Below are 419,821 nucleotides of genomic sequence, written 5' to 3' on the forward strand. Positions count from 1 at the left end.
ATTTGTAACAAAATTATTTCTATTTTGTAACAAAATAAATCCATAAAATCTTTGATTTAACACATTAGCTATCAAAATGTAAGTATTAATCCATGCAATCATTGCCAAATTTTTGCAGTTACTTTCTTATAATTTCAGAAATATATTCAATTTTTCATGTACCTATCTTCTCATGAAATACTAATATTCAAACTATGTCATATAGATATAAGGAAATTTTATCTTTTCCAAGTGAAAAATTATTTGTAATTAACATCTCAATACTAATAGCTTTATAATTAATTGCCAGTAGGAAACAGGTAACATAGTCAAATATCTAGGTTTGATCTGGCTTTAAATCTTAGCTCTGCAAATTTGTAGCTATCTAGTCTTTAGTACCATCTCTAAGCCCCATGAATAAAATGATTCTAATAATATCTACCTGAGTGTTATGAAAATTACATTAAACCATACAGCTAAATTGCTTATGAATGTGTAAAGCAAGTAACAGGTGCTTGATAAGTGATAGTTATCTATTCATCGACTTCTATTTTTTCCTCTCTTTTCTAAAACACACTCAGAGATTATTAACATGGCAGCAGTGAACTAAAAACTTATTAGAAAACAATTTCATAAAGCAGTAAGCATAATTATTCCTATGACCAATGATACTGCTTATCTAGTGATGAAGAAACATATTCTTTCAGGTACTGCTTTCACGTGTAACACAAAAAACAACAATATTTTGTTTGTTTGCCTCAAAATATTTAACATATACCACTGTTTCCTAAACACTGATGTTTTTTAAACACAAGCTGGGTTTTCATGATTCATAATCAACCATTTTCCCCTCTATATGTATCTTGTTGATAGAATGTGACTTAAGAACAGATGAGGGTATTTCCCAGGATCAGCCTTCTGACTAACTTTGGGGGGAAAAAAAAGGGAAGTAAATGCCTCAAGCAACAAAGGCTTATGACTTATAGATGAACACTGATTTTAATAGCATCATCACTGCATTTTTTTTCCTCTTTTTTTTTTCCTTTATTTAATATTTACTGAGCAGTAATAAGACATTTGTATGTCAGGCACTGTTCCTAGTAGTTTACTTATCTCATTTCATCCTGTTATCAGCCCTTTGAGTTCAGTGTTCATTTAGAGATGAGAAATCTGACATGCAGAGAGGTACATGGCACAGCTAACAGGTGAAAGACGTGAGGGCCTGCATTCTACTTTTAATGACTTAGGAAGGTGAGTATTAAATTATTTTTGTTTGGGAGGACGGTAAAATGATGCAATGACTATAAATAAGTGCCTTCTTTAAAATAGAAATTCTATATATGGGATGGACAAAAGTATATTTACAGCTGTTTGTATGAAATATGACATGCGGTTATGATCATTACAATAACTTCATTAACTTAAAATAATGTCATCAGAAAACTGTCAACCTACTTTTGCCAACCCCTATATTTTGGAAACAACATCATTATTCACAGTTGTGAACTTGACCTTAATTTTATGTGTTCATTTCTTAAAAAGAGGAATTGCATTTCTTTCTCTTTGTATCAACTGTCTCACTTCCTTCCATATGAGAACAAGTTGGCTTTTAATCTTCTAAAAGACCTTTGAAATGCAATGATTACACAGAATATCAGAAAGGGAAACTCTATAATGGTGGAGACTCATGCTGGTGCCAGAGTTCTAGATAAGTCCATCTGCCCCTTCTTAATCTGTTTGTAATGTGATGAAAAACCCTGTTAACAGGACAGTAGTAGAGTTCTCACATGGATTGATGGGCCTTTAGTTCAGGAAAGATAATTCTTCAGTCCCTTAGAAAGGGGTAGGCCTCAGAGCTTTTGTCTGCATTTAGATGTAGTTAAGACAAAGATGTGTACATTTCTCTGGATATTACATATTTTGCCTACTGGCCAGAGAAGTCAAGAGCCCAGGAGCTTTGGAAAGGTGAGAGGACATGTGAGAACTCCACCCAGGGAGCAGAGGGGATCCAGCCTCTAAGGGAAGGCATGCAAACTTGCACCAGAGATGAAGGAAGGCTGGTGACTAATTCCCGGAGCAGGTGTGGCGAGCGACTTTAAAAAGTGATGTCTGATAGTCATGTTAAGATTCAGGGGTCCTCAAACTTTTTAAAGTGGGGGCCAGATCACGGTCCCTCAGAGAGCTGGAGGGCCGGACTATATGAACTACTAATTCCTACTGTAACACCTCGGCTGCCCTCACTGCCCAAAAAACCTGGCGGGCCGGATCAGACTCCCCTGCGGGCCGCATGTGGCCCGCAGGCCGTAGTTTGAAGACGCCTGTTAAGTCATTAGCTTTTCTGTGGTGCTACATACCTTACAGATCAGAGTTCCCCAAACAACAGGCTACGGCTGTGTAACCAAATAACAATCTCTCAGCCCTGGGGCTGCTGCATGGAACCCGGGTGTGTGGAGTCCATCGTGGACAAGGAGAACCCTGGGATTGATGAAGAGGTCTGTGCAGGTTCCCTAAGAAAACAGAGACGAGGCTGAGGGAATATTTGGGGGGGCTGGTAAGGAACGCCACTCCAGGTCTGGTTCCAGTTCTCTTGGTCAACAAATCTTGGATACTTTCTCTATTTCCAGCTGTGGGGACTGTTGCACCTTAGCACGTATGTTCTGCCACTGAGAGCTCTCACATTTACCACCAAGAGAGGTCGTCTCTTTGCAAATGACAAAATGGACTTCAGTTCCATGGGGGAGCGTACTGCTCTGGAGGAAGTCTTCTTTATGGTGCCAGAGAGTAATCACAATCCGGGAGGATGCGAAAACCTCATACTTCTTGTCTGAATCTCTCTGGTTTAGAATTCTTGCTCTCTCTCTCTCTCTATCATTGGGTATTTTAGCATCTACTTTCCAAGTTAATGCAAAGTGTGCAGGGGCTTCATACATTTATATACGTAGCAAATGCTTACTGACATAGTGACTGGCTAGGTGCTAGGGATCCAAGAGTGAACAAAGTCTTTCATTTCATGGGCTTTTTAGCCTAGTCTGAGAGGAGAGCAATAATATGACTTTTTTCTCCAACGAGGAAAGTTTAAATATTGTGGAAGCAACCTAGGTGTTGTAGACAAGACTTCCTGGAGAAAGTGATATCTAAGCTGGAATCTGAAGGATTAAGAGAAATTAGTCAAATGAAAGGGTGACTAAGGGGAAGACCATTTGGTGCAGAGGAAAAACTTTGGAGGTGAAAGGACTAACTATTTGAACTGATGTCATGTTCATGCTACCAGCACAGACAGCTTTATAGATATTAGAGGCCTTTTGGCCCGAGTAGGATTGCCTCTATGATGGTTTGACATTTTTGGCTCCATATTTCAAGGGCCTCCTACATGATCATGGTCAATTCTCGGTTCCACTCCCCTTCTCCTACCTTGTCAACCCACCTGTCTGTCCTCAACCTGGGGTAACTGCCAGCACCTTCTTCCCTTATGTTTCCAGGTTGTGTTGCAAGCGTGTTGCAGGAGAATTTTATGAAAACAAGCCAATTATTTCCTCTGAAAGCCCCAGTCAACTCCATGGAGTCCACACTCTTGATTAACAATCTTTCTGTTTAAAAGATTCCTTATTACATTCTCAACTAAACCTGCTCCTTCTAATGCATACCCACCAAGTGCCAGGCACCGAACAATCTAAGTCCAGTCTTACCACCGTCACTCACTGCAGTTGACTAGGGAATATACTGCTGTGGATCCAAGCCCCATGCCATGTGCGTCCCGTTCAATCTTCCCTCTTTCCATTCCTGAATTTCTATGTAAGTGGTGCTCCCTTTTGAGAGTAAGGAGTTCTATTTCTCTCTCAAGGCATATCTTTGGCTACTAGCTCTTGGCCAGGGCTTTATGTTACCAACTATTGCCTCTTTTTAAATTCCTACTTTGTTTCTTTTCACTGGATTATTCCTCTCAGCCTACAAATATTTAATTTAGGGATGAATATGTATATATGTTTTATATACTAAGAAGAACAAGGAATAATAAGAAGAAAGGATTGAAGGGAGAGAGAGAAAGAAGAATTTTTATGGCAAAGAGAAGAGAAAAAACAAACCTTTCTCTTGATCTCACTCTTGATCAAACTCTGGTTTCCCCTTCTTACCACACTACCAACATTTACTAGAATTGTCTTAACGTTTACTAACTCCTTAAGTCTCTGTGGCCTGGTTTCCTACCTTTTCTCCCTGAAATCTATCAAAGGTCCCAATTCCAACTGTCAGATTTGTTTCTCTCCCGTTGTCCATTGTCACAACTGACTTTCATGACCCTTCCCTATGCCTGGAACTCCTCAGTTGAAGAGTTGCTGCTGTTCTTCCTGACTTCTTTTTTTTAAGCCTCCTACCTGGCTCATCTGCTTTTTCCTTTACCTCAGTCATAGGTAAAGGACTGGCCTAGTAATCTTATTTATTGTCCTGGATTTCGTTTTGGTCTCTTGGCTCGGGATTTCCCAGTTTCTTTCTGCCCTCTACTGAGCTTCCATTGGGCATTTTCCCTGCCCAGCAAGCACTTCCTCCTGGTGGCAATGTCCTCTCGGTACCTCCACAGCAATGTGCCCTTCTTTCTATACCTCTTCCTTCCACTTCTTCTTCCTGTTTCCCTGTCAGTCATGTATAGGCAGGTCTGGCAAACTAGTGGGGCCCTGTACCAGAAGCTAATTAGCAGGGGAGACCCAAGAACCTCTTGGGACTTGGTCATTAAAAAATCAAAACAAAAACAGGCCGTGCTGATTGGCCCAGTAAAACACCTTACTCCTCGTAGGGGTTGGATGATTCTATGTGAACATGATCTCTTTCCTTTAGAATTATCTTTGATCCTCTTCCTTAATGAACATATCACCACAAAACCCTAATACCAGCTTGTAAAGTGCAAATAGAAAACATTTTTACAATGGAGATAGGAATCAGGTATATGGCCATATACAAGAGTGAAAATTAATTCTTCTAAAGGGACAGGGGAACTAGCAAGTTTTACATAGGATTTGTCATTTGAATGGGCCTTGTGATTAGGAATGCTCTGATGGAAAAATAAAAAATTAAAAGGCTTCTAGCAACATGCAGAATAACAAATAGATAGGAGGAAAAATACGAACACATTGGTGCATATGGCACCTTTGAGAATTTGTTCGTTTTTATGCGACGGGTGCACAGCAGAGAAGGAGACAAAGAAAATGGGGAGTCCACTGCGAAGGTTTTTTAGAAGGACAGTTGTATGAACCCAAAAGCCCAGGGTGGGACAGACACTGCAGAGTGAGAGCGATGAAATGACGGCCTGAAACGAGGAAGGAGTGTGGAAAGGAAGGGATGCATTTCAAGAGTCTTCGCAAGGTCACGTCTTCCCTGTTTTGATAAAAGTGAGAAGGAACAGAACTGCACCCAACAATATAGCTTGTGTAGCCTGCAGGAGTGTTACTGCTCTGCAGTGATGGGGTCATTCAGGAAGGCCTGAGCTCCTCAGAAGGGCCCAAACTGGGCAGGCTACCTGGCAGAATCCTAGCTGCTGTGTTTGGTCTGACAGGCGATGCACGTCTTCAATGGTGATAGGAAGTGACATGAGTTCATTAAGCCCAGTGCAAGTTTCCATGCTGAATGTAGTGATATCCATGCCATCTACTGGGCCAAGTGCCAACTCTCCTCCTTGAGTGATTTTGCTGAGCAAGTGTCTCTGTTACCAGGAAAAAAAAACACAATACGAAGTCAACATGACCCAGGGAGGGATGTATAGTGGAACTCAAAAGTTTAGAGGATGTTCTGTTATTTCTTAAGCTCAATCGTGGTGTATTAGTCAGGATTCTCCAAAGAAATGGAATCTAAAACATGTTTAGAAATAGAGAAAGAGAGCCGAAACCGGTTTGGCTCAGTGGATAGAGCATCGGTCTGAGGACTGAAATGTCCCAGGTTCGATTCCGATCAAGGGCATGTACATTGGTTGCGGGCACACCCCCGTTAGGGGTTGTGCAGGGGGCCGCTGGTCGATGTTTCTCTCTCATCGATGTTTCTAGCTCTCTGTCCCTCTTTCTCTCCCTTCCTCTTTGTAAAAAATCAATAAAATATATTTAAAAAAAGAAAAAAGAAATAGAGAAAGATGGAGAGATCTTAAGGAATTGGCTGAAACAATTGTAGAGACTAGCAAATCCAAAATCCGCAGGGTGGACGGGCAGGCTGGAGGCCCAGGGAAAAGCTGGTGGTGCAGTCTGAGTCCAAAGGCAGCCTGCTGCCAGAATTTTCCCTTTTTTTTTTTGAAGGTCAGTCTTTTTCTATTAAGGCTGTCGACTGATTGGGTGAAGCCCGCCCACCCAGATTGTGGAAGTTAATCTGCTTTACTCAGAGTCAGCCAATTTAAAGTTAATCTCATCTGAAAAAGTACCTTCACAGAAACATCTAGGATAATGTTCAACCAAACATCTGGGTACTGTGACCTACCAAGTTGACACATGAAGTTAATCATCACAGGTGGGTAGATGGGTTGTTTTTAAACCGTTTACGTACATTAAACATTAAAACAAACTTAGTATCTTCCTTCCTGCTGAAGGCTGAGATTATAATGTGGAATACAAGCTCCCAAGGTTGGCCAAGACGGTTGTGAAAGTCCCTACGGTCAAATAAAATAATTCTTAAAAAAAAAAAAAAAAAAAAAAAAAAAAATATATATATATATATATATATATATATATATATATATATACACACACACACACACACACACACACACACACACACACATATATATATATATATATATATATATATATATATATATATATATATATATATGACAAACCAGGCCCTTTGGAATGCAAGGGAGTCAAATATGTAAACAAGCAGCTCCAAAACAAAAGGCAAGGACAGGCAGGTCTTTCCTGCTCTCACTCCCTTAGTCCTGGCCCACGTTATCATCTCCAATCAATGTGCTCCCAATTGGAAGTTCTGGGCATTTGCTGAAGTGTTCATTGAAAATTAAGGGGAGAAAATATCCTAGCAATTGCCTTCGTGGATCAGACAGGCAGAATGGAGAGGCAGAAAAGAGAGCTGGCTAGACCCCATGAGGCTGATCCCCCTTGCTGTGCCTAAAACTACTTCTGCTGACACACGCTGGCACCGACTATTCCTCTGAAAACTGTTATTGCTCAAGTCTACCCGGGGCATAATGTCTAATGGTTAGCCTAATTTGGACCATCTGTCATCCAGGGGAGACACATGTACTAGATGCGCAGTGAGTATAGAGCAAGACAAACATTTATTTTTCTGTTTAACCAAAATAATGCTTCTTAACATGCATGTGCTTGTTGACGTCCCATAAATCAGATTTTAGTTCACATGCCCTAGAGAAGTTCATCATTAAAGAAGCCTGGTAATGAATCCCTTTATGATGTTAATTTTGCTGTGTCTCTTTTCTTAAAAGAGGGCACTAGTCAGGTGCTTCACCCGCCTGCTAGATTCTGAGTGGTCCTTCCCTGGTCCCCTGGTAGGTTACTGCGATTTACATAAGACCCATTTGCTGCCATTGATATAGGGCTCTTACAAGAATTCTAAAAATATATCATTGTGTGTATGCATTCCATTAAATCAGCTCTTACAGATTCTAAGAGGGCTTATGTTATTCCTTTATACAGTCTACGTTTCCTCGTTTAATTTATACTAACATTTCTTTGATTTTTTTAAAAAAAATATATCTTTCTTTGCACATAAATAGATTTGAATAAAATGGATTGAACAAAAATGAATTTACAAAAGTGTCAGTGTTTTATCTGTGGATTTAAAAAGTTTGCCATCTAGAGCAGGCAGGGGTGGGGAACCTGTGTGCTGCCAAGGGCCATCTGGATATCTATAACATTATCCGTGGGCCACATACAATTATCATCTTAAAAATCTGCCTGCTATATTTGGTCAAACACTAGTTAACTCACCCCTAGGATGCCTCGTAGGTCCGGAGCAAATGACTTCGCGGGCCTTATATGGCCAACGGGCTGAACGTCCCCCTGATCTAGAGCATACATTATGATTTCCACTTATCTTTCTCCTTATGTAGCAGCACGTCAAGTGGATAACTCTAATGTACCATAGAAGAAAGTCAGACACGATCAGCTTTACTGGATTGTGTTCTGAGGACTGTGATGCTGTGGTCAGAGTCTGCATCGGACTTGACCACTGGTGGCTTTAGATCCTGGGAGTGAGTCCCTGTTCTGTAAGAGGAAGTGAGATTAGGTGCCTTCTGAGGCTAAACACTGTAATTGCCTAACTGAGTTCTTGTTTCGTCCTCCTCAGCTCTACAATTTAGCAAAAATGCTGACAGTGGGACCAGCTTAGAAAAATCTACTTGCTTTGCTTCGGATCTGAATATTCCTCAGAATACTATACATAGAAATTTCTTTTTTTGACATCAAATTTTGATTTACAAATTTGCTCACTGGGGGGTACATTCTGACTTTGAGTTTTATTATCTATCCTTTTGTTCTGTGTGGTTCACTGGAACTGAATCACTATGCTCATCCTTCCTGCCTATGGGTTTTCAACCCACCCCTCAACCTACCTGCTCATTCCTTCACCACCACGAGTCTGATTGCCCTGAGAGTGAGTTCCCCTTCCTCCCAGCTCCTTGCTTGGGCCTCTCACAGGAACTTGGCTTTCATTTTTGTTTTGTTGTGGGACATTTGAAAGATCTAGAAAAGTATAAAGAACGTAGAGCAAATGCACACTGTCCTACCATGTGGAACTAATCACAGTTGCCATTTTGGATTCTGTGCCTCCAATCTCTTGTTTCTTTAATGAAGATATCAATGAAGTCCTTTTTAACATACTCCAAGGCCTATTTCCAGAAGCTGCCAACAGAAAGTTGTGTACCTTTCCAGACCTTTTAAAAACATACACATACATATGCTGCGGCTAACGTACATCGTGGTGATGATTGTGTACATTTAGGAAACCCCAAACAAATTATACATTAAAAGGCTGGATCTTATGATATGCAAATTGCAAAGCTATTTTTTAAAAAAATGTAGCACATTTAAAGTGAAAAATCATCACTCAAAAATGTCCTGGGGTGACTCTAATGTGCTATCTTCTTGATTAAGAACCACTGGCTGAAATCCTAACAGCTTACAGATGTGGAGCTCTCAGTACAGTGATTAAAAGAGGTGGCAACTGGGTAAAAGGAGGTCTTGCAGGCACAGAACCTTCATCAGGAAGACTAATTGAGCAGTTGACATGTCATTAGAAAAGACAGCCAACCCCTGCGGGTATTGTGTAGATTACAATGCATTATGTCTAAGGTCCAAAATTGCAGTTCACTCAAGGATTTCCCTTGAACAGAGCAATTCAAAGCTTTAAAGATGTTGCATTCCTCAGTGGTACACCGGAATAACTAGAGTGGGATTTCTACTGCCCTTTTAAAATTCAAATGTCTGTCTTAGAGATTTATTAAATGGAGAACTCAGATGGCCTGAGATAAAATAGTTTTGATAAACAAAATAGGGAATAAAGGGGTGTTAAAAGCATTTCTTAATTACTAGACAGTTCAGAAAAAAAGACATAGCCCTTCAGTTTCTTAATTTTTTTCACCAGAACGAAATGATTTATCCAACTAACTTTCTAAGAAACTGTTTTTACAGACAAGATCAAACGCAATACTTTCCAAATCTTTATAAATTAGCTATTCAGAACTTCTTTCAATGCAATAGAACCAAAGCCAATGTAACATTTAAATATTTCCTGTAGGATATATATATATAACACTTTCAACAATAAAGATTTTTTAAAAATTCCTGTATGGTTATAAGATAATAATAAAACTCATTTAAACTTGAAGGTCCTTGTCTCTCAACAATTTATAAACAAGAATGATTTTACATAGATTGCAGATCACTAAGCACATCTGTAACGTAACATATCTAATTAAGGTGAACAAATTAGTCAACTTTAAGTCATAAGGTAACCTGAAAGGCAGGTTTGAAATGACTGAATAGGTGTGAAAAGCCACAGACCATTTCTTTTATTAAAGGATGCCATAAACTCTGAATAATGAATTCATAGCTTTTCCTGATTCCTCAAACATTTATCAGAAATTATAATGAATGCAGCTAATGTTGTCAGTTCATGGATAAAAGTAGAGAGCCTAGAATTTAGGGACAAAGGAAAGCTATCATTTAAAATTTACTACTAAAACTCAACCCACAATGATGCAGAATAGAAATTCCCAGAGTGGAATTTCTCTGTGGAGAAGTGTTTCCTAAATCTTGGTCAAGGGTCTATTCGACACAATAATAAGGGTGTATGACATCTGGTGAAAAGGAGAGTGAAAGAAACAAAGTTTTTCCCCTCCACAGTTGAGATAAAAGAATGCTTTGCTCTTTCTTTACCCCCCAAAAATGTCCCTAGAATGAAAACGGATAGTTTATCACAATTCAAAGGGAACGTATTTTAGATTTATCATTAAAGTAGTTAAACTACTCCAACCAATACCAAAATTGGTATGAACCATTTCCTAAAATATGTAGTTAGAGGCTGGCAGAGGCCTGAAAGCTAGGATTCATGATACTCAGTGTGTTTGACAATTTGGCAGGCAGATCCCATGCCGAGACTAGTTCTAGACAATAGGGTGGGAAAATAGATCATTATCACTGTATATTGGTTGTTATTAGTTGCCTTCAGCAAGATGTTGGAAGAGGAGGATGAGTTCAGGCAAGATCTGTTTTTTTAAAGCAGAAATCAGGTGTTGGCACTATGGGTTCCTGTGAGAGAACGGTCTGTTCCAGCTCCTCTCCTTGGAGAGCCAGGCCAGCACCTCTGTCTTGTACATCGCTTTTCCTCTGTGTGTATTTCTGTGTCCAATTCCTCTTTTTAGCAGGACACGGGTCAGACTGGACTAGGGCCCATTCTGATACCCTCACATGAACTTGATTACCTCTCTAAAGACCCTATCTCCAAATAAGGTCACACTTTGAGGTACCGGGGCTTAGGACTTCAACATATGAATTTTAGTGGGGGATAGAATTCAAGCCGTAACACAAGAAGAGATATTGGGGGACAGATGGCAGTTGGTGCCACAGTGCCTAAATTTTATGATGACTCCCAGCTTAAGTTTGAATGGTTGGCACAATCCATCCACCCCTGCCCAAGATGTATGGGAGTTCACAGGGATGAATCAGCTCCATTTCTCTCTTTTGCTTTCCTTATCAAGCACCTCTAGCATGGTCCCATAGGGTATATGTGTGTGAATGTTTTACTTGACTTTCAAGGACTCCACACTATCACTGCTACTTGTTGAAAACAATAGTTAAGCTTGACTAAGGGCAAGTTACATTCTAGGTGTTATGTTAAACACATTGTATGCATTATTCCATTTGAATTTCACTTTATTAGGTGGGTGGTAGCTTCTTCCCCATTTTCAGGAAAACAAAACAAAACAAAAACAAAATGAAAAATCCTGAGATGCAGAGAATTTACCCCCAAGATCATGTGGCTGGTTAATGACAGAGATAGAATTAGAACCCAAGTTTCACCCAACTGTAATCACTGATATATTAAATATATTGCCTAAACAGCACTACATAGCAGCCTAGATGGGTTTCAGAATCAGATCACATCCTGTGAGCTGAGACTGTCTAACACCCTGCTTTCTGGAACCCACTGATTTTTGGCCGGAAAATAGGAATATGGCCACTTAGAAGGGAATCTGATAATGTTTTCTATGTGCCAGGTCAGACTCATTTCAAGAACTTTACACATATGAACTGAAAACGACTCTGTAAGTTCTATGCTGACATTATACTCAGTTACAGATGAGGAGCCAGAGACACAGAGAGGTGACCCAGCTCGCCTGGGTAGTAATTTGCCAAGCGGGGGTTTGAACTTTAGGTTAGCTCCATGTTTTTAACCATCATTACAAGTAAAATTTGGAAGATGTGGACTAGAACACTTGCACACATAGGACAAGAAGAGCCAGAAATATGTTTTGAAAACCTCTTGGATTACACACATAAGGACATCAAAGCGCAAATAATAAGCTCTCTTCCTCTCTCACTTTGTGAGCTGTTTAAGCTATATTTGTTAAAAGTTGAATGCCAAAGAAAAATTATTGGTACCCAGTGTTGTTGTCTGAAAGAGAAGCCAGGACCTAATGCTTTGTCTTCTGACTAACTCTTGTGCCCTGCTTGCTGTGCCTATTTGCTTTGAGTAATCTGTTGTATGGTGTTAAGTAGTCACATCACCTCCAAATGCCTTTCCTTCATTAGGGACACGAAACACAAAGACTGAGGCCACCAGTTCCAGACTCAGACCAGTGACTTTGCAACTGCTGTCTCTGTGACCTTGTTTCCTCATCTTTAAAGTTGGGATAATAACCATGACACAAGGCTGTAGAGAGGATTAATAAGATAAAATATATAAATTGCTTGGAAATAGCAGATTTTTTTTTTTAATTTCAAAGAGACAGAGGGAGGGACAGTGGGAGGAAGGGAAGAAGAGAGAGAGAGAGAGAGAGAGAGAGAGAGAGAGAGAGAGAGAGACATTGATTGGTTGCCTCCCATACACACCTGATTGGGGATGGAACCCACAACTTGGGCATGTGCCCTGACTGGAATCTGGTGACTTGTCAGTGTATGGGATGATGCTCCAACCAACTGAATCACACTGGCCAAGGCAGCATATAGTAACTTCTTGATAAACATTATTATTGCAATTATTACAATATATAAAACTTAGTTTTGTCTTAGGAAATAGACCTTGCCTTCTGTAGACTTATTAACAGATATAAATTAGATAGTTTTCCAGATTCTTCCTCATTTACTAAATATTACTTGGGGAGCCCCTCTGCACAAACGTAAAACATCTTAAGGCAATTATTATATGTTTCAGTTGGAACAAGAGTTGTACATACTTACCTATATTAAGAACTAGAAATATTTTAAGTGAGAGACCATCATGAAAATTCAGAAGAGGGAGAGATTGCTTTCACTTCCAAGAGTTGGGGCACAGAGTAGAGAAAGGGCATTCGAGCTACACCTTAAAGTAGGGGTGTCGAACTCAATCAGAGAAGGGGCCAAAATCTAAAATCCAGCCTAAATCGCGGGCCGAATGGTTTACTGAACAGTCATAAACTGTCATTGTGATGGAAACGCAGCGGAGTGCAGTGATGACAGCGCGGTGTGGGCCACATTGCAAGGCCTGGCGGGACGGATTTGGCCCGCGGGCCTTGTGTTTGACACATGTGCCTTAAAGCATGCCAATAGTGAGTAATTTTTCTCTGCATAGCCAACAGTCTAGAATAATTACTTTCTCCTCTATGGCTTGCTTCATTACTTTGCACTGCTTTTTAAACATTAAATATACATTACATTGTGATTCCTGTTTCTGTCTCCTCCTTATTGTGCATTTTGGATGGCAGGGACTGTCTTATCACCACTGAATTCTCCAGCACCCAATTAAAGGAATAACTGCAAGAACAAATGAAACTACAGAAAAGCTGTTTGGGTTTTAGGTTCAGCCCGACGTTGAGTGTGGCTCTAGAACCTGATTGATTTTAACTTCAGGCTGTGCCTCTTGGCTCAGGCACGTGACATCTAGGATTGAAAGATAAAAACAGGACACCCAGTTAAATTTGTATTTGAGATGAACAACAATACATTTTTGATCTGTGTGTGTGCCCCATGCAGTCATTATGGCATCCGTGTAACAAAATATTATCTTGTTATAATATTTTAAGAAGTTAAAATATAAGTTGTTGCTTATCCGGGTTTTGGCTTAAGTGTGCCCCATGCAATCATTATGGCACACTTATAACAAAATGTTATCCGTTGTTTATCTGAAATTTCTTATTTAACTGGGCACCTGTGCATTTTACTTGCTAAATATGACATCTCTCGTGAGCTCTGGCCCTGTAGCTCAGTTGGTTAGAGTATGGTCCCATAAGCCGAGGTTGCAGGTTCTATCCCCAATCAGGGCACATACAAGAAGCAACCAATGAATACATAAGTAAGTGGAACAACAAAGCTTGCTTGCTCTCTCAAGTCAATAAATAATTTTTTTAAAAAAATGACAACCATAGTGACTTCTCCCTTATCTGTTACTAGGAAGTGGGATAATCTTGTCCACATCAAACCCTTAAATTCACCTTCCAAATCAGGATACTTTGGTAGGAAATACATATCAAACCTCTAGGACAAATGGCCCGAGTACAATCCAAATATGGTTACTCTTAGTAGATGGCTTTTTAAAGAGTGCAGAAAAAGCTCAGTAAAACTCTCAATGAAGTTGAGAACTTTGAGAAGTTTGCAAACTTGCCTTCAAAGTAACCCTACAGCGGTGCTTCAGCCATGCAGCAGCAAGCATTAAAGGCTGGGCTGCAGTTCTGCGCACGCGCAACAGAGTGCTCCAGCCCCGCCCGGCCCCGCCCACCGGAGTCACGTGGGGGCGGAGCGGCCGGGCCTCGTCACGTGACCCGCACCCCAGCTCGCCCTGGGATGGAGTCGGAAGAGGGGGCGCCGCTGTGGCGGCTGCAGAAGCTCCCAGCTGAGCGGGGTCCGCAGGTGAGGGGGGCGCGGGCGGCTGCGGCGGGGGCCGGGGCTGCGGGACCGCCTGGCGGGCGGGCTGGGCGCGCGGCCCCGGGAAGGGAGCGGTGGGGGCGGGATTTCGGGTGTCCGGCCCCCTGTGCCTCCGGGTGAGCTGTGGAGGCCGAGACTTGGGGCGCCACCCCCTCGCCGTGGCCGGGAGTTGCCCCTCAGGGGGATTTGTGCGCAGACTTTGCCGGGCCGGCCGCACCCTCACCTGGTGGGGGAGGCCCATTGCTCCCTGGGGTGGCCCATTGCTCCCTGGGGAGGTCAGTTGCTTCCTGGGCAGCCCCGGGACCCAGTGACCCCGGGGGGAGGGGAGCGTGGAACTGCCACGTAGTCTGTGAGAGCTTACCTTCTGGACCGGTGGTTTGCAACTTCTCACTTAAGTTTCATTCACTCACTCATTCATTCATTCATTCATTCATTCATTCATTCAACATATACCTCCCGGACGCTGCCTCTGCTCTAGGCACAGTGCCTAGTGCCCGGGTTACCGTGGTGACCTGACAAGCATACCTGGGCCCCTTGAGGGAGCAGGAAAGACATTGGCAAGTGGAATCTGCCAGTAACGGGGCGACTGCAGGAGGTAGTGAGTTCCAGGGCGGCCTTTCCCTAGACTCCGTCCAGAGGACATGCAGGCTGGCAGCTCCAGCCTGAGCAGAAAGCCTCATTCAGTTGTTCATCCCGCTGCTCCTGACACCCAGTGCCCCGGGGGTAAGGAGGAATGGTGACTGGGACCCAGTCTGTGCCCTGGGGGAGCTTGCTGTCCAGGAAGGAAACCTGCAGTCATGAGTTTGAAGGGTTTGAACCCCGCAACCCAGATTTGAAGGGACAAGGGAAGATTTTCAGAGCAGGAGCATCTAGATTTATTTCTAGGTTTAGTCCCGAAGGATGGGTAGGAACCAGAGAAGCAAGAGGGGAGAGAATGTTTCAGACAGGAACAGGCTACAAAGGCTAGAAGAAGTCCCCACCACCACCGCCACCGCCCAGGGGGCTTCGAGGACTTGCTATAATTCTTAAAGGCTGGAATGCAGAGTGAGAAGCAGAGGTGGGTAGCGAAGGCAGGTGAGCAGGAGTCAGGTGGCTGGAGTCTGACGATGCCATGCTCCTGTGTTTAGCCTTACTACGAAAGGCACTGGCATTTAAAAAAAATATATATATAGTTTATTGCTTTTTTACAGAGAGGAAGGGAGAGGGATAGAGAGTTAGAAACATCGATGAGGGAGAAACATCGACCAGCTGCCTCCTGCACACCCCCACCCCCCCACCCCTCCCGGGGATGTGCCAGGTACATGCCCTTGACTAGAATCGAACCTGGGACCTTTGGGACCTTTCAGTCCGCAGGCTGATGCTATATCCACTGAGCCAAACCGCTTTTGGCAAGGCACTGACATTTTGAAGTATTGCTTTGGGCAGCAGCAAAACTTGAGTGAGTTTGAAAGATGAGAGAAATGTGGAGGCAGTAAGTACGTATAACGGCATTTTGACTGTGAACTGTGAAAGGAAGAAAGCCCAGTGGTTGCTATACCAGGAATATCTAACTGAGAAGTGGGGCTTCCCTCCCGCCCCTTGAACTTTCAAGCAAAAAACTTAGCGCCCCAAGTCTTAGACCTGAAGGAAATTTGCTGGCCATCAGAGAAAGCAGTATATGTGACCTGGAGCTTCAGCATTAGCTTTGGGAGCTGAGGTTCTCTGCCTGCTGACCTCAGACTGTGACTGACAGTTGGTACTACAATTAGTATGTTACTACGTGTACTTCCACCATCTCCGTTCCCCAGCAGTTCAGGCCTGGTGAGGTCTTCCTTGAACACATCTTCTTAATTGATCCTCTTGCCACTGGTCTCTCTCCTACTCTCAACTCCTTCATAGTAGACACTTGTTTTATATCTCCAATTCTTTTTTTCTTTTTAAAAAAATATATTTTAATGACTTTTTACAGAGAGGAAGGGAGAGAGATAGAGAGCTAGAAACGTCAATGAGAGAGAAACATCGACCAGCTGCCTCTTGCACACCCCCTACCGGGGATGTGCCCACAACCAACATACATGCCCTTGACCGGAATCGAACCTGGGACCTTTCAGTCCGCAAAACCGACGCTCTACTGCTGAGCCAAACCAGTTTCGGCTATATATCTCCAATTCTTGAGAATTGTGTCTGGCCTAAGGTGGTTCTTAAATTGATGTTTGTTGAGGAAAGTAATCAGTTAATGTACATTAAACACACTTTATCATTGCAACAGTCATCTGGATACCAATGATGGGCAGCTTTGTGTAAGTTCCCTACTCTGTTCCATTCAGTATGGGGGAAGGGTGGGCATGGGTGTTTAGCCTACATAAAGTGATAGAGGGGTGTGTGGTAAGTACCTTCTATAAGTTCCAAAGTTTGGCCTGCCTTTTATCTCTGTTCCATTTTATAGTGGGGAAAGGGTGGCGGTGGTGGGGGCGGAGTTTGAATAGAAGGGATGAACTTAATTCCTGGCAGGATAAACAATAACAACAACATATTCTTAACCCTTTCCTTTGATTTTACAAATGAAGAAATTCATATGGTGCATTCACCACCCTTTGGAAGTGGGGTCACCAGGAGCTCATCTCTGTTCTGATATGTGTGGTGTTATAGAGAAGTTATTCCTTAAAATGGAGTCGATATAATCCAGGGGGAAAGAGGTGAAAGACTGGCTGCTAAAATGCATTTCCAAACTGTTTGGCTTGAAATACTCTTTTTGTAAGACATAAATAGCCCCTGAGGAAGAATACCATGTTAATCATTTGCCTAGAATAGTGCAGGCATAGTAGGTACTCAGTTCATATGGAACATAGTAGTAGTAGTAACAATGACGACGATGACGACGGTGATGATGATGATGGCTAGCAATGTTTAAGTGCCTTGTATAAGCTAGCAATGTGGCAAGAGATTTGCATGTATTCTTTTTAAATCCTTACAACATTACGAGGGTATGGATATTGTCCTATTTTATACATGAGAAACAGAAGCACAGAATGTTTCAATAATTTGACAAACCTAGTTAAGTAGTACAACTAATATTCAGACAAGCCAGTTTCATTCCAAAATTTGCAGTCTTAATTACTGTGTTCAGCTATGTATGTGTTAGGATTCCCATTGCTGATATTAAGGTAGGATAGAGAAAAAGGAATGTAAAAAAGGAAGAGAAAAGCACTGAGGACTTTCTTGGATGGACTCAAAGAAGTAAGTGTGAATGTGGTGAAAAATGGAGGTAAGGAGAAAATGTAGTAGGTCTACAGTAAAAGACTTTGCTCTAAGAGTTACACTTGTAATTGGTATACATACAATGTCTAAGGAATCCCAAGATGAATCCTTTATACTCACCATCTTCCTTTCAGAAACATTGGAAAAACACTAGTGTAACTTTTTAGCTTCTGAACATGGACAAAATGGTACGTGTGTGTGTGTGTGTGTGTGTGTGTGTGTGTGTGTGTGTGTGTGACGTTCTAACTTTTCATTAATAAAATAATGTTAAAAGTAGTTACTTGTACACTTCACCCTGGCTGGTGTGACTCAGAGGTTAGAGTGTCGGCCCTCACACCTGAAGGTTGCAGGTTTGATTCCCCGTCAAGGGCACAAAACCGTTGGGGTGCATGTAGGAAGCAACTAACCAATGCGTCTCTCATGTAGATATTTTTCTCTCTCTCTCTTTGTCTTTCTTTCTCTCTGCCCCCTTCCTACCTCCCTTTCGCGCTCTCTAAAAATTAATGGAAAAGATATTTTCTGTGAAGATTAAGAAAAGTAAATAAATAGTTACATTTCAACCTCAGCTGCTCTTGCAGATGATATGAACTTCTTTCAACGAGAGAAGTTCATGCTTGCTGTAAGGGAAATATGTTTATAACTTTATTCATAATTACATTTATTTTGTTTTTACTCTAGCTTCTTCACAAAATAATTGATGGCATTTGTGGCCGTACTTATCCTCTCTACCAGGATTATCAAAGTGTTTGGGATTCCACAGAATGGATGCATGTTCTGGAAGATATTACCAAATTTTTCAAAGTTGTAGTGGGCAAAAAATTATCTGATGAAGAGGTAACTGTAGTCTAAATTCCTATATATTATAATAAATAATAAATAGTGTTCAGATTTTTTTTAAGTTGGTCTTTAGGACACTATATATTATAAGGGCCATCATTGGTAAGTAGCTAACAGGAAAAACCTTATTGTAAATAGGAAATCTCATTGTAGAAGTTCTGGGTTTTGTAGTTTTATTTTGTTTGTTTATATTTTTTAAGTTGCGAAACATTTAAATGTTTCAGAAGAAAACTGAAAGTTAAGTAACTAACACCTACATTCCCATTACCACAGTTAAACAGTTGTTAACATTTCTGATATATTAATATTAATACAATTATACCAGCTTTTTTTGGTGGTCTCCAGATATAATCACGTTCATGCTCTTCATCAGTCAGCACTTTTACTTTCTGTATTGCAAAAATTTGTTAAAACCTAGTTTGCTGGTTATGTATTCTCATCTTATTTTTTTAAAGTGACAGAAGTATATTTACTACTATTTTAAATGGTATGTGAAAGGAGAGTGGAACTATGTGTTTACATTTTAAATAGAAAGGTCCTTTCACTTATAACCATTTCTTTTTATGTTCATAGATATCTCAGCAATTGAATCAGTTGAATTCATCTCATCAAGAAGCTATCATGAAATGCTTGAAAAGTAGAAAAGATGAAATTAAGCAGACTCTGTTAAACGAAATAGTTGATATTTCCTCTGCACAGCTACAGGATTTTGATTGGCAGTTAAAGGTGTGAATCTATTTATTTAGGAGTATGTTTTTATTTCAGTTTTTGAATAGGAAGAAATGTTTATTTTTTTATAGCACACATCTAAAATTTCATTTTGAGAATGCAGTGTCCCATAAAGATATCAAAGACAATTAAAATGATATCTTTTGTATTAACTGGACATCAATATATTATAAGTATCCGAACCAGGTGTAATAACTTTACAATGATAAATTTCATTAACTGGAGCTGTAAATCATTATATGTTTCAAATAGTGGATCGATCGATCTGTCTTTATCTATTTATCTATAAAGAGGTAATATGCAAATTGTCCAAGACGCTGTAACATCACAAGGAGGAGGAGGTTGCACGCTCAGGTGGGACTGCGTGCATGATGAGGCAAGCCACAGATTTTGCAGCCTGCAGCTAGCAGGCCCTCTTCTCTCTGTGTCTCCATGCAGCCATGGCAGCTGGCACCTTTTCTGGCCGCTCATTGGCTAAGCTCTGGGTACACCACTCGCAATGCTCTTGGTAATTTGGGTAGTAAGAATCTAAGAAGGTCATCTAGGGTTTTTCCACCACACTCCTGGAGGAAAAAACGAAGGTCTGCTGCTGGCGGGCTAAGAAATGTCATATCCTGCCCTACCCGGTTCGACTCAGTAGAGAATGCCTCAGCCTGCCAACAGCAGGGTTTGGGTTCGATTCTGATCAAGGGCATGTACCTAGGTTCCAGACTCCTCCCTGGCCAGGGCCCAGATCAGGGCTCATGTAGGAGGCAACCAATCAAAGTGTTCCTCTCACTTTGATGTTTCTCTCTGTCTTTCCCTTTCTCTTTCACATTCTTTAAAAATCAATGGAAACATGTCCTCAGGTGAGGATGAAAAAAAGAAAGAAATGCATATCCTATGAAAGACACATCTTGAAAATGCCTAAAGAAAGTTGTCATTTTTTCTTAGTGAATGGACTGGAGTCCCTGTTGATGAAAACACCTTGGTGGCTGCCGCAGCCGGCAGTGGCAGCAGCAGCAGAGTGATGGGGGCGGTGCCTTCCCCTGATCAGCCAAGTTACCTCCCATAGAGGGAGGTCAGAACGACATCCCCTGAGGGCTCCCGGACTGTGAGATGGGGCAGGCTGGGCTGAGGGACACCCCCTCCTCCCCAGTGCACGAATTTTCGTGCACCAGGCCTCTAGTATGTATATATTTAACATGTTTCAGCCTGGAATTTTCTAGACATTATAGTCTTCCCAAAATTGGTCAAGGTGTTTCTATCTCCAAGGAAAATCTGTAATGTGTTATTAAAACAGCATTTAAAAACACTTTTCAAGGAGAGTCATAAAGAACAGTTTTTGTATTTTAGATCTATTGGATGCTACTTGTTCCACCTTTCCCTGTACCTGACAGTGAATAGGAGTACTTTATTTTTTATTTTTTATAAAGTGTGTTGTTCATAAGCTCTGATGCATATTTAATATAGGCCTGTTTAATATCTATTAATTACTGTTTTCCTCATTTTAACCAGCTTGCACTTTCCAGTGACAAAATTGCAACATTACAAATGCCACTTTTAAACCTTCATCTAGACGTAAAAGAAAATGGTGAAGTCAAACCATATTCCATCGAAATGAGTCAAGAAGAGCTAAAGAACCTAATAAATTCCTTGGAAGCAGCTAATAAGGTGATTGTTTTAATTTTGTTTTGTGGTTTAAAATGTTTAAGTTTTGATAGACAACTATAGAGCCATGTAAGAAAAAACTCATAGTTTGCTGTTAATATTTCTTTCCTTCCTGATATTTTATGTCAAGCACAGAAAATACGTTGTTATGTATCTTTAGATTTAGACATTAACTTAATTATAACTTGTAATTTTAATTACTTTGGAGCATAATTGATCAAGTAGTTATTTTTGAAAGAATAATAGTGCTGTTCTAACAGCTAGATTTATTTTGCTCCATTGCACATTAATGATAAAAATCATCTTTTTTTTTACCTTGGGTATATGATATTAGTTAATTCTGAAGAGTTTTTATGATTTAAAATAGTGTGATCTTGAAAAAAAGAGTGTCTTATTTAACTGGACAAATAGTAGAAAATTGTTTTAACTACAGGAGACAAAAATATTCCTTATAGTTTTGACAAAATCAGGTTGAGACAAGATAGAACTAATGAGCCAAAACTAGTTTGGCTCAGTGAATAGAGCGTCGGCCTGCAGACTGAAAAGTCCCAAGTTCAGTTCTGGTCAGCATGTACCTTGGTTGCGGGCACATCCCCAGTAGGGGATGTGCAGGAGGCAGCTGATCAATGTTTCTAACTCTCTATCCTTCTTCCTTCCTCTCTGCAAAAAAAAAAAAAAAAAAAAAAAAAAAAAAAAAAAAATCAATAAAATATATTAAAAATAAAAAGATAGAAATAATAAAAGACAATGACTAAAAGCTTTACATTTACAAAGGGCTAAATAACAGTAACCATTCTCAGTGTTCAATTAATGAGAAAAAGAATATTTAAATCATAGAAACTGCTGCCTTGAGGAAGAAATAAAAATAATTATCTTTGTTATGTATTATATGTTCCCTTCATTTTTGCTCAGCATTTTCTCAAGTGATCAATCTCAGTGATTAAAGTTAGTTTTCTTACCAATCTCTTGCCACAAACCAATCTTGTTGTGTCTGTGTTTTTTTAAACCCTCGTATACTTCAGCTTCCCTTCATACTCTGCAGTTTTTCAGCTATTTTAGTGCCTTGATGAATGGTCCACCTGCCCAGTCACCAAACTGGTACTGGCTTGCCTTTGAATGGGGCTAAAGGTCTGATGGGGGTGTGGTAGAGCCTGGTATAAACGTGAAATGATTCTGAGCCATGGATCTGGCAGGCCTGTGTCATCAGTTACTCAGCAGTATATTTGTTTTCAGTTCTTGAGCCACTTCACAGACTGCAAAGCATCTCGTACAGCGGACGTTGGCATCGTTCTGGTGTAAACTGACTATGCCTTTCCCCTTTGTTTTTAAGGTCATCCTGCAGTTCAAATAACTGGAAATGATGAATCCCAGCATCATCAGATTCCACTGTTACAGCTGATAAGACAGCGAATGCTGTGTGCTCAGAAAATCTGCAATATGCTACTATGCTACGCTGAGAAAGCAGCCGTGTTGAGATGACAAAGATAAAAATTTATCAAGTTCCCTAAAGAACAGGAAATTATGTGGTTGACAGGAAATGCATTAAAAAATTAAAGATAAAAAGCTATAGTAGCAGTTTATATTTTCATAATGACTGTCCTGCCTCATTTATTAAATATTTGACAGATCTTTATAGATACTGAGGTTTACTGAAAACTAAACATAGGCTCTAAACTAATGTTAACATACAAAGCACAAATAACTGTTTGCTAAAAGTAGTATGTGAATAGCAAATATGTGTATTATGGATATATACAGTATGTATATATATATGACTAATTTGTGATATTTTAGAAATAACTTTTAAAGTATAAGTTATATATAACTAAGGAAATTGCATATCTTACTCATTTCAAAGGAAAGATTATAAAATGAAAAAATTCTTAGAGAAAGAAGCTCTTCAGATGAATTAGAAAATACTGTGGACAATTTTGAGTTTATGAATCCTATAAATTAAATCATACTAGAACAGGAAGAGTGCAATAACACTGCTATTCTGGTATTTCTATGGCTGGCTGGAAGGGCATGAGCTGATAAAAAGAATATGTCATTGTATAGTTTATATATTACTGTTCAAATAGCTAAAATTATGTCCATTTTTTATAAACTTAATATTGAATTTAACAGTTTTGGATGTTAACTTTGTTGGTAAACAGATCATTTTTAATTTCAGTTAAGTTTAAAGATAAGCATTCTGAACAAATAAAAACAATTTTATTTCAAATTACTTTCTACATAATGCAATAATACATAATTAATTGGTACCTGCTGTTTGTAAGCTTTATAGCTCATCAGAGCATCAGGCTATTATCTGAGGTGTCCAGAGCAATTATTACTACTCAATTACATATAGATGAGGATAGACTTAGGTTAAAACATATCAGAGTGTAATCTAGATGCTCTCAAAATGTACCTTAGACTTCTGCCGCTCTGATTTATTTATAAGTTAACTATTAATAGAAGCCCAGTGCAGGGATTAGTGCACCGGTGGGGTCCCTTGCCAGGCCTGTGGGGATCAAGCTGAAACCCGCTCTCTGGCATCCCCCAAGGGGTCTTGGATTGTGAGGGGGCGATTCTTGGGTGACATAGCCTGGAATCAGGCTCCCTCCTCTCTGATTTCAGGTGCGTCACGTGAGAACTGCCACTGCCAGTGACCGCAGCTCGGCAGCTCCAGTGTTGAGCGTCTGCCCCCTGGTGGTCAGTGTGCGTCATAGCTACTGTCTGGTCAGCTGGTCACTTAGGCTTTTATATATATTGAGAGTATATACACACACTAGTAGACTAGAGACCCTGTACACAAAATTCTTGCACTGGTTGGGTCCCTTTTTTTTCTGGGACCAGCCAGTGCCTCCCTCCCTTATCCTGGCTGGCCCCATCCCCCTCGCCAAACTCCCGAGTGAGGGGACAATTTGCATATTATGCTTTTATTATATAGCATAAAGATTATAGACAAGCTGGTGCCAGAATGCTCATCAATATGCTTTTCTTCACTGGGAAATCTTGGTTATGAAAAAATATATATCAGCTGAACTAAATTGTGCTTAGGGAGGTAGTTGATTGATCTTGTGCAAGTTCCTCGTGTCATTATTGAAGGTCCTTGTATTTCTACTCTGCATACAGCACTTCCTCTCTGAGAAGGAAACAAATCTTGGTCTGCTTAGTACCACATTACCACTACATTAGCATATCGAAATGCTTTATTGAAATCTGACTGATACACTGATAAACCTGAGCTGGGCTCAGGCTCACGGCTGGCAAGCACAGCAGCAGTGGTAGGATCCTCTCCCGCCTCCAAGGCAGTGCTAAGAACCCCTCAGTGGGATGTCCGACTGCGGAGGAGCAGGCCTAAGCCAGCAGGTGGACTTCCCCTAGGGCTCCGGGACTGCGAGAGGGTACAGGCGAGGCAGAGGGACCCCTCTACCCTGAGTGCACAAATTTTCATATACCAGGCCTCTAGTATATACACTGAGTGGCCAGATTATTATGATCTCTGAACACAATCTGGTCACTCGGTGTATATCCTGTATAATAAAAGGCTAATATGCAAATTGTCCCTTAGACTAGTTCCATCAGCAGGCAGACTGGCCAACCGCCCATGTCTCCTCCCCCTGGCCAAGCTGGCCAGACTCCACCCATGAACAAATTCATGCACTGGGCTTACACACACACACACACACACACACACACACACACACACACACACTGAGTGGTAGCCCGGAACCCCTTAGGGAATGTCCACCTGCTGGCTTGGGCCCGCTGGCAGTCAGACATCCCCCTCGCAGTCCACGAGCCCTCAGGGGACGTCCACCTGCCAGCTTAGGCCCACTCCCCTGGGGATTGGGCCTAAGCTGGCAGTCGGACATCCCTCTTATAGTCCAGGAGCCCTCAGGGGGCAGGCCTAAGCCATTAGTTGGACATTCTTAGTGCTGCCATGGAAGCGGGAGAGGCTCCTGCCACTGCTGCCGAGCTGGCCAGCCATGAGCCAGCAGCTTCTGGCTGAGCAATGCTCCCCCTGTGGAAGTGCAGTGACTACCAGGGGGCAGCTCCTTCATTTAGTGTCTGCCCCCTGGTGGTCAGAGAGTGTTATAGTTGTTTAGCCATTAGGGTCAATTTGCATATTACCCTTTTATCATATAGTTCTCTTTTTAAGTCCAAGTGGTACAGAAGTCCTGAAATTGAGGGAAAAGTGTTGGTGTCCCCCCCCCCCCTCCAGTTGTTGGATAATACTGCAAAGAATTTCTTCCAAATATAAGGGTTTTGCTTTGTATTAAATTTTACCATAAAAGCTCTACAATGATAGATTCAGAATTTTGAACACTGTAAATATTACACAAATATATCTGAAGTTATGCATGTTTTTAAAATGGCACAAAGTAAATTTTTTACAGGTAGGCATTTTGACTAAAAAATGTTTTATTTGTTTTAGGAATAAACAAGCGAACATAAATAGTACATATTTACAGCAATAAACTACACTCCAGAAGCTGCACAACGGCTTTCGGAGGAATAGCTGATGGTTTTTCACATCGGCCTTCACATGTGTTTTCTTTAATTCACTGCAACGTTTAAAATCTTAGAGTGAGTCCAAAGTAAAGAAAACAGCAACTTAGCTTATAGCGAAGCCACATCGTTAACACAACTACTGAGTGAACTACAGTCCTGTGACTGCTAGGGTATCTGTGAGTCCTGAAATTGAGGGCACAAGTGTGTCTTGTGTCCTTACCTGATTGCATGTAAGTTGGTTTTGCATTGTACAGGAATACACAATTACTCAATGAATGATTACGAATAGAAAAGAAGGCCATGGAGGGTAAAGGGGGCAGGAATCAGAGGATGCTGAACAGTTTCTTATTCATTGATTCACTGCTTGGAGGAAAAATCAGTTTCTTCTTCCATGTGTAGAGATCACAGTCCACAGGCTTTGTGGATCTTGTCCACAGATAGTTTTTGAGATAGCAGAGGCATAACGTCACATATGTTAAGCACACAACAAGGGATGACCGAAACAGCTAGAATATTTTAATCAAATCCTTAACAGAAAGGAGACAATCAAGCACACTTTAGGAACGTTGGCTTCCAAAGTTAAAAAGCAAATCATACAAGTTTCACTAGGCAGAGCCGCAGTTTCGGTCAGAAAATGCTCATAGAGGAATACAAAATAGAAACTTGAATTATAAAAGGAGCCTACCCTTCTTTTCTTGACATCTGTTAAACCTGTCTCATGTTGTCAAAATTTCCATAGGATTCCAGAAATACTCATTCTTGCCATTTAGCTTTAGTTGGGGCCTGGTAGATATACAAAAGTATCTGTGTACATAAGAAAGCAAATGCTTTTATGTCAAAAGAGCAAAAGAACATTATAATATTGTGATTTACATTTCTTTGCAATGGAAGGAGTTCTGCCTGCTGACAAAGAGGGAGAGAACTGATACCAATCCGATAGGGACGAGCTAAGTCATGTTTGGTGGGAGGGTGTCTAGACAATTTGGCAAATTGACTAGCGGGGTTTTGAAATCACAAGGAATCAAACAATTCACATTTTCTAATCTATTTGCTGAATTTAGCATAACGGAATCGGAGAGGCAACGGAAGCTGTGAATTTCTTTCTGTGTACTGGTGTAGGTAGCACCTGCTTCGGAAAGCCCCAGCTGTTCAGTACAGGGTGCTGTGAATGAAAATAGCAGGAGCCCGATTGGGAAAGGTTAGCTGATTTTTGGATTTTCCACGACACTGCAGTGAGTTAGAATAATTTTTGGATTGAATCAAGGTTTAGGTGAGGTGGTAGCCAAAGAGGTGTTCCATTGCTGGCAGGATAATCATCTCATTCTTGAGCCTAATGAACCCTGCTTTCCCAAATCCCCAGAATCACCATGCAGAGACCTTGGCCAGGCCTCCCTCGATCAAGGAGTGAAATAACTACTCAGGCATGATGGACAGCTAAGAGAATTTTTCAAGCAAGCCACCCTAATTCAGATGCGCTACTCTCAGAAACCGTGTTGTGTTTATACCATATTAAACTTTCCAAGTTACATTTCCACTGACCTTTGAAATGACATGTCAACATCATTTCACATTAGTCATTAGGTTCCAGTCACAATGGCATAAAATGCTGCCTGGCAGTCAAAAAGCTTATTTAAAGATGTAAAACATTTTTTTTGCTCCTTGTAAACATTTATATCACTTGGGATTTCCAGAAACTTCATGCAACCTAATGACTTTGTAGTAATGACACATGGTAGTTTTATCAGCAGGGCTTGTGATCCTCTCTACATGGAGGAGGAGAGCAACACGGTCAATAAATACATGCATATCTGGTCACAAGAGTTCCTTACTGAGAAGCATAGCAGATGTTCTGAATGGGAAATGTCACTTGGACATATAATTCTGTTTCTATGACACTGCAAGTAAGTTAGAATAATCAAGGGGCTTCCTTAAAAAAAATGTCTTGGGGCACTATTGGAAAATATAAAATATTTTGAGCTTTATCCAATGAGAATTTTTAAAAGATGTAGAAAACAGATGAATGTGAGTTCATTAGCTTAAAAAAAGAAATTTGGTGTATTTTGGGGGAATATTAAGTAGAAAAATATGTTATCTAGTAAAAGTGGGGTGGCTGGTTGCCACTCTGAGGTAAGGCTTGCAAATGATATATTTTCTATGCTAATGTGTAAATAATAGAACAGAACAGGTAAGTTAGCTACTGAAAGGAGGGAAAATGAATTTTACCATACATCTATGTATGCAATCTTGAGGGACAGCAATGAAGATCAAGAACTGCCCATTCCTCTAGATAGTTCTAAACTTCTGTTTATTTCTTGGCAGGAATGAAATTTGGCGTGCAATGCTCTCTGAAAGTATTAACTGAATTCTCAAGTTTCCCAACTATGCGGTGTAGCCCCAGCGTTGAGCACAAACAGCCTCACAGAACCTAGATTTAAAAGGCATGGAAGAAGGCGAACATGGGGAAATGAGGAAAAATGAAATTTAAATAAAGATTTTCCTTTTGCCATAAAGGGAAAGCAGTCATTGTCAGCACAGAATGTTCCATTCTGCCACAACTGGTAGAACCTAGAAGGGTGGTATTAGGATTCTGTCTCTTTAGTCATAAGCAATGGGGAAATCATCTCAGTGACCACTGTGCACAGACCCCAGCCTGGGTTCGGTGTAACTTGGACTGCAGTTTTTAGACCCATGCAGACATTTGTAGACATGCCAGTAGGCTCTCTAGAGTTCAGATGACATGGGGGGCATGTGGAGAGAGCACCTCACATAGTAGTAACTGTAATGCTGAAGTATTGCCCCTTAGAGACATGTTTCTCTGTGGCTGCAATCAACCAAGCTAGTTTAATCACCATTAACAGACCTTCAACCATGTGAAGAAGAATAATAGATGCTTTGGGCAATGCAACAGAATGAGAAAATGGGGCATTTACCCTTAAGGATCTTATACTTTATTTAGGGAGGCAGAGCATCTATTTGCAATAGTACTGGGAAATGCACAAAGGAAATACCTGTTGGTAGGACACGATGGTCATAAGAAATGAGGGAGGACTAGCAGGAGAGTGAGCAGAATGTGGGAAGATTGCTCATGGTTGGCTTTTGGATAATGTTGTCCTGATTTACAATCCTGTTGGGAAGGAGAGAGGAAGAGGGAAGTCTGGGTAATGGGGATAACATGTAAAGCGTCAAGCATAGCAACAAGACCCTCTTGGGAGGTGTGGCAATGGCGGTGGAAAGGAAGGGAAAACCTGAAGATGAGCTTGCTGGGTGCTGAGAAGGGGAACAAGGAGAAAGAAGGAGCCCATTAGTGGTGGAGAAGACAGGTCAGACTTCACAAATGATTCCATAGGGAGCCAAGACATACATTTTATCCAAGGTGTTAAGTTATTAATACTTCTCATACCCTCCAGGTATGGGAATTATGAGAGATGGTTATTAGTGGGACTATAAACCTTACCATGTAAACGGACAATGGACAGTTTGGGAGTGAAAGGCAGTTCTATTGATAATCACGCACCCTTGGGACTGTCTGACTGTCTTAGGAAAACTGGTCATACATTCCCTAACAACGTTAAGCAAAAAGAACCAGGGCACCATTGAGGCTATTCAGTTGCTGTGAAAACGATTCCTTCTGTGATTTCCTTCAAGAGAAGAATGAAGGGCTTTGGTGTGAGGGCTGGGGGAAGAGTGGAGAAGGATAAAAGGAGAACTAGACAGTTTACTGGGCATTCACGGGATCTAGCTGTTGGGAGTGGAAATTGTTCTCTTTCCTCCCGCTCTCCACTCACTTTTGAACTAATCAAGACTGGGATCATCAAGGCAAAAAGAACATAAGACAGCGATGGGCTCCAGGAACGGGGAGCAACATTGAAGGGGGTTGCTACAGCATTTCTGCTCAGATGTTTCTCAGAAGTTGGCTTTCCCACTCATGAGGGATATTAGTTGGCTTTTCTAGAGACCTAAAAGCAGAGAACACCCTGATTTGTCTTATCTGAGGATCTCTGATGCTCTTAAAGGGAAATATTGTAGACCATTACCAAAACCATAATTTTTTTTTTTTGCCACTTGCCTGCCAATTTAACTTTGTTCTATATATATCTTAAAAGGAACATAGAAAAGTATTAAATTCAATTCACTTGACATCTGATGGCTTATTCCCAAAGACAGGCAAGAAGGAACATGATAAGCTTTGTGGGGCTATGTTAGCAGAGACCATGGTCCTCCTATGCATTTCCGGGACTCTCCCATACAAATGAAAACAACGCTCTTTGAAATTTAGTTCTGGAAGGGAGGTTGGAGCTCATCTGGAGGCATGTCCAAAGTCACACAATTGGGCAGTGGTAGAGGCAACACAAAGGCTGGGCCACACAGTCTGAATTCCAGGGTGTTGTGTATCCCACTATGATTTCCCTCGGCCTATCATGCAGCTCATGTATGGTTAACTTTTAACGTTACGTTGCACATTGTTAAGTGTAATGTTTAGAGAACTCACTGTTTTCTAAGTATAGAAATGCTATCGAGAGGAAAAAGATGTCCTTCATATTTTATAGGGGAAATTTAAGACAGTTTGCGTTATGACCAATTACTAACTATAGTTAATGTCTGCTAGAAGGCCAAGAAGGCAGAGTAGGGAGGGTGAATCACAGGGGTGAAAACCTGAAATAGGAATAAGATGCAGAAAGGGTAAAATGGGTCAAGTTCCTGGAGGTTAGTTCGTAACTAGTCGTGTGCTACGTGAATGATAAGCTATCCTGGGAAGAACAATAGATTTTTAAATGATGCACAATTAATACAGCTGAAGGAGGGTATGAATAACTGAGTTGGAAGAAAAAGAATTGATACTGCATGAATTCGTGGTATTACAGCTATAATGTAAAGAGATGATACTATCATCAAACATTGGTGTGGATATACATTTTCCTAGGCTTCAGCTGATGATTTTTATTTCCACTGTAGTTTGAATTGCACTGGGAGAGAGAAGGTTTATGTAAACATATATACTCTTCACGTCAAGGCTGAAAAGCAGGAAAAAACAAGCCCACGACAGTTCAGAGGAGGCTATATGAGCACACACGCTGCCTCCTGAGGCCCCTTCAAGGCTACAGGAGAAGGAATTTGGGGAAGTTATTAGAATTCATTTATTTATTTTCGTGTGGATTCAATTGAAGGCGTGCAATATAAGTCCACAGAAGCTGAAACGCTCAGCTACTCATGGGCAAAACAGCTTTTGAGGTTTGCAATGAGAAAGAGGAAAAATACATGAATCAGCTTCACTGGGTTAAGGCGTGAGGGTTAGGGTTCTGTGGCGTGGGAAGAAATGAACACAAGAGAGGTAATCTATTTCACACGGCCACACCTGCAAAACGCACACACACATCGCAGCTTAATACTCGTCACTTATAAAAGTTATTCTGGAAAACGGCCCCCCCTCCCCCATTTCTCTTCAAAAGGAAGCCCAGGGGGACTCGGGGCCAGAGAGCAGCAATGGCTGTGCTTAGCTTATCTGACCTCTGGCTTCCCCTGGGGCTGTTTTAAGCTAGTGAATCTGTGACCCTGTATACCTAAGGCAAATGCACCACGTTATTTGGCCTCTCTTCTAATGATTTATATATTTATTTTAAAAAAAATTGTATCTGTTTACAATTTACTATGGTGCTTTTATACAAAATGAGTAAAGAAAAGCATTATCCTCAGCGTTTTGAGTGCTAATAGGAGGTGTACCCTGCCATTCCCAGAGTGGCTCATCCAAGCACTTACTATTTCCCCCTCTTGTATTGTTTGTTTGGGCTGCCTTAGCAAGTAAATTGAAAGGATGAAGTGGATGAGGGAGGAGGGGGAAAGACTTTTCCATCTTTTTCCTTCTTGCCCATGCCTGTTAATGATTTAGTTTTATTCATTTATTTATTTTTTTCTATTGTCTGCAGGAAAAATGCAGGCAGAGTTGTTCAATGGAATGGAGTTCTTTTCCCAGCTGGCTCAGAACTACCACACCGACTTTTCCCATACTCAGTTCCTACTGGAGCCTTTGGGATGAGTGCTGGCTGCTCCAGGATGTGCAGGTAAGTAGGGGCCAACCAGGGAGGGCTGTGAGCCCCTGGATGTACCAAGGACTCTTTGATTAGGAAAAACAAAACAGACGTTAGACATCTTGAGTTCCAAGAAGGAAGTTCTTGCTCCTGGGGAAGGAAAAGCTAACTCCAAACTCTTTCCTGTACCCTACCAGGACCTTAGTATGTTCTGGTTTGCAACTCTTCCATTAAAAAGCATTCCCTTTCAAATGTTTGCTTTTGAGTTGTAACCTCTGACAATTAATTTCCTGCCAGTATCACTGGTTTCAGTTAACTAGAAAAAGCACGTTTAAAGTAAAAAAGCAAAATGTATTTTCATTGTAGAAATTGATCAGTTCTAACAGGGTTTTTTTCTTACTCAATCGTTGGTAGACCCTCTTTGGCACATCTTGGAACCAAAATGTCTCACAGTGATGGCTCCCTGCACCCTTCTGGCACTTAAAATGCTGGCATGAAAAGCCCTGTCTTGCCAAGTTCTGACCTCTGAGAAAGACATTGGACTCTCTACAACATTCCTAAGAAATAAACCAATCGATGTCCGTGCTTGCTTGGATATTGTGAACTTCTGTGGACACTACCACCCTCTCTGGGACTGCCAGTTTGCATGGAAACACATCTATGGCATCACATCCACCATTCTCAATGTCTTTTCCAAGAATATCAGGACTGGGGAGAAATGCATTTGAAAATACTCCATTATCAAATTCTCTTTGAAGTTTAATTAGCATACATCCAACATATCTTGGGCCCCCCAGTTGTAAAACATCTGTTTTCATTCCCAAGATCTCTCTTTACCTTTAAAAATAGTGACACGGTTCCCTGTGGGTCTCTCAGAAACGAGCCCAGCTTGTGTTATCAATGTCATTCGCTATCTTTTCCTTGTCTCCTTCCCATCATCTGGACGGTTGACTGTGTACCCCGATGAAAGCCTTCCATCCACTTCTAGGCTTATTAAAAGTTTTGGGGGAAACTTTGTGGAAGGGAAAAAGTTCAATGGTGAAGCACTGGTGCAAAGGAAGCTTCGGATCACCTGTGGGTTTTGGTCATCTCTCCCACTCCTCACCCCCTGAAAAGCACAGGTAATTCGGTATCTGAATGTACGGATAGCCGCGAAGGACTCAGAAACAGGTTCACTTTCCAGGACACCTTTCCAGGAGCCGCTGGCTGCAGGTTCTGCCTCTGCTGGTGCGCCGTCCCCTAGCCCGGCAGGTGTGCAGCCCTCCCCGCGGGCGGCGGCTGTCCCTTCCGGCGGGGGTGGGGCGGGAGGCAGTGGTCACAGACACCTGGCAGAGTTACACAAGTGCACACACACAACACGGCGGCGAGAGAGAGCAAGAGCTAAAAAAGATTCTGGTTTGGATCCAAATCACTGGTCATTTCACTTCATGAAGGAAAGCGAGTGCCTTGGAAGCTTACAGTATTTACAATGCTCAGCGTTTTTCAGGTGCCCGCCCAGAGCCGAGGACCACCCCCGCAACAGGAACGGTTCAGGGAACTATGTACAGAATTTACAGGGAAAGTTTACAGAAGAGTCTACTACATCCCACGACCAAGTGTACCTTGTGGTGTACTTGTTTGCCTTCAGAAAACCGAGACAGTTCTGTGTGTCCTCCGCATCCCAGGGGACAGCTCATGGAACCAACGTGAGCAAATGCTGGCACGTGCCTTTGGCTTCCCTCTGGGTTACACGGTTACACTTTGATTAGGAAAAAAAAAAAAAAAAGTGACATTTTCACCCTTTGGTAAGATACTGTTCAAAAACGATCTGTGTCAGAAATCTTGGAGATAAGTTTCCTTCTAGCATTAGAAATTGTACCTTATTTTTTTTTTGTTGTTGTTGAACTTGGCAAATTTTAATTGCATTCTATTTATAAAGGAGTCATTGATTTTTTTTTTTTAGAGAGATGGGGTTTTTGTCAACATTTATGTGGATGGCACAAACTGTGCGCTGAAGGAAAGCCTACCCTTGGATCCCTAAACCGAACTCTGTTCTCTGCACCACATTTTTTCTCTTGGCACTTTCAAAATCTTCCACTGATTGTAATGCACAGTAAGATGGTTTGTATGAAGACACACGTATCATTTCATCAGCAGAATGGCCGCCCAGTCTGCTGCATCTATTTGGCAATGTAGAGGATGGAGGCGGCAGCCTCCAGTGATTCAAGCCAAGCACGTCTTTCCCTGGGCCTTTGCTTCACCAGCCTGGTCCGTGTAACACACGCCACCCCTGACATGGTAAGCCAAACGACGTGAGTGGAAGGGATGGCTGCGTAGTCATCACTGTCACATGATGGAATGTCACGTGAAAGACGGGATGTGTGCGGGGGTTTCGCGGAAACATTGACGACACAATATACATCACCGTTTACAGAGTGTGAACATGGGATCCCCTGGACATGACTGTGGCGTAAGGGAGTCCATACAATTTTCAGCCTCGCTGCCATTTCGGTAATGAAGGAGGTTATGGCTATTTTCATGGCAAGAAGAAAATAACCGAGTACTATAAGCTGAACGGTAACCCCTGTGTCAGGCATTGGTCTGAATCTTTCAGGAACAGGATCGGTGTGAGGGCACTTGGGAACGTCTGACAACGTTCATGTGTTAGGTATATCACTTTGGGCAGAACAAGGGAGGGAGAGAGGCAGAGAAGGAAGGGCATGTTTCCATGCAAGGTTCAGCCTGGAGGAAGAGTAGGAGGGGTCTCACGAGGGAAGGGTTCAGTGGGGAGGGGTCCAGAAGAGTCAGAAATATGGCAGCGTCTCCATTTTTTTTTTTTTTTTTTTTTTTTTTGTGGCTGCCATGGCCTCTAGAATCAGAGCTATTTAACAGGACTTGCATGATGGTGGCTGGGACCCCTGACCATCAGAGACCCATACAGTGACACCGTTTGATGCCTGATAAAATATTCAGGCTTACAAATTTTACATTTTACAAAGATTAATATATAAGAATTCAAAATGTTCTCTCTTTTTTTTTTTTCCTGTTAGAGATACATTTTAACCTACAAGCATAAAATTCTTTAGACTTTTAAGGCAAGATAAAAAAATAATAAAAATATAAATTACCTCAATCTTTTCCAAGAAGAATGATCTAAATGGATAAAGAAACATGGATTACAGATACTTCCTTTCTGATTTAGCATTTCATCTCTAAAAACTTTTAAAGAGCTTTGACATCAGAATGATTGATTCCTGTGAGGCATGTAGCCAAAAGTCTCCCATTCTGTGTTTAAAACAGATGGCTGCACAGTGGTTCCTGGGTGGTCGTTGGAAATATTAACCTTACAGTCATGTGGGGGATTTTTACAATGGCAGAGCATCTCACCTGCCAAGGAACTAATTAGTTTCAAAATGGATCACTCATCCCCAGAAGCTAAAGATTTCCTTGACCAGAGGATTGTGATTGTACAATTAAAACCTGAATGAAAATTTGGTCCCCATACCCTATTAATTTCTTATGAAACCATTGAGATAATTTTCCCAGTGAAAGCACAGTTTTCACATGTTCTCTAGTGTATAGTAACTATAGCCATAACCATTCATTTATTCTGGGATTCTCTTTCCCCCTGGCTTTCTAGAAGAATATCTTACAATCATCAATAAGAATTCAGCCTGATCTTTCAATGCAGACTATAATTTCTAACAGCTGGTGCTATTGTAAACATGGACCCTCATCACAGCAGTGGGGAGAAAGTCAGGTTTTCAAGTTAGGCAATCATCCTATTATTTCCTCAACCCTTACTTTAACACCCAAGGAGTGGGTCCCAAACACCTCCGTAATTGACTGGTAAACTCAGGCTTTCACACCACCTTGGAAATCAACATATAGAATTCTTTCATGCTCCGTTAAAGGGAGAAAAAAAAAAAAAAAAGCAATGGGTCTTTAATGGCATAAAATGGTATGAATCTCATCTGCAGCTGGTTAGACGTCTTTAGAATCACATGTTGGGCTACTGAGAGACACCCCTTCTGTGATGACCATGACCAAAGTAATGTATGAACGGAGATAAGGTAGAGCAGTGATGACAGTGATGAATGGGTGTGGCTAGAGTCTGGGGTAAATGTTTGAAGGCCCAGTGAGTTTGTCTTTGTTATCTGCAGTGTTGCCCTTTGGAAAGTTTCCTTTAAAATAGAAATCTGGCCTCGGAGAAGTATGACACTAACATGGGTGTGATGTGCAATCGTTTCATAGTTTGGAATGCAGAGCTCAGAGAGCAGAGCCGTGAGGTGCCAGTTGATGCTGGTGCAACTAGCCTGTTGCCACCAGAAACTGCTCTCTGGAAGGCTAAGAAATATATACTATTTGATTTAAGATTTGGCAGTTCAGGTCACTGCCCAGGCACCCTTTTCACAGCAGATAAGTCTTGCCTTCTTCATGGAAAGAGCATGATTTCCCCCATCTCTGAAGCTCTCTTCTCCCATGCCCCTTCCTCTCACTCTCTCTGGGGCAGGAACCAGGGAAATGTGATGGCATGGCTTCATGTCAGCAGCGTCAAGTGATTCCAGGCTAATGAATGAGTTCAGGGCTGTTCATTTGAAATATTAAAAAAAAAAAAAAAAAGTCATTAACCCCCCAAACTCCTCGTTCTCAAGAAGAAAGGAAAAATGTTCTCAATGGTTACCAGGTTGGATTCTGATGTTAATCTTAAGTCAGCCTGGAAGTCTGAGAAAGAAGCGTTTCTCAGAATGTCCAGCTCAATGGTGAGGTGAAACTGGCAAGACTGGGTTTGCATGACCTCCACCCGTGCTCGCCAATCCTCCCTCCTCTGCCGGGGAGCTGAGAACCCTGCCCGTGAGAATTAGGGCTGGGAGGCGTCTTTCTCTTCTAGGCTCCTCTTTGTTTCCTTCCTGGAAATCTGTAACTGGTCAATGGCTTTGTTTTTGTTTGTTTGTTTTTCTTCTTCTGAGATCCTGGAATTGTGGTGGTGGTTTTTTTGGGGGGTTTTTTTTTTGGCAGTATGAGACTGTTACAGTTTACCAGGAAGCAGCTTGCACAGAGAACGAGGCCCTCTTTTTCATTCTTATTTTAAAAAATGATAAAATCCAGGGCAACTAGGAAAGACTGCTCGAGAGCTGCCTATCTAACTCCTCTCTTCGCGTGTGTTTGTAAACATGGCAATTGCAGAGAAGCTCGAAAGGGCTGGTAACCTGGACCACAGTAGACTGGGGGGAGGGGGGGAAATAGTGTTGTTGTTTTTCCTTTTTTTTTTTTTTAAGTAAATATGGTGCAAGTAATAAAATTGATATGCAAGACCTAAAAACCAATAAGATGGCTGAATCTCTTACCTCCAAAACACAGCAGCCTCGCTGCTGGGAACCTGCAGGGGTTAAAAACTCAAAAGAGGAAAAGCAGTCGTTCCCGAACGAACCCTCAGGACAGACCTTAGTGCACATAGTAGAGCCAATACACCACGTTGAAGAGAGAGAAGGTGATGGGGAAAAACATTCGGGACCACTTGTCTATGGAATTCACGTCAGTCAAGTCGGGGATCTTGACCTTGAGCTGCGAGGCGCGCCTGCGGATGCGGCCCTTGGCGTGCGCGCCGTGGCGGTCCAGCGGGTGGCCGTAGGCATCGCGGGGCGCGCGGGGCCGGCGGTAGTGGATGCTGGCGCTGTCGTAAGAGTACATGGTGGTGCTGGGGTCGCTCAGGCCCGTGAGCACCTCCGAGCCGCTCGCCTCGTTCCTCATTTCCAGGGCGCTGAGGATGATGTTGCCGTGGGCGTCGACCTGGCGGAGGAGAAAGAACACGCTCAGGCACAAAGACGGGGATAGTATGTAGCCTGTTTTCATTAACCTGTTACTGATGACACCGCTTGGGGTGCATTTAACATGGCCAACTAGTCATGCTCTGCGTGCCTCCTGGATCTGGAGATCGATCTCTCTCTCTCTCTCTCTCTCTCTCTCTCTCTCTCTCTCTCTCTCTACCTACCTACCTATCTACCTACCTATAATCTATCTATCATCATCAGCTACCTATCATGTGTCTGTCTAACATTATCTCCATCCATCCATCCATCCATCCACCCATCCATCCATTGATCTCTAACCACAAAACACGTGTATGTGGGCATATTTCTTCTAATTAATTTCCTTTCAATGTGCACAAATCCATACACTGGGCCTCTAGTGTATATATAATTCAGCCATATAAAGGAAAGAATGAATCTCTTTCACTTACTATAGCATGGATGGACCTTGAGGATATTATGTTAAGCGAAATAAGTCAGACAGAGAAAGACAGATACCAAATACCATAGACTATATATTTATACTTGTATTTATATTTAATTATTTTTTATTTATATACTATTTTTTGTTGTTAATAACTACCACTTATTACATCCATAGAGGTACATGCAAGGTGTCCCAAAAAAATGTATACACACTTCAACAGCTGATTAAGGTATTACATATGTGTCCTTATTCCCTTCCTCAATTATCCCCCTCCATTCATTCCTTCACCCCCCTGGTGTCTGTGTCCATTTGTTAGGCTTATATGCATGCATACAGGTCCTTTGATTGATCTCTTTCCCTTTACCCCCACCCTCCTCATAAGGGTGATTTTTTTAAAGTCTAAAATCCACAAAACATTGATCTGATGGCTGTGTTTTATCCCTCAATGGAAACCCTATGCAAACATGCAATTCATTTTCTAGCTTGGGTCTATCCTTTGTCCCACTCTCTCACTCTCCCTCTCTCTCATCCTCTCTTCTCTGCCTAACAGTATCCCCTAAACAGTGCCTTAGGCTGTGAAAAATGTTGCCACTCACTGAATATAATTGTTCTGGATATTTCAAATATATAAACATAGCAGAACTCATTTCAGTGTAATTGGAATAAAATATAATCTTGTTTTCAGTGGCAGTTTTAAAGCCCTGTTGAGAAATACCTCCAGGCTCAATCTACTTTGCAAACAGAAAATCATTTCCTCCTTGCTAACCGATTCTATTAGATTCATATTCACTAAGTGAGTCTGAAGTACAGAGCAGGAAGCCGAGTGAAGTGGTGCTGGTCACAGACTGAGCTGCCCTCCAGAAGCCTGCAGTCTACACCGTGCAGCTGTCCAGGGGAATGGCCCTGCGCTTCCGCTGCAGAGAACAGAGGGCCACACAACCCAGCTTCCATCTGCCCCTCCCACTCCTATAATGCACGTGTTAACGCTGCTGCTGTTACTTACTTGTTCTTACCCGGGGTGCCACCCTCAATCCCTTGGTCTCAAATTCCTAAAAAAAAATTGTTTTTTTGGCGGGGGGAAGGGATGCAAAGGAAATCAGAGACTTTGCTGGAGATGATTTACATGTCTCTTTACTTGTCTTGACAACTACAGGCAGCAGTGGGAACTTTAATATTTCTAGAAGTAATAAAAGGTTAAGCATAAACTTACATAAACACTGCATATATTATTCAAGAAATAGAGAAGACAAAAGATGAAGATAAAATGAAACAACTGCCCATTTTCCAGATATTTGCTCAGGGAGACACATTTATCCTGGATCTTTTTACTTCCCTCATTTCTCTCATTCAATGTATTAGCAGATCCTAATGGCTCTATTTTGGAGAAAGATTCTGACCACTTTTCGCCACTGTCAACTCTTGATGCATAGTTGATCTTCCTCTTTCCAGGAGTGAGCCCTCTAGTCTTTTCTCTAGAAAAGGAGTTACCATATTTTTCGGACCATAAGACACACTTTTTTCCCCCCAGAAGTGGGGGGAAAAAGTCCCTGCGTCTTATGGTCCAAATATAGCCTACACATATACTTTTAAAAAAAAGTTTTTTCACTTGCCCGGCTCTGTGTGGTCTCTGTGTGCTTGCCCGGCTCTAAAATGGTTCTAAATGCTGCTGTTACTTTACAGGGTTGATTACATGTGTTTATGACTGTGATGTTGGGTTTTAATGCACATAAAATATTTTAGGACACTATTTGTTTCAGAATCCTTTTTTCTTCATTTCCCTTCTCTAAAAACTGGTGCATCTTATGGTCCGGAGCGTCTTATGGTCCGAAAAATACGGTATCCTTTTAAAATGCAATAGAGATCATGTCTCCTCTATCTGGATCTTCTAGCTACTTCCCAAGACATAGTCTAAAACCCATATTTCCCATTTCAATCCACAAAGCACCCACAAAGCTCATGCAGGCACCTCTGCCCTCCTTTCCTACCACTGTGCCCCCTGAACTCTCTTCTCCAGTCACATTGTCCTTTGTTAGCTGTCCCTTGATGCCATAAGTCCTCGGGGTATTTTTCACCTGCTACTTCCTCTCTCCTGGAGTGCTCTTGCCCAGGTTGTTACCTGGCTAGCTTCCCATCATTTTCTTCACCACACTGATCATCATCTATCATTAGATATTTTATCTACACATTTGTTGATGACATCAAGTGAAACGTAAGTTCTAGGAGAACAGCTGCTTTTTTGTTGCTGTTGCTGTTCATCATTGTATATTCCCCTTGCTCTTTGGAGAACCAAGCCTGAGATACTCCAAAGGAGGGGCTGATAAATGTCCAAAGAATATGGAACTCTGAAATTCAGACTTGGAGCCACCTTTCTGAGCTCTGCTTGAGTTTCACTGGCCAGGACTTCTGCAAATTAGAGGAGGAGCACCAACTCAGCCTGAGGCATGAGGGAAAACATCAGTCAAGAGGTGAATCTGGGCAACAAGCCAAAACAAAGGTTCCACAGAGTGAAAACATGGCAATTTGGGAAAATCATGTTCTAATTCTGGAGCCAAATGCTGTTGGTGAAAGGGAGAGGGAGAAGGAATGAGGCAAAAAAAAAAAAAAAAAAAAAAAAAAAAAAAAAAAAAAGAAAAAAAAGAAAAAAAAAAAGAAAGCAGAATGAAGCAGTGGTGGCCCTTGTGTCCCACATTAAGGAGTCTGGATCTTTTCCTCTAGGCAGAGTTTGAGATGATTGTGGTGAATGCCAATTGGTTTGAAATACCTGATACTCTTTTACCTTCCTGAAAACATTGCCCTGACATTCTTTTGGTGAGCCTCAAGGACCCTCATGTCAACGTGAGCCTTTCATGTTTTTCATCTTCCTGTTCAGAGGAATTAAGTTTGTCCTGAGAATATATCTCTATGCTAAGATTTTTAAAGTGTAACTATTTGATGTAAGAAAGTACTTTTGTGGGATGACCATGTGAGAAGAGTTTACTGTAAATAAAGCCAATATAAAAGAAAGCAGGATTATGAGATGAAGAGAGGTGCTTTCTAATGACACCGTTTGAATGTGTGGATATAGCCACATGTGAACCCATCAGTTATACTGGCTCAAAATTCCTTTTCTCCCTTTATGTTTCTTAAGCCAGTTAAGTAGTAAGTTTTATGTCTTTCTTGTTTACCAAAAATTATCCTAATTGTGTGTAGAGAAAATAAGCAATAGACACTAGATAGAAAATGAGAAAGAGAATCAGATGAGATAGTTGAGATGTGTGTTTGTATGTGTGTGTGTGTGTGTGTGTTTGAGAGAGAGAGAGAGAGAGAGAGAGAGAGAGAGAGAGAGAGAGAGAGAGAGATAGGCCTGGAAATTATTAGAAACATTTGGCTGTCAAAATTAGATAGGATTAAGCAGCAAAGGCTGAAAAACAAAAAGAGAACCAAATCAGATTTGGGCAGGGATTTGAGGACCAAAGATATGAACTGTCAACACAGATTTATCTGCAATTCAAGATGCTAGTCAGAATAGTTAAAGTTTCATCAAAGGCTGAGGGAAGTGTCCTTGTTGGCTTGAGGGCAATGCAGTGATGTTGGGCCCTGAGCCTAGGCTCAAAGCTGGTATAGATATCCAGCTGTTACAAGTTAGACTTAAGGAGAGAGCTGTTTACTTTCATATACACTTTGTACTTTGGAATTAGTCATAATACAAAGTTGATTTACATTTACAAATTTGTCTAGAAATGTAGGTGTCTGAAATGTAGATGACTCACCACAGAGAATAAAAATGAGAGAAAAGAGTCCAGTATCAATAACTAATTTGAAGGAAAAATTCTGTTGATTTTTTTTTTTTTTTTTTACTTCTGGGGTTGCAAATGCACATTTGGCAGATCCTACCCATGTCCTCCATAACTTAAAATGATTTAGAATCTATCTCTGATCAAAGATCATCCATGTAACAACCATTTAATCTTAAGCTGATCTATTGGCAAATGGGCAGGCAAGATGGCCAGTAGATACAACCATATATGTTGCAGATTAGGATAAAAGTGTCCCAGAACCAGAAGTGGCTTCCTTACCGTCTCATTGTATTGTGAAATGTGTCTTTCAAAACTCTAAATACCATCTCTAGTTTCAAATGATGCCCGAGGGGTTCATGAATCTACAGCCGTTATCACCTTGGAGGTTGAAACTCTCCTAATGTCTGTATTCAGCATCTGTACTCATATAAAAAAAGATGCTTCAGTGCTGCTCGCGGCAACATAAATCAAGACAAAGCAAGCACTTCTGAGGCTTCAGTACAGTTACCCCTTGACATGACTGCCCAGCCAAGGCCATCAAAAGTAACGTGTAATAAATGATCAATGCCACTCTATGCTCCGGGGTACCAAGGCAAATATTAGGGAGCCTTCAGATGAAAATTCTCTGGGACCACAGCACATACGTTATTTGAATTCAACTGTGTATAAGTTTCTAAAAGGAAAGAAAAGTATAAGCCAACAATTAAGTGAAAGGAAAAATCTAATGTTTTCTAGTTTTTAAAATTCAACCACGGGGTAACATTTTTAAATACCACACAGGTTGCATTATCTTCATTCCTGGAAATGGTACACTGAACAGATGAAGTAATACGTTTATATTGTTATTGGCACACTGTCTGTCTGAGCCCCTGGTTTTAGAAGAGGACAAGGAAGTTGGGATGTGGAAAAACTGAGCAGCTGCAGGGATGATTATAAGTGACCTGAGATAGAAACACTGTATTATTATTCCATACAAATGTGAAGAAGGTTACAAAAATCTTAGCCATGACACTCCTTTAAGGATTATATCTATCTGAAACCATATGACACTGTGATTCCAAAAGAATAGCAGAGACTGATATAAAACATCTTTAGGAAATGTTAAAAATCAAAGCGACAGAAATGGTAAGAAAGGACAGAAATTAAAGGGGACTATAGTCTTTTTTTTTCTTTCTTACTTTTATGACTATACCAGTATAAGGATTTTATAAGACATTATGATGTACTACTTAATACCTTGTGTGATATTAAGAACTTGTCTTGAACAATTACTATTTGGTATTTTCTCTATTCCAGGAAACAACAGTGAGTTAGGCATTAAAAGATAATTACACAGATAACACATAATCGCTAGAGGTCCGGTGCACAGAACTCGTGCCCTGGGGTGGGGTGGTCCCTCAGCCCAGCCTGCGCCCTCTCACAGTCCGGGAGCCCTCACTCCTTACCACCTGCCTGCTCGCTGCTCCTCAACACTTGGCTAGCTGCTGCTTAGCACTGCCACTGAGGCAGGAGAGGCTCCCACTACCGCTGCTGCACTCACCAACTTCAAGCCTGAGCCTGGCTTCTGGCTGAGCGGTGCTGCCCCTGTGGGAGGGGAAGCTCCTGCATTGAGCGTCTGCCCCCCTGGTGGTTAGTGTGCAGCATAGCGGAGGTCATTCTGGTTGTTCTGCTGTAACGGTTGCATAGGCTTTATGTAGATAATTGTGATAAGTCCCATGGAGAAGAGCGCGGGAAGCCATGAGGATGAATAATCAGAATACCTAATGTAAATTAACAGGAGGCTGTCAGTTAAGGCATCCCTTGAGGTAGTAGCATTTATGGAAAGAGCTGGTACTTTGGAAAAGTTGAGATAAGGCCAATATTGTCTTCAATTTTACTAATTCTTTCTTCTGCTGATAAAATCTGCTGCTAATCCATCTATTTCTTTGTCAATTCTATAATTTTCATTGGTTCTTTGTTATAATTTCTTTAATTTTTCTCCCAAGACTCGCCATCTCTTCATGTATTTTATTAATCTTTTCCTTTGGTCTTCATTTTAACCATTAAAAAATATTGTAGGATCCTGTAAAGTTTCAAAAATAGCAGAGAGGTTCCATGTACCCTTCACCCAGTTTCTCCCCATCACTAACTTCTGGCAACCACTAACTAATCTGTTTTCCATCTTTATAATTTTATTTCAGGAGTGTTAGATAAACAGAACCATGCAATATGTAATCTTATACTTAGCATAATCCCCTTGAGAGCTATCCAAGTTGATGCATGTATCAATAGTTCATTATTTTTATATTATATATATATTATATTAGAGAGGGAGGAAAAGAGAGAGAGGGGGAGGGAGAGTGAGAGAAAGAGAGAGAAACATTGATATGAGAATAAACATAAATTATTTGCCTGCCATACACACCCTGACGAAGGATTGAATCTGCAACCTAGAAATGTGCCCTAACCAGGAATTGAACCCACAACCTTTTTGATGTGTAATAGGATGCTCCAACTAACTGGCCCAGCCGGCTTAGCTAGATGGGAACATTTAAATGATTTATTAGCCAGTCAGTAAGTTCTCTTCAGAGCAATATATATTACTCATCTAGATATGCTATGATATATTAAGTTTTTTCCCCTGGCCTTTATTTTTTCCTTAGCACCTTAGAAAATTCTCATATCCTGCTCTGGAATCATGGCAAATGCCCTACAAAATTGGTTAAAATTTGTTTTATAATCTTTTTATTTTATTGAAATAGATTTCAGTTTGCTTGACCTTTCCATTTAATTATTCTCTATAGAACATTGCTTTTCTAGCCAATTTAAAGAGTATTTTCTTTGTATCTTCACAGTTCTACCTATATTTTAAACGTCTACCCAATTCATATCTTCTAAATTTTCTTACCAGTTCTACTATGCCACTTTATGTAAGACATTTCTTTATGATGTATCAGTTAACACACATTCCAAGCTATTCAGAGTATTAGTTAATAGAGTTACAAGGCAACTGAAATGGGGATGGAAATAGAAGAGAGGTGCCCTTGAAAACTATGGCTGAAATACTTCTAAAGCTGTTAGGGCTGCAACCAGACAGTGGGAAGCTTCTTCCTTTCAGATATATTCCTCAAAATAAATGCCATCCGGCCTCATTTTATAATTCAATCACCTCATAGGAGTATACTTTTCTTCCACAGCAAGATTAGAGGATTCTCGAGGGCAAGTATCATGCCTGTTCATTCTCTGTTAGCATTGAGTTTAGTGCCTCACACAAAAATAAAAATTTATTTGAATGCATTGGTTTGAGTTTTGACCGTGTGGCTGAGTCTGCATGTTTCCCTTGCTCATAACTTTCTAATTATCTGGCAGTGTTTGTCCAAATTTGAGATCCTACGAAAGAGCGTGAAGATACACCTTGAAGACTCATAGTCTGTCTTCTGCCTGATTCTCCAGCCACATTTCATGGTCTATTTTCTCTCTCACTTTCTGTGCTCTTATTTCACTGGTTTTCTCTCAGTACTTTACAACATCTCGCAATTCCTGCCTTTGAGCCTCGGTCTTATTTCCTTTGCTTACATGGGACAGGGTATGGTGGCTGCTTCTTATTTCTCAGATCAAATGATAATTCCTCAAAGATGACTTCCTAGTCACCTAATTAAAGTCCCCTGTTTCCTCAACCTGAACCAAACCATTCTCATCCCCATTACTGTTTTTACTTCATAGCACATCCACGAACCTAAAATTATCCTCTTAATGCTGATTTGTGTGTTTATTGCCTGTCTTCCCATGTTAGACCCCAAACTCCATGAGGCCAAGGAACTCTGTATCATTCAGAGCAGTCAGTGCTCACAACACTGGTTAAATGAATGGATATTTGAGTTGTTGCCTGTGTGCTGTCTTGAAAACATTTTGTAGTGAATACAGTATTTCAATGTACATAATTTAAAACAGATTCCAGTAAAAATGGCATAGAAGATGAGACTACAGAGATGTTTTAAAAGAATAAACAGTGCATTAATTTTATTGAATTCCACCCACTGGGAGTATATGTCATAAGATTTACCAATAAACAGCGAAAGAAAAAAGAGTGACAACATCTTGTATATAATGATAATAGCTAATACTTACTGAGTACTTACTATGTTCCAGGATTTGTTTTAAATAGTGAACTTAAAAAACACCTTATTTAGTCCTTATAACAAATCTGTAACATAGATATGCCATAATCTTCTCCATTTATGGATGATGGCATTGAGAACTGACATTAGATGAGGAGTTACATAGGTTGATTTGCCTGAAGTTATAAAGCCAGTGACTGGCAGAGTTGGGAATCTAATACAAGCAGTTTGATTCCAATCTGTGTTTGTGACCACTGTGCTCTATTATCTCATTTCCACTCCCAGAGGACAGTGCTTCTTTACTTTAGTTCTTTTTTATTTATCAAGTAGACTTGGAATTATTCTTTTGCATATAGTTTTACAACTATGTAGTTTAGAATAAAGAATAATGAACTTGAGGTTGAATTTTAGGTCCAGGTGTGATATTAATATATGTAAACATCAACCTAACTTCTTCCATCCTCAGTTTTCAATTACGTAAAATGAGGGAGTATTTGAGCCTTATTAAATGTAAACTAATATACATTTTTTTTCTGTTGTGGGAGCCCTGAGCACCATGCTGCTGCTAAATTTCAGAGTATTGTTAGGAATATTAATCCTCACCCAAGGATATTTTTCCATTGAATTTTTGAGAGAGTGGAAGGGATAAAGAAAGACAGAGAGAAATACTGATGTAAGAGAGACACATGGATTGCACACACCCCAACCAACCAAGGCGGGGAAGGATCGATCCTGCAACCAAGGTACATGCCCTTGACCAGAACTGAATCCAGGATCCTTCAATCTGTAGGCTGATGCTCTATCTACTGAGCCAAACCAGTTAGGGCTTAGGAATATTTAATACATTACCTGGACTTTATTCATCTCCAGTTTGTTCTTATCATTGGCACTCTGGTTGTGTTTGCCAGATCCCTTTTTCCGGGGGCCTTTTCCGAAGAAGATGTAATTTACAAAAGCATATTCCAGCAGAGCCAGGAACACAAACACAAAGCAGCCCATCAGGTAAATATCAATTGCTTTGACATACGGGATCTTTGGCAGCGTCTCCCTGAGGTGAGTGCTGATGGTTGTCATTGTCAGCACCGTGGTGATTCCTATGAGACGGAAAGACACAGCTTAGCCGAATGCACTTGTTAAGTTGCCCTTTTTAAGACTGAGAGGACAGATGCCATTCCCTTATGGAAGCCCAAGAATGATGGCGGTAATGCAATAAACCACTGGGCAGAAAGGGCAAACATTTTGAAATACAAAACTGCAGACTCCCTACATAGTCCACGAACAAATCATAAAGTGGGATGTGGCACTAATGGAGAGCTAAAAAAAAAACACCAAACATATTAAAAATAATGCACCAAGAAAAATGACAAATGGATGGAAAGGCACATCAAAATCTCATTGATATGCCTACTGACTAGTGTCCAATACTCCTTATCCTATTATATGTTACATCTTACTTCTTCTTTCAGCATCTTATTTTCCTTCTAAATCTGTTTTTGTGATACTGATCCCCACAGCAGCCACTACCAAGCTGAAAGTTGGTGACCAGTTTGAGGAAACCTACTTTATTCCACAAGTCTGTAACGTACCTAGATCACAAGGTCAGTATTGCATTTTAAAATAAACCGATAGAGACAACGCTAAAAAAAGAAGCATATAAGAAACTCATGATTTTCATTAAGCACTGGATTTATGTATTTTTTTTTTTTAGATATAATCCTAGCTAATAACAAACAATTCATTTACAAATCCACTAATTGTATTTCTGTTTTCACTCCTTGGTTTAAATTTTTAAAGCAAGATGGGTTTGTAAATGAATGTCCTTTCTTGTTAGATAAGTATTAAAATACCATAGATTTTACATCTCAAAGTACAGGTTAAGCCAGCATATTTATATGCTAATATCAAATATAGTAAAAATATTATTAACTTTGAGGATAGAAGTGTAGGGAGAACCACAATTGATGACCTCTGTAGCTGTTATTTTGGACATCATTCAGTAAGTTTTCCTTAAACATAGCACATATATTTATATTCACATTAAAATAACATGCAGCTACATACATATGATGTAAAAAACTACTAGTTTTTTTTTCTTAGTCTTGGAATGTTCAAAGGTTAATAAGGGACTGTCAACATTTGACTTCATGAGCTTTATGTACTCAGCCACTAGACATAAACTGTAGAGATGACAATTAATCTAGGTATGATAGAGTATGCTGATCATTTTACCAGTTCAGTAATCTCAGAAGAGATGTATGTTAGAATAGCAATAAATTATGCATGTGTGTGTCTGTGTGAATAAGACCCAGAAAGTGGTAATTGAAATGGCTCTATGATGAAACAATGAGACAGATCCACATATGCTCAGATTCATCAAACAGACTATACATTCTAACTTTCCAAGGAATCATTTAAAGTCTCAAATATAGCCAGCCTTACAGCTTGCAGCAACTACTCAACCATGGAAAGATTAATTCTGAAAAATTTTCCCCAGGATGGAAACCATTTTCATTCTGTGCTGATCACAGAATAGAGCTGTGAATTATCTGTACCTAGCTCATTAATACTACTGATGAATTATCTGTGCCTTGCTCAAGTACGATGAGATCCATTTAAGGGAGACCAAGATCAATAAGATTTAACTTTAGTTAATGTTCAAGAGAGAGAGAGTATTTTCCAACATTCAACATAGCTTGGTAATAGTCATGACGTCCATCTTTCTTCAAATCTATATACTTGAGAATAATACACTGTAAGTTTTCTCCAATGCAGAAAGTAGGGACTGAAGAGAAAATCAGTCCCTACTAGTAAAAATTAGTGTAATAAGAATTTAAAAATATACTCTAGAAACACTTACATAGTATTGAACATGCTCCAAGATCCTTTTTTTTTTTTTTAAAAAAAGCAGCATTTTCAGCAAAATGCTGAAAAGGTATGGCATTGTAAAACATTCACTCTGTAATAAGAGTTTACACTCAGGTGCTTTATCATTAAGGACTCAAGCTAATTGCATTCTCTGCATTGCTATGAGAGAAAACCCTTGGCTATAATTCCAAACACTGGTGATTTGTTTAAAGCCAAATCCCACCAGCTCTCTGTGGTGCTGGCAATGCATTACCTAGTGCGACTCTGGCTGCAGAAGCATCATAGTTGATCCAAAAAGACACCCAGGACAGAATTGTAATCAGTGTGGAAGGCATGTAGGTCTGCAAAATGAAGTAACCAATGTTTCTCTTTAGACGGAAACTTAGTGATAGTCGTGGATATGACCCTGAGTTGAAAAGGAAGAAGAAGAAAAAGAATCAGATCCTCACGTGGTTGAAAACATCTTCTCTCTGACACAGTGTCCTAGTTTATTTTGGAGGAAACATCCTCACCAGTTGTGAACTCCACCTTCTTGGACACCATCTTGTAGTCGACAATTGAAAACTGAGGAAGCTCAATTTTATTTACTCCGGTTACTGCTCCCTCTCCTCCATTCCAATAAAACTCAATGTCATCAGTGGTATAGCCATCTGAAACCAAGAATATCGCATAGTTAGAGTTCAGTGGGCCTAGGAGTTCATTTTGAAGACTGGGAGTTGAAGACACAATTCCCAGCAAGCGATAGTAAGACGACTGTGCTTTAAATCGGGATTCTATGTAGAGTTGTAGTGAAATGCAAATTTCACCCAATTCTCATTATTCTACAGCTTAGGCTCATCAGAGGGGGCTGAGTGGCAGAGATTCTAGTAGAGATGAGCCATGCCTATAATCTGTTCTTTTTATAGACTCAAATAAACATTTGTGTGATTATGTGACTGTGTGCTAATGGAAACCCTGGTGCAAGAGGTGGGTCTGCTCAGAAAGGCATAGCTTTAGGAACCAGGAGCTGGGACCAGCCTGTGTTTCTATCCACTTAACTCAGATCTACTGAGTCTGCTCCCTGCCAGGAAGAAGGAAATGAGCTTTCAGGATCATTTGGACCTTTCTCTCTACACAGCCATAAAAGTGCCTTTCTATCACAGTATCAGATCAGTTAAAAAAAATTCACAGTGTCCATGAGACAGAAACAAACCAATTGGCCTGAAAGAAGAAGTATCTCCCATGGACCTTTTTTGTTGGACGAAAAATGCCCCAGCATTGTCCATTTAGGAAGTTGGCACGAGAAATAAGTTTTTTCAAAAAGATAGATGGAATCAACATAGAGTTTAGTTTTAAAAAATCCTTTAAGAAGCCAAGACAATATATCCAAAATTTCAAGTTGTCTTCTTGTCCGACTTGATCAGAGTGTGGATTTTTCAAGAGCCTGTCTCATACCCTTTGTTCACCTGTATGTGGGCCTAGATGGTCTTTCATTCAGGCAGGTTTTTGGCTGGCTCCTCACCTTGCACAAATGAATAGCTCTCCTATTCTGAGCTATTATAGATGGAACATGAGTTGTCTTTTAGTTGACAACAGAGAATATTTGAATTATAAGTATTTGTTAGGGAGAAAGTTCTTAAACCCAGTAACTCTGTGGAAAGAAACATTATTTATAGATCAAAGCCTAAAAACCAACCTTTGCCCTCATCTCATTTTGAGGCTGTATTCATTCACCTACAGTTTTTCACCTCATTATACCTCTGTAATTAGCTTGATGATGATTCTGGGTATCTTCTCTCTAGTAGGCAGCACATAGACATGGCTGATAGATCAGAGCTTCTATATGCTTCCCAGGAGAGGCACCCTCTTGCTTACATCCCCTTCCCAAGCACTCTAATGTGGGCTTTGCTGACTCTTCTATGCTGCCACGGACAACTCTGGACTCAACCTCTTGTCTTCCTAGACATCCATCAGGACTCCTGCTGAAGCACACACCCCTACCACCTCTAAACTGGCCAGGCAGATGAATGGAAATTACATTCTACATTCCAGTACACATATTTTGAGTGCCTACTATGTGTCAAGCACTATTCCAGGCAATAAGCATGTTGAGTGTCTAGGAATAGGCCTAGTTTTGCTTTCCAGGATCTAGGTCTAACAAGCAGTCTCAGAAAATTCTGGACCTGAGGGAATTAGAGATGGCTTTGCAGAGGGTTTGGCCAGATGGCTAGAGCAGACCTGCTGGCAGAGAGATTACTTATTACATGGAGTGAATAACATAAAGGAAGTTGATGTCAGTGTACAGACTGATTTACTTCATAAAGTTTATTCAGTAAGCAATTTAATTTTAGCAAGAAAATGGAAACTTGTAGGGCGAAGTTGAATGCATACAAACACTGTAACATCCTTACAGATTTCAGTATGCTAAGGTAAAACTGAGCTGAGAAGAATAAAATGATCAGGTAGCCATGACGGAGTGTAGGAAGAAGTGTGGACAGATATCCAAGGCAACTAGTCATAGTCCTTCCTGCCCACAATTGCGTTTTATCAATTAGACAATGTGCTCGCCTTGAACAGAGCATGGAACCATGCTGAATTTTACTTGTCTTATCTGTCTTTCACCCACCAGGTTCTGAGCTCCTTGATCAGGGACTGGTTCTCATTCCTCTCTATACCTCAGTGTCTAGCATACGTACCAAACTCCTAACATATGGTGGTATCCAATAAAAGTAAGTAGGATATTGCATTCTTGCTTCTCATCATCAAGACTCCCTGCTTTGTGTTACCAACCTTAACTTTATAAACAGGCACTAACCTAAGTACATGTCTCTACTCATTCAACAAGTAGATATTTATTTATTGAGTACTGACTGTCATATGGTGGAAAAGAGCTGGGAGTTTAAAATTGGCCTGGCTCTTGTCCTCTGGGAGCTTGCAAAGGGTATCTTAAATGTTACACATTTTCATAAAATTCATTCTGTGGCAGGTATCTGTCTGGACTGGCTTCCATTAGCATGTTCTCATCTCCTTTAGGAAATGTGGAAACTACAGAGTCCTTTGCAACTAAGGTTGTGGATATGATTTAGGTTCTCTGGATCACATAGAGTTAAATGATGTCAGAGGTGGTGTTGGAGGCACTCATTTGTTGGTGCAAGTCCTATAGTATAGGTAGTTCTGGACACAGGGATTCTGGTTTTAGCTTTGGTGGTCCTCAAGTCAACACCAGCTTCCTGATTGTGATGGAGCTATCAATAGGCTAGTCTGCCCTGTGGTCTGGGAGTCATTTCCAGTGGCTCAGCCTACAGCCTACTACTTCAGTTCTTTAACTTTGTAAGTACCACTTCTCTGTGTTAAATCTCTTTCTGCTTAAGCTAACCAACTGGACTTCCTTTATCTGCAACAGAACTGCATTCTCTCTTCTAGGGAAGAAATATTTGCTCCAGGTTTGGGATTACCAGGGCTTTACATGAAAACCTCTGTTGTTTGTGGGTTGTGCCAGCTATTGGTTTGGTGTTTCTGAATCTCATATCTTGCTTTCTTCTACTGCTCTGTATTGTTGGTCCTAGGCTCCCTGTCTCTCCAGCTTCATGTTAGGTGCTATCCTTCAGAAGAACTGGCTGGAGATTAGAAGTTGAAGGGAGGGAAGGCTCTTGGTTCTGGCTCTGGAAGTGGTGGTGCTGCAATTGCTTGTGATTGCTGCCAGGGTGGTGAGGTGATTCCAGACTCTCACAGATGAAGAAGGGGCAGCATCTCTTTTGTCGAGTTCATAGACATCTAGAACAGCATCCATAGGAACACAGCAGATTCAGGCCTGTGGGCTCCAGGACAGGGCTATTAGCACTATTTTCTCTTCCTTCCTTTTGCTTTCCCAGCCTTTCCCATTTTGTAACCAATTCTCTCAATTAAATTCCCTTTTGAAAAATCTTGAGTGGTTTCTGCTTTCCTGATGAGATCCTATTAATTATACAGTACATCGTATAAAGCAAATATTTTATCTGTGTATATAACTGTGTTTACCTCTGCCTTTGTCATCTCCATTGTATATTATTATTATACTACACTAAGCCTGGTGCATGAATTCATGCACAGGTGAGGTCCCTCAGCTTGACCAGCAACTGGGGCAATTGGGGCTGCAGGAGGTTGGCCAACTGCAGGAGACTGGCTGTGGGAGTGCACTGACTACCAGGGGCAGCTCCTGCATTGAGTGGCTGCCGCCTGGTGGTCAGTGCACATCATAGCAACCAGTGGACAGGTAATTTGGCCATTCAGTCTTTTGGTCACTTCAGCTTTATATATATATATATATATATGATGTTATATTACATTAAACACTTTTGAAAGCAACCAGTGGACAGGTAATTTGGCCATTCAGTCTTTTGGTCACTTCAGCTTTATATATATATATATATATATATATATATATATATATATATATATATATATATATAATGTTATATTACATTAAACACTTTTGAAAGCAAGGACATTGTTTTATTCATTTAAAAAAATTCCTGATGCCAAGAACAGATTTTGTCTATATTAAGTATTCCATGCATATTTTTGAATCAATGAATTAGTGAATACTCTTTGCTGCTTAGAATTCTAACTATTGTCCCAAACCACTAACCTGATATAGGTAACTTATTTTGTAGAGTTCGTGAGCTACATTTATTCCTTGATAAAGATGATTCTGCTCACAGGGGGCTTATAGGTAGATCTGGGAACCAACAAAATAAAAAAAGCTGCTTGTTAATTTTAGGCTAACCGAATGAGTAAGTGATAAATAACCACCTCAGGCTAGTTTTTGAGTTATAGAGTCCTAAGGGAGAAACATAAGTGATAATTATAGTTGAGAGCCCAGAGATGGCTTGCAGTTTGGAGATGAAAGAGGTGGAGACTGGGTGAGCCAAAACAGCACTCCTCAATGTTCTGTGAAGAGTGACAGAATACCTCAAGGTCATAGACAATTAAAACGCTGGGATCTGGCTATCAATCATTGCAAATTTTATTATTATTTTAAAAATATATTTTCTTGATTTTTTTACAGAGAGGAAGGGAGAGGGAGAGAAAGCCAGAAAGATCAATGAGAGAGAAACATCAATCAGTTGCCTCCTGCACACCCCCTATTGGGGATGTGCCTGCAACCAAGGCACGTGCCCTTGACCGGAATCGAACCTGGGATCCTTGAGTCCGCAGGCCGACGCTCTATCGACTGAGACAAACTGACTAGGGCTCAATCAATGCAGATTTTGATAGTATTCAGCAGTTTATATGGTCAGTGGTCTGGGTCTAGATTTCCAAGCTCACTTGCACTTTGTTTAACTAAAACCGTTAGGCTTAGTGTTCAAGGCACTGAGATAATTATGAATGATGTAGGGGGGGGGGGGGGAGAATGCTCACTCCATTTCCGTAGAAGTTTGAGTTCTCCTGGGAGCAATAATGGCAGCTGGATTCAAAGGAAAGAATAAAGGCCTACAAATACACTATTATTCAAAGGTTACACAAGAACATTTGCTACAGAAAGAGAGAACATCAATTTACTCACACCTAAACAACCTATTTACCAAAGGTTTTCCTTTATGAACCAGTGGCTTCACACAGTGTCTCAAAGCTCAAACACTTGGATACCAAGGATGTTGTTTCCTAGCAACAATAACTACACAGAAGCTCTCAAAATTTCCTCTCAGCCCCCGGGACTTCTTAGTGATGCAGAAAATACAGATAAAATTAAGTTGATGTCAGCGGATAAAGATGCATGGAGCTAGGACAAATGCAGAAGTGTCTGGATGTTATTGTTCTTCTTTGCTATTTGAATCACTCTATTTAGAATGCATTTTCTAATCTGGAAATAAAAATTGCTCCCTGCTGTGCTTAATAGAGCTAGGAGGATGGTCTAAAATTGTACTTAACTGAGTTTTAGATAATATAGAAATCTAAGCTTTTAATTCATGACTGAGCCTAAGTAAAATGTATTTCCCTTTGTGGAGCAGCCATAGCCTCATCGTTGGTTTCGTAGCGTGGGGCTTGATTGGCTTAGACCAATTATCAAAATATCGTCTCCATGGCATTTTGCTCTGGTGACTGGCTCATGGTTTGGCAATGGACAAGCCTAAGACAGTTAGTTCATAGCAATGTCCTAGCCAAATTAATTGCTTAGAAATAGACATGCGGCCCAAGTTGATCCAGTCCTAGAGAAACCCAGGACTTTTGTTCAAACATTGGAGGGAAGAGATTTCCCCCTTTCTTTTAGCTGTTGGCAAACACAGAATGCTGAGTGGAGAGTGGCCGAGCTAGTTACAGGAGCCAACATGTTTCCTTCCTGCTTTCATAGTCATTACTAGCACCTAATTGAAGTAAAACTTGTGATTATCTGTTTTTTTTTTTTAAATAACTTTATTGGGGTGATATTGGTTAATAAAATTATATAGATTTTAGGTGTACAATTCAACAATACATCATCTGTATATTGCATTGTTGCATCGTGTCTTCCTACCCCAAGTGAAATTCTGTGATCAGCATTTCAACTATGGTTAGAAAATGACCCATTGAAATAACCTTAGTTATCTGCCATTCCCTATTTCCTTCTGCTCCTCCCACATGAGGGTAGAAATATTAGGAATTTCTCAGTATCTCTGCTCTGTATATGTGTAAATACTTTCCATGCCAAGATGATTAGATATTTGTAATTGTGCATCTAGGCAGAGGATAAGAAAGCCAACTGGATCAAAGAAATCAAAGTGGTTCCCTATCTGTTATAACATTTATTCTAAAGGCTATTTGAGATTCCTTTCTCATGCATATCTGTATCTCCATATCTTAAGAAGCAGCAAGCAAACCATGGAAGCCAGATTTTTAAAGTATTCTGACAGCATTGAAAACCCCTAAGGACCAATCTATTCAACAATCCATAGACTGTCTTCTACCTGACCACCAGCCTTCTGAGTGGTAAGTCATTCAGTTGTTAGTTATGGCCATCTCACTATTTTCTCAATCAACTCAATAGAATTTTAGGTAATAATTAGACAGCATGACCTTATAATAAGCAAAAGTTCATCTTCTTGGAGAGCATTCATCATCTGATGTTGATGTCAGTGGATGACTGCCCCCAGTTTGCTTTTCTGCCCCTTGAAGTGTGAAGTCCTAAGCTGAGAAGTGGGCATGTCTACCTGTCTCTTCTTCCTTTGAGTTATCTGGATCCTTTCTGTGTCTTGACTCACACCCGAGGTTACTCCTGGCTCTGTCATTGAGCTGCTTCTGACTGGTTTAGGAATTAAACAGCAACAGACTTGGAATTACATCATGTCCTTAAGATTTAGAATCTTAGAGTTCAGACATGGTTCCTGGTTTCTTAAGCATCCTTTAAGGGGCCCCCTATTTCCAGGCAGGCATAGGACCTGATGCACCAGGAACTATTATAAGTCAGATTCTCAGGTATTTCCATTCTAGTCAATTCCTTGGCATCCCCTATGTTTGATCAACATGCAAATTTTCAGAATGACTTTTCTAGAATCTGCTACTTCATATCTGTTTGTTTAACACTGTCTAGTCCATTAATCCTTGTCTACCCCAGATTATCCTCATTTAAAGTCTTTTTGCCCCCATGCACTTTTGCTTTTGGATAATAAACCTTTTCAAAGTATAACAAACACATTAAAATGCATTCACAGTCATGTTAAATATAATTTACATGTCACTATAAAAGCATTAGATTGCAGCTGACTTGATAACACAATGTTATATTAGTTTTAACATTGTAGTTTTCTTTATGTATTTTGGAGCCAACATTATGTTTAAGACACTTGAGAAACGTCAGAGCACATACATTTTGCTTACAGTGCTTGATGGCAAAATGATTTGGCTGAGCCCCAGATATCAATAGGGCCCTAGTGCACTGCCTAAGATCTCTTTCCAAGCTTTCTTAATTTGGAATACATCCAGCTCCTCTTAAATGTCCCACTGGTGGGAACCCTACTGCCATCATCAGATCTCTTGACCGCGACTGTGGCCCATCTTGACTTCTCAATTAGCCAGCCACTTGAAATATCTCAAGAGCAAATTGTCTTCCAGGTTGGACTGCATGTATTAGCTGTCTCCTTGGATTGTCCAGTGCCCTCTCTGAGCCTCTGTCTTATTCTATTCTGACCTTCTCTACCATTTCTCTGGCTTCATGCTGATATATTTTTAAAATGCTTTATGCCATGCCTGTTCCACTCATGATGTTCTTGGTGTGGGTGGCTAGCAAAGATCAGGACTTCTTTATTCTAGTCATCAGGTTTCTATTAAATCAGCACAAGTTCAAATTAACTTTTTAACAGTCACATTATTTTTCCTTTGAATTCAAATATAGGATCTAATATAGTCCCCATTACATTTTATCTAATTCAATTTGAGCTGCTGTTCTAGCATGTTGAGTTTTTTATTTTAATACTTATTTGCTCATCCTCTTAGTTTCATGTTATCTCCAAATATGACAAACATGCCTTTTATCATTACTTTCTTGATTGAGACAAATGTGGAATGGCAGAGACAAAGACAGAGCGCTGTAACACTCGCTTGGCAATATCCTTGTAGTTTGATATCAAATGTCTGATCAGCATTTTGCAAGGTGGCACCATTGCTTATCTATTTAATATCTGTCTAATTGCTTTAGCCTCCAGTCTGTATCTCTGTATTTATCACATTTTCCCTAGTCACTGATTCTGCAATCCTATCAAGTAAGACAGTGAGATACGGCTTGACTTGTGTTTAGAGAAATTAAGCTGCCTCCACAAATTATTGATTCCCCTTCTATGGGGTCCAGGGCTAGAATCTTGCCCAGACTTAATCTCATCAGCGTAAGTTTCTTAGAATATACCTTTCCTACCTTTTGGAGCAATGGGATGGTGTATTGCATTCTGTCAACATCAGTGACCATTTGGTATACTAACTTAAATGTACAGGCTCATAATAATAACCTTTCCTTTACAATGTCCAATTTTCTTTACTAAATGCTAATGGAACTGCATTAATTTATGCGGTTGCAAATGTTTTAGGAAAATTATTGGTTACAGATAAGAAAGCATCATTGCTTCTCTATGGCCCAAATCAGTGGTGGAGTTAAAGATAATCACATGCACAAGTGCTAAAATCTTATTATTAAATGTTTATCTTTTATGGTATCTCCAATAAAATTTTCTTAAAACCAACTGCCACCTACATCTGATTTATCTTTTTTTAAAAAATATATTTTTATTTATTTCAGAGAGGAAAGGAGAGGGAAGGATAGATAGAAACATCAATGATGAGAGAGAATCATTGACTAGCTGCCTCCTGCATGCCCTCTATGGGGATTGAGCCTGCTACCTGGACATATGCCCTTGACTGGAATCGAACCCAGGACCCTTCAGTCCGAAGGCCAATGCTCTATCCACTGAACCAAACCAGCTAGAGTCATCTGATTTATCTTTCAAGGAGACAATAGTTTTTGTCTCAGAAAAAAATCCTTATTAATTTCTTTCCAATTTCTATGAACAATCCCAGGAGATTTTTCTGGGATATTTATAGTCAGATTTTCTTTTATAGCCTTGTAATCCTCTTACACTGTTTATAGATTTAATTACCATCCGAACTCCTTGCACCCTTCCTCCTTTAAAAACAATTTGGGCAAAAGATAGAATAAACTGTGACTGTTAAATCTTTTTTAAAATTTCTTTATTGATTAAGGTATTACATATGTGTCCTTATTCCCCCATTATCCTCCACCCCCTATTCATGACTGTTAAATCTTGTTCTGAAGTTCTGCCAAGATTGGGTACAACTTTCTCAAAAAGATGAACTTCACGCTACTGCAACAAAATAAAACCTGTACTCATCACAAAGTTGAGTAAGAAATCTCTTCAAAAATTGAGACAGCCTTTTGCTTAATATTGTTGTCATGGAGTGGGGAGGGCCTTGATTGTTCAACTCACCTCAAATGAGGTCTTGGAGTATTGTGATTGAATGTAATCTCTGCCAGTTATTTCTGCATTAGATAAAAAGGAAGATCAAAACTCCTCAGCCCCGGCCAGTATGGCTCAGTAATTAGGTAGGGGTGGGGAAACTTTCTCTGCCAAAGACTATTTGGATATTTATAAATCATTCATAGGCCATACAAAATTATCTAGCCTGCTATATTTGGTCAAACATTTAATTAACTCATCCCTAATGCCTTGGCAGAGCCATACCAAATAATGCTGGGGACCAGACGTCCCTTACCCCTGGACAGAACGTAGGTCCATGCACCAAAGGGTCATGGGTTCGCTCTGGTCCAGGGCACATACCTGGGTTGTAGGTTTGATTCCCAGGCCCAGTTGAGGCATGTGTAGGAGGTAATAATCGATGTGTCTCTCTCTAATAGATGTTTATCTCTCTCATCAATTTCTCTCTCTCTCCTTCACTTCCACTTTCTATAAAAATCAATGAAAAAAAATATTCTTGGGTAAGGATTAGCAGCAACAACAACAAAACCCCTCAACATGCCGAAAGAGTTGCTTAGTTGTGGGCAAAGGCCTTTAAACCTGTATTCTCTCAGCAGTGGATAACCATATTCACTTGAACATATAAAGAAAGAACTCAGAAGCAGGGGATCAAATATAGTGTGCAAAATCAGAATGTTGTGTAAGGTTATTTTAAAATTTGCTGTAAGATTGTATATTATTTAAGAACTAGTGGCCCAGTACACAAAATTCATGCACATTAAAAGGGAATTAATTAGAGGAAATATTTTATTATTGCTATTTGCCTTTTCTCTAGAGTAGAAGTATCAGAGATAAAAGAAAATTAGTAAAATGTATATGAAAATATCCCTCCTGTCAGAGTCTGGGGTGTGCCGCAGGACCCAGAGTCAAGTCCCTGCCCACCTGTGCCTGCCTGGAAATTGTGCTAGACCCAGACCCAGCCAGCCCACTCCCATCAACCTCACAGGGAGGGGGACGCAGCCTCAGGTCCCCCTTCAAGCCCTGCCAGGCCTCAGGCCCCCCCCTCCTCCCCCCAGCCTCAGGTCACCCAGCCCAGAGTGAGGGCGAGAGGGCATGAGGGTGTGACAACCACTTGCATATTAGCTCTTTATCACATAGGATAACTAATCTATTTGGCATCCTTAAAAATATGCATGATTGCTTTGTTTAAAAGAATAAAAGACAAAGTCAGGCCTAATCTAGGTAAAGGAGTCTACTTCTAATTTTGACAAGCACCTAATATGTCCCATGTAGCTTTATTTTCTGAAGTGTATAATTTGGAGGAGAAATAAAATCATGAACAAGTATAGCATCAATAGAAATCTATGCAATTATCCAGCTAATTCAAATGCAGTATTATTTTAACCTTACTACTCTGGCAATGTTATTGTTGGCCTGAAATCTTAGATTAGTAGTTTAGATAATGTCAATTATATAGATGAATTTAATGACCACTTTATATATGAAATATAAAAAAAAATTATCCATAACATGTTTAATTTTTTATTTGAAATCCTATCAAGTAAGTAAATGAAGCCTGGTTTGAGTTATGTTTAGAGAAATCAAGATACCCCTACAGCTTATTGATTTTCTTCCTATGAGATCCACTCCTAAGTGGTTATTAAATTTTATTTTATTTTATTTAAATTCTTCTTTTCCCCCTCCCTCACCTTTTTTTTTTTTTTGGTGGGGGGAGGATCACTTTCCACTGAGAAATCCTGATAATAAGAAATGACGATTTGAATCAATGGACACAGACAACAGGGGGTGGGGTATGAGTGGGGGGTAGGGGGTTATGGGGGAATAAGGACACATATGTAAACAAATATATTACGACTGCTACTACTAATAATAAATTTAAAAAATAAGAAAGAAATTGTGAGGTAACCAGAACCCCTTCCTTCCTCCCCCTCTCCCCCCAAAAAAATGACGATTTGGCCTCTTACCCTTTGAGACAGCACAGAGGGACCTGGAGAGTATCATGCTAACTGAAACAAGTCAGTCAGAGAAAGACAAGTATCAAGTGACCTCACTCATATGTGGAATCTAATTAACAAAATAAAGTGATGAATGGAGTGGATCCAAAGACATGGACACAACGGAATAGAGTGTGAGGGAGGGTGAGGGAGGAAGGAAAGGTGGGTGAGAGGTAATCAACCAAAGACATTGTATGCATAGATGCATAACTCATGGACACAGACAATAGAGTGGAGAAAGCTTGGAGTGTGGGCTGGAGGGGGTCAATGGAGGAAAGAGGGGGACATATGTAATACTTTCAACAATAAGGATTCAAAAAAATAAATGATAATTTATCAATAAAACACATTTTGGGTAATACCCAAACCAGTCATAGTAAAATACAATATTTACAGTGTGTTTTAAGGAAAAAAATCCAATCTTAAAAATGTATGTGCATGTGTATATTAACCAAGAATATATATGAAAATAGTTAATAGTGGTTATCTCTAAATATTAGAATTATAGGTATTTTATTCCAAAAATTTTATGTGGTGAACATGTAATTCTTTTAGAAATAAAAACCAAATAAGTTACTTTTATGTTCTAAAATTACCCAAATATATTTTGGGAGACTAAACACCAAATCTGTGAAAATTATTTAAATAACCTGTAGAGGGCAATCAATATCTTTCAGATTCATAGGCAGAGACTCAGGATACTGCCTGAAAATGTATTCTTTTCAGTTGCAGGAATTTAGCTCTGGATCATTGATTCTCACAAGGTTTTACTTTAAAATTAATTTATATTAAATAATACCAGGACAATTGTGATTAATATTCTTTGTCACAACTTCAGATTTCCAGCTAGAAATATGTTTATATTTATATATTATACATGCAACTCTGATTACTAAAATAAGTATAAAAATTGCCTCTTTTGCTATATTTGATGTTTAAATTAAAATCTTTTCACTAATATCTTGAAAAGGACAGCCTATGCCTTTTAGCTAAACATATAAGTTAACAAATATCTATGTGCAGCAAGTGATAAGGACTCATTCTTTATATCTGTTATGATTATGCAGCTGGTAACAATACAATATGCTAACTTATAAATTACCAATTTTATCAAATCTGAATTTATTTTCAATTTTTAATAATTTATTTTCCTAGTTTATAATGTCTTTTAGGTATATGTTTTTTAGTCTCAGATCCCTTATTCACTCACTCTTTGATGACATTTATTGAGACCCATTCAATTAAATTTATAAACCTGATTGATAACTTCCGCATTTGGAAAACATCATGTAATCCCTGGAATTATGTAGTCCCTTCCCTGTGTTTTCACAGATGCATTGCATACAACCTGCAATAATCACATAGTAGCAAGCTTTCATATTTTAAAAAGCTGTATTTTCCCCCCCAACAAGATAGATTCTTCTGGCAATTCTTAGACATCTTAAAATATCCCATATTTTTTTAAATGGGGGAAAAGGAGACTTATGTAATACTTTAAACCACATGTGTCAAACACAAGGCCCGCGGGCCAAATCCGTCCCGCCAGGCCTTGCAATGTGGCCCGCACCGCGCTGTCATCACTGCACTCCGCTGCGTTTCCATCACAATGACAGTTTATGACTGTTCAGTAAACCATTCGGCCTGCGATTTAGGCTGGATTTTAGATTTTGGCCCCTTCTCTGATTGAGTTCGACACCCCTACTTTAAACAATAAAGAATTTACATTTTAAAAATCCCATATTTTTTTGAGTTCCATTTAGGATCAGGTTAGATAGCCTTAACAAAAATTAAGCCATGTACCCTTTTTACTTGTTTTTAATCCTCACCTGAGGATATTATTTTTTTAATTATTAATATTTTTTAAGAGAGAGAAAAAGAAGCATTGATGTATGAGCGAGAAACATCAATTGGTTGTCTCCTATATACGCCCCTACCAGGGATCAAACAGCAACCTAGGCATGTATCCTGACTGGGAATAGAACCAGCAACCTTTTAGTGTATGGGACAATGCTCCAACCAACTGAGCCACCTGGCCAGATCTGAAGCCGTGTACTTTTGTGACTCACAAACCATTATATGCTCTTGTATAATTTCTTGGCCTTTGAAAACCATGTGAATAGTGTAGCAGAGCCAACAGTTCACAGTTGTTTGTAGCTATAGCCTATCTGCACTCATTCCCAAGTGCTAGATTGGTGTCACAGAGGTTACCATGGTACGCTTGCTGGACACATTAATAACTGTTTTAAAAATTGCATTGTGTCTAGGCATGATGGAAAAAACTATTCGATTATTACTGGTTTTGCAGGAATTGATTTTTCACTAGTGTAATTTGGCTGTTACATTGATGAAACATGTGCCTTGATGCCATTTTATTCATGTTGAAGGCTTTATTTCTGATGCCCATGAAATAGGAAGACAGGCAAATATAAATTTATCTTTGAAGGTGCCTGGTGCAGCAGTGTGGGAATAGCAGTTATGAAAGGGCAATTCTCCCTAGTTATTGTTCTACCTGAGGCCAGGGAAGAAAAACAATGATTATCATTTTCATTTTTCAGAGGGGGAAAATTAAAGCACAAACTTCCATGACATGATTGGAAAGCTGAATGCTTCGAAGTTTCCATCTGTGGAAATTGGGCTAATAATCTGCTACCTGACTCACAGGGAAGATAAAAAAAAAAGGTCGTTTGGCATAGTTATAGCTACAGAGTGCTTCTCAGAAGCACTTTATCATGGAAATACTTAGAAGCCTGAAGCAGGCATCACATGTTGCTTCAGGATGGATTTTTGCAGTGGTTCTCAATCAAGAGTGGACATTTTGGGTCATTATAATTTGGCAATGGGTCCTGCTTAGTATCTAGTGGGTAGAGGCCAGGGATGATTCTGAACCTCCATAGTGGTCAGGATAGCATTCTATAAGGATTATCCAGCCCAATATGTCAATAGTGCTGAGAATGAAACACCTGGGCTCATAGCTATAGAATGCTGTAGTAGGTAGAAGGGTTCATATTAAAACCATTTGTATGAGTGATGCAACCAGTGGTTCATAATCCTAGGTCTCATTCTAAGTAAATAGTGCTTTTGGTAAAGGCAGATACAACATGCTCTGTAATCAAATGGCAAGTGGAATTTCTTCACTGATAATCTAAGGGCCTCATCCCCAACTCTGGCCTGGATAAAATGTTGTGATCACACACTACTGGGGGGAGGGGTGGGCGAGGAGAAAGGGTCCTTGGGGGATGTAAATAATAAGCATGGCATATTCTTGGTCCTTTGGTTTAAGAGACACTAGTCTGAAAGTCAGATAGAAGGATGTCTACTCATGCAAATTTTCTGAAGAATTCTCTTCACCCTGAACTAAATTAAGGACACTTCCAAGAAGGAAAGAGGGGAAAGGTCAGTAGAGAGGAAGAGAGAAAGGAGTCAGATGTGAATTTGGGAAGCTCTGTGTCTGCCTCTCCCATTCAAGCTGGGTTCTGGAGTGGGGGTATGATGCTGGATAGCCTCCTAAAGTTTTGGATCTGAGCAAAGCCTGGGCTTTATGCTGTAGGCAAGCAAGCTTGTAGAGAAGGCTTTCTATTCCACCATTTGGGAGATAGGCAGTATAGTTTGTTAAGGCTGCCGAGTGTGAGAGACTACTGTGTCTGAGCTTCCGGTGGGTTTATAATATAGTGAGGGAGGATTTCAGAGGGTCTCTGGTTACAGACTTGCAGTGGAAGAGAACCCATGGTCCTCTCAGAGATCTCAGGGTTACCTCATTAAAAGGATGCAGCAGGCACATGACTAGTGCTAGAGAGTTGAGTGGGAGCTGAGTCAGCACCATTGCAGTGAGACCTGATTTCACTTGTGGCTGAGTCCCAAACAGGATAACTTACCTCTGAGGTAACTTGAGGTTATTCAGAGGCCCAGTACCCAACGGACTGAACATGAGAGGTGGACATCCACTCCTTACCACCCCCCTTCTGCTGAGGAAAAGTGTCACAACTGAAGTATGAATTAACTAAAGCACATCTCCTCTGTTCTCCTGGTAGCATTTACCCTGGAGTCCTCTGAGCTCACTGTCAATGCCAGTGGTAAAAGCAGGAAGATAAAAAACAATCCTGGTATGAGTGCATTTATATATGAAGTGTCTGAAAAATTAGTTGGTGAATTTGAGAGTATGTGGAAGTTATTAGATTGAGCCATATAATCTAAAATTAAATTGTAAAAAAGGAGTTGTATGCATGCATATAGGCTTAACTAATGGACACAGACAACAGGGGGGCATTGGGGGGAGATAAGAACTCATATGTAATAACTTAATTAATAAATAAATTAAAAAAATTAAATTGTAGAAGATGAAGAATGCATTTTGACATATTTTAGTTTATAGATGAAAATTCTTACTCATTTTAGCTGTATCTGTGAGAAAACAGTACAGAGATCACAAAGTCTATTCTTATTTACAATTTCCATATAGTATTCAAGGGCCATATTAGAATTCTATCAAGAAAACATACAGTTTGATTCCCATGAAACAACATATGTATTTGGGGATTTAAGAGTAGATTGAACTACTTTATTCTCTTCCAAAGAATCTTCATTTTTCATCTTTCTCAATTATATAGCTGGGTGCTCAGTTTCCAGAAGTTCATGTTACTGAAACATAGGTTTCAAAATAAAATAATACTGTTATCATTTTCAGGAACAACAGGTTTTGTCCACGTACTGCTGACCAAGAACCTTGGGAGTGAAGGTAATGCTGGACACTTATCTAGATTGCTTTTGGAATAGCCATATCTGGTTATTAATTTTCATTTCAAAAGGAAGATTTGGTTAGGGTGTTTTTCTAGTGCTCACAGCAGTCAATACTCCTAAGAATTCTTTGAGAAATTTCATATGAATATTTTTTTCCTTGAAGCCCTCTGGATAAAAGGTATTGCTTGACAGGCAGCTTCTTGTTATATGCTCCATGTAATGGACCTTTTGATTCTGGGACAAATAATATGCATTATCACAAAGTTCCAAAGAAACAACATAAAATATATGTATAGAAAGCTAGAGAATCTGCAGAATAAACCCTGGGGATAAATATCAGTGACTAAATAGACACCTTATCTCAAAAGCATCCATGTCCTCTTGTGATCATAATTATAGCTGCCATTGATTCAGTGCCACTTCTGGGTCAGGTCCAGAGCTGGGCATTTTATACACCTTCAACCTTTGCAACAGCCATTCTAGAAGAAATTGGCATCTTCAACATAATGATTAGGAAACTAGGTTTGGAAAGTTTAGATAACAGGGTTCCAAACCTTTCCGTCTATTTCCAAAATCTTTCTTCCTCACCACACTGCTTAGTTTCATACTAATTAATCTGCATTACTAGCTTATACTTTTAGCTTCATACTGTAGAAAGAACTGCTCTGTACTCTATTAGGTTGAATCACATGAAAATGCTGACATTTGAACTTTTTTTTTGGTACATAAAATAGCAATTTCATAAGGTTAATTTCAATACAGTATTGGCTCAGCCCAGTCACGACTATAGATTTGGGCACTGTGGGAATCTGCAGGCTGGTGTTTTTTTTTCTTTTGGGGTTCCCCCCCCCCTCTTTATTTCTTTTTGTTTTTTTGCTATCCACATCTCAGATTGCACTGTTAATCTTGAATAGAGTGAGGTAGTTGAAAAGCAATGAATAAGTCATTTTGAATCCATCACCCCAGGAGAAAAGACGTCAAGGCAATTCTGTATGATCAAGAGAAACAGGCATGGATCCAAAGCCTGGAATTGGGTCTCAGTTCTGCCGCCTACTGCTTGTGACCTTGTGCGAGTTGTAGCCGTCCTGAAGTCTCACCAGCCTCCTCTGTGAAATGAGGCTAATCATAACTACCTCACAGAATTGTGAGGATTAAATAATTTAATTTAAAAATTTATTGCATGCTCACTATACCCAGGCCTTGTGACGAGCTTTTTGGTATAAACAGATCAATTAAATCTTTCTCCCCAAAGAGTACATTGTCCTAAGAGAGATATGAGGAAGAAATGAACATAATATGATGTTTTAAGTGCTAAATTAAAGGAATGTACAAAATGTTACAGGAACAGCAAAGAGGAAATGTAACACTCATCCACTAAATCAAAATCTCAAGAGGGGAAAACCCAGGCATCTTTTTGCTTGCAGCTAGTAAGCCCTTCCTGAATATCAGTTAAATGAACAAGTGATTCCTAGGGTTGAGGAATAAATGTCACTTTCTTTACCTCTTCCATTTTCTCATTGCCTTCTCCTGATCAAATTACATCAGCCTAGCTTGTGTCTACTCCTCTCATGAACCTTTTCTGCAATAGCTTCTTCTTCGTTCTTTCTTTTTTTGCAATCAAACAAACAAGAAAAACATATTCCCAGTGTGATTTTAAACAGGCAGGTCTAGAAAATATTTCAAATACCCAGCAAAGGAAACAATTAAACAATCCACCGAGTAAAAAGGCAAGCAATGGGATGGGAGAAAATATCTGCAAACCATATATCTAATGAGGGGTCAATTTCCAAAAGATACAAGAAATTCATGCAATTCTATAGCAAAAAGTCAAATAACCCAATTAAAATATGAGCAAAGGACCTGAATACATGTTTTCCCAAAGAAGACATACAAAATGGCCAACAGATATATGAAAGGGTGCACAACATCATTAATAATTGGAATTGCAATTCAAACCCACAATGTGTTATTACCTATTACCTGTTAGAATGATTGTTATAAAAAATTTGAAAGATATGTGTTGGTGAGAATGTGGAAAAAAAGAAACCATGTTGGTGGGAATGTATACCGTATAATACAACCATTATGAAGATTCTTCAAAAACTTAAAAAAGAGAATACTTTATGATCCAACAATTTCACTTCTGGGCACAAATGCAAAGGAAATGAAATCATGATCTCACAGAGGTATTAGCAAGCCCATGTTCATTGCATCCTTATTCACAACTAGTGGCACAGTGCAAGAAATTCGTGCACGGGGTAGGGGCCTACACTCAGCCTGGCCTATACCCTCTCCAATCTGGGATCCCCAAAGGATATCCCACTGCTGGTTTATAGGGATTGTGCCTAAACCAGCAGTCAGACATACCTCTCACAATACAGGACTGCTAGCTCTTAACCGCTTACTTGCCTGCCTGCCTGATTGCCCCTAACCACTCTACCTGCTGGCCTGCTTGCCCCCCAATGCTCCCCCTACCAGCCTCATCACCCCCAGCTGCCCCTGTGCAGGTGTGCTTGTCCCTAACTGCCCCCCCCCCCCCCTGGCCTGCTCGCCCCACCCTCCCTCCCTGCTGGCCTGCTCACTCCAAACTGCTCCCACCTCTCTATCCTGATCACCTCCAACTGACCCCCACTGATGGCCTGCTCACCCCCAACTGGCCCCCTGCTGGTCTGCTTACCCCCAACGGCCCCACCTCCCATCAGCCTAATCACCCACAACTGCTGCCCCATCCTGGCCTAATCACCCATAACTGCCCTCCCCTTTTGGCCTCTAACTGCCTCTACCTCAGCCCCACCACCATGGCTTTGTCCAGAAGAATGTTCAGAGGGTCTCCTGGAAGGTCTCCCCGTCTAATTAGCATACTACCTGGTGCACAGGTGGCGGCCAGCTGGTTTGCCCTGAAGGGTGCCTGGATCAAGGTGGGGAGGTCCTGCTGGGGTGCCTGACCAGCCTGGATAAGGGGCTGAGGGCCATTTTCAGGTTGGCCACACTCCATTCAGGGTGGGAGTCCTGCTGGGATGCCTGGCCAACCTGGGTGAGGGGCTGATGGCTGTTTACAGACTGGCCATAGCCCTGGCAACTCAAGCTCCTAGCCCCTCCTTTTTTGCTTTTTTCTTTTTTTTTCTTTTTTTTCAGTGCCTCCTTGAGTGGAGGCCAGGGCTGGCTGGAAGCAGGTATTTGGGATTTATTTATCTTCTATAATTGAAACTTTGAAGCCTTGAGCGGGTGGGAAACTTGGCTTCCTCCATCACTGGGGGCAACCCGAGCCTCTTGCTCACTCCACCTCCATGTCTGCTGCCGTCTTGACCGTAGTAGAGGTACGGTCAATTTGCATGTTTCTCTTTTATTAGATAGGATACACAAGATATGGAAACAATTGAAATGTCCATGGTTGAATGCATAAAGAAAATGTAGTACACATGCAATGAAATACTATTCAGCTTATAAAAAGAAGGAAATTTGTCATTTGTGATAACATGGATGAACCTGGAAGACATTGTGCTAAATGAAACAAGTCATAGAAAAAAAGAAAAATAATGCATGACCTTACGTATCTACAAAATTAATGAATTCCTAACTGCCAAGTTAACTGGGCCCTCTCTAGCACCTGACTTATTAGTGTGTTTGTTGTTGCTGATTATGTTTTCTTATAAACTCTAATATAATTTTTTTAAAATATATTTTATTGATTTTTTTACAGAGAGGAAGGGAGAGGGATAGAGAGCTAGAAACGTCGATGAGAGAGAAACATCGACCAGCTGCCTCTTGCACACCCCCTACTGGGGATGTGCCCGCAACCCAGGTACATGCCCTTGGCCGGAATTGAACCTGGGACCTTTCAGTCCGCAGACCGACGCTCTACCACTGAGCCAAACCGATTTTGGCTGATATCATTTTTAAAAAAATGACATTTCTGGGTACTCTCCTGTCCTCATTTTGGGTTTTTCTGCTCAACTAAAAAATCTAATGTTCCTTAGGGAACATCCTATTCTTCTTGGATAGTATTTCCAAGATTGATTTTAGATATTGACGATGATTCCTAAATCTTATTCTCAGGATTTCATCCTCTTTTAAGAGAAAGACTTTTACATTTCCAACCATCTACCTGTCATCCTGAAATGAAAATTCTTATGGCACATAGTTCAAAATGCTCAAAAATGGGAATCATCATCTCATCTTCCAAACACTTTGTCTTTCTCTGGGACTATCATGCTCCCAATACAAGGTACTGCCATTCCCATAGTTGCTGGAAGAAAACATCCTTGATGCTTTCTTCTTCTTCACTTACAATAATGTCATTATCAATATCTGATTTTCCTCCCATCCCCAGGCACATGGAAGGTCACATTTCCAAGACCCCTTGTAGTTAGCCAGGGGATCTAGTTCTGATCAGTGTGCTATAACCAAAAGTAACAGGTATTACTTCAGATCAATTCTACTCTCTAAATCTCCAAGTTCTTTTCAATTTTGTAATGACCCAAGAAACTCTCTTTTTTAGATAGTGCTGACAGAATCTTCACCATCTGGGTGATTCTGTGGAGCAGGAGCGTCCCCTCCCTCCATTTAACATATGGTAGACATTTAGTGTAAACAGGGTAGAAACCTTTGCTGTGGTAAACCATTGAGATTTTGGTGTATGTTTGATGTGTGTTTCTCACCACAACATGACTTAGTTCTCCCACTGATATACCAGTATTTACCGCATCTATTACGTAGAAGCTCCTTTCAAATTTTTCTTTTCCCCATATCTATTATCTTATTTCTATTCAGGCTTGCTTTTCTGGATTACTTCCACAGCCTCCTGGCTGAGTTCATTAAATACTCAAAATTTTATCCTTTCAAATGTATCTTCTACATATCTACCAGAGTGTTTAATTTAAAATACAAATATAATAATGTCACTCCCAGCTTGAATCTTTTAATGATACCTCATTACTTATAATAATAATTTTTAAAATTCATTCCCTGGAACAGTTAATTGGTGTTCTGAAAAAACAAAACAAAACCCTAAAAGACTAATGTCCCCAGATTCAAAAAGGTTGAACCAATAATGCACAGAGTCTTGGAGGTTTACAAATGCACATCATTAGAATATCATAATATCATGTGGTAAAAAAAAAAAATTAGTAGAACTTGTTTTAAACTGTCTTTCCCTGATTACTGGACCCCTAACCATTTTTAGACGAATGGCTTTTAGTATCAGAATATCAGAATATTGTCTAAATTCTTTCCTTGTCCCCAAGGCACTTTATGATCTCCCTCTGTCTACCTCTCCAGCTTCTACTCCTACTACCTCCTACTTCACAGTTTATGCTTCAGCAACATTAAATGCCTAAAGATCTTGAATACATGGAGGTGCATGGAAGAAATTTGCACCTCACTCTCTCAATGCCATGAAACCTACCTCCCAGGCCTTGCTCGTTCACTGTGTGCCTGAGTGCAACCCTTACATGACCTTGCATGGACATCTGTGTGATTAATACACTGTTGATGTCTTCCATCTGCAGTCAGGTATCACATATTCAGCCACTCTAGGGCAGGCATCCTTCTCTTGTGAACAGAATGATCAGGCAATTAAATTGGAGATTTTCATAGACATCTTGCCTCACAGTTCCCTTAATTCAACCTGACCTAATGGGCACTTTGTACTTGCCACATTTTATTGTAATTATATATTCATGTGTCTGACTCTGTATTAGATTGTGGACCTCTTGATGTCTGACACCAAGCCTCACCTACTCAGCGTCTTAAACATTGTTTTCACAATGCTGCTTGTGAATCTAATGGAGATATTCAATAATGTATCTTAATGAGCATGTTTTTAAAGTCATAGCTCAAGGCTCCACAAGGTTGGTATGATCCTTATTGTAGAGGACCTTGATCTTTTATTGTGCAACTTGTCTTAAAACCACACATGTTAAGAGGCAGGGCTGGATCTTGAATGTAGTAGGTGTGTCTCTTAAGACTATGGTCTCTGTATGTAGATGGATGTGCCCAATGACTTGGTGATGTGGGGGTAAAACTCATGGAAATGTGACTTTCATTTTGCCTCCCAATTGGTGATGGAATCCAAAACTGGGGGGGGGGGGGAGTTCAAAGGACCTCACATTCTGAAGATGAGCACAAACAGGTGGGACTACATGTCCCTTCCTGGGTGCACTGAGGCAGCAGACACTGCCATTTCAGTCACCATTCCCACACCAGCCTAAATAAAAAGAATGGAAGAAGAGAGAAAAGAGGGTATGGAGACAGAGAAAATAAAGGATGAATGGATCGCTTGAGGTAATTCTCAGGGTGTGAGCTGTCAGTTAGTGGCAAAGGTTATGGCTTTATTTTCACCTCCTCAGAGGAAGGGTAAACCACTTAAAGACTTGCCAGAAAAAACACTTTGCACCTCCTTCCTGCAGGGACTGTTTACGTGGGTACAGACTTGTTGATATGACCCCATGCCTGCAGGAAAAGGGTGTAAGACCAGGTAGAGAGGAAGAGGGAAGCCAGAGCAGCAGTCTGTCCTCAACTTAACTGTTTAGCAAGGTCAAGTTTCCAGGGCCTCAAGTGGACCCTCTAAGAGGGCTGCCTGGAGGGCAAGTGAGCAGAAAGAGACATTTGGAGATTCTCAGGGCCAGGGTGTGTGTGTGTGTGTGTGTGTGTGTGTGTGTGTGTGTGTGTGTATAGGAGGTGTTGGAGGGAGGGTGTTAATTGGTGGTGGTAGCTGTTTACCTTCATATCAGGGAACTGCGTAATGAGGAAGCCCCCATCTCCCCAGGACTTATACCCAAAGAGAGAGGCAGTCTTTGGCTGCCAGCCATGCAGAGGGCATGCTTGGCCAGACTGGGTAAGCTGGAGAAGCACTGCCATCTGGCACAGGTTGCAGTCACTGGGCCATCATCTAGCACCGACCATTTTTTTTTTCTTTATGCACATTCCTCCTTCCAATATCTAGTCCCAGAGAGGAAGGCAGAGTGACAGCACAGACCCCATCCCTTTCTCTCCTACTAGGATTATGTGAGCTACAGGGTGGGAAAGGGAGAGTTAGTGGGAAGCAACTGGAATTTCATTTTATTGTATTTTATTTTACTACATGAATGAAAGAAGCTTTATATGACAAAGATAGAGACAGAGAATGGGATTGAAATTTTAAACAGGACAGAGTTTTGTTGGTAAATAATTGAACATGGACAGAGAGTTATGGAAGCAGCTTGGGACAAAGGGATAGAAAGGGGAGAATCATTAGCACTTGGAGGGCCAGGATCAGAGAAAGAAAAAACCCACAAACTTCTGCTTGAATCTAACAAGTTCTGGCTGTTTAGTTAACCAGCCACCTGAAGAGACTGTTAAAGTGACAGCCTTCTTCACACAAAGTGAATTTAGTTTGGACAGTGGAATATGGGAAAATGTTTTCCATACTGCTCAGGGGATGCCTAAAAATTTGTCCCTGTCCACTATAACGATTCACTTATGAGCAGCTTGGTGGTGTCCCTGATTAAAGGCGACTATTTATCTCTGGGTCTGTTCTTGTTCATCAGACTATGTTGTTCACCATTTACCCTAGATGAGTGAGATCATGTCCTACTGGAAATATACTTATAAGAACAGACCCAGAGATAAGGAGCCATGGGTCAGACCATTGGACCTCAAAGGGAGGGTGGGGATAAAAGGGAGAGATCAACCAAAGGGCTTATGTGCACACATATGAGCCTAACCAGTGGTCAAGGACAATAGGGGGGTGAGGGCATGAGTAGGGGGTTGGGGTGAGGGACTGGAATGGGGAGTTGAGGACATAGATGTGATACCTTAATCAATAAAGAAATTAATAAAAAATTAAAATAAAATAAAGGCGACTACTTGCTGCTTCTGGGAAAACTGGGAAGACAAGCCGCTGAGCACTGCTGTCATCTCTAACGCTCCAGGTGTTAGCTCGCCTCGGAGCACAGGAAGCACCTGCAGGGCATGTGGGGTACACACCAACTTCCCAGAACTCTAGAAGTCACAAATATTGTGATGTTTCCTTTGTCATAATCCTTAATTTTAGCTCTACTGGACCATTATTCTGAGCATCGCCCAAAGTCTCCCATAATATATCCTTAAACTGAAGGCGAGTTAGTGGGATACAAAAGATTTGCTTACCAAATCCTAAATGGCCACTACAAACCTTGAGGACAGCAATAAAATGACGTACACACATTTGAAGAGTCCGACTCTTCATTTCAATGAATGGGAAAACTGAAGCTTGGAAGGGCTATAATTTGCTTAGGATCTCACAGCTGGTTAAATGGCAGAAAGTGATCTTCTTTTTTATGATACACAAAAGCATGTTTAGGAGAGCTAGTAGGAGAACTAAAGAGAAGCATAGCTATGATATTGCCTATATTTAAACTTGATTTTTGCTCTCTATTTCTTTTAGTGTGGGCTGTAGAGTAAAAAATAAAAAAAAAATAAAAAAAGGAAATCAAGTACTGCAAAGATAAAATCACAAAATCACTACCCTTTGTTGCATGTTCATGGTCAGTCATTATTATTCTTGAAGTTAAAAAAGATAAGCCTTTTTCTACTGTTACGTTATGCAATGCTGAAGTCTTCACTTGTGAGGGTGATTATGCTTTCATGACACTAATCATCCACACTGGCGTGGGAGGGTGCGAGGTTAGGCTGAAAGAGGTTCTGGGTAGGCAACGTATATCAGGACTAGAAGGGAATTTGGAAAGTGACTCTCTTACTTTGCCAAGTGGAAACTAAGGCCCAGAGAGGAGTAAGACTTGGCTGAGCTCACACAATGAAGAGGGACCTCCTACCCACCTCCGAGCTGCTAAACAGGAGAGAAACAAGGGTCTGTCTGAGCCAGGGAACTGTGGGGTTTATTTGTTCCTGCAACATAGTCTGTGTTCTACTTACATGGCAACATGACAAGATGGCCCGTGAGGAGATGAAGGCTGAAGACAGGATGGGAACTACAAATTACTGCCCAGCAGCATAGCAAAGGGATTCATTGGACAGAAGAGTCCATGAAAGGTTTCTGGGAAAGCATAACATCTACCTGATTAGACTTTCCCTGCATGCATTGCATGTGGTCAGGTAGAAGGTCCATTATCAAAGAGGTTCCTTTCAGTTTACGGTCTCTCTGAGCTGACAGGAGATGTACAGTGAAGTTATCCCTTCTCTGACAGATTGAGAGGTCTGCCTTCTTCGCGCTGCCTTTCGTAGCTAGAGGAAGCTTTGACTTGGGCTGTAAGTTATTTATTGAGCTTCTATTTTTGGCCACTTCTTGGGGTGGCATGCTAATGTGGGATACTGAGAAGTATTAGACAAGGTAGTCCTCTAAAGGCACTTACAGTCTAATCAGGGAACCCTGAGCTATATTAAGAGACACATGCAATAATGCAGTATATGAGAAATTCACCAGTCCACAGCAAGGTGTCTAGAGAATGACGCTTGAAATGAATTTTGAATGGAAGGTAATAACGGTAATGCCTACTAATTATTTTGCTCATGGCATGTGCCAGCAGTATTTGGATAAGCAGACAGGAAAATAAACATTTCAGGCGAGGGAATAGAGAGGCCAGGAAGGAAGGAAGTCAGATTGTATGTGGTGGGCATGCCCAGGTTTTGCAGAAGGAATGCAGTATTGGGTGTGGGAGACATCACATGATGTTGGTACCCCAGCTGATAACCCACTTACAATGTGACAATCTCATGTCACAAAATCTCAGAAAGCATTTTGACAGTCTAAGATGCAATAGAGACTAAAACATGATAGCACACAGAATCGGTTAGATAAATGTGAAGTATAATTTACATACTTTTTGTCCATGTTGCAGTGTAAACCGTGCAACTCTTCATCATGATAGAAATTAAAATCAAAGGAAAATTATGAAAGCTAGCTCATGGAGCAGTCCACTCCTGCTGTGCGATGTGATTCTTCTGTTATTGAAGAATACGAGGGGGGGAAATGGGGGTGGTGTTGAGATTCTTTTCCCTCCCTACTTCATGCTATTCCTCTAATGGCAGGGCTCTCTGTAATGGTGATAACGGGGAAGACTTGCTTGAAGCAGATTGTGAATCTTACATGGCTGAATTTATCCCTCGGACAATGAGAAGCATTTTCAAATCAGTCGGTGGCATAATGAGAATGTCTTTATGGAGAAATTAATGGGTGGGGGACAACACTGGAGGAAAAAAATTGTTATTTTTTTCTTTTTGCAATGAATAATTCATAGCAATGTAATCTGAGGGCCATTAGGAAACATCCCACTATCAGGGCAACAGATGATTCATTTTCTGGCAGAGACCAGTTACAGGGATTCACCTGCATGCACACTGAAGATATCTGAGTAGTGGAAAAATGGCTCAATATATAGACACATTTGGGTGAAGAAGGAAGTCAGATACATTCGACATGATGCAATAGCCCCATAGGTATACCAAATGGGGACCTATGACATAGGATACTGTTACATAGGAGACTGACAAAGCTAAATTTGCCTTTGATATACTTTTATCTGCTGTGTTCATCAGAGTCCCAGCAGAAAACCAGATGGCATACTCAATGTTCAAGAGTTAATAAAAGAGTTATTTACAGCCTCAGTGATAGGGCTAAAAGAAACCAGCAAGGGCCAGCCAGGTTAGCATTCCAGGACCAGCGACAGCTGGGGAGCCAGTTACCAACCACTCCTAGGACTGAAGGGTCAAGAGGAGAGAGCAGGTTGCCTGTGCTCACACTCCAGAGGTATTGATTCTATAGAGGAAGACAGCCAGCATGGAATCCATGGCAGTGAGGGAACCACAGGACTAAATACATTGATGTCTCTCTCATCTCATTCTCTGATATCTTCCCATGCCTCCCATTGGTAAAATCAGCCAAAAGGCTGAGGGTAAGCAAGCCATGGACACATGAAAGTCAACCTCCCAGAACACAGAACACAGAGCAGAGCGGAGAAGGGTGAACAGAGATGGGGAGAGGTGGTGGGCAGTGGGGGTAGAACATAGGGAAGACATCTAACATGAAACTTCCTGGTGTTACTAATCACTAAAACCTAGGATGGAAAGAAAAGATTCCTAGCCAAAATACCTCTCCAGTGGGCCTCCCTTTAAAACGAAAGATAGCCTGTAAATGATAGAATTAAGTTAAGAGAAACTATGTGACAATTAATTAATCTAACCTAATAATAGAATAATATGCAAATTAACCATCAATCTGCAACACAAGCCACACCCACCAGACACACCCACCAGCCAATCAGAGTATGCAAATCAACCAAACAAAGCTGGTGGCTAATTTGCATATGCAGAGGGAGGGAGAAGTGAAGACTGAAGACAGCTTAGTAGGAAGAGGGAGGGAAAGTGGAAAGCAAGGCAGCTGTGGCCGCTGGAGGGAAAGCACTGGCAGCCTGTGTGGGCTGGGTGGGGCGAGGCGCAGTGGCAGCGGTGGGAAGCAGCAGGGGCATTGGGCATGCCCCACCCATCCCACCTGTCCCTGTCCTGCCCACCGCAGTGGGAGAGGTGGCAGTGGCGGGAGGGAAGCCCAGCGGAAGTCTTGCAGGAATATTCCTGCAACAGGTGCCTAGTAACTGAATAATAGGTTAAAAAGTAGGAGGATACTGAAAGGATAAACAAATTAAAAAACATACATTATGTATGTTTGGCAATTTTACCTAGAACTAGCCATACCTAAGCTGTTGAGATTTTGTTTATGCTTTTTTATTCTTTAAATATATATTTTTTTATTGATTTCAGAGAGGAAGTAGAGAGAGAGAGAGAGAGAGAGAGAGAGAGAGAGAGAGAGAGAGAGAGAAACATCAATGATGAGAGAGAATCATTGACTGGCTGCCTCCTGTTTGCCCCCTACTGGGGATTAGGTCTGCAACCTGGGCATGTGCCCTTGACCAGAATCAAACCCAGGACCCTTCAGCCTGGAGGTTAATACTCTGTCCACTGAGCCAAACCAGCCAGGGCTTAGCTGTGTTTCTTTATTGTAAGCAGTTGGAAGGGCTGAGTTGAGGATTAGACAACAGCATTGGCATACCTCCTTTTATTGCACTTTGCTTTATTGGGCTTTGCAGGCTTTGCATTTTCAGCAACATCAGGGCAAGACCTTCCACCAGTAAGATTACAACTCACTGAAGACTCAGGTAATGGTTAACACTTTTTTTTTTAACAATAAAATGTTTAAATTAAGGTAGGTTCACTTGCTTTTTTAATCTAATGCTATTTACACACTTAATAGACTATAAGCATAACTTTTATATGTACTGGGAAACCAGAAAACTCCTGTGACTTGCTTTATTGCAATGATATGGAATCCAACCCACAATATCTCTGCTATGTGTCTGTATTTCTTTTCTTTTTTCATATGAGAATTGAAGAGGTGAAAGGAAGGACAGGAACTAAGGATATCCTTTTAGAGTATGGTTTACTAGGAGTTCATTTCTTTCCCTTCTTTGGTTTATTGCTTTTATTTCCTATAGCATCAAGAACATGTGCTGATATACAAATCAACATCTCAACATTTTTAAAATTTCTTATTGCCATGGTGTATGCTGATTACTTATCCCCCTCCCCCCCCCCCCCCCCCCCCGGGTTCCATTTTAGTTTGTTCTGCTTAATTCTTTAGGATCCTTGTTTTTCCCTTGTCTTCATTTTCTATCTTAGGAAGAAACAAGCAAATTTGAAACAATCTCTAAAATAATCTTATGCTCAACTTGTAAGTATTGCTTTTAACTTGGTGACACTTGTTTTAGCTTTTACCTGTCATTACTCTGACTTTCATGTTTCTAGTTTTTTATCTCACTGGTTCTAGGTCTTATGTGGTTTATTTATTTATTCTGGGTTACTTTAAAATTTTATACCTCTTATATTTTGATTTTTAAAAATTATTGGTTTTAATTTATTTTTTCCTTTTATTCTTTAGGTTTATTTTTAATAAACTTGAAACTTTTAGGCTATTTTCCCCCCTGTATTTTGTTATCATTTAATTTTACTTAGACTTAATTTTTTTGCTTTTATTTGCTTTTAAAATTTCTTCTCTGCCTTCATCATTCTACTGTAACATTCTTACTCCTCTCCCGTTCCCCACAACCCTTTCTCATACTCTTAAAAAAAATATATTTTATTGACTTTTTACAGAGAGGAAGGAAGAGAGGTAGAGAGTTAGAAACATCAATGAGAGAGAAACATTGATCAGCTGCCTCCTGCACACCCCCTACTGGGGTTGTGGCTGCAACCAAGGTTGCCCTTGACCAGAATCGAACCTGGGACCTTTCAGTCCACAGGCTGACGCTCTATCCACTGACCCAAACCGGTTTTGGCCATCTCATACTCTATTCTTCTTTTCTTTATTTTATACCATGTTTTTTCTTCCTTTTTTTTTTTTTTTCATTTCTAGAAGGGTTTTATAATTTGAAGAAAACATAAAATAAATGGAATTTTTGGAGGCCTTCTTCTCGCCACCTGACCCTCAGCCACTTTTCTATTATTTCCTTAAAGACCTCTCAGTTCATTGAAAGATAATCTCCCCAAATGCTCTTTCCAGAATCCTAAAAAACAATCCACATCAATACCAGCTTCTTTTAGTTGCTCCTCTGTTGGTTGATTTTCTGACAGTTTGTTATAACAGAACTAGAAGCTGGGTGCACAAATTTGTGCACCAATGGAGTCCCTCAGCCTGGCCTATGGGATTGAGCCAAAACCAGCTTTCCAACATCCCCCCAGGGTCCCAGATTGCAGGCCAGGCTGAGGGACCCCACTGGTGCACGATCAGGGCTGGGGAGGGATGCAGAAGGTTGGCCAGCCAAGGAAGGACCAAGGGAGGGCTCCAGGGCATGTCTGGCCCATCTTGCTCAGTCCTGATCAGTTGGACCCCAAAGTAAGTTAATCTACTGTCAGAGCATCTGCCCTCTGGTGGTCAGTGTACATCATAGCAAATGGTTGAGTGGCCTTAGCATGAAATTAGCATATTATGCTCCGATTGGTTGAATGGACGACCATGCACTTAGCATATTAGTCTTTTATTATATATGACTAGAGGCCCAGTGCATGAATTTGTGTACAGGTGGGGTTCCTCTAGGTGGCTTGAAGGGATTGGGCCAAAATCTGCTGTCCAATGCCTTCTGCTGCTCCTACCTACCACTCCCACTCATCCTGGCCCCACTGTGCCTGCTGCAGGCGTGGGCACAATCAGTCCCAATCGGGAGAGGTTTGTGCTGCCACAGCAGTGCTCGCCAGCCATGCCCTGCATCTGGCACCCTCCCAAGCGGACTGGCCTGCGAGATTGGGCTGAAACCAGCTCTCTAACAACCCCCGAGGGATCCCAGATTGTGAGAGGGCACAGGCCAGGTTGAGGGGGCCCCACTAGTACATGATCAGGCTGGGAAGGGACCGTGGGAGGGCTCCAGGGCATGGCCAGCCCATCTCATTCAGTCCTGATCAGCTGGACACCAGCAGCAAGCTAACTGACCAGTCAGAGCATCTGCCCCCTGGTGGTCAGTGCACCTCATAGTGACTGGTCGACTGTCTGCCCCCTGGTGGCCAGTGAACATCATAGCAAGCAACCTTAGCATATCATTAGCATATTACACTTTGATTGGTTGATTGTTCTGCCGTGCAGTCTATTTGCATATTTCCCTTTTATTATATAGGATACCATAGACGAGGTGACTTATAAACAACTTGATTCCTCATGGTTCTGGAGGCTGGGAAGTCCAAAGTCAAGGTGTTATCAGTTTCAGTGTCTGGTTAAGTCCTGTTTCCTGCTTTATAGAAGGCCCTCTTCTTACTGTGTCATTACACAAGACCTCTCTGGGGTTTCTTGCTAAGGACACTAATCTCATTTATACCATCACACTGGGGATTAGATTTCCATATATGAATTTTGCAGGGATATAAATATCCAGTCCGCAGCAGGTCCTATGGATAAGGCTTCTGTGATGTTGATTTCCTGCTGCTACAGCTTCTATGGTGCAATTTTAGACCCTCTCTATCTTCAGTGCTTAGATAAGAATAGCATTGGGGATAAGTCAATTAGCCTCTTTCCTCCCTTGACCTTCGGACTGTTACTGAGGTCCCCAGCTCATAAGATGAAATTTTCTTCTCTTCTGAATCAGTATTTCGGAAGCTAGCCACGATTGATCTTGATGTGTACCTGCCCCTGTCAAAGTGAACAGTGTTTCTCTTCTTTGATCTTATGTTTACTTGCTCTTCACAGCCTAGAGTGGCGCTAATCACCTATGCTGCTCTAAGTGCCACGACTGCCAGGTGGTTTGATGGAGCCCAACTTGGAGTCATTAGGGAAAGAGCAGGATTACTTCTCTGTGAGCTGTTTTTCTCAATATGGGCTTAGTAACCTAAATAGAAAATTATCCCCCAGCCCATTCTCACCAAAGTTTACTTTAGAGTAGACAGAACTTGTTCATTATGTTTCTATGCTATGTTGGTAATTAGAAAACAGAGAAGAGTAAGATGGAACAATTTTAAGGCCAGTGATCTGTCCTCCCCACTTCCATTATCCCATTGCCAACACACACAAAGCTTGGCTAATTTCTAATTCTAATTATGGTGTATAGGGCATGGTGGTACAGAAGACAGGCTCTGAAGGAAAACTGGGTTTGAATCCTAACTCTCACACTCATTAGATAGTTCTATCATGAACAAATTACTTAAACACTTTCTGCCTCCACTTCTTTATCTCTAAAATGGGCATAATAAATTGGTTAAGATATAAAGTGCTTACCATGTTACCTGGGACAATATCATTTCTCAATAATGTAAATTGTTACTATCATTTAAGACTCTGTTCAGGGGTTTTTATCTCCATGAAATAATCCATGACTGAGCTCCAGAGGTGCTCACACATGCACATATCCAGACACATAACCTCTTTTTTTCAGTCTGGTGCTTCACATATCATTTCAACATAGCATGTTGTGCATATCTCTTTGTGAAATTTTACAGTGTACTAATAACTTCTCTTTACATGTATTCCTCTTCTATTATTAGATAAATATCTCGAGTTCAGGGATTATGTCTTTTTCACCTTGACATTCTCAACATCAAGCATAGCTACTACATAGTGTTTAATAGATATTTAATAAAAAATGGTAATGAATGTTTGATGCCTTGAGACTTTTAATAACTATGCCCTAGGCAACTTAAGTGAAAGGTTCTTCCTCTTAATTCTTAAGCAACAGATGGATAATAACCTCAACTTCTATAAACACTCTTTCTGTCTTCTGAGTATCCAGATGGATAAGACTTTTCTGTAGTCAAAATCGTGGCCAGGTTAATGAATCACTATGTGAAAGAAAAATAAGACTCACGTGATCCTATATAAATTGGAATAAATAATAAAATATGAATTTATTTGAAAATATTACAATTATGTGTGTAATCAATAGTTTAGAAATGTGGGCAGGTTATTGATATACTGTCATTGGAGATTTGAATTTTATATCTGAGATCATTCCCTTTATCTAATTATCTCTCTCTTGCCTTCACTCTAATTCCTCCCTCTGCTTCATAGCCAAATTTCTATAGAGTTTTCCACAGCTCCTGCATTTCCTCATTACTTATTTACTCCAGTCTGACTTCTGGGAGTTATTGTTAATATGGCCATGACTTTCACTCTCATTTTGTTATCTTTAAGGTTTCAGTCCCCATTTTACTTGACCTCTCAGCAGCATTTGACCTTGTTGTCCCTGCCTTCCTTCTAGAAACTCTCCTCCATTGATTTCCCTCATACCATTTTCTCCTGGTCATGCTCCTACTTATCGGAGAGCCCTGTCTTATAGGTAATTCCTTGCAGACCTAGGCCTTCCTGTCTTCCCACTCATTTTATGTTTTATCCCTAGATGAGTTATCAATGCCACTGGATTCTGTAATGCTCTCTACCTTGATAGTCTCCAAATATATATGCCCAGGCTAGACCTCACCTTTGAGCTTCAGATACATGGTCTCACTGTGAACTTGACAAATTCCATTGGTGACTAGAGCCACCTCACTATCTTCAATATGGCCTCCTGAGCTTCTCATCCAAACCTATCATCTACACAGTTGCACTAGTCATATATTTGACAGTCATCTTTGACATCTCACTCCAATCTCCAATATTTAATCTCATATTTTTAGAATTTTAACATGGGAACATCTCTTGAATCAGGTCTTTTTTCTCTGTCTCCACTGATACTGATTTCATCACTTTTGATTAATGCTACTGCAATATTTTCTAAGCTGCTCTAGTTGCTACCACTTTATATCTCTCCAAACTGTGTTTTCCAGAGTGGCAACCAGTGACCGATTTCAAAGTGCACCTCTGTTCACATTACCTACCCTGCCTAAATTCTCTCATTGGTTTCTCACTCCTTTTAGGACACAAAACCAAGACCTGTAACAATGTCTACAAAACCCTGAGTGAAAAGCTTCCTCTCTTCTCTAACTTCTTCTCCCTCAGGCTGTCCTCACTCTGACTTCAACCACTCTGGCTTCAGTTTCATCTCCTCAAACATCCATGTTTTGTCTTGCCACTGGTCTTTGCATATGCTGCTATTTCTGCCTGAATCTATAATATTTTTTATTTCATCACTTTGGCCAACTTATTATCAGCTCATAAGATATTTTCATAGGCATGTTTTTGCATTGTCTCCGGGAGAAACTTTTTTATTTTTATTTTTTTTACTTACTAAGGCAAAATAAAGAAATAAATAAACAAACCCCCACAAACAAACAAACAAACAAACACATCACACAACAGCATTTGAAATTCTCTTGACCTTTTTGTTTTATTTTCTTTTCCTATAATATTGCAGGCACAATGAACTATGTAATGCATCATGTTTCCTTTTTGCCACCAGCTTCTTGAGTGTCCACATTGTATAGCCATCTCTGGCCTGGGCTCTGAATCTAAATTAACTAGGTTTAAATTCTGGTTCCTGTATTCACCAGCTATCTGATCCTTTTACCCTTTCTGTGATTTTATTTTCTGATCTATAAAATCTCTCTCTCTCTCTCTCTCTCTCTCTCTCTCTCTCTATATATATATATATATATATATATATATATATATATATATATGCAAATTAGGGATGCTGTATCAGGTCACGACTAGACAGGAGGAAGTTGCATGTGCAGGTGTGGCCCAGAGCAGAGATGGAGACAGAGACGGGGACTGCCTGAGCAATTGCGGTGGCTCTGGAGGCCTGGAGCTGACATAGGCAGGAAGGGGGCTGGAGGGACCTGGGGCAGAAGTCAGGCGTGGGTCCAGGCTGCCTGCAGTGCCAGTCAGGCCTGACTCCCGCAGCGGCCCGTAGGGTGCTTCCTTGCACGGTAGGAGGTGGGGTGCCTCTTTGCGTGATTTCAATCATGTGCTGGGCCTCTAGTAGAAATAATAATAATAATAATACTTACCAAAGGGTTGATGTGAGAAGTAAATGAATTAACATGCCCAAAGCATTTGGAATGCTGTCTAGTACCTAATAAGCACTCAATAAAATTTGGTATTATTATTATTTCCCATCTTATCACAGCTTGAATCGTCAGGGAGCTTTACGTGAAAATGACTTTTGGGTCTTACTTATATGGATTCTTGACTCAAAGCTCCACTTTGCTTTGCATGTAATAACACATATCGTATTTGAAGAATAGTTTTGATTATCCAAATTCAGATTGTAAAGAAGCGCAATAGACTCCCCGTTGAAATGATAGATATTTTATATTAAAATAGGGGAGATGCTATTTGTAGGACTAACTGTAAAGGCATTAGGATTTGCTCCAGAGAACTGTATAATCAAATCAATAGCAGAACGTAGCTTTGAAGCAAGGGTTTATCTGCACTCCCAACTCCACGGAAACACGGCTACACACCATATCAGAATCCAGGCTGAGAGGCATGTTATGTTATTAACACAGGCAGAGCCTTTCCCACTTGCTATGTGAAAGTAGTTACTTCTCTACATATTTAAAGATGTGGGATTTCATTTTATTTTTGAACATCAAGTAAACGGGGGGAAAAATAAATCAAGTCTGAATTGCAATACTGCTGCAATAGAATCATTTAAAACACATACAGGCAACAAATATAATTCTCTTAGATTTTAAATCCCCAAAATGACCTTCTACTTTCTGAACTCTTTGTATTTCAGGGGGAAAAAAGAGATCTTTCTTATCCCACATCACATATGTCTCCGTGACTACAGACTCTACCAATGGAATAATAACAAGAGGATTCTCAAGATTATGCTGTGTGTGCTCAGCTTTTTTTCTTTTCTTTTCTTTTTTTTTTTTTTAAGCTTTCCTGCAGAGAGCTGAAACAGCCAACGTCTTTGTTGTACACCGCGTGGTTATATTTGGACAAATTAGGTGATCTCCTCATGCCCCCAAAGTTGGTCAATGTAACAGGCTCCCAGAGTGAAACAAAATGGAAATTCATTTTTACTTCACATCTGATTCAGAGGCAATCAAGCAGAAATGCAGGCCACTATTTTGTTTAAAAAAGAAATCACCATCTGCTTTGTGTAGGGAGAAATAAATGTTCAGGCCTCATATAATTATGACAAGTATTTTCGGCTTAGGATCTTTTGACCAAAAATTGCCCTCCGTGTTTCTTTAAAGGGAATATGTAGGCTTGGATATTAACCGAAAAGCAGAATGGGAACAGAGGCCTGTTTTTGTCTGAAAATCTTAACAAGGTAACATTGGACTTAAAAGCTAGCCCTCCAGAAAATGGTGTTAAAAACAAAGTAAACAGTTAAGAGACTGAAAATCTTGGGAGAATTCCCACAATCCCCTAAGGATTGAATTTAGTAGCTTCACTGCTTGTGAATTTGTGTAATAACGGGGCCTTGATTTTACAGAAAGCTTTCAGAGCAATTTCATCACTTTGGGTCATGTGTTTGCAGCTCCTAAAGTGCTCTCTAGGATAGTTAGTCACGTTGGGAAGCTGATTTAACTTTTAGGCCAATCAAGGACCATTTAGGATGAAATGTACTAATGCATGTACAAGCACTTTGGAAGTACAAAGCACTCTACAAATGTAAAGTGGCTACTAAATCGCTGATGGAAGTGTTGAGGTGTCTTTTCCAAACACTCACCTGCACTGGCAACCACTGAGTGACAAATGCCCATGTGAAAAAATGACAAACGTTCCTACCAGGATGTTCATTGCTAAGGGGTGTACTGCAGACCTCGCAGTGCTGCCTGAGCCCCTCGAGGCTTGGAACCTTGGCAAGACCTGTGTGGTGACAGCCAAAAGCCATTAGGACTTGAACAAGACTATTTTGAGTAGCCCTGTCACTGTGCCATAGCGCAGCTTTATTTCACTTGATTCTCCCAGGGAGTTAAAGTACTGGAAAACTGCAGTGCAGCTAGTTCTTGGACTTTTTGTGGAAAACACAATCTAAAATGTCCATGTAGCTGGGCATCATCAGACCTGAGCTATTTAATAAGGACACAGGAGACCTTGGTGACCGATAATAATATGATTACCATTTTGATGGTGGCTATGGGAAGGACTGGTCTTTCAAAAACTGAGCCTCCCCCCTTCAAAACAAACAAACAAACAAACAAACAAACAACCAACAACAAAAAACCAACACAACACCTCTAGGTATATCACGCATACTCAGAAAAATCCTTGAAATTATATTTACGTTAGAGTGCTTTCAAAAGTGTTGCATTGAAATTATTATTGTTATAGACTAAATTATGATGTCCCCTTCAAAATTCATACATTGCAGTGCTAAACCCCAGTACCTCAGAATGTTTTTTTGTTTTGTTTTTTTTTTTGTTTTGTTTTTTTGTAGATTAGGCCTTTATGGAAGTAACTGAGTTAAAATGAAGTCATTGGTGTAGATCATGATCAATATGACGATGTTCTTATAAGAAGAGGGAATTTGAATACAGACACCCACAGAGAGAATTCTGCCCCTGGGCTACATCCAGATTTGAGCTGCAAAGTTAATTCTTCCCGGGGTCTCTGGCCTGCTGGCCTGCCCTACAAATTTCAGACTTTCCAGCCACCACACTCTTGTAAACGAGTTCCTGAAAAACAAATCTCTTGTCCCACATACTCTATTTGTGCTGTGCCTCTGGAAAACCCTGATTATTACAACTATCAATTGATATTTACCTTCTTAAAATACATGAGTACAAACTACTCCTAAGTTCAAGTTTAGTGACTGAGTGAATAGATTTTAGAGTCACCTTGATGGCTTCAAACCTTGGCTCTGCCACTTTCTGCAGAATGACTTTGAGCAAGCCTCTTAATCCCTCAGTTTTCTCATCTGTAACATGGGAATAACTGGGTTCCACTGAGAACTTAGAATAAAGTTAGCAAAGTGTACTGTCACATTGTTAGCTCTTAAATTATGCTAGTTATTATTATCACTGCTGATATTTATGTATTATTTTGGTCAGGATTCTTAGTCATGGGCAGCAGGAACTGATGAAGGCTGGTTTAAATACAAGGGCATTTATTAAAATATATTTGGGAGCTCACAGATTCCATGAGACTGTCAGAGGACCAGGCTCTGAGGTCACCAAAAATCATTGCCAGATGGATGTCATAGAATTGGCCCTGTGAGATCCCACTTCTACTGCCCTGCACGTCACTTGTACCATTAACACCGTGAATGCTGGAGACAGAAGGGCCACCAGAACCACTCCTGCAGCTGTGGTCATGAGACTACCTTTGTCATAGTGGGCTCTGCATGTTCCTTCCTTCTTCACATCACTAATTTCTGATTTGATGTTTACAATGAGCATGAGTTAGTGGTAGAACCAACCATCTCATGATGGTTGGTTCAACCCCCCCACAGATGCAGGGGGTTCTGGGAAAGTATGAGGTATTTTCAATTTTGATAGTGAGAGACAGGCTCTGCCCTACAAGATAGGGGGAATACATAGACTTAGAATGCTGAGTATTCAGAAAGTGACAAATATTCACCATATGCATGAATGGACATTTAAAATAATCTCCTCATTTGTCACAGAAACTCTTGTATGTACCTCTATTTATAAAAAGTATTTTCTAAATTTTGTTTCTTTCTCAACAACTGCTACCTATAATTCCCATACTCTTAACCCTAAATTTCTTAACCTTTCTGTAGCTATTGAGTTGGTTCAGGAAATCTGGTGTGACAGGTGTCACATGAAAGTCTAAAATTATTTCATTATCTGTGATGATATTTCATTATAATTGCAAGAAAAAAAATCCTCATTACAAGAGAGAAAGGTATCAAGAAGCATGAATATTGGAATCAGAAAGAATGGGGTTTATATCTTGATTTTCTGCTTAGCATGATAATGACCACTGGAAAGTTTCTTGCCTTTTCTTCATCTCTCCATTTGGTTTCTTCTCCAGAAGTACCAATAAATACTGACCCTGAAGGATGTCTGTGAGAACTGGGCATAATGTATTGTAGGACATATTTAATAATAATGTATTATATAATGTAATGTGGGACAAAACTAGGACCTACTGCAATCACTGCTAAGCTTTAAGGGGCATTAAAACGACCAATAAAGCAATACTTTTAATCTCATGTAATCAGTTTTGTATCTACAGAACAAACAGATGTCAATTATTTTTGCATGGTTCCTTTCCTTTTGTTCTAGATAACATTATTAGTAAACAATACTTGATGGAAACTTTATGGAAAAAGAACCAGCTTTTTTCTTCATCCAAGGCACTTTTAAGATATATCGCCTGCCAAAATACACTAGCAACCTTGTTACACAAGTAGTACAAGGACCATCTTAACTAGGACAGGTACTTTCCAACTACTAAATACAGCATTTCACCATTTCTCCTTTTGTCTTTATGCAGCTAGAAAGGGCACGACAGACAAGACTGAGTGAGTACTTAACTGGTCACGGTCAGTCAAAGCTTTGCCTAAAATTTGCTCCTTGGAAGAATCTGTTTGGAGACTAATGAGGAACAGAGGGTGTTCTTATAATGGCAAACTGACTTTTCTAAATACATACACTCGATAGTTGTCTTGAAAACATTATTTTTTTTTGTATCCTGAAAATTAATCTGAACAAGACATATATATTTGCTCATTCCTTTATTGAAAATTTTATTTAATGAGACATTTTTAATTTCTGGTATAGGACAGGCACCAGGATATAAGGAGGAATTACAAAGACAGGATCTCTCCAGTTTTTAGACCAGTTGGGGATCCAGGTCTTAATCAAATTCAGTCACATGCAATTCGTTCACTGAATAATTATGTATTGAGTGCCTACTAGGTGCAAAACAGTGTGCTATATGCTGGTTAATAATAGCCACATTCAACGCAGGCTGGTTATCTGTTATGTACTGCTTTACGCACACTTATTCTTCACAACAAACTTGGAAAGCACATATATTTTATAGATGGATAAACACAGGTTTAGAAGGATTAAGTAACTTGCTTAAGGTGATGTACCTAGAAATTGGAACAGCCATGGGGTCTGTGTGACTGCAGGGCCAAACTCCATGACTGCTCTACAGCCTCTCAGGAGAAGTCCATTTTGTGACTCACACAGTTGACAAACCAAACGACTAGATCATTTAAATGTACAGCAGGAGAATTACTGCTCTCTAGGACCCTTGATGTATGTGCATTAATGGCGCTTACAATTTCTATAAATAGGAAAATGGCAATTAGGTCTACTGAGTTGAAATCCAGAGGTAGAAATGGTATTGTAATAGGTATAGCCACAGATAGGGAGGCAAAAGCCAGAGAAAGAAATGTATTGCCTTGCTCAATGACCCCAGGAAATCTTTAGACCATATTGTTTTTATGTTTTAATCTCTGAAAGAGTTAACAATTCTATTCCCTATCCTTCAATTATAATACTTGTGCTCCTTGGTATTTACCAAAAAGAGTTGGAAACTTGTTCACAAAAATATGTACATGATGTTTATAGCAGCTTTATTCATAATTGCCAAGACCAGGAAATAAACTAAGATGTCCTTTAATAGGTAAATGGATACTCTGTGGTATATCTATAAATGGAATACTATTCAGTGCTAAAAAGAAATCAGCTATCAAACCCTGAAGACATGGAAGAAAAAAAATTCCTTGACCCTTCTACCATGTGAGAACATAGCAAGAAGACAGCTATCTATGCACTAAGAAGTGGGCCCTCACCAGATTCTGGTTTTGCCAGCATCATAATGTTGGACTTCCCAGACTCCAGAATTGTGAGAAATAAACATCTGTTATTTGTAAGCTACCCAATCTATCTTATTTCATTAGAGCAACCCAAGTGAACTAAGACACTTATGATTCCAATTATATGACATTGTAAGTGTTTCCAGATTAAAAGTCCTATCCTATCTGGTACCTAACATGATCAAAATGGTTTACCATAAGGCTCACCATTATGCAATTTACAATATTAGGGAGCAAATAGAATAGGCTAAATGTTGAAAAGAAAAAAAATTACATGCATATAAAGATTCAAGAATCAGAATAACATTGGCCTTCTCAACAGCAATATCAGAAGCTAGAAGACACTGTAATCTTGCCTTCAAAAATGAGAGGGGAATTGATTTTTTACATAGGAGTTTCTATATGTAAAAATTCAATCAACTGTCAAGAGAGAATAAAAGGCATTCTGATACATGCAAGGCATCAAAAATTTATCTTCCCTGTAGGTACTCTCAAGACGTAAATTAAGGAAGATGACACTGTAGGATTCAGGAAACAGAGGCTCCCTAGCAAGACAGACAGAAAGTCCCTCAAATGAAGGGAAAGGAGATCCTAAGATGACAGTGGTGTAGGCAGACCTGGAGATAAATTCATTCAACGGGAGTCAGAGAACACAGAGTTCTGAGAGCGATGTCCTTAGGAAGATTACTCTTACAGAGCACCTCTGTGTTGGAGAAGAGATTTACACCTGGAGCAAAGAGTTGGTGGGTAATTTAATAATGGGGAAGAGGCAAATTTGCCCAGCAAAGTGAATTTAGTCATAATATACCAAATAGCCCAACTGTGTACAATGTTCTCAGTGTTGTAATAATGTGGCCATTGAGTACCAGTATAACCAAAAATTGCCATATGACCAGAGATTATATTAAAATATTAAATATTTACCAACTCGTCTGGTATAGGCCATAAGCCAAGGCACACTGGACACTGGGCAGTACTGAGGGCATGTTGTTGTGCTAGGAATTACTCAGTTCATTGCCAAATTGTAGGAAGAGACTACCTGGGAGTTCCAGGGAGTGGGGTTGGGCTTATAGAGTGGAGTTGTTACTTGGGAGCCTCAAATACATCACTGCTTTCCAGTATATATAGGATATTTTCAATATGTTAATTCTAGTGAATACTGGTTGATCATTAGCCATCAATATTAGGAGGATGAAGGGGAAAGAAGTGTGTGTGTGTGTGTGTGTGTGTGTGTATTAATTTGGGGATGTGCTAGCATGGGAATATACATATAATGTGTAAATCTAAAAAACCAAGAAGTAGCATGACCAGTGATGCTATATTTAGAAATGTAAAGGTAAATAACAAATAGACTAAAATAGTTTTAATTAGTTACTGCTGGTAATGGAAATGGAGGGAGAGGAGAAGCAGAGGGGATGCTGTTTTTATAACAGGCATTGGGAAACTACTGTACATGCATTACTGATAAAAATAAAGACAGAAAATGAATGCTTCCTATGTACTAGGCTCAGTGGTATTTCAGGATAGGTATTGCCAATCCCATTTTACTATGAGGATTCCAATGTCTTCTAGCTTCTTATATTGTTGTTGAGAAGACCAACACTATTCTGATTCTTGAATCTTTATATGTATGTAGTTTTCTTTCTTTACAACATTTTAAGGTATTCTATTTGCTCCCTAATTAGTGACTTTTCTCCTGTTAGGGTGGGAAAGAGAATATTATTTTATATATTGGAAGATAAATTCAAGGCATTTATAGTAATAAGATTTTTGAAAGCACTAACTTAATTAAGGATTGATCTTGCTTCACCTTAAAGTTGTCAATAATTAAGTTACATACTTATTTGTGATAGAAATATCAAAGGGATCACTTAACATGAACTCCTCTGAAATGTGTCTGATGTCATTTTCAGAGAAAATACTGAAGTGAAAGGACCTATGGTGGAATTCATTATTACATTTTAATACTTTCTTAGTAATCTTTGCTTAATTAAAAATAGTGGAAAGAAACTGGATATAGAAGTATGCCAGAAAAGATTCCTGAGCCTCCTATACTGTCTCTTCATTAAACATTCACTACTAGGAAAGAAATAAACAAAATATACAATATAAGCAAAGCCAAATGTATAAACCAAAAAAAAAAAGTGTGATTGTCAAAATATCAATCAAGCAATAGGGAAATTAGAATATACCTATATGCTCAGAAGCAAACAGTATCTTATAGAAGACACAATTAAATGGTAAAGTTAAGAAAAAAAGGAATCAACAATTTGTTTTGGCATTTGGTTTGAATGGATTTAATATTGTTTTGTTGAGGAACAGAAAAACAATATTCTATTGTTTGGCCATTTTGGGCCAAATAATAGACATATTTGGCCCAAAATGGGAGGATTAGATGAAGATTTGACGAGGGTTATTACTTTATTTGGCGATTTTTGGAAATGATCTTGTGATTATCTAGTTCACAATTTTCCTGTCTGGCACTAGGGCAAGGACCTATAGATACGGTTCTGTTTTTAACCATCACAACAACTATCAGTTGAGCTGATGAATGACTGAAGAGCCCTGCAAAGCACCAATTTTCCACAGAGCTGTGAAGTTTGCAAAATCAGCATAATCTCTAATTTATATACATTTCCTAAAAATGAGAAGAAACTCTATTCATTTTGTTTCAGTTATTCATTCACTCAACAAATCATTACTGAAGGAATTCTCTGTGAAAGCCTCTCAGTTGGGCTTTCTTTCCTGATGAGTGGAAGAGAAACCATCACCTTCTTCTCTCAAATCGTATGAAAGTGAATTATCCTCATTGACCAGGTCATGAAATGTTTCCGCTCACAGGCTATGAGATGACCATAAACCCAGAGTCAATTTGTTTTCAATGTTATCAGGGTTCATGGCAGGCTGAATATATTTAAAAAAATATATTTTAGTATTATTTTTATAAATGGCATATATGTTAGTTAACAGCTTATAAAACAGTCAATTTTAAAAAATTTATTTATTTATTTATTTATTTATTTATTTATTTATTTATTTATTTATTTTTACAATGCCAGGTGGCAATTTTTGCATTTCTAGGGCCTACAACCCTGGCTTCCTATTATTATTGTGATATCAAGAAGGTATTAACATTTATTGAGTAGTTATGTATGGTAGACATTTCCTTACAGCAGCTGCATGAGGTAATAATTATCTCTATTTGACAGATAAAGCAAATGAAGCACAGCAACGTGATGATGACCTGCCCTAGTAGCAAAGTTTGGATCAAACCCAGAAATGTTTGATTTAAAAAAATATATATTTTACTGATTTTTTACAGAGAGAAGGAGAGAGGGATAGAGAGCTAGAAACGTTGATGAGAGAGAAACATCGACCAGCTGCCTCCTGTACACTCCCTACCAGGGATGTGCCCACAACCAATGTACATGCCCTTGACCGGAATAGACCCTGGGACCTTTCAGTCCGCAAACCGAAGCTCTACCACTGAGCCAAATCAGTTTTGGCCAGAAATGTTTGATTCTTACTCCGTGCCTTTTCTGCTATGCTATAGCCCTGCCTTTTCTGCTGTGTTACAGAGGAGTTGGCCAGTAGGGCTTGCTATCTTTGTAATACATTTAGGCAAGATATATTCAAATATACACATAAATTTACTTAAGGAAACATTGCAAATCCAGACTTTAACTTTAACTGACAGAGATATATATTCATTAATGTCTTAAAATATCATATATATATATATATATATATATATATATATATATATATATAATATCCCAGAGGGAAATATTTTATTTATTTACTTTATTTTTTTAAATATATTTTTATTGATTTCAGAGAGGAAGTGAGATGGGGAAAGAGATAGAAACATCAATAATGACAGAGAACCATTGATCAGCTGCCTCTTGCAAGCCCCCTACTGGTGATCCTCCCTGCAACCCAGGCATGTACCCTTGATCAGAATCAAACCCAGACCCCTTCAATCTGAAGGCTGACACTCTATCCACTGAGCCAAACCAGCTACGGTGGGAAATATTTTAAATTATGAGAAAATAATAACTGATGTTAATTAACACATTTTTTCAAGTATTAATTTAACTGATTGCAGGCACTTTGCCAGTGAGCTTCTTATACTCTATGAATAAATAAACAAAAGTATATTGCTAAAATATATTGAAAAATACAGATTATAATATTCCATCCTTAGCACTTTCATGAATACAAAGTCAGAAAATATTTTTAAAGCTGATAAAGGACTAACAGAAACAAAGACCACTACATGTGAGAGAACAGTAAGGTGTGTGTGTAAACATATTCCGACACTGTAATTTTGATGAGAGAAATATATCACAGCCCTGGTCTGTTTTACTCAGTGATTAGAGAACTGGCCCTTGGACTGAAGGGTCTCAGGCTCCATTCTAGTCAAGTGCATGAACCTCGGTTACAGGCTTGATCCCTGACCCAGTCAGAGCGTGTGCAGGAAGCCACCAATCTCTCTCACATCAATGTTTCTCTCTGTCTCTCTCCTCCCTCCCACTTTCTATAAAAATCAATGGAAAAAAATATCATCAGGTAAGGATTGAAAAAAAAATGTATCACAAAGACTGAGGCTTAAGGTGTGAGTATTAGTATCAGAGCTGGAGTTCAAACTCCATGCTCTTTCCTTTATTCCATTTCGAGTTTGACTAGAAAGATGTGTAATTTTCCCAATGAGACAAAGATAGATACATAGATACTTGGACCTAGGTTTACTTTATTTTCTTTCCTTGGCCTCTGCAATGCCACACTCCATGATTTTCTTCCCATTCCTTCCTTGTCCCCTATCCATTCTCATCTTATTTTACCTAATCATGAAATATTGGAGTTTCTCAGAACTCCTAAACCCTCTTCATTCCTTACTTTGCATCACCTATTCAGGAAAAATCACCTATCCCTATAGCTATAATTATCATAAAAATATTCAGATAATTCGGAAATTTGTATTTTCAGGGCAGACCTTTCTCTGTGCTCCATACCTGTATCAAACATCAAGAAGTCCAAAATTAAACTTGTCTAGATCCCCATCCAGAATCTTAAACACCCCTTTCTTTCCATTTTTTGGCAAATGGCATCCTTATTCATCCACTAATGCAAAAAACAAACAAAACAAAACAAAACAAAACCCCCTTGGAAATAGTAGGGGTCACCCTTCATTCCTATATCTTTATCATTCATATTGAATCCTTCACCATGCCCCATCTGTTTTTATCTTCTAACTCCCCCTTGGGTCCACCTATTTCTTGCCATTTTTATACTGGTTTAAACTAGCATCCTCTCACCATGATCTACTCTGATATTTTTGATGAAATGGTTTATTTGCCTTCTCCACCTGCATTAATTAATTCTCAACTCTGCAGCTATAGAGTGATTGTTCAAACACAAATCTTATCATGTGACCCCCTCCTTCCTTCAGCTAGAAAATCTTCAGTGATCCATCGTTCTCAGGATAAAAAAAGAGGAGGGGCATCTGTCATACTTCAACAATAAAGATAAATTACAAAGCACACACAACTCTCACAAGATCCTATCCCCTGCCTCTCCAGCTTCAACCCACACCATGGTCTGCTTTTTTCTCTTGCTACTACAACTTCACGTTTGCCAAGATTCCTCTTGCCACAGATTTGTATTTAATGTTCTCTCTTCCTGAAATGTTCATTTTCTCTTTCTTTGCCTAATTAACTCTTCACTCATTCTTTAGATCTTTAAAAAATGGACACATTCTCAAGAACACTCTCTTGACCTCCATGAATTCAAAATCTCCTTAATTTACCCTTGAGTTGCACAATAGCATAATTTATCCTTTAATAGCGCTATTAAATGTTTACTTTTTTTGTTTTGTTTTTTACAAAATCAAGAGGTTTAATTAAATTCATTATTTTAAAATTCAAACTTGCACAAATTTTATTACTTCCCCCCCCCCCCCAATGTTTATCTTTATTGGTATGAGTCTCTGATAAATGACTGTCTCCTTCCCCTGCCTGGGAACTCCATGAGGGAGGACAGGGACCTCTTCACTTTGGCTCACCACTGTCAGCTAGCATGGTGTCAGGCACCACCCAGACTACAGAACGGATTACTGAAAGAATTACATCGTTTACCAAACATCTCTGATTAGAGGATGCCATTTCTAGAAACTACCTATGTTTCAAGAGAGGATATTTCATTGTTCAGGGAAAGGAACAAATCACTGTTTTGGTAAGATCAGATGTAAATTATAATAGTGTCTTTAAATGACCAGGCACTGAGAGACACTATATAGACTTAGGGGTTCATGCATTAGAATGCTAGAGGCAGTAATAGGCTAGAGATACCCTACTGACACAAGAGATTTCAAAAAAAAAAATTTTTTAAATACAATCATGAAATGCTAATGGAGATTGCTGAACTCCAGGGGATGGTGGGCGAAAACAGATCAATGTTTGATTTCAACCAAGTTCCATACAACTCTATATATATGTTGAATTTTCCCCTTCAAATGATAAACAATCACCCTTTAACATTCTCTTGGACTCATGATATTTAACAATGTAGAAACCCAGCTTCTAGTACTCTAACCATATAATACCATGGTGGCATTGAAAGAATATGGTAAAGGATTTAGGTTCCCTTCTATATACCCAGGTTCAGTTTTTATTCTCATACTCTACAATTGTTGACCAGCCCCAGAGAAGACAGTAGGGAAGCAGTGTTGAGCACAGTACTGAGAACTGGATGGCCTGATTCTCCATTAACTGGCTGCAGGCCTCTGGGCTGTTCATGTTTGGTGTCTCATATCCAGAATTAGAGGATTGGGCTAATGATCCCATAGGTCCTCAGTTATCCTTGATATTCCATGATTATTCTCCTAGGAATTGCTTTTCTTTATAGTGCTTTAGTAATATAAAGCAACAGCTCCAAAAAAGCTGAGAATCTATATTATGCAGAGTCAGAGGTTTAAAAAAATCACTAGCTTTTGAGTTAGAAAGACCTGGATTCAAAGTCATTGGCATTAATCATTTTGTAACTTTGAGTAAGTTACTTAAAGTTTCTGAGTCTTTATTACTACACCTACTGCCAGTTCTTCCTTCATGGAGGGGTTGTGAGGATGATATGAATCATGTACTGCATGCAAAGCACGATACCTGGCACATAGTTAGCCTACAATTAGATATAATGTAATAAAACTTTTATTTATAAAAAGATAGTCCTTATTACTCCCTCTGTGCCTATGAATGCACTCTGGTAAGCATAGACATCATTGTCTGGTATACATGAGACATACCAGGCTACTCATTTCTGAGCCTCATTATGGAACCAGAGTCCATCATATATTGTCAGCCATTCTCTCAATCAGAACAGCTGACGGAATCTTCGTGAGGTCACTATTTTTAGCTTTGGAGCTGTTAGAAAATCTACAGGGGATTTACACGGCATTCAACAAATTAGCAAAGGTCATCAAAACAAATCCACTTACTGCATTCATTGGCTGGAAATCCTATCAAACCAGTGGTGTCATATTAAATTAAAGAACTTTTTACTGGAAATATTTCCACAAAAGGATCAAACTTTCTGTTTAAATTGGATTAGGTTTTGTTTAAATTTGCTCCTTTATTGCTATATTTTAAATACACAAATTTTGGTGACAAATCTACTTGTCTCTTATCTGCATCCTCCCCACCATGTGTTCATGTGATTTCTTCCTAGTCTCTCTGTCTGCCCAAGTTTAAGCTCCATCTCTGTCTAAACCATTCCTAAATTCTCTAACCCCTGATCTCAGGTCTGTTTTACTCTTGACCCAGAATAGTCCCCCCCTCCCACCTTTTTAATGTTGGGTGATGTGATTTTGACCTTATTTAGCTTTGAACAAAGGTATTAAATGTGACATTTAGGCTCCTACATTTTTACAGACCTTAATAATACTCATCTCTGCTTGTTGATTCTCCAAGCTTGTGGAGCTGCCATCAACCAGCATGACAGCCTATGTACATCATAGGCACTTGCCAGATATCACACTGTTGAGCTCCTTACTTTCCACATTGCCATAAATAATGTTTGGGAGAAATACTTGAGGACAAGTAATTGATCCATTTCTCTCCATAGCCTGAAGGATGCCTTCGAATTGAGCCAGACCACAAGGCTGCTAGATCTTTCAGCGACATCATTTTGGATTAAATAGAATTGCTCTACTGAATTGTACTTTGGTATTATGCCAATCGACCACACTGATGGATTGTATAAGAAAGAACTAGAGAAACATCAGAGTTCTCTTTTTGAATACCTTGTTGGAGGAATAATACTGTAAATTTGGTTTTGTCTTATGAAAAATCTGAATCTTATAAACTGATTGCGCTTACTTTGCATTTGCCATTTAAAAACTTACTGATAAATCTGGGGCCCATTTCTTTTACTGTATAGTTCAGTTAAAAGAAATAACCCCTAATAAGAGGTATGACTTTATTATTATTTTTGCCCATAGTTTTCCTTTGCCCTGGTCACCACACATGCTTACTTTATTCATTTTGCATTGAAAGTATTTTTTTGTAAAGTGCCTCACATCTTTTGTATAATGAGATGAAGACTAAAAATAAATTCTTGATCTATTTCTTCTATGAATTACAGCAGTTATAGATTCTGGACCATTATTTAGCAATTATTTCTGGCCTTGTGTTCTGCTTTCATTGCTTAATGTCTCCACAATTTGATGTTAAGCCAGAGAATAGTCTTAAATTTTTCTTATATTCTCCCTACTTCCCCCCACACATCCTGGTAGTATAGTAACTCACTGAACATTTAAACCAGATTTCTGCACACAAATATGCTCCTAAATAACTGGCTGTGTGACTTTAACAGTATCATTGAGCTTCACAGGATTTCATTCTCCTCTTCTCTATATGAGAAAACTGGCTTAAATAAACCCCAGTATCTTCTCTTCTTCTAAGATCTGTCTCAACTGCCTGTGTTCCCTAAAAGGATTTTTGCCAGACACAGATATTTCAAAACAGATCTAACTTCATAAGCTACTTATAGATAAGAACGTGACCAGGTGGCCTATTTATTGCAGAGGGTGTTCATGAAAGGACGGGCTCTGTCAAAGGGAGATTTGCTCATTTATTTTTCATTAAACAAAGAAGAGGATAATTTTAGACACCTCAGTTCAGAACATAGCTGGAAGAATAATAACAAGTGGGCAATAAAAATGATTTAGAAGGCTAGGTCTTTTTAAATTCTATAATTTTCATATATAGCAAGTACTGATTGTAGTTCTTTTAATACAAAAGAGACAGTGAAATGCTGTAGAAGGACCCTAAGATGATAGATAAGGCCTACTTTCAAGTCCAACTTGGTCAATAATTAAATCATTTATTTTCCTTTACTGTGTTCTTAGTGTGTGTTTTTTAATGCTCACTCAAGGATATGTTCATTGATTTTTATTTATTATTTTTATATTTTTTTATTGATTTCAGAGAGGAAGAGGAGAGAGAGAGATAGAGAGAGAGATAGAGACATCAATGATGAAAGAAGATTATTGATTGGCTGTTTCCTGCAACCCGGGCAATGTGCCCTGACTGGGAATTGAACCCACAACTTTTTGGTGTAGGAAACAATGCTCCAACTGAGCCACCAGGTTGGGGCTGTCTTTAATTTTTATTAATGAATACAGAAAATTTATTTGCCCATATCTGAAAGATGTTTTGTGAGGGTCAAACAAAACAATGTTAGAGAATACCTTTTAATAAGTACAAAGTGTTATACAAATGTTACGGACTATTGTGATAATTTCCTGAGAGTATGGCTGTGAATCAAGAAATGACATTTGATGTCTCAGTGGGTATCTTGGATTGCTTTTCTGACAAAACTAAATGATTTTTCAAAGTTGGTCATTAAGATGCTGAAGCAATCTTAGACTTTTGATGTTCCTCAAATTAGTGAATGACTCTGTAACAGTGGTTCTCAACCTTTCTAATACCATGACCCTTTAATATAGTTTCTCATGTTGTGGTGACCCCCAACCATAATATTTTTGTTACTACTTCATATCTGTAATTTTTCTACTTTTATGAATCATAATGTAAATGTCTGTGTTTTCTGATTGTCTTACGCAACTGTGCTAGTAGTTCTCAACCTGTGGGATGGAACCCACAGGTTGAGAACTGCTGCTGTAGAGCCTAAGACCATTGGCAGAAGGATGCGTGGGGCAACCAGGCTGGCAGTGGGAGAGTTAGGGGCGATCAGGCAGGCAGGCAGGTGAGCAGTTAGGAGCCAGCAGTCTCGGATTGTGAGAGGGACATCCGATTGCAAGTTGGATTGGAGACGGTGCAGGATGGGCTGAGGAGACCTCCTCCATGAATGAATTTTGTGCACTGGGCCTTTAGTAGTATAATAACTATGTATAGTGCCAGGTGGAAACTTATCAGAGAAATCTCTTTGTAATATTTGTAAATGTCTAAACACTATGCTGTATACTTGAAATAATATAATATTGAATGTCAACTATAATTAAAAAATAAATATAATTTTAAAAAGGAAAAAAAAAAGACCTTTTAAATTCAGTGGACTAAGTCAAGATGGAGCTACAGACTAGAGCAAGGGAAGAAGACAAGAGCCAGTGGTTCAGAATTGCTGAGTGTCCTGGTGGCATTGAACTGATCTTTCCACATCTCAGTGCCTGGTGTTCAAGCTCGTGAAATGTAGACACACTCTAGCGCAAGCATGTCAAACTCTCAGTCTGTGGGACGCCTGACTCATTTATTTGACCCATGTTAGCATTTGAGTTTGATGTGCTTGCTCTAGCATATCTTTCCTTGAGCACTATTAACATTATTGGATTTTCATAATTTTCCTATCAAAACTGTGTGCATATAAATCTGCACATACTCACACACAACACACACCTCTCCACTCTTCTACCCAGGTTTTCTTTTCTTCTGTACACCTGCCACAGCATGGGATGCTTCTGCATAATATTTGTTTTGATTAGTTTCTATTCCCCTAAGATAGCTTGTGAGGTATATCTTGGTAGGAGCTTTGTTTTTCCTAGAACAGTTCATAATACATGATAAGGACTCCAGAAACTCTGTGGGTAAATGAATAAAGTATGAGTCTCTGAATTACTATCCAAGAGGTTTTTTTCTTCATTCTGCTTGATTCCTCAAACCCTTAGCTACAAACTGAACCGTTAAATCTACAAAGAGGATATATTTTTAAGAATATCCTAAAGATGAAAGCTTCACTCACATTTTCCACCTTAAGGAAATGGAGGTTTTATCTATAGTTGTGTAGGAGCCACAGTTCTTCAAATGCAAATAATAAATAATAAATATTTCCTTCCCGGGAATTAGCTAGAGAAACAATGGATCAAATTCTTTGTCACATCACATCCTTATCCATAAAGCAAGTTGAGCAATCATCTGCACAGTGCTTTATCCAACGCACAAAATAATGTTGAAAAGTAGTCTGCTTAACAATGAGATGCACAGGAATATGCTGAAACCAGTAGCTGCATTTAAGCTGCCAATGATAGGGAGAAAGATGTGCCCACAATCTCTTCAAGTGATCCCAAGTTAACCTCAGAGGAACTGAGTCACTGCTCTGTGATCCTGATAAGAAAGTGCATTGGACTTTAATGCTAAGATAAAATATCTGTAGCTACTGGTCCATGATCTAGTTAATAATAATCTTTTGTACAAATGCTACGTTAGGAATTTAGCCTTGGGGAACTATGATATAGTCATCGTGTCAGATTAGAAGTTCTGATGGTGTCTGAAATGGTATCTTCACAATGAACACCTGTATATTATGAGAGGATCAGAAACTTCTGGAAACCTAGAGATAGATAAAAAGAGCCAAGAAGAGTGAGACAAGTAGTTGTTCCTGGCACTCTGTCATCAGCCAGCTCAAGAGCAGGGGAGAAGAGGGCTTTCATTGCTTGGCGATGTACAGAAAGCTTGGCTTTTAGGGGTAAAAGCCAAGAGAGATGGGAGAACATAGTTGGAAATGAAGAGGGGAGAGTGATGAGGACATTGACAGCAACAGTGGGCACAGTCAGATTGATAACAAGTGCAACAAAATGGAGAAAAGCAGCACTTATAACATGCAGAAGTTGGAGCAGATCAGAATTTGGGGGAACAGACATCTGATTGATTGCTCTACACTGATGATAGTTGTGACCACAATTTATTGAGTAGTTAAAATGTGCTAAACATAGTACCAGACACTTTACATGTTATGATGAGGATCTATATGTCTATTCTTTTCCCATCTCCCATCCCTTTATGATCCCTCCACCCCCTATGCCCAGTGAAATGCACAGTCCAGGAGAAGCAAAATCCTCTCTATCCTCAACCTCCTCATCCTCACCACATGCTCTCACCAAAACCTGGCTCTCCCTCACAACGCACCTTAGCCAACAACCCTCTGAAAATACTGGCTGCTTTTCCTCCTGAATCCTGGTATTGGACCTGGGAACTGCATTAAGTGTCTCTGTGCTTCTCACTGTTCCTTCTAGACTACTCTCTCCCTTCTTTCTAAAAACTTCTAACTTTGAGTCTCATGTCATCTTAACTGCTGTCATCTGCCAATCCAAGGTTAACTCCTTTTAGCTTCTGTCCACCTACATGCTCCTGACCTAATTCTTTGTGAATCCAATATGCATATAGATTATTTTTTCTATACACCAGATTTCAATTATTTGATCTCTTTTCCTGAAATGTTCATTTCATCCATTTCACCTTACATAAAAAATTAGATCTTGACTATATCTGAGAAAAAACCTTACCGCAAAAATATGTTTCCCATGTGAGTTCTGTTGAGTTGATATATGACTCAGAGCTGGTGTTCTGTGCCATCTTTGTCATGTGTTAAACTTTCTGCATGCATTCATACCTCCATATATATTCAACATATAGCTCACCTTGAACCAGGTGAGGTCCCCCTGACCTGGATAAATAAGCTTTTCCATGGTCTAAATTTTGAAAATGAGACATCCTATCTCAGCATGGTTTGGCTCAGCATTGCTACTAACATCCTAATAATTCTATACTTATTATTACCATCACCATCACCATCACTATTATTATTATTATTATTATTATTATTATTATTATTATTATTATTTTTCAGCCCCAAATGGAACAAAAATAGAATTTTTAATATTTTTTATGAATGAAATTCTCCTCAAAGTAAAATTTGAAGAAGAGTAACTATGATCAGAAGTCACAATAGCAGAAGGATACTTTTTTTCATGCAACATAGGAAGAAAATTCATTTTTATTAAACTGGCCAGGAAACTGGAAATCCAGCAAATCAGGATTGACCTTTTGATTAGGTTACTAGATAAAAGGTCTGAAGTAAATAATACAGAGGACAATAGGAAGAGTATCATTTCTCATTTCTTGGGGAAGACACTTCTTGATATTTCCAATCTAATAGCAGATGACTATTATGTAAAATATCTTCCTTCTAAAAGAACAAGGTACTGTTTTAGCATAGGTATTATGTATAGCTTTAAAGAGGAAGAGATAAAATAATGGCAGGAACAGTAAGAAGGGGTATGATATGTAGCAAACCCTTATAACTCAGGAATGGATACTGAGTGAGGGCAGGTGACTGGCGAGCCCTCACCATGGCAGTCAGAATGAAGAAGGTAATGAAGAGGTGAACTCTGAGGATCTGGACAATGGCTGAGACTTTGAAGTTAATGATTTATGATAGAGCTAACACTGGTCCTTAAAGAAGATATTAGATTACTTAAAATGAAAACTATGCCAGGAACACACCTCTGACTTGAGTTCTAAGTATACCTAATTGACTAGAGATGGGCATTTTTTGGTTGACACATTGTTTATGTAGATAGGAGCCTTCATCGCTCCTTCTAGACAAACACCCACAAAAAGGCAGGTCTTAAGGTCACCATGGGGATCAGAATGTACATGCCTTACATCTGCCTTTGCTTAGATGAATAATGCTCATAGTCCTGAATCATTAAAAATAATAAATGGTTTTTAGAATTCTCTATTGAGGAAGATTCACATCAAAATAGATAAAGTCTGGGAAACTTGCATTCTTCCGAATGAATGACTCATTAAATCCCAGATAGCTAGCTAGCTGAGGTGGAGCAACATGCCCCCTCCACTAAAAACCTCTCATTAATGGACAGAATCAAGTACCACTATTTTTTTTTTCTTTATTAAAATTAAATCCTTTCCACATATATTCACCCAAGTATTATCTTTAATGTGGACTTCAGAGTACTAATGACATACTGCATCTGGAATCTTCCACATAGAAAATGGCAAGGCACAGAAGTTACACACCGAGGTATTTTATAAAATCTAAAGCTTTTCAAATTCCAGTGTTTTTGGAGTCTTTCAGATAACCTGAAAATGACTTTTCTGCATCAGTTAATTTAAAACTCCAAACTCCTGCAACCAGTGAGTCGAAGGCTTTTAGCTAATTATTTAAATCTCAGTTGGAAGTGAACTGGCTGGATAGATTGAGGAGCATAGGTGAGACAGGCTTTTTTTTTCTTTTCTGTCTTTTACTTACCCCAGAGTCTTACTACTCAGTGTGGTTCATGAACCAATGGCATAGGTATTTTCAGGTAACACATTAGAAATGCCTATTCTTAGGCCCTGGCCCCAGCTCATTAAACCAGAATGCATTTTCATAAGATCCCTTTAAGAACATGAACATTTGACAAGCACCACAGGGAACACATCAGACAAGTGATGGGTTTCTACACTGACAGTTTCTAAGGTATGAGCAGGCAAGCCTTCGGCTCTATTCAGTGACATTTTTTGTCTGAATCGTAGATCTACAGAACCTAAGTACTACGAATACAATCTGCTTAGAATCAGTGCAGGTATTGAATGAGATCTCTGTAACAAATATGCCCTTTTCCACAATCAAATAAGTCTAGTCCATGTTTATGGGACAGAGTGTGGGGAGATAAGAATGATTATAGAAATTATGACTATGTTATTTTTTTATGGGTGAAACAAATAAACTGTGCTTAATTTCAGCTTGATTAAACTAGTCCTGGAAAGCCTGTTGCTATGCACTCATCCAAATGTAAATTTTAACTAGCCCTTTTCTTTATTTAACATGATAAAAAGAGAATGTTACTAAAAGTGTTTGATGTCTTCTCTCTCTAAAGTGGAAAACTCCATTTACCACAGACAGTATCATTATACAAATTAATGTTTCATTAATTGCATTTCTATTAATACATGGTATTCATATTGGGGCTTTTAAAATAGAGTTGTGTCTTATAACAACTTGAACAATTATTACATGGATTTAAATATCTGGTTGAAGCACTCAGTGCCAATGAAAAGCAGAGTCTACTGGTCTACCTAGTTATTTCAAGGTACGCACTTTTAAATAGAAAGAAAAAAAAAATGGAGCCTTCTGTCAGGAAGGATAAAAGAAAGAGTAGTTTAAATGTTCTCCTTTGATCATTTCAGTGATTTCTTTCTTTGAAAATCATGCTATTTTCTGTTCTCTGCTGTACTTTCTTCTCTTATTTCTGTTTCCATTCTGTTTCCCATTTAGAGAACTGGGTCTATCAGAAAAAGAGAGGAGCAAGAATTCAAAGCATGATAGCTTTCAAGCAGTGTCTGTCAAACTTGGCTGCATATTAAAATCACCTGGAAAGCTTAAAGAATGCTTTCAAGGGCACCTTCCACAAATTCTCTTTTTGGTCCAGGTTGGGATCATGGTATCAATATTTTATAAAAGCTCCCTTTAAAAATATTTGATCTGAAAGAGAAGAATAAAGAAATTTAAATGAAGAAATTGATACCTAAATGAAAACTAACACATGGTTCCTTTCTGAATGTGGTTCACAGAAAAATCCAAGACAAGACCCCACATAAGAATATGTCCATTTCCAAGATTATAGATGTCTATGCAATAAAATTAAGAGAAATGAATGGTTTTTGAAACTATAGCACCACTGCAGTCAGTCAGGCCTAGCACAATCCTAAAATCATGTGGGAAGTAGTATCTGTAAACATCTAGAAGAGAAAGGATTTTTGACCATTGTGTGATCTGTTGCAGGTAGAAGTGACCTGGTAAAATAATGGTTATCCTTAAATTATATCAAAGTTCAGTTAAATTGGCAAGAATGTCAGAAAGTAAATGCTCATGTAGAAACTGAATTGAGAGAAGGACCAATTAAAACTTGCTTTGTTCTCAGGTGAGATCTTTTCATAATGACCCAACACACACACAGTGGGAAAGATGGAGAGAAGAGTTTTATGAAGACACTATGGAGAAGTTTTCTTAATAGGCTTTCCTACATGGGCTAAATTTTAGACATTCAAGTCAGATTGCTTAAGTTCAAATCCCATTTGGACCACTAGTTTTGTGACTTGAAGAAATTATTACTATGTTGGTGCTTTGATTTCCTGTGTAAAATAGAGTTTTGGGGAAGATTCAATGGGACATCCTTGTTAAGTGTCTGGCCCATCTATATAATAAAAGCCCAAGAGACCATTATGGCAGAATGACCAGAACAACCAGTCCCTATGATGCACACTCACCACCAGGAGGCAGATGATCAACACAGTAGCTGCCTCCTGGTGGTTAGTGCGCTCCCACAGGGGGAGTGCTGCCCAGCCAGCACTCTCCCCGCTCCAGGGCAGCGGTAAGGAGCAGTGGACTAAGCGGTAAGGATTAGACACGTGGTAAAAGGAGCAAGGGGCCAGGAACTGCAAGAGGGGCAGTCCCCCAGTGCATGGATTTTGTGCAGTGGGCCTCCTAGTAATACTATATAGTCAATAAATATTAGCTGTCATTATTATCAAGTTTTGACCCCCAGTGAACCAAAGCCTTCAGTTTAACAAGAGTGTCTCGTTCTTGAAGATTAAAATTCCATTATAAAATGTCTCTTTACCTGTTTGGTTAATATTAAGACCTTTATGTAAAGCAATAGCTTTGTTTTGACTTCCCCTTAAGAAGTTAGCATCAAAATAGCCATTCATCAGAGAACCATGGAGAGAAGAAATTTCAGAAATCCAAATGTATAAATCTGAGATATCCTCATTATCTAGACAGCCACTTACCCAGGCATGGAAAACAAACTTAAACTGTCATAGGGCTCAAGTGAACAGTTATGAGGCTAACTTTATCGTCAAGTTGATTGCAAAACTAATTTTCATAAAAGGAACTCCATTCCTTCACTGGCTTTTATTTTATAACTTAAAAAGATCAGAGATTTTTCAGGAAGAGTGTTTTTTTACAGTTTCAAAGAAGCACTCTAGAAAAAAAAAATAAATTAATTCAGAAAATATTTCCTCCTTCCCTACACCCACTCATCTGCTCATCAAAAAAAGCTACAGGCGTTAAAATTCATTAACATTTCTATAAACATAAATGTGAAATACTCGTTTTCATTAAGTATTCTACTGAATATGGCAAAATCAAATTTATTTAAGGAGATATCCAATGCTGCTAATTCCTTTGACAATGGGGACATAAAGCAAGGAAAGCCATGAATCATTCATAAGGTTCAATTTGCTTCTGTTATTTTTGGTGTTTAGCATCCATGAATAGAAAGTGTGCGGCATGTTGTAGATGCTATTTTTAAATTACTTCAGATCAGAATTAATGATTTGGCAGGCAGCAATAAAGTAATGATTCAAAGGTTTTGCTGGTAATTGTCCTATATTTCATATTTTCTTGTGAGTATTTATATGTTCATGTATTTGTAACATCTTTGCTATATTATAATATCCTTTATAAACCAGGATTACTTTAGAACCATTATTTTAGGCAAGCACATAAAGTAACTAACTAGCAATGCAAACTAAATTGAATAAGCTCCCAGAATTTCAGATTTTGGGGCTGAAAGAGATCTTTAAGGTTATATAATGAACTGGCATCTCAATGAGGAATGTCTTCTACATTCATGCTGGTCGGTGGCCATTTCCAAATAGTTGAAGAGTTTCTGAGAAGGGAAGTCTTTCTTAAAAAGGGACTGATTTCGTGAATGTGTATCTTGGTTCATTGGAAAGTATTTTTCTTAAATTCAACATCTACCTTCCTGTAACTTCTGCCCACCTGCCCGCTCAGCTGCTGCTGTGACACTAGCACTTAGCATACAGAGAACATGTAGTTATCAGGTGAGAAATGCTAGTTGAACTAAATTGAATTGAACGGGTTCAAATCCAGTATTGAGTGGGCTACTTTTATGTATCAATTCGAGTGAGCCACAAAGTGCCTCCATATTGGATCCAACCTTCTTCCTGCTCCTGAGAGGGTGCTTTTGGAAGGGATTAACCTTTAATAAGACAGTAGACGGAGTAAAGTAGATTGCCTTCCCTAATGTGGGCAGGCCTTATCCAGTTAGTTGAAGGCTTGAATAAAACAGAAAGATTGACCTTCAGAGTAAGAGAGAATTCCTCCTGCCTGCCTGCCTTTGAATTGTGACAAATCAGCTTTTTCCTGCTTCAGACTCAAATGGAAACATGGGTCCTTCCTGGATCTCAAGCTCCCTGGCCTTCAAACTAGACCTGCACTGTCATTGCTCTAGTTTGCCAACTTACTGTGCAGATTTGGGATTTATCAGTCTCTATAATTACATGAGCAAATTCTTTATAAACCCTCTCTCTCTCTCTCTCTCTCTCTCTCTCTCTCTCTCTCTCTCTCTCTCTCTCTCCCCTCTTTTCTTCTCTCCCTCCCTCTCTCTCCCCTCCCCCAATCCTACTGTTTATGTTTCTCTGGAAAATCCTAATACACTGGCCAGCACCAAACCTAAGATTTTTCTTTTATGTGATAGCATTTAAAGCATTCAACAATGGCTATTATTCCTCCATAAATTTTCCCCCAAGATAGCTTGGTATCCTCCTCTAAAGGAAATTACTTTAATGCAGTATTAAGAACTGGACACAGTTATCCACATGTGGCTTTATAAGGACAGACTTTTATAGACTACTGCTGCCTCATATCTGGACAATATACTTATTTTGATTTGATTTCCAAGTGTTAATGTAACACAGTATTATAAATAGAACTCAGCATTTCAACTGCGAAAATCACATTTTTCACAGAAAATTTTCCATAGTTAAGACACATTTTTTTATTACTATTTTATTTTTTATTTTTTGTGAACATGAAAACATTAAAATCAACACAATGACAATATCCTGCAACTAAAAGATAGATTGAGTGGGTGATTCACTAAATTGAACACATTAAGACAATGCCTAAGTTAAAAGTTTCCAAATCATTTTTTTAAAACAAGCTATAAATATAAAAATAACCAGGTATCACTAAATGGTACCTTTGTTCAATAAATTGGTTGTAGTTCAGGTAGAAGGAATATAGACAGTCAATGGGTCAAATGAAACAAAAATTAGTGTTGTGAAGGCCTGGGGTGGGGGCAGGAGTAGGGCAGAGTGGGTCAGTGGGGAGAGGGAGGGAGGAAAGGGGACATCTGTAATACTTTCAACAATAAAGATATATTTTAAAAAAATAAAACAAAAATTCATAGGGATTTATCAAATTTACCAGCACATCAAAATTCCTAAATATTTCCATATCTGGCTCTTAGTTGACACATTTATAATCTTGAGCTCTGAGATAATCTTGAAGTGCAAATATAAAATTATACAAATGAAAGCCTATTTTATGACAAGTAAAAGAACCCATGCCTTAAATCTTATCTGAGAACATGAAAACCAGACATCTATCTTAGACTTAAAAGACTTGAGAAGTTTGGAGCTAAGAAATTTAGCATAAATTCACTCCAAAAATTTATTATTAAATACTACCCTAAGTTTTGATTATTCTTGTGAGCAAAGTAATGATCCTTTTAAAAAACAGGTTTTATTATAATCCACAGAAGGAAGAAAAAATAAACATACAAACATATAAATGCTACATGGGAAGCTAACAGAATTTGGAGATAATAACTCGGTACATAATTTAGATTGGATTCTCAAAGGCCTCTTATTGGCGATGTCGTTTTAGGGGAGAATTGAAGGATGAGACGAGAAAAGGCAAAATAACCATAACGGATAAAAGCAATTCAGCCATTCATTCTATCTTGCAGGTAGAACGAATGGTATTTGACAATAGATTAGAATGGAGGAGTATAAGGGAGATGTCAACAATTAGTGCAAGGATTCTGACTGGATACTGAGATTGAGGAGACTGGGAATAAAACTCATTTGGGAAGGAAAATTATAGTTAACTTTTGAGCAAACTAAGATGCCTTTGAGACATAAAAATAGACATGCCAAGAAGAGTGCTATGTACCTCGTCTGGGGCTTAGAATATAACTGAGCTGGAGGTATATATTTGGGGACAATGGGAATAAAGATGGTAGGTAAGGAGAGGTGATCTTTCTGAGAACAGTATTAGTGGAGGTGAGAGATGGGTAGACTTGTTCCAAATTACAGTGGGCTGAGAGGAAGTTGAGGCACTGGACAACAGATATAGAACATTATTCCAAGTAGCTTGAAGGAAAGGAAAGTAATTATGAAAAGCTTAAGGGGAGCTATAGGGGGAGAATAGAAGTGTTTGATAATGAGAAGAGTTTGAACTTGTTTTTAGGCTCTGAATAAAGGGCCAGCCAGAGGGTGAGATTGAGGATCTAAGTGATCAGGGGGTAGAGTATGTGTGAATCTGAAAAAAAAAAAAATTCTCAGAGGAGGAAGGCAAATGGAATCCTGAGCACAGAGGCCAAGGTCAGGCTATAATAAAAGAAGTAGGAGTACCTCTTCCTCTGAAATACAGAGGGCTAGCTTAGAATTGGTGAAGGTACAAGGAAGTTTAGAACAAGATGGGTGAGCCCACTGAGAGATTTCAGGCCTGAAATGGCTTCTACTGCTTTGGGGTATAGTGACAAGTGACACAATCTTGTACTGAGAGGATGAGATCAGGGTCAATATCTTCCTCCATTGTTGCTGCAAAGAATTGGAAAAGGCACCTGAATCCTCCATGATCGTTATCCCAAGTCATTCTATATCTACATGCAGCTCGTGGATATCAAACCTTTACATGATAGCTATATTGATTTCAAATTCCAAATCTTCTTAGTACTAAATTTCTTGATCAATTTTTCTATGTGCCATTAACTGTTTTTATAGCATCTCAGGGCTAGAAAGCTATTGACCTGCTCCAAGTTCAACTAAAATTTCTATTTAACAAGGCTTTATAACCTTTCCAATTTTATTTGATTAGATGACATTTTAAAAAAGCAAAACATCTTTAATTTTTTTCCTCAAAAGACCTAACCAAGCGAAATATTGCCCCATCCTTGGGATTGTGATGGAAGAGAATTGTGATGGAAAACTAGTGCATTTTGTACAGTAGGTAACGTTTCTACTCTATTGTTCACAAAAGTATAAACGGTTCAACTTTACTTTGGTGGAATGTCTACTTTATCATTCATATTTCCCAATATACATGACAGCCTCTCATTTTTAATCACTTTAAAGTTCAGTTATAGGCTTCATATATTCAGGGAAGGCTATTTCAGCAAATAAAGCAACACATGTTTCTTCATGAAGAGTAAAAAAACAATGAATAACAGATTCTGTATTTATTAGTATTTAACAACATATTGATTATGTGCTTATGCAGGAAACAAGCAAAGCTCATTTTGAACTCCATAGTGTTGTCATATGTAACTTCGTTGCTTGGAATTATTTATTTTAATACTTAAGATCTCTTTACGTTGATTTATCTATTGTTAAGAAGGGATACATTTTAACTAAAATATTAAAGCTAAACAATGTCGTCATTTGAGGCCTTTATGTGTTTTCTGTTTGTTTGTTTGTTTTTTAGTTAACATGAATGGAATCAAGGACTATCTGGCTTTCTGCATCCACAGACTACCCTCTCTTGCAGTTGCAATCATTTGACCTTTGACCTAGAAGCCAGCTCTGCCTCAGCTTCTGGGCTCTCTTTTAACCTGCATTAGGGATAATTCTAGGAAATACAGACCAATCTTTGGTTGACTCAGCATCCTCAACCTAGCTGCGAGTGGCTCCAACAGGTGCTGCCCTTCTAATTGTTGATATTCAGCTTCCTTACTCAGCTGCTGATTGCAGGATTCTATGACAATAAGAGTACCTTGGTTTAAAGCCCCACTTCACCACTGTCCTTGGTTTGGGTAAGTTATTTCACTTTCTGAGCTTCAGATACATTATCTCTCAAAAGTTGGTAGAAATATTTATGTTACTGTTATACTAATACCTAGCTTTGGTCTGGCAAATACAAGGCAGTTCTGTGATTCCCCCCCCCCCCACCCTTTCTCTCAAATTCCTGTCTTTATAAACTCCTCATTACACAGATTCTTACAGACCCCAGTCTCTGCTTTGCTTTAGGTAAATATCTGTAGGGACTAGAGTTCTGTGACCTGCTGTTGGGTCACTTGAATGATGGCCACCATCTGTCTGCAATTCTACCTATTAGCTGACTTGAGGGTTCCAGAGACCTGCCTCATCCATCTGTCCAGACAGCTGATGTCATATTACTGAATTTCCTCATGACTCCATATGCCTGAGTCACCACCTGTTGCCTGACACCATATTTTATAATTATTTTGGAGTATCTAGCTGTTCTCCCATCCCTGCCACATGAAACTTATATTTTATTTCTTCCTCATCTATAGTTTTGTTTTGGTCATTATATGATATAATAGATGGACCTCAAAGTCATCTACTTCCTAAATATGAATAAAGTTAATTGCCTACTTAAAGAAAAATCTCCTCCTACCCAATAAAAGAGTAACATGCAAATTAACCATCACTCTGCTCCACAAGCCACACCCACAAGTCAATCAGAGTAAGTATGCAAATTAACCCCAACCAAGATGGCTGCAGCCACAGAGGAGGTAGGCTTGGGTTTCTCTGGCAATGGAAGAAGCCAAGCTTTCTGCCTGCCCTAGCCAGCCTAAGCCTCCACTCAAGGCTACAAAGTTTCAATCATAGAAGGTAAACAAATCCAAACAGAAATGGCTGCCACCACAAAGCAAGCAGGGGGCTTGGCTCCACTCCAGGCTACAAAGTTTCAATTGTAGAAAGTAAATATATCCCAGATTCCAGGGCTTCTGCTTGGGTCGCTGGGGGGCATGGCTGGTCTGCAAACCACCACAGGCCCCTCGCCCAGGCCACTCCATGCCCCAAGGGAACCCCCACCCTGATCCGGGATACCCTTCAGGGCAAACCAGCTTGCCTTCACCCATGCAGCAGGTCCATAGCCTATGTAATAAAAGTGTAATATGCAGATTGACCAACACACCAACACACAATATGGCTGTCCCATGTGGTAAAAGATCCTGCCCCTATGTGGACACAAAATGTCCACCACAAGATGGTCATCAGGGGAGAACAGTTGGGAGGGACCAGGCCTGCAAAGAGGGGCAGTTGAGTGGGACCAGGCCTGCAAGGGAGGGTAGTTGAAGGTGATGAACCCTGCAGGAGAGGGCAGTTAGGGGTGACCAGGCCAGCAGAGGAGGGAAGTTGGGGGCAAATGGGCTGGCAGGGGAGCAGTTAGACATCAATCAGGCTGGCATGGGAGTGGTTAGTGGGTGATCAGGCTGGCAGGCAGAAGCAGTTAGGGGCAATCAGGAAGGCAGGCAGGTGAGCAGTTGGGAGTCAGCAGTCCTGGATGGTGAGAGGGATCCCAGATTGGAGAGGGTGCAGGCTGGGCTGAGGGACATCCCCTCCCCCCCAACCCCATGCATGAATTTTGTGCACTCGGCCTGTAGTAACTTATAATAATAGAAAAATTCAATATGTATTATAAAATAAAAATGCATTTCAGGAGATAATAAATCCTGATAATTTTAGCACTTGATAATTTGCAACACAGAATAGTGAATTCAAGGACTTTTCAAATTCACTACTTCTTTAGGTGACTGATGTAAATAAACCATAAGGTCTTTGAATTTTGAGAGGATGTATCCTACTACTGTCCAGAAAAGTAAAGGTAAAAGATCACAGTCCATGGAAGAGATGCCAAGGGTAAAAGGCAATCCATAAGAAGCAGCCCATGCTGACCTCTTTCCATGACAGTTCCAAAAGCTGGTGGTTCACTTGCATAGCTTACGTTCTGCCTTATTTATGAACTATTACTGGCCATTAAAAATGATTGTCTTCGTATTTCATTTTTACCTTTTGAATTTGGTTGTCATTTAAATCCAAAGTCATCACAATCACATAGAAACAGCTATCAACCGGCTTACTTATATAATGCATTTTAAAAATTAGAATATTTCTTAAAGAATAGCTCATGGATTTTCTTATTCATTCTAGTTTTAGTGGCAGTATATCACCATCTATGTCTGAATCTATATCTATATCTACATAAGTATGTTTATCTATTTCTATGTTTATATTCAGTAAAAGTAGAAAATTAATGTAATCCTATATACTAATAAAAACTTAATATGATGTGTCCCATTGTCCAGTTGTCTGTTCAACCAATCAAAGTGTAATATGCTAATGACATGATAAGGCTGCCCAACTGCTCACTATGATGTGCACTGACCACCAGGGGGCAGATGCTCTAACTGGTAGGTTAGCTTGTTGCTGGGGTCCAGCCAATTGGGACTGAATATGACAGGCCAAAGATGCTCTGGAGCCCTCCCACAGTCCCTCTCTGCCTCACCAAACTCCTGCATCCTTCCCAGGCCCTGATCTTGCATCACTGGATTCCTCAGCCTCGCCTGTGCCCTCTTGCAATCCCTCAGGGGATGTCGGAGAGTCGGTTTGGCCTGATCCTGCTCAATGCAGAAACTGCCCCCTGGTGGTCAGTGCGCTCCCACAGGGTGAGCGCTGCTCAACCAGAAGCCAGGCTCATGGCTGGTAAACACAGCAGTGGTGGTGGGAGCCTCTCCCACCTCCATGACAGAGCTAAGGATGTCTGACTACTAAGCTGTCAGTCAGACATACCTCGAGGACTCCCAGACTGCTAGAGGGCACAGGCCAGACTGAGAGAACCCCCTGTCCCCCTCCAAGTGCATAAATTTCATGCATTGGGCCTCTAGTTCATTAATAATCAGATAATTAGGAGTACAATACTATATTTACTGGTATTCTTTAATAATACTATGAGGTCACCTGAATTTTTCCCATTTTCTTTTACTCTTTTGATGTTTAGATCTGCGAAGAATTTTAGATGATTTAAGTAATTATCTTGTCTATTTCTCACATTACAGTAAGTGGCATTGTAATACTCTGAATTTACTACTGCACCTTTCTGTGTCCCTTAAAACCAGGAAATGGCCTAGGTCTGGTTTTCACAATAAATGGACTTAAATGCCTGCTGTTGATGGCTATGAAACAATGATACAAAGTCAATAACATTAAGTTTCAGTGACTAAAATACTCAAATTGTTAAGAAAGCAATCAATGAAAACAGCCCATGAAGATAAACCAAAATCAGTCACTAGACCTGAAACATAGCAAGTCTTTGGTCCAATGCACCAGCATCATGAAGGTTTGTTCTTCCTATGAAGAAAGACAGAAGTGCACAAGACCCTACCATAGTGTTTTTCTGAAACACAACAATTTATAATCCTCCTATCAAATCAAAAACAATCTCTTAAAAGTCTTTACAATCTAAAATATCCCCCCCACCCCCTTGTTAATGCAGTTTGGGTGTTAGAACACCTTTGGAGAAACTCCACTCTGAAAAGGAGGTAGCATGAGTTTATCAATTGTCCTGCTAAACTAAGTAGACTTTTCTTCATGGTTCAAAAATTTAACTGCATTGAAATGAACTTGAAGCCACCAATATAAGGGGAAATGTCACTAATGTTGGAAACCCTTAAAAAGTTGGCAGCATAGTATAGCTGAAAATATCCTGTCACCTCTTCAACAGGAGGTGGAATGTAATTGGGGCAAGCAAGCACCTCCCTTTCCATTCCCCCGTCCAAGTAACTCACAACTTTCAATTTCCAGAGTGCAGTTTTGTTCATCCAGAGGATATCTTCGTAGATCCATCATACATGCAGCTGTGGTTGTGATTCTGTCAGGATGAGAGAGAGAAAGACAGCATCATAAGGATGATGGCTTCCGTTTCCAGGCTTCCCAGCCCTGAATCATGTTACCAGTGGGCATAAAAATTTTGTGGTTAAATTTTTTGAAGGCAGGCAGATTGAATTTGAGTCTGTGTTTGCTGCTAACTAGTCTTGTGAGCCTGGGCTATTTAATTGAGCTCTATGAGCCTCAGTCCCCTTATCTATCATTACACCTACTACACAGGATGAATGGCAGAGAGAGGAGTGCTCCACAAATGCTGGTCATTATTATAGCTATTTTTATCCCAGAGCCCTTCCTAAAGCATCCTGGCAATGTCTCTGCCAGTATCTTCAACAAGTCCTGCCTATGAGTAGGTCATCTATTGTACATTATGCATCAAAGCCTACCATCATCTGCTACAACCTAATAATAAAACAACAACAAAATATGTCCTCCATAACTTTCAGTGCCTAACACTACCCACTATTAGAGAGATTTGTCAGATTCATCTCTGAGACCCTGGTCCACCTATACTCAATGTAACTAGGAAAGAAACACTACTTTACGATTAGTGTTCATACCACATAGTCACCAACTCCAGTTGAGCTTATGTTTTTATTCAAACCCAAAAACCCTGACTCTAGATATCTCACCTGGGTTTCCATTATCCCTCCATTTTCACTTGCCTGGGCTATAGAATCTGAGAGTAACTGAAATTCCTAGGCTATCCACTCTTAAAAACAATGCATATACTATGGAATTGAAAAAGTGCTTTTTGTTTTTTAAAAAATTGCAAGGTCTTCTCTCACTAAAGTAATGTGTGATCATAATGTAAAAAATTCAAAATATTCAAATTTAATAATAGAACAATTCCTTGCTATTTTAATTCCCAGGAACCATAACACTGAAAATTTTCCATGAATATTCCATGTACAAATAGGAGCACAGTTATATCTTCTTCTTATAAGACAACTTCTTAGACAGCTGTCTACCTGCTCTAAAGCTTTCTTGTTTTCATTAACATTGCACCTTGGAATTGGTTTTATATCAAGTAAATAATAAGCTGTCTTAAAATTTTTACTGCGATATGTTCAGTTTTATGGGAATACCATACTTTATATTCCCAGTCATCTTTTGATTGACATTTACACTGTTTTCTGTCTTTTAATTTTGCTTTGTTTTGTTTTAAATATATTTTATTGATTTCACAAAGAGAAAGAGAGAGGGATAGAGAGCTAGAACATCAATTGAAGAGAAACATCGATCAGCCACCTTCTGCACACCCCCACTGGGGATATGCCCGCAACCAAGGTACATGCCCTTGACCGGAATCGAACCTGGGACCTTTCAGTTTGCAGGCCAATGCTCTATCCACTGAGCCAAACTGGTTAGGGCCTGTGTTTTAGTTTTATAAATGAAGATGTGTTGAACATACTGGTATACCCTACTACATGGAAGGAGTTGGTTGGAAAAAGGTATATGCATTGTAAGTTTTGTCACATTGCCCTTGGTAGAGGTTGTGCCAATTTATGCTTCCACTAACAGAGTATCTAAATTTGACAAAGTACTCTTCATTCCTGTTTTTTGAGGCTGCCAAGGTGACTTATTGTTTTGGTCATGTGTGTTAGCCTAACAGGAACCTTCTTCTTAAAAACACTGTTAACAAAAGACCCTAATCCTTTCCAATTTCTCTCAGAATTTCCTTATGAAAAATTAGAGTTCACAGGATGAGCATTGGGGATATTTTAGTTTGAAGACTTTCATGGACAGGATATTGGTCAATGTAATCAGATTTATTTGAGCAATAGGCAAAAGCAAAATAAATAAATAAATAAATTCAGGTTCAATTTATAAAAACATTTATTCAAAGTGTTTTACAAAAATTTTAAAGACTAGTTATATTCCAGAATTTAGCACATGAAATAATTTTATTAGATTCTTTATTGATTCCTGCTCTTATAATTACATGAATTGATTAATGTTTTTACTTAAAAATATATTGCTTATTTTTTGTTTTCTGAAAATACAATTTCACAAGCTTATTTTTATGGCCTACAAGTATTTTAAAACACCCTAATGAGACAACACAATATTTTAAGAATATTTTAGAAATTATATATCTACCCTACTATAGTCTTTGTTTAACAGCTTCTTATGAGTAAAAGGATCATGAAAATTATCTGTAAACTAGAATCCCAGCACATGAAATCGCATGGCCCCACTGTGCTTGCAGCCCCACCCAGGTCTTTGGTCATTATGGCGTTAGAGCCATGAGATTTTTATATATATATATAGATTACTAACGTGTGTCAAGTCCTATGACCCTATAACTTAGCCAGTGGATAATTTTCCCCCACAAGGGACATTTGACAACATCTGTAGACATTTTTGATTGTCAGGCTGGTAGTGGAGGCCTGATACTTGCATCTAGTTGGTGGAGGCCAGGGATTCTACATAACATCATGCGATGACCAGGAAATCCCCCAACAGTAAAGAATGATCTGTTTCAAAAGGTCAGTAGTGCCAAGGTTGAGAAATTTGGCTTAATGGTGGTTTTCAAATCATTTCCTTTGAGGGAAACATTAATGAAACAAAATCTTAAATAGAAACTCAATCTATAAAAATAGAAATAAAATAAGTAAAAAGAGTATTCTGTTAATATAAAATTATCTTTTAAGTTCAATGTTGACATCTATTTTAATGAGCACACAAATGTGGAAGCAGGAATTATAATTAAGGCCTTAAATCTCCCTGTGCAGCAATATTTTTTCTGTTGAATTTTATTAGTATAGTATTGAGAAAATCCTAATAGTGAAAAATTTGTTTCTAAAAATCTTACAAAACCAGTCATAAGCTACCCTGAATTGGGTTAAAAAAAAAATCCATATCTATGTGCCTCTGTGATCAATGACATCTTTCTAAATCAGTAAGCTCCTGCCAGAGATCAACTACCACATTCATAGGTAGTTGATCTCTGGCAGGAGCTTACTGATGTGTTAAAAGGAAGCATTACTTGCTTCAAAGCAAAAATTCTCTATGCTCTGCATAAATTTAACCTGGCTGCATAAGTTAATATTGTGATGGTCTTGGATGCATTAAAATCTACATAGGACACTATATAGTGTACTTGTTTTTTTTTAATTATAGTTTTAAATAATTTTAACATTTTAACATAGAATTAGAATGAAATATTATTTGTGGGGCTGTTAATGAGCTTTAGAGATACTTGAAAATAGCATTTGACTCCCATTGTTCAGCATATCTCAGTTAATTGACCTCATTTTCAGACAGGTGTCATCTGATTAATTAACCACATCACATAAAAATCAGGACATGCCTTGAAATCTTATGCTGAACCACTGATTCACATGTTGTGAAACTCTGGAGTTTTTACAAAGCAATTTGAAAAGCTAACAAAGTCTTGTATGTAAAATGAATAAATAATGTCTCATGTGCATGGATCCTACAGTTGCGAGTAATTAAAAAAAAAAACACCCAACTTTTGGAAAGCACAACAGGACTTACTATTGCTATCTGTTATGATCAATCCATTCAGGAATCAATAGATAAAATAAATCTAATTGCTATTATCTTGGGAAATCATACATCACACTATGTCCATGACTTGATATTTTTTCAATTATGATAAACTGGACAAGTTAGTTTCTCTTGCCTTAAATCCTATTATGATACCAAGAAAAGCTGAGTAATCCTAACTCAGAAAGGAAGGGAATCAAGGCAGCTCCAAGAAATTGAGCTGTAGGATGTGCCCGACTTCCTCTGGAAATCTCTGAGGTTAGTAAAACATTTTCCTTCTTGGGATCTATTTGCTCCTAATGTACAATTCCCCAGAGTATTTCCTTGGTTCAACTTGGATTAGGTGACAACTCTTCCAAATTAATTAGTATAAGATGGAAGCAAAGTCACAGTTGTACAAATATAGTCACCAGGAGCCCACAAAGGTCCTGAGAAGGGAGGGATCATTGTGACTTTGACAGGACCCTCTATACATGCAGGTACTCAGAAAACGGTTGTGTGGCCTGTAGAAATTTATGCAAGAGAGCATCAGTTTCTTCTAATTTAAGGGACTGTCATTTCTACATTTTTTAAAAGGCTTATGACTAAGTTTGCTGAATGCCTTGGGCTCTTTATGAGGGAAAAAATGCTCAGAAATAATTCCCAGGATCATTAACAAATGATCTGGGTGAGAAGCAACAGTGAACATCTATAAGAATGAGTACTCCCTCCCTGTTTTTCCATTTGTTCACCTTGCTGAATGCAATTGCTCAGCAGTAGTTAGTCACCTCTGCAATTAATTAACACTTCCATATGGAAATGTGTTCACATGGTGGTGGAAGCAGCCTGATAATCTATACCTATGGAATCAAAGGTGCCAAGGATTAAAAAACAAAAACAAAAACAAAAAAACCCCAAACTGGATGGGTTGACCATTTCAAGCTTAAAAGGTTTTCTGAAATTTTTTTTTTAACTTTTCACACTCAAGTCATTAATTTTGAATGTGTAAAATTATTATTGGCCAATAGCAAATGAAGGTAGCATAGAGTATACCAGCTAAAGCGAAAACAGTAATTCCTGTTTTTCTGAACATAGACTTCCCAGAGGTTCAGATTCATGACATCCATCTGTCTTCTTTCAAAGACATTTAGAATGGCTTACATTATAATCCAATTTATTGACATTTTGAATGTTAGGTCAGAACACTATAATAGGCTGTTAGAAGCTATGGTCCCGTGATACTTGGAAGTGAATGGAAATCATATTGCTGTAGTATTCATTTATGAAGGTGTATTCTACATGGTCACTGACAGAAAAAGTCACTGTAATTACAAATTATGTATATTTGATGTCTAAGGGCAGTGTGACCCTCACTGCAGACAAAACACAGTCCAGGAAGACCTGGCTCATGAATAGCTTAAAACACACACACACACACACACACACACAGAGAGAGAGAGAGAGAGAGAGAGAGAGAGAGAGAGAGAGAGAGAGAGAGGGAGAAGACTTTGTAAATACTAGTAAGAATGTGAAATTAAATAAATGAACAAAATTTGTACATATGGTTGGGATTTCAATTTTATAGGGATGAGCTCCCATGTTTTAAACTTAATTTCTGTAGAACATAACTATACCAAATAAATAGAATCTATATTAAGAAACTATGAGAACAGAGAGGGGGAAAGCCTGAAAAATGCTGAATTCTAATCACACTCATAAAATTGGTAAAACTGATAGTGAGTCACAATTTTAAGATTGCTATCAGTATCATTTAGTAAAGTTTGTTTGAGGATGGTTTCTTTGGCCTCAAGGCTGCACCCTTGGTCCAGGTGAAGTTTATCCCTCAAAAACACTAATGAGAAAATGATGAACAAGCTTATCGTCAGTTATAACCACTAAGTACATGGATTTTTCCCCCCTTAGCTAACACTTACCGAATGGTGAAAAGAATATGTATAATCTTCATAATTGGTGCTGGAAACTAATTTCAGCATGTCATAAGTACAAGTTTCATCAAATGGTTGATGGAACTCGGAGACTCAGCAAGGGCTGAATCACATATGTTATTGCCTTCTGGAAATGGCTAAAGGCATTTCCCCAAACCTGAAAAGGATGCATAAATGATTGCTTGATACCAGACAGCTGAGGGGATTTCAATCTACATGTTATTGTCTCCTACTGGCCAAACACCTGAATAACTGTAGGCAGTTTTCCCAATCTGGCAATGAATTCTATATACCAACCTTACCCTTTGATATGTATATCTACCTTGCCTGAAGATAAATTGTGTTAATAAAAAGCAAGGGATCCAGAGAGACAGGAGAACTTGGTTTCTTTAGCTAAGTTTTCTCTGGCTCCCCAAAATGCCTTCCCAAATTATGTTTCATCTCTGGACTCTTGATTAATTTAAATGCAGTGCCTTCTCCAGATTCCTGAACCCCTTCAAGATGCTGGATTAAGACTACCAGCATTATTTGGCATCAAATTTTATTTTTGGCAAGCTACCATGTTTAGGAAAATACCTTGGTATTTGAAGGTGAAATCCTGAGCATGTGAGAATAAACAACTAATCTTTTCTGTCAAAGATAAGTTTAGATAGCCACCATTTTGGACTGTATGACTTGGCAGCAACCATGTTGGCTGCATGACTTGTAGCTTCCCTGGGGGCCACCATCTTGAAATGACAAAGGCCAACCCCTCCCTTTGAATTAGCCAATCATGAAAGAGTGTGCACCTGAGCTCCAATCAAGAGTGAGGGACAGGATTAAAACGCCTAGCAGAATTTGCCTCTTAGGGAAAATACTGGTATAGAGAATAGATTTAAATCTATTAATGAATAAGTCTTGTATTTTATTTGAAATATCTCTTAAAATGGGTCATTAATATCTCTTAATCTGAGATAGTAATTACTTACATGCCACCTAAAAAGTAAGGTTTCTAAGGGTTAAGAATTCTAAAATTAGCTAAAACTGTTTTGGCTCAGTGGATAGAGCATCAGCCTGTGGACTGAAAGGTCCCAGGTTCCATTCCAGTCAAGGGCATGTACCTTGGTTGCGGGCTCATCCCCATTAGGGGGTGTGCAAGAGGCAGCTGATCGATGATTCTCTCTCATTGATGTTTCTAACTCTCCCTCTCTCTTTCTCTCTGTAAAAAAATCAATAAAATATATTTAAAAAATAATAATTCTAAAATTATGAAAAAATATTGTTTTGGTATAATAAAGAAAGCATGAGACATGAAAATACATTTTGAAGAGGAAAGCAGTTTCTTGATTATTTCTGAAAGTTATAAGGTTTCTGAAGAAAGATTTGTGAAAGTTATGTAATATTTGTAAAAAAAAAACAAGATGAAAAGAAATTAAATAAATGATACAGGCCTATAAGCCAAAATAAATAGGGAAATTGAAATAATTAAACAGCAATTTGGAGTCATCTAATAAACCCTATCTTCCTTAAACCAAGGACACTTACAAGTAAATGATTTGCATTTTGCCTCCCTGAACAGAAGGTAAATAGCTTATATCAATGTACTCAGGGAGACTGATAGCAAAAATCCAATTAGTGTTATTTGCTGGCCATACCCAAGGATAAATGAAGTTAGAAAATAAACCTTATTTTGGTTAGTCCTTTTCTGAAGCAAAAGTTCTATAAATTGTTATATATTAACTAGAGGCCCAGTGCATGTAATTTGTGCATGGGGGGGTCCCCTCAGCCCAGCCTGCACCCTCTCCAATCTAGGACCACTTGGGGGATGTCTGAGTGCCAGTTTAAGCTCAATTGGTCTTAAACTGGCAGTTGGACATCCCTCTCACAATCCTGGACCGCTGGCTCCTAATTGCTCACCTGCTTGCCTGTCTGGTCGCCCCTAACTGGCCCCCTGACAGCCTGGTCGCCCCATGCAGCCTGCTTGTTCAATCCTTTGGTCATCCCTCACTAATCCCACTACTGGCCTGGTCGTAGGTAGACATCTTACAAGGATGTGAGGGTTAATTCGCATATCACCTCTTATATAGGATATTAATAAGGTATTTAAAAAAGTAATCTTAGTTGTGGGTACTAAAGTTTTACTCGCTTATGTTTGTGTTTAATACCCTCTTGTAACTTTGAATATTGTGTAATCCTTTGGTAGTATGAGTTTGACAACCTTCCTAGGTTTAAATTTTAAGAAAAAAATTTTTGTTTTGTTTTTTTACCTAGAGTCGACTGTAGGTGATTCCAATAGGCCTTGAAATGCCTCAAGATCTTCCTACAATGGAAACTAGGTACCAAGTTTCTTAAGAACTGTGTACTGATTATGTCTTCTACTTTAATCTCTCTCAGGTTAAGAGGCCTCCTGACCCAAGGCTCTCTTGAGTTTCTGGTTCATTGCCATCGATCTGGAGACTATGTTTGTTCTAATTAAGACTTGGAGGGGCAGCAAGTTGGAACCCTCCTGGGAAGGACCCTACCTTGTCTTGCTGTTTGGACTGCAGAGTGATGTTGGACCCATCACACACAGGTTAAGGGCGAACACACCTCAACTTGAACAGCCATACGAAGATATATCCTCTTGAAATTGATGCTAAAAACTGTGAGCTGTCTTAATAACCATATTGTACTGAGTTCTATTTGCTTTAAGGATCTGGCAAATTACAAGGGCTTACAGTGTGGGCTGGAGAAAGGTATACTATCTGGATCATGTTTACCCAGTTAAGTTATTGTTTATAGATAACTTGAATGACTTGGATATTTCAGCTTTTAGGTCAAAAGATTGGCTAGGACTAGATTTAGGAATAGAGGTCACAGGACAAGATCTCCTGGGTCACTGCCACCACCACGCAAATAGAAGTAGGATACAAGGGAACGAATGCCTGGGTGGAATGGGTTAAATATTATGTATGCACCCTAGATAAAAGCAACTGTTACACTTGCAAGTCAGGAAGGCTAGAGGCTCAAGTGGTACCATTTCTATTTGGATAGACCTCAGACAGCAATGGGATGGAATATGTGCTTGCCTTGTACCAGGAGGAAACTGCCTGGGGAAATGCTTTCTGGAAGACTCTTGCCCTCTTGTTCCCATTCAACAGAGGTAAAGAGCAAGGACCCCCTCAAAATGATCTGGTCCTTGTCCTCAGACATAAATAATACCTCCTGCTTTTCAAGGGGGGCAAGGGTAACAGTACTAGGATTTATGAGAAATTTATCTGGATGCAAATTACCAGGTATCCTCAGAAGACAATCAAGCTGCACTGTCGATACCCCGTGCTGATGACTGGTGGTGTTATGGGGGACCCCTTCTTGGGCCTTGCCCAGCAAATGGAGGGAAACTTGTGCTCTGATACAATTGGCTATCCCTTTCACTTTGGCATATCGTAAACCTTTTTCAATGGACAGGCTAGGAAGAGGAGAGTGAGTCCATGGGATCCTTTGATCCCCATATAAACACAGATCCCATTGGGGTTGCAGGAGGAGTGCCAGAGCAGTTTAAGGCTAGAAATCATATTGCTGCAGGATTTAAAACTGTCCTGTTCTGGTGGCCCACTGTAAACAAGAATGTGGTTGGATTACTTATATTTACTTCTAGAGGCCCAGGGCACAAATTTGGGGGGGGGGGGTGGTTCTCAGCCCAGCTTGCACTCTTTTGCAGTCTGGGAGCCCTCGGGGGATGGCCTATGCCAGTAGTTGGACATCCTTAGTGCTGCTGTAGAGGCAGGAGAGGCTCTCTCGACGGCAACTGTGTTTACCAGCCATGAGCCTGGCTTTGGCTGAGTGGTACACCACCTGTGGAAGTGCAGAGACCATCAAGGGGCAGCTCCTGCATTAAGTATCTGGCCCCTGGTGTCAGTGTGCATCATAGTGACTGGTCATTATGCCATTCAGTCGATTTGCATATTAGCCTTTTGTTATATAGGATAACCAGCAGAGGCTTGTTAACTATGCTCGAGATGCAGTTAAAGGTATAGCTGAACAACTACATGCCACCAGCAGGATGACCTGGGAGAACAGGTTAGACTTGAGTATGATTCTGGCAGAAAAAAAAGAAATATGTGCATTGTTGGGGGTCAGTGTTATAGATTCATCCCTGACAACACAGCCAGATATACCATCACGGAGGCTCTGCAGGCATTGTCAGCTTTAGCTAATAAGTGATCTGGAGCCTAGTATTGAGGATCATTTTTCTGATTCACTAGACATTGGTTTTAAAGTGGAAGGGAGCAACAGTATCCATGTTTACCTCTTTGATTAGGAGTTTCAATGATGAGATGTTACATGATCCCATGCGTTATCCAAAAGTTAACTGAAACCGCATGGACCAAACAGCAAATTAGTCTTCTCCTAGGCACTGTAGAGCATGAAACTCAATGAATGTCAGCCAAGTTTGAAGAAAAGAGTTTAAATAAAGAAAAGGGGAGAATTGTGAGAATAAACAAGCCATCTTTTCTGTCAAACAGCTTAGATAGCTGCCATTTTGGACTGCGTGACTTGACAGGTACCATGTTGGCTACATGACTGGGTGCTGCCATTTTGAAAAGGCAAAGGCCAACCCCTCCCTTAGAATTAGCCAATCACAAAAAACTGTGCACCTGAGCTCCAATCAAGAGTGAAGGATAGGTCATGTGCATGCCTCAGGATTAAAAAGCCAAGCAGACTGCTTGCCCAGTGTGTGTGTGCTCCCAGACCCGTGTGCACACCCTTCTGTGCAGGAGTAAAGATACTTGCTTTGCTTCCTGGCTCCCAAGTATATTTTGTGTTCCACCAGGACCCCTGAATTTGCCTTATTTTTTACAAGCATGAGACAGGAATGGTGAGAAAACAAAAGGAGATAAACTGCTATGTAAGATTTAAGAGGAATTTAGAGTATGGGAGGCAAAATGATGGAGTAATAAGAAACTTTTAAGGACACTCATATTGAATAATCAATTTTAAGGTTTTTGTATTGTGATGACAATAAGTTTTTCTCTATTTACCTAAGCCTGCCCCAGACGCAGAAAAAAAAAACACCCTTACATAAATGTTTTATTTTTATTCTTGGAAAGGGGCTGCATTCCTTATCTTGGCAGCATTCATGGGACAGTATTTTATAAATTGAACCAATTCAGCAAAAACTCAGTTCTGAAACCAATTCCGAGCTTCAAAGCCAGAGATGGCCAAATCATCTTAGCCCCACAGGAAGCCTCAGTAATCAGGGGGAAAGCGTTGAAGTCTCACAAATAATGGATTTGGGTTTTAAGCTACTCTTGTCAGGACTGTAAGGGGCAGAATGCCCTGAGATAGTATTATGCTAGGATCTTATATGAGAAGGCACTGTTGTAAACATCTTAAATACTGTATTAGTTTCCTATTACTATTGTAAAAAGTTACCACACATTTAGTGGCTTAAAACAACACAAACTAATTTTCTTATAGTTCTGGAGGCCAGAAGTCCTTAAATCCAGGTTTCAGCAGGGCTGTGTTCCTTCTGCAAGCTCTAAGCAGGAGTCCATTTTTAAAATTAATTTATTTATTTTTTGTCATTTTTATCTCCCAGAGGATGCCTGCATTCCATGTTTAATGGCTCCTTCCCCCATCTTCAGAGAATATCATTCCAGGGTCTGCTTCTGTCGTCACCTCTCCTCACCCTCTCACTGCCTTATATATGAACATTGGGCCCAACCAGATAATCTCATCTCAAAAATCCTTAACTTAATTACATTTGCAAAGTCCCTTAGTTTTGACATGTAAGGTGACTTATTCACCAGTTTTGAGAATCAGAACATATATATCTTTGGAGGATCATTATTCTGACTATGACACATTGTATTATTGGATTTGCTATATAAAATTGCATTTTTACACCAAATTCAAAGATAAAGAAACTGGCACCTGATGGGATTAAAAAATGTTTCCAAATTTACATTATCTATAAATGGTAGCACTGGGATCAAAATTATATATATATATATGTGTGTGTGTGTGTTCTTTTAGTTATCAGTAATTTAGAACATACTTTATCTAATCAATAATGTGTATAAAAATGATAGAAGACATATGCTAGAAACCAAGGAATATTGTGAGCATTGAGACTTTAGCACGTAAAATATCCAACTGCACCTTTATGCTCTCAAATTTATTTTGTTTTTATTTCATTATTGTCATGTCTCCAAAAACACAAGATAGAGACACTGTCTATTGGTTTCATAAAATGCCCAGGAAGGATATTCTTATCTCTCATTTGGGACAATCTTTGCCATTTTTTGAAATCTAAATATCTTATATCAGAGAAATGTTTACATTGTCAAGAAAGTATGAAATTCACTCAGGAGAGAGAGTGCAATCCTGCACTTACTCAGTTGGTGGCAATTTAGACCAAAGGTGCCTTAACCTTGATTTATGAACAGAGGTATGATGCAGGTGGGAAGCAGTATGGAACAAGGAATGAGAAGAAGGCTGTTATATGCACACAGAAGGTTAATGCTTGGTACATAGTAGTCACTCAATTAACTGTAGCTATTGTTTTAAAACTATATGCTTCTAAATAAATACATGTAAGATTATTAATACAAATACATTGTAAGATTAATGCACAGGCATAGAAAAACATCTAGAAAATACAGAAAAGCTATAGATAAAAGAACAAAAATAACCCATAATTTCATTATTAAATCTTACTATTAATTTCATTTCTTCTAAGTATATTGTTTAATAAAGTTGAAATTATACTGTACTTAACAATTTCATTTGATCTTTTGAGGTAACTTTATTGGTAAGAATTTTCTTAAGTCCATGAGCACAATTTTAATAGAGTCTCAAAATTTTATTATAGATAACCCACAATATACTTACCATTCCTCTATTGTAAGACATAATTAGGTACTCTTTGGTAATTAAAAAACAACAACAACCCCACACTACAATCAGTACTACTCTTATATTTTTACTGGAGGCCCAGTGCATGAAATTCGTGCACGGGGGCACAGGGGTGTCCCTCAGCCCAGCCTGCACCGTCTCCAATCTGGGATCCCTCTCACAATCCAGGACTGCTGGCTCCCAAGTTCTCTCCTGTCTTCCTTTCTGATTGCCCCTAACCGCTTCTGCCTACCAGCCTGATCACCCACTAACCACTCCCATACCAGCCTGATTGATGTCTAACTACTCCCCTGCCGGCCCGTTTGCCCCCAATTTCCCTCCTCTGCTGGCTTGGTCACCCCTAACTGCCCTCCCTGCAGAGTTGATTGCCTTCAACTGCCCTCCCTTGCAGGCCTTGTCCCTCTCAACTGCCCTCCCTTGTAGGCCTGGTCCCTCCCAACTGCCCTCCCCTGCTGGCCATCTTGTGGTGGCCATCTTGTGTCCACATGGGGGCAGCCATCTTGTATGTTGGAGTGATGGTCAATCTGCATATTACTCCTTTATTAGATAGGATAGAGGCCTGGTGCACAGGTGGGGGCCCGCTGGTTTTCCCTGAAGGGTATCTTGGATCAGGGTGGGGGTTCCCTTGGGGTGTGGGGCGGCCTGGGCGAGGGGCCTGTGGTGGTTTGCAGGTCAGCCATGCCCTCTGGTGACCCAAGTGGAGGCCCTGGTATCTGGAATTTATTTACCTTCTACAACTGAAACTTTGTAGCCTGGAGCAGAGCCAAGCCTCCTGCTCACTCACTCTGGCAGCCATTTCTGTTTGGATTTGTTTACCTTCTATAATTGAAACTTTGTAGCCTTGAGTGGAGGCTTAGGCTGGCAAGGGCAGGCGAAAAGCTTTGCTTCTTCCATTGCCAGAGAAACCCAAGCCTCCCTCCTGCTCTCTGTGGCTATAGCCATCTTGGTTGGGTTTATTTGCTTACTCACTCTGATTGGCTGGTGGGCATGGCTGGTTGGAATAGCAGAGTGATGGTTAATTTGCATATTACTCTTTTATTTCAGGTTTCTTTCTCCCTTCTGTTTAGTACTCTTAATGCTGAATGTTAATGACACTCTTAATGCAATTCCAAGCAGTCTTTTTCAGGTAATTAGCTACATAACAAACATTGTGTAAATGGGCTCATTTTTATTCATTTCTGTCTGGGTGGGGTGATTCATGAACCACTTTGCGAATATGAGAAGCAGTTCATAAATCAGAGTGGCTGGGATGGGGATGGAGGGCAAAAACAGTAATAATAAGGCAGTAGTAATTAATAGATCCTTGTCAAGGATCCAATGCCAATCTTAGTCATGTTTTACTATAGATCTTGCCGAGTTCAAGACAGGATATTTTCCCCCCAAAACATATCACTATATTCATATGTCTATGAATTATATCTATATTAAATTTATACTATGTCTAATGTTTCCTAATAGTGATTAGCTGAAATATATCCTAAGGGGAAGAAAAAAATAAGGCTTCTACTTTATATATTCTCAACATCTTGATCATAAGGAATTTCTATGATGGAAAGATCACGAGGAATTAAAATAATAACAAGCCCTTTAATAATAACAAGCCTTTTAATAATAACAATAGGAACGAACTTAAAAATTGAAATGTAAGTCAAAATGGAAGTCAAAGGAAATGTTTACCTTGAATTGGATGCCATGATTTGGTAATAAATTGAGTACAGGATAATAAACAAGGACTCAGTCAGAATTAGGCGGTAAAGCTATGCCCTCTTTCAGTTACTTTTTTGGGGATTTTTTTTGCAAAAATGCTCTATTGTTTTGCTACATCGTGATTTCTCCCAGAACAAAGAGCTGACACATTTTCTGAAAGGTAATCAGAATAATCTTGAAACTGTATTCCTGAAGGAGCAAAGTAAGATTCAAGAGGGACAGAACATTAAAATACTGCATTGTCTTAGGACATGGCTTTCCCTTGAGAAACAAAACAAAACACAAAACAAATATAAATAAGGCAGGTGTATAAATTGTGCAAAATCCTGAGCTCCCTATGGGAATGAGAGCAGGGCTTGAGAAGATCTGCCTTTTCTTTTTAAAGAAATACAAATTTTAAACGATTCTGAGAGTAGTGGAGAAATATTACTACCACAACAGCTACTGTGGTAGATTAGCACTGTGGTATATTTATAGTCAATGCCCCTTTCAAAGGTATGTTGGATTTTTTCACGTTTGTAAACATGTTCAAGATTATGTTATCTGCCCTTTAATTCTTAATCATAATAGTTTCTTCCTTGGTATTAGGGTTGCAAAACTTTTTGTGGTAGAACATAATATATCTTATTTTGGACACTTAGATGGTTTTCAATTTTATCAGTTTAAAATAGGCTAAAATCAAACATTTTCATCACTGTATGGCTTTTCCCACATTTTGGATTATTTCTTTATGATAGAAACAGAAAAAGTAAAATTACTATGCCCAGATAAATAAATAAAAATTGGTTTCTTATAACACATATGGCCAAAGTATGTTCTTAAAAGACTGTCTGAAATTAAAATACAAAGGAATACTAATTTTCCTACACTATTGCTTAATTGGATGCTGTACTTTTTTTTAATAGATGAAAATTGGTACTTTCAATGTATTTTAAATTTTTTATACTAACATAGTAAAGTACTTTTAATAAATTTGCTTACAAATGTATTTGGAACCATTTTTCCTCCAGAAACTAAAATTAGTGGTATATAATTTTATGATTAAAAGAAGACCAATAATAGAATTTTACCAAATGTCAGGCAAGAGTACAGAGTCACATTATTGATTAACTTTGCTGCTGTCTTGTTCAATTAATTAGGTGAATAAATGTATGTTGAATTTAATATGCATTTTTATGGTTTTGCTTTTGACATGTATTTTCATGGTTTTACTGTTAATTTTTTGAAGTATAATTATAGAAATAAAAATTTAAAATAAAGCTTATATTGCTTTTTTGGAGTTCATAATGAACACATCAAAATTAAGCTAATTGAGAGGTGATCATGCATTCTAAAAGGCAAAAATAGGAAGGGGATTTCATATGTTCCCAAGTTAATGATGAAGCATTCCAGATATTATAATAATAATAAAAATATTATTTCTATCTCAGGGCTTTTGTAAAGCAAAAATTTCCAAAATGGAGCTATAATATATAATTGTCTTTTTTATTCATTTTTCAAGTACAATGTTAAATTTTTCAAGTACAGTTCAGCATGATCCGCCATTCCACACCAGAGATGTTTATTCATTAGGCACTCCTGTAATAGCAAATGGGTGAAGGTCCCAACTCTCCAGCAAAGCAAAAATGGATTGCAATGGCTTCTTTAAAAAAAAAAAAATAAATAAATAAATATATATATATATATATATATATATATATATATATATATATATATATAATTGATTATTTTACAGAGAGGAAAAGAGAGGGATAAAGAGTTAGAAACATTGATGAGAAACATTGATCAGCTGCCTCATGCACACCCCCTACTGGGGATGTGCCTGCAACCAAGGTACATGCTCTTGACCAGAATCAAACCTGGGACCTTTCAGTCCTCAGGCTGATGCTCTATCCACTGAGCCAAACCAGTTAGGGCTGCAATGGCTTCTTAACAGGAGTTAAAATGAATAAACTAGGTCTATATGCACCAACATGTGTATGCCTCACATAGTGTTGTGTGAGAAAACAACACCCTATATAATAAAGATCTAATATGCAAATGGTTGTCACACCCTCATGCCCTCATAGACACATGTGTCAAACACAAGGCCCGCGGGCCAAATCCGTCCCACCAGGCCTTGCAATGTGGCCCGCACCACGCTGTCATCACTGCACTCCGCTGCGTTTCCATCACAATGACAGTTTATGACTGTTCAGTAAACCATTCGGCCCGAGATTTAGGCTGGATTTTAGATTTTGGCCCCTTCTCTGATTGAGTTCGACACCCCTATCATAGAATAAAGGCTCAGACACACAATACTAGGGAGAGAGGGGTATGGGTACCAGCCAGGCACAAAGAGAGAGAGAGAGAGAGAGAAAGAAAGAAAGAGGAATGGGGATCAGCCAGGCACAAATGAGCTCATGAGAGAGGAATGGGGGCCAGCAAGGTTGTGGCCCAGGAGAGGAACAAGCTACATGCCCCATGGTCCTGGGTGCCAGCACCTAGGGCTGTGGCCTGGGAGAGGGGCAAGGTCCCTGCATAGTCCTGGGCACCTGTAGTCCTGGGCGCCTGCTGCTGTGGCCCAGGCGAAGCTGTGTGCCCATGGTCTTCTGCGCGGAGGCCAGCCCAGGTGAAGCTGTTCTGTGTCCTGGGTGCCTGCGACTGGCCAGAGGAGGGAATCCTGGGTTCCGGGTGTGGGGCAAGGCAGAGGCAGTTAGGGATAATCGGACCAGTAGGGGAGCAATTAAGGGTGATCAGGCAGGCAGGCAGAGGGGTTAGGGCCATGGTCTGTAAGCTGCGGCTCTCGAGCCACATGGGGCTCTTTCGCCCCTTGAATGTGGCTCTTCCACAAAATATTACAGTCTGGGCAAGTCTATTTTGAAGAAGTAGTGTTAGAAAAAGTTTAAGTTTAAAAAATTTGGCTCTCAAAAGAAATTTCAATCATTGTACTGTTGATATTTGGCTCTGTTGACTAATAAGTTTGCTGACCACTGGGTTAGGGGCAATCATGCAGGCAGGTAGGTGAGCGGTTAGAAGCCAGCAGTACCGGATTGTGAGAGGCAGTTGGACATCCCCTGAGGGGTCCTGGATTGGAGAGGGTGCAGGTGGGCTGAGGGACCCCCCCACGCTGTGCACGAATTTCAGTAGAAACTATAAAAACTACATTTATTAAAAATTTTACAAGACTGAATAATATTTCTTAAGGAATTCTGAGTATGTGTGTGCATGTGTGTGTGTAGTAAAGACAAAAATAGACATTAAAATGATACACATATGATCTTGGCACAGTAGTTGTGCTGAGGGAGGGAAGGGCAGATAGGATGAGAGGCAGGTGGAATTGTAGTATACTCTTGAAAGTTATCCCTCTCCCACCCATCTTTCATTCCCTCCCTCCTTTCCTTCCTTCCTCCCCTCCCTCTCTTGCCTTCCCTTCCCTTCATTTCCTTTGTCCATCTTGCTGGCATTCTTTCTTTAAAGAAAGATGAAGCAAATAGTGCAACACATTAACAGATATTTAATCTGTCCGTTACCCTCCAATTTTATATTCACAGATAAATCCTTAAGTAACCCACTTACACTCTTATTTTAAATGTTGTTCTGAACTGTGTGTAGCCATTTTCCTGTCCCCCATCCCAGAATTACCATTAAAAAAGGAAAGGAATACAACATTTCTCTCTCCCTCACATTAACTTTCTACCTGATTGGTGTTTAATTTCATGTGGCTATGTGTTTAGCAAATGCACACAAGGGAAGGTTTATAATTTTCTGCAGTGAGTCCCTTCAGTTAAGAAACCTATCAACTCAAATAGATATCAGTGTTTGAAACGGATATATCTTTCCTCACATTTCTTATCACAATTTGCAATTACACATTTATTTATTTGAGTACTTGTTTCTTCAGTGAGTGATCGCTTGAGTAGATGGTAAGTGCCACCAGCATTAATAACTCACCAGCTTCCAGCCCAGTGATTGGCACAGAATTGAAGTGCAAATTAATGGAATTAATATGCAACTTAAGAAAACACTGAATCCATCATCTCTCTCTCTCTCTCTCTCTCTCTCTCTCTCTCTCTCTCTCTCTCTCAAAAAAAAAAAAAAAGGGGGCATGCTGTCTTTCTTTAAAAAAAATGATGCCAATGTTGTTTGGAATATAGGTTCAGGATAAAGATCCTTTCCCCCCAGCCCTATTCAATTTCTTATTAGAAATCATCTTGTGTGTATTTGCTAAACACAAAGCCATAAGATATAGTCAGTTAGAGAATTCTTAGGACCATGAAGCTGCTGAAAGCATGCTTAAATGAAGCCAGCTATCATGGACCTTCACCTGTTACCATTTTTAGATGCTATAAAGCATAAGAGAAAAGTGGATATAACACTGGCACGGGCATTAGATTGTCCAACTGTCAGTATAGGTTCAGGGACTCTTCCCTCCCTTACTTTTGAGAAAACAGATAGGTTAGGGCCTCAAGGTACAGAAAGTTGGTTTCCATTCCAGGAGCAAAATAAGGATTGTCCTTGCCAAGAAGATGAAAGGAAAGGGCCTTTAGTGGTTAAACTAGTCCCTCTCCTATTAGGCTGGACTTTTCTATGTGAAAAGCAAATATTTACAAAGCAGGAGAGGATTTCAAAAAATCATTAAAACATCAAATTTGCATCAGCATTATTAGAATTCTAACTTCATAAATGGTTAATAATTAATAATTCATGTTGACTCGATTTTTTATATTTATAATTGAAGAAAAATGAAGGAACCTTTAGATTATCCAAGAACTGAAACATAAATGGACATAAAGAAAAGAAACTTAAAAATATCCTGTAACAGGAAGTAACATTTTTACATATGTAAACAATATATAAATAGCACACCTTCAACATTTTAAGTATAATTTTAACTATCATCAGTATTCTCCATTGAATATTAATAATGCAAATTTATCTATATTTATATCCATTTATATGCAAATACATAATTTATACCTCAAGAGGGCTATGATTTGTGTATTAAAAGACAAGTAGAAGTAAATTGCATAATTCACAGAAGTTCTATGAATTTCCTGCCTTTTTAGGGTAGACCTTACTTTTAAAACAAGTTTTAGTCTCTAGAAATTCAGAGGAAATGAATATACGTTCCTGGTGCCAGATTGGTACTAGCCTATTTGGGAGAGCACTTTCTAAGTTATATAAATGTCTAATCACTGTGCTATATAGCTGAAACCAATATATTGAATGTCAACTGTAATTTAAGGAAATAAAATATAAATTAAGAAATAAAAAGCATGAAATAAAAGCAAAAACAAAACAAACGAACAAAAAACACACACCAAAAACAGCAACCACAAACAAACAAAAAAAACCCATGCTCTTGCTCATGCCTTTCCCTGGCTTCTCCGCCTCCTCGCTGACTCTGGTGCTTCCCCATGTGGCCCTTTGTGGCCCTGCGTGTCCTTCCTCTTGGGAACTGTGAGAAGAAACTCTCTTTTCTAAGGCAGTTGTCTCCTGATCTGTTGTTGGCCTCATCAGACTTGAATAAAAAGAAAATCCCAGCTATCTTTTAAAACAGAAGAAAAGCTTAACCAAAGAACTTATATGCATATACGCATTGCTCATGGACACAGACAATAGGGCGGTAAAGGCCTGGGATGTGGTGGGAACCAGGTGGAGGGGGGCAATGGAGAAATATAGGGGGACATTTGTAATGCTCTCAACAATAAAGGTAAGTTAAAACACACACACACACACACACACACACACACACACACAGAAAAAAGCCAAATGTGCACTTCTTCTTATCTTCCCTTTTTACTAACATCCTCAAATTAAATCACAGAACAAGAAACTCCTAAATATACTTTATCCATAAATGACACATGAGCACATATATGGAATTCTAAAGTTAAAATATGTTCTATTTCACAAGGGAAATTATATCTTTGCCTATGTTACATTAACCATAAAGTTATTTCTCTGCTTTTACCCTTGAGAATAATAAAATACATAGGGACCATTTTTAGGTTGATGGAAACCTGAATGTTCCAATTAACTCTGGTAATTATTACTCTGAATAAAAGACTGTTTTAGCACCTTGTCTATTTAAATGAATAAGCAAATGGTGCAATCCTATTCCATGAAAAAAAAAAATCCTGCATAAGTCAGAACTATATTTTGGTGAAAATCATTATATTACTAAGCAAGTTCAAAATGTTGTATCCAGCCGAAACCAGTTTGGCTCAGTGGTAGAGCATCAGTCTGCAGACTGAAAGGTCCCAGGTTCGATTCCGGTCAAGGGCATGTACCTTGGTTGCGAGCACATCCCCAGTAGGGGGTGTGCAGGAGGCAGCTGGCCAATGTTTCTCTCTCATCAACGTTTCTAGCTCTCTATCTCTCTCCCTTCCTCTCTGTAAAAAATCAATAAAATATATTTAAAAAAATGTTGTATCCAATAAATTTTATTCTTAAATTATAATTATTTGTAAAGAAAATGTTGTGCAATATACATATTGAACTGAATTTTGAATACCCATATATATAATAATTTGGGTTTAAAAAACATGCTACTTTGTAGTAACGGATTCCTGAATTTTGAATATTTTAAAATATTTGAATGAAATATATTAGCTTAATATTTATGAATATTATACTAATTAATCACCAATAATCTTACAGCAACTTGTATATTTGACAATATTCCAAACTTATAATATCACTTATGTAAATAGAAAGTATTAATATAGAAATGTAAGTAATATCTCCATCTTAAAAATCAAATTTTAAAATTTCACATTCAAATTTTCTACAAATAAATTGCTTTATGTAATAGAAAAATTTACATGCTATATTTAATACAGCAAATAAAAAAATGAGAGTGGAAGGAATAGTGCTTGGTACTTTGCATATATTTTCTTCCCAAATCATCAGTATCTCTCCATGCTGGGAATTGTTTGATCAGAAGAGAAATCTGTTATATCAAAGCAGGGAAACATAGCATGACCATTAGTTCTATGTTTCTATATTTACTTTTCACCTGTGGCAAAGTATAGAGCTGAATTTATAAGCACTCTATTTCTTTCTATCTATAATTCAGGAAGGCCTTTCTCATTTCCTAGAGGAACTTGTGAAAGATTTTGAAACGAACCAGAACGTTTACTATTGTAGATGTCTTTGTGAAAGATTTTGAAATCAACCAGAAAGTTTACTAGATGTCAGGGCAATCTCATCTTTCATTGTCTAAGTAAGATCTATTTTGCAACTCTGTCCATTATAGAAAAATGATAGAAATATAAGTGATTCTTATCCACAGAATTGCAATGGTTACTGATTACTGGCCAGTTTGCATTTTTGTATATATTCTCTTCCATATGCTATGTTTTTTCGGTGCATCTGTCTTTGGATTTCCTTTGAACTGATTGCAACATCTTACTAGTTCTCTCACTAATGAGTAAACTGAAATCTTCGATACATTTTTGTTCTATATTTTAACATTATTTTTATCTTTTTAAATTGATTGCCCTTTTATAGCATTGGAAGTAGTCCATCAAGATGACTAATGGATTTACCTAACAGAGACAAGTAACATGTTCCCAGAAAAGTGCACCTCATTGGCAGTGTAAGCTCTTGGTCCCCAGAGGTGAACGAACTATGTATATATTGATTCATCTTAAGGTGAAACACAAAAATATAACTTTGCTGACTCTGTTGCTTTCTTTTCTTTTCCTCCACTGATTTTTTTGTTTTTGTTTCTGGCTTGCTCGAAGCCAATATGTTATTTCCTGTTGGTGACAGCAATGATTGAGAATTGGTTTCATGGTCTGAACATGTAATGATTTCTGGATTACAGAGTTAGAGTTCTGCACTCTGAGACAACAGAGAGTCTCATTTGTTAGTCTTTTTTTGTTTGTTTTATCTATTTGATCAATTTGAGCTCAAGACAATTAAGAATCTTGTGTTCAGTGGAATGGAAAGCAGCTGCTTGATATATGGATCATGAATTTTTGTGTTTCTATATTTACTTTTCACCTGTGGCAAAAGTGTAAGTCTGAATTGATAAGAAGTCTAAGAATCTTTTTACTTAGAATTCAAAAAGGACTTTACTTCTCATTGTGAGAGTATTAATAAATGAGATTATAAAGTCTTAATGTAAAGGGGCTCTGTCCTGTTTGGTTTATTTAGGTAAGTAAGTTCTATGTAAACAAAATATTTCTAAATTCCCCCCCAAATAAAAAAAAACTGTACTTTTAACATTTTAAGTGTTTCAGACTTAAATATTTTCTTTATCAAAACTAACATAGGAACATTTAAGGATCCAAGTTTACCTAGTTAAGATAAATCTTTGGTAAATAGACCTAGTTTAATAATTTTGGTTTAATGTAAAACAGCTACATCTTTTCTGATTTATCAATATTAAATGTAATGAAAGCATACCTTTTGCTCTACTTTGATTTGCTTTCCCTAAACTTCTACACATTTTCGAATCAAATGTAGTAACATTAATACTTACTCTATAATACTTAAGATTTTTAAAAATGTGAATTTGTGTTCAAATAAATTGAATCATTATTCCAACAGCAATTCTGTTTTGTGATATGTGTCATCTTGAAGATAATTTTCTTGATTTCTAGCTTAAAACCTTGGACTAATATTAAATTGAATAAATTAATAAGTAAATCAGTATTTATCTAGATTTTTAAAAACATTTTGATAGTTGCATTTATTTTACTTTTGTCTTTATTGATTAAGGTATTACATATGTGTCCTTTCCCTACCATTTCCCCCTTACCTCCCTCCCACTCATGCCCTCAACCCCCTGGTATCTGTGTCCATTGATTATGTTTCTATGCACGCATACAAGTCCTTTGGTTGATATCTCCTCTTTACCCCTGCTCTCCCCTACCTCCTCTCTGAGGTTTGATCAATGCTTCTCTGCCTCTGGATCTGTTTTTGTTCATCAGTTTATATTGCTCATTATATTCCATAAATGAGTGAAATCATGTGGTATTTATCTCTCTTTCGCTTATTTCAGTTAGCATGATGCTCTCCATTTCCATCCATGCTGTTGCAATTGTTAAGAATTCCTTCTTCTTTTTTTTTTTTTTTTACTGCAGCATAGTATTCCATTGTGTAGATGAACGACAGTTTTGTAATTCACTCATCTGCTGATGGGCACTTAGACTGTTTCCAAATCTTAGCTATGGTAAATTGTGCTGCTATGAACATAGGGGTACATATATCCTTTCTGATTGGTGTTTCTAGTTTCTTGGGACATATTCCTAGAAGTGGTATAACTGGGTCAAATGTAAGTTCTATTTTTAACTTTTTTAGGAAACTCCATACTGTCTTCCACAGTGGCTGCACCAGTCTGCATTCCCACCAGCAGTGCACAAGGGTTCCTTTTTTCCTGCATCCTTGCCAACATTTGTTACTTGCTGATTTGTTGATGATAGCCATTCTGACAGGTGTAAGATGGTACCTCATTGTTGTTTTGATTTGCATCTCTCAATGATTAGTGACTTTGAGCATGTTTTCATATGTCTCTTGGCCTTCCTTATGTCCTCTTTCGAAAAGTATCCATTTAGGTCCATTGCCCATTTTTGATTGGGTTGTTTATCTTCCTTTTGATAATTTTATGAGCTCCCTGTAAAAGTTGGAAATTAAACCCTTATTGGAAAACATTGGCAAATATGTTCTCTCATGCAGTGGGCTTTATAGTTGTTTTATTGATGGTTTCTTTTACTGTGCAGCAGTTTTTATTTTGATGTAGTCCTATTTGTTTATTTTCTCTTTGGTTCCCATTGCCCTAGAAGCTGCATCGGTAAAGATATTGCTTCAGCATATGTCTGAGATTTTGCTGCCTGTGAATTCTGCTAATATTTTAATGGTTTCCTGTCTTAAATTTAAGTTCTTTATCCACTTTGAGTTTATTTTTGTATATTATATAAGTTGGTGGTCTAGTTTCATTTTTTTTGGTGTGTTGCGTGTATCTGTCCAATTTTCCCAACACCATTTATTGAAGAGACTGTCTTGACTCTATTGTATGCTCTTGCTCCCTTTGTCAAATATTAATTAAGCATAGCAGTTTGGGTCGATTTCTGGGTTCTCTATTCTATTTCATCAGTATATATGTCTGTTCTTGTGCCAGTACCAGGCAGTTTTGAGAACTGTGGCTTTGTAACATAGCTTGATATCTGATATTGAGATCCTTCCTACTTTGTTCTTCTTTCTCAGTATTGCTGCAGCTATTTGGGGTCTTTTTTTTAATTTCAGATTAACTTTTTGAGAGTTTGTTCTAGGTCTGTGAAATATTTTAATGGGGAGTGCACAGAATGTATAGATTGCTTTGGGTAGTATGGACATTTTAATGATATTGATTCTATCAATCCATGAACATGGTTTGTTCTTCCATCTGTTTATGTCTTCCTCATGTCTTTTGCCTCCTTAGTTAAGTTTATTACTAGGTATTTTAATTTTTTTGTGTGCGATGGTAAATGGATTTTAAAAAAAATCTCTATAAATTCACTATTGGTATATAAAAATGCCATAGATTTCTTGGCGTTAATTTTGTATCCTGCTACATTACCAAACTCATTTAGTAAGTCTAATAATTTTTTATGGAGTCTTTAGGGTTTTCTATGTACAGTGTCATGTCATCTGCGAATGACAGCTTTACGTCTTCATTCAAATTTGGATACCTTTTATGTCTTTTTCTTGTCTAATTGCTATGGCTATCACTTCCAGTACTATGTTGAACAAGAGTGGTGAAAGCAGGCATCCCTGTCTTGTTCCTGTTTTTAGGTGACATGGTTTTAGTTTTTGCCCATTGAGTATAATGTTGGCTGTGGGTGTGCCATATAAGGCTTTTATTATGTTGAGGTATGATTCCTCTATTCCCACTTTGTTTTATCAAGAAGGTATTTTTTGTTTTGTTTTGTTTTTTTATCAAGAAAGGGTGTTGGATTTGGTCTTAAAGTAAATATTATACTTTAACATTGATTAAAAAAGGTGAAAGAACTCATGGACATGGACAACAGTGTGGTGATTTCAGGGGGACAGGGGTTGATGGAGGTGGAAGAGGTTATAGGGGGATAAATTGTGATGGAAAAAATAAAGATAAATAAGAAAATAAATAAGTAAGTAAATAAATAAATAAATAAAATTTAGATACCTTTGCTTTTTTTATTAAGCTATGGAGTAGCTATTACTTTGGGCTGTGTTGATCAATGTGTTTATTTTTGGCCCTTTAGAAAAGATGCTAAAAGGATGAATGGGTATGTCTGTAAAAAGGTAGGTTAAGTCTGTTCATGAGTTTTGCTAATCTGCTGCAATACCTACGTATGAGGGAATTCTTAAATCAGATCATATATCTACATCTGCATCTAAGTATCTTTTATATGTAAAAATATATTTTAATTTTCCAAGAGGGCCCCTGAAATATCAAGTAGTGATTTTATAAGAACTACCTGTGAAGAGTTGTCAAGTAGGAAGATATGCTCAGCCTGCTCCCAATTAAGTTTACATAGGTAAGATATTATTACTATAAATATTTCAGACAGTATCGGCCTCATGGGAAGTCCCTGGAAATGTGTCAGTGCCCTTGCTTTTCATAAGTATTAACCTCAGAGAAGCACTGTTCAAAAGTCTTACTAAATAGTTCTCTCTAGTTTTCCTATATTTACCGTATATTTTCTATGTTTATCTGAGTCCTGATGGGGTGCTTTGCCTTAAGATGGGAAGCAACAAGAGTATAATGGTTTGTTGTAATTTCAGTTAACTTTTAAAAGTGGAAATTTTTCCACAGTCTTACTTCATTAATTTTAATCTAGCATCTTCTAGACAGAAAGGTGCCAGGCTGGCTCCACCTGTGCTATTGAGATGTATTTCTAGACAAAACTGCAAAATAGATAGTCGTATAGTATTTCCTGCTGCATTTTGGGGTCATAAACCTCATTTGCTAAATCTGAATTTCAGCATAACTGAGTCTCACTTTTTGAAGGTTCTTATGATGCATTGCTAGCTCATTGTTATTTCTAGATCTTGTAATGCTTTCTACTACAATCTCAAGGCTAAAAATGGTAGAGACCCTGGTGGGGGTCAGGTTTTTGGCTCATTTGTTTCTTGTTATAGCTTAACTTCCAACCTAATCTATGTGTAGAGGCAGGAAGGCTGATAAACTGTCCTTCATCTTCCACTACTTACCCAGTGTTTCTCTATGATGTTCACAATAGAATCTACTAATTGGCAGACTAAACTGAAAATAAGGCACATACTATTTTAGGGAGTGGCCAATCTACCATAGTGAGCACAGATAAAAGACCAATAAAAAGAGAAATTTCCTATGGTGGAGTTTAATTTTCCCAGAGGCAGGCTGAAGGTTGAGAACAGAACAGACAGGTGTTCCCAGCATTTGGTCTGTTATAATCTATGAGTAATCTCTCCCCAACCCCAACAATAATAGCAGTGAATTCTTCCATTTGTGATTCCCACCATTTCAGGTTTGATTTGTAACAGTGATGTAATAAGATTGCTATATGTCAGTTGGATCTTGTTTCAAAGAAATAATGCACTTCAATTTTTGAGTGAGCTCACTTAAAATAATAGTTTCAAAATACAAAATGGAGGGGAAAAAAACGGTAGAAGAAAAATATGATTCTTGAAAATGTGGCATTTTTTGGTTTGTTTTAGTTTTCACTCAGGCAGAATGGGGAATTGAAAAGGTCTCTGTGGACTGACAGTCTCTGTTTCACATCATCACAGATGATAATAGGTCCTCAGGGAAGAGTCAGAGAATTCCTCCTTTGCTGATGTGCATGTCTTTTTCACTCTGAAGATAAAAACTCAGTTAAAAAAAAATCTCTGGTGCTTATTCTTCACTCACTCACTCACTCACTCACTCACTCACTTACTCACCTTGTACCTATCAATCCTCTCTATGGCACTATGCTGATGAATGCATACAAAGCAAAACATATACAATGTACATATGGTATATATGATATTAGAAATATAAGATATGGATGTAATCCCTTTCATTAAGAATGTGAGCTTTAGATAGTCTATTCACAGCCAGGCTTTTTAAAATTTTGACCTTAGGCTAGTTACCTCTCTGTGACTCAGTTTCCTTCTTTCCAAGATTACATAAAAGTATTATAAAGCATTTCTAAAATTGCCTTGAAGGGCAAGGACTCAATTATTACTTGCTTTGTTATTAAGATTAGTTTACCACAAGGAGTCTTCAAATCACTAAACATCTCAGACATGAACCTCATATATCCCAGGAGCTTTTAGACCCTAGGAAAATATCACTAGAATAGAAGTCTTATCTTTAAATTGTGAGTAATCTAATGGGTTTCACAGATATAACACACCAGTGCTCTGTGATTAGCGTTAGAGTAGAATTATATCTCGGAAATGTATGGACTATCATTGGTGCATAAAAAGTAACCCCCAAACTTAGCAGCTTACAATAAAACATTTGTTATCAGACATATTTTGTGGGCAAGGAAGCTGGGCTTAATGTAGTTTGGTGCCTTTGTCTCAAGGCCTTTCACCAGGTTGCAATGAAGGTGTTGGCTGAGACTGTGATTTTATCTGAAGGCTCAAGAAGCAGGATCCACTCCCAAGCTCAGGAGCACGGATGTTGTTAGTATGACTCAGTTCCTCGCTGGTTGTTGGCTGGAGCTCATCCCTTTTTTGTAACAGGCAATTCCACAGGGCAACTCCCAACCGGCTTCTGATGAGAACATGTGAGAAATAGCAAGAAAAGGCCAGCCAGACAGAAGTAAGAGTCTTCTCTTGGCTATGCCCCCCTGTTCAAGCTATTGCCTTCCCTTTTTTCTCCTCTCCTTGGAGCTTCTTGGAATAGTGTCTGCATGCTTCTTTTACCACAAAGATCAATGACTGCACTTAGCCTTCTGCACTCAAAGATCATCACTGACTGTCACACTGTCAAATTTAATGGTCACCTCTCCATCCTTACTTTACTGAATGTCTCTGAAGTACAAGTCACTGTTGATGACTTACTGCTTCATAAAACTCAATTTTCTTGGTTTACATTCTACTGATTTTTTTTTCTTGTTTGTTTTCATCCCTTTCTTTGATTTTCCAATTTCTTCTTTGTTAATGGACTGCCTCTGATTTGTCTGTCTCTTAAATAATGGCACTGCTCTCAGTGCTCTCTTTAGCCCACTGCTCTTCCTGTAAATATATGCACTGGTAGATTCAATTTTGTACTTGCTCTCCCATCCTCTGCATTCAACTATTTTTTTCTGAGTGTTCACCGTATTGACCAACAGTGGCTATAATCCCACCAATTGATGCTTGGCTATGGACCTAGAGAAGTGATAGCTCAGCAGAAACAGCACATTTATTGACTTTTCACCAGTTCCCCTTCATTGTCTCAAACTGGTTGCTGAAAGCATCTGGTTTTCTAGGTACCCCTGTAATACCCAACTGTCTACTCACACTACTGATCCAGAAGACTTTGTTAGAGACTGCTCTATGATGCTCCAGAATCCATATCAGGACTGTAACTTCCCAGGTTCTCCCTTAAATGAGTAAGGTCTTATTTCTTTAATAAATCTCTTATCTACAATATATACTAGAGGTGTGATGTATGAAATTTGTGCATGGGAGGGGGAGTGTCCCTCAACCCAGCCTGCACCCCCTCTACTCTGGGACCCCATTAGTAATGCCTTACCACCCATTTAAGGCCGACATGAGTGAGTCAACAGGCAGTTTGACTTTCCTCTCACAATCCAAGACTGATGGTTCCCAACTACTTGCCTGCCTTGGCCTGATTACTCCTAACCCCTTCTGCCTGCCAGCCTGATAACCTCCTAACCACTTCCCTGATAGCCTGATCAACACCTAACTGCTTCGTGGCCGGCTCAATTGCCCCTAACTGCCCTCCCCTGCAGGCCTCTAAATGCCCTCCCCTGCAGGCCTAGTCCCTCCAGCTGCCCCCCCTGCAGGCCTGGGTACCCTCCATCTGTCCCCTGCAGGCCTGGGTCCCCCATATGTCCTCCACTGCAGGTCTGGTCCCCCTAACTGCCCTCTCCTGCAGTCCTGGTTTCCCTAACTGTCCTCCTTTGCTGACCTGGTCCCTCCCAACTGCCCTCCCCTGCATGTCTGGATCCCTCCCCGCCCCCAACTGCCTTCCCTTGCTGGGCTGGTCTTCCCTAACTTCCCTCCTCTGCTGGCCTGGTCACCCCCAACTGCCCACAACTGCCTCCCCTGTAGGCCATCTTGTAACAGCAATCTTGTATCTTAGAGTGACAGTCAATTTGCATATTATTCTTTTATTAGATAGGACAGTGGTCAACAAAGTGCAGCTCACGAGCCACATGCAGCTCTTTGGCCCCTTGAGTGTGGCTCTTCCACAAAATACCACATGCGTGTGCGCATGTGCAATGAGATTGAAACTTTGTGGCCCATGTGCAGAACTTGGTTTTTGGCTCTCAAAAGAAATTTCAATCATTGTATGTTAATACTTGGCTCTGTTGACAAATGAGTTTGCCAGCCTCTGAGATAGGATATAAAAGGCTAAGTGACCAACCATCCATCCATCTAACCATCCAACCAACCAACCAGCTGGTACATATGACATACACTGTCAACTTAAAAATAAAAGTTGACTCGCTCATTTGCAATACATATAAAGCTCTTGCTGGCACCAAATGCACACATGTGTTTCAATATGTCATTGTCGACCATGAATTTGGTTGACACTTTCATTACAGAGAAAGGGCGAATAGTGATATTAAAATATTTCTTCTAATTATTTTCCTTTCAATGTGCACAAATACATGCACTGTGATATTAGTGTAGTAATATTTTCAGAGGTTTGGTAGATTTGCCTCTGGTAAAAAATTGTGATAGTTCTGTTCTGATTGTTCTCTCTTTCTTAGAGAAATATTGGCAAGAACAATTGTTAAAAGTGAGAAGATGGTGTGGGTAGAAAAGACTTGAGAAGAAAATATGTGAAATAGTCTCAGATCATCGAATAGTCAGTTAAGGAAATGCAGTAGGATTGCTGGACAGTGCCTAGGGCTTCATAAAGTTTGATTATACATTGGTAATTTGATCCAAGGTCATTTGATCCCAGAGAGTCTGGCTCTGTCTGTCCTAACCAGCATACATATGACCTTCTAATATCTGTACCTGTGTTGTAATTTTCTCATTATTTTCCTGTTGTAGACTCATTACATTAACACATTTTAATAAAAAATTAACACCACTACTATGTAAATAACAAAAGATAAGTATAAAGTGATAATAAATATAAAGCAATATTATTAAATTATAGCTAGTCACTACTGCATGCCAGAGGCTCTGAGAGGGGGCTTACTCTCCATTTATTACAAAAAAAAGATTAGTAATAGTTGGAGGGAGATAAGAGTCTTGTGCTAGTTAGGGAAAATTATGAAAGACTTTGAAATGAACCAAAAAGATAACCCTTCTATGTTATCTCAGCTTTTCATTGTTCTTTGAGTCAAGTTGTAGAAAATGATGATAATGCAAATAATTCTATCCTCAGAAACACAAATTAGTTGTGTCAAATGGGTTGAAACTGATATTGTCCTGTGAATAGGCCCATTTTGCATCTAATTGGAATTTTATTTCAGCATTTCTTATTTATCTGGATGTTGGTGTCCTTTGAACCTCCCTTAGGCCTGCTTACTACATCTCACTGGTTCCCTTCTTAGCCAATGAGTTCTATCTTTTACATATGTTCATTTTATATTGGTATGAGTCACAATTTTACTTAAAAAAAAAACAACCCACAAAACATCCTATCCTTTAACATACCAAACAGGTTTTTCTCCCTTTTATAATCAGAAGGATAGGTAAGATTTGCAAAGGGAATAATTTCATCACTGTATGATTAAATACTATTTAATGTTTTTGTCACTTAATGTCTCTTAGTATCCACTCTTTAGACAAAGTTATCTTAGTAAGCATCTCACACTTGACCACACTGAATTAGATTATTGTTTCTGTGGCTTGTTTGCTCCTCACAACTACCTGTGGAATTTAAAAACTGCTACTACAATACCGATCATACATAATTGTGATTTCAAAAGCACATAGCTGAAAACAGTATGAAAGTTCCTAAAAAATGAAGAATAGAGTTACTAATGACCTAGCAATCTCTCTTCTGGATATCCCATAAATTTGAAAACATTTATTTGGAAAGATATATGTATCCCTATCTTCATTGCAGCAGTATTCACAGTTGCCAAGGCAAAGAAACAACTAGTGTCCTTTAATAGATGATTAGATAAAGATGTGGTACATATACCGTATTTTTCGGACCATAAGGCGCACTTTTTTCCCCCCAGAAGTGGGGGAAATATGGTCCAAATATAGCCTACACATATACTTTAAAAAAAAAGTTTTTTTACTTGCCCGGCTCTGTGTGGTCTCTGTGTGCTTGCCCGGCTCTAAAATGGTTCTAAATGCTGCTGTTTACTTTACAGGGTTGATTACATGTGTTTATGACTGTGATGTTGGGTTTTAATGCACATAAAATATTTTAGGACACTATTTGTTTCAGAATCTTTTTTTCTTCATTTCCCTTCTCTAAAAACTGGTGCGTCTTATGGTCCGGTGCGTCTTATGGTCCGAAAAATACGGTATATATAATTGAATACCACTCAGCCATTAGAAATGATGACATACTGCCATTTGTGACAATATGGATGTATGTTGAGATCCATAGTAAGCAAAATAAATTAATGAAAAAAGTCAAGAACCATATGATTTCATTCATACCTCGAATATAAAACTGAAAGCAACCAACAAACAAAAACACTAACAAACCACACACACACACAAAAATCAGAGATACAGACAAGAGTATGGTGGTTACCAGAGGGAAAATGGGCTGGGAGACTGAAGAGGGTAAACGGGGTCAAATATATGGTAATGGTAAGAGACTTCACTTTAGGTGATGAGCACACAATGCAATTTACAAATGATGCAGCACAGATTGTACATGTGAAACTTATAATGTTATTAACCAATGTCATCCCAATACATTTAATAAATTTTAAAAAAGAGCATATAGTTGGAAAGAAAATATCAGTTAAAAATATGTATGTGCTAGGACCCATAAGAGGTTTAAAAGGGATATCATGTAAATGTATATCTCTAAATACTGCACAATTGCAATTATATCACATTCCAGAAAAGGCAAAACCACAGTGAGAAGAAATATTAGTGGTTTCCAGAGCCTGGGAGGTGAGGGGAACCATTAATAAGCATAGGACAGGGTGTTTACAGGACAGTGGAACTATTTTTATGATAGTGTAATGGTAGATACATATCGTTATACATTTGTCAAAACCCATAGAACTTTTCAGTACAAAGAGTGAATGCTGCTGTAAACTATGGACTTTAATTAGTAATAATGCATCACTATTGCTTCATCAATTGTAACTAATGTTCTACACTATTTCAAGATGTTAATAATAGAGGCACCTGTGTAGAGAGAAAAAATAGCATATGGTTGAAAAGATGAAAGATAATATTAGTTAAAATATATGTATGTGATAGGACCCATAAGGGGCTTATAAGTTGCTAGAAGGATACTCAAGCTAGGTTGATGGGGTGAGAAAAGCTTCCTGAAGGTGCTAGAGGTAGGGGAAAGGGCAGTGAGGCAGGCAGTATGGTAAGAGAACGTAAGAGTACTGTGTGCAAGGGTCTAGAGCCACAAGAGAATGTGTTTTGGAGAAATGAAGCTCTGCAGCATGATTAGAAAATGAATTTCTAATGTATAATTTGGAGATAGGGTCGGGAGGTGCGGGCCTTTGTTGCCAGTGGCTTTCAGACTTTTTCTTACCTTCGCTCTCTGAGACAACCTGCATTTAGCTTTGTGACCTGTGTTTTAGTTTTCAACTCAATACAGCATACTGAGAATATTTAAGAAAATATTCATGAAGCAACATTTACCCTAAATACTTAGAATGCATTTTTCTTCTTCTTCTCTTCTCTTCTTTTCTCTCTTTTCTTCTCTTCATTCTTCATTTGTAAAAATGCTTGTCACTATCCACAAAATTGATTTTACCCATTAATGAGGGAAAAGCAGTATAAACACCTTTGAATTTTGTTTGTTTGCTTACTACACTAAAGAATTTGGATTATCCTAAAATGTTTAAGCATGGAAATGAGATGATGTTTATATTCTCAATATTTGTCTGTTAACTGATTATATCCATCCATCCATCCTTCCATCCATCTATCCATCCATCCCTCAGAAATAAAGTGAAATAAAGACTTTTATACATACAGATCCTACTTCAGTCTGGTTTCCCAAGTGATTCATAAGGGAAGATGCAAATAAGAATAATGAATAATGAAAATGAGCAATAGAGTACCCAGGGCTCTGGCTGAAGGAACAGGAGTACAGCTTGTGCTTGCTGACCCCCAGAGGCCATCTCTAATGAGCAGTGAGACAGTTCATCTAAGTCACGAATCGTCACCATAGCTTCTGTTTTTTTAGAAACAGGGCAACTGGTGAAGCTCTTGGCTCTGAAAAGTACGTAAAATATCCAGTAGCCAGATGGTCTGGCAATCGAAATTGTCATGCCTTTGTGAGCATTTATCATAAATTGGCATCACACGAGAGAAAGAAATTCTTTCAAGTGAGAACTGAGCAGGGATGGAAAGGTGCGACCAGCAGGAATCTGTTGGTAATTGGCACTGAGGGGCAGGCAAAAGGCAGAAACCTGGGGATTGAAACTGCACCCAGTCCGACAATTCCCAGTTTACTTCTGTTGTCATTGTTCCTACTGCTTTCTCACCCACGAAGCACAGCACTGTGAAATAAATGCTGTCTCCATCCCCACAGTGTCTAGGGACAAATGGAATTTTAAACACATTTAAATACCTCTTCAAACAAATCAACTTTTAAAATATATCTCTTGCAAATAGAAAATGCTAACCACCACTAGGAGAGACCAATGTAAGTATTTTATTGTTCCCTGGCATATATTTCAGAAATTTCTGTGGCTTGTCAATGCTACTGCTATTGGCAAAATACTTGCTAGACAATTATACCTGAATTCTGCCATATTATAGACACTAAAGAAATAATAATAATAACTTCCAGTTATTAAGTGTTTACTATGAGCCAGGCACTGTACTAAACATTGTTAGGAGAGCTGGTGTGAGGTAGGTAATAGTATTATTCTAATTTTATAGATGAAGAAACTGAGGTTTAGAGAACTATTTAATGTGGTTATGGTTATATTCAGTAATTTAAGTGCAGGTGAGGTAGAGACTGTGCTTTTAGCCACTAAACAACTTTACCAATGGCCTTCCTAAGCATTAACATCATAAGAATCTTCAAGAGCTTTAGAACAGGGCTTTGAAAACTTTTTGAGTCACCCTTTTCACAGTCAAATTAAACCTAGGAATGCCTTCTCAGAAAATGTACAGAAGCAAAAAAAGTAAAGAAAGAATTACAAAGGAAAATAATCATTTTGAAATACTGCTAACAAAATTTAAGAAATATTAAAATGATTCATCCTTATATATATTAAGAAATACATATGGTTCTTTAGTAATGTCTTGAATAAGACCAAGACAGTGGGTCAAATAGCTATCCATAATTTTGAAATAGTAAGTAAAGTCATTTATCCTAATTTTCACTGATATATTGAAATATGTGCAATAACTGGAACCAGATAGAAAATCTGGTATTTAGGAGCCTTTTTATTGGTTGAAAGTCACAAGTACTGATAATTCACAGTTGCCAACATTTATCATGGAAAAAAAATATTAAGTTTCCCTTTCCCATTCAAAGGACACCTAGAATAATCCCTCCATGGATTCCAGAATAGGAGCCCAGGTTTTCCAGCTGGGACCAGTTTCACTCCCTGCCCAGTCCACAGAAACTTTGGGAATAAATGAGACTTTTGGTTATCAGTTCAGGAGTGATATAGTACTGGTTGCTAGTGGGTAGAGGCCAAAAGCACAGTTAAATATCTTATGATGCTCAGGATAGCACCAGAGAACAAAGATTATCCAGCTGAAAACATCAGTAATGACAATTTTTAAAAATCCTGCTTTAGAGCAAGAAGACTTGGGTTTGAGTTCAAATGGTGACACTTATACGCTGAGTGATCTCGGAAAATATTTCACTTCTGAACCTTGCTTTTTTTAAATTTATTTTTATTTTTATTTTTTTTTTCAGAAGAGTGTTAAGATTAGAGAGCTTTTGTGAAGATAAAATAAAATGGTATGAAAGTACATAGTAAAGTAATGCATCACATAGTTGCTTTCAAACTATGTTGTTTTGAGTCCTTGGATTACACAAGGTCATTCGGGGGCAATTTCTCATGAGTGATGGAAAGGTTATAAAGTTAGCCATCTCACCTACACTTTTAACAGAAATTTTCTGCTTTTCATTTATTACATAAATGAATCTTCTGTGAAAGATAAAGAAAATCTGCTGTTCAATATAATGCTATTTAAATATTATATAATAATTATTTAAGTATTTAATTAATTATTTTAAGTCATGATAGCCAAACATAAGAAAATGATTCTGACCCCTTTATCTCTTAGCATGTCATCCCTTAAATGTCCACATTATTGAAGGGGTTAAGTTAGCTAGCATTACTTTTGTTCAAAGTTTGGACACAGCAACTTGCAAATAAAAATACACACTCAGTTGGCTTCCACGTGTCCTATTTTAGTGATCCGTTTCTTTATTCAAGCATTGAAGACACATCTACATTCATTTTCCAAAACCACCTTTCCTCCTCCTGCTGACACAGAACAGAACTTTCTCTTTCTCAGTTTCATGCATATGGAGATCAGTTTGCTTTCCTTTGAACTAGATAATTGTAAGAATCACAGAATACCCAAAGCCTGTCCATGTATATTTATGTTCACTAACACGGTTACACAAGGGATCAGCAGAAATACTACTGGTTCTGTTGGTTTAAATTAAATTCCTTAATCAATCCCCTGAGAAGTGTTATCCAGGAGGTAACTGCCGAATGTGCATGAATCTTTTATGTGCTTCATTCTATCACAGTTTCTGGGAAGCCTGCAAAATGTGAATTTTGCACAACAAAAATGATCTGCTGACATGAGACAAAGCATCAAGTGGTTTCCTCATCTCAAAAACTAATAATACAGGCCTGATACAGCAGAATAAAATAAAGTGTTATGTTTTTCTTTCTCTTTTCTTTTTTTACTTAAACCTCCCTCCATCCATCTTCCTTAAAGGTAGCATAAGAGAGTTATTCTACTTCTATATGCCCAAACTTTATTATTATTTAGTTTCCAAAAAAACCAGTGAAGCCAGATCTATTATTATCATCCACTTTATCAACAGAGGAGGCCAAGGCTCAGAGGTTGAGTAAGTCCATTAGCCCAAGTCACTTAGCTTATAAGTACCTGAAGGAAGATAAGAACCAAAGCTTTATTTTTATTTAGGAGTATATGGTCTTCCACCCATTTATATCTTTTTCAATTTCTTTAGTATATTACATTTTTTTTGAGTTCAGTGTCTTATAAATTTACATCCTTAATTAAATTTATTCCTAGATTTTTTTTATGTATTTATAAACGGGATTGTTTTCTTAGCTTCCTTTTATGATAATTTATTATTGGTATATAAAAATGTATCCTGCTACTTTACTGAATTCAGCCATACTATCCAAAGCAATCTATAAATTCACCTCAATTCCTATCAAGATACCAATGGCGTATTTCACAGAACTAGAAAAAATATTCCCAAAATTTATGTGGCACTGTTACCAGATAGAGGTTATCAGCACACTGCTGAAATTAGAATTTCAGAAGCCCCACGGGAAAATGAGATGTGGTAAAAGGCTTTACTTGCATGGGGTTACATTTCTCAGGTTCCAGAGTCCTATACCCCTTAAGCCAGTCCTGGAAAAGGTGCAGCTGGGGTTCAGCAGAGCCAAAAGCAAGGCCAGTGTCCAGAGTTTCCTTTCCGTGGTGCAGCTGGGTGGTGTTCAGCATTCAGGCCAGATTGAAAGCCATTAGTCTGTTGTGTGGAGTACCACATCGCCATGAGCCATGGGGCGCAGGGGCGTACATCCTGTCACAGGAGAGCCAGGAACCCATTGCGCCAGAGAGAGGAGAGAGAGCCTGTATCTTTGTCTAGAAGTTTACATATTCAGGTTTTGAGAGCTTGTAGTGGCCACACCCATTCTGGCCACTGATGTGACTGGCAGACAGGCATGTACCTTCCCACGTCACTCAGGCCTTACTGGCATGCATCTAAACTGTCTTTATCCAGTGTCCTTCCCCACTGAGCTGTGGGGAACAGACATGGAGATTATTAAATGCAGCATTTTTGGCAAAGCCATATAAATGACATACCATTCTAATGTTTCCTGTCCTCCTTTCCTGTTAAATAATAAGCAGACTATTACAAAGGCATCAGGACCACAAAAGACACTGAATAGCCACAGCAATCTTGAGAAAGAAGAACAAAGTTGGAGTAATCACACTATCTGATATCAAACTATACTACAAGGCCACAGTAATCAAAAGAGTATGGTACTGACATAAAAACAGCCCTATAGATCAAGGGAACAGAATAGAAATCTCAGAAATAAACCCATACTTTATGGTCAATTTATACATGACAATGGAGGAAAGAACATACAGTAGGGTAAACACAGTCTACTCAATAAAGGCTCTTGGGAAAAGTAGACAGATACATGCAAAAAATAAAACCAGACAATCTTCTTAAACCATACATAAGAAAAAATTCCAAATAGAATAAAGATTTAAATGTTTGACTTGAAACCATAAAAATCCTAGAAGAAAACATAGGCAGAAAACATAGGCAGACATTTTGTGTAGCATTATTTTTCTGATATAGCTCCTTAGGCAAGGGAAACAAGTAAAATAAACACAGGGGACTATATAAAACCAAAAAAGTTTTTGCACAGGTAAGGAAACCATCAACAAAATAAAAGGACAACTCATTGGATATGAGAACATATTTTCCAATGATGTATCTGATAAGGGTTTTTAATATCCAAAATTTATAAAGAACTTATACAATACACACACACACACACACACACACAACAAAACAAAAACAACCAAACAATTCAATTTAAAAATTGGACAAAGGACATGAATTGACACCTCTCCAAAGAAGACTAATATATGGCCAATAGATATAAGCAAAGATGCTTAACATTACTAATCCTCAGAGAATTGCAAATCGGAATCACAATGCAATATCACTTTAAATCTGCCTCAGAGACATGGACAACAGTCTAATGATTACCAGAGGGAAAGGAGAGTGGGGGTGAGTATAAATGGGTAAAGGGGGATAACGGGTGATGGAAGGATACTTGACTTAGAGTGGTGAATACAATACAATATACAAATGATGTATTATAGAATTGTAGACTTGAAATCTATACAATTTTATGAATCAATGTCAACTCCAATAAATTCAATATTTTTTTTTTTAAAGTATATGGTCTTGACTACTGCTAGAGGCTGACTTTCTTAAACCTTCACCTCTTCCCTGTATTGGCAATGTGGCAATATGGTGATTATTTAAGCACTTCATTTGCAATTTGCAATTGAACTAGAAATAGGGTTAGTTTCAAAGGACCTGACCACTCTTCTGTGCTTGCTCCTCTATTGCTTTCTTACCAAGGTTAACTGGCTGTAGAAGCAGAGAGGAAATGTAAGGTGCACCCTGAGTGGTTTTCCTCCTTCCATACTTCATTTAATTGTACCCTGAAGTCCTTCCCATCTCCTTTGGCCAGGTGGCTGGAGGTGAAGCCCTCATTAGCATAAAAGAAAATTGTCAAAATAGATCCTGGGAACAAAGTTGTCAAAATTCCAGATGTCGAGCTTCCAAAGGCTGTATTTCAAGTCTTGTAATGAAAACAGTTTGAAAAGGGATTTAATCTAGTTGTTGACCTCTTTCCCTCAATTGAAAAAGCAATCTCCTTTAGCCATGGGAACGGCCATTCGGACAGCAGGTAAGTCCACAAAGAAAGACTTCCCAAGCTCCACACAGCAGGTATAGTCGGCCAGTAGCAGGTGGGATGTGACACCATGGCCTCATGAACAAGCATGGACAAAGCCTATGCTTTCAGTTCTCCTTCTTATGGTCCACTGGTGAGAATTCTGCACTGAGAGTAGCCAATGTATTGTATTTTCAATTTCCTGTAGAAGCAATGCTTGCCTATGTGCCTAAGACATTTTTCAGTGCTCCATTTGGTTTACTTGTATGGGTAGAAACCTTCTCCACATGCTGGAATTGAGCACTGGGGGCATGTGACACTTACAGGAGTGAGCATGTAGGCAACATGTAGAAATTGGAACCAGCTTACTGTATCTAACAGTTCATAGACAGCCAAAGAAAAAGATTTTTAACTTTAAAAAAATGTTTTTTTTTTTTATTGATTTCAGAGCAGAAGGGAGAGGGAGAGAGAGAGATGGAAACATCAATGATGAGAGAGAATTATTGATTGGCTTCCTCCTGCAAACCCCACATTGGGACTGAACTGCTACCTGGACATATGCCCTGACTGGGAATTGAACTCTGACCTCCCAGTTCACAGGTTGATGCTCAACCACAGAGCATGACGGCTGGGCCAGCCAATGAAAATAATCCCTTTCACATACAAATACTTTTATATTTCCTACAAGTGTTCAATAAAATGGTCTTTAATAGTTATAAGCTCCCAGAGAGAGGGTATTGATGAGCTCCAAGTCTATGAATGAGCCTTATATTGACTGAGATAGTTTAAGTACTAATTGTAAAGCAACTAACATTTATGGAATTCTTAACTATGTGCCTGGAACGATGTTTAATGTTTTATACCCACTATCACTCATAACCTGCATAAACCCCTATAGAATTATATTGTTTCATCTTCATTTTACAGATGAAGAAACAGGTTTAGCAAATATGAGGGTTGGCAGAGGTCAGAAAACTGGCAAGAGATAAAATTTGGATTTGAGCCAGGTACTCCTAGATTAGGGGTGTCGAACTCAATCAGAGAAGGGTCCAAAATCTAAAATCCAGCCTAAATCACGGGCCGAATGGTTTACTGAACAGTCATAAACTGTCATTGTGATGGAAACGCAGCGGAGTGCAGTGATGACAGCGCGGTGCGGGCCACATTGCAAGGCCTGGCTGGACGGATTTGGCCCGCGGGCCTTGTGTTTGACACATGTGTCCTAGATGAACAAGAAGTAAAAATAAATAAATAAATAAATAGCCAAATAGTAAAGGGAGATGGAGGCAGCACACATCCAATTTTTTTAAGGAGAAAAAACATATGTATGTATGTATATAAATGTTTATATGTAAATGTGTGTGTGGGGGGGCATGAGGGAATCTATCTTTGATAAAGAGAGAGAAACTCTAACTTCAATATTTGTGTACCTATGGTATCTATGGTATACCTTCAAAGAATTTAATCTTCTGTGGGAAATGCATCAATCTCAACAATAAAATAATAGCAACTGGTAGATATACTGAGGTTGGATGGGATGCCTTGCTTGGACTCCGGTCTACACTGTAAGTTTCCCACCAGGACAGGTACTACAACTTGTTTATTGTTTTACCCCAGAGACTAGTGCAGCCCCTACCGAGCCCAGGGTCACAACACCAGCCAGTGGGATTCAGACTCAGGCAGTCTAGCAACAGAGCCAAACTCTAAACCATGACTCTGCCCTGCCTGTAACAGAACAGTCATCTCCCTGATACTCGACACTGTGATTTTAGGGCAGGGCTGATTCCTTGGTGTGGTGTGTGTGTGTATCAGATTCTCCTTATATTTCACATGCAAGTTTTAGTAGAGAATAAACTATCCAGAGAAATGCTGTCTGCCTCTGAGCTTAAGAACAAAGCTGAATATCCACAGCCCCTTGCATCATTTTGTCAATTTCTTATTCAGAGTGTGCCTCAAAACATGAATAAATATAGAAGATTAGGATGCCCCAGATGACTAGGAGCTGCCTGGGAGGATTTCATTCTGCAAAGCTTCTGCATAACATGATAGATGGAAATGTTAAGGAAGTCTGCACATAAATAATAGATGCATCTAAAAAAAGGGAGATACTTGAGGCTTTTTAAAGCCACTGCACCGTAAGATTTTTTTGGTTTCTTGTTTTTGTGTTGTTTTTCTTTTTCTAGGATGCTGTAGGTAGGTCATATAAATTATGGACACTCAGCTTGTAGATAACTATTGAATAAGCTGGAGTTTGCTGCAGTGACGTTTCACATCTCCTAGGTGTTGGGTCCATTGTGGGCTATTGTTCCACTTTTTGGCCCTGTTAATGCCTAACCAGTCCTATAAAATCACACTGAGGCAAAGTCAGAAAGTAGGAATAATATTTGTACAGAGATATTCAATCCAGCATTATTTATAACTAGAAGCCTGGTGTACAAAATTTGTGCACAGCAGGGGGAGAGGGGATGAGCCGGCACTCTTCCAATCTGGGAACCCTCTCACAATCCAGGTCTGCTGGCTCCCAAATGCACACCTGCTTGCCTGCCTGATTGCCCCTAAGTGCTTCTGTCTGTCAGACTGATCACGACCTACCCACTCCCCTGTCAGCCTGATCAATTTATAACTGCTCCCCTACAGGCCTGGTTGCCCCCAACTGTCCTCCTCTGCCAGCCCAGTCGCCCCCAACTGCCCTCCCCTGCCAACCATCTTGTGGCGGCCATCTTGTGACCACATGGAGTGGCCATCTTGTGTGAGGGAATGGTGTTCAATTTACATACTATTACATTTTTATTATATAGGATAGTAAAATCTGGAAACAATCTCATTGTCCAAAATTAGGTTGTTAATTTTTGGCATATATGAATAAAGGAATGTAATTATAGTAGTGTAGTATTCCTAATATAAAATATCATAAAATGCTTAAAATATGAAGATAATGGGACATCTAGAGTACTTGATATTTTAAATACAAAATCCTCATTTATAAAACCAGATTATTTTCAGTAATAATCATGAAATGTAACAAATAGTAATAATGGGTCAGAAGATAAATATGAATAGTAAAATATTTCTAATCTTAAACTTTTTATATGATTACATGCCAATGAAGAAACAGACTACAGTAGATTTTAAAAAATAAATACTATAATATCAAAAACAGAAAAAGTAACCAATTAATATTTTTATACTGATTTTTTGGAAGGAAAGGGTAAGTGCATGGGGAAATATCACCGAAAGGCTGAATTCCCTTTTTCAGTAAGCTATTTGCACATCTAATAACATAATGAAGTAACTCAAGTGCTGTTGCTTCATTTTTATAACCACTGTGCTAGCACTGTTTATTTCAAATCTACTGGCTAAGTGAAGAAACATACAGGGCATAGTTGAATACATGAGCTGAACCTAATATGAGCTGGGATGATTCTGAACCCTCTGGAACGACCTTTTAAGAGGGAGGAATATGCCCTAGCCAGTTTTGCTCAGTGATTAGCATCAGCCCATGGACTGAAGATTCACAGGTTCAATTCAGATCAAGGGCACATACTTTGGTTGCAGGCTCAATCCCGGGCATTGAATGGGGTGTGTGTGTGAGGCAACTAATCAATGTGTCTCTTTCATATTGATGTTTTTCTCTCTGTGTGTCTCTCCCCTCCTCTTTCCAATTCTGACTAAAAAAAAAAATCAATAAAACAATATCCTCGGGTGAGTATTAACAACAACAACAGCTAAATAACAACAAAAAGGGGAAGGAATATCTATAGCTGGTTCTTTGTGTCATGGACCACACAGGGACTTATTTGAATTAACTCCAAAGCATATTATTAAAGTGAAAGTAAACTGTTGTGATTTGAAGCTTAAATATATATTATAACTAGTGGCCCAGTGCATGAAATTCATGTATGGGGGCGGGGGATAGGGGGGATGGTGTGTTCCTCAGCCCAACCTGCACCCTCTCCAATCTGGGACCCCTCAAAAAATGTACTACTGCCGGTTTATAGGGATCAGGCCTAAATCGGCAGTTGGACATCCCTCTCTCAATCCGGGACTGTTGGCTGCAGCCCCTCACCTGCCTGCCTGCCTGATTGCCCCTAACCACTCTGCCTGCCAGCCTGCTCACCCCCAACTTTCATCCACCACCTGCCTGGTCACCCCCAAATGTCCCCCTGCTGGCTTGCTCATCCCCACCTTCCCTCTCCACTGGCCTGCTCACCCCAAACTACCCCCCTGCTGGCCTGCTCACTCCAAACTACTTCCCTCCCGCTGTCCTGATCACCTCCAACTGATCCCCACTGGTGGCCTTCTTACCCCTAACTGGCCTCCCTGCCAGTATGCTTACCCCTAATGGTCCCTGCTGTCCCATCCTGGCCTAATCACCCCTGGCAACCCAAGGTCCCAGCCCCTCCTTTTTTCTTTTTTCCTAGCGCCTCCTTGAGTGGAGGCCAAGGCCATCTGGAAGCAAGTATCCAGGATTTATCTCCTATAATTGCAACTTTGTAGTGTTAAGCGGAGGCCAGGGCCAGGCAGGGTGGGTGGGAAGCTTGGCTTCCTCCATTGCCAGGGCAACCCAAGCTTCCTGCTTGCTCCAGCTCTGTGAATGGCTGCCATCTTGGTTAGGTTAATTTGCATACTTGCTCCTGATTGGGTGGCAGGCATAGCTTGGCACAGCAGGGTAATGGTTAATTTGCATGTTTCTCTTTTATTAGTGTAGACAGAGGCCCGATGCACAAAATTCAAGCACAGGCCTTGGCCCCGGCCCCCATCCATCATCGCCACAGCTTTGTCTGGAAGGAAGGATATCAGGAAGGATGTCCAGTCTAATTAGCATATTATGCTTTTATTATTATTATTATAGATTAGTAAAATCCATCAGTGTCTTCACTAAATGTTTATAATTTAGATTAGCAAAAAAAAAAAAAAAAAAAAAAAAAAAAAGAAGCAATAAGGAAGAGTATTTTATTTCTGACCTTTAGAATGCTGAAGCCTTGTGATAATACAAAGCAGGATGAATTTTAGTTGGTTTTATTTGTTAATTACTGCTTTTAATTTTACTCTATTCACCCTCTTGCTGCCCACACCTGGGATGACTATTCCTACTGTCCCAATCCTGAAACATCCTTGATGACGATGAATCTCTGGGGGGAAATATATGATTGTATATAAGGTATACTTATTTAGGCTTATTATGTACAAAGAACCTTTGAGACTTCATTCTGCACAAGATAGGATGGAATGGACTGGTGAGGTTTCTGCCATTTTGATACCTGAAACTAAACAGGTCACCTGCCACAAACTGAGTAAGCCAGAAAAAGAGATGCTCCCTGCTGGATAAATGCCAATAGACCAATCAGAGCATCTTTCTGGAAAAATATAAATGCCAAATGCACACACGAAGGAGGTTAATTACACTTGAGTACTCATTAAATTCATTGAATATTCATTTGGTTCTTCATGAAGTCAGTCTAGCCTGTTTTGTTTTTGTATTTGTTTTTGCACTAAACCCTCCATTATCCAAGCTTATCTCTGTGAGTGAAACTTAAAGAATGGTCTAGTTTAAGAGAAAATGAGCAAAAAATAGAGGTATGCTATAAACACTAGTAGGAAATGAAATATATAAACATTTTATCTATAGTTAGAGTCAGAATTGTGAGATAATGGATGCTTTTTTATTTTCTTAGCATTTTTTTTCTATATACCTACCATGAGCATGTGTTGCTGGCTTTTCAGGAAATTTTTTAATAAGATAACTATATTTCTATTTTCAACTTGATTGGCTTTAAAAGGAGGAAAAAAAAACACCACAAACCCTTTTATATCTAGAATTCCTTGCATTGAAGAAGTTCTCTTTTGTCTGGAAAAACAAATGAAGGCCAAAAGGAAAATGGCTATAGCCTGCTGAGATACAACCCAGTTTATTCTGGGCCTAGTCACCCGAATTTTTATTTCTATGCTGGGGGGGTAAAAGGACCATTTGAAATTTTTCCGAAGTAGGAAGAGACTGAGATAATGGTAAGATAGTTACTTCGGGTTGGAAAGGTGCGGTGGGTTAGCGATTTTAACAATCTCTTGCTTACACCAAAAGGTTATTTTTGAAGATAAGAGTACTGAATGTTCCCAGTTTCCACAGTTGTCATGGAAACCTTTTAGCTAAGCTGAATAGGTTAGCAGGATTTTATGTTCCTCACTTTGACAAATACAAGAAGACATGATCCCAGCTTTGCATTGCTAATCAGAAAACTTCTGTTTTCCAGTCTCCTAGTGCTTGATTAGTCACCTTTTCTTAATATTTATCTTCTTCTCCACAACACAAAGCAACAGGCGAGTTCTCTTTCAAAAAATCATTCCCACTTTAGAAGCGGAGCCAAAATTGTGACTGGGCTGACCTTGTTGTGTTTGGGAGCAATGCTGCTCGCGGCGCTGAAAGGCTCCTGCAGGTTAATTTAGGCTCCTGCCGAAACTCTTCTGATTTGTACTGACTTTCAGCGGTTTCCCGGAGGCAAACTCACTTGCTAATAGGCAGGAATTATTCCTCATTTTAGGAGCAACAGTCTGCCCACTCCAGCTTATAAGGACAGGGAAGCTCTCCGAAAAAGGCACCCTGGGGCTAAAACCAAAACAGCCAGGCCACATGGGTGAATGCATATCCAGCAAATCTTTTTCTTCTTCTTCTTCTTTTTTTTTTTTTTTTTTTTTTTTTTTTTTTGTAACACTCCACATTGCTCCGGAAGGTGGGCATGGTCTGGGAATCCAAAGGCAAGCTGGAAAAACTAACAACTGCGTTGCAGGCGGACAAATTTGGACAAACTAGTTGAAAATGGAGATTGTTGGGTTTTGCTAAGAACAAAGCCTTGTGTGTGTAAAGGGCACCTCAGAGCATGTTGTTTATGAAGGAGTATGCAACTAACAATTAAGTACAATGTAACAATTAAGAACACGGGCTTTCCAGCTATGTGAATTGGGGGAGTTCGCTTTGTGTCTCAGTTTATCGTTACAATAGAAATAACACCTATCTCATAGGGTCCCAGTGAGGATTACTGAGTTAATATGTACATACTTATCAGCCCTGATATAACACATGTTATTTGGTTCAAAAACTGCATGAGGGAGTCAGGAGTGATGGGAAACAAAGAAGAATGAAAAGACAGAACAGAGAGAAAACCAATAAAGGGGAAAGAACCATGAAGGAAGAAGGCACATCTGGTTGGAGGGTAGTGCCATTACCAGTTGCATCCACTGTTGAATGTTGTCCAAAAATTCCCACCCCAGCTGTACATCCCGCCGAGCCTCATTTGCACTGGTTGCAACTGAGATGATTTTACAGAATTCGCTGGACTAACACAATGCTTTTCGTGATCTGATTATGCCCCGATGGAATCCTGCTTTCTTTTGTTCAATGTTCCAATGTCTGTTCTGCACTAATGCAATGATGCTTGTCTAAGAAACCTCTAGTTAATAATAATATAAAAAACTGCAGATCCAAAGGGCTTCGGGATGAGGGGTTTCAGCCTTGCCATAGCAGTTATATTTCTTCTGGGAAATTCAATATTTAAAAAAAAATGCATCCATAGATTCTTCTTGCAAGCTGAAAGTAATAAATAGATGGATGCAAATGAATAAAAAAGAAACCAACCTAAACTTCATTGCACAAAACCCTGAACAGTGTGTAACACCAGGCCAAAAATCAATGATTTGAAGACCATCAAAACAAACTGTAGCACAGATCACAATTCCAACATTAAAAAGTCAATGCCAAATGAGAAGCCAGGCATGAAAATAAAACAGCTCGCATTTATGCTTTATATGAAGCGTGGGCTTTCCTATACTTGCAAAATGACTTTTCATATACAGTCTGATAAATTTGGAGGACTTTTTGTGTAATAATAAGTGATAATATGTATAATGCAAATTGCACTCTCTATTTAATCAATCATGTTATGCAAAAATATTTTATAAAACCTTATTTTTGTAGACAGAAAAAATATCTACAATTCTGCCACTTGATAATGATATATTAGAGTATATATTGCTCTGCATTTTTAAAAAATATTTTTTGTTGATTTTTTTACAGAGAGGAAGAGAAAGGGATAGAGAGCTAGAAATATCGATGAAAGAGAGACATTGACCAGCTGCCTCCTGCACACCCCCTACTGGGGATGTGCCCGCAACCAATGTACATGCCCTTGACCGGAATCGAACCTGGGACCTTTCAGTCCGCACACCGACTCTATCCACCAAGACAAACCGGTTTCGGCTGCTCTGCATTTATTCTCTCACTTTTTTCATGTGGCTCTTTTCAATCCTACTTCACATTCCAAAAGTCTTTTTATTCCCACTGAGCACAGAATGTGAGATGCTTAATAAATTTGGGCCAAATAAATGAGTGAATTAGGACTTAATAATGGGCATTATGATTTGGAGAATTTAGTGAATAATAAATTGACACTCTCAACTCTTGAAATGAATTAATTCTTATTTAAAAATCAAATTTCATTTTTACCAATGTAATATATGCACATAGTAAAAAATTTTAAGACATTTTAAGAAAAAAAGGCAGCCCCTGCCCACTCTTGTCTACCCTTTAATCGGACTCTCTAGAGGCAATACCTTTGAATCATTTTAGATTTTTCTTCTGGTACTAACTTTCACATTTCAAGCATTATACTTTTGTTTTATTTTTTAAAATCTTTATTGTTGGAAGTATTACATATGTCCCCTTTTCCCCCATTGATCCCTTCTAGCCCACGCCGGCCCTGCACCCCAGACCTTCACCACACTATTGTATGTGACCATGAATTATGTATATATACATACAAGTTCTTTGATTGGTCTCTTCCCACCTAACCACCCCTACCTTTCCTTTAAAATTGCACAGTCAGTTCCATGTTTCTATGTCTCTGTATCTATTGTGTTTATCATTTTATTTTGTTCATTAGATTCCACATATGAATGAGACCATGTGATACTTATCTTTCTCTGACTGGCTTATTTTGCTTAGCATAATACTCTCCAGGTCCCTCAATGCTATATCAAAGGGTAAGATATCCTTTTTTTCTTTCTTTCTTTTTTTTACATCTGAATAGTATTCCATGGTATAAATGTATTATAACGTTTTTTTATTCACTCATTTACTGATGGGCACTTGGACTGTTTCCAGATCTTAGCCACTGTAAATTGCACTTCTATGAACATAGAGGTGCTTACACGTTTTCTAATTGGTGTTTTGTTTTCTTAGGATATATTCCTAGAAGTGGGATCACTGGGTGAAATGGCAGTTACATTTTTAAGTTTTTGAGGAAACTCCATACTGTTTTCCATAATGACTGCACCAGTCTGCATTTCCTGCAGTATACAGGGTTCCCTTTTCTCCACATCCTCACCAGCGCTTGTCATTTGTTGATTTGTTAAGGGTAACCATTCTGACAAGTTGTGAGGTGATACCTCATTGTTGTTTTAATTTGCATCACTCTTATGATTAGTGACTTTGAGCATTTTAGGATACTTATGAATAAACTTAACCAAGGAAGTAAAAGACTTGTACTCTGAAAACTACAAGACACTAAAAAAAAGAGATAAAGGAACATCTAAACAAGTGAAAGAATATACTGTGTTCATGGTATAGTTAATATCATTAACCTGTCCATACTACACAAAGCAACCTATATATTCAATGCAATCCCTATTAAAATACCAACAGCATATTTCACAGATCTAGAACAAATACTCCAAAAATTTATATGGATTCAAAAAAGAACTTGAATAGCTACAGTAATCGAGAAAGAATAACACAGTTGGAGGATCACATTGCCAGATATCAAGTTATACTACAAAGCCACTATAATCAAAACAGCCTGGTACTGGCATAAGAACAAGCACATAGGTCAATGGAACAGATCAGAGACCAACCCAAGCCATTAAGCTCAACTGCTATATGACAAAGGAGGCAAGAACATACAATGGAGTCAAGACAGTCTCTTCAATAAATGCTGTTGGGAAAACTGAAGAGATATATACAAAAAAAAAAAAAAAAGATAGTCAACCAATTTATACCATACACAAAAATAAACTCAAAATGGATAAAGGACTTAAATGTCAGTTGTGAAATCATAAAAATCCTAGAAGAAATCGTAGGCAGCAAACTCTCAGACATCTCTCATAGCAATATGTTTGCGGATATATCTAAGATAAGGAAAACCAAGGAGAAAAAACACACAAATGAGACTACATAAAAATAATAAGCTTCTGCACTGCAAAAGGAACCCTAGACAAAATGAAAAGGAAGCCCATTCTATGTGAGAGCATAATTGGCAACGATACATCTGATAAAGGGTTAATCTCCAAAATATATAAGGAACTCATACAACCTAACAAAAGGAAGACAAACAATACAATTAAAAAATAGGCAAACGACCTAAATGAATACTTCTCCAAAGTGGACATACGAGTAGAAATGGCCAAGAGACATAACATTATGTTTTTGCCATAGCATTGCCACATCCAATTCTCTAACACTAACTTAGTGTCTCACAATTCAATTATAACTAGATTTTGTTCCGACCCAAATCCCAAATGTCTCTTCCCACTGTAGATCCAGCTGTGAGTCCTGGATTTCCCCAAGCCAATTGCACTTCTATCTTGACTATAAATGTGGGAGTTCCTACAACGGCCTTTCAGGTTGGATAATTTGCAATCACAACTCACCAGACTTACGAACAGCACTTACAATTACAGTTTTATTATAAAGAACCCAACTCAGGAACAGCCAAATGAAAAAGATGCCTAGGTCTTGGTGAGAGTGGGGAGACCCAGAGCCACTGCGCCCTCTCCTAGTGGAATCTGGACATGCCACCCTCCTAGCACATTGCTGTGCTCACCAGCCTAGAAGCTCACTGTCCAGCTTTTTAATCAAGGTTTCATTATGTAGGCATGATTGGTTAATATCATTGGCTACATGATTGAGCTCAGTCTCTGCAGGCTGTGAGAAGGGCTTAAAATTCCGATGCTGTGGTCACCTGATTTTTTATTTTTGCTGACCGACCCCCAATCTTAAGCTTTGCAGGGACCTACTTCATTAGAATAAACTCAAGTATGGTGGAAAGGGCTTTTTATGAATAACAACAACCATTCCCATCACTTAGGAAATTCCAAGGGATTTTGGAGCTGTGTACCAGGAACTAAACAAATATTATGTTTCTGATTATATACATGGCGAATCACCTAATTGTTAACCTTAGAATTTGAGGGCAACTGTCTAGTAGAAAAGCCTACTGCCCAATGTGAGGGTCAGACTTGTCTGTGGCTGAAAGTAAACCGATAGAGGCATGCTGGCATTGCTAAATGTGGCTGTCTCAAAGATGGATGTCTGTTGCTGCATGGACAATTTGGCTGTGGGGACTGAATTGATCACATCAATGGCAACAACTGAAGGTTTCAATCAAGGCTGCAATCTACTTACATCAGCTCCATATGGGCATGCCCTAGATTCACTTGATTAAATCCAAAGGAGCGGACAGAAAGTTGGGTGCAGGCATAGGAACTAAAGCATTTTATTAATAGTTTTTGTGTAATTCATTAGAATAGACATTTATTAAATTAATAATAACCCCGGGATTAGAGGCAAGAGATCTAGATTTCACAGTGCACTGGTGTTCCACTCATTTCCAATTAACAAGATAATTTCTTGGGAGGAATTGAACTGTTTCTGACCATATATGCATTTGAATGTAAACATTCCAGTGGTTTTATAAAATATCGCATGTTATTTTGTGCACATAAATAAACTATGCTGAATATGGTAATGTATTAGGAAATCAGTTCTTGACTAGTAAGTTGTCATTCTTTTAAATCCTGAATTTTTAAAACTCTTGTATTGTATATGTATTTGTTATCACTTTATAATTTTCCAGAAAAACTAAATGTGCTACCTCTGGTAACTTTCATTTGTTCATAATTTCTCAGGCTTATTATTTCTTCAATAGTAGTCACATTGCCATGTTTTCAATATATTATGTTTACCTGGTAACTTTATAGTATCCCCCTAGCTTTTGACTTCTTAATCAAAGAAGTAACATATTTAAGTGTGTAAAATGGCAAGTGCATATGAGTAGGACAGGAATTGGTGACTTGTTACATCATTACAAAAACTAACACAAGCACAGGGAACTGGTATCTTGGCTGCGACTGCACCCTTCTCTGAACTCAGATTAACAATTCTAATCAGTTCTGGAAAGTTGAACATCCATCTGTTTTCTGATGGTTTCATATAAAATTTGCTTTACTCACATATAACTGTCTATAGCACTATCCATGACACTCTATAATCAGGAGTATGACAGCACACACTGCAAGAAATTAGCTCTTTTATCAGGATATGAAGATGAGAAGATAACGCAGCATTATCTAGAATGCTGCTTTTCCTTCTCTGTGTTTTCATCGTCGAGCAAAGGTCATCTACATCCTTTGATGAGGTTCTTAGTTTAAATGGCCTCTTCAGAAACCTCACAGAAACTTAGATGCCATCCTGTGTCATTTGTTCTCCACACCATTTTAATTGCTGTCTTGCTGATGGAAGGGGGCAGGCACTGGAGTGAGGTGTGAGAATGAGAAAACCAAGGGTTGCCACTTAATATCTTCATAATGATGGCGCTTTAGACCCTATCTGTTTTTAAACAGACTGTTGCTGTCATATAAAGGTGTTGAGGACTGGGTAGAGAATCTTTTTCTTTCCCAATTAGGGTGAACTGGTCAAGAGGCCAGAGAATGGATTTTCACTAGTCTTTTTCAATCTCTTAGCTTTTCTTGGTTTCTAGAAACCCATTTAACTAGATGTGCATTCTTTGCCTTCCTCTGCATTCAGTTCCAAAATATGGGAGAGAAGACTCACCTATCAAACCTTCCTTTCCCTCCTTCTGCTCCCCTCTCCCCACCCAGGACTCTAAAAGCATGGATCAGTTTGTGGGATTCAAATCCCTGCTTCTTCTACCCGTTAGCTATGTTCTGTGATTGCTCAAAGTAGTGTAATTTGATAAGAATTTCATAAAGGGACTAATTTTAAAACTGTAAACAGTTCGTAAGGAAACTATGAAGGCTGTTGTGCAGTGTCCTAGTTTCAGTAACAAAAGAGCTATCACTACACCTAAACCTTATAGGACACGGGGAGGAATGGGTTCCTGGAACCAGGAAGGAGAAAGCTGTGTTGACAGGGCCACTTTCAGAGGATCTGACCCTTTGTTGTGGAACACAGTGTGATAGAACATGCAAGAAATGAATAAAACTTAGCGTCGCTGTACTACTCCCTCTGGTCTCCTGCCCATTTCTCCTTCTTGGAAGCTTGTCCACACGAGTCAACTTCCTGGGGCAGAAAGCAGATGGAAAAGAATGGAGAATGAACTGGAGGGGCACATGGGAGATATCTGAAACAGCAAAGGCATGGCTTCTTCTTCTCTAAAGTGGGGCTAATCATGGTACCCATTCTGTATAGTGTGTTGAGAATAAAGTAAACTACTAAGGGCAGTGTATGCAGAATAGTTCCTAGTGCAGAGCAAGCACTGAATGTGCATTACCTATCATTATTATTTGGGAATTTTTTTACCAAATGGATAAAGGTTGTCAAAGTGGTCAGTAGTTGGGTGGAACCTAATAAGTTCTTTCAAACCTGTTCTATTTTATTATGGATTTCAATATATAAAATGATTCCAAATCATCTTGACATCCAATTAAAACTATTATGGTTGATATAGTTAATTATATATTGTGAATTCTCAAAGAGCATCTTCAACTAGGTTCCTTCCATTTGACCTCATACATCAAGTTCTATTTTACCTTTATCACTACTCTAACTTAATTCAAGGCCCTATCATCTCTATCCAGGTTTATTACACCAACTCCTCAACTAACCTACCAGGCTGCAGGCTTCCCAATTCCAAATCTATCCCTATAGCACTGATACTTCTACAATGGTCCTCAGACTAATCACAGTAGATGCTCAGGTTGTATGACCTGGGTCATTTCTTTCTCCTCAGGCCCATATCTGATACATGTTCATTGCATTATTTAATCAGTGACAAACCCTAGTCTTTGCAATCCCCAAATACATTATCCTATTCCAATGATTCTCAAAGTGTGCCCAAGCTGGCATCATTAAGTCAACTACGGTCTGATAGAAAAGGTAAATTATTAAGCTTTATCTGAAACCTATTAAACCAGAAACTTGGGGGATGAGGCCCAGCTGTTTTCAAAAGCCCTCCAAACAATTCTGTTGTACACTCAAGTTTCAGATATACTCACTGCCTCTTAGTCCAGTGCATTGAATTCATCTTCAAGACTCATTTCAGGCATCAAAGACTCCAGGATTGATTTGCTGATTGACTTTTAACAAATTAACGTTAGCTTTATTGAATCTGAGTAATTACTTGTTCAGAGAACTCTCATGTTTTTTGTTTTTGTTTTTTAAAAGAAAGAAACCTAACTCTTATGATAACTTTTTGGGAAAATAGTTTTGCACAAATATTTATTCAGAAGGTCAATGCATTTGTTAGGAGAAAGGAGGAAGCTTTTACATAATCATATTTCTGCTGAAAACATGCCAGACAATATAAAAAACTACTCTTTCTCCTACTAATAACAGTTAATGGTTCAAACTCGATTTAATTGGCTTCATTTTATAGATGGAGAAATTGAGGCTCAAAGAGGTTTTGTAACTTGTTCAGAATTACAAATCTAGCAAATAGAAGAGCCAAGACTGGAACTCAGATTTGTCTGACTTCCAAATCAGATACTTAAACACTGTATTATCTTTGAAACACAGAGAAAGTAGTTAATTTTTTTTAAGGATTCATTTTTTAATTCAAGCTAAGTAGAAAGAGAGGAGAACGGTGTTCTCTTGTAGGTAATGTAGTTTAGTTCCAGTTGGTCAGTAGGTAAATGGAAGACTTGTTACTACATATCAATTCTCTCCCATATTGTTGTAACAAACTATTATACTATTTCCAAACTGATTAGGTATAAGGTTTGCTACAAGTAATATTTAAAATAATAGATGTTCTTTATAATTATTTTTGCACACACTAATAAGGAATCACGATTATCTATATAATAACGTATCTCCCAGATTCTTGCATATTAATATATTTTTGTCAAAGGAAGAGAGAGAGACTGGCAATATAGTTATTGGAAAAGAAGTTGCACAAAAATTACAACCTATTTTGTGGGAGGGGAACATCATTGATCATGTATATTCCAGTAAGAGAAAATGTCATTTATGACTTTATATAACTGCTAAGTATATAATGGAGTGGACATAGGGGTTATTAGGGTTATTGAAAAAGCTTCTCCCAATTTTATTTCTCACTAAAAGCAGGGAGATTCTCTACAGTACATTCTCCGGTGCAGGCATTCAAGAAGATTCAATTTTCTTGATTATGGGCCCTACACACAACTAGAAGAGAAAATGATCTATCACATTTACAAAATAGCCACTTCACAACTTCTAATTTCTTTCTTTCCAAAATAAGGTGCCCCCCATTGTCAGTACGATAGCCTATATTTTTTACTTGTAAGCATTGTCAGCTCATTTGCTACTCCAATCTTAATAAAGTCAGAGATAGAATTAATTTAATGGATCACATTACTGATGAGTACCAGCATATTCAATAAAGTATATAATTATCAGTCCATTAGCAATTTTACTAAAAAACTTTAACTATGACATTAAAAAAATATCTGACTACTTTGGCCTTTTCTTTTATGTACTGGAAAAATGTGTCCTAAAAAAAGTGAGTTTCAAAAATCTCTTTATTAGTTTTCCTGCACATACTTCACATAGGCTACTTTAATGATTTGTTTTATGTTTTATTCAATCGTCAAAATTTCATCCTTGTAAGAGTAATGGGGCCAATCAAATGAAAGTTACTTCCATAAAAAAAGATGGGTAGTGTTCAAGATATTATCCCTTAAGGCACTAGGATATACTTAATCATTCAAGGAGAATAATTTGTAAATAAAACTAAGGAAATGGAAATAAAGGATGAGAGACCTTACATCACAAGGAAGACTATGGTAATAGTGAGTATAGAACATTTAATTACCATAATTACTCTACAGAGGCATTTAAAATTAAAAACAAAAAAACAAAAAACCAAGCCATGTTTTCAAAGTCACTCTCCTGGTTTGCCATTCTACAGTCTCTTCAACTGATAGTCAAGTTCATTTGTAAATAAAATTCCATTTATTTCTGTTTTAATACAAGCTCATGTATTACATGTAATTGCCTGTGAAGGAGCATGTGGCCTTTCTGGAGGAAGATTTCTTCCCTGCAAGTAGAGGGAAAAGGTAGGCAAATGTATGTCAGAAATGCTGTAAGGCAAGGAGCAGATTGTTGGTCAAAGTTCCTCTGATGTAATCCTGAGGTATAGGAACAGTCCTGGTGAGATTATACCCACAGTGTACTAGGCCGCTACCCTCACAGTTAGGTAGGTACAGACATCCTGCTCACTAGCCTGCACAAAAACACAATAACCACTTACATGCTGTAAGGGGAGGGAGGTGGTGGAGAGTGAAAACAACCATCCTATCCTACAACATGTTAGCACTTTTCTCCTAAGCCCAAATTATCTTCAGGGAAAAGAAGCCATTTTTAGCACGAAATTTGTATTGTTGCCACCCACCGCAAGAAATCAATGTGCACAAAATCTCAGTTTCTTTCACTGGAAAAATGACCTGTGAAACTATAAATGATGCTGCAGAGCTCAAACACAGGAAAGAAAGTAACAGCTTTCTGCACTGCAAAGATCTGAAACTTGTCTGCAGGCAACATGAGGAATGCTGATTCATTATATACAAAAAAGGGCTCGGTTCTACAGATTGGCACTTTCCGTGGTTCCTGCTAGTCATATAGGGCATTTTAATGAGAATGAACAGTTTGTGATTTCTCTATGTAGGAACAGGAGGGCAGAGGAGGAGGAAGAGGAATGGGATGAAGGAGAAGGAAAAGAAAGGTGATGGTAACTGTCACAATAATAATGATGGTGATGTTGTTAAGTGCCACGTACCACACTATGCCCTGGAAAGCCCTGATCCCCCTAACCTCTACCAACGTCCTACAAGGTTGGCATTATTGTGATGCCCATCTTATGTGTGAGAAGAAAAAAGCCATGAAAAGGTAAGGCTCTCTGTATATTCTGAAGCTGTGAAAGGAAAAGCACATTTACTTTCTAGCTCCTGATGGTTTTGGATTCAGTTCTTTTGAGAGCTGTGGGCATATCTTTAGGCACAAAGGAGGTGAGGCATACGTGTGCACCATCCCATGTTCCCGCTTGCTCCGCTCTCATTTAGTACAGACAGCCGGAGATCCTGCCCCTACCCTGGCTGCAGCCTTAGAGCAATGCAATGTTTATATTGCCACTTTGGACAACGGAATTGCCCAATGACTCATATGCAAGCACAGTGTATAGATATAGTCTGTTGGAAAACATAGCTCTTGTCTCTCAGAGAAATATCCTGATAAGCAATTTGGCAAAAATAGGGACTGGGAGAGGTGTTTCGTGACCAGTCAAGATTTTGACATTTCAGCCCACTTTTTAAAACTTTTACCTTTCATCCTCTTGCTCTTCAACTAGCTCAGAAAAGTTTAGACTCTGGAAACTATCTCCTAGTAGCTGCCTGCAAAAGTGAGAAGAATCATCCTAAATAATATATAATCACAAACATGTTATTGAGACAGAACAGCGGGGTGGGATGATGGCAACTCCTAACAAGGCCAACAACTGAATAAATTGCCTCTTGATCTCTCCACTGAGAATAAATTCATGTAAATCCGGGAAAGCTGAGCTGCTGCCGCTGCTGCTAATCCACCATGTGTGGTGACTAATTTTATTAAGTGAAATACAAGAAAAGGAAAGGGCCTTGCAGTGGGAATGTGTGCCAAGATGATTGCCTTGGCCCCGGCGCGGAGCCCTGTGGCAGTGCGGAGGAGCAAGGCCAATTAGGCGGGCTCAGCAGGCAGTGCTTGAGCTCAGCCAGCAAGGATGGTGCTGAGCTGCTGCAGGAAGGCTCAAGGCTCGGAGCACACGACTGCATCCACTCTGAGCCTCACCGGGAATGTGAGAGACAGCGATTGCTCTTGACTCTGAGGTAACCTTGGCTCCTGAGAAGAATGGTTCACTGTCCTTGGAAAAGTTCACCTTTCTCTAACCGAAATACTTCAAAGCCACTGCTACTGAAAATTCGGTGCTTATAATTTCAGGTGATTCAATGTGCGAAGTTCTCTCCCTGTTAGGACTAGCAAACTCAAAGCCTTTCTGAACCAGACCAAACAAGACTGTAAGTAAATAATATAAGTAAATAAGGCTGCAGAAGGGATGAGACCCATTGCTAACTGGACAGGCCCACTCACTGCTACTTCAGTTTTTGTGCCTTGGACAATGTGCCGGTATCTACTAAAGCAAAGCATACACCTAGCCTCCATCTCAGCCATTCTCCTCCTATGCATATTCTCAGCTCATATATACCCAAGAGATATGATTCTTTATGTTCACCAAGAGACATTTATAAGCATACCTGGATCTACTGCACAGAAGTTCACAAATAGGAAAATAGATCATTAAAATGTGGTATATGTACACAGTGGAATATTATATGGAAAAAAAAAAGAATGGACTGAGAAGTTCAACAACATAAATGACTTTCATGGATATATGTTGGCTCAAAAGAAAGCAGATGCAAAGGATTAAAGGCTGTGCAATTCCATATGTGTCAACTTTCTTTAAAAAGCAATGCCTATAGTTGGTGACAGAAGTCAGAATAGTGGGGTATTATCTGAGAAGGGTTACAATGAGACATATAGAGTGTTGGAAAAATTCAATATCTTGGTCTGGGGATAGATACATGGACATACACATTTGTGAAACTACTTCAAGATGAACATTTAATTTTGGTTTTACTGTATGTATCAATGAAGAAGTTAAAAAAAAAATACAACACAGAGAAAAAGAAATACAAAAGAAAATAAAAGTTGTCCCAAATAATATAGTCTGAGCTGCAAATTTGTTTGCTGTCCATTACTTATATCCTGAACTAATGTTGAAGACTTTATGTCTCATCTGTTAACTCATATTTCCTCTTTTTGGAAAATAAGACAGCAAAAAATGTGATATCTATTTAATATTTACATTGAGCTTTTTCACTTATTTTTGTTTGCATTTTGTTTAGTCTCCATATATTTGTGAATTTTCCAGTTTCCTTCTTGTTATTTATTTCTAGTTTAATACCATTGTGGTCAGGAAAGATGCTTGATACATTGTTAATCTTCTCAAATTTATTAAGACTTGTTTTGTGGCATCACATGTAATCTATCCTGGAGAATGTTCCATATGTACTTGAGAAGACTGTGTATTCAGATACTTTTGGATGAAATGTCATATAAACATATATGTACTAGAGGCCTGGTGCATGAATTCATGCACGTGGAGGGGAGTGGATGTGGGAGGTTAGCCAGTTGGCCCCACCCACTGGTTGAACTCCCATTTGAACTCCTAGTTGCGGGGACAATTTGTATATTAGCCTTTTATTATATAGGATATAAGTGTGTGTATGTGTGTATATATATATATATATATATATATATATATATATATATATATATATGTGTGTGTGTGTGTGTGTGTGTGTGTGAGTGTGTGTGTGTGTGTGAAATGATACATATATGTTAAGATCTTATATGGTGAAATTTTACTTTTCTTCTAAAATATAGTTAGAAGAAAATATAGTTATTAAAATATAGTTTTATTGATTTTAGAGGGAAGAAGGAAGAGGGATAGAGAGATAGAAACACCAATCAGGTGCCTCTTGCATGTCCTTTACTGGGGATGGAGCCTGCAACCTGAGCATGTGCCCCGACCAGGAATGAAACCGTGGCCTCCTGGTTCATGGGCTGATGTTCAACCATTAAATGGCACCGACCAGGCTTTACTTGTAATATAATTTTATGCTAACATTTGCTAGCATTTCCACAGTTCACATACTTGTTATTTCATGCATTATATTAGTATTTTATTAGTAGACTCTTAACAATTTTACTATTTTTTAGAAGTTACAGTATTTAAAATTTTTAATTCAAAATAAATGGATCCTCTTGGTTTTCCATTCTCAGCTTATTTCCTGAGATAGATTCCCTGAAGTGGAGCTATTTAGACAGAGGTCATGAGTGGATTCTCAAAGCCTATTTTAATGCCACATTATTTCTAAAGGGCTGGCTTCATTCATGTCGTCTAATGCCATTTATAAGACTTTCTATTTGTTCCATCATCCCCAAAAGTCATTATTTAAAAATCAAAATGGAATGACTCTTTATTTACAGAAACTTAATTTTTAGTGGAATGGTGGCTCATTTCCCCCAACTAGCTAACTTCCTATATTTTTCCATTTGTTTGCTATTTTTTTTATCACTTATTAAACAGAATTGATGTAGTAACTATATTTATTAACCTCACTTTTCTCTATATTTTCAATAGCAAAAGTTTGTCAATTGTGTTCATCTGTTATGACTTCCTTATTCATTTCTTTTTATTTTACAGCAGTTTGCCTTGCAAAGAATTATCTATACTAATCAAAGAGAAACATGCAAATTACCATCACTCTGCTACATCCAACAGCTATAAATGTCTAGTCAACTTATTATCTGCACTATTTTAAACCATACTTCCCCCCCCCTTTATTGATTAAGGTATTACATTTGTGTCCTAATCCCTCTATTAACCCCCCCCCCCAACCTTCCCCACTCATGCCCTCACACCCCTAGTGTCTTGTATGCATGCACACAAGTCCTTTGGTTGATCTCTCCCCTTTCTCCCCGCCCTCCCCTACCTTCCCTCTGAGGTTTGATTGTTTGATTGATGCTTCTCTGTCTCTGGATCTGTTTTTGTTCATCGGTTTATGTTGTTCATTATATTCCACAGATGAGTGAGATCATGTGGTATTTATCTTTCTTTGACTGGCTTATTTCACTTAGCATAATGCTCTCCAGTTCCATACATGCTGTTGCAAATGGTAAGAATTTCTTCTTTTTTTACTGCAGCATAGTATTCCATTGTGTAGATGTACCATAATTTTTAAAACAGCATAAAATGAAATTAGCATGTCTTTTGTAAAATGTACTGCATATTAAATTTCACTTTTTATATTTGTTAAAAATCTTATACTTAGAAAGTGATACATTAATACAGCCTATTGGTGTGAACTGACATAAATGGAGAAATTTTAGTACAATTAGGTAAGTTGGCCCTTAAATGCATAAAAACTAACAGGTCTGAAAACTTAGTGCAGGAGTAACTAACCATTCTTCAAATAATAAGAAAAGGCTTTATGAAGTAACATACATCATGAACAAAAAATGCATTTAAAAAGTAGAATCCTGAAAAGGTTTGGATATGAAGAGAGAGTCAAAGATGTTCAATATCAGGGTAGTAAGTGTTTGGCAAAGATCAGGAAAAGATAATGAAAGAGGTTGGATCCAGATTATAAACCCTCTCACATGTCAATTACAGACGTTAGAATTTTATTCCAAATAGCTGGGATTCTTGGGGTTTAGTGAGGTTTCTGGGTAGGAGAGTAATGCAATTAAGCTCCATTTTGTAACAATAGGATTTTGGCAGGAGTGTGGAGAATAGTCAAGAGTAGAGAGAGACAATGGGAAGAAAAGAATTATAATAGAAACAAAAGAGGTTATAATCTGAATTGCAGCAGGGAAGCAGAGACGGAGACAAGAAAAAATATTGAGAAGGGCATTTTTGAGGTAGAATCTGGAGGATTTAATGACCCACTGGATACACTATGAGGAGTTGAGTCTGTCCAATTAAGTATGAAAAATAGGTTAGATGTGGGTACTAACAGCAAAAGTGTATTGTGTTGAGACAGAATAGGTTTGCAGAAGATTATGAGTTCTATCTTGGAACTTAAACTATGAGTTAAGTACTAAATCTGAAATCCAGTTGGGGGTATGTATAATCAGATATGAGATTCAGAGGATAGATCAGAGTTTTAAGCCAAATGGTGATTTCTGAAGTCACAAAAGTAGGTGATCATGGATGGCCCAAATGAAAAAAGGGTTGATATGCAAATTGTGGGAGGATAAATAGGTCAAGGACTGTTAGAGGATGAGGAATAGGCCAATAAATTAAAGAGAAGTAGAAAAGTTCTACCTCAAGGCCAAAGAATGGTAAAAATAGATAAATATATATGTAAATATATAAATATATAAAACTAGAGGCCCAGTGCACGACATTTGTGCACTGGGAAGGAGCCCTTAAGCCCGGCCTCTGCCCTCTTGCAGTCGGACATCCCCTGAGGGGTCCTTAGCACTGCTATGGAGGCAGGAGAGGCTCCTGCCACTGCTGCTACACTTGCCAGCTGTGAGCCCCCAAGGCAGCACTAGGGAGCAGGTAGCCCGACTTCTGGCTGAGTGGTGCTCCCAGAAGCACATGGACCACCAGGGGGCAGCTCCTGCATTGAGCATCTGCCTCCTGGTGGTTAGTGTGCATCATAGTGACTGGGCATTCGCAGTTCGGTTAATTTGCATATTAGCCTTTTATTATATAGGATGTGCCTAATAGAAAAAAATTAAAAATTGCAATTATGAGTCCCTGGTCATCTCAGTAAAAGATATCAGAAGTCAGTTTATCACCTTTGAGGGCCAAGCTGATGATTTCTATGTTTGAAGGGTGGAAAAATATGCTCTGGCTGTGGGGCTTTAGAGTTCCAAGCACCAGGAGGGACTCTGGCCCTAATGTTGTTGTGACAGGTGTGAGACAACTTAATTTTAATACCATGGACAAAACCCAGATTTATAGTCCAGTTTACTGTTTGCTTCCTCCAATTTTTTAGACTAGAAAAATAATAACTACTAGTTTGTAGACAATTGTTGGAAAAAATATGCTCTACACAAAGGGCATAAAGATACTTGGAACACTGCATATAATACTTAAAAAAAATACAATGTGCTAACTAAAATTATGACCATCATCCATTTGTTGCCATGGAAAACTTTTATTTAAACTCCAGCAGAGTCTTGAACATGGACACAATACCCCAAGTTTATCATTAATTATCACTTTACTCATCATGCCTACATCTGGTAATGAGGTTTAACAATAATGGGCTTTCTCCCTATTATGTTCCAGGCCTGCTGTAAACACAGTGTGTGTACTCAAAGAGCTCAAGGTATTTCTCTGGTCAACACAAAAAGCTAATCCACTCTCCCAAATAATGGAATTTGTCTGCCTCCAGGGTTTACACTTTCCAGGTAACCATTCTATTGTCAATTTGTGTTGTCCAATAATAAAAAGCACCATATAATACACTAATATCCACTTCCATCCAGGAAATTTTTATTTTCTTCTAAGTACATTTACAGCAGTAAAGACGTGATTTATCATCATAGAAGTAGAACATTTCCAGTTTTTAGTGACTGAGTCATAGGTTGCAAGACCATTGGCAACATAATATGGCTATAATTATATTTTCAACCTCCTCATTTTACAGATGAAAGAACTGAGGCCCAATGAAGCCAAATGACTAACACAGAGCATGACTGTGATTTAAGCTCATGACATTTCTATTTGTTCTATTCCTATTTGATTCTCTTGAAATAGCTAATTATTTTATGGGGGGGAAATCAATTTTACTAACATCATGTATTGTTTTAGTGCAAAAAGCCTTGCTAGTAAATTGATATTAATCTTCCAGTAGCTCTTGAAGTCTCACCAGTGGCCATATAGCTTTAGAAAAGAGCAAGGGATGGGAACTCAAGGACTTTACTTCTGGCACAGCATTTTGACACCAATTCTCAGCCCCAGAGTTTCTGTTCTCTGTCTCTAAAGCCTTTTGCCTTACAAATCCAGCTCTGACAAGAGTCCCGGATGTGTTACAACATATTACTACACATTTGGTGGCTTAAAACAACACAAATTTATTCTCTTAAAATTTCTGGAGGCCAGAATCCAAATCAGGGTCTTGGATTTGAGTTATATTATTATGGTTACACTCCCTCCTGAGGCTCTGGTGGAGAAACCCTCCCTCATTTCTTCCAGTTTCAGGTGGCTCCCTAAATTAAGCTTTCCTTAATTTGTGATTATATCACTCCAATATCTGTCCCTATTTTCACACTGCCTTCTCCTCTGTGTGTATCTATATCAAACTCCCCCTGCCTCTCTCTTATAAGGAAACATGTGGTTGAAGATCAGGCTCACCTAGATCAGTGTTTTTCAACCTTTTTTGGGCAAAGGCACACTTGTTTCATGAAAAAAATCACGAGGCACACCACCATTAGAAAATGTTAAAAAATTTAACTCTGTGCCTATATTGACTATATATAAAGTAATTCTCTTGAATAGGAATCAAGTAAACACAAAGAAAGTATTTTATAATTACTTTATTATGAAATATTAAGTAAACAAAATAGTGAAAAATTATAAAATTCTTGTCTTGTCTGCACCTACGGCACACCAGGCAACATCTCGCGGCACACTAGTGTGCCGCGGAACAGCGGTTGAAAAACGCTGACCTAGATAATGCAAGATAAACTCTTTCTCTTGACATCTTCAATTTAGTTAGATTGTTTGAAAAATAAGATAATATGCACTCTTTCCATATTAGATAATATTCCCAGCTTCACGGGATTAGGAAGTGACTACATCATTGAGGGGGTATTATTTTCAGGCTACCACAGAAAGTATTGTCACCAAAAGTCCATTTTTTCTTGGATATATTAATTTTCTTGCCAGCAATCAACATAGAATTCTCTGACACTTGGATGTCACACAAACTAGTCAATATACTGCATGTGGTATAGTCAGAGCCAAATAAGTAGTATATTTCCACTATCTACTTTCTTTGTCATAAATTGGGCCATTTTAATTGAACTATAAAAATACTGGATGGACATTCACCATGAGTTTCAATCATTCATTCAAATTCTTACAGTAAACATGCATTGAACCTCATACTCATGGTAGTTCTGAGTCAGACACTTCAAACAATTTCGCTCACTTCATTTTACAGAAGCCATTAAGCTAGAGTTTAGTATAGTGTTTAAGATCTAGAGTTTTGAAGTCGGGCAAATTAGATTCAACTCTTAGCTCCACCATTTACTAGCCATGGAAAACCTATTTAACCTTCCCACACGTCAATTTCCTTATCTGTGTAATGGATATATTAACACCTACTACACCACTCTATAAAACAGTGCTGTTTAACTATACTCATTGGGAGAAGAAAATGAACTTACTTCAGGGGTTAAATAATTTGCCCAATTTCAGACAGATGAGTTTGCCTCAAACCTTGCTCTGTCCACTGCATCATTCTAGAAGTATCTCTTTATAACTCAATCTCACTGATAAGGTTATTGCTGTGGGTAGCAAACCAAGGACAAACAACAACAACAACAACCACAACAACAAACAATATCACATAATTTATGTAATATTATACAGTTACATAAATATCTCTGGTCAAGGAATATTCCATTAAAAATGCATTAAGCATTTCCCTGCATTTCTTTTTAAACACATATCAGATATAAACTTAGGGTTAGGATTCCTGAGTAAAAGAATATATAAATTCAGTTTATTAGATATGACTTAGTTGTTAATCAAAGTTATTATTCCATCCCAGCCTGGCTCAGTGGTTGAGCATCGACCAGGAGATCATGGCTCAATTCTGGGTCATGGCACAGGCCCAGATTGTGGGCTCAATCCCCAAGTAGGGGGTGTGCAGGAGGTAGCCAATTGATGATGTTTCTCTCTCATCCATGTATCTATCTCTCTATCCCTTTTGCTTTCTCTCTCTAAAATCAATAAAAAAAAATTTTAAGTGGTTGTTCCAAATGTATAATCTCTTTAGTGATACATGAGAATTCCTACTGCCAACATGTCACTGTCAGGCTTTGTTAAAACTTTCAGCCTAATGGGTATGACAATTACTAGCAAAGTTATTTTATCATAAGTCCGTTTGCCATTGGACTTACCTTATTCTCACTGTAAAGCTATCAGTAATTTTTTTTCCTGGCCAGGAATCAAACCCACAACCATTTTGGTGTATAGGACAATGCTCCAACCAACTGACCCATCTGGCCAGGGCACAAAACTGTGAGTGGTTTTGCACTATTGGTCCAGATATTACTCTGACCATAGTTTTCATTATAATAAATCCTTCATATGAATGAAAATGGCAGCAAAGAGTGGCTCATTACAAAGAGCCCTGATGTTGAATGAGGTTCAGTGTGATTCACCTGGAAATCAACAACATCACTGGGGTTAATTCTGGAGAAAAGATAAGGGATTACTTTCCCATCACATGTTTCCTACAATCACCAGGACTTTTTTCTAAATGGAATATAAAACAACAGTATGTCACTTTATGATTGATCTCAGACACAGGCCATAGGCACACTTTCCTTTTCTCTAGAGCCCATCCTCGAAAGATTAGGTATAATCAAGTTATATTATCAATATGATTTGACATAATATAATAAATTTCAAATAAGTTGAAGAGTGAAAAACAATCGAATCACACTGAAAAGACTTATTTTATAGTAAAAAAGAGACATTTCCCCCATAAAATCAAGCATTTTTTTAATCTCTCTTCAAAAGGTAATATTTATTCATATTATTTTCCTATTTATTTTCATTTTTTAACTTGGAGAGACTATTTTTCTTTATGAGTAATATATTTCACTCTAGTTTGTCAATATCAGACAGCCAAACCAGCCATTTATTTAAGGTAACAGATTTCATAGAATGTGATATCAGCAACTTGAAATAATTTATGCAGTTGTGAAGCGCTTGTGTGAGTAATTTGAGAGAAGCTGTGTCATCCAATATGAATGAAGAATTTGACTGCATTGGCTTCTAAAGAGGTGATATTCATTCTTACTCAGGTAACATCTTAGAGTATCTGAGCATCTGTTTAGTGTGAACAAAATTTCTAAAGTAGGCTAATTTCCTGTAAATAAGTTATTGCAATGACCTAAATGAATTCCAAAAATTAATTTGATCAGCATATTAAAATATCTGGGGAATTAAAATTAATGGTTCTTCTAAGGGTATGATTGATTTTTTTAATTCTCATCCTCATTTATAGTAACAGAGAAACAATGTCTTATAGTATGTCAAAGTATATTAGCTTTTTACTGATTCAGGTTAAATCTTATTTACTTATATATATTTTTATTTTCTCCCTCCTTAACCTAACATAGTCTTTTGAATTAGGTGTGGCTCAGTAAAAATCAGGAATTTACAATGATATTTATAACACTTTAAACACAATTGAGTTATTTACAAGCAAACTTTTAGAATTAATATTAGAGTTCAATAAAATAGCTGGATACAGAATTAACTTTTTCAAATCCACAGCAGTAATGAATATAACTAAATATAAAGTAAGAGATGAAAAAATAATTCATTTTCTTTTATTTTTTTCATTTTTTAAATTAAGGTATGATATGTGTACATATCTTAAACAAATTGTAAGGTATTTAAGACTCAATCTTACAAAATATGCATGAGCTTTTTAAAGAAAGAAAGTTAGAAGAAATTATGGTAATTGTAAGTTAAATATAATAGGTCAAGTGTCATAACATAGGATCAATTACATCAATAAGAAGATGAAATATATATATATATGTATACATATATATGTACACACACACATATATATACTATTATACATATATGTAAAACATTTCAATGCATAGATGAAACATTATTCTTTTTTTAATGTTAAATGATATAATTTTTTCCAGTTATTTTTTATTCTTTTTTGTTTAAAGTATTACACATAGTAGTACATATATCTCCTTTTGTTTCCCCATTGACCTTCCCCCAGCCTCCTCTATCCTCTATTGCATGCCCTCATCTCACCCCACAAGTGTCTTGTGTCCATTGGTTGGGCTTATATGCATGCATACAAATCCTTTGGTTGATCTCTTTCCCCCGCTCTCAAACACTTCCCAGCCTTCCTGCTGTATTTTGACAGCCTGTTCAGTGCTTTACTTCCTCTGTATCTATCTTTTTGTTCATTACGTTATAATTTTCCTTATTTTCCATAAATGAGTGAGATCATGTGGTATTTTTCTTTCATAGCCTGGCTTATTTCACTTAACATAATGCTCTCAAGATCCATCCATGCTGCTGCAAATGGTAAGAGTTCCTTTATTATAGCAGCGTAGTATTCCATTGTGTATATGAACCATATTTTTCTAATCCACTTATCTGCTGATGGGCATTTAGGCTGTTTCCAAATCTTAGCTATGGTGACTTGTGCTGCTTTGAACATAGGGGTGCATGTATCCAGATTGGTGTTTCTAGTTTCTTGGGATATATTTCTAGAAGTGGGATTACTGGGTCAAATGGAAGTTCCATTTTTAATTTTTTGAGAAAACTCCAAACTATTCTCCACAGTGGCTGCACCAGTCTGCAATAATCCCACCAGCAGTGCATGAGGGTTCCTTTTTCTCTGTATCCTCACCAGCACCTGTTTATTGATTTGTTGATGATTGCCATTCTGATAGGTGTGAGATGGCACCGCATTATTGTTTTGATTTGCATCTCTAGGATAATTGTTGACTTTGAGCATGTTTTCATATGTCTCTTGACCTTCATTCTGTCTTCTTTTAAAAAAGATTCTATTTAGATCCGTTGCCCATTTTTTTTTATTGGATCATTTATCTTCCTTTTATTAAGTTGTATAAGTTCCCTATAGATGTTGGAGATTAAACCTTTATCAGTGATAACATTTGCAAATATGTTCTAACATACTTTCTTGTTGTTTTGTTGATGATTTCTTTTGGTGTGCAAAAGATTTTTATTTTGATGTAGTCCCATTTGTTTATTTTCTCTTTAGCTTCCATTGTCCTAGGAGCAGTATCAATGAAGAAACTGCTTGGGCATATGTCTGAGATTTCTCTGCCTGTGGATTCCTCTAGTATTTTTGTGGTTTCCCGTCTTATGTTTAAGTCCTTATCCATTTTGAGTTTACTTTTATGTATGGTGTAAGTTGGTGATCTAGATTCATTTTTTTTTTGCATTTATCTGTCCAATTTTCCCAATACCATTTATTGAAGAGACTATCCTGATTCCATTGTATGTTCATGCCTCCTTTGTCAAATATTAATTGAGCATAGTGGTTTGAATCTATATCTGGGTTCTCTATTCTATTCCATTGGTCTATATGCCCATTCTTGTGCCAGTACCGGGCTGTTCTGAGAATAGTGGCCTTGAATTACAGCTTGAAATCTGGTATTGAGATCCCATCCACTTTGTTCTTCTCGGGATTGCTGTGGCTATTCGGGGTCATTTTTATTCCAGTTGAATTTTTGGAGAGTTCTTTCTAGGTATGTGAAATATGCCTTTGGTAATTTAATGGGGCGTGCATTGAATCTATAGATTGCTTTGAGTAGTATGGACATTTTAATGATGTTGATTCTACCAATCCATAAACATGGTATGATCTTCCATCTGTTTACATCTTCCTCTATCTCTTTTTTCAGTGTCCTGTAGTTCTGTAGTTTTCCACATATAGGTCTTTCACCTCCTTAGTTAAGTTTATTCCTAGGTATCTTAAATTTTTATTTATTTATTTTTTTGTGCGATGGTAAACAGGATTGCTTTTTTAGTCTATCTTTCTGTAAATTCACTTTTGGTGTATAAAAATGCCATAGATTTCTTAGCGTTAATTTTGTATCTTGCTACATTACTGAATTCATTTATTAAGTCTAATTGTTTTTATATGGAGTCTTTCAGGTTTTTATGTACAATATCATGTCATCTGAAAATAAGGGCAGCTTTACTTCTTTTCCAATTTGGATGCCTTTTATTTCTTCTTCTTGTCTAATTGCAATGGCTAACACTTCCAGTACTATGTTGAGATTGGGCATTCTGTCTTGTTCCTGTTCTTAGGGAAAATGATTTTAGTTTTTCCCCATTTATTATGATTTTGGCTGTGGGCTTATCATATATAGCTTTTATTATGTTGAAGTATGAAATTCTATTCCTACCTTGCTGAAAATTTTTATCAAGAAAGGGTGTTGGATTTTGTCAAATGCTTTTTCTGCATCAATTGATATGACTATGTGATTTTTCTCTCTCAATTTGTATCATGTTTATTGATTTGTGGATATTGTACCATCCTTGCATTCCTGGGATAAATCCTACTTGTTCATGGTGTATGATCTTTCTGATGTAGTGCTGGATCTGATCTGATAGAATTTTATTGAGGATTTTGGCATCTATGATCATGAGGGATATTGGCCTATAATTACCTTTCACTGTGTTGTCTTTATTTGGTTTTGGTATTAGGATGATTCTGGCTTCATAGAATGAGATTGAAATTTTTTGAATTTTTTGGAATAGTCTGAGGAGGATAGGTTTTAGTCCTTCTTTGAATGTTTGGCAAAACTCCCCTGTGAAGTCATCTGACCATGGGCTTTTGTTTGCTGGAAGCTTTTTGATGACTGCTTTAATTTCTTCCGTAGTTATTGGCCTGTTGAGATTGGAAGGTTGTATTTTTCTAGGAATATGTCCATTTCCTCCAGGTTGCCAGTTTGTTGGGATAGAGTTGTTCATAGTATTTTTTTTTTTTAACAATCCTTTGTATTTTGGTGGGATCTGTTATTATTTCTCCTCTTTCATTTCTGATTTTGTCAATGTGGGTCCTTTCTCTTTGCTTCTTGGTGAGCCCGGGTGGAGGTTCATCAATCTTATTTATCCTTTCAAAGAACTAGCTCTTGGTTTTGTTCATCTTTTGTATTTTTGTTTTTTTTTGGTCTCTATGTTGTTTATCTCTGCTCTGATCTTTACTATTTCCTTCCTTCTGCTTACACTGGGCTTTTCTTGTTGCTCTCTTCCTAACTCTTTGAGTTGTTTATTGTTATTTGCAATAGGCTTGTAGAGCTATGAACTTCCCTCTCAAGACTGCTTTTGCTGTGTTCATAGATATTAAGATTGTTGTGTTTTCATTGTCATTTGTTGCCATGATGCTTTTTATTTCTTCTTTGATCTCTTTGGTAACCAAGTCATTGTTTAATAGCATGCTATTTAGTCTCCATGTGTTTGATTTCTTTGGATTGTTTTTGTTGTAGTTGATTTCCAGTTTTATGCCACCATGATCTGAGAAGATGCTTGATGTGATTTATATCTTCTTGAATTTGAAGAGACTTTGCCTGTGACGCAATGTATGGTTTTTCTTTGAAAATGACCCAGTGTGCACTTGAGAAGAATGTATATTCTGTGGCTTTAGAGGTGAAATGTTCTGAAGATATCAATTAATTCCATCTGGTTTAGTGAGTCATTTAGGATTGATGTTTTTGGCTGATTTTTTGTTTAGAGGATTTGTCCAATGGTGATAGTGGGGTATTAAAGTCTCCTACTATGATTGTGTTGCTGTCAATCTCTCCCTTGATATCTTTCAGGAGTTTTTTTTTCTTTTCTTTTTTTTTTTTTAATGTATTTGGGTGCTCCTGTATTTACCAGAGTTATTTCTTCTGGTAGGATTGTTCCCTTTAGTATTATAAAGTGGCCTTCCTTATCACTTTTTATGTCCTTCACTTTGAGTTCTAATTTGTCAGATATAAGTATTGCTACCCCCACTTTTTTTCATTTCCATTTGCCTGAAAAACCTTTTTCCATCCCTTCACTCTTAGTCTGTGAGTGTCCTTTTTTCTGAAATGGGTTTCTTGTAGACAGCAGATATATGGGTCATGTTTACTTATCCAATCTGTTACCCTACGTCTTTTGATTGGGGCATTTAATCCATTTACATTTAAAGTTATTATTGATGATTTGTTGACGTTGGCCATTCTTACAGGTGTGAGATGGTACTGCATTGTTGTTTTGATTTGTATCTCTCGGATAATTAGTGACTTTGAGCATGTTTTTATGTGCTTCTTAGCCTTCCTTCTGTCTTCTTTTGAAAATATTCTATTTAGGTCCATTGTCCATTTTTTTATTGGATCATTCATTTTCCTTTTATTTAGTTGTATAAACTGTCTGTAGATGTTGGAGATTAAACGACAATTGTTGGCGAGGATGCGGAGAAAAAGGAACCCTTGTGCACTGCTGGTGGGAATGCAGACGGGTGCAACCACTGTGGAGAACAGTATAGAGTTTCCTCAAAAAACTGAAAATGGAACTCCCATTTGACCCAGTAATCCCACTCCTAGGATTATATCCCAAGAAACTAGAAACACCAAGCAGAAAGGATATATGCACCCCTATGTTCTTAGCAACATAATCTACAATAGCTAGGATTTGGAAATATCCTAGGTTCCCATCAACAGATGATTGGATAAAAAAACTATGGTACATCTACACAATGGAATACTATGTTGCCATAAAAAAGAAGGAATTCTCATCATTTGCAGCAATCTGGATGGAATTGGAGAACATCATGCTGAGTGAAATAAGCCAGTCATTGAAAGAGAAACACCACATGACCTCATTCATTCATTTATGGATAATAAAGAACATTATAAACTGATGAACCAAAAGATAGATATAGAGACAGTAAAGCAACAAGCAGACTGTCAAATTACAGCAGGGAGGGAAGGGAGATCTGGGGGAAATAAGAGATCAACTGACTTGTATACATGCATATAAGTACAACCAATGGACACAAAACTCTGGGGAGGGTGGGTATGTATGGGAGGGAGGGCAATGGTAAAATATGTACACAGATAATAATTTAATAAAAAATAAAAATAAATAAAAAATAAAGTTATTATTAATAGGTTCTTGTTTGTCACCATTTTTATTCTTTACCCATGTGTTGCTTCTTCACTTCCTGTTTCTTTTTTTTATAGTAGACCCTTTAGCATTTCTCGCATTGCTGGTTTGGTGGTAATAAACTCCCTTAGTCCTTTTTTTGTCTGTGAAGCTCCTGATTTCACCTTCAATTTTGATTGATAGCCTTGTTAGGTATAGTATTCCTGGATTCAGACTTTTCCTTTGAATGACTTTGTATATTTCATTCCATTCCCTTCTGGCCTGATGAGTTTCTGTTCAGAAATCAGTTGCTAGTCTGATGAGGGATCCTTTGTGAGTAACTTTCTGTCTCTCTCTGGCCACTTTTAAGATTCTTACTTTGTTGTTGGTGTTTGCTAATTTAATTATAATGTGCCTTGGTGTTGGTCTTTTGGGGTTCATTTTGCTTGGGACTCAACTTCTTGGGTTCGTGTGGGTTTTTTCTTCCCTACATCAGGGAAATTTTCTGTCATTATTTTTTCAAACACCCTTATTATGTGCTTGTTGTTTCATTTTGTGTTGTCCCAAAATTCCCTTAGGCTCTCCTCCTGCTTTTTAATTTTTTTTTTTTTTCTAGAAGCTGCTCTACTTGGGTATTTTTTCCTACCTTGTCTTCTAGCTCACTAATGTGGTCTTCTGCTTCATCTAGTCTACTCTTGATACTTTCTATTAAGTTCTTTACAGCAGAGATATCACTTTTCACTTCTTGATTCTTCTTCATTTTCTCTTGGTTCTTACACGTATTGTCAAATTTGTCTTCCATTCTTTTCATCCACCTATGACCATTTCTCTGAGTTCTTTCCCTGATAGGTTGCTCGCCTACATTTCATTTACTTCCTTTTCTGGTGATGCCTGCTTTTCTTTCATATGCAGGCTGTTTCTTTATCTCCCCATGTTCTTGCTTTCCCACATGTCTGTTTATGTAATTCTCTCTCTCCTTATCCCAGGTGAAATTTGACCTTTCCATGTTGGAGTGTAGAGCTCCTCTGAATCTGAGTGCTTGCGCCACTTGGAAACCAGTGTTCTTGGGTTCGCAGTGTTTGGTGGGTGCCATAGTTGTGGATTCCCTGGGCTTTTCAGGTTCCTGATAATATCCACTTTTCCTTCAAGGTGGTGGGGTCTTTATATCCGAGCCAGTCGCTCAGGGTGAGAACCCAGCAGCCCTGGCAGCTGCCTGGTCAGGGGAGGTCCATCTGACAGCTCCTCACAGTCTTCTGGAGTATAACTGTCCCTCAACTTACCAACAAACACTCCCTGTTCAACCACACACTCTCCCTTTGTTTTCTCACTCACATACTATTGTGCAGTCTACCTTCCTGTTGGCAGCCATCTTCCTTGAAACATTATTCTTGGTTATTCCAAATTGAAGTATACTTAATTAGGCCATTTATATGAGGTGATATTATTATAATACCATATTTAGAAGCTACAATTTATACGGAAGAAGTTTAATCTGCAGTTATCCCCAATTCCTTGCTAGCTTTTAGATTTAGGTCTGGACGAAAAGGGAAGAAAACCTCAAATAGCTCATAGCCAATTGGCTTGGAGATCAACGCTTCCCAGTGATACCAACAATAAGCAAGGCTTAACAACAAGACTGCACACACAGCCCACAAAGGGCTACACCAAGACTGTCCACTGCAGGTAACTGGGAAGGCTGTGCTACTGGGCTCTACCAGAACACCTAGCACACAAAGCTATTCCATCAAATCAGGGAAACAACTAAAATGCAGACAAGAAGAAGGACACAAAGGAAGGAGATGGAGGAAAAGAAAAGATTGGACATTGAGTTCAAAACTACAGTTATAAGGTTATTCAACAATATCCTAAAAAAGGCCAATAAAATAAATGAGACCTATGAGGATATGAAAAGGGAGCAACTAGAAATAATAAGGGATCAACAAGAAATGAAGAAAACATTGTCTGAAATAAAAAATATTATACAAAGTCCTGAAAACAGACTGGAAGATCGCAAGAATCAAGACAAAGATTTAGAACACAAAGAGCCAGAGGACACTCCTCTGCAGAAGGGAGAAGATAAGAGAATCCAGAAAGTTGAAGATAGTGTAAGAAACCTCTGGGACAATTTCAAGTGAACCAACATCAGAATTATGGGGATTCCAGAAGAGAGAGAGCAAGATACCGAAAGAGTACTAGAAGAAATAGTGACAGAAAACTTCCCCCACCTGGGGAAAGAAATAGACTTACAAGTCCAAGAAGCCCGCAGAACCCCAAACAAAAGGAATCCAAGGAGGACCACACCAAGACATATCATAATTAAAATTCCAAGAGCAAAAGACAAAGAGAGAATATTAAAAGCAGCAAGAGAAAAGCAGGTAGTGACCTATAAAGGAGCACCCATAAGATTGTCAGCCGATTTCTCAACAGAAACCATGCAGGCCAGACGAGAATGGCAAGAAATATTCAAGGTGATGAATAACAAGAACCTACAGCCAAAAATAATCTACCCAGCAAAGCTATCACTCAGAATCAAAGGACAGATAAAGAGCTTCACAAATAAAAAAAAGCTAAAAGAGTTCATCACCACCAAATCAGAATTATATGAAGTGCTGAAGGAGGTTATTTAGGAAGAGGAAGAAGATAAAGATAAAAATTATGATCAACAAATACGTAGCTATCAACAAGTGAATCTAAAAACCAAGGGAATTTAAAAATCTGATGAACAATATTAACTGGTGAATATAATAGAATCAGAGGTATGGAAGGGGAGTGGACTGACGATTCTCAGGGAAAAGGGGTGTGGGGGTGTGGGAAGAGACTGAACAAAAACTGTGCACCTATGGATGAGGACAATGGGGGATGGGGAAAGGACAGAGGGTGGGGTGGGAACCTGGTGAAGGGGAGCAATTGAGGGGGGGAAGAGGATCACATTTGTAATAATCTGAACAATAAAGATTTATAAAAAAAAAAAAGAAAACCTCAAATAACAAAGCACTAAAAATCACATATATTACAATAGTTCTCTCTTTCTTAAATGAAATCTGGAATTTAGCATTCCTGAAAATATATGGCCCATATATTTTTGCTCTTCAATCTTGAACATGTAGGAATTTCATTTGTTTAAGACAGCCAGTTGAGCTCTAGTCATTATGTTGGTATTTCATTCAACAAAAATAAAGCAGGACGAATAAGGGTGCACCTATTCCTTTTAGGAATCCTTACATAAATCACACCATGACACTTTTGGTTATATATAATTAATTAGTACATGTTCTAGGACTATACTTTGCAATAAGGGAAGCTAAGTCATCTTTACTTAGAGAAATCACATGCCTAGCTAAAATTTAGTGTTCTGTTTTTGAATATAAAGGGAGAATCAGACATTTGGGGACCTCTATAAGTCTCTATCACAAAATTAGCCTTCTATCATAAGGAAATTCTGTTGACTGGTGGCTTGGAAGCAAAATGAAGATTGAGGCAGATAATGTTGTTGATGTGACTGGCTTTTAGGATGAGATCAATTTTGAGGGAAGAGTTTTTAAATTTAATAATAAAAATGAGGTAATACAGCCTGGCCAATGTGGCTCAGTGGTTGAGAATCAACCTATGAATCAGTAGGTCATGGTTTGATTCTGGGTGAGGGCATATGCCCAGGTGGTGGTTTTGATTACTAGTGTGGGGCATGCAGGGCACAGCCAATCAATAATTTTCCTTTATCATTGATGCTTCTGTCTCCCTCTCCCTTCTTCTCTGAAATCAATAAAAATACATTTTTAAAGAATGTGGTAATACAATATATGACACTTGAATACTTTAAAGCCATATTTTGCATGAGAAATATTTCATTATCGGTGGAGCCAGTCACAGTTTCCATGCTGGAGCTCAGTGACAGATGGAGACTACATAGAAGGGAGAAGTGGGCAAAGGTAATAGAACACACACCCTAGTAAGTCTATACAAAAAAGCGTTCTATTATCAGAAGAGAAACAATGAGGACAGGATTAAGATTTTCAGGCTGGAGTCTCATAAGACACAATTTCTGCAGACAAGAAACAAACTTGAGGTTTGGCGATAAAGATAAAAAAGGTAAAAAGTTGTGAAAATTAAAATTCTCGTTGAAGTAGGAAAGAATCACAAAATAAGAGGATAACTCAACATCTCTACAGAACTAAAGAAGGCACTAATGATTTTAAAAACTATATGTTTTTTCCCCCTATGACCGACACATACAATACTACATGCAATAGTTATTGCTGGCCAGAAAAATATAAGATATTTCACAATGATCAGAAGATGACAACCAATGTTAATATAAGAAGAAAAGAGGAATGAGAATCGTAGAATGTCAGCTAATGAAGAGTCTCCACCAAACTCACCATGATACTGAGGAAAATAGTAAGGAAATTTTCCAGTCTCAGTTAATTATTGTTCAACATTTTCAGACATCAAAAATACATTTTGAATTATAAATAAGAATTTAGAACACAAATTGTTCAAAGAGAGAGAAAAAGATAGGGAAGTAGAGGAAACTGAGGAAAGAGGAAAGAGCAAGAGTGAGAGAGAGAGAGAGAGAGAGAGAGAGAGAGAGAGAGAGAGAATAAATGAGAGCACAAAAGATTAGCCCTCTTTCATTATCTTCATCTTTGCTAATCAAATATTACAAGTATCTATTTCCTTGCCTGTCTCCCACCACTATACCACAAACTATGTTCATTCTGTCTATGTCCTTAAGACCTGGCCTGATGTCTGATTCATAATAAAGTCTCAACAAGTGTTTAATTAATTCATCATTAAGTGAATGAGCAATATGCACCATGTAAAGTTAAATCTGCATCATTTTGTATGAAGACATCACTACTCTCAGTATTGAATTGAATCTAATTCAGGAGTTGATTAATAGCTTTTCATAGTGTGCAGTAGACAAAAATAATGCAGGGAAAATGCCACAATGCAAAAATAGTTACCTTAAATGGAACAGCCAGACACCAATACAAATGTTCATATGAAATCAAAAATCTGTAGGTCCCTGAGAGACTTCTTTTCTGCTATCTAAATTTAATGTGGATAATTTATCATTTTATACATTTCAGCTTTGGTCATTTATATGCTTCACAGCCTCTGTATGCATTTCAGCTATTTGCTTTCATGATTATACAGGCTGTAAGGTTAAATAAATTACATTGATTTTTCTATTGGAATCAAGTCAAGCATTGGGTCAAAAGTCTGGAGCACACATTTAAGATGCATTATTTCTTAGAAAAGTGAGGGGATTTTACTATTAATAGATGTTCTATTGGAAGATCTGCATGATCCCCTTCCTGGTATTGGCACATCAACTGAGTAATAGTCTGAGTAGGTAAACAGAGACTGCTCTGGAACTGGAAAACACAGTTAACCAGGCCTTGATCCATTTCTGTTATACTATAAGCAGGAAATTATGCGTGTTGATAAAGGCAATGTCTTGCTCTTCTTTAACAAGACTTCAAATTTTGGATTGTAAACATACATCACAACCAGTAAGGAAATGGTTTTTGTAGTTACAGAGGCTGTTAGGGGTGGTGGGAAGGCTTATCTGTACATCTCTACATACTTAATTGATGACTGGCCCACTAAATCTCTTACTAGTCACAAAACTGGACACTTTTTTTCATTCCCATAGTCTGTGCTAAAAATACTTAGTGTGGTAGTGGGAGACAGCCGAGCAAATAGATACTTCCAATATTTGATTAGTAAAGAAGATAATGAGAGAGGGCTAATCATTTGTGCTCTCAGTTATTTTCTCTCTCTCTCTCTCTCTCTCTCTCTCTCTCTCTCTCTGTCTCTCTCTCTTTCTCTCTCTTCTAGGATTTTTATGGTTTCTCATCTTACATTTAAGTCCTTTATCCATTTTGAGTTCATTTTTGTGTATGGTGTAGTTGGTGGTCTAGTTTCATTTTTTTTTTTTTTGTATGCGTCTGACCAATTTTCCCAGCACGATTTATAGAAAAGACTGTCTTGATTCCATTGTATACTCTTGTCCTCTTTGCCAGATATTAATTGATCATAATGGCTTGGGTCAATTTCTGGGTTCTCTGTTCTGTTCCATTGGTCTATATGTCTGTTCTTGTGCCAGTACCAGGCAGTTTTGAGAACCGTGGCTTTGTAATATAGCTTGATATCTAGAATTGAGATCCTTCCTACATTGTTCTTCTTTCTCAGGATTGTTGTGACTATTGAGGATATTTTTAAATTCCAGATGAATTTTTGGGGAGTTTTTTTCTAGGTCTGTGAAATATGTCATTGGTATTTTAATGGAGAGTACATTGAATCTATAAATAGCTTTGGGTATTATGGACATTTTAATGATATTAATTCTACCAATCCATAAACACAGTATGTTCTTCCATCTGTTTATGTCTTCCTCTATCTCTTTTTTCAATGCCTTGTAGTTTTCTGAGTACAGATCTTTTATTTCCGTAGTTAAGCTTATTCATAGGTATCTTACTTTTTTCGGTGCAATGGTAAATAGGATTGTTGTTTTAGTTGCTCTTTCTGTGAGTTTATTATCCTATATAATAAAAGCCCAATATGCAAATCAACCAAACAGTGGAACAACTAGTCACTATGATGCACACTGACAACCAGGGAGCAGATGCTAAATGCAGGAGCTGCCTCCAGCCTGCAGGCCCCAGGTTAGCCAAGGTGGGTGCGAGCAGGGACCCCCAATCTCCCCACTGGTCACCCCGCAGATCAGCCTTGAATGCAGGCCAGGCTTAGGGACCCTACCTGTGCATAAATTTCATGCTCTGGGCCGCTAGTTGGTGTATAAAAAGGCCATAGATTTCTGGGTGTTAATTTCATATCCTGCTACATTGCCAAATTCATTTATTAAGTCTAGTAGTTTTTCTGATAGAATCTTTGGGATTTTCTATGTGCAATATGATGTCATCTGCAAATAATGACAGTTTTACTTCTTTTCCAATTTGGATTCCTTTTATTTCTTCTTCTTGTCTTATTGCTATGGCTAGCACTACCAGTACTATGTCGAAGAGGAGTAGCGAAAGTGGGCATCCCTATCTTGTTCCACTCTTAGGAAAAATAGTTTTTTTTGTCCATTGAGTATGATGTTGGCTGTAGGTTTGTCATATAAGGCTTTTATCATGTTGAAGTATGACCCTCTATTCCCTCTTTGCTGAGAATTTTTATCAAGAAAGAATTTTGTTAAATGCTTTTTCTGCATCAATTTATATGATTATGTGATTTTTGTCTCTCAGTTTGTTTATGTGATGTATAACATTTATTGATTTCCAAAAGATGGAAATCAAAACAACAATGAGGTACCATCTAACACCTGTAAAATGGCTATCATCAACAAATTAACTAAATCAAGTGCTGGAGAGGATGCAGAGAAAAAGGAACTCTCGTGCACTGCTGGTGGGAATGCAGACTGATGTGGCCACTGTGGAAAACAGTATGGAGTTTCCTCAAAAAGTTAAAAATGATATTGCCATTTGACCCAGTAATCCCACTTCTAGGAATATATCCCAAGAAAACAGAAACAGCAATCAGAAACAATATATGCACCCCTATATTCATAGCAGCATAATTTACAATAGCCAAGATTTGGAAACAGCCTAAGTGCCATCAGCAGATGAGTGGATTAAAATACTGTGGTACACCTACACAATGGAATACTATGCTGCTACAAAAAAGAAGGAACTTTTACCATTTGCAACAGCATGGATGGATGGAACTAGAGAGCATTATGCTAAGCGAAATAAGCCAGTCAGAGAAAGATAAATATCACATGATCTCATTCAGATGTGGGATATAATAAACAACATAACCTGATGAACAAAAATAGATCCAGAGACAAAATAACTCTGAGCAGACTGTCCATTCTCAGAGAGAAGGCAGGGGAGGAGGGTGTTAAAGATCAACCAAAGACTCGTATACATGCCTATCAGCATAACCAATGGACACAGACACAGGGGCGGTGGGAGCTCATCCTGGGGAATCAATCAGGGAAAAAGGAAACATATATAATATTACAGATAATTAAAAAATCTAAAAAATTAAAAAACGTAATGTTACATTAGAATCAAGTTGATGGATGGACTAGGTAGATAGGTGAGCTAACCTTACATGGAGTTTGTGCAAGTTATGCCAAGATGCTACAAGTTTTGACATGTCCTTTCAAAGTCGTTAGCATACACTAATTAATTCTAATCATCTCTTGAGAAACATCTGGTCCCTTCCTTCTGTGTCAAGGAGTTAGGTTTGAGTTTACCATAGATTGCTGAGAAAATGGAAAATCAACTCACAGAGGGCACTGTCATGGTGGTCTAATGCCTTTTAGACTTCTAAATAGGATTTTAAATTCAGAAAATATTTTTTTTCTGTTGTAATCTGGGAAATAATAACAATTTAATGAAACGAAACCTAGTCTTTAAATGCACTAAAATCTATACTATGTAGCCCTATGTTTACATGTTTACTGCATGTTTGTGAGTTAGACTGTATGGGTTATATATTTAACTACTATTTGCTAGTTCTGTGACTTCAGATAAGTTATCTCCATTCTTTGGTTTCTTTGGGAAAATAAGAAAAATAATAAAACTAGGATTTTTAGTGTTATGGGAGTTAAGTGAAATGAGGAAACTCACATGCAAAACAGTGTTAGCTATTATTTTTGTTTTTCAATGATAATATTCATTATATTTTAAAATAAGAATAAAACAAATAAACCTTAGATATTTTATTGGCTATTTTCTTGAGATGCTGTTGCAAAAATTGAGCAGGACTAGGTATAGCTTTGATATAGGTGTGAGGCCATTCTATATTTAAGGAGATCATAAATCATCCAGCTCCCATGCAAAATGCATTGCTTCCCTTAGAATTCTTTACTAAGGAGAGATTAAGCAAACAGCTGCAACACATTTATACATAACACCTAGACACAGATGATGGTGTTAGCCAGAAGGAAAGGAGAATTGGGAGGAGGTGGGCAAAGAGGGGGAATGGGGATGGAAAGAGACTTTGCTTGTGACAATGGGCACACAAGGCAGGGTGCAGATGTTTTATTGAGTTGTACACTTGAGACATGTATATTTATGAACCAATGTCACCCCAATAAATTAAAAAATAAATAAATAAAATAATTTATAGACTGTGACATAATTTAGAACTTCCATAAATTTTAAAACAATGAGCAAACAAATAAAAAAAAAACCCTAGCACCAAGTATTTTCTTCATAGGTTTTAGCCTCTGCCAGATTAACTAACTCTTCTTTCTTAACTATGTTTTTTCCCACCAGAGTGTTTGGGGAAAAAAAAAAAAAAAAAAAAAATATATATATATATATATATATATATATATATATATATATATATATATATATAAAGCCTCATCCTGGCAAAGGGAAAGCCTACAGCCTCAAGGTCAATTCATAATTTTAAGAAATTTGGTGGTGTGTGTGTGTGTGTTGGCATTTAAAAAAAAATCTTTATTGTTCAGATTATTAAAGTTGTTCTCTTTTTTTTCCTCCATAGCTCCTCTCCACCCGGTTTCCACCCCACTCCAGGTCTTTCCTCCCACCCTGACCTTGTCCATAGGTGTAAGCTCTTTGTCCAATCTCTTCCCACACCTCCCACAACAAGTTCCCCCCTGATAATTTTCAGTCTGCTTCCTTCCCATGCCCCTAATTTTTACATTCACCAGTATGTTCTGTTCATAAGGTTTTTTATTCACTAAATTTTAAGGTACACTTGTTGATAGATATGTATTTGTTGTCACTTTGCTGTTCATGATTTTTTATCTTTACCTTTTTCTTCTTTTTTCTCTTCTTAGATAATACCCTTCAGCATTTCATATAATACTGGTTTGGTGGTGATGAGCTCCTTTAGCTTTTTCTTGTCTGTGAAGCTCTTTATCTGACCTTCAGTTCTAAATGATAGCTTTGCTGGGTAGAGTAATCTTGGTTGTATGTTCTTGCTATTCACCACTTTGTATATTTCTTGCCACTCCCTTCTGGCCTGCATAGTTTTTGTTGACAAATCAGCGTACAGTCCTATGGGTACTCCCTTGTAGGTATCTGTTTTTCTCTTGCTGCTTTTAAGATTCTCTCTTTGTCTTCTGCTTTGGCATTTTAATTACGATTTGTCTTGGTATGGTCCTCTTTGGATTCCCCTTGTTTGGGATTCTCTGTGCTTCCTGGACTTATAAGTCTATTTCTTTCACCAGATAGGGGAAGTTTTCTATCATTATTTCTTCAAATAGGTTTTCAATATTTTGCTCTCTCTCGTCTTTTGGTATCCCTATAATTCTAATGTTAGTACATTTAAGTTGTCCCAGAGTCTTCTTACACTATCTTCATATTTTTTGGATTCTGTTTTCTTTTTGGTTTTCCAGTTGGGTCTTTTTGCTTTTTTGTATTTCAAATCTTTGACTTGATTCTTGGGATCCTTTAATCTGCTGTTGAATCTCTATATATTATTCTTTATTTCAGTCAGGGTATGCTTAATTTCTGATTGGTCCATTTTCATATCCTTGAGGGTATCACTAAGTTTCTTGGAGGTTTCTAGAAAATTCTTGAGTAACCTTATAACCGTGGTTTTGAACTCTATATCCAGTATTTTGCTTTTATCTATTTCTTTCATTTGTGACTTGTTTCTTTGTCTCCATATTTTGGCTGTATCCCTGAGTCTGTTTCTATGTACTGGGTAACTGCTAAATCTCCTTGAGTTGTTAGAGTGGCCTTGTGTGGTGGCCCTGTGTGGTGCAAGGTTGGCCAGTGTCTGGGGCTACCCAGGATGAGCTAAAGAGATATCTGCAGATTCCTCCTCTTTGTACGGGGTTTGGAAGTGCCCAGAGGAGGCCCAGCTGTGAACCAAGGCAGGCTGCTGCAGCCTGGCCTTGGGCCTTCTTTTGGAAGCTATGAGGCTCTGTGACCCAGCTGCAGTTTGAAAGGCCATTCATATGCAAAAGCTGCTGCACACAGGTTGGGTGAGGTTGTACATTGGGTGGGGTGGGGTCTCTGGGAATCACCAGGGCAGAGCAAACAGCAATGGCTGCCAGTCAGCCCTGAATGGGATATGTCCCCCAGTCTCCACATCCCATGCTCCATTGCAGGAACAATGATCACTGCGAGCACCTCTGAGAGAAAGCCGCCTCAGCATTCCTGTCCAGATGCTAGACAGTCCAGTTTCTCCCCATATGTGTTTGGGTCCCCCAAAGTCTTGCCCGGAACTGGAGTTCTGAGCAAGTGGGAGCTTGAATATCCCTCCTGATTAAAAGAGCAGCACATCCAGGTGCCAGCACTTTCTGTGCCTCCACACTTCTTACCAGTCTCCCTGAGCTTTCTTCACCTCTCTAGTTGTGGAACTTCCACTCCTGCCCTCCCCTGAAGGCCTGGTCCCCCCAAACTGCCCTCCCTGTAGGCCTGGGTCCCTCCCAACTGCACTCCCTTGCTGGCCTGGTCTCCCCTAATTGTCCTCCTTTGTCAGCCTGGTCACCCCAAACTGCCCTCCTCTGCTGGCCTGGTCATCCCTAACTTTCTACAATTGCCCTCTCTTGCAGGCCATCTTGTGGTGACCATCTTGTGTCCACATGGGGGCAGCCATCTTTGACCACATAGGGGCAGCCATATTGCATCTTGGCATGATAGTCAATTTGCATATTAATCTTTTATTAGATAGGATACCCACGGTTCTTTAGTAGTTAAGCCTGTAAAGCCTTAGCTGACTCTGAGAATATACTCTGGGCCCACCTTTTTAAGCATTTACAGATAAGTTGATCAAAGTGTTGGAGAATGGTAAAGATACCTCTGGAAAAAAATCAGTAAAATTACTTCTCCCTCCCAAATACATTATATTTAGGAAAATTCTCTTAAAGAGTTTGATTTAGCACTACATAGATGATATTTTCTTCTCTACCATTAATTTTCCTTTATTTAATAATTGCAGAAGCTCAAAAGAAAAAGAGGGGATGGAGGATAATGAATAAAGCAAAGTGCTAGCCTCTGTTCTAGATAGTAACTGGAATTGGAAAACCTTCAAGAGGCTGTAATACCAGAATTTAAGAGCATGACCTTTAGAGCCATCCCAACATAGCATTTTATGGAATTTCAGAAGGTATTTCAGAACATACATTCACATAAACCTTACATAAGACTGCTTTTAAAATGTGAAGTGAAATCAAGATATGTTGAAGTGTTTGCTTTGGAAAAAAATTAATTTAGAAGAAATATAGTCAAGGAAAAAGGTAATACTCTGACATCAAAGATGCCCCATAATTCTTACAAGCCAACGTGTTTTATATGGGTGACATAAACCAAATCTCAACATGTGACTTCATCATAATTCCTTTGAACTGAATACATCCTAAAAATTGAGAAATAGACAGCTCTTATCTTCCCTGCCACATTTTCCTCTCCATCTCATTATAATCCTAGGACCTTCTTTCTGTAAAAAACAATTCTCATGAAAGAATCTGTTATCAGTCAGTATAAATTTGCATTCTCTCAGGAGTATTTGGAGGTTAAACCTTGGAATTAAAAGTAGAGTTTATTATGACAGGAATTTCATACACCAGCAAGCTGATAAGACTGCTTTTGTGTGCACACATCTGTATCTGTGTGCATGTGAAATGGTGAGTGAAGGAGATACAGGGAAGCTACCCTGAAACCCATCAGAAACTCATTTACTGCACATGTGTGAGGCTATTGACTTATCAACAGATTAAAGCCCTAGATAAGCCCAGGGAATTGTGTTTGATTAGATGAGCAGTTTTGTTGATGTGTATGCTTGGGGACTTCTCATGGGAAGAGAGTGAGAACAAGAATTAGCTTTCAAGATCCCATCTATTCAGATTAAATTACTCAAACAATAATATTTGACCTGTGTGTGATCTAAGGTCTAGGCATCACAGTGATTTTGGAGCCCTGGAAATGCTAAAACATCTGTCCAATCAGTGCTATTTGGCACCATATTCCCTGCCCGTGGTTCTAATTTTGGAAACTCGCAATGTGCAGCCAGTTGTGAGCAGACAGCAGGCACACGTGTAACCACAAATGTGTCAGCATGCTAATTATGCAAGCACCCAGCTCAGATAATTTAATCACCTCATAAAGAGGACCACAGTGATTTACCACTTAAAGTTAGATTCATCTCCTGCCTTTAAAGCTCAAGGCCAGATTCCATTTTCTCTTTCTCTCAACATCTTGCACAGTCATAGTTTCAGAGAAGGGGAGTGCCAAGCACGGGGAAATTACTGAGCTGGTTTTAACCCAGCTGTTTTATTTTTTATTCTTCAGGATTGCCTCGGGTCCTCTGAGGTCCTTGCTTTCATTTTCTCAACCCCAGAAGGAGCAAATGGAAAAGGCTCAGAGCAGCATGGGAGTTGTTCCAAAAGCGGTGCTGTGAGCATACACTTGTCCTGCTCAGGCGGGAGGTTTCGCCTCCACCTACGCTCTGAGCGGGCAGCTGTGATGTCTCGATGGGATGAGAGGAAAATCAATATGCATGGCAGTCTGGTGCTGTGCCCGTGGGACCATGGAGGCAAAATATGCTGTGTGCCATCGGTGTGTGACACTGAGGGTTGCCACGAGCAACCAGGGCACCTCTGTGTTAAAATGACAGGAAGGAGTGATGGTTGTAACAGCAGAAATAGTCTCACTTCTTTCTGTCTCCCTTTTTTTCCACTTGCTTCAAAAATTCCTACTCATTCTTCGGCTCCTACCCCATCATCGTTTGTGTGATATGTCTGGGGATTCAGCAAGGTGGGATAGGGGGTGAAGAAATTAAAATACCGACTGAAGGAGTACAAGCAACAGACTCCCCTGCTCGGAGGTAGGGAGAGGCATTAGTGGCATTTCGTGAGAGAATGTGAAACGTAACAATGCTTTGCACATTGCAACATGAAGGCACACAAACCATTTCCTGCGGTGAGAGGGCAGGAGATAGATTTTAGTCATTGAATGCCTGAGGGTGGGGAGGCACATAAAAAATACTTACTTTGTAGTTACAAATGCTTGGGATTGTTTATTTTCTTAATTTATATAGTCTGACGAGGAGTAAAGCCGAGGAAATCAGCATTTTTCTTGAGGAAAGCCTGCCTGCAGGGTATCCACGTGGGGAGGTGGAGGCGGCAGAGGCCTCGTGTTTTTTTCTCTTTCAAGCCTCTCATGCCCACTTCATAGACCCAGGACACTGTGTCCCTTTAGCCTAGAGAGTGAATGAGTGCAACAGTCGACCTGCAGAGCCATGATATTGAGTGCTGATGAACACTGGGCTTCTGTTTACATGGGCAGACACCCAACCAGGCAGCCAGTGTCTGCTTCTCTTTCTGTAAAAGGATGGTCAGTTCAAAGGAACTAGTTTTAATATAGTACTGATTGTCCCTGGGAGATTTCTAAGATAGAATTTTTCTATTACTGGGAAAGAGTTCTTTTTCACACTAGTCAAGAAGGCTGTGTAGACCACTCCTGGGAACATAAGTGCTTGTCCCAGTCAAAGAAAATGACCTCATTGAGACAGTCATGTCAAGTCCGTGCTTGTTTTTCCTTTCACTAACTCTGTTCTCAGGAAGTATGCCAGTTGTCCCCTTTCTCCATAGGAACCAGCTGACTACTAAAAGACATCATGCACTTGTGAAACCCAATGTGGATTATTCACATAGGATAGAAAGGATGTCAAAAGTTATGATTCCTTAACCATACAATATATTCTACAAATACTTATTAAATGAGTGAAGGCTAGTTTGAAGTCAGGATGGTGAGGGTGTAGAGACAAGAGACAGAGCGTTACTTGTGGGGTGAGGGCAGTACATGATGGATTAAAATGGGAGGTCCCATATCAATTCCTTCAAGTCTACAGGCTTACTCTTTTATGCCACTTACTATAACATAGAATGAAATATATCCTTCCAAAAATTTGGAACCAACAGAAAGGAAACATGTCACTGAAAATAAGTACATGTGATCTTTTGAGTTGATATTGTTTCTATGATCTATTATATATAGATTATTTTTATTTTTATAATTTTTCATTATAAAATACTTCATAAAATTTAAAGTACTTCCAATAAATTCATACATTTTAAGCATAATAATAAAACACATATATGCCCGTGATCCAGGTTAAAAAACAACACATTTTCAATATGGCTAAATCCAACTGTGTGAAAACAATAAAATTAGAAATGGACATCTTTTTTTTTGGGGGGGGGGGTGGAGCATTATTCAGCATACCATAGTCCACCCTCTCTCCCACAAAGATTCATGTTCATCCCAGATGTAAAATATATTACCTCATCTCAAGTTCCCTAAAAGTCTTAACTTATTTCAGCATCAACTCAAGACCAAAAAATCTTATTGAGATCAGCTCAAAAATTCATCACTAATTATCTAAATTTCCTAATTTTTTTGTGGGTAAGACTCTGTGTATAATCCATTTTTGATTAAAAAAGAAATCTTCTCCATCTGTGCAACTGTGAAACTAAAAAACAAGTTATCTGCTCCAAAAAATAACAATGGTGAGACATGCATAAGGAAACAGTTGTAGATGTTTCCATTCAAAAAGTGAGAAAATGTAGGGAAACAAGGAGTCACTGACCCAAAGAAATTTAGAAATATAACCAAAGCAAACTCATTAGGTTTTAAAGCTTGGGAATAATCATTGGTGGCTCTGGGTTCCACACTTTGGAGTCAAGGCCATACCTCAAAAACCATCCTTCATTTATGAAAGGTACCATGTGGTTGAAGTTGATTATTAGTCTGTTCCTTGCCTTAGACTTTAGAAAGCTGAGAGCCTTTTTTTTTTTTTCAGTTTGTATTATCTATCCCTTTCATTCCAAGTAGGTAATGTATCTGCTTATATAATATTCTTAAAAACCTCATGGCTCTCTTGTGAAAGTCACGGGAATTTACTTCATCAGACAAGAAGCTCTTCCAGGCTCTGAACTAACTGACCAGAAAGGATATCAGTTTGTCTAATACTTCATTTGATGCCTGGCAATATTCCCAACCCCAAGACAGCCTCTCCCCAGTACTTTCTCATAATATTCAGTTTTACCTAGATGGGGTGGGGGAGGAAACAAAGGAAGGAGTTTGGAATATACTGAGATTAAAGAGTATTTATAGCCCTGACAGGCATAGGTCAGTGGATAGAGTGTCAGCCTGTGGACTTAATGGTCCCAGGTTGGATTCCAGGCAAGGGCATGTACCTTGGTTGCGGGCACATCCCCAGTGGGGAGTGTGCAGGAAGCAGCTGATGGATGTTTCTCTCTCACCAATGTTTCTAACTCTCTATCCCTCTCCCTTCCTCTCTGTAAAAAATCAATAAAATATTTTTAAAAGAGTCTTTATAGTGGCATTTTACAGAATTCAGGTGGTACAGACTGGCACAGTGAGTGACATACCCAGAATGGAAAAATAGCACAGGTACTTTTATAAATAAAATTATTCAAAAGATCACTACAGGCTCATATATTGAATGACCATGTAAATGAGCAAAATAGTAATATATTATTATTTTTCTTCAATAAGCATGTATTGAATATATGTTAATAGGCTAGTCACTCATTAGGACTTAGAAATAATAAGGTAAACAGGATGTAGCCTCTTTTCTCAAGAAGCTTAGATTCCCACAGGGGGATCATAGCTTTTACATTAACATATTTTATAATATGACTTGGAAAGCACTATAATAGTCATGAGCTTGGATCCCATAATATAACAGCAGCACTATTGATTCACTTGGGGAAATGGACAATTTAGCACTATTTGCCTTTATAATATTTAGTTGTGGATATTAAAAATAAATCAACAGTTTTAATGAGCCATTTGATTAGGTCAACAAAAATGGGCCAGCAGAAGGGTTTTAAGTATTGTGCCACATTGCCTTTAATGAATTGGGAACAGAATGGAAGAGATCAGAGCCTGGAAAATACAATTAATAAAAAGGAGTAAATCCATAAAAAATAAAATCCAATGAACAAATTTACTCAAATGACACAAAACCAACTGTTAGATTAATGCACACACAGGAGGTCCTAGGCTTTGTAGCATAACCAAGCTCTGTTGAATAAGACATATCATTTTGCACATTTGGTCATGCTAGATGCCTGGGAACTCCAGTCGTTTTCAGTGCTGTCCGGCCACCTCCAGAGGACGCCTGGCTGTCACTGGAGTTTATGAAAAGAGCCTTAGCCACGAACTCATGTTCTTTGTCCTAATTCTGTTTCTGCCACTGATTTGCTATAACACCTAACTTACTTAAATCTCTCTGTGCCTCAGCATCTTGTCTATAACTCAACCAATGCACACTGAGAGAGCCTATGTGTGAAGCACAGAAGGGCTCCAAATATGAATGAATTGTAAATATTGCCCTCAAGGAGCTCACATTCTAATGGTGTGAAGACAAGAAACCAGTGAAATGCTCTACAACGCACTTAAGGTAAAATGTTTGCATGAAGCACAGAAATCTAATGGGAGTGTGTTGATTCTGGCTACACCATAATTCCATAGACAGAAAGTACCAGCATTTTTATTTAAAAACAAACAAACAAACCCACCATGCTAATAACAGTTTATCCATATATTTTCTAGATGTTAACTTATCTGAACTTTGTTCTAGTCCCTAATTATGTGCCTCTGTCCCCAAGACACCTCTATTTATTGGTAAACCATAACTCTAGGGGGTCATTGGGACTTATTTGGGCTTATTCCTGGAGAGAGAGGAACTCTTTTCTACTTTTTTCTTTTTGTACCCATCTTGCTTGTTTGCATATGCACAGTGCTTTACCTGGTCTGTCATTGAGGTTACAACCAAAATTCTAGGCTAGATCAATGCAAGATCTCCCTGGTGCTTCTACCATGGGGATGATAATGCCAGAGTATGAAACCAGTGAAGACTCAGGCCCCAATAGATAGACTCTGAACACTTCTGAAAGTCCTTGAAAAGAACTGTTAGAAAAGCTGACCATTTATCTTAGCCCATGAGCATTCACTTACATTTCATGTCTGACTTGTTCATTCTGACAAATAATCTACTCTCTGCTCAAGAATGATCTGTCAAGAGATTATCTGAGAATTCATTCTCTCACTGATACACAACCATAGTCCTTGCTTACCAAGATTATGTTCCAGTGTGTGTGTGTGTGTGTGTGTGTGTGTGTGTGTGTGTGTGTGTGTGGTGTGTGTAGCCTCTTGGGATACAGTATTTGATAAATAAATAGCTGTTAATGCCACTGACTTTGTTCTAAAAGTCTTAAAATGTTCACTACTATTGATATAATATATGTTTTGAGCTCTCTCTCAACAAAACTCTGAATGTGTATCATGGTCTGCCTTTATTTTTCTTATTCACTTTCAACTACAGAAACAATACTGCATTTGAGCCAGAGAAGGGATGACTATAATCTTTGACATTAAACAGAAAGAATTTGTTATTGAATCATTGGTGATCTTAGGCAAATTACCTAAACTATTTAAGTCTTAATTTCTCAATAATAAAAATTTTAAGAATCATATCTCTTCCCCCTTTGCTAAGAGAATCAAATAAAAGAATTCAGCAGAGTCTTCAAGACAGTGCCTGAACCTAATCAATGCTTAATTTAGCACTATTGACAAAAATAAATGAGTGAATGAATGAATGGATACATTAATAAATATTGTATAGTATTTGGAGGCATGACTTTTTGTGGTCATAAAGTTCTATCATAATTATAATCCCTATGAACATTTAAATAGTTTTAATTTTGAGCATGAAGTGGTGGGACTATTTTAAAACTAGAAATAATAATTTGGGATATTGATTTATGTAGGCAGAACACAATCACCAATCACCTTACCCACCTCTGCCTACATAGTGTCAAGAGGGAAATTCACTGTGAAATTAATGAAACTTCAATTTCAAGGACTCTCATTTTCACTGAATCCTTTATAAGATCCTAGAAGGAGCCTTGCAACTATATTAAATTGTACATTTCTTGGCTTCTAAAGTCTTGATATGCCTCTGTCCTGGTCCCAAGTCACTTCTTAATATGTGGCTGTGGTTCTTTAAGGATCTTTATATTCTTCACATGCTAGGTGCACCACATCTTAAAAAATCATGGGTCAAGTTCTCACTGACACAAAATCTTCTCTCTTTAGAGTATATTCATTGAGTCCTGAAGTTACTATTTGGAATACCCTCACTGAGAAGGTCTTCAATAAAATATCTTATTAAGTGTTTAAGAATATACTTCTATTTAGTACAACGAATAACACCCACCTGATGACTCATCATGGGCAAAACTGTATTTGTCATAAGAACATAGAACTCTCAGTATATTATTAAAATAAAGGAAGCAAAAGATAAATGTGAATTTAGCCGAAACCGGTTTGGCTCAATGGATGGAGCGTCGCCTTGGGGACTGAAGGGACCCGGGTTCGATTCCTATCAAGGGCATGTACCTTGGTTGCGGGCACATCCCCCGTGGGGAGTGTGCAGGAGGTAGCTGGCCGATGTTTCTCTCTTATCAACGTTTCTAGCTCTCTCTCTCCCTTCCTCTCTGTAAAAAAATCAATAAAATATATTTTAAAAAATGTTGTATCCAATAAATTTTATTATGTATTTTTCACTCGTTTTTAATAACAGAAATGGCAGATGGAAAAGGCATAACAAGAAGACTGGCAGAAACAACTACTCGTTATAAATAGAATTTAGCCATTGAAAAAAATGTAAGGTGGTTAAAAAGAGTATGTGTATTATTATGTGGTCCTTAGGCTAACTAAAGAAACACATTCCACATTTGGAATGCATGGCTCAGGCTGCTTTCTGATTCTAGGCAAGGAGGCCATCTGACAAAATGACGTCAATTCTTTTCCGCACTGTTGCATTTATGTCCTGGTTTAATCAGCTTGACATGAGTTTTGTAAAACAGAAAAGCAGCATATTAATGATGTTGAGATGAGAGTGTTAGAGTTAAAGCACAAGCCATTTTACAGTTAATGAAACTGGTAAAAATTTAAAGAGAAGCAGAGTGTAGTTTAATGCTGTCATTTTCAGAATAATCATCTGTTGTCTCTCATTCTTGAATTTTGTGTCTGAAATAATGCATTTTGCATGGAATTTGGATAAAAAGAAGCTGCTGATTTTTTTCTTGGTCATAAAAAATGGCACTCAGATATCAATTCATATTTTGCATAATCTTACTTTATCACTGTCAAGTAATAAAGATTCCAAAATTTTAATGAAGAATTGTGTAATGAGGCAATATTTTAATTTAAATCCACTATACATATATATAATGTAATACACACACACACACACACACACACACACTAGTGGCCTGGTGCACAAAATTCATGCATGGGGAGAGGGGCGTGTTCCTCAGCCCAGCCTGCACTCTCCAATCTGGGACCCCTCGAAGAATGTCCTACTGCCACTTTACAGGGATCAGACCTTAACCCTCAGTCATACATCCCTTTTGCAATCTGGGACTGCTGGCTCCTAACTGCTCACCTGCCTGCCTGCCTGCCTGCCTGCCTGATTGCCTCTAACCACTCTGGCTGCCGGTCTGCTCACTCCAAACTGCCCCTTCCCCCCACTGTCCTGATCACCTCCAACTGACCCCCACTGAGGGCCTACTCTCCCCCAACTGGCCCCCCCTGCTGGTCTGCTTACCCCCAACGGCCCCACCTCCCACCAGCCTGATCACCCACAACTGCCATCCCATCCTGGTCTCATCACCCTGGAACTGCCTCTACCTGTTCCCTGCCAGAAGAACGTCCAGAAGGTCTCCTGGAAGGTCTCCCGGTATAATTAGAATATTACCCTTTTATTAGTATACATAGAGGCCTGGTACATGGGTGGGGGCTTCGTCCAATATATATACTTCATCCAATTTCTGCACAAAATTATATTGATAAAGTGGGTTTAGTCTCAATATAAATTATTTTATTATGAAAAAAAAAACTTTGATTGGTTGATTGATTAATTTTTAAACAAGCAAGGAAGACTTAATTCAAGACACAGAGTAGGAGAGATACAACAGATGGAAGAGTTTTTAAAGCCCTGAATGTTAGTGGAAATGTATTAGGGAACCTTATGTGTGAGACTGCTCAGTGTGATTAGGCCATCTGTGGTTGCTAATTGGCATTGTGGAAGTTAGGGTCTCACCCTCTCTGGGAGACTGGGAGATACGGCCCTTGCCTTTCTTGATGAATACATTTCAAAGTAATGCCTTCAAGGTCCTTGAGAAAGACATTCCTGGAGGACAGACTTGGGAAACACTCTTTATAAAAGGCCACATCTGCAGAATCTTTAGATATATGTTTTATTTTAATTATCCCCCCCATCACCACCAACTAGGAGATATTTGATGTTGACCCTTTTTACCAGTGATAAATTTGAGCCTTAAAGAGATTAAATAAACTGTTAGTGCTCACATATTGCATGGAGCTCAGCTCTAAATTCCAATGTGTTTATTTGTAAAATTGATAACACCACATATCTCAGAGAGCTGTGAGAAGGATTAAAAGCCTGTGTTTGTTTATAAAGTTGGCTCCACGTGGGTCAAAACATCCTCTTTATGTGCATAGCCTTGTGGGTTCTGGTGCCTGAGCACCTTGGTTGTAACTTCTAACTTCTCTAATTTTTAGACACGTGAAGTTGAAGTTATTTACATGCTCTATATCTTAGTTTCCTCATCTATTAAAATGGGGCTAAAACAAGGATTAAATGAGCCAATACATGTAAGTCAATTAGAACAGTACTTTAGGACTTCATAAAGTTAAGCTATAATTAATATTGATATGGTCTCCTAACAACTGAATCAATGGTTAACTTTATATTCCTCAACTTTGTTCTTTTTGAATGTTTATAATTAAGTAAATATGGGATGGGGCAAAAGTAGGTCTAAAATTGTGAGTACACAAAACACAGTTTATTCCTGTATTATTTATTAATTATTGTATTTTTTTCCATACAAACAACTGCAAACCTACTTTTGCCCCACCCTGTATATTGCAGAATCTATTGTTTGTGGAACTATAGCATATAGTTGGAGAGTATGATCTTTTGTTTCAAGGTGCCTGCCCGGTGGAGGTAAGTATTATAACACATTTATTATAAACAAGTAATTGAAAATTGCTCCATATTTATTTTAAAACTTATTTGTTATCTTAAGATAAAATCTGTTCTGCTTTATTTTTTAAGTTGTGCAAATTTATCTTAATCCAGAAGCTACTTTAAAACCTTTTGGAAATAGGTAGTATGAACATCTTAAATACTCAGTGATAAAATAAGGAAAAAGCATATAATGGCTAGTAATTAAATCACAGACTGAAATGTATTTTTGAAATATCCTTTTCATTTTTTTTTATTCTGCTAAAATTTGAGCTAAACTAAATTGTTTTTCATTCTTTTTCACAAAAGAATGTTTTGCCGTACTTAGATGTTAGGTGATTCAAAAGCCTTAGAGAATGGATGCAAGTGGCTTTCAAAAGCTTATAGAGACAGACAGCCACCAGCACAGGTGCTACACTCAGTGCAGACACATTTTGGTTTTCATGCCATTTGCCATCAGGCTCGGACTGAAGTAGGCATTAAAGACACAGGAACACAGTGTATCTTTTTCAAGAACCTCTCTCAAGCATCCACTTACCCTGCTTCTGGTGTGGTCACCCTTGAGCCTTAAAATAAAAAGAAAAGAAAAGGAAAAAACAACAACAACAAAAAACTCAAGGATGACAGCAACAAAAAGAAAATATGAATTATAGCTTGGTATTATTACAGGTTTATTGAATAATTTGGGTGATTTGAAGTCTTTAAATGACTACTTGTTATAATTTGTCATTTTTCAGTTTGTGAATCTGCATTTTCTTTATGTGTTTGGGGGTCTCCTTGCTTCATTTGTTTGGGTTCCCACTTAAATCACTGAAATTCCATTTTTTTAATTTATTCTATAATTAACCTCTTTTGCCTGTTGCATTTTTAGTTTTTCACATACTGTGGACCTAACTCCTCCTCTTACTCCCTATCCCTACCTGGTTCTTTCCTCAAAATTACTCTCTTGTCATGGCTAATCTTCTGAAAAAGCACATAAATTAAATGAATTTCCATCAAAGTATTCTTTCACTTCCACAGCCTTGGTGAAACCAGTCTTACACAAGAGGAATAACAATTTACTAATTATCAAATACACTGGCATTTTCTTGGTCTCATCCTGCTCAGCTTTCATTTGGATATTTAACAAATATTTATGAACTCTGTTCCATGAACTATGCATTTCACAAATGACTGAGGGTAACTGAGATTGGTGAACAAGGAAGAAGAGAATCCCTGCATTTATGAATATTAGGGGATATTTTAAGGGATAGGTATAAAAGTTGGGGATTTATTTTTGGTAAGACAGGCTTTTCTATTGGGGGTGACATTTGAGCTAAAAACTGAAAGACATGTACCAGATGATTTGGGGAAAGAGAATCCCAGAAAAGTGATGGGCAAAGGGCCCTGAGGTATGGAAGAGCAGGACATTTTGTAGTAACTATAAGAAGAAAACCTTTGGGGATATCTGTCTTTCTTGTCCTCGTGAAATCTTGTCAACATTGGTTTAAGGACTTAGATCTCTGCAGGTCCTCTCACTCTCTGATTATTTTTTTTTTTCTTTCATTCTCCAACTTGACTTCCATGCTGGCATTTTCCTTCTAGGTGAGGGGAAGAATAAGAAGTGGGCCACACTAATATCAATGTGATTTTTAATTCATACTCTCCCTGTGCTCTTAGAATAAATGATATATAAAAACAGAGGGGGGGGGGGGAGAAGTGGACCATAAATATTTTTGCTGGGAGTTTAATGTCTCAAAAAAACCTGAATTTTATTTTTATTTTAAAAGATCAGAAAATTCAATGAATAAAATGTACAATATTAAGCTGAGGAAAAATTCAATATTTGAGAAAGCCTGGGTTTTACACTTGTAGGGCTTACAGTCAAACATCTCTGTCACTGTCATTGGCCCAGATTGAGTTTTCCATGCTCAGAGCCCAGTACAGTGGGTTAGAATCACAGTAGTTGAATACTTATACTTACGATGTGGTCCTGGAATCTCAGGCTCCACTGTAGACACATAGCACTACAAACTCAAAATATGCATTTTTACAAGTCCCCAAAATGATTTACAAACACATACAAAGCAAACCCACAAAAATAGATAACAAATTTGTGGTTGCAAATTTGTGGAATGAAGATGAGGGAAATGGCTGCAAGTGGCCAATTGGTGGAAACTTCTAGCTATAAAATAAGTAAAAAACTGAGAATGCAATGTACAATACTGTTTGAACATTGCTATGAGAGTAGATATTAAACGTTCTCATCACAAGAAGAAAAATTATAACTATGAAACATAATGGATGTCAACTAAACTTATCATAATAATCATTTTACAATATAGACATACACTAAATAATTATTTAGTATGCCTTAAACTGATACAATGTTATACGTCAATTGTATCTCAATAAAACTGAAAAAACAACAACACAAAACCAAAAAACCCACGTACTAAAGTTTGAGAACTAGTGGACTTGGCTATCATACTAGCTGGGGTTCCACTTCTTATTAACTTTGTGGCCTTGCTCAGCTTAATCTCTCAGAATTTTAGTTCCATATCCTTTCTCTTTTGTTCTCAAAAGAATATATTCATTATGGTCTGAGGTCCGGAGATTTAAAAGTCTTTGAAAATGGTTATGATGACTTTCAAAAGTACATATGGAAGAAAAGTGCTGACAATTTGTTGGAAAGATGAAAAAAGTTAGTATGTCACAAGATATTAGCGCATATTATATATTCTATATAATAAAAGCCTAATATGCTAAGTGTCCGATCATTAGTTCAACTAATCAAAGCATAATATGCTAATGATATGCTAAGGCCACTCAACCACTTGCTATGTCATGCACTGACCACCAGGGGGCAGATGCTCTGACCAGGTTAGCTTGCTGCTGGGGTATGGCCCATTGGGACTGAGCAAGATGGGCTGGACATGCCCTGGAGCCCTTCCATGGTCTCTCCCCAGCTGGCCAACCTCTCATGTCCCTCCCTAGCCCTGATCATGCACCAATGGGGTCCCTCAGCCTGGCCTGTGCCCTCTTACAATCTGGGCTGATGGAACCCCACCCCCCCAGGGTACGAATTTCAAGCACCAGACCTCCAGATGGTTTATAGTATTGTACAATATGTGATAGGTATGCTTCTCTTGTTTACCAAATCCATTACAAATTCACCATCAATTGAATTAATTTGTACAAAGTAGAACAGGGTTAGCAGGGAATATGTGGGCAGTACTTACTTTCTTAGCTGTTGAGTAAGCTGCCGGAAGATGTATCATATGACACATTCAATTATTTTCATAACTAAATTTCCGCAAAGATGGCTCCAAATGCCTCCCCCCCCCCCCCCCCCCAGAGAAACATTACTAGGTTTCTTTACACTATTCTACTTACCGAACCTAGTAAAGGTAGCATATCATATAGGAATTCAAAGTTACCTCTAATTGAAATATGTGTTTTGGCTTTATCTTGCTGAGGAGAGAGAGCAGACCACGGTGGCCTGAAGTGCTCTCATGTATTTTCCAATGCAATTGTCTTAGATCACGAATTCCAACATAGCAGCTTCTTACCAAAGACGGGCTACTAGGCAGCAGCGAAAGGCTGAAGGCTGTCTCCATCTTTGTGTTAGTGTCCTGTAACAGTGCCTGGGATCTCACTGCATTAATAAAACAACACAACAGGCTGATTCAAGGAAAAAAAAAATACTTATTGAGTACCCACAGTTCCAGAAACTCTGTTAGGTCCTGGGGAAAGAAAGACGAATAAGACCAGCTATTGTACTTTTGGGAACTCATAATCTAAAGTAGTACAAGAGGCATATTCTGAGTATATGAATAAAAATGCCTAACTCCTTAACAAAATTCCTGTTTAGAAGTATGCGTCAGCTATGAGAAATCCAAAACAGCCTCAGCCTTCCTGCAGTCCATCCTGCACACAGTCCCCAGAAAGCGCCTTGTTGAAAACAATTCTGAAATAGACATGAGCCTATTTTCTATACTTAAATTACTCATCACCGCCATAACATTATGTATAAGAACCCCACTAGGCTTACAGGTTTGATTTCTGTACCTAGCATCCATGTGCTATATTCTCCATCCATTGCAAGACTGACTCCCCAAGCTTTGCTCTAGTGAAATTTTTAAAAATACTCCTTCCAATTAGTTCTTTGCTTTGTAAAACTGAATAAATCAACAAGGTCCCTATTAAAATGCCAATGACATACTTTACAGATCTAGAAAAATATTCCAGAAACTTCTATAGAACAAAAAAGACCCCAAATAGCCTCAGCAATCTTGAGAAAGAAGAATGAAGTTGGAAGGATCATAATACCAGAAAATCAAACTAATACTAGAAGGCCATTATAATCAAAACAGCTTGGTACTGCCATAAGAACAGGCATATAGATCAATGGAACAGAACAGAGAGCCCAGAAATCAATCCGTGCCTATATGGTCAATTACTATTTGACAAAGGAGGCAAAAGTATGCAATGGAGTGAAGACAATTTATTCAATAAATGGTGCTGTGAAAATTAGACAGGTAAATGCATAAAAATGAAACTAGATCACCAACTTACACCATTCACAAGGATAAACTCAAAATAGATAAAAGACTTAAATATAAGTCACAAAACCATAAAAATCCTAAAATAAGACATAGGTAGTAAAATCTCAGACAGATATCATAGCAAAATTTGCTAATATATCTCCTAGGGCAAGGAATACAAAGGGGGAAATAAACAAATGGGACTACATCAAAATAAAAAGCTTTTGCACAGTAAAAGAAACCATAAAAAAAGAAAAAGAAAAGGAAAGGAAACCCACTATGGAAGAACATATTTGTCAGTGATGCATTTATAAGGGACTACTTTCCAAAATATATAAAGACCTTGTACAACTCAACATCAGGAACAAAAAAATCAATCCAATTAAACAATGGGCAAAGGACTTGAGTCGCCTTTCCAAAGAGGACATACAGATGGCCAACAGACATATGAAAAACTGCTCAGCCCTGGCTGGCATGGCTCAGTTGACTAAGCGTCATTCCGTGCACTGAGAGGTTGCTGGTATGATTCCCAGTTGGGACAAATGCCCAAGCTCAGTCTCCAGGAGGAGGCATGCATGGGGCAATGGATTTATGTTTTGCCTTCTCATGGATGTTTTTCTCTTTTCCCTTTCTCTCCCTCTCTCTCTAAAAATCAATAAAAAATATGTCTTTTTAAAAATGCTCAACATCACTAATCATCAGAGAGATGCAAATTGAAACCACAATGAAATATCATCTCACACTTGCCAGAATGGATTCTATCAATAAATCAACAAACAGCAAGTGCTGGTGAGGATGTGGAGAAAAGGGAACCCTTATGCACTGTTGGTGGGAGTGCAGACTGGTGCAGCCATTGGAAAACAGTATAAAGTTTCCTCAAAATATTAAAAATGAAACTGCCTTTTGACCCAGCGATCCCACTTCTGGGTCTATATACTTAGAACACCAAAACACCAATCACAAGGAAAATATGCACCCTATGTTCATAGCATTGTTTACAATAACCAAGCTCTGAAAAAAGCCAAGTGCCTATCAGTACATGGGTGGATAAAAAAGCTGAAGTACATTTACACAATGGAATACTACATGGCTGTACTAAGGAAGGAACTCTAACCTTTTGTGACAGCATGGATGAATCTGGAGAATATAATGCTAAGGGAAATAAACCAGTCAGAGAAAGACAAATACCATATGATCTCACTAATATGTGGAATCTAATGAACAAAATAAAATGACGAACAAATTAGAACCAGAGACATGGATACAGGGTACAGGCTGACAGAAGTCAGGGGGTAGGGAGGTGGGGCAGATGGGATAAAAGAAGGTGAAGAGGATATCCAAAGAACACATATGCATAACCCATGGGCACAGACAACAATGTGCTGAGGGCCAAAGGGTGGGGTCTGGGTGGAGAGGAGGAAAATGGGGAACATCTATAATAATCTATAATAATAAAAGCATAATATGCTAATCAGACCAGACCCAGCTGAACAACCTTCCCAACTACCTTCTGGACTAAGCCCGGGCTGCAAGGGCTGAGGAAAGCTGCCGCAGCTGCAAGGGCCGAACCCCTTGCACGAATTTTGTGCATTGGGCCTCTAGTCTTTAATAATGTCAACAATGAAAATAACATTTAAAAAGTTTTGAGAGCCAAAACCGGTTTGGCTCAATGGATAGAGCATTGGCCTGCTGACTGAAGGGTCCCAGGTTCGATTCCGGTCAAGGGCCTGTACCTTGGTTGCGGGCACATCCTCAGTAGAGGGTGTGCAAGAGGCAGCTGATCGATGATTCTCTCTCATTGATGTTTCTAACTCTCTCTCTCTCTCTCTCTCTTCCTCTCTGTAAAAAATCAATAAAATATATTTTTAAAAATAAATAAATAAATAAATAAATAAATAAATAAATAAAAAGTATTGAGAGATGTGCTTGGTGTTGGTGCCAAAGGATTTGAGAAGACATTCAGTTAAGCATGTGGGAACCTTCTGGAAAAGCTATATATAAAACCAGTCATGATCTCTTTTGAACGTCACTTGATGATATCACTTGGTTAAGTATAGTTTAGCCACTCAGGGTATTCCTCCATGAGACATCTGAACAGAAAGAAAGACCATGTTCCAAAGAAAAGAGAATCTGTTGCTATTACCTTAAAGGAATTCTGCCCTAGGACTAAGGAGCTGGGAATTGCGTGCCAATTTTTTTAAAACACTGTTTCCATTCCTTGAGATAACTTATTTTTAAAATGGGGCCCATAACTACCATTTATTGAACTCTTACTATTTGCTAGATGCTTTACCTACAATACATAATATAGAAGTCTTGTGATGTAGTTGGTGTTATTAGCATCTTCAGATGAGAAAACTGAAACGCTATAAGATTGATTCAGAAGTTTTGCAGGTAATAAGAACGACAATTCGAGTACACTTGTGTACGATTCCATTATTCCACTTACTAATACACTATTTTTTACAAGGGGAGTGAGCAGTGGATGGTTCTATATATCTTATGTCAGGAAGTTTAAATCTTGACCTTTAGATTTGAAGCTGAAATTTAATTCATTCCATTATATGACTGATTTCACATGAGCTGTGACCTTTTACTTCTTGGTGTGGAGGTGGTATAAACAATTCTCCAAGAGCAGTAGTTTTAGTTCTTTCTAAGAATTTATTTTGAAGGAAGCAAAAGGACTAAGAGAAGGAAGGTCACCTTTTTCTGAGAAAGCCAGGGGAGAGCTATGGTAACCTCCTACCTGTGAATAATCTCCGGAAGAGGTGGGTAGCGGAAAATTGAAAGATTTTGTTAACTTTTATGTTCCAAGGAGTGGACATTTTAATAAAAGCACGGAGATGAGCTATGAGAAAATAACTCTGTTGCAAAAAAATTATAAATATAAGCAGAACAATCCTGAAGCACAATAAAAATAAACTAAATATAAATCTAATACCTATTTTAGAGGAGGGAAAGCAGGTATGATAGGTCTGTTGCCTTGTAACCCAAGCCATGGTTCAGGAAGAAATAAGAAGTGAGACACATAACCATGGTATAGCAACGTAATAATTTTGTGGTAACAAGGTGTACCTCTAAGTCCTGACCTACTCTTTAACTACTCTAAAAAAATGTAATATTCAAAACTCCTGCATGTCTGGGATATTCTGATCTCATAATTACCTCCCTCCATCAGGACCATCAAGGCCACCAAACTGCAGGTGTATCATTGTGAAGGTTAAGGGAGGCCTCTGGGAGCCATGGCCAGTCATGCCATCTTGTATCCTTAAGTGTTGCAGATCAAGGAACAAAGCCAAGTCAATGTAACCACAGCTGAGTTATCATTTTATCTGACCCTTGAACCTGCATTTCTAAATTTGGCTTCTGTAGTCTGATGTAGTTCCTGGGAGTGCAAGAGCAGTTGTTAAAAGGAAACCAATTAAATTGGGCAAAGGACTGAGCTGAGCAGGGCTTGGCATTGCTTCAGTGTAGTGTTCAAAAGCTGTTCTACCACTAACACTTATGAGTTACAGTGAGTTGAATAAGATAAGATGGAAAAAAATTTTTATTGATTTTTTAAGGAAATCCAATCATTCCTCTATCCATCCAACCATTCATTCATTCATTTATTCATCTAGCCATTCACTTATTCAAAAACAATTACATGTTTACAATATACCCATTCTTAAAGAGATAGAGAAATGTATACATAGAGTCTTTGCCCTTACTAATCTGATTATTTATTGAGACATGAAACATCCTCACAAGACAGATGAAAGGTGTGGTAGTTATGATCAATGACTAAAACAATGACTGTTTTGGTAGAGTGATGGGCTTAGAGAGAGTGAATGATGAAGAATGTTTTTCTCCAATGTTATCTTCTGTCCAGGATTTGAAAAAAAGCAAGTAGATTATTAGAATGATCAAGGGTAGACACTAGTCTTCTGGAAACAAGAGAAGCTCCTAAAGTACACTGGGAATCACATTATTTGTAGCCAACCATCACATCCTGACTGAACAGGAGTCTAATGTGGGTGAACTGGGAATAACTAAGACCTGGAATAACTATTGAGAGCTTGTGGAGTATAGATGAGGATATTAAAATTTAAAAAGCAGGTAGACCAAGTGTACAGTTTTTTGTATGCTTTGGATACAAATGAAGTGGGAGGTCAAGGAACTAAAAAGTTCAGTGCCCTATACTATTATTTATTTAGATACAGAATTAATTAAATTGAAGATAAAATTAGATGAGAAAAAATGGAGTTATGTGAATTGTATAGAAAGTCAGCTATCACTTCTTGGTGATGGGAAGCAACAGCAGCAGTGCTTGAAAGGGGGTGGTATAGATAGATATCATAATTTCACTTATATGTGGAATATAAAACTGAACCTTGTAGACACAAGCAACAGTGTGTGGTTGCCAGAGGAAAGTGGGTGGAGGTGCTGGGTGATGAAAGGTGCCTAACATATGGTGATGGTCGATAATTTGATTTTGAGTGATGGGCATATGATGCAATATACAAATGATGTATCATAGTCATATACACTTGAAACTTAAGTGATCCAATATCATCCCAATCAATTTAGTAAAAAATACAAGTTAGAAACAAAGTAAAAAACAAAACAAAACACAGAGTGACTTGCTTAGAAGCAGCAATTGAGAAAAAGGATGATTTTATATAGCACTTCACTTCCAAAGTTTGATAGAACAAGTCATAGTAGGGCTCCGTGGTAGAAATAAATGGATAGAACTTGCTTTTGGATGCATAGCAGATCACATGTCCAGAAAAAATGTGGATGAGAAAAAACAACTTACATTTTTTTGCAACAACTTATTTATTATGTAGAACAATATTAAATGTTTAACAAGCGAGGACCAGAGAATTGTAACAGAATTCCACTTTAAACCTACTCACTGTGGAATGAAATAAGATTTTATTTCCTGAGTCAAATAATGTTTCCTATAAACATAAGAAACAAAATGTCTTTCTTTCTAAATATCAAGGGAACTCTATGACATGAGTATTACCACTTGTTAATTATGAGATTTTTCTAAAGCATTTGCTTATAATTTTTTTTTTTAAAAAGAAAGTATTTCTAATTCTTTATTTGAAAATCTTAATGTCATGCTTTATTTTCTGAGGTGTGAAACCATAAATCTCTACTTCTAATGTGTTCCTGCATCATACTATCCTGAAGTTTAAAAGGCATTACATTAATAGTAATCAATAACATACATGATTATCACCCTCCCTCCCCACAGAATACTCTAGAAATCTCTTTCACAATTGTCAGGGATATCCTAGGAAAAAGTCTCACATGTTACCTATGAACCAGTTCTTTTAACTTCCAGCACAACCAGGTCACTCACTTTTGGATGCAAAGTTACTAGTCTTCTAGTCATAGGATCTAAGCAAATATGGGGGCTCAAACTAAGCCTTCTGTGCACCAATTTACACGTGTGTGCCAAGTTACTGCTCTGGTTGGGGCCACTATCCTAGTTGCACTAGCTGCAGAGTCAAGGAAAAAGGTTGGAATCTTGGCCATCCAATCAGGGTCAGAGTCCTGAACTATATATCTTTATACAAGATATGGATATAGCCACTCCCCTCTGCAGGTTTGAGGCTGAAGCTTTCACAATCCTGCCCTACAATGAGGTCACTGACGTTTGCATTATCTCAGCATGTTTGTAGGAGTAATTTTCCTTGGAAGATGAGCTAATAAACAAAATTTACCAAACACACAGAGAAAATAAATACTGTGAAATCTTACACTTGAGAAAACAGTAATCATAATAATAACAGTCATAATAGCAGCTATTCATAAGCACCAATTATGTAACAGGCATTGTACTAAATGCTTCACATATATGTCTCATTACTGTCCTAACAACCCTAAGAGATAGACACTATTATTATTTTTGCCTTCTTATGACTGAGGAAACTGAAAGACTGCTACATTAAGTAACTATTCAAGAGAAGAAAGGCAGTAGGCTATGCAGCCAGAATTAGAACTATAGCATCCAATTCAGTGTTCATGCTCTTAAGTCTCCTCTGCTGCTGGGTGGTAGATGGAGTGGAACACAAAAAACAAGACACTTCACTCTTTTTGTCCAAATAGTAGCAAGTTCCTGTTTTTCTGTTTAACCATCTTTAATTTTTTGGTTATAACAGCATTTTGTCATAATTGTACATTGTATGTGGTGGTTTCTCAATAGTATTTATAGAGTGAAGGATTATTGCAGGCTCTTTGCAATAAGCAGGGGCATAGTCATCTCAGAGGCCAAAATCATTTAATTAGAATGATCTCACCCTCCTTGGTATGGCTCAGTTGTTGGAGCATTGGCTCATACACCAAAAGGTGGCAGGTTCAATTCCTGTTCAGGGCATATACCCAGGTGGCAGTGTCAATGCCTTGTTGGGGCACATGCAATGTTTCTCTCGCATATCAATGTTTCTCTGTCTATCTATCTATCTATCTATCTATCTATCTATCTATCTATCTATCTATCATCTATCTATCTATCTATCAATCATCTATCTACCAACCATCTATCTATCTTCTATCTATCCATCTATCAATTATCTCTATCTCCTTTCTTCTCCCTCTCTCTCTCTCTTCCTTCTAAAATAAAATAAAATAAAATAAAATAAAATAAAATACTAAAATAAACAAATTACCCCTGACTTTGACCAGCACACCAGTAGAAGTGGCCTGGTATTCTAATTCCAGAAGCAGTCTCACTGTCTGTTTTATTACCTGTGGTTCCTGTGATTTTGTTTCTAACTCCCCGCTAGCACAATAAGAAGCTTCCACTCTTGCAGTGGAGGGAAAATACAGTATATACAAAAGTAAGACAATACAACCTATGTTTCAGATACCCATCAGTGTCTCTGGTTTATAGAGGAGAATTAATATCCCCTTATAATCCAAACCTTAACAACTTGAATTCATGATCTTATCTTAATGGATAGATCCCAAAGTCCCAGTGGATGCACCATGATTTGGAGTCTAGGGTTCTTTGATTCCAATGCCCATTCTTGTCCCCCAAACAGAGTTAGGAAAAGGAAATAGGTAAATGCATAGACTAGTGAGCATTTAGGTGACTCTTCCCAAATATGTTATTGCAGTTGCTGAAGGTCAGGAGAAATTTCTCCAGCACCTTTCAGACTCAGGGTATTCCAGAGATAGATGGCCCTGTTAGCACACTTGTTTGACTGGACATTAGTTATCCACTTTCTTTGAAATATATCATGTAAGCTAATTATTTTGCTATTGTTTCCTTTTTACTTTTCTCAGATATTGAAAACAAGTAAAGCATCCATTTTGGAAAAAGTAAACGACGTAAGAGGATAGCCCATCATTCTCACAGTCATGAAGTAGTAATATTTCAAATTTTTGATAAAAAACAACTTGAAAGTAGAACCTAGGTAAAAACAACTTGAGAGAATAACGAAAAAAGCCACTCGTTATACTCTATTTTCCCCATATTAAACCATAAATGCTGCATTCAGCTATAGTCCCTAATTTTTTTAAGCTTCTCAGCAGAAACCAAACCTCTTGGCATCTCATTTGGCATGTATATTTCTAGATAAAAGACACAAAGGAGGCTGATCTTCAAAGACTGTATTCTTCTAAAAATGGCATTCCTCATTGCCCTTTTTATAAGAAGGTGAATAAAAATGATTCTATTTTTTTTTTTTTTTTTGCTTATATGGTTTCCTTGGTACAGAATTATCCTGTGACACACAGGACAAAGATACATAATACTTCAAAATAATGAGCAATAACAGAGTCTCCTGTACCAAGATAATGGCTTTATTCTTCTCTGGCCCCAATAATTCAATGACTCAAAAAACTCAGAGCACAGAAAAGAATGAAATTCTTCTTCATTGTCCAGCTTGAACAAACCTAAGGAAATTCTAAAGGGTTAGGAGCAGATATCATCAAAGGTAACCCAAGTGATTCTAAAAAGGCAATGAAAGAGCCTCCCATTAAATCTTGAAAGCAGCAGCACCTCCCAAGGAAGTGCAGTACCACTTTAAAGAGATAAATATTAACCCTCAGAGTAGTCGCTAAGACTAGAAATAGCTACCAGTTACTGGTGCTTACTATGTGACAGGCACTTTGCTACGCATTTTAAATGCATTTTTTTCATGTAATTATTTCAATAATCATGCTCCATTGGCCCTATTATGATCCTTTCAAAGACACTCTAGCATAGATGGGTAAATTGACATGTCCAAAGATAAAGAACTGACACACTGAAGAATTTTATGATTATTTACAAGGATGATCTACCTCCAACATCTATGATTTTAATCTTTATGAATAACATTTATGTTAGCTATATGGTAATGTAGTATTATTATACACCTAATAATCCATTTAATCAACCTCACACTCAGGGCCTGAATCCCATTTGCAGCATCTTTGATATCTGTGCTCATCTAAACTCTTTCTAAACATTCTGAGTAGTGGAGAGGCTGATGTGAGAAAAAAACATAACAAAATGCACAAATGAAGAAAACACTGCTCTTTTCACTTAACACACATTACTTCTTATAAAAACCTGAAAGAAAGATGAATATCACTACAGGCATCTTATTAATGAGGGAACTGAAGTTCAGAGAAGTTGAGTAACTGGCCCTAAGGCATGAAACCAGTAAGAGGTGGAGCCTGTTCTTCTGATTCTGAAGCTCAAGTTTACTTCTTTCCATCAGTCTACCTCTCTTTGAAGAGACACTAGTAACAAGGTAGTCATTCCATTTTTGAATATAAGATGAATATTTTGTACTTTACTCTTCACGTTAGATTCACAAAGATTAGCAAATGGAACTGACGTGAAAATCTCACATGTTTGTCATTGATCCTCTGTTGGAAGCAACACAAACAAGTATAAGCTTTCTTTGAAATTACAGACTTTCAAAATATTTCAGGTGAGTTGTACTTCTCCAAGGTAAATGAGTTCCTTCTCAATATTGCTCCTGTTTTCTTTAAATAGTATTTAAACCCATAGCTTCTCTTTTTCTCACATTTTTAAACATAAGCGACTATATTGGAGATCCAAGAGGGATAATCTTCAGAGCTTCTTCAGAGTTTCATTATCTGGATATGACAGAGTGCCAAGTTCTTTGTTATTTTAGTAATGCTTCTTTGGGTTTTCAATGTTCTCAAAATGTGAAATCCACAACTGAGAAAAATATTGTAGCTGAGATCTGACCTTGTGTGGAATCCTGTAGTTATCTTAAAATAGTCAGATTGCTTCATTTCAGATTCTGACTTTGTCACTTTGTCACAAGTTATTTAACTTGTTGGTACCTCCATTTACCCATTTTAAAATGAAAAAAATAAGAAGGAACACCTATCTTAAGAAGTCATTGTAATGCTTAAATGCTACCATCTCATATACCTGAGTATACTCCCACATGAATGGAATGATTATGTTTCTAAGGCTAAGCCTCCACTTGTGCAGTAGATCCCATATCTTCTTGCCCCATCTCTTCACTCTCTCCTGAATCATCAAATTGCTCTTCTCAAATGTATTTTTCTAAATAGAACACTGACCTGCCCCCCCCCTTTTTTTTTTTACAATTCCACTCCTCCATTTCTCTCCTGGATCTATTTCAGTTAATAATGTTTCCTCCCCCTTTACTATTACACTCAATGTGGTCATGTCAAAGTCACCAAGAACCCTCACATTATTTGTCTGATCAGCAACACTTGGGACAATGGATTCCTCTCACTCCCTTGAAGCATTGTCTTCATTAGGCTTCAAAGAACCACACTTTCCTGGTTTTCCTCCTACATTCACTGGCTGCTTCTTTTTAATTTCCAGTGTTATTGTTTTTTTTTTCTTTCCCTCTTTTTACCTCTAAATGTTGGAGGGACTTCTTTCTCTGTTGTGTCTCATCTCCATTCTTTCTATGCTAATTCCCTTAGTGATATTATCTAGTCACATGACTCTAAAGGCCATCTATATACGAATTATTCCAAATCCAGATCTCCCTCCTGGATCTCAAGTTTTTGAATCCAACTGCCAATCAACCTCTCCAATTTCATGTGTACAAACATTTCAAATATAATATCCCTCAAAGAGTGCTTAACTTATCCCTAAAATTATATTGTCCACAGTTTTCCCAACCTTGTACTTTCAGTTCCTCAGGTCAAAAATGTTAGAATCATTATTGACTAGCTTTTTTAATTTTATATCCTAAAATCCAAACTAAACACTGATTTAACTAAATGTCCTCTGAATAAGTAAAAGTTCTCTGAATAAGTTAATGTCCTCCTATAACATGTTAATTATCTTATTTTCAGTAATATCTAAATGATATTTGTTTTAATCATTCCAAAAAGAATATGATTGTCCTTACCTGAGAGGGTGGAAATAAGATAGAAGTTGAATAGTTCTTCTATTTGGCACTAGTAAGTTAATGGCACACCATCTAAACTAAGCAATAAGTATAAAAAATACAAATAAGATTAGAGTGCTAAAATGATGTCATTGAAGAGAAAATAAATTACTTCATTTGTGAGTTTCCTTGGCTAAAGTATTTTTCAACTGTCGTTTATAATACGTATTTATAATTATTTAATGAAGCATAAAAACTGTGTGTGTGTTACAACCAGTTTTTGATCAACAAATTTGTTCACAAGTTCATTTCCCACTCTTATTTATTTCCAATAATTAGTCACCTATAAGCTAACAATTTGCCACCATCTTGAATATTTAAACATGTGACCCAAGGTCCAAATGAAATTCTTAAAGAGAAGTTGTCAAAATATTTTGAAGGATAAGCTATTTCACAGGGAATTACTTTAAAGATAAGTAATCCTATGTAATAAAGGGGTAATATACAAATTGACAGAACAGTGGAATGGTCGGTCGTTATGATGTGTACTGACCATCAGGGGGCAGACGCACAACACAAGAGCTACCCTCTGGTGGTCAGTGCACTCCCACAATGGGAGCACTGCTCAGCCAGAAGCTCTGGGCTGAGCTCATGGCAGTATCAGTGGCATGAGCCTCTCCCCCTGGGGTGTGAGCTTAAGCCATCAATCAGACATCCCCCAGGGGCTCAGGATTGTGAGAGGGAGCAGGCCAGGCTGAGGGACTCCCCTCCCCCCATCCCCACTCAAGTGCATGAATTTCATGCATCAGGCCTCTAGTTAAAGATAAAGCCCTCTACCCATAAACTACAGAAAAATCTTAAGCATTTAAGATCAATCCCTTGCATGTAAGGGTTTCATTTTCATATAGGTTTTATTTTCATATAAGAGGTAAGCTTTCTCCTTAATATTTAGAAAATCTAAGTACAAAAGAGATATATTCAGGGAGATATGGTTAAAAGCAGTATTGAAGTTTGAAAGTAAATAAGTAAAATGCTAAATGTGCCATTTGCCTTGAATGTGCTAACTGTGGTACACCCTAAGGAAATGAGTATAAGAACTAAATTCTATTCTCAAAACAATTTTATTGTTTTTAGGGTGATGAGACTAACATATATTGGAGAAGACATTTTACAATTAAGTGCTAAATTGTAAAAAAAAATTCTAAGTGCTGAGTCACTACAGATAGAGAGAACTATGAGGGTTGAAATAGTTATATAAGATTTTAAGAGGTGATCTCTAAGTTTGGGTCTTGAAATCTGAGCAATGTACACTTAAAAAGAAAGGGGAAGACTTTCCATTGTTGAGTTAAAAAGAAAGGGAATGACTGGGTGGAGACTAGGAAATAAGAATCAGTGGAGTAATTAGGGAAAGTAAAAGGAAGCCCACATTTGTGTTGTAAGGCTTCATGGTTGAGCAAAGTCTTAAATAAGGCTGTGTAAAAAGGGTCGATCTAATTGTGAAGTGCCATGAATGTCTGGAGAAAAGTTTCTACTTGATGTGATGAGAAATTGAGAGTCAATAGTTTCCTGAGCAGGAAAGAGTCATGATGAAATATTGCTTTATTAAAATGAATCTGCTTGTAGGCTGCAGGACAGAATTGAAAGAAAAAAGATATTATGTCACATTTGGAGAAATTGAGTTAATAATTGTAATTTTAATCTCAAAATTTTCTTTCTTATTTTGGAGCCATTAATTTTTCCTTTTCATGTCTCAAATGTTTTTGCAAAACACTGAAAAGCTGGCAATCCCTGGGGCACATAGCTATCATTCTTGAGAGTAAACTATTCTTGAACCTAAAGAGATAATCTTTCTTGGTATTGTGCTTTTTTTTTTTTAAATTTTTAAATTTTTAATTTTATTGATTTTTCACAGAGAGGAAGAGAGAGGGATAGAGAGTTAGAAACATCCATGAGAGATAATCATCGATCAGCTGCCTCCTGCACACCCCCCACTGGGGATGTGCCCGCAACCAAGGTACATGCCCTTGACCGGAATCGAACCTGGGACCCTCCAGTCCGCAGGCCGACCCTCTATCCACTGAGCCAAACCGGTCCCGGTGGTATTGTGCATTTTTAATGACTAAGCTAGAAATATGCAAATACATATATAACATACTTAACTGACACTCATTTATTTTCAAGATTTCACTTCAATTATTAAAATATAATACAGTAATCTAGATACTAGAGCAATACATTTCTCCATCTTCAGTAATCCTTTGATATTTAGGAAGAACAAAGAACTCTGCTTTAAGCAACTTTATACAAATTCAAAAACATAACAGTAAGAATGTGAAGATTAAAAAAATAATATATAAATAAATAAATAAAAATAAAACAATTTATATTATTTGTTACTAGAGACTGGTGAATGAATTCATGCACATTGAAAAGAAATTAATTAGAAAGCAAGCGGTCAAACTCCTGCTCAAATTCCTGAGGGGACAATTTGCATATTAGCCTTTTATATAGGATTGTTATTGAACTGTTTATCACTACTTTCTGAATAAAGAAACAATGGATCTGGCAGTTGTATTAGCTCCAGCTTTGTGTGATTTCATTACAGGTTGGCTTTCCTTACAGGTTGGCTTTATGCCAATAGCTCCATTCTTGTTTTCATTAAAAAGAAAAAAAAGTTTAGAAAAGACAAAATTAAAATTTTCCTAGAAGGTATAGAAAAAACAAGTACTAATTCTCTGGACAAAAAGCTGCTCTTTTGATAGAACTGTCTATGTCCTGAAAAGAAAAAAGCATGCTTTAATTGTATAAACAGTACTCTCTGTTGCAAACTGGCCGGGGGTGCGGGGGAGGGGTGGTATGTAGGAAAACATTTTTTCTCCAAAATGTTTTGTGGGGCCAAAACCGGTTTGGCTCAGTGGTAGAGCGTCGGTCTGCAGACTGAAAGGTCCCAGGTTCGATTCCGGTCAGAGGCATGTATGTTGGTTGCGGGCACATCCCCGGTAAGGGGTGTGCAAGAGGCAGCTGGTCGGTGTTTCTCTCTCCTCGATGTTTCTAGCTTTCTATCTCTCTCCCTTCCTCTCTGTAAAAAAATCAATAAAAATATATTAAAAAAATGTTTTGTGGGTTGAGACACTCAAAAGAATGCGACATTAATTCTAGTAAATTATGGTACTTATTATTTAGATACAAGAAGGCAATATTAAATTTACTGCAAACATATACTATTAACCCCAATTAGTTTACTTGGGTTGATATAAAAAATATGTTAATATTTTTCTAAAACATCTACTAATAGCCATATTTATTGTTGGCTACATTTTTATTGATTTCAGAGAAAGAGGAAAGAGAAGGAGAGAGAGAAACATTGATGTGATAAGCTGCTTCAGATGCAATTAAGCCCACAGCCTAGGCATGTGCCCTGACTGGGAATTGAACTTTCCATGCATTGGACAATGCTCAACCAACTGAGCAACACAGGCTAGGGATTTCTTACTATATTCGAATGGCACATATCTTTCCAGAAATCTTCCATGATATTTCTGTTCTAAAATAGACTATTGGTTTCATAATGATGATGGGACACTGAATGAACCATAAGCATCATATTCCATCAATTGCTCCAAATCTGAAAGTTATGATGTCATAATACTTAATAATAAGAAGTAGCAGCAGGTTTAGTATTACCTCTAAAGAGAAACCAAGGTGAAATTTTAGGTCTAAGAAACAGTCCCTGGTTTTCCTTTGATATATTGATACAATATTAGGAGCTGAATTGCAATATAGCCAACTGGTGGCTTCAAGGGTAGCCAATTCACAATCTAGGATACCTAATGCTAAAAGGGAATTTTAGCTAATTTTTATTTGGTGCCCCAAGAGGTTAGTAAAGAAAACTTGGGCCTTTATTTTGATAATGCTCATTATTATGTCATTAGCACATATTTATTATCTATAATACATATACCACAAGTTTTACAGAATATAAGTCAATGTTCATCAGACTCTTACAATGTGTCAAGAATGTTGTAAGGATTCCAAGATGGTAGACTGGAGGATGGCAGTGAGGGAGAGAGTGTGTGTGCAGGAGGGAGCAAAAGGGGAGTGTGTGGACGTGTGGTGTGATGTGTGTGTGTGTCTGAGTGAGGGACGGCTGTAACACTCAGGAACTTCAGGGGCTGGTGGACCAGGCTTACATAGCTGGGCAGCCTCTGCTACTTCTATAATATCTACCGGAGTGCTGGCTCTGCTGCAGAGGCCACACCACTCCACACCACAGCCCAGCTTCAACTCCACTCAGGGGACCCTAGACACTACTCGGAATTCTACAGCCACTCTGGCCAGGGACCTGCTGCTAAGTCACAGACATCGGGACTCGCAGATGACATGATATTGTACATAGAAAACCTCAAATATTCCATTAAAAAACTACTAGACTTAATAAATAATTTTGTCAATGTACATAATTACATAAGTACATAAAATTAACATCCAGAAATCTATGATTTTTTTATACATCAATAATTAACTCACAGAAAGAGAAACTAAAACAACAACAACAAAAAACCCCAAGCAAACCAAAAACAAAAATCAATCCTATTTACCACTGTAACAAAATAATTAAGAGACCTAGAAATAAAATTAACCAAGGAGGTATAGGATCTGTACTCAGAAAAATACAGGACACTGAAAAAAGGATAAAGGAAGACATAAACAAATGGAAGAATATACTATGTTTATGGATTCATAGAATCAACATCATTAAAATGTCCATACTACCCAAAGCAATTTATAGATTCAATGTAATCCCCATTAAAATATCAATGGCATACTTCAAAGACCTGGAACTAACTCTCCAAAAATACATCTTGAATAAAAAAGACCCAAAGAGCTGTAGCAATCCTGAGAAAGAACAAAGTTGGAGGGATCACAATACCAGATATCAAGCTATACTACAAAGCCACGGTTCTCAAAACTGCCTGGCATTAGCACAAGAACAGACATATATTTCCATGGAACAGAACAGAGAACCAGAAGTGGACCCAAGCCACTATGCTCAATTAATATTTGACAAAGGAGGCAAGAGCATTTAATGGAGTTAAGACAGTCTTTTTTAATAAATAGTGTTGGGAAAATTGGACAGATACATGCAATGCAATGAAAAAAAAAAAAAAGAAACTAGACCACCAAATTACATCATACACAAAAATAAACTCAAAATGGATAAAGGACTTAAATGTAAGATGGGGAACCATAAAAGTGTTAGAAGAAGCCATAGGCAGCAAAGTAGCAGACAACTGTAGTAGCAATATCTTTATTAATGCAGTTCCTAGGGCAATAGAAACTAAGAAGAAAATAAACAAATAGGATTATATCAAAATAACCACCTTCTGCACAGCAAAAGGAACCATCAATAAGCCAACAAGAAAGCCCACTGCATAGGAGAACATATTCGTTATCTCTGATAAGGGTTTAATCTCCAAAGTTTATAAGGAACTCATATAACTTAGCAAAGGGAAGATAAATAATCCAATGAAAAAATTGACAAAGGACCTCAATAGATACTTTTCAAAAGAGGACATAAAGAAGGCCAAGAGACATATGAAAAAGTCACTAATCATGCGAGAGATGCAAATCAAAACAACAATGAGGTACTATCTCACACCTGTCAGAACAGCTATCATCAATAAATCAACAAATGGCAAGTGCTGAAGAATATGCAGACAAAAAGGAACCCTCATGCACTGCTAGTGGGAATGCAGACTGGTGCGGCCACGGTGGAAAACAGTATGGCATTTCCTCAAAAAATTAAAAATGGAAATGCCATTTGACCTAGTGATTCCACTTCTAGGAATATATCCCAAGAAAATAGAAACAGCAATCAGAAAACAGCAAACAGCACCCCTATGTTCATAGCAACACAATTTACAATAACTAAGATTTGGAAACAGCCTAAGTGCCCATCAGCAATAGAGTGGATTATAAAATTGTGATACCCATGGACGCAAGACAATGGGGGGTGAGGGCACGTATGGGAGTGGGGTGGGGCGGCAATGGGAAGATACATATACAGGTACATATACCTTAATCAATAAAAAAATAAACAAAAAATAATAAATAAATAAAATCAGGAAAAAAAAAATAAAACTGTGATATATCTACACAATGAAATACTAAGCTGCTATAAAAAAGAAGGAATTCTTACCATTTTCAACAGCATGGATGGAACTGGAGAGCATTATGCTAAGCGAAGTAAGCCAGTCATAGAAAGATAAATATCACATGATCTCACTCATTTGTGGAATATAATGAACAACATAAACTGATGAATAAAAATAGAACCAGAGTCATAGAAGCATAGAATAGTCTGTCCAACCTATGAGGGAAGGTGGGGGGTGAGAGGATAAGAGATCAACCAAAGAACTTGTATGCATGTGTATGAGCATAACCAATGGACACAGACGGGGGTGACTGGGAGGGGTGAGGGCATGTGCTGGGGTTTGGGGGTGTCCAGGGAGAGGTCAATGGGGGAAAAAGGAGACTTATGTAATACTTTAAACAATAAAGAGTTTAAATTAAAAAATAGAATGTTGTAAATCCTTTGTTGCTATTAACTTATTTAATATCCTATAATAAGCAGCAACCTTTATATCTCAATTTACAAGTAAGGAAAGATCACTCTACATAGAACATGGATAATCATTTTTACATTTTAATAAAATTTCTAGCTTAAATGTACTTTATTCTCTATTTTTTAAAATAATGTTTTTATGTATAAGACTAATAAAATCATCCTTTAAATTTTTTGTATGCATTTATATATACAAACACACACATTCATATATACTTAAGTAAAATAAATAAATAAATAAATATTTTAGATAAAATACAGTTGTGGCAAAAAACTCATGAAAGCAGTGCTAAAATACCAAAGTTGAAAATGATGGTTTAATGGAATGAATTGAGAATCATGGAGTAGAATACTTTTTAAAATTCACAGACGGTTGTCAAAACCTAATACACCTTCTTGGAAGTAGTGTCGTTTGTAATACTATAGCTAGGTTCTAAGATTCACAGCACATTATCTAACATATTTGGTTTACCTTTCTTTATTGTTTTTTCCTTCCTTTCATCTTCCTTCCTCCATTCCTTCTTTCAGCTTTTCCCTCCCATTATTTCCTTCTATCCTGAGAGTTCACGTTGGTGTTATTCCACAGACTCATGAAGGTTATGAACTTGAGGGGCTGTGGCTGTTTTCCAAATAAATTATGGTTCATCTTTTACTTAATTTAATTTCAGTTACATATCCATGAGTCACATAACTACACAACAGCTATAGAAGCTGCATAATTATTTAAAATGCTCATTTTGTAGTTAAAGTAATCATAATTTTATAATGATCAAAAGAACGCCTTAACAAGCATTATTTTGTAACAAACCTTTTCATATATAAATAAATGAATAAAAAACATCTATAACAATAAAAGCATAATATGCTAATTAGACTGGACATCCTTCTGGATGACCTTCCGGAGGAAGCCACATGGCAGGGGCCAAGGCAGAGGTGGCCACCATGGTGTTGGGGGCTGAGCCCCTGGCATGAATTCTGTGCATCTGGCCTCTATTAAAAATAAAATCTTTGAGAGACAAAAGTATAGTCCTTTCACTAGAGAACATTTTAAATAGCTCTTTCTGTACTTCACTGATGAAACTCTACAATATATAATAAGTCAACCACAGTGTGAGAGGAATAACAATACTGTCCTCTTTGGTGGGGGAATTGTAAAGATAGTCTCCAGGCGTTCTTTCTAATAAAGTGAGCTATCTATTCTTTATGCATGACCCTTTTTTTTTCCTTCTTCCATTTGAAGTAAAAGTTTCTTTCTCTTAACAGGATGCATTTATCAATATCAGCCAGCCCTCCTCTGCAAACACTGCACCAAACCCCATATTTATTCTCAACAATAAACAATATTTTTGCCCAACATCTCACAGAAAGCCCCGTGAGATCTGACCAGAACTCTTGAATATAATAGTAACTGCCTCTATACAGGGAAATTCTGTAGGGAGAGATAAATAACTTTTTTTCAGGGTGTACAATCAATGTAGAGAGCTAATATAAACACTTAAAAACCCCCAAACTACTTTTAAAATCAACACTGCAGGCTTCCTTTCGGATCTGTATTCTCAAAATCATTGTTTTTCCTTTTTTTTCTTTGCTTTATTATGAAAACCAAGACAAGATGAGATGATCCTTCAAGGAAGAGTGGAAAACTCTTTTATATTCAGTAAAGGTAGCTATTGTTTTGTTTTCATGTACAACCCATAGTCAGGCACTGTAAAGAACATCAAAATATTGATTCAGAGTAGAGCTCAGTAAGCAATGTGGTAGGGAGTTCTCACGCCCATCAGGCCACAGGTTTCTGGTAAAATTAGATATATTTCTGAATGCAGAAGCTTAGAAGGTTCTCTTTGGAATTTGGAGTCATGAGTATGTGCTAGAGAACCTGACAAAGTTGTGTACATTTTTTAAAAACTCACCCACTTGGCAGAGCTAGTCCCATTTATTATGCTGTGCACCGTCTGCAATTATTTTCATTTCTCTAATAGTGAGAAGCAAAAGCATCATATAAGAACAACCGCCTTCCTAGAAATGAACTTCAGGGAAGGAACACACAGGACAGTACTAAGCTGCTTTGTGCAAATGTTAAGGGTATAAACGGAAATAAGAAGACTTGGGTTAAAACTCTGCTTCCAACTTTTATGGTGGCTTTGCAAAATCGTTTACAAAGTAAAAACTAGTGGGTGTACAATGCTACCTTCTAGCAAAGGTGGGAATAGACATATATGTGTGTTAAAACGGAGGTAAAAATCTCAAAACAAATAAAAATGCTTACCTTTGGGGAAGGCAGGGAATGGAAGAGTGGTGAGGGCAGCAAAAGAGGTAAGACTTTGTTTTACATTTTGACTTTAGAACCATGTAAATGTTTTATATAATTATTAAATTAAGTTAACTTAATTTTAAAACTCCAAATCAAAAGCAAAATGAAGTAAACTAGTAGATTAGCATTGCAGGAAAGAGCTATTGTAAACTGAAACTTAAAATATAACTTCAAACATAGTAACTCTACTCAATATCTGTAATGTGATACATCCTAAAGACAAAAAAAAGAAAAAGACTGCAGAGAAATCTTAACCTCCTTTTGGTAATCACATCACTAGTAACAATAATGTTGGTATTATTATTTAAAAGCTATTATGAATAATATATATATATTACTGTATATATGAATTATATATATATAATTATATATAAAAATAATATATATAATATATATGAATTATATATATATATGCATGAGCTCATAATATATGAGCTCATGCATATATTATGTATATTTAATAGGATAAAGTAAATAAATAAGCATGTTAATATATTAAGAATCAATATTTTTAATGGAAAAGAAACAAAAATTAAGACAAAGAAGTTCACTAAAAAGCTCTGTAATTCTAAACTTGAGTTGGAAACACAGTATGAACTCATGATGTATCTTCTCAATGGATGGTTATCTTACATTTAACTCTCACACAAAGAGTGTGCAAGTTGGTGTAACAGAAGATAAGGAAACTATCAGAGGCAACTGGGGTCATGCTGAAAGAACTCAGGAGCCAATTTAAAGGGGCTTCCCCTGGCCAAAGGTAAGACAGAATGAAAATAAAAACTAACAATAGCTACAGTGGTTGGAAACAGACATACCTGTTTTATAGCATGTGACTTCATAATGATAAACACACACACAAACAACAAAATGCCAAACCTGAGTGATCACATTTGTGGGTTTTTGGGAAACAACTTATTAATTTGAAAACTGCTAAATGAGGGAGAATAATCAAATACGGATCCTATCTTCATTATACCAACTTTACCTCAGGATTACCCAATAACTGATGAGGAAGAGTTCATCTTTAGAGAATAATTTAGTTAATAAATAAAGAAGGAATGATAGATCATTGTCATTTTGCAAACTCTAAATAAGTTTAGGGACAGGTTGTCGGAGGCTGCTAAAATTGTTACTGCTATGGCCTGAATTGTGTTCCACGAAATTCATATATTGAAGTCCTGACCTCCAGTACCTTAGAATGTGACCTTATTTGGAGATATGGTCTTTGCAGTGGTAATCAGGTTAAGGTGAAATCCTTAGCATGGGCCTACTATGACTGGTGTCCTTATAAAAAGGCGACACAGAGACACCCATAGAAGGAAGGAGATCTGAGGCGACACAGGGAGAGGTCATTACAGGGCAAGGAGAGAGGCCTGGAACAGATCCTTCCCTCATAGCCTTCAAAAGAAACCAACCTGGCAGCCTCCAAAACTATACATTTTGTGACACTTTGTTATAGCAGCCACAACAAATGAATACAATTACATACAAATTAATGGGGTCATTACAATAGATATATCAGATTATTAATGCCTAAATCTCCTCATCAAGTTTCAGATTACAAAAAGAGATCTATCCAGGCATTTGTGTCTCCTGATAGGAGTGCACAATGTGGCTTGGGAAGCAGTCTTGCCAAAACACAACATAATAACTAATGTAAGTCTGTCCAAGTCTCAGATGTAGGAAACAGAGGAACACATTTACAACAAGGAGATGTAATCATAAAATAGCATGATTTAAAAATAATTCCAGGGGGATTAAAGGAATCAGACACATTAAGAGTAAAAGAGATTTCAGGTAATTCGTCAGATTACAGTAGTGCGTATATCCGTTTGGACCTATCTCAGAGGGAAGGTAGGGGGTGGATAGGAAGAGATCAACCAAAGAACTTGTATGCATATGTGCATAACCTATGGACACAGACATAGGGTGGTGGAGGCCTGGGGTGGGGAGGGCAGACTAGAAGGGGTCATTGGGGAAAAAAAGGGGTAACATATGTGATACTTTTAACAATAAATATTTTTTTAAAATTTAAAAATGAAAAGTAAGTAATAAAATTTGAGAGAGGTAAAGTTACTTTAGATTTCCTAGTATTGGTATCCATAAAAGTAGCATAAAATAGTATACAGTTCACAGGGTTATGGTAAAGATTACATATAACAGTATCAGTAGAGTACTTAGCATAGTGCCTGAGGCATTATGAAGTTTCAATTATTTATTTAGGTGATAGTTAAAATGATGTGATAAGAACATCTTACTGTGCCTGCTTATAGTGTGTTAGTGTGTGCAACACAAGTTCACATGCGTACTCTGCAACACACTTACTGTTTACCAGTGTGAGCTAGTATTTGGTTGGAAGGTTTTTACTACCAATTCCACTGCCCAGTCTCACACATACCCTCAAAACCATCTGGCTCTGGGCTCACATTTGCTAGAAGCTGCAAAAAAGAAGCATTATGGGACTTTGAAAGAAAAGCCAAGGCCAGGGTTTGGAAGGAAATGGAAATAAAAAGGTAGTTATGCCACTAAATGTCTTCCCAGAATTAAGTCGTCCCATGCCTGCCATTTTCATGGAAAGATAAACACAGTCTTTCAGCACTTATAGGGCTAGGCCTTGGGGAAAATCAGTATTTCCAGCCAGCTGGATCATGTTTGGACAAGAGGCAGAACACATCTGGTCATTAACAGCAATGATTGCTCTTTTGTTAAAGTCTTCATTTAGATATAAGAAATGTTGCAGCTGATAACTATCTTGAGTTAGGGGACCACATCCTACAAATTTTCATTTCGATTTTTCAAACATTGATTTGGTTTGAGAGAGGGTATACAAAGGTTAATGAAATAGAGTTCACATTTTCAACAAATACAATTCTGTTTGCATCACAGAAAGATAGAATATTATTAGAAGGTTACAAACAAATCTCATGGGCCTTTATGAGATTAAAGTGAAGTAAGGTATCAAATGAGAGAGAGAGTTTTTTATCTGGTTAGGAAGATTGCAAAAGTCCTTGTGGAGAAAATAGAATTTGAGAAAGGCTTAAAAAGATAGTAAGGAAAAAGCAGTGAAGTGGGGGGAAAGTCTTTGGGGATAGAAAGGGGAGTACATATCACTAGGGCTACAGGTTGCCACATAAAATTCAACTTGCTCAGTTAAATCTGAATTTCAAATAAATAGCAGTAGTTGTTTGTTCTTTTTTTGTTTTGTTTTTTAGTATAGATATGATACATGCTATATTTGGGACATATTTAAAATGTCTTCAGAGAAATAGTAAGTTGTTTTTAAAGGCTTAGAGGAAGAAAATGGGCAATAATGAGGGAAAGATACTTCAGTTATACATAGAGGGTCTTAGATTCCACACTGAAGACTGAAAACATGCTTTTTATGTGGACTATGGAAAACATTTTTAGTATGGCAGTGATATGATCTGACACACACTAAAGGAAAAATAAAGTAGCAGTGATGAAAAGGGGAAAAACTGAGATAAGAAATTGGCCAGGAAGTGACATACAGGGAGGATACTGAATTATTTAGGCAATGGGAATAGTTTGGAAATATGGATGGTTGAGAGAGTAAAAACAGCAGATTGAATCTCAGGAATAAAAGAGATGTAAAGTCAAAGATGCTGCATTTATGCCTATTGACGAGGGTGATAATGATATTGTTAGCCCTGGGAAAGGAGTACGATGGAAAAACAGATATGAAATAGGGGTCATGTCAGGAGGACCTGGCAGGGCATCCAGATACAGATGCTTAGTAAGCAATTATAAATATTTTTCTGTACTCAGTGATCTTGAGATTTTAGACATTTAAGCTGTTAAATTAATGAGTTGGACACTATTAGAAACAACAGAGGAACAAGTGACTGAATAGCAATGAGACAGAAGAAGAAGAATGTAATAATTGGGTTGGGTCTTGGAAATCCTTAAGTCGAAGTAAGTCATCACCAATTATTCAGAGAAGTCAACAGTGTAGACTAAAAATGGTGCTGTGAATTATTGTAAACGCTGTTTTAGGAAGGTAACATGGATGACGGCCACCATGGTTTGGGAGACTGAGGAGTAAATGGGTGATGAGGAAGTAGAGGAAATCAAAGGAGGGGTGCTCCAAGATAACACAGAGGCAAGAGCCAATAGAGAGGGAAGACTGGAGAATTTAGTAAAAAAGTCTGAAAAGAGTGTGCAGCAATAAGATTAAAGATAGCCAACCACTAGGGTAAGTTCACAAGTTTCATCACAGATTTATTTTTTCCACTTCTATATTGTTTGGAGGTATTGGTGAATGTACAGACATGAGTTGTAGGATTTCGACCGTTAATAAGAGTTTTAGCTCCAAGTCAATGGTGTGAGGAAGAATTTTTAAGGAGGCTGATAAATACTCTAAAATAGTAGGTAAATTTGAGGCTGAATGAGTCTCTGGAAGTATAGCTTTGATCAGTCTTTCAAAGGGATCACAAAAGATGACAAAAAGTATTAAATAACCACTATTCTACATATCCTACAATAATACTAGTATGTCATAATTTTGATATTTCATAAAACTGACAGTTAATTTAAATTTTAGCCTAAAACTGTAGCTAAAAGGACCCCTATTACATGAGGGTTAATAATAGACCTCTATAATTGTATGATACCTCTTTTCTACTTGATTCTCAAAGATATAAAGAATTGAAACAAAATCCACTATGGTATAAAACATTGCTGATATAAATTAAACATAATCTAACTAAATGTAGACCTATTATGTTCATTGATTAAGACTTTAACATTTTAACATGTCAATTCTCCCCAAACTGTCCTACAGATTCAATGCAATCTTGATAATAATCCTAGCAATCTATTTCAGTAGGCAGATGTAAAGGACCTTTAATATCCAAAGCAATCTGAAACAGTAAGTACAAAGTTGTGGGACTTGACTTGGTGATTTAACATAGCGTTATGGCAATGTAAATATTGTGAAACTGCCTAAGGATGGACAAGTAGAACAATAGAAGAGAAGAGAGCCTAGAAATAGACTCCTAATTATTCAGTCAAAGGAATCAATAAGTCTTGCTGGAACAACTGGATAGCCATATGGAAAAACTGTATCTCAATTCCTATCTCATATTTAATAAAAAATTAACTCAATATGAATCATATGCCTAGATATACAAGTTACAACATAGATATGTCAGGGAATAAAACCATGTTGGACATGTGCTGTGGGGTGGGGGTGGTTGGGGAGAGAGGTCAGTGTTAGAAAAAGGAGACATATGTAATACTAGGTATAATACTTTAAACAATCAAGAGTTTATAAAACACACACTTTGGATCTTCTCAAAGTCACCAGAAATATTGTCTTACTTCTTTAAAATATTGTTACCCAATTCCCTTTTATAATTAAGTAGTTATACTGAATACTTAGTACACAGTTCAGTCTGGGTGGCTCTGAGATAATTAAGCAATTGGTGAAAAAAAATCAATAACTTCTACAATAACCTAGATGTGAATTCTGTCTGGCAAAGACATTTTTATACTACTGTTTGTTTTTTAAAGTTTAAGACAAATAATTCACTTACCTTCAATGGACAAAGTTGCCTAGATTTAACTCAAATGATTCCAAAAGAGATGTTCTGGTCTTTAATATAATTGCATTATATAGATAAAACATTGTATGTATTTTCTTATTTGCTTCTCTCCCCTCTGCCCATTTCCTCAAGAGAGAAACATAAAATACAACAACAATAATAAAACATGCAACACAAGCCACTTACCGGAGCCCATACAGAACTGTTCCGTCCGGATGCAGCCGGATCATCCGGTTTTTCACTGTAACCCCATGCACAAATGACTTCTTGTCATTCAGAAAGTATGTATCTGGTACCCAAAGTTGGTCAGCTACCCTGTTGTCTAGCGTGAGGTTTAGCGGGACTCCAGAATAAGAAAGTCTTTTGTCTTTCCAAGACTGCTGAAAATACATGGTGATTGTATAATCCTGTGAAATAAAGGAAACAAAAAAAAATGTACTGTCATCAACATCATCAATATCATCATCATCTGAGGCGTTTTGTTAAGAACATGATAGCTTGTGGTATTGTGAATGCCCAGAAATACATGGTCCTGTCCTCCTGTCCCTTAAGATGATACATTTGAGTATCCTCTTACAAAATGTCATTATACATTTGAGTATAATGACATTTGCACCTCTAAGCATAAGGCAACCAATAGGTTAGAAGTGCTATAGCAATAATTAAATGCATGCACAGCCATTTCCACCAATATAGGGGGAAAAACATTTAATTGAATTTTAATATTTGACATTAAGGTGATGATATCATGGGGAAGGTCAAAAAGGAAAATTATACAGAGCCATGTTCACAAAAATAAAACTCCGAATATTATATCTACTACAATGTTTGGAGAGAATGTTTGCTAAATAATAACTAAAAATGTATGCACATAAAAGGAGAGGGTGATTTGCAAACTGTGAATGCCTTTTGAATAAATACTGCTGTTTGCCTTATGAAGATTATTAATTCCATTATCTTAATCTTTCTAGTAATGTCAACTTGTCTAATAGTCCTGAAAGATAGTTTATGAAACACATTGGATGGAGATGTTTATTTGGCCTGAGAAAGACATCAGTGGTGGAATTCATCACTTCTCCTACCCTCATCCATGCTTTGTTTCAGGAATTTGTTTGAGGTCAGAAATAGGTTTGTACTTGAGTTTGCTTTCTCACCTCCTATAAAAGGTTACACTAAAAATTATAGAAAGAGAATAACTATTTCAGATCTGTAGTTGTCTGTTTTTATATTTCTTGGTTTTATTCTTTTTTTAAATTTAGAGAGAGGAAAGGAGAAAGGAGAGGTGGGGGGAGAGGGATGGAAGGAAGGAAGGAGGGAAGGATAAGGGAGGGAGGAGAGAGAGGGAGAAAGGAAGAGAGGGAGGGAGGGAGGGAAGAAGGGAGGGAGGGAGGGAGGAGGAGAGAGAGAGAGAGAGAGAGAGAGGAGAGAGAGAGAGAGAGAGAGAGAGAGAGAGAGGAGGAGAGGGAGAGGGAGGAGGGAGAGGGAGAGGGAGAGGGAGAGGGAGAGGGAGAGGGAGAGGGAGAGGGAGAGGGAGAGGAGAGGGAGAGGGAGAGGGAGAGGGAGAGGGAGAGGGAGAGGGAGAGGGAGAGGGAGAGGAGAGAATATGTGTGAGAGAAGCACTGATTGGCTGCCTTCCTCAAGTGCCCAACTGGGAATAAAGTCTGCAACCAGGGTATGTGCCCTGACTGGAAATCAAACCTGCCACCCTTGGTGTATGGAACAATGCTCTAAAATGAGCCACACCAGACAGGGTTAAAGAAAGCCATTAATACTAATGATAGTTGTCCATTAAAAAATATAACTGGTAGCATTGAAATCACAATGTTGGTGTACTGCCATTGCTTTACAGAGTGGTACCTACACTACATACAATTCACTAGTTGAGAAACATTGACTCACATCATGCCTCACATGTAGGAAAACTGTACTTTATCTAGATCTCTAAATGGATATTTATGCATGTCTTAAGAATAACACAATATTCAGTCTGAATAACGAGTTCTAGTGTCCTTTAACCATTATATTTAAGAATGCTTACACTATTTACTCAGAAGCCATCTTGCAATAATTCAAAGCTCTTATTTTTTGTTCAATGACAAGGATATGTGCTATTTGCTATTAATCATGCAATATTCCCTTTAAAGTTCTAAAAGTTCCTTTCACCTTACCTTCAATTACAAAGGAACCCCCAGATTAATACAAATTCTCTTGTTAATTGCTATAACTCTCATCAAATTCTTTACATCCTACTTTTTCTGAGGGAAATGAATTATAAAAATACTGGATCTTAGATTCCAAAATACCTTGATTCTAAGATCTACCACATGCAGAGTTATGTAACCACGACCAACTAACCTAATCCCTTGTATTTTGAATGCCTCATTTTAAGAATAATAGCATTTTACTAGCCTATTATGAGCATTACTTGGGAAAATTATGGTGAAGGTACTTTAGAAACTATAACATGCTACACAAATATTATCTTCAAAATTGTTCATTGCTATTTAAAGATTTATGTTATACTTCTAAGTTACATATTCATAAGCATTTCTATTTTTAAAGAGATGTGTATTAAAGTACTTGTAGACAGAGGACATCTTTGAACATGAAAATAAGCAACCGACTGTGATCAATTGTAAGTTTTTGGTGTTGGTTTCTTATTTGTAATTCAGCCAGTGTAAGAAAAGTAATAACTAGCCAAAGACATTTTATTGTAAATTTTGCGATAGAAATTAGAATGATCAGCAATAGTATACATGTTTCAATGTGGGGGGACGGTGGTGAGAGGAGGTGGAGGAGTGTTTAGGGGTATAAATGGTGATGGATGGAGACTTGACAGTGTACAGATAATGTGTTATAGAATTGTGCACCTGAAATCTGTGTAATTTTGTTAACCAATGTCACCCTAATAAATTCAATGAAAAGGAAAAAAATACTCATGCTAAATATCCATAAACTTCGAGAATCTCATGAGTGCTATGAAGGATTTCCTCAGAATAAGATCATGAAGTAAAATTCTTACTCCACATTTTCCTCAGTAGTTTTAATGTGTACTGGGGAAACAATTATTATTGTCAAGTATGAAGGATTATAATGACAAAATAAAAATATAATAATATACTAGTACACTATAATTAAAATATAAGTTTGTGGTAAGTAAACATTGGAGAGTGAAAAGGAAAAAATAATGTAAGCAGGTGTAATCTCTGCATAGATTTAAATGTGTGTGTGTGTGTGTGGGGAAGAGTGGGGGTTTGTGAGTGGGTATAGATCTTCCCTTCTCTTTCTGGAAACTGTTTTGTTTCCTGTGTAGAGAAAGAACTATACACCAGTCAGAGAAAGATAAATATCGCATGATCTCACTCATTTATCCTATATAATAAAAGCCTAATAAGCTAAGTGTCCTTTGATCTGGTGTCCGGTGGACTGTTCAACCAATCAAAGGTTAATATGCTAATAATATGCTAAGGCCACTCAACTACTTGCTATGATGTGCACTGAACACCAGGGGGCAGATGCTTCGACCAGTAGGTTAGCTTGCTGGTGGGGTCTGGCCGATTGGGACTGAGCGAGATGGGCTGGACATGCTCTGGAGCCCTTCTGCGGTTCTTCCCTAGCCCAATGGTGCCCTGGTGGGGTCCCTCGGCCTGGCCTGCACCCTGATACAACCCGAGACCCCTCGGGAGTGTCGGAGAGCCTATTTCAGCCTGATCCCACAAGCCACTACCCTCAGGAGGGCGCCAGATGTAGGGCTCGTGGCTGGTGAGCACTGCTGCCGCAGCTTGAGTCTTTCCCGATAAGGATTGATTGGGCACAAGCCTGCGGCAGGCACAGTGGGGCCAGGATGAGCAGGAGCAGCAGGTAGGAGCTGCAGGCAATGCTGGACTGTAGGTTTCAGTCCATGCTGGCCATCCAAAGGTGACCCACCTGTGCATAAATTTGTGCACTGGGCCTCTAGAGGAATATAACGAACAACATAAACTGATGAACAAAACAGAGACAGAGAAGCATCAATCAGACCTTCAAACATCAGAGGGAAAATAGGGGAGGATAAGGGTAAGAGGGAGAGATCAACCAAAGGACTTGTATGCATGCATATAAGCCTAATCAATGGACACAGACAACAGGGGAGTGAGGACATGAATGGGGATTGTGTTGGTGGGGGCAATGGGGGGATAAAGACACATATGTGATACCTTAATCAATAAAGAAAAAAAGAACTATACACATGTAATAAGATCTTTTCTCTACACAATTCACTCAATTTTCAATAAACATTGACTAAAAGTCACATCATGGTTTTAAATTAAAGCAATAACTTACCCTATTTTCAATAAGAAGTAATTCAGTGAAAATTTATGTATGCTCCAATGTTACACTTGGAAATGGGTAATATGGGACAAGCAACCTTCAGACTTTTCTTCCTAAGCATGTCTAGGGTTATTGTTTTAATCTATAACCTGGTTCTATGATAAATAAAATATGGATTTATGAGATTCCTAACCTTAATAAAAACTTTTTGAAGTTACTGATAATGATAACATTATGGAAAAACCTAAAGCACAGCAATCTCTTCTTTTGGTACCATCTACATTATACCATACTCAAGACAATAATCTCTTTCTCCCAGAGAGTGCTCTGTGGTTTTTCTAACCCTTCATATCTACTATCACCATTGTTCTCCAAACCTTGTGAGATCGGCAAATTCTCTATGATAGACTTTATGATTTACATGTCTGGGAGATGATAAACTGTGTCTTAAGTGCATGATTCTTTCTCTCTAAAGCTTGACATAAATATGAACAGTGACATCTGAATATAACAAAGCCTATGACATTATTTTGGTATATCCTATTTTTATATAAAAATAAAAAGATTAAAATTGCTGTATTTTTTTCTCATACAACAGATTTTCTATTAATTCATTAGTCCAAAGTGCAAGCACTCCAGGGAGAATGAAAATTCAGGGGGAAAAAAATCAAAGGTATTAATAATCTGGCAGAAACCACTAAAATAATTTTTCTTCCCAAGTATATTTACAAGTATCCAATCTGCTTTCTCAGGTTTGTAAGCTACTCCTTAAATGGAAGTGGGACATATTTAGAAACTACAGGCCATAGGGGATTCTTTGACACGGAAGCAAATTAATGGGATTAATGGGTGTGAGATTGCTAATGAAATTGGTCAGGCTAATTCAGGCATGACAAAATTTAATTCATTGAGGAAAAGCAAGATAGACTATAGCAAATTGGAGTACTCAATCGAGCTCCAGAAGGACATACTTTTTAAATCTAAAAATGTTTAAAGAAATAAAAAAAATACAACAAATTAAAGTCATTCTTTTGAAGAATAAAAATTACATTTCTTTTACATGCAGTTTAAATTCAGGGTGATTTTTCCCCCCACCTCAGAGCACATTAGGAACATTAGGAACTGTGGAGGCAGTTTGGTTCTGATAACTGGGAGTAATGCTGTGTGCTACTGGCATCAGTGGGGAGGGCCAGGGATGCCTCTACATACTGCCCTGCACAGTACAGCGGCCTCAGCACAGAATTATTTGATTCAAAATGTCAGTAGTGCCAGGGTTAAGAACCTTACATTAGATGAATACATCTTTCTTTGTAGTATCAGTAAAAAAAAAAGTACCAAAATCGTCTATCATTATTTATCATAAAAAGTATGTATTCTAATATGTCTACTCAAGACTTTCATATACCCCTCGACTCTTTGTGTGTGGTGGCATTAGATCATTTATAATTTGCTACTTCCCCACGAGAAATCACTTGATAAAAATCCATTAATTACCTAGCACCCAAACAGGGGGAAAGAGTTATGTGTTAGGCAATTTTATCAGTATGAGGTATGCATTTTACCCATATGAGCTCTAAGAAGACTTCACAATGGGTTGGAAAAGTGAGCATCCCTTATTATCTGCCTCCACGATCAGCACATTTCAGTCTAATTTGTCAGTAAAGAGACAAAATAGTGCTCTAACATCTTGCAGTATTGCATCCATTCATAAGGCCCATGTGAGCAATCCCTCTTTTTAAATTATTTCAAAAAGGCCACATATATAATCAGTATATATATATATATATATATATATATATATTCAAAAAGGCCACATATATAATCAGTATATATATATAAATATATATATATATATATTTGTGCATGTGTATGTATGTATGTGTATGTGTGTGTGTGTGTGTGTGTGTATACATATATATACACACATACATATCTCCAGGGTTCTAGCACACATTTGTATTTTTTCTTTCATCATGTGAATATACATTATAAGTGGTCCCAAATACAAATTCCTCTTACCTGAAAATTATTTATGCCAGTGTACTTGAACTCAATAGCTGCTCTTTCCAAAGCTAAGGTTGCTTTTCCCAAAGGAGGACTGTAGTAGAGATGTGCATTGTTGTTTACCACTTGTAGAGTCCCTTTGTGATAGAAACCGCCCTGTCTACAGCCCTTGCTGATTAAGCAAGGCCAAGTTCTACATCATTTAATATTGTCTCCATCTGCCTTGAAAATTGAGAGTGGAGGAGGAAGATGGCAACCAGCAGGAATGTAAGGAGGGAGAGAGTGTGAGAGAGTGAGGGACCGATAGAGGAGTGTGTGGACGTGTGTGTGTGTGTGTGTGTGTGTGTGTGTGTGTGTGTGTATGAGCTAGGAACAGTTAGACACTGCAGGTCTTCCAAGGGGCTGTCAAACTGGGCAGCCTTAGACGGAGCCCCGTGCACAATGCAGACACGTCTGGGCAGCCAGTGCGGGCACAGAGACCACGCCATCTTGAGAAACAAGCTCCTTGAGGCTAGGATCCTTGCTTCAGCACCACCCATTCTGGTCTCAGATGCAAACCAGGACCCTGCAGCCATTGGGGACAGAGACCTGCGACCATAGCTTCAGACCAACAGACAACAAGAATGTAGACATCCCCGCCACAGATTTTTGTGAGTCAAGGAGCCTATCCTTCTCCCCGCAGGCTTGCAGGCAGTGCCATAGGAACTGATAGAACCTGTCCTCACATGGGCTGCAGCGCAGCTACAGGAATTTGAGCCTGCACATGCAAACACTGGGAATCTGCTCCCCACAACAAAATCGGGCGACCAAACCTGAAGCCCACACAGGGCAGCAGTGCCATCTGTCTTTGCTTATACAGTGCTACTGTGCAACACAGTCCCCAAGCTGACTGGGACCCCCATTCTTCAGGCAGGCAGAAGGCAGCACTGATTTGACTCTGTTTCTTATGGCTTGTGCCTGGGATCCCTGACTCACAGTGCATTCACACTAAGAGCCAGTGACTCCAATTCTTGGTGAATGCACACACAAGGACCCTGATTCTCAGTGAGAGGCCGCACGAAGCAACAGAAACTCTGATACTTGATTCTTGGTACAGATACAGGAGAACACTGATTCCTGGTATAATCTAGGGGACTCTGATTTTCGGCACACACAAACAGCGAGGGGCAGGCGGGATCCCTGATTCTAGGTGCACACACGAGACTACACTGAGCACTGGTAACACTGACTCTGGCTGAGCCTGGTCCCCACCAACCCATGGCAGCCACACGTCCTAGTGTTGGACCACTTCAGTGACACTCAGGTAGTGTGAAGCTACCACTGTACATGGCCTAGATCCACACAACTTGGAAGTTTGAACCTTCTGGTGATAGTTAGAATGGGGAGACAACACCATCCCCAGAGGAAAGAAAATGAGGAGTCACCAAGAAAGTCAGTGCCACCTGACTTTGATTACACAGTGCTACTGTGCAACACAGTTCCCAAGCTGACCGGGACCCCGATTCTTCACTCAAAACTAGTAAAATTGAAGCATGCAACATGACCAAAAAAGAATTCAGAGTAATGGTCATGCAATTCATACAGGGGTCTTCAAACTACGGCCCGCGGGCCACATGCGGCCCGCAGAGGAGTCTGATCCGGCCCGCCAGGTTTTTTGGGCAGTGAGCGCAGCCGAGGTGTTACAGTAGGAATTAGTAGTTCATATAGTCCGGCCCTCCAGCTCTCTGAGGGACCGTGATCTGGTCCCCACTTTAAAAAGTTTGAGGACGCCTGCTAGATGGATGATAAAAATCAACATCTTATGAAAGGATCATGAAGAAAACTAAAAGTGATTTAGCTACAATCAGAAACATCTTGGAAAATTTCAACAGTAGACTAGAAGAGGCTAAGGACCAATTAGTAAATTCAAAGATAAGATAGAGAAACAAGCTCAATCTGAACAGCAACTGGAGAAAAAAATTAAAAAGCAGGAGGAGAGCCTAAAGGAGCTTTGGGACAATATGAAATGAAGTAACATATGTATAATAGGGCTGCCAGAAGGTCAAGAAGAGCAGCAAGGATTAGAATATCTATTTGGAGAAATAATGACAGAAAATTTCCCAGATATGGGGAAGAAAAAATTTACACAAGTACCGAGAGTCCCAAGCAAAATTAATCCCAAAAGACCCACACGACATCACAATTTCAATGGCAAATATCAACGACAAAGAAAGGCTGCAAGAGAGAGATAGTTACCTACAAAGGATCCCCCATCAGATTATCAAATGACTTCTCAAAAAAAACCACATCAAACTAGAAGGGAATGGAAGGATGTATACAAAGTGTTGAAAAGCAAAGGACCGAATCCAAAAATACTTTATCAAACAAGACTATCAATCAAAATTGAAGGGGAAATCAGGAGCTTCTTAAACAAACAAACAAAAAGGCTAAGGGAGTTTATTACCACCAAACCAGCAATACAAGGAATGCTAAAGAAAATGCTATAAAAAAGAAGAAATAAAAAGGTAAGAAGGAACACAGGCGCATAAATAGAAATGACTAGAAACAAGTACCTTTCAGTAATAACTTTAAATGTAAATGGACAAAATGCTCCAATCAAAAGAAATTGAGTGGCTGAATGAATAAAAAACCAAAAACAAACAAAAAAAAACAAGACCTATATATATGCTGTCTATAAGAGACCCACCTCAGAACAAGGGACTCATACAGACTGAAAGTGAAGAGATGGAAAAATATCTTTCAGGCAAATGGAAATGAAAAACAAAAACAAAAACAAAAACAAAAACAGGCTGGGGTAGCAATACTCACATCTGACAAAATAGATCTCAAAGTGAAGGCCATAACAATAGATAAAGAAGGCCACTTCAAAATACTAAAGGTGTTGATACAACAACAGGATATAACCCTAATAAACATATATGCACCAAATGCAGGGGTATCCAAATAAATAATAAAACTCCTGAAATATATCAAGGGAGAGATCGACAGCAATACAATCATAATAGGAGACTTTCATACACCACTGACATCACTGGATAAATCCTCTAGACAAAATATCAGCAAAGACACAGTGATCCTAAATGACTCACTAGATCAGAGGGACTTAACTGACATCTTCAGAATATTTCACCCCAAAGCCATGGAATATATATTCTTCTCAAGTGCACATGGGACATTTTCAAAAATAGACCACATATTGGGTCACAAGCAAAGTCTCCCCAAATTCAAGAAGACCGAAATAATACCAAGCATCTTCTCAGACCACAATGTCATAAAATTAGAAATAAACTACAATAAAAACAATCTAAAAAATCTCAAACACTCTGAAACTGAATAGCATGCTATTAAATAATGACTGGGTTACCAATGAGATCAAAGAAGAAATAAAAAGCATTCCTGCAAACTAATGACAACAAAAATACAACAATCAAAAATTTATGGCACATAATGAAAGCAGTCCTGAGAGGGAAAAAAACAACAAGAAAAAGTGGTAGTAAATCATCTAACTCTACAACTCAAAGAATTAGAAAGAGAGCAATAAGAAAAGCCCAGGGTGAGCAGAAGGTAGGTGATAATAAAGATCAGAGCAGAAATAAATGATATAGAGACATGAAACAAACAAACAAAAACAATACAAAAGATCAATGAAACCAAGTGCTGGTTCTTTGAAAGGATAAACAAGATTAGTGAATCTATCCAGGCTCACCAAGAAGCAAAGAGAGAAGACTTAAATAAACAAAATCAGAAATAAGAGAGGCGAAATAACAACAGATCCCACAGAAATACAAAGGATTGTTAAAACTGTACTCCAACAAACTAGACAACCTGGAGGAAATGTACATATTCCTAGCAAAATACAACCTTCTAAAACTCAATCAGGAAGAATCTAAACATCTCAACAGGCCAATAACTATGGAAGAAATTGAAGCTGTCATCAAAAAGCTTCCAGCAAACAAAAGCCCAAAGCTAGATGGCTTCACAGGGGAGTTTTACCAAAATTCAAGGATGAACTAAAACCGATCCTCAAACTATTAGGTCTAGTAATAATTAATGTCGTTTTCTAATACTTTTTAAAATCGAATTTATTTAAACAATACAACAAAATTTAATCAACAATATAGTTGCCGTTGTTTTCTACTACTTTTGCCCAACACTCAGGAAGCATTTTAATCCCTCTGTTGTAAAATTCTCGTGATTTTGATGCAAAAAATTTGGTCAATGCATTTTTGAGGCATTCTTCATTATTAAATTTTTTTCCAAGAAGAAAGTTTTGCAAAGAACGAAACAAATGGTAATCGGAAGGGGCAATATCAGGAGAATATGCAGGTTGAGGGAGAACTTCCCATTCCAACTGGCGCAGTTTTTCAGCAGTGATTCTTGCAGTATGCGGTCGTGCGTTATTGTGGTGAAGAATTACGCCCTTCCGATTAATCAGCGCGGGTTCTTTTTCTCTTAAAGCTTGGGCTAACCTTTCCAATTGGGCACTATACACTGCACTTGTAATGGTTTGGTTAGATGGTAAAAGTTCATAATGAAGAATTCCTTTAAAATTCCACCAAACACACAACATCACTTTTTTCGCATGCAAGTCAGGTTTTGGCGTGGGCTGCGGAGCCTCATTTTTGTCCAACCATTGAGGCCACCTTTTCAAATTAACATACAGCACCCATTGTTCATCTCCGGTAACAATTTGCTCTAAAAACGGCAAACGGTTTTGACGAGAGAGGAGCAAACTGCAAATTGTGACTCTTTGATTACAATTGTCGTCGGTCAACTCATGAGGAACCCATTTTCCAAACTTTTGGACTTTGCCAAGTGCACGCAATTGATTGGAAATTGTTTTTTGTGAACAATTTAAAGTTGTCGCAAGCTCTTGTTGGGTAATTTGAGGATTTTGCACCAAAAGAGCTCGAAGAGCTTCTTGATCAAAGTTGGACACACGGCCTCGACCACTCTTGTCATCTAACGAAAAATTTCCCTCGCGAAATTTCTCAAACCAACGCTGGAATTTTCTGGCGCTAACTGCATCTTGACCAAGAGCACTACAGATGTTTTTTGCAGCCTCACTTACTTTTCTTCCTAATTGGAACTCGTAAAGCATGCAGTGCCCAATATGCTCTTCATCCGCCATCTTCTTAGCCCTAGTTTTGCAACAAAAACCAAACCAAACACAAACTTTTTCAAGCAAAACTTGTTAATTGCACTTCACACGTTCTGTAGATACCATGTGTTTGAAGGTTATGTCAATACAAGTCAACACCAAGCAAGATTTTAAACGAGTGTTTAAAAACGACATTAATTATTACTAGACCCAAAAAAATTCAAGAGGAAGAAACTCTTGAAGCCAGCATTACCCTAATACCAAAACCAGATAAAGACAACACATGAAAGAGAATTATAGACCAATATCCTTGATGAACATAGAATGCCAAAATCCTTAACAAAATTCTAGCAAATCAAATCCAACAATACATCAGTAAGATCATACACCATGACCAAGTAGGATTTATCCTGGGGATGCAAGGATGGTACAATATCTGCAAATCAATAAACGTGATATATCACTTAAACAAATTGAGAGATAAAAATCACACAGTCATATCAATTGATGCAGAAAAAGCATTTGATAAAATCCAACACCACTTCTCGATAATTACTCTCAGCAAGGTGGGAATAGAAGGATCATATCTCAACATAATAAAAGCCATATATGACAATCCCACAGCCAACATCATATTCAATAGGAAAAAACTAAAACCATTTCCCCTAAGAACAGGAACAAGACAGGGATGTCTACTCTCACCACTCCTGTTTGACATAGTACTGGAAGTACTAGCCATCATGATCAGACAAGAAGAAGAAATAAAAAGCATCTATATAGGAAAAGAAGAAGTAAAGCTGTCCTTATTTGCAGTTGACATGATATTGTACATAGAAAACCCTAAAGACTCCATCAAAAGTTATTAGACTTAATAAATGAATTTGGCAATGTAGCAGGATACAAAATTAATGCCAGGAAATTATGGCATTTCTATACACCAATAGTGAACTTACAGAAAGAGAGACTAAAACAGCAATTTCATTTACCATTGCACACACAAAAAATTAAGATACCTAGGAATAAACCTAACTAAGGAGGTAAAAGATCAATATGCGAAAAACTACAGGATACTGAAAAAAGAGCTAGAAGAAGACATAAACAGATGGAAGAACATACTATGTTCATGGATTGATAGAATCAACATCATTAAAATGTCCATACTACCCAAAGCAATCTATATATTCAATGCAATCTCCATTAAAATATCAATGGCATACTTCACAGACCTAGAACGAACTTTCCAAAAATTCATCTGGAATAAAAAAAGGCCCCCAATAGCTGCAGCAATCCTGAGAAAGAAGAACAAAGTAGGTAGGATCTCAATAGCAGATATCAAGCTGTATTACAAAGCCACTGTTCTTAAACAGCTTGGTACTAGCACAATAGCAGACATATAAATCAATGGAATAGAATAGAGAATCCAGAAATTGACCCAAACCACTATGCCAAATTAATATTTGACAAGGGAGGCATGAACATAAAATGAAGTCAAGACAGTCTCTTCAACAAATGGTGTTGGGAAAATTAAACAGATACATGCAACAACAACAAAAAAAATGAAACTAGACCACCAACTTAGACCATACACAAAAATAAACTCATAATGGACAAAGGACTTAAACTTAAGACAGAAAAACATAAAAATACTAGAGGAATCCATAAGCAGTGAAATCTCAGACATATGCCCAAGCAATTTCTTCACTGATTCTGCTCCTAGGTCAATGGAAACTAAAGAGAAAATAAACAAATAAGACTACATCAAAATAAAAAGCTTTTGCACAGCAAAAGAAACCATCAACAAAACAACAAGAAAGCCCAAGTTATGGGAGAATGTATTTGCCAATGTCATCACTGATAAGGGTTTAATCTCCAACATCTACAGGGAACTCATACAACTTAACAAAAGGAAGATAAACAACCCAATAAAAAAAAATAGGCAACGGATAGAATCTTTTAGAAAGAAGAAAGGCCAAGAGACATATGAAAATATGCTCAAAGTCAATAATTATCCGAGAGATGCAAATCAAAGTGACAATGCAGTATCATCTCACACCTGTCAGAATGGCACTTATCACAAATCAACAAAAAACAAGTGTTGGTGAGGATGCAGAGAAAAAAAGAATCCTTGTACACTGCTAGTAGGAATGCAGACTGGTGCAGCCACTGTGGAGAACAGTTTATGCAGTTTCCTCAAAAAACTAAAAATGGAACTCCCATTTGACCCTGCAATCTCCCTTCTAGGAATATATCCCAAAAAGTTAGAAACACCAATCAGAAAGGATATAAACACCGCTATGTTCAAAGCAGCACAATTCACCATAGCTAAGATTTGGAAACAGCCTAAGTGCCCATCAGCAGATGAGTGGATTAAAAACTGTGGTATAGCTACACAATGGAATATTATGCTGCTATAAAAAAGAAGGCATTCTTACCATTTGCAACAGCATGGATGGAACTGAAGAGTATTTTTGCTAAGTGAAATAAGCCAGTCAGAGAAAGATAAATACCACATGATCTCACTCATCTATGGAATATAATGAACAACATAAACTGACGAACAGGGACAGATCCAGAGACAGAGAAGCATTGATCAGACTGTCAAACCTCAGAGGGAAGGCAAGGGAGAGTGGGGATAAGAGGGAGAGATCAAGCAATGGACTTGTATGCATACATATAAGCACAACCAATGGACACGAACACCAGGGGGGTCTGGGCATGAGTGGGGAAGGTTGGGGGTTAATGGAGGGATGAGGACACATGTGTAATACCTTAATCAATAAAGAAATTTAAAATAAATAAAATTTAAAAAAAGAAGAAAAAAGAAAAAAAAATGGAGAGTATATATGCTGTTTAAAAACATTTGATCCACAGGCAGGCAAAAAAACCTGTGCCCGTCTCAAAAAGATGAGATGGACCAATCATAGTCTTCTCTTAGAAATTTGCTATTGGATAAAGGATCTGAGACAAGAGATGTATGATCAGTGCAAAGGTCATCATATTAACCAGGGTTGCACTGCTATTATGAGGTTTTGAGATGGGTAAGACTATGAATGAAAAGGAGAAGCCAGCCTACAAAGGAAGAAGAAAGAAAATAAAAATGCAAAAAATGGCCATCAGAGGAAGGGTCTGATATTGTTATAGAATGAACAACCAAGTTCACAGAGACTTTCTACTTTTTATTTCTAGTTTTGTGAGGTCTGGGCATGTTCAATAATTCAATCTCTAATGAGCACTCTTGTCTCATTATGACAAACTCCACTTTCCTTGTGCTAAGTTGATTCCATCTTTATTTCCTCTAATCAGAAAGAGTCATATTAATGATGCTGATCAACATCCATATTAGATTCTCATTAAGCAATAATTATACACATTAAGGAAACCCAGGAAAAACAATCATCTGGTCCATCTCCTGATTTTTTTTTAAAGAGGCATTACGAGAAATCTGAGACCCAGAGCTACTAAATGACTGAATAAAAAGGGGTGGGGAAGACATATTGGTTTTATTAACCAAGAGAGCAAAGAGAGAGAAGGAAAACATTTACTTCTATCAAGACAATTCTCTGTCAACCACAACGACAATTACCAAGAGAAGTAACCTGGAGACTAGATGTAATAAGTAATACCTCCTGTAAAGATAGAATAAAAAAACCATACAATTTGCATCTCATGAAAACAAAGTATAATAATAAATGGCCTGACAAATAAACCAATATAAGCTGTAATTGAAATGAACCACACAACATCTGTTTTTAATGGAACCTCCAGTTTAATGTATTGCATATTACTGTCACAATTATGTACATCTGCAACGGAAATTCATCATTGTATCTGTAGATATGCTGTTAATTTTGAAACTTTTATATTATTGTCATTTGGCATTATGTTAATATTCATACTGAATATGTTTGTTGTGCTTAGCCATGTTCTATCTTTAAAATACAGGAATTCTTATTGTTGCCAAAGCCCACATTCTTATTTATTATTGGTATTTGTCTTACCAACTGCAGCCTCAAGCTACGCCTCAGAGATCATAATCTTTTTTTACCTTTGTCTCATCCTAAATAACCCCATTTGGTTCATCCATCTGTGTAGTCAGATTTTTTTTTCAGTCTCTCATTGTGTTCTGAACAATTTTGTAATCAATCTACTTTGTCAGTGAATAAAAAAACATTAAGAGTTATAGGCCCATACCAAATGAGAGTCACATGGGCACATTGTGATATGTGAAACACATATAACATTGACATGACAATTAAAGTATGTACTTATGTTCTAAAGTAAAGAACTACATGAGAGCCTCACTAGATGAAGCTGAGATGACACCAATATAAGAAGTTCAGCATTTGTAACTTAATGTCTATTATAGAAACTATAAATATTCATTTTCTTTAAAAATATAACATTTTTCCCACCAGCAGTGCACGAGGGTTCCTTTTTCTCCGCAACCTCGCCAACACTTGTCGTTTGTTGATTTGTTGATGTTGGCCATTCTGACAGGTGTGAGATGGTACCGCATTGTTGTTTTGATTTGCATCTCTCGTATAATTAGTGACTTTGAGCATGTTTTCCAAAAGATAGATATAGAGACAGTAAAGCAACAAGAAGACTGTCAAATTACAGCGGGGCGGGGAGGAGGATCTGGGGGAGATAATAGATCAACCGAAGGACTTGTATACATGCATATAAATACAACCAATGGACATAAAACTCTGGGGAGGGAGGGGATGTGTGGGAGGGAGGGAGGGGGGAAAAATCAATAAAATATGTAAAAAAAAATTTGGCTCTCAACAGAAAAAAAAATATAACATTTTTCTATACAAGGAATCCAATTTCTTAAAATGGATATGAAAAAATATTTGTTTCATTTGGTAACAGTTGAAATGTCCTATGTTCTAGAATCTAAAGACTCAAATTTCAAATAATTAGAGTTGTTTCCATAGTAAGATATATTGAAATGTTAAGTGTGAAGCAGGGACGGTTTTCTAGCAACTTCTCAGTCAAAAAGATCTTAGGTTCTTAGAGTAATTAATTCATTTGTCAACATTTAATGATTGTTTGCTATACTGGGGTGAGCAAAAATAGGTGTATTGCTGTGAGTACACAAAATGTGAGTTTATTCTTGAATTATTATTTATCAATTATTGCATTATGTATTATTATTATTAAACTACTTTTACTTACCTCTGTATTGAAAGAATTTGACTATACCAGATGCTGAGGAGAAAAAGTTGAATACATTTCCCCTGCTTGCCTCAAGTAACTCATAGGCCAGTGAGTGAGACTCAGCATTGCTTATTTCCAAGCTGGTCCACTGCCCTCCTTAAACTTCTTAGTTCTTCCATCACCTGTGTAACCAAATTCCTGCATGAAATTCACTCCAATTCACATACTCAGAGAATTTGGAATAGTTCTACTTTTCTTTATTGGCAGCTACTTACTCATGGAGACAAGATTATTAAGTAGGAGAATATCAGTTTAACAAGCTCTGGTATTAACCTGCATAATCTTAATATATAAAGAGGTAATATGCAAATTGGGCTGGGATGACATAATGGGATGACCAGACAGGAGTAGGTTGCGCACACAGGTGAGGCCCTGAGTGGCGATGGAGACAAAGACAGGGGCCTGTCTGAGCCAGCACAGCAGCTCCGGTGGCCCAGAGCGGACACAGGCTGGGTGGTAAGGGGGGGATGGGGCAGAACTCAGGCATGGGTCCTGGCCACCAGTTCGGCCTGACTCTCACGGTGGCCCATGAGATGCCTCCTCCCAAGGCGGGAGGTGGGGGTCCTCCTCCCACGTGTTTTCAATCGGCATCTGGGCCTCTAGTAGATAAATAAGTCAGAGTTGAGTTATCCCTGACAGGGAAGTGAAAAAGAGGAAACAGTGTGTGAAACACTTAAGGCAGAATTTGGTGACCTTTGGATTGGGGGATTAGAAGGAAGCATCAAAGATGACCACTTGGATTCTGACCTAAGTGAGTAAGATAACGAAAACTGAAGATTTGGAGCTGCGGATGACTAATGTGTTTTGGGCTGGTTTGTTTTGTGGGTGTCTGTGGCATTTGAACGTAGAGGTGCCAAGTAAGTCCCTGTGGGCCAGAACAGGACTTGGGGAGAACTATGTGAGTCATGCTGATAGATGAAGTCCTAGAAATGGATTAGCTCACCATGGAGACAGTGCAAGGTGAGGAGAGGACAGAACCCCTGGGAAATATGATTCTAAGATTAGTCACTCACTCTTTTGAGTTCCCAAACACTTTTCTACTTTGATTGTAGCACTTATTTTGTAATTACTTCTCAGTCCCACTGGATTTTGAACTCCTTAAGGACACAAGTTTATATATTTAGGCCCTAGCATAGCGGACAGTGGATAGCAGGTGTTCAAATATGTTAGCTAAGTGTGAATTAAGTAATGCTGGGTGTTTTGGGCACCTAATATCAGCACTAAGCATGTTAGTGCAAACTCATCTTAAATTCTAAAATCCTTACTTAAATAATCTACATAGGGACTTTCAGTTAACTAAAAAATTAATAATCCAGAATTCTATTTTTGAACCACTCAAGATAATTCCCACTAATATAGAAAATAGATAAATTTCTGGGAGATGATAAAAACCCCTGGCAGTAAAAGCAAAGTTACTCTTTAAGAATGAATTCAAAGTGACTTTCAACATTTTTAAGTATATCAAATGAAATTTCACTGATAGTTTTAACACTCTGGAAGTATAAGCCTATTTATACTAAAGCTTTAAAAATGGATCTCTATTCAGTGAAATTTTCAAGCTTATTTACAAGTTAGTCAATATTCAAAACTATCAATAAAATAATATTAGACTGATGATTACTTCATCAGGAAAATGATTCATAAACTTCATTGACATTTTAAACAATATAAATAATTATATATGACACACTGGATTATTTTCAAAGTTCCTTAGTTTTAGAGGATCATAAAAAATAGTATTTCTATTTTCTCCAATATCTAAATAAGAGCATGAATCAAATCAGCTACATGGAGGATCTAGTAAAATATTTAGAATGTGGTGGTTTAGTCTTACAATTCTGAGTTGGGCTATGAATATATGACCAAAATGGTAAGTAGTATATGATATTCAGGGCAACTCAAAAAAGCCAACTATGCAGTGAGCTAAGCTTGGATAGGATATGAAAATCAGAATTAAACCAAGATTCTATCAAAACACACACACACACACACACACACACACACACACACACACACACTATTTAGAAGAGATGGAAAAAATTGTCATAATTTTCTAGCCCAAGAACATAGTTTTCTCATGATTTGTGATCTTGTAATGTGTATACAGTAGTCAACAGCAAGGATTTTAGGTCTGGAACTGTTTTGTTGGAGAAGAATAAGCTCTGGTATTAACCTACATAATCTTAATATATAAAGAGGTAATATGCAAATTAGGCTGGGATGACATAATGGGATGACCTTCGGAATGCTTAACAAAATTAATAGGGTGGTCCTGGAAGAAATTCTTAGGTAACTCTGAAGAATATTTTCAGACTTTCAAAGGGGAAGATGGATTTCCATCAAATTATTATTCTAAGGAGACAGTGGGTAATGATCTCTTGGAGCCTGAGGAATTCTCAAAATAGAATGGGTAGCAAATTATAATACCCAAATGTCGACTATCATGTTCACTTAATAAAAGTTTGGTGGCTACCTTTTCTTTTTATCTATTTAATAAATAAAAAGTTTTCCGTATATATCGAATACTACATTTTTATAAAAAACATCGTTACATTTTCCAGCTATTTATTTATTCACCTGTTTTGTTGTTTATTGCTTACCAACCACTCTTGCTCCATCCTATTTTTTTTTTTTTTGTCACTAGCCAATTGGCAATTTGGTGGGAAACACTTTGTGTGTTGCTCATGCTCATACAATTATCTAGGAACATATAAACATATAGATGGAGCTTTTGTCATTACTTTTAAAATATATCTGGCATGGGTCAGTGGTTGAGGTTGACCTATGAACCAGGAGGTCACAATTTGATTTTCCCTCAGAGAACATGCCCAAGTTGTAGGCTCGACTCCCAATGTGGGGCATCCAGGAGGCAGTCAATCAAAGATTCTCTCTCCCTCTCCCTTCCTCTCTGAAATCAATAAAAATATTTTAAATAAAAAATAAAATATAGCATTATATTCATTCTGTGAATCTTTCTTTCCTTAATGATACAGCACAGAAATCCCTCTAAATAAATGGGTCCAGGTATAGCTTCTTCCATTTAATGGCTACAAAGACACCATCATATAGAAATTAATCTTAATTATATTAATGTTCATTGAAGTTGTTTCAAAAATTTTACAATATAATAAAGATCTGTATTTCAAGAGAGAGATGATAGATAGATAGATAGATAGATAGATAGATGTTAGATATATTATATATCAAATACTAGTATTTAGTGAATCTTTAGCCTAGTATGGTGCTATTCTCAGGAGTTTAATATGATAACTTGTTAAAATAAATAAAATTAAAACTACAGTCTGCTCCTTTGGTAACATCATTTTCTAAATATTGAGATAAATTCAAATCTATAAAATCATGGTTAGGTTTACCAAACCAAAGAGCTACATAAATATCCATGTTGGCCTTATCTAGTGGCTCAAGCTCATTGAGCATCTGCTCAAATTTCTGTTGGTCTTCTATTGGATCTGGCTAAAAAGTAAGTTGGCAGACTGCTGCAGGGAAGGATCTTGGCGATGTAATGCCATATAATGAGAGAGGAAGGGAAAAATAAAAATCTAGGAATTTCTTTGGAACTATAGAAAGAATGGTTTGTAAATTCTAAAGCTAACAGTTCTGATAAATTTAATTTCCCTCTCATATAACTTCATAGCCATCCTTGGTCCATTATCAAACATGTATATCTAAGTATAAACAGACTGGACCCAACAAGAAATAAAACCTCTATGCTAACACCATGCTAAAACAAACTGAGCTTAACTAAGTCTTTAAAAAAATTTAAAAAAAATATATATTTTTTTATTGATTTCAGAGAAGAAGGAAGAGGGAGAGAGAGAGACAGAAACTCAATGATGAGAGAGAATCACTGATCGGCTACCTCCTGCATGTTACCCCCTGAGGATCAAACCTTTAATCCAGGCATGTGTCTGACCAGGAACGAACCCTAACCTCCTAGTTTATAGGTTGACACTCAACTAGTGAGTCACACCAGCTGGGATCAACTATGTATTTGGTTATTTGGCTAGAACAGAAAGTTGAAATCTAGTTCAAGATTCACTGTTCATTACATCTGTGATCTTGAAGCAAATTTGTCAGTTAGTCTGAAAAATCAATCTCCTTATGTATGCGATGGTCAGAAAAATGATCAACAAGTCTGCTGGAATAATAAATTGAAATAAGGTATGTAATAGTCTAAAAAACTTGGAAAATTATAATTGAATAAATAAGGAAAACCAAGTAGCTTAACACATTACATAACAAGTTAGTGCATAAGATAAGTTTTTATTCTCTTTAGTTATCAAGTTTAATGAGAGATACCTATTACTAAATATTTAATTATATGACAAGTAGTTTATTAGGCATTGTATATATATAATTTAAATCTTGCAACAACTCTATGAAGTTGAATTTAACATTCCATTTTTATAGTTGAAACTGAGGTTTAGGAATGCCCAAAGCAACTCTGCTGGAAAATGCCAGAGCTGCAATTTTGAACCCAACTCTGTCTTACTTTAACTTCCTAGTTCTTCCCACTGTGTCACATAACAAGCAATGGCTTAAGTGTGTATTACAAGCACAAAAGGTTTTCATCATAGGACATGGCTTTTATCTCTAAAGACTGACTTCTTTGCTTTTTTATGGATGCCAATTAATCATTAACATGCAGTTCTAATGTAGACTTTTCAGTCCTTTCTGATGTTTTACCCATGAACTCCCCATCAGCAGCTGGTGGTGACAACGAAGGCCACTGCTATGCTTTTATCTGTGGGCCGCAGCATCCCCACGGAATGCTGACTACAATCAATTGCTCATCACTGCTCTGGATGATTCCTCAGATGTTGGCTGATGGAAAGATGACATTTTTGTTCCATAATAATCCTCGAAGAGTACAGAAAGGAGTATGGTTTTTTGATGGTAGAATGTCTTTCACATTAAAAAATATTTTACTACTTCCAAGTAAAAGCCTCCTTAATCATTAGTTATGGTAGCAGCTATATTTCCCTTGCTAGGAATTATTTCTAAGTGGCAGATGAAAAAAAAAGTTGGCACATGCCTACAGGTTCAGAATCTCTTCATTCAGACTGTGTTTATTTTGCCTAACACTCTAGGAGAAGTGGGTGAGCATGCTTTGGTTGAAGGTAAGGGCTACTATATTCGACATCCATGCCTCTAACACCAAGATGATGGAATGCTAAAAGAAGGAACTATCCAGGCCCAACACAGAATCATGGCCACTGACCCTGAAATCACCTTCTCCATTTCCACCCCCATTCTCAGTGAATGAAACAATCACCCACCCTATTGATCAAGTCAGAAACTGAGAGTCTTTCTTGATTCCTTTCTCTTCTTTACCTTTCACATTAAACAAATCAATAAAGCCTGGCAATTCTCTCATAAAAAATATCTCTTTATTCTATTTACAGCTACTATAATATAGTTGGGCCTTTATCATTTCTCACCTGATTTACTGCAATAGGTTCCTAACTAGACTTCTGCTTTCAGTCTTGCTCTTCCTTAATCCATTTGTTGTGACAGATAAAGTGTTATTTCAATTTTTTAAATTGCAAATATGATTATGTTGCCCCAAAGTTTCAACTTTCAATGGGTCCACAATGTTATGAGGTTAAAAATACAATTTCCCTAGGGGCAAGCAATGTGCTCACCCTGTTTCTGTCTCTCCAGCTGCACTTCTTACTTGATTCCATTTTTACTCTGTCATACAGCCACCCTGGTCTCTTCTCAGTTATTCAAACACAATGTATTTTCTATTGTTGTAAAGTCTTCTTGGCCTAGAATACTCATTCATCCTCTCTTGTCCCTTTGGTTATCCCCTTCTGATGGAGGCCTCAGACTGAAAGCCATATTGTAACTTTTTCCCCTCATCAGAAGCTAGAGGGTTTGGTTTTGGCCCCTCATATGCTCCCACGGCACCTTCTCATCATAGCCTGCATCCCTATCCAGGGCAATCCGCTAGGTACTCTTCTATTTCATCCTCTGTACTGTGAACTCTATGAGGGTATATTTACTTTGTGATTCCCAAGTGCTGAGCACAAGGCCGGCAGTCTAGTGAATGCCCAAAGCCTATTTGTTGAATGAACCAACAAATGAACTTGAGTGTGAGAAAAATCTGTAGGCAGCAAGCCCAGTTAAAAATAATTTAAAATTACAATGGAGGTACTGTTACTATTACTAACATACTATTAGTCTGAATAGGGGCAGAAAAGCAGGGATTATAGGACAGAAAAAGAGAGATAAAATATTGCATGGAAAGAGAATAGATTTAAATTGGTTTCTGTAGGTATGGGAGAGGCAGAAAAGAACGTAGGTGCTAGCCGAAACCCGTTTGGCTCAGTAGACAGAGCCTCGGCCTGTGGACTGAAGGGTCCCGGGTTCGATTCCAGTCAAGGGCATGTAATTTGGTTGCGGACACATCCCCGGTAGGGGGTGTGCAGGAGGCAGCTGATCAATTATTCTCTCTCATCCATGTTTCTAACTCTCTATCCATCTCTCTTCCTCTCTATAAAAAAATCAATAAAATATATTTTTAAAAAAAGAATGCAGGTGCTAGAAAAGTACCAAGTTTAGAAAAACATTGATGCATTTGGTTTAGATATTAATTTGAAGTGCTTAAAGTAGAGATATAAATACTCTCTACTCCCTTCTATAATATCATACTAGATGATAGAAGGGAGTAGAGAGATTAGGGGTACAGATTAATGAGTCCTCATGGACACTAAGGCTACCAGATTAAATAAAATTATCAAAATTAATTTATAGATTGAGGCAAGACAACGGCCTTGGACAGAAGCTTAGTGCATATCAGTCTTTCTTTTTCCACTGAGAACAAAAATGCTGTTTCGGTGTGTGAATGCAAGGCGTTTCATCTGTCATCACTCAAGCGATTCATCATATTGCTGAGGATGAGTAGCATAAGTATCCAAATCTATAGATAACCCTCCAAATACATATTAACAAACTCCAATCTTTAGCCGAGAAAAGTGTTTCCTCATGTGAAATGCAAGATGTAAAGGACAAGTAAAACTCACTTTTTAAAGCATATTATTATTATTATTATTTTTAGTGGGATTTATCCACCCACAAGGAGGTGGGTGGATGTTTCATAGTTAGGCATCAGCTACAAAAATGGATGAGAATAATGTACCACCCAGCTGATCAAATTTCTAGTTAAATTGTGGAGTCACATTCCAACACAGTCCTTTTAAGCATATTCAAAAGGTATTAATTTAGTTATTTTTTAATCTTTGTAGCACTTAAAGTTATTTTCTAAATATATCTTTTTAAAAAACTCATGTGGCAAACTTGATTTGCTAATGAGAATAATCTGAGGATCTGGAAAAGTGAATTTTAAGCATATGGGTAATCTTTGACAAGTTGAATTCCCAGAGAAGGCGGTCTTTCATCTGATAAAAGTAAATTGCTTCGATCAGTGATCTCACACTCAATGTATGTAATTTCCACCAGGACTACTTGGGCCACTAAGTATGATTCTGAGGAGAACTGTTCTGAAATCTGTATTTTTTGATAGATGCTTCCAAGAAGAGTAGTATCGTATGCTATTAATTTTCAGATTATAATTTGAGAAACAGTGATCTAGGTATTCCCTAAGTGTTCTTCAGATTCCTACATGAGCAATGACTATGCTTTCATTCATCCTATAAAATCTGCTCCTGTCTCCACTTATGTCATTTTCAATTTTGTTAGTTTCCTTTTGCACTTTCTTTCCACTGCAGCAAAAGGAATTGTATGCCTGAAAATGTCTTAGTGTCACCTATAAAAATGCCATTTTCATGAATACAAAAAGAGGAAAAGGGAGAGACTGAGAAAAAGCAAGTTCTATTACTTTCTGGAGGTATGTGTTTTCCTGTACCTCCAACTTACTTCTGGTTTTGTACATTTATTTTTAAAACATGTAACTCTGAAGCAAACTGAAAATTGAACCCCCTGGTCAGATGTGAGGAGAAATCAAGAACAAGGAAATGGTATGGGCACTAAAGTAATATCTTAAATCATAATGCTAAATTTTATTTCCTAAGAGCAACTTGAGTTCCCTCCAATATTCCACATATAGTCTGGAGCAATTTCCCCATCCTGAACATGGGAGAGACTGAAGGACAGGAGAGATCTCACATAAAAATGTCAGAAAGAGCCTTTGGGAGAAAAAAAAGGCTGATGTGTTTTCTCATCTGCATGGAGCAATGTGTATTTTGGTCCAGTGTTAAAATTCCTCAAGCAATTTCTCTCATGTCACAAGTTTAAGGAGTTCTCTATGAATGAGACAGCCTTGGAGTTGCCATGGTAACAATTTTCATCCCTTTGCAGTCAGTCCCCTTCTGATGTTGTCACTGAAATGCCTTAATTTCAGGAGGATCTGAGGCTCCCATTACATTTAAATATTCATTATGTTATATATGCATTCCCTGATAATGTAAGATCACCTGAATAGAAATGGTTTTTAGAGATCTATGAATAGACATGCTGCATCATGCTCATTTCTCCCACAAGATGAAAGACAAGTCAATAAAAATCCTTTCTGTTCTCACAGTAAAATCTCTCTCCCTCGATCCATACCCTTTCTTGGGTGTAAATGTGTGCATGTGTATGTGTAATCAGTATCCTTCATATTTGAAATAGTTGAAGAGGATACTCAGCACAGCTATCATGAGCCCCACTTTTCAGGAGAGTTGTTGAAAATTCATGCTGCCTTGCCACACGGCAACTGCACATGAATGCAAATGATGGCTATAGTCTAGTATGGAGTCACTATGGGCAGTATTTTTGTGGTTCCCTGATTTGTATATTAGGGAAGATTCGCTTGGAAGAAAAAAAATTGTTTGTACTTGATGTATCTCTAAACAAAGATGTCCAGATACGCCTTTGACAAGCAAGGTTCTCAATTATCTTCTCAACCTACTTTTCCAACATCTCCCCTGCCCCCCCATGCCCCCCCTCTGCTTACTACCTGCTCACTTAGGTGTGTCCTGCTATAGACACAAAGGGTTACTTACTATTTCCTTTACATTCTTGTATTTTTCCTTATCTATGCCTTTGGTTGTGTTTTCCTCTTCTTCAAAGTCAAAATCCTACTTACCCACAAGGTTTAGTCCAGTTTCCTCAAAGACCTTTCAATCCTCAATTCAAGCCAAATTAACCTTTCCCTTACCCTGGCCTTTGTTATCTTGTCAATGTTTCTACTATAACATTTACCCATCCCACTTGGAATGGTCATGATTAAGCTATTCACTTATCTCCTACTCTACGTTTTTGAGGCTGTGGTCCATGTCTCATTTATCTTTGTATGCCCACAAAATCTAGAACATAAACACAATAGATGTTAAGTAGATTTAAATATGTTTATATGAACTGAATAAATCATTGTCTCAACAAGGCCAGGGAAAATAGCCAACTGAGGAGATTTGGGGATCTGATTGTTCATAAGATGACAAAGCAGTCATATGCACATAGGCCTATGTGCATATGACTGCTTTGTCATCTTATGAACAATGTCATCTTATGAACATTTCCCTCATCCAAGCTTATGTTAATTTACTTGGCATTGATGAATAAGTTGATCTTCTCTCTAATATATTATACAGGAACACTCCTTTCTTAGTGGAGCATGATGTGCTGTTAGCTATGATAGTTCCCCTAAAATCCATTGTGGAGGTGCACTTTTAGAAACTGCAGTCAGATAGTGTCACAATTGGAGTATAGGATTTGGAGTCAACTAGAACTGAATTCAAAGCTTTGTCTTTTACTAGCCCTGTTACCAAGTCACTTAATCTTTCTGAGGTCCAGTTTCCTCATCATTTTATTGAAATTAATTGAGATAATGTAATAAAGGTTTAGCATAGCACTTACTATATAATTAGATATTCAACAAATAGTAGTTCTTACTGCAAATATACAGGGATACTCCAAGAGGTTGCTTTATTTCCATTGTTCTCACAATACCACTGGCATCCCCTCTGTGATTGTTACATAGTACATAAAATAGTTCTCTGAGGGTGTGCCATGTCCACAGTAATTAATTTTATACATAATTTGACCATACTCCGGACAAATGACTTCCCCTGGCTAGCCACAACTCTCTGATTCAAAGATGGGACCTATAAGACTGGGGACTGGGCTATAAATATATTCATTCTGCACATTATGTTTTCTCTGTACTGAACAGAGACTCTTAAAAGTAAAGACACACAGAAAGGGACATAGTAGCATAGAATAGAAACAAAGACACACAGAGAAGATGCTTTATGGAGAAAAAAGGGAGACTAGCAAGGGTTGCTGGTGAAAGGAGGGGAATCAGATGTGTTTACAGGTAAAGCAAAGATAAGCAGCTGAGTCATCTGAATGGCATTGCTGAGGATCTCTAGAGCTAATCCTGAATCCTGAGGCCTATTTCCCAGTGAAGCCCAACTATTAGGGAGCTAAGACTGCTGTGGGTGCTGACTCCTCCATGGGTTAGCAGCTCAAATAATTGTAACTGGGCTATTCTATTTACAAGCTGAAGGTGCCTGGCCTCCAACTTCTGGTTTTGCACATTTATTTTTAAAACAAGTAAGTCTGAAACAAAAATCAAATCCCCTGGTAAGATGTGAGGATAAATCAAGTATAAGCAAATGGTATGGGCACTAAAGTAATATCTTAAATCATAATGGTGAATTTTATTTCCTAAGAGCAACTTATGTCTACTGTTTGAAACTTACCCCAAGGCAATCACTTATTCACCTGCCAACTATTTTTTGAGTTGTTATTATTTGCCAGGCATTCTACTTAGCATTGGAACCTCATGGAATTTACTTCTCTCCTCTATGCTACTCATATGCCTTAGTATTAAAATGAGCATACCACATTGCATTTATCTAGTTACATGTCTATTCTCCTTCCTGGACTCTGCCTTATAGAAGGCAGTGTTTATGTGTTGCTGTTTTTCTGTTTGTTTGTTTTTGTTTGTTTTTACCATTTTATGCACTATATCCAGAGTATAATACACATTTATCAACACTCTTTGATGTTTGCATTGATGAATAAGTTGATCAAACAATTCCCTCATTCAGACACATAGTATGTTTCACTTCAACGTAAATTTAATTCTAGCTATGAAATTGTGAACATTTCCCTCATCCAAGCTTATGTTAATTTACTTGGCATATAAATAAGGACTTTCTGAAGTTCAGATGTCAAAAAGTTCTAGATTTTGTTCCTTTATTGAAGCCTTTAATTTCATTAATACTCTAATTTTGCCCTAAGTACAGTCTATCTCAGAGATTTTTGGCATTGCCAAAGTAAGGACTCGAGGCAAGCATCTCTTGTATTTCACAGATACTTTTTTTAAAAAAATAAAATGTCATAGAAGATACCATGATCTATTTATGATCCATTTAATTACCCCTCTCCCCAGCAATACCAAGGAACAATCACCAATCCCCTTTATTTGTAACTACCTCCATATATCTAAAAATAAATATTGATTGCAAACTCTTAAGGACAGAAGTTTAGTTATAATTTTTAAAGAGCTTTTGTTGTATTTAGTTACAAGTATATTTTTAATTGCTTTGATTATGAGATTCCACAGTAGAAGAATTCCTAAGAAGACTTTGATAAGAGAAGTAGCTAATAAACACTGTGAAAGTTATAACTGGTATTCAGAAGAAAGCCTTGAACTAATTAAGTTCTCTGATCAAGAATCAAACCCATAATGTTTTTGTGTGTAGCACAATATTCCAACCAACTGAGCCACACAGTTACAGTGAAAGGGAACATATCTTGAGCATTTAGAATGGACCAGATATTTTTCTATTCTCTTTCTATACATTATAACACATAGTATTTTTAGCAATTCATAAAAGCAAGTATAGTGGTAAAACAACAAACTGAGAGAGATTTAAAGGACTAGTGGTAAATGTCTAAGCTGGGTTTTGAATCCAGCTATGACCAACTTCAAGACTGTAGTATACTCCCTAGTATATCACATATCTCCTATAAGGTGTTGAATGTTGGACCACAAAAGATATGTCTTTGGCTTAACTCCAAGAATCTATGAATGTAAATTTATTTGGAAAAAGGTACATGGCAGATATAATTAACTTAAGGATCCTGAAATCATCCTGGATTATTCAGTGATCCCTAAAGCGAACGGCAAGTGTCCTTATAAGCAATATACATGGAAGATGAAGTTGACAGAGGAAGTGAAAGTGATGTCAACACAAAAGCCAAGCTTGAGTTGAGTATCCCCAAACCAAGGAATGCTGGGAGCTATCAGAAGCTGGGAGAAACAAGGATGGGTTCTCTCTTACAGCCTTCAGAGGGAGCACAGCCTTGCATATACATTGATCTCTAAATTCTGGCCTTCAGAACACTGAGATAAAAAAATTGCATTGTTTTAAGTCACTTGGATTGTGTATTATGGCTGGTATAGGAAACTAACACACCTCCTAAAGCTTTCTTTGTTATACATACGTTTTGGATATTCACTAACATAATCCATCATTCAGTCAGATGTACCAGTAATATTTTAGTACTCAGAATTTTCAGTTCTAGAGTTTTAGATCCTATATGAGATATATAATTTATCATGTCTCTGTCTTTAGTATGGGCAGGGAGAAAATACAAATATACATAAAACAATTAATGAGCAGTATTTATTCATATATTTAGAGAAGTTTATTCAGTGCATATTTTGCAGCAAGAATAGTTTTAGTTGCTGAGAAAGCAACAATGAACAAGATATAAAACTCCATTCTCAGTGAGATCCACAGAGAAATAAGAGCTAGTTGTAGGCCCTATGACAGGAATAAGTTTGTTGGACATTAGACACAAAAAAAGACCTGGCATGTATTAAGCCTTTCAATGCATGTGAGCTGACATTGTTATTATTATTCACCCAGCTAACATATGAGCTGTATATTTAGAATTTATTGTTTGAAAGACAAATATCTATGCAAATACAAAGCCCAAGATATAAGGTCAATCTGACCCAGCAATGAAGAAGGTAATTGCATGTAGAGTCTGATATCACAAGCACTTCCAAAATGTTTTCTCCATCCATATACTGTTAGTATACACATGATATGTAAAATTCTAGGGAAACCACACTAAAAAGGGAGGAGGTAAGATGGCAGAAGAATAGATGGGCGGATTCTGAGCCCTCTCCTGAAGCAGAAAGAGAGAGCAACTGAGGGTCTTGCGCTGTGTTTATCGGCAAGCTGGGAGACAGTGAACACCAGAAGAAACTGCTGGGGGGCTGCTGACAGAGGTGCCCCTCACAGGGAAGCACCCACGAGGGCTCTGTCCCTGCCCTGAGCTACCTACCAGCTTGGACAGGGAAACCTCGCCATCTTGAGAGGAAGATAGGATCCTGTCAGAGGCCTGAATATCCACAGCCGCAGCGACCACCAAGCATCTGTGACCCCCAGAACGCGGATCCCAGGCAGCACGAACACCTGCCCTCACAGGATTGCCCCACTGCTCAGGGAAAAGGTCAGATATCGCGGGGAGAGGGTGGAGAGCGCTCAAGGCGAAAACAAAAAGCCTGCTCGCACAGAGAGCGCTCTCGGAAGCTGGAGGACAAGGGCGGTGATTACAAGTAGAAGCCCCCGCTGTTGGGCTGTTGTCACCCTTGAAAATGGACGGGGCTCCTAACAGGGGAGATATCTAAAGAGCAACACATTTGGATCTGGCTCGGAGGGATATCGGAGAGTTGCGGGAGATTCCAGTTGCTCGGAACTGTCCCCTCCCCCCTTCCGTAGTTCCAGCTTCAGAGAGGACAAAAAAAAAAAAAAAAAAAAAAAGCTGGAGAGGCTCTAGACCAGCATTTTTCAACCACTGTTCCGCCGCAAGATGTTGCCTGGTGTGCCGTAGGTGCAGACAAGACAAGAATTTTATAATTTTTCACTATTTTGTTTACTTAATATTTCATAATAAAGTAACTATAAAATACTTTCTTTGTGTTTATTTGATTCCTATTCAAGAGAATTACTTTATATATAGTCAATATAGGCACAGAGTTAAATTTTTTAACATTTTCTAATGGTGGTGTGCCTCGTGATTTTTTTCATGAAACAAGTGTGCCTTTGCCCAAAAAAGGTTGAAAAACACTGCTCTAGACAGTCTGGAAGTCAACCTAGAAACACTGCCCCCAGAGGCTAATTCACAAATTGACTCTAATGTAATAAAAACAAAGCAAAACCTGCCTAAAAATCAGGACTGGATCATAACAATAGAGGAAGCGAATGACCTTCATTACTGCAAATATTAGTTAAATTTTTTAAATTTTATTATTATTTTTTTAATTTTTAAATTTTTGTTTTTTATTTTTGTTTTCATTATTTGCAACGTTTACTCAAGAAACTATTTTTTTCTTTTTCCTCACTTGATTTTATCTTGATAATTATTACATTGTATATGTAATCAACATTATTACTACTACTAATCTACCTTTTTCATCTTATTTTCTTTTGTTTATTTTTATTATTTTTATTTCATTTGAATATATATATATATATTTTTTTTAATTTCAGCATTACTGTTCTACAGTCTTTGTCTATCCTTCTTTCTCCAATGCTTTATTCTATCTCAACCCTACCTTTATGCCTTCACCCTCTTTCCAATCTTTTCCTTTGATACCCTGTTTATCTTAACCCTTTCCTGCTCTAGATTTCCCCCATTCCTTCTGTCTACCCCCTCCTAAAATTTCACCCTACTTGTATATATCTAATTTCCAACTACCTGCTCCAAACCCATTCACACCTCCCTCACAGTTGTCCTAAAAACAAAACAAAACAAAACAAAAAAAACAGTCTTTCTCTCTAACTCTTTAAAGTTGTATGTTGAATGTTAACTTTACTGAAGTTGTATGCTTTTCTTTTATAATATTGATTTGCCTATGCTTTTTGTTTGATTGTATGTTTTTGTTAGCTGGGTTCTAATCACCCTTATTGGTGGTTATTAATATCGCAAACACATTTCTATTCAGTGCCTTGTGTGTTGTACCTGGTTGTGTTGTATTTTGTGCCTTTAAATCAAAGCAGGAGAGAGAGAACTACACAACCAGACATCCTAGATCATGGGGAGACCAAAAAACAGCCCGCATATGAAAGAAAAGCAGGCTTCAACAGAAAAGGAAGTAAACGATATAGAGGCAAGCAACCTACCAGAGCAAGAATTCAGAGTAACGATCTTAAGATGGCTAAAAAGAATGGAAGACAAATTTGACAATATGAGTAAGACCCAAGAGGAAAGGAAAAAACCCAAGAGGAAATGAAGATGACTCAAGATGAAATGAAAAATGACATCGCTACTATGAAGAACTCAATAGAAAGCATCAAGAGCAGACTAGAAGCAGCAGAGGATCACATCAGTGAGCTAGAAGACAAGATGGAAAAAAAATACCCAATTAGAGCAGCTTCTAGAAAAAAAAATTAAAAAGCAGGAGGAGAGCCTACGGGAGCTTTGGGACAATGCAAAACAAAACAATATTCGAATAATAGGGGTTCCGGAAGGAAAGAAAACCGAGGTAGATATGGAAAACGTATTTCAAGAAATAATGACAGAAAATTTTCCTGAGATAGAGAAGAAAAACCCACACAAATCCAAGATGCTCGCAGAGTCCCAAGTAAAATGGATCCCAGAAGACCGAAGCCAAGACATATTATAATTAAATTGGCAAACACCAATGACAAAGTTAGAATCTTAAAAGCAGCCAGAGAGAGACAGAAAGTTACCTATAAAGGAACCCCCATCAGACTAACAACTGATTTCTCAACAGAAACTTATCAGGCCAGAAGGGAATGGGATGAAATATACAAAGTCATGCAAAGAAAGGGTCTGAATCCAAGAATACTGTACCCAGCAAGACTATCAATCAAAATTGAAGGGGAAATCAGGAGCTTCACAGACAAAAAAAGACTGAAGGAATTTATCTCCACCAAACCAGCAATGCAAGAAATGCTAAAGGGTATACTGTAAAAATAAAGAAATAGGAAGCGAAGAAGGAACACAGGGGTATAGAATAAAAATGGCATCAAATGAGTACCTATCATTAATAACATTAAATGTAAATGGTTTAAATGCTCCAATCAAAAGACATAGGGTAACAGATTGGATAAGAAAACAAGACCCATACATCTGTTGTCTACAAGAAATCCACCTCAGAAAAAGAGATGCACACAGACTGAGGTTGAAGGGATGGAAAAAGGTTTTCCAGGCAAATGGAAATGAAAAGAAAGCTGGGGTAGCAATACTTATATCTGACAAATTAGATCTCAGAGTGAAGGACATAACAAGAGACAATGAAGGCCACTTCATAATACTAAAGGGAGCAATCAAACAAGAAGAAATAACCCTGGTAAATATATATGCACCCAATACGGGAGCACCCAAATACATAAAAAAACTGCTGGAAGACATTAAGGGAGAGATTAACAGCAATACAATCATAGTAGGAGATTTTAATACCCCACTGTCACCCTTCGACAAATCATCTAAACAAAAAATCAGCAAAGAAATATCAATCCTAAATGACTCACTAGACCAGATGGAATTAATTGACATCTTCAGAACATTCCACTCCAAAGCCACAGAATATACATTCTTCTCAAATGCACATGGGACATTCTCAAAGATAGACCACATTTTGGTACATAGGCAAAGTCTCTTCAAATTCAAGAAGATAGAAATCATATCAAGCATCTTCTCAGACCATAATGGCATAAAACTGGAAATTAACTAAAATAAAAATAATCCAAAGAAATCAAACACATGGAGACTAAACAGCATGCTATTAAACAAGGACTGGGTTACCAGAGAAATCAAGGAAGAAATTAAAAACATCCTGGAAACAAATGACAATGAAAACACAACAATCCAAAATCTATGGGACACAGCAAAAGCAGTTTTGAGAGGGAAGTTCATATCCTTACAAGCCTATTGAAAAAACTAGAAAAAAGTGTAACAAATGATCTAATTCTACAACTCAAAGCGTTAGAAAAAGAGCAACAAGAAAAGCCCAGTGTTAAGTAGAATGAAGGAAATAACAAAAATCAGAGCACAGATAAAAGACATAGAGACCAAAGAAACAATACATAAGATCAACAAAACCAAGAGCTGGTTCTTTGAAAGGATAAACAAGATAGATGGACCTCTAGCCAGACTAACCAAGAAACAAAGAGAGAGGACCCAAATAAACAAAATCAGAAATGAAAGGGGTGAAATAACAACAGACCCCACCGAAATACAACGGATTGTTACAAAATACTATGAACAACTCTACTCCAACAAACTGAACAACCTGGAGGAAATGGACATATTCCTAGAAAAATATAATCTTCCAAAACTCAATCAGGAAGAATCTAAGAATCTCAATAAACCAGTGACTTGGGAAGAAATTGAAACAGTCATCAAAAAGCTTCCAGCAAACAAAAGCCCAGGGCCAGATGGCTTCACAGGAGAGTTTTACCAAACATTCAAGGAAGAACTAAAAACTATCCTCCTCAGACTATTCCAAAAAATCCAAGAGGAAGGAACACTTCCAAATTCCTTCTATGAAGCCAGCATCACCCTAATACCAAAACCAGATAAAGACAGCTCAATGAAAGAGAATTACAGGCCAATATCCCTCATGAACATAGATGCCAAAATTCTCAACAAAATTCTAGCAAATCGACTCCAGAAGAACATCACAAAGATCATACACCACGACCAAGTAGGATTTATTCCAGGAATGCAAGGATGGTACAATATCCACAAATCAATAAACGTGATACATCACATAAACAAATTGAAAGATAAAAATCATATAGTCATATCAATTGATGCAGAAAAAGCATTTGATAAAATCCAACACCCTTTTCTGATAAAAACTCTTAACAAGGTGGGAGTACAAGGATCATACCTCAACATAATAAAAGCTATATATGATAAACCCACAGCCAACATTATACTCAATGGGCAAAAACTAAAACCATTCCCTCTAAGAACAGGAACAAGACAGGGATGCCCACTCTCGCCACTCCTGTTTGACATAGTACTGGAAGTACTAGCCATTGCAATTAGACAAGAGGAGGAAATAAAAGGCATCCAAATTGGAAAAGAAGAAGTAAAGTTATCCTTATTTGCAGATGACATGATATTGTACATAAAAAACCCAAAAGACTCCATTAAAAAACTAATTGACTTAATAAATGAATTTGGCAATGTAGCAGGATACAAAATTAATGCCAAGAAATCCATGGCATTTCTATACACCAACAGAGAAACTGCAGAAACAGAGACTAAAAAAGCAATTCCATTTACCATCGCACCAAAAAAATTAAGATACCTAGGAATAAATTTAACTAAGGAAGTAAAGGACCTATATGCGGAAAACTACACGACACTGAAAAAAGAGATTGAGGAAGATGTAAGGAGATGGAAGAACATACCATGTTCATGGATTGGTAGGATCAACATCATCAAAATGTCCATACTTCCTAAAGCAATCTATATGTTCAATGCACTCCCCATTAAAATACCAACGACATATTTCACCGACCTAGAAAGAACTCTCCAAAAGTTCATTTGGAACAATAAAAGACCCCGAATAGCCACAGCAATCCTGAGAAAGAAGAGTAAAGTAGGAGGGATCTCAATACCAGACTTCAAACTATATTACAAAGCCACTGTTCTCAAAACAGCCTGGTACTGGCACAAGAACAGACATATAGATCAATGGAATCGAATCGAGAACCCAGATATCAACCCAAATCACTATGCTCAATTAATATTTGACAAAGGAGGCATGAATATACAATGGAGTCAAGACAGTTTCTTCAATAAATGGTGTTGGGAAAATTGGACAGACACTTGCAAAAGAATGAAACTAGATCACCAACTTACACCATTCACAAAAATAAACTCAAAATGGATACAGGACTTAAACATCAGACGGGAAGCCATAAAAATACTAGAAGCATCCACAGGCAGCAAAATCTCAGACGTATGCCAAAAGAACTTCTTCACTGATACTACCCCTAGGGCAATGGAAGCTAAAGAGAAAATAAACAAATGGGACTACATCAAAATAAAAAGCTTTTTTACAGCAAAAGAAACCATCAACAAAACAACAAGAAAGCCCACAGTGTGGGAGAACATATTTGCATATGATACCACTGATAAAGGTTTAATCTCCAACATCTACAAACAGCTTATACAACTAAATAAAAGGAAGATAAATAATCCTATTAAAAAATAGGCAATGGACCTAAATAGAACATTTTCAAAAGAAGACAGAAGGAAGGCCAAAAGGCACATGATAACATGCTCAAAGTCACTAATTGTCCGAGAGATGCAAATCAAAACAACAATGTGGTACCATCTCACACCTGTCAGAATGGCCAACATCAACAAATCAACAAATGACAAGTGTTGGCGAGGTTGCGGAGAGAAAGGAACCCTCTTGCACTGCTGGTGGGAATGCAGACTGGTGCAACCACTGTGGAGAACAGTGTGGAGTTTCCTCAAAAAACTGAAAATGGAACTCCCATTTGACCCAGTAATCCCACTTCTAGGAATATATCCCAAGAAACTAGAAACACCAATCAGAAAGGATATATGCACCCCTATGTTCATAGCAGCACAATCTACAATAGCCAGAATTTGGAAACAGCCTAAGTGTCCGTCAGCAGATGATTGGATCCAAAAACTATGGTACATCTACACAATGGAATACTATGCTGCCATAAAAAAGAAGGAATTCTCATCATTTGCAGCAATCTGGATGGAATTGGAGAACATCATGCTGAGTGAAATAAGCCAATCAATGAAAGAGAAACTCCACATGACCTCACTCATTTGTGGATAATAAAGAGCATTATAAACTGATGAACCAAAAGATAGATATAGAGACAGTATATCAACAAGTAGACCGTCAAATTACAGCGGGGAGGGGAGGAAGATCTGGGGGAGATAATAGATCAACCGAAGGACTTTTATACATGCATATAAGTACAACCAATGGACACAAAACTCTGGGGAGGGAGGGGATGTGTGGTAGGGAGGGAGGGGGGCAAAAAAAATCAATAAAATATATTTAAAAAATAATAATAATAAAACCACACTAAAAAAATGAATGTATTATGCCTGTTTGTCCCTATGGCTTAAGGTTTACTTTAAAGTCTATATCTAGAAGTTTTTGTGTGCATAGGTACCTCCTGTGAAGATAGAGCAATCAGTAGAAACCCTTGTCATTTTCAAACATGATGCCCTAAGAAGGGGAAAAACACGACAATGCAGGTGAAGAAAATGAGAGTATCCATGGAAGACACGTTTTATACAATCCACAGTGTGCCTGGGGTCAGCACTGCTGGAAGGGCACTGCTCACTCAATTGACAAGTTAAAGTAAGAGAGAGAAAATACTTGTTTTTGGTGACATCCTCCTGGCTTCCTGTTTTCACATGCCAGCCACAAGGTGGGAAAAGCATTTTAGCTTGCTGCCCTTATTCCATAACACAGAAAAGTCATCCCAGGGTACTGCTGCTAAAGGTAATGACACAAACTTTCTAGTGCAGTTAACAGCATATTTTTAGTTTATAATGACAAATACATCTGCAATTCTGGTCCCCAGCAAGGTCAAAGAAATCATGCTTTCCAGGAGGACTAGGGAAATATGAAGTTGCGATCATTTTAATCAAAAAAAGTGACAAAGAAGTAACAAATTTAACCTATAATATACATACAAATGCTAATAAAGGGGACTGAAAATCACTCAATTAAAATAATTCTTTACCTTTTCCATCCCAGGCACCATCTTGGTTGTCAATTTACTTGAATATCATCCTTGACTTTGTCTTATCTTCCTTCACCTCCAACCTCCCATCCAATCAATGACAAGTATCCTTCATTTATAACTTCTAAATCCACTTCACATTTATCTCCTTCTATCCTACTTACTGTCAAGATCTATGTTCAGACTAGAATTTTTTTCTTCTGTGATTACCTTTATTTTATATTTATCACAGTCATTTATATTACCTGTTTCTTTAATGTCTTCCCTTTATAATGTAAGCTCCCCTAGGGATGGAATTCTATTTTATTCATCCATTCTTTCTAGTATCTAACTGATGCTTAGCTCATAGTTATTGTCCTCAAGGAATATAGTCTGACTTAATTGATATATGAGTCAGAAAAACAAAATAGTCATTTCAAGGGGAGTATGTTTTGGATCCATCTTTAAAATGTAGTCACATATTAACACATGGTCTTGGGATGATGTTCAGCCTAATAGATGGTTGTATTTACTTGAATTCCTCTTGAAGTTAAGAGGAGCATGTGTCTCTTTAGAAGAAACCAGGTATCTAAGCTAGTAGGGTCTTTAGTCAAAGCTTAAAAACCATTACTAAAGATACAAAGTATTTCTGAGAAATGACTAGCAACTTCAGAAAAAAATAAGGAAGTTTGTAGAATTTCATAAAGTAATAATATAGCATATAAATGAATCAAGATAAGGAGTAAATAAAAATAGGGCAAGAAATACATTTCATGGTACATAAAATACAATATGCATAATGACCACTTGAGTCCCTAGCAGGCATTTTAATAGAATATGATTCAGCACTCCTAGCTACAGTTGACTGGACTCGGAGAAAATAATCGGACCAGCTACTTTCTCCTGGAAATTCTGAATCTGAATTAAGAAATTACAATTCTGTGCTTAGAACTTGTACATGTTTGCCATCTACTTATCATGCAGACTAAGTAGCAGAACCTTTTACCCACAGAGAAGAATGAAGCAGGCAGGTAGATAGAAGCAGTTGTGGGAAATGGAGGAGTCCTGATACATTTTCTTTATTTTTATTGTTATTATTATTATTATTATTATATTAAATTTTTATTGTTGTTGAAAGTATTACATATGTCCCCTTTCTTTCCACTTTGACCTCTTCTAGCCCTCCCTTGGCCCCCACCCCAGGCCTTCACTACCTTATTCTCTGTGCCCATGGGTTATGTACATATATACATACAAGTTCTTTGGTTGATCTCTCCCCATCCTCCCACACCCACCTTCCCTCTGAGGTTTGACGGTCTGTTAAATGCTCTGTCTCCTGATCTATTTTGCTCACCAGTTTATTTTGTTCGTTAGGTTCCACATATTGAGTAAGATCATGTGATACTTGTCTTTCTCTGACTGGCTTATTCTACTTAGCAGATTTTCAATGCCAGTTTCTATTCCTTTCTTGAGGCTCACTACCTCGCTAGTCTTGCTTAGCAATTTGCATCCCGATATAAGACTAGAATTCAGCTGACTACACCAGTATATCAATATCAGTTTACTTATAACTGTAGCTCATTCAAACTGATTGGCACCAAAGTTGCATTAGTTTTTAAATGTTTTCTACATCCCGTTTTGTTTTTCTTAGGGCCACGGGTAGTAAAATTCAATTTTTAACGTATCTTTCTTACAGACACCCTGAGGGATTGAACATGAGATATTTGATTCACAATTAAAGGGATACTTAGGCTCTTGACAAAGAAGTCTGTGATTTGAGAGTTGTTAAATAATTTGTATATCAGATGTGCCTCTATATCCACATAACATATACCAGCCCCCCCCCTCCGTTTTGATAAGCTAGTTTAAGTCAGTTCTATTTTATTTTTTTTAGAACCAAAGATATCTTAATCTTAAAGAACAAATCAAAGAAATAATGGATTAACATATACATGAACCAAAGTCAAGGAAAGGGAAGGTGTTCTTTCTCTTGATGGGAGTCAAAGGTGGAAGGTAACAGCAAACATAAATGTCAGAGCTAAATAAATCATAGTTCATATGATCAGGTTACCCATTTTGTTTTGCATGTCACTGCCAATGTACTATTTTTACCCCACACTGACAAATGTGATCATTAAGACAATTCTGTCCTTTTTTAAAAAAAAGTAGGAACAAAGAATTTAAGAGCCCTTTGGGAATTTCTAGATTTCCCTGTCATCCAACCTGTTTAGAAGGCATCCCAACCCATTTATCTATAGAAATTTTACATTGATACCAAGCAAAGCCACCAGATAGTTGCATATTTTTATCTGAATTTTTTTGGCTACATGAGAATTAGTGTTTCTTTTTTAAAAATATATTTCTTTTATTGATTTCAGAGAGGAAGGGTGAGAGAAAGAGAGATAGAAACATCAATGATGAGAGAGAATCATTTATTGGCTCCTTCCTGTACACCCCACACTGGGGATCGAGCCTGCAACCTGAGCATGTGCCACTGGCCAGAAATGAACTTGAGACCCCTCAGTCTGCAGGCTGACACTCTATCCACTGAGCCAAACTGACTAGGTTGAGAACTAGTGCTTCTTAATGATAATTCCCTGTTATGATAGAGAGATAAAGAAAAAGTCAGGTAAATTATCTATAACAATAAAAGCATAATATGCTAATTAGACACCAGACAGACGAATGATCTTCCTGATGTCTTTCCAGATGAAGCCAGGGCTGCGAGGGCCAAGCCCTTGCATGAATTTTGTGCATCGGGCCTCTAGCCCTATCAAATAAAGAGGGAATATGCTAATTGACTCTCACACCCTCACAAAGATGGTGGCACCTACAGCTAATAAGGAGGGAATATGCCCGCAGCCACAAGATGGTGGCACCCTGTCCCCTCAGACACCCAGCCATACAGGGCCAGCCCAAGGCACAGGCAAGGATTGGATGTCAGCTGCCCAGCCACCAAGGTTCTCGGCCCAAGGGACAACCAAAGGACTAAACAAGCAGGCTGCGTGAGATGACCAGGCTGGCAGGGGTTAATGAGGGATGACCAAACAACTGAACAGCAGACTACATGGGATGACCAGGCCAGCAGGGGGGCCATGAGGGGTGATCTGGCTGATAGTGGGGAGAGGGAGTTGTGAGCAACTAGGCCAATAAAGGGGACTGTTGGGGGCTACCAAGCTGGAAGGGGAGGCAGTTGGGGGTGACCTGGCCAGTGAGGGGGGCAGTTAGAGGCGATTAGGCCAGCACACAGAGGAAGTGAGGGGCAATCAGGCCGGCGCAGTTACGGGTGACCAGGCAGGCAGGCAGGTAAGCAATTAGGAGCCAGAGGTCCAGGATTGTGAGTGATGTCCGACATCCCCCAAGGAGTCCCAGATTGGAGAGGGGGCAGGCTGGGCTGAGGGGACCCCCCCAAATTTTGTGCACCAGGCCCCTAGTTTAACTATAAAAATTATAATATATATTACTTTTCACAGCATTCACAGAATTTGTGCTTCTCCTTAAGACTTATTTTGTGTGTTTTTGTTATTGTTTTAAGCATCCCAGGACCTTATAAGAGTGTGCTATTTCTTACTTGACTTGGCTGCCAGGAAAATAGAATTGTAGTCTTCTTATACAACTCTATAATGTCAATCAACCTGGGTGCCCATGAGGCATTTGTATCAGTGTTTTCCTACTTTTATTTTTCCACAGCCCAGATTTATGATTTACTTAATCTTTTAATTATAGTGGTCCCCTCCCCTACTTATCCATGGGGCAAATGTTCCAAAGCAACCCACACCCCTCCACAGCGGATGCCTGAGACTGCAGATTGTACCAAACCCTATAGATACTATGTTTTTTCCTATATATCCATACATACCTATGATCAAGTTTACTTTATAAATTAGGGACAGTAAGATATTAACAATCATAACTAATAATAAAATAGAATAATTATAACAGTATACTGTAACAAAAACTTTATGACTATGGTCTCTGTCTCTATAAACTTTATATTTTTCAGTCCAAAGCTATTTTGAATCTGTGTAAATATCCCTTACTTGCAGCAAATTTCTTAATGTTTCAAGTTTCATAGAATTTCTTGCTGACATCTTCCATAAACTCAATACTTTTTGATGCAACACATTGCTGTCAATCAAAACCTGTTTTCTGTTCCTGTTTTCTACCCACAAATTGAATGCCTTTTCTTAGCACTTATCACACACTTCGGCAATAAATTTTCCTGTTTGAGAGAAAATTTAAAACTTTTTTTTTTTCATTCTTAAAAATTTCACAGATAGAAGATTCTTTCTTACCATAAATCTTAGCAACCTCAGCTTATAATCTTTTTTCTTTCCTTGTTAAGTCAAGAACTTTCACTTTTCACTTAAAGGAAGCACTTTACAGCTTCTTTTTGGCATATCTGAGTTGCCAGCACCATTACCCTTATTACCTTCTGGGGGAATTATTAAGTAAAATAAAGTTACTTGAACACAAGCACTGTGACACCACCTCAGTGGATCTCATAACCAATAGCTACTACATGAGTAATGAGTTGGTAGCATATACACCATGGATACACTGGACAAAGGAATAATTTATGCCCTGGATAGAATGGAGTGAAATTTCTGGAATTTTCTATTTAATATTTTTGGACCACAATAAGGGAGGGGGCTACTGCATATGTATTCTTATTTTTTTCCCCATAGCCTTTGTGTAATGCACTAGAGCTGCCCTAGTCAAAATGCAGCACACAGACCTAAAACATCAGAATTACCTGGCTGTTTGTTGGAAATGCAGAATCTCAGGCCCTACCTTAGATCGACTCAATGTGCATTTTAATCAAACTCAGATGATTCATACTTACATTAATGTTAGAGATGAGGACAGTAGAGCATTAAGAATAACTTAACATAAATTCGTCTAATTTAGTGGATAAAATTATGTACTGGCTTCAATTCTATAATGGCCAATTATGGACTTACGCCAATTGGTGAGTTGGTTAAAAATGAAATTTTCTAGATCTCTCCCTCAGAGGCTTTTGACCCAACAGTACCAGAGTAAGACCCTAGAGTCTCCATTTTGTCAAATTCCCTGGGTGATCAGAATGCAAAGACAGGCTTAAGCCCTAGAGATCTTTACTTTCTCAAGGACACGATTTCAAAATATCAGTACTGACTTCTCCATGTAATCTCTGTCCTACCCAATATACCAAGCAGTGGCTTATGTGGTGGTGCAGAGTATATTTTCCTGCTCCTCTCCCATACTGCTGGCATTATTGAAATAAACACTCATATACAATTCAACCCTTTCTCTGCTTAATTGGCTCAAGTAGTGACAGGCAGTCCGAAACCATCGGTTGTCTGGTTATAGTACTGCCATTCTCTTCGTATTTAACTGTGCCTGCATTATTATCAAGAACTTCAAACTGAAATTACTTTGCAGAAAACTTTTGAAATTACATGCCCATTTTGTTAACAGTTAAAACTAGGTAATACAATCCATAGATCCACTGAATCCAACACTTCTCCTTAAATAAATTCAATTTTTCTTAAATCACCATCTGAGATGACTAATAAGCCAGCCTGTGCCACACCATCATGTTCACCTTTCAAATACCACATGTCTCAATATGTTACAAGCAAAAGAAAATGTGGGACTTTATTGTCAACTACTCCATCGCATGGTCCCTCTCCTCTTCCACCACAGCACCTCCCATACTGTGATTCTTCTGCTCAAAATATCAGTACCTCATGTCAACCACTATAAAGCTTCCTTAGTTGTTCAAAGGCATATAAATAATGCAAATGTATAAGTTGGTGATAAGTTAAAAGCAAAAAGACAGATGATGTGGACCCTACCAGCAATGGAGCCTATTGCCTGGAAGCCTTTGTTATATGTCTGCTTGGCTGAGGTCTGAGGACTACTGGCAATGATGTGATTATTGACTGTTGGAAACTGTTTCACAAGCACCTTCTCTCTCAGCCTGTCTTATGCCAGTGATATACTTTATACTTTAAGATAGGTCTGCTTGAAAGATTAAGAGTCTGCAGGGAGAGTGGTAGAAAGATTCACAATCCTGATCAATTCAAAAAAATTCAGCTATCTTTGTAGGGAAACGGATGCACCAGGGAATGAGGAAAATAGAGAGATAGTCTAGGATTTAGCTTGTCTGCCACCTAAAAATGTCAAGGTCATGAAAGACAAAGTCAGACTGATGAACTAGTTCATGTTAAAGTGGTATGATGCAATCTGTGATCCTCGATTAGATACTGAACTGGGAAAAATAGAGCTAACTATAAAATTCATTATGCAACAATTAAGGAAATATGAATGTGAACTTTGGAATAGATAATAGCAAAGTGTCAATGTTAAATTTCCTGACTTTGATAACTGTACTGTAATTATGTAAGGGTATGTCCTTGTTATTAACAAATCCTCACTGATATATTTAGGAGTGAAAGAGCATAATGTCTGCAATTTAGTCTCAAATGGTTCAGAAAAAAAATCTGAGAGAACGTGTGTGTGTGTGTGTGTGTGTATGTATATCCTGCAAGCAACAAATATTTAATGGAGGAAATGGGAAAATGTAAACAAAAGGGGAATTTTGGGTATAATTCTTGCAACTTTTCTGTAAATCTGCAGTTACATAAAAATAAAAAGCTACAAAATATATCTAATTTTTAAATAACTTTTTCTTTTTAAAGTAATGCTCACTTGCTGAAACCGGTTTGGCTCGGTGGATAGAGCATCGGCCTGCAGACTGAAAGGTCCCCAGTTCCATTCCGGTCAAGGGCTTGTACCTTGGTTGCTGGCACATCCCTAGTAGGGGGTGTGCAAGAGGCAGCTAATTGATGCTTCTCTTTCATATATGTTTCTAGCTTTCTATCCCTCTCTCTTCCTCTCTATAAAAACTCAATAAAATGTACTTAAAAAAATAATGTGCACTCATTCTAATATTTTGGCACTTGATGAAAAGGTCCTTGAATATTTTTATTTCATTTTTATCTGCATATTTTTTAAAAAACCTTACTTTAAATTAATTATAATTTATTTTAAAAATCAATGTGTATTTTTTAAACACTAAAATAGTAGGGAAGGAGTATCCTTATTCTGTTGCATCTCAAACTTTCTTTCTTTTTAAAATATATTGTATTGATATTTTACAGACAGGAAGAGAGGGATAGAGAGTTAAAATATCAATGAGAGAGAAACCTCCATCAGCTGCCTCTTGCATACCCCCTACTGGAGATGTGTCTGCAACCAAAGTACCTGCCCTTGACTGGAATCGAACCCGGGACCTTTCAGTCCGCAGGCTAACACTCTATGCACCGAGCCAAACTGGTTTAGGCTCAAACTTTCTTTTAAAGAAACTAGAGGAGGAGGATGGGGAGTCCCAGCAGGACAGGGTGGGTTGACAAAGAAAAGAGAAACACTGATGTGAGAAGAAGTCATCGAACAGCTGCCTACTGGGGACAGAGCCTGCAACCTGGGCATGTGTCCCAAATGAGAATCAAACCAGCAACTCTTTGGTCCATAGGGCGATTCTGAACCAACTGAGCTATACCAGCCAGGGCTCTGCTCAAACTTTTAAACATTTCTATTTTTAGTTTTGGTAGATGTTTTCATAATTCTAAGTAATAGACCTATTTTTATCTCTTAATCTATAAATTCTAACACTAACACTTTCTGCTATTATACATTATGATTTAGCTCACATAATCTCTCCCCCTCTACAATGTAATTGTAGCATTATTTTCTTCTATTAATAATCTTGAAATTAAAATATTTTCTTATATTTCTAGAATTTATTTTCTATAGACTTTCTCTTGACCCCCCCACTTTGTAAAATAGGACATTTACACACTGTGTTTTTCTTCATGTAACTTTGTATCCACCTCCCAATTTTTGTCAGCTATAGCTTTGTTCTCCCTTATAAGGACTGAGTTGATAACATTTCACTCAATAAAAATAATTAAATCTTTTGTACTTTGTCTACAGATTTACTCTAAAATAAAAAAAAATTTAAAAAAAGAAATAGCTTTTTTTCTCATGACTATGAAGACATAGTTCAATGTAGATATAATACTTCCTTACCACCTGTTCCAGGGTCAATCTTCAGAGCTCAAAGGAAGGCTACATGGACCCTCCTTTTTTAAAAAAAATATTTAAAAAAATTTAGTATTTAGATTATAACAGATGTTCCGCTTTCTCTCCCCACCCCCATAGCTCCCCTCCACCCAGTTCCTAGCACTTCAGGCCTTCCCCCCCCCCCCCCCCCCCCAATGACCTCATCCACAGGTGTAAACTCTTTGTCCAATCTCTTCCAGCACTCTCCACAATAGGTTCCTCCTGAGAATTTTCAATCTGCTCCCTTTCCATGATCCTAATTCTTACATTCATCAGTCTGTTCGGTTCATAAGGTTTTTTTACTCATTTAATTTTTAGGTTCACTTGATAGATATGTATTTGTTGTCACTTTGTTGTTTATAATTTTTTATCTTTAACTTTTTCTTTTTAGAGAATACCCTAGAGCATTTCATATACTACTGGTTTGGTTGTGATGAACTCCTTTAGCTTTTTCTTCTCTGTAAAGCTCTTTATCTGACCTTCAATTTTAAATGATAGCTTTGCTGGGTAGAGTAATCTTTGTTATATAGGTTCTTGCTATTCATCACTTTGTATATTTCTTGCCACTCACTTCTGGCCTGCATAGCTTTTGTTGAGAAATCAGCTGACAGTCATATAGGTACTCCCTTGTAGGTAACTAACTGTTTTTCTCTTGCTGCTTTTAAGATTTTCTTTTTGTCTTTTTCCTCATGGCATTTTAATTATGATGTGTCTTGGTGTGGTCCTCTTTGGATTCCTCTTGTTAGGGGTTCTCTGTGCTTCCTGGATCTTCCTTTTTAATGCTGTGCCAGTAATGCCAAATTTTAATTTGCTTAATATTAGGATGTACTTTTGTATGTATCTTCCCCCATCTTCTAAACACACATGCCTGCATGTGTTTGCAAGATAGGGAAATAAATCATATTCCTAATATGGTTTCTTCCTTAATTGCTTGAAATTTATTCCTTTTACTGAGAAAAACTGACTTTAACTTAATTTTTTCTCATGGTTTTTATATTTCTATTTTTTACTTATATTCTGTGCTTTTAACCTAATCTTAAATTATTTCAAAGTTTCAATGACGATTTTTCTCAAACACCATTTCCCTTTAACCCCAAATAACTGTTTTTAAATTTTTTTCAATTACAGTTTATAGTCAATATTATTTCTTATTAGTTTCAGATGTATAATACAGTGGTTAGACCATCATATATTTTACAAAGTGTTTCCCTCATATTTCCAGTACCCACCTGACACAATACATAGTTATTACAATATTATTGAGTGTACTAGAGGCCCAGTGCATGAAATTCGTGCACTCAGAAAGGGGGCTCAGCCAGGCCTGTGCCCCGTCGCAGTGTGAGAGCCCTTGGGGGATGCTCCCCGACTAAGCCATCAGTTGGACATCCTTAGCGCTGCCACGAGGTGGAGAGGCTCCAGTCACTACCACTGCACTCGCCAGCCATGAGCCCAGCTTCTGGCTGAGCGGCACTACCCCTGTGGGAGTGCACTGAGAACCAGGGAGAAGCTCCTGCATTGAGTGTCTGCCCCCTGATGGTGAGTGCATGTCATGGTGACCAGTCATTCTGCCTTTTGGTTGATTTGCACATTTGCTTTTATTATATAGGATTCCCTATGCTGTTTTTACATCGCCATGACTATCTTGTAACTACTAATTTGTATTTCTCAATTCCTTCAACACTTTCACCCAGTCCCACAACTCTCTGCCCCTCTGGTATCCATCAATCTGTTGTCTGTATCCATGAGTATGTTTCTGTTTTGTTTGTTCATTTATATTGTTATTTAGATTTCACTTATAAATAAAATCATATGGTATTTGTCTTTCTCTGACTGACTTATTTCACTTAGCATAATAGGCATTAGGTCCATCCATGCTGTTACAACTGGTAATATTTCATTATTTTTTATGATTGAGTAATATTCCACTGCGCATATATATATATATATATATATATATATATATGAGTATTTTTTATCCACTTGTCTATTGTCAAGCATTTGGGTTACATCCATATCTTGGCTATTGTAAATAATGCTGCAATGAATATAGGGGTGCATATATTCTTCTGAATTAGTGTTTTGGATACCTGTGGATATATACTAGAAATGAATCAGGTCTTCCAGAGGCTTGATCCCATATAAGTTAATTTCTCTTTAGATTACCACAGAGATGTCTTTATGAGATTTTCCTTTATTGCTTTTACTAACCCAGGGATTCCAAATATTTCTTTATTTATTTAAATATACGTTTTCAATTTTATGATAAACATTCTCAAGTGATTTTGTAAATAAACTTTGAGCCTCTAAAAATCTTGAAATGTCTTTACTTGACTTAATTTACTGATAAATTGCTAGATTTTAGATTTTAAACCATTTTCTAAGAAGACTTTGAACTCAATTATCTATGTATGCTAAAATGCTGTTGAAGATAAATTTATGCCAATGTGATTCTAATTCATTATCAGTGAAGAATTTTTTTAAAATTACTGTTTGTTTATTTTTCTACTTCACTGGAGTCTTAAAAATTTCCCTTTATCTTTAGTGGTCTGCAGTTTCATAATGATATTCCTATGTGTGGTATTGTTATCATTTATTCTGTTTTATATTTACTAGGCTCTTTGAATTTCAAAATCCATGCTTTTCTTCATATCTAGGAAATTTTATTTAGTTGGTTTACTGAGAATCTCCTACCTTCTTTTTCTCTTTCTGGAATCCCTAATAGTTGTATCTTAGACCTCCTGGACTTTGTTTTTGTTTGTTCTGCTTGTTCTTTGTCATCCCACATGATTTCTTCATTATATGGCAAATCTTGATTGATCACTGTGTTTATGGATGAGGCAAATATAATGACTGGAAGTCTGTGGACTTTGGTAAATTGATAGGAAGCCAACCATTATATTGGGGAACCCTCTGCCCAAAGCACTGGCATCTACGCTAGTTGCTACGGTTTCTGTGGGCCCTTTATTCATTCCTTAGATTACTTCCTTTCCCTACACTGCCTAATTGAGAATAAATATCTAGGTACCAGTTATTATAAATATTGTAGTAGGAAAGTGTGCAGTTTAGGTGAAGGCCATGTACAGAAATTTATATTCACATTTCAATCATTCACTTAATCAATCCACAAATTGTTATTAGTGGTTTACAAATTAGTCAACCAAACAGATAAGTTCTTAGGAAAGTTACTTTCTTTTTACAAAAGAGATATTGAACAAATTAAAACATGAAAATATAATATTTTAGGTATTATGAAGAAATTAAAGCAGAGTGATGGTTTTGAGGGGAAAGGGAGAGATAATCTTTGTTTGAATAAAGCAGTTCAGTGTTTGATAGGTAGTATTTGAACGGGTACTTGAAAGAAATGAGGTAGAAAGATATGGAGAGGGTAAAAGGAAGCATGTTACAAATATGCAAGGCAAGATGAGATTTTTCCTGATGGAATTATAGATATGTCTAGTTCTTGACATGGAGTCTCTCTGGGGGTCTGCAGGCATGCTGACTCCCTACTCAGGGGCAGGGTTTTCAGAACATATTCCAAATGGTGACTATGTCCATCTAACTTCAACCCATATTCATGTACTTTCCTACAACCCAGAAATTTGTTGATATTTCTAGCTCATTAATGGCTCTGTTCTTTGTTCACTGTCATGACATTTTACTTATAAAATCGTCTTTCTAATGGACTCTTCAAGAGTAGAGGACATAAATGACTGGGCTCAGGTCATCATATTAAACTACATAAAAAAATACTCTTCCCCAAATGATCTCTCAGCCTTTTTATTATAAACCAAAAAGAGGTAACTTTTTCATAGAGGTTCTAAAACACCCTAAGGGCATAGGGAGATTTTAATAGTAATACTAAGATGAGGATCTGTGTTGTTATGCTATCTCTCACATCAAGAGGGACATAGCAAGAGATAAAGTTAGCATATCGAATATAAACAATGATTCACATTGCTAAAAAACACACAAACACACACACACACACACAAAAAAAAAACCTGTAAAAAAAAAAGAAATTAAACCTGAATGGTACTTACCCAATGAAATCAGCCCAATGCAATGTTTATGAATTGACTTTCACTTTTCTTCAATATCTCCATAGTTAAATATCCAATAAAATATGATTTAATAAAACAAAGCAAATAAAATAAACCTAGTTCTCAATATATGAAAACTCATTAAACTTCTTTTCTTTCTGGGGTTAGTAGCCAAGAGGCTGTTCTCAAGTTAAATTGCATTTTTTAAAGAAAATATATTTAAATATAGTATTCTGATTCTGAGCTATTAAAAATAGTTTTCATCTGCCAGAGAAATCATAATGATCCTTAGGAACAGTACTTTTCAGCTAGAAGATACTCAGAATCTTTAAACCAATAGTTGGCACAAGTTCATGAAGAGTTGGTAACATAATAGAAATATAAACTGGGCCCTCACACTCCAGGTATTGGTTCTTTCATTGTATTATAACACTGAATAGCTCATTTGAAAATTAGAAATATTTCCTATATCCAAATCTGGCAAATTTTCCCACTGCTTCCTAGCATTGCAGGACAGGCAATGATGAAATCTAAAGCGGGGGCTACATTATGTAAAACTGACTTGCATTCAGAAATACCAAGATATCCAGAAGGAACATTGAATGCAAGCTATCAGAAAATGATCTCTTCAGTTTTCTTCCAGGGCAAAGAGCAAGACAATTTTTGTATGATTATGAGCACACAGAAGCTGACACACTTTCAGATTTGGTTTTATGCTACTTGTTAATCTGACCACCAGTCAATCTTCAATAGATCTGTTCTCTGTAATTTTACCTAAAGGACGTTAAAAACTTGCCTTGATACTAGCTCTCTCAAATATAACAATACTTTCTTTAATCAAGAAATATTTAGTGAGTCCCTCCTGTGTGCCAACCCCAGTTCTGAGAGCTGGGGATACAGTAGTGAGCAAAACAAAAAAGTCCTCATCCTTTTGGGTCTCAGAGCATATGAAGTCCCTGTTCTCATTATGGTAATGACTTAATGCAAGAGATTGGCACTAATCTAATAATTACAAATTAAATATATAAATAAAATGTTAATTATATTATAAAAGAGATTGCCTGCCTCTATAAAAGCATGTAATACAAGGCTTTGGCTATTCCTAGATGGGGAATGGGGGACAGGAGAGGGACAAGTGATCAGAAAGGATTCACTAATAAGTATATTTGAGAAGAGCCAGATTCAATACAATAAAAGGCAGATGTAGACTTCAAGTGAAGAGGACAATTTGTTCAAAGGCCATGGTGCAGACAGGGAGCACTGTATGTTCCAGGAACTGACAGAAAAGCCATGGTGCTGGAACCAGACATGAGCAGAGATGAGCAGGGGCTGGCCCACCCAGTCCTGGAGAAGATTTGTGGCCTTTGTCTTGAGACCAGTGGAAAGACTGAAGGGTTTAAGCAAGGGAGTGACAAGAAAAAAAAACTACCACCTGCATTTTGGAATAAAACCCCCTGGTTTGGTGTGGAGAGCAAGGGCTGTGGAGATCACTTAGGAAATTATTACAGGAAACTATAACCTAAGGCAAGAGATGTGAGGACATGCAGTCTCCTAGGAAAATTTTAGCAGACTTTCCAATATACTTTTCAGAAGCTGAATGCTAAAAAGAAAAAGAAAAAGTAACAGTATATATGTATCTATCTACCTATTTATACATCTACTTCCTGCTGTTTAACTTTTGTCTTCTGTGTGGACCTCCTTTCTATTCCCTGGCAGACTGATTCTCTCCCCTCAAGTGGAGTTTGGAACGCTTCGTGCATCCTCTTCTGGGGAATAGTCTTCCTTGCCCTTTCCTCTATTCAGCCTGAGCAGGTTCGTCCTAATCATTCTTTGGCCTTACTCCAAGAAGTCTTAAATTGACGCCAGTAACATCCAAGGAAGCTGTTTTCATGGTGGTTCCCATTGCAGCAGAGAGCTCATGGCCCTTAATTAACTGTTCACAGTTGCTTATCTAACTCTATGTTTCTCTCACTCAACTGTAAGTACCCTGAAGGCAGGAACTGTGTCTATAAGAGCACCTTTTTATATTTTGAAATATCATGGGAACGGAAAAAGTATTTACCAGTTAACTGAATGCATTAAAATAAAACTTTATTTGGCAAGACTAAATCCACATTTATCTTTGAAATACCTGGGTTCTTTTTAGGGTGACAAGTACATGTTGGCATCTGGCTTATGTTATTTGTGATGATGGGGAGAACATCTCATTTCTTTCAGATTTGTGTTTGAGTTGCTAGTGATTGCCCATGATGCCTCTTTTACAATGATTGCTTTAGAGAGCAGTTTTCTTATGGGCCTGCAGTTAATTGAGAGAACATTTAATTTATGTACCTTTGGATAGGGATGAGGAGGGAGAGGCATGTGGAGGGGTGAAAAGAAATGACATATTTGGAAATAAATTATGTCCGAAATTCACTGCCTATGAAGTGATTTTGACATTGTGCACCTACGAGTTGCCTTTTGATAAAGATACTATAGTATTCTCATGGCAAATCCAACCACTACTAATAACTATTTTTAGGACTCTATTTAAGGTTATAGGATATATTTGCTTATCTAGAGTTATGCTACCTTTAATTGTCACACACTAGCGCTATGGCTATGCTGCACTTAATCCACAGCAATTGATGACTATGCTGTGAGTTGAAATTTAGCGATAGAGCCCACAGAGTCACACTCTATTGAACTGAGACAGATTTCATTCACATGTGTTTCCTCTGAAAAAATATGAGAAACCAGCCCCCCCCATCTCTCTCTCATAAAAGCCATCCCATTAAATAGTGGATAAATATTTATGAGAGATGAGAGATGAGAGAAATGGACCACAATATTGTAGTTACCCATTAAAAGCATGTTTTTTGCTTGGGGAGGTCCATAACCAGCATCGGGAAATCATGAATTCAAGGATGATATACGAAGGATTGCTGCAATCTCTTTTTGTAAATGCCAAGAGAAAATTCACAACAGCATTTATGAGGTACATTAGTACAATCATGGTCAAATACATATATTTATATTGCTGAGAGTATTTTATTTTTCATTAATTCCTACAAATAGGTGGACAGTAGGTCATCAATTTTGTACTTAAGCAATTTACCCGATCCAGTCAATATAATCAGGCCCATACTGGAGTGATGCAGACTGAAAACAATAGAATAGAAAGCAGAGCCTGGAAAGATCAAGAAAAAAAGAAAAGTCAGGAGTCCCACATAGTGACATCAAGAACTAAGTCATGGCACTACTCACCTTCCCCAGGAAGTAAAGGTCTTTTTGCCCCTGAGAGTTATGTCTCCATGTCCAGAAGGGAAAAACTCTGAAGCATGATAACTGGAATTCGATAAAGTAAGAAACCTATACATAAAATCAGCTACAAAATATGCTCTCTATATTCTAATCCTGCCTTTTCTAGAATTTCATATAAATAGAATGATACAATATCCAGTCTTTTGTGTCTAGTTTCTCCTGCTCAGCATAGTTTCTGAAATGAAGTTACAGCTTCTCTTTTATTAATGATATTGATAATATATTGTATCTTTTTATATTGATTAGCCTAGGTATATTAGTTTAGGTAGAAGTTTTTCTATCACATTGAATTTTCTCTTCTATCTTTATTATTTTGTCTTATATACATAACTTGATTTACTTCCCCCCCCCCCCAATCATTTACAAGCAGTGGGAAAGATTTAAATGGGTGCCATATCAACTGATAGAAAGATAAATGGAAAACTGAAAAGACATCAGTAAAATTTGCTTCAATAGCATGAAAGAAAATCTTTTTTGCATCGAATTGTGACTGGCGATGAAAAGTGGATTTTGAGAATCCCAAATGCACAAAATCATGGATTGATCCAGATCAACCATCATCGACTGCAAGGCTGTATTGCTTTGGAAAAAAAGACAATGCTCTGCGATTGGTGGGATCAGGAAGGTGTGGTGTATTATGAGCTTCTAAAACCAGATAAAATCTTTAATACTGATTGCTACTGACAACAAATAATCAATTTGAACCACACTTTGATTGTGAAACAACCAGAATGGGCCAGAAGACACGGCAAAGTAATTTTGTTTCATGATAACACACTATCACACACTTCAAAACCAGCTAAAGACACGTTAGAAGATCTTGCACAGGAAGTATTAACCCATCCACCATATTCACCAGACCTTGCTCCTTCAGATTACCACTTTTCTGATTGATGGCACACGCACTTTCTGAGCAGCACTTCAAAACATATGAAGAAGTGGAAAATTGGGTCTCTGAATGGTTTGCCTCAGGACAAGAAAAGTTCTATTGGGACGTTATCTACAAATTTCCTGAAATATGGGGGAAATGTGTAGCTAACAATGGACATTAGTTTGAATAAAGCACTTTTGGCGAGTCTTGAAATTATCATGTTTTCTTTTATTACAAAATCCACCATTATTAACTGGTACACCGTGTGTGTGTGTGTGTGTGTGTGTGTGTGTGTGTGTGTGTGTGTGTTTAGTTATTATAGTCTTTTTCACAACCCTAGTCCTTTATAAAGCATGTTGATCTCATACCTATATGCTTGACATAAATAAAGTTTTTCAGTCCACTACTATTATAATTAATAAAATCAACATTTAATCCATATAAGATGATATAACTAGGAAATGAGATTTAGTATAAGGAGCTATTCCTATGTTTTCTTAAAATTCCAACTATATCTGATTTAGGCCTATTTTTATCATTCTTAAAAATAACATGGAAAGGGACTGCTGTGTATTATGAATGTGGAAGCAGAGGATAACCACCTACATAGAAAACATTTTTAGTGCCTCATCTAGCTTATGCAGTAATGAAGGCTTACTGTAGAAAAAAAAATACATGGAAAGACACATATAATTTGCTCAAGTCCTTATTCTCTCTTTTCTATTGGTTCGGCTTCATTACTAATGTTCCTCAATATTTGGCAGTATGTTCTCTCTCCTCTGACTCAACCTTCACAAAGCCATTAGCTTAACCTTGTGAGCTTTTCCCCAATTTGCTCAAAATTTTCCAGTAGCTCATCCACTAAACAAATAACAAGCCAACTAACATAACATTAAAAAGCTTCGTAGTCTGACTCTTAATTTCCTCTCTAGAATTTTCTCTCAATATTCTTACTTCAACATCATAGCCAATGTAAAATAAATGTAATTATTTTTGTCATTGTAAACGCATATTTTATTTTCCTGCAAGCCCAGACTTACTATGCCAGCCTCCCATTTCTGTAAAGCTCTTCTAATGCCAACATCCAATTTTAAAATCTTACCCATTCTTCAAGACCACAAGGGCTCTGCAATAAATTATTTTAGAAATAATTCCTTGGCCTTTTGATCTGCTCTACCAATTAGTTTAAAGAATTGATAGAACCATCTGAAGCCCTTGTGACCTCAGTCTGTATAGTTAGATTACATGGCTTTTTATTCTCCTAGTGATTTATACATATGTTTTCATTTTGCTTTTTAGGTTTTAAATTCTTTGAATAAGAGAAACCAAGTTTATTTCATCTTTAGCTCGGAATAGAACTTTTGTTAGATGGTTGTTCAGAAATTTCATTTTTAAAAGTGAACAAAAGATACTGGGTTTATTAAATAAATAATCGGAAGGGATGTGTATGATGTAAAAAAGAGGATTTGGAAACATCAGGAAAATTCTGGGCTGAACATTGATCTGCCTCAAGACTGTAGAATGATAGCCTCCTGATTTTGTACATTAATATAGACAGTATGACATCTCAGTTCAGCCTCCGCTTTCTGTACTGGGACAGTATGGAACTCCACTAAACAACTTTGTGTTGCCAGTTCACATCTTGGGATCTATCAATAGAAGGAGTTTGAGGTAGGAGCTAGAGGGAGGATGCAAGGCTGGTGAAGAGGGAAGGCACTCTTTCCTATGGGTTTCCTGTGAGTTACTGTACACTATAGTTCCTATGAGCCTGACCTCAGCAAGGCTTCTTCACCCCAGCAGTGACAATTTTGTCCTGTGACAGCAGCTGTTGCCATTTTTCCAGCACTTGCATAACCAGCTCCAACCTAGTTCCCTCAGCAACACCAGCAGTGCCCACCCCTCCAAGGTCTGAGTTTGGAGGGGTGGGCACTGTTCCAGGTGTCTGAGTTTTAATAATTTTAACTTTTTCTCATTATTTATCCACCCATAGGAGTAGTAGCTATTTTCTGAATTTGCTACTTTCATGATATTTTATAATTACCCTTTGACTCTTGCAGTTGCCTAGTGTATCAAATGCAAAGGGAAGACTTTTCCTGGAAAAAAAGAAGAAGAACCGGTCTGCAAGTTATTTCACCCCAGATGAGTTCAGCAAGTTGAGATTCAACATTGTCAACTAAAATTTTAAACCTCTCTGCAGCAAAATATTTCCTTGACCGCTGAGGATTCCAAAATTTCAAGCATAAATCTAGTTATGTGATTTTGGAAGTACAGCTCTGGGCAATATTATGGTGACAGGATGATCACATATTAAATGCTGACAAGGTTTCCCCAGAAGCTCTGCTCAAGGCTGTTTATGGAGTCTGAGAGCCCAAATAATACTCTGCAGAGCAGTTAAAGGTAGAGACATTGTAGGAATGGATTACCAACCCAATGAATAGAAGTATCTATTTTTTTTATAATTCATAAGATTTTGCTTAACAAATTCATAGTAATTTTTTAAGAATTAAATCTTAAATAGTTTGAAATGTATTAAAATCAAAGAACACTGTTTAATTGTACATATTTGGTGTTTATTTAGCATGATCATTTATTTTATAATTCCTTACTATAAGGAAAGCATCTCAAAATTCCAAACTAATATTTTTTTTCAGTTATATAAAATAATTTAAATGTCTGCACTTAATGAAAATTGATTTGCATATACATTCTTTGAGAAGGAATCCATTTTTATATGCAAGACATATTTTTATTGACAAACTAGAGGCCCGATACACAAAGATTCATGCAAGAATGGGCCTTCCTTCCGGTGGCTGCCTGCACTGCCTTCACTCCCGCTGGAGCTGCCTTTTCACCATCCCACACTGCCCAGAGGCCCTGAGCGGCTTGGTCAGTGCAAAACACTCCGCCCCTGGCTGCTGGGTGTCTGTGTATGCAAATTAACCTGCCATCTCTGTTGGGTTAATTTGTATACTCACTCCTGATTGACTGGCAGGCGTCATGAGGTATGGTCAATTTGCATCTTACTATTTTATTAGTGTAGATGTCTAAGTAAATCTCAGTTTAATTGTATTTATAAGTCTTTATATGTTATATAGCATAGGAGAGGAAATTTTCTCTTGTACCTTTCTAGGGTTTTTGTTATGGCCGGTCTAATTATTAAATTGACATAAGGTAGCTCAATTAAATTTTATTGTAGAGGGAACTCAAAGATATGAGGCTCAAAGGAATGATCAAAGAAGGAAGCTTTTAGATCCATTAGATAATGAAGGTTGACAAAACAAAAGGGTTTTACTAGAGGTTGCAAATTAATGAAGAAGTAACGAAGTTGTTTATGCAACTTTCTCAGCCTTGAATTCCCTGTCTCTGGTCATAAGGATGCCTCTATCCTCCCGAAATAGGAACAATAACGTCACATGAGAGATCTACTTCCTGCTTTCAAAGGGACAAAGGAGGGTCAGAGTGTTCTTGTGACACTGTTTTTTAAGTAACTTTAATTCAAAATAATCATTATACTAAAGTGGCATTTTTGGTGTGCCATATTTTTCTCTTCTTCATAGTATATATTTATGTACATCATTTTTGAAAATCAAAATTTTAAACTATCTAATCAACATTAATATTTAAAGGAAATGCATCTTAAATTATCAACTATTTTTAAAGTTACAGAATATTAGAGAAGATGATATATACTGAGAACTTAACCAGCTTTATTAAATCTCACCAGTTTGTAATATTTAATTTTGAATTTTTAGAATTAATAATTACCAATTTGGTTGAAGAATCTTGCATGCCCCCAGAATCCATTCCCAAATTTCATTGCCAAAGTAGCTATGAGGTGATTTTGATGTTTTACTTTTACATGATGCTTTTATAATATTGCTTCATATGTAGTATATATGATTCTTTGTGTAAGTAGATGCTATTCTTTTGCAACTTTTCAAGCATTATACAAGCTATAACATTCATGTCATTTGCAACATATTTTTTGCTCAAAATTAAATTTCTGATATTTACATATGTTAATAAAAGGTAGTTCTAGTTTACTCCAACTGACTTCAAGTATTTAATTTTGAATATGCCACAATTTGCTTATCCATTCTTCTATAATAAACATTATAGTTGTTTTCAATGTTTTCTTAAACAAGGCTGCAATTAACATTCTAGAGCATATCCATTTGTACTTATGAGTTCAAGTTATCTTGATTAGATAGATATCTAAAAGTGAGATCCTTTGGGTCAAATGTTATACACATCTTCAGCCATACTAGATATTGTCAGTACAAGGCTTCTACCACTAATAACTTCTTACCGAAGGACATGAGTGTTCGTAATCAATATCCATTGACTCATTAATTTATACCTGCATGATGGATAGTTAATGATGTATCATTGTTTTATTTTGCATGTCCTCATATATTAGTTGCATTGAACCTTTTCCTAGGTACATATTGACTACATAAGTTTTCCTTTCTGCAAATTATCTTTTTATATTTGTTACCTAATTTTCTACTGAGTAGCTTTATATGTTATAAATAGTAATGCTACGTGTTTATTCACACTTTGAAAATCTTCCCTCAATTTGAGTTTTGTGTTTTAACTTTGTTCTTGGTGTCTTGGATTGAAATTAAAGGTTTAGTTTTGAGGTGGTCTGGTCAAATTCAGCAAACTTTTATTTTGTTTTATTCTTATATTTTGTTAAAAATATTTACTCTCATAAAGTAATATATATTTGCTTTTATTTTATTCTAAATTTGAATGTTTTCAGTTTTATGTATATTTGAAATTTACTTAAGGTATAATATTAATAAAATAGAATGTTCTATTATTGCATATATATAATTAAATTTTCAGCACCTTTTATTGAATAGTCAATCTTTTCTCCTCTGATTTGTAAAGCTATCTCTATTATATACTAAATTTCCGTGCATGTGTAGGTAGATATATTTATATATACATATTGTTCTCTACCCATATCACTATCACACTGTCTTATTGTAATTATAATAACTTTATAAGTTTTAAAATCTGGTAGAGCATGTTTTCTTATGCATGTATAGCTTGCAAGGGTTACTGAAAAATAATGAAGGCTTGTGTTTATTTCAAACTCTTATTAGTTCATTTTATCTCAAAATAATTACACATCTAGTTTAATTAACCCTCTTCTTTCTTATCTCTCAGTGTATGTGACAACCACCTGCATTTTGCCTTGTGGTTGCTAATAGAAGAAGAAGGTGTTTGGCTTAGAAATTCAGCATCCAGTTGGTATGAATTTCTAGTCAATTTGTTGGCACAGTCTCTGATGCTTATTTCTGAAGGTATATATACAGTTGAATACTTGCATATTTACATTAGTGTGTGTGAATGTGTTGTGTGAGTGTTTACGTACATGCATCTCTGAGGTTACTCTTCAATAATTTCATCATATCTATTCCTAAAAAGGTTGAAAGACTTCATCAGGGTTCACATATACATAACCAAGTCAATATATAGAATTCTGAATATTGCTTCTATTACAGATAGAGTTTTTTCTATTATATTTGAGAGGTCAATATAATTACTGGCAAGTCAACAGAACTTTTCACAGAATTTCAATTCATATTTAGAAACTGAAAACAATATAAAATACTTTATCACATAAAAAGAGTGAAATCACCAATATAGTTACATGAAACCTGACTTTTTATGAATTTAGATGGAATCTTTCTGGTCAATGAATTTCATATTGATTCCATGAATATCTTTTTAGTTACGTACACTGAAATTAGTAGGCAAAAATGAAAGTAAAATAATATTTTAAAGGGCTAAATGTCCTTTATACTCACTGGCATTTGAACTATACGATTTGTACTATGAACTCATCTTTATCCATATTAACATAGGTTTTAAAACTTAAGACTAAATTCAAAACATCTCTTTTTGGACCCATTCCACCAATTAGTAATAAAAAGTTAACTATATAGTAATATTTTATATCCTACATACTTTATTTTATTTATTTTTAAAAATATATTTTAATGATTTTTTACAAAGAGGGAGGGTGAGGGATAGAGAGTTAGAAACATCAATGAGAGAGAAACATCAATCAGCTGCTTCCTACACACCCCCTACTGGGCATGTGTCTGCAACCAAGGAGCATGCCCTTGACTGAAATCAAACCTAGAACCCTTCAGTCTGCAGGCTGACACTCTATCCACTGAGCCAAACCAGTTAGGTCTATATACTTTTTTTAAAAATAAATATTTATTAAGCACCACCTGAATCCCAGGAACTGTTCTATGTGTAGGGAATATATAAGTGATAAAGTTTAGAACCTGTCTTTAAGAGTTTTATTTTTAAAGGGCAATAAAAACTTAGACTATGTGGTAGTTGATTTGTAATGGTAATCATTCACTTACTGTCTCTTGTATGCTAGAAACTTTATTTAAAACTAGAGGCCCAGTGCACAAAATTCATGTATGGGTGCAGTCCCTAGGCCTGGTTGGCGATTGAGTGTCTAGCATGGAAAGGCTGGTCCCAACTGACCTCTAGGCCTCGGGCAGCACCTGGGCCCCCCACACCGCCCATTCTACCTGAGTCATAGCACCTGAGTCCCCACATGGACATGCAGTGAGTGTGGCCAGACGCCTTGGGCCGGGACACAGATGGGCCTCTGGGCTGCCCAGTGGCACCGCTAGGAAGCCAGGCAGGAAGCATGCTCTACCCCAGCCGGCTTCACGGACTGGCTCCTGCTCAAACCCAAGAGGAACCCAACCAGACCCTGTGGTCCAGGCAGCTGCAGCCTGGCTCACACAGAAGAGGCCGCATGTTGTGGGGTGGGCTCCTCGCAGGCACCTCGCATCTGAGCATGGGGCTTCCCCAGCACATGAGCCCTGGCATCACGGAGAAGGGTAACAGGGGGACCAAGAGCGAGCTCGAAGGACACCTCACATTCTCACTGCACCTCTATCCCAGTCACCCCGCCCCCAGGTAGCCAGGAAGGTCAAAGCACACCACAAATGCCCACCATGTTCTTCACCGCCCCCTAGAGGTCAGCACCCATCATAGCTAGTGGTTGAACTGGATTCCCAGTCAAATGACTGCCCAAGGGGACAATTTACATATTAGGCTTTTATTAAATAGGATATTTATAGTATTTTTTAAATAAAATTTCCTAATCCTATATATTTCTATTTGTCATACAAAAGAGAAAACTTGAGCTTATGTAGTCTAAATAATTTTCTCCCAACATATTTCATAATCTAACCTTATTATATACAAAAAATTTTATAACAAGAGTAACTTACAAGCAAATTTTCTGTGAAAATATTCAGTTGATTCTTTAACAAGGATATTTCTAGAGCCTAACACCAAAAAGTAACTCCTAGTTACATTAAATGGTATTGCAAAACTATTGTCTTTTCCTGAGCTCTATTCTATTAGGGTTAGAAAGAATGCCAACGATGAGTGTGAGAATTGAACTGTGAGATGATTAAGAAATATTGATGCTAGAGAAGATTTCACAGAGAAGGATGTGCCAGAACTGAATGTTGGCAAATGGTTCATCAGGTGGAAACCAGAACCCTCACTAGCAATTGGAAAGGCTACTGAGGGTGTTAAGAGCAGAGGTTTACTTGTACAAAGACCAGGAGGCCTCATGGTGCTTACCATGGGGATTCTAGGTCTTTTCATATGGCCGAACCCCACCTCTAACATACATGCTTTGATGCCCAAGGTCTTAAAAAAATAACTCAGCTATTTTCTAAAAACTCAGAGGATCTGCTTCTCTTATAACATAAAAATATAAAAATCTTTAGTGACCCTATTATACATAAAGTAGTTTCTTAGCTTTACCTCAGTTGACATTTTATTCTGCTTGCCCCTCGAAAGCTCATCACAACAGCAAAAACAGAACCAGTGAGCCAAATATTTAATCAGATATTCCAATGAAAAAATTAATGTACACGTCCAACTCTCCTAGCGAGTTAAACAGCCAAACTAATTTACTACTACATGTTCCAAATATTTAGCCATGACAATTCTGCTGATTTAGGAGACCAGATAAGCAGAGAGAGTAAATGAAGATAAATCATAACACTAAACATTACTGTATAGTGATATTCTCTGTGTGTCCATAATTTGAAGTGGTTTTGACACATCTTTGCTGCCAGGTTGAGCATTGGCAGATGTGTCTGCAGCGACTATTTTGTAAGTGAATGATATTCCATATTAAGGGCTATCTGCAGGGATTCGATTCAAATAATTGAGATGAATGTCTTGGGCTAAGAATGAACTTCTAAATACTTCAACAGCAGAACAGAAAAATAATTCTGAGGAAAACAAAACGAACAAACCTTTAGGTAACTAGTTGTAGAATATACCAACCTTGGCAATTTGTTTTGTTATAAAATGATCAGATAAAACTAACAGTTAAAAAATCACAGACCATTTGCAAAATATATATTTGAAGGCTGAAGCTTATTTTCCCTCAAAATAACAAGACAAAACATAAATGCTATGAATGGCTTATATTGGTTAAATGTAGAAAATGTTCTGAGGTTGTCCTTGGCAAAATGACACAGCCCAATGAATGTGATCATTGACAGTAAGAATAAAATGAAGCAAACAAAATGGGAATCTAGAAAGTATAATATAAATAAAAGTACAACATCATGTGGTTTGTTTCAGCATTAACATGAAATTGGAGTAAGTTTACAGAAGGCAAGAAATGATATTTTTATTTTAAATAACCAGAGAAACTTCTTATTGCTGTAAATTGATTTTATGACATCTTGTAAACATAGTGCTTTTGATTTAAAAATCTTTTTTTTCCTTTTTTAAATTAAATTATTATCTGTGTACATATTTTAACATTGCCCCCCCATACATACTCTCCTTCCCCAGAGTTTTGTGTCCATTGGTTGTACTTATATGCATGTATATAAGCCCTTAGGTTGATCTCTTATCTCCCCCAGATCTCCCTACCCTCCTGGCTGTAATTAGACAGTCTGCTTGTTGCTTTACTGTCTTTATATCTGACTTTTGGTTCATCAGTTTATAATGTTCTTTAATATCCATAAATGAGTGAGGTCACGTGGTATTTCTCTTTCATTGACTGGCTTATTTCACTCAGCATGATGTTCTCTAGTTCCATCCAGGTTGCTGCAAATGATGAGGATTCCTTCTTTTTATGGCAGCATAGTATTCCATTGTGTAGATGTACCATAGTTTTTTGATCCAATCATCTGCTGACGGGCATCTAGGCTGTTTCCAGGATATGCCAGGAAGTCTTCCAATTTATTTATATACTATAAAAGTTGTTTTTCTCATCTTTTTAAAATGAAAACCATTATATGAAAATAATTATTAGTTGATTTTTAAGTAGGATAGCTTCTAAAATTTAAATCAAGTGTATTACCCATGATTTTAAAGATGCTATAAGTTTATGTGGTGAGCATTTTGCTATATATACAAATATCAAATAATGGTATAATATACTTCAAACTAATATAATGTTATATGTCAAGAATAGTTCAATGTAAAATTGAGAAACAGCCTCTAAAAGAACTAGCCTGAAATCTTCACAAATGTTCATGTCTTGAAAGATGAAGAAAGAATGAAAATTGTTCCAGTTAAAAGAATAAAAAAAAATTAGACAACTGAATGAAGTTCATTATTCTTTAGTAGGTCCTGTACCAAGAAAAATATATAGATATGTTATAAAATACAATATTGGCTCAATTGATAAAATTAAATGGGAATTTTTGGACTAGATAAATCCATATACAATGTTGTATGTCCTAAAATGGATAACTAAACTACAATTATGTAAGCAATTATATTTTTCTTAGAAAATACACACTGAAATACTAAAAAATAAAGTTATTATGTCTGGAAATTAGTCTCAAATGTTTCAGAAAATATAGAGATAATGTAAGGTGAACATACCCTTAATAAACAGTATTATTGATTTTTTTATTTTCATTTATTTTTCTAACTCATTTTTGTTTAGATATTACTCATTTATTCTGTCTTAATCCCCCCACCAAAAATAAAAGAGATTAAAAGTACTTAAAGCATTCAGGCAATGTGGCAAGAAAGAATAAGTAAAAAAAAAATAAAAAAAATATTAAGTTAGTGCCCAAATTTAAGAAAAAAATCAAAGGTTAATTTTTACTTAGATTTGTGAAGCCAAGGAAAGGAAATATTCAGAACCAGATTAAATAAAATTCATATGAAGGAATTATTTTTGAGAGAGAAGGTGAAGAACCCCATTATAGGCATATCAACTGTCAGTATAAATGTCTGTTTGTAATTAGAAATATGTATCTCAAACTTATGAGAATCACAAAAGCTGGAGATATTAAGCTTAGAACCATCCTCAGCAAAAAGTGATTTAAATCATTAAATTAGTTTAGGTTTCTGAGAATTACATGGGAGAAAAATAATGTCAATGCACTAAGGATATAATCTTTGATCTACCCATATTTAGGGGACTTAAGGAAGACAAGGAGTGGAGTCAGTCAATGAGAAGAGGAGCTCTAGGAGAGAGAATAGGAACATCAAGAGACAACAGTGGCATCAAACCCAAAGCTGGAGAGAATTTTAAGCAGCATCAGCTTCATGGGCATGTGACCTTTGCAAGTGCACAGGATCTAGCACTGAGAAGGTTCCATGTTTAATTTAATACTCTGTTTCCATGGTCTTTTTTCAAGAATTTGAAAAAGAGGCCTCATATTTTTCTTTTGCATTGGGCTTCTCGAGTTCTTGTGCTGATTTCAAAAATGGATGTTGAAGTAACTTCCCAGCCAACCTGGAGGTGAACTGATAAATGCCTTCCAGGATTCTCATTAAAATACCTGTGACTATATGAAATCAGAAATAAAACTGGCAGTAATGCCATAAACTAATAAAGAAGAAAAGCCACATGCCAAAAATCTGGGCAGGCATTCAATTATCTGCCTCCTTGATGAAGATGACTGGGTAAGCAAATTCTTGGACAGTATAGCCAATATTGCATGCCTAGAATCATGGTCAGGCATTTGACCTCAAAATACATAGGTAGGGATGAGGATGAACATTTTGATTCATTGACACTTTTAGTACTTAAATTTAAGTATGGAGGGATTGTCAGGATCAGAGAAAAACAGGCTGTCCTTCCCTAAATATTTAGAAACTGTCTTTAAAAACCAAAACCAGAGTTCCCACACCCTCTGTTACAACCATTTCTTCTCAACAACTGCATATACTTAAAAACTACTCTGAGAATGACCTGTGCAGGAAATAGAGGGAGACAAAAGAATTAAGACATATCTCTTGGTAAACTCTGGAATGCTTAGCTGCAGGTAAGGATAAAGAGGGATGACAAAAAACAATGCATGCTACTGGTGAGAAGGGGTAGAGTACTTTAGAACCAAAGAAAGTCCTGGACTGCGAGCTGCATTTGCATCTCTAACTCAGATAACCCTAACTTTGAAGTAGAAGGAACTGAGTCCTAATATGCATAACAGATTCCAAAAAAACTGTGGACATACACACCTTATCTTCTGGCCTAGATGGTAGATGACGGCAGATCTTACCTCATCATAGACTGCCTATGGACACTATGTATTATGTTCTTTGTTATTGAGAAGCATAACTGTAGGGATTTCTCTAATTTGTGGCTAAATAAATTTAATAGAAGATTGCACCTGGAAAATTTGAATGTATTGATGAAGCCAACCCAAAACTTTTGGTTCCAGGTTGTGCCTTTCTAAATTGGCAAGGCATTTTATTGAAATGAAATATGGAACAACTAGGGTGAAAATATTAAGGACCTGTGCATTAAGAGCTGAGAGAGAAAAAAAAAAGTTGCCCATTTATGATTTTCTCCATCTCCATGCATCTAAAATTTACCAGTCCTTTCAAGTTGTCTTAAATTGCATCTCCTTTTTGAAATTCATTTTGACTAATTATATTGACTTATTTCTCCCTTCTCTAAATGCTCATTGGTTACACTGGCACTTATCATCTAACATGTAACTATGCTTTATCACATGGATTGAACTATTACTTCTAGTTATGTGTCTTCTTTCTTTGTTATAGCATTAGGCTTCTTGAGGATATGTATAAATTCATATTTTTGTATATCCTCCTCACCAATCCTCCAACTCCACCCAAGCTTAATATAGAAGAAGATATGAAATTGTATCATAGTTAGAAGGTAAGACAGAAAGGGCTTAATTAAAAAAAAGAAATGAAAGAAAGATTTAGGGAGGAATTTTTAGTTTCAATAATTTTATAATTATATACATTTATACTTTCAGAGGCAAGTGCATGACTAATTTTCTTAATAAGTATGCAATTACATTTCACCACACACAAAAATAAATGCCATAGGAGCAGGGCTCTTGTGTGTGTGTGTGTGTGTGTGTGTGTGTGTGTGTGTGCGTGTGTGTGTGTGTGTTTGTTTTTCACTGCTGCCTCCCCAATATGAGTGTCTGGCACAAAGTAAATGCTCAGCATTCATTGATTGAAGTAAATTCCTTGGTTGAATAAATAAATGAATGGATGAATTATGGATACTGGATACTTAACACAGAAAAGGAAATAAACTGACAGGCACTGTGTACATTCTATACATTATTTCCTTTTCATCCTCGGGCTTATGCATTTTTTAAAACAAATGAAAGTCCAAAAATTTAAATAACTGTACCAAGATCACATAAAGCATTATGAGGAGAACATGATAATCAAACTAAGAACTGCCTGACTCCCTCCAAAGGTCCTGTATATAAAACAAAATTTTCTGCTATAAGATAACAAAATACTACTTAAAAAAAAATCATTACCTGAGGATGAGAACTCAAAATCTAGGTATATGCCGTGACTGGAAGTATGTACAGCACCGTACTCTAATCAACTGAGCTACATGGCCAGGGCAATACTACTTTTTTTTCACTGAGGAAATCAAGAGAAAAAAGGACATCCAATATGCCAAATGATATTTCAAATTAGGCATAAGTAAAATACTCCCTGGGATTATTGGATTGCCAGGATTTCTAATACTGATGGATCTTTGACAGGCAATGAAATGGCAGCCTAGGCATCAAGTTCAAATTTACAATTCTATTGCCCTCCAACTTCTAAAGTGACATTAAGAAAGATTAACCTTAAAGTAACTTCTGATTAAAAGCCTGAATTAATATCTCTCTGAAATTTAGTTTTCTGTTTTGTCCCTCATATCTAATATCTTTTATAAATATTTTTTATTGACTTTTTAGAAAGAGATATATATAGGAGAAGTTGAGAGAGATAAGAAACATCAATGCCCTGACCTGGAATTGAACCAGCAACTTCTCAGTTCCTGGTTAGAATCTCAACTGCTGAGCCACACCAGTTAGGCCTCACAGCTAATTTTTTAATTTGACACATGCTACTTCTGAGTGTCCATCCTCCTCCCCAGAATCTCAATAATACCAGAATTTGTGCAAAGTTATGAAAAATGTTTTTTAACTGCCAATTGTACCCTCACATTGTACATCATCCGATATAAAAAAAAAAGCCTAACATGCTAAGTGTCCGGTCAACCAGTTGGCCATTCAACCAATCAAAGCATAATATTCTAATGATATGCTAAGGCTGCTCAACCACTCATTATGACATGCACTGACCATCAGGGGCAGATACTCCTACCAGTAAGTTAGCTTACTGCTGGGGTCCAGCCAATTGGGTCTGAGTAAGATTGGCTGGACATGCCCTGGAGCCCTCCCAAGGTCCCCCCTTGCTGGCAAAACTCCCCATCCTCTCCTCAGCCCGGATTGTGCACTGGTGGAGTCCCTCGGCCTGGCCTGCACCCTCTAACAATCTAGGACCCTTTGGGGGATGTCAAAGAGCTGTTTCAGTCCAATCCCGTAGGTTAGGTTGAGGGATCCCACTGGTGTACGAATTCGTGCACCAGGCCTCTAGTCTAGTAGAGCTATAAAATGACATTAACACTGAAACTAATTTTTACATGGAAATTCTAATTTAGTAATCAGAGATAGCAATCCTTTGAACAACTGAAAATTAGTACATCATTATTTTTCCTAAATCACAGTTAAAAATATCTGCAACTAGATTCATCTCAATTTTGGAGGAGTTAAAGATTCTTGCTTAACATTATAAGATCTTTTTATTGTAAACCTTATTTACATTTGTAATCTGAAATTGCTTGCCTCATAGTTGAAACTCACTCAGTTTCTTAAAGAAATCTAGGTTAAAAACTCCCTGGCATATGGTAAGAGCTTAGTAAATATTTGTTGAATAAATTGAAGCTCACATACTTCCACATTTTAGCAATTGATTCTCTAAATAAGGAATTAATATTGCTTCATATTTTAGATTCCACTGACAGGACTAATGGCATTTATTAATAGTAAACCATCACTCTACCAGTATCAAAGCAGATATTATTCTCAAACTTGTTTTTCATGAATGTATTAAAATAGTTTGAGTGAAAATCAAATCCAATCATATTTACTATGAATAAAAATGTTTCTCACTTGTAAAACAGATTCCTTTATATGTATTTTGGAACAAAAAAATCTGTATGATTTATTGATACTATTTATAATAAATTTGTTTAATTAACACAAGGTTTGAAAAAAATAAATTGACAGAGAATCTTTGATTGGCTGTCTCTTGCACAGCTCACACTGGGGATTGAGCCTGAAATCCAGGCATGTGCCTTGACCTGGGTAAGCAAATATTTAACTAAGATACCAGTATATCAAAAATAGCATTATTCAAAAGATGTATACTTTGGCTTACAAATCTTTTCATTGTATTATAATTCAATCAAGAAAAGATAGCTTTGTGTTCAGGAAAATGAAGTTGCCACTATTTATGGAAGAAGGCTTTATCTAACAATAAGAAGTGATAAAATTAGCAGATTTGTACATGGTTTAAAATCTATTTAAGGGAAATATTGAAGAGAAGAAAGGTGCAAATTAAAGAACAACTGATTATCTGGGTAAGTATTTCCTACTATGAAATTTGGCCCAATATATTAAAAAAAAAAATCCTGACAACTTGATATATTCTCAGAAATGGTCCAGAACCACTAACCTCATCAGATTCACTTCTCAAGTTCCCATCTTTCCCTGAAGTAATTAATTTCATTTTTCCTCCTTTGCTAAGTATAGTCTGCTTCTTGACTATAAGCATCACACTATTGATACTTAACCTCTGATCCCTTGCTTCCCTATTCCACTACAATATTAACCACTTCATTTTCTTGTTCTGCTTGCACCATTTTAGCTCACAGGGCCTTATACATTAACACTAGCTTTGGAATTGTGCTCCACGTATACTAAAGAAATGTACAACCAATGATAAGCACGTGGAAATGCACATCCAAAGCCCTAGTTTAATTTTTAAAAAATATTTTCTTATTGCTTTCATAGAAGAAGGGAGAAAGAAAGGGAGAGAAAAGCATCAACAATGAGAGAGAATCATTGATTGGCTATCTCTTGCACAGCTCACACTGGGGACTGAGCCTGAAACCCAGGCATGTGCCCTGACCAGGAATTGAATAGTGACCTCCTGGTTCATAGGTTGAAGCTCAATCACTAAGCCATGCCAGGCAGGCCCTAGTTTAATTCTTGGTATTAAATAAACAAACCACTCCAGATTTCGAATCCCAGCATTCATTTACTGTATGCAGATAACTTCCAAAGTTAGATTTAACATTCTTTGTCTACCACTTTCATGAGCTTCAGGACCCCAAGCAAGACACCTGGTAGATTATCTGCCCTTATATAACCTATTAGCCTCTAAAATTAAAAATGTCTAAAACCTAACTTACCATATTTTCCCTAGCTTCAACCCCAGTCTATGCAAACCCTCACTTGTAAGTCCCTTTTGCAGTCCCTGATTTTATTAAGACATCATCATTCTTCCACATCAACCCACAACCAAACCTCTACAGACTATCTAGTATTTGCCACTCTCTCCCAATCTACATAGAGTTTAGGTGTTTATAGGTTTCAGATAAATCATATAAAGTTGTATGTATATAAATGGCAATAATTTTTTAAATCATTCTATCCAAGAGTGTCAATGATCACCTAAATTATTCACATCTCTATTGTTCATCCTGTCTTTTCCTTTCCCATTGATTCACTCACAAGCTAATAATCTCTATTGGAAATAGCCTTCTATCCAGTCACCAGGCTGTAGTCTCTCCTCATTGTAGGCCATCCATCAGACCACATTCATATTAATCATCCTAAAATAAATCTGATTATGTTAGTACTCTGCTACAGATAGGAGTGATATTCCATAACCTACCAAAAATATATAATTGTCGAGCACTTTAATACTTCAAAAAACATTCACATATTATTTATTTGAATCCTCACAACAATCTTAATTCTCTAAAAATATCTCAAAGTCATAAACAGTTTTGTAACCTCTGACACGTCAGGAACCAAATGCCTTTTAACAAGTCCATCAAGCTTTACTCCAGCTAATAGTAAAGCAGATACCGTAGATAAGCTGATAATTTAAACTCTGTGGGAAATAATGTTTATTTTTTTATGATCCACTTTAATATCCTCGCTATTAGGGATGGATCCAGTTTGTCAGAAAAAAAGGAGACTGTCTTTTTTAGTTGTCAAAAAACAAGACTCTTAAGGTAACACACATAAGGAAATTATGCCATTGTCTTACTACTTTCTATAGTGAAAATTGATATTCGCTAAATAGGCTCTTCATAAAGCCAAAAGCAATAATCACAAAGATTATACCATGTAATTCTAAACAAATTAATATGATAATATGGCTGAAGAATAATAGATTATTTGTTAAAACTTAATTAGATGAAAAGTCTCTTAGGTTTTGTTTGTGATTAATAGACATTACTCTGGATGAACCTCTGAAATTCTGTACCAGAAATTAATGCTTTTTTTATTAAAGAAGTAATGAAATGTTAAAAATCAATGATGTAATGTTTATATCTATGTAATTTTTACTGGTACAAGATTTGTATTTATCTGATAACTTTAGAACTACTTCAGCATAAAACTGGAATGCAACTAATTCCAAAAAAGTTTTTTCAAGTTTCCTCTTCTCTATTGATCCTTTTCCAGTTCTTTCATGGATATACTTATTATTTAAAAGGTGTTAATAAGTCTGGATATTCAGTCAGATGACCACTGAAATCTAAACTAAAAGTGTCCTTTAAAAATTTCAATGGCCTTCTCAACCTTTTCAGAATTAATTTTAAAGTGTCTGAAATTTATCTAAGGGGATTCTGATTATTCATGTAGCAAGGCAAGTTCAGAGGAAATGAATAGAATGTCATGAATATAAAATTATAAAACCATGCCTCTGAAGTGAATTCTAAGTGGCATCATTTAAATTCAAAAAGGGAGGAGATTTGGGTTATTGTAAACACAATTGCTGCCTTCCAGATAATGGAAAATGAGAACAAACACTAATATAAATGATCAAAAATGTCCACCTTTATCAGATTTTATTAATTTTTTTCTAGGTTTTTCTGTTATTTTTCAAAGATATAACCATATATCTAAAAGGTACTCTTTTATGAAAGACTATGTTTTCTGAAAATTCTAAGTTCTAAGAAAAATCCATGAATGTTTGGGATCACGAATAGAAAGCTACTTTTATTTTTATTTTTTATTTAAATTCTTTATTGTTTAAAGTATTATATAAGTCTCCTTTTCCCCTCATTGACCTCTTCCAAGCCACCTTCCCCCAGCACCATGCACTCACCATCAACACCCCCTTCCCACTTGTCTGTGTCCACTGGTTATGCTCATATGCATGTATAAAAATCCTTTGGTTGATCTCTTGTCCCCTCACGCCCCTGCCTTCCCTCATAGGTTGGACTGTCTGATGCTTTTATAGCTCTGGTTCTATTTTTGTTCATCAATTTATGTTGTTCATTATATTCCACAAATGAGTGAGGTCAGGTGATATTTATCTTTCTCTGACTGGCTTATTTCGCTTAATATAATACTCTCCAGTTCCACCCATGCTGTTGCAAATTGTAAGGATCCCTTCTTTTTTTACACCATGGTAGTATTCCACAGTTTTTTAATCCACTCATCTGCTGATGGGCACTTAGGCTGTCTCCAAATCTTAGCTATTGTAAATTGTGCTGCTATGAACACAGGGGTACATATATCCTTTCTGACTGGTGTTTCCATTTTCTTGGGATATATTCCTAGAAGTGGAATTACTGGGTCAAATGGAAGTTCCATGTTTAGTTTTTTGAGGAAACACCATACTGTTTTCCACAGTGACCGCACCAGTCTGCATTCCCTCCAGCAGTGAAAGAGGGTTCTTTTTCTCCACATCCTCTCCAGCACTTGTCATTTGTTGATTTGTTGATTTGTTGATGATAGCTATTCTGACAGGTGTGAGATGGTACCTCGTTGTTTTGATTTGCATCTCTCAAATGATTAGTGACTCTGAGCATGTTTTCATATGTCTCTTGGCCTCTGTATGTCCTCTTTTAAAAAGTATCTATTAAGTCATTTGCCAATTTTTTATTGGATTATTTATATTACTTTTGTTAAGTTGTATGAATTCCTTATTAATTTTGGAGGCTAAACCCTTATTGAAGAAAATATTGGCAAATATGTCCTCCCATGTAGTGGGTTTTCTTGTTGTTTTATTGATGGTTTCTTTTGCTGTGCAGAAACTTTTTATTTTGATGTAGTTCCATTTGTTTATTTCCTCCTTAGTTTCCATTGCGCTACCAGCTGTATTGGTGAAGATATTGCTACAACAAATGTCTGCTATTTTGCTGCATATAGCTTCTTCTACTAAGATTTTTATGATTTCCAGTCTTATATTTAAGTTCTTTATCCATTTAGACTTTATTTTTGTGTATAGTGTAAGTTGGTGGTCTAGTTTCATTATTTTGCATATATCTGTCCAATTTTCCAAACACCAGTTATTGAAGAGACTGTCTTGTGGCGAATCAATAAATGTGATACATTACATAAACAAGTTAAGAGACAAAAATCACATAATCATATCAATCAATGCAGAAAAGGCATTTGACAAAATCCAACACCCTTTCCTGATAAAAACTCTCAGAAAAATGGGAATAGAGGATCATAGCTCAATTTAATAAAAGCCTTTTATGACACACCTACAGCCAACATCATACTCAATGGGCAAAAACTAAAACCATAAACCCTAAGAACAGGAACAAAACAGGGATACCCACTTTCACCACCCCTACTTGACATAGTACTGGGAGTGCTAGCCATAACGATCAGACAAGAAGAAGAAATAAAAGGAATCCAAATTGGAAAAGAAGTAAAATTGTCACTATTCAAAGATGACATGATATTTTACATAAAAATCCCTAAATACACCATCAAAAACTACTAGAATTAACAAATGAATTTGGCAATGTAGCAGAATACAAATTTAACACCCAGAAATCTATGGCTTTTTTTATACACCAACAATGAACTCACAGAAAGAGAAACTAAAAAAAAATAAAAATAAAAATAAAATTTACCACTGCAACAACAATAACAAAAAATTAAGATTCCTAGGAATAAATTTAACCAAGGAAGTAAAGGACCTGTACTCAGAAAATCACAGGATGCTGAAAAAAGATAAAGATATAAAAAAATAATGGAAGAATATACCGTGTTCATGGATTGGTAGAATCAACATCATTAAAATGTCCAAATTACTAAAGCAATCTATAGATTCAATGCAATCACCACTAAAATACCAATGGCAAACTTCAAAGACCTAGAACAAACTCTCCAAAAATCATCTGGAATAAAAATTATAAAAAAAAGACCTCGAATAGCTTCAGCAATCTTGAGAAAGAATAACAACATTGGAGGAATCACAATACCAGATATCAAGTTATACTACAAAGCCAGTTCTCAAAACTTCCGGTACTGGCACAAGAAACGACATATAGATCAATAGAACAGAATAGAGAGCCCAGAAATTGATCCAAGCCACTATGTTCAATTAATATTTGACAAAGGAGGCAAGACCTACTTTTATTTTTTCTCCAGATTGATTTTCTTCCTATCTCACAAATATTAGCTAATTCTTGTAAATCACTACGTGCCAAATATTGTTATAGGGACTGTAATTATGTTAACTCGTTTAATTCCTACAGCAACCCTAAATTTTTATTATAGGAATTGAACTAATATTATGGCACTATTTTATAGATGAGTAAAGCAGAGAGGTTAGTAAGAGAGATAAATAATTTTTGATGAGATAATTAATAAATTTGACACAGTCAAGAAAAAAAATCTGTGAACTTGAATATAGATTAAAAATTTTATTCAAATTGAAAAGGAAGGAGAAAAAAGAGTGAAATAACAGTAGAAAATGAACAGAACATCTAAGAGTTATGGGAAAATAAAAAGTGGGCTGGCATACATGTATTATAAATAAAGAGAAAGAGAAGGAATACAGCAGGAAAAAATGACAAATAATGAGCTTTTTCCAAAGTTAATGAAAGTTACAGAGCTTAGAGAAAATAAATAAACAAATAAATAAATAAATAAATACACAAAAAAGAGACACAAATATATTCACACAACTGCAAACTAAATATATATATATATAAATCATGATTACAGACATAGAAAAAAACGTATTACATGCAGAAGAACAAAGATGAGAATGATAATATATTTCTCATTAGAAACCATGTTTATCAGAAGAAAATGAAGTGAAAGCTTTAAAATGCTGAAGGGGAGGGAGCTGTCATCCAAGATTCTATATCCAATGAGAATATCTTTCAAAAAATTAGGAGAAAATAAAATTTTTGGTACAAATATAAACAAAATTCATTACTAGTATCCTTGCACTAAAGGAAATTGTAAAATAAGTTCTTAATATGAAAAGAATTGGATACCAGAAATGTGAAATTTTAAGAAATAATGAGTGCTAGAAATAGTACAAATAGAAACAAATATAAGATTTTTTTTAATTTTTTTATTTTTCTTTCCATTGACTTTATTTTTAACTGTCTAAGCAAAATATACTGATAATTCCAAGTGTTGAATGCAAGCCATTTGAACTCTCATAGATTATTGATACTAACACAAAATGGTACAGACAACTGGTTGTTTTTCCTCATAAAATGGTACAGTCAAAAGGACTGTTTTTCCTCATAAAAATAAATACAAAGTTGTCATTCAAAAAACAATCCCAGTCATAGGTATTTACCCAAATAAACATTTATCTTTACCCTATGCTCTGTATATGACTGTTTATGGCCACATTGTATTCACCAAAAAATAATCCAAATACTGCTCAAGTAGGGAATGACAAACTATAGTACATTCATATAATGGGATAAACTCAGCAATAAAAAGGCACAGAATAATGGCACACACAACATCAATGAGTTACAAATAGATTATGATGACTGAAAGAAGTCAGAGACAAAAGGCTGCATACTATATGTTTTTGTTTATATGAAAAATTCATAAGCCAGAAAATAGACCATTGGTTGCCAAAGGCTGAGGGTTGAGGAAGTACTTGACTATAAAAGGGCACAGTATTAATTTTGGAAATGATGTATTTTCCTTTCTTTCTTGACTGTAGTGGTTATATACCTCTATGTACCTGCCAAACTTTCAGGATTATACAGTACAAAGGATGAATCTTACTACATATAATTATACATAATAAAAAATTCAACCAAATATTTTTCTATCACATAAACTATAGCAAAACACACACACACACACACACACCAGAAAAAAAGGAATGCAAGATAAACACCATGGTCTCTAGGATATAGTTGGTACTTAACAAATGTTAATTACAAGCACATTATATAAAAATTATTTTACTATTAATCCAATTTAATTAATTGATTCATTTAGTTTTAGCCATTGACTAGTTTCTATAAGTAAATATAAAAATATAATCTTAATTTTACTGGAAACAGCTTGAACTGGTTTAAACATTCTTGTATGGAATAATATATATATATTATAGAAAGATAACTTCTTCAACCACATATACTATAAATTAAATGTATTAATCTAAATAGGATTAAATGTACTAATCTAACAAAATTATTTCTAAATCTTGTATAAAACTATGCAACAGTTTTTACAAAGAAAACTATGCATTAAATAAAATCATTTATTACAATAGGTTTTACCTTGTAATTTTTTCAACTACAGAAAACTACCATTTTGGAAAAGATTTCCAGGAAAAGACTGTAAAATATCTCTTTAATATTTTGAAGTCCATAGGTAGGTTTTTTGTGTGTTTTTTTTTTTACATTTTTATACTGAAAAATGAGTAGTAATAATTGTAGGAAATAAAGAACAGAAGGCTTTTTCCTATATTATTTCTATTTATTCATAGCTCTTTTGTAAATATTTAAACTCAATGTTTGATCTTCTTTATTGGTACCCCACATATTTGGAAAACTCAACTTATCCCCCCCCCCCTTCCTCATCTCTACCAACCCCTTACACCAGCCTCCATACTCAACCTCCATGATCCAGATTTCAAGGAATGTTCAATCACTCATGAATATCCACATTAGAAATTAGAAGTCATCTTGAACTTCTCCTTTACCTCTGAGTAATCACTAAGTACTATTCATCTACCTCCCTTATATTTTTTGGATCTCTTCACCATTGATGTGACAGTGCTTACCATTCTTTACAGAGACTGTTGCAATAACCTCATGACTCTCTTTGTCTCCAGTCTTAGCCTTTTCAACCCAGTCTTATGAATGTAGCTAAAGTACCAATCTGATTATGTTACTCCTATGTTCGAAGTTTCCTGTCCTCCATGTACTGAACCCTGCTTTTTCCTCCATCCTCATCTCTCAGCACTTTATAAATCTTCGTGTTTCAGCCAGATTATACAATTTGAAGTTCTCAGAGCTTGAATTTTCTTGCTCATTTCTGCTATTTTGTTTCTCACCCTCTTTAAATAAGTCACTCCCAACTGTCTTCAGGACGCAATTTAAACTTCACTTTTCTGGAATCTTGCTCTGTCTCCTTAATCCCAGATTAGTTAAGGTAACTCAGTTCTTCATAGCTACTTTTATGGTCCTCTATAATCTCTTTTAGTGTACACTCATACTATTCTACTTACTTGTTCACCTTTAAAACAATCTCTAAACTCTTGAGAGTAGGGGCAAGATAATTTTCATTCTTAGACCTTTATCTCTTAGAACAGTGATTTTCAACCTTTTTCATCTCATCACACACATAAGTTAATTACTAAAATTCTGTGGCATACCGGAATATATTTTTGCCTGATCTGATGTAATTTTGATTTATTCACACCAAACAACTATTGTTGTATTGGATCCTGTCATTTTTTTTATTAAACAACTTAAGGGAAAAGAGATTAGCAAGTCTGACTAAATAGTCAGGTATTACATGTTTTAAATATTCTTGTGGAACACCAGTGTGCCTCTTGCTGCACATCAGTTGAAGGGTGCCCTTAAGGATGTATCTATGTGTTGGTAACGGTTTGTGTTTGAATAACACACAAAAGGAAAATATAACTTGATTTAAAATCCAACCTTAAGCTCAAACTTCCCTCTCTCTTTGGTACTTTAAACCTGTTAATCCTGTTTATAAATTCAGATTAGTAAGGCCTGTGAAACTGTGACTTTCCTTTGTTCTGTACCTTCACAGTCAAGTCCTTATGAGGACTTTCCAAATGTTGGTCCACTTGTGAAGATTTCATTTTTCAATTTTTAAAGAAGAAACTAATTAAAATGGCAGAATGGAGTTTATTAGTACTTCCTACAAAAAATAAAAATTAAAAAATGGCACTTTCCCTCTTCTTATTTAGAAATATACTTCAGAGTTGAAGGAGGTGTTTTTATAAAAATGCCTTTCTAACTTCAAAGAAATAATGGGCACCTGTCTGCCATTTTACTCTGTTTCTGAAATAAGCCCTCTACATCTAAGAACCAAATTTTCAAACCCATAATATAAAATACTCTATATCTGTGCATTTCCCCACCATTTGGTTGCTTTGGCTCTTAAAATAAAAATGTATTTTCATCTTGCTGTGATATTTACAACTATGTCATCAACATGGTTTTTCACAAAAAGCACTTAGAGCCTAGCATAAACAATAGTTGAAAAGCTTCATAGGACGGGGGTCAGCAGAGATGATCTCAGGAAAAGTGATTTTTTTTCCCCTTCACTTTAGTTCTACTGTTAAAAGAAGCTACTGGTTCAGTGCCAGTAAGGAATTTGGCTCAAAGCAAAGTGGTTAAGATAGAGGTACTAATTACATGGATCTTATAAATATTGGATATTGGATATATCCCACCAAACTGGAACAAAGTCATAGTAAATGACTCTCCTTGTCTCCAGTCTTAGCCTTTTCATATTAGCCTCATCACTCTCTTTGTCTCCAGTCTTAGCCTATATAATAAAAGGTTAATATGCAAATCGACTCAACAGTTAAACAACAGGTTGCTATGATGCACACTGACCACCAGGGAGGGGGGGCAGATGCTCAATGCAGAGCTGTCCCCTGGTGGTCAGTGTGCTACCACAGGGGGAGCACCACTCTTCCAGCAGCCCTGAGCTGGACTCATGGCTGGCCAGCTCAGTGGCAATGGCGGGAGTCTTTCTGCCTCCACAGCAGTGCTAAGGGTGTCTGACTGCCAGCTTAGGCCCACTCCCTAACCCTGCAGTCAGACATCCCCTAGGGGCTCCTGGACTGCAAGGTGGTGCAGGCTGGGCTGAGGGACAACCAGAGTTCATGATTTTATGCACTGGACCTCTAGTTTCTATATAAAATGCTTTTTATAATGATCCTCTATTTCACATTTAAAAATCACTTACAAGGCAAAGCTGCCTTTGAATTCTGCATTTCTGTTCCCCTTGTTCTGAGGCTACTGCATGACACATTTCTTCCTGCATCCTAGCTTTTGATTATATCATAATAATCTGGTTTCATGCATGACTCATGTGCTCATACATTCATTCAACAAGTATTTTCAAGGCTACTACCAGTGTTCTGTACATTCAGGTATATTCCTGGGCATAGAGTCTAGCTCAAAAAATATGTGAATGTAGATAGACCCTTTCCTAAGGAAATCTACTCCAATGAAGGTGGATATCATGCAAAACTTCTAATATATGGAGGATTAAGTCTAATCTGCATACAAAATTGTTCACAATTTCACTGCAAACTAACTTTCAAGCCTCATATGTCCATCCCACATATGTACCCTATGTTACAGTGTCTGATTTTCTAATGCCACTCATACGTTTACTCTTCTATACCTTTTTAACTTTACTCAAGATAACATCTTTGAAGTACCGGGAAGTCTCTTCTATCAAACTTTAAGACCCTCTATCAACTCTATTTCCTTCTTTAATTCTGATATTTAGGCTGAGTTGGCTTTTCATGGGTTTCCATATAAGTATTTTAAAGGCTTTTCATAGCTAAGAATAGTTCCTTCCTACTTGTTACTTATACTATAAGTCCAGTATTAAATATACTTTTTTATTGCTTCTCTCCCTTACCCATCCAATCCCTTCTCTCCACAACATATGGTGACAAAAACACTGTGTAGAGTTGACTAATATGTTATTTAAATCAATTAAATGCTATGGGAGCTAAGAAAGAAATAATTGATTCTAAGTGAGGAATCAGGAAAGGCTTCTAGAAGGAAAGAGTCAATTTCACTTAAAATTGCACATAAATTTAAAAATAAGTCCAGCTCTGCTGGACTCAGTGACTGAGCATCTACCCAGGAACCAGGAGATCATTGTTCAATTTATGGTCAGAGTATATGCCCAGATTGTAGGCTCAACCCCAGGGGAGGCATGCAGGAGGCAGCCAATCAATATTCTCTCTTATTGTTGATATTTCTATCTTGCTCTCCCTCTCCCTTTCTCTCTGAAATCAATAAAAATATATTTCAAAATAAGTCCAAATTATTTGTATATAAAAATTGGGAGATTCACTTATAATACTACTAAAAAGACCAAGAAAATGATATTATCTTGTTCCTTTTACTTAGGAAAATCAAACTAGCTTTTCTTTGTTGATCTTTTCCTGCTAGGACCCTGTTTCTGAAGGAACCAAAGAGCTTCCTGCAATAAAAACACATTTGAAATCTGCATCAGCAATTTTAGGCTGTTAGTTGTAATCTTGTAAATCAATATTGTACAACAAACATGTTCCTGAGTGAGTTATTATTTTTAATATGTTATTAAAAAATATTTTCCTGAACAAAATTTATTTTAGAATTAATTTTCTAGTTATTTGATTTTTATTGCACTTAAATTAGAAATAGTTCCCCATCCTCTGAATATATAAAACAAAATAGCAGTCTCTTGAACTGCTTCTTAAGTATTTAAAACTTGGAGCATATATCTTAAATATAAAAAGCAACTAAAGTAAATATGTATAATCTATTCGCTTTATTATATTTCTCTTGGGATAATCTCTAAATGTGGTTTTCTGAGTAAAATAGAATACAAATATTCCTAAATCAAATCATGCAATCAAATTTACAACTAAAAGCCTTTTCTATAATCACTAAATAAGGCATTTAACTAAGAAGCTTGTTTACAGAAAAGTGTCTGGTTGGCTTTTTTATCATGAATTTTATGCACATTAAAGCAGAGCATTGATAACACTAGACATCTTAGTCTTGGATGCGCTTGCAGAAGCATGCACAATTCCTTTTTCATCCTGTAGTCATTCTGCCTAACTTTCTTGTTTGAAAATCATCCAGCAGCCCTAGAGGCACATCTCTGCAGGTGATGTGTGTGTGTGTGTGTGTGTGTGTGTGTGTGTGTGTGTATGTGTGGCGGGGGTGGGGAGAATATCCAGCTCTAAATATTTCTGTAGGGCTTAAAGAAAAAGCAGTTCTGAAGCAGCAGAAATTGAGCAATCTATTCACTCATAGATTTTCATATATTTTTTAGCATGAACTTTATTTATATTTAGGAAAGCTATAGTTATTGTGATCACTATGAATTCCCATCAGCAGGTAGACATCTTTGTTTAGCTTAAGGAAAGAACCAGGAACCAGGTAGATTTATCTTGCCATTGGGAGAATTCATAACATATGTCTGCCAGAGCTCAAAAGCGAAGGAATAAAGAGTCGAATAAATCTCATATATTCTCCTTAGAGGCTTAGAGAGATGAAGATCATTTCCTACAGCACTTACTCTCAATCTTTCATCTCTTTCATCTGTTCAATACACTTGAGTCATGTGATCAAAATTCTATGACCAGATACTGTGGTTCCCTGAGGTCATAATGTTAGCATTTTCCCATTAAACTCTATTTTGTAACTTATTTTAATGTTTTCTTCCTTTAGTGAAATTGTCACAACAAAGTTGTAGATTCTATACTAGAGTTGTAATTATATAGTTATATCAAATGTGGAGAAGAATAGAAAGTGCTCTGGGCTTCTAGTCAAGATAGTGGCATAGATAAAAATATGGTTCTCTCATCCTCCCACAACCACATCAAAATTAGAACTAAACTATAAAACAACTGTAATAAAGAACCACCTGAAATCTAACTGAACAGGAATCGTATTACTAAGGATACAAAGAAGCCACAGTGAGACTGGCAGAAGGGGTGGAGACATGGAATGGGCTGGTCCTACAAGAATGTGTGGTGGGTAAAAAGTTGGGAGGGCTGTCTCAGCTGCAGAGGTCTTTCTGAGCAGCAAGGTGTCCCATCCCTACCTCAGGCCCCCAACTCTAGGGTTCTAGTGCCAAGAAAAGAAGTACCCATAACTTCTGGCTGCAAAAAACAGAGGAGATTGTTACTTAAGATTTAGAAGACAAAGAAACATGTTCCAAATGGGGAAAAAAGGACAAACCCCTAGCAAAAGAACTAACAAAATGGAGATAATCAATCTACTAGATGCAGTTTTAAATACTGGTTATAAGGATGCTCAAATGAGCTTACAAATAGAATAGAGAAACTTAATGAGAACTTCAAAAAAATAGAGAAGGAACATAAAAAGAGATAGAAAACATAAAACAACCAGTTAGAAATGAAGAATACATTACAGGGAATCAATAGTGGAGTAGATGAATCATAGATCAAATCAGAAATTTGGAAGACCAGGGGGCAGAAAACATCTAATCAAAGCAGCAAGAAGAAAAAAAGAATTTAATAAATGAGGATAGTATAAGAAGCCTCTGGAACAACCTCAAGATTACCAACATTGGCATCATGGGGTGCCAGAAGGAGGATAGAGAGAGCAAAAATTGAAAACCCATGTAAAAAAAATGATGAAAAAAATTCCAAACCTGCTGAAGAAAATAGATATACAACTCCAGAAGTGCAGAGAGTCCAAACATGATGAACCCAGAGGCCCACACCAAGATACATCATAATCAAAATGGCAAAGATTAAAGTCAAAGAGATAATCATAAAAGTAGCAAGAGAAAAGTAGTTAGTTAACTACAAAAAAGCTCCCATAAGACTGTCATCTGATTTCTCAACAGAAACTTTGCAGGCTGAAAGGGATTGGCAAGAAATATTCAAATTGATGAAAAGTAAAGACCTACAACCAAGATTACTCTACCCAACAAAGCTATCATTTAGAATTAAGGTCAGATAGCTTTTTAAAAGAGTTCATCACCACCAAATAATATTATAAGAAATGTAAAAGGATCTTCTTTAAGAAGAAAAAGAAAAAAATATATCAAAATATCAATAATAAAATGGCAATAAATACATATCTATCAATAATGGAACCTAAAAACAAAATAAATAAGTAGAACAAAGACTCATAGATATGGAGAACATTTTGAAGGTTGCCAGTTGGGAGGGGCAGTGGGAGGTTGGGTGAAAAGGTGAAGGGGTTAAAATGTACAAATAGGTAAAAACAAAATAGTCATGGAAATATAAAGTATAGCTTAGGATATATAGTCAATAATATACTAATAACTCTGTATGGTTTTAGATGGGTGGGAGATTCATTAGAATGATCACTTAGTAAGTTATATGATGTCTAATCACTAGGTTGTACCCTTGAAACTAATATATATGTACTGTAATTGAAAACAAATTAAATTACTTAAAGCAATAAAACAACTCACAGATAGTAGACTAAAAAAGTAAGTTTGAATGAATGCAAATTATACCTAAAAAAAAAAAAAAGTTTTTAAAAACTTAAATAAATAAATAAAGTACTTTGTGTTGCTTCAGAAGCCAAAACTAGAACCAGTGGATGGAAATCACTGGAGTGTAGATTGTTCTCACCCTGGATACAAGAGCTGTCTAATAATAAGACACAACCAATAATGTAATGAGTTGCTTCTAAAAAGTTGCATTTTCTTTCAGTGAAAATACATAAGCACAAACTTGCAGCATCTACCTGGAATTATTTTAGAAAAAGAGCATGACCCACTGGGAAAACTGATTGGCATCACAATACTAGCCATCACAACACACTGTAACACCACAGTATAACTCCCTTTCTCAGATTCTTATACAATTATTTAATCATAGGCAATTTATATAAACCTGAGTTGTAGTGAGTCAGTCAAATTTTACCCTACACATGCCTCTATACTGTTGTGAGATTCAAATGAGATAATGTATGTTTAATGCTAATTTTAAAACCTAGTCCTATTGGATGCTGTGAAATATAAAGCATATTCAGTCTTAGATTACAAGTCAGTCTTAATACCCAACTACATCAGGACTCTTATTTGCAAAAATAAATAAATAAATAAATAAACAAAAGAATAACATTTGGTAGAAATCTTAATTTGAAAGAGAAACAGTCCCAAATGGCAGACAGCAGGAGGGTTTGGAGTTATTCCTTTGTGAAAATGACAACATTCAATTGTAAAGTTTCATGATAAAATGCCAACACAGTAATGAGCTCTTTAAACTAGGAACAGTGAATCAATAAACCCCCAAAGTAAATGATAGCTATATTGATTTGGGGTGAGACAGGGAGACCTGAGTACACAGAAGGCTTGGCAAATTTTAATGAAGTTAAAATGAAAATACAGGGAGAAGGAAGAAAGAAACACAATTGAAAAAACACTTTTTAAAGTGTGTACAGACAAACCACATTCCAGGTTACCATGCCAATTATTAATGATAAAGTGATGAGTTACAACCACTGTGTCCAAGCACTTGAATTTAATAAGAGACTGTGGAAAGAAAACACACAGCTAAGTATGTCCCAGTTTGACAAGGCCAATTAGTGATATAAACAGGTGCCAAGGCAACTTTCATAACCACAGACATGCATATATTTTACCAAGGCTAAGGAGCTAAGTTTTAAGTAATAAGCTGGAAGAACTGAGATATCTTAGAGAAAGACCGTGAGCCTAAGAAACTGAAGATAAACTACAAAATCTCTGATAAGTATAGAGACTCATGTTGTTTTTTTAAAAAAATGTATGCTGGGGTCACACTAAATATAAATGTCCGTATGACATCAAGAAGGCAATAAGCACCCAATGTTATTTCCTTTTTTAATGCTAATGTGATTTTTATTTATTTGTTCAACAAATATATAGTAAGCACAAATTACATTCAAGGCAATATTCTAGATATTGGAGAGACAGCAATGAATAAAATAGAAAAAAAAAACTCTATACCTTAATGGGCCTTCTATTCTACTAGAGGGAGAAAGATAAACAATAATTTAACAAGTAAAATATATGTAAAATGGTGTTGTGTAATATGTGTTAAAAGGGTTTGTGACCAAAGAACATAACTCAAGAAAAGTGAATACATAAGATAGGAGTAGAAATTAGGGGCAATAATTCCAATATATTTGTGGTCATGAAAGATTGGGTTGATGGATGTCATTGGAACAAAGAGCTAAGAAGGTGCTGAAGTGAGTCATACAGCTGAGAAAACAGCTTTTGGCTTATAGAGATACCAATCTCAAAATCCTAAAGTCAGATGAGTTCTAGATACTGCAAGGTGGTCAGTGTGGCTGGAACAGAGTGAGAGGAAGAAGGGAAGGAGATGAAGTGAGAAGATAGAAAGGGACAGATGGTATAGTGTTTTGGTGGACATGATGAGGCTTTTTGTTTTTACTACTACTGGAGTGGGAAGCCACTGGAGAATCTTAAGCAATAAAATTCAGTTGCATCTCTCTTCTTGCATCTGTGTTCTTCTAAAGGCACATCTGCCTCTGGCTCTGACTGTTTTCCCTCTGTATCACATCTGGGAAAGGTTCCTCTTTGTTAAGGACGCATGTGATTAGATTGTATCTTCCTGGATAATCCAGGACAATCTCTCCCTCTCAAGGTCTTTAAACTTAGGACATCTGCAAAGTTTCTAACAGATTCCAAGGATTAGGACATAGGCATCAGTAAGAAACAGGAGCATTAGTCTGACCACCACACCGATTTACCACAAAATAAATACCTTACTTAGATTATCTTTATTTGTGCACGTGCCTTGTTCCCTTTACAAAACCTTGAATTCTCTGCAGGGATGGACTTCATTGGCCATGTCTTGTTTCTACTGCTCTTTCTTCCCTACTGTAGCCTATCTCGCTACCTATTTCTCTTGGAGAGTCCACTTTCATCAGTGAGAAAGCAAAACAGAGGAATAACAGAATACCAAAAGGATTTCTAGGATCTAAAAGTAATACAAGTTACAGGAGGCTGTATTTTCTCTCAGCACATGGGAAGTTTTATTATTGACACTGGCCTGAGCATAGCGAGAAGGGATCCCTGAAGATATATTGAAGTATGCTAGACCACCATCTGTGTGAAGGCGGGAGGACAGATTATATGACATATGGAGGTGTTTTCAGCTCTATGACTCCATGACAAAAGTCCTTTAAATAGAATAAAAATAGGCTCAATAAAAGCAAAGTGAAATATTTGTCATTACTCTAAGCATTTCTTATTTGGAAAGACTTTGCATTATTCCTCAAACATATGGTTAGTCTATCACATGATTTCTTCTCCCAAGAAAAAGTTTAAGTTAATATAAAGTAATGATTCTCTTTTAAATTCTAGGTAAGGATGACACATGGCTTATGGAATCTGATGCAGGGAGATTGCTCTTTGGAATTAAATTTCTCATTAAATTATTAAAATACTAGTCGTTTCCATCGAAGACTAAGCACAATTTTCAAAGAATATCTACATCTGCGATATTTCAAGAGAGTAACTCAGCAGTGGCAGCTGATGAAAATAACTGAAGAACATGAAGATTAAAAGATGAGTATGGCCAAAACCAGTTTGGCTCAGTGGATAGAGCGTCGGCCTGCGGACTGAAAGGTCTCAGGTTCGATTCCGGTCAAGGGCATGTACCTTGGTTATGGGCACATCCCCAGCAGGGCGTGTGCAGGAGGCAGCTGATTGATGTCTCTCTTTCATTGACGTTTCTAACTCTCTATCCCTCTACCTTCCTCTCTGTAAAAAAAAAATCAATAAAATATAGAAAAAGATGAGTATGAATCAAGAATAAATGTATTAAATTCATGAGTTATAAGGACTCCCAGTGTTTCCCCCAGACCTCACCAGGCTTCAGGTACAAATGGTGTGGCATATACACTAGTCATCATGTTCTGAAGGCTCCTGGGCTCCGATGCATGGGCACAGATCTGAAGTTCTCATAAAGTTCTTACACATGCCCTGTGAACCAGGCTCCTCCACTGTAGCCATTATTTGCCAAGCATAGTACTTTTCCTCTTTTCTTGCCCTGGTCCTTTTTTTTTTTTTTTTTTTTTTTTTTTTTTTTTTTTTCCCCTGGGAACTGCAGAATCATTCACATGTTGCTGCAGCCAGAGTGCTGTTGCTCTCGTCCGGAAACGCCACCTCAGCCAGGTGCTCGTGCTATTTTTGCTTGGTCTGTCTCATTTCCTAGCCCCTGCCTACCACCACCATCATCACTTCTGGGCAGCTAAATTCCTAGACATATTTGGGGGTTTTCTCTCACAATTATTAATTGCACTTATTTCCCTTTCTATCTAAACTCTGTTAAATACCCTGTTAAAGGGGTTCCAAAGCGTTGCGCCCCATGTCTCACTACATTGTAGTGGGATAGGTTTTAATTTGACTTGAGCAGCTCTACCTTTACCAAATTCTCAAGCACCAGGCTGTAAGGCTGTATCAGGGTTTGTTGTTATTGCTGCTGTCATTGTTGTTGTTAAGCCAGACTCGCTCTCTCTTTTCACTACCCCCGCCCCTCCCCCCTAGCCTGCATGGTTTACGAGTTCCGCCTATGTACTCCAGGAGTCTTGATCCTAATAGGAGATACAGTTTAAGCTAAAACTCAGGCCCCTCTACACATGTAAACCACTTGGATTTATTAAACAATAAAATCTTAACAGTATATGATTAGAATTAAATTTCTTTCTTTTTTTTTCATTTTGACTTTTTATAACTATGGTTTAACCACAACCCACGGAGCTGCTCTGGTTGAGGTAAGGCTGGACAATAATCTTGCTTACCTAGCTGTGCTAGCCTACCCTTCCTCTATGGCACCCCTCTGCCCATACCCACAGTCACTGAAAGGACACTACAGAGCACTAGAGACAGATGGAAGGCAGTGTGACCATTACTTTTCTAAAGCTCCAAAATAAGGTGGAAATGGTAGCAAATGTATAAAGTTGTTTTCTCTATTGGACTATCATAACATATAAAAACCCAAGGTCCATAAGGACCAACCAAAGGCTCGACCAAACGCTGGAAGTCAGTCCTGCAGTCAGTGCTGGGTTGCTGAGGGCGCTGCATATCAGACCCAGAGAGAGGCCCGAAGAGAGAGGCAAGGTCTGATCAGCAGCCTCTGTGGCAGCTGTTGATCAGCTGTTGCCTTTCTCTTTCTCTCAGGGCTTCACCAACAGCAGTGCCTCTGTTTCTCTTCAGGCCTCTGTGGGGGCTACTGATTAGCTCCACCTCTCTGATCAGGCCCAGAGATAGGCCCGGAGACACTGACTGACATAGAAACTGACCAATCAGAACTAAATCTGGATGAACTGTGACGAACTTATGGCTGCCTAGAGGTGAAGTTTTTGATGCTGACTGGCATAGAAACTGGCCAATTAAAACCAAATTGGCCAGCAGGGGAGGGCAATTTAGGGTAAAATCAGGCCTGCAGGGGAGAGCAGTTGGGTGTGAGATCAGGCAGACAGGCAGAGACAGTTAGGGGTGATCAGGCAGGCAAGCAGGTGAGCAATTAGCAGCCAGCAAACCTAGATTATGAGAGGGATCCCCCAAGGGGTCCCCAATTAAAGAGGGTGCAGGCTGGGCTAAGGAAACCCCCCTTCATGTATGAATTTTGTGCACCAGGCCACTAGTACCTATATAAAGAAAAAAAGTACATGAAAAACTTATTTATTGCAATCAAGTAATTTTAGGGCATCAAATGGTCCTTTAGAATTACTTAATCTCATATTTTAAAATAGATTGTACCATGGTCATCAGTGCACATTACAAAATTTTATCAACTCTTAAGGTTCTGATATACATTAAAAGATAGAAATTATTTTCCCTCCAAGTTTTTACTTACACTTTGATTAGGAAATTATTTTTGAATCTCAGATTACCTTGCTATTTTAATTAATAATCTGGAACTCTAGTAGATAAATAGGACATATTTCCCTTCTGTCTTCAGAAAAAAGATAATGTAAGTAATTGCTGCCTACAGCTTTGTAATTTCCCACAACCAAGCAAATCGCAATAACAAGAAGTTAAAATAAAGACAAGTTTTGATGTTTCTGGTTTTGTTTTTATTTGGAGTGAGAAGTGATAGTATTGATTATAGGGACCATTGCCAATTGATTACTCTGGAGATTAATAGGTGACCTGAAAAGTAATGTGAAAATAATGGGCAACTGTAACAAAATATAATAAATGAAAACAACAACTTTTACTACCTTATGAAGAGGTTCTCTAAGAAAATTCATATTTAAAGGCAACTTTTATTAAGGGACAGGTGATTTTATAGATTCTATTACTAACATGCATCTAAAAGTAAATCAGGTAAATTATTACACCATTTTCTTAACACCAGGAATAAGAAACAATTCTCCTTCTCTCCAGTAGAATCCAAACATGTATCTTTTTAAGGGAAAGTTCTCCAAAAACTTCCATATGTGAATTAATTAAACTTAAAAAAAAAACAATTCCCTGTAAAAACCAATTATTTAAGAAGTTATACAATAATGATAAGACCTATGGTGTGTTGCTAGTTTCCTTTTTTATTTATGGTTATTTGAAATAATTGAGCAGTGACTGTAGGTCAACTATGAATAATGTCAGAAATTGTTATTTCCAACTGGCATTTGTAGCATGACCTCAGACCAAGATGATTTCTAGACTTGCAGAAAGAGTGAATGGATGGTTGTGCCACACACTAGGCCAAGAGGCTGGTTGTAGGCCAGAGTCCCAAGAACGGTTTCAGCTTGACACCATTAATATGGAGACAGCTATGTAAACAAATAACTCAACCCTCTTATCTTGCTATTTATCTCTCCCTTCTGAACCTCGTTCTAATATTTAGTGAGAGTTTAACAATGAGCGATTATAGGACTTCTAAAGCTCAGCACTTTCTGAGCAGGACAATTCTTTGATGAGGGAGGCTGTCCAATGCATTGTAAGATGTTTAGCGGTATCCCTGGCTGTATCCCCACAAAATGCTGGTGGCAAGCAGTTTTCTCCTTAAATGTCACAACCAAAAATATTTCTAGACACTTCCCAGTGTCCCTTGGGGGGATACAATTGCCTCTAGGATAAAGGAGCTGATCATATTAATATGGGATTAGTGTTATTCCTGAGTTATGCACAATGAGAGCAGAGTATCAGAGGCCTATATTCTTTAGGAAGATGGGAGACATTGTTTGAAAATGTCTCCTAGAAGGGGTGGATACTTGAGGCGGCCCATGAAGGAAGAGTGGGAGAGTGCTAGAGAGGAAAAAGCTGTCCCAAGCCAGATGTGCCTGTCTCACACTGTAAGCAGGGGCAGGATGGACAGAGAGCTCATCCTTTGCCGCAATGGTCCAGACGTTCTAGTCCAGCCACACTCACACGTCTGAAGTTTCTTGGAAAAGTTTGCTTGTTTCCACACTTTTATTTTAGCAGGTTCTCTAGTCCTCATCAGTTAGTAAGGCAGAACTGCTTTTTACTTCCCAGTATCTTGAGATCAATAGAAAGGGTCAGCACAAGCCAGTGTTTCTCCCCTTCATTCTGGAAGGTAGAAAAGGTAATGAGGAGGAGGATTGAAAAAACTTCAAAATAGTCCAATACGCTATTGTTACCACCTCAATGGCTTTTCCAATGCTGTGCTTGTCTTCTCAGTGACCAGAAAAATCTCATTATGTCAGTCTGACTGACATCCACCCACTTCCTCATTCTACCTTTTCTTCCTACCATCATATTTCAGTTTTACACGTCTTCTGGATTTGAATACTTCAGATGACTAAAAGGAAACACTGTAGCATGGCTTTGTATAACCATTTTTGCACAATTTTGTAATCTAAAATAGATGGGATAGGACAAGTCTCTTGTAGAAAAGGCTGGTTACAATTGATTGTATTAGACATTTTCTATTTTGTAACATTAATAGCATGTCATTCAAATTTCTTTGCTAACAGGATATAAATGTAAACAAGTTATTTTTCAATTTCTTATCCCTCAGATGGGTCATATATGGCATTAATAACTTTCCCAATCAGAGCAGTAATTGTTTTTATATTCAACAACAAAAAAAGTCTGATAGCATTAGCAGTTCCCTGATTAGAAAATCTACTGAAGAAAGAATAGTCACCGAGGTGATAGAACTAAAATGACATTGGCTAGGTATTATTCTCTAGAATTATCAAAAGAAAAGTGTGGTTCCTGCCCTAAATCTGCTATTTGCAAATAATGTGGAAACCACTGGTACATTTTCAATTGCTCTTATTGCCATTGAAAGAGCCTAGAATTTATTTTGTTAAATATAATTACTAATATAAATTATTTTTCTATTATCTTCCCAGATTTTAACAGTATGAAAGGTAGCCCTGGCTGGTTTTGATCAGTGGTTAGGATTCCAGCCCCCAGACTGAAGGGTTTTGGGTTTGATTCACAGTTGAGGGCATGTTCCTCACAGGTTTCACAGCCCCAGTGAAGGCACGTGTGGGAAGACACCAATGAATGTGTCTCTCTCAGGTCAATGTTTTTTTTTTTCTCTCTCTCTCTCCCCCTCTTACTTCCCTTTTACTCTCTTGAGAAATCAATATGGGGGGAAAAGACAAAAACAAAAAAGCATAGTATAAAAGGTAACCATAGTATCCTATATAATTCTGGGTAATATGCAAATTGACCAAACAACAGAATGACTGGTCACTATGACATGAACTGACTACCAGGGGGCAGATACTCAACACTTGAGCTGCCGCCCCCTGGTGGTCAGTGCACAGAAGAAACCCCACTCAACCAGAAGCCCTGCTAGATGGCTGGTGAGTGCAGAGCGGTGGCCGAAGCCTCTCACATCTCTGCGGCAGCAGTAAGGATGTTGGATTAATGGCTTAAGCCCGCTCATACCCATCATCTAGGCTTGAGAAACACTTCAGCAGGGGAGGAAAATGGTTAATGGGGACAATAACCTGTCTTCATTTCTGTGTTGACTAGTTTTATGTGTCAACTTGTCTGAATGCCCAGATAACTGCTAAAACATAGTTTCTGAGTACGTCTGAGAGGTGTTTCTGGAAGAGATCAGTATTCGATTCAGTAGTCTAAGTAAAAAGATCTACCTTCAGCAATGGGAATGGGCATGGTCATATCCATTGAGAAGCCAAAGAGAACAACAAAGCAAAGGAATGGCGAGTTCCCTCTCTCTCTCTCTCTCTCTCTCTCTCTCTCTCTCTCTCTCTCTCTCTCTCTCTCTCTCTCCCCCTCTTTCTCACTCTCTCTCTCCACCTCTCACCCCCCGTCCCCTTCTCCCTCCCACTCTCTCTGTCCTCTTGAGCTGGGTCACCCCTCTCCTGCTCTCAGACATTGGAACTCCTGACTTTTGAGCCTCTGGACTTACACTTCCAGCTCCCTTACTTCTTGGGCCTTTGAAATTAATTATATCACTGGCTTTCTTGGTTCTCCAGTTGGCATGCAGCAGATTGTGTGACTTCCTGACCTCCATAACTGAGTGAGCCAGTTCCTATAATAAATCTCTTCTAATATATATCTATATATATCCTCCAATGGTTCTGTCTCTCTGGAGAACCTTAACTAAAACAATTACCCTATGCCATCCTCACGGATGATGGAGATAGTTAATGCAGGCACATGTTGAAGGGACTTTGCAAATCCATGGAGTGCTTGTGAGATATGTGAGTATAATAAGTAGAACCTAAGGGGCCAGTTGAAAAATTGTGGAGACAGGGGAGAATGTAAGATTTCCCAAATTCCATGTTATATAACATTGTGAGCATCGTGAGGACACAGGGAAATCTAGTAACATTTAGGAGAAACAGAGTGACCACTCCCATGGAAGCATCAGAAACAGTTCTGAGCATCAAACCCAGTAGCCTCCCAGGCACTGAAGACAAATCTGCGGATGCCTTGGAAGAAATGACAGCCTTATTTGAGTGGTCATGAGAGACACTCCTGCAGACTGCAAGCCATCCTGTGACACAGGTTGGGGTAATAGCCAACAAATTAAGAGTGCTATAATCTGACATGTACAGGCACATTTGTATTTATTCCACAGAGCCATGCTATGAGTTTATGTTCTAGCTTTCAGCTTGGGTTAGCATATCCTTTATTGATACTTCAATGACTTTGTACTTCCTCGCTGATGAAATTCTAAGTTCGGATCACCTGAGTACTTGTCATTTCTCTTTATAAACCAACTTGAGGCATGGGTTGGGTACCTAGGCCTGGCCAGCAATCAGGGCCTATCTGTGGGGCAACCAGCGGTGCTATCAAGGGGGGGTCCCACTAGTACTTGCCTTGGCTGGCCTGGGGCCTGTGGGCTGGGGGCAGCTCCTGCATTTAGCGCCTGCCCCCTGGTGGTCAGTGTGTACCACAGCGACCAGTAGTTCCACCAGTCATTCTGCTGTTCAGTTGATTTGCACATTAGGCTTTATTATGTAGGACTAGAGACCTGGTGCACAGATTTGTGCACTGGTGGGGTCCCTCAGCCTGGCCTGCGCCCTCTAGCAATCCACGACCCCTTGGGAGATATCAGACTGCCTGTTTTGGCCCAATCCCTGCAGGCCAGTGATCAGGCCTAAGCCAGCAGTCGGATATCCCTCTCACAATCTGGGACCACTGGCTCCTAACTGCTCACCTGCCTGCCTGCCTGATCGCCCCTAACTGCCCCCCCACCAGCCTGAACACCTCTAACTGCCTTTGCTTGCTGTCCGAGTCACCCCTAACTGTCCATCTGCCTCAGGCCTAGTCACCCCCCAACTGCCCCTTCCTGCTAGCCTGGTCACCCCCAACTGCACCCTGTCAGCCTAAACCTCCTCACACACCCCCACCCCTTGCTGGCCTGGTTGCCCCTCACTGCTCCCCACCCCCTGCCAGCCTGATTGCCACCAACTGCCCCCCCTGCTAACCTGATTGCCACCAACTGCCCCTCCCCCACCAGCCTGGTCACCACTCACTGCCCCCCTCTGCTGGCCTGGTCACCCCTTACTGACGGCCTGGTCACCCCACACAGCCTGCTGTTCATTTGTTACTGTGTGGGCGTCCTGACCAATTTGCATATTGCCCTTTTATTAGTATAGATACTTTGCAATAATCCAATCCTTTGTCTAGCTGTTGGCTTTTTCATATTTATTACAAACCTTCTAATACAAAAGACTGTGCTAAAGATTTAGTTTTCTGTTTTTAACGTGGGTTGCTTTAGGTAAACTCTCATAAGAATCATGTAGCCAATAACTTCTTTGAAAGAAATTAAAAAAAAATTTTTTTTTGGTAAGGAAATTCCATTTTAAATTCACGAGAAACATTAACTATTTTCCATTGACTATACATTTACCTTTAATCAGATGAATGTTTGACCAAGAATCCTCAACATTTGGATAGTAGTTACCTATCCAAAATTATTCATACTATTCTCTGTATAATTGCAAAAATGCTTCTTTATTTACTACAATATTTAAAATCAAGAATGTTGAGACTATGAGGATAAAAGAGTCCTACCTACATTGTCTTTATGTAAATAATACATTGGCATGGCAGATTGTTATAATAAATCACTCCTCTCTCTGTTCACGCCTTTTGCAATGTGACTTTGCTATTCTTCCCATCAAAGGCTGGAGTCTATTTCTTTCTTTTCTTTTTTGAAAAATATATTTTATTGATTTTATACAGAGAGGAAGAGGGAGGGATACAGAGTTAGAAACATCGATGAGAGAGAATTATTGATCAGCTGCCCCCTGCTCATCCTCCACTGGGGATGTGCCTGTAACCAAGGTACATGCCCTTGACCGGAATCGAACCCGGGACCCTTCAGAGTCCAGGCCGAGGCTCTATCCACTGAGCCACACCGGTTTTGGCTGGAGTCTATTTCTTCATAAATGCAGAAATGATGCTGCACACTCTCCCTAAGCCTTAAGAATCCTTGTAGGTTCAACTCTGGCCCCCTTGCAACCTTGGATTACCATGTTGTGGAGGTAGGGATCCAGCAGGAGCGGGCAGCATAGCCAGTCTGTATTGCCAGATGAGAAAAAGCCACCCCCCACTGAGTTATCAGATGACTGCAGCCAGATGAGTGACTCCAAATTGGACTACCAAAAGAATTTCGCCATTACCAACCCAAACAATCATGCAAAAATTTAAAATACATTATTTTAAGGCTAGATTTTGGACTGGATTGTTATGTAACAACAACAAACTAAAGTAATTCAATATAATATTTCCTTTCCTTGAAGAATTAGGTCTCTTGAAAAGTGCAATTTTTTTTTCTTTTTTGAAAAAACATGATGTTCTAAACTTGTTTTTTTTTTTGTTTTGTTTTGTTTTGTTTTTTGGGGGGGGAGGTTGCTGTGTTTTGTTTTTTAATATTTTTATTGATTTCAGAGAAGGGGGAGGGAGACAGACAGAAACATCAATGATGAGAAAGAATCATTGATTGGCTAGCCGCCTCCTGCACAACCCCTACTGGGGATCAAACCTGCAACCTGGCATGTTCCCTTGACCAGAATTGAACCTGGGACCCTTCAGCCTGCAGACCGACACTCTTTCTACTGAGCCAAACTGACTAGGGTCAAGTTTGTTTTTTACTATAGCTCAAAATACTGCTTTAATCTCTCTGTCAAATACAATATAGAAAGGAGCTCTATTGTCATAGAGTCTAGACAATCTGTGAAGTGATGAATACAGAAAATTAAGTGTTATATCAATATGAACTCAGTTTTGTTTACTTGTGAATCTCGTTTTTACTTGTTTTGGGAGAAAAAAAAAGTGTTTCCTAGATTAAAACACAGACAAAGGCCACAAAACCTTATGTAGAACCATTTAAATACCATATATTCTTTTCATTAAAGCTTCAGTGTCATAAGGGGGGAACACTATGTAACTAGTTGACAAGTACTTATCACAGGTATATATTTTTAAATCATCTGACAATTAATAAAAATAATAGACTAGCCCTGGCTGATTTTGCTCAGTGGATGGAGCTTCTACCTGTGGACTGAAGGGTCCCAGGTTTGATCCCCAGTAGGGGATGTGCAGGAGGCAGCCAATCAATGATTCTCTTTCATCATTGATATTTCTATCTCTCCCTCTCCCTTCCTCTTTGAAATCAATAAAAATATGTTTTAAAAATAATAACTAAATGGAATTTTAGAAGTTATCTAGTGATGATAAGGACAAGATCTTCATTTTAGAGATGAGAAAACTGAAGGAGTTGTCTTACTCAAAACTATGATGTAAGTTACTGATAGCCCTCTCAAATAAAGAGAACAGAATTGCAAGTTAAGTAACTTGTGTACTGTCCCACAGTAAGTGGTAGTTCCAGCTGGCACCTTTCTTAACTTCAACCCACAAATTTCCAAGGATTGTACAAAATTAAAGTTTTAAAAGGGGGTAATTTTAGAATATACCAAGAGAGAAACAAGAAACTGGTCTTGATGACATAGGACTCAAGTGCACAGTGCAATCTGAAGGTAGTAACAACTTAAATGCTCATTTGTAAGAGGCCTTGTCTTAGCTTTGCCAGGGAACACTCTGGACACCTGAGCTATGTTTTTATGACTCATTCTGAACTCCTTAGTACCTGAAGCAGAGATGAGCCTGAGGGATGAATCTAGCAGTATGAGAAACCCCAAACTAATCATACCTGCCATTACAGAATTCTATTTTGTGCCAAGTTATGGTTTCATAAATAGTATAAACAAATTCTAGGGAAGGATTATTGATCTCTACGCTGGTTACTCAAAGCAACTGAAGAAAGAGAGAGAGAAAGAGAAGAAAAAGGAGGAGGAGGAGGAGGAGGAAGGAGGGGGGAGGGAGGGAGAGAGAGAGAGAGAGAGAGAGAGAGAGAGAGAGAGAGAGAGAGAGAGAATTGTCTTGCATCAAAGATGCTTTAATATCTTGTCTTTATTTTAATTAGGTTGACCTTGAGCTGCAGGGATGAGTAAGCTTGGTTTGAAGACATATGTAAAGGTAGACAATAATCAGATTTAACTAATTAAATAGTGATAGGTTATACTGATTACCAGTTGAAGATCTAGAAGACAAAAAATAGCTTCTCCTTTGTTTGTCTTACAAAGCCAAAACCACATATTGGCAGAAGCATTCCCACAGAAGGCTGAAATATAAATGGAGTGGCATTTCAGTTCAACACATTCCACTTATTTAAATTGTTATTGATGTTGGTCCTTGAGACTTTTAATTTAATTTATCATCCATGAAAGAAACAATTGCTACTTTACATTCATATTGATGACTTACTCTAAGAATTCCTTTAGATTGAAAAAATAATTAGTATTAATTTAAAGGAATCAAATTGTCTTTTCTTACTTTTTACCCTTCACAGCTGAGATGTTTTTCCCTATGAGGCAATACAAAGTTAATGCTTAGACTCAGGGGCTGGAAGACGAGGGCTGGGAGATAGTGAGCTGGTTGGGAACCTAAAGCAAGTGGCTGATTGTGCAAACACTCCATGAGGTATGTATTTTATCAGAATATGGAATAGATGAGTAGAGCTTAGAGGAACTAGAGGAACCAGAACAATGTAGTGGTAAGGTAAAGGTAAATCATGGTGGCATCATTAACAGATTCAAGAATTCCAAAGTAGGAAGCACAATTCTAAAGGAGAGGTAAGCTAGGTATTAGATGACATTGGTGTGGGGCAAGGAGATGAAGGACCTTGGCATAGGATGAGTAGCTAGCAATATGATAGAACTGAATGTGATAGAATTCACCTGAGCAAGCCCCTAACTCCAGGCCTTAAATGTAAAGCTTTTGATGCACATTTCTTACTCTATTGTGGTAATCAATGGGAAAACTGGATAATACAGTCATCAGCTTTATGAGAACATATGTTTAATAAAATAAAACTTTAAGGAAACCTGCAAGTTCCCCCAAATTGAAAGAAATTCAAATAAACACTGCCTATCTGGTATATATAATACATATGTGTGCAATGAGTGTGTAACAACTGTCTCGAGAAAGCAAAAGTCTAAAATATGTGATGGGGAGCATAGGTCATTGTCACTCACCAACTTTAAACAAACTGATTTGTAGAGCTGAAGCCATTATCAAAGCCTGACTTTCAAACCTTCATTAAATGAATGAGAACCCATGTAATACAAGACTAATGGTCTCCTTAATTTATCTAGTGCTGCATTTATTTAAGTGTGCTTACAAAAAATTTGTTGGAAGTGGGTTAATCTATCCTTTCTGAAAGCATACTATTAATTAAGACATTTCTATATCTCTTTAGCAGGAGTGGTCAAGGTAGCCTATTTTTCATAAATATCTGATAACGTCACATACTCTTGCATATAATCTTACATTGAAGTAAATTCCCTGATTCCCTCATAAATTGGCATTCTCTTTAATTGGGGATGCCAATAGAAGTTCAGAATGACCTAATCATAAAGATGGAACATTGTGATGAACAAGACTGTTCTTCTAGAAATGAGAATTCAGATATTTTCAGATATTTACTAAACAAGGTGCTCTTTTGCACATACAAATAAAATAGACCACAGAGTATTTTGGAGAAAGAGAGACCTTAGAATCACTCTTTTTTTTAAGAATTAAACTTATTGGGCATTTATCCCAAATTTTTTAAAAACACTTACTTGTAAAGATATATGCACCCTCATGTTCACTGCAGCATTACTCACAATAGCCAAGATATGGACACAACCTAAGTGTCATTCAACCCATGATTACATAGAGATGTGATATAATGAAATACTACTTAGCCACAAAAAATACAAGAAATATTAACATTGTGACAACTTGGAGGGATCTTGAGAGTATCATGCTAAGTGAAATAAGTCAGATGGAAAAGGACTATAAGTATTATAATCTTAACATCCTTTCTTGAAATTAAGAAACTAAGATCATGGACACTGGTAACATGCCAAGGTCTGGGGTAGAATACAGACTCCCAGCACTGATCTCCCTCCAAATCAGGGACATGTCCTACAGATAGTAGACAATGTAATTTTAAGTTATTAAAGAAATAACAGAATAATACAGTGAGAAAATTATTCTCTTCTTAAATGTCTTTCAGTATTTTTGATTTACATATAGTAGAAAGACTTGGAATAAAATAAATGTAATTTGCAATGCCTCTGTCATATCTAGTAGTCTCTGATTTTAACGGGGGAACAACAGGTTGGAAGCATAGCAGGTGGCAGCACCAAACTAGAAATTAATGGTATTTTAAAAATTAAATTTATTTTTAAAGTTTACTTCTATTTTTCAAAATGGCATTGCTTTTCATTTACAAGAGTGATATAAAGTTTATTTTTTAAATGAGTTAATTTTGTTACCAAAATAGAGTTGATATAAAATAGTATGTAAGTCAGAGCTCAAATAATCCTTATCAATTACAAAAAAATTATCAAGGTGGCTTCAGATGACTAAAGTTGAATGAAACCAAATATAGCAATGACAACTAAAACACTGATTGTAACTTCATACATTGTGATTTCTTTTATATAACTCACATATTATCTAGTTATGTGCAGCTACTTAATAATTTCATCACATAAGCAGAGCAAGCAATACCATCCCTATTTTTTGGTGGAAGATAATGAAGCCAAGAAAAATAAACCTTATATAGGGTCAAAAAAACAAATAAAAAATAGAAGTTAAATTTGTTTTCTCCAGAAGTTATTCTGTGTGTTAGTCAGGACACTTGTCCTATCAGTCAATGAAAACAGAAAGTTTGCTATACAGGATAGCCAGTTGGTATTGACTGGATTTTCATGGATTCTAATACCTTCCTTTAGGGAAAAGCCATTATTGCATCTCCTGTATAAATCATTCAATATATTAAAACTGAATAAGTTGAAATTCACTAACCATTAAGCATGAGAAAAATGAAGGAAATGTATTTTTAAAGGTATAAAATTATGATTTATGAACACAAAAATAGCACAACTTATTTAAATGTTTATAGCACTGCAGAGAAAGGATATATTGCATGAAATTCAGAGAGAGAAAAAATACATATGTGACTTGAACTAATCACCTTCATTGTGTCAAGTTGATATACGTTATTTAATATGCATTTTCTCATTGAACCTTCAAAGCAACCAAAAGGTTTAGGTTATCTTAACTCTGTAAATGAAGTGAGACTCTAAGTATTTAAATGCCAGGCCTAAGGTCTCTTGAGTAGTATCTCTCTATTTGCATAAACATGCCTTCATTGCTCTCTCCCATAATGATTTGGGAAAAGAAAAATCTGATTTTGTGGTTATGATTGATCCATTAAGTACTTTTGAATCTTAGTTTTGGACAGTTCTTCAGAGGTATCAAAGGCTGCATTATGCCATCTTAAGCAGGGATGATTTTTAATTCACAATGTTCCATTCCTCAGGATTACCATTCATTGTAAAACATAATCTTAGAGGATTAGACTTAAGTCTCCTTCTTTTCCATCCCAGCTTCTGGACACTGTTCAAAGCAAACAGATGCGTCCACCTGATGCACTGATCTTGCATATTGAGTAGGTTTCACAGTATTGTTAAGTATAGCTAGAGCAGTTTGACCTGTAAAGGCATAAATCTAAAAATAAAATCTCCATTTTGCTTATAAAACTGTGGAATACAACTGGAGAGGGGCCATAAAGCTCCTCTCATCACCCAGCCATCTCCCCACCAGACTGGCAGAGTATTCACAAGACCTTCAGGGTCACTGTTTTCGATTAAGACATTTGTCTCTTGAAGTTCTTATTAAAAAGAACAGGAGTACCTAGGAGAAATTACACAGCAGTCTATGCTAATATGTTCATTTATCATAATACACTACAATTCTATGACAATAATTCACACTCACTCTTCCTGCTCATCCTCCTAACTCCTAACATTTCACAACAGATGGAATACTATTATTTGTTCGATTTTGCACAGAAGCAGAGAGGGAAATGTCTGCCATTTGCCATGCATATAGAGCTCATGTGCCATGGGACAGGCTCCTATTTATTTACTATACAGAAAGTAGGGCTCTGCAGAAGAGAACTCTGAATCCTTACGATAGAAAAGATGAATTGAAGGATAGCAGGTCTGGGAAGTAGCTTGGCCAGGGCCAATGGTCAAGAATAAGTCATTGCTATAAGAAAAGCTAGATACTGGATGAAAAGGAGGAGGGATCCAGAAATGAAATTATAGTATTGTAGGGTATTAGAGTTCAAAAATATCCTCAGGATCACTGGTCTCTCACTCTCATTTTACAGATGCTCAAAGTGAAGGCTCTAAGAAAGACTAAGAAGCAAACAAATCAAGATGACACACAGGAAGAAAAAAATGGAGCTGAAATAAAAGTCAGGCCGCCTCACTGCATATGTTGTTCTCTTTCACTCAACTTTCAAGGTTGCTAAATGGTTGTATTTTAGAAAGAATTTAAATTAAGTAATTATTTTTAACGTAAATAGTGATAACTTATGGTGTGGAAGCAGCAATTTGGATAGAAAGGTAAGAAGTTGGGAAAAGTGAAGTGTAAAGAAGAAAAAAAGAGAGAACAGCCTATACTTTCAATTAGCCATGCATCTATTGAACATTAGTGACTAATAATATGGCTATATTTCTAATTCTATATAATAAAAGGCTAATGTGCTAAGTGTACAACTGTTAGTTTGACCACCCTATTGGTCGCTATGAAGTGCACTAACCATCAGGGGGCAGATACTCCGACCAATAGGTTAGCTTGCTGCTGGGGTCTGGCCAGTTGGGACTGGGCAAGATGGACCGGACACATCCTGAAGCCCTTCCATTATCCCTCCCCAGTCCTGATCGTGCACCAGGGGAACTTCAACCTGGCCTGGGCCCTCTCATAATATGGGACCCCTCAGGGAATATTGGAGAGCCAGTTTTGGCCCAATCCCTGCATGCCAGGCCAGGGAATCCCACCAGTGCACGAATCTGTGCACCAGGCCTCTAGTTAATAATAAAATTATGAGCTTCCCTGGCATGGTGGCTCAGTTGGTTGAAGTGGCATCCTGTACATGAAATGGTTATGAGTTCCATTCCCATTCAGGGTACATAACTATGTTTCAGGTTCAATATCCAGTTTGGTTGTGTATAAGACACAACTGATTGATGTTTTACTTTCATATCAATGTTTCTCTCTCTCTCTCTCTCTCTCTCTCTCTCTCTCTCTCTCTCTCTCTCTCTCTCTCTAAAATGTAAACACACACACACACACAAAAAATACCATGAGATGATGAGACTTGTTTTAAAAGGCCTTGGCAGGTCATCAATAGTCCTATTTTTAGCAAAGCATAAAAGTAGAGCAAAGTATCTCATGTGGTTTCCCTCAAACTTTATTTAGGAGGTGTGATATTCTGTAGACAAATCCTTCCTTGAGAGATTGTGTCTTTTTAACATGATTGAGAGAATGTGAAGTATTTTTAGGAAGTGTTTTGACAGTATATACTTAGTAATTTGTAAATAATAGAAAATTTGCTAATTGTACATTCTATTCAAAATATATTTGCCTCAAAGGCATTTTTAAGATACATCATACAGATGACATGGAATAAGAAAAAAAAAATAGCTATTTTATTGATATTGCATATACCACTTTAATTCATTATTTTTCTACCATGGTCCAGGTGGATGCTAAAGAAGTGATGGGAACCAGTGGGTAACTTAATGCATATTGTGTGTAAAGCTTAGAATAGTTTGTGACATAATGGTTTTAACTCTACTGAAAGCTGAAATCTAGCCCCCCACAAGCTAAGCAATAAAGGAGTAAATATTAACCTCCAGAAACTCAGTTAGTTTTTTTTTTTTCATCAGGATCCAGTGGTGCCCATGATAAAGTGGCTTTCAGGACTTGGGTACATTTTAGTTTCTGCTAGAGTTCCATTGTCCTTCCAGGTTTATGCAACAAACTGTGTCATGCAAGGTTTGCTTGCAGGAAGGGTAGAGAGAATGTGATGCTCAGGGACTGGCTGTGGAAGTTAAGGAGGCAAAGAAGCAGGCTGAGTACAGTTTTGATTGGTTTGACCAATGATGTGTCACGCTGAGGTGATTTTATAGCCCAACTTATGGCATGAGAGGTTGTTAACTCATGATTTGGTCACAGAAGTGAGCCAAAGAGAAAGAAAAGCTGTTTCTGGCCTACTCTTTTAGAAGCAGAGCCTATAATGAGGCTTTTGGGGAAAGGCATTTATTAAGGGAATGCAGTCAGAAATGAAGCAATAGAAGTAGGAATCCAATAGAGAAAATAACTAAGCAAGGACTTTCTCTGGTGGAGAAAGTCCTGTCTATCCCACACCCTGGAACACAAATCTCACCACCGAGCTGGTCCCACCTTGAGGCCAGGATGCTGCCTTTTTATGTCATTGACTGCTGGCTGCTGGGAGAGTGGTAGGTAACCTCTCAGGGAAGAATCCAATTGGACTAAAGGCAATTCTCTAGAGAACAGCAGTACTGCTGAGAGTCTTAACATCAACACTCATGGCGGATTGAAAATGAATTCACCAGCCCCTCTAAGGGTTCTGTGCTGGCCACCAACAGCCCAGACCGGGGCTAGTCAACCAGTTCACCTTCAGGAATGACTCAGAGGAGTCCATTTTTACAACATCTAAAATAGGGGTGTCGAACTCAATCAGAGAAGGGGCCAAAATCTAAAATCCAGCCTAAATCGCGGGCGGAATGGTTTACTGAACAGTCATAAACTGTCATTGTGATGGAAACGCAGCAGAGTGCAGTGATGACAGCGCGGTGCGGGCCACATTGCAAGGCCTGGCGGGATGGATTTGGCCCGCGGGCCTTGTGTTTGACACATGTGATCTAAAAGATGAATGGATAAAAACAGCTGTGGTACATTTACACAATAGAATACTACGCAGTCGTGAAAAACAACAAAACTCTTACCATTTGCAACAGCATGGACTGACCTGGAAAGTATATGCTAAGCAAAATAAACCAGTTAAAGAAAGGTACGTGTCACATGATCTGTGGAATCTCATCCACTCATGTGTGGAATCTAATGAACAAAATAAACTGATGAACAAAATAGAACAAGAGACATAAGCTTGGAATAAACTAGAACTTTAGAGGGAAGGCAAGTGTGGGTGGATGGGTGGGAAGAGATCAATCAAAGAACTTGTTTGCATAACCCATGGACACAGACAATAGTGTGGTGAAGGTCTGGGGTGGTAGGCGGAGGTGGGCTAGAAGAAGTTAATGGGGGAAAAAGGGGCCATATATATTTTCAATAATAAAGATTTTTTAAAAGAATTCTCTATACTAGTATATCACAGACATGCTAACTAGAAGATGAAATACAAGCTTCACCCTTCCCTTCATTATTTTTGGAGAAAAGATTTAACATTTGACTCACATGTGGCAAAAAGACTAAGCACAGAATGCCTATTCATGAGAACAGCTCTACTTGGAATACAGGCTTTATTTCTAAATGCACCACTAAATTATTTATTGTAATAGCACCAAGCATGTGTATCCAATTATGTATATTGCAGTATAAATTTACATGCTCACAACATTTGCAAAAGCTAATGCACCTAGGACCTGTGGAATTTTCTGGGTGCTGATTTTGCTGGGCTAGAAACTGCTGGGGGGAAAATCACAGGGTTTTTCTGATTTGCTGCTGCAACAGCAACAATCCCTGCAGCTTTCCCTTCTCTTTGAATTCAACTGATTTAATTCTGAGCTAGTGGCTCCTTAGTGAAACAGAAATGACTTGTACAGCCTCAAATTGGCAGAAAAAATCCTCATGGAAGTCCCTTTTAATTTTGGAAGAAACTTCCCCTAAAAATATCTCTTCCTCACCAGACCTTGGCAGGAAAGGAAGGAATTTCCTCCATTTCAGTAACATAGATATTTTAAGTGATTTGCCCTTCAATGCTGAGATAATCCTTAGATTTTCCTAGTACCACATCTAGTTACTTTTGGTGTTTTGTAGAGGGGGAAAAAAAGTGGTTTGAAATTAAATTAAGAATTGCAACCTCATTGGTAATTACATTTCTTCAGCTTTATCTCCTTTCCATCTTTACAGAATGACTACATATTTATGTTCTAGATAAGGCTCACATATCACCTCTTCTAAGTTTTTCCTGTTAGCTACTCCTGGACATAGCATGCTGAGTATTACCTAACAATAATAGTAATAATACCATAACAATAGCTAAACTAACATTTCTGGAGCACTTCTTATGCACACCAAGTAGCATGCTATGCACTTTATAGCCATTATAACATTTAATCTTTGTAATAATTATTAATATTAGTATCCCCATTGTACAAGTAAAGATGCCCTGCCTTCAATATCTCTGCCCAGGTAATCCTCTGGCTCTTTATTGAGTGCATCTCAGGAAATATTTCATAAAGTTTAATCTGAGAAAAATCAAACATTAGCCTTGCATGCTACAAAGGGGAATCAATTTTCAAAGACCAAACAGACTCTTTGTTAGCCACTTTTAGATACAACTTCAGTGATACAATTGAGCACATTGCATTTGTTTTTAATCTGCTTCCTTTTTATACAGGCATTTTTTAAATATAGGCATATTTGTTTTATTGTGCTTCAAATATATTGTGGCTTTTTTGTGTGTGTATGTTTGTGTGTTATTGTTTTTTTTCAAATTGAAGGTTTGTGGCAATACTGTGTGGAGCTAATCTATTGGCAGGCACCATTTTCCAACAGCATTTGCTCAGTTGGTGTCTCTGTATGACATTTGGGTAATTTTCACAATATTTCAAATATAATTATATTTGTTATGGTGATCTGTGGTCAGTGATCTTTGAGGTTACTGTTATAATGGTTAGGGGGCTCCATGAACCACAACTGTATAAGGCAGTGAACTTAATCAATACATATAATGAGTATTCTGATTACTCCACTGATTGGCCATTCCCCAGGCTCTCCCTCCACAGTCCTTCCTATTCCCTGAGACCCAATAATATCAACATTAGGCCTGTTATTAACCTTACAATGGCTTCTAAGTGTTCAAATAAAGAATCACATATCTCTCACTTTAAATCAAAAGCTAGAAATGATTAAGCATAGTGAAGAAGGCATGTCATATCTGAGATAGGCCAAATGTTAGGCCTCTTGTGTCAAATGGTTAGTCAAGTTGTGAATGCAAAAGAAAAAAGTTCTTGAAGGGAGTGTAAAGTGATACTTCAGTGAACACATGAATAAGTAAGTGAAGTGGCCATATTGCTGGAATGGGGAAAGTTTTGGGGGGACAGAAGATCAAACCAGCCACAACACTCCCTTAAACTAAAGCCTAATCCAGAGGAAGGCCCCAACACTTTTCATTTCTATGAAGGCTGAGAGAGGCGAGGAAGCCAGCAGAGGTTGTTTGATGAGGTTTAAGGAAAGAAGTCATTTCTGTAACTTAAAAGTCCAAGGTGAAGCAGCAAGTGCTGTTGTAGAAGCTGCAGCAAGTTATCCAGAAGATCCAGCTAAGATAATTAATGAAGTTGGATACACTCAAAAACAGGTTTTCAATAGATGAACCAGCCTTATATCAGGAGAAGATGCCGTCTAAGACTTTCATAGCTAGAGATGATAAGTCAATGCCTTGTTTCAATGATTCAGAGCACAGGCTGACTTTCTTGTTAGGCATTAATGCTGCTGATGACTTGAACTTGAAGCCAATGCTGATTTACCATTCTGCAAATCCCAGGCCCTTAAGAGTTATGTTAAATCTATTCTGCCTGTGCTGTATAAATAGATAGCAAAGACTGGGTGACAGCACATTTGTTTATACCATGGCTTATTAAATATTTTAAGATTACTGTTGAGACCTAGTGCTCAGAAAAAAATAAATTATTTCAAAATATTACTGTTCATTGACAGTGCACCTGGTCACCCAACAGCTCTGATCAAGGTGCACAATGAGATTAATGTTGTTTTCATGACTGTTAACACAACACCCATTCTGCAAGTTATGGATCAAGGAGTAATTTCAACTTTCAAGTCTTATGAAATGCATTTCGTAAAGCTATAGTTACCATAGATTGTGATTCCTGTGATGGATCTGGGCAAAGTAAATTGAAAACCTTCTGAATGGATTTCCCATTCTAGATGTCATTAAGAACATTCAAGATTGATGGGAAGAGTTCAACATATCAACATTAATGGGAGTTTGGAAGATGTTGATTCCACCCCTCCTGGATGACTTTTAGGAATTCAAGATTTTTGTGGGGGAAGTAAACGCAGATGTGGTAAAAAGAGCAAGAGAACTAGAAACAGAAGTGGAGCCTAAAGATGTGATTTAATTGGTACAATCCCATGAAAAAACTTTAATGGAGAAGAGTTGCTTCTTATGGGTCTCAGTCCTGTGACTTGCTTTATTACAAGTGGCCTGGAATTGGACTTACAATATCTCTGAGGTATGCATGTATATTTTAAGTATATTTGTATCTAAGGAAGTTTTACTTTATGAAAATCAGTACTATTTTTCCAGAAAAACCATTAAAAATATTTAGCAAGAGCAACATTGTTTATAAAATTATATCTGAGGAAACTGTGTTTTTCTTATACATATTCTGTTATTTAGAAATAATCCAATAATAGCTTAAAATAAAGGATAATCCAAAGAAAATAATGGGAGCCAGAGATTCCTATTAATATGTGTCTTTTCTATCAACCCACAAAAAAACTCATCCCATGACATTCAGTGACATTTCTATTTATATTCTGGCTGCTTGCTGATCTCATAGCAGATAAATAGTGTGTGAAGTCACCTATTTTTAAGTAACAGAAAGAGAGCCTTCCCACCTCTTTAGCAAAAGGACTCCTGTCACTAACAGGACACTCTAGGTGGTACCTGAGTGCCCGAAGAGATGAATGTATTTTTCCCTGAGCAATAAACTTTCAAATTTATATACTGGTAGTTTAAATGCGGCAGAACTTGGTTGAATAGAAAGGCAAAAATAATGACTAAATACAAAGGTATCTTTTGAAATATAGATAGGTAAAATGCCATGATTTCCAACTTTTCCATAGTCTTTGAGTCATCTCAAAGCCTCCTCTTTTCCTGTTTGACCTTCTTTTACTGAGTTTACATCCAAAATTCCACTCACTTTTTTACTATGCCCACTGAGAATATTGGATTATCTCAATATGGCATTGAAAGAGCTTAACCGAAAGTATTTTCTCAAATGAATTGGAGAAAGAAGAAAAAAACTTTCAAATTAACATAGTTTGTCTTAATATGCCTGTTATAGAACATACCCATTTTTTATATAAGGAGAGCTCTAAGTACTTCCAGACCTTTGAATGGTAGCAGAAGGGCTATGTCATTTTTTTCCTTACCACAACAGGAATAAGCTTATTTTCTTTGACTCCCTATACTTTTCAAAGCAGGTAAGAAGAGAAGCTGCCTAACCAGTTAAAATAGCTCTTGCCATTAAGAGTCTGTATTTAATCCAATCCTGGACACTCATTGAAATTAACTATAAGTATCTGTGTTTCAATAGTATTTTTTGATTAGTAGAGACTTTTAATAATAACTGTCTAAATTAAAGAGACAAAACATTGTAAGTGTGCTGAGTAACAGAAATATTCAGTAAATACTCAATGCTGACAATGTCAGCATTTAAAATCAAGTTAACAATGTCAGATAAATTATTGAATTAACTTAAAGTACTGCCAAATTGGCTGTATAATTTCTGAATGTTAATTAAATTAAATTAGTGACAACATATAAATAATAGAGATTTCAAGAAATCTATCACAAAAGAAAACAGAAACCAACTTAATAAATCAATCTGTATTTTTTTATGTGATACAGTATATAACCAAGTGCTGCAAAAATATCATACTTAAGAAGCCTGATATGGTGTGGTTCAGTTGGTTGAGTGTTGGCCAGTTCACCAAAAGGTTGCTGGCTTGTATACCCCATTGGGGCACATGCTCAGGTTATAGGTTCAATTCCTGGTGGGAGGTGTGCAGTGGGCAGCCAATCAATGTTTTGCTCTCACATCAATGTTTCTCTTTCTCTCTTCAAATCAATGTTTAAAAATCTTTTTAAAAAAGGAAGCAAGAACATATGAGTAGATTACATTTATAGCACTGCCTGATCATTATGCAATTTGTATTTTCAGCTGTACATTAGAGGAGTATTATCAAACATGATTCCATGTAATGAAAGTTGCATTTAGCTCAATATTATAGGACTAAAATAGCAGATTCCTTTATAATGCTGCTTATATATTATAAACTAACATTCCTTTTCCTCTAGTAGCAATGGCCTTTGGTAGCTTGAAGAATTTCAGTAAAACATATTTAGTTTAAATGTGTAACCTGCTGTGAGTTAATAAAATATTAAATTCTAACTTTTTCCTTAGACTGTAAAACCAAAAGAAACACTCAACAATATATTCTTCAGAATTGTAATCCATGTGTATCTCTATCGTAAATGTCAACAGTTCATTAAATGGAAGCCTTTGGAAGTCACTACCTCTAAACACTGCAATGTAATATTAATTTTCCTGATTGAGTAAATATACTCAAGAGTCGAAGTTTGCTTGAAAGGGCATAACTTAAAAGATACTTTGAAGCTTTTTCAAAGCAGGAAAATATGGTTTCCATTCAGTTAACATGTCTTTTTCCATTGTATCACATCTACTTGCTTTGTTATATATATATATTTTTTTGCTGATGACTGTGAGATTACAATGATTTCATTTCCTCTGAAAATCATAGAGATTTGTAAAGGAATTTACAATCACATAATGGCTCTCAAGATATTCTAATCTCAGCTTCATCTTCTCATCACCCAATTAAAATAGAACAGGAATCCTATGTTTTGCTGAAACTTGTTATGTATGTATCATATTTCTACTAGTTAGCTTGAGAGTTAAGAATTTTTTAAAAAAGGAAAAGAGCTTATTCAATACATATCTATCAAATGCCTTCCACATGCTTTGCACTGTTCTAGACACTGGAAATAAAGTAGAACCCAATATATTAAAGTCTCTGCCCTTTTAGACATAGCATTGTCTATTGAAGAGCAATGGGAAAACACAAAAATGAGAAAATATACCATAAGGTGACAAGCTGAACTGATAAAGTAAAAATAAGATAAGGAGGGTAAGGAGTGCTAGAAAGGGGCCCTGTTAAGGGAGTACGTGCTATTTTATACAGGATTCTCAGGAAAGCCCTCACTGAGAAAATAATATTTGTGCAGAGGTCTGAAGGAAGGGAGACAGAAAAATCATCCAGGAATCTGAATAAATATATTCCAGGCAGAGAAAACTACTAGAAAGACTACAGGAGTATAGATAGGAAAGAGTGGGGAAAGGTCAAATCAGAAAAGTAGCTAGGGCCAGAAAGATTTTATAAACTACATTTAGGTCTAGAATTTTATTTTGAGTGAAAAGGAAAGTCATTGATATGTGTGAGCCAAGAAGAAACATGGTCTGACTTGGGGTTTACAAGTAGCATTCTGGCCGTTCTGTTGAGTATAGATTATGAGGGTTTAGTAAAGAAGGACAAAAATGAGTTCAAAAGCTGTTGCTAAAATCCAGGACTCACAATAGCAATTGTGAGAAAAAGTGTGAACACAGTAGATAGCTGGAGCATTTAGGGCTTGCTAATGGATCTGATATGAGATCTTAAAGAAAATCATCCAGAGTGATCCCATCACATGGATGATAAGATGTGAGCAATTACAAAGATGCATTATCTTCTCATTTAAAAAAGCAAAATTTGTGAGAGAAGTCTAGATCAGAGTGAAGGTTGGGAATTAGGATTTTGGCTTTGGACATGTTACATATGAGATGCACATTAGACATCTAAATGAAATGTCAAGTAGGTAGTTGGATAAATAGCCTGGAATTCATTCTTGAGATTTCTGACTTTTGGAGTTCTTAAAGGGAAGATGGTATTTAAAGCCATTTGACTGGATGAAGTCATTTAGCGAGTAGGGTGAAGAGAGCAAAGATCTGAAAAATAAACCCCAGGATAATCCAAAGATTAGAAGTTGAGAGAGAATGAATAACCAGCAAAAGGAACTAGGAAGAATTAATCGATAAGGAAAGAAGAAACCTAAAATGAGTGGTATCCTGAAAGGCAAATGGGAAAAATATTACAAGAAGGACAAATGCAATACCTTCACTGAGTAAGATGACTGGGAATTGAGCACTGCTTATTGTAATGGGAAGTTTTCCATTGATCCAGGTATGAGTTGTCTTGGTGGAATGAATAGTGAGGATGAAAATCTAATATAAATGAGTTCAAAAGGAAATGTGTGAAGAGAAACTGGAAGTAGGGAGTATAATTAACATGTTTAAGAATTTTTGTTGGGAAGAGAAAGAGGGAAATGGAACTGCATTAGAGATAAAATATAACATGGGAAATAAAAACAACGGAAGAATTGTTTTTTTCTAAGGAGAAAGTGGAAGGCTCTAAAGAGGTGGTAGTATAAAGGATTTCCATGCACAGGCATGAGAAAAAAGCTTTCTAGTCAGAAAAGCATATTTAAAGCTCAGTAGTACTGAGAGGTATGGCTGAAGAATGTGGTTACTGAGGTTATAATCTGGAACGAAGAAGAAAATGCAACCACACAAGTTAGTGAGGGACAAACCGGGGAAGCTATTACTTACTGGTTTCAGAGTTAAGAATGTACATGATATCACATAAACCAGCAGAGGTTTTTCAAAAAATATGTGTTATGGTAACTCTAGCAGAATGTTTGGGTTGGAGCGTCCACTGGAGGGTTGAACTGAATGGATGGAGATGACTAAAAAAAAAAAAGAATTTCATTTTTGAAGAGGAAAAATGGAGGCCTAAATTAGGAGGTTAAAAATAGGACAGATTTGAGAAACATTTTAAAAATAGATAATCAGTAACCCATGGACACAGACAATAAGGTGGTGAAGGCGTGGGGCTGGGTTTGGGAGTCGGGTAAAAGAAATCAATGGAGGGAAAAGGGACATATGCAATACTTTCAACAATAAAGGTTTTTTAAAGTAAGTAAATAAAATAAAAACAAAACAAAAAAATAGATAATCAGTAACTGAGGGGAAAAGGATTTGATGATGACATCAAGGTTTCCAGAGGGTTTAGGAAGATGGGTGATGCTTTCTAACCTGGGTAACAAAAGAGGAAATGATTGATTTGGGGTCAGTGGTCTTCTGTTCCAGGTTAGGTTTCCTAGCTCCAGGCTGAATCCTATGTAAGGGAGATTCTATGAGTCCTCCAAAAATGGGGACGGAAGGAAATAAGGCAAATTTTAAAAAAGAGATTAGATTAGAATAAAAACCCAGAGTGAAAAAAGGCCAAGTTGGTGAAATCATTACTTTCTGGAGGAAGCCATGGCTTGGCATCTCTCCCTGTTGTTAATTGCTTCACCTCTTGAACCAGGTTTCTTTGTTCTGGGCACCTAGGCAACTGTTCCTAGGACCCTGACAGCTGATTCATACATTTTATAGCTGATTCATTAAGTTGATTGACTCAAAATAGAAGATACTTTGATGAGTTATAAATCTCAACCTCTTAACATACTTACCCTAACACGCAGGAAGGACACATAATTAACACATTATTTAGAACCTATAATCCAAATTCAGTGGACACATAACTAACTCATTATTTAGAACCTACAATATTATCCAAATTTAGTGGAGAGCCGCACTAAAATTTTTTTTTTCAGGAATTAAATGAACAAATGCTGCTTTATAATGTCAATTTTTGTTTAGTAAGATTAACCTAGCTTTTCCAAACTTAAGAAACTCTTTGATCCCAGGTTTATCAATGGTTTCATTCTTCTATGAATTTTGGAGAGAGGCCATCCTTTCATCCCTCATTTTCTAGCGTATGGATACAAAATCAGCACAACCCTCAGTTCTTAGATTTGTAGGAGTTTTCAGTGTTTGGCTAATTCAAAGCCTGACAAGTTTTGGTGACACCCAATAATCTGAAGTTGTTAGATCAAGAAGAATTGAAAACAGGGACATTTCAAGATATCACCCTTCACCACTCATTAGGATTCTATTCTGAAGTATCCAAATGGTTTATTTTTCCCTTGTCTTAAAGTTCTTTGCACAATACTTTCTTTATCTTCCTTCATGTTTTTATGATGTCAGTTCAATTCGTTAATAGAGCAGCTTGTAAGTGAAGACCTGCCTAGCTATCCTGGGAAAAAATGGAGGCAGTTTTACAATTTTTGTTAAAGAGGGGAAATCCCACATCTGCCTGAAAGAGACAATGTGCATTTGGGTTTGAGCGAAGAAACCTTTATTATGCGTGAGATGAAACATTGCTTTTATTAAGAAGTGTTGTTATTGGTTTTAGGGAGCATGGCACATTGGTGTGTGGGTTTTAATATGCCATTTGTCTTTCCATTGTGGACTGCCATTTTAAATGTCACCAGTTTTTCCCAGTGGTGAGGTAAAACCATGGGAACGGCATTCAAATCACTTCACAGAGTACAAGCCAATTTTAACAAATTCGTAATTAAAACCCAGCCAAATCTCTCAACGCACTGCCAAAATCCTTCCTGCGTATTTCCCAATTAAATGCCCTGTCTGTGAAGAAGCAGGCTTCTAGAGATGTGGAAACCAAATCACGAATTTCTTTATAACAATGAGACCTTGCTGTTCTCATTCCACATTAAAATACCTGAATCCCATTGGCTTTCACAAACAACTGTGAGATAATGCATCCATTAATTCATTCAATAGCTATTTACTGAACACCTACTACATACCGAAAACTCTTGTAGGCTCTGAGGATGCACCATTGAGCAAAACAATGTCCTTGCTATAACAATGTGCTCCCATTATAGCAGGGGCAGTAACAATAAATTAATAAAGGTGTTTATTTACTTATTGATAATATTAAAGGCCCGGTGCATGAAAATTTGTGCCCTGGGGGTTGGGGGGGGGGGCCTCAACCTGGCCTGCGCCCTCTCACAGTCTGGAATTCCTCAGGAGATCTCCTACTGACAGCTTAGGCCCGCTTCCCCTACAAGGCAAGGGCCCATTCCAGAGCCTTGGTAGGAGTCTGATCAAATGAGGAGCCTGAAGCTTTAGCTTCCTTAGCATCAATGTGTTGTTATTGGTTTTAAGGAGTGGGCCTAAACTGCAATCCAGCCTCCCCCTGGGGAGCAGGCCTAAGCCACAGTCCAGCCTCCCTCTATGGGAGGCAACCTGGCCAGCCAATCAGGGGACAGTGCTGCCCCCCCACCCCCAATCACTCTTCTGCCGCTACTGGTCACCACCTCTCCATCACCATTCCCTCCCTCTTCCCACTGGTGTGTACCTTGGCTGGCCTGGTGCTGCCTGCTTGCTGGCCACACCTCCTGCTGACTGGTTGTTCTGCCATTTGATCAATTTGCATATTATTTCATAATTATGAAATAATATGCAAATTGATCATTATACCTTCACAAGATGGCTGCCTATGACCAGGCTGGTAGAGGGGTTAATGAGGGACCACCAAATGATTGAACAAGCAGGCTTCATGGGGCAACCAGGCCGGCAGGAGGTTTAGTGAGGAACGACCAAATGACTGAACAGCAGGCTGTGTGGGGCAACCCAGGCAGGCAGGCAAGTAAGCGATTAGGAGCCAGCAGTCTAGGACTGTGGGAGGGATGTACGACTGATGATTCAGGCCCAATCCCAGGCAGCTGGACATCCCCTGAGGGGTCCCAGATTGGAGAGGGTACAGGGTGGACTGAAGGGAAACCCACCCTGTGCACGAATTTCATACACTGGGCCTCTAGTAGATAATATAATATTAGGTCAGTAAACGCTATAATGACAAAGTAGAGGAAAGGCAGAGAGAGTGACAGCACAGGTTGTTTTAATTATAACATCCAAGAAAGGCCTCATTAAAGAAGGGATGTTTAAATAGAGAACCAAATGGGGGCATAATAATCCAGGAAGAGAAAAAGCAAATACACAGGCCAGAGGCAGACCCATCTTGATGCTAAGGAAGCTGAAGCTTTCAGGCTCCTCATTTGATCAGACTCCTACCAAGGCTCTGGGATGGGCCCTTGCCTTGTGCTCACAGGGTCACTTTTTAAAAAAATAAAAGTTGCACCAAAAGGAACTTGAGCCACAACTGGTCATGGTTGCTACCTCCTTTTACAACTACTTGTATTTCCATTGTACTTCCCTCCTTCCTGGCAGGTAGAGATGGAGTGGCCAGTGTCATTGTTGGGATATTGAGAAAACACATGTGGTCAGGTGATAGTTGATTTATGTGGCTTGCAGTCACTTTTGATTTCAGGAATTACTGGCTTCCCAGTGTAGGAATCCAAGAATGCTCCTACACCCACTCTGCCAAGCTGCAGAGAGCAGCAACTTAATAATATTATGATGTCTGTCAGCTTATTCAAATTTGTAAATTGCTGTGACTTATTTTCTTATTCTAAATATGCCCTTTAATGTCCAATATTTATATTCTCTTTCCTAAACCCTGTAGGAAAGGGTCTCCTAACTTGTATATGCATCAGGCTCATAGCACCTGTTGGGCCCTGACTGGGGAATACGTTTGTCATGTTCGGCACCTACACGGGTGGGGGTCAAAAGGGCCTGAGGAAACAGAGTACCAGGGAGAAGAATGGAAGTAAGCTTGGGGAGTTGCCAGGGAGAGATTGCTCAGGGCCTTAAAAGCTAGTATAACGTCTTTGAGTTTTATTCTAGGTAAGTGAGGAAGCCATTAGAGGGTTTAAAATAGAGAAGAGATATACTCCAAGTAGTGTTTTGGAAATAAACCCCCTGGCTTCTAATGGAGGGCAAATTTGAGGGTGGAAATATTGGAAGCTGACAGACTATTTTAATGATTCAGGGGAAAGGAAATATGGCTTGAATTTGGGTGGTGGCCCCAAACTTGGTTAGGGTGATCAAACTTGGGATATATTTAAAGATATGTCTGCCAGGATTTGCTGATGGGTTGGATATGACGTGTAAGACAGTTACAGATTTGTCACCTAGGTAATTGAGTTAATGGTGGCACCATGTTTTAAAATGCACTGAGAGAACTGGTTTATAATACATTTATGATTTTGTCTGCATAAAATCTGAGATGTTTTCCACACATCCCATCACAGACATTAATTACATAAAGTTTAGTCATCAATGAATTACTGTTAGTATGTAAAGGCATCAACTGGGTAAGACCACCACTAGGTGAGGAAACCAAGACAGAAAGAATATGAGACATGCTAAAGGACTCATTGTTTACTATGGCAAGGCTGAGTCTCCTGACTCTGAGTGTTTTCCATTACAAGATTTCTAAGGGAATCATAAAGTAATAAAGAAATCTCCTGAGCTTTAGGGAAAGAATTAGAAAATTCTGCTTTTGAAGAAGTAAATTATTGTATCACCCTGAAATATATTTAAATATTCAAGTCATGTCACTAATTTTTTTTAAAAAAATTAGTAACTAACTTAAAATACCTTACCTATTTTACAGCATTTTCACAAATTAGCATTTAAAAAATATATACCATCAAAGAATATTTTAGAAAAGCCAAATAATCCAGAGAGAGTCTTAGTATTTTTCTGATGGAAACAGGTTTCCACTGTGTCAGCAAAAGGACCAAGAAATAAATTATTCTCTGGCTTGTCAAAAAAGACATCGCTTCAAGCTTGACCTGAAGGAGTCATGGGAAATCTGATGGGAATAGCTCAGGACTGAAAAAATCCTTTTGAGAAAAATGACCCTGTCTGGTTTTCCTCTGTTCTTAGTGGAATCTGGCATAAATGGCTTACAAGTGCCCCTTTAATGATGCAGTTCAAATGCTATCAGCTGTGTCACATCAGATTGGAAGTGGACTCACTAGGACTTTGGGACCCAATAAGGTACAAAGCAGCATAAATGAAAAGACCTCATGATACTAAATAATGCAATAATTTCTCCAAGGAGGAGATAAATATGAGCCTGATCTACCTTGGCAGCATCATATCTGTCACTATTACAGAATGCGGAATTCAATGTGGGAAAGAAAAATAAGAATGGATATTACCATGTGAGAGTTGAGAAGAGCTAAACTGAAACAAGGCTGATGTGACAAACTCACCTGAGGAAAAAAGCACACACTGCCAAATGAATCAAATGAAAGCATTTATAAGGTAGTTGCACAGTAATGAGAATTTGAAGGAGACACTATGGATGGATAAATTTGATCCTAAGAAGACCACCTCCCCAGAGTAATTACTTTGAAGATAAGAGATTTTCCTGCAATGATTTACATACTTGTTTTTTTTTTTGTAATCTCTATTGTTGGAAGTACTACATAAATCCACTTTTTTTCTCCCCCATTTACCTCTTCTAACCCACCTCAAACCCTCCCCTTTCCCACCCCGCTCCAGATTATGCATATACACATACAAGTCCTTTGGATGATTTCTTCCCACCCCACCCCCCCACAGCCTCCCAACCGACATAGTACCTTCCCTCTGAGATTCCACAATCTGTTCCATGCTTCTATGTCTCTGGATCTATTTTTTAGCTTCTGTGGGAAGCAACAGCATTTTGAACTTTGCCTTGCTCACTAATATGACTTATTTCTTTAGTTCAGTTTTTTCTTCAAAATACTATTTGGGTAAATGCAGGTAATCCATCCAGTTAGTTGCATAAAAGCAAGTTATTTTCTTAGTTGGATTAACTAAGGAAGCACCATGCCTCAGTATCCCAGCCTATTCCCCTTTCCCTCACTGTCTTGAGTCTAGCAAACAAGTTAACAATTTTAGCCATCTATTTTGTCTGCATGACTCCTCAAACTTTAACTGTTATTTTCTTAGAGGAGACAAATAATTTAAGGGGGGGGGGGAAATACCACACATGTAGTTCACCTTTGTTAGCTTCCTTAGAATGAATGGCTAGGTGAAAATCAAAAGTCATTTTTTTAGAATTGAGCTTTTCTCTGGGAGAGTTGGCAGCTCAATTACAGATGTACAGACTTCCAACCTGATGGGAAATTCAAATCACATATTAAAACCTTTTGAAAAATAGGAGCATATGGAGCATGATTATATTCCTAGCAAAATATTTTTAAACAAATGGATTTGAAAGCTATTTTTTAGTAATATTATATTTCATAATGATAGGAGAGAAGATTAAATATGTTTATTGTGGATTTGCCATGGGACATTAATTCTTCAATTAAAATCATAAAATCCTGGAATTGGACACTTACTTTTAATAGCAAAATGCTTAAGATGAATAATGGTATGATTTATCCAACCAACCCTGAATAATGTAATGAAGAACAAAAGGGGAGATGGTGAGGGTCAATGCTCCACATTCATCTTAAAGTGCCACCTTTCTTATGGGGCTTACTACATGACTCATTCTAAGGATATTTTCATACTGGAAATTAAATGAATCTGCTGAACCCAGTAATACCAGCCGCCAGTCTGTCCCTTGAGAGATGGCTGTTAAAGTGGGAAACTCTAGGAGGCACCAGGCATGCCCCTGGCTTCAGCAGAGACTGCCATGGGGTTTTTACTGCACATAAAGTCAAAAGAAAATCCCGGTATGCTTTCTACCAAATTACAAACTCTTTATAATTCTTTGCTTGTAGTTACTATAGCTGAAAATGACCTGAGACATTAATTCTGCTGAGAGAAAAACAAATAATTCTCACCAATGCAAATGCAAACACGTTCATTCTGCAGTCATAAGGCAAACCTCTGGAAAGTTGAGATATTCCTGTGAATCCTCCCCTCTCCCCCCCCCCCACACATACACACTTTGGATGACATTACAACTGTATTTGCTGTGAGATTCAGTGATGATGACCTTAAGAGGATTTACATTCAGTCTGGCCTGGCAGGCCTGTATTTAAACTCAGTTCCATTACTTTCTGTGTTAGATCATATATGGTCTACAAATTATCTCCTATGTACAATATAGGGTATTCCCCCAAAATGTATACACACACTTTGAATATAATCATAAAGGCAGTGTTTATTAAAATACATTTCACTTTCAAAATTGAGCTATCAGCTGTTAAAGTGTGTGTATATTTTGGGGGAATTTACCATGGAAGGTCATATACATGCTTTGAATCCTGTTCTGAGAAAAATCTATGAGTGATAAAACATGGAAAGAGATTGTGAACTGTTTCCTATGCAGCTGACACCGGAGACTTGTCATTCAAGTGCATTTGTTTGGAAACGGTGTAAAACAGTAGCAAGAACAAAAGGGAGGAGTCAAAGATGACTCCATATGTTGGTGCTTATGTTGTGTCATTCACGAAAACTGAGAATACTAGAAATGTTGATTTGGGGGAGGGAAGAGTTATAAATCCAGTTTTGAGATACGGTGTTTGAGAATTGGTCCTTTTTGACAATAAGAATGGACTAGCAGGCAGTTGAATAAGGCACTAAAAGTGTGGAGGAAGGCTCAGGGCCAGAGCTATGTATATGGAAGTCATCAGCACTCAGGTTATATTCAAAGTAATCAAGTTGGATACAATCTCTAACATACATATTTTAGAGGGATGATTTGGCTTCCCACAGCTCATCTTTCTTTATCAGAGACAGAACACTGGGCTCGATGTATGACAGGTTTATTTAGTATAGAATTTCTTATTTTTTCCTTAGGATTTTATGTTATACTAAAAAATATATTTAGAATGACACAAAACCTCTGCTATTAAAAAGCATTTCGGTCTAAGATGTTAATTACTCCTCAGACACCAGGAAACTACATTAGTAGAAATAACATCTATAACATCTATGAACTTGTCATATGAAATAGAGAAGTCAAAGAACTTTGTCTTACCACAGGATGCCGCACAACACAAAGCAAGGCCAGGGGTGAACAGAATGCTTTTTCACCCCTTACTCACGGGTGAGTAAAACTGGGAAATGACTGTTTGGAGGCGTCTTAAATCTCCCACGGTGCAGAGAACTAACTCTAAGACAGAATTAGTTCATAGCACTCCTCCTCAATTTTGCTTAGCATAAATATTAGAGTAATATTTGTGCCAACCGAATTGACATTTTTCCCAAGATAAATTAGACTCAGCTGCAAAACTGGATATTGCAATCTTCTCACTGACTACAAGTTAATTAGTTAATCAATTAATAAGATGGACCTCTGCATTGGTTTTCAGTAGGCCCCAGCATTTTATTTATTTCCTAACTAGAAAATGTGTCATTTATCACTATGGTGCTGTGTGGTGTTTTTCATGCTTTAAACTTATACAAGTTCTTTGGTGAATAAAACTTACATGCCCTGGAGTAAACCAGAATGATAATTATAGTCTCTATAAAAGTAGGAGAGATTTCAAAGGTAATTTCATGCAGTTGTTTTCAAGCCATTCAAATGAAATCTTACTAGGAACTTCAACATGTAAAATAAATACCCTGTTTCCCCGAAAATAAGACAGTGTCTTATATTAATTTTTTCTCCCAAAGTTGCACCAGGTCTTATTTTCAGGGGATATCTTATCTTTCCATGTGCTACGTCTTATTTTCGGAGGATGTCTTATTTTCGGGGAAACACGTATGGAACTGCCTTATTGAAGCCAGTTCCCTTGGCCATCCATGGCCCTCAGGGCTCACCTGTGAATGGTCAAGGAGCACAATTTGAAAATTCCTGTGTAATATAACCTCTATTGGACACATAGACACATCTCTCAACATGGATGCATGAATATCCAGCCTTTTGAAAGTCCCTCTAAATGACATATCTCCTGAGGTTTACCTTGTCAAATGCTTTCTCTGTGTCTAATTAAATTACTTCCATTGGTTACCACAAAGCATTTGTCTATTTTATAGAAGGCCTGTTTATGCCTGAGAAGATTCAGGTTGTTTAGTCAGGCATGATTTCCACTTATAGAAACCATATAGACTTTTCCCCAATAGATTCTGTGTGCTTATTTGTTCAATGACCTGCCTCTCTGTACAGGTCAGTGATTAATAAGAGCTTCTTGAGTGATGACGGACCATTCTGCACATAAATGAATGCTGTGTTCTCTAAATAGAAAGTCTAAGTGCTATCAGCGACTGATAAATCCTTGGCCTTCTTTAATCTCACAAGCTACACAAAACTATGTTCTGAATGAATCACCTGCCTATCACGACTACAGCTTGACTACAGCTTTGTGTGGCTTTTTCAGATGGTAGTTTTTACTATTGCACATTTTTGTGGGACATCTGTGCTATGCATTATGCAGTCTTAGACTCCAGCCTCTTGCTCAGAGTTGGGCTCTTTATCACTATTTTGTCACTTTGCCATCCTAGCTAAACTCACTCTCTATCAGGAACCTACTTAATCCCATTTCTGTCCTAGATATTTTGTATAATATCTCCGTTAGGTGGCATGCTTGTGTAAAAAAAAATAAAATAAAATCCAACCAAAACCAGTTTGTCTCAGTGGATAGATGTCGCCCTGCAGACTGAAAGGTCCCAGGTTCGATTCTGATCAAGGGGATGTATCTTGGTTGTGGGTACATCCCCAGTAGGGGTGTGCAGAAGGCAGCTGGTCAATGTTTCTCTCTCATCGATGTTTCTGACTTTCTGTTCCTCTCCCTTCATCTCTGTAAAAAATCAATAAAGTATATATTTTTTTTAAAAAATACATGCATAGCTTAGAACCTGCAACTATTCCACATTGGTCAATGTACCTTGCAGAGTTAGGCCATTACCAAATAGCTATCCATATTTTCATCAAGTAAACACACTCCTCTAGGAGATGTCTCAGACTTGCAACTCATTTAAGCAATGAGAAAATGTGGATTGATTCTATAAAATGCATTATGATGTCACTAGCCATGTTTGGTGTATGAAATGGTGACAGATTATATAACTAAGCTATTAGTCTTCAGCTGTACTGTATGTACACTGTATAACCTACCTTTTCAGGGGGGAAAAATCAATTGTTTTACTTTGTAAAGAAACTCATCTTTAGTGTAAGTGTTCAATTTTCTAGAAATGTCTTCTCCAGGGTCTTTTCTAATGGTTTCTAAATTTGTGGGAAATTTTCATATTTAACCACAACACTGGAGAAATTCTTTTAAAACAATAGTAATCATTATATTAATAATCCAATGAGTCACTTAATATTGAAAGGCTCCAAAATGTCTGTTATTTAATAGAAAAATGCAAGTGCCAGAATCCTTACAGGGATCATTCCTTTTTTACTAGATTGAAGGCTTAATCAGAAACACCTCAGTCCATTTTGTCTGTTCCTTCCTGTGATTGGTGATAAAAAGTAGAATAAAGACTACATTTTAGACCACAGCGGTGGCAAATACCACATCAGGATGCCAGGTCAAATCCTTTTCTTTTCAGTAAGTCCTTCTGTGAATAAATATAAATAGCAATCTTCCTTCCTAGCAATTTAAGCCCAGGCATGAATCTTCTAGGGAACTCATCCCACCTAATCACCTAATTTTTCCATTTTTATATGTGTTCCTCTGGTTTTCCTCCTCAGATTTGACTTGGATGATAAAACTAAAGAGAAAATGATTAACTAGCATATCTTTACATATGACTAGTAACCCTGCTGTGCTTCACCCAGTCCCCTGAGATGTTAGGGCCTGAGGAATCCTTGTACAAACCTAGGCAAATTCAAGAACACTGATTTTAAAGAAACATCTTCCAAACTGAGGTAGAGAGGGTGGCTCCCAAAAAGACCACAATAAAAATAATTAACTTTAAATTTTCTTCACCAAAGAAAAAGAATACAGATTTAAAATATTTCTGAGAGAATGATTTTTCTCATGTTTCTATGGCTTTGTGTTTAATCAATTAAGCTCTATTTTCAATGAGGATTCATGGTGGGATTCAGGTTAAATAAAAATGATGACACTATTGTCTCCCAGACTGGGTCATGGGTAGAATAAGAGTTGGGATCTAGATATATCACCAGAGCATCATAGGTGCCATCCATATGGGAGATACTAAATAGATGTTCATTGATGATTGAATATCTTGCTCTATGACTCACCAATGCTAGAAATTTCACTATTAAAAATCCATACTTGGACTTAAATCTTTGCATTTTGTATGAGCAAATGCATCTAAACAGGTTGAGATTAAGTCTTCTCAATTGATTGAATCCTATCTAATAAAAGAGTAATATGCAAATTGACCATCACTCCAACACACAAGATGGCTGCCCCCATGTGGTCAAAGATGGCCATCCCCATGTGGACACAAGATGGCTATCACAAGATGGCCACCAGGGGAGGGCAGCTTAGAGGGACCAGATCTGCAGGGGAGGGCATTTGGGGGAATCAGGCCTGCAGGGGCAGGCAGTTGTGGGGGGAACCAAGCCTGCAGAGGAGGACAGTTAGGGGTAACAAGGCCAGCAGGGGAGAGCAGTTAGGGGTGACCAGGCCGCAGGCAGGGGAGGGCAATTAGGAGCCATTGGGAGGGCAGGTGAACAGTTAGGCATCAAACAGGTTGGCAGAGGAGTGGTTAGGGGCAATCAGGCAGGCAGGCAAAGAGTTGGAAGTCAGCAGTCCTAGATTATGAGAGAGATGTCCAACTGCCCGTTTAGGCCTGACCCCAGGCAATCGGACATCCCTTGAGGGGTCTCAGATTGGAGAGGGTGCAGGCTGGGCTGAGGGACACACCCCCACCAGTGCATGAATTTTGTGCACCAGGCCTCTAGTATGATTATAAGTAGGTTTCAAATCTAATCTTGAAAGCAGGTTTTTTATTTTTTCTTTGATAATGTAATAGGTACAAAAACTATGAAAACACTGGGTACCCAGAGTGGGCTGGGAAGGGCAAAGCTTAGGCAACAGTAGGTGTGAAAAGACAAGGGTCTCATGATCTATGGCTGGTAATTTCCCTAGCTGGCAAATGATATCAGTTTGAGTGTCCAGCTCTGTCACCATGACATATCTCACCTTCCATCCAGCATTTCTGTCTCTACTATGGAGGGGCCTGTTTAATTTAAGATCAGCCAAATATAAATAAATAAGTCATTCCATTTAGAGAATGTAATTAGCATTGCAAACAATATTTAGACAAAGTGCATGCCTATATAAATGATGTCTGCTTGGTTACCACTACCATGAGAGTGCTTTCTACATGAAAACAGGTAATTAAAAAGGCCACTACTGAGATCCTTCAATCTTAATGCAATGGATAACTGCATTAATGGAGAACACTTAATTCCAACCCATAATTAAGTTTGGCAGTCTGAAATTATTTAAGGTTAACCTTTCTTCCCTGAATATTTTGAAGTTCTTTCAAACCATCTCTATTATAGTTTCTATGCCACATATACATCTATATTATCTTTCTTCCCACAATTAAATCACTATGTTAGACACAGGAAGTACCCATATCATACTTTGCCTGGTTAATGAAAATGTTGGTTGAAAGATGCATGTTTATGAAGTTTAGAATACAAACATATATGAGAGATCATATTAATTACCCAGCCCTCACTTTGGAAAAAAAAGAATCTAGAAGCCAATGTAATAACTCAGTGTCTTCCATTATGAATAAAATATATTTCTTCTATTATTGTTACCGATTACTTTTTTATGTCATCTTTTTATTAGTATATACAATACAATTTGTGAAATTAAAATTTTAAGAATTTTCATTTTACACTAATAATAAAACTATTCTTAAACTATTTTTAGACCTCAAACACATCAAATAAGCAGCAGGCATTATCCATTGATCCTTATCACAATCCTTCTACCCAATATCCACTGCTATTCAGGAAGGCAAAGCACACAAAATCATGCCTAATCATTACAGGAAGAAATAAGTGTCTCAGAGAGTTCAATTGATTTTTTTTTTCAATATCACATGGTAAGTGACATAATAGCAAGAAACAGAGGCTGGTCTAAAGAGTAGATTCTCACTTCCCCACATATAGCCCATGGTGTCCCTTACCTTCTCTTTAAAATTTTTAAGCAACTGGACTGCCTCTGTTACAGAGCCAGTTCACTCAGAAGATATTTATATGCATGCATGACAGAAAAAAAAGGATAGAAATGGGAAAAATAACTTGATCAATGTGAAGTCTCTTATATCTTCTTGCCGAACCGGTTTGGCTCAATGGATAGAGCATCGGTCTGCAGACTGAAAGGTCCCACGTTCGATTCCAGTCAAAGGCATGTACATTGGTTGCAGGCACATCCCCAGCAGGGGGTGTGCAGGAAGCAGCTGGTCGATGTTTCTCTCTCATCGACGTTTTTAGCTCTCTATCCTTCTCCCTCTCTGTGGAAAATCAATAAAATATATATATTTAAAAAGTCTTTTATGTCTTCTCAAAATATGAGTTTTTGTTATTTCAGTATCATATTACCACATAAATAATGAACCTATTTTTTCTATCTATTTGAGATTTTGCCTATTACTCAGTGAAAGGAAGTATTAAAGGATAAAATATATATATTATGATAGTGGTACTCAAAGAGTTTAGAGTTTAGGTAAGAGATAAGACCAATGCACATAAAATAAATAGTGAATAGCATGAGACTAAGTTCCAGAGTTTCTGAGAGATATTCACTACTTCTGGTCCACATTTCCCCCTGTGTTCTGACTTTAGGGGTGTGTGAGAGATGCTGTGAAGCCCAGCCCAGACCTCTAGGCTGAAACACTGATTCTTCCACCTGCTGGGAGTGGTGGCTGATAATTCTCAGCTGAGTTTCTGTCCAAAATTGCTTCGACTGTGGCACTCTCTCTGCTCAGAGTTATAGCTCTTTCTCAGGGACAGCCTATACTATGTGGCTGGTTGATACTGAAGTTAGTAGGTGGAGGTGGAGTGTTAAGACCCAGGCCACATGCCTCAATGCCAAATAATTCATTTTATCTGCACAGTTCCCGTTGGGGTTAGTGACACATCAAATCTTGATTTCTCTTCTTCCTTTTACCAGTAGTGCTCCCCTCACTTCCTGAGAACTCTTTCCAATATAACCTGATACATAGAAATTTCAAACTCAGAGTTTCAGGGGAACCCAACCCATAATTGTGTCCCCACCTACATACCCTTCCCTATTCTCTTAATTTGATTTTTTTCTCTGATTCCCACCAGCGTTAACTGTATCCAGTAAAGTCACACTAGCTCCAGCCCAGCACATTTGTTTGTGTGCTCATTCTATTTCCTTCCCCACACCCTTTCCATCTTCCTTTCTTTTGCCTTCTCTGCTTATTTCACATATGTGATTGTTGTCTGGTTCTCTGGATTTATCTTAACATTATGAAACTTCTGTCAACATGCCTATCTCTTTATGGACTACCCAGCTGTATGATCCTAAATAGTTTGGCAAATGGAGGAGCCCAGCTAGGGATCTCCATGCTAAGGAAAAAAAGGTGGCACAGAGCAGCTTCTATATGCTTCCAGCAGGACAGCTGGTTTAAATCATATGTTTAAGTCCACCAAATGCTTGGGCGCTAACCCACCGAGGGACAGAAAGACTCATAATGCTAAGATAAAGTCAGAGAGAAAAATGAGAGAATTGAACAGCAAGTTAGAAAGCACAGAATATAAACAGAAGGATCAGCAGAGCCAACAAGAGGAACAGCATATGTGCCTCTAATGAGTTTAAAGCATTTCTTTGGAATTTGGGGGCTGAAGTACCTCTCCTATTTAAAAGGCTGAAACACAAAATAGGCCTTAAGGCATTTTGTGACTATAGTAGCTCTATCTCAGGCACTCTGAGGCTGTAATAGCTCTGTCCTTCTGATTCTGTTTGCAAAACTACTTTATTTATTTTTAAAATGTACTTTTTGTTGACGGCATTATAAAAATCTTCCATTCCTCTCCTTCACCTTCCCTCTCCTCTGCCCATCCCCAGGTCTTCACTAACCTATTGCCCATGCCCATGGGCTATGTATGCAAGTATATAAAATAACTTTAAATTGGTGGTCCATAGGCTTTTAAATAATTGTGCATACACTACAGGGACTAATTGCCAGATGGCCCCTCTCCCCACGCCTTCGTCCCTGTATCTGCATATGGATATCAATATTCACCCAGGAGGTTTTGTGCCTCTGTGGGAGGTATGGTAGGAAATCATGGAAGGAAACAATGATTATAGTTTACTGCCCTGAATTGTCTTTCTATGCCCTCAATTCAAGTCTTCCCATATTCCTTTCCTATAGCAGCATAGCCTGCATATTATTTCTGTGAAAATGAGTTCCAGGTTTATTTAGCATCTTCTAGACACCAATTTTTCTGCATCCCATATGGTGGGATTAATGTTTTATACATAACCAGATGTCAGTTGGCATCCTTTGAGATTGAAATCAATTAACCGAAGCCCTTTATCATGTACTATTGTAAGCCTAAAGGACGGCACTCGCCCTGCTCACACCTGCTGACAGCATGGAGCGACTGGGGCTGGCACCAGTAGGGGATGCGAGCGGGCCAGCACCATCAGCAGGTACGAGGGGCAGCTGCTGCCCTGATCGCCCCTCAGGAGCAGGGGGAAGGTAGAGAAGCCCTCAGGGGCAATTGGGGCTCGTATCCACTGACAGTGCCAAGCAATCATGACTGGTGCCAGGTGACAGCAGTGGGTGCGAGCAGGGCCATCACCAACAGTGGGTGCAAGAGGTGGCTGCTGGCCCCAATTGCCCCTCAGGAGCAGAGGGAGGTGGAAAAGCCATGAGGGAGGAACAGGGCCAGCAGCTACTGCTTGCACCCTCTGACAGCATGGGGTGCCAGCAGCAGGTGTGATCAGGGCCAGCACCAGCAGCAGGTGTGAGCACCAGGTGGGACCACATCATGCACAGGAACAAAGAATTTTCAGTAACCACCAGAGGCTGGCCCTCATGAGAGTGACCGGTGCCCCACCTTAGTCTGGCACCCTCACTCACCTGCTCCACCATCCTGCCTTGGCCAATGCCCGCCATGTTCCACGCTCTGCCACCTGCTGCCAATAGCTGCCATATTCCACACGTGCCCTTTGGTGGTCAGCGCACATCATAGCAACTGGTTGTTTGGTTGTTCGGTTGTTCCGATGTTCGGACTATTTGCATATTAGCCTTTTATTATATAGGATAGTATTAAATACACAGCTGCTCTCTTCCCTACACTCCATGCTGACACATACGTGAAAGTCAGCATCTCAGAAATACTCCAAAAAGCAACTGCACAAAGAACAGACTTTTTGAAAAAAGTAGAGATTCAGTGATGTTTTATATCACAGAAAATAACATAATACTAAATAATAAAATCCCTGTTTTAAATTCTTTTAGTCATTATAACACTGGGCATTATTTGCTGAGAACTTCAACCTCGTAGCTAGTTTCTTAGCTCTTTTTGTTTCTAGTTTTCCTCTTTACCCTATCCCTCTATTTTATATTCTGGCTTCGCCTCTCCTATATTGTTACCCACAGAATTTCCGCTCTTTTGCTCTTCTTAACTCAGCACATATTTTGTGTTTCCAAAAGCTCATTAACATACCTCCTAAACAAAGGCCCACTTATTCTGGGTCCTGACCTTCAGCATCACAGAATAAGTGGCAGGGTCTTTGAAATCATCTCTTTATTCCTCTCTGCTATTCTCAGAAAGTGAAGGGACACCCCAAAGATTTATTATCCTACTGATATAAACTATGTCCTGCTGCTTGAGAAAAAGAAGCAGACTCAGAGTTTGAATGACATTGGTTTTTCTTGCCATGACACTCAGAGACAAGGAAATGAACAGAGTGGACTCACAAACACAGAGCCAGAACTCAGGGTAGGCCAAGTACCACCCCATTCATTTTCCACTATGCTGGTTTTCCAGAGCAGATGGTAGCAAAAGCATCTCCATTAACGGCTAAATTAAGGAAACACAGGAGAAAAGAGGGTACAAGGGATGGAAAGACAGAGGAGAGAGTTATCAATGATACTGAAATTGAGTTTGTAATTGAAGTTTTTCTTTCATTCATGTAAAATGAGGAGGAGAGAATGTGAAGAGTCATGAGCATTTGCTGTTAATTTGCTTCTGAATGCAAAGAAGATAATTTGTGGGAAAATAGTCCTTCTCTCAGTGCTAAATGTCTACTTATAGAGAGCCATCTGCAAAGCAGCTGTCCAACAAAGATAATAAGCAGGTATCTATAAACTGTTATTCATCAAAATTATTCTTTGGTTCCCTGAACTGTTTGCAATTGGCCTTTATTTTACTCTTGTGTATCTGGAATTTCAACACATTCAAAAAGAAGAAAAAAAAACCTTCTTGGGAATTTCTATCATATACATTTATATCATATACATTTATATCATACATATATACTTACTGGCTGACATGAGTTTTTTTCTTTTCTAGTAACTCTCCAATAAAATCAGAAGATAAAGGGCTTTAGAAGTTACAAAATAATATACTGGTCTGATGATTTCAATTATGAAAGTCATTCTGAAATGGCATAATTTCATACCTCAGTAAAACCCACAAAGCATTATGCCTAAAATTATAACTCTTCCTGAATTCCACCATGTGCTGCAACCCACTCCACTCCACCTCCCAGGGACTTAGCAATATCCTTGACCCGTGTGTGCCTGAACCTGCATGAAGCTGCCACCTGCAGTGAGAGCACATACATAGTTAAGCCTGTCCTTGCCACTGAGACATAAGAGCAGATATTATTCTTTAGCTGTTACGGATGAAAAAAGACAGCAAGATCTGTATTGGAGAGTAGCTTTATTTAATACCAAAAAAGGTAAGTGAAAGCCTGCAATGGCTTTAGCACTATTTAGAGGTCTCTCGAATAGCCCAACTTTGCATTTTTGAAATACATCAACAACAGTTTATTTCAAGCAAGTCATTTTTCTCTTAACCATGTTCTATGAATGTATCCTCCTTCATAAATATACTATTCTTCTACAGTAAATCCTTCTGGTTTTTATTTCTGTGGAAGCAAGCTAAATGGTTGTCATATTTCCACTGTCATTTAGATCAAGCCAAAAGACATGGAAGTTTTTTAAATTGTTTATTATCTATTCTTCTAGGAGGCAGAAATTTGAAAGAAAAGAAAAAAAAAAAAACCACCTCCTGTAAGCTATGTGGGTAATAATAACTTGCTATTTTAACCTCCAGATGCCATCTGCATTTCTTAATGTGAGTTCCCAGTTCTGAAAGGACAGTGATGAGGTGATCTGACCTTTACATTTTTCTGTTTGATTTCTCTCCCAGTTGTTCAGTGGGAAAAAAGAAAAAGAGCTAAATATACCTGAGCCTTTTCTGACTTCTGGTCCCAGAAATGGGTCCTCTAATTAGCTTCCCTACTCTCCTCACCAAGAAACGGTTGTCATGCTTCTCCATCTTGTTGTTGGAGCCTGCCCACCCCACCCCCCTTCAGAGAATCCTGCTCCGGTGGAGAGCAGTTCTTTTTCTCCACTGGCAGGAAATCTGGTGAATTTAAAAGTAACAGATTTTAGATTTTCTGGGTCTTCATGTTGGACTCAAACAAACAAATCCTCCTTGCAAGCGAACCCAACAGGAAAAATGTTGTGCTGCCTGCTTCATGAACCATGACAAGGACCATAACAAGGATGCCAACAGAGGGAGAAATAGCAACCTGGGCTTCCAGCAAACAACCTTCTCCTCTGGAGAAAGGCATTTTTATTTAAAAAAAAATGTTTCTGATGACAAGATTAAGAGGTAAGGCTCTGTCCAGGAAAGTAATCCAGTTGAACCTGAGCAAGAACACCAACTACCATGTTTCCCCGAAAATAAGACCTACTTACAGGTTTCCTTCTGAGTGAAATATAAGGCATCCCCCAGAAAATAAGACACCCCCCCTAGGCTAACCATGAGAGATTTGGTCCACTGATTCTGAAAGAAATGGAGTCACAAGAAATTCACCAGGAAATTCAGGAATTGGATTGTTATGATGATGTTCCAGAAGATGATGACATGATTGTCATTGAATAAATGAGTAAATTCTTGATACTGTAGGATTCACAGTTTGTCTGGTTTGTGTTGACAACTACTGTACTACCGTACCATATACAGGTAATAAATTTATTTTATTTTCATTTAACAATAAATGTGTACCGTATTCTTCTTTATGGAAAAATAAGACATCCCCTGAAAATAAGACCTAGCACATCTTTGGGAGCAAAAATTAATATAAGACACTGTCTTATTTTTGGGGAAACAGGGTATTCCCCATGCTAATGCTCCTTTGTGGCCTGAAATTCAAGCCTCAATGCTTTGGGAGGGATTCTGCCTGACCCTTCACTTAGAGAAATAAAAGATCTGTTGCTCTTAATAACGGAATTCAGAGTGAACTCTAAAATAGAAGAAATAAAATTGTTGGATAAAATGAGAAAGGGATCATAACATGTGATTTATAATAAGAAATACATATTTAGTCTTCTCCTCCATCCTTCCTCTTTTTTGGCACAGAGATCCTAAAATCCTTGGGATTTCCCAAGTAATGCTAGTGTACAGTAGTCTTTTGTTATGTTAATGAGGTGACTTTGGAAGGTTGCCAGGTTAGCCAACTAAAGGATGAGAGGATTGGAAGTTTCAGTCCCATACCCTGATCTCCAGGCAGGGGAGGGGCAGAAGATTGAGATCAGTCACCAATGGCCAATGATGTAATCAGTCATGCCTATGCAATGAAGCTCCATAAAATTCAAAAGGATGGGATTTGGAGAGATTCCAGGTTGGTGAACACGTGGAGGTGCTGGCAGACTGTCATTCATAGTGAGGGCCTAGGAGCTCTGCACCCCTTCCCCATACCTTGCCCTCTGCATCTGTTCTGTTATATCCTTTTATAATAAACCAATGATCTAATAAGTAAAATGTTTCCCTGAGTTCTGTGAGAAAAAAAGAATTGAGCCCAAAAAGGGGTCATAGAAGCCTCTAATTTACAGTTGGTTATACAAGTGCAAGCAACCTGGGCTTGCAAGCAGCATCGGAAGTGGGGGGCATTCCTGTAGAACTGAACCTTTAACCTATGGAATCTGATATGATCGATCACTGGATAGATAGTGTCAAAATTGAGTTGAACTGCAGGATACCCATTTGCTTGGTGTATATGTGAGAAATACCCTCCCCCTACACAAAGAAACAAATACATTGGAATTGGGTCCCAGAATCCAAAAGAGGGGGTTAAATGTCTGGTTTTGAAATCAAACAGGCCTGCATTTTCAACACAACTACAACACAAATCAACCTTCCTGAACTCAGTTCTTTATCTGTGAAATTAGGATGTTAAATATTCCTTTATCTGATGGATCTTGTAAAAACTGATGTCAAGTATTTATTCTGGTACCAAATGCATAGTACATATTAATTATATTTTAATAACTACTTCTATTCTTAATATTAAGGGTTGTCTTTCTTTTACCTGGACTGCATATAGAAGTATACACAGATTTGAGTTGAATGTATTAAATTATAAATTTAATTCAACATGTTTAACTCAGCCTGCCCTGTGTGGAAGACCCTGACAAAGTCTTCAACAAACTCTCTTAAAAGGAGACCCTTGGCATTTGAGTATTTAATGTCTCCTGCATCTTTTCTTTATTAACTACCCTAATGGTTAGTGAAATGCGACTTTTTCTGAGATGTAAGTGTGAGTACTGTGCACCATAAGATCAATAAATTAATTGTTCCAGAAAGAGCAACTTAATTAATGACAACCCAGCCAAGTGCCTGGACACTGCCTCTGCATGTTGCTGTAATCTTGAATTATATATACTATAAAGGTGATCAAAATGTGAGAATTATACAGGATCTTACAATGGACTTTTAATAATTAAGTAGAAAATCTTAGAAAATAAAATTCCTTCATCAGGAAATATAGAAAAATATTACTTCTTGTCTTGCCCTCTTACCTTTGGATAAAAGAGCTGGATAAGCCAACTAGGACAGACATTATTTTTCTTGTTCTGAAGCTTTTTAAGGAAGGACATTTCTCAGCTACTCTAGGTAGCTCCTTCCAATATTTTCTTACTCATCTCAGTTAAGATGTTCTTCCTTATGTCTAATCTAAACTTTGCTTCTTTCTTTAAGGATTCTCTCAGAAGGGACATCAAATCTCTTCTTTCTTCCTATTTCCAATAAGTTCCTAACACAGCTCTTTAAGTAACACCTTGTATATAATCGCTCCAATGTGATTTCAATCAGGGAATAGATCATACATTTTCATAAACTTGAAGACATTAATCAAGCCACAACTTAACATTTATAAAGTTTAACTCTGGGGTAAATACCAATTGCTAATGCATTTGCTAATTATTGACCATATTTTCTAATCTTTGAAACTTCTCTACCTTTCAGGTACTAGAAGTAATGACGTTTTATGATCTAACTGGTTTAGTGACCTAACTCCTATAAAAGACTCTGAAGTCAATCCACCTTGGTGCAAGTCATAGCTCTATCACGTCATAGTTGTGTAACTTAGGGTAAGTTACTTAACTCTTCTACATCTCAGTTTCCTTGTTAGTAAATAGAGATAATAACATATGCTTCATAAGGCCACATTATGGGTTATGTGGATGAATATTTTAAGGTACTTAGAATAGAAACAACTTTGTGGCAGTGTTCAGTAAGTACTGAGTTATTATCAAGACTATAGAATAGCTTTCCAGTCCTTATAATCTTAAATCTACAGAAGTCTCATTACCATTTTCTCTGCCTGGACTAGCCATCATCTTCCTACCTACATTGTTCTTCTCTTAAACATCTTAGCGTGGTTGCACTCTCTTATCCACCATGTAATGAGTTGTGATCTCATCTTCAGGATCCCTTCATTAGTACTATTTTTGCTCTAGTATGATATCATGAAGACAGTTATATTTTTATAACTTATCTTTTCAGAGACATTCTTGGCTGTTCCTTGAAGGAATAAAGTAAATCCTACAATTTTTAAATATAATTTTTAAATCCTCACCAGAGGATATGTGTTTTTGTTTTTTGTGTTTTGTTTTTTTGAGGATATGTGTTTTTTTTTAATATATTTTTGAGGATATGTTTTTTTTTAAATATATTTTTATTCTTTTCTGAGAGGAATAGAAAAAGATAGAAAGAGAGAAACATCAATGATGAAAGAGAATCATTGATTGACTGCCTCCTGCACACCCACTACTGGGGATTGAGCCTGCAACCTAGGCATGTGCCCTGAATGGAATGAAACGAAGACCTCATGGTTCATAGATTGACACTCAACCACTGAGCCATGCTGGTCAGACAAATGTTATAATTTTTAATAATTCATAATTCCTAGCAAGTTTCTTTGCTCTTATGAAGTACTTGGTGAGCAAAGCTGAGCTGACAGATGATGTTTTTATTAGTTTTATTATCTCTCAAATTTAGTAGAAAGATTCTTATTAGGTGATCTCATAATCCACATAATTATAGTTGATATTTACATATAAAGCACTAATAACAGTTCTTCATACACAGTAAGTAGTCAATAATTAAGATGATAATGAAGTAGCAGGAGGAGGATGAAAAAGAGGAGAGGGAGGTGGAGAAGAAGAAAATATATTTTCCCCAATCAGACTATTCATTATCTTATTTGTCGTTTAATGACCTAAAAATAAAAGTATAATTTATCCCCATTTTAAAGATGAAGAAATTCAAATTCAAGCTTTGTGTGGCACATGATGATTATAAACCTGACTTTCCCAGGACAGTATTGGTTACACTTCTTGTACCAGGTAATATTAACAGAGTTCCCACTCATTACCAAAAGTGCATATCGGGACAATAAATTTTATGATTACCCTAGACTTAATGCCAAAGTAACATAAACTGCAAGCTAGGGGTTATAAGTAAATTATATAACTAAGTCAATGCTAGAGCTCTAATCCCTAGGCAAATCCCATGGAAAATCATGTATCTCATTTCTTCCACATAACTAAAAGTATAATAATACAAAATATGAAATTTAGAGAGGTTTGGGAGGTTCCTTTACAGGATGAAATTTTATGTTTGAGAGATCCCAGAGAGCCAAGAGTACCAAGAGAACACGATCAGGAGGCAAGGTGGGGGACATTCTTTCCATTTTTTTCTGTCAGAAAAACTTAACAATTATAAGTATTGTGAATTTCAACGGCACAATGAAAATATAAAATATTATTATATTTGATTATGCATGATGTGTTATTTCTCATGTTTTGGCATTAAAGAGAGAGAAATTTGGACTTGGAAGATGGCAACTGGGAGAATAGCAGTGAGGAAGAGAGTGTGAGTGAGGGAGGGAGTGAAAGAGGAGTGTGTGGATGTGGGGTGTGTGTGTGTGTGTGTGTGTTGGGGGGAGGACAATTAAATCCTGCAGAACTTTCGGAGGCTGGCAGTCCAAGCTTGCCTAGCCAGGCAGCCTCTGCTAACACTGTAATCATTCCCAGAACAGCTGGCTCTGCTCAGAATAATGGTCATACAGTTTATAAACTGGAAGAATGAGAAAAGTCAACAATTTATGTAAGAATCAAGGGAAATAAAGAGTGATAAAAATACAATAAAAAAAACATTATGGAAGGTTTCAACAGTATATCAGAAACCAAGTATATCATCTTGAAGAAGAGAGCTGCTGTGACTGAGAGCCCAGCCTCACTTCCACCCACAGTGTCCTCAGAAACCACCCAAGACCACTCCAGACAAGGATCTGCTGCCTTAGCTTCAGACCAACAGACACCAGGACTCCAGCCTTCCTGACGGCAGGTTCCTGTGAGTTCCAGGGCATACTCTACTCCCACTAGCCCAATGCTTTAGCTCTGGGTGCCACAACTGCAAGAGGAGTCAGGACCATGTGACCACCCCCACCAACCTTGCAGCTTTGACCCCAGACCTGGTGACTGTGAAACACACCACCAAACCCATCACTGCAGTCGCTGGCCCTGCGTGACTCAAAACCTAGATCCTTCAGTGAGAGCAAAAATGGGGAGACAAAGAAACAACCCACAAAGGAAATTTAAGGAAGAATCCTCAGAAAAGGAACAAAATGAAATGGAGGTATGCAATATGTCAGAAAGAGAATTCAGAATAATGGTCATATAGTTTATAAACTGGATTAATGAGAAAATCAACAATTTATGTAAGAATCAAGGGGAAATAAAAAGTGACATAAATACAATAAAAAAAAACCATTATGGAAGGTTTCAGCAGTATACCAGAAGAAGCAGAAGATGAAACTAGCGACTTAGAAGACAGGGCAGCAAAATATACTTAATTGGAACTGAAATTAGAGGTGGGGGGGGAGAAAGAAAAAAGAAAAAGAAACGGCAGGAGAGCCTAAAGGAGCTTTGGGACAACATGAAATGAAGCAAAATATGTGTAATAGGGGTTTCAGAACAATAAGAGGAGCAAGGGTTAGAAAACCAATTTGAAGAAATAATGTCAGGAAACTTGCCCAATTTGGGGAAGAAAAAAGTCACACAAGCACAGAGAGTTCCAAACAAGATGAAACAAAAAAGACCCACACCAAGACACTTCATAATTATGATGGTAAATGTTAGTGACAAAGAGAGACTCTTAAAGGCTTTAAGAGAGAGACAGAGAGTTACCTACAAGGGATCTCCCATTAGATTATCAAATGATTTCTCAACAGAAAAGCATCAGCTCAGAAATAAATGGAAGTATGCAAAGTGATGCAAAGCAAGGGACTCAATCCAAGAATACTCCAACAAGCAAGACTATCATTCAAAATTGAAAGGGAAATCAGGAGCTTCACAGATAAAAAAGGCTAAGGGAGTTTATCACTACCAATCCACAAATGCAAGAGATGCTAAAGGAAATATTATAAAAAGAAATAAAAAGGGGAGAAGAACACAAGCACAAAAAATAAAAATAGCTGCAAACCAGTACCTATCAATAATAACTTTAAACATAAATGCTCCAATCAAAAGACATCTAGTGGCTGAATGGATAAGAAAACATGACTCATACATATGCTATCTACAAGAGACCCATCTCACAATAAGGGACTCACACAGACTGAAAGTGAAGGGATGGAAAAATATATTTAAGGAAATGGAAATGAAAAAAAAAATCTGGAGTAGCAATATTTACATCTGATAAAATAGACCTCAGAGTGAAAGCCTTAACAAGAGTTAAGGAAGGCCTCTTCATAATACTAAAGGGTTTGATACAACAAGAGGATACAGCTCTGGTAAACATATATTCCCCCAATGCAGGAGCATCCAAATACATAATAAAACCTTCTTGAAGATACCAATGGTGAGATCATAGTAGGGGACTTTAATACCCCACTGATAAATCCTCTAGACAAAAAAATCTTCAAAAAAACAAAACAAAACAAAACAAACCAGCAATCTTAATGACTCACTAGATCAGATGAACTTAATTGACATCTTCAGAACATTTCACCCCAAAGCTATGTTTCATACATTCTTCTCAAGTGTACATGAGACATTTTCAAAATTAGACCACATATTGGGTCATAGGCAATATAAAGATTATACATCACATGTACAGAACATATTTGTACATGACTTATCTCTTTTTACTCTCACAGCTCCCTGAAATAGATAGAACAGAAATTATTTCTATTTTACATGGAACTAAAAATAAAAGGGCTTAAGTAAGTCATTAGATTTACTTGAGAGTATAAATTAGGATACAACATAATTCTGACATTTCAAAGTAATTTAAGATTATTGAAATATAACTTGACAGAAGCACATTCAAGGGGAATGTACTTAAGGAAAAACCAAAATTATATTTGCCAGATAGGAAGTGTCTGGACTTAAAAAGTTGCCTATGTGCTACCTGCTAGACACTGATTTTAACTATGAGATTCATCAAGTTTTTCAGTCTATAAGACATTATCTTTATCTTGCCCAGTCAGCATGGATGCTACACCTAGAGATAATAAAGGTGAATTTGTTCATTTCACATACTACAAAATATTGGGCATCTCTGTCAAATCCAGCCAAATGCCTTTCAAATCAGGGGGTCAGCGTGAACAATGCTGTCTCAGCACACCTGTGCCATTTTTTCTAGCAGTTTCATATCATGCCCCAAAGTCAAGAAACTGCTGATTCTGGGCGAAAGTATAAAATAACTCCAGTTTTCCCTCTCTCCTCATGCCCTTTTCTCATCTCTGTCCCTTAAACAAACCTGTTTGCACATTCAACTATTCATTCACACTCTGGTTTAAATACAGGAATTGAAAACTACAATCATTGTTGACTTTCTCATGGTTATTTGTATTTCAATATAGTCAAAGCTGAAGTTATTGAGATCTGATGGAGGCATTTCAAGCGGGTCACTTCCCAATTAACCTGAAATCACCTTCAGTAGATGCTCCCTACATACACTACCAACAGAGGCCCATATTTTGACTCAAAAACAAACCTCTACTCAATTGCCATAGTATTGAAAAGTAATAATGGCATTTGGTTTGTTTGACTTTGGATCCATATATCTTGTCCATTTTGCAGAACCACAAGAGCAAATATAAATGTGCAATACCTGCTTGGTGACTATGCAAAACCAATCCATCAAGATATGCTTACATTCTACAGCACTGATTTTGAACACAGTAGGGCAGATACCATCTGTAGATCCTGAAAGTCATTCTCTTCCACAAATTCAGAGAACCAGATTATGAAATCCCCTTCAAACTTCATGACAACACAGCTTGTGGGTATCTCCAAAAGTGGTGTCTGCATTGGCTTAGGAGATATACACCAACTCAACAAGAACTGGATATGATTTTTCAGTTTTATGAATACATTCTACTCTCCAAATTTTTCATCCTTTCTCTTATTCCCAACTTCAAAACTTCTAAAAGTCAGATCTCAACATACTAATCCAAAGTGTTTAATTGACCAACATTATTAACCTTTGTAGCGAATCTTTTTCTTTCATCTGCCACAAATCAGGAGTTCAGTTTGAACTGGAGTTTTTATTTCTTCGGTTACTTATTTGGGACGTACTGACTTGTGTGTGTTTGGGGAATGGAGTAGGGAACAGGGCAGAGGGGTTGTGATGTCAGTGGAAAGAATATTTTAAAATCATGTAATGTGGTAGTTGATTTAACACATTTATTAGCTATAACTAATTACTGTATGGATGTGAGAGTTTCAAACAAAAGTTGACATTTCAAAACAAGCATACCATGTAATTATAAGGACACAATTGGAAGTAAAAATGACTATATATAGAGACAGATAGACACAGAAAGATGTAGATATACATATATATCTACACACACACACATATATATATATAGATATAGATAGATAGATAGATAGATAGATAATAGAGATATATATATATATATATATATATATGTATAGATATATATGTGTGTGTGTGTGTGTGTGTGTGTGTGTGTGTGTGTTAAATATATAGTTCTGGATTAGACATAATTTTTACTTTACACAATATTTTCAAATTTTAAATTTCTTGGTTATCTTTTAAAATGTAACTTATCTGATCTAAAACCTCTCCAGATTAGCTGAAGAACCCATTTTCCATACTATATTTTATGTTTGGTTTTCCTTCTTTTGAAATGTCATTCATTTTGTAGTCATCAATCAATTTATTATTTAATAATCTCTTAAATGTGTCCAGAAATAATGATAGTCCAGGTGCCCATATGTAAATAACATTTTGAAAATGAAAAGCAGTCATTATTTCTAAAGCTGATAAAAGTTGTGTGTGTGGCCTGGCTGGTGTTGTTCAGTGGTTAAACATCAACCTATGAACCAGGTGGTCATGATTTGATTCCTGGTCAGGGCACATGCAGGGTTTGTGGGCTTCATCCTCAGTAGGGGGCATGCAAGATGCAGCAGATCAGATCAGTAATTCTCATCATTGATGTTTCAATCTCAACCTCTCCCTTCCTCACTGATATCAATGAAAACATATTTTAAAATAAAGTTGTGTGTGTGTACATGCATAAGTATAGAGGTTTCCAACCTGCCATCTCTTAACTTACAATTTTCCAACTTTAAAATGGTGCAAAATTTATAGATAGCCAATAGAAATGTGTAGTCAGTATTTCAAATTTTGAATTTTGATTTTTCACCAAACTAGTGATATGATTATGATACTCTTTTTTGGTGCTGGACAGCGGCAGTGAGTCACAGGACAAACAACCCATACTCTATAGTGTATCATACTGCCAGGATTTTCTGGATACTGTGTATTGTGTTTTCGCATCCCATCAGATCTGTGAAATGCCCATCTGTGTCTCCTGCTTCTGCTGAGAAGAGGAAGGCAATGAGTCTTGAGATGAAACTTAACATAATTTCCCAAGTGCAGGCTAATGTAAGTGTTCTGAGCACATATGAGATAGGCGAGGCTGAGCTATGATGTTCAGTATGTTAGGTGCATTAAATGCATTTTTCACTTATGCTATTTTCAGTTGAGGACGGGTTTGTCAGAACATACCCCCACTGTAAATCAAGAAGGGCAAGCATGTGCACACATACACACACACACACACACACACACACACACAGGCATGCAATGATATTTGTCGTGAAGTGATTGTGTCTGTGAAACTAGCTGTGCCATGTGATGAAGTTGTTTCTATGGAAACAGCTCATGATTCATGATCAACATAAAAGAAAATTACAGATGAATATACAAGGTAGACCTGACAGAGAAACTGTTAATTCCAGAATTAAAATTTTAAATGCCATTATTACTCTTTTTATGACTAGAAAAATTCTTTTATAATCCTAACAAATATTATTTGTTATTAAGTCCCTGCAATATGCAAGGAGTTACATAAAAAGCATAAAAAAAAATCCCTAAACTTCCTGGAGCTTATACAATGTAGGGAAAAAGGACAAGGTTAATAAGTAAAAACCTTATGCATGCTGAAAGATGACCACTGTTTATATTGGGTCTTTTGTCTTTTCAGGGTCTTGACTTTTTTATCTGCCCAATACCTGTTCTTCAGCAGAATTCTCTCTAGTGTGGCTGCAGAAAAGGCTCTGCAGAAGAAAGATGACTTCCTGTGGGTTTTGAAGTAGCTCTAGATGCATTTGGGTAGGAGAGGATTGCAGGAGGGAGAAATGATGGCCTCTGACATGAACAAATATTCTAGGCACAGGAAGGATTTCAAATAAATGTCACTAAACTGTCTCTCTGAAAACCACAAAACTGTTTATCTTGACTAGAGAATTGTATATCATCACCCTGAAAACAATAGATCAGAAGAAGAAAAACCTCCTCATGAGTCACAGAGGTTAGAGTAGGCAGGGGTCCTCACTTTCAAAATATCTATTCCCCCCATTTTCAGGAAGGATCCCAAACAAACCCTCTCATTCAAACAGTACATACTCCTAGCAACTTGCCTGATTAATCCTTTCAGCGATGGGAGCCAGGCATCTAGCCTCTGACTTTTCTGTTATATCCAAGGGGCCTTAAACCTGTGCTTCTTTTCAGTTGAGATAGGGGTGGAATAGCTGATTGCTAATGGCTACCTATGAACCCTCTTTATTTGAATATATTCCTTGAGCTGCTCCTCTGCCTCTTTCTCCAAACGAAATAAAACAATCACTGCCTTTGTTTAAATAGATATCCTCTTTTTAGGAGACTATTTTTTTGGGGTGGAGGGGGAGGTAAATTCTTGTTTAAAATCATCCCCACCTTGCCAGGACTGGTTTAGCTCAGTGGATAGAGTGTCGGCCTGCGGACTGAAAGGTCCCGGGTTCGATTCTGGTCAAGGGCATGTACCTTGGTTGCGGGCACATCCCCAGTGGGGGGGGTGCAAGAGGCAGCTAGTCGATGTTTCTCCCTCATTGACATTTCTAACTCTCTGTCCCTCTAAATTCCTCTCTGTGTAAAATCAATAAAATATATTTTAAAAAATAAATAAATAAAAATAAATAAATAAATAAAATCATCCCCACCAGGCTTTTCTTTTCTTTTTTTAAAAAAATATATTTTTTATTGATTTTTCACAGAGAGAAAGAGAGACAGAGAGTTAGAAACATCGATGAGAATCATCGATCAGCTGCCTCTTGCACACCCCCTATCGGGGATGTGCCTGCAACCAAGGTACATGCCCTTGACCAGAATCAAACCCGGGACCCTTCAGTCTGCAGGCCGATGCTCCATCCACAGAGCCAAACTGGATTCGGCCCCCACCAGGCTTTTCAATTGTTTCAGTTCTTCTGAAGAACTACAGGGAGCCACTTTTTAACTTCCTAGAAGCTAGGCTTCATTTCTCCCCGCACACTATTGGCAGCACTGGTGCTGTCTGTTAGACCATTTCATTGCATCCCCAAATACAATTTGTATGAGAACTCATACTGACTTCACTGCTTGGAATCATTTTAGGGACAGCATGGAGAACAGAGCAGGTGCTACGTAAGTGGGCTCCCCACACATCTATTTCCCCCACCTTTGTGGTTTTATAAAGGCAAATGAAACAGAATATAAAGATCACTGCTCTGGGGCAATTTGAAAAGTTTGGTCTCAATCCTGTCAGGGTCCAGGTCTTCCTGGATAAAGGACAATGTTGCTAGAGATTAAAGTTGACTGCACTGTAGTCGTTGTCTTTGGCCAGCACCCTTTCTCTATATCTCTAACCAGCCCATTTTAGCCACCACGTCTATGGGCCCAGGATTTCTCTCTGGACAATTTTGCCTTATTTGTGAACAGAATTATAAGAGTCACCAAAGAACTAGTCTTTCTCAGGACAGTTCCAATTTCTACTATTCTACCTCAATGTTCCCAGAAGTACCTTATAACAATATGCAGAAACAGGGAAGTGTAGAACAGATTGATGAATCTCAGAAGAAAGGTGAGGATGGGTGTGTGGGTTGGGGGGGGAGGGGTGAATGAAAAGTGATTAACAGGGGAACATATATACATACATGCATAGCCCATGGACAGGCAATGGTGAAGGTATTGGGGGGGGGGGGGGTGCCGGGTATCAATATAATATTTTTAAGCAAAAAATTCCAAAGAATATATAAAGAACTATAAGTATCCCACCAACTCATTCTCCTAGTCCTGCGTCCACTTCTAAGAACCCTGTTACTCATTTCTTGTATATTCTTCCAGATATTGTCAATGCCTATACAAATACATAAATATATGTTTCCAGAGAGGCTTCTTTTTATATAAGTGAGAACATTCATTAACATTGTTTTACTCTGCTTTTAGAATTCTTTCTTATCTCTAGACAATCTTCCCAATGCCCTTTAAGTTATCACCATGGTGAATTACCTGTAGTTCCCAGAACACTCCATGCTGTTTTCAGGCACACCTGCTAATGCCTGTGCCCTTCTTTCAGTTCGGAATGCTTTTCTGTTCATTTGCAACCTATAGATGGTGCGGACTACTCAGCCTCTTTAAGATTCAGGTCAAGCATTGGCCCTTCACCATGCCTGAGAAACCACCCCTCCGTGCACCCACAGGATCCTGGACCTGTCTATATTATAGCATCTACCATATTGTCCTAAAATAACTTCATGTATACACTGTTTTGTACTCCGTGAAATACTTGAAAGTAGGGGACATGTCTTGGTCATAATTCCATCCCTAGAGCCCATTATAGGCCATGTAAAAAGACTAATTGCTAGGTCTGTGGTCGGCAAACTGTGGCTCGTGAGCCACATGCGGCTCTTTGACCCCTTGAGTATGGCTCTTCCACAAAATTCAATGGCCTGGGAGAGTCTATTTTGAAGAAGTGGCATTAGAAGAAGTTTAAATTTAAAAAATTTGGCTCTCAAAGGAAATTTCAATTGTTGTACTGTTGATATTTGGCTCCGTTGACTAATGAGTTTGCCAACCACTGGTCTAGGTTGGCCTGCCAGTCCAAATTGGCCTGATTGGAATTAGCAAACCAACCTTTCTCAGTCCCTCCCCAGCCGGTTGGCTTGCCCCCATCAGCCCCCATCAGTCCTGATCACTGGCCAGGCCAAGGTACCCCAACCGTGCACAAATTTGTGCACCGGGCCTGTAGTTGTCTATAAGCATGTGATGGACCCAAACACCCCACGACTATATTAACTATGGATGTTTAAAACTCTTTCAAAGGGGGAAATATCTTCACTCTGGAATAGAAAATTTAAATATATATATATTTTTTTAAAAGACTGTAAATGCCACAGGACATCTAATCTGTTTTATTCACAAGAGTAGAGGAAGGAATGCTCCTGGAAAAATGACCTTCAATCTTAAATATACAAAATGATTATGGGTTTTATTGGATCTGCAAGGGTGGGAATACCTTAGGCACTTAATGAAGGGATATCAGAAATAATTACTGGCAAAAAAAAAAAAAATACTGTCTGTGAAAATGAGGCTCACAAAAGAAACCCACACATCTTTTTTGTGGCTAGCTTTCTTTCTAAGTTATCAGCTCTGATAAGATTAACTATAAACCCTTTCTTGAGCATTTCTGTCAAGTCCAAGTAATAGATTGTTATTTATAACTGACTATTGACTTCTTTCAGTAGATAGCAGTTAAGAGATTTCATGAAATGCACAAGAATCTAGAAAACAGGAGTATCTAAAATATAGAAACTCAATGGATGGTAGTTTCATGAAAAATAGGATTTAGTGCTCTGAAAAAGTTTATGGGGAAATTCTGTACTAACATATAATCAATTATAAGCATATATTCACCCATCTTCCTATTATCCTCAAGGATAATAATGCTGTTTGAATTATTAAAATAAATCATTTGGAAAAAAATTAATGCCATTTTTCTTTTTAAATGTTTTACCTTCCTTGAGAATGCAAGTTTTTTTTCTTTTATATATATATATACTAGAGGCCCAGTGCACAAAATTCATGCATGGGGGCAGGGGACATCCCTCTCACAATCCAGGAGAGCTGGCTCCTAAATGCTCACCTTTGCCTGCCAGCTTGATCGCCCCTAACTGCCCCCCCCCCCTGCTGGCCTGGTTATCCCTTACTGCTCTCCCTGCCAGCCTGGTTGCCCCCAACTGCCCAACCTGCCAGCCTGATCACCCCTAACCACCTTTGCCTGCCAGCTTGATCGCCCCAACTGCCCCCCTCTGCCGGCCTGGTCACCCCATGCAGCCTGCTGTTCAGTTGTTGCTGTGAGGGTGTGCTGACCAATTTGCATATTAGCCATTTATTAGTATAGACTAGAGACCCCTCAGCATGGCCTGCAGGGATCAGGCTGAAACTGGCAGTCCAACATCCCTGGAGGGATATAGTAGTGTGCTAAGTGGCAGGCAGCCAGGAGGAGCCTGAGCCCAGGCCGGGTGCCACACTGCTCCTGCTCATCCTGGCCCTGCTGCACCTGCCAACACTGCTCGGTAGGCTCTGCTGCTCTGCTACAGTCTCACACACATCCTAGGGCAATACCAGTGTGCCCATGAGAAGTGGCTATGGGCTTACACCCAGTCAGTCCTGATGCTGGTCCTAATCCTGGTCCCAGTTCAAATGGGAGAGGGGCATGCAGGAGGAGTGTCCATGGGAGAGGCGCATGATGCCGCCATGAGCCATGAGCCTGGCATCTGGTGCTTGTCAGTCAGCTGAGCGGCACTCCCACTGTGGGAGCACACTGACCTCCAGGGCACAGCTCTTGCATTGAGTGTCTGCTCCCTGGTGGTCAGTGTGTGTCATAGCCTCTGGTTGAATGGTCAAATGGTCAAACAGTTGAATGGTTGCTTAGGCTTTTATATAGAGAGATTTTTATTTATTACGGAAAGGAAGGGGGAGGGAGCAAGAGATAGAAACATTGATGAGAATCACCAATTAGCTACCTTCTGCACACCCCCACTGGGGATCGATCCTGCAACCCTGGGCATGTGCCCAATAGGGAATTTAACTATGACCTCCTGGTCTATAGATCAATGCTCAACCACTAAGCCATGCTGTGGGCAATGCAAGTCTTTATTTATGTGTTTTGAGGGTGCTATTAAGACTTTGGGAGGCATGCCAAGACAAAAAGCATCAGACATTGATACTAAGTGATATTCAGTTGAGATAAACACCCTTGCTACCAGACCATCTGAAGGAAAGATTTTAGGTGGAATTGGTAAATCCTTTAGGATATCCCAGCTCTAGAAAATAACTCTTTCCTTCTGTTTCACATTAAGTGTTGAAAAAAGTATTAGTTTGGCACTAGTAGAGCAATGTTCCCAGTTTGAATACAATGGGCAATATTAGAAATATTTCTAATTTGGTCCTGGTTCCAATATTCATTATAATATAAACCAAGTATCAGTCAAGACTCATTTTAAGACTATTGAGCCAACATTTCTCATTTCTGCCTTTGGAGATCTGTTTAACTAGGAGAAAAAAAAGGAAGACAATGCCATGACCAACTAAAATGGTGATTCAAGAAGCCTGAATTGCCTACAGTAATTGCTGCTATGGTTCCAGGAGACTACCATCGTTTGTACTCAGTGGTATAATAAATACTTGTTGGTTGACACATATAACAGAATAAAATGGTACAAATGTACTCCAACTAGAGAATAAGATGGAGAGGAAGAATCTTAATTTTGATCATCTAAAACTCTTTAATGGTCTAAATTTATATAATTGAATATCTGGATTAGAAATAGCTTTAGCAATTATGTCATTTACCTTCATTTTACAGAGGAGACACCTGAGGTCCAGAGAAGTCAAATAACTCACTCAAGGTTCGAAACCTAAATTCCAAGAATATTTTTTTAGTTACCTAGCAGATAGGAACCAGCTCCTGGAGTAAGGCTGCCTGGTTTCAAATACTGGCTCTGCCATTTACCAGCTATCTATCTTCTGAACAACATATTTAACCTCTCTCAACCAAAGTCTCCTTCTCTCAACCTCGTAATAACTGCATAGCCTTAAACAGAGGATTAAATGAGCTACTAATACAAAAGAAAAAACTATTTAGTAATCATACTTGATATATAGGAAATGTTCAATAAATGTTTTAATATCCAGTATGGCCTTGTGATCCTAAGAACAAAGACTTTCAAATGTGAACTCAAAGTCTTAACAATCTGGATAGGATTGCTTAGAAGTGGTTAGGCATGAAAAGATCTTTATGCTCTCTCTAAACCTAAAGGCAAAGGGAAGTTTTTCCTCTGTCAGCTTTTCCAGATGGTATAATATTGTAACCCAGCACCTGAAAGTGAGACCTGATCGATTACTCCTTTAAGAGAAAATGTTATTTAACTGCTGATATCTGTTCCTACCTTTAAATGGTACTGACCTATTTCCTCTATTTGCAAAGGAATTCTATTATAACCTCAGAGAATTTACTGACAGCAACAAGAGTATGGTTAGGCTATTTTACAAAGCTATTGCAAGTGCCGCAATAGGGGCAAAAACAGTTTGCAATGTTCTCTATTCTGAAGAAGAGAAGTCATTGGTGTTCTGTAAAGCAGCAGGATGGCAGTGTCAGAATGACAGTGCTTGGCAATATTTTCACAGCCATCATTTAAGGTTGGCTGACTCATAAGTATTGACACAGTTAGGAGGGCTGCTTAGTAGTCTAAGTCAAGCCCCGTTACCCAGGCTTTTGCCTTTTTCTGTTGCTTATCATCAATTACTAAACTAAATGTCCCTTTTGAACACAGCTTCCTGTCTAACTACCTGGAAATTAATTTGAGACTTAATTTGGAACCTTGGAATAATACCATTCTTAGAGAAACTTAGCAGAAAAAAAAAAGACGTTCATTTCTTAATAATGCTAAATCTCAGAATAATGTACTGCAGCCTTTGCTGCTCAAAGTGTGTCCACATACCAGTGATTGGCACCACTGAGAGTTGTTAAAAATGCAGAATGTCCAACCCCATCCCAGATCTCTGATTTAGAATATGCATTTTAATATTTTAAAAGTTCAGAGTGATTCAGATACACTTAAAAGATAAAGAAACACTGATTTGAATCAATAGGTGGGGAGGGGAGTGATTCTGACAGGTGGTTACTATTTTGCGTTACCAAGATGATGGTAATTAGAGATAAACTGAAGTGTGTACCAGAAACCTGGAATCAAACATTAAAATAACAACAGCAACAACAGTGGACTTTCGCAACACTGATGTTTAGTTAATTATATTTGCTTTTCTTTCAGCCATTATTTATACAGTTGACTTATTTTAGTTCTGTTTTTTTTTTTCCTTTTGGTTGTTTTTATTTCTTATAAAATCTATAAGAAAATTCACAGTTGCATCCATCCATGCATGAAGGAAGGAAAGAAAATGAATACTTGTCAATCATCTACTACCGGGAATGGCTACTTTAAGTTAGGACTCAATAGATGTAAAGTCTTCTGGGAGTGGTCACTTGGGCCATGGTGTCTTTAGATCAGGGACATGGATCCCTACTTGGTCAAAAGAAGCCACCTCTTTAAAAGTCCTTGAAATATGAAATACAAGAGTCCACCCACTTTTTTGCATGTAGTTAATATCATGTTTTCCCAGTCTACTACAAAGATAAGACTTGCTTATTGTTATCTGTGTTTCACTGGGCTTACATCAGGAGATGCTAGTGGTTACTTTAAGGCAATTTCCGGAGGCTACTGTCTCTTTCTTGTCCCAACTGCCTCCTGTTCATTTTTAATCATCCTAGAAAGTGTGTGTGTGTGCCCCCCCCTCTCTGTGTGTGTGTGTGTGTGTGTGTGTGTGTGTGTGTGTGTGTGTGTATGGCTTGACAGAAATTGTTGAGAGGTTAATATAATAATAAATGGAAGCAGAGTAGTTTATAGTCACTGGCACATACACAATATATCAAATGATGTCAGAGGAAAATCCTTCTTAACTCACTCAATAATATTATTTCCTGAAAAGAAAAGCCTTGCTCTTAAGTATATATATTTTCTTCTGTGTTAGTGTTATTCTATAGAGGTTTTGCATTTACTGCTCAGTAACTACCAGTGTTTCCCCGAAAATAAGACATCCTCTGAAAATAAGACCTAGCACATGGAAAGATAAGACATCCCCTGAAAATAAGACCTAGTGCAACTTTGGGAGAAAAAATTAATATAAGACACTGTCTTATTTTCGGGGAAACAGGGTATGATTCTGGATAGCAGAGATCATTGACTGTAAAAGCTATTTTACGTTTTTGTTTGGGAAAAATATTTTCAATCCTGAAGTATATAAATCAGAAAATATTTTTGATGTTATGCTAGTCTTTAGAACAGACAATGCTATAAACCAATATGGAACTATATTATAATTTAAAAAATAACAAAATTAACATAACCTAGTTTCAAACCCATTAATGTAATGTATGATTATCATGTCATTTTCCCCGCTGTGGAATGGGTGGAAAATAACAATAATGAATAAGAATATAAAAATGAGCAATGCTTTAGTAATGAATTCTTGTCTGAATTTTCCTTAAAGCTATTTTATTATATTATTTGTCCATTCTTATTTTTTAAATTAATTTTGGGGGACATTTCTTATTACATAACTTCAAAAGTTACTGTCCATCAGGCTACTAAGACATGATTAATAAAATAAGCAGTAGTGTTATTTTCCATAGATATCCCCCCTTCACCCCTCCAACTTACATTATCTAAAAACCAAAGCATATTATAGGCCGTTCTCTTAACCAGGGTCAACCATCCAGGTTGTGTTTTTACAGAACCCTCAATCCTAAAATTCCTCTTTGTTTCCCATTTTTCTTGAAGTTATTTCAAATCTATTCATTTCAATGTTTTGTCAAAGAAAAGATCAAATAAACCTTGGGTCTTGTTGGTAGCTCTCATTAAAAAGAGAAACAAAGAAGAATAAGCAACTCAAGTTTTATTATTTTCCAATGCTAGTGCCTTTTATTTTCCCATATAGCTCTAACAACACTGTGGAAAGGTAATTCGTCTTTTAGTAGAATGTTTTTTTCATTGCTTTATCTTGCTCAGTGAATATTTTTTAAAGCAAGTACATATACACATGGCACGGTGAGTAAATAGGTTGCATTATTCCATCATTAGGAGCTATTTCCAGTGGCACTGCAATTAAATTATTTTTCTGAACTTATATATGAAATTCAATACAGAGCTTGTTTTTCTTATGGTGGTTGTTTGGGTTAATAGAACCTTTCCAATTCAAATAAAAATAAAAAGTAAAATACCTGAAAAGGTGTTTGTAAATATAGTCAACAGAACTATACATTTTTTACAATTCTAAAAAGTATAATGTGCCAAACAGAATACTGACTGCCGGCAAAGGCACTGTTTCCCTTTGAGCTCCCCTAATCTTCTCCTATTTTACAAATTCCCTATGTGGGTACTTACAAGGTGCCAAATAAAAGAACAAAAATGTTATTATTTATCTACATGATACAAATTACTTGTTTTTTTTTTCTAATTTGTTTAGTTGCAATAGCATGAGTATGATTTGTGTATGTGCACATGTTATTATGCTATTCAGTGTTTGTAAACATTGTGTTTTGGGTTGCTTTGTTTAATGACATGTATGGGTTTCAATGTTTTATGCTATTCAATGTTTAAACATTGTGTTTTGGGTTGCTTTGTTTTAGTGACATGTATGTGAACAAAATATTTTAAATGAGTCAGTCTATTAAAAATCTTTTCCATATCAGAAAATACTCATTGTGCATTACTTTTTTAAAATTGGCTTTCCTTTTCCATTACAATAATTAAATAATTTATTTTAAAATAGTATTTTAAATAAGCCATTTAAATCTGGGTAAATTACTATTGGGGTGAGCACTTCCTAAGGTATGCAAATGCTTAATCACAATGTTACTAAAATCAATTTTAAAAAGAAAAAAATAAAGTTGGGTAAGTTACAACTGTAAAATACAGAAATGTAATAGTCACACTTACTATAATCATATTCAATAGATTATAAACATATTTCTCCTTCCTGTCCAAATCTTTAAAAAATTCTTAAACCTTAGCATGTTAAAATAGAATGACACACTGGTAATGAAATGAAAGGACATTTCAATAGCCTTTACAACTATAGATAGATAAAATCCCTGAAGGTTTTAGTCTTTATTCAGGTTCTCTAAATTTCTGTTGCCACAATATTATTTTTCGCAAGCGGGAAAAAAAAAATGACATGTTGCTCACCTAGATCTAGCTGTTCCCTAGGTGGTTGGTTCTAGAAAAGCAACAGGCTTTTCCCCTGCCTTACAGGAAGCAACAGTTAGAAACTCTAACAACTGGAAAACTGCTACCCCTCAGTGGTTGAAACCAGCCAATAGAGAAACTGACAGATATGATTTCAATCCATTTTTGCAATAGCTTCAGAAAGGGAGGAGAGAAAAAAAAAAATAAAACAAAAGAATGTTAACCCTTTGAAATGAAAGGACTGCACTATTACTCTCACCCCCTTCCTTCCACCATCCTTTTAATCAGCAGGCTTCTGCAGCATGCTGCTTAAATTTCCAGGGTAAAACAAAGCAATAACCGGAGTCATTCTGTTTCATCTTACATATGCAAAAGGCAACAAGGCAAATTCACCAACCACCACCTGGGAACAAGATGAGCCTGCCCAGACGCTGGCTTGAGCACTTTCTTATTTAGCAAGCGTGGACTATTGTCTCAGCCTGTTGCTCCTGCCACAGGGTGTGCCAGAGCCTGGGAGCCTGGGAAGAGGGATGGGGCACTGAAACCTCCTCTGTGTGCTTGTGTACTCCATGCTGGAACTGAGTTTGTCCGGGTCCAGGCTGCAGGGAAGCGGACTTGGGAGAAAAAGGGGGCTGCGGACCAGGGACCAGGGACCAGGGTCCTAACACCCAAGTGCAGGCCGCCTGCCGCCGGCAGATGGTGCCCTGCGCATCGGAACACCGAAGGAAACCCTGCTCCTCCAGCACCGCTCAGACTCCGCCCCACCCGATCCACGGCTGCCAGTCACCCGTCTTTCCCCCCAAATAGTGCCGCGCACGTTTCCTCCTGCGGAGCACCACACCGCAGTAGCCGGGTGTGCGTGGAACACACAAACCGGGGGCCGCGGGGTGTGTGCGCGCCGGGGTGGGGGGCGCACGGGCCGAGGTGACCGCCAGTGAAACGCAGAGGGCACGGGCACCGGCCCCTTTCGCATCTGCGTAAGCCCGGACCACTCACCATGTTCACTTCGGAAACCATGTCTATGCTGGCCACATCGATCCGCATGCCCACGTCCACGGGGGGCCCTGCCAGGGGGAGAAGGGACGCATTAGGGGCATGATCTCCTCCGAGTGGCGGCAGGCTGGGGAGGGGACAGGGGCTTCCTTGGCACTCACTGCGTTTCTGCCCGGGCTGCCCGGGCTCCCCTCCCTCCTGCGGGGGCACGGCTTGGGAAAACAGGTGTGGGCACACGCGTGATGCAGTGACTATGCAGAGGGTGTGTCGGGCCGAGGTAAGGTGGGCTCTGCCTGGGGTTTCATCCACCTGCTCCTGGGGGGATGGCGTCCTGTGTGCGTGTGCGTGTTTGTGTGCGCGTGTGCTTGTGTGCGTGTGTGCGTGTGTGTGTGTGTGTGTGTGTGTGTATCCAAGGCGTAGGGCACAGTGCACGCTTACGAACATTACATGCTTCTTTTTTTTTTTCCTCCCTGACATTCATCTTTGTCAGGAAAAGGAGAACGAGGTGTGGGTTACAGGTTGAAAAAAAAAAAAAATGAAGCTTTACCTCCAAAGTCCGGCCGCAAGCGAATGTCATATCCCTTGAGCAATCGGTCCACTGTCTCTTTCACGTATGACATGTTGCTGGGCTCGTTGGCGCTGAAGGGAAGAAGTAGGGGGACCGTATTCAGAAAGGAGCACAAACTGCGAGCTGACATAAAAAATAGATAGGCACACCTACCCCCCCCTGAAGAACAAGCTACAGGATCCGGCAAGCATGCCACAAGAAAAACACTAAGGAAGGAAGGAAGGAAAAAGAAAAAAAAAAAATAGCTCACCTGTGTGCACAACAGACCATGGCAATCATCACAGGGAAAGAGAGAAGCCCCAGACTCTCCCGATTATGCACTGTCCACATTACTAACTCTGATTAAAGAATTGTCTTTTTCGGCGAAGATTCAAGGAATGCAACTTAGTCGGCGGCAGGGCAGTAATTCCCGAATGGACCTGCGCATGCGCAGAGGGTGCTCTCCGCCGAAAGACACCTTGTGCCTGGCGAACAGTATTCCTAGTGGAACAGGCAACAGATTTCAATCCCTTTAAAGTTCCTGTTTGCGGTGCTCCGCGTCCTCAGAGCGGTCGGAGGTATCCTGCTGTGTGCTTGCTGGGAATCCTACGGTGCATGTGTGTGTATTGGGGATGGGAGGTTGCTATGTTCTTTTTCCTCTCTGCCCTCAACCTGCTTTTTTTTTTTTTTTTCTTTTTTTCTTTTTTTTAACTCAACTCCCAGGCATCTGGCTAAGGCTGCCTGTGATTGGCACCTTTCGGTAACAGTCACAGTGGTCCTAGAACTGGGAGTTTGGAGAGAAGGCGGGTCTCTGGTTGCGTGTGTGTGTGTGTGTGTGTGTGTGTGTGTGTGTGTGTGTGTGAGCGTGAGCGCGATGGGAAGGGGGAGGGAGGAAAGCTTGGCGGTGGGGTCGGGTGGAGAATGAAGTGAATGAAGAGGGAAAGCCAGAGAAGAAGGGGAAAGGCAGAGGAAACCCAGGAATATTTGAGGACTCCAAGAATCTGGTCCCCCTGGGAGGCTTTTTAAGACATCCCTGCCGGAGTAGCCCTTCTCTGTGGGAGGGAGCAGAGGAGGGGCGGGTCAGTTTTTTCCGCTTCCTTTCCTCCCGCCCCCTTTGAGTCTCTGCAGCCCAGGGTGGAGGTGGGAAGGGGGAAGAAGCAATGAGACAGCATCTCTGGGCAGATTGTTCTTTTTTTCTAGGGCCACTGGCCCCAAATTCCACTTTTCTTCTGGGTTCTAGTGAGGAACCCATAAATTGCCAGTATGTTAGCTCGTATGGAGTAACCCAGAAGGGGCTCTGAAACACCCAGAGGGTCTAACCTCTGCTTGCAAGTAGATTGGGGTTCTGTAGGAGCAACAGTTGTGTGAATTAAATTAAATTCAAACAATGCAATTCGATAAATGTCATTGAGCACAAGTTGGGAGGGAAGCCCTGGGCTAGGTGTTTGTTCATTAAAGAGTATTCCTATCCTAGAGAAATTTACAAATCAGACAGAGGGATAAAAATATAGGCAGATTAAATATAGATCTCTAGACAGTGTTGTGGTGACAGGAGGGCTGTTAATTCCACCAGGGAGAAGTAGGATATAGTTTCAGAGGAGAAATCTTTTTGCCGGAGCAGGGAGAGAGAGGCATTCCAGAAGGAAGGAACAACATGTGCCAAATCCTAGAGACTTAAAAAACTGGTCTGCTTGAATAGCTAAACCCTGAAAAGACTTGGTTTATATCCTAGGATATAAACCAAGGAGGTAAGGATGGTGGGGGGTGAAGGTGTACAGGGAAACTGAAGCCAGACTATAAATAAAATTACCTACAGGACTATGCAGATACGAGCTTCTGGAAATCACTGGAGGTTTTAAGTAGGCATAGTCAATGGTCAAGGCTTTAGACAGAATGTTCTGGTAGAATAATCATAAGAACAATTAACATCTGTCATTTGCTGACTACTGGTTATTGCATATACATTACCTATTATCTCTTTTAACTTTATAATGATATAAATGTAAAAATATTATTCTCATTTTATAGATAATGATGCTAGGAATGAATTAGGGTAATGTAACTAGTTTAATATCAAACAGCTAATAAATGGTGGAATTGGTGTTTCAACCCAGAATTAATGGACCTAACTACCCTGTGTTTTGAAATATAGACCCCAAAGGAGGAAACAGACAGGGAAAACAAGAAGAAAGAAGGGTTATTATGACAACCCCAAGCAAAGGGACTGCAGAATGGAGAGAACATAGAGTAGTGCAAGGTTTCTAAGGTATATTGGAGGCATCAAGTAATGGGGAAGCACAGGGCTTGGAAACTTTCAGAAGGTGCTAATTGTACAAACATTTACAAAAATGTAGATCTTGACACTGTTCATATACATTAACTTTATTTTCTGATTTGAGCCTCATAACCCCCCTAAATAATGATGCTATTTCTTCTGGGGACAATGTTAGCTCTTAATCTGTTTTCTTAATTTTCTTAAAAGTGTGTGAAGTCTACCTCTTTAATTTATATGGATCTTCTTTAATGGGTAAAGAAAATATTCATGATTCATGTTCTTGAAAGCCAAGAACCTCTCTATACTGCACAGCTCTTTGCAAAAGCCAGGCTGTAAAAAATATAATAGATCTGTGGACATTGACTTCATTCATTTATTCACTCATTTATTCCTCAGGTATTTATTATTGAATATCAACTGTCAGACACCATGCTAAAAGCTGGTGATACAACAGTGAAAAAGATAGCATACAGAGACCCTTTGCACATGGAATTTGTCAACTGATCCATCTATGGTAGGTTGAGAATTGTCAGCCTTGCGAGCCAAATTCAATTCATAAAAGAAGCATTTAGTTTGGTGTTTACTGTGTTTGTGTAACTTATAAGCTTTTATTGGGATATATGTTCTCTAGTTGGTCATATATCCCCAAAGCTCCTTTTGAACAACCGTCAGGATTTTATTTAACAAAGTCTGTTAAAGAACCAAGATTTTATCCTAGTATTAAAGAAGAATATCACTGACTTTGTATACTTGTATTCTAATGTTTAGCATGCCCCAGTTCAGGTCCATTTCACTTAATTTGGCTTTTAAATTATGCCTTCCACCTACATGGAAGCACACTACAAGAACTCCTAAGACACATGTGTCAAACACAAGGCCCGCGGGCCAAATCCATCCCGCCAGGCCTTGCAATGTGGCCCGCACCGCGCTGTCATCACTGCACTCCGCTGCGTTTCCATCACAATGACAGTTTATGACTGTTCAGTAAACCATTCGGCCCGCGATTTAGGCTGGATTTTAGATTTTGGCCCCTTCTCTGATTGAGTTCAACACCCCTAGCCTAAGATATTCATTATCACATCTATTCCTGGGATGCCATTGAGTATAAAGCCCAGTGAATCGCTCAGTATCTTCTGTATGAGACCTAGTACTCTGAAAATTGTTTCACTTCCTAAGTAGCTTTTATCTTATGGGCAACATGAATCCTATAATTCATTATTTCCCTATTTGCTTTCGCCACTGAGAATCTTAGAATATAGGTACAATTCAGCTTTAATAATGATGTAAGATCTTAATGACCTGAATTTTGATATTACATTTCTCCACAATGACTTGGAATTCTAAATTTGTTTTTCCCTTTTCACACTTTACTAACTTAAAAACAGATATGTTACACTGAATATATCAATATATAGTGTGTGAGCTGCTTTGAATAATTTTTGGCACTAATTGGGAAAGAAATAATTTAAAATAAAAATAAGTAAATAATTGAAGAAAAATTAAAAATCATCAGATCCAGACACAATGTGGGACTTATGGCTTGAAAAAGCCAACACTTATTTTCCCTGTGAAACTGCTTATTTTTCCCCCAAACTAACTCTCTTAATTAAGAGCTTCCCTCCTTCAAGATTCCAATCAATTTCCACTTTTTGTTCAAGCTATTCCTGCAACTATTATCTTTTGATAACTCTTAGAGGGACTAAAGGTGGATCCTAAAAATAATCACACAACTAAGATGGAAGTGTCTGAAGGTCAAGATATAGTATTACATATTCTTAGTGAATATGCTTATTGATTAAAATATAGAATAAGAAGCTTTAAATTCTGTTTTGAATTGTGATCAAACTTGGAAATAATGGTTTCACTTTCAAATTAGTCCGGCTTATTTATTTATTATTGTAAATACTGAATCCAGAAAAATAATGTATAGGCTAAATCTCTTTTTAATAAGCTATCAGAGACACTGTGTAGCTTTAATGTAGATGACACACCATAAAAGGAGGACTCTACAGATTTTGTTCAAACAAAACAATAAGTCTTTCATTTTATAGTTTAAGACTATAACTAAAGTTCATTTCCATTCAGTCTGGCTTCTTTTTATTGAGCATCTATTATGTACCTAGCAAGTATGCAACTCTGCAGTCATAATTAGTCCATTATTATTTGTCCTCAACTTGGTTTAAAATATTATATGAATGGATATATTAGCTTGGATATATGTGAAAGAAAGGTGACAATAACTGTTTGGAAGTACTATAAAGGAGATTTTTAAACACTAGAGGCCCAGTGCAAGAATTCGTGCATGGGTAGGGTCCCTTTGCTTGGCCCATTGAGGCTGATCAGAGCTGTCTGGGAGGGAGGGACCACAGGAGGTTGTCTGCTGAATGGGGCTGGCCTGCCAGCCTGGCAGAGGGAACACAGGAGGTTGGCTGGCTGCATGAGGTTGGCTGTGGGAGCACACTAACCACTAGGCCAGCCAGCCATGGAGAGGGACCTCCCATGGGATGTTGGTTGGCTGGGGGAGATTGGCTGTGGGAGCGCACTGAATACCAGGGGGCATCTTCTGTATTGAGTGTCTGCCCCCTGGTGGTCAGTACATCATCATAGCAACCAGTCATTCAGTTGTTTGGTCCACCAGTCGTAATGGTTGCATAGGCTTTTATTGTATAGATAATTAAAGAAGTGCCCACCCTAACTCAATCTTACACTTTCAAGATATTAACTTCAGTATTAAACATATGATTAAATTAATATTTCAAATTGGTGGATAAAGACATGTTTTCTAATGAATAATAGAAAAAATATCTCTTTGAAAAATAATTAATATTGTATAAGCATTTCCTTATACTTTTTGTTAAAATAAGTTTCAGTTGAATTAAGGACTTAAAGGTAAAAAATGAAATCATAGAAATAATAACCATTCAGAATGTAATAAGGGAATATAGAACATATTTTCTCTTTGATATATGCTGGCCAAAGAAGAAAAAAATTTTTTTTAAGTTTATCAATATGAATATATAATTATTTTTTAAATCATATACCTGAAAAATAATTGTGATAGTGGCACTTCCACGAAAATATAAATATTCAACACTTTATCAGAGGTATGATATTTCTTTCTTTTTTAGTATATATTTTACTAGAGGCCTGGTGCACAAAATTCATGCAGGGGGCAGGGGTGTCCCTCAGCCCAGCCTGTACACTCTCCAATCTGGGATCCCTCACACAGTCCAGGACTGCTGGCTCCCAACTGCTCGCCTTCCTGCCTTCCTGATTGCCCCCAACCACTTCTGCCTGCCAGCCTACCCCCTAACCAATCGCATGCCAGCCTGTTTGCTCCCAACTTCCCTCCTCTGTTGCCCTGGTCACCCCTAAGTGCCCTCCCCTACAGGGTTGATCGTCTCCAACTGCCTCACTTGCAGGCCTGGTCCCTCCCAACTGCTCTCCCCTGCTGGCCATCTTATGGTGGCCATCTTGTGTCCACATGGGGGCAGGATCTTTGACCACATGGAGGCAGCCATCGTGTGTGTTGGAGTGATGGTCAATCTGCATCTTACTCTTTTATTAGATAGGATAGAGACCTGGTGCACAGGTGGAGGCCAGCTGGTTTGCCCTGAAGGGTGTCCCAGATCAAGGGGGTTCTGGGACAGCCTGAGAGAGGGGCTTGTGGTGGTTTGCAGGCCAGCCACACCCCCTGGCAACCCAAGCGGAGGCCCTGATATTCTGGAATTTATTTACCTTCTACAATTGAAACTTTGTAGTCTGGAGCGGAGCCAAGCCTCCTGCTCACTCTGTGGCTGGCAGTATCTTCTATAATTGAAATTTTGTAGCCTGGAGTGGAGGCCTGGGATGGCCAGAGCATGCGGAAAGCTTTGCTTCTTCCATTGCCTGGGAAACCCATGCTTCCCTACTTCTCTCTGTGGCTGTAGCCATCTTGATTGGGGTTAATTTGTATACTCACTCTGATTAGCTGGTGGGCGTGGCTGGTTGGTATAATGGAATGATGGTTAATTTGCATATTACTCTTTTATTAAGTAGGATTTATTTTTTACAGAGAGTAAGGGAGAGGGGTAGAGAGTTAGAAACATCAATGAGAGAGAAACATCAGCTGCCTCCTGCACACCCCCTACTGGTGATGTGCCTGCAACCAAGGTATATGCCTTTGACCTGAATTGAACCTGGGACCCTTGTTAGTCCACAGGCCAACACTCTACCCACTGAGCAAAACCAATTAGAGCAGAGGTATGATATTTTAATGAGACAAATAAAAATGGGGGAAATAATTTAAAAATTTAAAAAAGGAACTAAACTAATAGCATCTCCAAACATATAAGACTACAAAAGAGAGTTAGGCCAGTTAGCTGAAATGAAGATCAAATAGCATTTAAATATGTTACCAACATTACTATCCACAGCAGTTACCAACAAGAAAACATAATAGGAGAACTTATTGCATTACAAAAATAGCAAAAACTTTAATGTACCCAAAAATAACTGAAAAGGAGATGTGCAAGAGCTTTAGAGAGAATCTATATAATACTATGAATGAACATAAAATAAGACCTAGACAAAGGAAAATGTATCATATTTGAGACTGGGGAGACTAAATAACTATAAAGATGTCAATTGTACACACTTTGAGAAATATAATCCATTTGAATCAAAGTTCCAACATTTGCAGCGGAAATTAAGAAACCAACCCTAAAACTCAAATGCAAGATTAAAGAGGAAGAAAAAAAGGACAAGAAATGTTTGAAGGAAAAAAAGGAGGTTAAGGGGCACTTATCTTTGAGATATCAAGACCTATTGAACTATAGAAATTGAAGCAGTGTGTGTTCAGTTCATGAAACAGTGGAATTCACATACAGGCAAGAAGAGATAGTACAACGAAATAAAGAGCATAAAATATTTATCCCTTTTAGGTAAAAATAAACTATTCAATAAATGCTGTGGAGACAATTTATGATCTATAAGGAACAAAAAAAGTAAACTTTTACCTAATTACATGTACAAAAAGGTATTACAGATGGATACATAGCACATCAATTTTCTGTTTTTAAAAGGTTTAACACCAAATATTATGAATACTGTGGAAAATACAATATCAGAAACTTTGGAGATAATATTTATTACCACAATCTAAAGAATAATTTTTAATATTAATAGCCATATACTATACTATTTATTAAATCTATATGTGCAATTTTCATTCTGTTTAATCGATCATGTTTTCTGATTTAACCTAATATTTATATACAAAATGTGCAATATACAATATATAACATGTAACATATAATATGTAACTGAAAATAACATACTCAATTATATAATATATATATGATCTCTCAATATACACTGTGAAATGTTACCACAATCAAATTAATTAAATGTCCACTACTTCACATAGTTACCATTGTGTGTGTGATCAGAATACTTAAGATCTACTTTCCTAGCAAATTTTAAAGTATACAATATAGTATTTTTATCTATAATCATGCTGTGCATTAGATCTCAATTACTTATTCATTCTATAATTGACCGAAGTTCACACTTTCATTTATGACATGATATATTTTATCACTATTACTATTAATAGAATTTTAATTTTGGCTTAAGCCACACTATTATTACCTTTTAAAATGTTTACATATCCTTTGTTATGCTTTAGTACCTTATTTTATAGATTAAGCACTGTATTAATTTATTGATTATAAAATCTTGTGAAACTTTGTTATTATAGTAAATCTGCTAATTAACTTGAGTGGTATTGTTCCTGTGTTAATGAAAATGGTCTCACTTAATTTTTCCATATGAATGTATTCTCTATGGGTTTATTATATTCTTTTTAAAAAGTCTCTTGTGTTTCAAGCTATATAAAATCCAGTTATTTAACAGATTTTTAGCTGCTAATTAAAAAAAAATGACTTTTTTTTTTAAAACTTGGTATTTTTCAGCTCTTCTAATTCATATATTATAATGTGGACTCTTCAGACTAAAACTTATATCCTGTCATATATCCAAGTACATTTTCATTTCTTTTTATTTTTACTTTTTAAGCATCATTCTATGCTACAGAATTTTGTAAATTGTTATCTTAAATAAATGAATTTGTATTTTATTATTTTTATATATTTGTACTTCGTTTGAATTACTTCTTAAATTATTATTTCCAGGAACTCTATTTCCAGTATTTTTATTATTTTTATTTTTTATTTTAATTTATTAAGGTATTACATATGTAACCTTATACCCCTTTAACGCCCCCTCCCCAACTCATGCCATCAACTGCCTGTTGTCTGTGTCTATTGGTTAGTCTTATATGCATGCATATGAGTCCTTTGGTTGACCTCTCCCCCTTACTCCCACCCTCCCCTACTTTCCCTCTGAGGTTTGATGGTCTGATTGATGCTTCTCTGTCTCTGGGTCTGTTTTTGTTCATCAGTTTACGTTGTTCATTATATTCCACAAATGAGTGAGATCGTGTGATATTTATCTTTCTCTGGCTGGCTTACTTCGCTTAGCATAATGCTCTCCAGTTCCATCCATGCTATTGCAAATGGTAAGAATTCCTTCTTTTTTACAGCAGTGTAGCATTCCATTGTGTAGATGTACCACGGTTTTTAATCCACTCATCTGCTGTTTGTCACTTAGGCTGTTTCCAAATCTTAGCTATGGTAAATTGTGCTGCTATGAACATAGAGGTGTATATATCCTTTCTGATTGGTGTTTCTAGTTTCTTGGAATATATTCCTAGAAGTGGGATTACTGGGCCAAATGGGAGTTTCATTTTTAGTTTTTTGAGGAAACAGCTCCTAGGGCACTGGAAATTAAGGAGAAGGTAAAGCAAGCGGGACTACATCAAAATAAAAAGCTTCTGCACAGCAAAAGAAACCATCAACAAAACAAGAAAGCCCACTGCATGGGAGAACATATTTGCCAATGTTATCTCCAATAAGGGTTTAATCTCCAATATCTACAGGGAACTGATACAACCTAACAAAAGGAAAATAAACAACCCAATCAAAAAATGGGCAACAGACCTAAATAGATACTTTTCAAAAGAGGCCATAAGAAAGGCCAAGAGACATATGAAAACATGCTCAAAGTCACTAATCATCCGAAAGATGCAGATCAAAAGGACAATACCATACCATCTCACACCTGTCAGTATGGCTATCATTAACAACTCAATAAATGACAAGTGCTGGCGAGGATGTGGAGAAAAAGGAACCCTCGTGCACTGCTGATGGGAATGCAGACTAGTGCAGCCACTATGGAGAACAGTGTAGAATTTCCTCAAAATACTAAAAATGGAACTCCAGTATTTTTAGTGGTTACAAGGGTATTATTTTCTTGTTTAAGGAGAATTCTACCTAAACAAATATATGACTTCTTGTTTTAAAATATATACTGTCTTATTAATAAATTTCAAGTTAGTTTTAATTAGTTTTTATTAAAAATACTAATATTAATTACAAAGAATAAACATTTTATAAGCCTATTATTTACCAATACATTTTAAACACTTAACATAGTGTTTATAATACCTTATGAAGTGTGATAATTAATTTTGTTTTACTGATAAGTAACTGAGAAACAGAAAGCTCATTAATTATCCAATATCAACAATTAAATGATACAGAATCCAAATTCATGCAGTCTAATGACAGTCTATACTCTTTACCAGTACACTATTAATTATTAAAAAAAAAAATGTACCACCACAAAATAACCTCTATGGAGGCAATTCTATGATTTTTGTAAAGCCTCCTAGGTAATGAAATGCCTTTAGATTTATCTGGGTTATGAGTTATTTGCATTTTCAGAGCCAGCCAGCCAGTAGAGATTTTCTTTTTTTCCTTTAAGCACAACAGGCCTCTGCCCCCAAAACAGAATCTTACAAAGGGTCACCCAGAAAGCTGGAAGCGCTTGTAGTGTGTGGACCACTGGCTGGCCATGGTGTTGCCCCGGGAAGGAGAAGGTCAGAGACAATGGCTGCTGAGATAGTTACCAGCGGCACAACTGTCATTTCAACATGTTGCCACTCACAACTGTCACTGTGTGGGGATCTTACTGTTAAATTTTAGCAGAAATTATTTACACTTTTCATCTCCCTGGTTTCATAGACTAAATTTTTAGTACCTGTGATTGACTGGGTAACAAGTGTTGCCAATAGCCAGGTGATTATGCGGGGGAACATTTTTCTATCTGAACAGATAGCCTCAGAGCTACTTCATTTACTCAAAAAAGATTTGATCGCCCTAACCAGTTTGGCTCAGTGGATAGAGCATCGGCCTGCGGACTGAAAGGTCCCAGGTTCAATTCCGGTCAAGGGCATGTCCCTTGGTTGTGGGCACATCCCCAGTAGGGGGTGTGTAAGAGGCAGCTGATCGATGTTTCTCTCCCATCGATGTTTCTAACTCTTATATCTTTCTCCCTTCCTCTCTATAAAAATTCAATAAAACATATTAAAAAAAAAGATTTTGAGAATTATACAACCATAAACGATAAAACACCTGGATAAACACATCCAAATACCCACCTTATAATGCAAAGCATGCCAGAAATAAGAAAAGGGGTTTCTAGCTTACCCTGCGTGTAGGGAAGACACCTCAAAAGAGCAGATACTTGGTGCTGGACCTTGAATGCCCAGAGTGAAGAGCCTGGGGGAGCTGGCCTTGGTGGGAACAGAGGCCGCGGCTTCTGGTCACACAGCTGAGCCCGTGGCAATGACATGGTGGTACTTCAGGGAGAACTGATGTACCTGTGTTTGCAGTGGCGATTGGATTGGGGTGAGGAAGGAGGACAGGAAGAGAATAACTTGAAGAAAAGCCTACGGTAAGTCCTGTAGGTGAGGAGACAGGAGGAAGCCAGGTAGGTAGCCACGGGAACACAGGAAAGGAAGTGGAAGCAGGAGGGGCGGGGAAGGGCACGCCCCAAGCCGTGTGAACTTTAAAATGTATGGGTATCGCTAAGACAGGCAGCCTGCTGACAACCAATCACAAGGCAGTAGAGCGTGTAAACCAATCACGAGGCGGTAGGGCGTATAAACCAATCCAAAGGCTGTCGATAAGGCAGGATTCTTTGAAAAGACCAATTAGAAGCTAGCAAGACTACCCACCCCCTAAATTAAAAGGCGGGCCCTTCCTCTCTCTTTCACTTCTTGCCTGCACACCACATGGGTGGTACCTAGGCACGTCCTAGCGTTCTCCACAACTGGACTTAGACTTTAATTAGCTTGTTTAGTAAGCTACTCCACCTTGTATACTAAGCTACTCCACCTGTATACTAAGCTACTCCACTTGTATACTTTCCCTCTGTAACAGGGAAAGGAAATTCCAGATACTGGCCTGCTTTTGCAACCCCAGCTACACCTCTTCTGGGACTGGCTTCTCCTAATAAACTTTGATTCCATTCATTGTTTTTGTCCGCTACTTCATTCTTCTGTTTTCATGAGACAAGATCTGGGACTCAAACAACATCCAAATCTTTGGGTATCAACTATCAGCTAAACAAGAATTAAATTGGAGAAAAGAAGTAGGAAATCTGGTTGGGAAATAAGTTTTTCTTGCCCTATATTTAATTAGTGTTCACCATTACTAAGAGGAGATCATAACATTACTAACTGATCATTTTGATCTCATGTCATTGAAATTTTCCCAATTATTTTAGGATTTGAAGAAATTTTGGAAAAATCTAGAAATTTGAACTGTCCGCTTAAATCACATGTGTCAAACACAAGGCCCACGGGCCAAATCCCTCCTGCCAGGCCTTGCAATGTGGCCCGCACCGCGCTGTCATCACTGCACTCCGCTGCGTTTCCATCACAATTACAGTTTATGACTGTTCAGTAAACCATTCGGCCCGCGATTTAGGCTGGATTTTAGATTTTGGCCCCTTCTCTGATTGAGTTCGACACCCCTAGCTTAAATGATACAGTGATAGTGCAATTCATTAATTTAAAAAATAATAATTTCAGAGTAAAGAAAGTAAATGTACAAAACCATCCATCCTCTCAGAGATAAAACCTAAATCCTAAAACATTTAAGCAACCAAATATTTTCTTCAGTCATCAAGTCACTTCTATTTATTAAAGTGGAATGGATATGAGGAAGAATATTCAAAAGATACAGGGTTCCTTCCCTTCCAGAATCAGAAATGTAATAACCATAGCATAAAACAATTCTAATTTGGGTTTAAGAAATGAAGTACTGTTTAATATGAATATACATGCAAATCACCAAAGGTAGCAAATCCTTAAAGAATACCAACCCAGCTGAAACCGGTTTGAAGTTTCTCTGTCATTGATGTTTCTATTATAGCTTTCTATTCCTTCTCTCTTCTTCTCTGTAAAAACTTAATAAGATATATTTTTTTAAAATCTTAAAAAAAAACTCATGAAAAGTAAGACTACTTTAATAGCTTCAGAAAAATTCAAGTATATACAGAGTACCCTAAAAAGAGAACAAACTATTATGCAAAAACAAATGTCAACAACGACAAATAAATAAATAAATAAATGGTGTCCTGAGATATAAAAATGTAGTGAAAAATTTTTAAAGAAAAATTGATAGACGAATTGAATGACAGAAAAGAAAATTTTATTAGTGAGGCAGATAATAAAATTAAGTAATTATCAAAATTGCATTACAAAGGACAAAATAGTCATTGAAAAGAGATCCTGAAGTTTCATAAGAAGGAAAAAGAAGGGAGATAATAAAAGAAATAGCAATGTCCCAGAAATGACAAAAGTTATTAATTTTATGATTGAACAAGCTCATTGAATGTTAAACAGCATTAATTAGTCATATTTTGGTGAATTTCCAGAGCACCCTGGATAAAGAAAAAAAAAAATTCTCTTGAGAAAAAAAAATCATATTATCTACATAGAAAAAGGAATAATTTGTCATTTTTACGGCAAACTTAGTCCAGAAATCTTTTTTGTTAGCAAGAAAAACAAACAAACACAAGTTTAATAACTTGTGCATCAGACAAATCAATGAAGCACTGTTTTTAAAATTCTGAGCTAAAGTGACTTTGAAGTGCTAATTCTATATTCTCACAAACTAGCAGTCAGTTGTTTTGGCAAAACAAAGTCATTTTTATACATAAAAGGACTGCAAACATTTGCCCCCATAGATCCTTTCAGCAGAATTGCCTAAAGATTATTACAGCAAAACAAAACATCAACCACAAAAAAGAGAAAATTAAGACACAAAATGAAGTAATAAACAAATAAACTAGCAAAGCAAATTCTTCCCTCATTTTTACATTAAATTCAGTGAAACAGAAGGTAATTGTTAAGAAATTATTCTGCAACCATAGGCAAAAAGTCCAAAAATTATTCTACAGCCATAGGCAAAAAGTCCAGAAGTTATTCTGCAGCCATAAGCAAACAGTCCATACTTAAACATTTATGAGTGAGAGGGGGTGCCATGAAGTTGACAGGTTTTGATAAAGCAGAAAGAAGCATATTCTTTGAATAAACCATACTTCTTAAGTAGAAACTATGAATTAAAAACCATACTTCTTAAGTAGAATGTATGAATTAAAAAAACTATAATTTATTTAGTGCTTACTATATGCCAAGCACTGTTTTAAGTCCCTCCCCCTCTGTCTCTCTCTCTCTCTCTCTCTCTCTCTCTCTATATATATATATATATATATATATATATATATATATATATATAGACACATATACATTAGGCCACTTATAAATATCAATTCTAAACTTCGTTAATGTTGAATTCAGTTTCCAGGATTTTTCAAAAGAACAACAGATGGGAAGGGCAACTTGTTGTTGGTCACAAAGTTTAGATAGGACAGAGCCAAGTTCCTGGTCACAAAGTCAAAACCCAAAGCCAGTATTATTAACCACTGTGCTACACTGCTTCTGATGGAGAAAAGGTGGAGCACAGAGGGTGAGATGTCCAAACGTTGGTGAACAGATAATGGAGAATTCCCCCCAAAGACAGAAGTAACTGGGATAGTAGTTGAGTTAATGATAGACCACACATAACTGAAGATCTCCACACCTGGAGAAGAGCCCAAAAGAGAGATACTTGTGGGATGCCACAAATGACTTCCATTTCCAACTTTGTGATATCTGTTATTCCTAGTGGCTCAGAATTTCCTGTGTCTGAGACTTCTATGCTTTTTACTCTCATATGCATCTACATATATAAAAGCCTAAGCAGCTGACTGGCTGATAGACCAACAGCTATGACAAGCACTGACCACTAGGGGGCAGATGCTCAACTCAGGAGTGGAAACTACAAGCATTGATGAATCTCATAAGGAAGGGGGAAGAGATTAACCAAAGATCTTTTATATATACTAGAGGCCCAGTGCATGGATTTGTGCACTGGTGAGGTCCCTTGCCCTGGCCTGCAGGGATCTGGCCGAAACTGGCCTAGTGCATGGATTCATGCACTGGTTCTCTGACAGCCCCCAAGGGGTCCTGGATTGTGATAGGATGCAGGCCAGGCTGAAGGATCCCAGCAGTGCACGAATCCATGCACTGGGCCTCTAGTTCTTACAATAAAACCACAAAGTGGAAGCTCTATAAGGAAAATAAACTTTTTTGTTAGCTCGCCATTGCATACCTCTTATCTTTGTGTCTTCCACAGAGTATATATACAATAAATATTTTTGAATTACTGGTAAATACATAAGTAAGTCCAGCAATATTCATTGAATGTCTAATGTGATCCAAGCACTATTTCATACACTGAGTGCACAGCGGTGATCAAAACAGATAAAAATCCGTTCTTGTCATTATGGAGTTTATATTCCAGTAAGAGAGAGGGATCTTAAGCAAGGTAAATATGTAAGGCATACTATGTATTAAGACAGTGGTAGGAGGGGAAGATAGGGGCAAACCAGAGAATTGAAATAGGAATCTGAGAAGGAATGTTTGTTAAAGCTTTAAATACAGTGGTCAGGGAAGATCTCATTGAAGAGTTAATATTTGAGTGAAGAACTATGGACAGTCAATCTATGAGGAAGAAGAACATTGCCAACAGAGAACAGCAAGTGTACAGAAGCTTAGTGGGAATGTGTCTGGTATATTTAAGGAGGCCAGCGAGGCTAGAGAAGAGTGAGAGGCAGAAAAAGCAACAGGAGATGAGTTAGAGAGTTAAAGGATTTATCCTAAGTACGATAAAAAGCCACTGCAAAAGTTCAATAGGAAGAATAGCATACTCTGGCATGCTTTTTAACAGAATCACTGTAGCTATTCCAGAATATACACTGTTAAAGGGTAAAGGTGGAAGGGGGTAGGCCCTATACCAGGTGGGAAATCATAGGAGTAGTGAAGGTGATGAGAAGTGGTCATTTTTCTGGTTCTGTTTTGAAGCTAGAGTTACTCACACTCTCGGACAGATTGGATATGGGGTGTGAATGCAGGAAAGAGGGAAATTCAAGATGACTGTGAAGTCTCTGAGTTGAGCAGATGCAGGGTTGCCACTGTCTGAGGGGGGTGAAAATGTGGAGAAACAGTTTGGGAAAGGGGCTTTACGTTTTCAGTTTTGGACATGTAAATTGGATCGATCTACGTGGAAATTCATTTCAGTAAATGAGGCCTTGGCTAGAGATATAAAATAAAAAGTTATCCACATGCAGATGATTTGTTATGGGCTTAATTGTGTGTTCCCCCAAATTCGTATTTTGAAGCCTTATCCTCACTGTGACAGTATTTGAGATAGGCCCTTTAAAGAGGTAAAGTTAAACAAAGTCATATGGGTATTTATAGTTACACTTTCCTATTTTATATATTCCTACTTCTTTCCAGTTATTTCTTATTTATTTATTTGGAGTTAGGTAGTAGGTGGCTTCCCATACTAGTTGCCGCAGTACAATTCTCCTAGAAGTCTATCTCATTTTCTCAGTATTTCTCTAAAGTTATACTGTACGCAGTGCTCAGGTAAGAAAATGTTTATTTTAAATTTTCTGAGGAGTTCTAGTAAATGTGTGAATAATGCAATCATCAGCAAAGCATCATGCTTATGGTATATAATCTCACATCGTTGCCAGAGTTATGATACTTTTTATGACAGTTATATCAAAAATGTGTTGCCAAACACTTCTTTAGACTTATTGAATGTTAACATCAGCAGGAAATTTAACATTCTTACCCAACACTCTCATTTTAAGGTGAGAAATAGTGAGATACATAGAAATTATATGATGTGAAGAAGTCCACACATCAAGTACATGTAAATTCTGGTCAGCTAACTCCAAAAATCTCCGTTTCTATATAACTCATTAGCCCTTTCTCCAGAAAAAAAAAAAAAAAAAGTATTAATTCTGTTATTCTCTAGCTCTTCTTTTAAAACAGCCCATGATATTTATGAAAAGTTAAATTTTCTAATAAAATAGGTCAGGCATTTTAGGACTTAGTTTAAAAAAACTATTTCCACACTCATTTCAACCAAAGAACAACATTTTGCTCATTAAATTGTCTGCATAATAAAAATTTTGACACCTAGAGGACAGTAAAGAACATTTCTGGATGTGATTATTCTTTTTTTTTTCTTTATAAAAATCATTAATCAATTTTATAACTCACCAAAATGTCACTAAACTACAACTCAAATGATTAAAGTTTACCTAAATTTTCTATTGAATTATTATTAAAGACCTGAAACATTTTTAATGATGGGAAAGAAAAATAATTAAAATAACAAATTTTATTTTATACAAGAATGTTCATTTTTATATGGCAAAGAGTGAAGCATTTTAAAAGACTTTTGGCTTTTGTGACCTGGTTCATATTTTATCCCAGGGGACATAGAAATCATGTCTTATAACTTACTTATATTATTTCTATTGTTTTCCTTCATTGAACTGCTCCTGCATTACAATGTACTTGATATTCAACACTGACTGCTCCGATTTTCTGTATAAAGAGGAGCAAGCATTTTACATGCTGTATTCCAATTCTACAGTGCTTCTCTGCCCATCTCATCACTGGGAAATTCAAGGTGTAGTTATCCCTAATATTCTAGCTGCTGCAGTATTTGGTTAAAACTTCTATTTGAACATTTTCCCACAGTTCTGTTGTTAGCAGATTATATTTCCCTCCCACTCCCTAGCTTGTGTCCTTCTCTAGGAATAATATCTGTGACATAATATAACAAAAATCCTGGTATATTGTAGGACATGGAAAATACATCTATACTAATAAAAGGGTAATATGCTAATTAGACTGGACATCTTCTGCACATCCTTCCGGACAAAACCTCAGCAGTGGGGGCTGAGGCAGAGGCTGTTAGGGGAGATCAGGTTGGCAGGAGAGAGCAGTTAGAGGGCAATCAGGCCAGGAGCAGAGCAGTTTGGAGGTGATTAAGCCAATAGGCAGAGATGGTTAGAGGTAATCAGACCAGCAGAGGAGCAATTAGGGGCATCAGGCCAGCATGCAGAGTGGTTAGGGGTGATCATGCAAGCAGGCTAGCAATTAGGAGCCAGTGCTTCCATATTATGAGAGGGATGTCTGACTGCTGGTTTAGGCCTGATCTCCCACGGTTCCTGGATTGGAGAGGGTACAGGCGTCCCACCCCTGCCCCCATGCACAAGTTTCATACACGGGGCCTCTAGGTGTTAATAAATGAATGGAATAAGGAAAGATATACAAGGGTTGTATGAATGAATAGAAAAACCTCATATACTTTCTTATTAATTCAGAGAATGTTCACATATTGCTAAACTAGCTCATGTCATTGCTTATGTATAATAGTACATTGATACACAACAGACAAATCTCTACAAATTAAAGCAGACAATTAATGGCACCACTTTGTAATTAATGTTATGAAACCATTTGGTGTTGTTTTTAATCTCAGAAACTCCTTTGCAGTTAGAGTGACCATGGGACATGTTCCAAATAATAGAAAAATGTCAAGAGAAATATGAGTTACTTTTTGGCCAACGTGATTAAAAACCTAATGTATTTTCCCTACTTTCCCTCTTTTCCCCACTTCAGTGACTAGAAGGACAGGAGTCTAAGAGGAGCCATGGTCAGAAGAAGCTCAGATCTGTGAATCATTACTTGGAAGAACTCTACTAGAGGTTTTATGGGAGTAAACAGCCTTGGATTTTACATGAGAGAGAAATCAACTTTTATCTTCTTTTGCTATTTGTTGTTTGCTGTAGAAGCCATGATTAATTACCATGATGTGTACAAAAACAAGTAATCTCAAAAACATAAAGTTAATTTAAAAAGAAAAATTGCATGATAACACTGTGCTTTATAAAAATATTAAAAGCATGATAAACAGCCTGGCCGGTGTGGCTCAGTGGTTGAGCTTCAACCTTTGAGCCAGGAGGTCACTGTTTGATTCCAGGTCAGGGCACATGCCTTAATTGTGGGTTGCAGGCTCCATTGCAGTGTGCAGGAGGCAGCTGATCAATGATTCTGTCTCATCATTGATGTCTCTCTCTCTCTCTCCCTTCCTCTCTGAAATCAATAAAAACATTGAAGATATTTTTAGATAGAAGTTTATAAATCATAAATAGCTTGGGAGAAAATGTTGATACATTCATCAAACATGTAAAATTAGATAGAAGCACAAATCATAAAACTTGAAAGGGGGAATTTTTTTTTTCCCTTCCTGGAGAAATGTATTTTTGCTTAGAGAGTATACACATAGGAGTTGCCCCAGAGTTGGAACAGTTTGAAAAACACAAAGTGAAGCCTGGATTAGTCATGTCCATCCACCCCATCGCGAAATGATTGGATCACACTCACCGCGGGGCAGGTCCATGTGCCTACTGACACATCGCCTTGGGAGCAGCCTGGCCCGTGTCTTGAACATGCTGCACTTTCCTGTCAAGCATGACCATTTGGCCCCACTGAGGACCTTCCTTTCATCCATCCCCTTTCTGCACCTGGTTTTTAGCCCCAGGCAAGCAGTGCAAAATGTAGATGTCCTTGGCTCAGCCCCACATCCATCTCACTGCCAGTTTTCTTAGTGCTGGCTGCCCAGACAGTTTGCAGCTGGGCTTGATGCCTATTGTGCCCCCTCAACCTAGAGGAAGATCCCCGCTGCAGGCTGCGTGTGTGTCCGCAGTCCATCAGGAGAGACAGGCGGACCCTGATCACACGGTGGAGCCCACTCCGGCAGCAGCAATAACATGAGGCCTTGAGGACAGCATTGTGTCGACTTGCCTACTGGCTCCTTGGCGTTTGCAGGAGGAATACCCTGTTTCCCCGAAAATAAGACAGTGTCTTATATTAATTTTTTCTCCCAAAGTTGCGCTATTTTCAGGGGATGTCTTATCTTTCCATGCGCTAGTTCTTATTTTCGGAGGATGTCTTATTTTCGGGGAAACAGGGTAGTATATCTCCGCTTATGCCTGCCAGAATCTTGTCAAGTTGCAGAGAGGCTTACCTGAGCTCAGTCATGTATTCAGTCCAGCCAGTCTCAGCAGCATCTTATTCTCTCAAGCCTAGGTCTTTGAATCAGCTCCTAGTGTGTGTGTGTGTGTGGGGGGGGGGGGGGGGGGGGGGGGGGTAGATTCCAAGGACAGGGAGCAGCTAAGGAGCCTCCAAATGCCAGAATCCAGCTCACTGGTCAACTGACAGCCACTTCCTCTCACCAAGACCTCCTCCACCCAATTGCAAAGTCTTTAAAGTTGGACTCGGAGCCACCAGTACCCTCTTTTGATAACTTTCCCTACTCAGTTGCTCTTCCTTTCATTTTTCGGGTACAGTGACCTTGGACTTCCATCCACCATGTGAAACTGCAAATTGTCTAAATGCCCTCATTTTCACTTGGACTTAAAACTTATTCGCACCAAATTGTTAACTCCCTAATGTTTTAACACTTTCAAGGTTTTTTTTGTTTTTGTTTTTGTTTTATTTTGTTTTGTTTTTTACCTCTAGACATAGAAAGATATTCTCTCCATCAGTGGCAATGAGTTTTTTGGTTTGTTTTTTTTTTAAAGTGCCAGTTTCAAAAATCTAATGTGTTAGTTGCTAATATAACTAACACTTTGTTAGTGCTCACTATGTTCCAGGGACTCCTGGAATGGTTTTTACATGTATTAGCACATTTAATCCTCGTTAACAGTTTTAGAAAACAGGTACTATCATTGTCCTTATTTTGCAAATAATGAAAATGAATCCCTAGAGCAGCGAAGAGAAGAGATGTTCCCCAAAAGCAACAGCTGGAAATTGGGGGAGGTGTGATGAGAATAGGTCAGAGCCCATAAAATTCAAGCTTTGGGGAAGAAGATGCAGGAACATTGCTACATTATAAGCGTAATAGAGAGATGGCATGATACTTCACAACAATAAAAGTTGTCAGGGAAATGAGCCAGCATTTCAATTAATCACATTTACTTGCACTAACAAAATAAACTGATCTCTGCATTGCTTACCATTAGTATGTAGCACAGTAACTACAACGTAATCATTAAAGGAAAACCAGAGTAGGAAACAGAGAATTGAGTTAGATAATTTTTAAAGTTCTTTATGTTCCAATAATCTATGAAAAGGTCTGATCTGGATAGTTTTTTGGCAATGTTTTATTATATTAATAGAATGATGTTCTGTTAATATGATCATCTAATCATGTCTTAAATATTAAAAAGAAAGGAAAGGAAAGGAAATATTTTGTTTCTGATGCCAACTGTTCCCTGTCTTTGTTTTGAACCCCATTATTCAGCTGACTGTGAACTGACTTGTGAGTCCTCATACTTGTTGAATACTTCAGACTTGAAATCCATTGCTGATTCAGTTCTGGAGACAGTAGTGTGTGTATTCAGATGTGAGGCAGACGAGGGAAAGGCTAAGCACAGCCCAGCCAGCATGAATCATGTGGCAGAGCCTAGAAGACCCTGGGAAGTGGGGTTAGGCTTTGGGAGAGCTTATGTCTGGAAGAAACCCAGATACTGGGAGGAGAACATGGAAATCAGGAAGTGTAAACAACAAATCTGTCTCAGTGAAGACTGGAACCAAGCAGCTTAGGGAAACAGTGTGTTCAGACAGAAAAGATTAGGGCACATCCTTATGAAGATGAGGAGCACCAAGCAGTCAAATGTTCACGTTGACATATGGAGAGTTGTACCAGGGAAATATATAAGAACTAGTGACCCGTTGAGTGAAATTGCATGAGACTCGGGACACGCCCCGACCCCTACACCATGGGACTGCCCCCTGTCTCAGAGTCATGCCCCACGTGGCCAGCATGCTGCAGAACAGCCCCGAGTCCTGGAGTGTCGTCCCAATGCCCCACCTCCAGGTTACACACAGCAGCTGCTTGGCCCTGACCCCACAGAACCCCAGCAGAAGCTGCACAGAGCAGCTGCTAGCCCTGCCCCTGCTGCTCGGACCCTGCTGTGTGTGCCGCCAGCTTGTGATGGCATTATGGTTGGAGGGTCAATTTGCATATTACCTCTTTATTATATAAAATGGGAACTCTAACCCAGGATTTCACATCCTGGGCAAAGAGAATAACAACAGGTTTCAGATTCAAGTCTAAGCTACCAGTGAGACTGAGTCTCAGGGAATAAGGAGCAAGTTCAGAATAATACTAATTGTAAGGGCAAGTTGAAGTCTAGTCTTAGACTGTTCTGATGGAACTGCTTGAACGTGACTCTTGCCTCTGATATCTTTTCAGTAAGAGATTTTTTTGACCTCATTAATTCTTCCAGACTTAGGCGCTCCTTCTATTTTTCTATTATAGTTCATCATGTGAGAGCCCAGAAAACATAAATTTCTATAGTGACCATTATGTCAGAGGCAAGGATGTGAACTTGATGCTTGTAGGGTTTCTGGAAGAGAAATGCCAACGCAGATTCTGCTACATTGCCTTGTTATTTATCAAAGGGTGGTCAAGACACTATGTACCACTCATTGAAAAAGTTTCCTTGAATATTCGCCACAGCTAAGACTGGCTGAGAATCTGGGCCAGAGCAGCACCTTTCACCAGAGGTGAGCAGAAACCTGTTTTTGTTTTTTGTTGTTGTTTGTTTGTTTTTAATATACTTTATTGATTTTTTACAGAGAGGAAGGAAGAGGGATAGAGAGCTAGAAACGTTGATGAGAGAGAAACATCAATGAGCTGCCTCTTGCACACCTTCTACTGGGGATGTGCCCGCAGCCAATGTACATGCCCTTGACCAGAATTGAACCTGGAACCTTTCAGTCTGCAGGCTGACACTCTAGCCACTGAGCCAAACCTGTTTTGGCAGAAACCTGGTTTAATTGTCAGCTTTAGCAGAAAAAGAATTCTTCGTTTATCTGCAAGAACTTGGACAGCCCATCAAAATTTCTTGTTTTAACATGTTATTATTTTTTAATTTATCTTTATTATTGAAAGTATTACAAATGTCCCCCTTTCCCCCCTTTTTGGCCACCTCTTCTCTACTCCCACCCTCTCCCCACGCCTTCACTCCACACCACTATTGACTGTGCCCATGGGTTATGCATATAAGTTCTTAGGTTTATCTTTTCCCTCCCCACTCCCTCTTCCCTCTGAGGATTCTGTTTGTTGCATGTGTCCATGTCTCTGGATCTATTTTGTTTGTCAGTTTATTTTGTTCATTAGATTTCACATATGAGTGATATCATGAGATATTTGTCTTTCTCTCACTGGTTTATTTTGCTTAGCATAATACTCTTTAGGTCCCTACTTGCTGCCTCAAAGGCAGAAAAATCTCTGACATTTCTCCTAGCAATATTTATTCTGACATATTTTCTCAGGCAAGGGAAACAAAAGGAAAAAAATAAACAAATGGGACTATATCAAACTAAAAAGTTTTTGCATAGCACAGAAATCATCAACAAAACATAAAGACAGCCTACTGAATCACTGAAGATATTTGCCAGTGTTGCATCTGATAAGGGGTTAATATAAAAAATGTATAAAGAACTCAACATAAAAAACAACAACAACAACAAAAAAACCAACTCAGTTAAAAAGTGGGTAGAGGATCTGAATAGATACTTCTCCTAAGAAGACATACATGGCCAATAGATATATGAAAAGATGCTGAACATAACTATCCATCAGAGAAATGTAAATTAAAACCTCAATGAGATAACATCACACACTTGCCTGAAAGGCTGTTGTGATAAATCAACAAACATGTGTTGGCACTAAATCAATAGACAAAAAGTGTGGGTGAAAATGTAGAGAAAAAGAAACCCTCAGGCACTGTTGGTGGGAATACAGACTGGTACAGCCACTGTGGGAAACAGTGTGGAGGTTCCTAAAAAAATAAAAAATAAAATGAATTGCCTTATGACCCAGAGATTCCATTTCCAGGCATATATTTGAAGAACTTAAAAGACTAATTAATTTGAAAGAATATATGCACCCTTAGGTTAGTTGCAGTATTCTTTATAACTAGAGGCCCAGTGCACAAAATTTGTACACTGGGGCGGGGGCGGGGGGGGGGGAGTATCCCTCAGTTCAGCCTGCACCCTCTCCAATCTGGAACTCCTCGAGGGATGTCCCTCTCACAATCCAAGACTGCTGGCTCCCAACTGCTCGATTGCCTGCCTTCCTCATTGCCCCTGACCACTTCAGACGGATCACCCCCTAACCACTCCACCGCCAGCCTGATTGATACCTAACTGCTTCCCTGCCAGCCTGATTGCCCCTAACTGTCCTCCCCTGCCAGACTGGTTATCCCTAACTGCCCTCCCCAGAAGGCCTGGTCACCCCTAACTGCCCTTCCCTGAAGGCATGGTAAACCCTAACTGCCCTTCCCTGCAGTCCTAGTTCCACTCCCTTCCCTCTCCCCAACCAACTGCACTCCCCTGCAGGTCTGGTCTCCTCCAATTTCTCTACCCTGCAGGCCTGGGTCCCCCCAAACTGCCTGTCCCTTCAGGCCTGGTCACCCCCAACTTCCCTCCTCTGCTGGCCTGGTCATCCCTAACTGCCCTCCCCTGCAAACTTGATCATCCCTAACTGTCCTCCCTTGCAGGCCTAGTCCCTCCCAACTGCCTTCCCTTGCTGGCCATTTTGTGGTGGCCATCTTCTGTCCACATGGGGGCAGCCATCTTGTGTGTTGGAGTGATGGTCAATTTGCATATTAAGATAGGACTGGAGGCCCAGTGCATGAAATTCGAGCACTTTGGGGTGGGGGATCCCTCAGCTCAGCCTGCACCCTCTCACAATCCAGAAGCCCTTGAAGGATGTCCAACAGTTGGACATCTGCATGGGGAGTGGGCCTAAGTCATCAGTTGGACATTCTTAGTGCTGCCATGGAGGCGAGAGAAGCTTCCACCACCACTGCTGCACTCGCCAGCCATTAGCCTGGCTTCTGGCTGAGCGGTGCGCCCCCTGTGGGAGCTCACTGACCCCCAGGGGATAGCTCCTGCATTAAGCCTGGTGGTCAGTGTGTATCATAGTTACCAGTCATTCCACCATTCAGTCAATTTGCATATTACCCTTTTATTATATAGGATATCCATAATATGGATACAGCCCAAGTGCCCATCAGAAAATGAGTGGATAAAAAAACCCAGAATGGTGGTACATTTACACAATAGAATACTACTCAGTCATAAAAAAAAAAAAAAAAATCTTACTATTTGCTAAAGCATGGATGGACCTGGAGAGTCTTATGCTACACAAAATAAGTCAGACATAGTAAGACAAATACCACCTGATTTTATTTATATGTGGAATCTAAAGAACAAAATAAAACCAGGCTTAAAGATACAGAGAACAGATTGATGGATGCCAGAGGGGAGGGGATTTGGGGGACTGGATGAAAGAGGTGAGGAGATTAAGAAGCACCGATTTCTTGATTCTACTGTGGCTTTGCAATTCTATGATTCTAGTGAGAAATCTGAAAGCTTATTACCAACCTTTATTTTCTCCAAAACCTAACTATCTCTGCTCTTGTTTCGCTGTCTAGTAAGCCTAAAATGTGAAAGGCTTGCTTTGATTTAAATTTCCTAAGAAACAGTGAACCTCCTGAATTCATGCCTTACATGAATACTAAGTGCTTATAAGAATGAATATGACACTTATCCCACCTTTGAGAAACTCTGCTGTAATGAAAAGAATTCCACTAGGCAAATGACCTACAGATAATGCAACAATAGTCTAAAGGGATGGCTAGCAGAACCTTTAGCCGGAGGGCACAGATAGACTTCACAAACCAGGCATCATTTAAAATAATTTTAAAAAAACATATAAGTGCTTACCAGGTAAATAAAATAGGAAAGGGTACTTCTTGGGAAGTGGTATGTGAAATATATGTCTGACTAAATGACTTAGTAAATCCAGAAAAAGGGTTACATCTAATTTATCAATAAAATGAAAGGAACTGCCTGACTGGTTTGGCTCAGAGCATCGGCCTGTGGACTAAAGGTCCCAGGTTCCATTCCAGTCAAGGGCATGCACCTTGGTTGCAGGTCTATCCCCAGTAAGAGGTGTGCAGGAGGCATCTGATTGATGTTTCTCTCTCATAGATGTTTCTAACTTTCTATCCCTTTCCCTTCCTCTCTGTAAAATAAATCAATTTTTTTTTTAAATAAAAAGGAACTGCATTGTATTTTTTTGTTACAAAACAAACAGTTATGACTTGGAAAACATGCTATTCAAAAATCACATTTATCAGACATTCAACTTATGTCAATTGTAAAATATTCCCAATAAATAACTTTTTCTGGTGCACATTTTATTGTAAAGGAAATCCCAAATTCTTCTTTGGTTTTGATTTTTACCTCACATATCTTTAATATCCATTAGTAACAGGTTCTCCTCTCTGTTCTTAAGTATGACATTCAGTTCCTTTAACTCTCTTTTATAATTATGGTTAATGCCACTCCATGCAGTTGCCACCAGATGGTAATGAAGAGCAGCCTGGTTTCATAATCTTCTGAGGACCAAATATATTACCATTGTGTTATGTTGAGTCTTCGCAGGAAAATTTAGTTGCAAATGTTGTGTGGGTTTGATGGCAGACAGTGTACACCTGTGATACTTTGATTATTTACTTTGTGTAAATCTGATTTGTGAATCAGTATTGAGAATCTTAAAATACTAATAAAGTCACACAAATATCTGCCATTATGATTTTCTTTAAATATTTCTGTTAATTAAATATTTTGAAGAGCCAAATATATGTTATCTAGGATAATTAGTAAAAATAAATATGTCCTTTTGGCTAATTTAATTTTCTTCTATTTATGTACATATTTGAATAGGAATCTCAATATCAAAAGTAAAAAAAAACTGATAAAATGAAAAGATCCAATAAAAATATGTATAATAAAATATACAATACATTGCACATCTTTGCATCTTGGGCTTATTTAATTGCCAAGTACGTGCATGCACTATTATTTTCCCCAAACCTTATAAATAAAAATGGTGATATTTCTTTAAAGGCTTAGCACTGCTCCCATTTTTTAAAGAGCCAAGAAGAGTTTAGTTAAATAATTGCACTATATACAATTTGTTTTACTTTTTGCTAGCGTTTCATAATCTTCAAAATTCCTATAAAAAGCATGCATTATTTGACTGATTAAAAAACCAAAAAGATAAATTATAATAGAATAATTAATTTAGAACTAAAATTATGGCTCATGTATATTAACATTTATAAATTCTAACAAGAGTCCTTACCTCTGTCACAAATTATAGGCCACAATGACAATAATCTATTATAAGATAAAATTCAAAATTCTATAATAATTTCATACTACTTTTTTGGGGAAGAATTTATTGGCATTTGAAAGAGAAGAGAAAAATATTAACTTGTTGAATGGACATAGTGATTAAATTTTACTTTACCTAAAATATTCGATAAACAAGTAGTCCTGTATCCTGTATCCCCCCACCACTTGTGCTAAATTCGGGTTCCTCTAAGAAACTGAACCAATAGGGAGGGGGAAATGGAGAAGTGAGGGGAAGAGGGACAGAAAGAGAGAGAGGGGGGGAGAGAGAGAGAGAGAGAGAGAGAGAGAGAGAGAGAGAGAGAGAGAGAGAGAGATATCATGTATTTTAAGAAATTGGCTCAGCTGAAACAGGTTTGGCTCAGTGGATAGAGCATCAGCCTGTGTACTGAAAGGTCCTAGATTCAATTCAGGTCAAGGGCATGTACCATGGTTGTGGGCACATCCCCATTAGGGGGTGTGCAAGAGGTAACTAATCGATGTTTCTCTATCATTGATGTTCCTAACTCTCTATCCCTCTCTCTTCCTCTTTGTACAAAATCAATAAAATATATTTAAAAAAAAGAAAGAAAGAAAGAAAGAAAGAAAGAAAGAAAGAAAGAAAGAAAGAAAGAAAGAAAGAAAGAAAGAAATTGGCTCACAGAATAATGGAGACTGGCATGTCCAAGATCTGAACTCTATCTAGGGTGGGTCCTCAGGCTGGCTAATCAAGAAATAGTTCCAGTTCCAGTCTGAAAGTGGTCTAATGGCAGAATTCCCCCTTCCTCTTTTTTCTATCAAGGCCTTCAGCTGGTTGGATGAGGCCCAACCACATCATGGAGCATAATCTACTTTATTTAGATATTGAGATTTTAATATTAACCTCATCTAAAAAAAAAAATACCTTCACAGAAGCATCTAGAACAATGTTTGACCATATATCTGTGAACTATGGCCAAGCCAAGCTGAAACATAAAATTATCCATCACACCATTTTTATAAAATGCTCTTGATTTTTTTCTATGAAATATTTTAGGCATATAAAAAGTATATATGATAGTTTTCAAAGATGGCCACCCAATGAACCATGTCTCCCAGTGACTTTATCTTGTGCACCCCCTCTCTATAGACCTGAATGGCTCCTGCAACTTAATCTGACCAGTAGAATGCAATTGTGGTGTCACTCTATGACTTCCAAGGCTTGCTCAGTCAAACCTTCTGATAACTGCAGCCGCACCCACCATCTAGCCACCCAGGGTGAGGAATCTCCAAGGAGAACAACCAAATGGGCCTTGTCTAACCAGGAATGCTGAGAGATCATTGCTGTTTTAAGCTCGTTTTTAATGGTTTGTTATATCTGCAAAAGATAATCAGAAAAATATTTTAAAAAGTAATATAAGGAAAACTCAAGTCTCTACTACCGGATTTGTCAAGATTTAACATTTTGTCAAATTTGCTTCAGATTTTTAAAAATGAAATAAAGCATTAAATAAAAAGTTGTAGAAGCCAATGTTCCTTATTCCATTTCTTTCTTCCTCTCCACAGATACTCATTATCTTTAATTTGGTGTTAACTTTTCCAAGCAGATTTCAGATCACTACAGATATACCATTAAATAATGTACATTATCTTGTATGTTTTAAATTTTATATGCATAGTATTTTACTGAAGGTATTATTCCACCTCTTGCATTTTATTTACGTTATATTCCTGACATATTTCATTTTAATTGCTTTATAGTACTCAATTTATATCACAATATTATGTATCCATTTCCCTCCTAAAGACCATTTAATAGGTTCCTAGTTATTCACTATTACAAATATACTGTTGTATGTTTGGGAGTTTCTATGGCCTATAAAATAGGCATGAGATGGCTTGATCAATATTAACTTTAATATTTTGCCAAATGGCTTTCCAAATTGGTGGTATTAGTTCCATATCATTCTTGAAACAAGACAATATAGAAAGAGAACTAATATGTATAATCTAAAAATGATAAACTCATAGAAACAGAGTAATTAGTATTTGCCAAGGGTTGAGGGTATACGAGATGTTGATCAAAGGGTACACATTTTCAATTATAAGGTGTAGAAGTTCTGGGAATCTAAAATATAGCAAGGTGTCTACAGTTGACAATACGGTATTGTATGCTTGAAATTTGCTGAGAGAATAGATCTTAAATCTTCATACTACACATACAAATAAAGGTAACTATTTAATGGGATGGATGTGCTAACTAATGTTATTGTGTTAAGCATTTCATAATACCTTCACATATCAAATAAAAAAACAAACACAAAAAAAACAGAAAAAAATTTGCCAAAGTAGTTCTCCAGATAAATTGAATAGAATCTTGACCTTTCCATTTTTTGGACATGTAACTATAAGCAAATTACTTAACATTTTTTAAGGTTCAGTTTCTTTATAAAATTTGGAAATGAATATCTAACTACAATAGTGTTTTTCTGAACATTTAAATTATATTAGCTATGAATAAATAAGAATTGGCATTATTATAATAATAAAGACCATCATCATCATCATTACTATAGATATAATAATAACAAATATAGCTTTATGGCTTAATGAACTTACAAACTTATTATATGTATATTAGTTTCATTTTCTTATATAGTTGAAGCTTCAGCACTATTTTAGACTGAATTATGTTTCCCCAACCCAAACTCATATTCTTTTTAAAATATATATATTTTTATTGGTTTCAGAAGGGAAAGGAGAGGGAGGGAGAGAGAGAAATATCAATGATAGATAGCTGCCTCTTGCATGCCC

At 37.9% G+C, this 419,821-nt stretch overlaps 2 protein-coding genes across 2 annotated transcripts; one reads left to right on the top strand and one right to left on the bottom strand.

Moving 5' to 3' along the window:
• Nucleotides 1–14,391: 14,391 nt before the first annotated feature.
• Nucleotides 14,392–22,786, top strand: COMMD8 (COMM domain containing 8). Its single transcript, XM_036417165.2, has 5 exons — nt 14,392–14,525; nt 18,456–18,611; nt 19,188–19,340; nt 20,841–20,996; nt 22,324–22,786. Exons 1-5 carry the CDS (start codon nt 14,460–14,462, stop codon nt 22,342–22,344), a joined length of 552 nt encoding a protein of 183 aa, XP_036273058.1. The 5' UTR covers nt 14,392–14,459; the 3' UTR covers nt 22,345–22,786.
• A 13,650-nt stretch (nt 22,787–36,436) lies between these two features.
• Nucleotides 36,437–390,944, bottom strand: GABRB1 (gamma-aminobutyric acid type A receptor subunit beta1). Its single transcript, XM_036417178.2, has 9 exons — nt 390,403–390,944; nt 390,132–390,223; nt 389,588–389,655; nt 238,663–238,883; nt 115,201–115,283; nt 48,986–49,123; nt 48,727–48,879; nt 46,458–46,702; nt 36,437–37,288 (listed from the first exon to the last, which is right to left on the bottom strand). The coding sequence occupies exons 1-9, from the start codon at nt 390,480–390,482 to the stop codon at nt 36,944–36,946; spliced, it is 1,425 nt and encodes a 474-aa protein (XP_036273071.1). The 5' UTR covers nt 390,483–390,944; the 3' UTR covers nt 36,437–36,943.
• Between the last annotated feature and the right edge of the window lie 28,877 nt (nt 390,945–419,821).

The sequence above is a fragment of the Pipistrellus kuhlii genome, unplaced genomic scaffold, assembly GCF_014108245.1.
Source record: "Pipistrellus kuhlii isolate mPipKuh1 unplaced genomic scaffold, mPipKuh1.p scaffold_m20_p_1, whole genome shotgun sequence".
Lineage (NCBI taxonomy): Eukaryota > Metazoa > Chordata > Mammalia > Chiroptera > Vespertilionidae > Pipistrellus > Pipistrellus kuhlii.

What these genes read in the sequence shown, in the direction of transcription:
- COMMD8 (XM_036417165.2), top strand. Translation starts at nt 14,460, where the DNA reads ATGGAGTCGGAAGAGGGGGCGCCGCTGTGGCGGCTGCAGAAGCTCCCA. An exon ending in CAGCTGAGCGGGGTCCGCAG is followed by an intron (nt 14,526 to 18,455) that starts GTGAGGGGGGCG and finishes TTTTTACTCTAG; the next exon opens with CTTCTTCACAAAATAATTGA. An exon ending in CCTTGGAAGCAGCTAATAAG is followed by an intron (nt 20,997 to 22,323) that starts GTGATTGTTTTA and finishes TTTGTTTTTAAG; the next exon opens with GTCATCCTGCAGTTCAAATA.
- GABRB1 (XM_036417178.2), bottom strand. Translation starts at nt 390,482, where the DNA reads ATGTGGACAGTGCATAATCGGGAGAGTCTGGGGCTTCTCTCTTTCCCT. An exon ending in CTTGCGGCCGGACTTTGGAG is followed by an intron (nt 389,656 to 390,131) that starts GTAAAGCTTCAT and finishes TCCCCCTGGCAG; the next exon opens with GGCCCCCCGTGGACGTGGGC. An exon ending in TGGTTTCCGAAGTGAACATG is followed by an intron (nt 238,884 to 389,587) that starts GTGAGTGGTCCG and finishes TTTATTTCACAG; the next exon opens with GATTATACAATCACCATGTA.